Below are 517,138 nucleotides of genomic sequence, written 5' to 3'. Positions count from 1 at the left end.
GTGTCAGGCCCCGTGGTGCAGGACCAGGATGTCTGACGCACCTCCCACCACTATGCTCTGTGTCAGGCCCCGTGGTGCAGAACCAGGATGTCTGATACATATCCTACCACTATGTTCTGTGTCAGGCCCCATGGTGCAGAACCAGGATGTCTGATGCATCTCCTACCATTATGCTCTGTGTCAGGCCCCGTGGTGCAGAACCAGGATGTCTGATACATCTCCTACAACTATGCTCTGTGTCAGGCCTCGTGGTGCAGAACCAGGATGTCTGATACATCTCTTACCACTATGCTCTGTGTCAGGCCCCGTGGTGCAGAACCAGGATGTCTGATACATCTCCTACCATTATGCTCTGTGTCAGGCCCCGTGGTGCAGAACCAGGATGTCTGATACATCTCCTACCATTATGCTCTGTGTCAGGCCCCGTGGTGCAGAACCAGGATGTCTGATACATCTCCTACCATTATGCTCTGTGTCAGGCCCCGTGGTACAGAACCAGGATGTCTGATACATCTCCTACCATTATGCTCTGTGTCTAGGCCCCGTGGTGCAGAACCAGGATGTCTGATACATCTCCTACCATTATGCTCTGTGTCTAGGCCCCGTGGTGCAGAACCAGAATGTCTGATACATCTCCTACCATTATGCTCTGTGTCTAGGCCCCGTGGTGCAGAACCAGGATGTCTGATACATCTCCTACCATTATGCTCTGTGTCTAGGCCCCGTGGTGCAGAACCAGGATGTTTGATGCACCTTTATAGTCCCCACAAGGATAGTAAAAACAAAACAAACACACTGGGGCTAATGTGTTCCCGATCAACTTGTTGAGTTAGCTTTGTTAATCCGGCCCGCAGGATTCGGATAAGTTATTGTCATTGAATCTGCATAATTAGAAAACCACAAACGCTCCCCCTCCCTCTCCCCTAGCCTTGCAGTACACCAAGCATTAAAGACACACTCTGGAACTTTGGCGACTACTAAACTACATATACAAAAGTATGTGGACACCTCTTCAAATTAGTGGATTCGGCTATTTCAACCACACCTGTTGCTGACAGGTGTATAAAATCGAGCACACAGCCATGCAATCTCCATAGACAAACATTATCAGTAGAATGGCCTTACTGAAGAGCTCAATGACTTTGAACGTGGCACCGTCATAGGATGTCACCTTTCCAACAAGTCAGTTCGTCAAAAGTCTGCCCTGCTAGAACTACCCGTCAGCTATAAGTGCTGTTATTGTGAAGTGGTAACATCTAGGAGCAACAACGGCTCAGCTGCGAAGTGGTAGGCCACACAAGCTCACAGAACGGGACCGCCTAGTGCTGAAGCGCGTAGTTCGTTAAAAGCTGCTGTCCTCAGTTGCAACACTTACAACCGAGTTCCAAACTGCCTCCGTCAGCACATTAACTGTTTGTTGGGAGCTTCATGAAATGGGTTTATATGGCCGACCAGCCTCACAACAGCGTAAGATCACCATGCTCAATGCCAAACGTTGGCTGGAGTGGTGTAAAGCTCTGGAGCAGTGGAAATATGTTCTCTAGAGTGATGAATCACGCTTCACCATCTGGCAGTCCGACAGACGAATCTGGGTTTGGCGGTTGCCAGAAGAACGTTACCTGCCTCAGTGTAAAGTGCAAACTGTAAAGTTTGGTGGAGGAGGAATACTGGTCTGGGGCTGTTTTTCATGGTTCAGGCTAGGCCCCGTAGTTCCAGTGAAGGGAAATCTTAACGCTACAGCTTACTAGGTGATTCTGTGCTTTTGAGGAAGGCCCTTTCCTGTTTTAACATGGTAATCCCCCGTGCACAAAGCGAGGTCCATATAGGAATGGTTTGTCGAGATCGGTGTGGAAGAACTTGATTGGCCTGAACAGAGCCCTGACCTGAACCAAATCGAACACCTTTAGGGTGAATTGGAATGCCAACTGTGAGCCAGGCCTAATCACCCAACATCAGTCCCCGCAGAAATGTTTCAACATCTAGTGGAAAGCCTTCCCAGAAGAGTGGAGGACAAACTCCATTTTAATGCCCATGATTTTGGAATGTCTGACCGGCAGGTGTTCACATACTTTTGGTCATGTAGTGTAAAGTATTTGTTAAACCTCCCGCTTTGGGCCAAATGTGTCAATGTGTAGTTCATACATGTATAATCTATGAGCAGAATTACTGTCTTACTTCAATTAGCCACGAAATCCCTAGTTTGAAAGCATCTGTTTTTCTCAAAGTTGTGCTGTGCCATTTTCCCTACATTTTCCTCCATGTGGGCCAGCCCCCTAGCAATTTGATTTCAACCAATGAGCTTCAGCTCCCCGTCATTTGAGTGACAGCTAGCCAGATGCACCCACAGCAGAGCGAGAGAGAGTAATGATGTGTAGCACATATTGTGACGCAGTTTTTTAAGGGACCACTTCTGGTTTGTGCGCGCTACTTTCAGAACTACTGGCTAAAAAGTATTCAAATGACCGGAGAATCTCTTGAATAATCATGAGCTACACCCAGCACTGCAGGCAGAAAGGGCACTGCAAGGCAGACCTCGCTAAAACGCACTGTCTTTCTGTTCTGGAGGTCTTTTTCTCTATCTGTCTCTCTCTCTCTCTTTTTCTCTCCCTCTCTCGTGGTAAGATGCCCATCTTACACAACAGGTCTGGCGACTGCTGGGCTTTATCAGTGGAGCAGAGAGCCGCGTTAACTCTTAGTGCTCATTAGGGACATGTCATTCCCCTTGGGATCTGTGTGGCGCCCAATGAGAAGTGACAGCAAGGCTAGACAATGGAGCCGTCTTCACAGGCTCTTCACTGGCCCACACACACACACACACACACATTGTTTTAGGGACAGAGGGTCGTTCAGCTGCACTACACATAGTTCGTGTTTAATAGTGCTAGACAGGTTTAATGTCCACTCAGTCACTCTCATCATTCATACAAACATGCTCTAGTTTCTGATGTAGTTCTTCTTTGCGATTTGTTTAATGCAGCCTAATGCCAAACTCTTCTATTCTTAGCCATGCTCTCCAAATAACCTCATAGCCGTAACCTGAATAACGTGATGTTTTGCTGCTCTCTGCTGGCACAAGTTTAAATTGCACTCAGCTCCTTTCCTTCCTTGGATTTGCTTGCTTTCAGTAGGGATGTTATAGTGATTGTTTGGTACCAAAGTAAATACAATGTAACTTACATAAATGCTTTTATCTTGTAGGATTCACCAGATTATACCAATGTGCAGGATCTGAAATACCTAGACATGGACATATCTGAGGCTCTGCGTCTCTATCCTCCTGGTTTCAGGTAAGTCTTCTCTCCGTGCAGTATGATAGTATGAAACGTAGTGATGCTATTGACATTATGTATGTTTAGAATGATTCCCGATCCCGACATAGCTTATTCTAATATTTATCCTACTGGACATTGTGTTTTAGTTACACTGTTTATACACACCACATATTTGTATTTGTAAACTGGATTCTTGACATAGCTCTCTGTAATATAGCTGCTGCTGTACATATCATTCTTAGTTTAGCGTGTGTAAATCCCCCTGCTGTACATATCATTCTTAGTTTAGCGTGTGTAAATCCCCCTGCTGTACATATCATTCTTAGTTTAGCGTGTGTAAATCCCCCTGCTGTACATATCATTCTTAGTTTAGCGTGTGTAAATCCCCCTGGTGTACATATCATTCTTAGTTTAGCGTGTGTAAATCCCCCTGGTGTACATATCATTCTTAGTTTAGCGTGTATAAATCCCCCTGGTGTACATATCATTCTTAGTTTAGCGTGTGTAAATCCCCCTGCTGTACATATCATTCTTAGTTTAGCGTGTGTAAATCCCCCTGCTGTACATATCATTCTTAGTTTAGCGTGTGTAAATCCCCCTGCTGTACATATCATTCTTAGTTTAGCGTGTGTAAATCCCCCTGCTGTACATATCATTCTTAGTTTAGCGTGTGTAAATCCCCCTGCTATACATATCATTCTTAGTTTAGCGTGTGTAAATCCCCCTGCTGTACATATCATTCTTTGTTTAGCGTGTGTAAATCCCCCTGCTGTACATATCATTCTTAGTTTAGCGTGTATAAATCCCCCTGCTGTACATATCATTCTTAGTTTAGCTTGTGTAAATCCCCCTGGTGTACATATCATTCTTAGTTTAGCGTGTGTAAATCCCCCTGCTGTACATATCATTCTTAGTTTAGCGTGTGTAAATCCCCCTGGTGTACATATCATTCTTAGTTTAGCGTGTGTAAATCCCCCTGCTGTACATATCATTCTTAGTTTAGCGTGTGTAAATCCCCCTGCTGTACATATCATTCTTAGTTTAGCGTGTGTAAATCCCCCTGGTGTACATATCATTCTTAGTTTAGCGTGTGTAAATCCCCCTGCTGTACATATAATTCTTAGTTTAGCGTGTGTAAATCCCCCTGCTGTACATATCATTCTTAGTTTAGCGTGTGTAAATCCCCCTGCTGTACATATCATTCTTAGTTTAGAGTGTGTAAATCCCCCTGCTGTACATATCATTCTTAGTTTAGCGTGTGTAAATCCCCCTGCTGTACATATCATTCTTAGTTTAGAGTGTGTAAATCCCCCTGCTGTACATATCATTCTTAGTTTAGCGTGTGTAAATCCCCCTGCTGTACATATCATTCTTAGTTTAGCGTGTGTAAATCCCCCTGCTGTACATATCATTCTTAGTTTAGCGTGTGTAAATCCCCCTGCTGTACATATCATTCTTAGTTTAGCGTGTGTAAATCCCCCTGCTGTACATATCATTCTTAGTTTAGCGTGTGTAAATCCCCCTGCTGTACATATCATTCTTAGTTTAGCGTGTGTAAATCCCCCTGGTGTACATATCATTCTTAGTTTAGCATGTGTAAATCCCCCTGCTGTACATATCATTCTTAGTTTAGCGTGTGTAAATCCCCCTGCTGTACATATCATTCTTAGTTTAGCGTGTGTAAATCCCCCTGGTGTACATATCATTCTTAGTTTAGCTTGTGTAAATCCCCCTGGTGTACATATCATTCTTAGTTTAGCGTGTGTAAATCCCCCTGCTGTACATATCATTCTTAGTTTAGCGTGTGTAAATCCCCCTGGTGTACATATCATTCTTAGTTTAGCGTGTGTAAATCCCCCTGCTGTACATATCATTCTTAGTTTAGCGTGTGTAAATCCCCCTGCTGTACATATCATTCTTAGTTTAGCGTGTGTAAATCCCCCTGGTGTACATATCATTCTTAGTTTAGCGTGTGTAAATCCCCCTGCTGTACATATCATTCTTAGTTTAGCGTGTGTAAATCCCCCTGCTGTACATATCATTCTTAGTTTAGCGTGTGTAAATCCCCCTGCTGTACATATCATTCTTAGTTTAGCGTGTGTAAATCCCCCTGCTGTACATATCATTCTTAGTTTAGCGTGTGTAAATCCCCCTGCTGTACATATCATTCTTAGTTTAGCGTGTGTAAATCCCCCTGGTGTACATATCATTCTTAGTTTAGCGTGTGTAAATCCCCCTGCTGTACATATCATTCTTAGTTTAGCGTGTGTAAATCCCCCTGCTGTACATATCATTCTTAGTTTAGCATGTGTAAATCCCCCTGCTGTACATATCATTCTTAGTTTAGCGTGTGTAAATCCCCCTGCTGTACATATCATTCTTAGTTTAGCGTGTGTAAATCCCCCTGCTGTACATATCATTCTTAGTTTAGCGTGTGTAAATCCCCCTGCTGTACATATCATTCTTAGTTTAGCGTGTGTAAATCCCCCTGCTGTACATATCATTCTTAGTTTAGCGTGTGTAAATCCCCCTGCTGTACATATCATTCTTAGTTTAGCGTGTGTAAATCCCCCTGGTGTACATATAATTCTTAGTTCAGCGTGTGTAAATCCCCCTGCTGTACATATCATTCTTTGTTTAGCGTGTGTAAATCCCCCTGCTGTACATATCATTCTTAGTTTAGCTTGTGTAAATCCCCCTGGTGTACATATCATTCTTAGTTTAGCGTGTGTAAATCCCCCTGCTGTACATATCATTCTTAGTTTAGCTTGTGTAAATCCCCCTGGTGTACATATCATTCTTAGTTTAGCGTGTGTAAATCCCCCTGCTGTACATATCATTCTTAGTTTAGCGTGTGTAAATCCCCCTGGTGTACATATCATTCTTAGTTTAGCGTGTGTAAATCCCCCTGGTGTACATATCATTCTTAGTTTAGCGTGTGTAAATCCCCCTGCTGTACATATCATTCTTAGTTTAGCGTGTGTAAATTCCCCTGCTGTACATATCATTCTTAGTTTAGCGTGTGTAAATCCCCCTGCTGTACATATCATTCTTAGTTTAGCGTGTGTAAATCCCCCTGCTGTACATATCATTCTTAGTTTAGCGTGTGTAAATCCCCCTGGTGTACAATGTGCATGGATTGCATTTTGATACCAAATGGATTCGTCCCACCGTTCTTGATTTCTTTCTTTTTTTGGTATATTTATTTTCTTAAAATTGTAGCTGTTTGACATTTGCATTGTTAGGAGCTAGTAACATAACCTTTCCCTGCACCACTATAACACCTGCTAAACTATTGATGCGACCAATAAACTTATCTTATGTACTGTACATGGCCGTGTCCCCCATGTTTCCACAGTTCACCATTTCTTATTCGCATTGTTGAAACTGAGCAGCCATTTTGTTTCAGGTTTGCCCGGTGACGTAGACGAGGACTGCATGGTCAACGGACAGTTCCTACCGAAGGGAGCCACTCTGGAGATCCCTGCAGGCTATCTGCATTATGATCCAGAGAACTGGGCCGAACCAGAGAAGTTCATCACTGACAGGTAGGAGACAGTCAGTCTACTGTAGCTCAGTATTCTTGTTCCATTACTCTGGGTCTAGTATAAAGATACCATAGACAAGTCCCAGCACAGTTACATCGTTACACAGCACAGCTACACTCAGTCATTGCCTCACGTTATGTCCCACTGTGGGTGTTCTGTACAACGGGGAGTGCTTTTACATTGACACAAGTGATAATACAATGATACAATACAGAATGCACGTTCAAGTGTCTATCAGAGTGTACACTCTATCAGAGTGTACTCCAGACTGACCACTAAAGGCCTCTACTCTCTCCCATGCAGATTCACAGCGGAGGCCAAGGCCAGCAGACACCCTTTTGTGTACCTGCCGTTTGGGGCGGGGCCCCGCAGCTGTATGGGCATGAGGCTGGCCCAGCTGGAGATCAAGATGGCCCTGGTGCACGTCTTCAGGAAGTTCAACATCGTGGCCAGCACAGACACTAAGGTGGGTTCAACCTGCGATGGCCCTGGTGCACGTCTTCAGGAAGTTCAACATCGTGGCCAACACAGACACTAAGGTGGGTTCGACCTGCCATGTCCTTGGTGCACGTCTTCAGGAAGTTCAACATCGTGGCCAGCACAGACACTAAGGTGGGTTCAACCTGCGATGTCCCTGGTGCACGTCTTCAGGAAGTTCAACATCGTGGCCAGCACAGACACTAAGGTGGGTTCGACCTGCGATGGCCGTGGTGCACGTCTTCAGGAAGTTCAACATCGTGGCCAGCACAGACACTAAGGTGGGTTCGACCTGCGATGGCCCTGGTGCACGTCTTCAGGAAGTTCAACATCGTGGCCAGCACAGACACTAAGGTGGGTTCGACCTGCGATGGCCCTGGTGCACGTCTTCAGGAAGTTCAACATCGTGGCCAGCACAGACACTAAGGTGGGTTCAACCTGCGATGGCCCTGGTGCACGTCTTCAGGAAGTTCAACATCGTGGCCAGCACAGACACTAAGGTGGGTTCAACCTGCGATGTCCCTGGTGCACGTCTTCAGGAAGTTCAACATCGTGGCCAGCACAGACACTAAGGTGGGTTCGACCTGCGATGGCCCTGGTGCACGTCTTCAGGAAGTTCAACATCGTGGCCAGCACAGACACTAAGGTGGGTTCAACCTGCGATGGCCCTGGTGCACGTCTTCAGGAAGTTCAACATCGTGGCCAGCACAGACACTAAGGTGATTCAACCTGCGATGGCCCTGGTGCACGTCTTCAGGAAGTTCAACATCGTGGCCAGCACAGACACTAAGGTGGGTTCAACCTGCGATGGCCCTGGTGCACGTCTTCAGGAAGTTCAACATCGTGGCCAGCACAGACACTAAGGTGGGTTCAACCTGCGATGTCCCTGGTGCACGTCTTCAGGAAGTTCAACATCGTGGCCAGCACAGACACTAAGGTGGGTTCGACCTGCGATGGCCCTGGTGCACGTCTTCAGGAAGTTCAACATCGTGGCCAGCACAGACACTAAGGTGGGTTCAACCTGCGATGGCCCTGGTGCACGTCTTCAGGAAGTTCAACATCGTGGCCAGCACAGACACTAAGGTGATTCAACCTGCGATGTCCCTGGTGCACGTCTTCAGGAAGTTCAACATCGTGGCCAGCACAGACACTAAGGTGGGTTCAACCTGCGATGGCCCTGGTGCACGTCTTCAGGAAGTTCAACATCGTGGCCAACACAGACACTAAGGTGGGTTCAACCTGCGATGGCCCTGGTGCACGTCTTCAGGAAGTTCAACATCGTGGCCAGCACAGACACTAAGGTGGGTTCAACCTGCGATGGCCCTGGTGCACGTCTTCAGGAAGTTCAACATCGTGGCCAACACAGACACTAAGGTGGGTTCAACCTGCGATGGCCCTGGTGCACGTCTTCAGGAAGTTCAACATCGTGGCCAGCACAGACACTAAGGTGGGTTCGACCTGCGATGGCCCTGGTGCACGTCTTCAGGAAGTTCAACATCGTGGCCAGCACAGACACTAAGGTGGGTTCAACCTGCGATGGCCCTGGTGCACGTCTTCAGGAAGTTCAACATCGTGGCCAGCACAGACACTAAGGTGATTCAACCTGCGATGGCCCTGGTGCACGTCTTCAGGAAGTTCAACATCGTGGCCAGCACAGACACTAAGGTGGGTTCAACCTGCGATGGCCCTGGTGCACGTCTTCAGGAAGTTCAACATCGTGGCCAGCACAGACACTAAGGTGATTCAACCTGCGATGGCCCTGGTGCACGTCTTCAGGAAGTTCAACATCGTGGCCAGCACAGACACTAAGGTGGGTTCAACCTGCGATGTCCCTGGTGCACGTCTTCAGGAAGTTCAACATCGTGGCCAGCACAGACACTAAGGTGGGTTCAACCTGCGATGGCCCTGGTGCACGTCTTCAGGAAGTTCAACATCGTGGCCAGCACAGACACTAAGGTGGGTTCGACCTGCGATGGCCCTGGTGCACGTCTTCAGGAAGTTCAACATCGTGGCCAGCACAGACACTAAGGTGGGTTCAACCTGCGATGGCCCTTCTTTTGACACTTATCTCAACCTAAGTGTTTAAAGGTCACTTAGTTGATTTCGTTAAAATATTGAAATACAGAGTCTAAGATTCCAACAAACCGTACTTCACTTGACGCTTAAAGGTAATTTACGCTTGAGCAGACATCCGAGACGTTTAGCGCAGATGCCATCTTTGAGAATGTCAGGGAAATGGACTTTAAAAGTCAAGTGCAGTGCAGCGTTGATGCAGTTTGTTTGTTTGAGTCCCCGTTTGAGTCATATGGAGACGGCTCGGTCTATGCTGTGACCTTGCTCTCTCTAACCTCTGCCCTATATTGCTCTTTATGTTCCAGGTTCCTCTGGAGTTGAAGTCTCACACCACGCTCGGTCCTAAGAATGGCATCTATGTTAAAATCACTAAAAGAGAGACAGAGGGGGAACCAGTGACTCCCCCTGCACAAAAAGAATAGAAGCTCTGTTCTCCTTTATCGGCTCTTATGAAACTGATACATCATCCATCCAATGACTGCTTATGTGAAGTAGCGCTAACCTAGCCTGGTCCCAGATCTGTTTTTGCTGTTTTGCTAACTTCTATGGTCATTCTCACCGGTTTGGTGCTGTCCCTTTAGATACTAGGACCGGGCTAGCATTAACCTCTTCTTTAACTAGAAAATCTCAATGCACGTGCCTATCCCTGAGGGAAGTGGACCGAGGAGCAGCAGCATTACTATGATAAATGACCATTAGCACATGAAAAGTGAGGTTGGGCCAGGGGCGGCTAACCTTTTTAATCAGGCAGTGTGCTGGACAGAGGTCAACACCTCATCAAGGCCCACGAGGCCCCTGCCAATGGCACATCGATCGCCAAGGTGATTCTGGAGGACTAGTGAGAGAGAGAAAGAAGCAGGCTGGGGGAAATCACATTGCTCATGTCTCCGCCCTAACAATGGGAGTCGTTGTCCCGAAAGCGGGAAGGCAGGCGACAAGCATAAGTCCAAAAGAAGACCATAGAGACGGGCTTATTTTGGCGAGAGTGAAACCTCTCGCTTCGCCTCTTCCTCTCTGGTTGGGGGGAGAGGAAGACTATGGAAAAGGCTGTTCTGATTACAATAGAACAACAACACACTTTGACCTCTGTATAATTTCATATTGGAGTATTGATGTTAACATGCCCGTGAACTATTAAATCATCACTGTATGTCTAATAAATCACTGTGTGTGTTTTCTACCATTTTGCCATCGAAATGCTGTCTGATCGTTTGGGCGGTTTGATACTATTGTAAATTTATTTACATACTCAGCCCTGATTGGCGGATAGGATCGTCTACTCTAGAGTCTACCTTGCTTACCCCTTCAAAGTAGGAAACATAAGTATTGGTCGGAATAATCAGATAAGATTGTGGCGTCATGCTGTGGTCCAAAAACAGCCCCATTTTCACAATTTCCGTGTTATTTCGACCCCATAGCGTGGAAATATCATTACAAGAACTGGAAAATCACATTGTTGACCGCACTGCCCCGTTAAAGGGATAGTTCATCCAAATGACAAAATAACATTTTGGATTTCCTGTAAGCAGTCTATGGACAAGGTAAGACTGCGGTCCATGCTTTGGTTTTGTTTACCTGGCCAGTCTCCCTTGTCCAAAGACTGTATACAGGATAAAGTAATGAGTGTAATTTTGTAATTTGGAGGAACTAACACTTTAATTATTTGCAAAGTCTCCACCAACTGCTCTATGGCAAGCAAGCGAGTTTAATCTTCCTCACAATCATCCATCCAATCAATCATAATATTGTATTGTAACAGTTCAGGTATTGACTCAATGTTATGTCATGGTCCAAACACACCACGATAGTCGTGAAGAGGGCACGACAACACCTTTTCCACCTAAGGAGACTGAAGAGATTTATCGTGGGTCCCCAGATCCTCAAAAAGTTCTACTGCTGCACCATCGAGAGCATCTCGACCGGTTGCATCACCGCCTGGTATGGCAACTGCTCAGCATCCGACCGTAAGGCACTACACAGAGGGTACGGCCCAGTATATCACTGGGGTCAAGTTTCCTGTCATCAGAGGAAGGCCCAAAGAATTGTCAGACTCCAGTCACCCAAATCATAGACTTCTCTCTGCTACCGCACGGCAAGGGGTACTGGAACATCAAGTCTAGGTCCAAAAGACTCTTTAACAGCTTCTACCCCCAAGCTAGAAGACTGCTAAACAATTAATTAAATGGCTACACGGTCTATTTACAATGATCCTCCCCCTACCGGTTTCCATGATGTTAATAACTGCACCTACCGGTTTCCATGATGTTAATAACTGCACCTACCGGTTTCCATGTCAATATCTGCACCTACCGGTTTTCATGATGTTAATAACTGCACCTACCGGTTTTCATGATGTTAATAACTGCACCTACCGGTTTTCATGATGTTAATAACTGCACCTACCGGTTTCCATGTCAATATCTGCACCTACCGGTTTTTATGATGTTAATAACTGCACCTACCGGTTTCCATGATGTTGATATCTGCACCTACCGGTTTTCATGATAATATCTGCACCTACCGGTTTCCATGTTAATATCTGCACCTACCGGTTTCCATGTTAATAACTGCACCTACCGGTTTCCATGATGTTAATATCTTCACCTACCGGTTTCCATGATGTTAATATCTTCACCTACCCGTTTCCATGTTAATATCTGCACCTACCGGTTTTCATGTTAATATCTGCACCTACCGGTTTCCATGATGTTAATATCTGCACCTACCGGTTTCCATGTTAATATCTGCACCTACCGGTTTCCATGTTAATATCTGCACCTACCGGTTTCCATGTTAATATCTTCACCTACCGGTTTCCATGATGTTAATATCTGCACCTACCGGTTTCCATGATGTTAATATCTTCACCTACCGGTTTCCATGATGTTAATATCTTCACCTACCGGTTTCCATGTTAATATCTGCACCTACCGGTTTCCATGTTAATATCTGCACCTACCGGTTTCCATGTTAATATCTTCACCTACCGGTTTCCATGATGTTAATATCTGCACCTACCGGTTTCCATGTTAATATCTGCACCTACCGGTTTCCATGTTAATATCTGCACCTACCGGTTTCCATGTTAATATCTTCACCTACCGGTTTCCATGTTAATATCTTCACCCACCGGTTTCCATGTTAATATCTGCACCTACCGGTTTCCATGTTAATATCTGCACCTACCGGTTTCCATGTTAATATCTTCACCTACCGGTTTCCATGATGTTAATATCTTCACCTACCGGTTTCCATGTTAATATCTGCACCCACCGGTTTCCATGTTAATATCTGCACCTACCGGTTTCCATGTTAATATCTTCACCTACCGGTTTCCATGTTAATATCTTCACCCACCGGTTTCCATGTTAATATCTGCACCTACCGGTTTCCATGTTAATATCTGCACCCACCGGTTTCCATGCTAATATCTGCACCTACCGGTTTCCATGTTAATATCTTCACCTACCGGTTTCCATGTTAATATCTTCACCCACCGGTTTCCATGTTAATATCTGCACCTACCGGTTTCCATGTTAATATCTTCACCTACCGGTTTCCATGTTAATATCTGCACCTACCGGTTTCCATGTTAATATCTTCACCCACCGGTTTCCATGTTAATATCTTCACCTACCGGTTTCCATGATGTTAATATCTGCACCTACCGGTTTCCATGTTAATATCTGCACCTACCGGTTTCCATGTTAATATCTGCACCTACCGGTTTCCATGTTAATATCTGCACCTACCGGTTTCCATGATGTTAATATCTTCACCTACCGGTTTCCATGATGTTAATATCTTCACCTACCGGTTTCCATGATGTTAATATCTTCACCTACCGGTTTCCATGTTAATATCTGCACCTACCGGTTTCCATGTTAATATCTGCACCTACCGGTTTCCATGTTAATATCTGCACCTACCGGTTTCCATGATGTTAATATCTTCACCTACCGGTGTCCATGTTAATATCTGCATCTACCGGTTTCCATGTTAATATCTGCACCTACCGGTTTTCATGTTAATATCTACATCTACCGGTTTCCATGTTAATAACTGCACCTACCGGTTTCCATGTTAATATCTACACCTACCGGTTTCCATGTTAATATCTACACCTACCGGTTTCCATGTTAATAACTGCACCTACCGGTTTCCATGTTAATATCTGCACCTACCGGTTTCCATGTTAATATCTGCACCTACCGGTTTCCATGATGTTAATATCTGCACCTACCGGTTTCCATGTTAATATCTGCACCTACCGGTTTCCATGATGTTAATATCTTCACCTACCGGTTTCCATGTTAAGATCTGCACCTACCGGTTTCCATGTTAATATCTGCACCTACCGGTTTCCATGATGTTAATATCTTCACCTACCGGTTTCCATGTTAATATCTACACCAACCGGTTTCCATGTTAATAACTGCACCTACCGGTTTCCATGTTAATATCTTCATCTAACGGTTTCCATGTTAATATCTGCACCTACCGGTTTCCATGATGTTAATATCTTCACCTACCGGTTTCCATGTTAATATCTACACCTACCGGTTTCCATGTTAATAACTGCATCTACCTGTTTCCATGTTAATATCTTCACCCACCGGTTTCCATGTTAATATCTGCACCTACCGGTTTCCATGTTAATATCTGCACCTACCGGTTTCCATGTTAATATCTTCACCTACCGGTTTCCATGATGTTAATATCTTCACCTACCGGTTTCCATGTTAATATCTGCACCCACCGGTTTCCATGTTAATATCTGCACCTACCGGTTTCCATGTTAATATCTTCACCTACCGGTTTCCATGTTAATATCTTCACCCACCGGTTTCCATGTTAATATCTGCACCTACCGGTTTCCATGTTAATATCTGCACCCACCGGTTTCCATGTTAATATCTGCACCTACCGGTTTCCATGTTAATATCTTCACCTACCGGTTTCCATGTTAATATCTTCACCCAACGGTTTCCATGTTAATATCTGCACCTACCGGTTTCCATGTTAATATCTTCACCTACCGGTTTCCATGTTAATATCTGCACCTACCGGTTTCCATGTTAATATCTTCACCCACCGGTTTCCATGTTAATATCTTCACCTACCGGTTTCCATGATGTTAATATCTGCACCTACCGGTTTCCATGTTAATATCTGCACCCACCGGTTTCCATGTTAATATCTGCACCTACCGGTTTCCATGTTAATATCTGCACCTACCGGTTTCCATGTTAATATCTTCACCCACCGGTTTCCATGTTAATATCTGCACCTACCGGATCCATGTTAATATCTTCACCTACCGGTTTCCATGTTAATATCTGCACCTACCGGTTTCCATGTTAATATCTTCACCCACCGGTTTCCATGTTAATATCTTCACCTACCGGTTTCCATGATGTTAATATCTGCACCTACCGGTTTCCATGTTAATATCTGCACCTACCGGTTTCCATGTTAATATCTGCACCTACCGGTTTCCATGATGTTAATATCTTCACCTACCGGTTTCCATGATGTTAATATCTTCACCTACCGGTTTCCATGATGTTAATATCTTCACCTACCGGTTTCCATGATGTTAATATCTTCACCTACCGGTTTCCATGTTAATATCTGCACCTACCGGTTTCCATGTTAATATCTGCACCTACCGGTTTCCATGTAAATATCTGCACCTACCGGTTTCCATTATGTTAATATCTTCACCTACCGGTGTCCATGTTAATATCTGCATCTACCGGTTTCCATGTTAATATCTGCACCTACCGGTTTTCATGTTAATATCTACATCTACCGGTTTCCATGTTAATAACTGCACCTACCGGTTTCCATGTTAATATCTACACCTACCGGTTTCCATGTTAATATCTACACCTACCGGTTTCCATGTTAATAAATGCACCTACCGGTTTCCATGTTAATATCTGCACCTACCGGTTTCCATGTTAATATCTGCACCTACCGGTTTCCATGATGTTAATATCTTCACCTACCGGTTTCCATGTTAATATCTGCACCTACCGGTTTCCATGTTAATATCTGCACCTACCGGTTTCCATGATGTTAATATCTTCACCTACCGGTTTCCATGTTAATATCTACACCAACCGGTTTCCATGTTAATAACTGCACCTACCGGTTTCCATGTTAATATCTTCATCTAACGGTTTCCATGTTAATATCTGCACCTACCGGTTTCCATGATGTTAATATCTTCACCTACCGGTTTCCATGTTAATATCTACACCTACCGGTTTCCATGTTAATAACTGCATCTACCGGTTTCCATGTTAATATCTGCACCTACCGGTTTCCATGTTAATATCTGCACCTACCGGTTTTCATGTTAATATCTACATCTACCGGTTTCCATGTTAATAACTGCACCTACCGGTTTCCATGTTAATATCTACACCTACCGGTTTCCATGTTAATATCTACACCTACCGGTTTCCATGTTAATAAATGCACCTACCGGTTTCCATGTTAATATCTGCACCTACCGGTTTCCATGTTAATATCTGCACCTACCGGTTTCCATGTTAATATCTGCACCTACCGGTTTCCATGATGTTAATATCTTCACCTACCGGTTTCCATGTTAATATCTACACCTACCGGTTTCCATGTTAATAACTGCACCTACCGGTTTCCATGTTAATATCTACATCTACCGGTTTCCATGTTAATATCTGCACCTACCGGTTTCCATGATGTTAATATCTTCACCTACCGGTTTCCATGTTAATATCTACACCTACCGGTTTCCATGTTAATAACTGCACCTACCGGTTTCCATGATGTTAATAACTGCACCTACCGGTTTCCATGTTAATATCTACATCTACCGGTTTCCATGTTAATATCTGCACCTACCGGTTTCCATGATGTTAATAACTGCACCTACCGGTTTCCATGTTAATATCTACACCTACCGGTTTCCATGTTAATAACTGCATCTACCGGTTTCCATGTTAATATCTGCACCTACCGGTTTCCATGTTAATATCTGCACCTACCGGTTTTCATGTTAATATCTACATCTACCGGTTTCCATGTTAATAACTGCACCTACCGGTTTCCATGTTAATATCTGCACCTACCGGTTTCCATGTTAATATCTGCACCTACCGGTTTCCATGTTAATATCTGCACCTACCGGTTTCCATATTAATATCTGCACCTACCGGTTTCCATGTTAATATCTGCACCTACCGGTTTTCATGTTAATATCTGCACCTACCGGTTTCCATGTTAATTTCTTTACCTACCGGTTTCCATGAAGTTAATATCTGCACCTACCGGTTTCCATGTTAATATCTGCACCTACCGGTTTCCATGTTAATATCTGCACCTACCGGTTTTCATGTTAATATCTGCACCTACCGGTTTCCATGTTAATATCGGCACTTACCGGTTTTCATGTTAATATCTACATCTACCGGTTTCCATGTTAATAACTGCACCTACCGGTTTCCATGTTAATAACTGCACCTACCGGTTTCCATGTTAATATCTGCACCTACCGGTTTTCATGTTAATATCTACATCTACCGGTTTCCATGTTAATATCTGCACCTACCAGTTTCCATGATGTTAATATCTGCACCTACCAGTTTCCATGTTAATATCTACACCTACCGGTTTCCATGATGTTAATATCTGCACCTACCGGTTTCCATGATGTTAATATCTGCACCTACCGGTTTTCATGATGTTAATATCTGCACCTACCGGTTTTCATGATGTTAATATCTGCACCTACCGGTTTCCATGTTAATATCTGCACCCACCGGTTTCCATGTTAATATCTTCACCTACCGGTTTCCATGATGTTAATATCTGCACCTACCGGTTTCCATGTTAATATCTGCACCTACCGTTTTCCATGTTAATATCTGCACCCACCGGTTTCCATGTTAATATCTTCACCTACCGGTTTCCATGATGTTAATAACTGCACCTACCGGTTTCCATGTTAATATCTGCACCTACCGGTTTCCATGTTAATATCTGCACCCACCGGTTTCCATGATGTTAATATCTGCACCTACCGGTTTCCATGATGTTAATATCTTCACCTACCGGTTTCCATGTTAATATCTGCACCCACCGGTTTCCATGTTAATATCTGCACCCACCGGTTTCCATGTTAATATCTGCACCTACCGGTTTCCATGATGTTAATATCTGCACCTACCGGTTTCCATGTTAATATCTGCACCCACCGGTTTCCATGATGTTAATATCTGCACCTACCGGTTTCCATGATGTTAATATCTGCACCCACCGGTTTCCATGATGTTAATATCTGCACCTACCGGTTTCCATGATGTTAATATCTTCACCTACCGGTTTCCATGTTAATATCTGCACCCACCGGTTTCCATGTTAATATCTGCACCCACCGGTTTCCATGTTAATATCTGCACCTACCGGTTTCCATGATGTTAATATCTGCACCTACCGGTTTCCATGATGTTAATATCTTCACCTACCGGTTTCCATGTTAATATCTGCACCTACCGGTTTCCATGTTAATATCTACATCTACCGGTTTCCATGTTAATATCTGCACCTACCGGTTTCCATGATGTAATATCTTCACCTACCGGTTTCCATGTTAATATCTACACCTACCGGTTTCCATGTTAATAACTGCATCTACCGGTTTCCATGTTAATATCTGCACCTACCGGTTTCCATGTTAATATCTGCACCTACCGGTTTTCATGTTAATATCTACATCTACCGGTTTCCATGTTAATAACTGCACCTACCGGTTTCCATGTTAATATCTGCACCTACCGGTTTCCATGTTAATATCTGCACCTACCCGTTTCCATGTTAATATCTGCACCTACCGGTTTCCATGTTAATATCTGCACCAACCGGTTTCCGTGTTAATATCTGCACCTACCGGTTTCCATGTTAATATCTGCACCTACCGGTTTTCATGTTAATATCTGCACCTACCGGTTTCCATGTTAATTTCTTTACCTACCGGTTTCCATGATGTTAATATCTGCACCTACCGGTTTCCATGTTAATATCTGCACCTACCGGTTTCCATGTTAATATCTGCACCTACCGGTTTTCATGTTAATATCTGCACCTACCGGTTTCCATGTTAATATCGGCACCTACCGGTTTTCATGTTAATATCTACATCTACCGGTTTCCATGTTAATAACTGCACCTACCGGTTTCCATGTTAATAACTGCACCTACCGGTTTCCATGTTAATATCTGCACCTACCGGTTTTCATGTTAATATCTACATCTACCGGTTTCCATGTTAATATCTGCACCTACCAGTTTCCATGATGTTAATATCTGCACCTACCGGTTTCCATGTTAATATCTACACCTACCGGTTTCCATGATGTTAATATCTGCACCTACCGGTTTCCATGTTAATATCTGCACCTACCGGTTTCCATGATGTTAATATCTGCACCTACCGGTTTCCATGTTAACATCTGCACCTACCGGTTTCCATGATGTTAATATCTGCACCTACCGGTTTTCATGTTAATATCTGCACCTACCGGTTTCCATGATGTTAATATCTGCACCTACCGGTTTTCATGATAATATCTGCACCTACCGGTTTCCATGATGTTAATATCTGCACCTACCGGTTTCCATGTTAATATCTGCACCCACCGGTTTCCATGTTAATATCTTCACCTACCGGTTTCCATGATGTTAATATCTGCACCTACCGGTTTCCATGTTAATATCTGCACCTACCGTTTTCCATGTTAATATCTGCACCCACCGGTTTCCATGTTAATATCTTCACCTACCGGTTTCCATGATGTTAATAACTGCACCTACCGGTTTCCATGTTAATATCTGCACCTACCGGTTTCCATGTTAATATCTGCACCCACCGGTTTCCATGATGTTAATATCTGCACCTACCGGTTTCCATGATGTTAATATCTTCACCTACCGGTTTCCATGTTAATATCTGCACCCACCGGTTTCCATGTTAATATCTGCACCCACCGGTTTCCATGTTAATATCTGCACCTACCGGTTTCCATGATGTTAATATCTGCACCTACCGGTTTCCATGATGTTAATATCTGCACCTACCGGTTTCCATGTTAATATCTGCACCTACCGGTTTTCATGTTAATATCTTCACCTACCGGTTTCCATGTTAATATCTGCATCCACCGGTTTCCATGATGTTAATATCTGCACCTACCGGTTTCCATGATGTTAATATCTGGACCTACCGGTTTCCATGTTAATATCTGCACCTACCGGTTTTCATGTTAATATCTTCACCTACCGGTTTCCATGTTAATATCTGCATCCACCGGTTTCCATGATGTTAATATCTGCACCTACCGGTTTCCATGATGTTAATATCTGCACCTACCGGTTTCCATGTTAATATCTGCACCCACCGGTTTCCATGTTAATATCTGCACCCACCGGTTTCCATGTTAATATCTGCACCTACCGGTTTCCATGATGTTAATATCTGCACCTACCGGTTTCCATGATGTTAATATCTGCACCTACCGGTTTCCATGTTAATATCTGCACCTACCTGTTTTCATGTTAATATCTTCACCTACCGGTTTCCATGTTAATATCTGCATCCACCGGTTTCCATGATGTTAATATCTGCACCTACCGGTTTCCATGATGTTAATATCTGGACCTACCGGTTTCCATGTTAATATCTGCACCTACCGGTTTTCATGTTAATATCTTCACCTACCGGTTTCCATGTTAATATCTGCATCCACCGGTTTCCATGATGTTAATATCTGCACCTACCGGTTTCCATGATGTTAATATCTGCACCTACCGGTTTCCATGTTAATATCTGCACCCACCGGTTTCCATGTTAATATCTGCACCTACCGGTTTCCATGATGTTAATATCTGCACCTATCGGTTTTCATGTTAATATCTGCACCTACCGGTTTTCATGTTAATATCTTCACCTACCGGTTTCCATGTTAATATCTGCACCCACCGGTTTCCATGATATTAATATCTGCACCCACCGGTTTCCATGATGTTAATATCTGCACCTACCGGTTTCCATGATGTTAATATCTGCACCTACCGGTTTCCATGATGTTAATATCTGCACCTACCGGTTTCCATGATGTTAATATCTGCACCTACCGGTTTCCATGTTAATATCTGCACCTACCGGTTTCCATGATGTTAATATCTGCACCTACCGGTTTCCATGTTAATATCTGCACCTACCGGTTTCCATGATGTTAATATCTGCACCTATCGGTTTTCATGTTAATATCTGCACCTACCGGTTTTCATGTTAATATCTTCACCTACCGGTTTCCATGTTAATATCTGCACCCACCGGTTTCCATGATGTTAATATCTGCACCTACCGTTTTCCATGTTAATATCTGCACCCACCGGTTTCCATGTTAATATCTTCACCTACCGGTTTCCATGATGTTAATAACTGCACCTACCGGTTTCCATGTTAATATCTGCACCTACCGGTTTCCATGTTAATATCTGCACCCACCGGTTTCCATGATGTTAATATCTGCACCTACCGGTTTCCATGATGTTAATATCTTCACCTACCGGTTTCCATGTTAATATCTGCACCCACCGGTTTCCATGTTAATATCTGCACCCACCGGTTTCCATGTTAATATCTGCACCTACCGGTTTCCATGTTAAGATCTGCACCTACCGGTTTTCATGTTAATATCTGCACCTACCGGTTTCCATGATGTTAATATCTGCACCTACCGGTTTCCATGATGTTAATATCTGCACCTACCGGTTTCCATGTTAATATCTGCACCTACCGGTTTCCATGATGTTAATAACTGCACCTACCGGTTTCCATGTTAATATCTGCACCTACCGGTTTCCATGTTAATATCTGCACCCACCAGTTTCCATGATGTTAATATCTGCACCTACCGGTTTCCATGATGTTAATATCTTCACCTACCGGTTTCCATGTTAATATCTGCACCCACCGGTTTCCATGTTAATATCTGCACCCACCGGTTTCCATGTTAATATCTGCACCTACCGGTTTCCATGTTAATATCTGCACCTACCGGTTTTCATGTTAATATCTGCACCTACCGGTTTCCATGATGTTAATATCTGCACCTACCGGTTTCCATGATGTTAATATCTGCACCTACCGGTTTCCATGTTACAACAGTGGTAGGCTTGATTACCAACAACGATGAGACGGCCTACAGGGAGGAGGTGAGGGCCCTCGGAGTGTGGTGTCAGGAAAATAACCTCACACTCAACGTCAACAAAACTAAGGAGATGATTGTGGACTTCAGGAAACAGCAGAGGGAACACCCCCCTATCCACATCGATGGAACAGTAGTGGAGAGGGTAGCAAGTTTTAAGTTCCTCGGCATACACATCACAGACAAACTGAACTGGTCCACTCACACAGACAGCATCGTGAAGAAGGCGCAGCAGCGCCTCTTCAACCTCAGGAGGCTGAAGAAATTCGGCTTGTCACCAAAAGCACTCACAAACTTCTACAGATGCACAATCGAGAGCATCCTGGCGGGCTGTATCACCGCCTGGTATGGCAACTGCACCGCCCTCAACCGTAAGGCTCTCCAGAGGGTAGTGAGGTCTGCACAACGCATCACCGGGGGCAAACTACCTGCCCTCCAGGACACCTACACCACCCGATGTCACAGGAAGGCCATAAAGATCATCAAGGACATCAACCACCCGAGCCACTGCCTGTTCACCCCGCTATCATCCAGAAGGCGAGGTCAGTACAGGTGCATCAAAGCTGGGACCGAGAGACTGAAAAACAGCTTCTATCTCAAGGCCATCAGACTGTTAAACAGCCACCACTAACACTGACACTGACTCAACTCCAGCCACTTGAATAATGGGAATTGATGGGAAATGACGTAAATATATCACTAGCCACTTTAAACAATGCTACCTTATATAAATGTTACTTACCCTACATTATTCATCTCATATGCATACGTATATACTGTACTCTATATCATCGACGGTATCCTTATGTAATACATGTATCACTAGCCACTTTATACTATACTATGCCACTTTGTTTACATACTCATCTCATTTGTACATACTGTACTCGATACCATCTACTGTATCTTGCCTATGCTGCTCTGTACCATCACTCATTCATATCCTTATGTACATATTCTTTATCCCCTTACACTGTGTACAAGACAGTAGTTTTGGAATTGTTAGTTAGATTACTTGTTATTACTGCATTGTCGGAACTAGAAGCACAAGCATTTCGCTACACTCGCACTAACATCTGCTAACCATGTGTATGTGACAAATAAAATTTGATTTGATTTGATTTGATTTAATATCTGCACCTACGGGTTTTCATGTTAATATCTTCACCTACCGGTTTCCATGTTAATATCTGCATCCACCGGTTTCCATGATGTTAATATCTGCACCTACCGGTTTCCATGATGTTAATATCTGCACCTACCGGTTTCCATGTTAATATCTGCACCTACCGGTTTTCATGTTAATATCTTCACCTACCGGTTTCCATGTTAATATCTGCATCCACCGGTTTCCATGATGTTAATATCTGCACCTACCGGTTTCCATGATGTTAATATCTGCACCTACCGGTTTCCATGTTAATATCTGCACCCACCGGTTTCCATGTTAATATCTGCACCTACCGGTTTCCATGATGTTAATATCTGCACCTATCGGTTTTCATGTTAATATCTGCACCTACCGGTTTTCATGTTAATATCTTCACCTACCGGTTTCCATGTTAATATCTGCACCCACCGGTTTCCATGATGTTAATATCTGCACCCACCGGTTTCCATGATGTTAATATCTGCACCTACCGGTTTCCATGATGTTAATATCTGCACCTACCGGTTTCCATGATGTTAATATCTGCACCTACCGGTTTCCATGTTAATATCTGCACCTACCGGTTTCCATGATGTTAATATCTGCACCTATCGGTTTTCATGTTAATATCTGCACCTACCGGTTTTCATGTTAATATCTTCACCTACCGGTTTCCATGTTAATATCTGCACCCACAGCAGATATCTCTCATCCACAAGTTTCCCTCCATTCTTCACCTTCATCTGTTCCTTCTGCCTGGCCACAAACACACCAACCAACACATCCATGAGGCACTCCTATAAGTGGACAGTTTAAAACCTAAATGTTCCCTCTGCACTCCAACGTTACCGTCTTTACCACTAAACCAACACTAACATAGTGTAGTGTACATACCACTGGAAGACCCTCCAGATTGAGGGGTTCTGGATCCTGTTGATTTTGTGGATGGTGCTGGTGGACATGGTACGTTTGAACAGACTCTGCACCATTTGGTACTCTGTCATCAGGCCTAAGACTGGAACCAGCTGAAGGAAACAGATTAATCATTTGGATTGCGTGTGTGTGTGTGTGTGTGTGTAACCGTATCAGCATATTATGACTGGGAGTACCTTGTATGTGAAGTCAGGCAGGGCTCCCTTGTCCCAGTGTGGAGGGACAGACACAGTAGAAGAGCTGGTGCTCTCTGGAGATCCACTACCATGGAGACAGAAATACAGGAAGTTCAAAAAGGGAAGCTTTCTGTTTTGATTGATTCAGAGATATATCCAACAGGGCTTCCTCTACAAACCCTAACTACAACATTTCCACTTCAAATAAAATAACATTTTAGATAACAAACTAGTAAACTTACGTTGTGGAAATTACCACCAGGGACACTAGAAGTCAATCTTAAATGAATCATTCTTTATTAACAGCAAGCTGGAGAGGTCACGGTCAAACTTAGATGCATAAAGTACGGGTCTGAAGTGAGCTTCTATGGGGCAGTCCCGTTAGTTCTCTTATATACTGCTTACAGACAAGCTACATAGGCATGGTTCATAGGGTTGGTTCCTGCATGTGTCTAGCACCGTCTCCCATCTTAACTTATAGAACATATTCTGGGGGTTCTGCCAAAAGGTCTGAGGAGGGAGTCATGACCGTCTCCCCCAAATACCTCTACCCAGCACCTACAGGAACTCATGATTTTATGAGACAAGATGTACAGTTCAAGGCTCTCTCTTCAGACAACAGAGATTCCCACACACTTGTACAATCTTTAGTAGTATTACAGTCAGTAAATATCCTGATGATGTTTTGAAGGAAAACATGAAATACTAAATCGCGATGAACGATTTCGCTCTAAACGAAGAGCTATAATAACAGGTTTCCATGTTAATATCTGCACCTACCGGTTTCCATGATGTTAATATCTTCACCTACCGGTTTCCATGTTAATATCTACACCTACCGGTTTCCATGTTAATAACTGCATCTACCGGTTTCCATGTTAATATCTGCACCTACCGGTTTCCATGTTAATATCTGCACCTACCGGTTTTCATGTTAATATCTACATCTACCGGTTTCCATGTTAATAACTGCACCTACCGGTTTCCATGTTAATATCTGCACCTACCGGTTTCCATGTTAATATCTGCACCTACCGGTTTCCATCTTAATATCTGCACCTACCGGTTTCCATGTTAATATCTGCACCTACCGGTTTCCATGTTAATATCTGCACCTACCGGTTTTCATGTTAATATCTGCACCTACCGGTTTCCATGTTAATATCTTTACCTACCGGTTTCCATGAAGTTAATATCTGCACCTACCGGTTTCCATGTTAATATCTGCACCTACCGGTTTCCATGTTAATATCTGCACCTACCGGTTTTCATGTTAATATCTACATCTACCGGTTTCCATGTTAATAACTGCACCTACCGGTTTCCATGTTAATAACTGCACCTACCGGTTTCCATGTTAATATCTGCACCTACCGGTTTTCATGTTAATATCTACATCTACCGGTTTCCATGTTAATATCTGCACCTACCAGTTTCTGCACCTACCGGTTTCCATGATGTTAATATCTGCACCTACCGGTTTCCATGATGTTAATATCTGCACCTACCGGTTTCCATGTTAATATCTGCACCTACCGGTTTCCATGATGTTAATATCTGCACCTATCGGTTTTCATGTTACTATCTGCACCTACCGGTTTTCATGTTAATATCTTCACCTACCGGTTTCCATGTTAATATCTGCACCTACCGGTTTCCATGATGTTAATATCTGCACCTACCGTTTTCCATGTTAATATCTGCACCCACCGGTTTCCATGTTAATATCTTCACCTACCGGTTTCCATGATGTTAATAACTGCACCTACCGGTTTCCATGTTAATATCTGCACCTACCGGTTTCCATGTTAATATCTGCACCCACCGGTTTCCATGATGTTAATATCTGCACCTACCGGTTTCCATTATGTTAATATCTGCACCTACCGGTTTCCATGATGTTAATATCTGCACCTACCGGTTTCCATGATGTTAATATCTGCACCTACCGGTTTCCATGTTAATATCTGCACCTACCGGTTTCCATGATGTTAATATCTGCACCTATCGGTTTTCATGTTAATATCTGCACCTACCGGTTTTCATGTTAATATCTTCACCTACCGGTTTCCATGTTAATATCTGCACCCACCGGTTTCCATGATGTTAATATCTGCACCTACCGTTTTCCATGTTAATATCTGCACCCACCGGTTTCCATGTTAATATCTTCACCTACCGGTTTCCATGATGTTAATAACTGCACCTACCGGTTTCCATGTTAATATCTGCACCTACCGGTTTCCATGTTAATATCTGCACCCACCGGTTTCCATGATGTTAATATCTGCACCTACCGGTTTCCATGATGTTAATATCTTCACCTACCGGTTTCCATGTTAATATCTGCACCCACCGGTTTCCATGTTAATATCTGCACCCACCGGTTTCCATGTTAATATCTGCACCTACCGGTTTCCATGTTAAGATCTGCACCTACCGGTTTTCATGTTAATATCTGCACCTACCGGTTTCCATGATGTTAATATCTGCACCTACCGGTTTCCATGATGTTAATATCTGCACCTACCGGTTTCCATGTTAATATCTGCACCTACCGGTTTCCATGATGTTAATAACTGCACCCACCGGTTTCCATGTTAATATCTGCACCTACCGGTTTCCATGTTAATATCTGCACCCACCAGTTTCCATGATGTTAATATCTGCACCTACCGGTTTCCATGATGTTAATATCTTCACCTACCGGTTTCCATGTTAATATCTGCACCCACCGGTTTCCATGTTAATATCTGCACCCACCGGTTTCCATGTTAATATCTGCACCTACCGGTTTCCATGTTAATATCTGCACCTACCGGTTTTCATGTTAATATCTGCACCTACCGGTTTCCATGATGTTAATATCTGCACCTACCGGTTTCCATGATGTTAATATCTGCACCTACCGGTTTCCATGTTACAACAGTGGTAGGCTTGATTACCAACAACGATGAGACGGCCTACAGGGAGGAGGTGAGGGCCCTCGGAGTGTGGTGTCAGGAAAATAACCTCACACTCAACGTCAACAAAACTAAGGAGATGATTGTGGACTTCAGGAAACAGCAGAGGGAACACCCCCCTATCCACATCGATGGAACAGTAGTGGAGAGGGTAGCAAGTTTTAAGTTCCTCGGCATACACATCACAGACAAACTGAACTGGTCCACTCACACAGACAGCATCGTGAAGAAGGCGCAGCAGCGCCTCTTCAACCTCAGGAGGCTGAAGAAATTCGGCTTGTCACCAAAAGCACTCACAAACTTCTACAGATGCACAATCGAGAGCATCCTGGCGGGCTGTATCACCGCCTGGTATGGCAACTGCACCGCCCTCAACCGTAAGGCTCTCCAGAGGGTAGTGAGGTCTGCACAACGCATCACCGGGGGCAAACTACCTGCCCTCCAGGACACCTACACCACCCGATGTCACAGGAAGGCCATAAAGATCATCAAGGACATCAACCACCCGAGCCACTGCCTGTTCACCCCGCTATCATCCAGAAGGCGAGGTCAGTACAGGTGCATCAAAGCTGGGACCGAGAGACTGAAAAACAGCTTCTATCTCAAGGCCATCAGACTGTTAAACAGCCACCACTAACACTGACACTGACTCAACTCCAGCCACTTGAATAATGGGAATTGATGGGAAATGACGTAAATATATCACTAGCCACTTTAAACAATGCTACCTTATATAAATGTTACTTACCCTACATTATTCATCTCATATGCATACGTATATACTGTACTCTATATCATCGACGGTATCCTTATGTAATACATGTATCACTAGCCACTTTATACTATACTATGCCACTTTGTTTACATACTCATCTCATTTGTACATACTGTACTCGATACCATCTACTGTATCTTGCCTATGCTGCTCTGTACCATCACTCATTCATATCCTTATGTACATATTCTTTATCCCCTTACACTGTGTACAAGACAGTAGTTTTGGAATTGTTAGTTAGATTACTTGTTATTACTGCATTGTCGGAACTAGAAGCACAAGCATTTCGCTACACTCGCACTAACATCTGCTAACCATGTGTATGTGACAAATAAAATTTGATTTGATTTGATTTGATTTAATATCTGCACCTACGGGTTTTCATGTTAATATCTTCACCTACCGGTTTCCATGTTAATATCTTCACCTACCGGTTTCCATGTTAATATCTGCATCCACCGGTTTCCATGATGTTAATATCTGCACCTACCGGTTTCCATGATGTTAATATCTGCACCTACCGGTTTCCATGATGTTAATATCTGCACCTACCGGTTTTCATGTTAATATCTTCACCTACCGGTTTCCATGTTAATATCTGCATCCACCGGTTTCCATGATGTTAATATCTGCACCTACCGGTTTCCATGATGTTAATATCTGCACCTACCGGTTTCCATGTTAATATCTGCACCTACCGGTTTTCATGTTAATATCTTCACCTACCGGTTTCCATGTTAATATCTGCATCCACCGGTTTCCATGATGTTAATATCTGCACCTACCGGTTTCCATGATGTTAATATCTGCACCTACCGGTTTCCATGTTAATATCTGCACCCACCGGTTTCCATGTTAATATCTGCACCTACCGGTTTCCATGATGTTAATATCTGCACCTATCGGTTTTCATGTTAATATCTGCACCTACCGGTTTTCATGTTAATATCTTCACCTACCGGTTTCCATGTTAATATCTGCACCCACCGGTTTCCATGATGTTAATATCTGCACCTACCGGTTTCCATGATGTTAATATCTGCACCTACCGGTTTCCATGATGTTAATATCTGCACCTACCGGTTTCCATGATGTTAATATCTGCACCTACCGGTTTCCATGTTAATATCTGCACCTACCGGTTTCCATGATGTTAATATCTGCACCTATCGGTTTTCATGTTAATATCTGCACCTACCGGTTTTCATGTTAATATCTTCACCTACCGGTTTCCATGTTAATATCTGCACCCACCGGTTTCCATGATGTTAATATCTGCACCCACCGGTTTCCATGATGTTAATATCTGCACCTACCGGTTTCCATGATGTTAATATCTGCACCTACCGGTTTCCATGATGTTAATATCTGCACCTACCGGTTTCCATGATGTTAATATCTGCACCTACCGGTTTCCATGTTAATATCTGCACCTACCGGTTTCCATGATGTTAATATCTGCACCTACCGGTTTCCATGTTAATATCTGCACCTACCGGTTTCCATGTTAATATCTACATCTACCGGTTTTCATGTTAATATCTACATTACCGGTTTCCATGTTAATAACTGCACCTACCGGTTTCCATGTTAATATCTGCACCTACCGGTTTCCATGTTAATAACTGCACCTACCGGTTTCCATTTTAATATCTACATCTACCAGTTTCCATGTTAATATCTTTACCTACCGGTTTCCATGTTAATATCTACACCTACCGGTTTCCATGTTAATATCTACATCTACCGGTTTCCATGGCCTCTCCAGTTGAAAAGCTTGGATGTCGCTGTGTATGATATTTTAAGCTTGACTGTATACCTTTCTTACTCATGGGATGGTGTAACTTCTGTTGATTTGGAGTGTTGCTCTGCTATTTTATGTTGCATATGAGATGTGGTCAACAAACAAAAAAAATCTGGAAAAGAATGTGTAACCAGTATAATTTCAGAAAATCTTTTTATGATTGAAAGGGAAAACGACATGCCATGGAAGAGTACATGCAATGGTGAAATACATGTTGAAATGGGACACCTCATGAATAAAGTTTTATTCCAGTAGGTGCACACTGTATAACTTTGGAAAAATACATATCAAGTTAACAGTGTGCTTATAGTAATATAGTGTTTATAGTAATGCCATGTGAGTTTAAAAAAAATGCTTTTTTGTTTTACTGACAAGACATTTATATATTTTACACTTTGAAGAAATTACTCAACTACTTTAGCTAAAATGTTTTTAATTTAAAAAAAATGGTACACCACATATTGTACTTTCGTATTACAGGAATAAGGTTGATGTTTCATCTACCTGAGAGAAAAAACAAGTCATCATAATAAAAATCATACACATCTGGTTACATAGGGCCTTTACACATTCATTGGCACTAAATCCTATGACCTTGGTATAAGTCACCAAAACAGTAGTTTTGAACCCAGTAAAAGAGAAACCCCTAAACTGTTTTTATATTCTGAAGAATGATTTTCAAAAAATTCTCCCACAATAATGGATGCATTTGCAACGTGTCTAAAAACATACTTGATGACCACACAATTACTCGTTTTCATAAAAACATGATGCTACGCACTACCGTGGATTCTACGAGTACTCAATGATGAATTCTGGGTAAATCTGCTGTTTCTCAAACACAACAAAAATGGCTGGGTTGCTTTCGGAGTCGACACAGCTGTCGTAGAGCCCCTTGCTGGTGCCTTTCTGAGGGGGGCGAAGGTAGTCCCTGTTTCCCTTAGTGAACTCCCCGACCAGCACCAGAGCCACAAACATGATCTTCTTGCCAGAGGCCGAAGACTTGGAGTATCTATTAGAGTACGAGGCATCTCTGGCAAAATAGCTTCCTGGAAAATAATCGTAAACATGTTAGAGTAAAACGAAAAACATGCTTAAAAACGTTCTCAGAAGCAGTGGATATTAGTCATTGATATAGCTGTATAAACATTCACCTTTGCCGTAATGTGTTCCATGGATGCCACAGACCCTCCAGTCAAAGTTCTGTTCACAGATGGCATCTAAGATGGGCAGTTCTGTGCCGTGGAACAAGTGTCTCTCATCCACAAGTTTCCCTCCATTCTTCACCTTCATCTGTTCCTTCTGCCTGGCCACAAACACACCAACCAACACATCCATGAGGCACTCCTATAAGTGGACAGTTTAAAACCTAAATGTTCCCTCTGCACTCCAACGTTACCGTCTTTACCACTAAACCAACACTAACATAGTGTAGTGTACATACCACTGGAAGACCCTCCAGAGTGAGGGGTTCTGGATCCTGTTGATTTTGTGGATGGTGCTGGTGGACATGGTACGTTTGAACAGACTCTGCACCATTTGGTACTCTGTCATCAGGCCTAAGACTGGAACCAGCTGAAGGAAACAGATTAATCATTTGGATTGCGTGTGTGTGTGTGTGTGTGTGTGTGTAACCGTATCAGCATATTATGACTGGGAGTACCTTGTATGTGAAGTCAGGCAGGGCTCCCTTGTCCCAGTGTGGAGGGACAGACACAGTAGAAGAGCTGGTGCTCTCTGGAGATCCACTACCATGGAGACAGAAATACAGGAAGTTCAAAAAGGGAAGCTTTCTGTTTTGATTGATTCAGAGATATATCCAACAGGGCTTCCTCTACAAACCCTAACTACAACATTTCCACTTCAAATAAAATAACATTTTAGATAACAAACTAGTAAACTTACGTTGTGGAAATTACCACCAGGGACACCAGAAGTCAATCTTAAATGAATCATTCTTTATTAACAGCAAGCTGGAGAGGTCACGGTCAAACTTAGATGCATAAAGTACGGGTCTGAAGTGAGCTTCTATGGGGCAGTCCCGTTAGTTCTCTTATATACTGCTTACAGACAAGCTACATAGGCATGGTTCATAGGGTTGGTTCCTGCATGTGTCTAGCACCGTCTCCCATCTTAACTTATAGAACATATTCTGGGGGTTCTGCCAAAAGGTCTGAGGAGGGAGTCATGACCGTCTCCCCCAAATACCTCTACCCAGCACCTACAGGAACTCATGATTTTATGAGACAAGATGTACAGTTCAAGGCTCTCTCTTCAGACAACAGAGATTCCCACACACTTGTACAATCTTTAGTAGTATTACGGTCAGTAAATATCCTGATGATGTTTTGAAGGAAAACATGAAATACTAAATCGCGATGAACGATTTCGCTCTAAACGAAGAGCTATAATAACAGGCCAAGATGAGGAACATGAGTTATGGTGTGGGAGGACATTAACATTACATAGGCCTACAGTAGAGTGATGAAGGACAGTCATAATAGGCGTACTGTACCTCTTCAGCTTGGCCTCCACATCCTGTCCAGAGAGAAAGCAGGGTCTCCTACGAACCTCTCTTTTGGTTTTGAATCTAACATTCTGCTGATACATCTCTGAAATAGAGAATCTATCAAAATGCATCTAGTATGACAAAACAGTTTACGGGGTTGTTTACTGACGAACGTTTAACCAGGTAAGTTATTGAAAACAAATTATATTTTGTAATAATGGCAAATAGCTGCTGAAAGGCTACATAGTTGTCCCAAACTGTTTACAGTACCTTTGAAATAGAGAATGTACTGGTTATGGCCAGATCCAAATGGAATCTCGCTGTCCGAGTCAGCTTGATATACATTCTCCAGGGTCTTGGATGTGACAGAGGCCACTTTCTCCTTATCATCATACATCTACATAGAATACGAACAAAGCTCATATAAACCCACAATGAAAACATTCCCTAACACATTAAAACGGTACAACTTGCACTTATTCCTGTGTAGTAACACTGGTTACTATAGTAACAGCATTGCTCAACTCCATTGTCCATTAACTTAACAGAGAACTGAAACTTTACTTTATGCACAACCCAACCCCCAGAGACAGAGACAGACACACACACACACATCACCCCCGAAGGGCTGGAAGCAAATGGGTCAGCCACAGTGCAGTGCCAAAGGAGCAATTATAGGTGGTTAAGTGCCTTGCAAGGGCACAACGGCAGGTGATGGTTTCTAGGATAATACTAACAACCCTCCGGTTGCAGGCTCATTCCGCACCAGATTTTCCTGTCTGAGCTGGGATTCACACCCCGCTTCTTGAACCACTGGGCTACCTTCCGCCAGTTATAATGCAGTTACTAAAGTACCACGTAACATGTTAAAATAACAGTGTTGTTCTCTGAAGGACAGGACCTAGAAGTATTAATTGAACCGACCTCCTGGCCATACTCTATCCACTGTCCCAGCTCACCCGACCAGTACCACAGCCATTCTGTGGTAAGAATGAAGTGAGGAGGTTTGGTGACCGACGACACAGTGGACAGACGACGCACTGGAGACCTTCCACATGTCATGGTGAGGAAGTTCACTGGCTGGACACCTCCACTAGGGGCAACAGAGAGAGAATGCTGTACTCCAACAGTCAAATAAAAACAACATGTTGTCACATGCGAACACAACAGGTGTAGAATTTAACGGGAAACACTTACTTACGAGCCCTTTCCCAACAATGCAGAGATAAAAAGTTAGACAAAAAGGTCAAATGTAGGTAGGGGTAAAGTGACTAGTCGCAGCAGCGTATGTGAAGAGTTAAAAAGTGTGTGTAAGTGTCCGTTTGTGGTGTCAATATGCATGTGTATGTGTGTATGTTTTGTGTGTGTGAGCATATGTAGTGTGTGTGTTGGGAGTGGGTGTCAGCGTGTGGGTAGAGTCCACTGAGTGTGCATAGAGCCGGTGCAAGAGAATCAGTGCAAATAAAAAGGGGCTCAATGATAATAGTCCAGGTAGCCATTTGATTCATTATTCAGCAGTCTTACGGTTTGGGGGTAGAAGCTGTTCAGCAGTCTTACGGCTTGGGGGTAGAAGCTGTTCAGCAGTCTTACGGCTTGGGGGTAGAAGCTGTTCAGCAGTCTTACGGCTTGGGGGTAGAAGCTGTTCAGCAGTCTTACGGCTTGGGGGTAGAAGCTGTTCAGCAGTCTTACGGCTTGGGTGTAGAAGCTGTTCAGCAGTCTTACGGCTTGGGGGTAGAAGCTGTTCAGCAGTCTTACGGCTTGGGGGTAGAAGCTGTTAAGGAACCTTTTGGTCCCAGACTTGGCGCTCTGGTACCGCTTGCCGTACGGTAGCAGAGAGAACAGTCTATGACTAGGGTGGCTAGAGTCTGACGATTTTTAGGGCCTTCCTCTAACACCGCCTGGTATAAAGGTCCTGGATGTCATGGAGCTCGGCCCCAGTGATGTAGTGGACCATACGAACTACCCTCTATAACGCCTTATGGTCAGATGCCAGGCAGTTGCCATACCAGGCGGTGGGTGATGCAGCAAGTCAAGATTCTCTCAATGGTGCAGTTGTAGAACTTTAAGGATTTGAGGGGCCCATGCCGATCTCTTCAGCCTCCTAAGTGGGAAGAGGCATCGTCGTGCCCTATTCACGACTGTGTTGGTGTGTTTGGACCATGATAGGTCCTTAGTGATGTGGACACTGCGGAACTTGAAGCTCTCGACCCGCTCCACTACAGCCCTACCGTTGTGAACGGGGTTGTGCTCGACCCTCCATTTCCTGTAGTCCTTTTTCTTGCTGACGTTGAGGGAGAGGTAGTTGTCCTGGCAGTGTCTCTGACCTCCTCCCTATAGGCTGTCTCATCATTGTCAGTGATCATGCCTACCACCGTCGTGTCATCGGCAAACATAATGATGGTGTTGGAGGGAGGTGTTCAATCTCAGGGTCCTTAGCTTACTGATGAGCTTGGAGGGCACTATAGTGTTGAATGCTGAGCTATAGTCAATGAACAGCTTTCTCACGTAGGTGTTCCTTTTGTCCATGTGGTAAAGGGCGGTGTGGAGTGCAATAGAGATTGCGTCATCTGTGGTTCTGTTGGAGTGGGTCCAGTGTGTTTGGATTGATGGTGTTGATGTGAGCCATGCCTTTCGAAACATTTCATTGCTACAGATGAGTTCATTGCGACAGGTTATGTTGGTGTTCTTGGGCACAAGGACTATGGTGGGCTGCTTGAAACATGTATGTATTACAGACTAGGTCTGGGAGAGGATGAAAATATCATTGAAGACATATGCCAGCTGGTCAGTGTATGCTCCAACTACATGTCTTGGTAATCCGTCTGTGAGTGTTAACCTGTTTAAAGGTCTTGGCTACAGAGAACATGATCACACAGTTGTCCGGAACAGCTGGAGCTCTCATGCATGGTTCAATGTTGCTAGCCTCAAAGCAAGCATTTCGCTTGTCTGGTAGGCTTGCGTCACTGGGCAGCTTACGGCTGGGTTTCCCTTTCAATCCGTGATAGTTTACAAGCCCTACCACATCCGACGAGCGTCAGAACCGGTGTAGTAGGATTATATCTTAGTCTTGTATTGACACTGCTTGTTTGATGGTTCGTCTGAGGGTGTAGCGGAATTTCTTATAAGCGTCCGGATTAGTGTCCCACTCCAAGGCGGCGGCAGCTCTAGCCTTTAGCTCAGTAAGGAGGTTTCCTTTAATCCATGGCTTCTGGTTGGTATATGTAGGTATGGCACTGTGGGGATGACATCGTCGATGCACTTATTAATGAAGCTGGTGACTGACGTGGTAAACTCCTCAATGCCATCGGATGAATCCCAGAACATATTCCAAATCGGTGCTAGCGAAACAATCCGGTATCTTAGCATCCGCTTAATCGCACAACTTCCATATTGAGCACGTCACTAGTCGAGTGTAGTACATTAAATAGGATTTTGTTTGTATTTAAAAAATATGTTTAAAAAAATAACATCTGATATGACGACAACTGTACCTTGTATCTTTTCCTGGGATACAGTAGGCCTTTTCAATCTCCTCCACATTGGGCAGGTCTCTCCAAGTCACTCCATCTCTCTCTAAGATCTGCCATTTGTAAGGCAGGTGGTAGTGGATACGGACACACTTCTCTGACAGCACACACAGCCACAGAAACACATGTAAACACTTCAAACACAGTACTGTAAACTAAAATGTTGATAAAGTAGGTTTAGTTCATGTTACCTTTGAAGCTGCAGTGTCTGCGGATGAAGAAGAGGCAGATTTCATTCCTGTCGGTTTCACTGATGGAGCGGGACGAAGACTTACGAGAACGCTCTTTCCCAACTGGCTCTATGGCTGGGGCAGGGGAGGGTACTACAACTAGACACAGGACAAACACAGTTACTACATTATATTACAATGATATTTCCATTGATTCTACCTGGTCATTTCCTTACCAGATGGCTTTTCTTCGTGACTCTGACCGATGATGATGAATTTGTTATTGTAGATCTTGTCGAGGATGCTGATGTTCTCTTGGCTGAATCCTCTGCCATTTAGGATCTTCATGGTGGTGGCGTCAAATGTGTGGGCCCTCTTACATCCAGCACCAAACTTACAGTCTCCCTGGAGGAAGTGCAGGCAGAGGTGGAGGCTGGTGCAACTGGTTTTAAACTTGCAGGAGCCATGCTCACCAACACCCTTGTTGTAATGGGAGCAGATCTGGAAAGAGTTGAAAGGAGATGGTAAAACATCCAGATACTACTGTAGACTACATGCAAATCACATTTGGCAAGGCATTTGGCAAGGCATACTCGTTTTCCTCATACAAGTAGGCCTACATGAATGCATGCATATCTATTGAAGTTGAAAAACAGGACTAACTGAATGTGAAACTTGCAAAAGCCAGTCACCCAGTCAACCGATTGGTACATGTCTAGCCCTGAAATAAGTTTGATATGTGTAACAATATGGCAGGTATACCCTTAAAATGGCAAGTAATCCAAGATAGGAAACAATTAGGCGGCCAGTACGATGCAAAACACTTCATTTAAATATTTACAGAGAATACATAAGTAGAAGCAGATCAGCCTATAGTTTACACATGTATCTGCATTTTGTTTTTACCCCTTTTTTCTCCCCAATTTCATGGTATCCAATTGGTAGTAGTTAGTCTTGTCTCGTCGCTGCAACTCCCGTACGGACTCTGGAGAGGCGAAGGTCGAGAGCCATGCGTCCTCCGAAACACAACCCGCACTGCTTCTTGACACAATGCACATCCAACCCGGAAGCCAGCCGCACCAATGTGTAGGAGGAAACACCGTACACCTGGCGACCTGGTCAGCGTGCACTGCGCCCAGGATATCCCTGCCGGCCAAACCCTCCCGGCCAAACCCTCCCTAACCTGGACAACGCTGGGCCAATTGTACGCCGCCCCATGGGTCTCCCGGTCGCGGCCTGCTGCAGAGCCTGGACTCGAACCCAGAATCTCTGGTTAGCCTTAGACCACTGCGCCACATGAGAGGCCCTTGACTGAAGACCTTTTTAATGCCACTTGGAATGCAATATAATACAAATTCTGAGGTCTGTGCACACCACATAACTGCGAATATTCTCCTCCAGAAATTAGCCCATGTTGGCAAAAAGTAGCATTTTTAGGGCTAGCTCTTTCAGCAAAGGCTATAGCCTACATGGCTCATATTACTAGGGAGATGGCCTTTACCGATGTACAGTAGTAGTATAGCGGTCAGGCTATAAAATGGTTGAAACATGGAGTTGCCCATCTGCATTTGTTTAGGCTACCGCAATGGGCTAATCATTAGCTAGATCCCAATTTCTAAGTGTTCAGAATGTTGGCTTCAATACCAATACCAGCTATACTGATACTCAATAACATACCAATACCACTGAACAAATGCCTTAAAGTCAAATATTACAGCACCGTTACTGTATAAAACCTGTGGTCAGCTAGTCGCCTGTGCAGGATTTTGATCCAGCCCTGCTTTAAAAGGTCCTGTTGAGCAGTTGATTTGTAGAACACGGCGTGCTAGAGTGGGGCTGGAACAACAAGTCGACACCCAGTGGCTCTCCTGAAGGTAAATGCGCTATAACATTAGAACACTAGCCTACAACAAGCAAAAAATCATTCAGTGAATCAGGTATCAGATGGCTATACCTCGAAGCAAGGTACTTAAGCGGGAGGGCTCTAGACTGACTTTTTCCAGGGCCAAGTAAGACATAGAAGACGTTAGTTATTTCATCTAACATGTTCAGGGAATGCATGGTGGATATGTGCAACATGTTAAATAGGATCAAGAACAATCTGATATACTTTTTGAAATTAAATTGCCTGCATATTCTTTTGTGCATATTGGCCAATTATTCTACATAATTTACCACCTGAGGAAGTGGGACCTCAAAACACATTAGCTAGATCGCTAACTCTAAATATGATATTGCTGCTAGATAGCAATGCAAGTGATCTAACATTATGTCCTACAAAAACATTCCATTGGTACGCTACATGATGTAGGCCTATTCACTGCATATGGAGTGCTATGCTCCATTCCACTGGCGCATGATCTCAATTACATACGCCATTTGTAAAGTGGTGTTATTTACTCTATCGTCAGTTGTGAAACAATGTTTAGAGTCACATAAAGTTGAGGCTCCTCTATTTTAAAAGTACAGTAATTGTTTAAATAAAGGTCTTTCCCGCAATTACATTTCGAAATGTTGCTCAACTGTCAGTACGCTTCCGTTTATCTGCATCTCTCCCTTTATATCTTGTGCAAAGGGGGGAGCGGGAATGAGAGCCAGCAGCAAAACAGGAACAGGGCCATAGCTGCGGGAAGTATACTTTTCAGGAGACTGACAAGATTTGGCATGGGTCCCCAGATCCTCAAAAAGTTCTACAGCTGCACCATCGAGAGCATCCTGACCGGTTGCATCACCGCCTGGTATGGCAACTGCTCGGCATCTGACCATAAGGCAGTACAGAGGGTAGTGCGTACGGCCCAGTACATCACTGCTGCCAAGTTTCCTGCAATCCAGGACCTATATAAAAAGGCGGTGTCAGAGAAAAGCCCATAAAATTGTCAGAGACTCCAGTCACCAAAGTCATAGACTGTTCTCTCTGCTACCGCACAACAAGCGGTACCGAAGCACCAAGTATAGAACCAAAAGGCTCCTTAACAGCTTCTACCCCAAGCCATAAGACTGCTGAACAACTAATCAAATGGCCACCGGGCTATTACCCCCCCCCCCCCCCCCCTCTCATTTGTTTTGTACAGTGCTGCTACTCGCTGTTTATTATCTATGCATAGTCACTTCACCCCTATCTACATGTACAAGTTACCTTTAACCTGTACCCGCACACACTGACTCGGTACCTTCTGTATAGAGCCTCGTTATTGTGTTACTTTTTAATTTATTTTTTAACTTTAGTTTATTTGGTAAATATTTTCTTAACTCTTCTTGAACTACACTGATGGTTAAGGGCTTGTAAATAAGCATGTCACGGTAAGGTTGACACTTGTTGTATTCGGCGCATGTGACAAATAAAGTTTGAATTGAAGTAGGGGTGCTGCAGCCAACTCTTATAAATCGTAAAAAAATTATCTTATAAATCATAAAAAAATTATAAAACCCCGAGCAGGTGTCCACATAGTTTTTATCATTTACTGTAACTTCAGCAATTGCACTCGTCATATTACTCTGTAGGCTACTGACCGATGCAAAGCTTCCTCCTTGGTCAGTAGCCTACAGAGTGGTATGAGAAGAGGGCCATCCTCCTGCATCTCACATCTACCTGTTGTTATTGAACTCTGCCTGCTGGACCCATGGGTTGAGGCAAACTCTGTCATATCCAGGATGGAGTGTCATGCATTCCACCTCTCCTGCTACCTGGCTGCACCTGTCCATAACCTGTAATCCATTACATACAGTAGATGGCACACACTGGAGACCTCACCCAGAGAGCTGTGCATGTCAGTGAGTGGTTAGACAGCCAAATCCTTAGATTAGGCCAAACAGACAAATGCCTTACCAGTTCTGGTTAGACAGCTGAAGTTGTGTGTAGAGTACAACTTATTTGTATTTGCTAGGTAAGTGTAAGAATACTGTCTTTATATCACAAAGCTATGTTAACTAACATTAGCTGCTGTCAGCTTGGCTAAACACAAGGTCAGCGCAGGCTTTAGAACTGAATTAGCTGACCATCTTGAGATAGTCAGTCATTCAGGAGGGGAGAAGTCCTCAACTTCAAAACTTTGTTCAAGCTGGCTTGGCTTACCTTGCTGTACTCGCTACTAACCTTGTTTGTTGTGATTGAATGGCAAAGACAAACCTAAGAAACACCCACATGAAGCCACACCCCCAAGACAAATCTCTCAAGTTATTTTGTTGAGATCATCAAAAGTACCACGCATCATCCATTCATTTGTTCAGATGCATGAGACAACCACTTCAGCAAGGAGTCCTGCTGTAGTGTTGATCTCAATGCTGGGCATTTAAGCCCTGAACAATGCCTGACAGGCAAGTATTCTCCCAGCTAACTTGGCTAGTCTTGCGAGCTAGCTAGTTGGTCTTGTTGACTAGCTAGCTTGTTATCTATGCTGGTTGTTAGCTTGCATAACTGATGTGTATAAGGGACACTTCATGTTTTGTGGATAATATAAAACATGTACAGTGGCTGAGCTCCATTCCAGACAGGCTGATCAAATTCCATTTATTAAGTGGCTCATAAGTCAGGTTGTTGCCAGGCAAGGAGGGTGGTTCGGTCAGCCCAACCCATCACTTGGGGCACACTGCCTGCCTTCCAGAACATCTACAGCACCCGTGTTAAAGGAAAGCTAAGAATATCATCAAGGACCGCAACCACCCGAGCCAGGACCTGTTCACCTCGCTACCATCTACAAGACAGAGACAGTGCAGGTGCATCAAAGCTGGGACCGAGAGACCCTGAAAAAATGGCTTCCATCTTCAGGCCATCAGACTGTTAAATAGTCAACACTAGCCGGCCTCTGCCCACTATAGCCTTCCCTGAATTTAGTCACTGTTACTAGCCGGCTACCACCCAGAACTCTACCCTGCACCATAAAGACTTCTGCCCTATGTATATAGTCAAGGCTGCATTGAGACAATGACTTATCAGTGGCCCAAACCCTGCTCAGATAATCCCTACCATTGTGTCGCTGAGTGGTCGTAATGCTGCTGCAAATGTACATTGTCCTGCGCCAAATACAACAGTTGTAGAACTTACCGTGAAATGCTTACTTACAAGCCCTTAACCAACAATGCAGTTAAGAAAATATTTACTGAAATATTTTTACTCTAAGTAAAAAAAAATATAATAATAACAACAACAATTTAAAAAAAGTTATAATAAATAATAATGAGGCTATATACAGGGAGTACCGGTACAGGTCAATGTACAGGGGTACAGGTTAGTCAAGGTTATTTGAACATGTAGGTAGGGGTAAAGTGACTATGCATAGATAAAACTGAGTAGCAGCAGTATAAAAACAAAAAGGGGGAGGGTATCAATGTAATAGTCCAGGTGACCATTTGATTAATTGTTCAGCAGTCTTATGGCTTGGGGGTAGAAGCTGTTAAGGAGCCTTTTGGACCTAGAGTTGGCGCTCCGGTACTGCTTGCCGTGCAGTAGCAGATAGAACAGTCCAGGACTTGGGTGACTGGAGTCTTCGACAATTTTATGAGTCTTCCTCTGACACCGCCTAGTATACAATTTAGGTCCTGGATGGCAGGAAGCTTGGCCCCAGTGATGTACTGGGCCGTACGCACTGCCCTCTGTAGTGCCTTATGGTCAGATGCCGAGCAGTTGCCATACCAGGCAACCGGTGATGCAACCGGTCAGGATGCTCTCGATGTTGCAGCTGTAGAACTTTGAGGATCTGGGGAACCATGTTAAATCTTTTCAGTTTCCTGAGGGGGAAAATGCATTGTCGTGCCCTTTTCACAACTGCCTTGTTGTGTTTGGACCATGATAGTTTGTTGGTGATGTGGACACTAAGGAACTTGAAAGTCTCGACTCGCTCCACGACACCCCCATCGATGTTAATGGGGGTGTGCCATGTCCTCTTTTTCCTGTAGTCCACGATCATCTCCTTTGTCTTGCTCATGTTGAGGGAGAGGTTACTGTCCTGGCACCACACTGTCAGGTCTCTGACCTCCACCCTATAGGCTGTCTCATTGTTGTCGGTGATCAGGCCTACCACCGTTGTGTCGTCAGCAAACTAGATGTTGGAGTCGTGCTTGGCCACACAGTCGTGGGTGAACAGGGAGTACAGGAGGGGACTACGCACGCACCCCTGATTGGAGTGGGTCTAGGGTTCCTGGGATAATGGTGTTGATGTGAGCCTTGACCAGCCTTTCAAAGCACTTCATGGCTACCGGCATGAGTGCTAGGGGGCGGGACTCATTTAGGTTGGTTACCTTCACTTTCTTGGGCACATGGACTATGGTGGTCTGCTTGAAACGTGCAGGTATTACAAACTCGGTCAGGTAGAGGTTGAAAATGTCAGTGAAGACGCATGCCAGTTGGTCCGCGCATGCTCCGAGTACACGTCCTAGTAATCCGTCTGGCCCTGCGGCCTTGTGAATGTTGACCTGTTTAAAAAGTCTTGCTCACGTCGGCTACGGAGAACGTGATCACACAGTCGTCCGGAACAGCTGGTGCACTCATGCATGCGTCAGTGTTGCTTGCCTTGAAGCGAGCATAAAAAGGCATTTAGCTCTTCTGGTAGGCTCGCATCACTGGGCAGCTCGCGGCTGGGTTTCCCTTTGTAGTCCGTAATAGTTTGCCTGCCCTCCCAAATCCGATGAGCATCAGAGCCGACAAATAGACACACACCACCACCCCTCGTCTTACCGGATGAGGGTGATCAATCCTGCCGATGCACGGAAAATCCAGCCAACTGTATATTATCTGTGTTATTGTTCAGCCACGACTCAGTGAAAAATAAGATATTACCGTTTTTTAATGTCCCATTGGTAGGATAGTCTCGAACGGCGCTCATCCAGCTTATTCTCCAGTGATTCCACGTTTGGCAATAGCACAGATGGTAGAGGCGGGTTACCCACTCGCCAACAAATTCTCACAAGTCATCTGCGCCCCCTGTATCTCCATCTTTTCTTCATGCGAATGATGGGGATTTGGGCCAGGGAGAAACATTATATTTCTTCAAATCAGACTCTGCATCTCAAGTCAGACACTGAATCTCAGTGCTTGAGGCGTCTCTACAGACCCTGGTTCGATTCCAGGCTGTATCACAGGCTGTATCACAGAAAACGGGCTCCTCCCAATCGCACAATTGGCCCAGCATCTCCTGGGTTTGGCCGGTGTAGGCCATCATTGTAAATAAGAATTTGTTAACTGACTTGCCTAATTAAATAAAGGTAACGATTTTTTAAAATGTTTTATCTTAAAATCTAGGAAAACCAAAGTTCCAAAGGTTGGGCCTAATAGTGTATAAGGAGGTCATGCAATACAAGTATTGTAATGATTCCTACAGTTTGTTGAAGATTAAAATCATATTTTCTAGTCTGTGGTGTGTAATGAGAAGCAACCAGACGCTGTACTTGACACATTTATGAAAATGCTTATTACAGTTACTAATAAGCATGCACCCATTAAGAAAGGGAATGTTAAAACTGAGGAAAAAGGAATGGAAAATAAGTTTGGCTGCATCGCTCTGGATGGGAAGCTGTTAGATGACTAATGTGATGTCGTTGTTGAGTGGCCTCACTGCAAGTATATTGTATGTTTTAAATTTAAAAAATATATATATAAAAGAAAAAGTCTGGCTGTACAGCCAATTGACAAAGTACTGTAAATTGAGGAATCATGTGACTACACTGAACAAAAAGACGAAGAAACTTTACTATGAAATAAAGAACAATTATATCATGAATAATAGTAAAGCCTTCAAATAAAATTGTACGCAAAAATACTCCATTCATTGAATCAGATGTCTCACTCAACACAAAGCCCACTGATATTGCCAACTACTTAAAAAAAATAATAATAGGCAAGATTAGCAAATGTAGGCATGATATGCTAACAACATGTGACCGACCGGCTCGATTCTGTCTCATGAAGAAACATTTGAAATGGTGTTTATTTTTTTTTATACATTGGATCACACACTACAGTTGAGGAACAATGTGAAAATAATTCTGTCTTTGAAAGTTGAACTTCACTTCTGAGAAAATGGCCTTTGACTGAATGTTTTGTTACACCTACTGGAGAGCTCTTCTTTGTCAACACCTATTCAGCACGTTCACACTCTCTTAAGCTTTAGCCCCACCCATCTCTGTAAAGGGTTGATCCGAACATTCTGTTCTAACAACAGTAGTCAAGCACCCAAGCTAACTGGCTAACGTTGGCTAGCTAATTCCAGACACAAATGAGAGAATAGCGCACTGACAATTTCACTCGCCCTAGCAGAGCTAGTTAGGCTGTTGTGTTATCTAGAGCGTTTGTGACTGCAACTGTGCTGCTGGAAAAAATGTATGCCTTTTTGCCAACTTTTACTGACACCGGCCATATTCAACGGGTGTTGAGCGTACGTTCATTCGTTAGTTATTTTGAGCTCTGGCACACTCAGACCAGAGTACTCTGAAATTGGAATTTAGCAGTTATGTCTATCAACAGCTGTTGCAGTGACATCATGAGCATTCTATTGAAATGGATACTTGCATATTGGAGTCTTTTGTTAAGACATGTAGCTAGCTAGCTAAACAATTAACCATAATCTCAACTCATGACGTTACTACCCTGCATGAATCTGCAGGTAGCTAACCAACCAGATTCAATGTTAGCTAGCTAACATTAGGCTATAACTAAACAAAGCAAATGGCGCCAAGAACCAAATAATATTACTACATAGATCATACACGTAACGTTAGCTAGCAAGCCAGCCAGCTAATGTTAGCTAGCTAGCTAACAGTACACTAACTTTAAATGAAAACAACTTTATGACAAAATTAGAAATGTGTAATATCTGAAAATGTAGCTCATATACATCTTACGTATACATGGATGGACGCTTCTCCCTCTCTGTCACGGATGCCACTATTATTATGAACCTACTCATCCATGCATATCTGACCAAATTATGAAAGACAAGCATTGTAATTCAGAATTCCGTAAAGGGTGTGGAGAAAAAAATTGTCGTCTAACAATGACGAGCCACCTGAGTCTGACAACATGGATTGAAAATTACTGCGAATGATAGTGGAGAATATTGCCACTACTTTTTTGCCATCTCTTCCATCTAAGCCTACAGGAAAGTGTGTGCACTCAGGCCTGGCGGGAAGCAAAGCACACTTTACTGGCTCAAACAGCCGACCAATCAGCCTGTTCCCCACCCGTAGTAAACTATTGGAAATAAATTGTGTTTAACCAGATAATTAGTTTACTGTGAAATACAATGCTAACAGATTTTCAGAATGCTTATAGGGAAGGGCATTCAATATGTACAGCACTTACACAAATGACTGATGATTGGCTGACAAATTGATAATAAATTATTGTGGGAGTGGTTGTGTTAGACTTCAGTGCAGCTTTTGACATTATCGATCATAATCTGCTGCTGGAAAAACTTGTGTTAAGGCTTTACATCCCCTGCTATAATGACCTGTCACTGACTCTGGGCAAAGCCTGTGTGTCTATGTATGCTGATTAGAGGTCGACCGATTAAATCGGAATGGCCGATTAATTAGGGCCGATTTCAAGTTTTCATAACAATTGGAAATCTGTATTTTTGGGCGCCGATTTTTTTAAACACCTTTATTTAATCTTTATTTAACTTGGCAAGTCCGTTAAGAACACATTCTTATTTTCAGAGACGGCCTAGAAATGGTGGGTTAACTGCCTCGTGAAAATCTGTCGTTCTGCCCCTGAACCTTGTCAGCCCGGGGGATCCAATCTTGCAACATTACAGTTAACTAGTCCAACGCAATAATGACCTGCCTCTCTCGTTGCACTCCACAAGGAGACTGTCTGTTACGCAAATGCAATAAGCCAAGGTAAGTTGCTAGCTAGCATTAAACTTCTCATAAAAAACAATCAATCATAATAGTTAACTACACGTGTCCTTTGTTGCATATAATCTGACTGAGCATCTAACTCCGCTCTGACTGAGCGGTGGTAGGCAGAAGCAGGCGCGTAAACATTCATTCAAACAGAACTTTTGTGCGTTTTGCCAGCAGCTCTTCGTTGTGCGTCAAGCATTGTGCTGTTTATGACTTCAAGCCTATCAACTCCCGAGATGAGGCTGGTGTAACCGAAGTGAAATGGCTGGCTAGTTAGCCTGCGCTAATAGCATTTCAAACTTCACTCGCTCTGAGCCTTGGGGTGGTTGTTTCCCTTGCTCTGCATGGGTAACCCTGCTTCGATGTGGTGGCTGTTGTCGTAGTGTTGCTGGTTCGAGCCCAGGGAGGAGCGAGGAGAGGAACAGAAGCTATACTGTTACACTGGCAATACTAAAGAGACTATAAGAACATCCAATAGTCAACGGTTAATTAAATACAAAATGGTATAGAGGGAAATAGTCCTATAATTCCTATAATAACTACAACCTAAAATGTCTTACCTGGGAATATTGAAGACTGTTAAGGAACCACCAGCTTTCATATGTTCTCATGTTCTGAGCAAGGAACTGAAACGTTAACTTTCTTACATAGCACATATTGCACTTTTACTTTCTTCTCCAACACTTTGTTTTTGCATTATTTAAACCAAATTGAACATGTTTCATTATTTACTTGAGGATAAATAGATTTTATTGATGTATTAAGTTAAAATAAGTGTTCATTCAGTATTGTTGTAATTGCCATTATTACAAATCCATAAAAAATAAATAATAATAATTTTTAAAAAAAATCGGCTTTTTTGGTCCTCCAATAATCGTCGTTGAAAAATCATAATCTGTCGACCTCTAATGCTCATGACTCAACACTATACACATCAGCTACCAAAGCAAATTAAATCAATGCAACACTTAGAGCTGCAGTCAGTTTCAGAATGTGTGGCAAGAAATAAGTTCATCCTAAATATTTCAAAAACTAAATGCATTGTTTTTGGGACAAATCGTTCACTAAACCTCAACTAAATCTTGTACTGAATAATGTGGAAATTGAGCAAGTTGAGGAGACTAAACTGCTTTGAGTAACCCTAGTTTGTATACTGTCATGGTCAAAACATATTGATGCAAAAGTAGCCAAGATGCGGAGAAGTCCGTCCATAATAAAGCGCTGCTCTGCCTTCTTAACAGCGCTATCAACAAGGCAGGTCTTACAGACCATACTGTAGTTTTGTTGCACCTGGACTACTGTCTAGTTGTGTGGTCAGGTGCCACAAAGAGTGACTTAAATGTACACAGAGCTAACATTACGGTCTGTCCATGTTAAACTTTCCTGGCTCAAAGTAGAGGAGAGATTGACTTCATCACTACGTGTATTTTGAGAAGTATTGGCATGTTGAATGCACCGCGCTGTCTGTTTAAACTACTGGCACACAGTTCAGACACCAATGAATACCCCACAAGACATGCCACCGGGGACTGTGAACAGACCTGTGAGGTCAGAACAGAGTATGGGAGGCGCACAGTACTATTCCACATCAAGTAACTCATGCAAGCAGTAAATAATATTTTTTTTTAAATATGAAAATTAATCTTATGGAACAGCGGGGAATGTGAAGCGATAACGCACACACACACAGATTTTGTGTTGTAGATATGTGGTAGTAGAGTAGTGGCCTGAGGGCACACACTTAATGCTTTGTGAAATGTAATGTAATTAGTATATACACCACCGTTCAAAAGTTGAGTCACTTAGAAATGTCCTTGTTTTTGAAAGAAAAAAAATTGCCTTTCTCCATTAAAATAACATCAAATTGATCAGAAATACAGTGTAGACATTGTTAATGTTGTAAATGACTATTGTAGCTGGAAACGACAGATTTTTTAAATGGAATATGTACATAGGCGTACAGAGGCCCATTATCAGCAACCATCACTCCTGTATTCCAATGGCACGGTGTGTTAGCCTTTTAAAATTATAAACTTGGATTAGCTAACTGATCATTAGAAAACAGCACAGCTGCACAACTGTTGTTCTGATTAAAGAAGCAATAAAACTGTCTTTCTTTAGACTAGTTGAGTATCTGGAGCATCAGCATTTGTGGGTTCGATTACAGGCTCAAATTGGCCAGAAACAAATACATTTCTTATGAAACTCGTCAGTCTATTCTTGTTCTGAGAAATGAAGGCTATTCCATGCGAGAAATTGCTAAGAAACTGAAGATCTTGTAAAACGCTGTGTACTACTCCCTTCACAGAACAGGGCAAACTGGCTCTAACCAGAATAGAAAGAGGAGTGGGAGGCCCCCGTGCACAACTGAGCAAGGGGACAAGTACATTAGAGTGTCTAGTGTGAGAAACAGACGCCTCACAAGTCCTCAACTGGCAGCTTCATTAAATAGTACCCAGTCTTAACATCAACAACGAAGAGGCAACTCCGGCATGCTGGCCTTCTAGGCAGAGTTGCAAAGAAAAAGCCATATCTCAGACTGGCCAATAAAAAGAAAAGCTGGGCAAAAGAACACAGATACTGGACAGAGGGAGATTGGAAAAAAAGTGTTATGGACAGACGCAGATGAAATGAAAAGAGGATGGAGTGCTTGACGCCATCTGGCAAGCATGGTGGAGGCAATGTGATGGTCTGGGGGTGCTTTGGTGTTGGTAAAGTGGGATATTTGTACAGGGTAAAATGGATCTTTAAGAAGAAAGGCTATCACTCTATTTTGCAACGCCATGCCATACCCGGTAGATGGCACTTAATTGGAGCCAATTTCCTCCTACAACAGGACAATGACCCAAAGCACAGCTCCAAACTATGCAATACCTATTTAGGGAAGAAGCAGTCAGCTGGTATTGTGTCTATAATGGAGTGGCCAGTCACTGGATGTCAACCCTATTGAGCTGTTGTGGGAGCAGCTTGACTGTATGGTACGTAAGAAGTGCCCATCAAGCCAATCCAACTTGTGGGAGGTGCTTCAGGAAGCATGGGGTGAAATATCTTCAGATTACCTAAACAAATTGACAACTAGAATGCCAAAGGTCTGCAAGGCTGTAATTGCTGCAAATGGAGGATTCTTTGACAAAAGCAAAGTTTGAAGGACACAATTATTATTTCAATTAAAAATCATTATTTATAACCATGTCAACGTCTTGACTATGTTTCCTATTCATTTTGCAACTCATTTCATGTATGTTTTCATGGAAAACAAGGACATTTCTAAGTGACCCCAAACTCTTGCACGGTAATGTAACTGCCTTAATGTTGCTGGACCCCAGGAAGAGTAGCTGCTCTGCCTTGGTAGCAGGTGATGGGTATCCATAATCAATTAATACATATAAAACAGGCATTGAACACTGGTCACTTTAATAATGTTTACATGTACCATTTTACCCACTTCATATGTACAGCATATAACGTAATTCCATACTGTATACACACCATCATACAGTATGTAGACATTCTAAACAGTGTTTTGATAACTTTCAAGTCTAACAGTTCCATGTAGAATAAGCCATACTTCACATTATACTTTAAAAGTAGTTCTGCTGTGTGCAAATATAATACCTTCATGTATGGTGTTCCGTATTAGACAGGACTTCCCTGACATGTTTGAAGAACATACAGTACAATTCGATTCAATAATAACAAAAGACGACAGAAAGTAATAGATGTGTCTTGTTTAATTGTCGTGCAAGGTCTCTCCCAATACAGACATCAGTATCAACCTTTCTTTCAAAGGACTCCATTTAAAAAGCATCTATTCTGCCCATCTGTAGAAAAACAAGGAAGAGTTGACGAGTGACACGTATTGAAAAGGTGATATTACTAAACACTTGTGATGTACTGTCTTATTAGTAATCACCTTCTGTCCCTTCTGAGGTGTTTGCCAATGCCTGATGGGCATGGCAGAGTAGATCAGCTCCAGGCCACTCATCATAGATACTGGTCATGAAGGAGCCTGACTTCAGCTCCTATATCACACAGACAGTCACCATACAGTCATAGAAGCCAACAGTAAACACACGGTTGAACATAGCTGTGAATTAGGATCTCTGATTGGCTAATTCACAAGGGACACGTGCCAGCATGGCACTGACTGGTTGGCATTACTCACTCAGGCCCAGGAGCAATGTTCCCTCAAAGCTGCAAGCGCAGGCGAGCCGCTTCCCTCGACTGCTGTGCAGAAGTAGTATCAGCCCACTCAGAGAAGCACTAGAGTTTTACGTTTCGCTCTAGTGTGGGAATTGTGATCAAATCACTTTCAATGTTACATACCAAAACAAAAACGAACATAGTATGCAAAACTAACTTTGCAAGAGATTTTCTTGTAGGCAGAGTGCATTGGAGTAGGATTCTATTGCATTGACAGGCACAGACCGGTGCACCATAACCAGTAAGAGCTGCAGTCGGCCTATATGTAAATATCCATTGCCATATATGGATCTGTGCCATTCACTTTAAACTGGACTGTGTTTAGGCTACAGCATGAGCGGTAGTGAGCAGATGCGCTTGTTTTGAGACGAAAGCGAGAGCTGCATGTAGCCACGTGCACATTTTTTCATATTCTAAACTAGTAGGTGAGTTATTAGCCCAGTTATAGCTAATTTCTAGTCAATAATGGGGGAGTGATTGCTTCCTACAAGAGCACAAAATGTGTGCATTTCTAGAAATCTTTGAAAAACTAGCCAGGTAAAGAGCTTTTTTGTGTCTTAAAATGGGCAGTGTTGTATTTTGAAACTTTTTGAATGCTAAGTAGCCAACAGGCAGAACGTAGCATAATTTATCTGATTCTCTAATAAATGGTATGGCAATAATAATGATCTTTATTTTGAAAGTGGTTTCTTGCATCAAACATTTTCAGTCATGTCCTTCTCTGAAAGACAAGTGGATAAGCAGGTTAATGTCAAGCCTGCATGTGTTTTTCAAAGGTCTCTACATTGAACACCACACATTGGTTGCTACTGTAGATTGAATGATAGAACAGCTATTTCCATGTTAAAATGTTATGGGATGCATTTTCTCCATTGTTTCTGATGGTAGGCCACTCTGGAAGGTCTACATTATGATCAAATTGCCACAGTAGACTACTTGGCCACTGTTAAACCTGTAACTGAAAAAGAGGATACAACCTCAGTGTTCACAGTAAACGCGTACCGGAAGTTGCTCAGTGCGGATTTTTTTTTTGGGGGGGGGGGGGGACATTGCCCAATAGTAGTCCATAGTCACAGTGGAAGCGGACAACATACAAGACACACAGCACTGATTACATTATCAATGGTGTTTAGGTGAATTCCAGGACGGACCACAATGCTGCTGAACAACAAATCCACCAGGTTTTGTATGTGGCCTGTGAATTAAATATCGTCACTCAAACATATAGTGAGAAAATAAATCTAGTTTAGAAGTAATGTACAGTACCAGTCAAAAGTTTGGACACACCTATTCATTCCAGGGGTTTTCTTTATTTTTTGCATTGTAGAATAATAGTGAAGACATCAAAACAATGAAATAACAAATAAGGAATCATGTAGCAACCAAAAAAGGTGTTAAACATGAATATATTTTTTTACATTTGAGATTCTTCAAAGTAGCCACCCTTCACAGCTTCACATTATCTCAAACAGCATCATGAGGTAATCACCTGGAATGCATTTCAATTAACAGGTGTGCCTAGTTAAAAGTAAATATGTGGAATTTTTTTCCTTCTTAATGCATTTGAGCCAATCAATTGTGTTGTGAAAAAGTAGGGTTGGTTCGACAACATACGGTGATCGCTACATAAATAGTCATATTAAACATTCATGAAAATACAAGTGTCTCACATGTTTCGAAAGCCTAGAATCTTGCTAATCCAACTGCGTTGTCAGATTTAAAAAAGGATTTACTGCGAAAGAATACGATGTGATTATCTGAGGATAGAGCCCCATAAAAAACAACTATTTCAACCAGCACAGGCGTGACAAAATCACAAACTGCAATAAAATAAAATTGTTTACCTTTGACGATCTTCCTCTGTTTGCAATACCAATGTTCACTGTTACCCAATGAATGTTTTTTTGTTTGATAAAATCCATTTTTATAGCCTAACACGAAACATTTTGTGAACCGCTTGTGTCGTGAATTCCGTCTCATTCCATTTTCGACGACACATTCGAGGTAAATATACACACAAAACGTGACTTTTCCAGTCATGTTTGGTTTCATTGCAATCAACTAGTTTTGGGTCATTTCGCAGGACGTATTGCTCATATATTTTTTGAACGGAGAGGACATCGTTTTGGACTGGTAAAGTCTTCTCATGCTAATGCCGTTGTATGAAATTAATAATATACAATTTTATTTGTGAAATGAAATAGCCTATTTGAGGCTGTTGAGGGGAGGGCAGGCCCACAACAATGGCCAAAGTGAAATGGAGACAGTAGATACAGCTGGTCTGTTGTAATATAATAAAGACAGTAGATCTAGCCGGTCTGTCATAATATAATAGAGACAGTAGATCTAGCTGAAATGTCATAATATAAATGAGACAGTAGATCTAGCAGGTCTATAATAATATATTCAACCTTATGTTCCCTGTACTCATATACAGTGCCTTGCGAAAGTATTCGGCCCCCTTGAACTTTGCGACCTTTTGCCACATTTCAGGCTTCAAACATAAAGATATAAAACTATTTTTTTGTGAAGAATCAACAACAAGTGGGACACAATCATGAAGTGGAACGACATTTATTGGATATTTCAAACTTTTTTAACAAATCAAAAACTGAAAAATTTGGGCGTGCAAAATTATTCAGCCCCTTTACTTTCAGTGCAGCAAACTCTCTCCAGAAGTTCAGTGAGGATCTCTGAATGATCCAATGTTGACCTAAATGACTAATGATGATAAATACAATCCACCTGTGTGTAATCAAGTCTCCGTATAAATGCACCTGCACTGTGATAGTCTCAGAGGTCCGTTAAAAGCGCAGAGAGCATCATGAAGAACAAGGAACACACCAGGCAGGTCCGAGATACTGTTGTGAAGAAGTTTAAAGCCGGATTTGGATACAAAAACATTTCCCAAGCTTTAAACATCCCAAGGAGCACTGTGCAAGCGATAATATTTAAATGGAAGGAGTATCAGACCACTGCAAATCTACCAAGACCTGGCCGTCCCTCTAAACTTTCAGCTCATACAAGAAGAAGACTGATCAGAGATGCAGCCAAGAGGCCCATGATCACTCTGGATGAACTGCAGAGATCTACAGCTGAGGTGGGAGACTCTGTCCATAGGACAACAATCAGTCGTATATTGCACAAATCTGGCCTTTATGGAAGAGTGGCAAGAAGAAAGCCATTTCTTAAAGATATCCATAAAAAGTGTTGTTTAAAGTTTGCCACAAGCCACCTGGGAGACACACCAAACATGTGGAAGAAGGTGCTCTGGTCAGATGAAACCAAAATTGAACTTTTTGGCAACAATGCAAAACGTTATGTTTGGCGTAAAAGCAACACAGCTGAACACAGCATCCCCACTGTCAAACATGGTGGTGGCAGCATCATGGTTTGGGCCTGCTTTTCTTCAGCAGGGACAGGGAAGATGGTTAAAATTGATGGGAAGATGGATGGAGCCAAATACAGGACCATTCTGGAAGAAAACCTGATGGAGTCTGCAAAAGACCTGAGACTGGGACGGAGATTTGTCTTCCAACAAGACAATGATCCAAAACATAAAGCAAAATCTACAATGGAATGGTTCAAAAATAAACATATCCAGGTGTTAGAATGGCCAAGTCAAAGTCCAGACCTGAATCCAATCGAGAATCTGTGGAAAGAACTGAAAACTGCTGTTCACAAATGCTCTCCATCCAACCTCACTGAGCTCGAGCTGTTTTGCAAGGAGGAATGGGAAAAAATGTCAGTCTCTCGATGTGCAAAACTGATAGAGACATACCCCAAGCGACTTACAGCTGTAATCGCAGCAAAAGGTGGCGCTACAAAGTATTAACTTAAGGGGGCTGAATAATTTTGCACGCCCAATTTTTCAGTTTTTGATTTGTTAAAAAGTTTGAAATATCCAATAAATGTCGTTCCACTTCATGATTGTGTCCCACTTGTTGTTGATTCTTCACAAAAAAATACAGTTTTATATCTTTATGTTTGAAGCCTGAAATGTGGCAAAAGGTTGCAAAGTTCAAGGGGGCCGAATACTTTCGCAAGGCACTGTGTATATATATATATATATATATATATATATATATATATATATATATATATATATGTTTATTATACCTGTTGATACAGGGCTCATATGTGAAACTATTCTAACTGGACATTTTCTTTCACATTGACACTGAATCTGAAAGAGAGCCCCCAGTCCCAAGGTGTCCACCCCACACTGAAGCTGGTTCATCCAGCTCCTGCCACAAGTGGTGTTCATCTGCCCAAATGTATTTCTGCAGGCATGGATGTGCTATGGCACCTGGCATCAGCAGTATAATATTGTGTAGAGGACTGAGGGTCTTCCAAATATTGAAAGTGTTATTTTGTAAATGTATATTTTTTTGGGGGGGGGGTCAGAATACCATTTTGGTATTTTGTATATAGTTATTCCATTCAAAATGTATAACTTCACCAATTTGGACACTTGGGTACATTTGGGCTACTTGTGTGGGACACCTGGGTGACTTCATGATAAATGTCATGTAGCACACTCATTTTGGAAGTTATCATTCTGAAACTTTGCACAAGTACTGTTGCCCTCTATGTTTTTCACTGAAATTCCCATCATCCTATCTGAATGTTTGTTTTATCTTGTTCATTTTAAAGATGATACAACAATAAAAAATAATGTTTTTTTTCATTGTATTATCTAAACCAGATCTATTGTGTTATATTCTCCTACATTCAATTCACATTTACACAAACTTCAGAGTGTTTTCTTTCAAATGGTACCAAGAATATGCAGCTACAGGCAGTTAGAGTTGGGTGTTTCTTCAGGAGGAAATTGAAAAAAGTAGGGGGTAGCTCTAAGAGGTTATTAACCAGCATGGCTACCACAGCATTTTGTGCTTCGTGGGACTATCACTTGTTTTTCAACAGGACAATGACCCAACACACCTGCAGGCTGTGTATGGACTATTTGACCAAGAAGGAGAGTGATGGAGTTCTGCATCAGATGACATGGCCTCCACAATCACCCAATCTCAACCCAATTGAAATGGTTTGGAGGGAGTTGGACCGCAGAGTGAAGGAAAAGCAGCCAACAATTGCTTAGCATATGTGGGAACTCCTTCAAGACTGTTGAAAAAACATTCCAGGTGAGCTGGTTGAGAGAATGCCAAGAGTGTGGAAAGCTGTCATCAAGGCAAAGGGTGGCTACACTCATGCAGACTTGACAACAAAGTGTCCACATGGCAACCCTCTAGTACAGGGGTGTCAAACTCAAATACCCAGTGGGCCAAAATGTAAAACCTGAACAAAGTCACGGGCCAACATTGAACAAATTAACCTTTTAATATGGACCCAAACAAGTTTTGCTTTAACATTGAATATGGAACAAGCATCGCTTATTACCATACAATATATAATTTAATAGTGGAGACATGCAAAATCGAATTTCAAATGAAAAAAACACATCAATGGCATTCATTTATTAAATAAATAAAATGTAAATAAAAATTGTATGCCTCTTTTCTATTTGCAGCCTTCTGATTTAAATACCAAAATAAACTTTTCCACTGGCTAATAATTTTACAAATAAAATGATAATAAATCAATCAACCATTCAAGCCCATGCCTTGTAGCAAAAAAAAGTGCATAAAGAAAACGTTAATTATTGCACACTGGTCTAATCTGATGTGCCCAAGCCAGATACCTGGCATCTCTTCTTGGATGCTAGTTCATCAATGTCTGGGCTCAAGCTCTGAGCTAAAGAAATCCTCAGTATCGAGCGAAGACGTCAGTCAGACGTCTCCTGTGAGTTGTTTTGGTCATCTTCATCGAGGAGAAAAGTTGCTCGCATAGATAAGTGCTGCCGAACATGGAGAGCATCTGAGCAGCTTGGTTGCGGAGCTGAGGCATTGTGTCAGGGATGAACCGTGGAAACTGTGCGGCGCCCACAGCATCATACTTTGACTTCAGCGTGTCGTTGCACTGGAGTTCAATCAGCTCCATTTGGATGTTGGTTGGTGCATTTTCCACATCAACTGCAAAGGGATTACTAAGCAGTTCAAACTTGCATTTCTGGGCATCGAAGTCGGCAAATCGCCGGCTAAACTCAGCGGTGAGAACACTGAGTTTTTCAGCAAACTGTGCGCATGGGTTCACGGCGGTAGAGATCTGCGCTTTTATGGATTGGCAGCAGGGAAAATGGCAAGGGTTTCCTTGCAGCATCTGATTCTCCCACAGGCACAGTTTAGTTTTGAAGGCCCTCACTGCAGCGTACATGTCTGTGATGATGCGCCCCCGCCCCTGAAGCTGCAGGTTCAGCGCATCGAGATGGCTCGAGATGTCACAGAGAAAGGCCAGCTCACACAGGAACTTTTGCTCCCGGAGCTCTGCTGTATCCTTCCCTTTGGTTTCCAGGAATTGACATATTTCCTCACGCAGCTCGAAACATCTGTTCAGTACTTTTCCTCTGCTTAGCCATCTCACCTCTGTGTGATACGGCACGTCTGCGTATTCCGAACCACACTCCTCCAGAAAAGATTTAAACTGGCGGTGATTTAGACCTTTGGCTCTTATAAAGTTAACTACCTGTGTTACTGTGGTCATAACATGTTCCATCTTTAGGGCTTTGGCACACAGTGCTTCCTGATGTATGATGCAGTGGTAAACAGTTAGCTCACCTGCACAGTTCTCTTCCCGCATCTTCTCCCGAACCATGCCCACCAGTCCACTCTTTTTACCGCACATCGCTGGCGCACCATCTGTCGTTAATCCAACGAGTTTATCCCATGGCAGCTTTATTTCAGTTACACATTTGGAAACCTCCTCAAAGATTTCCTTTCCTGTGGTTGTGCCATGCATTGATTTGAATCCTAATAGCTCCTCCGTAACACACAGATTTGAGTCCACTCCACGGATGAAGACTGACAGCTGAGCAGTATCAGATGCGTCGCAGCTCTCATCCACAGCGAGGGAGAACGCAACAAAATCTTTTCCCTTTTCCATCAGCTGGTCATACAGATTGGTGGCAAGATCACATGTGCGATCAGCTACTGTGTTCCTGCTCAGGCTCACGTTTGAAAATGCTTGTTTTTTCTCTGGGCATACATACGAGGTCACAAACCTTCATCATGCACTTTTTCATGAACTCTCCCTCATTAAAGGGCCTGATTTTGCGATCTCTGCTGCCACTATATAACTAGCCTTTACAGCAGCCTCGCTTTGTGATGTGGCTTTTTTAAACATATTCTGTTGTGAAACCAAACTTATTTTCATCTCCTCTACTTTCTGGCTCCTTTGAGTCATGTCCAGGTCCTTGTATTTGTCATGGTGTTTTGTTTCATAGTGTCATCTAATGTTGTACTCCTTACTTACAGCCACGTTGACTCCACAAACAAGACAAACAGGTTTGTCTTTTACATATGTAAACAGATATTCTGCCTCCCACTTGTCCAGAAAGCTCCTGTTTTCAGCCTTTCTTTTCGCCATTTTTGGGAAGGGTTAGCTCGCTGACAGTTGTAGCGTCTATGTTGCTATGACTACTGTCACAGAGGAGAGAGCGTTTCTGGGTCCTGTCCTGATTGGCGCGCGAAAACAGCAGAGCATTATGGGATTCGTAGTATTAGTGGTGAATGCGCTGTATAATACCGGCGGGCCAGCTCTAGTAGTAATTTGGTATTGTCTCGCGGGCCAAATATAATTACCCCGCGGGCCAAATTTGGCCCACGGGCCAGAGTTTGACACCCATGCTCAAGTAAGTCGCGATGAACTCACAATTTTGACACTATAATTAATGTTTGACTCATATCGATGCCATATAGGCCATTTAAAACCAGAGAAGTTGATTCTAAAGGCCAGTTGACCTTTAATAAACAGTATGGCAGAAATTCCAGCTATTACAGAGTAAGGAGGTGACCTTACAGTATTACCTTATTGCTAACCTTCCCAGTAACCTATCCAATCTTTTTAGATCTACTAATTGGTAGAGGTCATTTTGGGAGCCACCCACCTCAGGCATCAGGTAGGGGTCATTCTGCAGCAGTAGTGGAAACAGCTCTGCCTCCCCCAGCTCATGGTGATCCACACTCCTTATAAGAGCTGTGTTGTGTGGGGAATCTAGACTGTGGGCATTTTTGCACTTGTTCCTTGAGTTTAAAGAGAAATGCGAACAATGTAAGTACATTGACAAAATATGAGCAAATTAAACCAAGACAACAGAAGAGTCACATTACTAACTTTCAAGCATTAGTCAGGTCAACAAATGCTGTTGGCTCCTCAGCAAAAATATGTTGTTGTTATATCTATTCACTAACTAGTCCAATCAAAGCTTATATCTGATACTCATTGCTTGAGATACCAAATAAATGAGTCACAGGGCCAGTTACAACAGGTGTGTTTGTGGTCAAAGTGTAACAATAACAGATTCTACACCCGAATTATCAACATACATTACTAAATTCGGTTTACCACTTAGGTAAAAATGTTTTTATATTGGATATTCAGTTCTCTCTGTCAATAGCATGTAAACAAATCGTGCCGTGACTATGAAAGTGATATATTCTGAATCAAGGGAAGATGGAGAAAATCCACACCTTTTTTGTTGTTGAAATGTATATTTTATTTTTCTGGATTTCAATCTTCAATAGCTCTTAAATAAAGCGTGCCGTGACTATGAAAATTATATATCCTGGATCATGGGAAGATGGAGAAAACTCCATCCTCCATCTCCCTTGATTCAGAATACATGATTTTCATAGTCACGGCACGCTTTGTTTTAAGAACTATTCAAGATTTTAATTCCATTTTGTTATTAAAAATAAAAGTAGTGGATTGTTCTCCATTCACCTGGTACAGAATATACAATTTGTATAGCCATAGTATGCCTGGTTCAATAGCTATTGATGAGAGAACCGAATATCCAATATAAAACTAATTTGACCTCAGTATTTACCTATGATATGAAACATCTGCAGTTCCACTATGAGATAAAAAAAAATATATGTTTATAGTCTCACAGAACATGACACCTACCCGAACCTGCAGTTACCGCATACAAAGTATCTGCACAAGTGTAAGTTCTCGCAATGAAGACAATCGCCAGGAGGGCTTTGACAGACTCGCAGTGAAGTCTTTGCAACAATAACACTGTTCTGGCTTATAGCGAGACGCGAGGCCTTTCCTTCGCCTTTACTGATGGCATATTTTCCTCTGTCACAAAGTATTCCAAGTAGGACGTCATCTGCAACAGTGAACTTTTGACCAACGATCCGGTCAAGCTGCTTGAAGTCCAAGCATCCTTGATTTCCACACAGAATTTGTGTTACATATCGAGACACGACAGACGACATCGTGTTTCGGTCGGGGAAATTATATTTTTTGATCCTCACCTCACCCAACTTGCAATTGGACGTCAGTCACGCTTCCGGAGAAACGAAACTCAAAGTCAAAGCCCTTTAAAACTGGTTCCACAGGATTTCACAGCCATAACGTCAAAACGTTCTATAATATTGTAAAAATTAATGAAAAAAAATATAATTATGTATTTTTGGTTAGGCACAAGGTTAGCAGTGAGGTTAAGGTTAGGTTTAACATTTAAAGTAGATATAGGCGGGGTTTATGACTGTGGAAGCTAGTGACCAGCTCCTAGTGACGACACTTTAAACCTCTGCTTTCAACATGGACAATTTGGTAGTTGTTGAAAATTCACACCACCAGGTCCTCTGTTTATATGACCAACATAGGATTTTGCATAACCTCTGCTTTTTATTCCACTGTGTTATGTAAAACATGAAATACATAAATTCATGTAATAATACCTAATGGTCACACGATGGCAGTACAGTATAGCAATGAACAATAGACCTCCGCAGGCAACTTTTGTTACCTGTCAAGTTGCTTCTACAAAGTATTGACTCAGGGGTGTGAATACTTATGTAAATGAGAAATTTCTAATAAATTACTAAACATTTGTAAAAACTTGTTTTCACTTTGTCAATATGGGGTATCGTGTGTAGGTGGTGGATAATAAAATATTGAATTCAGTCTGTAGCACAGCAAAATGTGGAGTAAGTCAAGGGGCATGAATACTTTCGGAATGAACTATAAAGCAGCAGCACTAAATCTACGTCAGATTTAAATATGGACTAGCCGCTAGAGAATAAGGAACTGAATTGCATTTACTATATGTAACACCTTAATTTGCGTGCATTGAATGGTGTGGTTTATTCTTATGGACTTTCAAACATATCAGCAGCTTAGGTCTTATACAGTTGAAGTCTGAAGTTTACATATACCTTAGCCAAATATATTTAAACTCAGTTTCACAATTCCTGAAATGTCATCCTAGTAAAAATTCCCTGTCTTAGGTCAGTTAGGATCACCACTTTATTTTAAGAATGTGAAATGTCAGAATAATAGTAGAGAGAATGATTTATTTCAGATTGTATTTCTTTCATCACATTCCCAGTGCGTCAGATGCTTACATACATTCAATTAGTATTTGGTAGCATTGCCTTTAAATTGTTTAACTTGGGTCAAACGTTTCAAGTAGCCTTCCACAAGCTTCCCACAATAAGTTGGGTGAATTTTGGCCCATTCCTCTTGACATAGCTGGTGTAACTGAGTCATGTTTGTAGGCCTTCTTGCTCACACACACACTTTTTCAGTTCTGCCCACAAATGTTGTATAGGATAGAGGTCAGGGCTTTGTGATGGCCACTCCAATACCTTGACTTTGTTGTCCTTAAGCCATTTTGCCACAACTTTGGAAGTATGCTTGGGGTCATTGTTCATTTGGAAGACACATTTGCGACCAAGCTTTAACTTCCTGACGGATGTCTTGAGATGTTGCTTCAATATATCCACATAGTTTTCCATCCTCATGATGCCATCTATTTTATGAAGTGCACCTGTCCCTCCTTCAGCAATGCACCCCCACAACATGAATCTGCCACCCCTGTGCTTCACAGTTGGGATGGAGTTCTTCGGGTTGCAAGCCTCCCCCTTTTTCCTCCAAACATAACAATGGTCATTATGGCCAAACAGATCTATTTTTGTTTCATCAGACCAGAGGACATTTCTCCAAAAAGTAAGATTTTTTTCCCCCATGTGCAGTTGCAAACCGCAGTCTGGCGTTATTGTGGCAGTTTTGGAGCAGTGACTTCTTCCTTGTTGAGCGGCCTTTTAGGTTATGTCAGTATATGACTCGTTTTACTGTGAAAATAGATAGTTTTGTACCGGTTTCCTCCAGCATCTTCCCAGGGTCCTTTGCGGTTGTTCTGGGATTGATTGGCACTTTTCACACCAAAGTATGTTCATCTCTAGGAGAGAGAACGCATCTCCTTCCTGAGCGGTATGACAGCTGTGTGGTCCCATGGTGTTTATACTTGCGTGCTATTGTTTGTACAGATGAACGTGGTACCTTCAGGTGTTTGGAAATTGCTCCTAAGGATGAACCAGACTTTTTCTGAGGTCTTGGCTGATTTCTTTTGATTTTCCCATGATGTCAAGCAAAGAGGCACTGAGTTTGAAGGTCGGCCTTGAAATACATCCACAGGTAAACCTCCAATTAACTCAAATTATGTCAATTAGCCTATCAGAAGCTTCTAAAGCCATGACATCATCTGGAATTTTCCAAGCTGTTACATACACTAAGTTGACTGTGCCTTTAAACTTCCGACCCACTGGAATTGTGATACTGTGAATTATAAGTGAAATAATCTGTCTGTAAATAATTGTTGGAAAATGTGTCATGCACACAGTAGATGTCCTAACCAACTTGACAAAACTATAGTTTTTTTGAACAAGAAATGTGTGGAGTGGTTGAAAAACGAGTTAATGACTCCAACCTAAGTGTATGTAAACTTCCGACTTCAACTGTACCCATTTTCCTCAGAGTAAGATATAATGTACATTAACTTGAAAATGAGTTGTAAATAGTGAAGTATTTCCTGTAACACAATGACCAGAGGTTTAGAGTGCTGCTGACAACATGCACAGTGCTAATTTTATCAGAAGAGGACAAAAGACCACTTCAGACTGAACAATTGCCTTTATTAGAAAGAAAAACCCTTGAGGAACAACCCTCAAATAGCTCTAAAAGTTAAGATATTTCATGCCAAATATACAGTTCTATACATAAAAGTGCATTGTCACAATGTATAAGCAGTATCTTTATTATTCAATAATTAATAACTTTTTCTAAAATGGCATCATCATTATTAATTCATTCATCTCGCTTCCTACTGCTCTTAACACAGGGTCTGAAATGAGAATGCAACAGTACAGAACATAGTTCAAGTTCCTCTAAAACATTTTCAAAGGCACTTTCACGTGTACATACTACAGATGTACAAGGACACAAGGTTAGTCAACAGGCAGGATACTACTGTGTATGATTGGCATAGAGAGAAAACACAGAATACAACAGGGTCATGTTCATTAGGAGACACTGTAGCAAAACGGAAAACTAAATGAGTGTTTCTTCTTGGTACTCCCTCCGTTTGTCAGTTCTCTTCCATTTGGTGTCGAATGAATACGATCCGGGTTTGGGTGGGACACCTGCAACTTAAGACATTTTTGAATTTCTACATCCTTCGTTCAAAAAATCCTATCCAATTCTAACAAAACTAAAATCGTAAACAAATAAACATTACAGAACTCAGAAAAAAGGGTTGTAAATCCAGAATTCAGATCATATTCACTTTTAATATACATAAATGTTTTGCAATAGACAAAAATAAACCTGTTGCAGTTTGTATTTCAAGGAAAACATTGCTTATTGGGAATTTGTTTTTGTTTGTCCTTGCTCTTTAACCAGATGCAAGCTTCCCCACACATGCACCTATCAGTCTTCTTTCTTCAGCTACACAGACAGACTTCTAGAGGGCACTGTCACAGAATTGGAAAACAGGGGGGCATTCAGTTCCAGTATGAGTAGGCCAGTTCCCTTGGTGGTCAGTTGTCACATACACCCACATCATGTGACATGGTCTTCAGTGAACATGCGAGTATGTATTCCCCAGGACCAAATCAATCATTCAAGAGGGGGTTTATCACATACATGTAATGACAAATTCCTGATGGAGAATCTAAACATCAGTCACATCTCCCCCACAGAGTAATGGACCAGCCCATCTCTCTATCCACAACACAAGGATTAGCCTACATGGTCAGAGGGGGCTATTGGGATAGAAAGCTCCTCACACACTGACATTGACAAGAAACACAAGAAGCAGTATGATGAACAAGGTAGTATTTTACAGTAACAGTCAGTTAGTCCATGGCTACTGGCAGCACTCCGTCGTTGGGAGAGTTGCCGTGAGTCTTTCCACAAGTTTCTGGAGTCTTGCACAAGGAGAGAAAGAGAGAGTAACATCCATGCTCTAAAACTATGATTCATTTGGACAGAGAAAGCCAGGCATTGTGTGTTGTTGTACAGTAAAGCAAGCTCTTGTGTGTTGTGTATAACATTGGTCATATGCATTGTGGGGCGTCTATAGTACAGCAAACCATTCTCAACCGGCCCCTTGATTCTAAAAACAGAAGGCCAACGAAGGTTCGACACAGGTCTTTAGGAGTATATAACAATTTTCACAGAATTTCCATAATGGGTAATATTTCACATAGTGGTTGTATCCTCGTCTCCCTCCAGACCTTGTTTAGAACGATGCTGCTGTGTTAAAATAAAGCCATGTGAAATCAACATGTACAACTTATATCTTGTACAAGTTTTCATAATTCATATATATATGAGTGTACCCTTATGATCACACACATATCTGGACTCTTCCACTCCCTGCTTCAGTCTCTGTTTCAATCTCAGCTATAAATATTAGTTAGCTACACCCATACTTCCAGCAGCTTTCGATTGGTGGTTTGAACACTATTGACAGCTTATATTTCTGAGTGGCAGTAAGGCCTTACGATCAGTACTCTAAACCTAAGTATTTTTCATCTAAGTGAGAAGCGAACTCCAGTCACAGCCGACACGGACTACATTTCCCATAGTTCCCCTGGCTGAGTAGTAAACAAAACGTGCACCACTTTGTTTCTTTAGCGTTCATTCTTTTGTAGTTCTCTAGTTTCTGTAACCTCGAAGGAAGCCTTTGTGATTTGTTACTGTGTATAGTAATGATGAAGAAAAAGTTGACTTATCTAGCGATGCAAGGCATTTCAGCAGATTCTACAGTATTTTCCACATGATCTTGACAAACTATTTGTCTGTTGAAAATATTCACACTGAAACATGCCCTTTTCTTTGTGGTAGTTCAGTCTGTTTAGCAGACCAGAGAATATCCCTATGTTGTCGTTGTCAATAAATGTGGTTAACTTCTAGACACTGCAAGAAAACAAATCCACCTCACAAAGAAAACAAATACAGCATCCTTGCTTACTTGAATGTCTCAGATCTCTTTAATCAATGTCCAGGCAATGGACTGTTCTTATACTGTCCTCACAATGTTATAATTATTATTAGAATCTATAGACATCGATAACATGTTGCTACTGTATCTAGACTCAGAGCCCTTCTCCCATTGGCCTCTGCTCCCGTCCCAGAGTTCAGCGTTCACATGGTGCACGACTTGTCCAGGGGGTCCTGGGGAGGGGGTGCGGCGGGGAGGTGGGTCGGGCCCGTCTTGGGCAGAACCAGGGGCTTTGGTCTCAGAGCGGGCGGCTTGAGCTGCACCCCCATGCGGGGCACCACCACCGGCTTGAAGGTGCTCATGGTGTCACTGGAGGAGCTGGTGCTGCGGCGCATCGGCGCCCCCCCGGCCTCGCCGGTCTGGGCCCTCAGCAGGATGTTGTGGAGGGGGCTGAGGGACTCGCTGGAACTAGCTGGGGTGGGGCCCCCGGTCGACTGCCTCTGCTCCAGAGTGTCCAGCACAACGTCGGGGGCGTGCTTGGCTGAACTCTGCCTCTCGAGCTCCCGCAGCTCGTTCAGCGCCGTGTTCATTGTCTCCTCTATGTCCTGAAGGGAGAGAGAGCAAGCGGTAGGTAAACAGAGAGGGAAAAGACAGAGAAGTTAATAAATATACAGTGACATCCTTATGGGACTCCCAATCACTGCCGGATGTGATACAGCCTGGAATCGAAACAGGGACTGTAGTGACGCCTCTTGCACTGAGATGCAGTGCCTCAGACCTCTGCGCATGCGAGCTCAGTCAGGACAAGAGTGCTGCTTGAGACTGAAATCCCTGGGCATGTGCCCGACTTCGAATACCAAAGACAAGATGCAGAGATGACAAGGCATTCATCAGGGCATCTCCCTACTAGACAGAGACAGACAACCCAATGGAGAGAGACATCATCCTCTTTTTGACCATCAGCTTCCTAATTAGAAGTCTCTTCACACTGCTGATGGCTTCTCATGATTTCCCACAATGCATACTGTTACCGCCAAGACGCATCGCATTGTTATCAGAGCTCTGATAAGGTAATTGTGGCCTGTAACGACACAAAGTATCACCATGCAGACACTGATGCCTGCTTTGAAATAATGACTTTCTATTTTCTGTTCTGACAAGCGGCACTCGGACAAGATTAACAGCTTGTGTGACGGTGTGGAACATTACAAAAATAGATACTCGATTCTCAAAAGCGATTTAACTCCACGTCAATATCCCAGAAGCTATATGAAGCAACAAAAACACATTTTTTTGTGTTATTCTTACTAGCGCTGCGGTTGCTGCTAGCAGCAATTCTTTAAAGCAAGTTTTACTTGCAATGATGGTGACATGTGGTTGTCTCGTCTCACCTACATTTGTTGACTTCACTTATTGTAAGTCACTCTGTATAGGAGCATCTTGATAACATGACAACTAGATTGTCAATGTGAATGTGTTTGGGAGTGATGTGACAGAGGTGTTCAGGAGCAGAATACAGAATTAGCACTGACTAGGTTTACAGGGCGGTGCAGGGCTGTGGTGCTGGAGTGAGCTGTGCTCGTCCCTCGTTGCTGATGCTGACCTGTGCGATGGTCTCCGGGTCCAGGGGCTTGCCGCCACCACCGTGCGGGTGTGGGTGGGGCTCCTGGAACACGGCTGTGTACTGGCCAGAACTCGTGGAGCGTCGGATGGGCGGGCTCTCCATCTTCTTCAGCGACTCGTGGCGGCTGATGTTGGTCAGGCTGCCGTGGCCGGTACGCCGCCGGCGCTCTGGGCTGTCCATGGGCAGCTGGCCGTGGTTGCGGCTCCGCAGCAGATCCCGGGGGCTGAAGGAGTGACCTAGCACCGGAGAACCCATCTCAGGGGTGTGAACCTGGCCCCCGTGGATCTGCTGGGAGTGCACTACGCAGTGGACGTCACTGGGGCGGACAGGGGGGCGGCGGGATGGGGGCTCCGTCCTCTTTCTGTGCCTGCCGTGGGAGGGGTGGTGCAAAGACACAGAGGTCAGGTTATTTTATTTAACCTTTATTTAAAACTAGGCAGGTCTATGGCGTTATACTTTATAAATGTTGCCTTGTCTTGCAGACGGGCCGTGGTAATGTAGCTACAGTCCCTCACTGACTCTTAGTCACTAAGTGGATCGAGACACCAGGCAGAGTTGTTGAAGCCTTCTGTCTGAATTTAGTGTTCAGATGTAAACCTATATGGCAGTCCCAAAGTGCTCCTAGTAGCTTGTTCAGAGCCCAGGTATAGTGAGGGCTGGCAGGGCTCACGCTGCAGCACTGAGAGGCCTGCAGGCTGGGTCATTATCAGCACCTCCAGCCACAGCAGGCCCCCTGCCTGGGAGAAGGTACAGCTGGCTCAGCATTAGAGCTGTCCTCCATCTGAACCTGGCTGTCTCAACACACCCTCCGGAACATAGATATAGACACACGCAAGCACACACACAAGTCATTTCTACCGGGGCTCTAAAAAGACACTGCTCTGATCCGCATATTTATAACACCCAGCCAGCCTAGCAGGAGACAGCAAAGTGTGCGTGTGAGTCATAACGTTATATCACACAACCTGATCAGCACTAAACACTGAAGGCTGGCTTGTTGGCAAGACAGCACAAAACAGATGTGGGACCAGGCTAGCTGCACATCACTTCCTGTCTCATATCATTGTTGTGACAAAACCTTTATCTCCATGAAATGTCATTCATGAGTCTAGCAGCTATTCATTCCTTAATCATCCCTCCCAGGCTTTTCAGAGTGTTTCAAGTCCCAGTCTAATTCCTGCCTAATGAACACTGTCTCAGCCACCGTCATTAAGAGCCTGAGGGAGAGGGACCTTCATCATTGAGCTAAATATGGGCCATGATGTGTTCTGGTACAGTATGGAGGACTGGCTGGGGGTTGGGAGAGGAGTGTGTTACTGCAGGGGGTAAACAAGTGCAGGGACTCATCATGACCAGTAGGGGGGAGTAAAATCACAACTTAATCTATGAACAGGCTTATAAGGAGGAAGATAACTGCTACAGTACAACCCATAGACAGTCATTGTGTACTTTTAAACCCTATTATACACTAGCTATTCATCCAAGATTCTACAGTAAATGATATGCATTCCTGTCTATCAACACAATACAGAGACAACGGTTCACTGATATGACGGCATTCCTTCCCATCTTATTGATGTCATACAAATGCAAACCAGATAATACAATAATGTCTGGCTGACTGACTACAATTCTATGCTGTAATTAATACAGTTGTATAACAGAAATTATGTACATCGCCTGACGACATACCAGGCACTTCAGGGCTTTTGACTAGCTAGTGAGTGCATCATTGTTGATCGCGAACAGTGGGAGTAGATGTCTAAATAAAGCCAAAGATATGAATGATTCAACAGTGCCGAGCCATGTCTGCATAGAACAGTGGAGAGAGGGGAGAGAGAGAGGGGAGCGAGAGAGAGAGAGGGGCGAGAGAGAGAGAGGGGCGAGAGAGAGAGAGAGAGAGGGGCGAGAGAGAGAGAGAGAGGGGCGAGAGAGAGAGAGAGGGGCGAGAGAGAGAGAGAGGGGCGAGAGAGAGAGAGAGGGGCGAGAGAGAGAGAGAGGGGAGAGAGAGAGAGAGGGGAGAGAGAGAGAGAGAGGGGAGAGAGAGAGAGAGAGAGGGGCGAGAGAGAGAGAGAGGGTAGAGAGAGGGGAGCGAGAGAGAGGGGAGCGAGAGAGAGGCGAGAGAGAGAGAGGGTAGAGAGAGGGGAGCGAGAGAGAGAGGGGAGAGAGAGGGGCGAGAGAGAGAGGGGCGGGAGAGAGAGAGAGGGAGAGAGGGGCGAGAGAGAGAGAGAGGGGCGAGAGAGAGAGAGAGGGGCGAGAGAGAGAGAGAGGGGCGAGAGAGAGAGAGGGGCGAGAGAGAGAGAGGGGCAGAGAGAGAGAGAGAGGGTAGAGAGAGGGGAGCGAGAGAGAGGCGAGAGAGAGAGAGGGTAGAGAGAGGGGAGCGAGAGAGAGAGGGGAGAGAGAGGGGCGAGAGAGAGAGGGGCGAGAGAGAGAGAGAGGGAGAGAGAGAGAGGGGCGAGAGAGAGAGAGAGGGGCGAGAAAGAGAGAGAGGGGCGAGAGAGAGAGAGAGGGGCGAGAGAGAGAGAGAGGGGCGAGAGAGAGGGGCGAGAGAGAGAGGAGCGAGAGAGAGAGAGAGAGAGAGAGAGGAGCGAGAGAGAGAGGCGAGAGAGAGGAGAGAGAGGAGCGAGAGAGAGAGGCGAGAGAGAGGAGAGAGAGGAGCGAGAGAGAGAGGCGAGAGAGAGGAGAGAGAGGAGCGAGAGAGAGAGAGGAGCGAGAGAGAGAGAGAGGAGCGAGAGAGAGGAGCGAGAGAGAGAGGAGCGAGAGAGAGAGAGAGAGGAGCGAGAGGAGCGAGAGAGAGAGGCGAGAGAGAGGAGAGAGGAGCGAGAGAGAGAGGCGAGAGAGAGGAGAGAGAGGAGCGAGAGAGAGAGGCGAGAGAGAGGAGAGAGAGGAGCGAGAGAGAGAGAGGAGCGAGAGAGAGAGAGAGGAGCGAGAGAGAGGAGCGAGAGAGAGAGAGAGAGAGGAGCGAGAGAGAGAGAGAGAGGAGCGAGAGAGAGAGAGAGAGAGGAGCGAGAGAGAGAGAGAGGGGAGCGAGAGAGAGAGAGAGGAGCGAGAGAGAGAGGAGAGAGAGAGAGAGGAGCAGGAGAGAGAGAGAGAGGAGCGAGAGAGAGAGAGAGAGGAGCGAGAGAGAGAGAGAGAGGAGCGAGAGAGAGAGAGAGAGGAGCGAGAGAGAGAGAGAGAGGAGCGAGAGAGAGAGAGAGGAGCGAGAGAGAGAGAGAGGAGCGAGAGAGAGAGAGAGAGGAGCGAGAGAGAGAGAGAGGAGCGAGAGAGAGAGAGAGGAGCGAGAGAGAGAGAGAGGAGCGAGAGAGAGAGAGAGAGGAGCGAGAGAGAGAGAGAGAGGAGCGAGAGAGAGAGAGAGAGGAGCGAGAGAGATAGAGAGGGGAACGAGAGAGAGAGAGAGGGGAACGAGAGAGAGAGAGAGGGGAACGAGAGAGAGAGAGAGGGGAACGAGAGAGAGAGAGAGGGGAACGAGAGAGAGAGAGAGGGGAACGAGAGAGAGAGAGAGGGGAGCGAGAGAGAGGGGAGCGAGAGAGAGGGGAGCGAGAGAGAGAGAGAGAGGGGAGCGAGAGAGAGAGAGAGAGGGGAGCGAGAGAGAGAGGGGAGCGAGAGAGAGAGAGAGGGGAGCGAGAGAGAGAGAGAGGGGAGCAAGAGAGAGAGAGGGGAGCGAGAGAGAGGGAGAGAGAGAGAGAGGGGAGCGAGAGAGAGGGAGAGAGAGAGAGGGGAGCGAGAGAGAGAGGGAGAGAGAGAGAGGGAGAGAAAGGGGAGCGAGAGGGGAGCGAGAGGGGAGCGAGAGAGAGAGAGAGAGAGAGAGAGGGGAGAGAGAGAGAGAGAGGGGAGAGAGAGAGAGAGAGGGGAGAAAGAGGGGATCGAGAGAGGAGAGAGAGAGAGAGGGGAGCGAGAGAGAGGGGAGAGAGAGGGGAGCGAGAGAGAGAGAGAGAGGGGAGCGAGAGAGAGAGAGAGGGGAGCGAGAGAGAGAGAGAGGGGAGCGAGCGAGAGAGAGAGAGAGGGGAGCGAGAGAGAGAGAGAGGGGAGCGAGCGAGAGAGAGAGAGAGGGGAGCGAGCGAGAGAGGGGAGCGAGAGAGAGAGAGGGGAGCCAGAGAGAGAGAGGGGAGCCAGAGAGAGAGAGGGGAGCCAGAGAGAGAGAGGGGAGCCAGAGAGAGAGAGGGGAGCCAGAGAGAGAGAGGGGAGCCAGAGAGAGAGAGGGGAGCCAGAGAGAGAGAGGGGAGCCAGAGAGAGAGGGGGGAGCCAGAGAGAGAGGGGGGAGCCAGAGAGAGAGGGGGAGCGAGAGAGAGAGAGGGAGCGAGAGAAAGAGGGGAGCGAGAGAGAGAGAGGGGAGCGAGAGAGAGAGAGAGGAGCGAGAGAGAGAGAGGGGAGCGAGAGAGAGAGAGGGGAGCGAGAGAGAGAGAGGGGAGCGAGAGAGAGAGAGGGGAGCGAGAGAGAGAGAGAGAGGGGAGCGAGAGAGAGAGGGGAGCGAGAGAGAGAGGGGAGCGAGAGAGAGAGAGAGAAGCGAGAGAGAGAGAGAGAGAGAGGGGGGCGAGAGAGAGAGAGAGAGAGGGGAGCGAGAGAGAGAGAGAGAGGGGAGCGAGAGAGAGGGGAGCGAGAGAGAGAGAGAGGGGAGCGAGAGAGAGAGAGGGGAGCGAGAGAGAGAGAGGGGAGCGAGAGAGAGAGAGGGGAGCGAGAGAGAGGGGAGCGAGAGAGAGAGAGGGGAGCGAGAGAGAGAGGGGAGCGAGCGAGAGAGAGGGGAGCGAGAGAGAGAGAGGGGAGCGAGCGAGAGAGAGAGGGGAGCGAGCGAGAGAGAGAGGGGAGCGAGCGAGAGAGAGAGGGGAGCGAGCGAGAGAGAGAGGGGAGCGAGCGAGAGAGAGAGAGGGGAGCGAGCGAGAGAGAGAGAGGGGAGCGAGCGAGAGAGAGAGAGGGGAGCGAGCGAGAGAGAGAGAGGGGAGCGAGCGAGAGAGAGAGAGGGGAGCGAGCGAGAGAGAGAGAGGGGAGCGAGCGAGAGAGAGAGAGGGGAGCGAGCGAGAGAGAGAGAGGGGAGCGAGCGAGAGAGAGAGAGGGGAGCGAGCGAGAGAGAGAGGGGAGCGAGCGAGAGAGAGGGGAGCGAGCGAGAGAGAGGGGAGCGAGCGAGAGAGAGAGGGGAGCGAGCGAGAGAGAGAGGGAAGCGAGCGAGAGAGAGGGGAGCGAGCGAGAGAGAGAGGGGAGCGAGCGAGAGAGAGGGGAGCGAGCGAGCGAGAGAGGGGAGCGAGCGAGCGAGAGAGGGGAGCGAGAGAGGGGAGCGAGAGAGGGGAGCGAGAGAGGGGAGCGAGAGAGGGGAGCGAGAGAGGGGAGCGAGAGAGGGGAGCGAGAGAGCGAGAGAGGGGAGCGAGAGAGCGAGAGAGGGGAGCGAGAGAGCGAGAGAGGGGAGCGAGAGAGCGAGAGAGGGGAGCGAGAGAGCGAGAGAGGGGAGCGAGCGAGAGAGAGAGGGGAACGAGAGAGAGAGGGGAGCGAGCGAGAGAGAGAGGGGAGCGAGCGAGAGAGAGAGAGGGGAGCGAGCGAGAGAGAGAGAGGGGAGCGAGCGAGAGAGAGAGGGGAGCGAGCGAGCGAGAGAGGGGAGCGAGCAAGCGAGAGAGAGAGGGGAGCGAGCGAGAGAGAGAGAGGGAGGGGAGCGAGCGAGAGAGAGGGGAGCGAGAGAGGGGAGCGAGCGAGAGAGAGGGGGAGCGAGCGAGAGAGAGGGGGAGCGAGCGAGAGAGAGAGAGGGGAGCGAGCGAGAGAGAGAGAGGAGCGAGCGAGAGAGAGAGAGGAGCGAGCGAGAGAGAGAGAGAGAGAGAGGAGCGAGCGAGAGAGAGAGAGAGGAGCGAGCGAGCGAGAGAGAGAGAGAGGAGCGAGCGAGCGAGCGAGAGAGAGAGGAGCGAGCGAGCGAGCGAGAGAGAGGAGCGAGCGAGCGAGAGGGGAGCGAGAGAGAGAGAGAGAGAGAGGGGAGCGAGAGAGAGAGAGAGTAGCGAGAGAGAGAGAGAGGGGAGCGGGAGAGAGAGAGAGAGGGGAGCGAGAGAGAGAGAGAGAGGGGAGCGAGCGAGAGAGAGAGAGAGGGGAGCGAGAGAGAGAGAGAGAGGGGAGCGAGAGAGAGAGAGAGAGAGAGGGGAGCGAAAGAGAGAGCGAGAGAGAGGGGAGCGAGAGAGAGAGAGAGAGAGAGGGGAGCAAGAGAGAGAGAGAGAGAGGAGCGAGAGAGAGAGAGAGAGAGAGAGAGAGAGGGGAGCGAGAGAGAGAGAGAGAGGAGCGAGAGAGAGAGAGAGAGAGGGGAGCGAGAGAGAGAGAGAGAGGGGAGCGAGAGAGAGAGAGAGAGGGGAGCGAGAGAGAGAGAGAGAGAGGGGAGCGAGAGAGAGAGAGGGGAGCGAGAGAGAGAGAGAGAGGGGAGCAAGAGAGAGAGAGGGGAGCGAGAGAGAGAGAGAGGGGAGCGAGAGAGAGAGAGAGAGAGGGGAGCGAGAGAGAGAGAGAGAGGGAGCGAGAGAGAGAGGAGAGCGAGAGAGAGAGGAGAGCGAGAGAGAGAGGAGAGCGAGAGAGAGAGAGAGGGGAGCGAGAGAGAGGGGAGCGAGAGAGAGAGAGAGAGAGAGAGAGGGGAGCGAGAGAGAGAGAGAGGGGAGCCAGAGAGAGAGAGAGGGGAGCCAGAGAGAGAGAGAGGGGAGCCAGAGAGAGAGAGAGGGGAGCGAGAGAGAGGGGAGCGAGAGAGAGGGGAGCGAGAGAGAGAGAGGGGAGCGAGAGAGAGAGAGGGGAGCGAGAGAGAGAGGGGAGCGAGAGAGAGAGGGGAGCGAGAGAGAGAGGGGAGAGAGAGAGTAGCGAGAGGAGCGAGAGAGAAGCGAGAGGAGCGAGAGGATAGAGAGAGTAGCGAGAGGATAGAGAGAGTAGCGAGAGGATAGAGAGAGGAGAGAGAGGAGCGAGAGGAGAGCGAGAGAAGAGAGGAGCGAGAGAAGAGAGAGAGAGAGAGGGGAGCGAGAGAGAGAGAGGGGAGCGAGAGCGAGAGAGGGGAGCGAGAGAGGGGAGCGAGAGAGGGGAGCGAGAGAGGGGAGCGAGAGAGGGGAGCGAGAGAGGGGAGCGAGAGAGGGGAGCGAGAGAGGGGAGCGAGAGGGGAGCGAGAGAGGGGAGCGAGAGGGGAGCGAGAGGGGAGCGAGAGGGGAGCGAGAGGGGAGCGAGAGGGGAGCGAGAGGGGAGCGAGAGGGGAGAGAGAGGGGAGAGAGAGTAGCGAGAGGAGAGAGTAGCAGCGAGAGGAGAGAGAGAGTAGCAGCGAGAGGAGAGAGAGAGAGAAGCGAGAGAGAGAGTAGCGAGAGAGAGTAGCGAGAGAGAGTAGCGAGAGAGAGTAGCGAGAGAGAGTAGCGAGAGGAGAGAGAGTAGCGAGAGGAGAGAGAGTAGCGAGAGGAGAGAGAGTAGCGAGAGGATAGAGAGAGTAGCGAGAGGATAGAGAGTAGCGAGAGGAGAGAGAGAGGAGCGAGAGGAGAGAGTAGCGAGAGAGGAGCGAGAGAAGAGAGAGAGAGAGAGAGAGAGAGAGAGAGAGAGAGAGAGAGAGAGAGAGAGAGAGAGAGAGAGAGAGAGAGAGAGAGAGAGAGAGAGAGAGAGAGAGGAGCGAGAGAGGAGCGAGAGAAGAGAGAGAGAGGAGCGAGAGAAGAGAGAGAGAGAAAGAGGAAATGGAGGGCTGCCAGGAGCGAGGGAGGGGATAACAACTTGGACACGGCAAGGGAATTGGGAGTGGAGCGGGGGTGTGGGGAGGGGAGAGACAGGAAATGACTATGGAACATGATTGGAGAAGGTGACTGAGGCTCTGAATCTGCAGAATGGAACACATAGCTAGGATACTACAAAACACAGTATGATTCATCAACATTCTCTCCAGCAGAGAGACAAGTGAGCAAGCCCTTTAATAAAACAGTATCTTAACTTGCATTTGGGCCGATGCCAGTGGTATATTCTCCAAGGTCGCCTACACCGCCACACAAACTAGAATGCAGCAATGAATGGAAGATAAAAATAGGAAATACTAGCGCTCTCCCAGAAGCCAACATAGTCCCTGCCAAAAGGATACACCAGGAGAGTGAGTGTGTCCAAGCCCTGGACTGGTCTGAGAATGACCAAGCACCACCATTAAAAAAAAAACTTCTAATGTATTTACAACATACTCCCTAAAGCCGACTCATTTGAAAACTGAAATGACCCACTGACTGGGACAACTCATTAACGAGAACTCTATTGGCCATTAAGCTGAGAGAGTAGGTGGGAGTGGGACAGGACAGGGAAACAGGGCCCGTAATTCAAACATTCTCTTAGAGGAGTAGGAGTGCTGATCTAGAATCAGGTCCCGCTGTCCACATAATATCTTTCTAAAAAAGGCAAGCTCTACTTTCCTAGACCGTTTGTGAATACGGGCCCAGGTTTCGAAGTGTGGAAGCATCTGGTCATTCTGACGCAATGACTTACTCCAATAACCCCTCAGTCGTAACCAGATGTAAAGCCAGGAATGCACAACCTCTTTTCCTTCATTGGAACTCAGATTCATTTTTTACATTTTATGTGCCACTTTTGCCTTTTAAACTCTAGTTGCCCAGTACAGTGGAGTCAGAAGAGGGTGTGGTGGTGCTGGTGGTAGTCCGAGCCAGAGCCCTGGCAGACAGACCGTCCCCATCAGTCAGGCAGTTATTGGCTTGGCCATATAACATTAGCTAAATGCTTGAGAGGATACCACAGTGAGACAGTGTGCTGGGGGGGGGTCACACAAGGGTTGCCATCCCCGGTAGGCTAGTGTGTGTGTGTGTGGCAGGTGGGCAAGCAGCATAAAACGTTTTAAAATATTTTGCAACAGAAAAGAGAAATGCACGTCCAAGTAGCCCCCCCCCATGTTTAATTCCGTCTTCTTCCGTTTAATAAATACACCCTCACTACATGAGGTAGAGGTCAGATGTGGTCGAACTCGCCTGCCAATGTAGGCGTCAGGGATCTTGGTGTCTGTAGGGGAGCCCATGTCTTTGCCTGAACACATGTCTTTGTCCTCAGCTCCATGACCGCTGCTGGCCTCACTGTCAGCCTTCTGACTTAGTGTGTCTGAGAAATTATCGTCCCTGTAACACACACACACACACACACACACACACACACACACACACACACAAACAAAAGACAACAACAAAAAAATATTTGTTTCCCTTTTTTTTTATGCAAAAAAAGCTTAGAAGTGGAAAGCTTTTGACCACAGTGCATTCAGTTAATAATAATAATAAAACCCATTTGGCAGACACTTTCATCCAAAGCGACTTAACCCTGGCGTTACAAGTGCCACGCTCTATCCAACTGAGCTACAAAGGAGCTCAGTCAATCATACCTAACTAGCCTCTCCTCCAGGTTCATGTTGACTCATAGGCCTGCATCTATTAGCATGCCATTAGTCATGGTGTGTCCAGGACTGCCAGGCAGCTTGACCAGTGCCAGCTGTCTGGTTTATCTCAGTGGGCTGCCTGTGTGACTGAGCAGAGCTGAGCGCTAGCTGCAGACACGGCAATTGGTGCCCGTTCCTGTCAGGTGGCAGCCATCAGACCTGCTTACTAGCCACAGAGTCTGGTGGAGGGGTGACTAATGGACTGGCTGATAAACCACGCACGCTGCAGTGCACGTATCACAAGAAGGATGACCGTGGCCCAGCCATCTGATACGCAAAGCTATATCTTACTGTATTTCAACCAAGTGCTCAGACAGTACACACCATGCTGTGAATTTGCTCAGTCGTGCCTTAGAGTTCCCCAGACCCCACAGCGCAGCTCTGAAAGAGGATACCCTGGCTGCTAAACAGATACAGAGAAAGGGCGAGATATCTCCCAGACATCACTTTATTCTGGGCCCTTTGATGGGGCCGTGTGTCTCGGAGCCCTCTAGTACATTATGCTAAGATACGGAACACATGGCAGTAAGTTCTCTGGGCCGTTCCATTAACTAAGAAAACAGCCATCAGAGGGACAGCTGGAAAAGGACCCGCAGCACTGAGGGAGGAGGGGCCTTCTGACCATCTTGCCCTCTTAATGAGGATTTAGATCCATCCCATTAGGCAGCAACTGTTGCTGGGGAGGAGGGATGGTTCCCGGGGCAGAGGGACGGTTCCCAGGGGAGGAGAGGTGCTCCAGGGGAGGAGAGGTGCTCCAGGGGAGGAGAGGTGCTCCGGGGGGGGAGAGGTGCTCCGGGGGGGGAGAGGTGCTCCAGGGGGGGAGAGGTGCTCCAGGGGGGGATGAGGATGACAGATGGGGTAGTTAAGGACCCCTAGAGGACACCCGGGAAAGACGGACGGAGGCCTGCAGCCCAGGGCCCTGCTTTACACAGCCCCAGAGCCTTGGCCAAGGCCCCTCAAAGTCAGTGTCAGGGAGGACTTGACCACCAAGACGGGGACAGTGCAGTGATTAATCCAGAGAGAGAACATTAAATATGGACGGGTGACGGCACTTTCACTATGAAAAAGGACCCAAAATGGGATTAAGGGAGGTTGGGTTTCCTCTGTTTTAAGAGTAAAAATACAATACAAAATGCAGTACAACGTGATTGATTTATTAACTGATTGGTCAGTTATGCAGGAGGGCGGTTATACTGCTGTACTGAGGAGTCCTCCTCAAGAATGTAGACACATTTACTGCATGCAAGAGTCGCTAATCGACAGTCTAACGTATTGGTAAGGGAATAGGAGTCTAGACTTCAAGGATGGTGACATATCGTAATGTTGTGCAACTACAAATCCTGCCCCACTAACAATTCCTGTGCAAAACTGCTTGTCTGGATTGTACCGTCTTTGGAAAAATAATAGATTTAATTCAACATATTGTCATGTCACCAGATTGATGGATAATACCAGTCCATTGATGTCTGAAATGGAATAAGAACATGAGCGTAACATACTGTATGTGATAGTAGCTCTAGAAGCTGTGCGTTTGGCTGCATACTCACATGTCCTGTACCACAATGTACTGGTGAGGCACCAGGCCATCGATGCCGTTGTGCCGGCCCTCCCACCAGTCGTCCGATGCCCGCTGGTACAGCAGCAGGGAGGCGCCCTTCTTGAAGGACAGCTCGCGGGCCGAGCGTCCCACGTAGTCAAATTTGGCGATCGCTTCGATGGGCTCACTTTCTGCAGGAGACGAGGAGGAGCAGCACACGATCAGGGGTGTCAAACTAACGGCTGATAAAGTACCAGGAAACTTTGTCATCACGGAGATTGTCGATCACTCTGGCAATACACTGTCACTTGTTAAATCCACTTCAAATCAGTGTTAATGAAGGGGAGGAGACAGGTTAAAGAATAATTTTTAAGCCTTGAGACATGGGTGACAAAATACTTCAGTGCCTTTGAATGGGATATGGTAGTATTTTTGTATTTATTTATTTAACCTTTATTTAACTAAGCAAGTCAGTTAAGAACTAATTCTTATTTACAATGACGGCCTACCCCGGCCAAACCCGGACGACGCTGGGCCAATTGTGCACTGCCCTATGGGATTCCCAATCACGGCCGGATGTGATACAGCCTGGATTCAAACCAGGGCCTGTAGTGACGCCTCTTGCACTGAGATGCAGTGCCTCAGACCTCTGCGCATGCGAGCTCAGTCAGGACAAGAGTGCTGCTTGAGACTGAAATCCCTGGGCATGTGCCCGACTTCGAATACCAAAGACAAGATGCAGAGATGACAAGACATTCATCAGGGCATCTCCCTACTAGACAAAGACAGACAGCGCAGCGTTTTGAGTGTGTCAAGAACTGCAATGCTGCTGGGTTTTTCACGCTCAACAGCTTTATGTGTGTATGTCAGGAAAGGTCCACCACCCGAAGCACATCCAGCCAATCTTGACACAACTGTGGGAAGCATTGGAGTCAACATGGGCCAGAATCCCTGTAGAATGCTTTTCACCCCTTTCAGAGTCCACGCTCTGACGAATTGAGGCTGTTCTGAGGGCAAAAGGGATATGTTTTGTACAGTGTATGTGTTTGTACAGTGTATGTCAGTATTATGTAGTCTGTATGTCACAGTTATGTATGTCTGAATTATGTCACAAATTGGTATGGTATTGTTGATCTATGATTGAAGGTAGCAGTCAGCCTATTTTAGTCAGTGTCAATTTTTATTTTTTATTTTATTTCACCTTTATTTAACCAGGTAGGCTAGTTGAGAACAAGTTCTCATTTGCAACTGCGACCTGGCCAAGATAAAGCATAGCAGTATGAGCAGACAACACAGAGTTACACATGGAGTAAACAATTAACAAGTCAATAACACAGTAGAAAACAAAGGGGGAGTCTATATACAATGTGTGCAAAAGGCATGAGGTAGGCGAATAATTACAATTTTGCAGATTAACACTGGAGTGATAAATGATCAGATGGTCATGTACAGGTAGAGATATTGGTGTGCAAAAGAGCAGAAAAGTAAATAAATAAAAACAGTATGGGGATGAGGTAGGTGAAAATGGGTGGGCTATTTACCAATAGACTATGTACAGCTGCAGCGATCGGTTAGCTGCTCAGATAGCTGATGTTTGAAGTTGGTGAGGGAGATAAAAGTCTCCAACTTCAGCGATTTTTGCAATTCGTTCCAGTCACAGGCAGCAGAGTACTGGAACGAAAGGCGGCCAAATGAGGTGTTGGCTTTAGGGATGATCAGTGAGATACACCTGCTGGAGCGCGTGACCAGTGAGCTGAGATAAGGCGGAGCTTTACCTGGCATGGACTTGTAGATGACCTGGAGCCAGTGGGTCTGGCGACGAATATGTAGCGAGGGCCAGCCGACTAGAGCATACAAGTCGCAGTGGTGGGTGGTATAAGGTGCTTTAGTGACAAAACGGATGGCACTGTGATAGACTGCATCCAGTTTGCTGAGTAGAGTGTTGGAAGCCATTTTGTAGATGACATCGCCGAAGTCGAGGATCGGTAGGATAGTCAGTAATAACAACCGAGCTAAACACAGAGGAGCCAGGACAACAGGCCCTAAAGGCCCTGAACAGGGATATTTATAGTGCAGGGACATCTACTCTACTCAGTACTGAGGTTAAACTACTACACACCAGAGAGTATGTATCCAAACTACAAGCTATCACACATATCTATGGAGATTTGGCATGGGATGTCCAAGATGTCAATTTTAAGGTCAACAATAGAAACACTGTCATCAAATAAAATGCAGAACGAGCTCTATTTGTGGCGGCATTCTCTGGTACATTCGGTGTAGATTCCATCCGAAATACACAGCTAAATGATTGAATACTTTAACGACTTTACCTCACAGATTGGTAAAATCAGCTGTGACATTGACTAGCGGTAAAATGTATCTATAATCTATAATCAATAGCCTAACTATTAAATGTGCCTGGCTTTATAAATCCTCCTTATATGGTGACTCGTTTCAGGAAACTAGGAGTATGTCAAGCATCACTACTACACAGAAGAGCCATTTGAACGTAAACTTTTTTTAAAATTTTAATCAAAATGCATTTTTTGGCAGAAATGCCTTCTGGAACATGTGAACTTTCATGTGCCTTAATAACAAACGTATGTGCCATCTGTAAATATGAATAAAATTGTTCAATTGCGAGCCTAGGTGTTTTAGCCACAGAAAAAGAGAGCAACCTTCCCGCTAGCCATGATTGGCTGAGATAATGAGTGGGCTGGACATGCCGAGAGATGAGTTTGGATTGGTCTGCCATGTAGCACGCTTCTGTCTATTTGAGCTAGTCAGTATATGTAGGTAATCCTGTCTAATGCAGTTAAAAAAATATATTGCGTAGTAGAACTACATAAGTGTTGCTCTCTACTTTCTGGTGGACCGAGTTTTGAAATCAGTGGAATTAGAATATACTAGCTAAAGAGATGGAGAAAACACCTGTCTCCATATTAAATCTTCAAAATAAGGGCAACCACGGCATACATGACAGAGGTCCATCCATGCTAGCTACATTTTCAGTTATTACACGTTTCTAATTTTCTCAGAAAGTCGTTTTAATTTCAAGTTAAAGTGTACTGTTAGCTAGCTAACGTTACGTGTATGATCTGTGTAGTAATATTATTCGTATTTCAGAACCATTTGCTTTGTTAGTTATAGCCTAATGTTAGCTAGGTAACATTAAACCAGGTTGGTTAGCTACCTGAAAATTCATGCAGGGTAGTAACGTCATGAGTTGGGATTATGGTTAATTGTTTAGCTAGCTAGCTACATGTCTTAACAAAAGACTCCAATATGCAAGTATCCATTTCAATAGAATGTTCACTGCGACAGCTGTTGATAGACCTAACTGGTAAATTCGCTCTGGCGTAGAATTACTGACGAATTTACAAACGCTCAACACCCGTTGAATACAGCCGGTGTCAGTAAGCTTTGGCAAAAAAATAAATAATAATTGTTGCCAGGAGCACAGTTGCAGTCACCAACGCTCTAGATAACATAGAAACAGCCCAACCAGCTCGGCTAGGGCAAGTAAAATGGTCAGAGTGAGATGTTCTCTCATTTGTGTCTGGAAGTAGCTAGCAAGCTAGCCAATTAGCTTGGGTGATTGACTACTGTTGTTAGAACCGAACACTCGGATCAACCCTTAAAGAGATGGGTGGGGCTAAAGCTTAAGAGGGTGTGAACGATGCCGAATGAGTGTAGACACAGAGCTCTTCACTAGATACCAAAACATTCAAAGGCCATTTTCTCAAAAGTGAGGATACAAGTTGATCAACTTTCAAAGCAGAATTACTTTCCCATTACTCCTCAACTGTAGTGTATGCCATACCATTTTCTACCTCAGTCTCTACTTTTATCCAATGTAAAAAAAAAAAAAACATTACAAATTTTGCTACATAAGACCGAATCAAGCCGGTCGGCTTGTGGACCAAAGTGCAGCGTGGTCATGATTCTTTATTAAATCCGAACGCCAAACAAAACAACAAAGAACAACATCACGTTCCGTAGGCTACGCAGAGCTAACTAAAAACAACATCCCACAACCTAAAGTGGCAAAACAGGCTGCCTAAGTATGATTCCCAATCAGAGACAACGATAGACAGCTGTCCCTGATTGAGAACCATACCCGGCCAAAACATAGAAATAAAGAACATAGAATACCCACCCAAATCACACCCTGACCAAAACAAATAGACATAAAAAGGCTCTCTAAGGTCAGGGCGTGACGCATCCTGCTTCTGTTGCCTAAATACACGTGTTTGTTTAATATTCCGAAAGCACCAAGCCTCACGCAACCACAACATGTAGGATAAACCATTAAAAAAATTAGGCTGTTTTTTAATCTTTGCTATGCTGTAATGAAGGCGTCACACTTGTTTTTCTTCGTTTGAACAACCTCTCTGGTATTACTTATAATTGATTTAGTGTTGTTTACACTGTTCCAAATTGTGAGGAACTACTATTACATTGTGAGGAACTACTATTACATTTATAATAATAATAAATTATTAATCTCCTTATTGTTATTATTACTATAATGACCATCATTATAATAATAAGTAACGTCATCATCATTAGTAGGCTTAGTATAAAGCAGCCTTGTGTAACCACCGTCGAGCTGTAGGCTTAAGAGCGCATCCTGTTTAATCTTACTTAGGCCTATGTTGTGATACTACTGTATCAATCATTCATTTATTCATTGATGCATTCATGTCATCACACAGAATACGAGTCACTCCTAATTTAAAAAACAAACGAGCATTTTAGTTGTAAAATAAAATAAAGCGGCCCTTGAATAATTAGCGTAATAAATCGTTCCATTTCAGCAATTGTATTCACCAATGCAATGCAGCAGTTTTTAGTGTTTGCTGTAAGAAAGGCGTTACAAAAAATACACACAAAAAAACCAACCTTACAACAGACTATCTGGTACGCTTATTTATTTTGGGTTGTTTACATTGTTCCAAACAGGCAGAAAAACAGCACCTGTTTGGGACACATAATATGCATGCAGAGCTTGCTCCTTACCACCCCTTCTTTATCTCCAGTATTTTCCACAATTAGTCAAATTTATTCCGCAGATTTTACTTCCCCTTTAACGCATGAGCAACCAGTTCCCATTTTGAGTTTGTGTCAAGTCCTCTGCATTCCATTTTGAGTTTGTGTCAAGTCCTCTGCATTCCATTTGGAGTTTGTGTCAAGTCCTCTGCATTCCATTTGGAGTTTGTGTCAAGTCCTCTGCATTCCATTTGGAGTTTGTGTCAAGTCCTCTGCATTCCATTTGGAGTTTGTGTCAAGTCCTCTGCATTCCATTTTGAGTTTGTGTCAAGTCCTCTGCATTCCATTTTGAGTTTGTGTCAAGTCCTCTGCATTCCATTTTGAGTTTGTGTCAAGTCCTCTGCATTCCATTTTGAGTTTGTGTCAAGTCCTCTGCATTCCATTTTGAGTTTGTATCAAGTCCTCTGCATTCCATTTTGAGTTTGTGTCAAGTCCTCTGCATTCCATTTTGAGTTTGTGTCAAGTCCTCTGCATTCCATTTTGAGTTTGTGTCAAGTCCTCTGCATTCCATTTTGAGTTTGTGTCAAGTCCTCTGCATTCCATTTTGAGTTTGTGTCAAGTCCTCTGCATTCCATTTTGCGGTCACATGTGTTATGGTGTTTGGAGTTTGTTATAACTCATTTATTGGTGTGTTTATGATATGATATAGGTCAGGCTTTCTTGGTCACATGCATGCGATGCAAACGTGTCACGTAAAGAGTTAAGGGAAGAGGGAATGTTTTTCCTGAACTAATTAGGGATTTCGGTAACAGAACTTTTCAGTCAGAAACAGCCAATTATGTTGCAGCTTCAGCATAACACAGACAGTGCAATAAACACTGTTGATGTTCTGTAGTGGTCGCTGTAGCAGGGAGGAGAGAGAGACAATGGGTGTTACTCAGTCACTCGCTGTCATTCTTCTTTTTTACACAGCCTGGCACAATCAAATGAATTGCAGTCGGGCTCCCTCTAGTCATTTGTGTGTCTTATTTAATCAATCAGTGCGCTTAAAGCATCAGACAAGTTCAGTGCATGTAGTTGATTAAAACACACAGGATTTGACTATGTATGGAAAAATACACATTAAAAGAATTTCGACTCATGGGTAACCACAATTATTATTATTTTATTTTTTTGTCGGGGACAGATCTAGATTCAAGTCATATTTACAGTTTTACTGCACGTTTTGAATTGTTCTTCGAATTCTGTATTTTATGGTCAATGCTGCTATAAAGAGACAAATGTGATACTTTGTCATTTGTTTATTGTGGCAAAAACCTAAGAAAAAGGTTGTGTTCTCTTAAGTGAACTTGGATTCCCTGTTGAGAATCATAGAACTGCAGGAAAATGTATTTTAAAATCTACAGGGGGAGGATCCCCGGACCCCCCGCCAGATTGTGCACCACCATTTTTATACAAAGTCAAGCTCCCATGAATAGACATACAGGTATGATTGAAGAACGAAGCAGGCGCTAAACACAGGCTTTGCTACACAGAAAACAAACAGTTCACTATTCCATTGTCAACACTTTAATTGAATCATTAGGCCAATATCAATATCTTTAATAATGTCATAAACAGTGCCCTCCACAATTATTGGGACAGCGAAGCATTTTTTATTATTTTGTCTCTCTGCTCCAAAAGTCTGGATTTGAAATGAAACCGTGAGGTTAAAGTGCAGACTTCCCATTTTAATTTAGGGTATTTTCATCCATATTCAGTGGACAGTTTAGAAATTACAGCACTTTTTACATAACCACCCCAAATATTACAGGACCAAAAGTATTGGTTTGATTTATGTATGATTTATGAATAGCAAAGGAGTTTTTTAGCCCATTACCTGCAATTCTATACTTATTGTCATGTCTATTCATGTCATATTTGAGTGATTCAAACATTACAATAATCTATGGGCTAAAAAAACCTAGCTAAAAATGTTGGCTGACATGGGCTAGTTGATCTGGACACTTCTTACAAGTTCTAAATATCTCTCGAAGGTATGCAATGACTAGCATGACAAGAGGAACTGATGATGTACTACCCAATTTCGAAATTGCACCTTGTGCATTCTACTATTACAACTTTCAAGAGTAAGTTGAAAGCCGGACTGAGTTTCTTAAGGCACCATGTGTACCCTGCCCACAGTTTGGGAACCATTAAACAGGTCAACACAAGCTGTTCGTCGAAAATCAAATAGTAAATAGCCTATGCCCCCCAACTCCAAGTCTGTCGAAAGGCATATAAAACACTAGTTAATTTTTTTAAATAAAAAAGCCACAAAACAATACTTTTGTGGATTTCAACTCATCTTTACCACTTACAAGGTACATGTAAATTCCCTCACAGAAAACAATGAAGAAGCATTATGGTCTCCCTCCTCCGTGAAAAGAAATTAGACCGCAGCCAACCACAACGCACAAACATAACACAGGTAGCCTACCGAGAGGCGGGACTGACCTCTCCTATCAATAAATCACTAGAAGATGCATACAAGTGCGGCAAAAAAGTATTTAGTCAGCCACCAATTGTGCAAGTTCTCCAACTTAAAAAGATGAGGCCTGTAATTTTCATCAAAGGTACACTTCAACTATGACAGACAAAATTAGGGGAAAAAAATCCAGAAAATCCCATTGTAGGATTTTTAATGAATTTATTTGCAAATGATGGTGGAAAATAAGTATTGGAATGTTTTCTTGGTGTTTTAGAAACTTTAAGAGTGTTTTCTATCCAAATCTATATGCATATCCTAGCTTCTGGGCCTGAGTGGCAGGCAGTTTACTTTGGGCAGGCTTTTCATCCGGACGTGAAAATACCGCCAGCTATACCAAAAAAGTTAATAAAGTGGAGAAACACTGGTATGGAAAACACTGCTCTCTTAGGAGACCCATGCCAAACTCCCGACTAATGACAACACAGCAATGAAACAAACGAAGCCAAAAATAGCTCATATTCTTTTATCCCCCCTCTAATTAAGTAATGCCCCCCAGAACATCCAACCACCAGAACCCATTAAACCAGACAGTGGGTCCCTGGACACTGACATTCACTTTTGCTGCTCCTCTGCACAGCTTCATCAATAGGAAGAATGTCACTGGAGAAGCACCATAGAGCTGAGATAGCAGGAACCTGAGCATGTGTGAAAAGACACCATGATATTCTTTTAACAGGAACAACTCAGTACCATTCCCTGGTGAGCATCCTGGGGAGGGAAGCAGTGGAGCGAGGACAGTGATTCCACATGTATCTCGGTTCTCTCCCCCTCTCCCTCCTGGGGAATGACAGGCGTGTTGTGGAGTCAATGAGATGTGACAAGCAGGAATTTAGTCTGTCTGATTTAATAAAGGTGACAGATCTGAGATCAATACAGGACGTCTCTCTCTCTCTCCATAGGTACATGTGTGTATGTGAGAGAGGGTGTGTGTTTCAAGTTTCACATTTTTATTGTCACAAGCACTAGTACAGTGAAATGCCCTTCTTGCTCTTTCCCAACAATGCAGTAATCAATATTATAGTCAATGGGAGTGGGTGAGAGGGTGTGCGAGAAAGAGAGAGCGAGAGGTGTGCGAGAGAGCGAGAGAGGTGTGGGGGGAGAGAAAGGGAGAGGTTGTGGGGAGAGAAAGAGAGGGTGTGGGAGGGAGGGAGAGAAGGAGAGAAAGAGATGGAGGGAGGGAGAGGGTAAGGGAGGGAGTGGGGAAGGGTGGGAGTGAGGGAGAGGGTGAGGGGGTGTGGGGGGGAAAGGGTAAGGGAGGGAGGACAGAGGGTAAGGGAGGGGAGGGTGTGAGAGAGAGAGAGGGAGAGAGTGTAGGAGGGAGAGAGGGAGGGAGGGAGGGAGAGAGTGTAGGAGGGAGAGAGGGAGGGAGGGAGAGAGAGGGTGTAGGAGGGAGGGAGGAAGAGAGAGGGTGTAGGAGGGAGGGAGGAAGAGAGAGGGTGTAGGAGGGAGGGAGGAAGAGAGAGGGTGGAGGGAGGGAGGAAGAGAGAGAGAGCGAGAGCTGTGTGCAAGTGAAAAACTTCGATAACAGGGAGGAGGCCTGCTGAAACATTGATAACAGGGAGGAGGAGGCCTGCTGAAACATTGATAACAGGGAGGAGGAGGCCTGTTGAAACATTGATAACATGGAGGATGAGGCCTGCTGAAACATTGATAACAGGGAGGAGGCCTGCTGAAACATTGATAAGAGTGAGTAGGCCTGCTGAAACATTGATAACAGGGAGGAGGCCTGCTGAAACATTGATAAGAGTGAGTAGGCCTGCTGAAACATTGATAAGAGTGAGTAGGCCTGCTGAAACATTGATAAGAGTGAGTAGGCCTGATGAAACATTGATAAGAGTGAGTAGGCCTGCTGAAACATTGATAAGCGTGAGTAGGCCTGCTGAAACATTGATAAGAGGGAGTAGAATTACTGAAACATTGATAAGAGTGAGTAGGACTGCTGAAACATTGATAAGAGGGAGTAGAATTACTGAAACATTGATAAGAGGGAGTAGGACTACTGAAACATAGCTACAGCTATAAAATGCTCCATATGTTAGTGACTTTGGTGTTGTTTATGGTAAATGTTATTAATCCATTGTGATGTAGATAATTGTGTTTCCGTCCCTTACAGTCAAAGCATAGCATGTCTAACTCAATGCACTGCTTTTTAAATGGAAAAATCTTTCCAAATTTGAGCAAATTCAAAAACGGTGATTAATCGCAATTAACTAATGCCATTAATTCAATTATTTGAATGGTTTGACAGCCCTACTCCAGATATGTTTACACACTGAGATGAACAACCGTACAGGGTAGGATGCCGTTACACCCCAGGTGGAGCAGCCCCATGGCTCGCTCTGCTCAGTGTTCATGTGCATGCATGCGAATAGGGACTGCAACCTTGGGAGTGAGATATGGCTACAATCAATAACGCAAGAGACAGAAAAACAGCAGCCAGGCAGGCCCCAATGAATCCACTCTCTCTCGTTACCTCGCTCTCCAGACAAACATAAATCTAAGGTCCTGTTTATTCATGGCTACAGTATGGCTACAGAACAGGACACACCATTCTGATCAGAGACAGATGTGTGGGTGTGTCTGTCTGTGTGTGTGTCTGTGTGTGTGTGTGTGTGTGTGTCTCTCTCTTAGAGGAAAAGTAATGACCTTTTCAGTGTATACTACACTGGGTAGAGAAAATGCACTACTCCAACCACAGCTGTCCCAACATTCAGCTACCAGGGTTTGACATGAAACAGCACGCGGAGATAAAAATCACTTTTGACCCTATAGTGTTATACCAGAAGAGGGTACACCAATGTATTGACAGGGAGGGAGAAATGGCCGTCTAAATAAAGATTATGCAGCGTTGTCGTGCATGTCATTGCCGTCCAGAAACGTGTTGCAGGAGCTGATGGGATGCGGTTCATTAAGAATGAGTTCTGTCTGTAGCATGTGAAAGAGTTACCAGACACGGGGAAATTACAATGTCTGGGACGTAGTAGGTAGTAGGTTGTAAACGATTTTCTTCTGCCTTACATGACCACACAGACAGAGGGTTGTTGCTGGTGTCAGGTCTGTAAATGTGGCCTCTTCAGGTATAGTCCATCAGAATAAATGGGCTCTGACACACGCCAGCGGGGGCTGAGCCTCCCAGCCAAAGGAATTTCCGGACAGCTACTTAGACCAACACGTGGAATGACTTTCCTTATTTTTCTTATTCAGTTTCTCTCTCCCTCTCTATCCTGAGTAAAGAGGACAGACACATTTGCATTGAAGAGGAGAAGGGATTGAGGGGGAAGCGGAGGAGGGATTGAGGGGGAGGGGAAGAATAATGGAAAAGAGGGAGAGGGAGGGAAGAGGAGGGCACTTGGCCTTATTTCAAGTATTGGTAGCTGCAGCCCAATATGGCGAACGAAGTATGGGCGAGTGGGTGTATGGAAAGTGAATCAGCTAACTGGGCACATTTGTTGCCACTGAAGAGTTTGTGCGGCTGATTGGGCTGCAGAACGGGTCGATAAGCCGGTGCGAATGACTAGTGCACCAGTGTTGTATCGACGTGCCTGCCAAACTGAGGTGCTTCCCACCGGGCAGCTGTATCATGGTGTCGCGACCGGGAGACCCATGAGGCGGCGCACAATTGGCCCAGCGTTGTCGGGTTAGGGGAGGGTTTGGCTGGCAGAGATGTCCCTGTCCCATCGCGCACTAGCAACTCCTGTGGTGGGCCAGGCGCAATGCATGCTGACAAGGTCGACAGGTGTACGGTGTTTCCTCCGACACATTGGTGCGGATGGCTTCCGGGTTAAGCGGTGGGACAAGAAGCAATGCGGCTTGGCAGGGTCGTGTTTCGGAGGACGCATGGCTCTAGACCTTCGCCTCTCCCAAGTCTGTACGGGAGTTACAGCGATGGGACAAGACTAACTACTACTTTGTACTAAAAAGTACAAAAATAAGTAAATTTTAAAACTGAAATCGTACAATTATTTGTGTAAAACAGTGAAATACGATTCAGACATCCTCTGGATTCAAAACAGATGTCCGTTGTATAATTAAAAAAATATATTTTTTTAACACAGCTCAACATAGAGCAGAGTACTTTAGACACACCCACTCCTTTCCTTTCCACACACCCACTCCTTTCCTTTCCACACACCCACTCCTTTCCTTTCCACACACCCACTCCTTTCCTTTCCACACACCCACTCCTTTCCTTTCCACACACCCACTCCTTTCCTTTCCACACACCCACTCCTTTCCACACACCCACTCCTTTCCTTTAGACACACTCACACTCTGGTCGCCATATTGGGCTGCAGCTACACCCTTCACCCTTATTGGCTAGTTACAGAGGTGAGCTTAATCCCTGAATCCCTGAATACAGCTAGGATCTAACATTGACGTCATACAGCAGAACTGTACATTTTCATACGGTAACACTAAAGAAACAAATCATTCACAGTGACTCTGTAAATCTGAGTAAGATCCTAAAGTATTTTCAACCACTAACCCGGGACAATAGGCCTGTGAACGGACTTGATAGGCCCACCGGGAATGACAATAACATAGGGGTCAGAAAGGGCTTCCGCTCAAACGGACAGGGAGACAATATTTGGACAAAAACCATGGTAGCCCGAGTTAGAAACCATATGAACCTAAGGTTTGCTTGTCCTTAATTAATAGCTTTGCAATAGATCGCTAAAAATGTGTGTTCTAGTTTTAGAATGGAAAACTGTGATGTAGCCTACGTGCCCTAGTCTGTACTATCCGGTGTCATTCATTAGGGCATTTAACGGAAAACGGTTTTTAAATGTTTTGCAGCAAAAAAAAAATAGTCCATTAGAAGCCGAATGAACACGACCCAGGTGTCTTCATTAGTTGGAATGGACATGTGGATGAATGTGTCTGACTGAAAGATGGTGTGCTAGTAAAGCTATGTAATGAGAACTATGGCCTACATTTCCATCCTGGAGCTCTTGTATAAATTCTGTCTACAGACTGATGATAAATGGCTATTATTGTGATTAGGCTACTAACGTGTGTTTATTATTACCATGGAAACGAAAAGGGTTTGGAAGTTCGGGTTGAAAGAGTTGCCGCCCACACTGTCTGCCCTCCCAAAAAACATTTTTGAAACATAATTGACCAGGTTTCGTGAGGTTTCTGTGACGTTTCCCTGAGAAACGACCGGTTTCTGGACTTCTACTCAGGCCACCTGAACCTTTAGTAGTCCGCTGAGGGAGTGAGTCAGTGTGTTTGATTTGGAACAGAGCAACTCCATCGCACCCCCACCCCCCCGTCTGAGACCAGGTCCAACAGACCAGGTGGAAGAGCAAGCAGACATCTGGGCGGGGGGGGGGCTGCTTGTGTCTCTGAGGCTGGTGTGAGTGAGGCCTATCATATGAACACATGGTGAAGTAATTTAAAAAGCAGGGACAATACAGATGGTATTATTATGCTAGTCTGGAAAGTCTGAAGTTGTATAGACCAACTCTCACATCGAAACAATCATTCATCCTCATCACTCCTCATTCCAGGTTGGAGTTCAAAAGGTAACCGATTGAGAACTCGCCAAAAAGTAGTTAAATATGCTGGGGATACTTGAGTGGCCAACCCATAGAATTAAGAGTTCTTTAGAATTCTATGGGCTGACCCCCAAAAAATTAAACCCGAAGGGGTCCAGAGGGGTGCAGAAGTGCCCACCAGGGGCCTGTGAGGGGGGTGTGCAGCAGGGGCCTGGGAGGGGGGGGGGGTGCAGCAGGGGCCTGGGAGGGGGGGTGCAGCAGGGGCCTGTGAGGAGGGGTGCTGCTGCCAGCGTGTGACCCAGGTCCCATGGGGAGATGGTGATGCAAAAATCATTTGAATATCAATAGACACCCACATCTCTGGTGTCCAGTTCCCTGCCCCTTTAAGGTCATTCCATTTAGCAGGCTGAAAGGCAGGATTATCCACACAGACCAGTGTGCTCTGGGTTTAAGAAAGTGTATGCTTTTCCCATGATGTTCACATCTGGTATGTCATTACATCATAGCCTTACGAGGGTGCTTGAAGGGTACTCACCGTCCTCGCTGGTATGTGTCTCTGTCCCTCCCTCGTTGTCCACCTCCTCAATGGCCCCATGTTCACTGTAGGGACTCTCACTGTGTGTGTGTGGGGGGTCAGAGGTCAGAGTTTATAGGTTAGGGTCAGGGTCCGGCTACCATGGATACAACCGTACCAGCTACTCAATTTCATTTCAGCCTATGGGCGTATCTTAATAGTGTGAAGTGGATTCCCCTCCTCGTCTCCTTTCCTTCTACGGGCACTGATGTGACATTGGACTGGATTGGTGAAAGCAAATACCTGGTAAGTGGAACACCTCATATAGATCTCGACCGTCTAATACTTTTAGTGTAGATGAAGGGGAGCAGGCAAGCAGTGGACTTCAGACGGCTTAGATGCATCTACAGCCACATTAAGAGGTAGCCACCGACTATTGATATGCACAAATCGAGGGCATCGGCAGTATTCCCATGACACAGCCTGGGTTTGAATGATCTGTTTTCAGCCATTGTCCCCAGGAACCCTGTGGCATGAACCTGGAACTAACACCCCTTACATCTTCCACAGATTACCCCCGGCTGGCACTTAGCGCCATTTCCCAGGGTAACACACCACCGCCACCCGCCTTCCATCACCCACTGGGGGAGGAAGCGAAGACAGAAAATCTCCACGGGTTTGATGTGCCTCGGTCAGGGACGGCGTCCTGACGGCTGTGACTGGTGATTAGCTCTGGCGGAGCTAACGCTAACACTCCGCCAAGGAACAGAGAGAGAGAGAGAGAGAGAGAGAGCGAGATAGGGACAGAGAAACAGAGAGAGAGACGTGCTCGTCAGAGGAAGCAAGTGATAGGCTGTCATCCTCACAGCTGTGGAACGTCTTGACTCTGGTCTGTTTTAATGGACTGTACTTCTATGTGCTGCACTTTAGGTTAGAGTTTCCTTACTGACCTCGTCAAGGCCGATATGTAAAGCTAAGGAGTTGTCAATACAGCACTAACAGATGTGGGACCGGGCTAGTGCTCTTCGGGGGTAGATGACGCTAACCTCTCGCTGCTCAGCTGTGGAGCTAGTTGGCTTGGGAACTTTACTCTGCTCTGTTTTAACATAGGGCTACGTGCTCCACTACTTAACATTATAATGATGACAGTTTCCTTGCCAAGTGACTTGTCTCCTTTCCTCTACCCCGATGAAGGGTCTTTACGGTGATCGTTTAGTCCGTCTCACCTCGTCGAGGCAGATACCGAAAGATTCAAGATCTCGAACACATATTTTCTCACCAAAGACACCTCATCATTTAGCCTAATTAGCTGCATTAACTCTCGCTAATAATGTATTGAGACAGCTGTGGCCCTTGGACGGGCTCCACACCGCGTGCGTACATACCTGCAGCATGGAGCATTATGTCCCTTATGAAGGGGTCATTTGGCTGCGAGCCGGAGTTAGACTACAATCGCAGGATGGGAATGAGAAAAACACCCACGGCTTTGTAAAGAGCTCCCCGGCCAACACCTCACCTTGCACATCTGTGAAGCTCGTCTAAATGACATCATCACAAGTTGCCCGTATCGGGTTTCACTAACGAATGACCCCTGACCCCCTAAACGGGTGACCCTGCTCACTCAATCATCTCACAGGGTCCCACAGGTCAGGGAACTTATGGAATATCAGGGAAATGTTGATTTCAGACAGGGAAAGTCAGGGAATTTAACACATTACATTGAAAACTTGTGGAATTCATAGTGTCGAACAGTGGGAACCCTGACCTCACCAGTAGTCTCCGCCGGCTATGCATGTAAACGGGCTCATCCAGGTCCATTCTAGTAGTTATATTTCGAAGCTCAGGTCTATGTTCTAGTAATTACATTTCTATGTTCAGCTCACCAGTAGTCTCCCCCGGCCATGCACTTCTCGTAGACGGGCCCGTCCAGCTCCTTGGCGTCGGGGAAGATGGTCTCGTGGTGGATGATGACCGTCTTGATGACCTCGTTGACGTGCGCCTGGCATGACACCTGGTCCTCGATGTTGGGCGTGGGCATGAGGGTGGGGCCGAAGCAGATTGCCAGGTTATAGGGGTCCATCATGTTCTCATCACTGTACTGGGACAGGCTGGGGGAGGGGGGGGGAATAGAAAGATACAGGGTTTACACAGATAACTTGGCGTAATCTTGTCAACAAGACAACTTTGCCCTTCACAAAACACAGCATTTTAATTTGTTTGTGTACAGACAGAAATGGGTTCAGCCGTGGTACAGCTGTATTTTCAGCCGAGGCACCAGACAGCCTGCGTATCCTCTCACTGTCTGGGTAGTGATCAATTCTCCAACCTTGAAATAACCTAAAGGAGTTCACGGCGTCATGACGCTCCTCTCTGTATCACCTAAACAGTGAATGAACAATGACAGCCTTTCAGGTAGAGTAAATTACTAAGGAATGAATACATCTCTCCAGTCACTCCTTATTAGTGGACACGTCTAACTTAACGCTAGCTTATCATTTTCTCTCCCGCTCTCTGCATACAGTTTCAAACCAGAGTGTACTCTACAATGATCTTAAAAGGTTCAAGTTTAGGGCTACTTGGTGATTGACTTACATGTCCCCCATACAGTAGTACAGTCAATGTGTGTTTTGTACTTACTAATGGTATATCAAATAATGAAGAGTTAGTGAACAAGCCTGGGTTATATTATTCTTTAGGGCACACAATGGAAAACAAACATTTGGAGTTTCCTATTGGACAAGTCCCTTGCAGTCAATTGTCATCCGTTTGATGCCTAGTGAATATGACCCTGCACTGGTTGGTGAGGACTTACTGGTTGAGAAAGGCGAAGAGGTAGCGCATCACGACGAGGACAGACCTGGGCACGGCGGTCAGGAGGATCTTACGGATGTACAGGGATCTTTCATACAGGTTCTCTATTCCTGAGAGAGCGATCGAGCGGGAGAGAGAGAGAGGGAGAGATGTATTAAATCAATCACTATTGCACATCATGTAAATACAGACCGGAGCCATTTAGGCTACAATGATTTAGATTCAGGTTGAACAGTTTTTAGCTTGACCTATATTTCTTATTAGTATGCATAAAGCTATTTAAAATACATGTATCCGAGGTGGTGTGTGTGTGTGTGTGTGTGTGTGTGTGTGTGTGTGTGTCACACACGCGAACGTATCAGCCATTAAGCTGATTAAAGTCTTCCTGTCACAGTGAATCGGGTGACATTCAGGGACAATCTCTGTCTGTGCGTCGTCCCTGATCTTCTCTAAAATGTGCCTGACATGCCACTTTGCAGGGCTGCATATTTAATGGCGGATATCCATCTGAATGTTCCCACTCACTCATTGATACCCAGTGTGCCTGCAGCTGTAAGCAGCATATTAAGGGCGAGACCATTAGAATAAGGCCCAACTCTCTATAGCAGGGGGGCCAGAACATAATTATAATAATTTGTGCACTGCGTATTTTAAAATAACAATATTTCATACCTTGATTACATTGAGACACGATCCCATGTCTCTCTTTTTTTTGTTGGGGGTGGGGGGGGGAGTAGTACTTGGGAACAGATTTTCTATAATATTCCTTGTCTTTTTTTTTACAATTTTATTTCAACCAAAAACTCAAATACAACCCCCCCTCTCAATGAAATCACTTGTGGGCTGGATATGGCACACCTGTTGCAGGCCCCTGCTCTATAGCCTGGTTGAACCAGATTGAATGCTACATTCACTCTGGTTTAATCAGGCTACAATCTCATGGGCCCTCACAAAGACTTACTAACCATAGATGAAGCTCTGAGCAGCTCCAAATACCAGTAAGGATACTCACGGTTCTTAAAACCGTTAGAAATATCATTGAGGACAATTCCACAGTTATAAATCACACTGGAATAAATGCTGCCGTTTCCAGTTCTGTTGCTGCCCTAAATATCACAAGAAAGTGACACTAACAGATGGGAAAGGGAGCGTGCGTGCACATGCATGCGTACCTACTTTAGTTTAAAAAAAGCACTGATTGTAAGTGCTTGGGCAAGAGTGTCTACTAAAGGACGAAAGTACAAATGTACCTCGCACTGTTTCTCTCTCTCTTTGTATCTCTCTCTGTTATCATCTCCCTCTTGATTCTCTCTTGCGAAGAACATTTTTTAAATAAACTGCCGTATTGATCAATTTTTTGTCACTGCTGCAATAATTATGACAAAGCATCTCACAAAACTTTAGTCTTGTGTCAGAACGATCATACAAAGCGTTGAGCGCTGCTCAATTACGCATTAACCCGCCCATCTCCTCTGTTCCAAAGCAGCCCATTTCATGTTTTTCCATTGGCCACGACGATGGCTTCCTGAAATAGCGCTGTCACCATGAAACGAGTTTGGGCCATCTGGGAGATGGGCTTTAGGGAATACTTGTGATGTTATTCATCTTACGTGAGTTCTCTTCTGCATGGTTCCTGAACACTTCAGAAGGATGCTATTTAAAGAACTGCCCCCCCCCCGCTCTTTCCTCACGATCACCCCACCTCACTCGCTGTGGAAGACAGTAGACAGACAAGGCAGAAACGTGCAACTATACAACCTCATGTACAGACACGTGTGTTTGTCCAATCTTGACACTGTGCTGGAGACAGGGTTTTATTCATATGGAGACTGCTGGCTGGGCATGAGGCCCACTCTCCAAGCGCTGGTATGTTAGGCCTTAGAGAATGTAAACAGGGAATCCCCATCCCTCACAAGTGTAAGCCAATGCCATATCTCGCTCACTCACACACACACACACACACACACACACACACACCACCAAAGGCATTACATCACACGTCGAGTACAGTACATGTGACTCACACTAGCCAGTTTATTGTTCTTGAACAACAGTGGCTACTCCACTAGTCCACCCTCAAAGCCCTCACATGACATCTTATAAGGTCAGAGCGAATCCCACAAAGGCCTGACTGAACTACGTCAGACCGTGTCACACCGCTGTTACGGTAAGAGAACAATATGGCCGTCTGTGTGAGAGTAGCAAAGTCACCACTGTTTGGTTTGATGTAAACACTACTGTACTTCTGCCTTTCTACATTTCATCACCCAACACCAGGCTGTACGGTGAGCTTCGTGTCCCAGCTCATCCCATGAATGCTCTAGTCAGCGGAGAAGACCGAAGGACACACAGTGGTACTATTCACACCCGGGCACAAAGACAGGGTAACACAGCAGCATGCTATTGACGACCGGGAGGTCCGTGGGGCGACGCACAATTGGCCTAGCGTCATCCGGGTTAGGGAGGGTTTGGACGGTAGGGATATCCTTCTCTCATCGCGCACCAGCGACTTCAGTGGCGGGCCGGGCGCAGTGCGCGCTAACCAGGGTTGCCAGGTGCACGGTGTTTCCTCCGGCGCATTGGTGCGGCTGGCTTCCGGGTTGGATGCGCGCTGTGTAAAGAAGCAGTGCGGCTTGGTTGGTTGTGTATCGGAGAACGCATTACTTTCAACCTTCGTCTCTCCCGAGCCCGTACGGGAGTTGTAGCAATGAGACAAGATAGTAGCTACTAAACAATTGGATTCCACGAAATTGGGGAGAAAAAGGGGTAAAATTGAAAAAAAAAAGAAAGAAGCTACTTACTGATACAGGAGAGGAGGTCGTTAAATCTTTCCTTGGGCAGGAGGGACTTTTCCAGGCCCCGGAAGTAGAGTTTGAGAACACCGGCCACTGAGTTGATGTCGTGGTTGTTCTCGTCATCTGTCAACGGGTCGTTACCTGGGAGACCGATAAGTGTATGTGAGGGATATGTATGCAGGCAATGATGTGATTTCCCCTCACTAGAAGGAAGTTAAACTTACACACTGGCAACGCCTCAGGACTACCTGGCCTGATGACTCCTTTGCTGTCCCCAGTCCACCTGGTCGTGCTGCTGCTCCAGTTTCAACTGTTCTGCCTGCGGCTAACATGCAACCTTGTCCCAGACCTGCTGTTCTCAGCTCTCTCCTCCTCCTTCGTCACTCGCTCTTTTTAATGCGCCTGCTGTCTCAACCTCTGAATGGTCAGCTATGAAAACCCAACTGACATTTACTCCTGAGGTACTGACCTGTTGCACCATCTACAAACACTGTGATTATTATTTGACCCTGCTGGTCATCTATGAATGTTTGAACATCTTGAAGAAAGATTTGGCTTTAATAATGGCCATGTACTCTTATAATCTCCACCCAGCACAGCCAGAAGAGGACTGGCCACCGTGCTTCTACACCTGCATTGCTTGCTGTTTGGGGGTTTTAGGCTGGGTTTCTGTATAAGCACTTTGTGACATCTGCTGATGTAAGAAGGGCTTTAGAAATACATTTGATAAGTTCCTACCAGTGTAAACAAATTATTTTAAAATAGTAAGTGAAGTGGCAACTAGACCAAGTCAAAGTCTGTAGCTCAAAAGTATTATATAATCAATTAAAGTCCACTCATATCCATTCATTTCAAAATGTGTGAAGTGTCAATTGACTGTAACATGTTAATAACATCCCACCTCTCTCGAATGAGTTCTTTATGTCATTGATTTCCATCTGAGACCCGGACACACGGAATATCCCTTGATGTTGAAGGCCTGAAGAGAACAAAGAACAGAGCGAGAAAGAGAGGAGATGGAGACACACACACACACACACACACTTAGTTCATGATGACAGGCAGCCATTACAAAAAAAAAACACCAGTGCAAAAAGCCAGTTTAAATCCCAACTAAAAGGCCACATCCCGTTCCTCCACCCTTCACTTTTCCAATTAAAGATAATTCAGGAGCGAGAGAGACCGCAATCAAGTCTCACTAAAGTGTCCTCCAGCCGGGATTTAATAAGGAGATAGGTCAGAGGTTAGCGCAGAGCTTAATTAGCCGATGTCTTCCCCGTCACAAGACGGCCGCCCCAGTATTGTAAGACGTCGCCGGTGTCCGCAAAACATGGAAAGAGGTCATTAGCGTCAAAAGATTAAGCTGACATGTTCTGTAGGAGTTTTATTAACGTTACTTACAGTAATAGCCTAACTAACCTATTTGACAGCGTGTGTGAAGGAAGTGTGTGTTGCATCGTTAAGAGATGTATAGAGAACTCAGGTGCCCAAAAGCATGTTTTAGCATGGGCAGCACCATTGAGGACTTTCAACCATTTTGAAGTAGTCAACTGGGTGGGACTTCCTATGGGTTAAGGAAGGATCACATAATTCCATCCAGGTCATCAGGAGGGATCACACATTTCAGTTTGTTTACCAACTCATTGAAGTAGTAGAATGAAATTGACTACTTCAAAATGGAGATGGCCTCAATGGCGCTTCCTGCGTGCTCACAGACACCAATAAAAGGGACAGATACAATGTTGCGATCGCTCTACATCTCTACGGTTGCATCCCATTGGCTGTATGGATGGTTGCAGTAAGCAAGATGGTATCTGCGTAGTCTTTCCCATGACGGACTAAAATTAAACGGATTCTAACACTGACACGGGAAGAATGGACACACGCAAACAATGAACACTGAAATTGGCGGAATGTTACATTTGACCAAACTTGGAAAGGTCAAGCATTGAACAGGTTAAACATTGAACAGGTTGAACACAATTCTCGCTTTTAAAAAGAGAAAAATCTGCACCAAATAGCCATTTGACTGTTACACTTGGTTGGCCTGCAAGAGTTGTGAAATTGAAAGAAAACCATAGCTGTTGCATTGCGAAATATTAGTAAGTCACGGGTGATCAACTCACCATACAGATTGATGAATCGAATACAGCTCTCGACCACGCGGGGGATAGCTTGTCCAGAGTCCTTCACAACAAGAGGAATGGCATGTCATTAGTGATAGATGGATCATCCTGACCTCCGACGCAACATATTATATAGACTTTACACACACATTTTTATCTACATGCATGTCCACCATTGGACTGATAATGATCGGTAACATTTTACTGAAGCCCCCCTTACGTATGCATTTATAAAGCCTTTATAACAACTATATAAGACATTATACCGTCTGTCATAGGCATGAGAGGGACTACAGTAGTGTTACTAATGATCATATTGAAAGTTTACAGAGACGGACTGGAGTTTTGCAGCTGTAGAACCATTCACTCCCCTCAACAACATCTCCATGAGTTTAATAGATCACTAACTACAGTGGTGACTCACTGACCACAACGACAAGCCTGTGCAAGTGTTCCTCTTACCCAATACAACTCTACGGGGCTCCAGAGGTGCAAAAGAAATGGCCCCTTTATCATGTTAATGTTTTACGTCAACACTCGAGCACACTTGGGAGTGATAAGTGATGGGAGGTTATGTAACGGTGCTACTAACACACTCCTATGGAGTGGAGAGTGAGAAAGGGGAAGAGGAGGAGCTGTCCCTTTACAGCAGGGGTCCCCAATTACATTCATCCGGGGACAGATTTTTCCCTGACCGGATGGAAGGGGGACTTGAACATTGTTATAAATCATTTGTACAGTGCAAACTGACCTCAAGATTCCCAAACAGATTGAGTATTTGACAAAAACATAATAATTTCAACCCTTGATTACATTGGGATGAGTCTTTATGCGTGGGAATAGTTGGGAACAGATTTTCTAAATTAAAATAACCTGATTTAATTAAGCTAATTTCCTGGTGATTTCACAAAAATATAAAACACAACATGTAAAGCGTTGGTCCCATGTTTCATGAGCTGAAATAAAAGATCACAGACATTTTCCATACGCACAAAAAGCTAATTCCTCAACAACAAAAACTGCACAAATATGTGAACATCCCTGTTAGTCAGAATTTCTCCTTTGCCAACATAATCCATATATAAGAGGTTCATTAAACAGAATTACCATTATACAGCTGCACCTTGTGCTGCGGACAATAAAAAGCCACTCTAAAATATGAAACTGCCCGGGTGGCTGGTCTCAGACGAGCACGCAGGTGAAGAACTCAGATGTGGAGGTCCTGGGCTGGCGTGGTTGTTAGGCCAGTTTGATGTACTGCCAAATTCTCTAAAACGACGTTGGAGGTGGCTGCCAATTGCACGCTCCCTCAAAACTTGAGACATCTGTGGCGTTGTGTGACAAAACTACACATTTTAGAGTGGACGTTTATTGTCTGCAGCACAAAGTGCACCTGTGTAATGATCATGCTGTTTAATCTGATATGCCACACCTGTCAGGTGGATGGATTATCATGGCAAAGGAGAAATGCTCACTAACAGGGATGTAAACACATTTGTGCACAACATTTGAGAGGAATAAACTAATTGTGCATTTGGAAAATATCTGGGATGTTTTATTTCAGCTCATGAAATAATGGGACCAACACTTCACATGTTGAGTTTACACACTTACACACAGGCACACACACACACACACACAGGCACACACACCTACACATTCAAGGGTTTTTCTTTATTTTTACTTTTTTCTACATTGTAGAATAATAGTGAAGACATCAAAACTATGAAATAACACATGGAATCATGTAGTAACCAAAAAAGTGTTAACCAAATCAAAATATATTTCATATTTGAGATTATTCAAAGTAGCCACCCTTTGATGACAGCCTTGCACACTCTCAGCATTGTCTCACAACCAGCTTAATGCGGAATACTTTTCCAACAGTCTTGAAGGAGTTCCCACATATGCTGAGCACTTGTTGGCTGCTTTTCCTTCACTCTGCAGTCCAACTCATCCCAAACCATCTCAATTGGGTTGAGGTCGGGTGAATGTGGAGGCCAGGTCATCTGATGCAGCACTCCACCACTCTCCTTATTGGTCAAATAACCCTTACACAGCCTGGAGGTATGTTGGGTCATTGTCCTGTTGAAAAACAAATGATAGTTCCACTAAGCACAAACCAGATGGGATGGCATATTGCTGCAGAAGGCCGTGGTAGCCATGCTGGTTAAGTGTGCCCTGAATTCTAAATAAATCACACAGTGTCACCAGCAAAACACCATCACACCTCCTCCATGCTTCACGGTGGGAACCACACATGCGGAGATCATCCGTTCAGCTACTCTGCGTCTCACAAAAACGCGACGGTTGGAACCAAAAATCTCACATTTGGACTCATCAGACCAAAGGACAGATTTCCATTGGTCTAAAGTTCATTGAAAGTGTCTTCTTCGTATTGGTGTCCTTTAGTAGTGTTTCTTTGCAGCAATTTGACCATGAAGGCCTGATTCACGCAGTTGATGTTGAGATGTGTCTGTTACTTGAACTCTGTGAAGCATTTATTTGGGCTGCAATCTGAGGCGCAGTTAACTCTAATGAACTCATCCTCTGCAGCAGAGGTAACTCTGGGTCTTCCTTTCCTGTGGCGGTCCTCATGAGAGCCAGTTTCATCATAGCGCTTGATGGTTTTTGCGACTGCACTTGAAGAAACTTTCAAAGGTCTTGCAATTTCCCGGATTGACTGACCATCATGTCTTAAAGTAATGATGGATTGTCGTTTCTCTTTGCTTAGTTGAGCTGTTATTTCCATAATATGGACTTGGTATTTTACCAAATAGGGCTATCTTCTGTATACCACCACTACCTTGTCACAACACATTGAGGAAAGAAATTCCACAAATTAACTTAAGACACACCTGTTAATTGAAATGCATGTGTTATTTCATAGTTTATGTCTTTACTATTATTCTACATTGTAGAAAATAGTAAAAATAAAGAAACACCCTGGAATGTGTAGGTGTGTCCAAACTTTTGACTGGTACTGTATTATTTGTGTTTGCTCAGAAAACTTAAGGGGCCAAACAAACGCACCGGGCACGGGCTGACCATTGGGGAACACTGCATTAAAGAAAACACATTCCTCCCTCCCTCAGAGAGTAGCTTACACTTTGCAGAAGTACCAGCTGCCATCTCTCTGCTAAGGCAGAGAACTCTTACAAGCTTCTAATAATGTTTTGGCTCTGTTTTCACCCCAGGGAATATACACACGGCCCCAAACACAGAAATCATGACAGGATTCCAGGAATCACCGGCTACCAACGCTCTGTAGCGGAGATGGACAGGGCCTGGGCCACTATAGTGCATGCTGATGTAATACAATCACATGTGACGTGAGCACTAAGCCAGATGGGTATTGGATTTCTCCCAACATATACTATCAATGTAGATGTTGGAAGGTTTAAAATAACTGTTGGGTATTCTAATAATTGTACAATGTAATCTGAGCCAAATTGTAAGAACGGGGTAGATGTGGAATTTATTGGGTACGGGCCAAGTTATACTTCAGTATCCAGCTCAACCATGGATATAAGGATTTAGGATATCAAATGAAATGACATCTATAGATGTGGGCAGTTCAGTCTTTCAGATCAAACCTCCAGGGAGTTAGTAGTGCACATCAACACACACAGGTCCAAGGTTTTCACAGACAGGAAGTGGCAGTGGTGTTAGGGGCAGGGCAGAAAAGGAGACAAACAGACAGGAGGGAAGTCAATATAGACAGACAGGCAGCAGTAGGGATCGGTCCCTTTAGACTCCAGGTTCTCCACCCTACCTGGTGTCTGGCGTGCGAGTTCCGTCGTCCACGGCTACAAGGAAGAATAAAAGGAAGCAGAGAGAGCAGGAGGAGAGAGAGGCGAAACCCAGATTAAATCACCACAGCAGCCACCTACAGTACCACAGCCGAGCCCAGCCCTCACTGAGTACAGAGCGGCTATCAAACGCGGGGGAAGGAACAGGGAGGACAGCAGGGCACTATGAGGTGGTGAATCCCTTATCACTCTGGCCACCGTCCCTGGCTGTCGCATATATCCTGCTGACTATGGCTGCTTTTATACCAGCCAGAGAGGGGGGGGGGGGGGGAGAGAGAGAGAGAGAGGGGGGGGGGGAAGAGAGAGAGAGAGGGGGGGGGGGGAAGAGAGAGAGAGAGGGGGGGGGGAAAGAGAGAGAGAGAGGGGGGGGGGGGGAAAGAGAGAGAGAGAGGGGGGGGGGAAAGAGAGAGAGAGAGAAAGGAGAGAGGAGAGAGGAGAGAGGAGAGAGAGAGAGAGAGAGAGAGAGAGAGAGATAGAGAGAGAGAGAGAGAGAGAGAGAGAGAGAGAAATACCAATGCCATAGCTGACAGCATGGACTCCGGAGGAAAGATGGAGACAAACATCTCCCCTCAATCCTCTCCTCCTTCACCCCCCCACTCTGTTATCGCGTGCCCTCTGCTCTGCCATTATTCCACCTCCCCTGGATTCACCCTGTCAGTACCAATGCTGTCTCTGTGCTTCCCCAGCGTTTGAGACTACACAGCTGCAGAGAAAACCCAGAAAAAAATAGAACCACAGAGTTGTAGTCGGCGCAATGATCAAACCCCAGGAAAAAGGCCAAGCGAGAGTGGTTGAGTTACGATCATCATTATGGTAACGGTCGGAGAGACGGTCGGTCGCGGTGCGAGGCCGGACTTGACCAGTACCTTGACAAAGGACTCCAGATTGCCATTAAACAACTTGACGTTAAAGACCGAGCGGGGCCTAGCCCTCCTATTCGTGCCACCGTGAGGTTTTGGCGGCACATTGGGAGGCCTAGAAGATGGAGATGCTGTTACAGAAGCTAGAGAAATCGTCCACCATGAACATACAGTGTAGATAGTTTGGTAAAACATTCTGACATTGAGAGTCCAGATGCTTAGACAAAGTAAACACGCATTTTCTAAACTATGGCAAAAAAGTGACTTGTTGTGTTGTCGCTTATGGGGTCAGTCAGGGACCGGTAAGCCTGTTCTGAGAGTTTCCGAGTGTTCGTTGTGAAATGATGCTGGGCCCCGATCGGATATCCCCACTAGTCTCATTGAGCGGTCACCAACTCCTATAGTTAGAGGGTTTGATATCCTTCCTTTTCCTTTCCACCAAACATCAAAAGGTCATGAAAATAACAGGCCTGCTGGGTGGAGTGTGAGGGGGCGCCGTGCGGTAGCATCCACCTCACGACATGTCCCGGTGGGTGAGGGTGTGTGTGGCACCCAGGGCGGGGGTGGTTGTCCCGTGAGTTAGTTCAGTAATCTCACGACAGTTACCAGCGGGGTTGTCCCTCTAGTCATCCCCCGTTGCTCCCCTACCCATACTGATATTAACTACTGTCATTCTCATAGTTTCCACTGGAATAGGCAAGAGAAAAATGCTCATGGAGCATAACTAACGAAATGACAGTTAACTAAAATGTACGCTTAATCCAGTCTGAAGTAATATAGAGAATTTATTATACAAGAGACAAAATTGACAAGTTCTACAGCACAATGGCAGAGTCATGTCTCAAGTGTAAAAGGAATGACTCAATCCATGCTCTCTGGGAATGCTGTGAAGTCCGGAAGTTGTGGGCGGACCTAGAAAGTTTGCTGTCAAAAGTATTACAATGTAAACTTTGTTTTAATCCGTCTGTCTGCATATTTCAAGACATGTCATATGGGGGTGTAGTGAGATACACAATGGGCTGGACAATTCTCTTCTCATCTCTCATCTTGAAATATTGTATACTAAAAAGTAGGAAGTCAATCAATCTGCCATCATTAAAACAATGGAAAAATCAAATGATTTATTATTGAAATAGCATGGGCAACCGAGAAAAACTAATTGGTACAATTTAAGGCCAGGTTACAAACAACAATACAGGCACTAGGGATGGGGGTGTGAGCATGTGGGTCTGGGCAGATGAGATGTAGTCATTGTTTATATGTCTAAGTTGTCATTCGTAATTATAAGTTTGTATGTGGAGTAAACCATTTTACTCCACATACAAAGTGTCAAAACAATCAATATATCAGACTGCTTAAAGTGGAGAGAAATGTTTCATTATTCATAGAATCACCCGTAACTTTAAATGTGATCCGTTTCACCTCACTACTTCACAGGCGAGACATTTTAATTATCAAAATGCATTTTTTGGGCAGAAATGGTACATGTGAACGTTCATGTGCCTTAATAACAAACTTGTATGCCATCTGTAAATACAAATAAAATGGTCAAATTACGAGCCTAGTTGCTTTAGCCATGGAAAAAGTCACAACCTTACCGCTAGCCATGATTGGCTGAGATAATGAGTGGGCTGGACATGCCGAGAGATAATTTCGGATTGGTCTTCCATGTAGCATACTTCTGTCTATAACATGAGCTTCTAAGTATGTGTACATACAACGCGGCATTAGAGTTGGGATTATGGCTCATTGTTTAGCTAGCTAGATGTCTAAACCAAAGACTCCACTGTGCAAGTAACCATTTCACTGTACTGTTTACACCTTCTGTATCCTGTGCATGTGACACATTTATATTTGATATAGTTTCTGTTTACCAGAGACGGTAATGCGAAGAACATGACCTGCACCAAAATCAGATTAGGATACAGGGCAAGGACTAGAGTGTATTTTTACTACTACTTTTTGCTTCAACTTCCACCACGTTTAGTCTTGAAAATCTTTGGTTATTTACTACACTACCGTACTCACTCTGTTTAGCAAATGGCCTCACATGTGAACCCTTAAAGAGATGGGTGGGGCTAAGGCTTTAAAGGGTGTGAACGATGCTGAATGGGTGTTGATAAAAGAAGAGCTCTCCAGTCGGTGTACCAAAACATTCAGGGGCCATTTTCAAAAAAAATGGGGTTACAAGTTTATCAACTTTCAAAGCAGAATTACTTCCCCATTGTTCCTTAACTGTAGTGATATACCATTTTCTAGCTCTGAGTCTCTACTTTTATCCAATGTAAAAACGCCATTTCAAATTTAGGACTGAATCCAGGTGGTGGGTCACAAATAATCCCTCCAAAGGGACTTTGATCTTGATACTAACACACAGTGCATTTGCATGCAAATGACAGTATTTATCCCTCTCTCTCCCCCTGTGAAAGAACATTGCTTTGCTATCTCAGAAAATTCAAAGGGGGGGGGATTCGGAATAATTTCCATGCCATGCTAGGCATATGGCAAATTAAATCCCAGGGGAGTCCAGAGCAGTAACATCTGCTCTCTCTGCTCTCTATCTCTCCAAGGTCAGGAGTTAGGGTACAGTAGGGATTTCTTCACTGTGCACATAGTGCTAAGGGAGAAACTTTTCAGATGCCTAACTTTTATTTTCTTTACAAACCAGTGTAAATGTGTCTAGACGTTATTGGAAATTTGACTCTAGGAGGATAATGATAAATAGTGTTCGGAATGGAAAGTACAATGACTTTTGGGGAAGGTTTTTAAAGAACTGAATGTGGACAACTCAGTCTTATAAAGGGTCTTAGTAAAACCTAAGAGGTCTGTATATGAGATAGTGGTAGTGTCTTACCTTGTGGTCATATAGTCCCCTCTGTGACCTGTGGAGATCGAGGGGAGAAAAGGGGAAGAGAGAGCGATTAGAGGGGGGATATGAGATGAGACTTGGGACACGTCCCCGAGACACTGCAGTGCTTTGTGCACACGCTCAGTAAAGCACGATGCAGCCCTGCCATCTGCCCATAACCTTTGGCCTCATTATTATACTCTTAGGTAAAGAGTATTGATTTTTAGGGCAATCTCAGTAGACATGGTACAAAAAGAGAGGGTAAAGACCCTCGTGACACATCACAGTAAAATTGAAGGATGTATTGTATAAGGAAATGGTAAAATACTGGTAAAAGAGCGGTTACTCTGTGGACATCTGAGGGGTGGAATTAAGATTTTTAATTTATCCGTTATTTTACCAGGTAGGTTGACTGAGAACACGTTCTCATTTGCAGAGATTACCTGGGGAATAGATACAGGGGAGAGGAGGGGGATGAATGAGCCAATTGTAAACTGGGGATTATTAGGTGACCGTGATGGTTTGAGGGCCAGATTGGGAATTTAGCCAGGACACCGGGGTTAACACCCCTACTCTTACGATAAGTGCCATGGGATCTTTAATGGCCTCAGAGAGTCAGGACACCCGTTTAACGTCCCATCTGAAAGACGGCACCCTACACAGGGCAGTGTCCCCAATCACTGCCCTGGGGCATTGGGATATTTTTTTAGACCAGAGGAAAGAGTGCCTCCTACTGGCCCTCCAACACCACTTCCAGCAGTATCTGGTCTCCCATCCAGGGACTGACCAGGACCAACCCCACTTAGCTTCAGAAGCAAGCCAGCAGTGGTATGCAGGGTGGTATGCTGCTGGCCAAAAGATTAGCGGGATTTGCCGATGCACTTGGGAGTCCAGTAAAAATAGGAAGAGGCTATATGTATGTATATTGAATGTTTACGTTTTCCACCAGGTCCTCCAACCAGGGGAGGGGGTGGTTAAAATTAATACAAATAAAAGATAAAGATGCATGACGACTCACACACAGTAACACACACACACACACACTCCCGCAACTGAAAGCTTTGTAGAAGGCAGGGTCCCTTGGCTCGTCATAGTGACGAGCCAAGGGATCCCAATTCTCCATCTCAACTCCCTGTACAGTCAACAGATTGACAAAGACCGACCGATTGAGACCACCCTGGGAGCAGCCTTTATTGCTGCGATCAGGAACAGGAGGAGCAGCTCAGTGTTGACAGAAGCTTAGTCAAAGGCCTTGAGGAGATATACCACCGTTGTAGAACACAGGGACCCCAGACATAACAGTAATATGCGCTAATGCTGCCGGGCCATTAAGCTAACCGCTAATCAATCTCTAAGAGGGATAATACAGCAGCAGTCCCTTTAGCTCTGACTTGGCTCGCTAATGGTGAGATTATTTCTCAGTCGTGAGACCCGATGGAGAAAGTAGCACAAGGGAAATGTTACCACATCCAGAGGAGATTGAAATGGACCATTTTAGAATCAACCAAGTATGTTTTTAACTAGCTGAGTTCTAAAGCACAGCATTTTGTTCAGAAAGTGCATGCAATCTTTCTCTTTCACTTAGCCAGGAGGTCCTTTACAAACCCCAGCCCACTGAAAACAGACAATAGCCAAGAATTTGAGTCAGTGTACTGTTTAATACATATGGAAACCTGCTTAGTTAACTGAGCCAAACCAAGCCCAGTCATTTTCCTCCTGTCTTGATGGACCGACCGAGGGGAGACAGACATGAAGTAGGCCATGACACTGGGGTCTCTGACCCCTTACCTTCTCCCAGAGTCCTCTTCAGCAGGTCGTGCTTGGCCTGCAGTTTGGAGATGAGATTGCTGCCCTCCAGAAACTCCCGGAATTTCTGTGGAGAATTCAGAGTAATTACTAGGGCTGATGAGCCAAGTGAGCGTTGCCTGCCCTTAAGACACCAATCTCTGATAAGGCAGCCAAGGGCAAAGGACACAACGACAATGGGAGGTTTTAAAAAAATAAAAAGAAAAAAAAGCTTTATCGCACCATGTCCATCTTTAGACAGCCAGGAGGACACAATAACAGAGAATAGCCTAGTCGCTCACTAAGGAAGAGATACTTTTGGAGAGCTTTGTGTCAGAGTTACATTGCCCAGAGAGGGAATACATAATATAAATCAGCATTTTACTAGAAAAACAAGTACAGTGAGCACATATTTATGTCACATGCTCTATTACTAAGATACATTACAACTACTATCACGACACCACGGATCACAACGATCCAACGTTGTCCACATGTATTCATATTTTCCAGCCAATCGATCAACAGGAGCAATTTCTATAGCGACTGTCAGTCTGAATTCAAAGTCAGCACAAAACTTACTGACAAAAATGTTTGCTACTGTGTTCAATGAATATGACCCTGACCAGTTCTCTCCAGTCATAACCCAGAGGTTACCATTAGCGGGCGCTCCACTCACCATGAAGTAGAACTGCTCCGTCTCCTGCTGGTTGGCCCTCCGCTTGGCGATGCTGGGCTTGCTGAGGTAGGTCTCCGACACGGTGGACTTGACCGACTCGGTGGAGCGGCTGTGGTGGAAACACTCAGACACGTCATAGTCCTCGATGGTCACCATATCCTGGATGGTGGTCAGGGTGGCCTCTGACGTCTTCTTGATCTGAACAGAACACAAGAGGGGACCACAACTTTGCCACAGGTGTAAACACACATTCAACTGTAGGTTGCTTTCCCTCGAGTAGCGACCACTGACCCAAGATCCAGGAGACCGAGGTTATGACCCCTAAACTACAGGCACTGGCTGGGAGGGTGCATGAGTGAGTTGCAGAAGTTATCTAGCGCTGGAGAGACTTAGTGTTACGACAACGCAGTTAATCAATATTTATCTATTTAACTGTGTTAAGCCTACCAACACGACCCAACAGTAGCCAAGTCTGAGCGCTATCAGAGTACAGCATGGTTGGTACCATATTGTAACCAGGGCTCCCGAGTGGCGCAGTGGTCTAAGACACTGCATCTCAGCGCTGGAGGCGTCACTACAGACCCTGTTTCGATTCCAGGGCTGAATCACAACCGGCTGTGATTGGGTGTCCCATAGGGCGGCGCACAATTGGCGGCCGTCAATGTAAAAAATTATTTGTTCTTAACTGACTTGCTTAGTTAAATAAAGGTTAAATAAATACAAATAAAAAAACAATTCAAATAACTTATAACTTATAATAACCACCCTCTTAATGTGAGAAATTCATGGCTTTCTGCCAGCCTCAGGCGCAGCATGACAAATACACCAGTCCTTGAGCATGACTCCAGACCAGGGCAATCAATTTACAGACAGATAGAATAGAGCTGGAAGGTAGGTAGGTAGAGAGGAATGGTGCTCAGTCCCAGGCTTTTCATTCTTATCTCCATAGCCGCCACTTCACTGTCAGCGATTGCTTTTCCAAGAGCTTATAAAACGCCAGGGCTTGGCCAAGCATATCCCATCACCTCCAACAGAGGGAGGACACCACAATTCAAGATTCCACTAGACACTGACGGTAACCGTGACTAAGTCAACAAGATACTCCCTTCCAGGGGGTGATATATGCATTGTGTTAAAGCTTTAATGAAATGCATGTTATTCGCAAACAAACTCTTCCCACCTTCAAAGAGGTCTCACTCAGAGACGTTTAGGCTCCTGAAAACACTCCCATTCCACTGATGCCCTGATGTGATACATTTGGGGGGGAGGACTGAAGGAGAGAGATGAAAGAGAGAGAGAGAGAGACTAAGAAGAGAGTTAAGAGGTAGACAGACGGGGGAAAGGATGGTGCTGCATGCCGAGGGCTCACATGATTTCAGAGAGCATGTGTTCACCTGATGACAGGGTTCAGAGAGCATATGAGAGAGAGAGATACCTGCCAAAACCTGAGATTGACTGTCGAATGTGTCAGCGTGAGTCATCGACACAGAAAAGATGCAGAGAGAGAAAGAAGAGCGAGAGGGGGAGAGAGATAAAGGAGAGCGAGAGGGGGAGAGAAAAAGAAGGAGTGAGAAAGAAGGAGAGCGAGAGAGAGAAATAAGGAGAGAGATAAGGGAGAGAGAATGTCAGAGAGAGCGAGGCCAACTCGCAAAGAACAGAAAAAGCCTAACCACCATCTGAAGCAGAAAACACCACTCTGCATACAACACAGAATTCTGACAGGGAGGTTAAGGCGTGTGACCATCAGTCAGAAGGCATGTACTTCTGATAGACAAGCTAGTAACTAGTCGAGATGTGAGTGCTTGAATGAGAAATCTCAATGAAAACCATGACTACATTGGCGTTACATGGTTTCACATGTAACTACGACACACAGAGACAGGAACAGATTATAGCTCGCCTTACTAATTGTCTGACCCATGACTCATTCAACCTTTGACCCACCTGAGAAAAAAAGGGTGGTATGAATGAACCCAAGGCTCTCTTTCTCTCAACTCCCCTTTCATCTGTGTGTTACGTTTAACGGATCACACAACTGATTCTGCGTACGCACGCACGCACACACACACACACACACACACAGAGCGGCTGTAGTTACTGTCATTCATCGCTATGTGGAGCAAAGAAACAAAAATGACACACCATGCCGAGAAAGCATGCCAAGTCCCACTGGCATTCGTCACTATGTTAAGCAAAAAACAGAAATGGCACAACATGCCAAGAAAGAGAGGCCATCTGGTGGGCAGGACACAGAGCAGTGGTTCCCTGTCTTGACCTGTGTGGGGCATCAGTTTCATCCAGGAAGACAAGGTCATGCAGCACCATGGCTTTTCACGACCCCCCACGCAGAGGGGTGCTGCCTGCACTGACTGCATACAGCCAGTGTGAAAGCACCAGCTGGGCTTAGGTGTACACAACAACTCCCCGTTCAGAAATACATTACACACCCAGTGTGATAGCCTGAGCCTTGTAGCCCAGCATGAAATACCCCAGTTAAACCACAAACATACAGTACTACAACACTATAGGTCTGGACAGGGAGAATGACAGTGTACGATAGGAAATTGAGGGTTGGCAGGCGATTAAGCTTCTCATAACTTCTCACAAACTTTTCAGGCTATCACTATTATAGTACTACCTTCAATTACTAAGGAAACTGGATCATCTGAACGTTTCAGATGAGTGGTGATACCGAGTGGAATGAGGAGGAGTGGTTATACCGAGTGGAATGAGGAGGAGTGGTTATACCGAGTGGAATGAGGAGGAGTGGTTATACCGAGTGGAATGAGGAGGAGTGGTTATACCGAGTGGAATGAGGAGGAGTGGTTATACCGAGTGGAATGAGGAGGAGTGGTTATACCGAGTGGAATGAGGAGGAGTGGTGATACCGAGTGGAATGAGGAGGAGTGGTTATACCGAGTGGAATGAGGAGGAGTGGTGATACCGAGTGGAATGAGGAGGAGTGGTGATACCGAGTGGAATGAGGAGGAGTGGTGATACCGAGTGGAATGAGGAGGAGTGGTGATACCGAGTGGAATGAGGAGGAGTGATGATGATACTGAGTGGAGTGATGATGATACTGAGTGGAATGATGATGATACTGAGTGGAGTGATGATGATACTGAGTGGAATGATGATGATACTGAGTGGAATGATGATGATACTGAGTGGAATGATGATGATACTGAGTGGAATGAGGAGGAGTGATGATGATACTGAGTGGAATGAGGAGGAGTGATGATGATACTGAGTGGAATGAGGAGGAGTGATGATGATACTGAGTGGAATGAGGAGGAGTGGTGATGATACTGAGTGGAATGAGGAGGAGTGATGATGATACTGAGTGGAATGAGGAGGAGTGGTGATGATACTGAGTGGAATGAGGAGGAGTGGTGATGATACTGAGTGGAATGAGGAGGAGTGGTGATGATACTGAGTGGAATGAGGAGGAGTGGTGATGATACTGAGTGGAATGAGGAGGAGTGGTGATGATACTGAGTGGAATGAGGAGGAGTGGTGATGATACTGAGTGGAATGAGGAGGAGTGATGATACTGAGTGGAATGAGGAGGAGTGATGATACTGAGTGGAATGAGGAGGAGTGGTGATACTGAGTGGAATGAGGAGGAGTGGTGTTACTGAGTGGAATGAGGAGGAGTGGTGATACTGAGTGGAATGAGGAGGAGTGGTGATACTGAGTGGAATGAGGAGGAGTGGTGATACTGAGTGGAATGAGGAGGAGTGGTGATACTGAGTGGAATGAGGAGGAGTGATGATGATACTGAGTGGAATGAGGAGTGATGATGATACTGAGTGGAATGAGGAGTGATGATGATACTGAGTGGAATGAGGAGTGATGATGATACTGAGTGGAATGAGGAGGAGTGGTGATACTGAGTGGAATGAGGAGTGATGATATTGAGTGGAATGAGGGTGTTTAAAATTCCCTTCCTTTCGCGTGACAGGATTGACCAACATTCTGCTTTGATGGGACCCAAAAGACCTGCGTCTTCCTTAGCACTCCTACTACGAGAGACGCTTTGTGAATACGGGTCCAGAGTTGCACTGTTTAGGACCAGCCCATGGGTTCCATCACCTCCGTGCCCTTGGCACGGGAGTACAGTACCTTTCCTAACAAACTCCTGGGTATGAGACGAGCCCCCTCTTTCCCCAGCCTCTCCTGGGTGGGCATGTGGAGGCCAATGGGCCCAGCTGTCACAGTATGGAGAGGACCCACGCATGCGAGAGAATCGCTCCCAGCTAAAAAGCTGTTGAAAGTCCCTGTATTATTCAGCAGACTACTAGTTACCAGTGTTGACTGCTAGGCTCAATTACAGCCCGGTCTTTTAGACAGAGGCGCTCACTGGGATATGCCCATTGGGGCCCAGCAGGATTAGAGCAGGAGGCCTGGATGTGATCCCTGTGACTGCTGGGGGGGGGGGGGGGGGGGGGGACTATGAGGCCATAGGGAGAAAGATACTTGTCCCTTATGGAATATAGACATATCTTATCACCTTGATTCTAGAACTACAGACCTTCTTGACATTTGGCATTTAGGGTCTTCAAGGTGTATTTGGCTTCTGAACTCCGGGGTTGAATATAATAATAATTAATAATAATGTATTTAGCAGACACTTATCCAAAGTGACATACAATCGAGAGCATACATTTTACGTATGGGTGCTCCTGAGAATCGAACCCACTACCCTGGCATTACCAGTATACTGGAGATGTGTCAGTTGTGAATTCACTTGCCATGCTCTACCAACTGAGCTACAAAAGGACCATGGGCAGGACCATGGGCAGCCTGACAAGTGACTTCACAACTAACACATCTCCAGTATAAAACTTGTCTGGTGAGGAGCAGGACTTCTATCCACCAGGGCCTGTGGTGAGGAGCAGGACTTCTATCCACCAGGGCCTGTGGTGAGGAGCAGGACTTCTATCCATCAGGGCCTGTGGTGAGGAGCAGGACTTCTATCCATCAGGGCCTGTGGTGAGGAGCAGGACTTCTATCCATCAGGGCCTGTGGTGAGGAGCAGGACTTCTATCCATCAGGGCCTGTGGTGAGGAGCAGGACTTCTATCCATCAGGGCCTGTGGTGAGGAGCAGGACTTCTATCCATCAGGGCCTGTGGTGAGGAGCAGGACTTCTATCCATCAGGGCCTGTGGTGAGGAGCAGGACTTCTATCCATCAGGGCCTGTGGTGAGGAGCAGGACTTCTATCCATCAGAGCCTGTGGTGAGGAGCAGGCTAATCTCCTGATCAGTGAGTCAGGGCTGCGGCTGGCCAACACTAAGCTAACACTGAACACACATCTCCTCGGCTTTGATGTGCCACCCTGAGGTTTATCTGTAGAAAAACAAACACTGGCTCCCTACAAAGGAGACCGTATTGGATTGCCAGGGTTAGTGCAAAACGCCTAGAGAATATGCATTAAGTTCGGTACACATCTAGCGAGAGAGAGAGAGAGAGGAGGAAAGAGACTCCGTCTGTATCTATCTAAAGCCGTGTTTCATCCAAATCTCCGAGGCAAAGGGAATTTAAATAACTGGATTAATAGCTTGCTCTGAGAAACACCCACATTGAATGGCGAAGGAATTGTAATAAACAAAACTCTGTCCTCTAAGAAGGGTAGAGGTTTAACCAACACAGCATAACATATTCCAGAATTTCTGCAAATATATCTGCATATATACACCCAGACCACAGTGGGCCGTCCCATACCAAATAGCTCCCAGAGTCTTCCATCTCTGACGATAATAAATCATCTTATCCATGTTTTCTTACACCCTCTCATGGTGTCAAGGGTCGAGGAAACAGCTGCATGTCAATTGATAGCAGAAAACAAAAAACTGCTTTTCACTTCCTGTCTGGAACAGATCTTGGTCAGTCAAATCCTTGCCTCCTCTGTCCTTGTTTCCTCAATTCCTTTCAAAGGGCATTGGAGGAGAGGATCCAAGGTCCCTCCCTCAGACCTCCTCCTCCAATGAGCTTGGAGATTAATTGAGAAAACAAGGACGGAAGAAGCAAGGAATTGACAGTTTGAAATAGCCAATGTGTGTACAGTTCTGCTTCAGTGTTTTGACAGCCCCTGGAAAGGCCTTTTCAATTACACACCATGCCAAGAAAGAGGCCATCTGGTGGAAGAGAGAAAGAGGCCATTTGAGCAGTGGTTCCCCGTCCTGACCTGTATGGGGCATCCGTTTCATCCAGGCAGACAAGGTCACGCAGCACAATGGCTTTTCACGACCCCCCACGCAGAGGGGTGCTGCCTGCACTGACTGCATACAGCCAGTGTGAAAGCACCAGCTGGGCTTAGGTGTACACAACAACTCCCCGTTCAGAAATACATTACACACAGCAGAGTGATAGCCTGAGCCTTGTAGCCCAGCATGAAATACCCCAGTTAAACCACAAACATACAGTACTACAACACTATAGGTCTGGACAGGCAGAATGACAGTGTACGATAGGAAATTGAGGGTTGGCAGGCGATTAAGCTTCTCATAACTTAGACAGTACTAGACCCTACAATAGAAACGTTTAAAAAGATACTGAGAACTTGCAGACATATCATGCATCATCTCTGACAAAAACACATATCTATCAACTTTATTTAGTTGTATAATCAAGCCAGTCTGAAATCTCTTGAAGCAGCAGAAACTGACTGACACATTCACAAGCATTCATTCCTAAGTCCTTATTTCTTTGTGATATCAAAGAGAGAAGGCTGTGCGCACTGATGTGAGACGAGTGGAGATAGCAGGTCAGACGGGAGACAACGTGAGACACAAGAAGCCAGACTGATGGACGTGATTGCACTCCCTAACACCGCAGCAGCAGACAGACATTTCCTTCCAGTTGTCTTTTTACTTAGCAAGCACTCAGGCATGCCAGCCAGCACTGGTCTGATTAAAATGTTACAGCCAGGGATGGATCGCCAATGTCAAAACCGAGAGGTGGGGCACAGAGTGTTCAAATAGAATATATAGTGTGTGTGTGTGTGTGTGAGATAGTGAGAGAGAGTGAGAGAGACAGTGATTTTTTTCCCACCATTGGGACAAGGGAAAAACATCTCTGTGTGGTACTGAAGGCTGCCTGCAGGGCATGAGAGGTTTTTGTTGTACGGTAATTATTCCAACTTCGATATCTAAATTATTTAAGCCATCAACTCTCCTTGGCTGACTTCTGACTTAAGGTAACTTTTCACACAGCATTTTACTTCCTTCCCAACATGTGACCACAATGGACCCAAACAGTTGTGTTCATTAAGCTCCAAGTAAAACATATTTTTTTAAAGGACTAAAACAGGGAGGACCACCTGACCTTCAGGACTAATTGGTCCAATAATCAACACTCATTTGCGTTTTCCATGGCATCACTTTTTCTGTTGCATGGCTGACTAAATAGGACCACGGTATGTCAGAGCTGGACTCTCGCTTACCTCCTCGTTCTCAATGTTGAGAGTGGCCAGGCGGGACTGGAGCTGCTGGAACCTCAGCATTAGCTCGCCATTCACCGGGGGCTGCATCGCAATCTGACACACCTGTGCAGGAAGAGGAAATGCATCATCACTGAACAGGAAGTCACTTCATCACCGCCGTCGGACAAATGGCTCACTTAATCTTTAACCTAAGAAATAAATCAGTTTAAACTACACCACAAACCACAATGGTTTCCAATGACCCAGATCTGAATCCAGACAGCCGCAGAACAATAGTTTGTGAACAAACATGATGTCAGGGACGCCAGAGCCAACGACTCCTCAGTAAAACGTATTGTACTCGGCTTAAGGCTGAGAAATGAGACATGCTTATCATTGGCTTCGGCCTATAAAAACCTGCTCTGCCGGCTTAGACACAGTAAAGTTATGCAATTAAGCCACCAAAACCAGGGCTCATTTAGTACGAGACATAATCAAATTCTAATTCAATTCCACACTGTGAAGCATTTAGGACTGAACATATTGATTCTAGTATAAACATGGAGGTGTCTTCAACCATTTTGACAAACAGCACTAGCCTTCACTACAATAACGGATGAACGAAAGAGCAGATGACAAATTAACTCGGTGTCTCACCTCATCGCCCATGTGGGGCTGGAACTCAAACTTCATGGGCGGGCAAAAAGCAGTGGGGTACAACTCCATGAAGCGCTGGCGGTCGCTGCGGGGGTCCAGGCTGTCCACGGCGTTCTCGATGATGTCCAGGCCCTCGTGGCGACTAGTCTCCAGGTTGTACTCCGCTGACAGGTAGGTCCTCAGGGCCCGGTTCAGGCTGGCGTGGTAGCCCAGATCACAGCACTGGTAGAGGGGAAGAGGAAACTATACTTGGATCAGGAAGTCCCGTTTACTGGATCTTCTGGTAAACTGATAGTAAGCCAGAATGTTCCAGGCACTAAAAGGTTATGCCCAAACACAGTTGAGAGTTTAGTCAAGGTGGTTGATGTTCTTTGGGTGGTGGATCATTATTGTTGGGAGTGGAAAAACCAGCAGCATTGCAGTTCTTGACACACTTAAACTGGTGCGCCTGGCAACTACCTACTACCATACCCCGTTCAAATGAACGTCAATGTTTTCTCTGGCCCATTCACCCTCTGAATGGCACACATAGACAATCCATGTCTCAATTGTCTCAAGACTTAAAAATCCTTCTTTAACCTGTCTCCTCCCCTTCATCTACACAGATTGAAGTGGATTTAACAGGTGACACCAATAAGGGATCATGGCTTTCACCTGAATTCAGCTGGTCAGTCTATGTCATGGTGTTCCAGTTTGTTTATGGAAAAACCAACAACTTTGTAACAGTTTCAACAAAGTCGACAATGTATGCTCTCTTAGTCTTTCCACACACTGTAGTCATTAACATTATTGGCCGTTAAGGGAATAGTCTGATACTTTCTCTGACAGCTGCCTTGGCCCTGAGTCATAGAACCTGAATACTGTTTCCAACATGAATAGTTCCTTCAGCATCTGACGCTGGATCTCATTAACTAGGACATCGGTTAGCCAGGGCCTGTGAGTTCACACGGACAGCATTGGAAGCTGGTGGAAGACACCCAGACTCAGAAGCACTGTGCCAGGCAAGCTAACCGCCCGGTTTGTCTAGCCTAAATAACACTGGATCAAGATAGGTCCAATTCATCAAATCCAACTTTTTTGAAACCCTGTCCTGTTACCTCCAAGACAGATCACAAGTGTGTGTGAACACCAGCACAAACACAATTAAAGCAGAAGGAAGGCAATTTTAGCACCCAGCATGGAGGCTTGGTCGAAAATATAAAGGTGAGGACGTGAGGATTCTAATATAAAACATCTAGTATTCATAAATGTGGAAGAATTCTAAACAAAGGGGACTAGCAATACTGGAAGTAAATGTTCAGTACGGAAAGTTCTCCATCAAATTGGAAAAGAAACACATTCCTAGTGAATTTCAGCTAACTAGTCTGCAAGCACATAACTGTTTTACAGTCATTCAATTAATTTAAACGTTGTTCAAATTATCTACAGCCATTTCATTACTTTTCCTGACCACTGGTCACGTTTTCAATGATAATCCTGTGGAATCAGCAACGGTGATGGTCCAATGAATTTGTTGATTTTTGAACGCTGCCACATGGAATTATTACATTGTTGTTACCTCTATGTTTTCAACCTAGCATGGAGGTCACATTTCTCACGGATCCCCTTCCTTACTGACTATCTGGAATTGATTTATTTATCTGTTATTTTAACAGGTAAGTTGACTGAGAACACGTTCTCAATTGCAGCAACGACTTGGGGAATAGTTACAGGGGAGAGGAGGGGGATGAATGAGCCAATTGTAAACTGGGGATTATTAGGTGACCGTGATGGTGTGAGAGCCAGATTGGGAATTTAGCCAGGACACCGGGGTTAACACCCCTACTCTTACGATAAGTGCCATGGGATCTTTAATGACCTCAGAGAGTCAGGACAGCCGTTTAACGTCCCATCCGAAAGACAGCACCCTACACAGGGCAGTGTCCCCAATCACTGCCCTGGGGCATTGGGATATTTTTTTAGACCAGAGGAAAGAGTGCCTCCTACTGGCCCTCCAACACCACTTCCAGCAGTATCTGGTCTCCCATCCAGGGACTGACCAGGACCAACCCTGCTTAGCTTCAGAAGCCCGCCAGCAGTGGTATGCAGGGTGGTATGCTGCTGGCTAATACACCATCACTAAAAGTACCCAGCGTTCTCCGGGGCTGTGCTGGCAACTCCAGAGACACGGTACAGTACATATTTTACTAAAGGGGAAAAATGATATCCCAGGTAGGCCAGTGTATAAATAACTAACTGGGTTCTGGAGAAGCAAACAAAGTAATCTGCTGGGTAGACAGAGTACAGAGCACATAGTAGTACTGAGTACAGAGTGGTGATATGAGGGATGGGACTGCTGAACTACAACATATATCGAAAAATGTGTTTCAGGAGTAGGGCTTTTTCCCACACCCCATTCAAGCTAAAGATGTGATGAAGTGTGTGTGTAGGTGCGTCTGTCTGTACTGTCCGTCATGCAGTACTGTGTATAACATGAGGACATGGATGGTAGAATAGTAGAATAGCTTGAGTCACAAGCGCTACTAGACCACTGGGCTTTTTATTTCTCTTCCTCCAGTCATTTCTATCCCACAGTTTGTTGTGTCTGTTCACCATCGTTCATATTTCAGCTCTCCTGCTAAACTCATCAGTTTCATTCTACAGACCCAGATATTAGGTCTGGAAAGGACCTAGAAAAATACTGCTGAATGGCAGGGTGTCTTCAACATTACGAGGATCGAAAAAGAGCGTAATACAATTTACCTTAGCAGTGAGACGCGTTTTTGTTTTTAAACACATACCGTATGATTGGGTGTGCAGACGACTTAATTTGAAGTCTGGGGAATGGGAGAGGCTTAGACTGAGAAGCGGCTCTCAGTTTGTGGCAGAGTGAATCTCTCTGCGGCTTGTGTTATGGAGTAATGTGTACATTCCCTCAGATCTTTAGGAATGTATGAGTGAACATCATTAAGCATGCTAAGAAGGCTATGTCTGAAATGGCACCCTATTCACTTTATAGTGCACTACTTTTGACCCGAGCCAATTGGGCTCGGGTCAAAAGTCGTGCACTAGGTAGGGCATAGGGTGCCATTTTGGATGCAACCAAGGGCTTATTAACGAGAGAAGAGGGAGTAGAGACGCTGTTTGGTAACACACTTTCTAATTTGGCCTTGACAACCAAACTTTCCCAGTTATACAGTGCAGATAAATGAGTGTCTGTTCTTTAGCTGGAAGGTTCTCCCAACTAAAAACAAGTCATGCGGTTTACTTACATCAATTAAGTCAGACAAGTCATGGATGTAGTACTTGAAGATGGAGGAATTTGTCGCCTCCAGCGTCAGCAGGTACTCGTTTCGCGCTTTGATTGACTTCAGCTTATTCTCAGAGTACTTGGCCTGGCGCTGATATGAGAGAGAGTGAGGGCGTGAGGGTGAGAGTGAGAGAAAGGGAGGAAGAGAGTGAGAGAAACAGAGAAATGAATGATAAAAAATGCCTTTAGTGACAGTGGCGCATGCTGTCATGTCTCCATGCACACTGTACGGCGGCTCTCACGTAACACATTTCAGGATGACTGGCAAACAGGAGCTGGCGCAGATAGACAACTGCGGAGCGGAGGGCAAATAACAGCTACTACGGCAACAAAAAAAGAACAAAAACACAATGGGCCTAAACTATGCATGCTTAAAATCGACCTTCACAACATCTAGGATTAGCCACTTCCCAGCCCAGCTGTGCTCATTCTGACTTACTCTTAAGTCTGCCTGACAGACGGACCGTTAGTCACCAGCCAATGACCAATGAACATTGACTCACATACGGACATGGTCTTAGATATTTTAACGCTTTGCAGGAGCCTGTGAATAAAATGCTGTTCCCGTGGCCATTAAACCATTGGTCACAGAGCTCAAACAGAAAACAGGCCTGCTCCTTCTGAGAAGAACACAAAGCAATCTGGCTGTTAAGTGACAGTGTGGTTTCCATCACACACATGGGAGAGAGAGACACACACACACACACACACACACACACACACACACACACACACACACACCAGCAGGGCTGCTTCTGATACAAAATGGAGGTCTGTTTCTGTTACAAATGATGAACACTTTCAGGCACACCTGGACGGCAACGTAAGTTCCTCAAAGTTGGGGCCATAGAAAGTGAAAATATACACTATTAATGTAGAGGAGAGCTTGACCATAGAAATATAATCTATGTGCGTGACTAATCACAGCTGGCCAACTGTGTTAAATGAGAAGACATTCCAACATTCCCTACAGCAACCATTATCATCATTAACAGTGTAAAGACCTTCACAATACACATCGTCTCACACCGTTGTGCCGTCCCAAACCATACTGTGCTGGCTCTGATTACGTTCACCTGGTCCTTTCAAGCACGGTTCCAGCAAATATGATGGATGTGTAACCAGGCCCGTGCAGAACAGCTTGGCTTGGCCCATTCGTGTCAAGCAGGCAATAAGTGTGCTGTACCTTCTCCTTCATCTTCTCGATCTTCTTGACGGAGCTGCGTCTCTGGTGCTTGTCCTCCAGACGGATACTGAAGACGGGCTCGGCCCGGCCGATCTGCTTCTCCTCCTGCTTCTCCGCCTCTTTCAGCTTGCTCTCGGCGCTGATGCTCTCCGTGTGGTACATGTGGTAGGTCTTCATCACCTGGGGGGGGGGGGTTGGAGGAAGAGGTCAGAGGTCAAGGGTCAGTCATTCAACCTCACAGTAAGAGGCTGCTTTGAACCAAACAAAGCTTTCATCTACTTCCCACCCACTCTTCACAGACCGATTCAGCTCTACTTCACAGTGGGACATTCTTATTTCACCACCACAAATTAAAGGCAGATTGTCTCGCTCTGTTTTTATATGAGGCTCTTATACAGTATGAACTCAACAATCACGATTCACTGCCATTCCCATTTACCATATTGCTCTGCATTTGAAATTCCATTGACAGAGAACTCCATCTACACTTAACAGCTTGCTGGAATCACTACCACCACCGTTTAATATGGGATGACAATTCCATCGGATGCGTATAGGTAATGCTACAGCTCTGTAATGGGGCACCCAGGGACAGACACACAATCATCCCTGGCTGCCATAGCCCAAGACGAAGTGCCATCAGTGGGGTGCCAGCAGGCAGGCAGGGCCCATGTCAGATCAGGTGGAGGTGGTGACGGACGTACAGACTAAACCACATTCACAACAATCCTGTTCCCTCCCCTTTGAAGTGGAGAGCTATGATCCCTCAAAGGTAATGTAAAATTCCTGAGGCCAGGAGTTTCAAAAGACACCAAATTGTAAATAAGTTTGGCATGAGGTGATACGCAGACCTGGGTTCAAACACTATTTGAAATCATTTCAAATACTGTTGCTGTGCTTGATTGAGCTTCCCTGTTGCAAGGGAATCAATAGAACAGTACCTAAAAGTGCAAGCACTGCCCATCTGGCACTCCAGGCAGGCTAAAGCAAACACTCAAAGTAATTAAAATATTTAGTCATGTAATCAGATCTGGTGATACACTACATTTTAAGTGGGTATGCTCCCCTTGTCAATGCATCTGAACCAGAATTGAGGAAGAGTGATGGAGGCATAGTGGGAAATGCATTACCACCACAGCAAAACACAGATTAAAGCGGCTTCCTCTGGTTTGACTCATTGTTATCCAAACAGGAGGGAGCTATTACCATGACTCACACAACTGTAGAATACATTAGGAAGTGGCTCATGAGTAGCCAGGTACAACTGCTGCTCAAGTAAACCATGATTTCTTCAAGGGCCGTGACAAGTTCATAAGAGACTATTTATGACACATCCTAATGGCTCTTTGAGTGTAGGGATTGGAATGGAAAGCTGACATAGGCAGTCACTGAATGAGACGAATCACCAAATCAAAACAAACTTTTTTTTGTCACATGCGCCGAATACATCAAGTCTAGACTTCACTGTGAAATGCTTTCCAGACCAACGGGAGTCACAACTGACAACCACACATGCACTCTACTAAAGTTTTTGTAAACACTGCTTTCATCCGGACACGAGCAGCTAGCTTGTTAAGCCACCCAAAAGCGATAAGATCTCTGACCTCTGAAAAAACGCACATCTCTCTCCTTCCGGACCTTCAGAGGTCATTGACAGTGTGGCCATAGGATGGTGGAGGTACTGACAGAAGGCTGCTGGGGAGAGGAAAATACCTTAGCCTGGCTTTCACTGTAACCCTGTTGGGTCTGAGAGAATCAGTCCCCTTCCCCTGCTGGGGCAGGCCAGCCCTAGCCTGAGTCCTAGATCTGTTTCTACGGTCTTGCCAACTTCTTTGCTGTCAGTAGTAGGGCTAGCCTGTGTCCTAGATTTGTTTGTGCTGTCTTGCCAACAAACAATAACAAGTTGGCGAGAGCACAAACTGAACTAGGACTTGCCATGGCTGTCGCTGCCAAGGCTGTCCTTAAACCCACTACTGACGCAAGACCAGCCACTGAAAATAAAGTCACCCTGAAGCTGACGGAAAAAAGTGATCCCACGGCTTAACCCAGTAAATTACAGTTACATCGTCCGTATACATTAGAAAATCGGTCTGCATAACCTCAATCGGAATCAAAATACAGACCTAAAACCTAAACATCTCCGCTCCACCCCCCAAAAACAAGATATTTTCATAACGGGTGGACAGACTTTGCAATGCTTGTCTTGTGCTGGTGGCCAGAGCCACGTAATAGGAACCAGTGGAACGAGCCTGGAGGGGCGACCAACCACAGGCCATACTACTGACTTACTGGTCTGGAGCCCTGGTCTGTTAAAGTTAACTCTCCTCTGCTTCTTTTAGAGGGACAGATTTAGAACAACTGGGACCAGACCTGTTATTTCACAGGCCCTGAGGCGGCAGGTAGCCTGGTGGTTAGAGCGTTGGACGTGTAACCGAAAGGTTGCAAGATCGAATCATAACATGATACAGGTAACTGCCAAAATAAAGGAAACAGTATCCGAATACCCATACTAGTGTACTACAACATACTTAAACTGCATTCCTATTACTCATCGTCCATACTATTTAGCGCCTACTGTTCAGTAAAACGTATCCTGTATGCCGCGGCCGCAACGCAGTAGCGGCTCCTGATTGGCTGAGTAAGTGGGGCCGAGTTCGGGTGTTCGAAATTAAACAGATATACATCGCATTAACCAGCCTGATAATGTCTCATTTCCAATTTGATACATTTGGGTAAACTCAATAGAATATAAATTGATATTTATAGCTACTCAGGCTGGTTATAGGCAGACTATCACATTCAACACATACCACAGATGACCATGTAGCCCATATAGAATATTTTAAAAAGACTGAAGACAGAAACAGATCATTTGGTTCCATTTCAACATGCTGTAACATATCAAATAGCCTGGTACACACACCAAAACTCTTCAAATGTATTGCACAGAAAAACATAGGACAGTTGGGTGCTTCGCAAACTCTCTGGACCTCTGGACAGCAACATAATAAATTAAAGCACTGATCATTGGGAATGAGATCAGAAAGACTGCGAGGGACTTGATCCAGAAATTAAATCATTTAAAAAGGTAGCTTAGCCTACAAAACTAAAATAATCCATATGTTCAAATCAAAAGGCCTGTTTAACATGACATCATTAACGCAGCCACATCCCGAGTCCCCGGTGCCGACACATTTAGAAATCAAAAGATGGTTTAGTATTTAGTTTAACTTCTTTGGGTATATGGGGCAGTATTTTCACATCCGGATGAAAAGCATGCCCAGAGTAAAGTGCCTGCTACTCAGGCCCAGATCCTAGGATATGCATATATTATTAGTCGATTTTGATAGAAAACACTCAAGTTTCTAAAACTGTTTGAATGATGTCCATGAGTTTAACAGAACTCATATGGCAGGCAAAAACCTAAGAATAAATCCAACCAGGAAGTGGGAAATCTGAGTTTGTAGGTTTTCAACTCTTTGCTTATCCAAGATAGTGGAAATGGGGTCATGTTGCACTTCCTAAGGCTTCCACTAGATGTCAACCGTCTTTAGAACCTTGTCTACTGTGAAGTGGGGCTGAATGAGAGGGGAATGAGTCAGGTTTCTGGCAGAGAGCCACGGGCTCATGACGCGCATTCATGTGAAAGTTACCTCGCGTTCCATTGACCCTAATCATGGTGGGATGTTAATGGCTTAATTAACTCAGGAACCACACCTGTGCAGAAGCACCTGCTTTCAATATACTTTGTATCCCTTATTTACTCAAGTGTTTGCTTTATTTTGGAAGTTACCTGCATCTTTGAGGGTTACACACCTAAATAGATTATCTAAATTGTCACCGAGCACTTACAACCTGCAGTGCAGAGTGATGCATTTAATTTGACGTTATTGATTTGACGCAAAATTATTACCTCAGAATCGCTCTCCAACAACAGTGTTTTTGACCGTGACTACCTTCTGCTTCAGAAGACTGAAAAGGCAGGAGAGAACACTTTACCATATGTCTTTATACAAGACAATATTGTTAAATAGGAAAAAATTATCTGTTTTTAGATTTATTTTAGATTGACATGGCTAACTACTTATTTACCTCAGCTAGCCAGACAGCTATCTAGCTAACGTTAGCTAAATAAACCAAAGTGTTATTGTAGCTTTCTGTTTGTATGTAGCTTGCACTTTAATGGCATTAATGAGATTTTATTTTATCTTCCCAACCAGGAGAATTACTATGAAGGCACCACTGATTTCGACATTGAAGCAACATTCGTAGGAGGGCAGACAAATTCACAATTCAGGGTAACATTAAGCAGTCAACTTCTATTATATCACAAAGTATTTGTGTACAACCATTTTTCAACAACCATTTTGCATTTATGATGTATCCCCATTAGCTGCTGCCAAGGCAGTAATATACATAATAAAAATGTTTAACATTAAAATACATTTTACAACAGATTTCACAATACATTAAGTGCGTACATACATACCCCAACCAGAAGCCATGGATTACAGGCAACATTCACACTGAGCTAAAGGGTAGAGTTGTCGCTTTCAATGTGCGGGACTCTAACCCGGAAGCTTACAAGAAATAATGCTATGCCCTGCGACAAATCATCAAGCAGGCAAAGCGTCAATACAGAGCTAAGATTGAATCATACTACACCGGCTCCGACGCTCGTCTTATGTGGCAGGGCTTGCAAACTATTACAGACTACAAAGGGAAGCACAGCTGCGAGCTGCCCAGTGACACGAGCCTACCAGACAAGCTATATCACTTCTATGCTTGCTTCGAGGCAAGCAACACTGAGGCATGCATGAGAGCATCAGCTGTTCCGAACGACTGTGTGAACACGTTCTCCGTAGCCGACGTGAGTAAAACATACACAAGGCTGCGGGGCCAGACAGACAACCAGGACGTGTGCTCCGGGCATGTGCTGACCAACTGGCAGGTGTCTTCACTGATGTTTTCAACATGTCCCCGATTGAGTCTGTAATACCAACATGTTTCAAGCAGACCACCATAATCCCTGTGCCCAAGAAAACAAAGGCAACCTGCCTAAATGACTACAGACCCGTAGCACTCACATCCATAGACATGAAGTGCTTTGAAAGGTAGGTAATGGCTCACATCAACACCATTATCCCAGAAACCCTAGACCCACTCCAATTTGCATACCGCCCAAACAGATCCACAGATGACGCAATCTCTATTGCACTCCAAACTGACCATTCCCACCTGGACAAAAGGAACACTTAATGTGAGAATGCTATTCATTGACTTAAGCTCAGCGTTCAACACCCTCAAAGCTCATCACTAAGCTAAGGATCCTGGGACTAAACACCCCCCTCTGCAACTAGATCCTGGACTTCCTGACGGGCCACCCCCAGGTGGTGAGGGTAGGAAGCAACACATCTGCCACGCTGATCCTCAACACTGGAGCTCCCCCCAGGGGTGCGTGCTCAGTCCCCTCCTGTACTCCCTGTTCACCCACAACTGCATGGTCAGGCATGACTCCAACACCATCATTAAGTTTGCAGACGACACAACAGTGGTAGGCCTGATCACCAACAACGACGAGACAGCCTGTAGAGGGAGGAGGTCAGAGACCTGGTCGGGTGGTGCCAGAATAACAACCTATCCCTCAACGTAACCAAGACTAAGGAGATTATTGTGGACTACAGGAAAAGGAGGACCGAGCACACTCATCGACGGGGCTGTAGTGGAGCAAGTTGAGAGCTTCAAGTTCCTTGGTGTCCACATCAACAACAAACTAGAATGGTCCAAACACACCAAGACAGTCGTGAATAGGGAACGACAAAGCCTATTTCCCCTTAGGAAACTAAAAATATTTGGCATGGATCCTGAGATCCTCGAAAGGTTCTACAGCTGCAACATTGAGAGCATCACTGCCTGGTTGCATCACTGCCTGGTACGACAATTGCTCGGCCTCTGACCGCAAGGCACTACAGAGGGTAATGCATAGTACATCACCGGGGCCAAGCTTCCTGCCATCCAGGACCTCTACACCAGGCGGTGTCAGAGGAAGGCCCTAAAAATGTTCAAAGACCCCAGCCACCCCAGTTATAGAATGTTCTCTCTACTACCGCATGGCAAGTGGTACCGGTGTCCCAAGTCAAGGACAAAAAGGCTTCTCAAAAGTTTTTACCCCCAAGCCACAAGACTCCTGAACAGGTAATCAAATGGCTCCCCGGACTATTTGCATTGTGTACCCCCCCCCCCCCCCAACCCAACCCAACCCCTCTTTTTAGGCTGCTGCTACTCTCTGTTTATCATATATGCATAGTCACTTTAACTATACATTCATGTACATACTACCTCAATTGGGCCGACCAACCAGTGCTCCCACACATTGGCTAACCGGGCTATCTGCATTGTGTCCCGCCACCCGCCAACCCCTCTTTCACGCTACTGCTACTCTCTGTTCATCATAAATGCATAATCACTTTAACCATATCTACATGTACATACTACTTCAAATCAGCCTGACTAACCAGTGTCTGTATGTAGCCTCGCTACTTTTATAGCCTTGCTACTGTATATAGCCTGTATTTTTACTGTTGTTTTAATTCTTTACTTACCTATTGTTCACCTAATTCCTTTTTTGCACTATTGGTTAGAGCCTGTAAGTAAGCATTTCACTGTAAGGTCTACACTATACTTATTTTCCACCATAATTTGCAAATAAATTCATTAAAAATCCTACAATGTGATTTTCTGGATTTTTTTTCTCATTTTGTCTGTCATAGTTGAAGTGTACCTATGATGAAAATTACAGGCCTCTCATCTTTTTAAGTGGGAGAACTTGCACAATTGGTGGCTGACTAAATACTTTTTTGTCCCACTGTATAATGTCAAAAGCCGCAGTGAAGTAAAAAAAAAACAACAAAAAAACAGCTCAATCTTTTTATTATTTTCCATCTAGCTAGTTGGGAGGACAACCTGTAGGCAATTCTGTTTTCACCCAACAGCAGCGTCCAGGCCTCCACTGAGTATTCACCATTCGCCTAGTGTACGGATGGGAGCTTCAGCTGTTGACTGAGGTAAACAAAGTACTGTATATACAATTATTGCAATTGATTGACTTAGTGTTGTTTGTCTATTGCTATTTTTGCATAACATACTTTGCATCAACGTTTGACTGGTACTGTACATTTTTTTATAAAGGCACACATAGCATACATATCAATACATATAAACTATCTAGGTCAAATAGGGGAGAGGTGTAATGTTTTTTTTACACCAGGATTGCTGTTTATTTGAAAAAAATGAGAAAGAACGGTTCTATGCAATAATGGATCTATATAATACTGTACGCTTTCTTGAATTTGTTCTGGATTTGGGTAATGTGAAAAGACCCCTGGTGGCGTGTCTGGTTGGATAAGTGTGTGCGTCAGAGCTGTGTGTAAATTGACTATGCAAACAATTTGGGATTTTAAACACATTCATGTTTCTTATAAAAAGTGAGGCAGTCAGTAGCTTCTCAACTCTTAGCCAAGCGAGACTGGCATGCATAATATTTATATCAGCCCTCTGATTACAATGAAGAGCAAAACGTACCACTCCGATGCTATGCCAGCTTCAGCTTAACTAGGTCTTTCCTTGCAGCACTGGACGACACGACTGGACAATAATCAAGAGAAAACTAAACTAGAGCCCGCAGAAATGGCTTTTTGGAGTGCAGTGTCAAAAAAGCAGAGCATCTCTTTATTACGGACAGACCTCTCCCCATCTTTACAACCATTAAATCTACATGTTTTGACCGTGACAGTTTACAATTTAAGGAATGATTTGTACCAAATACAATGCTCTTAGTTTTATATATGTTCAGGACCAGTTTATTACTAGCCACCCATTCCAAAACAGAACTCTTTGTTAAGGGTTTCAGTGACTTCATTAGCTGTGGTAGCTCATGCGTATATGGTTGAATCATCAGCATACATGGACACATATGCTTTGCTTAATGCCAGTGGCAGGCCATTGGTAAACATAGAAAAGAGGGCCTAGAGAGCTGCCCTGCAGTACACCCCACTTTACATGTTTGACAGAGAATCCTCCATTAAAGAAAACCCTTTGAATTATATTATATAGATAGCTCTGAATCCACAATATGGCAGAGGTTGAAAAGCCAAAACACACATTTTTTTCAACAGGTTATTGTCAATAATATCAAAGGCGTCACTGAAATCTAACAGTACAGCTCCCACAATCATCATTTTACCAATTTCTTTCAACCAATCATCAGTAATGTGTCAGTGCAGTACATGTTGAGTGCCCTTCTCTATAAGCATGCTGAAAGTCTTTTTTTAAATTGATTACAGAGAAATAGCATTGTATTTGGTCAAACCATTTTATCTAACAGTTTGCTAAGAGCTGGGAACAAGCTGATTGGTCTGCTGTTAGAACCAGTAAAGGCTGCTTTACCACTCTTGTGTAGCGGAATTGCTTTTGCTTCCCTCCAGGCCTGAGGACAAAGACTTTCCTCTAGGCTCAGATTAAACATATGACAGGTAGGAGTGCCTACAGAGTCAGCTACCATCCTCAGTAGCTTTCCATCTAAGTTGTCAATGCCAATACTTTTTCCACCTCTCCCACGCTAATTCAAACTTGCAATGCTTTTCTTTCATTATTCGTTTTTTTATGCATGAACACGATGGCTCACTGTTCGTTGGCATTTGCTGCATAAGTTTGCCAATGAAGTAATAATTTGGATGAAGGACGAGACCTATGAATCCTCGCTGCTCTTTCGCTCCTAGCTGGGGTCACGATTTGTTAAGGTGAATATAAAAATGTCAGACAACTATTTGCATTTGCACTCAAAATAACCCAAAGCTAGTTTTAGTTTTCCTATCACTGATATTTTTCTCTTTGTCTTCCTAGGGTTACCTCGGTGGAAGCCAACAATCTTCTCCAGTTGGAGTAGTTGGACGGTCGACCACTGAAAGCCCTGACGCTCCCTACACTTTGGTGAAGCCCATGGGACAAAGTATGTCAAAGCTAACCACTGGGTCACGGTAAGTAACCTCCGTTGCCAGGTAGGTACTATTAAGGTGTATGACTCCAGTGGTCATGACACCACCCCAAACTCCCCTCTCTCTTATCTTCTCCAGGGACCATCCCTTACCTCCTTCATAAACCCTGCTGATGTAAAAAAATAAAATACAGAGTTATGATTTCTTTCTTTTCTGTCTACATTTAACATTATTGCATGTCTAATCGAACATTTAATTTAAATAAATCTGTAGAAATGTATTTTTATATACCTGATCTACCTGGAACCTGACTGCCTATGTCGGTTATGCCTCGAGCCAGCAGTGCCGGTTCAACAAAATCTTCCTCCAAAAGGTTAGAAAGTCTAACACTGCAGATAGCATGGTCACCAGATTAATGGGAAAGTACATAAACTACATGTCACACAATATATGTGAGTAGGTTATCTTCTTGATGCACCCATCCCGTTAGCAGGATAATTTACGTCAACATCAGCTGGAAATTCAAATTAAATTACTAAAGATATTTTATTTTGATGAAATCACAAGTGCAATATAGCAAAACACAGCTTAGCTTGTTGTTAATCCACCTGGCGTGTCAGATTTCAATAAAGCTTTTCGGCGAAAGCTTTCCAAGCGTTTATGTAAGAACATCCCTCTCAGTAGACAAAATATTACAAACAGCTAGCCGCCAAGTAGATTGGTCACGAAAGTCAGAAAAGCAATAAATTAAATCGCTTACCTTTGATGATCTTCGGATGTTAGCACTCACGAGATTCCCAGTTACACAATAAATGTTCCTTTTGTTCCATAAAGATTATTTTTATATCCAAAATACCTCCATTTGTTTGGCGCGTTATGTTCAGAAATCCATAGGCGCGAGCGGTCACGTCGCAGACGAAAATTCCAAATAGTATCCGTAATGTCCACAGAAACATGTCAAACGTTTTTTATAATCAATCCTCAGGTTGTTTTTTCAATATATAATCGATAATATATCAACCGGGACTTTAGCTTGGTCAATAGGAGAGAGAGACACACAATGGCTGCTCCAAACTGTTGCGCAAGCAAAATTCTGGGGACACCCAGCTATACACTGACGCGATGTGATCTTTCTCGCTCATTCTTCAAAATAAAAGCCTGAAACTATGTCTAAAGACTGTTCACAATATGGGGAAGCCGTAGGAAAAGGAATCTGGTTGATATCTCTTTAAATGGAGGGAAGGCATTCAATGGAACATGGAGCTTTCAAAATAGAGGCCACTTCCTGGTTGAATTTTCCTCAGGTTTTTGCCTGCAATATCAGTTCTGTTATACTCACAGACAATATTTTGACAGTTTTGGAAACTTTAGAGTGTTTTCTATCCTAATCTCACAATTATATACATATTCAAGATTCTGGGCCTGAGAAATAGGCAGTTAAATTTGGGAATGTTTTTCATCCAAAAATCAAAATACTGCCCCCTACACGCAACAGGTTATACAAAAGGGAAGATGCCAAGACCATATAGACCACAAAAGCCATTCCCTTCTACCTGAGGAAGTATTAGAACGTCAGGGTCTTCAGGGCCACCTGGGGAACATGAATCTCAGCTGCCACTATTCCAGGCCTGATGGCAGCAATTAAAGCTACTGAATTAACTATTGATTAGTGGTTTAAGCACCCTGCTCTCCCCCAAGGTCAGAGACCTGAAGTGGAATTATCCACATAGGCTGGTCCCAGATCTGCTTGTAACAATGACCATAAGAGTTGGTATGCAGCTACTTTAAGGCCAGACCAGGTAGGCCCTGATCTGAGAGGCCTGCCTTAACGCCCGAATCATGATTTATCATTCAGGCTGAGAGTTGTTACCAACTGTGATCAGGAAAAACTTGATACACTATTTTTACAGTACAGTGATACAGCAAAACAGGAACCAGGAAATTAAATGACAACTTACAGTGTAGAGCTCGTTGAGGACCTTCATCAAGTCTTCCTGGAGCTGAAACGTTATCTCCTTACTCTGAAAAAGAGAAAACAAAGAACATGTTCAATGTGAGATATCTGTCGACTTTGCAGTACAGTAACATATTCATACATGGAACAAACAAGCAGTGTCAGGAGTACAGTAGGGCATAGAGCTGGAACGAGGATATCAAACAGAGACACAGTTGCCCATAGAGCCCGCTGTCTGCAGTGTGAGTGATCTCAAATGAATAAATTCAATCAGCCATCCCATGACACAAGATTCACTCAATGACATCAGACATTAGCCCACAATTGATAATTCTGAGATTTTCAATACAGGGAAATAACAGTTGTGACTCATGCATGGTTAAAGCAGGGGTCTCAAACTGACGGCCTGCAGACCAGATGTGGCCCGGTGAAAATAGAATATGGCCCCCGGGCAAAATTGGTTTCAAACCCCTGGGTTAAAGGTACTTTTACTACGCATGCCACCTATTTTTTCACTATGTAACATACAAGTCATGGGGTGGGTTTATGCGATATATAATAAGGTCTGACAAAGCATTTGGATATCCCTTTCAACGTATGTATTACCTGGGTGTTATCACACAGTCTTCCACTGCACTTAAAGTCTCCCACTAACCCACTTATCTGGACCCTAATCTTATTGTTGAGGCCTTTCCCAGCAACAGGGCCTCAGAGGGCAGTGACAATTTGGTCTATCCCACCACCACTATCCAAATTGAGGGAGAGAAGGGGCTTAGATCTGATCTGGAGTTAGTAGGGGTAGTCGTCTCGATCACAGAGCTTACAACGACTCTTATAGGCAACCTCTGTGCCCACCTTAACAGTCAGTCAAACTGGGTTAACAGAGAGGACAGATCTTTCAATGCACCAAACACCCAAACGCTGTGCCGCTTACCACAAGTAAATAAAGTTGGGTGGATTTTAACTTGATTCTCACTATACATATGAATCATACTGGGTGCCAGTAGTTATATTTCAAAGGCACACATTTGTACAATAACAGTGTGTGTCATTTGAGAGAAGCACATATCTGATAGGAGAGATCCTGTCCAGGGTTACTGTAGTTCAACATGGGGTTTCATACAGCCTTGTAATACACATCTGTGGTTTCCTGTGGTTGTGACCAATGAGGAAGTGTCTCTGCTGAGGTCACCAACCTCACTGATCCAGGTGGATCCGTACACATCCTAGTTGGCAACTGCAGATACAGTCAATGATACTCCAATAGAAATGACTGACCACTGAGGAATTCCCCAGGTCGAAGTAGTGAATCTCTAACCTGGCCGCCAGAACTGAATAATATGCATTATCCAACACCACTTTGATGCTTGTTGTCATGACATACATGTTTGGCGTGACAACGAACACAACATAACAGGGGAGTTGGCTGAAGCACCAAAAGACATGCAACAAAGCCATGATTAGGGTGAAAGGCGTGCTCTTAGTCAGATCATAATTTGATTGTTTGAAGGAGGAAGTTAGTACACAAATAAACACAGGTCCATCCCAAAAAGAGCTACACTCTAAATCCTGCTGACTGACTGACTGACTGACTGACTCCGGTAGAAAGGGTAGTGCCAGTCCAGACATGTGGGCGTAAAACAGAGAGGATTAGTTCTCGTCGTTTGTGCGTTTGTGTGTGTGTTTGTGCATGAGTAAGTAATCAGCCAGTCTCCTCGGGCTGACCTAGTCTAGTCAACACCTCTTGTCCTGGCCCTCACCTCCACCTACTCAGCCAGCTCTCTGTTTTACTTACCTATTCACACAGGCACCGGACAAATAGACTTAGCCCTGTATAAATAGAACTAAGTCACCGAAGCTTAAGCTAGGGTGCTCTCACGCACATTTAGAGAACGGAGGGCAGGATCTATAGGCTGGTTGGGGCACTGCGTTTTGGGCCAGGTAGGTTGCTGAGGCTGCTGAAGGGAGGGCGGCTCATAATAAATGGCTTGAACGCAGTGAATGGAATCAAACACATGGAAACGTGTTTGGTGTATTTGATACCTTTCCACTTATTCCGCTCCAGCCGTTCCCACGAGTCTGTCATCCCCAATTAAGGTGCCACCAACCTCCTGTGGTAGGTTATGGACTGGTGAGATCGTTCCTCTTGCCCAGGTTTGTGAAGCAGGCTGCAAATCTAAATAAATGTACAAGTCTATGTTGTTCATTCTGGGCCGAGAATAGAGCTTTAATGCAACATTTAAGCGTTATTCTCGGCCCAGAATGAACAACGTAGACTTGTCCATAACTGTATTCATGAACATTACCAACAGCTGAATTGGGCTGCAAAGTGAGATCTTTGCTGAAATTACTCGCACTTTCTCCCCAGGGAAGAGCCATTAGAAGCCTCCGTTCAGAGAAGAGGACCTCAGTCAACTTGTTAGATCTAACACTTGTTAGCCCTTCCTTATTGAGAGAACTGGGAAGCAGTCCAGTGGTCAATGAAAAGGCCTCTCAGGAGAGCTTGGGCACAGCTCCGACAGCTCATCCATTTCCTGGCTCTGCAGATGCCCCAATTATGTGACCTGGGCAGGGCCTCTGACAGGAAGCAGCCACCTCAGCCACTCCACTGGTCACTGAAGACACAGTAAATCAGAGAAGAACATCTGAAGTACAAACCATTCACTTTGGGAGTGAACGTTAATTATAATAAGGGTTAAAAGGAGAAAATGGGATGGCCCTCCCTTTAGCAAAATATATTTTACCTAAACCCTCCCTAAATGCTTGAAAATTATTTTGCAATTTCACTGAATTTGAAAAAGCATGACCCTCCCCCATTTTCCACCAGGAACCCATTATGTACATTTAAATCCATCCTTTAATGATTCATTATAACTGTAAAAAATTTGCCTTGGAGCCGTAATCACTCTTGGCCTGTACGTTTTGCAACGATGCCCACCAATGTTATGATTCAATTTAAAAGGGTAGGAATTCTCATCAGTTTTATATAAAAACTCGAAAAATTTAAAAGTGAGGTGTAACTTTGCATTGAGACTTTTGATGTTTATTCTAATGCAAATTCATATCTTACATGTGGTTATGTTTATTCTACCTACAAAGGCCATGCTCTCTCTTAATTGAAAGACCAATGCAGCAGTTTTCATCAAAATATCAAGGACGGTCTTGGTGTGGTCTGAGTGAGAGGCCTAACTGAGCAAGCCTAATGGGATTGATCAGTAACCTAAAAACTAGCTGCATTGGCAGAGAGGTTTGAAACTTGTTATTGATCGATTAACTTACACCGCCTGGTGATGTCACCATGCAGGCCAAAACTCCATCCCAACAAAAAAAGTGCATTATCAGCATTTTCACTATTTCAGTATTATTCCCACCTCAGTGTGGAAATACACACAACTGTTCAAAAGTTGTGTCACTTAGACATTTCCTTGTTTTACATGAAAATATACATGAAATGAGTTACAAAATAGTCACGGTGTTGACAAGGTTATAATGATTTTTTATTTAAATAATTGTATCCTTTGCTTTCGTCAAAGAATCCTCCATTTGCAGCAATTACAGCCTTGTAGACCTTTGGCATTCTAGTCATCAATTTGTTGAGGTAATCTGAAGAGATTTCACCCCATGCTTCCTGAAGCACCTCCCCAAATTGGATTGGTTTGATTGGCACTTTTTACGTACCATACAGTCAAGCTGCTCCCACCACAGCTCAATAGGGTTGAGATCCGGTGACTGTGCTGGCCACTCCATTATAGACAGAATACCACCCGACTGCTTCTTCCCTAAATAGTTCTTGCATAGTTTGGAGCTGTGCTTTGGGTCATTGTCCTGTTGTAGGAGGAAATTGGCTCCAATTAAGCGTCATCCACAGGGTTTTGGCATGACTTTGAAAAATGGAAGGGATAGCCTTCCTTCTTCAAGATCCCCTTTACCCTGTACAAATCTCCCACTTTACAACCACCAAAGCACCCCCAGACCATCACACTGCCTCCCCCATGCTTGTCAAATGGTGTCAAGCACTCCTCCAGCATCTTTTCATTTTTTTCTGCGTCTCACGAATGTTCTTCTTTGTGATCCAAAGACCTCAAACTAAGATTTGTCTGTCCATAACACTTTTGTCTAATCTTCCTCTGTCCAGTGTCTGTTCTTTTGCTCATCTTAATCTTTTATTTTTATTGGCTAGTTTGCGCTGTTTTGTCAAGGGAGTAGTGCACAGCGTTGTATGAGATCTTCAGTTTCTTGCCAATTTCTCACATTGAATGGACTTAATTTCTCAGAACAAGAATAGACTGACGAGTTTCAGAAGAAATTTATTTGTTTCTGGCCATTTTGAACCTGTAATCGAACCCACAAATGCTGATGCTCCAGATACTCAACTAGTCTAAAGAAGGCCAGTTGTATTGCTTCTTTAATCAGAACAACACTTTTCAGCTGTGGTAACATAATTCCAAAAGGGTTTTCTAATGATTAATCAGCCTTTTAAAATGATAAACTTGGATTAGCTAACAACGTGCCATTGGAACACTGGAGTGATGGTTGCTGATAATGGGTTTCTGTACACCTATGTAGAGATTCCATATAAAAATATATATATATTTTTTTAAATCAGGCATTTCCAGCTACAATAGTCATCTACTACATTAACAATGTCTACACTATATTTCTGACAAATTTCTTTGCATTTCTTTCAAAAACAAGGACATTTCTAAGTGACCCCAAACCTTTGAACGGTAGTGTATATAAAACACATGATCACGTTTTGACTGCACTAGGCCTTTTGAAAGGGGAATGCCAACTGGGGATTTTCCAATACGGATAATTGTCCCCCGCGATTAAATCGGGGAGGGGACTATTCATCCGTACGTTCATTCATACTTACATTTGTAAGTTAGCCACACGTGATATCTCAGAAAGCACTTTCCCCATTTTTACGAAACTTGGTTGAATGATGCGTCTTGCCATAGAGATCCGGCATTTACAAAATTACACTGATTGGACCAAGTTAGGCGCTGCATAATTTGTGGGGGAAATTATGTTTACTGTTGTTAAGTTTATTAGAGTACTAGCACAAATAGGCTTCCCCTTTAAGGGTACTGTTTGTGAGTGACGCTAACCACATCTGAGAGAGAAGGCTGGGAGAGACTGGAATCCACTAAACCACGTGGGGGGGGGGGGGGGGGCATGGAATTCACATTGCCTCCAACATCAATCAGGCCCCAGAGAGGGACCGTACTCCTAGGGTCCATGTCTGGTGGGTAGCGCACCAGGAGCAGTCATGCCCCATATGGCATAACTCTAGTGAGAGTCGACACAAATCATATTGGCTCCTACACAGTCAGCTCAAAAATGATTGCCACCCTTAAAGATGAGCAAAAAAGACAGCATAAAACAAATACAAATACTGAGCTATTATTGTATGCCCCCCCACCACCACCCAAACAAAAAGTTCTTATTTTATACTAGTACAATTGCTCAAAGAAAAGAGATTGTTTATCAAGTAATGATTATTTTTCTTAAAAAGAATGGGTCAAAATTATTGGCACCCCTGTTTTCAATACTCCGGCACCCTCCCCTTCAAAAGGATAATGGCACTGAGCATTTTTGTTAAATGTTTTATATTGATTGGAGAACACATTGGGAGAGATCTTAGACCACGCCTCCATGCAGTGTCTTTCCAGATCCTTGATTTTCTTTGTCTGTGCTTATAGACTGCCCTTCAATTCAAACCACAGGAGAGATGGCCATTGCAAAATGTTCAATTCTTGGTAAATTAACCATTTATTTGTGGAGATATTACCCTTGAGCAAGGCACTTAACCCTCATTTGCTCCAGGGGTGCCGTACTACAATTGCTGACCCTGTAAAACAACACATTTCACTGCACCTCTCTGGTGTATGTGACAATAAAACATGTTTTTTTTGTGTCTTGCTGAAAGATCCACGTTAGTATAAGATCCGCTTCTTATACTAAAAAGTCAAGTTTCAGCCTCCTGGCAGAAGCAACCAGGTTCTTGGCTAAAACTTGCTGGTAATAGGCAATTTTCTTAGTTTAAAAATACTAACTTCTGTTCTGCATACACTACATATACAATACAGCTCAGTATTTGTAATATTTATTGTATGCAGTCTTTTTTTCCTCATCTTTATCAAGGGTGCCAATAACTGTTGACCTGATTGTACTATACAGAAGCAGCCCAGGAAGGTAGTCTAGTGATGGACTCCACCAAGCCAGGCAGTAAACTGTCAAGCTTTAAAAACACATTGCACTCCGCTTGATCAAATGCCAAGACCAATTTAGTAGTACCTGGTGCTGTTTCATGTTTCCCCTCACCCTCCTTCCTACCTACCACTGTAGCGAATCAATTTACAATGTAGGAACTAGATGAACGAATCCCTTCCTTCCGCCATACAGCTAAGGCTTTCAAGCCCTGGGATCTCAGTTCCACCAGAATGTGACCTCCATCAATAAAATATGACTGAGTAAAAAACAAAGAACCAGTTGTATGAATGAGGAAGAGAATACATGTGATAAGACCTGCCCGACCAATCAATGGACTGCGTGACAAGACTTGTATTTAGAGGTTTCGGCATCGAACAAAAGACACAATTCGAGGTAAGCTGTGACTTTTAAAAATGACGCTAAAACATGAGAGCACCCGCAGCACAGAGAGCTCAGACCCATTTGTCCACAGTACTACTCATAAATAAAACAACTACTGCCGAAGGCATGAACACAAATCAACTGACTATTTTCAAAAGGTCCACCATGCTGAAGCCTGATAGGATATGTCATTTAAGGTCCTGTACGGATTCAACTCATAACTTTAAAAAAGTTAGAAAACATAAGAATTTGGAAATATAAAAAACACTGCTCTTTGATGTCAGGATGACAAAACAGCATCTGTCTCGTGTTAAAACAAGACGACCTGTACTGACTGTGTTGTAACTGGGGGGCCTCCCCTGGTGTTTGTCTATCATTACTGGAGCTCAGCGGAGATCAAAGACAATGGGATGTACTAATTAGAGGGCAGGGGTGTCTCTGCTCCCCTGTGACAGACTGCACCCCACGAGGGGGATGGCGTTTGATTTGGCCCCCGGCTGCCAAACGTCACTATACCAGCCAGAGGGGAGACACAAACACACACACACACACACTGAAGATTTACTGTAAGTGCAGGTCATTGCCTGTTGTGCACAAGGCCAACCAACAACTAATTGGTAGAGCAATAAGGAAAGTTGGTACATGAGGGGAAAAATGATCTGTGTGTAATGTCAATGCAAACCTCTTTATATGAGGGATGCTATGAACTAAACTTCATACATTAAAAAGTCTTGATTGAAATGCCTAAAAATGAATACATACAGTGGATGTATTCAGGTCTGGACTTTGACTTGGCCATTCTAACACCTGGATATGTTTATTTTTGAACCATTCCATTGTAGATTTTGCTTTATGTTTTGGATCATTGTCTTGTTGGAAGACAAATCTCTGTCCCAGTCTCAGGTCTTTTGCAGACTCCATCAGGTTTTCTTCCAGAATGGTCCTGTATTTGGCTCCATCCATCTTCCCATCAATTTTAACCATCTTCCCTGTCCCTGCTGAAGAAAAGCAGGCCCAAACCATGATGCTGCCACCACCATGTTTGACAGTGGGGATGGTGTGTTCAGCTGTGTTGCTTTTACGCCAAACATAACGTTTTGCATTGTTGCCAAAAAGTTCCATTTTGGTTTCATCTGACCAGAGCACCTTCTTCCACATGTTTGGTGTGTCTCCCAGGTGGCTTGTGGCAAACTTTAAACGACACTTTTTATGAATATCTTTAAGAAATGGCTTTCTTCTTGCCACTCTTCCATAAAGGCCAGATTTGTGCAATATACGACTGATTGTTGTCCTATGGACAGAGTCTCCCACCTCAGCTGTAGATCTCTGCAGTTCATCCAGAGTGATCATGGGCCTCTTGGCTGCATCTCTGATCAGTCTTCTCCTTGTATGAGCTGAAAGTTTAGAGGGACGGCCAGGTCTTGGTAGATTTGCAGTGGTCTGATACTCCTTCCATTTTAATATTATCGCTTGCACAGTGCTCCTTGGGATGTTTAAAGCTTGGAAAATCTTTTGTATCCAAATCCGGCTTTAAACTTCTTCACAACAGTATCTCGGACCTGCCTGGTGTGTTCCTTGTTCTTCGTGATGCTCTCTGCGCTTTTAACGGACCTCTGAGACTATCACAGTGCAGGTGCATTTATACGGAGACTTGATTACACACAGGTGGATTGTATTTATCATCATTAGTCATTTAGGTCAACATTGGATCATTCAGAGATCCTCACTGAACTTCTGGAGAGAGTTTGCTGCACTGAAAGTAATGGGGCTGAATAATTTTGCACGCCCAATTTTTCAGTTTTTGATTTGTTAAAAAAGTTTGAAATATCCAATAAATGTCGTTCCACTTCATGATTGTTGTTGATTCTTCACAAAAAAATACAGTTTTATATCTTTATGTTTGAAGCCTGAAATGTGGCAAAAGGTCGCAAAGTTCAAGGGGGCCGAATACTTTCGCAAGGCACTGTATCATTGGGAACACATTGATGAGTTTAGTAGTCTGTCATCTTAAACATCAGTAATGTGGATTGAGTCGGGGGAGGAGAAAGAAACATCTGACAAACCACTTCGCTCCAGCTTCACATCTGGCCCATTAGTAAACCAGGAGCCTCGAACTACGACCAAAGGGAAATTACTGCCTTAACTTCCTGTGTGTGTTGCAGTTGTTTGAGCAGAGGATTGGAGTGGGGTGGGGTGCAGAGCAGACCACTCCTCTGTACAAGCCAGATGAAACCACCAACATCAAGAGACAATAATGACTTTAAGATGAATAAAATAACTATTTTCTCTGTCTCCATCTAGCAGACGGATCTAAAGACCCCGCAGCGAAAGAGAGAAAAAAAGCCAAACACGTTGACGCTAAGCACCCCACTGAAACAGGCTCTGGTTTGTCATTTTCGGGACTGTGGTCAGTTCATGTGACTCCTAGTGCATAAGAGAGCTCAAAATCTGGTAGGGAGTGGTCCGAATGAAACAGGCGGCAGCAGCATTAACAGGGTTTCGGTCACGAGGCGACCGACTTCGGATGGGAGGGTTAGATAGGGCGTTCAGTCTTATGATCAAGGCTGTGTAGGAAGAGGGTTCTTCTCTCTCAGCATAGAGATTCACAGAACTAAACCACAACCCAATCATTGAACTGCTATCAAGATGTCATCAAACAACTTGTAATGTAATATGTTAAACCTACATCCAGCCAAACATCACATCTGAGTGCAGTCCAGTGCCTGGTTTACTTAAAAATGGGCAATCAGCAGCTGCTACATGCATTGTTGGACTTATAAATTAATGATATATATCCATTGATACGTGAAGAATATAACTTACAAATGCTTCATGAGCTTAGTTCAACTGTCACACTCCATGAGAACCCAAAATATAAACTTTTTTACTCCAACTTCTGTAAACAAAGCCAATGTAAACAAACACTATATAGCCTCAAAACATAGATCATCCATAATAGAAAAATTACAGTTTTATCAGTCAGTGCATCCATAGCTCTGCCCATGAATTTGAGAGGGGTTACATTTCTCCAGCCCCTCAGCTTTTTACCAAAACAGGAGCAGGGAGTGTGCTTTGTTATAATTTTAACTGCCGATCGCCGCTTTAAGGCTGTAGGATGATAGACGTATCATTAGCAGCAGGGCCCAGAGTTTTCTCCTGACTATGTGAATGTGCCAAGGATATATCCAATATAACGAGGTACCAGAGTTCTCCCTGTTCATTTCAAGACAAGAAACTACTTCCGTCAGATCAGTGGGATCTCACCTGGTCTGACCTCTTACCTCTACAGAAGAGCTTACCTTTTTGAGCAAGCGCGTCGAGTCCTCGCTGATCTGCATGAAGCGCATGATGACGTTGTTCAGGTAGATGTCACTGAGGGTGGCGTGGTCCTTGCTCTCCCTCCTCACCTGGTTCAGCAGCAGGTACCAGCAGTTGACCGGTGACAGCAGGTTCTGGTCCTTCCTTATAGGGGGACACAGCAATCAATCAACTGGGTTGTATTCCTTAGACACCAAAACATATGAAAAAAGACCGAAACGGGGATGGACTAAACTGCTCATTGGCATTTTTCGTTGCAAAACGTTTTGCTACAGAGTGCCCTAATGAATATGACCCTGACCTCCTTACAGAAACTGCTTCCCCTGACTGCTCAGGTTCATTCATACAAAAAAAACACACAAAAAAAAGAGACAGGTCAGTTAAGGTAGCTTATTCATTATACATTTCACTGGTGATCACACAGAGAGAGAAACAAGAGACAGGCACAAGAAGAGGCGGGGACATGTAGGGAAGTATTCATGCTCCCTGAGAGACAGAGAGAGCGAGTATGCCTGTGCGCACATGTGTATGTGCGCGTGCATTCGTGTGTCCTCGCCTGGATCTCTGCCGGCTGTCTTTGCAATCTGTGCTGAGAGATCAAGGTCTCAGCTACCTGACAGCTCTATCCTGTCAGCCTAACTGTCCTCATCTAGCGAGATGTTTTAAGACTTCCTAAAGTGGATCAAGTCCCATCATAAAAGTAATAGCTAGTGGGGATGTTTCTTCCACAGCCCTCCCCTGGTGATGAATGCCCTATATAATAGCATGCACTCTATATAATCAGCACCGAGTGCATACTGCACCTGAAGGAGAGTTTGTATCAACGACATTTCTGGGGCATAGCCGGAGGAGCGATGTTCTGAGTGGATCGGACTTCTCGCAACAGGGGAGAGCGCCCTCCACAAGTAAGCTTAGGAGACTCGAGACTTCCTTGTAAAATAATTTGTTAGAGAAGGTACTTTACATGTAGTAAAGTTTTGGAATAGTGCATTACAAGAAACAAGACAGGAAGAGAGAGAGAGAGGGGAGGAGAGGCGTTTCCCCGATAGTGCGCCTGCCTGTCCGCATACTGCGGGATATTGTCCAGGCCTGAGCGAGAGCGAGAGAGACAGACACAGAGTGAGCCACGGCTGTGCATAAGCAACGGCCTGCAGCAGGCTGACTCCGTTGAATCTAAAACATTCCTCCTGCTATGGAGCTAGCCAAGGGAAGGCAGGAGGCCAGAAGAGGGGCCAGGGCCTGAGGCTTTAGGGCCAGCAGGGAGGAACCATATGGAAACCCTCCTCTGGAACTCTGGAAGGGCTTCCCCCTGAACGTCAGTCAAAGACAGGCAAACACAACAGGTGAAACTTTGTACATTCACCCTGGCCCACGACTCATGCTGCAGCCCTTAACTACATATCTCTATGATGATAGCTGCTGGAAGAGCAGATGTTTTTCTCCTGACAGACAGTGGACAAAACATTCCAGACCACAGAGCTGAAACATTGTCTCTCCCTCTCTTGGAAAACAGGAAATGGTGCATGTGACAAAAGACAGGACTGGAAATGAAAAACATCCCGGCGAAACGCAAGGCCATTTTTCATAGACGATGTAAAATAAGGAATAATCCAATTTAGCTAAAAGTGGTGCGTGGGGGCAACATGTACAGACCTGCATTCAGAGGGAAGTTACCAAGAAGAAACAGTTACTGTGACTTCAGAAAGTATTCACACCCCTCGACTCCTTCCACATTTTGCTGTGTTACAATGTGGGGTTAAAACGGATTTAATTAGATTTTTTTTGTGGAGGATCACAAAGTACTCTAATGTCAAAACGTAAGAACCCCCCCCCCCAAAAAAAAAAATCTTGATTAGATAAGTATTCAAACCCCTGAGTCAATACATGTTAGAATCACTGTTGGCAGCGATTACAGCTGTGACTCTTTCTGGGTAAGTCTCTAACAGCTTTGCACACCTGGATTGTGCAACATTTATGACTCGTTTCAAGAAACTACTACTTCACAGAAACATTTGAATGTAATTTTATTTATATGTTTTTGAAGATAAATTCCTTCATAACAACCTTGTATGCCATCTGTAAATCATAATGAAATTGTTAAATAATGAGCATAGTTAGATTTGCCACGGTAACCTTCCCGCTAGCCATGATCGGCTGAGATAATGGAGAGGCGGGACATGCCGAGAGATGACTTCGGATTGGTCTTCCATGTAGCTTGCTTCTGTCTATAACACGAGCTGCTAAGTATGCGGGGATAATCCTGTCTACCACAGCTTTTTTTGAAAGCTCAGTGGGAAAATGTTGTGAAGGACTACTTTCTGGAGGATGATCGTGTTTGACTTTCTTGGACTCTGAAAATTAATCAAACAATGAGGAAATCCCTGATTTAGGTAAAAATATTTTAATTGAACGAGACAATATAGCGTCTTCTGATAACAATGTTGGGGAAGAAACAGTGTCGTTGTCACGGAAGAAGTTGACCGAGTTTTGAAATCAGTGGAATGCCTGGTGGAAGCAGAGAGATGATTGCCAAATGCGGAGAGCCCAAAACAGAGAACACAGAAAGAAGACTGATGTATAAAACACCTGTCTCTGGATTACATCTTTAAACTAAGGGCAACCAGGGCATCCGTGACAGAGGGATGTATACAGGTTAGAGTCTAGCTACATTTTCATATAGTATACATTTCTAATTTTGTCAGAAAGGTGTTTTTATTACAAGTTAAAGCATACTATTAGCTAGCTAGCTAACGTTAGATGCATGATCTATGTAGGAGTTCAAGAAAGAGGCCCAAGTTCCAGAGTTGGAATTCTGAGTTGGATGACCGTTCAAATCGATATTTTCCAGTCCAAGTGTTTTTTTCTTCTCCGGAGTTCGCAGTTGTTTTGAAAGTGGCATTAGAGTTGGGATTATGGTTCATTGTTTAGCTAGCTAGCTACATGTCTAAACAAAAGACTCCACTATGGAAGTAATCATTTCACTGTAACATTTACACCTTCTGTATCCTGTGCATGTGAGAAATAAAGGTTGATTTTATTTGATATAGTGTGTGTTTACAAGAGATGGTAATGTGAAGAACAACATGAGTAGCACCAAAGGACTATATTTAAACAAATTACTACTACTTTTTGCTACAACTTTCACCAATTTTAGGCTTGAAATCTTTGGTTGTTTACTACACTGTGAATCCTTAAAGAGATGGGTGAGCCGGAGGCTTAAGGTGTGAACGATGCTGAATAGGTTTAGACAAGTCCTCTCCAGTAGGTGTACCAAAACATTCACAGGCCATTTTTCAAAAGTTGGGTTACAAGTTTCTAAAATTTGAAAGCAGAATTACTTTCTCGTTGTTCCTCAACTGCAGTTTCTAATATACCATTTTGTAGCTCTGAGTCTCTACTTTGTTCAATGTAAAAAACACAAAATCAAATGTTGCTACATTGGACCGAATCCAGGTGGTGCGCATTATTATTTTAAAATTCTTCAAGTTCTGGCAAAATGGTTGTTGATCATTGCTAGACAAACATTTTCAGGTCTTGCCATTGATTTTCAAGCAGATTTAAGTAAAAAATTGTAGCTCGGACACTCAGGAACATTCACTGTTCTTTTGGATTGCAACCCCAGTGAAGATCTGGCCTTGTGTTTTAGACTATTGTCCTGCTGAAAGGTGAATTAATCTCCCAGTGTCTGGAAGAAAGAAGACAACCACATTTCCCTCTAGGACTTTGCCTGTGCTTAGCTCCATTCGTTTCTTTTTTTATCCTGAAAAACTCCCCAGTCATTAACAATTACAAGATACTCATAACATGATGCAACCACCACTATGCTTGAAAATATGGAGAGCGGTACTCAGTAATATGTTGTATTGGATTTGACCCAAACATAACACTTTGTATTCAGGAGAAAAAGTGAATTGCTTTACCATATCTTTTGCAGTATTAGTTTAGTACCGTGTTGCAAACAAGATGCATGTTTTTAAATATTTGTATTCTGTATAGGCTTCCTTCTTTTCACTCTGTCAATTAGGTTATTATTATGGAGTAACTACAATGTTGTTGCTCCAACCTGTTTTCTCCTGTCACAGCCATTAATTCTGTAACTGTTTAAAGTCACCATTGGCATCATGGTGAAATCCCTGAGCGGTTTCCTTCCACTCCGGCAACCGAGTAAGGAAGGATGCCTGTATCTTTGTAGTGACTGGGTGTATTGATACACCATCCAAAGTGTAATTATTTACTCCACTATGCTCAAAGGAATATTCCATGTCTGTTTTATTTTCACCCATCTACCAATAGGTGCCCTTCTTTGCAAGGCATTGGAAAACATCCCTGGTCTTTGTGGTTGAATCGGTGTTTGAAATTCCCTGCTCGACTGGACCTTACAGATAATTGTATGTGTAATTGTATGTGTGGTGTACAGAGATGAGGTAGTCATTCAAAAATCATGTTGAACACTATTATTACAGAGTGAGTCTATGCAACTTATGTGACTTGTTAAGCACATGTTTACTCCTTTATTTAGGCTTGCCATGACAAAGGGCTTAAATACGTATTTACTCAAGACATTTAAACTTTTCATTTGTATTAATTTGTAAAAAAATGTTTTAATAATAATAAATAAATACAAATCTATAAAGGACATGATGGGGTATTGTGTGTAGGCCAGTGAAAAACATCTAAATGTAATCCATTTTAAATTCAAGCTGTAACAACAAAATGTGTAAGGAGTCAAGGGGTTTGATACATTCTGAAGGGACTGTATGGCAATTGAAGAGTTGTGGCAGAGTTGCTGGACAGCGTCACACACACACTGTCAAGACTGGAGTTACCGTAAATCCTTTCTGCCTTATGCTTGAGTGGAGTGCCAATCTCTCATTTCTCCTCTGTTTCTGCGCATGTGTGCGTGGATATAGCCTAGAGTGTATGGGAGGGAGAGGCTTGTCAGCAAGTGGTGAGTCTGTGTGAGAAGAGGGTGTGTTTCCTTAAAACACCCCCAAATGAGGGAGACAGTGGTCAAAACTGATTACCCACCAGAGAAAAGGAAAACGTTCTTGGATAAGGTCCTGTGGGAGGGGGGGGGAGGGGGGGGGGGAATTACACGTGGCCAATGAGCTCAATGCAGTGTTACGTACAAATGTGGCTCATTTACCCACCCCTACACAGGACAAAGATTAAACATCAATGGCCTGATTACCTGCATGCCCACCAATGTTGTTTACATGTTGAAATGACCTTGTGGTCTGTCCTACATTGGGAAAACCAGCAGAAGGTTTAAGACTTAAATATTTATCACATTCCTCATGTGTGGTTCAATATTTTGATATTGAACGTTGATATTGTGAAATCAAATCAAATCAAATTGTATTTGTCACATACACATGGTTAGCAGATGTTAATGCGAGTGTAGCGAAATGCTTGTGCTTCTAGTTCCGACAATGCAGTAATAACCAACAAGTAATCTAACTAACAATTCCAAAACTACTGTCTTGTACACAGTGTAAGGGGATAAAGAATATGTACATAAGGATATATGAATGAGTGATGGTACAGAGCAGCATAGGCAAGATACAGTAGATGGTATCGAGTACAGTATATACATATGAGATGAGTATGTAAACAAAGTGGCATAGTTAAAGTGGCTAGTGATACATGTATTACATAAGGATACAGTCGATGATATAGAGTACAGTACATACGTATGCATATGAGATGAATAATGTAGGGTAAGTAACATTATATAAGGTAGCATTGTTTAAAGTGGCTAGTGATATATTTACATCATTTCCCATCAATTCCCATTATTAAAGTGAAGCGATATTATACATTTTTACCTCCCGTTACAGGAAGTGATGTCACTGAGCACTGCCCCTATATATAGGACCTTCCATCCCCACCTGGGATATGGATGCCTGATGAAGACCTAAGAGTCTAAACGTTGTTATAAATAAAATCACCTGGGAGCCTGAACAGCAGTGTGCAGCGTTTTCCTCTTTATTTTTTCAGTTCATATAAACACCAGCACCTGCAATTTATTATTATTATTTTTTTTAATCCCTGGACGTGCATATATATGTTCTCCAGCTTTTGTGTGCGTTTCTACTATTCTATCTCTGTGTGTGCGCATGTACGTGAGTATGTGATTGGCATGTCTCGAACTGTAATGAGCTTGGGCAAGGGACATCAGCTGTGACCGGAGGGTTATATAACTGGGCACTGTGCACTAGTGTGTGTCCAACCCACCGACCCTCTCTGGCTCGCCTCAGTGCACAGAGCGGCACAGTGGGGCCCAGGCGCTGTGAATGGAGTGACCCGATTCGCCAGACAATGCACGCCACGGCCCAGTTCCTCATGAATACAGACAGTGCACTAAATGGCTCCCTATATAGTGCACTCGTATAGGCCCCTGGTCAAACGTTTTGCACTATATAGGGATTGTAAATAGGGTGCAATTTGGGATGCATGCTTTCACCCCTTGCTATAACACATCCAATACAATGAAGAACAGACGGGAACTTACAATCACAGTCTCCGAAAAGTCAGCGCGAATGGAGGAAACAGGGTCATTATTCCAAATGCGGGACTTAGTGTAGATGGAAACACCACAGGGAGCCATTGAATGAACACTAGCCATTCCAATAAATCAATGGCCAAACAGTGGGGCTGTGTGCTGGCTAATGAGACAACCTGCTGGACCAAATGACAGGCCATGCGCGCGAGCTTGTGTGTGTGTGTGTGTGTGTGCAGAGAGGGCCATGGCAGCAGTGACCTCAGGGACTCTACTACCTAGCCTACATAACTGGCAGGAAACTCTCTCAATGTCATAACTTCCCCACAATGCAGGGATTAGGTCAGACAGACAGGTATAGACAGGAGGGTGAGAACTACGGTCCTCAGAGGAGAGGAGAAAGAAAGACAGAGAGAGTGTGCGTGTGTTTAGGAGTGAGCTTACAATTGCATACAGGTGTGTGTGTGTGTGTTCTCACATACATGCATGCATGACATTGCAGTGCATTCAGAAAGTATTCAGACCCCTTGACTCCTTCCACGTTGTTACGTTACATCCTTACTCTAAAACTGATTAAATTGTTTTTTCCTCGTCAATCTACACACAATGCACCATAATGATAAAGCAAAAAAAATAAAAATATCACATTTACATAATTATTCAGACCCATTAGTCAGGACTTTGTTGTAGCACTTTTGGCAGCGATTACATCCTTGAGTCTTCTTGGGTATGACGCTACAAGCTTAGCACACCTACAGTACCAGTCAAGACTTTGGACACCTACTAATGCAAAGGTTTTTCTTTATTTTTACTATTTTCTACATTGTAAATTAATGGTGAATACATCAAAACTATCAAATAACACATATGGAATCATGTAGAAACCACAAGTGTTAAAAAAAATCAACATTTTATATTTGAGATTATTCAAATAGCCACCCTTTGCCTAGATGACAGCTCTGCACACTCTTGGCATTCTCTCAACCAGCTCATGAGGTAGTCACCTGGAATGCATTTCAATTGACAGTTAGTTCATTTGTGGAATTTCTTTCCTTCTTAATTCTTCATGCATTTGAGCCAATCAGTTGTCATGACAAGGTACTGTAGTGGTGGTGTACAGAAGATAGACTTGGTCTTTTACCAAATAGGTCTATATTATTGCAAGAACAGTTCAAATAAGTAAAGAGAAATAACAGTCCATCATATCTTTAAGACATGAAGGTCAGTCAATGCAAAAATGTAAAAGAACTTTGAAAAAAACATCAAGCGCTATGATGAAACTGGCTCTCATGAGAACCGCCACAGGAAAGGAAGACCCAGAGTTACCTCTGCTGCAGAGGATACACTCATTAGATTTACCAGCCTCAGAAATAGGCAATTAACTGCACCTCAGTTTGCAGCCCAAATAAATGGTTCAGAGTTCAAGTAACAGACATCTCAACATCAACTGTGTGACTCAGACCTTCATGGTCAAATTGCTGCAAAGAAACCACTACTAAAGGACACCAATAATAAGAAGAGACTTGCTTGGGCCAAGAAACACGAGCGGTGGAAATCTGTCCTGCGGTCTGATGAGTCCAAATTTTGTTTCCAACAGCTGTGTCTTTGAGAGACGGAGAGTAAGTGAAAGTTGATCTCCGCATGTGTGGTTCCCACCGTAAAGCATGGAGGTGATGGTGTGAGGGTGCTTTGCTGGTGACAAGGTCACTGATTTATTTGGAATTTAAAAAATAGGTACACTTAACCAGCATGGCTACCCCTACATTCTGCAGCAATACGCCATCCCATCTAGTTTGCGCTTAGTTTTTCAACAGGACAATGGCCCAAAACACATATCCAGGCTGTGTAAGGGCTATTTGACCAAGAAGGAGAGTGATGGAGTGCTGCATCAGATGACCTGGCCTCCACAATCACCCAACCTCAACCCAATTTAGATGGTTTGGGATGAGTTGGACCGCAGAGTGAAGGAAAAGCAGCCAACAAGTGCTCAGCGTATGTGGGAACTTCAAGACTGTTGGAAAATCATTCCAGATGACTACCTCGAAGTTGGGTGAGTGAATGCAAAGAGTGTGCAAAGCGTTCAAAGCAAAGGGTGTCTACTTTGAAGAATCAAAAATATATTTGACACGTTTTGGTTAATACACGATTCCAGGTGTTATTTAATAGTTTGATGCCTTCACTATTATTCTACAATGTAGAAAATGTTGTTTTTTTTAAACTTGAATGAGAAGGTGTCCAAACTTTTGACTGGTATTGTATATTTGGGGAGTTTCTCCCATTCTTCTCTGCAGATCCTGTCAAGCTCAGTCAGGATGGATCGGGAGCGTCGCCGCACAGCTATTTTCAGGTCTCTCCAGAGATGTTCGATTGGGTTCAAGTCCGGGCTCTGGCTGGGCCACTCAAGGACATTCAGGCTTGTCCCGAAGCCACCTCTGCATTGTCTTGGCTGTGTGCTTAGGGTCGTTGTCCTGATGGAAGGTGAACCTTCGCCCCAGTCTGAGGTCCAGAGCGCTCAAGCAGGTTTTCATCAAGGATCTCTGTATATTTCTCCCTTAATCTTTCCCTCAATCCTGACTAGTCTCCCAGTCCCTGCCGCTGAAAAACATCCCCACAGCATGATGCTGCTACCACCATGCTTCACCGTAGGGATGGTGCCAGGTTTTCTCCAGACGTGACGCTTGGCATTCAGGCCAAAGAGTTCAATCTTGGTTTCATCAGACCAGAGAATCTGGTTTCTCATGGCCCGAGAGTCCTTTAGGTGCCTGTTGGCAAACTCCAAGAGGGCTGTCATATGCCATTTGCTGAGGAGTGGTTTCAGTCTGGCCACTCTACCATAAAGGCCTGATTGCTAGAGTGATGCAGAGAGGGTTGTCCTTCTGGAAGGTCCTCCCATCACCACAGCGGAACTCTGGAGCTCTGTCAGAGTGACCATTAGGTTCTTGGTAAACTCCCTGACCAAGGCCCTTCTCCCTCGACTGCTCAGTTTGGCCAGGCGGCCAGCTCTAGGAAGAGTCTTGGTGGTTACAAACTTCTCCCATTTAAGAATGATGGAGGCCACTGTGTTCTTTGGGACCTTCAATGCTGCAGACATGTTTTGGTACCCTTCCCCAGATCTGTGCCTCGACACAATCCTGTCTCGGAGCTCTACAGGAAAGTCCTTTGACCTAATGGCTTGGTTTTTTCTCTGACATGCACTGTCAACTGTGACCGTATCTAGACAGGTGTGTGCCTTTCCAAATCATGTCCAATCGAATTTAACACAGGTGGACTCCAATCAAATTGTAGAAACACCTCAAGGATAATCAATGGATACAAGACAGAAATACCTTATTTACTTATCAACAGAGGCCCTATCTGTCAGGGCCTCTACCATAAGATATTTCCCATTCATTTCCTCATCACTGGCTTAAATGGCAGTCTCTCTCTGGGTGGAATGCAAACGGTTATAATGTTAGTATTTTAATTAATTGACTGACAATTGAGGCTATACACTGAGTGTACAAAACATTAGGAAAACCTCTTTCCATGAAATTATACTGAGCAAAAATAAATGCAATATGCAAAAATGTCAATGATTTTACTGAGTTACAGTTCATATGAGGAAATCAGTCAATTTAAATAAATTCATTAGGCCCTAATCTATGGATTTCACATGACTGGTAGGGGCGCAGCCACGGGTGGTCCTGGCTCCCAAGTGGGTGGGCCTATGCCCTCCCAGGTAACGCTGTTGGGTTTTTCAAGCTCAACAGTTTACTATTTGCATAAAGGGGAAGCCTTGGAGTCAACTTGGAACCAACAGCCCTGTGGAACGATTTCGATACCTTGTAGAGTCCATGCCCCGATGAAATGAGGCTGTTCTGAGCTCAGAGTACAACTGTAGGCAATTGGTCTTCTGTGGCTCAGTTGGTAGAGCATGGCGCTTCCAAAGCTAGTATGGTGGGTTCAAGTCATGCTGGGGCCACCCATTTGAAAAATGAATGTATGGCATGAGTCGCTAAGTCGCTTTGGATAAAAATGTGGCATATATTATGAGTATTTGACAATTGCAAGAGGAATTTACAAAAATGGAATGATAGCTACTATTTGGGGGTATATTTATTGAATCATATCAACATGAATGAAAGTCCCTTAAACCGATTGGCTTTATTGTATGGGGGAAAAGAAATCTGGACTATTCAAGTCACTCCCTCTCAGGGGTGGCACCATAAATAATTCAATTATCGCTCTCCCTTCCATCCCTCTGGCACTAAAAAAACTGAACTGCATAATGTGTGTGTGTGTGTGTGTGTGTGTGTGTGTGTGTGTAATGTGTTCGTTTTGCAAACAGCCATGTCACTACCGCAGCAGTGGACGGACTGACTGACACTCCCTGGAACGGGGTTCTGGCCACTCCGCTGTGGGGCCTGTTGTAGCTCTCTCCCCACTGCATTCTGGGAAGAAGAAAAAAAAGAGAAAGCCAGTGGACAAAAGAGCTGCTGATCCAGCTGGAGGCTTGTGTGCTCAGGGTGTCTGTCTCCTGTGGAGGGGAGCGGCGAGGAGAGAGTATCACTGTCCACACAGAAAAACAGTCCGTTTGGTTCTCAAGAGACGAGAGAAAAAAAGAAAGAGGTGCTAGCAGATAAACCGTCCCATTGGTTTTATTTTTGTAATGATCAGGGTTGACTTTCTAGCAAATAGAACTCCCGCCCTAACAATACACCTCCTGCAATATTAAAAACTCTGTTCATTACATGTCTAGTGATCAGGGTTGATCAACGGTGCAGATAATCAGATCTAATAAACTGTGCCCGTTGACTGAATGAGCTTGATGAGGGAACTGAGAGGTGACAGCCATTTGACTAAACCAGACCCTATCCATCTAAGCATCAGTAATAAAGGGGCCAACAGATATTGCTGTCGGCCCCATCCGTGCTGCAGAATGGGATGTAGAAAATGGACAGGCTTGAAAATTACGCAATAGTCTGAATAATTTAGGCACAACGAATAATATGTGGGATGATGTTGACAGATTATCACCGAGAAGTGTGAGTCACAGAGCTTAATGTCAAGGGTTGGATGTCCAACATACAGCGATGTGATTACCATACACAATATATCCTGTGTATACCGACTGTAGAATCATTTACTAGACCTGGGTTCAGCGGGGCAGGGTTTGCAGTTGTATGCCTATCCCATTGGTTCCACTGTGTCAGGAAAGCTCAATCAAGCCCAGATAAAAGTATTCTTAAATGTTTTCAAATAGTACTTGACTGTATTTTCATACCAGTTCCTCCTCCTGCTGGTCCCTCAGTGCCAACCTTCATCCATCACAGCGAGTTTAGAGAAGCTGCAGAACGGGCCTATACCGCCTACCGCTGCTGTGCCCAAGCAAGATTGATTCTGGGCCAACTGAGGTGCTGTAGCAATAATTCCATAGGTATCACAAATAGTGTATTTTCACTTTCTCTCACTCCTGAAGGCGACCCGATAAATGTGTTTGAAGAGGCATTCCTGGTCCTGAATACTGAAATGTACCACAGCTCCTCTGACTATTTTCTCCTCAGAGGAAACCGAGGCTAGACATCAGGGTTAGCACAAAGCATCCTACCCTTAACACACTGACAGAAAGATTTGAATTCTCTAACTTCGTCACATTTTTTGCAATTTGGGCATCGACAAACCGAATACACATGACTTGGCTCCCTGTCAAATCTGACGAACACTGCATTCAAATCTGTGACTGAATTCTCACCTCAGTCAGTAGCACTTAGCAGCCCAACTGCACGCAGCGTGTCAGTATTCACTGCTCTCCAGTGCGGAAACGCCAGCTAATTAGCCAGTGATTTAATGCGCTAATTTTAATGCTAATTCAGCTTATTACACACACAGCCAGCCCAAGCTGGGCTGAGGCTCTGCACTACCACGAGGCCAGAAAGCTCAAAGTCCGAGTGAAAGTGCACTTTTACAATCCTCACAACATTAAAAAAATAAAGAAAACCTAGAGAATGTGGAGAACACAGAAGCGCCTCTGTATTCACCTTGTTTGTACGAATACAAAGAAATACGGGCCAAGTCTTAAAACTGTTATTCAAACGTCTCGCGTTTACAGAGCACCGAAATATGCTGCTCGCTTGGCACTGTGCAAATGTTGACCCTGCGAATGAACTGACCAGACACTATATCACGCGATGAAAACCACAGCTTACAAGCCACGCTGTCGGAATCTCCTCAGCCTCCCGGGTTCTGCATACCCAGCTGCTAGAGTCATTAACAGGCCCAGTAGACTCCGTAGAGGAATATTTCCAGACACAGAGTAGGGCAAACAGGCGTGTTATTTTTGGTCCCTACCGCAAGTTCAAACAATATGCCAATATCTCTGTCTTTTCCATAAGCAGTCTCCTAAAGCGTATTGAGACTGCGTGTCAACATTCCAATAAGGCTCATCCATGCCAGTCTGCTGTACCACACAGGGGTAAGGAAAGTAACGCTATGGGTGAGAGATGAAGTAGTTCTTCTCTTACAGCGTGATCATATTTCAATTGATTCGGAGCGAGATTCCCACATTGTGTCTTTCATCATTTCAGGTCTCATTTGTGGTTAGATCGAAATGACCGAGACCAACTCACTGTAGACATGGACCAAGCTGGTTAGGTTATTCGCCACAAGAATGATTGTAACACTAGGAGTCCTTTCACCGTTCCATGTATTCTGTACTGTGGATCTGGGAGCAGTCAGGAACCTGATGTCCATTTTTTTTCTTTCTTGAACCACTCATAAAATCTATATCCATTCTAGGGAGGTATCAGTTACTTCATTGGAGTTTCTCCAATTCCATAATTCACAGTACACTGTGCCGGAAATACCATCTGCACATTGACAGAGGGTGACTGTTGAATTGTGAGGCTAGATGGGGAAAGTGTTTTAAATATAGGGCGCCCACTGCTACCCAGATGAGCTACAGAAGAACAAAGGGACATTATGCAGAATCGGCTGAGAGGGGTAAAATAGTTTGGGATATTTATCGCTGGAGCCCCTGGTGTAACAGTCTGCCTTCACGGGATATTTCCTTCCAATAATTCATGTAAATGTATTCATAAAATCGGGGACACACATTTTAAAAGTATGAAAAAAATTGGTAAAGAAAGCCCGCAGTCCAAAACGATTTCAGCTGTCGAATGGAGGAGATGAAATGAGTAGAATGACATGACAATAAAACACCTGACTGATGGAGTTTGATAATGAGAAATAAATAGGAAATTGAGTCATTGAGCACTGCTGCTGTGCGTCTTCTCAGACCGACTGTAAATAGAAACCAGATTGATTCGCCTCATCAACATTGTAATAAAAAATGTGAATATATTTTTCCAGATTGATATGTCATCAATGTTATAATCAAATATGAAGTTGATTTTGGTTGCCTAATGCAACAGGTATTCATGAACACTGAACCAGAGAGGGGCATATTTCAGACCGAGGCAGTGTTCCATGCAGTGACTTAACTTCTTCAGGAAAAATGCATAGACCGACAGAAAAACGCTCCGACCTAGACCCAGGTACACAGACCCAAAGTCAGACACAGACAAGACCTAGACACACTTGTACTTACTTGTACTGCTGGTGGTCCTTGGTGCTCCGCGTCTTCGCCATGAAGCGTTCAGCCAGTTTCTCCAGGTTCCTGGAGTACTCCATCTCGATCTCCGACTTCTTCCTGAAGAAGTCCTGCAGGTCCTGGAGGAGCTGCACCCTCATCTCGGTCTGCTGGTCCAGGGATTTCTGCTGCTCCACCAGCTGGGCACGGATCTCTGAAGACACAGACGGACACAACTAGGTCAGATTGATATTTACAACTACACACAGAGCACACAAGTCAGGGGTATGCAACTCTCTTAGCAACTCACACAGCAGACAGGTCAGAAATATATGTCTCTGTAGTCAACACCAGCCCATAGACTAATGACATAGATAAAGGAGAGGGGTGATCACGAAGCACAAATAGGTGCATTGTGAGAGGTTGGCAGCGCTGGTCTCAGGTGGTTCATTAAAGCCACTATAGAATTCATTAGCCCCGTTACTAATCAATCACCCACTGAGATGGAGCACGGACACGCTTTCTTGGCATCCTGCTGGGAAACACCAGGTTCTTCACTAGTGCTACTTGTTGACTGCACACCACATTCACCAGCAGGGAAACAGGAGAGAGACGGGAGGCTTCTCTTAACCATATGGAGCTAAATGACCCTGCAGCATGAGATATCTCACCAGACAATGGGAATGTTTGTCATTAAAATGTACATCAGCCACTACTGTAGGCTACATCCCCCCTACCGTAATGTTGTGTGAGAGTGAACACAGTGTCCTGTGATGGCTATGTGACCCTGGCTATGTAGAATGGATTTGTCATGAGGTACCAGGGCTTGACATCGCCACTATGAAAGGAAACAGATGCATGAGGTGATTTAAAAAAAGCACACAAAATTCCAATAGAGGCCACAAAATGACGTCGCTCTAATGAAAAATCACGGGGCCTTGTGCCCGGTCACAAACGCCAATAGGAATTGCATGGTAAGTAGCTAACTAGAGGCCTTTGTAACTGCTGCTGCTTAGCCCTGCTGTCAAAACTTTCGAACATTACATAAAAACAGAGTTGTTATATAAGAAACGCATTTTCAAATTAATTTCTGACGCGAAATCACATCTTATCTCTAGCAACGCGGTGGCTTAAGCCTCAACAAATCTATCAGATTGTATAGCGTTGAGAATCCAGTGGAAATCGACTCAGGCCAAGACCATCATATGGGCTTCATCGGCTTTAATCCCACACAAGAAAAGCCTTCCAAAATGAACTGGCCCTATTACATGAAGTATAGAGCAAACACGCTGATTGCAGTTAAGGCCTGTCATACTCGTCAAGTGTGTGTATTCACACCGAGTATCCCTAATCATGACTGGAGTCTGGGGTGGATGTGTTTTGGAGACGAGCTCCTGTAAAAAGGAGAAACTCAATGACGAAAGTCAGACCAAAAATCACTGTCAAATGTCTCTGGAGGTTATAGTTTTAGTAGTCAGCCAGCATGAAACTACTATACTGACAAACTGTCTAATACCACAACACACACCTCACCTGGCCAGTTCAGACAACGGTCTTGAACATCAGTTCAACACAACTTGATGCTTGAGGACCACTCAGTCATTAACATCTGTAAAGTACAGGCTAGTAGACTGTAGGGCTGAAAATAGCAACGGGGAGGGTTTTTCAATATCATCAATACCGTCAAAACTATTTCTAAAGTTTGACATTTTAATATTTGTCGCTACTTTTTAAGTAAATACTTGCAGTCAACTTGTGTGATACTTTAGATAAAGAATATTCCATTCTTCATTTCACCTGTCTAAATGTTTCATTATGAACTGTACTGGTATTCCCCAGTCACATGGTGTTTGTTTACAAGCACACAATGAAGCGATACTGGAGCTTTGTGAATATTTCTGCCGAGGTGCAGTTTGAAGATACTAGAACATTCCACATTTACTTTTCCTCTCCAAACAAATGAGTAATGAATAGAAAAATCTGAATACCACATAGCAGAATAGTTATCTATTTACCTAGTCGCCTTGTTGTGCGGGAGAGGAGCATTCAAGTTAGGAGTGCCATAGCGAGGGAAACTTTCCATTCCTAAATTATTTATTTATTTATTAAGAATAACTTGGGGTAAAATGGTGATGAGACAGATTACATTTTAAGATGAGTAGTGGCAACCAAATGCACTCATTAGCATTTAGTTAGCATTCTCTATGAGATTTTGCATGTACTTGTTAGCAAGTTACAAAAACAAACAAAACGAAGTGGGTTTTGAAAATAGTGCCCCTTGTGTCCAGTGCCAGTATTACTGAATATCCCAGTATTGCACAAGGTCAGTATGAAGATATGACAAACCGGATACCACCCAAGCCTAGTCCGAATACAGACAAGGAGTTCTGATTTTTCATGTTTTTTTAAACAGCGAAAGAGATATTTTCCAAACGGCCCAAATGATTCCCCATAGAGTAGACTGCTCTAGTAGACCGCATCCATCAATAACTGGCCAAAATCAAGCGATTGAACCAAATCATATATCAATTAACTGCTGACTCAATTAAACTGTTCAGTCACAGAGCTCCTCATCGTGTTTCCCAAAATGCAAGCAAGTGGAATAAGCCGAGAACTTGGCTTCATTCATCAGCTTTAAATGCCTACACAATCTTGAGAAACGAATGATTTATGTGGGGTCTATTAGAAATCCCTGGTAAATTTTCTTTCCCAAGGCTTTGGGAGTGGCTCTTTCATCCTGGCACCTCGTGGGGGAATAAACAAATCAAATTGGGAAAGGTGGGACAGGAAAGGAGATATGGGGGGGGGGGGGGGGTCAGGGTAGCCTAGTGGTTAGAGCTTTGGACTAGTAACCGGAAGGTTGCAAGTTCAAACCCCCAAGCTGACAAGGTACAAATCTGACGTTCTGCCCCCGAACAGGCAGTTAATCCACTGTTCCTAGGCCGTCATTGAAAATAAGAATTTGTTCTTAACTGACTTGCCTGGTTAAATAAAGGTAAAATAAAAATTAAAACTTGGGGGGCCGGGGGTGCTGAGTCTCATTTGTTGAGGAAACAAACTGCAGTGATATGCATCCAGTGTCTGACTAGCCAGATAGAAACCAACAATCAGCCAGAAGTACATTTGGCTGCAGTGTAGCAAAGAGTCCCTTTACTCCAATGGGTAACCACGCCATGGCTACTTGTGTCTGAACTCGGTTTAATCCAAACAACATTTTAGATTGTAGGTCCAGTGCAGGTAAAATAGGCCTATAGAGGGCAGATTGAGATTGGAGCCAGTTTCCTTTTTCAATCATGATGGGCTACCAAGGCCTGATGTTCATTGTTTGGATGTCACAAGTTCAACCAGGTTCTCCAGCAAAGCATTTGCTCCATTGAGAGAGCGAGATACAGTGCCTTGCGAAAGTATTCGGCCCCCTTGAACTTTGCCACCTTTTGCCACATTTCATGCTTCAAACATAAAGATATAAAACTGTATTTTTTTGTGAAGAATCAACAACAAGTGGGACACAATCATGAAGTGGAACGACATTTATTGGATATTTCAAACTTTTTTAACAAATCAAAAACTGAAAAATTGGGCGTGCAAAATTATTCAGCCCCTTTACTTTCAGTGCAGCAAACTCTCTCCAGAAGTTCAGTGAGGATCTCTGAATGATCCAATGTTGACCTAAATGACTAATGATGATAAATACAATCCACCTGTGTGTAATCAAGTCTCCGTATAAATGCACCTGCACTGTGATAGTCTCAGAGGTCCATTAAAAGCGCAGAGAGCATCACGAAGAACAAGGAACACACCAGGCAGGTCCGAGATACTGTTGTGAAGAAGTGTAAAGCCGGATTTGGATACAAAAGATTTTCCAAGCTTTAAACATCCCAAGGAGCACTGTGCAAGCGATAATATTAAAATGGAAGGAGTATCAGACCACTGCAAATCTACCAAGACCTGGCCGTCCCTCTAAACTTTCAGCTCATACAAGGAGAAGACTGATCAGAGATGCAGCCAAGAGGCCCATGATCACTCTGGATGAACTGCAGAGATCTACAGCTGAGGTGGGAGACTCTGTCCATAGGACAACAATCAGTTCGTATATTTCACAAATCTGGCCTTTATGGAAGAGTGGCAAGAAGAAAGCCATTTCTTAAAGATATCCATAAAAAGTGTTGTTTAAAGTTTGCCACAAGCCACCTGGGAGACACACCAAACATGTGGAAGAAGGTGCTCTGGTCAGATGAAACCAAAATTGAACGTTTTGGCAACAATGCAAAACATTATGTTTGGCGTAAAAGCAACACAGCTGAACACACCATCCCCACTGTCAAACATGGTGGTGGCAGCATCATGGTTTGGGCCTGCTTTTCTTCAGCAGGGACAGGGAAGATGGTTAAAATTGATGGGAAGATGGATGGAGCCAAATACAGGACCATTCTGGAAGAAAACCTGATGGAGTCTGCAAAAGACCTGAGACTGGGACGGAGATTTGTCTTCCAACAAGACAATGATCCAAAACATAAAGCAAAATCTACAATGGAATGGTTCAAAAATAAACATATCCAGGTGTTAGAATGGCCAAGTCAAAGTCCAGACCTGAATCCAATCGAGAATCTGTGGAAAGAACTGAAAACTGCTGTTCACAAATGCTCTCCATCCAACCTCACTGAGCTCGAGCTGTTTTGCAAGGAGGAATGGGAAAACATTTCAGTCTCTCGATGTGCAAAACTGATAGAGACATACCCCAAGCGACTTACAGCTGTAATCGCAGCAAAAGGTGGCGCTACAAAGTATTAACTTAAGGGGGCTGAATAATTTTGCACGCCCAATTTTTCAGTTTTTGATTTGTTAAAAAAGTTTGAAATATCCAATAAATGTCGTTCCACTTCATGATTGTGTCCCACTTGTTGTTGATTCTTCACAAAAAAATACAGTTTTATATCTTTATGTTTGAAGCCTGAAATGTGGCAAAAGGTCGCAAAGTTCAAGGGGGCCGAATACTTTCGCAAGGCACTGTATTTCTATGGGGAGCTAAAGGAGTAAGGATGTTCCTAGAGAGGCTACCAGAGCTTCGGGAGTTCTTTTGATGAATGAGAAACCCAGAATTCCAAGTGTGAATAATTCCTCACTCCAAACAGTGAATGAGGATGTGGAATTAAAACAAAGCAGCCCTGACATTTACACAAAGGAGCAGAGCGGATCATTTAACAGAATTATATTCATGACTGAACATTAAATCATTCATATTGCAAGTCAAACATTGACCAGTGACACCATGCCACGATGGATGACATTGTAGAAAAATCACCGTTCAACATTTGGTGCATATTATTTACCCATGACAATTTAGGCACATGTAAAACAGGGATACAATTAGGACTCTCTCTACCTACACAACATTGTATTCAACTAAGATACAATCAGACAAATCATATTATAATTCTTTCCCTTGAGTGACTCGGGAGCTGAAATGCATTTCACGGAGAAGCCTAATCCACTAGTCAGTGAGGCAACTCAAGTGGATATCGCTGAGAATTCCACAGGTTCGCTCTGTCATCTCGGGACAGGTGAAAGCCTCACTTTGATCAAACAGCCTGGGCATCAAGTATTCTGCTGTAGGCAGTTTCAAATCAATTGTCTGAACTGAACACTCCCGATTCCCACAATATCCACAGACCCTCCAGATAAATATTACACAAACAATGAACATTACTCTATCCCACACTGGCACAGTGCTATACACAATGAACCTTGAATTTCCTTCATAGAATAATACACATTAACTCAGTGTGTAAAAAAAACACCTTGAACAAAAAACGCTCAGCTAATGACAGGTTCACAACATTGTATCCTTTGCACTCTCCGCGCATGCAAACGCTGCATTGAGTGGTCATCCTCTATAAATACAGTGGTACAATCCTGTCTCTGAGGTCATCTGTATGGTAAACACGTGCAGAGAGGCCCACTGTGGAGCTTGAGGGGGGTGACTGCGATCAAAGCACTGTGATCCACTTCAAACAGGCTGCAGGGAGATGAGTGCACCTGTGCACTGCTGTGAACTGACACTTGCAGGACCTGGAAATAAAGTCAACGGGGCAGCAGGAGGCTGGGACGGTCAACAGGTGGCTGGCTCTCTGTGGCTGTCTATGGATGGGCTTTGAGGGTTTCTGGAAGTTCATGGCTGGTTCCTGGAACCAGAAATGTCACAGTTCAGCCTGGTTTGGCCCCGTTGTTGGAAAGGGGCATACGTAGGCATGTATATAGACTTTGTAGGCCTTCGTGCCCACTGCATGTCCAGGGCTGACAGCACAAAACCAAACATCCAATAGAAATGAAGGGTATGTGTCCCAGAATACACACTGGGTGGACGTGTACAATCAGAGAGCGAGACGTTTGGTCTTTATGACGATCTGTTGGAACCAAAGGCTGTTTGTTCTGGACTGGATGTCATCCAACCAGCTCTTTTCAAGAGCGCACGACAACATATTTCCCATAACCCCATTCACGGTGGCAAATATGTCCAAAGTTGCAACTCTGAATTGCTTTTGATTGCAGGCCATTTGTTGTGAGAGAGAAAGTGCAGTGTCAGCAGGACTACAGAGAATGAAACACTGTTGACCTCCTGAGGAAAAACAAGCATCAGTGAAAACAACCCGCCCACTGTCCGAGAAGCAGGGCCAAGTTTTTCCTGCCTCTGCCACGTGAAAAGGCTCTTCATTGTTCCACCAATTCACTTTGCTATGAAACAAATTGAATAAACAGCACCCCAGGCCTGCTTGCTGCTCTTCTTCCTCTGTTATATTTTATCATTAGTTATATAATAATTAGTCCTCCAAGGGTCCCGCTGCTGACTTCTTCTCTGGTTCTTCCTACTTTATCACTGCCTCTGCCAAAAGCTATCTCGGGCATACTATACTGTACTGTGGACCTGACTCCCTCATGTCTAATATAGACAGAGGTGTGTGTGTGTGTGTGTGTGTGTGTGTGTGTGTGTGTGTGTGTGTGTGTGTGTGTGTGTGTGTGTGTACTGTAAAAAGTAACTGCTTAACTCATTAAAGAAATTGAGTAGTGGCTACTCAAACATCTCCAACTGTCAATAGAACTCAAAATCATAAAAGTGGTACTAACTCATTTTGTCAATATAATTTCTTATAACTTGCTGTTTTTGAGTACTGTTAACAAATATTAGGTTATTGAATAAATATGACTTATTTGTGTACTGCTAATCTAAAGTAGGTTTTATAATTATGATTTTATTACATTTTAAAGTCAATCTAACGTTTATTAAATAAGTTGTTCTTACGTGATTCTAAAGAAATGTCCTCTCACTGTCAACTGCGTTTATTTTCAGCAAACTTAACATGTGTAAATATTTGTATGAACATAACAAGATTCAACAACTGAGACATAAACTAAACAAGTTCCACAGACATGTGACTAACAGAAATTGAATAATGCATCCCTGAACAAAGGGGGGGGGGGGGTCCAAATCAAAAGTAACAGTCAGTATCTGGTGTGGCCACCAGCTGCATTAAGTATTGCAGTGCAACTCCTCCTCATGGACTACACCAGATTTGCCAGTTCTTGCTCTGAGATCCGGGCTCTTCTCTGGCCATGGCAGAACACTGACATTCCTGTCTTTCAGGAAATCACACACAGAGTGAGCAGTATGGCTGGTGGCATTGTCATGCTGGAGGGTCATGTCAGGATGAGCCTGCAGGAAGGGTACCACATGAGGGAAGAGGATGTCTTCCCTGTAACGCACAGAGTTGAGATTGCCTGCAATGACAACAAGCTCAGTACGATGATGCTGTGACATAGCGCCCCAGACCATGACAGACCCTCCACCTCGATCCCACTCCAGAGTACAGGCCTCGGTGTAAAGCACATTCCTTTGACGATAAACGTGAATCCGACTATCACCCCTGGTGAGACAAAACCACGACTCGTCAGTGAAGAGCACTTTTTGCCAGTCCTGTCTGGTCCAGCGATGGTGGGTTTGTGCCCATAGGCAACAATGTTACCGGTGATGTCTAGTGAGGACCTGCCTTACAACAAGCCTACAAGCCCTCAGTCCAGCCTCTCTCAGCCTATTGCGGACAGTCTGAGCACTGATGCAGGGATTGTGTAACTCGGGCAGTTGTTGTTGCCATCCTGTACCTGTCCCGCAGGTGTGATGTTCGGATGTACCGGTGTTGTTACACGTGGACTGCAACTGTGAGGACGATCAGCTGTCGGCCTGTCTCCCTGTAGAGCGGTCTTAGGCGGCTCACAATATGGACATTGCATTTTATTGCCCTGGCCAAATCTACAGTCCTCATGCCTCCTGCGTTCACGCAGATGAGCAGGGACCCTGGGCATCTTTCTTTTGGTGTTTCTCAGGGTCAGTAGAAAGTGTCCTAAACTTTCATAACTGTGACCTTAATTGCCTACCGTCTGTAAGCTGTTATGGTTTTAACAACCGTTACACAAGTGCATGTTTATTAATTGTTTATGTTTCATTGAACAAGCATGGGAAACAGTGTTTAAACCATTTACAATGAATATATGTGAAGTTATTTGGATTTTTACGAATTCTCTTTGAAAGACAGGGTCCTGAAAAAGGGATGTTTCTTTTTTGCTGAGTTTATTAGGTTTTACGTCTTTACATAAAACAATAAAGTAGTAGTCAAAGACATGATATTTGAGTAGAAAACCCTGATTTATCTGCTGATAGAATTATTAAGTTTTTGAAAGTTAAAAATACTTAAGTGTCATGTGGCTCTGTTTTTAGAGGATTGTGGGTAATTCAAAATGTTTGACTTGATACTTTTACGAAGTTGTATGCATGTTCGAAGAAAGAAACATTTCCTAAAATAGTATTAAGCCGTTTGTTGTGCTATGAGTTGTAATTCAAATGAGATCCAAAACATCGGGCAAATTGACGTTCAATGATGAGACAAACCACTCACCATTAAAAAGGTAATGTCAAATAAAATTGTATTTGTCACATGCGCTGAATACAACAGACCTTACAGTGAAATGTTTACTTACAAGCCCTTAACCAAAAATGCTTAAAGTTAAGGGGAAAAAGGTGTTAGCTGTTCAGGAGTCTTATTTCTTGGCGGTAGAAGTGTTTAGAAGCCTCTTGGACCTAGACTTGGCGCTCCGGTACCACTTGCCATGCGGTAATAGAGTGAACAGTCCACGACTAGGGTGGCTGTAGTCTTTGCCAATTTTTTGAGCCTTCCTCTGACCCTGCCTGGTATAGAGGTGCTGGATTGCAGGAAGCTTGGCCCCAGTGATGTACTGGGCCATACGCACTACCCTATGTAGTGCCGAGCAGTTGCCATACCAGGCAGTGATGCAACCAGTGATGCTCTCGGTGGTGCAGCTGCAGAACCTTTTTAGGATCTGAGGACCCATGCGAAATCTTCAGTCACCTGAGGGGGAATAGGCTTTGTCGTGCCCTCTTCACAACTGTCTTAGTGTGTTTGGACCATAGACCACTGCGCCACTCGGGAGGCCCTAAGGCACCGCATCGCAGTTGCTAGCTGTGCCACTAGAGATCCTGGTTCGATTCCAGGCTCTGTCGCAGCCGGCCGCGACCGGGACACCCATGGGGCAGCGCACAATTGGCCCAGCAACGGCCGGGTCCCATCGTGGGGACCCAATGTGATTTTCTAGATTTTTTCTCTCTCATTTTGTCTGTCATAGTTGAAGTGTACCTATGACGAAAATTACAGGCCTCTCATCTTTTTAAGTGGGAGAACTTGCACAATTGGTGGCTGACTAAATACTTTTTTGCCCCACTGTATTGGTGTTGGAGTCGTGCCAGGCCATGCAGTCATGAGTGAACATGGAGTACAAGAGGGGACTGAGCACGCACCCCTGAGGGGACCCTGTGTTGAGGATCAGCGTGGCGGATGGGTTGTTACCTACCCTCACCACCTGGGGGCAGCCCGTCAGGAAGTCCAGGATCCAGTTGCAGAGGGAGGTGCTTAGTCCCAGGGTCCTTAGCTTAGTGATGAGCTTTGAGGGTACTATGGTGTTGAACGCTGAGCTGTAGTCAAGGAATAGCATTCTCACGTAGGTGTTCCTTTTGTCCAGGTGGGAAAGGGCAGTGTGGTGTGCAATAGAGATTGCATCATCTGTGGATTTGTTGGGGCGGTATGCAAATTGAGTGGGTCTAGGGTTTCTGGGATAACAGTGTTCGTGTGAGCCATGACCAGACATCCAAAGCACTTCAGACGTGAGTGCTACAGACGTATTAGCTTCAGACGTGAGTGGTAGTCATTTAGGCAGGTTACCTTAGTGTTCTTGGGCACAATGAGAGATTCAAAAGCTTCCTTTGCGGGCACATTACTGAGGACCTAAAATGTTCCTACCACACCGGCACAGTGGTGAAGAAGCTGTGCAGCGACACAGGCGGCTGAAGAAATTCAGCCTGGCCGATAAGACCCTCAAACTTCTTCAGCTGCACCATTGAGAGCATTCTGTAGGCTGCATCACCCCCTGGTACGGCAACTGCACTACCCTCAACTGAATGGTGCAGTCAGCCCAGCAGCGTCACCAGGGGCACGCTGCCTGCCTTCCAGGACATTTACAGCACTCAGTATCAAAGGAAGGCCAAGTAGATCATCAAGGACCTCAGCCACCCGAGTCATGGTCTGTTCACTCTGCTACCATCTAGCAGACAGAGACAGTACAGCTGCACCAAAGTTGGGACCTTAAGACTGAAAAACAGTTTCCATCTCCATGCCATCAGACTGTTGAATAGCTATCGAGCCCACCACCTCTTGTAATAAGAGACAAAGACTCACTCACATAAAATACACACACACACACACACACACACACTGCTGTCCCATGTTCTGTATATAGGGACATTAAACGCTGAGTTGTTTCTTTTACATTGTGTATTCATTTACTGTATTCTTCATAGTTAATTGTAAAATACAGTATCTACTACTGTACATTGCATTTTCTTACACTATTTATACACTGGATTCTCAACATAGCTTACTGTAATATATCTACTGCTGTACATTCCATAGTATATATTTTGGTGTATATACACTCATAGATTGCATTTGTATTACTGATACAGTGTTATAGGGCTGTTAACCGGACATGATTTTATAGTTATCCGTGTACTTGACATTTTTGCTGCACTATTACGAGCTAGTAACACAAGCATTTTGCTGCACCCGCTATAACATCTGCTAAACTTTGTACGCAACCAATAAACTTTTCTTTGTTACGGGTTACTCGGTTCTAGGCAACGGGTTTCCCTCTATAAGCTCACAAGCAGCAGCTGAAACAGCTCAGCAGATGTGGGGTCTGGGAGTATGATTTGATCTGTTAGGACAACTGGTCCAAGCATTTAATGAAAGAGACCTTACAGACAAAATACTTTACTATTTACATACATTGTAAATTATGCAGGAGGGTACCTTGCCTCACCATCTAGTAGAGATCTGGGGTTAGGAGGGTACCTTGCCTCACCATCTAGTAGAGATCTGGGGTTAGGAGGGTACCTTGCCTCACCATCTAGTAGAAATCTGGGGTTAGGAGGGTACCTTGCCTCACCATCTAGTAGAGATCTGGGGTTAGGAGGGTACCTTGCCTCACCATCTAGTAGAGATCTGGGGTTAGGAGGGTACCTTGCCTCACCATCTAGTAGAGATCTGGGGTTAGGAGGGTGCCTTGCCTCACCATCTAGTAGATATCTGGGGTTAGGAGGGTGCCTTGCCTCACCATCTAGTAGAGATCTGGGGTTAGGAGGGCTGCCCAACATGGCGTTATGTGAAGGAGGACTGACTGGATAAACAGCAGATCACACGCTCTCAATACCCGCAGAGAGCTGGATCACACGCTCTCAATACCCGCAGAGAGCTGGATCACACGCTCTCAATACCCGCAGAGAGCTGGATCACACGCTCTCAATACCCGCAGAGCTGGATCACACGCTCTCAATACCCGCAGAGCTGAATCACACGCTCTCAATACCCGCAGAGAGCTAGATCACACGCTCTCAATATCCGCAGAGCTGGATCACACGCTCTCAATACCTGCCGAGAGCTGGATCACACGCTCTCAATACCTGCAGAGAGCTGGATCACACGCTCTCAATACCTGCAGAGAGCTGGATCACACGCTCTCAATACACGCAGAGAGCTGGATCACACGCTCTCAATACCTGCAGAGAGCTGGATCACACGCTCTCAATACCCGCAGAGAGCTGAATCACACGCTCTCAATACCCGCAGAGAGCTGGATCACACGCTCTCAATACCCGCAGAGAGCTGGATCACACGCTCTCAATACCCGCAGAGAGCTGGATCACATGCCAGTCTCGTTTCAGACTTTTAGCATTTTGAAATTCAATCTATTTCGATCAATTTAGCAGAAGCAATGTTACATGTATAAAAGTTAAGATATTGCATACTGATATTGAAAGTATGACTTAAGCAGGTTTTGGGGGTATCTGTACTTCACTATTTATATTTTGGACAACTATTATTTTTACTTCACTACATTCCTAAAGAAAATGATGTACTTTTTACTCCATACATTTTCCCTGACACCCAAAAGTACTCGCTACATTTTGAATGCTGGATAGGAAAATGATCCAACTCACAGACTTATCAAGAGAACATCCCTGGTCATCTCTACTGCCTCTGATCTGGCGGACTCATTAAACACAAATGATTAGTTGGTGCCGTCTGGTTTTCTTAATAAGGAATTTGAAATGAATCATACTTTTAGCAAATGCATTTACTTTGATACTTAAGTATATTTATAACCAAATACTTTTACTCAAGTAGTATATTACTGACTTTCACTTTTACTTGGAGTCATTTTCATGAAGGTATCTTTACCTTCACACAAGTATGACAACTGGGTACTTTTTCCACCACTGCTGTGAAGGCTACAGGTTGGCTACCGGTCTTTTTATGGGGCGCACTGTGCATCACATAAAAACAACTTTGAAAAGTTTGTTTTATCAAATGAATCATTTGAAACGTCATGGTATATCCTTGTATGTAACAATGTCACATGGATATTTTTAATTTAGGAAAAGTGTGTGTTAAAATATGCCAATATTTTCTTGGCGTTGGCAAAAATGAATGCTCACACAAGTATTCGGTTACTAAGGTCTGTTCGGATTTTCTAATAACCGTGCACATCCCTAGTAAATATCATTTCAGCTTCAAGTTCTGCCCTGCTGCTGAATATTATACTGCACCTCCTGCCCCCCCAGCCCTCTGCCCCACGCCCCCCCCAGCCCTTTGCCCCCCCCCCCCCCCCAGCCCTTTGCCCCATGCCCCCCCCCAGCCCTCTGCCCCCCCCAGCCCCAGCCCTCTGCCCCCCCCCCCCCCAGCCCTCACAGAATTCTGTGATGTTGGGCAAGTTCCCTCTCCTGTCCCTCATGTTAAAGTATTGTTATCAGGCAGGGAGTCTCTGGGTTGTTTTGTCGGGAGCAGCAAGAGCAGCTGTTTGTTTGTTTGTTACTACAGCCACATCAATACCTCTGAGGAGCAGATGTCTGTACTACTGTTAGCCTGTCACGGTCTCCTGGCTGGTGCTCACACACCCTCAAACACACACTAAGCCTAGGGCATGGCCACACACACACACCCTCAAACACACACTAGGCCTAGGGCATGACCACACACACTATGCCATGGCCACACACACACACACACACACACTAGGCCTAGGGCATGACCACACACACACACACACACACACTAGGCCTAGGGCATGGCCACACACACACTAGGCCTAGGGCATGACCACACACACACACACACACACGTGTAAACACACACTAGGCCTAGGGCATGGCCACACACACACACACACACACACACACACACGTGTAAACACACACTAGGCCTAGGTCATGGCCACACACACTAGGCCTAGGGCATGGCCACACACACTAGGCCTAGGGCATGGCCACACACACTAGGCCTAGGGCATGGCCACACACACACAAACACACACGTGTAAACACACACTAGGCCTAGGGCATGGCCACACACACTAGGCCTAGGGCATGGCCACACACACTAGGCCTAGGGCATGGCCACACACACACACACACACACACACACGTGTAAACACACACTAGGCCTAGGGCATGGACACACACCTACGTGTAAACACACACTAGGCCTAGGGCATGGACACACACCTACGTGTAAACACACACACACACACACACGTGTAAACACACACTAGGCCTAGGGCATGGCCACACACACACACACACACACACACACACACACGTGTAAATACACACTAGGCCTAGGGCATGACCACGCACGCACGCACGCGTGTAAACAAACACGGGAAATACTGCTCTAGTGGCCAGCTTTGTCTTTTGTTTTCTCTGTGGCTCAAGAGGAATGAGGGCTGCTGACCAAGAGAGCTCTTGTTTCTTCCTGTACCCTGATTTTTATTTATAGGCTGATTCAGAAAATATATCTCCGTCTGTCTCAGCCGATCGGCCATGCCCACTTACACATAATTAAAAGCTATACTTAAAACAGTAAACAGAGACTAAAGCATTGCCTTGCTATGTTGTTGTCTTTGGTCTATCTTTATGTAGTGTTGTCTCTTGTTGTGATGTGTGTTTAGTCCTGTATTTATATATATTTTTAAATAAGAATTTGTTCTTAACTGACTCGCCTAGTTAAATGAAGGTTAAATCAAATAAATAGGCCTCAAATTCTTGTAATGCTGAAGTAGCAGTTGAAGTAGCAGTTGAAGTAGCAGTTGAAGTAGCAGTTGAAGTAGCAGTTGAAGTAGCAGTTGAAGTAGCGTTGTTTCAGTGGTAGACGTAGAATGCACTGTGTTTAATGAGTTAAAAACATTATCAGATTTCTGCCTATTAATATCTGACTAATGTTGGTTAACCCAGAACTTAAGTCTGGCTTAATAAGTCAAATGCTCGATAGAGTTCTGGGTCCAAACGTGCTAAGAGAACCGATAGAACGAGGATCAGAACCGGAACGAAGACATCCACCCTCTCTATTTGCAAGTTACTGGCATGGCTATCTGGCAAGGCTATGGGCCAAATGCCCCCCCCCCCCCCCCTTCGAAATTCAAAAGGCGCCGACACTTGCGAAATTGTGACTCGTCCAAATGATGAAAAACCCAAGCACCAGGAACTAATACTGCTCGTTATCTCATGCATCCAGTTGTTTCATGACAAATCTAAGCTACCATTTATATTTACATAGTCATAGGATTCTCGAAGCTAAATCCTTCAAACAGGCCAGGCCAAAGCAGCTCATTGCATTACGATATGAACACATTTCACCCTCATTCAACAGGGTGATTATTCAAGTGTATAATCACCCAGGCAATAACTGAGATGTAATAATCCTCAAATCAGCATTAGGTCATCTCTGCCAAGCGGGCACAATAGCCGATGGTGACGGTTGCCAAGGCGACGCTTCAACAAGAATGAATACCGACAGAGCAGGCGGGGGGGGGGGGGGGGGGGGGGGGGGGACATCAATCACCACGGGCATCATTTTGGTGGCCTGCGAGGATCCTCATTCAGCTCCAACCCAAATAGAAGAGCGGGGTTCTAGGAGATTAATGTGAGCACACTTTAGAAGGAAATGATATTTACTCAGCTGCTATGTGATATCCAGCAGCAGTCCTGTTTGCTCTGGATGCCTTGGGTTCTGCACTTGGCCATTCTCTGTCTTTTCATCCTCCATGCCTTTCCCCTACATCCTCACCTCTCTGCTTCACCCCTTCAACCTCCCCCTCATCATTTATCTCCAGTCCCTGCCTAGCTGCCATGTCTGTCTGCCCTGAGGGGACAGGAGTGGAGAGAGGACTCCTTTGTTTTGGAAACTCAAAAACAGGTATTCAGGCTACGGTTGTGTGTGGAATAGGGCCTTCCCTTTTATACACTCCCATTTGGAAAATGACATCAACTCCACACTTCAGATCTACCGCCTATTTTCTCCCAGAGCTCTGAAAAATGACACTTGTGAGACTAGCATCTGTGTTGGCTTTGTACTTTTGTTTGGCAATAACAGTGATGGGAGAGCGATGGAGGGGGCCGAGGCTCGTATATCAGCCACCACACACAGGTCAGACCACCACCTCCCTGCTCCATCACACAGTGAGCTGACCCTGGAGTAATAAGCCTGTCCAGGCAGGCCCCAGTTCTTCAACTTTGGATGGTTTGTTTGAGAAAATCCTGAAGTCGAGAGATCCTACGGTGCTAAAGTCACAAAGAGTAATTACATGGGGTGTTCCCAAAAACAACTTCAAGTGTGGCCCATATGCAAATTCCATATGAATTTAGTTAACACTCGTTTTGAAAGTAAAGGCATGTCAATCTACAATGGAAATATGGACTGACCACATAAATAGGTGAATCACATTAAATGGGTTGTTGTCATGCCCAGGGGGATGAGCATTTGAGGGGAAGTGGCAGTATTACTTCTGAGCCCTCTGCCTGAGGGCACCCTGGGACAAAGCATGCAGCCTTGAGAGGAGAGGGGCCACACAATGAGGTGTCTAGTCCAAAGCCAATGCATATGCACACACTCACAGGCAAAAGAATAGGCCTAGAGTTCAGAGGACAGAGATACAAGACCATACACCTGTGTGTGAGGAGTCATTCCTAGCAATGCAAACCAGATTCAGGCCATTCTTCTGACACATCACAGGGTAAGTTTGACAGTCCTCCTCACCCCTGTTCCTCAATGCTCACACTGTCTCCCTCCACTGAACAGCCTGATCTCGGTCTGCTCCAGTCTGATAAGGCCTTGTCAGCAGCCCCTGACAGAGCCTCTGCGCCCAAGTCAATCCATTTGAAATGAATCACCTTTGGATATTAAACTAAAAACTTTCCATACAAGTTTGCCCATGGAAGAAGTGGTCAGAAAGTCACTTTTTGGACTTGAATGCCAAGACAAAAATGTGTCAATAATCACTGACTGAATTTCTTGATGTCTATAGTATTCTCTCTGGTATGCAATCTGGTTTACGCTCAGGTTATGATGTGTCATTGCAACTTTAAAGGTTCTCAATCATGTCACCATTGCCCTTGATTCTAAGCAATGTTTTACTGCGATTTTTATTGACTTGGCCAACGTTTTTGATACGGTAGACCATTCCATTCTTGTGGGCCGACTAAGTATTGGTGTCTCTGAGGGGTCTTTGGCCTGGTTTGCAAACTACCTCTCTCAAAGAGTGCAGTGAATAAAGTCAGAACATCTGCTGTCTCAGCCACTGCCTGTCACCAAGGGAGTACCCCAAGGCTCAATCCTAGGACCCACGCTCTTCTCAATTTACATAAACATAGCTTCCTACTGCCTGAGCTCTCATCCATGTATATGCAGATGATACAGTGTTATACTCAGCTGGCCCCTCCCTGGATTTTGTGTTAAATGCTCTACAACAAAGCTTTTTCCAAAAAGCTTTCTCTGCCCTTAACCTTGTTCAGAACACCTCTAAAACAAAGGTAACGTGATTTGGTAAGAATGCAACAAACACTCAAACTGGACAGTTTTATCTTAATCCCTTCATTCAAAGACTCAATCATTGACTAAGACTCATTGACAAAATCAAAAGACTCAATCATTGACACTCTTACTGACAGTCTCTTGTTGTGATGTGTGTTTTGTCCTATATTTATATGTTTGTTTTTTTATCCCAGCCCCCGTCCCCGCAGGAGGTCTTGCCTTTTGGTAGGCCATCATTGTAAGTAAGAATTTGTTCTTAACTGACTGGTCTAGTTAAATAAATGTTAAATTAAAATAAAAAGGTTCTCAAAGTTGACCCATTTTGCTTACCCACCATACCATGAGACATCCATGTCTTCATCACTGGAAAAGATAAAACGGTTGAGTTTCAAGCTTACAAACAGTGTTGTCAAACTATTTTATAATTTCTTAAAATACCAACAACAAAAAAACATAACAATTGTAATGTTTTAACCTTTAACGTCAACTATCTAAAAACATGTTTTAAAATGCATATGTTGTAGCTTAGACCCTACTTTACATTATCTGAGGTTTTGTGTTGTGTCAGCCATCGATTGAGACACAACATGCCCTTGAATACAGGCTGGGTGCTAAATGTACTAAAATGGGAATCAAATTGAAATGAGGGGGCCCTATAGCTCCAACCCTCTAATAAATCCAGACTGACCCCCAAAAATGAAGTACTGACTATCCAGTGATCTTTCTGGCAGAATGTCTGAGTAAGTGGAGTTCAGTTCAGCCATGACCCCACTTCCTTTGAAACCACTAGTTAATGGTCCAATGGTCCCTAGGAAACATATCACGGCCTAGCCCTTCAATAATCACTTAGAGATGGGTCTTCACCGGGGCTGGTGGAGTAGGGTAATATAATATTACTAAAAGGCAAACTGATGCGAGACCATGGAGGAGAGGGGAGAGACAGTGCTAAGTGCTTGCTAACATATATTGCATTAGCGGCTAGCTAAAGAGTTCTGGCACAGGACCAGAGAGAGTCTACAGGCCCATTGAGGTCCCTCTCTGCTATAGGTCACCTCTTTTTGCATACTCCATCACCATAAACAGACCGGCTGAATGTGTCCCTTCAGACTGTTCAGTGAGGCTACAGTTAGACCCTAAATACAATGTGTATGGCGTCCTTAATAATTTGACAGATTAGAGGGCAGTAGGGGGTAAGGATGCAAAGGAGGCTTAGGTTGATTCTCTCTCCCAACTTTCTTATAGAAACAATAACAGCGAGTTCGGCCATTTTCTTAATCCTGTTCTTATAACTGAGGAAATATCAAAAGATGACGAAAGAGGCTGTGCTCTTCAAAGCACTTTAATGTAGTAATTAAATGTATGTTTTCAAGGGAAAACGCTGTAAGCGGTCTACACAAATCAATGGCTTGATCTTCAAAATCATGACTTGTCTTCTAGACCAGTTGATTCTTAACCAGGGGGCCTAAGACCCCTGGGGGTGGGGGATTAGAGAGCTTTCAGGGGCCGTCTTTGAAAACGCTGGGATGAAACTAAGTTAAAAAATAACAGCAGCAAGCCCAAAATATCTTACATGTAATATTTGACAAGCATTAAAAACATTGGACGATTTCCTATTTGGAGTGTATTGAACACACATTTCACTATGGTGAAGATTTGATTAAAGCGTTTCAGTGGGCCTCAGAATGGAAAAGGTTGAGAACCCCTGCTCTCGACAAAAGTCTCAATACTGTCGGTCTCGATAGATTTTCTCCACATGACCCTAAGGGCTGTTGGGTCCAAAATTCCATTATCTCCCTTTATGAATCTCAATCCCATCAGATGACAGATATACTCCTATGCAGGCTTTGAATGAAGAGAGCATTCTCCCGCGGCAGAAACCCAACAGACACGGACACCTTTTGAAGTGCTTATAGCCTGACTACCCATCGCCATGGTAACGCAAGGTGGTGTGACTTCACCTCTAACATTATTACCCGATTCGGTGAGTAGCAGCACAAAGTCCTGTCAGGGTGGTAAATCGCTAAGTCCATGATGTAATACGGTAATACCCTCAGGCCGTGTGATTGACACCATGCCTGCTAGTGCTAAAAACATACTATAAGTCTTAGTTGGCTAGAATCATGTTAAATTACACACGCCTATTTATTGACTAAGGTAAGAGGCTTAGTCCACTTTTCAAAGTTGCATTAGAACTCTGTGGAGCATAAGGGTCCATACACGCATGACTAGAACTGTCGACTAGAACCAATTACTTCCTTTCTGGCATAGTTTTTCTTTACCACGAGCAGTGTGTACGGACCCTCAAGTAAAGCACATTTCACCATGTCAAACCCAACCGCAGACGACCACATTTCTTGTGCTCTTATTGTGGACAGCAGGCAGAGATTTCCCCAGATGATCCCCCCTCTAATCATCCTCTAGTCTCTCCGCCATGCAGCTGACTGGTGTATGACATCTCCTCGGGAAAGGGAACACACAATCGGACAGCATGTCTGCTGCCAGAGAGACCGACCCGAGAGACTACAGACCTCAAACTGCAGAGAGCTGAGGAGTGCATTGAGGTAAATGTCAGATGAGAGCATATATATGACTTGAAACTGGCAGAAAAAGCCACATGGGAAACATTACCCATTACTTAGTGATTTGTATGACTGAATCCTCTAAACAGCAAAAGGAAAACATATTTTTCCACTCATGTGTTCTTTCTCCATTCCTGACCGCCCTTCCGTCCTTCTCTCCGCCCCTCCCTCTTCCTCGATCGACCACAAAAGATGGCACCTCGCAGAATGTGTGGTTTAGCCCGCCTTTGATAGAGTTGAGCCGGTTGGAGGGAGGGTAACTAGAGAGGAACAGCACTTCCATTCAAGACCCAGCCTGTAGCTCCAGAGGTGCTGACATGCGGGGGGGGCTGGTTCAGAGTAATAACAGGGGAACCACCATGAAAGCCTAGACCAGGACACGGGATGGTTGGGAGACCAGATGAGAAGCTAAGCTCCAGTAGTGATCAGGGCCTCCTATTTCCCCATCTCTTGTATATGGACTAATACTTTTTGACCTGGAGCTATGAAGGAGGTATGTGAGAGAGAATAGTTGGAGAGACGTGGGGATCATGTATGTGTACACCTCTAGGGGTTGCATGCAATCTGGGTTTAACACACCATAATACCCTTTTCATTGTATAGGCATCAGATAAAGTGGATGGTATGGAAAGTAACAAAAAAGCATGTGCATGTTGATGACAAGGTCCATGAACAATTCTCTTCTCTGGACCGTACACAAAAGCCTTTCTCGCTTTCACTTATCCTGGCCAGAAATCAGGGGATTCTTTCCTATCCTCCTCTTGTTACAGTCTCCCACTTAAAAATCAAGGTCTTTGCACAGCATTACCCCCCACACCTCATCCCCAAACCCCATCTATACAATTAGAAACAAAGCTATCCTTTGAATGACAACAGAAAACAAAAAAAGAACAGACAGCGAAGAGGACTGTCCAATGTTTATCCAGGTTTTGTTTTTATCTTGAGTTTTTAAAACGGGAAAAGGGGCTTCTTTTGAGAAACAGCTCAGATTGGGGGATAAACGTATCTACAAGAAGCAGCTGGCTGGTGGACAGAGTCAAAGCACAGCTGGACATTCATCGCTCACATGCACTCTCACACGCACAGAAAGAAAAAAAAGACACTGCCACACACACAGTTCTCTCCTTCAAACGCACAATCAGGCACGCACACATGGACATACAGTGCCTTCAGAAAGTATTCCTACCCCTTGACTTATTCCACATTTTGTTGTGTTACAGCCTGAATTCAAAATGTATTACATTTAAAAAAGTCCTCCGATCTACACATAATACACCATGATGTCGAATTGAAAACGGGTTAGATTTTTTTGCAAATGTATAGAAAATTAAATACAGAAATCTCATTTACATAAGTATACACACCCCTTTGCTATGACACTCCAAATTGAGCTCAGGTGCATCCAATTTCCTGATCATCCTTCAGATGTCACTACAACTTGATTGGAGTCCACCTGTAAGCCAATTCAACTGTTTGGACATGATTTAGAAAGAAACACACCCGTCTATATAAAAGATCCCACATTAAGTCCAAGGAACTGTCCGTAGATGTCCGAGATAGAATTGTGATGAGGAAAATATCTGGAGAAGTGTATAAAACAATTTCCAGAATGTTGAAAGTCTCCAAGAGCACAGTGGTCTCTATTATTAGGAAATGGAAAACATACGGAACTACCCAGACTCCGCCTAGAGCTGTCTGACCAAACTGAGCAACCTTGGCCAAGAACCCAATGACCACTTGGACAGAACTACAGAGTTCCTTGGCTGCGATGGGAGAACCTGCCAGGACGACAACAGTATCTACAGCACTTCACCAATCTGGGCCTTATGGGAGAGTGGCCAGACGGAAGCCACTCCTGAGAAAAAAGGCACGACAGTACGCCTGGAGTTTGCAAAAAGGCATGTGAAAGACCGAGCATAAGACAAAAGATTCTGTGGTCTGATAAGAGAAAAATGTAACTCTTTGGTCTGAATGCAAAGCGCTATGTCTGGAGAAAACCAAGCACAGCTCATCACCCGTCTAACACCATACCGACCGTGAAACATGACATTTGAATAAATCCATTTAAAAATACACCATCACAATAAATCCATTATTTACTTTAGGCAGGTCTAAAGAAACATTATGATATGAATAAAATGTATTTCAGAAGAACAGAACATGAGTCGGCCTACTTTATGTTATCTAGCTATATATTCATTTAGCAGACAAGACATGCTTACAAGTCCTGTGCCATTATTTTATAGTAAGAAAAATATATTTGCACTTAGCTGAATAAGATAGAAAGGATATTTTTTACATTCCGGAGCGAGTGCTCATATGAAGTGGCTATGTTGAGCATAAAAGTGGTCATTTGAAACAGGTCCTATATGCTAGATTTAGAGTTATTTGGCAACTTTAGTTGTGAATGATACAAATCTTAGAATTACTTAGAAATCAAAACATATATGGGCTGAAAGATGCGACTAGGCAAGTGAGGATTTGAGAAAGTAAAAAAAAAGAAGCTTGCTCTCTGTTCTTGCCTCAGGCTGCACACACTGCTCTCTCATCAAGTGATCATATTTTCACCCATCAGACTATTCTCAATGTAATCTTGTCTTTACTAAGAACATTGGCAGGGGGAAAAATATATATATAATGTGGGGTAGGCTACTCTGGTTCATCAGGAAGTGTATAGGAGATGTTGTTAGGGTAGGCTAATCTGGTATTATAGCAGAGCATGTGCTTCATATAAGAAGCTGAGAAATATAGGAGGAGCTGGGATCCTCCTCTTTTGAGTGGCAACCAGCAAAACTCTGCTTTCACACAGGATTGCATATAGAAATTACTTGGCTTATAAAGAACACACTTATTTCACGTGTCAAATCACTGAGGAGCATGCAGCCTCTTGCTGCATGACAGGTGATAATCCACCCAAACTATGTATGCCATGGGCTCTCCAACCCTGTTATTGCAGCTACCCAGAGCTTAATTTGTGAAACCAAGTGAAATCTGTTCGGGAACATCGATAGTAAAATTATTTCTTACTTTCCAAAACTATAGTTTGTTAATTAACAAGAAATGTATGGAGTGGTTGAAAAACGAGTTTTAATGACTCCAACCTAAGTGTATGTCAACTTCCGACTTCAACTATACATGCATACAGTACCAGTCAAAAAAGTTGTGACTAGAGGTTGCTTGAATGCTTGAAGCACAGCGCTGTTCATGACTTCAAGCCTAACAACTCCTGAGATTGGGCTGGCAATACTAAAGTGCCTGTTAGAACATCCAATAGTCAAAGGTATATGAAATACAAATGGTATAGAGAGAAAGTCGACACGTCATAATTCCTATAATAACTATAACCTAAAACTTCTTAACTGGGAATATTGAATAACTGGGAAAATTGAACCACCAGCTTTCATATGTTCTGAGCAAGGATCTTATACATTAGCTTTTTTACATGGCAAATATTGCACTTGTACTTTATTCTCCAACACTGTGTTTTTGCATTATTTAAACCAAATTGAGCATGTTTTATTAATTATTTGAGACTAAATAGATTTTATTTAAGTATTATTTTAAGTTAAAATAAAGTGTTCATTGAGTATTGTTGTAATTGTCATTATTACAAATATATATAAAAAATAAAAATAGTCCGATTAGATCGGTATTGGCTTTTTGGTCCTCTTAACCAGCATGGCTACCACAGCATTCTGCAGCGATACGCTATCCCATCTGGTTTGCGCTTAGTGGGACTATCATTTGTTTTTCAACAGGACAATGGCCCAAAACACACCTCCAGGCTGTGTAAGGGCTATTTGACCAAGAAGGAGAGTGATGGAGTGCTGCATCAGATTACCTGGCCTCCACAATTATCCAACCTCAACCCAATTGAGATGGTTTGGGATGCTTTGGACCGCAGAGTGAAGGAAAAGCAGCCAACAATTGCTTAGCATATGTGGGAACTCCTTCAAGACTGTTGGAAAATCATTCCTCATGAAGCTGGTTGAGAAAATTCCAAGAGTGTGCAAAGCTGTCATCAAGGCAAAGGATAGCTACTTTGAAGAATCTAAAGTTGTTGAAATGTTCCGTATTCACTGACCATGTCTTAAAGTAAATGGACTGTTGTTTCTCTTTCCTCATTTGAGCTGTTCTTGCCATAATATGGACTTAAGTCTTTTACCAAATATGGTTACACTTTTTTGGTTACTACATGATTCCATATGGGTTATTTCATAGTTTGATGTCTTCACCATTATTCTACAATGTAGAAAACAGTAAAAAATAAAGAAAAACCCTGGAATGAGTAGGTGTCCAAACTTTTGACTAGTACTGTATACATTTATACTCCAACATTGCTCATCCTATTATTTCTTAATTCCATTATTTTATTTTGAGTTGTGTGTATTGTTAGTTATTACTCAACTATTGGAGCTCTCTCTACACCCGCAATAACATCTGCTAAATATGCGTATCGCCAAATTTGCAAAGCTGATACAGACATACCCAAGACAACTCAAAGCTTTACATCTCCACCAAAGTTGCTCTTACACTCTGGGGAGTAAATACTTATGTAACCAAGATATTTCTGTATGTTTCTGTATTTTGAATTCAGGTTGTAACAAAATGTGGAATAAGTCAAGGGGTATGAATACTTGGCTCTTGTCTAAGAATAATTTGACAAATCCCTGTGTCTGAACAGTGGCAGTACTGATTTCTTCTGAATGTATTTTCACATTAGCCACACTAGGTAACACACTGTGCCCATGTGTCCTAGCATGCTGAGAATGTCAAGGATATATTAAGCCAATGAGTCCCACCACATCACCGGTGAGTTTCAGACTTCTATCCCCTTTTAAAAGACATTGTGTGATTGAGCTATAGAATTCTGGTTTGTACCATTGGATTCATCTATTTTTATTGCATCCATTTGGTCTACAAACAGATATTGAAACCTTTGTGTGTCACAACGAGGAAATGAAGGTTGGGATTACAATTATGTCAACAAATCATGCTCCCTTTTGCCAAGCCCCTACACGCACTTCACTTCCTATCATTGAATGAGGCTCTGTTCTGTCAACACATTCAAAGGAGCACAGCCGTTTGAGACTGAAAAGACCTTTACAGGTTGACCATGCGATGCATGATTCCAGCAGGCTGCACCACCAACAACTATGGTTTGCATGCCCAGCTGAAGGATCCCATCATGCGGAATAGGTGGTGGGAGTTCATTGGTCCCCAGTGGTTGTGAGTATACCAGTAGCTAGACCATAGACTGTTGGTTATGCATCTAGTTAGTCATGTATATTTTGATCATTATCGTCGCTAGCATAGCTGACGTTCACTAGATACTGTAGCTACCAACTAGCTGGCTAGCTATCATTAGAATACCTCAATACAATGTGGATTTGGCTTGGAAAGACAACATTTCAAATGAAAGTAAATAATTAGTAGGAAAACCTTTTGTCCTGATTGTGATGTCGCCAGATTGACTTTGATGCAGTATAACTTTAGCCATCTAACTAAGATTGAGGGGACCACACTGCTTGCCATTTTTGACTAACTTTGCTAGTAACAGCTAATGCCATCTCTAAATAAATTTGACAACAACCTAATATGGCAAAGTTGTTTACTACTAATTATTTTGGTTGTGAAGTGCAATTTACCACTTGGCTGTCTATTATATCACCCTGTCACAGGCCCTACCAGTCAACACCAGCTCATAAGATTGCCTGCTACAGTTGCTCGAGATGCTGCACGTTCGGCTTCAAACTGGGCATACAGAAGGCCAGCAAGAGGGCCCTCATCATCATTATGCAGACATGCCCTTGCTGTGAGCATTCCTATGAATGGAACATATTGAAAAGTATCTGGCCAGCAACCTACACCTGTCAACGGCAACAGCTTTAACAGGCTCATAATTTGTACAAATACAGAAGGTAACCCCCACTTCATTGCTTCTTCGTTCCACGTCATTGCTCTGCCTGTGTGCACACCAGTATCTTTGATGAGGGGCCAGGAGCTGATCTACACTGCTATGCTCATCAAGGGTACTCTGGCAAAGACCTCCCCACCAGCCTCACCTCTTGCCTGCTCACCAACGGTCGTCGATGGGGAGAACAGAATTAGGTAGGTTTAGTCTGCCTTGTTCAACCTTCAACATAGTATATGTTTGTGTGTCAGATACCACCTATCCCAAACTGCTATTGGCAATAGAACCGTGACTGTGTGTATGTGTTCACAGATACATGAGACGCAGAGATGCCTGGCACTCAACACATCCACCATGAAGTGATTAATAATAATAATAATAATAATAATAATAATAATAATAATAAGGTACAGCATAAATGTCCAATAATAACAACAACACCCTTTTCATTCCATGTGTTGCTGATGAACTCTGCCTCAACTCCGCCTATTTCTACTGATGGACTGGAGATGCTATTTCCAGACGGCAGCCTCCGTGGTTTGATGGGGAGACCATAATTGGGTAGGTTTTTACCTGAAAAAATAAATCTTGGTCGACCGAGTCATCCTGTTCTTTAGACCAATGGACTGGTCGAAATGTTTAAACTTATTTTCCATATAGATAGATACACCCCATGTGTTTGAATAAAATCAACTACATATGCACTGAGCTTGTCTGATGCTTTAAGCCCACTGTTTGATTAAATTATTAAGACACACACACACACACACGACTCAAGAAAGAGCCCGATGGTCACACTTAAAAAAAGACAGCGAGTGCCTGTGTGACTGGCACACATCGTCTCGCTCTCCTCCCTACTGCAAAGAAAAGGCACCACAGCACAGCAAATGTTTATTGCACTGTCCGTGCTGACGCTGTAACAATTTCAGCCATTTAGTTTCTTGTTTCTGACTGGAAAAAATTATATATACACACTACCGTTCAAAAAGTTTGGGGTCACTTAGGAATGTCCTTGTTTTTGGAAGCAAAGCAACAAAAAAAATCCATTAAAATAACATCAAATTGATCAGAAATACAGTGTAGACATTGTTAATGTTGTAAATGACTAGTGTAGCTGGGAACGGCAGATTTTTTATGGGATATCTACATAGGCGTACAGAGGCCCATTATCAGCAACCATCAGGCCTGTGTTCCAATGGCACGTTGTGTTAGCTAATTCAAGTGTATCATTTGAAAAAGGCTAATTGATAATTAGAAAACCCTTTTACAATTATGTTAGCACAGCTGAATACTGTTGTTCTGATTAAAGAAGCAATAAAACTGTCTTTCTTTAAACTAGTTGAGTATCTGGAGCATCAGCATTTGTGGGTTCGATTACAAGCTCAAAATGGCCAGAAACAAAGACCTTTCTTCTGAAACTCATTAGTCTATTCTTGTTCTGAGAAATGAATGCTATTCCATGCGAGAAATTGCTAAGAAACTGAAGATCCCGTACAACGATGTGTACTACTCCTTTCACAGAACAGCGCACACTGGCTCTAACCAGAATAGAAAGAGTGGGAGGTCCCGGTGCACAACTGAGCAAGAGGACAAGTACATTAGTGTCTAGTTTGAGATACAGAGGCCTTAACATTAGCAATGTCTACACTGTATTTCTGATCAATTTGATGTTACTTTAAATGGACAAAAAAAAAAAGATTTTATTTAAAAAACAAAGACATTTTTAAGTGACCCAAAACATACATTTGTGAATTGTGGTGAATTGCGGTTTATGTATTGTTTAGGATAGTTTTTGAAAGCTCATTTTTTTCAAAGCTAATTTTGTTATTTTAATGCTGGATTGCATTTCAAAGCATGAATGTCTACTACGCTGTGTGATGTCATGAACAAATTAATGATTGATTGATTCAGTAGCCTATACATTGAAATATAGGCATAAGTAAGTTACGGTATTAAGACTAAACAGGACACGCTCTTAGGCCTTCAGCTCGATGGTGGTGAGCACTTGAGTATGAAAGAAATGACCCTGATAACCACATTGTTTAAAAAGTTTAATCACTGGAGTGCACTATAAATGTAATAACTCCATATCATAGGCTGTAACATAAAACTGTTTAGGGATGCTCACTGCTCATCTCAGAACAACAGCATGAGCATCTAGACAGACTTACTAACGGTCTGCAGTCTCTCTAACTAGACAGGCAGCAGATAAACACATTTACTATCCTGAGAGCCGAGGCAGAAAGAGATCCTCATGCTCTCAAAGTGCTCATCACCCTGCTCAGTTCATCTATCCCCAACCATCCCCAGGAAAAACACCAGCCACAGGCAAGTGGACAAAAACATCAACTTCAACAGCGTAGAGCATCTTCACTGCAGCCAGACAGCCCTCCGACGTTTGTACTGCGTGAAGACGGTTCTCTTGACAGTCTTAACAGCCAGTGAGCTCTTCTGAGGAAGAGCAGCTATCTTTTCCCGCCTCGTGCCTGGAGTTGTGACAGCTGAGATAATCCACTTGTAGATGGATGCTTTAGCCCCGTGTAAACATCTTGACTGCAAAGAACGTGAAGCATCAGCATCTCTATTCCGAGGCTTGGAGGAGTGTGTCGGCAGCCAGGACCTGTTTCACCACAGAAACACCTTAGGATGCCACCCTTATACAATGAGTCTCAGACCAATCTCATATCTGGTTTCCTCAGTTATTCCTTTGTGCTATGTGTAATAGCCTTGTTCATTATTGTGCTATATCCATGCAAGCCAATGTGTGCTTGCGCCAGACAAGTCAGAAAATCGAGAGACCAATGGTTCCATTCCTTCCTGGAATTCCCACAGGGAGAATTGACAAATTAACCCATAATCACGGTACTTCTGGGAACTCGTCACAAAGCACTCGACAGACCAGACCGGGTTTGACAAGCCAATGGGAGAAGTGAAAAATGTGTCCTTAGGTTGTTAAAGGCAAACCTAGATTTGAGCTAATGTCTTAAGTAGCTGAACCTGCCATTACCACAACCTTGTGAAAGTGACACATTTTCATTAAAAACAACCAATATATCGAAGGAGAGCCTTTCATTTAACGGCCTGCACATGCGCAGTTCAGCGCGACACAACGGTTTGACCCAATGACGTGTTTCTGCTCACGAGTATGCTAGCCAACATCCTTATTAACATTATTGGAGAAGCAGTTTCTTCACATCTTCATATTGTACTGCCATTAGTACAGTAGTACGTTCTTATTTCATGCTGCTAGCATGCATTGGCTTGCACGGATGTAGTGCAGAAATCGGTAAATAGCTATTGTCACCATCAAACGAACTCCCTTCTAAGCACAGCCAATGACCACAACTCCCTACAATAGAGGACAAAGTGGAGGCAGCAGAGCAAGGTATATCTGGACAGCTGGTCAGTCACAAGGAGAATGTGAGAATGGGTCTGAGCCAAGGCCCCGAGACACAGCGGGTCAGCAGAATGAAGACAGGCTCTGGCTGGGGCTTACGGGCCAGCGATCTGGGGTGGGATATCGCAATACATAGCAAGTAGGGTCGTGTACGGTTATTACACAAGTATTAGAATACTAACGTCCGTTGGGATATTTGAATATTCTGAGTATTCACTTTTGCAAGAGAAAAACAATTAGTCCCATTTTAACAAAATGCTTTTTCTACATTAAAATACCCATGTGACATTGTTACATACAAGATATACCATGACATTTCAAATTAAGTTAATAAAACAAACGTTTAAAAAGACCGATAGACAACCGGTAGCCTTCACGCTTGTTGTTTATGATGGCCAATCAAAGCGGCTGAGGCTCAATGTGTAGCAAGTGGAGTGAGTCCACCAATGCAATGCAATGCAACATGGAATATAATTATGAAATAAAAGTTTGCGAAATGAGGAGTAGGCTACAACATGCAACCAACAGGTAGGCTGTTATTTTATCTGAATGTGGTTGGGGAGAAAGCATAGCATGTAGCCTCAAATGAGCTATATCTGGCTAGATTAGGCTACTCCAGTCAAGACCGGCACTGTTACATGGAATGATAAATAACATTATGGCTGCTACAAGTTAGCTAGACTTGGCTGTAGTCGGGTTGCGTTGGCTTCTTGCTCTCTCACTCAGTCTGCACAATTCTATCTCATACAAACCGGTCCCTCCGCAGCTTCAGCAATAGAACGCCAGCCTCTCTCCCTCGCGCAGCAATGCTCAGGTTAAAAACGGACGTTTAAAAAAATAAAACACGTATTTACAATATCCGGATATCTGACAAACATTCATGCTACTATTCGAATAGTGAAATGATTTCAAACCCCCATCCTTAATAGCAACATGCTCTCACAGGAACCTAGAGAGAAGGATATATCCTACAAAGGATGACTCTCCACAATGGGGTTGAACTGTTACCTCACTGACTCGAGATCAGTTTGTGGATGGTGATAGTAAAAGGTCAATGAAAATATGCTATGAAACTGGAGAATGAGGCAACGTAGGATGACCGGATGCATCAGGCAATGCCCAATTCAATTGCATCACTTCCTTCTTGCCGAAAACCATTGTAGGCGCACAACACTTCCACAATTCCGCTTATTACCGTCAACACTTCAGACACTTGTGGAGCATGTGTTCATGACGTTTTGCCAAGAGCCCGTCTTCAAAGCGACAGCCTAATCCCAACTGAAAAGAGACATAATTATGCAGATAGGCACACACTTTAGAGTTTCTGACCAGAGATGCACATGTCTTTTTACATTACATGTCTTTTTAATGGCTGGTTTTCAGGCCCATCTGCTAATGTTGTTGGGATTCGTCAGCATTCTGACACTGCAGAGAGAGAGGGAGAGAGTGATGTACACACCCTCCCATCATTACGCATGCAGGCTGCAGCAGCCTCAGCGGCCCCCACCCAGACTGGTGCAACACAAGTCTATACTGACAATATACTAAGTACGAGAACTCCACCTCACCAAACTAAAACTGACACCTCAAAAATAAAAAACAAACAAAAGAGTGCAGCACTATTAAAATCAGGAGGACTTCACATTCCCAGGGCTCAAAAACATTGTGGCAACAATACCGGCGATGACATGCTATCGCTATTTGGGCACGAAGATATCCCCTGTTTGAAGAAAGCTGATGGTGATTGATTGCATTTGTGGTTTTACCCTGCGGCATCATGGATAAACATTTCCTCACACATCCCTCATACCCAAATCTATTGAGTGATGGCAGAATGACATTGGGCTTGGAGACGAGGCGGGGGTGTGGGAGGATCCCAGACAATGGAGGGGTTGGGCGGTTTAGGGAAGAGGTAGGTTAATTACATGTTTACACCTGACTGGGCGCTGAGGAGAGTGACAACGCTGTAGAGGGTCACTGCCTTTAGCAAAACCTCCACTGTAGTCACTCTTGCCATGGAGGTAAATCAATGCTTTGCTATGCTTGTTCAAATTAGGTAACAGGAATCTGGGCCCTAACTCCTGTTAAAAAAAAATAAATACAATTTAAAAAAATAATCTGTGTAGTTTACATTTTTGCTCCTGAAAGTCAAACTGTGACAAGTCTTTATAGGTTTGGTCCACATGATATTGCTTTCCCCTTCACTCAGGTTTCAAACATTTTAGGAGGGCCCCAACCCCACCTTGCAGCCTGCGGCTAGCTCAGTCTCACCCCCCCCCCTCAGTCTCCCAGCCTGTATTGATTTTTCAGCAGGCATCTGTAGTGAAAGCTAAGCCGTAGAGAATGAGAAAGTGTACAAATAAGAAATACCCTGTTCCCACAGGGCACCAGAGGCCATGGGAGGCTAATGAGATCACACCCCCCTCCCCCCAATCGCAGAGCATTAATCTGGGGCCAGATCTGAGGAGGACTCTTCAAAGCCCAAGTTCCCAGGTAATTACAGTGGAAAACAATATGGAGGTAGTGACAGAGGGTCACATCCTGTTGTCCCCTCCTGTGACTGGCCCTTAGGGGCCGTTCAGCACACCGGTCCTGCCCTCTTTTTCAAAGCAAATGTCCCAATTCAATGGGCTTTATTGGCATGAGAAATATAGGTTTACTTTGCTAAAGCAAGTGAAATAAACAAAAAATGAACAGTAAACATAACTCATAACACTCACTGTTGCCCTTTTCTTGTGGCAACAGGTCTTGCTGCTGTGATTGCACACCGTGGTATTTCAACCAATAGACATGAGAGTTCATCAAAATTGGATTTGTTTTCAAATTCTTTGTGATCTGAAGGAAATATGTCTCTAATATGGTCATACATTTGGCAGGAGGTTAGGAAGTGCAGCTCAGTTCCCACCTCATTGTTTGGGCAGTGTGTACACAGCCTGTCTTCTCGAGAGCCAGGCGGCTTTCTCAATAGCAAGGCTATGCTCACGGAGTCTGTACATAGTCAAAGCTTTCATTGATTTTGTGTCAGTCACAGTGGTCAGGTATTCTGCCACTGTGTACTCTCTGTTTAGGGCCAAAAAGCATTCTAGTTTGCTCAGTTTTTTTGTTAAATACTTGACACATTGGAAAGAATGAACTTTTTATTTTCTCATATTTGTTTGGGTCTAATTGTGTTGCTGTCCTGGGGCTCTGTGGGGTCTGTTTGTGAACAGAGCTCCAGGACGAGCTTGCTTAGGGGACTCTTCTCCAGGTTCATCTTGCTGCAGGTAATGGCTTTGTTATGAAGGTTTGGGAATCGCTTCTTGGATTTTGATAATTAGCGGGTATTTGCCTAATTCTGCTTTGCATGAATTATTTTGTGTTATACGTTGTATACAGAGGATATTTTTGCAGAATTCTGCATGCAGTCTCTCAATTTGACCCCACACCTCACAACCATAAAGTGCAATGGGTTCTACAACTAATTTAAGTATTTTTAGCCAGAACCTAAATTGTAAATTTAATTTTATGTTCCTTTTGATGGCGTAGAAGGCCCTTCTTGCCTTTTCGCTAAGATCTTCCACAAAGCTGTGAATTTTGCCTGTGGCGCTGATGTTTAGGCAGAGGTACATATAGTGCAGAAAATCTATGTGCTGCTGTAGGACCTCCTTGGTTGGGGACAGAAGCACCAGATTGTCAGCAAACAGACATTTGACTTCAGATTCTAGTAAGGTGAGGCTGGGTGCTGCAGACTGTTCTAGTGCCTTCGCCAATTCATTGATATATACGTTGAAGAGGGTGGGGCTTAAGCTGCATCCCAGTCTCACCCCACAGCCCAGTGGAAATAAGTGTGTTTTTTGACCATTTTAACCACACACACCTGTTGTTTGTATACATGGATTTTCTAATGTTATACGTTTCCCCCATCCCCACTTTCCATCAATTTGTATAGAAGACCCTCTTGACAAATTGAGTCAAAAGATTATTTGAAATCAATAAAGCATAAGACTGCCTTCTCTCTCTGGGTCTTCAATCCTGTGTCTCAATACTCAAACTGTTAAGTTTCTCGCCCTTTTTCCTTTGATTACTCAGTAGGCCTATAGGTGAAACCGAATGCTAGTTTTGGCTATTCACATTATTGCGTTGACATATCCAGGCATTTGAGTAGAATCAACAGTTGCCCCAAAGCGCTTAACAGTAAGCCAGATCATAAGTCATGCAGGATATGATAAAGAGAAGAAGCCATTTATGAATATTTGGGCCACAGCAGTAGAGAACCACAAGGCATCTGCCCACATTGTGTATGAGTGAAAGAGAGGAGGAAGGGAGGATATCAGATTTCAGAGCCAGCCCTTTGTTTCTCCCCACTATAGAGAGCAGGTCTGTCTAGGCCTTTCTCTGTGGGTCAGCTCTCTCCTATGCACTGCGGGTGTCTACATGTATGTGTCTGAAGCCTCAGACCTCTCCACTCCCCTCATGGCTACGCCACACGTCCAGGTGACCATACATCACCTCTCCTGTGACACGTCGTTAAACAGAACAAATCACAGCACCCCAGGGAAGACCGCAGCTTCCTCCACGCACACACACGCGGCCTGATTAAAAAGTAAGATATACAAGTCAGGCGTCTATCTCAGGACTCACACACGCAACTTCCCAGTATTTATTCAGTATGTCCATACAGCCAGGAAACAATTTTCACCAAAACATGGATACAAATGTCTTTGGTGTCGGTGAGAATAAAGTGTTATGCTTTCAGACATCCTCCACATCCTGATATATTGCATATATTTGATGTAAATCCCCAAGCCATCATTTTGATTACACAACTGATTGTGTTATTAGAATCATGCTTAAAATGTAGCATTATAATGAGCAATATTATAGCCTATGATTCAAAGACTTTGAAAACACAATAGCCCTTTTCCATTCTTCATGGGTGTCCACTTTGGCTAAAAGTGTATTTGCTCTACTTGGGTCAGTGACTCATGACTAAAAGAACTGAACAAAACAGTGTCAGGCAGACAGTCTATTTCTAGACCAACCTGAGCTCAATAGACTAACTTTGGATTGCTGCATGCGTACTGCTAGTGCCTCTCCAGACTCAACCATTATAAAAATGAGTTGCCTAGGCCTACAGAGACTTGCACTATGCTCCATTTCATTCTAACCCAAAAAACTAAAACAACGCCCCCCTCAAAAATGTGGATGACAAAAACAAAACAAAATCATAACCGCATTGCAGCCATATCTGTCAGGGCCGGAGGCTCCACACTACACCCACCGTGGGGAGGTGGGGGGGTGGGGGGGGGTCAGTGTGCTCTGGACAGAGGGGGGACAGCAGGGGGTCAGGAAGTGGACAAAGGAGATTAAATGGGGGGGGGGGGGGGGTTGTCATGTTTCTCTTTGCTAAGTCTGCTCATTTTTCAAGGCCCCTTCACTTGACCCGTCAGGCCTCTACGCTTTCAAGATGCACGACTGGTGAACAAGATGACTCTAGCACAGACTGTGTGGGTATGCGCGTGTGTGTATTCTCAAGTGTGTGCGTGAGAGAAATGAACTGTATTTCATTATCACATTGCACTGTATTTCCTGAAATGCTGTACCACTATACTGCTTTGGCAATATCTACACATTGTATTTCATGCCAATAAAGCAATCGATCTGAGCGAGAGAAAAATGTGTGGGTGCCTGTCTAACTCAGCATTTCCTGCAGCAGAGGTGGTGACTCAGTAGGGGTCTTTTACAGATATTTTTTGTTCTTGTCTGTATCCCCCAGCCTACCGGGTGATACAGTAGAAACCAAGCTTTCAGGTTGGGCATCCCTTAAGAGATATGGTGCATCCATTCTGGAAAAGTCTGAATAGTGCAGCCACTAACAAACATAACACATGTATGGAGAGCCAGAGGGGTCATTACATTGACATCTAAGCACATTTATACCCAATGACCTTAGCATTATGACCCTTATGGCATTATGTCTAACTTCTTCTGTAGTTCTCATAGGGACCTAATTTCAGACAGAGGACAAATCCTCTCCAAGAAACCCTAAAATAGACTGCAGGCAGAGCCAAGGACAGACAGAGGTTTTTCTTTAAACTCAGTGAAGACCAAAGGAGGACCGTGTCTTTCTAACCACTTCTCCATGTGTGGACCGCTGGCGGCAGGCACACAATGAGGAACATGGCGCACAGATCTCTATCTCCTGAATGGGCCTTTCTTTCTCAAAAAGAACATCCGTGTCTGGAACCGAACCCATATCTCCAGTTTCCTCCTCCAGGGAGGGTCCAGGGGAGTTCAGGCCTGCCCGCTGCTCACAAGACCAGCCTGGAGCTCTCGGATCAGACAGCCAAGCCCTCCTCCAGACAGGCCTCGGCCCTCTCCTCAGTCTCATGCTTCCTACAAAAGTCCCTTTATTGTGTGGGTGATAAGCCATGGAAGACCAAGGGAAACTACTCTTCCCTCTTCCCGGCACTACTTCTCCCAGATTGGGGACAGAGTTAATGAAAAAGGTGGCAGTGGCCACATAAGCCAGTGGAGACATTAAGGGTGTCCACAATGGTGAAACGGCATTGAATTTTTACATAAGGACAGAGGGTAGCTTATTTTGCCTCCCAGCTCTAATTCAAATCAGACTTAGAGGATACAATGGAGACAAGGTCTTTGGCTGACATTTTATTGAGCGTGGTGTTTTAAAAAGAGCAGCTTCCCCCTCTTGTCTCCCCCTCATTGTGGTCCTGGACATCTGTTTGAGGCTGCCTGGCCGAAGGGGTGGCCTTTGGCTATTTATTTGGCAGGTCAAGAGGTCAAGGTAGAAGAAAGGGGGATGTGGGTCAAAAGATCAGCAGATGAATCTTCTCTCCATCAGAACAAAGAGCAAATGCAACCAGTGTGTTGTCCATTGTCTTTCACTCCATCCAGGTGACAAAAACTATTCTAACCGCTGTGAAAATAAATCAAATGGAGCGTCTTGGTATAACCACACAGACACACACAGGAGAACTGGTGACAGTACCCCCCTATCCAGAAACACTAGTAAATGGCAGCAACAATTAACTAGCATCACTAGAATATTAAGATGGGTGATTGTTTCAACTACTTCAGACATGAAGAGGAGCATTTATATGCTAATCCCAAAGAACATTAGCACTACAACCACTAACTAAGTTCACCATGAGGTGGAAAAATCACATACTGTAAAACTAAAAATAAACTGTTTAACAACTAAACAAATCTATTGTTACCCAGCGGTCTTTGTCAATTCCAGGAAATATGACTGACCGCCTATTTTATGAAGGAGGGAGGCATGGCTTGTCAGCACAATAAAGACTGCTCCATTGCTGTCTCTGCCAAACATTGGATTGTTTCAAATTCCATTAAATTAGCTGTTGAACCACGTAGCGAGACGGTTTGAGCAATGGGAAGTAGGAATAGCAGAGATGGGCTGCGTCCAAGATAGCACCATATTCATTATGTAGTGCAGTGCTTTTGGCCTGGGCACTATATAGGGAATATGGTGCCACTGGGCTCGAGTGGCGCAGCGGTCTAAGGCACTGCATCTCAGTGCAAGAGACGTCACCACAGTCCCTGGTTCGAATCCAAGCTGTGTCACATCCGGCCGTAATTGGGAGTCCCATAGGGCGGCGCATAATTGGCCCAGCATCGTCCGGGTTTGGCCAGGATAGGCCGTCATTGTAAATAAGAATGTTCTTTAACTGACTTCCCTAGTTAAATAAAGGTTAAATAAAATAAATTAATAAAAACAAATTGGGATTCAGCCAGGGAGGCCATGCTGCTTGGGAACACCCAAAACCAGAGCTTAGCTTTGGGATATATCTATGCAGTGGAAGAGAGAACAGACCTAAAGCCACACAAAATGAGTCTCACATAATGCCACTGTACAGTAACAAATGACTGTAAGGACAAAGTTCAGCCAAACAGCGATGATATCCACGAGAAAATATTGAGAGAAATAATCATCATAAAAGATCGGCCACCAGGTTTGGTCAGACATTGAAGTGGAGAGAAGGACATTCGTTTCTCCAATTTGGGGCTGAGCCAACCCCATATGCCAACAAGAAGGCCTAATCATATCATCGCTGTGACACATCCACTTAAGAGAGTCTCTTCTCTGAACGCATCAATAATGGATGAGATGACTTCCTGACTCAATAGTTTACATGTCTTGGTAATGAAGTGGTTTCAGTACAGGGTCATCACGTTACCGTATGCACTTACAGTACCAGCAATGCATCTCGTGATCTTCTGCATCTAGGGGCAGTTTCCCAGACAAAGACTAATCCCGGACTAAGAGATATTCAATAGAGATTCTACATTGAAATAGCTTCTTAGCCCAGGACTAGGACAAATCAGTGTCCAGGAAGTAAGTCAAAGGCCTGAAAATGTTGTGGCTTCTTAAAAGGGAAGAAGTGGAGACTTGTGAGGGGATTTGTTGAGGACGTGTTAGCTTCTTCCCAGGGGGTTGTTACAGGACAAGCCATGTACCTGAGCCTAGCAGCAACAGCTTGTGGACAAATGGCTTTAAAAATAGAAAGGAGGAAGTGAAGTGGCAGATGTCACATTGTTTAAGAAAATCGTGGAAATAGGGGGGGGGCGGCACTGACTCAGCCTGCCTTCTAGGATGTTTACACTTGTCTTAAGAGATCCCTCCACTGCAAAATGCATCAACAGCTTACCCCCACAAACCAGAGGAGTTGGCTAAACATGCACACACATTAAAACGACTTGTCAACCGTGAAACTGAGAGGTGATGACCTGAACCCTGTCTGATTCCTAGTCTGAACACATATAGACACACACACACACACACTCTGAGTGTACAAAATAGGCCTAGGATTGAGCCTTGGGGTACTCCCTTGGTGACAGGCAGTGGCTGAGACAGCAGATGTTCTGACTTTATACACTGCACTCGAGGTAGTTAGCAAACTAGGCCAAAGACACCAATACTCTCTATTGTTGGCCCACAATAATGAAAAGGTCTACCGTATCAAAAGCTTTGGCCAAGTCTACAAAAGTAGCAGCACAACAATGCTTAGAATCAAGGGCAATGATGACATCATTGAGGACCTTTAAGGTTGCAACTTGACAACTGTGGGAAGCATTGGAGTCAACATGGGCCAGCATCCCTGTGGAATGCAGTTCTTGAGACAAACCGGTGCACCTGGCACCTACGAACATACTTTGTTCAACAGCACTTCTTTCCCCCGTCTTGCCCATTCACCCTCTGAATGGCACACGTACACAATCCTGTCTCCTCCCCTTCATCTACACTGATTGAAGTGGATTTAACAAGTGACCTCAAGAAGGGATCATAGCCTTCACCTGTTTCTTAATGTTCTGTATACTCAGTGTAGATGTATTGTCACATGCCCGCACCCCCCCCCCCCCATTTTGCAAATGTATTAATACAAAAATAGAAATACCTTATCTGCATAAGTATTCAGACCCTTTAATATGAGACTCGAAATTGGAGCTCAGGTGCATCCTGTTTCCATTGATCATCTTTGAGATGTTTCTACAACTTGATTAGATTCCGCCTGGGGTTCAATTGATTGGACATATTTTTATTTATTTTTTACTTTATTTAACTAGGCAAGTCAGTTAAGAATGTTTTTTTATTTTAATTTCAGTGACAGCCTAGGAACAGTGGGTTAACTGCCTGTTCAGGGGCAGAATGACAGATTTGTACCTTGTCAGCTCGGGGATTTGAACTTGCAACCTTCCGGTTACTAGTCCAACGCTCTAACAACTAGGCTACCCTGCCGTACCTGGAAAGGCACATACCTGTCTATATAAGTTCACAGTGCAGATCAGAGCAAAAACCAAGCCATGATGTCGAAGGAATTGTCCAAGGAGCTCTGAGACAGGATTGTGTCAAGACACAGATCTGAGGAAAGGTAACAAAACATTTCTGCATTATTTAAGGTCCCCAAGGACACAGTGGCCTCCATCATTCTTAAATGGAAGAAGTTTGGAACCACCAAGACTCTTCCTAGAGCTGGCCACCCAGCCAAAAATGTTTTTTTTTGCTTTGCCATTATGGGGGTATTGTGTGTAGATTGATGAGAGAAAAAAAAACAATTGAATCAATTTTAAAATAAGGCTGTAACGTAACAAAATGTGGAAAAAGTGAAGAGGTCCAAATATGTCAATTTGCTGATCATTCCCAAAGATTGATACCCAACTCAACCCTACGGAGTGGCAGGCAGCAGCCTCGCACAATGCACAGTCTAGGGGTCTGTCTGTCCATCCGTTGGTCCTCTCAGGAGGTTCAAAGGAATGGATTGGCTGCCAGGCAGGTTGGGTGAAATCCCAGCAGCCTCGATCCACAGTGTGGTCCAATTTCATTAACACCGCATATCTCATATCAGCACTGATGCAGTGCAGATCTACGCAGCTCTATCCTGATTCCCCATCCAGCTCATTACCGGCTCTTCAGTCAGGTCCTGTCCCACCCAGATATCCCACTCTGTGACTAACACCACAAGCAGACAGAGACTGGGGGGGGGGGTGGATGAGGGTAGTGTAGTGCATATATAATGTGGCTTGCATTTTGCAGGGTTAAGAGAACGGAATTCAATTAACCAGTATCAGTTACAGTTTGTTAATCGGTTCCCCCTGCAACAGTGCAACCTGAAGGCTCGTACACATTGCACTGAATGGAAGGCTCGTACACATTGCACTGAATGGATCTAGCGTTTGTATGCCGATCGTTCAACTCGCTGTGTTTTAGGGACCACCCGCTGTAGACATCTGACAGCAGGCATTTTTCACATGATTCTACATGTAAAGTAGGTGCGCACTCGGTTCGCAAATTATGTTCAGAGGTGCTAAGTACTCTCAGCCAGTAAACGCTATTGGTGTGTCTGAGCCCTTAGTGTCTGGCATGGGATGGGGCCTGACATGGGATGGGGCCTGGCATGGGATGGGGCCTGGCATGGGATGGGGCTGAACTGTTGTCCCAATGGCTTTTGTGGCCTGAGTGAAAAGCACAGCAGGGGTGGCCCTTGTGTTTGTGCTCAGTTGAGTTTATTAAATAGCAACAAGGGTGATTGCACACAGATGGTGCTGTCAATCACCTACCGCCCACACCAACACCCATCGCCATACCACCAGGGGTGAAGACAGAAAGGCGTATCCGCAAGGCGGCAAACCTCGGCACAAAGCGGAGGGGGTCGTGGAAAACAGATGGTAGGTGTGTGTGAATGGATGTGTGTGGTGCTGTTAAAGACAACGTTCTGTAGAAAGTGTCTGAATCCCATTAGCTTCTCTGAAGCCCAATCTTTATTAAACACCCCTGTGCCCTGGGGAATTAGTGAGCTTAACAGGAGCAGGGGCTGAGCTCTGTTAACAGATTCCCTGTTACTCTGTTAGAATCTCAGCTGACACAGAGGACTTGACTCTTTGGAGTCAAAAATATGTAGCGATTTGGATCCGATTTAAGATTCATGCATTGGCCTGCATGGAAAGTTAACGAGGCGACGTCTGTATAGTATGAATCAAGTCCAAGAGAATATATAACAACGGAGTTCATCAATCGTTTCACATTTTGAGAATAGAGGAACTTGCATTTTATGACTGTATTTCCGGCTCCAGAGTGGCGCAGCGGTCTAAGGCACTGCATCTCAGTGCAAGAGTCGCCACTACAGTCCCTGGTTTGAATCAATGCTGTATCACATCCGGCCGTGATTGGGAGTCCCATAGGGCGGCGCACAATTGGCCCAGCATCGTCCGGGTTTGGCGGGGGTAGGGCGTCATTGTAAAAAAATAATTTGTTCTTTAACTGACTTGCCTAGTTAAATAAAAGGTTAAATAAAATGATGTCGCCATTCACCCCTGCATAGCATGGGGGAACTGTGTTCATTAACACATCTCCAGTATAATTAGCTACGCCCAGGAGTCAGCAGCACGGAGCCATGCGACCCGAGAGTTAACGAGATGATGAGATGCCACCCCAAATAAGGCGGTGACGCTGACAGCCGGCTTCAGCTTAACTCACACTTCACACACACCTTTTATGGATGTTTACCAAGAGAGGATGAACGGTGACAACAAGGCACAGCCATTGTGAGACAGACTTCTTTCATAGCGTCAACAGAGCATGACCATGCACAAACCGTTTAATCTCGCACCATTGTCTGCCACCTCAACCCGAATGCAATCACACAGACCACAGAGTTTGAATGTGGCTCATAACCTGGCACATGATGACACCTTTTAGTCTGTTCCAGAATGAAGATGCTGAGAAAAAACAGCTGCCTGCCCATAAACTGCTCACTGGTGTCAGCCAGCATCCTCCTGGGAACAGTTTGACTATATTGCTAATCAAAGTCCTGGTATTACATGCTCCGAGGCACCGCCATAAAAATCGGCTGTGTGACCATAGGAAAGCCGACACGTGATGTGGATTGGGATCTCTTAGTGTCATCAACATCTCTGTAGAGGACATTGAGTCCATTGCATACTGTAGGAAACAGCTGTTAACTAGGAAGTCCATCCAGATTGGCCATTTGAAAAAAGTCCTGATAGTGTATTTTTTTGTTATTTGATATGGACAGTAAACAAAAGTAATGAAAAACAGGATATCCTTGACAAGAGTCAAGACTTTAGGAAACTAGTATGCCGAGCAGCGAGACAGACAGCAGAAAACGACCCACATGTTCAACATTCTGAGCAAACTTTCTAAGAGCTGCTCTTGTTCGTGAGTCTTCCCTCTATAGGACTATTTGGTAATGACCTGTAAAAGAGAAGGTCTCAATGTTTTAGCAATCCAAAATGGTGGTGTCAGCACAGCTGCACGATGAGCCACAGGTACAGCTGGGAATCATGTCAAAATAAAGAGCAGGCAGCTTTAGTGTACACGGCTCTCTGGAGTACCACCACACATTTGGATTCACATAGACTACCGTCTCTGTGCCTCACCCACCAGCCAATCACAGTACTGGCAGCGCAGGGCTTGTTTTGATTACTCATAGAACTAGAAGTCCACTTATGTTTAGTTATGAGCTATTAAATCATGTACACCATCTATTTTGTTCCAGTATACTCACACGACAGTTTTTGCTCAAGTAAACAAAATATGAATCTACTGTATGTAGTCAAGCTAAACAACATGAACATCCTTTACCCCAATACAAATCCATTCTATTAAAACATAACTAGAACAACATGGGCTATGATGTGTGCCCCCATCCATTGCCTTGCAAATATATGAACACTCCCAGCCATTCTTATCGGCAATGCAGAGGGGCGAGCATCGCATTTCAAAAGCTGTGGGGCAGACCACATAGGGCACCCTTCATGATGGTTTAGGACAGGACCACTGCCAGCAGCTCGTGGGGACTGGCCGACAGAGTCACGACCCGGGGCCACAGACGGCAATGCCGTCGCCAGACATGAAACCAACAAGAGGGTCCTCTGGGGTCAGGAGAAAACAGACAGGGGAAGGTTGTCGTCCTCGATTCAGAACGACATGTCCCATTTCACACAAACCCCTCACCTGGCTTAAAGAATGAGCTAACCAATGTATCATGATAAAACATGATGTATAAGCCTAAATCAGTGAATAGAACACACGGACGTCTTGTTGAAGTTTAAAACCTGGATGTTAATTTCCGAGTCGCAGACTTCCCAGTAATATAACCAATTAATCATTTCCTTTAACATATTATTTGGTGGGGAAGAATTTTTTTTTCAAACTGTTCCTGGAAGATGCTTAAGAAATGAATGTCAGTTGAATGACAGATTAGGCCTTGATTGAAAACACTGCCAGCCTGTCAAGAGAGACTGCCAAAGCCAGACAGCAAAGAACTCCAGAGGATTAAATAAGAGGATAAACTATTGACTTAATAATAATCACTCTTAGCTTTTCTCCATGAAGCTCTCAGAAGTTGTCAGTAGAGAGTGGGAAATGCTTTATATTTCTTTGGAAAGTAGAATCACTGGGGTTGATGTCAGGCATATCTGTCAGGTGGACAATGTTTGACTACTAGTCGGATAAAAGACCAATACTCATGTAAAAACTAAAAATAATAATACATGAGGCTGGAAAGTAGCACATCAAACAGACTCTCCTTTTCTTTGTGGTTGCTTGTTGTTCTGCTCCTTGAGGAATCAATGTCTGTACAAAAGTCGCCTCCAGCTTCAGAAATAGGCTTTGGCTGATGGTAATTTGCATGTAAAAGGACCCATGAGCACCAACATGTGAAGTTCATAGAAGCATGTCAAATTGGGTGTCCAATGAAAGAGAAGAGTCTATACAGTTTCAAACTTAAGACATACTGTATATACATATTTCAACAATTTTCCATCCTAAACATTAGGAATAAGCAAAGGATATGATATATTGTCAAACAGATTGAAAGGGGTCTACCAGAAAAAGTCTTAAAGGTATTAGAAATACATCAAAACACCATTTTGAAGTCAATACCCCTGCAAACTAATATCAACACATATTTAGTTTCAGAAAAAAAATATGTCTGCCTTCTGTAAGTTTCAGAAACATTGCCTTGTAACTCCGTTACCAAAAACCCACATATCTTAAAGATATTTTCTCATTTCTCTCCCTCACGAGGGAGAATAATGAAAGCTAACAGAAGTAACAAGGTAGGCCTATCAATTAGTTACGGTGTTTTTACTGATAACAATTCATAAACAAAATTAATAAGTGTTTAAAACGCAAAATCCGGTTACCTAATTGGTAACAGAATTCCTGAAAAATCAGTAATGGAATTGGTTGCAATGGGAAATCAAAGTAGTCACAAAACACAGTTGGGTCACCTACTACGGTCCTCCCTTCCACTGGCATACTGTTATGTTCAGCTCAATACTATTTTCTTTCTCTTTCTGTCTGGTGGTCAAAGCAAGATGTGAAAACAGTCTTGACTCTCCCCCTCTCCTCTCCAATTAACTTCTCTAGGGTAGGGGGCAGCATTTTGAATTTTAGATGAAAAGCGTGCCCAAATTAAACTGCCTTCTACTCAGGCCCAGAAGATAGGATATGCATATAATTGGTAGATTTGGATAGAAAACACTAAAATTTCCAAAATTGTTAAAATAGTGAGAGTATAACAGAACTGATTTGGTAGGTGAAAACCTGAGAAAAATCCTGAAACATGAGGGAGTAAGAGGAGTCTGAATGAGTGGACCCTGACACTTTTTCATGCGCGCGACCGAGAGAGTGCCTTTCTTGTTTACCTTTTATATTGACGACGTTATTGTCCGGATGAAATTTTATTGATTATTTGGGCTAAAACCAACCTGAGGATTGATTATGAACATCGTTTGAAATGTTTCTACGAACTTTACGGATACTATTTGGATTTTTTTGTCTGCCTTTTGTGACTGCGTTTGAGCCTGTGGACTACTGAAGAAAATGCGCAAACAAAACTGAGGTTTTTGGATGTAAAGAGACTATTGAACAAAAGGAACATTTATTGAATAAATGAATGTCTTCTGGGTGCAAACATATGAAGACCATCAAAGGTAAGTGATTAATTCTCTATTTCTGACTTGTGTAACTCTTCTACTTGGCTGGTTACTGTTGTAATGGTTTGTCTGCTGGGCTATGTTCTCAAATAATCATAAGGTATGCTTTCGCCGTAAAGCATTTTTGAAATCTGACAGTGGTTGGATTCACAAGAAGTTAATCTTTAAACCTATGTGAAATAGTTGTATCTTTTCTGAATTATTATGAGTATTTCTGTATTTGAATTTGGCACTCTGCAATCTCACTGGATGTTGGTCAGGTGGGCCACATATCCTAGAGAGGTTAATGTCACCTCTCCTAGCGCTTACTGACACCTACCCATGAGCCCCCTCTTTATATTTACTGTAAGCAACATCCTCACCCACTGAACATCCAAGAACGTTGAAAAGTAGTTGAAATTTGGTCAGTTGGCCCTGGCCTTGATTTAAACGTCCACAGATGTCATTCTTTGGTCCAGTCCGGACCAGGCTTGCTTTCAATGTTCACAGATGTCCGGACCGGCCTTAATTTTGCCCAAACATAGACATCCGTTATTGGACCAAATCTGAACCATCATCGACATCTATGTTTCACATGTTTGGACAGCACAGTACAGTAGAGCACAGTAGAGTACAGTAAAAAGTAGCGTTTTTCGGTACAGTAGAGTTCAGTACACTAATGTACTGTGCTATACTGTTCTGTACTCTACCTTGCTGTACTATGATGTCCAAATGTGTGATTGGTTCAGATTTGATCAAGACCGGACCAACCAAATGTGGTCTTGATTGGTGGCGGAGCTCATTAAAATATTAGCCAGTATGTAGAAAACCCAAATATTCAAAAAGGAGGATATTGCATATTTCAACCTTTGTGTACCTATTTAGGATACGTCACCATGAAGAGAACAACATTCATATCCAATATTATGCATGTATGTAGTACAGATCAGGGACCAACGATGAAAATGCTGTTACCGCAATTCTGTTACAGGGTGTAAATCCACTTCACCTACTGTAGTTCAATAACCTAAATAGATTTTTTTCAAACTCAAGGTGTCATGTCATAGCTGACACCCCATTCTTTCTGCAGACATGTTGAAATTTAATGTGGAACAGATATTTAACAGAGTTCTTGTAAAATGTGGTCACAAACTGAGGGAGATTTAACTGAAATTCTGTTACCAAACTCTGCATCTGTACAGTACTTCCAGTAAAATGTGTTTGTAAAATGTTCAATGTAAACCGGTAAAAACAGTCCTCGTGCATACAGTTGTAATGGTTTGACATACATTTTTAAGTGAAGAATCGATGATGTCGCCGCGCAATTCCGTTAATATTAGGGCAATCCCAAGCTAACTTACATATCTAAACTCTTAGAGACTCCCTATCAAAGCTGCTACAAAACTGGGATGCCATAAGGATTTCACAACCTACTGTTTACAGTGAATGGAGAATGTTGTTTTTAGTAAGTAGCCTATTTTACAAGTATAACTCATGTCCTTGAGTTCAGTAACACCAAATTTCTTCATTTTGAGCCAGTTGGAAAATAGCAGGACTGGGACGATACCAGTATAGTGATATTTTCTCTTTTTGGTCCTTCAAAAACCTGCTATATGTAAAATATTGTGTACTATAGCTTGGGAAATAAATAAATGTTACTCTGAATGACGACATAATTGTTTCCTAATGGAGTTAAATCCGCTTTGTGTGGTTTACTTGCCGTGATACTAACGAGTACTGGTATCGTCCCAGCCCTTGAATCTAGTAAATTCCTGTAAAAAAATTGACCCAATTTTTTTTTTTTTTACAAAATGATAGTGACAGCTTTAGCTGAGTATGAACATTTGAAACACCTTTCCTGGTAAGGGTCAGGATTATGGTGAGTAAAAGAGCCAAGGAATTTGTATACAAATCAAGATGCTGGAAGTAGAGACTGGTGGCAATCTACCTTAACATATTAAGATGGAATCTTTTTCTAAGTATAGCCACTCATTCAAACGTATATCACACAGACTGGTCTATAGCCAATGTGTAAGGGAGATATCACGTCCACTCCCTTGTTTCCAAATGTCGCTGAAATCATTAGTCCATGCTTCCTACCAGTACTGATGAAAAACTGGGTGGCTATATAGGATGAATGTAGAACACATCTAAGGTAAATAATCTTGAACAGACACTTCTCACACTGAGTAAACAGAAGTTAGAGATTTACAATGCAAAGCAGACAGCAAGGTATGCAAATAATAGGACAATGCCATCTTGGAACACTCCCCTTAACTGAATCATGGGGTGCACTCAATATTTTTCAAAACGTAATATGTGGCAAACTACTACAAACACAACTGTAAAACCAACAGCCAGATCAAGGCTGATTGGCCATAGAGTAACACGTTGTCTGTCTGTGTGCTCTACTCAGACCTCCGTTCCCCATGAGGAATGCTAGTTTTCTCAGTTGAATCAGCCGTGTATCATTACCCCTTTGCATTACAAACGGAAGGTCCCGCACCCAGTGTCCCTTATGACTGTGCATCACCCTTCTATTACAGGCTGAAGGGCCTTAGTCATCACAGGCGAAGGTGCTGCACACATTCCTCGCAAATGATAGCTTCTCACACGCATACACAATCTGGTAATTCCTCAAGTGACATGACCCCCCCACCATCACCAGCCCGCTCTCTGGATTGAAGGTTTGCTATGGAGATGTGAATAGGTGGCATTTCAGAGCTCCTAACAGCTCTGGAGAACAGCAGTTCCTTGGCTGGGGGCCAAGTCCTCATGGTTACCACAGAGCAGGTGCAACTGCCTCTTTCCTGTGCACTTTGGTCTGGAAAAAAAGCCTTCTGTCTGTTTGCAGGGGGCTTGGAGGAGACTGAAGAAGTTGGAAAATACACATAAACGTCAGCAAGCTAAGTATCAAGAGAAGCACCTGTATAAACACCAGGTTTTGTTGCTAGTGTTTGTTATTTTTAGATCCAGGCTAGGTTGAGGAGACAAGAACACTCCAAGCCAAAGTGGAGCTATTTAAATCAGTACCTTCGGTTGAGAAGGATTAGGACACGCCTGAAATAAGATTTGGGCTAGACTACTTTTACTGACCTGTGTTGCGGACAGTGACCGATGATGGAAGGCAAAACAAGTGAACCCAAAATAGGGGATAGAGCATTTGAGAACAGTGAGGATAAAAGGGAACACAGACTGACAAATGCTAATCTTTCAATCTACCTAAATAGGTTTCAATCTCTCGCTCAATATTCAGCCAGACTTGTATATAATATTGGATACTAAACCAGAATAGAACAGTTTGTTCAATTCTTTTTACGTGGCCCAAACATCTTTTTGATCTCTCATCAGTGACTGAAGCTTGACAAAAGCTTTAGTGAGTTAACTAAGCTATACAAGTAATTCCACCTGAAACAGTACAAGAGGGTTGACACTCACCATCTCAAATTGTTCTGAAATCTGTTTCTAACTGCATAAACTGATCAGCATTCCTGAAACATTATTTTGTTTAAATATAATTTAATCACTGAGAAATTAAGCTAATTTATTGAACCCAAATTGGCCAATGTATTTTATAAGTAGTGTTGGACTAGTAACCGAAAGGTTGCAAGATTGAATCCGCGAGCTGACAAGGTAAAAACAAATGTTGTTCTGCCCCTGAACAAGGCACTGTTCCTAGACCGTCATTGAAAATAAGATTCTTAACCAACTTGCCTAGTTAAATAAAGGTAAAATATGTATATATTTTTTTTTTTAAATATAATCTTCAGAAAATAGAAAATATTTGCAAATCTTTCATAACAATGAGTAAGACATGAGGAATCCATGAATCCCCCACACACACACACCACACCAATCCAACAACCAATATACAGTATCAGTTCTCTATGTCTAACAAGTAGTATGGAGCTGCTGCTTGGAGTATTGCTTCTTCATCTTTTTTTACATCTTTTTTGTTTGTTTTTTACCTTTATTTAACTAGGCAAGTCAGTTAAGAACAAATTATTTTCAATGACGGCCTAGGAACAGTGGGTTAACTGTTCAGGGGCAGAACAACAGAACAACAGCTTGGGGATTTGAACTTGCAACCTTCCAGTTACTAGTCCAACGCTTGAACCACTAGGCTACCCTGCTACCCTGTTTTCCCCTGTTCAGATAAAATGGCCATTGAAGTCACTTGCATTATTTACCATAAATTAGTGATTAAGAACAAAGTTTTACCCAATAGATGCCGCTGTTCCTGCTACTGCCACCACACCCTTATATCAATTTAGCTGGATTCTTGTGTTTATTAAATGGATCACAACATCTTCTTTGCAGCTTTGGGTAGAAAGCCAATAACTTTTGCACATGATGAAAATAAATGGTGTGGTCATCCTCACAATTCAAACCAGTCCTCTTGGAAAGCAATTCAGTTTGTCTTTTTTTGTAAGATTACATTTTTTAAACAACACAAAAACATATGCAAACAACAGCATACAGATGCACACAAACATCAATGACATAACACCTGCCCAGACACACCTGCTCACACCCATCTCCAGCGCTCGCATCACTCTTCCCCACATGGCCTCAAACTACACCATTTTAATTCTCTCAGTCACCCACCCACATTCAACATTAAGATAAAGCATTTGACCTTTCCATTAGGTTAAGGATGGAGGATTTGTTGATTTCCAGTTATGTATAGTTTTTTTTCCCAAGATGATTGACAAGAAAAATATCGTCCAATATCTCACTGCACCCTCATATGCCATGCCTTGAAATATACAGACAGACTGATTAAAAGTTCATTTACATTGTAATACTTCTGAATGACAACTTTCTAGCTCCACCCATAACTTTTGGACTTCATGGCATTGTTTGTCCTGCTCTTAGGCTTAATTTGTGTCCAGAAAACAGCGCCCCTGTGTTTGGTTTATTGCCTTCAAGGTCTGGATCTGGATTAGTTAGAACATTCCTGTTGAACAAGTGAACCATTAGGCAACAGCAATTCTAATGGTTTCAATGGTATGGTCTCTAATGGTCTTCGATGGTAAAAGTCCCAAACAAACACTGTATAGTGTTTTGTAATGGGTTGAATGGTAAATGTCACTGTTCACACTACATATAGAGGTGTCTTTTTAAACAATTTTTTTGAAAACCATTTGAGTGCTATGCAATGGTTTATAATTGTATTATTTTATTAGGGTTGTCACATTTTAGTCACTAGCTAATTTCTCATTCAAAAGTTTGGGACTTGTAGGAAAAGTCTTCATATGGGAACTGCACCATACCAATAGCCATCTCAGAGAGCTGCCATTTGTTGGACTATTCAAGGAGAGTTTGGTTGTGAAGGACAAACGAAATTGCTTTCATGGAGGACTGGCTTGACCACATAATTCATTTTCATAATAAGCCAAAGTTATTGGATTTCTACCCAAAGTTGCAAAGAAAATGTGATCCATTTAATGAACACAAGAGACAATTAAAATGGATTAAAGGGTGTGGTGGCAGTAGCAGGAACAGCGTCATGAACAGCGTCATGAACAGCAGCAGCCCCCCCACCCCCAAGATAGCGTGTTAATCAGTGGAGGCTGGTGGGAGGAGCTATAGGAGGATGGGCTCATTGTGATGGCTAGAATAGAAGAGCCAAACATGTGTTTTTCATGTTTGATACCATTCCATTTATTCCATTCCAACCATTTCAATGAGCCCGTCCTCCTATCGCTCCTCCCACCAGCCTCCACTGATATGAACATAAACCATGGCAACACACAAAATGTGTAGTATAGCAGGAAATTCATTTTTTTTTTAAAAAGAATTTCTCGCAGTCCCATTGCCAAAATGTGCAGAATAGCTGGAAATGTGCTTTAAAAATGCAAATTTATCTCAGCCTCATTGCAAAAATGTGTAGAAAAGCTATACAACTCTGTTCCATGGCAATGTGTAGAATTGGAGGAAACTGCGGTATGCCACTGACCCATACATCTTATGGTCTGAGTTTAGACATTGGACACACGGATTTGGTTTGTCATTGAATAGAAGTTTGCCTCATGGGGATAAAATAAAATGAACCTAAATTATGTTCATACAACATTATAAACAAACTTACCTTTAACTTGACTCTCGTAATCAGCAATGATTTCTTTATCCTTTTTGAACTTTGTATTAGACATTTTCAGGTCGATTCAGAGTAGTTCGGAAGTTAAACTATTAGTCAACACAAAAAAAGTTCCTTTTCAACAAAACGTTCAGTCCATTGCCCTACGCGAGTAGACTATTGCTGGAAAAGACTAGGCCAACACGAAATCCTGATATCAATCAATGAAATCACTGATAACCGCTGGCTATGCCGCGGCAGGCAGAGCGAAGATGTCGAGTCGGTGCAACAGCATAACCTTTGATAATCAGATCAACCGCGCAGTAAAGTATAACGTTACAATTTTCAACGCAGGTAGAGAGGGTGCGAGGTTTTACTGCACGCGGAGTACAAATATATAGTATGTAGACTTTAATCTTATACTTCCTTTGGTGCTCTAGTTTCCCCGGTCCCACACTTCACATTTGCCTCGTTGTTTTTCACAGACAAGACTGACTGCAGTTCAGCTGCCGGAGAGTCACTGTGGAAATGGGAGGGATCGAAGAGGCATAACGGAAACAAGACATGGATTGACATGCTTTTTGTCTAACCAGTAGGGCCGATTACAGGGGCGGACTTGGGCAAGAATTCGGGCCTGGCATTTTATCCACACCAGCCCACATCACTGCGATCCGCAAACAACCCTATACCAGCCCATGATTTGGTCGGACCCCCCCCCCCCCCCAAAAAAAAAAAAATTTGGTTGTGCATCAGCAGTTTTTCTCTTATGTCAGTCACTGACAGTCACTCAATTAGCCATGTCAGCTACAATGTTTAGATTGGTGGTTCGTCTAGCCAGCTATCTAAACTTGTCTTAATTATGGCCGAATACCAACCGGGCACGTGCCCAGGGGCCCTGACCTCCAGGGGGACCCTCGATGACTTTGTTAGTCTTTCCCACTCAGATATCATATTAACATGGCATAGCATAAGTCCTTACAAAATGTGTAGAATTGCACGAAATTAGCTTTAAAACTGGATTTAAAAAATGCTATCTTCACCCCATCGCAATATGGGTAGAATTGCAGGAAATAAGCTATAAAACTGCAATGTTTTCTCTCCGCCCCATGGCAAAATGTTTAGAATTGCAGGAAATGTTATTTAAAAAAAAATTCTCTCCACTGTCAAGAGGGAGGACAATAAAATGTTTTGCTACGAGAAGGGGTGCCCCTTGGTAAACATAGGAAGCAGGGGCGGACTTGACGATTTATAGGATCCAGGAGAAGGTGTCCCCCCCCCCCCCCCCCCCTTGACAGGGACATGGGTACGAAGCTTCCAAAGCTGTGTTTTTCACAGGAGGCACCTGTGGTGGCACAGTAATTGTGGAGGACAGGCTTGTGGTAATGGCTGGAGCAGAATGGGTGGAATGGTATCAAACACATGGTTTCCACCTATTTGATGCCATTCCATTATTGCCGTTCCTGACATTATTATGAGCCATCCTCCCCTCAGCAGCCTCCACTAGTGTCTTTCCCGCAATTGCATTTTTAAACGTTATGTGACCAGGACACATTTCTCTCTCAAGCGCATGGGGGAGAGGAGAGTGGCTCACTCATTACAGCAGCAGGCCCCAGCAAAACAGACACAGGGGCACAGCACACACTTTCATTACAGGACTCATGAGGATAATGCACTACTGTTTGACCGAGTCATGGCTTTAGCCACCTGAAAATAGAACGTTTAGAGTGAGAGGACAATGTAGAATGTGCTCTTTCTATGTTTACAGGCACCCTTTCCATGTTTTACCATCCATGATCTTGGCTCTCTAACTGATGACAGAGTCGGAACAGGTCTATGCCGATGCTGCGTTTTCACTTTGAATGTGAGTTTGCGTGACCTCTGCTCAGCCTATCATTAAACCGGGCCTGACAATCTTGGTAGGGGACCGGTCATTGCTCAATGACCAGCCAAAGGCTCATCATAGATTAGTATAACAGATAAATTGTGAGTACATTTTTTTTTTATATATTTTTTTTAAATATCACCTTAACAGGCCAATGGGCCACCGGCCTTGTCACCTACCATTTATTTATTTTTGTATATATATACAAATATTTTTGTGTGTCAGTTTTGTGTGTCCAGCCCATCTGGAATTTGCCAGAATTGCTAGATGGCCGATTATGTATTCTGATAATATGGGGGAAATCCCTGCTAGAAGTTCCCCAGGTATGTACAGGGTGTGATCCACATATACATACTCCCCAAGGCAGTGTTGATATTATAAACATGGCTGTTCATTGCATCAAAGTGGCACCAGTGACATTGAAATTATTATACAAATTAGGCCTCACCTGCTACCAGTGTAACAATACTTCCATTGGTGAAATAGCTTTGGCGGTTTCTACACTTCAAAATGGTTTTGTCAAATAAAATATATTCCATACAATATTACAAGTCACCCATCCATCCACTAATCTGTGGTGTGTGACATAAACCTCAAATTAGGTGCGTCTACTGTATGAGACTAGAACCAACAGATCAGTGAAAATATATGTATGAAATGATCTTATGTAAAAAGTGACCAACTTACATCAGTTGTTTTCTTTAACAGGATCAATGTCCCTGATAAGGACCCTATGAGAAAATAGAGCATATTTGGTGTTCAACATGCTTTTTGAAAAGAGACCTTTTAATATTTTCAACTATTCCCATTGTAACTGAGTAACAATTGTGTACATTATGGGGTTTTCTCGTTTGGGCAAAAGACCGTTTTCCGTCCTCTCTCCGCCGTGACCTGGAAAACTATAAGTGGTAGAGGAGTGCCAATTCGTTAGTAGACAAACGGAAGCGTCCTCCCCTCCTTGATTGCCAACTTTCATTGAGGATACTCATGTGTATCCTACCACAGAAGAGTTTTGAAATCTGCCACACCACTTTTGAATCACCTTTTGTTGTGTCAGAAGATAAAAACATGCACACGTTTAAAAACAATATGTTACTTTATTGCAATATGTCCGTTTACACAGTTCTTTTGTAATCCACCCCTGTAAACATAATTTGCCTAATGACGCGAGCGGAGAAGGACCGCCTCATTTCAAGCAAACCGATTTCCATCCATCACCAACTCTCCTCGATTAACTTGGACCCTTTTCAAAAGGAGGCGAGAGAGGACGGAGGAGAGGACGCAGGAGGTGAGAGAGGACGGAGGAGAGGACGCAAGAGGTGAGAGAAGACGGAGGAGAGAGGACGCAGCAGATGAGCAAATCTAATTGAGAAAAGGTCCATCTATACCTATATTGAACAAAAATATAAACGCAACATGTAAAGTGTTGGTCCCATGTTTCATGAGCTGAAATAAAAGATCCCCGAAATTTGCCATATGCATTAAAAGTGTATTTGTCTCAAATTTGGTGAGCATTTCTCCTTTGCCAAAGTAATCCAAACACCTGACAGAAGTAGCATATCAAGAAGCTGATTAACACAGGTGCACCTTGTGCTGGGGACAATAAAAGGGCACTCTAAACCAGCCGGACAGCTGATGAAACTGTGGGTTTGGACAACTGAAGAATTTCTGCACAAACTGTCAGAAACCATCTCAGGGAGGCTTATCTGCGTGCTAACCATCCTCAACACGGTCGTAAACGACTTCAGTGGGCAAGTGCTCACCATCAATGGCCACTGGAGAAGTGTGCTGGATGGATTCATCCCGGTTTTAACTGTTCCCGGGCAGTGGGAATTATATCCTGTGGGCGAGTGGTTTGCTTATGTCGACGTTGTGAACAGAATGCCCCATGGTGGTGGTGGGGTTATGGTATGGGTGGGCATAAGCTACAGACAATAAACACAATTGCATTTTATCTATGGCAATTTGAATGCACAGAGATACCGTGACGAGATCCTGAGGCCCATTGTCATGCTATTCATCTGCCGCCATCAACTCATGTTTGAGCATAATAATGCACGGCCCCATGTTGCAAGGATTTGTACACAATTCCAGGAAGCTGAAAATGTCCCAGTTATTCCATGGCCTGCATACTCACCCGACATGTCACCCATTGAGAATGTTTGGGATACTCTAGATTGACGTGTACGACAGCATGTTCCAGTTCCCGACATGTCACCCATTGAGAATGTTTGGGATACTCTAGATTGACGTGTACGACAGCATGTTCCAGTTCCCGACATGTCACCCATTGAGAATGTTTGGGATACTCTAGATTGACGTGTACGACAGCATGTTCCAGTTCCCATCAATATCCAGCAACTTCGCACAGCCATTGAAGGGGAGTGGGACAACATTCCATAAGCCACAATCAACAGCTCAATCAACTCAATGGGAAGGAGATGTGTCACACTGTATGAGGCAAATGGTGACCAACAGATGCATATCTATATTCCCAGTCACAGACTAGGGCCTAGTGAATTCATTTCAATTGACTGATTTCCTCAAATGAACTATAACTCAGTCAAATCTTTGAAATTGTTACATGTTGCGTTCATATTTGCTCAGTATATATATATATATATATATACTCCCCAAATATACAGTACCAGTCAACCTACTAGTTTACCTACTTTACAATTTTCTACATTGTAGAATAATAGTGAAGAAATCAAAACTATGATATAACACATTTGGAATCAAAAACCAAAAAACGTTACCAAAAAACGTTATATTTGAGATTCTTCAAAGTAGCCACCGTTTGCCTTGATGACAGCTTTGCACACTCTTGGCATTCTCTCAACCAGCTTCATGAGGACGACACCTGGACGACCAGCTTCACCTGGACGACATTTCAATGAACAGGTGTACCATGTTAAAAGTTCATTTGTGGAATTTCTTTCCGTCTTAATGCTTTTGAGCCAATCAGTTGTGTTGTGACAAGGTAGGGGCGGTATACAGAAGATAGCCCTATTTCCCACCCTCAGGAAACTAAAAAGATTTGGCATGGGTCCTGAGATCCTCAAAAGGCTCTACAGCTGCAACATCGAGAGCATCACTGCCTGGTACGGCAATTGCTCGGCCTCTGACCCCAAGGCACTACAGAAGGTAGTGTGAGCAGCCCAGTGCATCACTGGGGCTACGCTGTCTGCCATCCAGGACCTCTACACCAGGTGGTGTCAGAGGAAGGCCCTAAACATTTTCAAAGACCCCAGCCACCCCAGTCATAGACTGTTCTCTCAACTACCGCATGGCAAGCGGTACCGGAGTGCCAAGTCTAGGAAACAAATGCTTCTCAACAGTTTTTACCCCCAAGCCATGACTCCTGAAGAGGTAATCAAATGGCTACCCGGACTATTTGCATTGTGTGCCCCCCCAACCCCTTTTTACGCTGCTGCTACTCTCTGTTTATCATATATGCATAGTCACTTTAACTATACATTCATGTACATACTACCTCAATTGGGCCGACCAACCAGTGTTCCGCACATTGGCTAACCGGGCTATCTGCATTGTGTCCCACCACCCACCACCCGCTCTTTTACGCTACTGCTACTCTCTGTTCATCATATATGCATAGTCACTTTAACCATATCTACATGTACATACTACATCAACCAGACTGACTAACTGGTTCCTGTATGTAGCCTCACTACTTTTATAGCCTGTCTTTTTACTGTTTTATTTCTTTACTTACCTATTGTTCACCTAATACCTTTTTTGCACTATCGGTTAGAGCCTGTAAGTAAGCATTTCACCTGTTGTATTCGGCGCATTTGACAAATAAACTTTGATTTGGTAGAAAACCAAGCTCAAATAAGCAAAGGGAAACAACAGTCCATCATTACTTTAAGACATGAAGGTCAGTCAATCCGGAAAGTTTCAAGAACTTTGAAAGTTTCTTCAAGTGCAATCGCAAAACCATCAAGCGCTATGATGAAACTGCCTCTCATGAGGACCGCCTCAGGAAAGGAAGACCCAGAGTTACCTCTGCTGCAGAGGATAAGTTCATTAGAGCTACCGGCCTCAGAAATTGCAGCCCAAATAAATTCTTTAAGTAACAGACACATCGCAACATCAACTGTTCAGAGGAGACTGGATGAATTAGGCTTTCATGGTTGAATTGCTGCAAAGAAACCACTACTAAAAAAGACCAATAAGAAGAGACTTTCAATGGTGGAAATCTGTCCTTTGGTCTGATAAGTCCAAATTTGCGATTTTTGGTTCCAACCGCCATGTCTTTGTGAGACGCAGAGTAGGTAAACGGATGATCTCCGCATGTGTGGTTCCCACCGTGAAGCATGGAGGAGGTGTGATGGTGTGGGGGTGCTTTGCTGGTGACAATGTCTGTGATTTATTTAGAATTCAAGGCACACTTAACCAGCATGGCTACCACAGCATTCTGCATCGATACACCATCCCACCTGGTTTGCGCTTAGTGGGACTATCATTTGTTTTCAACAGGACAATGACCCAACACACCTCCAGGCTGTGTAAGGGCTATTTGAACAAGGAGCGTGATGGTGCTGCATCAGATGACCTGACCTCCACAATCACCTGACCTCAACCCAATTGAAATGGTTTGGGATGAGTTGGACCGCAGAGTGAAGGAAAAGCAGCCAACAAGTGCTCAGCATATGTATGAACTCCTTCGACACTGTTGGAAAAGCATTCCAGGTGAAGCTGGTTGAGAGAATGCCAAGAGTGTGCAAAGCTGTCATCAAGGCAAAGGGTGGCTACTTTGAATAATCTTAAATATAAAATATATATTTTGATTTGTTTAACACTTTGTTTATTACATGATTCCATAGTGTTGATGTCTTCACTATTCTTCTATGTAAACTTTTCACTGGTACTATATATATATATATATATTCAGCATACAATGTGTACTGAAATTAATGTGGTTATTTTGCTCCATCTGCTGGTGATCATGTTATGGTACAGATACATTTTCTCTCGTCTCATGAAATGAATAAAACATTTACAACTTAACAAATATTACACGTTTTAATAGCAAAACAAACAGTTTACAACATTTCACAGAAAACAAGATGCAACAGGAACAGTGTTAATCATTTTTCAAGCTCTAATACATTAACCTCTCTTTCGTGTCGTCTGAGCTTCCCAAAGATTGGAAAGCAGCTGCAGTCATCCCCCTCTTCAAAGGGGGGACACTCTTGACCCAAACTGCTAGAGACCTATATCTATCCTACCCTGCCTTTCTAAGGTCTTCGAAAGCCAAGTCAACAAACAGATTACCGACCATTTCGAATCGCACCATACCTTCTCCGCTATGCAATCTGGTTTCAGAGCTGGTCATGGGTACACCTCAGCCACGCTCAAGGTCCTAAACGATATCTTAACCGCCATCAATAAGAAACAATACTGTGCAGCCGTATTTATTGACCTGGCCAAGGCTTTCAATTCTGTCAATCACCACATCCTCATCGGCAGACACGATAGCCTTGGTTTCTCAAATGATTGCCTCGCCTGGTTCACCAACTACTTCTCTGATAGAGTTCAGTGTGTCAAATCGGAGGGCCTGTTGTCCGGGCCTCTGGCAGTCTCTATGGGGGTGCCACAGTGTTCAATTCTTGGGCCGACTCTTTTCTCTGTATACATCAATGATGTCGCTCTTGCTGCTGGTGAGTCTCTGATCCACCTCTACGCAGATGACACCATTCTGTATACTTCTGGCCCTTCTTTGGACACTGTGTTAACAACCCTCCAGACGAGCTTCAATGCCATACAACTCTCCTTCCGTGGCCTCCAACTGCTCTTAAATACAAGTAAAACTAAATGCATGCTCTTCAACCGATTGCTGCCTGCACCTGCCCGCCCGTCCAACATCACTACTCTGGACAGTTCTGACTTAGAATATGTGGACAACTACAAATACCTAGGTGTCTGGTTAGACTGTAAACTCTCCTTCTAGACCCACATTAAGCATCTCCAATCCAAAATTAAAACTAGAATTGGCTTCCTATTTCGCAACAAAGCATCCTTCACTCATGCTGCCAAACATACCCTTGTAAAATTGACCATCCTACCAATCTTCGACTTCGGCGATGTAATTTACAAAATAGCCTCCAATACCCTACTCAATAAATTGGATGCAGTCTATCACAGTGCCATCTGTTTTGTTACCAAAGCCCCATATACTACACTACCCACCACTGCAACCTGTACGCTCTCGTTGGCTGGCCCTCGCCTCATACTCGTCGCCAAACCCACTGGCTCCAGGTCATCTACAAGACCCTGCTAGGTAAAGTCCCCGCTTATCTCAGCTCGCTGGTCACCATAGCAGCACCCACCTGTAGCACGCGCTCCAGCAGGTATATCTCTCTGGTCACCCCCAAAACCAATTACTCCTTTGGCCGCCTCTCCTTCCAGTTCTCTGCTGCCAATGACTGGAACGAACTACAAAAATCTCTGATACTGGAAACATTTATCTCCCTCACGAGCTTTAAGCACCAGCTGTCAGAGCAGCTCACAGATTACTGCACCTGTACATAGCCCACCTATAATTTAGCCCAAACAACTACCTCTTTCCCTATGTATTTTATTTATTTATTTTGCTCCTTTCCACCCCATTATTTCTACTCTACTCTCTACTTTGCACATTCTTCCACTGCAAATCTACCATTCCAGTGTTTTACTTGCTATATTGTATTTACTTCGCCAACATGGCCTTTTTTTTGCCTTTTACCTCCCTTATCTCACCTCATTTGCTCACGTTGTATATAGACTTATTTTTCTACTGTATTATTGACTGTATGTTTGTTTTACGCCATGTGTAACTCTGTGTTGTTGTATGTGTCGAACTGCTTTGCTTTATCTTGGCCAGGTCGCAATTGTAAATGAGTACTTGTTCTCAACTTGCTTACCTGGTTAAAAAAAATTGAAATAAATAAAATAAAATAAAAAACAGCATGAAAACATGAGGTTATGGTTTACCACAGGATATGGTTTACTGCAATCGCACTGGAGATAGACCTACTCCTGTCACAATAACAAGCCCTACATAGTTCAAGGACAGGTCAATGATAAACGTAAAGGAAAAGGAGATATCCACCCGACAAATTTCTAGATGGAAAAAATATCAGAGGATGCTGGTGGGAGGAGCTATAGGAGCAAGGGCTTATTGTAATGGAATAAATGGAACGTCAAACGTGGTTTCTATACGTTTACTGTGTTAGATACAGTTCCATTCATTTCATTCCATTCCAGCCATTACAATGAGCCTGTCCTCCTATAGCGCCACCCTCCTCGGGTAAAAATACAATAACTGGGCCTTACTGAAAGGTTGAATACAATGTTGCTTTGGAGTGTGCATTCAGCAAGTAGTTCAAGAGCAACTGAAATCCCTAATATTTTAAGTTACAACATAAATACATGTAAATCTTGAACTATGTCAAATAAATTATGGAGAACAACAAGATTTACAGCCACCTCATTCTAATATAATTCACCCATAGCCTGAAATCAATGTTTTGTTTGAACATTATCTTGTGAGAGACAGTTGTCAGCTACTAGTGGAAAACTTACAAAATGGAGCCATAAGCCCACAAAATCCACAAAAATGTGGCTTTTCTCCCTTAAACACACTGCCAATGAGATCCACAGAGTACCTCGTAATTATGTGCCATTTTGTGTTTTACTCTGAGCTTTAAATAGACTTAGCTGTTTTTGAAGAAGGTCTCCTCTAAGACCTCCGTGAACCTGTCCTTCATCTGCTGGCGGAAACTGCTATACCACTCCAGCAGTTTCCTCCTCCTCTCAGTCCTTTCCTCCTGGCTCATCATCTTCTCCTTTTCCAGGAGGCCTGGAAGCTCCTTCCAGTCTTTGAGAAAGATGAAGGGGGCTCCTGCAGTTTTGAGGAGACGCAGTGGGGAGCTGCGTGCAGCAGAGCACCCACCTGGGGTCACCATGTCTTCCACCACAGGTACGGAGCCATAGGCACAGGCCTCGTAGATGCGGTAGCACTCCGTGTTGATTCCCACGGGGCAGAGGGTGAGCTCGCTTTGGGCCAGGGCTGTCTGGTACCGTCTCAGACTCTCCACTGTCTCCTGAGGAAGCCACCTGATGCAGAAGAGGAGGAATATTAATGTCTAGTGAGCAGGGAGTTCGTTTAATGTATTACGTATTTAAACAGTGCTTCTGTTGTGAATATATATACATAGTACTTGTAAATTCCCCTTTGCGCTTCATGAATTTTTAAATGCAAAGATCAAAAAAGGGTTGAACTTCTATTTGAGCGTGCTCACTCAATTGATATTTCACTGGTAAACAAAGCATACCAACAAAAGTAATTCCACTGAAGTGAGCTACTAGAGGTCCAAACCTCATTGAGAAAGACAGCATGCAAAAATTGGACTTAAACCCATTATTGTGAATTGATACAGTGCTTGACAGTGACAGCATAGCATAGTGAAATACTTCTCTCTGCCAGTAGTGATGCACTCTTTGTCCAGTCCGGTTCGTTTCAAGATCCCCATGAGCGTTTCCCTCGAGGAGTTCTTGTAGACAGTTCCCAGGAAGTTACAGAGGAAGGGCCTTGTGGAGCTCACCATATGGGAGTTTGGCATGACCACAGGAAACTGCCTGTATCTGAACAGAGCGGGCATACAAGTCCACTTTTAAAATATGCTCCTCTCTGGTGCAATGCTTTGCCTAAAATGTTAAAATGTACTATTATGTAGCCTACAATGGAAACACGAGTGAAAGAAGGGAAAAGTGGCCTCCCGGGTGGCGCATTGGTCTAGGGCACTGCAGCGCTAGCTGTGCCACCAGAGACTCTGGGTTCGCGCCCAGGCTCTGTCGCAGCCGGCCGCGACCGGGAGGTCCGTGGGGCGATGCACAATTGGCCTAGCGTCGTCCGGGTTAGGGTGGACTTGGCAGGTAGGGATATCCTGTCTCATTGCGCACCAGCAACTCCTGTGGCGGGCCGGGCGCAGAGCATGCCAAGGTCGCCAGGTGCACGGTGTTTCCTCCGACACATTGGTGCGGCTGGCTTCCGGGTTGGATGCGCGCTGTGTTAAGAAGCAGTGCGGCTTGGTTGGGTTGTGTTTCGGAGGACGCATGGCTTTCGACCTTCGTCTCTCCCGAGCCCGACTGGGAGTTGTAGCGATGATAGTAATTACTAACAACTGGATACCACGAAAGTGGGGAGAAAAAGAGGGTAAAAAAATATTTTAAAAGGGAAAAGTACATGGTGAGGGAAGAAAGACAAACAAGAAATGCAGAATTCTGAAACATGAGAAACAAACTCAGAGAAACCTTCAAACTAAATCAGGGCCTGTATTAACAAACCATTTCAGAGTAGGAGTGCTGATCTAAGATCAGGTTCTCTTTCCATATAATTATGAACTCAAAGATAAAACTGCTCCTAGATCAGCACTCCTTCTCTGACACTTTATGAATAAGGGTTCAGATAACCTACGTGGCTACTCCGAGGGGCCACTGGAAGACATCCTTGTCGTTAACCCAGGGGCTGTCATAGACCAGGAAGAGCAGGTCCACAAAGCCCCCGTGTCTCCTCAGGTAGGGGCTGATCCAGTCATTGGTGCAGCGCTCGCTGCCCAGCAGAACCACAGCCACACGATTCACAGCGTGGAACTGCATCAAGGTCTGGACATGCTGCAGCCACCGGGTGGCGTAGGAGATCTTCTGCTGCTCCCGGCCATTCAGCACCAGAACCACACTGTCTGTGTCCAGAGGAACATGGCCTTGGATCACCGCTGGACCTGTGTAGAAACTATAGATAGACAGACAGAGAGAGAGATGGTGGGGTGGAGGGCTGTCAGAATAGCTGACATCAGCTAGATCATATGCATCTTATATTGTGATTGGAGTCTCATTTGTGATGCCTTACCTGAAATCTATCTTTCCCACTTGTATCTCCCCCTCTCTCCACTGTGCTTGTATGTCGGTGGGGTTGAGGGGACCTTCTAAAATATGTTCCCAAAGGTAAAGTCCTGATAGAAGAGAGAAGTTACTTCAGAGGGACAATATCCCTAAGAATGTTTTTTACTCCATAATGTAACCTAACATTGTAAGAGGAAGCATCAAACAACAAAAAGATACCAAGCAATATTGTACAACTTATCACAGAAGATCCGTAAAAAGGCATTACCTATGGCCGCTTTCCCCCAGATTTGAACTTTGTATCTCTTGGGCCTGTTCTTGTCAATGCGCTCCTGGTATTGTCTGAAAGCCTCCCTCTGTTTGTGCAGAGCAGAAAGTGCATTAGCCTGCTCATCCTCCCAAGGGTTCCACACATCATCCCCAATGTAAGGAGCCACAACACCACCACCTGTAATCACCAAAACAACAGTACAATAACACTTATTGGAGCTAGCTAGTTAGTGGTTTTCAAATAGCCAATTTACATGACCAGTCCATAACCATGTGAGGGTATTCACGTGTTGACTGTATATTCTCATATACAACATTGGACATGACCCGCAAACTATGGACAGTGAGTTTATTTTGTCAGATATGTAGCTAGCTAGGTAATTTACCTGAGGTTGCGACTGTAATTTTCTTCACCACTCTGTGGACACGGGTGATCACCTTCGTATTAAAAAATACATTGTATGCAGCATACAAGGAAAACACCACATACACGAAAACTATCAGGATGAATATTTTTCTGTGATGTTTTTTCATGTTTTCCTTCTCACGTTACCATTCTGCACTCGAGTATCAGTTAAAGTGACCAATCTCTGTACAGCTTGTTGTCTCGGAAACACTGAGAAAGCAATCAAAAGCGACTGTTTACAGTTCAAGGACCCAGCTCAAAGGCTGGCATAAGATTTGCCGGAGAAAAATGATTCCCCTTTTGGAATTAATCTACGTGAAGCATGTTCTTCTTATCGTCAAACAGAACCGATTTTTATTTTGATAAATAAAACGACTCGTGTGGCATAATTGACATTAAATACAAAACAAATTGCTTACAAAGATGTTATAAGAATTGAGACTGCGCGCTGAAACATAATCCCGGATGTTACCCAGGGCGTACCTAAGGCGGATCGAGCTGCCAGTTAAGGCAAAGACAGAAACTGCTCTCCTTTATAAATCCACTATCACGCTCGTAGGCGATGTCATGGCGACGTTGGCTTGCGAAACTCATGCACAGAAACACGTAATCGGGTCTAACGGTCGACACACGCCAAACTGCGCATGTGCATGCCATCAAATCAAAGGCAATCCAATATAAAATAGTGTTTGACGAAAATGAAAAGGTGCAGTTGGAATGTCATCAAACACATGGATACCATGTGTTTGATAACATTCCACATATTCAGCTCCAGCCATTAACCCGAGCCCACCCTCCCCAATTAAGGTGCCACCAACCTCCTGTGGTTTCCATCCCAATTTTTTTATGTGAGTAAAGTCACACCATCCCCAGCAAAAAATCAAAACAGCTGTGATGGAAACAGGTATTTTCGGAACAATTTTATAAATACAGACAGATAATTTGTTCATTCGACATGGTGGGGTCTTCTTGTGTTGGTCAAATTAATAATGCGAGAAATGGTGGTGGAACGCCTTTATGCGCAAATATTGATATAATAACCATCATATCAAAGTAAATTTGGATTCACCCGATGGTATGGTGTGTGTTCCTCCCGCTATGACTTGGGAAACCATGCAGTTTATTAGGCTACAGATTAAATACATGATAATGAATTTCACAGGGAGGTGAAAGTGCACAGGGGGTCTTGTGCTCCTTTCCAATAAATATTGAGGGTTTTATATTGGTGACATGATGATTGATGCTTGACTGCCTTTTGACAAATAAAAATATGCATAATAATCTCATCATGTAGACCAGGGGTGTCAAACACATACCACGGAGGGCCTAGTGCGTGCAGGTTTACTGTTTTCCCTTTCAATTAAACCCTAGGTGTGGGGAGTTCCTTACTAATTAGTGACCTTGATTAATCAATCAAGTACAAGGGAGCAGTGAAAACCCGCAGATGGACTTTTGAAGTGAAGAGTTTAGATTTTTGTAGCAAAGCACCGTTAAAAGGTGTCATCTCTGACGTTACGTTGGATGTGGAGGCCTCGTGGTTACGAGGAGCATACCAGGAGTAGTTGGAGCACACCGAATGAACCGTGTAGTGGATGGGGGAAAAGAAGAAAGCCTGTCAGTATTATTTCTGTTTGACGAAGAGTATCTCCCTTCACATGTCAAAGTGGGGATATGTTAAGATATGCGACGAAAGCTTTTGTGTTCAAGCCGTTTTGCCGAAATTGCTAAAGGTATGGACATGTATCAAGTGTGTGCCGAAGGAATGTTGTTGAAGAATCTGAGGGTGTACAATGTTGTAATTGTGATGGCAACCATGTTCTCAATTCCCCGGAGTGCCCGGGTTGGGATAAAAGAGTATGAAGTGGCAAGGGTCAGGGCTATACAGCAGGTCTCCTACACGGAGGGTCAGGGCTATACAGCAGGTCTCCTACACGGAGTGTCAGGGCTATACAGCAGGTCTCCTACACGGAGGGTCAGGGCTATACAGCAGGTCTCCTACACGGAGGGTCAGGGCTATACAGCAGGTCTCCTACACGGAGGGTCAGGGCTATACAGCAGGTCTCCTACACAGAGGGTCAGGGCTATACAGCAGGTCTCCTACACGGAGGGTCAGGGCTTTACAGCAGGTCTCCTACACGGAGGGTCAGGGCTATACAGCAGGTCTACTACACGGAGGGTCAGGGCTATACAGCAGGTCTACTACACGGAGGGTCAGGGTATACAGCAGGTCTACTACACGGAGGGTCAGGGCTATACAGCAGGTCTACTACACGGAGGGTCAGGGCTATACAGCGGGTCTCCTACACGGAGGCACGGGAAATAATTGAAGGAGGTTAGGGAGCTGAAGATGGCGGTGGATGTTCCACAGACTGTGAAGATTGAGGGCTGTTAAACAGTTGAGGGAAACTGATATGCTGATTGTGAAGAAGGTGGATATTATGTTTATTGTGAATGTGATTAATTGTACTGCACAAAAGAGAACAAAAAGAAAGAAAGAAACTGGACATAATAGAATCAACCAAATAATTGTGTTTACTATTTGGGTTGATATACAGCCAAAACAGTAGGTGGCGGCATGCACCGATAGTATTTGTTTGCGGCCCGCCATAATATCCAAGAAGTCCCTGTACAGTAGGTGGCGGCAATACACCAATAGGTGTAGTCTGCCATAAACTTAAAAGAAGAAGAAGAAACCTGCAGACGGCTGCAAGAGGCACAGGTCACAAAAGAAGGCGGTGAGGACAGCCGAGTTCGGGCCTCATCCCGAGGATGAAAAGGATGATTCTGGCCCAGTGGGGGAGAGAATGGATCCTTGCATTTTGGCTGATCCATATGTGGTGTCAGGTTGGGGGACTGTTTAGTTGGTGAGAGTAACTCAGAGTGGATTAGTGATGATTTGTGTTTCTTCAGTCCAGAGGGAGCAGGTGCTCCGGATCACGCGATTAGAGACAGGAAATGTGACTTGCTTTGCTCTCTGGAGTAGGGTGTCGTGGAGAGGAGTGAAAAAGGGGGATTAAGTGTTGAGGAGGATTAGTTGAAATTGAAGATTCCCAGTACCTGTCATTCTTGCTGTTTGGTGCGATGCAGATCCGGTGTCGAGTCTGGGGAAAAAGAGAAGACTTTGTCTGTCCTGTTAAGTTTTGATGAAGTCTTGACACGGTCAAGTTAGGAAGTGTAAGTCATTTAAGGCAAATCATTTAAGAACACATTTATTTACAATGACAGTCTAGGAACAGTGGGTTCAGGGGCAGAACAACAGATTTTTACCTTGTCAGCTCAGGGATTTGATCTAGCAACCTTTTGGTTACTGGCCCAATGCTCTAACCACGAGGCTACCTGTTATCCTTGAGAGCTTTTGTTCTGAAAATACTACAGTGTTTCAGGTGTCAAGTTTATGGGCATGTTACAGCAGTGTGTAGGAGGGAGATTCCTAGATGTGAGAAGTTTGCAGGAGGGCATGAGTCGAAGGAATGTGTAGTATCGGTGGAGAAAGTTGTGTGTGTGTGTGTTAGCTATGGGATTGCCCATGGGGATGGAGATTGGAGGTGTCTTGAGAGAGAGAGAGGCAGGTTTAGGTTGCTAGGGTTAGAGTAGTACGGAAAGTGGTGTATGCCAAAGCAGTGAAGTGGGGGGTAGAGGAAGATGGGTACAGGGTGAGGGATACTGAGAGGATTCCTGTGGATTGGCAGAGACCAAGAGAGAGTGATTAGAAGAATATGTGCTTCAGTAAGGTGGGATTTTCAGCATTTATAGCCATGGTTGTCAATTGTACTGCAGAAATGGATCATAGGTCACAGAAAATAGAAGTTGTGGTGGCAGCGGCAGAGAAGTACTTGGGATTGCGAGGATTTATTGCAGAGCAGTTGTAGGGGGTGTTGATTAGTAGTGTTCTGTCCTCTCAGACCATCGGTCTGGAGTATAATTAGATCGGGTTAAATAGTGGACTAGTGTTTTATTTTTATTTTTTGGAGAGGGTAAATTGTTGGCGGGGAAATTTTCCTTTTCCACAATTTTGTATATTACTGTATCAATAATTTAATGTACGTAGGCTGTGAATGGCCTCACACACCAGTACAGTAGGTGGCGGTGTACGCACCCAAAAGTTGGATGCGATCCGCCAACCAAATCCTAAAGAAGAAACCCATAGACACTCGGCCAAAGATTTTTATAACTAAACCAAGATAAACCACAGCATGTCATTTCAAATGCGAACAAATGAGTCATAGAGCCAAGCACGAGCTAGCGAGGTCATATTGGTGCATTCTAGCTACATTTGCATATTTCCGTTAGGGATCGCCTACTCTGAAGTGTGCGTGTGCAATAACTCAATTTGCCTTTGCACACCTTCTAAACAACTCTGTTCGTAACAGATTGTAGTTTTGGGAACAGAAAGCTGAATTGAGGTCAATTGTTTCATTGATAAGAAAATTAGTAGAATGTCAGCCACAATCCTGCCACTTCAAATCAAATGTATTTTGTCAAAAGCGCCAAATATAACAGACCTTACTGTGAAATGCTTACTTACCTTAACCAACAATGCAGTTTTAAGAAAAATAAGTGTTAAGAAAATACTGACTAAATTATCTAAAGTAAAAAAATTTTTTTTAAAGAGTAACAATAAAATATCAATAACTAGGCTATATACAGGGGGCACTGGTACCGAGTCAATGTGCAGGGGTACAGGTTAGTCAGGGTAATTGAGGTAATTTGTACATGTAGTTTGATGGCTTGGAGGTAGAACGTGTTAGAACCCTTTTGGACCTAAACTTGACGGTCCGGTACCGCTTGTCGGGCGGTAGCTAAGAGAACAGGCTATAACTAGGGTGACTGGAGTCTTTGGCAATTTTTAGGGCCTTCCTCTGACACCGATTGGTATAGAGGTTCTGGGTTGCAGGAAGCTTGGCCCAAGCGATGTACTGTCCCGTACACATTACCCTCTGTAGCGCCTTGCTGTCAGAGGCAGAGCAGTTGCCATTTCAGGCGGTGATGCATTCAGTCAGGATGCTCTCGAAGGTACAGCTGTATAACTTTTTGAGGATCTGAGGACCCACGCCAAATCTTTTCAGATTCCTGAGGGGGAAGAGGTGTTGTCATGCCCTATTCATGACTGTGTTGGTATGTTTGGACCATAGTAGGTCCTTAGTCATGTGGACACCAACAAACTTTAAGCTCTTGACCGTCTCCACTACACCCCCGTTGCCATGAACGGGGGTGTGCTTGGCCCTTTTCCTTTAGTCCCCAATCAGCTCTTTTGTCTTGCTTGCATTGAGGGAGAGATTGTTGTCCTGGCACCACACTGTCACGTCTCTGACCTCCTCCCTATAGGCTGTCTCATCGTTGTTGGTGATCAGGCCTACCACCGTTGTGTTGTCAGCAAACTTAATGATGGTGTTGGAGTCGCGCTTGGCCACGCAGTCATGGGTGAACAGGGAGTACAGGGGGGGATTAAGCATGCACCCCTGAGGGGCCCCCGTGTTGAGGATCAGCGTGGCATATGTGTTGTTCCCTACTTTTACAACCTGGGTGTGGCCCGTCAGGAAGTCCAGGATCCAGTTGCAGAGGGAGATGTTTAGTCCCAGGGTCCTTAGTTTATTGATGTGCTTTGAGGGCACTATGGTGTTGAACGCTGAGCTCTAGTCAATGAACAACATTCTCACATAGGTGTTCCTTTTATCCAGGTAAGAAATGGCAGTGTGGAGTGCAATAGAGATTGTGTCATCTGTGGATCTGTTGGGGCGGTATGCGAATTGGAGTGGCTCTAGTGTTTCTGGAGTGATGGTGTTGATGTGACCCATGACCAGCCTTTCAAAGTACTTCATGGCTACAGATGTGTGTGCACGGGTCGGAAGTCATTTAGGCAGGTTACCTTGGTGTTCTTGGGCACAAGGACTATGGTGGTCTGCTTGAAACATGTAGGTATTACAGACTTGGTCAGGGACAGTTTGAAATTGTCAGTGAAGACACTTGCCAGTTGGACAGTGCATGCTCTGAGTACACGTCCGTCTGGCCATACGGCCTTGTGAATGTTGATCTGTTTAAATGTCTTACTCACATCGGCTACTGAGAGCAGGATCATGCAGTCGTCCGGAACAGCTGGTGCTCTCATGCATGCTTCAGTGTTGCTTGCCTCGAAGTGCGCATATAGAAGTCATTTAGCTCGTCTGGTAGACTTGTGTCACTGGGCAACTCGCGACTGGGCTTCCCTTTGTAGTCCGTAATAGTTTGCAAGCCCTGCCACATCTGACGAGTGTCAGAGCCAGTATAGTAGAATTTAATCTTAGTCCTGTATTGAAGCTTTGCCTGTTTGATGGTTCGTCGGAGGGCATAACATAGCGGGATTTCTTATAAGCGTCTAAGTTAGAGTCCCACTCCTTGAAAGCGGCAGCTCTACCCTTGCTCAGTGTGGGTGTTGCCTGTAATCCAAGGCTTCTGGTTGGGGTATGTACGTATGGTTACTGTGGGGACGATGTCGATGCACTTATTGATGAAGCCGGTGACTGATGTTATATACTCCTCAATACTATCGGATGAAACCTGGAACATATTCCAGTCTGTGCTAGCAAAATAGTCCTGTAGCTTAGCACCTGCATCATCTGACCACTTCATTATTGAGCGACTCACTGGTACTTCCTGTTTTAGTTTTATACATGTGGTGAAAGATCTATCTATGACTCGGCCCTAAGTTTGACATTTGATGTACACACTGTATCTGCAAGCTCTTGTCTAGAGCTCAATTGCCAAGACGAGTAGAAACATTTACTACTTAACGCAGTTGTGACAAAACTATGAGTGGAGTTGAAAATGCAATGGAAACACATTGATCTTGAGATTTGTATTCGATACATGAAAACTTAAGCGCTTTTTCTGGTGGTGGGGCAGCCAGTGGAAAATACGGAGCTTAGGGGTTGGCAATGTTCTCTAATTGCGCCGTGATTGGCTGTCACTCACAGGGACAGTATGTCACCGCAAAATCTACGGGGAGAGCTCGAAAATTCAAGCCCCTTGGGTACTGCCACAGAATTACATTAAAAGTGCCCATCCATGAGCACGTGATGTGGCGGAGTTGAGCAGATGTCTACAAACCAAGCTCTTCAAAGTTATTCCATTATTACATAAACAACAACGTTGAAACAATATTCTAACATCGGCTGATAAATTGTCAAGCACTTACCTTTCCAAAGAGCCATGGACCTCCGACCGAGAGGCAAGAAGGATGACCAAAACGTTGTTGATTCCCAAGATAACGATAATGCTACAGCTAGCAAGATTAGCATTAGCCCTCATACCTCAGACAACAGTTCCAGACTGTTGCTCTCAGCAGGCTCGCAATGCTTGCTACTCTCCTCCAGGAAATTCAGGATGGTAAAAGGTCTTTCTCTAAAAATTGACAAGAAATCGTCTGAACTCCATTCTTTCTTTGACGGCCAGAAAACCTCCACAAATTATCTCCTTTTGACAACGACTGAAGCTGAGTTGCGCATTAGCACAGTTGAAGATACCATCGCTCGACATGACAAGGTCTTGATACAACTGCACAAGGACAATGCCTTCCTCAATAACAAGGTAGACCAGATGGAGAACCTGAACAGACGTAGCAATATCCGTGTGGTGGGATTGAAAGAGGACAGTGAGGGTCGTGACCCGGTCCGTTTCTTCACTCAATGGATCCCGGATGTCCTAGGCATAATCAACTTCACCAAGCCGTTGGAAATCGAACGCGCCCACAGAACAACAGCACCGAAACCCCACCCAGATGTGCCCCTCCGTTTCCAGGACAGAGAGAAGATACTGCAACTCGTAAGACCCAAAGGGGACATCACCATCGATGGCAAGAGGGTCAGCCTTTTCCCGGATATGAGCGCGGATCTCGCCAGACGTCGCAAGCAGTTCAGACCTGCCGCCAAAGCACTGAAGGAGAAGAACATCACCGGCTACCTCATCCACCCTGCGCAGATGAAAGTTCAGTACAAAGGCCGAAGCCATCTCGTCAACACACCGGAAAAGTGTTCACTTTTCTCAAAGAACTGAACCGCGTCTGAACCAGGATGGTCTCTCTGGGGGATAAGATGCAGTTTGATGTTTTCTCTTATCCGTTCTGACCTGGGACTGAACTGCTGATAACTTCTTGGAATTTGGATCTGTTTAACCCGCTATCCGGTTGCTAAAATTGATTTGTACATTTTCAACTAACCATTTTTTCCCCCGGGTGAGTTCTATTACATTTACAAGAGAGTATATTTTGGTTTAGTCAATATCCACTGGGTGAAGCAAATTAGTGGTCTTAGGCCCACTGATTTCCCCCCCATTTATGTTTCTCTTCTCCTGAAAAGAGACTCAAGCAGCCCTTACTGTGGGCAGTAAATATTCAGCCATAAATGTCTATTTACAACGTTTGTTTTCAACTTAAGAGAGCTCGCAGGTTTAAGTTTACGCCAAGGTTTAGCTAGTAAGAGCAAGATGGAAAGCGAGTAACAATGTATTTCTACAAGTGTATTCATGTTTGTTTGTTGGGATTGTGGTTTTAGTCTGACAATCGGGGTGGGTGGGGTTTCTGTTTTTTTTCTTCTTTTGTTTCCTTCCTAAAAAGACACATAGGTCACTTCAGTGTTCAAACTACAGTTGAAACATTTCCTGACTATTTACATATGAGAGATTTCCATTCGGTTATATATTTGAAACCCAACCTATACTTAATCCACTAAAATATGTCACATTCAACGTAAAATGTCTTAACAGCCCGATTAAGAGGAAAAGAGTTTATACATACCGTAAGATATTAAAGGCTGACATTGTGTTTTTACAAGAAACACATCTTACAGCCAGTGAACACAAGACATTGAAGAGTGAATGGGTAGGACAAGTTTTTGAGTCCTCTTTTAACTCCAAAGCAAGAGGAACTGCAATTTTGATAAGTAGACACATCCCCTTCTGCGTCAACAACACCATCTCTGATCACTCTGGCAGGTTTGTTTTGGTGCAGGGGCATATGTTTTCAGAGTCTTGGACCCTATTGAATATTTATGCTCCTAACTTCGATGACCATATGTTTATTCAGAATGTCTTCCTTCAGGTCGCTCAAGCACCACCAGGCTGGCTACTGGTTGGAGGAGATTTTAGTTTTTGTTTAGATACAGTTCTTGATAGGTCCTCTGATAAACCCTCCCTTCTTACCAAAGCCGGCAAGCTCACCATGTCATTCATGAAAGATCTTAATTTGCTAGACATCTGGAGACAGTTGCACCCACAGGATAGGGCCTACTCTTTTTATTCAAACCCACACAACACACACACACGCATAGATAACTTTTTACTATCGACCCAACTGTTTCATAGAGTGGTAGAGTATCTCCCCAGATTGCTTAGTGACCATTCTCCTCTGGTATTATCAATCTCCATTCCTACCAAGGAAAATGGAGCAGAAAGATGGAGACTGAATTCTACACTCCTGAAGCAACCTGAATTTTGTGCATTCATCAAAGTGCAGATCAATATTTTTACTTTGACAAACAAACCCTCTGCTCCTGACACTTTCATTCTTTGGGACACATTGAAAGTCTATCTGAGGGGACAGATCATTTCCTATACTAAAGGGTTGAACAGAAAACACGGTGCGGAACTGAATGTCCTTGAATCTGAAATCTCTGAGCTAGAGAAAACCTACCAAAGAGGCCCGACTAAAGATCTATACAGGCTTTTGGTAAATAAAAAACTGAAATATAATACTCTGAACACTTATCAAGCTGAGAGGGCCATCACTAAATCAAAACAGCATTACTACGAGCTTGGAGAGAAAGCACACAAAGTATTGGAATTGCAACTGAAAGTAAGAGGACAATTAATGCTATAGAAACTCTTACTAATGATATCTTTCGACTCTACTGAAATTAATGATACTTTTAAGAAATACTACGAAGACCTCTACACTTCCCAATCAAGCGATGATCTATGAGAGATTGATTCCTTTCTCTCCTCTCTCAACCTCCCATGCCTGTCAGAGGAAGACACAGAGCGCCTGAGTGAACAGTTCTCAGTTCCTGAATTGTTGGAGGCCATTAAATCCTTACCTTCTAAAAAACTTTCCTTGGGAAGATGGCTTCCCTCCAGAGGTCTATAACGAATTTAGGGAGCTGTTGGTCCCCTACCTATGGAGGTACTTAAAAAAGTATTTCCAGAGTCTTTCTCTCAAGCAGTGATTACTATAATCCACAAGAAAGGGAAAAACCCGCTAAAGTGCACCTCCTATAGACCAATCTCTCTCAACACAGATTGTAAACTGGTCACCAAGATGCTATCTAAGAGACTGGAGTCATGTCTTCCCCTGTTGGTCAACCCAGATCAGACTGGCTTCATAATTAATAGATTGTCCTCCAATAATCTCAGAAGGTTCTTTGATATAATGCACCTCGCTAACAAAAAACAAATACCTAGTGTCGCAGTCTCCCTCGACGCTGAAAAGGCCTTTGATAGGGTTGAATGGCCATACCTCTTTCGCGTCTTGGAAAAGTTTGGTTTAGGTACCGTGTTTGTAAATTTGATAAAATCACTCTACAAATCTCCTAAAGATAGGATTGCTACCAGTGGGATTACTTCCTCCTCTTTCCCTCTATAGGGGGAACAGACAAGGTTGCCCAATTAGCCCCAACCTCTTTGCCCTCGTCATTTTGGCTGAGGCTATTAGAACATGCCCTGACATACATGGCTTTGAGGTGGGCCCCATTACCCATAAATTATCACTCTTTGCGGACGACCTTATCTTATTTCTAACAAACACAGAACATTCCCTCTCTCACTTGCAGATCATACTACAGTGTTATAGTTCTTTCTCTGGATTTAAGGTCAATTTTGATAAAAGCAAAATCTTACCGTTGTCTGTCTTTGACCACCATACCATCAAGCACAAGTCTGCACAGTCTATGTTTCTGGCTCAGAGGTTTGAAAATGGTCCCTCTCCCTCATGGTTGAACATTGAAAAGTTTGAGGTAAATGATGACACTGGGGCAGAATTGTTTTACAAATGGGACAGAAAATCTATAAAAACCATCACAGACAACCCTTTAATCATACATTCTGTCCTGGCATGGCGCAAACGGCATGAGCTGTTCGGACGAGGGGGATTCCTTTCCCCTAAAACCCAGAATAGTAACTTTAGACCATGGTCTGATAAGGGGATCACTCTTCTGGAACATTGTTATGAGGAGGGAGTTCTTATGTCTTTTAATCAGCTGAAACAGAAATACCATTGCCTAACAGGGACTTCTTTAGCTACGAACAACTAAGAAACTTTAATAGGGTACTCTGAAGGGACAATGGAACCTACCTAAGATGTCACCTATTGAACAACTCTGCCACGCAGACCAACCACTGTTCAAGACCATTTCCCGTGTTTACGATGCTCTTATGTCAGGACTAACACTGCCCGACTTAGATGGGAAAAAGATCTGGGTATTGATCTTGATGAGGGTCTATGGAGTGACCTATGCAGGGATGGTGTTACATCCACATTGAACTCCAGAAACAGACTGAACCAGTTTAATTTCCTCCATCAGCTTTATATCAGCCCATCTAGACTGCACAAATTCAACCCTGATATCTACTCCCTATGTTTTAGATGTGGCTCAGATGAAGGAACATTCCTCCATTCCACTTGGCAGTGTTCAAAACTACACGGTTTCTGGCAGGGGGTATGCAATACCATATCCTCAATTCACGGGGTTGCATTCCCTTTAGACCCAGAGGTCTGGCTACTGGGCAACTTTACTAACTCCAATCTTAGGCAAAGTCATACTATAAAGCTAACATAAATATTGCTAGTGATTGCCAAGAAATGTATTGCCTTGAAATGGAAATCGGATTCCCCCCTGCCAGTTGCAATGTGGCTAACGGAAGTTAATAGTTGTATCCCACTGGAGAAAATAACTTACTAATTGAGGAAGAAATTGAGACATTTTACAGAATTTGGCAACCTTTTGACTATATGGAGAATCTCCCCTCATATCACATTGATTGAATCTCTATATAATCCTCACAATGTTTCACACGTAATGTATAATATGTAGCTTACCATATGATCCAATATCTTATTTTTTATTTTACTCTTTATTATGACTTATTTATTGTATGTTTGTATATGTAATTATTTTATTTTTTTGTTACGCTCGTCTGTTGCTGTCACATTGTTGTCTAATATCTTTTCACTTTTGTATTGAATGTTCTTAATTGGAAAATGCAAAAAAACATTTTTTTTATTTTTAAAGTGCCCATCCATGAAGGCTTAAGGTTATTGGCCACAGATAAAATGACGTCAAATCACATTATATCTACCATAGTTTTGACTGGACTAATCATGTCAATATCATACCTTCAAAATCTTAGCTAGCAAGCTAGACAAAGCAATCACTACCCTGCTATTCAGTGGAGTGGGTGTGTGGTCCAAGTCTGGGTTTAAGGATCTCTTTTTCCAAGCTTAAAGTTAAAAACATTCACATGCAACACCATGGGCCAGAAAATATTGAATACATTGGCCATGCTGTCAATCCAGCATGACTTCTGCTGCATTCAAAACAACTGGAAACTCTGAACTGGGAAATCTCAGACTTCAGTGAGTTCAAGACAACTGGGAACAAGCTCCGACTGGGAAAATACGTTTTGAACGGTCATCCAACTTGGAATTCCAAGTCAGGATCTCAGGCCTCTTTCTAGAGCTCCAACCTGAAGATCACTGACATCATGACTCAACCTTGTTTTTTTTTCTGAGTTCCCAGTTGTCTTGAAAGCACCATAAATCCAGAAAATACCAGACTTTGATGACAAAATTTGCCCACAAGAAGGACCACCATGCCACCTTCCTGTTCAAGTGAGAACAACAGGAGGAGTCCAAAAGTGTCTTGTATGCTGCTGCATAAATTATGTAATATGCCAGGGATATTTGTATACTCTAGCTAAGAAAGTAACACTAAGTGTATGTTTTGTAGTAGGCCTTTAAGTAGCCCATGTGCCTCACCCTAATAATTTGGTTCCTTTCCCCCTCATAACTTAGCCTACTGTTCTGACTTGGTGGTGCACATGTAGCCTATAGCCTGTTTTAGAGAAATGCAATCATTGAATATTGTAAGAGCTTTCATTGTCTGCTTATATGCCCCCTTTATTTATCCTACGGTTCTGACTTGGTGTAAGGGGAGAATACTGTAAGAACGGCTCATGTTCTGAATTCTTTCACTGTACATTTCAAAAGTGCTGAACAAATAGTTATATTGACTATGTTTGTCCTAGATCCATCATTAATGTCTTAATTGAAATTATGGATTGCCTCATCCACTCGTCGTCCCCTTTATGCCATAGTTGCTAGATCTCAATTGTCAGTAGAAACCACATTTGTTTAAGCAAGTCAGCCATATCATCTGTTTTTTTAAGGCAGTAAATGAGGCTGAATTAACTGTTTCGCTGCCAGACAAGGCTCCACTGATACCACTACTACACCTGGCTAAGGATTCACTCCATTGTGCTAAAAAGAAGGCTCTGCTGCTAGGACAGCTTTATGTAGGCCCTAACAGTTTGTGAGCACCGTTTGTCACCATTATAGTGCAATTCATGTATTGCTTAGTATTTTGTTTGTGCAGTGGTTTTGCTGGTATGCATTTAAAAACATACAGTATATATATATATATATTTTTTACCTGAATTAGGGTCAGACTAGTTACCATAATTTTTTTTTTTTTTTTGTCTCTTTTTGGTCCATTTAATTCAAAAAGAAATTGTTATGGTTAAAAATGTTCATGTTTTACTGTGTTGTGACATTAATAAAAACAAGAATCAACAGAAGTTCATTTGTAGTTCTAAACATATTTAGGGTGTTTTTACTCACTTATTGTCTCTCCCTCGACGTTATTCCTCTCTCCTATAGCGTCCATCACAATTACATGCACATGGCCAATTATGCAAATTAGCTTACAACGTCATTTAGCGACTTTTAACGACTTTTAGGACAGCCAATAGCTACTTTTCTTACTGAGGAGTTGGCAACACTGTGTGAAGGGAGATTCACTGCTGAAATTCAGCTCAAAGAAATTGTTATGTGTGAAGGGAGATTCACTGCTGAAATTCAGCTCAAAGACAGCGCCCGCTATTCCAGTTTGTGTCAGTGGTAAAGTCACAAAATTGCATTTAGCTAGCTAGTTGCTGATGTTGGGCTTACTTTACTTGAGCATTGTAGAGAGTCATTTTTTACCTGCCTCAATGTCAGTGACATGATCTATCTATGACTCATTTTTGGTTTGGGATTTGGTTGATTTAAGTCTCAACCAGATTGTTTTAGTACTTTACTCCTTGGCTTTAGTTTGTTATGGTTGTCTGGTCAACTTCATGTTTTGTGATCAAGAATGGCACCCTTGATCAGACAGACAAGGTCATTGCATCAATGCTACGTATAATACATTTATTTGTATTTATTTATTTAACCTTTATTTAACTTGGGAAGTCAGTTAAGAACAAATTTATATTTACAATGGCAGCCTACCAAAAGGCCTCCTGCGGAGACGGGGGCTAGGATTAAAAATATAGGAAAAAACACACATCACGACAAGGGAGACAAAACAACACTACATAAAGAGAGACCTAAGACAACAACACAGCATGGCAGCAACACATGACAACATGGTAGATTCTGCAGTCAAACCTTTTTCATAATGTAATCCAAAATTTTTACTGGATATGTGTGCAACAAAATTTAAACATTCACCTTTTGCTACTATTTCTGTAAATACTACGCATACAATTTCCACTGAAAAGGTTACAAACACATTTACTTGAAGAACAGTGCAGAATATGCAAACAGTCATTCTTGTTCTTCAAGTAAACGTTTTTGTAAAATTTTCTGTGGAAATTGTTATAAATCCAATTTATGCATCAAATTGTATAGTCATTGTGCATAGTTTCACTTTGCAATCATTGGTGTTTGTTTGGTGTACATTTTAAAGTGAAACATCTGAGTCTTTTACTGTGGAATTGCCCATAAAGAACCTGTCTAATAACTTGAACCATTTTCTTAAATTGTGAACATAATGTTGTTGCTATTTTACATTTTATATGTCTCATATGCAGCCCCTGGTGGAATTCGCATGGCCCACACCAGTGGAAGCTGGTGGGAGAAGCTATTGTAATGGCTGGAATGGAATAAATGGAACTGAGTCAAAGATGTGGTTTCCAAATCTTTGATGTTTTATACTGTTCCATTAAATATATTCCAGCCATTACAATGAACCTGTCCTCCTATAGCTCCTCCCACCAGCCTCCACTGGCCCACACCAACCTCAAGGTCCCAGTCTTCTCAGATTACAGTCATCTTGAGTTACCGGACCCCAAGAAGTCCTCCCAGGAGAGCAGTGAGTCCAGGAAAATGTCAGGGAACTCATAACACACTACTACTGCTCCTGCCACAGCTCCCACTATGATGCCTCGGGGAGGATTAGGAATGGACCTGCGCGCCTCAAGCTGGAGGTGTCCTATAACGAGTTCCCGGGCGACGACACAGTTGTTGTGGGATATAAGTTGGAGCTCCATTCCCTCCCTCTCTAGTACACTATGTATACAGACGTATGTGGACACCTCTTCAAATTAGTGGATTTGGCTATTTCAGCCACCCCCCTTGCTGACAGGTGTATAAAATCTAGCACACAGCCATGCAATCTCCATAGACAAACGTTGACAGAAGAATGGCCTTACTGAAGAGCTCAGTGACTTTCAACATGGCACCGTCATAGGATGCCTGCTTTCCAACACGTCAGTAAAATTTCTGCCCTGCTAGAGCTGCCCCGGTCAACTGTAAGTTGGCTCAGATGCGAAGTGGTAGGCCGCACAGGCTCGCAGAACGGGACCGCCGAGTGCTGAAGCGTGTAAAAATGGTCTGTCCTCAGTTGCAACACTCACTACCCAGTTCCAAACTGCCTCTGGAAGCAACGTCAGCACAAGAACTGTTCGTCGGGAGCTTCATGAAATGGGTTTCCATGGCCGTGCAGCCACACACAAGCCTAAGATGACCATGTGCAATGCCAGCTCCATATTAATGCCCATGATTTTGGAATGAGATGTTCGGTGAGCAGGTGTCCACATACCTTGTCATGTAGTGTATGTTTTTAAAGATGGGTCTGGCTGAGAACTCTTAGGTGAAAAAGAAAGGTTACTCTACTTTTTTGTTTGCCAAAAGCAAAAAAGTGATTTGAAAATGTATAAGTCCATTACAGTTGACATACTTTCTATATAGTTTGTTTAAGAATGGCCAGGAGTGTTTCTTTCCCCCAAAATAATAATGTATGTGTATATACTTTACACTGAACAACAATATAAATGCAACATGTAAAGTGCTGGTCCCATGTTTCATGGCTGAAATAAAATATCCCAGAAAATTGTCACATGCTTTAAAACCTTATTTCTCAAATGTTGTGCAAAATTGGTTTACATCCCTGTTAGTGAGCACAATAAAAGGCCACTCTAAGAAGTGTCTCAAGTTGAGGTAGCGTGCAATTGCCATACTGACTGCAGGAATGTCCTCCAATACGTCCAACTGGCATCACAACCGCAGACCACGTGTATGGCGTCATGTGGGCGAGCAGTTTACTGATGTCAACATTGTAAACAGAGTGCCCCATAGTGGCGGTGGGGTTATCGTATTGCCAGGCGTAAGCTACGGACAGCGAACACAATTGCATTTTATCAGTGGCAATTTGAATGCACCGTGACGAGATCCTAAGGACAATTGTGAGGCGCATTTCTTTTTTGGTATCTGTGAGCAACAGATGCATATCTGTATTCCCAGTCATGTGTCCTGTGTGACTCAGTTGGTAGAGCATGGTGCTTGCAACGCCAGGGTTGTGGGTTTGTTTCCCACGGGGGACCAGTACGAAAATGTATGCACTCACTAAGTCGTTCTGGAGAAGTGTCATTTAACATTTTTTTAAATCCATAGATTAGGGCCTAATTAATTTATTTCAATTGACCGATTTCCTCATATGAACTGTTGCGTTTTATATTTTTGTTCAGTATATTATTTTTACTCAAACCTCCCCCATGTCAGATTGAATAGCCTCGCGGGCCGGATCCATATGTTGCCCACCCCTGCTCTATAATCATTGATAATATTACAATCATCAACACATTTCAGATGGGTGTGAATCCCGGTGTATCAGCATGTGAATGTCAGTTTGTCAACATTTCACTCATTTAAATGATCTTGATCTTTGGCACCGAATGCATAAAAAGACTCCGGTCTGAGTATGATTGACCAAACCCTCAAGAAGTGTTAGGCGGTCTAACTTAGGCCCCTATATTCTCGCTGGTTAAACTTGCAGAGCACACCAGTCTATGAGAAACAACATACTTGATAAGTGCCAGCTTTCACAGATGTATGTAATTGACATCCAGGAGTACAGAATTGAAAGGATTAAAAGGTTGTATTTCTTTTCACACAATTTTTAGCTCAGGTAGTCAATACATAGTCACACAAACCCTTGAAATAATTAGCCACAACTCATTTCATGCACTTTCAATCAGTGGCTCCTTCCCTTCTCACAGACCATGGAGGTTTTCATCCTTGAGTGTACAGCCCCACTTTTAATAAATAATGTATTGTCCTTTGACATTGTGCAAAATGTCATACCAGCATCATTTCCATTTTCCTTTGAAAACCCTAAAGAGATGTGCTCTCTGATAGAGGCCTTGTCAGTCTACATAGTGCACCTCTGCCTGGAGCTCTTTGGTCACATAGCCCAGGAGGGCAGCGGTCACCTGCTGCTGTAGGGTAGCATTGCCCATGACCAGGGCAGTCAGCTGGGCCATGTCAGTCCACTGGACCTCGCCCATGATGGCCATGATGTCATCGTAGAGCTTCTGCTGCTGCACCGGGGTCAGTTCCATGATGATCTGAGGCAGCGGCTTGAACTGTCCACTGGTCATCCAGCATCCCAGTAGGCCACCGACCGCACCCCCTGACAGAGATAATGAGGAAGAGGCAATGATGATGAGGTAAGGATGTATGTCTGAAATCAATCATCAATTTCCTTGGAAACATTGTTAACACTGTTTAAAATGTGTTACAGACTATGAGCCATTTTTATGCATTTTTCTGTGTATGGACCTCTTATGTGTGATCTCAACCCTGCACACAACATTATCAATTCAAATGTTTATTGGTCATATACACATGGTTAGCAGAAGTTGCTAAGTGTAGCTAAATGCGAGTGTAGCTAAATGCTTGTGCTTCTAGTTCTAGTTAGTGCAGTAAAATCTAACAAGTATACAAACAATTTCCCAACAACTACCTAATACACAAATCTAAAGGGTTGAATGAGAATATATACATATAAAAACAGCTGAAGTCGGAAGTTTACATACTTTTGTTGCAGTCATTAAAACTCATTTTTCAACCACTCCACAAATTTCTTGTTAACAAACTATAGTTTTGGTAAGTCGGTTAGGACATCTACTTTGTGCATGAAGTAATTTTTCCAACAATTGTTTACAGACAGATTATTTCACTGCCGTCGGTAGCAACAAGAGGGGGCTACAACAGACTTCTTCCGTCGTGACATCCCTCTAAGGCCCTTCTGCTAGCTTGCTAGCCCCGGCCGCTAGCTGTCTGAATCGCCGTGTCTCCAGCCCGCCTAGCTACTCACTGGACCCCTATGATCACTCGGCTACGCATGCCTCTCCCTAATGTCAATATGCCTTGTCCATTGCTGTTTTGGTTAGTGATTATTTCCTTATTTCACTGTAGAGCCTTTAGCCCTGCTCAATACGCCTTAGCTAACCCTTTAGTTACACCTCCAGTTACACCTCCAACACATGCGGTGACCTCACCTGGTTTAAATTATGTTTCTAGAGACAATATCTCTCATCGTCACTCAATGCATAGGTTTACCTCCACTGTATTCACATCATACCATACCTTTGTCTGTACATTATGCCTTGAATCTATTCTACCGTGCCCAGAAACCTGCTCCTTTTACTCTCTGTTCCGAACGTACAAGACGACCAGTTGTTATAGCCTTTAGACGTACCCTTATCCTATTCCTCCTCTGTTCCTCTGGTGATGTAGAGGTTAATCCCTGCAGTGCCTAGCTCCACTCCCATTCCCCATTTGCTCTCATTTGTTGACTTCTGTAACCGTAAAAGCCTTGGTTTCATGTTTGTTAAAATTAGAAGCCTCCTCCCTAAGTTTGTTTTATTCACTGGTTGAGCACACTCTGCCAACCAGGATGTCATAGCCGTGTCTGAATCCTGGCTTAGGAAGACCACCAAAAACCCTGAAATTTCCATCCCTAATTATAACATTTCCCGACAAGTTAGAACTGCCAAAGGGGGCGGAGTTGCAATCTACTGCAGAGATAGCCTGCAGAGTTATGTCATACTATCCAGGTCTGGGCCCAAACAATTTAAAGCTTCTACTTTTAAAAATCCACCTTTCCAGAAACAAGTCTATCACCGTTGCCACTTGCTATAGACCACATTCTGCCCCCAGCTGTGCCCTGGACACCATATGTGAACTGATGGCCCTGCATCTATATTCAGAGCTCGTACTGTTAGGTGACCTAAACTGGGACATGCTTAACACCCCGGCCATCCTACAATCTAAGCTAGATGCCCTCAATCTCACACAAATTATCAATGAACCTACCAGGTACAACCCCAAATCTGTAAACACGGTAACCCTCATAGATGTCATCCTAAACAACCTGCTCTCCAAATACACCTCTGCTGTCTTCAACAGGGATCTTAGCGATCACTGCCTCATTGCCTGCATCCGTAATGGGTCTGCGGTCAAACGACCACCCCTCATCACTGTCAAACGCTCGCTAAATCACTTCAGCGAGCAGGCCTTTTCTAATCGACTTGGCCCGGTTATCCTGGTAGGATATTGACCTCATTCCATCAGTAGAGGATGCCTGGTTAATCTTAAAGTGCTTTCCTCGAGCATCACATCATTCAGTACAATTATAAGGAATGGGAACCTAGATAACTTCCAGGACCTAAGTTTAAAAAAAACATGGCTTGGATAAACAAGATTTTTACAGATTCCTACAAGTTCGACACTATTTCTTAAGGGAGAGAAAAGTGACTGACCCTCGAGCACCTCCAAAATTAATCCAAGTATTCACTAACGCATACAACTTGGGGAGTAACAAAAAAACTATTTCAAATCTCTACTTGGGTATTCAATCCTCAAAGAAACATTCTAGAAACTATATTAAAAAGAAATGGGAAGAGGAACTTAACATTGAAATAACTGATGAAACGTGGTTGAACATATTAGAGACTCAACAAAGCTCCACCAACTCAAGGTCATGGAGAGAATTCTGTTGGAAGACTGTTATACGTTTCTTCATAACACCTAAACTGAAATCCAAAAAGACTGGCTCACTACACCCTTGTTGGAGAGAATGCAGTCTATTGAGGGTGGACCACTCTCATTTCTTTTGGACTTGTCCCACAATCGGACTTGCCCCACAACTTACTGGGGTGAAATAAGATCTAACATTGGAAAAATAATGGGATTTGACATAGAACAAACATTAATTTATTTGTACATGGGTGAAATACCTGATAACTTACACAATAGAGAAAAGTACCTCTTGAAGGTCCTACTGGCAGCCAGTAAACAGGCTATCACTAGGAAATGGCTACAAAAAGACCCTCCCACAGTGACATAATGGATAGACATTGTAGAAGAAATAGACCACATGGAGCGTATGACCTTTGCTTTAAGACCTCAACAGGAGAGAGGTCAAGAATACTGGGAAAAATGGGTTTCATACTTGGAAAAGGTCAAATTCAAAGATGTCAACGTAACTAATATGATGAGGAAGGTATGAAGTGCACTGTAACTGCCAGATCTTTTTTTTTTGTTATTTTATTTGAATTTATTTGTAATTTCTTTGTGTTCCTACAATAAAACTAAGTATATATTTTTTAAGTGCTTTCCTCACCATTTTAAATAAGCATGCCCCATTCAAAAAATTCAGAACCAGGAACAGATATAGCCCTTGGTTCACTCCAGACCTGACTGCCCTTGACCAGCACAAAAACATCCTGTGGTGTACTGCATTAGCATCGAATAACCCCCGCGATATGCAACTTTTCAGGGAAGTTAGGAACCAATATACACAGTCAGTTAGGAAAGCAAAGGCTAGTTTTTTCAAACAGAAATTTGCATCCTGTAGCACAAACTTCAAAAAGTTCTGGGACACTAAAGTCCATGGAGAATAAGAGCACCTCCTCGCAGCTGCCCATTGCACTAAGGCTAGGAAACACTGTCACCACTGATAAATCCACGATAATTGAGAATTTCAACACGCATTTTTCTACGGCTGGCCATGCTTTCCACCTGGCTATCCCTACCCCCGGTCAACAGCCCTGAATATGTGGACAACTACAAATACCTAGGTGTCTGGATAGACTGTAAACTCTCCTTCCAGACTCACATTAAGCATCTCCAATCCAAAATTAAATCTACAATTGGCTTCCTATTTCGCAAAAATATCATCCTTCACTCATGCTGCCAAATACACCCTCGTAAAACTGACTATCCTGCCGATCCTTGACTTCGGCGATGTCATTTACAAAATAGCCTCCAATACCCTGCTCAATAAATTGGATGCAGTCTATCACAGTGCCATCCGTTTTGTCACCAAAGCCCCATATACTACCCACCACTGCGATCTGAATGCTCTCGTTGGCTGGACCTCGCTTCATATTTGTCGCCAAACCCACTGGCTCCAGGTCATCTATAAGTCTCTGCTAGGTAAAGTCCCGCCTTAGCTCGCTGGTCACCATAGCAGCACCCATCCGTAAGCCCACTCCAGCAGGTATATTTCATTGGTCACCCTCAAAGCCAATTACCCCTTTGGCCACCTTTCCTTCCAGTTCTCTGCTGCCAATGACTGGAACAAACTGCAAAAATCACTAAAGCTGGAACCTGTACCTGGATGTCAGAACAGCTCATTTTGCTCCTTAGCACCCCAGTATCTCTACTTGCACACTCATCTTCTGCACATCTATCACTCCAGTGTTTAATTGCTATATTGTAATTATTATTTCGCCACTATGGCCTATTTATTGCCTTACCTCCCTTATCTTACCTCTTTGCACACACTCTATATAGACTTTTTCTATTGTATTATTGACTGTATGTTTGTTTATTCCATGTGTAACTCTGTGTTGTTTGTGTCACACCGCTTTGCTTTATCTTGGCCAGGTCACAGTTGTAAATGAGAACTTGTTCTCAACTAGCCTACCTGGTTAATTAAATAACGGTGAAATAAATAAAAAATGTAAAATCTGTGGATGTATTTCAATGCATACCTTCAAACTCAGTGCCTCTTTGCTTGACATCATGGGAAAATCTAAAGAAATCAGCCAAGATCTCAGAAAACAAATTGTAGACCTCCACAAGTCCGGTTCATCCTTGTGAGTAATTTCCAAACGCCTGAAGGTACCACGTTCATCTGTACAAACAATAGTACGCAAGTTTAAACACCATGGGACCACACAGCCATCATGCCACTCAGGAAGGAGACGCATTCTGTCTCCTAGAGATGAACGTACTTTGGTGTGAAAAGTGCAAATCAATCCCAGAACAACAGCAAAGGACATTGAGAAGATGCTGGAGGAAACAGGTACAAAAGTATCTATATCCACAGTAAAACGAGTCCTATATCGACATAGCCTGAAAGGCCACTCAGCAAGGAAGAAGCCACTGCTCCAAAACCACCATAAAAAAAGCCAGACTACGGTTTGCAACTACACATGGGGCCAAAGATCGTACTTTTTGGTGAAATGTCCTTTGGTCTGATGAAACAAAAATAGAACTGTTTGGCCATAATGACCATCGTTGTGTTTGGAGGAAAAAGGGGAGGCTTGCAAGCCGAAGAACACCATCCCAACCGTGAAGCACGGGGGTGGCAGCATCATGTTGTGGGGGGTGCTTTTCTGCAGGAGGGACTTGTACACTTCACAAAATAGATGGCATCATGAGGCTGGAAAATTATGTGGATATATTGAAGCAATATCTCAAGACATCAGCCAGGAAGTTAAAGCTTGGTCACAAATGGGTCTTCCAAATGAACAATGACCCCAAGCATACTTCCAAAGTTGTGGAAAAATGGCTTAAGGACAACAAAGTCAAGGTATTGGAGTGGCCATCACAAAGCCCTGACCTCAATCCTATAGAAATTTTGCAGGCAGAACTGAAAAAGTATGTGTGAGCAAGGAGGCCTACAAACCTGACTCAGTTACACCAGCTCTGTCAGGAGGAATGGGCCAAAATTCACCCAACTTATTGTGGGAGTTAAGGTGTATGTAAAGGTGTATGTAAACTTCCGACTTCAACAGTATGTGGATGAGCAATGGACGAGCGGCATAGGCAAGGTGCAATAGAGGGTACAAAATATAGTATATAAATATGATTAGTAATGTGAGATATGTAAACATTATTAAAGTGGCATAGTTTAAAGTGACTAGTGATCCATTATTAAAGTGGCCAGTGATTGGGTCTCATTGTAGGCAGCAGCCTCTCTGAGTTAGTGATTGCTGTTTAGCAGTCTGATGGCCTTGAGATAGAAGCTGTTTTTCAGTATCTCGGTCCCAGCTTTGATGTACCTGTACTGACCTCGTCTTCTGGATGGTAGCGGGGTGAACAGGCAGTGGCTCAGGTGGTTGTTGTCATAGATAATTTTTGTTGGCCTTCCTGTGACATCAGGTGCTGTAGGTGTCATGGAGGCCTGGTAGTTTACGCCCGGTGATGTGTTGTGCAGACCGCACCACCCTCTGGAGAGCCTTGCGGTTGAGGGAAGTGCAGTTGCCGTACCAGGCTGTGATACAGCCCGACAGGGTGCTCTCGATTTGTGCATCTGTAAAGGTTTGTCAGGGATTTTGGTGACAAGCGAAATTTCTTCAGCCTCCTGAGGTTGACGAGGCGCTGTTGCGCCTTCTTCACCACACTGTGTGGGTGTACCATTTTCAGTTTGCCTGTGATGTGTATGCGGAGGAACTTAACTTTCCACCTTCTCCACTGCTGTCCCTTCGATGTGGATAGGGAGGTGCTCCCTCTGCTGTTTCCTGATGTCCACGATTATCTCCTTTGTTTTGTTGATGAGTGAGAGGTTGTTTTCCTGACACCACACTCCAAGTGCCCTCACCTCCTCCCTGTAGGCTGTCTCGTCGTTGTTTGTAATCAAGCCCCCTACTCTTGTGTTGTCTGCAAACTTGATGATTAAGTTGGAGGCATGCATGGCCGTGCAGTCGTGGGTGAAAAGGGAGTACAGGAGGGGGCTGAGCACGCACCCTTGTGGGGCCCCAGTGTTGAGGGTCAGCGAAGTGGAGATGTTGTTTCCTACCTTCACCAGCTGGGGGCGGCCCGTCAGAAAGTCCAGGACCCCATTGCACAGGGCAGGGTTGAGACCCAGGGCCTCCAGCTTGATGATGAGCTTGGAGGGTACTATGGTGTTGAATGCTGAGCTGTAGTCAATGAACAGCATTCTTACAGGGGTATTCCTCTTGTCCAGATGGGATAGGGCAGTGTGATGGTGATTGCATCATCTGTGGACCTGTTGGGGCAGTATGCAAACTGAAGTAGGTCTAGGGTGGCCAATAAGGTGGAGGTGATATGATTCCTTGACTAGTCTCTCAAAGCACTTCATGATGACAGAAGTGAGTGCTGAGTCATTTAGTTCAGTTATCTTTGCCTTCTTGGGTACAAGAACAATGGTGGCCATCTTGAAGCATGTGGGGAGAGAAGATAGGGAGCGATTGAATATATCCGTAAACACACCAGCCAGCTGGTCTGCGTATGCTCTGAGGACACGGCTAGGGATGCCGTCTGGGCCAGCAGCCTTGTGAGGGTTAACACGTTTAAATGTTTTACTCACGTCGGCCACAGAGAAGGAGAGGGGGGGTGGCACAGTCCTTGTTAGCGGGCAGAGACGGTGGCACTGTATTATCCTCAAAGCGGGCAAAGAAGGTGCTTGGTTTGTCTGGAAGCATGACGTTGGTGTCCGTGACGTGGCTGGTTTTCTTTTTGTAGTCCGTGATTTCCTGTAGACCCTGCCACATACGTCTTGTGTTTGAGCCATTGAATTGCGACTCCACTTTGTACCTGTACCGGCATTTCACTTGTTTAATTGCCTTGTGGAGAGAATAACTACACTGTTTATATTCAGCCATATTCCCAGACCTTTTTCCATGGTTAAATGTGGTGGTTCGCACTACTATATGAGAGGACAAGTTGTGTAAGTATTCTCATTTAGATGGAAGACAAACAACTTGTGATTAATATAAAACTCACTCACCCACAGCGATGCCAAGGGGGCCTCCAACCAGTCCTCCTGCAAAGGCGAGTCCTCCTGCTGCCACCGCCCCTTTGGAAGATCCCTTCACTGTGGTCTTTATCTGTTGGTTTGCAGATAACTCGCAACACAGCCGCACAACATCGTTAATTCGTTGCGACATTCTGGGGAACAAAGGTTAAGGGTTTAGACCCACGTTTACAATAATTCAACAATGACACTGACAGCGACATAGAGTGAATGGGCTGAGGGGAAAAACATAATAGGCTATTGCTGTTTAAAGCCACAATCTGCCAGTTCAACAGTCTAACCCACCAACTTTTGGGGTAAATTGAGGGATGGGGCTGGGGAAATGTAAACGCTCTAAAATTCATAGAAAGCACTATGGATGCAAGGATTGACAGTCTGAGATTGTCATGATAGTTTAAAACATATAAGTTATAAATTGTCTACAAACACTCAAATGACAACAAACATTGACTAATACAGCCATAGATCTTGGGCTATGACAAGACAGCTGTACTAAGGTCATAAAACATTTGAATTTGCATTTTATAAGAATCAAATGGGTATATGATTACCTTAAACACCCTATGCATGACCTTTGAACAGCTGGAAATATGTGGCTAAAATAAATAGATATGTATTGTCATCAATGTCATGTTATTTCAGTATATAGTCTATAATCGAAATGTAAGTATTGTTCTTGTTTTGGTGAAGACATTTTTTATTTATTAACCGACAATACATTTAATGCTTATTCTATTTGCTAGAATGCATTTGCTACAATTCAAGGTAAAATGTATCACTTCGGGACGTTAAAGATGATCACGTGACGATGATAAGTCAATTTACTCTCGGACATTGCATGTGTTTTACATTGTTTCGCTAAACAAAGTTGCAGCGATAAGATACAAATATTGTAATATAAACTAATAGTCAACATACCTTGATGATGAACTAAATTCCTTGTATATTGTCTGCTTTCTATATTTATATGAAGGTTCAATGCCAGTCAAAACTAGAGGTTTTTTCAAGCGTCATTCTTGATTTCCCGAGCATTGAGGGAGTTCCATTAGAATGAACCGGGGAAAACCGTCCTATGGCCCGTCACATCACCAGGCAAAAGCAGTGAGGGAGGAGGACCTTTTTTCATCGAGCATCTTCTGGCGATAATGTCAACAAAACATGATGAATCGTTCAGAAACACAAAGCATGTATTTTTTTATATAAAATATATTTGACAATTTGTTTACAAATAGTTTTCCTTGGGAAGTGTGGGTAAAGTGATATATGCGTTTTTATAAAGATCTAACACTTTTGCATGTGAAAACACTGAATCCTAACTCATTAATCCACGTGCTTAATATACTTCACTTTTGTTTTCAGAGGACTTCACCGTGTGATTTGACCGTTTCACCCGGCTCACCACCAGGAGGCAGCCCAGTTTCAACACTAATGCGATCAGCACTAACCCGGCGTACCCGGGGCATTAATCGAATTCCTTCCTTGTCACAGGAAATGAACCAACTGGTTCATTTCCTGGAAAGCCACAACGTCAGAGAGCGATGAGCCAATAAGAAGAGGTCTGAAAATTACCTTATCGTGTTGGATTGATAGTATTTAATATGATGTGTTTTTTTCAATAATAGGCTATTCAAACATTCCCATTTTGGGAGTCAAACTACATAAAATTAGCATTCATCTCTAATGAATTAGATTGATAAACATTGCTGGTAGAAGTTGTCTTTGAAACACAGATCTAGGATCAGCCTACTTGTCCCAAATTACAAAGACATGGCCACACTATCTTTGATAGGACTGGGAGTGGAGACGATGCAAAAATGTACCTCAGAATGATCAGGTGTTGTCACTAGTTACCACAGCCACAAAGTAAAATTGTCTATATATTAGAAATTCATGAATATATATATATATATATATATATATTTGTCTTAATTTAAGGTTGGGTATAAGGTTAGCATTGTGGTTAAGGTTAGGTTTAAAATATAATTTTAAGAAGAGAAATTGTAGAAATAGTCGGGGTTTAGCCATAATTTTTTACTTTGTGGCTGTGGTAACTAGTGACGACCCAGATCAGGTCAACTTCGTTCGACTTCGCTGAGCCGCTACAGAGCGCAGTGGACCACGTGGTCCACAGGCAGCGTGTTTACACATGTGACTTCTTTGACACATCTCCCGTGTTCAGAGTTCTGAGCCTGTGTGCCGCCCTCTTGCTAAGATTGTGCCATTTGAATTTACTGTATATAATTCTGCAAAAGAGACAGACTATTAATCTTCCCAACTACACTGCTGTCCTCTATCATGAGAGCATCCGGTCAATTAATTATACCATGTGCATCTTGAAGCAACATTATAAATAGATTATTAGATTTTGCATTATGCCAAAGAATGTAAAAGACCATCATCACAGTAATTTTACAACCTCAGTCATCATACTAATTGGATTGATGGGATAATATTATTGAGTGAGAATTGTTTCTTTATTCTGTAAATATGTCTCATCTCTGTAACTAGTGAATTTACAACTGTAACTAGAGATATAATTTGCAATATAAGGTAAACACTCAATGTTTAAAATGAAGTTATTAAAGCATTTGATGGGGAATAAAGATAAATATGTTTGATTTAATACCCTTGCAAGAGAGGGAAATCCTGTTTATATGTAGCCTATTGGATACAGTCTTACATAATGTGATCCTTTCCATGCATTGTTGTGAAAGTGAGCATTTTACCCAGAGTACACCGGGAAACAGACAGGGGAACATGGCGCAGGGTCGATGAGGAGGACGCTGAACATCGAGGATTATATTACGTGGATATTTTTGAGATCATGCTGAAATCCTAAAATGAGAGTGTGAAATGGTCTCACTTCCGAAGTCTTGGATATCTATCACTGCCCCTTTGATGAATAAGAGGAAAACGCGTCTCAGGAATACCTGCAATTGTATTCATAAACATTTCTTTAGGACTTACAACCCCTGAGCATTGTTTTGGATTCACAAACGTCACATTTCATTTGATTATTACATGGGAAGATGGCTGAGAGAAATAAAAGGCACATAGAGGTCCTACAAGGAGTTGACAGACTTCGAGTGGAGCATAAGAAGGTAAAATAAACGAGCTAGATGGATTGTGTGTGCTCTGTCTGACAATGCACGCGGTCGATTTATAATTATCAAATTGTTTTACATGTTCATTAATGAGACCGCCTAGCGTGCATTCTCTTTCAGAATGTTGCAAGCTAGCTATTTAATTGCATATTCATTTATGCGCTTGTGGCATCTTCGACGGATAATTAATCGTGGTAACTTTCTAGCTAGTTCAACCTTTTTCTAGAAGCTTCCTTGAGCCAGCGGTCACATGTTGCTTCTTGTTTATTTCAGCTTGGATCCTGGCCAAACCATGTTTAACTACAACCATAGAATATGCAAAGTCAAGTTTGTCAATTGCTCTGATGTTGAATTATATTTTTCAGCAAGCATAATGCATAAATAAACAAATGTACTTGCCCAATGCGTAAAGGATAGTTTAATGAACTTACCATACACTTACGCACACAAGCATTACCTTGTGTGGCCTAACGTTAGCTAATTTACTACTGGCCTTTCAACACTGACCTAGATTCAACATCCATAGCTAGCTAGAGCTAGTATAATCGTATCTAAATGTTCAGAGAATATCAATACACAGTGTTGGTCATTGATTGGATGTTTATTAGCATGCATTGATGGCAATGCAGGACAAAAGTAAAGCTAGTCAGTTGGCAAAGTAATGTTCGTGTTGTGTTTCAGTAGAATTTGACTCATGAAGGAGGGTGCAACTTTACTGTAGGCCTACTTTCAAATAGGAACAGGCCTAATGTGTTGACCAGGCATGCTTAGCTAAATTTCTGTCGTATTGAGTAAAGAATTGTATCTGCCGCATCCATGGTACACGTCATATTTCATACCCCTATCAAAAGTGTAATATTATAGGCTACTTCCTAGTATGACATCCACTGTAAAGTGTACAGATGCCTCTTCCTGTCCCCAAGTAGGTGCTTCTGTGTAAGTATGTCCTGTGAGTTCCAGAAAAGCCTTTGTCAATTAATCTTTGACAGCTGTTAAATCAAAACACCCTAAACTTCCTGAGAATTTGCTTCCCCAACATTGAGTAGGTGTAAAGAACTGTAAAATGGAGGGGGTTATTCAGAGGTTTTTTTAAAAATAAAAATGCTAAGTTTGACCTATAGAATTGTCACTCTGTCAACAACAGGTGGTGAAAGGCTGCGAAGTTCAGATCCAGCACTGGTGAGTCTTGTGTAGCAATTCCGCGTACTGACTGGCGTAGGAGTCAAACAGAATCTCATAAATTATGATGCTACTGTGCTCCTAGATTACTAGTTACACCAAGTCCCTCACCACGTCCTTGATAGTACATAGATAGGCTAAACATTAGTTCTGGGATAGCCGGTAGACCAGGAAGGGCATGTGGATCATTGTGTGTGTGTGCCGTTACTTTACTAAAATTATAATCTTTGGACTTTCAGGGAGAAGGTAAACGGTGACTATGAAGCCCTTGAGGATCAACTCAAAACTCTTCCAGAAGAGGTGTCCTATGACATCATGGTACGTTCTCTCTTATTAAATGCACCGGGGAGAGTTTCCATAGCAGGGGCTTATTTAAAGTTTATTATATGAGGTGTGTCAGAGTGAATTCCCAGGCCATGCATCCTTATTATAAATTGTCTTGTCTTGATCTGGAAAGAAACACGCATCAATTAATACAGCTCTTATGATGGGTGTGTGTATATATGTTGTGTGCAGGGAAGGCCTTATCTTTGTCTACCAGTTTATGTTCTCCTTTTCTTTCAGCTATTTAATTTCACTTTCAGTTTGTGAAAAATATGCAGAACCATGTTTCAATTGCCGTAATATAAAACTGATTTTAGTCGAGGTGAAACTTGAACTTGAACTTGAAACTTAAATAATGCAGTATTTATTTTAAAAACCTTTTTCCTCCCCTCTCTGCTGTAACAGGTGCCGTTTGGCCCTTTGGCATTCATGCCTGGGAAGCTGGTCCATACCAATGAGATCACTGTGCTACTGGGAGACAACTGGTTTGCCAAGTGCTCTGCCAAGCAGGCCCAGAAGCTCTTGGAGCACAGGAAGAAACGTGAGTTTATTTTGGAAGCCATGTAGAATTTTCTCAGATACCATGATTCCTTGGAAAACTTTGATAGTTAACTCGTCAATTGTGTATGTATGGTAGTGGTTATGCTTATTGTGAAAGATTGAGGTCATATTATGAATGTCTTAACACTCCAAGCATTTGCCCAGCAGAGGGGGCTGTTGTTATAGACTTGCTGTCAGAAACAAAGAGGTGATCACTCAGTGTTGTCAAGGAAAGTTGAATGGCTACTCATTTTGTGAATACTTGGATTATTCTAATATTTGTTGTAGTCTTTCTGGTGGGCAATTAACTATTGAAAATGTAGAATTGTGACCAGAATGTGACACATTGATAAAGCCATTGTTTGGTTACTCAAGGCTATTTGACCATGTTCTGCTATCATTTTGTCACAACAGTCCAGCCTTAAAAATCCTCCTGCCCATTCCACTGCTGGCCGTTCTTTCTTTCTCTTACCCATGTAAGGGAGAGCAGTTTCCCCCTGCTTTCTTTGGTATTCACCCTACGCCCCGAAAAGCTATTTAATATTGTGTCAAATCGTCCTAAATAACAATGTGTGATAGTGATGGGAGCTTTATTAGACTGATGTTTACCGAAGCGTGAATGTGCCATAACCCTGCCTACCCCTCCCTGACCCTGCCCAGGCTGATTTTACACAGCTAAGTGCCATAATGCAAACATGGCTGGCTGAGATCTGTCAAACAGCCCCGCTGAGTTGTCAGGCTGTCCGTGTTTGACCTTTCCCCAACGCTTCGGAGACGTACGGCTTGAGGGCTCGGCGTCGCCATGACGACGGGGCCCTTTGCTGCCATTAGCAAACGGGGGTTTAATTGTTGTGAAGATTTAATGATCCGAAGTAGCACCGAGGGCATGAGATATTATGAACTGTTTGTGTCATCATTTTCCCTTTTTTGTCAGTGTGTTCAGGATTTAACCCCTTACTGGTCTGAATACTGTGGTTTTTGTTTCTCTTTTCTACTGACTACGACCAATCTGGTTCACAAGCTTCATGTCTTGACCCTTTACACACACATTTGTCCAATTCCACACTAATCACACAATTTTTGTTTTTCAAATTAAATCCAATTTTTGTTTTACAAATGATATAAAATCAAATTTGTCCTTTTTCTTTTTTTTTTTTTAGATGTAAGGAGTGCGCTGGATGACTTGCACAAGACGAAGAAGAACTTTGAAGCCAGGGTTGGGTTCACAGAGGATCTTGAAAAACTCTCAGGCGTAAGTACCATCTAAAGCATATTCACATGTTCTAAATCAACATTGCAGAGCTCTCCCTGTCCTCTGCCGTGCCCTGATTGTGTTATTGCTGATTATATCTGGAAATGTGCATGTACACCCTGGCCCATCTACTGTTGCTAGCCCCAATTCTGATTTGTGCTCCGATATCTGCTTCACTGACTTCTGCTCTTGTAAAAAGCCTGGGTTTTCTGCACGTTAACACTAGAAGCTTATTTCCTAAAAGTGTGTGTTCACAGCTCCAGACCAGACTTGTTGGTCATTACTTAGACATGGTTAAGAAACAGTGTTTTGAACACTGATGTTAACCTTTCTGGTTATGAACTTTTTTGTCAAGACAGATCTTCCAAAGGTGGTGGAGTGGCAGTCTTTACCAAGGAACACCTTCAGTGTTTGGTTGTCACCACCAATTCTGTCCCCAAACAATTTGATTTTCTGGTTTTACGCATTAAACTTTCAAATAACTCTTTGTTGACTGTTTCTGGGTGTTATCGGCCACCATCAGCACCGGCCTCTACCCTAAATACCCAAGCTCTCACCTGGCCCCTTACACTAAGTCTGAATTTGTCCTGCTAGGTGACCTAAACTGGGACATTCTTAAACCTGACCAAGTCTTAAAGCAATGGGACTCTCTAAATATTTCCCAGATTTTTACCAATCCCAGAAGGTATGACTCCAAACACCCAGAAAAGGCTACTCTCCTTGATGGTATCCTTACAAATAATCCTGATACGTATCAGTCTGGTGTTTCCTGTAATGACCCTAGTGATCACTGTTTTACAGCCTGTGTTCGCAATGGCTGCTCAGTGAAACGGGCCTGTCCTGATTTGTCATAGACGCTTGCTAAAAAACTTTAATGAGCAAGCCTTACTTGATGACTTGGCCTCTGTAAATTGGTATAGAATCAGCTTGATCACCTCTGTCGAAGACTCTTGGACCGTTCTTTGATATTTTCAGTGGTATTGTTAACAGATACATGAAAACAAAATGAGAATTAGAAACAGGTTCAGCCCCTGGTTCGACCTTGATCTGGCAGAGTTACTCCACCTCAATAATTCCATTTGGCAAATCGCTCGGCACACGCATACTCAGGCTGACTGGCTCTCGTTCAGGCAAATTAGAAATAAGTGCACTGAGGCTATCCAGAAGGCCAAAGTTAGTTACTTTAAGGAGCAGTTCTCTCTCTGTGGGTCTAACCCCAAGAAGTTCTGGAATAAGGTTAAAGACCTGGAGAATAAATCCTCCTCCTCACAGCTGCCCATTTTTTATTTATTTATTTCACCTTTATTTAACCAGGTAAGCTAGTTGAGAATAAGTTCTCATTTGCAAGTGCGACCTGGCCAAGAGAAAGCATAGCAGTTCGACACACAACAACACAGTTACACATGGAATGATCAAAACATACAGTCAATAATACAGTAGGAAAAAAGAAAACAAAGTATATATACAGTGAGTGCAAATAAGGTCAAATAAGGGAGTTAAGGCAATAAATAGGCCATGGTGGTGAAGTAATTACAATATGGCAATTGAACACTGGAATGGTAGATGTGCAAAATATGGATGTGCAAGTAGAGATACTGTGGTACCAAAGGAGCAAAATAAATACAGTATGGGAATGAGGTAGACAGATGGGCTGTATACAGATGGGCTATGCACAGGTGCAGTGATCTGTGAGCTGCCCTGACAGCTGGTTCTTAAAGCTAGTTAGGGAGATGGGAATCTCCAGCTTCAGTAATTTTTGCAGTTCGTTCCAGTCAGTGGCAGCAGAGAACTGGAAGGAAAGGCGACCAAAGGAGGAATTGGCTTTGGGGGTGACCAGTGAGATATACCTGCTGGAGCGTGTGCTACGAGTGGGTGCTGCTATGGTGACCAGCGAGCTGAGATAGAGCATGTCCCTTAATGTTCATGATGTGGTTGTTACTGATAAGGAGCACATGGCTGAGCTCTTTAATCACCACTTCATTAAGTCAGGATTCCTATTTGACTCAGTCATGCCTCCTTGCCCATCCAATAAATAAATAAATAAATATGTTTCCTTCTTCAGAAGTTACAGCTAGGCGGGCTAATGACAGTTACCTAATTAATTTGCTATCATACAGTAGGCGAACACTACTGTTCAAAAGTTTGGGGTCACTTAGCCTGTCTAGACCAAGCGTTCCGCTAGCGGAACCCCACCTTAACATTCCGCTGAAAAGGCAGCGCGCGAAATTCTAAAATATTTTTTTATAAATATGTAACTTTCACACATGAACAAGTCCAATACAGCAAATGAAAGATAAACATCTTGTTAATCTACCCATGGTGTCTGATTTCAAAACTGATTTACAGCGAAAGCACCACATATGATTATGTTAGGTCAAGTCACAAAAACACACAGCCATTTTCCAGCTAAAGAGAGGAGTCACAAAAAGCAGAAATATATAGATAAAATTAATCACTAACCTTTGATCTTCATCAGATGACACTCATAGGGCATAATGTTACACAATACATGTATGTTTTGTTCAAGAATGTGCATATTTATATCCAAAAATCTCAGTTTACATATTGGCGCATTACGTGCAGTAATATTTTGATTCCAAAACATCCGGTGATTTTCCCAGAAATACTCATAAACATAAACATTGATAAAAGATGCAAGTGTTATTCACAGAATTACAGAGAGACTGATCCTCTATGCAACCACTGTGCCAGATTTCCAAAAGACTTTACGGAAAATCATAATCTGAGAACGGAGCTCAGTACCTGCTTATAAACAATTAGACAATTCCGCCATCTTGGAGTCAACATTAGTTAAAAAAAAACACTAAATATTCACTTACCTTTAATCTTCATCAGAAGGCACTCCCAGGAATCCCAGTTCAACAATAAATGACGGATTTGTTCCATAAAGCCTATCATTTAGCCACCTGTTGTTAGCGTGTTCAGCCCAGTAATCCATCTTCATGGAGGCGCGACCAATTCCTCCATGACAAAAACTCAAAAAGTTCCGTTACAGGTCGTAGAAACAAGTCAGAACATGTCTGCACTCAATCTTGAGGATATTTTTAACATATATCATCAATAAGGTTCCAACCGGAGAATTTCATTGTCTGAATAAAAGCCCTGGAACGAGAGGATACTCTCTCGGGAGCGCGCTTCATGAGACTGAGGCGCTCTGACAGAACGCTCACTAAAAGGGGTCTCATGAGCCACTCCTTTATAGTATAATCTTAAAACTAGGATCTAAAGATGGTGACATTTAGTGGAAGCCCTGGGAAGTGCATGTACATCCATAACTATCAGGGATTTAAATAGGCTCTGTTTTGAAATTCGACTTCTCACTTCCTGTTTGGATTTCTTCTTCTCTTCTCTTTCTTCGCTTGCCAAATGAGTTCTGTTATACTCCAACATCATCCAAACAGTTTTAGAAACTTGAGTGTTTTCTATCCAATACTAATAATAATATGCATATATTAACATCTGGGACAGAGTAGGAGGCAGTTCAGTTTGGACACGCAATTCATCAAAAAGTGACATGCTGCCCCCTAACAGGTTAAAAATGTCCTTGTTTTTTGAAAGAAAACCAAACAATATATTTGTCCATTTAAAATAACATCAAATTGATCAGAAATACAGTGTAGACATTGTTAATGTTGTAAATGACTATTGTAGCTGGAAATGGCAGATTAAAAAAATAATAATAATCAAATATCTACATAGACGTACAGAGGCCCATTATCTTGGCCAGGTTGCAATTGTAAATGAGAACTTGTTCTCAACTTGCCTACCTGGTTAAATAAAGGTGAAATAAAATTACCCATCACCCATCACTCCTGTGTGCCAATGGCACTTTGTTAGCCTTTTAAAATGATAAACTTGGATTAGCTAATTGATCATTAGAAAACCCTTTTGTAATTATGTTAGCACAGCTGGAAACTGTTGTTCTGATTAAAGAAGCAATACAACTGGCCTTCTTTAGACTAGTTGAGCATCAGCATTTGTGGGTTCGATTACACGCTCAAAATGGCCAGAAACAAAGAACTTTCTTCTGAAACTCGTCAGTCTATTCTTGTTCTGAGAAATGAAGGCTGTTCCATGCGAGAAATTGTCAAGAAACTGAAGATCTTGTAAAACGCTGTGTACTACTCCCTTCACAGAACAGGGCAAACGGGCTCTAACCAGAATAGAAAGAGGAGTGGGAGGCTCCGGTGAACAACTGAGCAAGAGGACAAGTACATTAGAGTTTCTAGTTTGAGAAACTGGCAGCTTTATTAAATAATACCCGCAAAACACCAGTATCAACATCAACAGTGAAGAGGTGACTCTGGGATGCTGGCCTTATAGGCAGAGTTCCTCTGTGCAGTGTCTGTGTTGTTTTGACCATCTTAATCTTTTTTTATTGGCCAGTCTAAGATATGGCTTTTTCTTTGCAACTCTGCCTAGAAGGCCAGCATCCCGGAGTTGCCTCTTCACTGTTGAAAAAAAGGCTATTTTGTAAATGACATCGCCGAAGTCAAGGATCGGCAGGATAGTCCGTTTTACGAGGGTATGTTTGGCAGCATAAGTGAAGGAGGCTTTGTTGTGAAATAGGAAGACGATTCTAGATAGAAAATTTGATTGGAGATGGTTAATATGAGTGGAAGGAGAGTTTACAGTCTAGCCAGATACTTAGGTATTTATAGTGATCCACATTCTAAGTCCGAACTGTCCAGAGTAGTGATGCTAGGTGGACTGGCGGGTGTGGGCAGCGATCGGTTGCAGAGTATGCATTTATTTTTACTTGCATTTAAGAACAGTTGGAGGTTGTATGGCATTGAAGCTCGTTTGGAGGGTTGTTAACAGTGTCCAAAGAAGGGCCAGATGTATACAGAATGGTGTCGTAAGTGTAAAGGTGGATCAAAGAATCACCCGCAGCAAGAGCGAAATCATTTATATATATATATATATATATCACACACACACATATACATACAGAGAAAAGAGTCGTCCCGAGAATTGAACCCTGTGGCACCCCCATAGAGACCGCCAGATGTCCGGACAACAGGCCCTCCGGTTTGACACACTGAACTCTGTCTGAGAAGTAGTTGGTGAACCAGGCGAGGCAGTCATTTGAGAAACCAAGGCTGTTGAGTCTGCCGATAAGAATGAGGTGTTTGAGTCGAAGCTGCACAGTACTGTTTTTCATCTATGGTGGTTATGATATCGTTTAGGACCTTGAGCGTGGCTGAGGTGCACCTGTGACCAGCTCGGAAACCAGACTGCATAGCGGAGAAGGTACGGTGGGATTCGAGATGGTCGGTGATCTGTTTGTTCACTTGGCTTTCGAAGACTTTAGAAAGGCAGGGCAGGATGGATATAGGTCTGTAGCAGTTTGGGTCTAGAGTGTCTCCGCCTTTGAAGAGGGGGATGACCGTGGCCGCTTTCCAATCTTTATGAATCTCAGACGATATGAAAGAGATCGGGGTTGCGACAATGGAGGCGGATAATTTTAGGCAGAGAGGGTCCAGATTGTCTAGCCCAGCTGATTTGTAGGGATCCAGATTTTGCAGCTCTTTCAGAACATCAGCTGCCTGGATTTGGGTGAAGGAGAAGCGGGGGGGGGCTTGGGCCGGTTGCTGCGGGTGGTGCAGAGCTGTTGACTGGGGTTGGGGTAGCCAGCGGGAAAGCGTAGCCAGCTGTAGAGAAATACTTATTGAAATTCTCAATTATCGTGGAATTATCGGTGGTGACAGTGTTTCCTAGCCTCAGTGCAGTGGGCAGCTAGGAGGAGGTACTCTTATTCTCCATGGACTATACAGTGTCCCAAAACATTTTGGAATTAGTGCTGCAGGATGCAAATTTCTGTTTGAAAAAGCTAGCCTTTGCTTTCCTAACTGACTGTGTATATTGGTTCCTGACTTCCCTGAAAAGTTGCATATCGTTTGCACTATTCGAAGCTAGTGCAGTGTGCCACAGGATGTTTTTGTGCTGGTCAAGGCCAGTCAGGTCTGGAGTAAACATTTTTTTAAAAGGGCATGCTTATTTAAGATCGTGAGGAAGGCACTATTGAAGAATAACCAGGCATCCTCTACTGACGGGATGAGGTCAATATCCTTCCAGGATACCTGGGGTCAGGTCAATTAGAAAGGCCTGCTCGCAGAAGTGTTTTAGGGAGCGTTTGACAGTGATGAGGGGTGGTCGTTTGACCCATAACGGATGCAGTGACCCAAAACTTTTGAACAGTAGTGTATATTAATAATTATTTATTTAATATAAGTAGCCATGCAATCATAATTGACTGTTGTGCATTTAAAGCACCCACAAATTACCGGTGGCTGAAAAGGCAATCATCGCGGGATGAACGAGTGACGAATTTCCGGTCAAGGGTGGTATACTCGTCATACATCATCAGAAGTGTCCACTTAATTTGAGGGCTGAGTGGATAGGGTGTGTCTTCTAAGTGTTTGGACCGCAGCCACTGAGTCCGAGGTGCTAAAGGGGATCCTTAAACATCAACTCCAAAAAACATCTGGGTCAGATGTTTAGATCCTTTTTTCTTTAAGGTTGCTGCCCTTATCATCGCCAAGCCTATCTGAAATTTTTAACCTGTCTCTGCTCTCTGGGGAGGTTCCCATTGCTTGCTTTTTTTTATACCTTTATTTAACTGGGCAAGTCAGTTAAGAACACATTCTTATTTTCAATGACTGCCTAGGAACTGTGGGTTAACTACCTTGTTCAGGGGCAGAGCGACAGATTTTCACCTTGTCAGCTCAGGGGTTCCAATCTTGCAACCGCACAGTTAACTAGTCCAACGCTCTAACCATTGCACTCCACGAGTAGTCTGCCTGTTATGCGAATGAAGTAGAAGCCAAGGTAAATTGCTAGCCAGCATTAAACTTATCTTACAAAAAACAATCAATCATAATCACTAGTTATAACTACTGATCCAGTTTAGCAGGCAATATTAACCAGGTGAAATTGTGTCATTTATCTTGCGTTCATTGCATGCAGAGTCAGGGTATATGCAACAGTTTGGGCTGCCTGGCTCATTGCGAACTAATTTGCCAGAATATTATGACATACATTGAAGGTTGTGCAATGTAACAAGGATATTTAGACTTAGGGATGCCACCCGTTAGATAAAATACAGAATGGTTCTGTATTTCACTATTTCATCTGGAAACTATCATTTAGTTTCTGGATTCGATCATATTAATGACCAAAGGCTCGTATTTCTGTGTGTTATTATGTTATAATTAAGTCTGATTTGATAGAGCAGTCTGACTGAGCAGCAGCAGGCCCGTAATCATTCATTCAAACAGCACTTTTGTGCGTTTTGCCAGCAGCTCTTTGCAAGCACAGCACTGTTTATGACTTCAAGCCTATCAGCCTAATGGCTGGTGTAACCAATGTGAAATGGCTAGCTAGTTAGCTGGGTGTGCGCTAATACTGTTTCAAACGTCACTCGCTTTTAGATTTGGAGTAGTTATTCCCCTTGCGCTGCAAGGGCCGTGGCTTTTGTGGAGCGATGGGTAATGATGCTTCGAGTGTGGCTGTTGTCGATGTGTTCCTGGTTCGAGCCCAGGTAGGGGCAAGGAGGGGGACGGAAGCTATACTGTTACACTGGCAATACTAAAGTGCCTATAAGAACATCCAATAGTCAAAGGTATATGAAATATAAATGGTATAGAGAGAAATAGTCCTATAAATACTATATTAACTACAACCTAAAACCTCTTACCTTGGAATATTGAAGTCTCATGTTAAAAGGAACCACCAACTTTCATATGTTCTCATGTTCTGAGCAAGGAACTTAAATGTTAGCTTTTTTACATGGCACACATTTTTACATGGCACATATTACTTTCTTCTCCCAACACTTTGTTTTTGCATTATTTAAACCAAATTGAACATTAATCGGTATCGGCTTTTTTTGGTCCTCCAATAATTTGGTATCGGTATCGGCGTTGAAAAATCATAATCGGTCGACCTCTAGTTGCTACCATGCTGTGTTGTTGTCTTAGGTCTCTCTTTATGTAGTGTTGTGATGTCTCTCTTGTCGTGATGTGTGTGTTGTCCTATATTTTTATTTTTAATCCCAGCCCCCGGCCTTTTGCCTTCTGGTTGGTCGTAATTGTCAATAGGAATTTGTTCTAAACTGACTTGCCCAGTTAAATAAAGGTTAAATATAAAAAAAGTGTAATTACAGTGAAAACAAAGAGCTTTGAGGATCCTCTTCAGCCAGCTTGTCTGATAGACAACTCCTCTGTGCAGATAAAGCTATTTGTATGAGCAGATATTGTTAACATGCTGGCTTCTACCCTTCTGTTTCCTCAGGCTAAAGGGGACTATGTGGACATCAGAGAAGAGGTTGGAAGTATTGAAGAATTTGTATGCAAAGGAAAGCAGCGTGTGGCCCTTAAGCCCCACACTAAGCCCAAAATGGAGGCTGTTGTGAAGATGGAGGAGGAGAAGGAGGGCGGTGGAGATGGAGGGAGTAGGAGAGGAGTGCTGTCTGAGGAGGAGCTGTGGGCCAGACTGGATGAGCTGGAAGCAAAGGAGAAGCTTGAGGAGGAGCATGACCGGTAGAGTTGCTCACGCACACAAAACGCATGAACTTTCACATTGAGAAGTGATTCAGGGCACTCTTCCCACATTCACACCTGTGTTTCATTGCAAAAGTGAAGATTAGATTTCTCATGATGCCTTGTTTTGATTTGTTTTCAGACACTTTGGAAGTGCAGACACCAACGGCAATGACGACACAACATCCTCCTCTGAGGAAGAGAAGGAGGGAGATGGTGGCGGCCATCATCGCGTCAACGGACATGACGAGAGGAGTGAAGGCAAGATGACTGTGCCTCACAACAGTGGCCAAGTTAACGGTACAACCAGGGACAGGGAGGAGGAGGAAGACAAGGGAGAGGAGGAGGAAGGCAACGGTTTGCCTACCATCTATTTCTCTCATACAGTGGAACCCAAGAAGGTCAGTGTTTTATAAATCGTATTAAACTCAATGCAGTCAACAGTCAACAATGTCGTCAATTATGTTATTTGAGTCATGTAAATCAATGTACTACATTTTTCTCGCTGTCGCTTCGTCTCCAGGTGAGGATAAACACAGGGAAGAACACAATGTTAAAGTTCAGTGAGCTGAAAGAACAGAAGCAGCAAGCCAAGAGGAAAAAGAAGATCGGCACCAGCAATGGTCACTCTCACCATGGGCTCCACAACATCACCACACCCACAGACATCTACAGGTAAACCCACACTACACATCATTTATCTAGTTCTTGGTTGGCATACCTATTAGCAACATTTTGGGTCCAATGTATTGGCATATATTAAATGTTATTTACTCTGAATGTTTCCAGGTACTTTGTTCTGATTCGGTATGGTGTCTGTCTATTAACAAGTTCTGCGATCTGATTGGGTATAATGGCTGACTAGGCCTATGTTTGTGGACTTTTGTCAGGTTGTTTGTGGATGTGAAGAATGGCGAGCCCATCCCCAGGAAGTCCATCCTAAAGTCCCGGAGCAGAGAGAACAGCGGATGTAGCGACACCAGCGAGAGCAGCGCTGCCGACTTCGAAGAGCACAGGACGTTCGGACGCACCCTGAGCCACGACGAGAACACGTGCAGCGACACCAGCGACGGCATCACAGAGGAGGACAGCCCCACCGGGAACCCTCTACACCCCACCAGACGCTTCGAGGTAAAACTCAGCTGGGTCATGTTCATTAGACAGTAAACGGAAGACAACTGACAGAGGGACTACCTGAACATCTTGTGCAATAAAAAACATGAATTTTCCATTGCAGGCCCTAATGAATACGACCGTGGTCCTCTGCTGATTTGTTTTTCGAATCATGATCTTTGAATGTTGAATAGGGATACACCTTGAACAAGTTGTTTGTCTGTGCACTGTCCAGCTCTACAGCCTCTCATTAACCACCTCCTGTTAATGTTTTGTTGATCATCCAGGCCTTTTCATGCACAGTGGTGGAGAAGGAGCCCATTCCCTTGTCGATCCCCCACCTAACCATCGTCCCTCCAGCTCTGCCCACAATCCCAGAGCGGAAGCTGGAGGAGGTGGCTCCCGACGCCCCCCGTGAGGCCCCTAAGCGGGTGTCCAAGTTCAAAGCTGCCCGGCTGCAGCAGAAGTGACCCTGCAAAGCCAGTCTCCAGGATTCACACGACTGGCCCCTTTTTAACATAGATGTTCTACACCAGCACTTTGTTGAGCTGGACAGACTGTGAACCCTCCCTAATATCTGCCATGTCTCTTCTTCTTTTTGTCATCACTCTTCAAGCCTTTATTCTTCTCTTTCACAATGCTTTTCCTGTTAGTACACAGGGTATCTATTACAGTAGGACTCTTCTATAAGAGGCTCTGTAAGAGTAGCATAGCATTGTTTAGAACGCTTGCGCTTAACCATTTACCTGCCTTGTAAGGAACATCAAGCTTTTGTTGCTAAGTAAGCACTTCATTGCAATATGTATTTAAGTCAAGAGGTTGTTTATTTAGAGCCCTCATCCTCCAACATTATGGCACTACACTAGTCCACACTGCCTAGGTGCTCATTTTATGGTGGTTGCTCTCGTGTCAGTGTCTTGACAAGGCCAGTGGTTTACCACTCTATTTGTTTGATCCATAATTTTGCCCGCTATGCTAAAAACGTTATGCTCTGTGTCATTTATTTTTTTCCTTTTTGATTTTCTACGATTATTCTACACAGGGTCATATGCTGACTGCCCTTTATTGTCCCCAATCCCCTTGTACCTGCCTAATGCCCACCTCTGTGACCAGCTTTATGTCAGAATAAACATTGTTGTAACTGGAAGGAAAATAAAAGATTTTGAGGAAAAAGTCACGTGTTACTCCCCTTTGGGTAGATTTTTCTCAAACCTTTTCTCCTTTTTTCACTTAAGGACGAGCCAGACCAACACAAACGTTGACTGTGCGCAGTAGATCACCTGCTGAGTGTCAAAGAGGGTGGTGATTCTACATGTAGAATTGTGGGGAAATTAACAAGATGACGGCTGATGTTCTTTGGCCAGAGGTGATAGGATGGCTGCCCACTGCTGATGTTCTTTGGTCAGAGGTGATAGGATGGCTGCCCACTGCTGATGTTTGTGTTGGTCTTTATTGTCCATAACAGGTATGCCACATATACAGTACATGACCAAAAGTATGTGGACACCGGCTCGTCAAACATCTCATTCCAAAATCATGGGCATTAATATGGAGTTGGTACCCCCTTTGCTGCTATAACAGCCTCCAGTCTTCTGGGATTTTTCTGCAGTAACTTGCTGGGCAATGATGTTGGGCTGTTAGGCCTGGCTTGTAGTTGGTGATCCAATTCATCCTATAGATGTCCGATGGGGCTGAGGTCAGGGCTCTGTGCAGGCCAATCAAGTTCTTCCACACCGATCTCGACAAACCATTTCTGTGTGGACCTTGCTTTGTGCACAGGGGCATTGTCATGCTGAAACAGTAAAGGGCCTTCCCCAAACTGTTGCCACAAAGTTGGAAGCACAGAATCATACCGTTAAGATTTCCATTCACTGGAAATAAGGGGTCTAGCCCGAACCATGAAAAACCAGACCATTATTCCTCCTCCACCAAACTTTACAGTTGGCACTATGCATTTGAGCAGGTAGCGTTCTCCTTGCATTCACCAAACCTAGATTAGTACGTTCGACTGCTAGATGGTGAAGTGTGATTCATCACGACAGTGTTTCCACTGCTCCAGTGTCCAATGGCGGCAAGCTTTGCACCACTCCAGCCGATGCTTGGCATTGCGCATGGGGATGGAAACCCTAGACTTTTCCACTTCACAAACAGCATTTACAGTTGACTGGGGCAGCTCTAGCAGGGCAGAAATGTTACTTGTTAGAAAGGTGGCATCCTATGACGGTGCCACGTTGAAAGTCACTGAGCTCTTCAGTAAGGCCAATGTTTGACTATGGAGTTTGCGTGGCTGTGTGCTAGATCTTTACACACTTGTCGGAAACGGGTGTGGCTGAAATAGCCAAATCCACTCATTTGAAGGCTGATACACTAAATATACAAAAGTATGTGGATCTTGAAAATGTAAAAACACAAGGACCAACGGTAGATCATCTCTCCTATGTACATTTCTTTTATGGCCATTTGTAAAAGAGACAAAATTGTGCAGTCTGGTATGCTTAATATAAGGAATGTGAAATAATTTATACTTTTGATACTTAAGTATATTTTAGCAATGACATTTAGTTTTGATACTTGGGTATATTTAAATCCAAATACTTGTTTTACTTTAACTAAAGTAGTATTTTACTGGGTGACTTTTACTTGAGTCATTTTCTAATAAGGTACTGTATTTGTACTTTTAGTATGACAATTGGGTACTTTTTCCACCACTGAACAAGTCAGCGACATTGGGGAGTTTTCGAGCATGAACTGCTCGTTTCAGGTCCTGTCATAACATCTCAATCGGGCTTAAGTCTGGACTTTGACTAGGCCATTCCAAAACTTGTTGCTTTTCAGCCATTCTGATGTCTTGATTGTGTGTTTTGGATCATTGTCTTGCTGCATGACCCAGTTGTGATTCGACTTCAGCTCACGAATGGATGGCCTGAAATTTTCCATTAGAATTATCTGATACAGAGCAGAATTCATGGTTCCTTCAATGATGACAAGTCGTTTAAGTCCTGAGGCAGCAAAGCATCCCCCAACCATCACACTACCACCACCATACTTCACTGTTGTTTTGAGGTTCTTACTGTGGAATGGAGTGTTTGGTTTTCGCAGACATAACGGGGCCCATGTTGTCCAAAAAGTTAGTTTTGACTCAACTGTCCATAGAACATTCTTCCAGGAATCTTGACGATCATCCAGGTGCTTTTTGGCAAACTCTAGTCGACTATTTGGACGACATGGGTCCGGTTATGTCTGTCGCAAACACTGCATTCCACAGTAAGAACGTCATACCGGCGGTCAAGAATGTTGGTGGTAGTGTGATGGTGAAATTACTTTTTCACACAGGGGCAATTGGTGTTGCATAATTTTTTTAAATTCAATAAATATCAACATTTCATGTTATTTGTTCACTCCGGTTTCCTTTATCTAATATTAGGTTTTGGTTGAAGATCTGATAACATTCAGTATACATTTTTTTTCTGCAGAAATAGATAAAATCAGAAGGTATATACTTTTCACGGCAGTGTATCACTTGCTGCTTGCTAAGTGGTGAGAGTGCAGGGTTTGATAAGCAGCTTTTAAACTGAACTGGTCCTGAGGTGATCCTCTCACCACCATGATTAGGGCTGCAATATGAAAACCCAATCCAGGTAGCATGAGACAAATTAGTTAGACACAGATCATTGAACTTAAAAAGCTCATCTTTGAAGGTAGATGTTGGACCATGTACTTAACAGTTCAAATAGATCTAAGGAACATGTTCATCTGAAACACAACAGTGAGATCTACATTGCAGGGTTTAAACAGGATTTAAGAGTTAGGTTATTTAGGATCTCCTTGCAGAGACTAGCAGGTATTGTTGACCAGACAGTTGCTCAGAAAAGAGGCTAATGCTCCCAGCTACAAATGGGGCATTAAACTGTTCCTTGCTGTACACCTGGACCTGTTTCATGGGCCCAGATAAAGCCTACTCCTGTATTTCAAACCATGTTCCATAGAGAATCACTGCTTGGTCTATGAAACATCCCCTGAAGTGTTACATTATTCTGTGTCTATATAATGTAAGTACATGTTCTTGCATCTATTTAATATTTCAGAAATCTGGGGTCATATAGTTAATTTGAATGAAAGTCAGGCCTCTGTAAATGGTGTCAAAGTGCACCAGGGGCTAACATCAACACAGTACTTTGAGGCTATACATTTCATCTAAGTAGAATGCACGAGGATGTGTGCACAATAGGGGCTTTTTTTGTGTGTGGTTATTGTATAGATAAATTCCATCTCTCTCTTAGAAAATAATCCACTGGGAAGGTCATTGGGATGGCAGGAGTGTGATGGATGTTAGAAGCACCCAATTAAGCTTTCTGAAAAGAAGTGTATGAGCGCTCTAAGCACTAACTGTAAAAACAGCTGAATCACAAGTCAGAGGTATTCTGCATTATTCATTATGTTTTACAAAGGGTCAGAGTGGCTATAATCCTCATTATAAATATTTTGAGAAGACGATCGGAGGTCACAGGGCTACTTTTTCGATGTTGACACAGTCCATGGGTTTAAGGAGCAAGGCTCAATCAAACATTTTACACACACACACACACACACAGAGATAGAGAGAGAGGATAGAGAGAGAGAGATCTGGAAAGATTAAGATGATAAGGAGGTGGGCCATGGCAAAGTCATACCAAACCCCATCCTGTGTCTGTCACAAACAAGTGGATGCCGAAAATTAACTCTGCCAGGCTTACTAAATGTGACGTTTTTTACAGAGCAAAAAATTACTGAATGTCATGTGCATCCTGATGACTAATTTAAGTGAAACGGGTAGTTGATAATCTTGGAGTGTAAATAACCTATGCATAATTTACGCAGTGCTTGTCAACTACCAGATGGGGGAGTCCACGCCATCTCGAAGTGGTCATATCCCCTCCTTCTCACGGACATTAAACTATAAGCTCATATGCTTCCATACTTCATTTCGAAAGCATGCATGTTTAATAGTTGAAGGATGTTGACGGAGGTCTGATTTTATTATTACCCTTTAGCGCAGGATCACGGAAAAGTCAGATACACAGGCCATCACTTGTCACTGACTGAACTCAAGCTGTCACTTCGAGTCCAATACGCGGTGGAGTCTTTTACATGCGCTGATCTAAATGCTCAGGTAAGGATTTTTTTTAAACAATATTCAGTCAAACGTATTTATCATCTCCAGCAACTCTAACTTTCAACTTATTCGAATGCCGTTTTCTCAGAATTACATGGTTTCTCAGAATAGATTTGTGTGCGTGAATGCATGAGCGCCTTGTGGTGAGGTTGGCTGCCCCTGGTAATGCCAAAGTCAGTAGGCTATTAAGTGAAGGGAACTTGGGAAATATAGTCAAAAAGTAAGTATAGGTGGGGTAGTCATATAGTGTAGGATAGTGAATGTATTTCAATGCTTGAATTGACTCCAAATTCATTCATAAGTCATGTCGAATGGACAAAACAGGATTGTGTATGATGGTGGAATAGCAGGTCTTGTGTACTGTGCCTTCAGAAATGATTCACACCCCTGTTTCTTGCACATTTTTTTGAGTTACAGCCTGAATTTAAAATGTATTAAATTTAGATTTTGTGTCACTGATCTACACACAACACCCCATAATATCAATTTTGATTTTGATTGTAGATTTGTTTTTTATTAATAAAAAATTAAAAGATTAAATGTTTTGAGTGATTAAGTATTCAACCCCTTTCTTATGGCAAGACTCAGGAGTAAAAATGTGCTTAACAAATTAGATAAGTTGCATGAACTCATTCTGTGTTCAATAATAGTGTATAACATGGTTTTTGAATTACTACCCCATCTCTGTACCCCACACATACAATTATCTGTAAGCTCCCTTAATTGAGCAGTGAATTTCAAGCACAGATTCAACCACAAAGACCAGGGAGGTTCTCCAATGCCTTGCAAAGAAGGGAAACGATCATGCATGGTGAAGTTATTAATTAGGCTTTGGATGGTTTATCAATACACCCAGTTACTGCAAAGATACAGGTGTCCTTCCTAACTCAAGTGCCGTAGAGGAAGGAAACTGCTCAATGATTTCCCCACGAGACTAATGGGGATTTTAAAACGGTTACAGAGTTTAATGGTTGTGATATGAGAAAACTGAGAATGGATCAACAACATTGTAGCTACTCCGCAATTATAACCTAAATGACAAAGTGAAAAGAAGGAAGCCTGTACAGAATACAAATATTCCAAAACATGCAACCTGTTTTCAACAAGTCACTTAAGTAATACTGCAAAAAAAAGGGCAAAAAATAATAACTTTTTGTCCTGAATACAAAGCGTTATGCTTGGGGAAAATCCAACACATCACTGGGTACCACTTTTCATATTTTCAAGCATGGTGGTGGCTGCATCATGTTATGGGTATGCTAGTCATCAGCAAGGACGAGGGAGTTTTTTAGGATAAAAATAAATGGAATACAGCTAAGCACAGGTAAAATCTTCTTTCCAACAGACACTGAGAGACAAATTCACCCTTCAGCAAGACAATAACCTGAAACACAAGGCCAAATATACACAGGAGTTGCTTACCAAGATGACATTGAATGTTCCTAAGTGGCCTAGTTACAGTTTTGACCGAAATCGTCTGGAAAATCTATGGCAAGACTTGAAAATGCCTTTTAGCAATGATCAACAACCAACTTGACAGAACTCAAGTAATTTTTAAAAGAATACTGGGTAAATATTGTACAATCGAGGTGTGCAAAGTTCTTAGAGACTTACGCCTAAAGACTCAAAGCTGTAATTGCTTCCTTAGGTGATTTTAACATGTATTGACTCATGGGGGTGAATACTTATCTAATTAATATATATCAGTGTTGTATTTTTCATACATTTAAAAAAAAAAAAAAGGTTAGAAGGTTCTTCCACTTTGACATTACAGAGTATATTGTGTGGATAGTTGAAAAGAAATGACAATGAAATCAATTTTAATACTACTTTGTCAAGATGTGTGAACAATGTTCCCTCTAAACTCCTCCCCCGGGACTGTTGCACAGAAGAAATACTAGCCTGCGCAGAGAAGCACGAGAATGAACTTCACTAAACTTTCTAGTTTCCCTCTACTGTTGGAATTGCCAATATTAGCCACTTTCAATTAAACATACCTAAACAAAGTGAACTATGCAAGACTTAGTATACAAAACTTACTATGCAAGAGATTTTCTTGTAGGCAAATTGCATCGGAGTACGATTCTATTGCATTGACAGGCATGACAGGCAGGCAGACAGACAGGCAGGCAGCCTGTACTCTACAGACCGGTGCAGCATAACCAATCAGAGCTGCAAAAATACCATTGCCATATATGGATCTGTGCCGTTCACTTTGAACTAGACTGTATATACAGCATGAGTGGTCGTGAGTAGATGTGCTTGTTTTGAGATCAAAGAGAGTACTGCATGTAGCCAGCCACCTGTGCACATTTGTTCATATCCTTTTCTAGTTAGTGAGTTATTAACTCAGTTATAGTCTGCAATGGGGGTGTGGTTGCTTCCCACAAGAGCATGTACATTTCTAGACATCTTTGAAAACCAAGTCAGGTAAATAAACTTTTTTTTCTGTCTTAAAGGGGCAGTGTTGTATTTTGAGATGGTCTTGATTAAGCGAAGTAGCCAATAGGCAGAGGGTAGCACAATATGTCTGATTCTCTGTAGTAATGGTATGGGAATAATAATTATCTTTATTTTGTAGTAGTTTCTTGCATCAAACAACACATTTTCAGTCACCTTGTCTGAAGGACAAGTGGATCAACAGGTTAATGTCAAGCCCTGCATATTTTTTCCAAAAGTCTCACGGAATGTAGGCCTACATTGAACACCACACTTTAGCTGCTACTTTAGGCTGAATGACAAAACAGCTATTTTCATGTTAAAATATTTTGGGATGCATTTTCTGCATTGTTTTTGATGGTAGGCACTCTGACAGGCCTACATCATTATCAAATAGCCACAGCAGCCTACTTGACCACTGTTATAACTAACTTTGAAGTTGCACAGAATTTTCACAAGGTTCAAGTTTGCGCTCAGCAGACCTGACATTTGCTCAGTGCCGACATTTATTTTTTAGGGAACATTGGCTGGGAATACTTTTTAAAGGACTGTATGTCAAAATATACTGTGTGTGGCTGATCGTTGATTCCAAATTAGACTCCGGGTTAATTCTTCTTTTCTTTCTCTCTTTTCAATGAAAAGGACAATGTGTTGTGGTGTAATGACAGTCCACTGTGATCTTCTCATCATAGATAATCTGTTGCAGTCAACACTCGTTTTAATGCAACACATATCAAGTCATCCACCGTGGTAATTGGGTTGAGGTCTGTTGGACGTACAGATGTTTTATTATTGTCAGACTTCTCCTTATGTATAATAATGTGTGTCATGGTGGTCAATGGTGATGCACAGAGGTTGTGAGTGGGTGCAGTGAATGCTTTGATAATAGAGAATCTCTAGTCTAATATCTATCACTGTCACCTAGATAGAGAGGTGTTGTTGAAATACCCCTTAGCCCTTACCTACACTCCCCCCTCTCATCTGCAAATGCTTGCCTTTGAAGCCATGATGCCCCATCTGTCATATGTGAGCTAAGAGTCCATAATGCTCTGTTCCTCTCCAATGCAGAGTTCTCCTCTCACAGGCTCCAAGGGGACAGGAGGAGGAGCAGGTGGGTTGCAGCCAGTACGATCAATCAGCATTAAATATTCAGCCTTGGAATTTACACATAATTTAACCGCAACCCTCTTTATTAGAAAAGCAAAAATGGAAGCTAGTTGATAAATGTGTTTGTTGTTGATGAGAGAATAAGCAAGCTGTGAAATGCAAGGCATGTCTTGATTTGAAAATGTCTCAGAATATTACCTGTTTATTATGATGAAATTGTAGCCTGGGTACCAGAGTTTGGCATGGCAATTCCATGAGAAGTTGGCAAGAAAGCAGAACAGACTGACACCATGGCTAATGGAGTTGTGCTTATGTTAGAATAGCCTTTCTATCATAATGCAAAATACAACACAGACGTTTTTTATTTTTTTATTTTGCAAAATATGAGTAAACATGAGTAAAGCAAGAAGGAAAGTCAGGTGCTAGTATCTTATCCTCTTTACTATATTACAAGTGATGTTAGAGTGCAGTACATGGCAAAGATATGCCCAGCAACTTTCTCCCTTGATGGAATCACTTGTTTAAACACCAAGCACATGATTTGAATATCTGTAATCCAAGCTCAGATGAACAGGCCAAATGAATTTGTTGGCACTCTCTTGCCACCACGTCAGATTTTCTCACAAAAGGTCAAAGCTGTTTGCCGTTCGGCTTAAAACACTTTGATAAAAGTGTGAAGCCAAAGTTTTTTGAGGTGTTCGTCTGGATGCTCTGGTCCTCGGCAGTACACTGGTCAATCTGGTATCCAGTCAGAGAAGGATAAACAAGTTCAAAAACCTTCTCAACCCTCCAAACTGTTACTTTTATCTTAGTGAAGTTTCATTTTAATACCTGGCTTATGATTAACAACACTCTTTCAGCATATTGCCTGAAGAAATTGCCAAAGCTCCATGGCCTTAAGTCTGTGAACTATGAGGCAATGGAATGAAAAGCACAGCTCCCTCATACAAGAACACTAAACAGTGAATAATTAATAACCTTGCTCCCAATTCCAGGAAAACAATAGTGTTGTATAGGAAAAGGTGCACTCATTTAACAGAAAAAAATGATCCTGCCAGCTTGAACAAATTGTGGAATGTACAAGATTCCTTTGTTGTTGCGTTTGTTCTTCTCCTTTTCTCTTTACGAGCAGCCATAGCTTTACATTTCAGAAATGAAAGTGTTGATGTGTGTGTGTGCGTGCGTGCGTGTGCGTGTGCATACGTGTGTGCGTGCCTGCGTGCACGTGTGTGTGTGTGCACTTCTTAGATGAATTAGAAATCCATTGAATAACCCACTTTTACCTGATGGCTGCAAGGAGGGACGTTGAGTGGAGAAGTGGTGCAAATATGCAGAAAGCTATTTGGACAGGCGTCCTCTTGGCTGTCAGCTTCGATTAAGAGGCGAGGTGTCATCTCTGTAACACAGCTGAGTGCAGATGGCAGTGAGGAAAAGATGGCTCACTGATTTAAACAATGATTAATGAACAGAGATGGAAAACAAATTGCATTGGACTATTGGAAGCAGGGAATTGTTTTTATGGAAATGTTAATTGTGTCTGCCAGGCCGTTACTGGGCGAGGGGGAGGAGTGGCTGGGTGAGGGCAACAACAGATCCACGGGGATCTGATATGAAGTCTACTACCCTCCCTGCACTGATTATCAGTGTTCCTCACTCAGTATGCACTGTCAATACCACAAAACTGGCTACAATACTTCCAACTAGATATTGTGAAAACCAAACAAGGTATTATATGATGAATCCCATGAAGAATAAGTTAGGGTCAATAATAATGGCAGTATAAATGACATCACTGTGACAAAACATCATCTTGACGTTGTTAATATAAGCTTTCCTTATGTACTGCTTATGAATGGTTTATTTATGGGTTATGAATGTGTTATGAAGTCTTTATATAGCTAGGTATTCAACTGATGTGCTACTGAGTACTGTCTTTACAGTACTGCTCCACTCAGCATTAGCTCTAATAATAAGTGGTTATAAAGGATGACAGAAAGCGCTCTGTTCTATTTGTAATTATTGCAGGCGGTGCAGCTGCAGTACTTAGGGAGATGATGATAATTATTTTGCCAATTTTTTGTGTGGGTGATTATTTAAGAGCATCATCCACTCATCAGAGTAATCAGGGTAGAGTGATTAGTGAAAATCCAACAGCTGCCTCATTAAACTATTGGCTTTATTGGCGACACATAGTGACAGATCTAGCTGCCTCATAGGACCGGGAGAGAAAAACTTCACCTTATGAACTCAAAGGTGACAGGTAGTTTAGACTGGAGATTATGTGTGACCAAAGATGCACACAAAAAAATCCTCTGCATAAAATGAGCCTCACTATTTTTCAATGTACAAAGGTTGACCGAAGACTAAGGGTCATTGTCACGGTGAACTGAAGGCATAGAAAAGTTTATGAAATCTGGAAATGTGCTGGTTACATCTACTCTACTTAACCACAGTGCAATGTGTTTATACTCCACAGTGAATGTGGAGCTTCATAGCTAAATGTGCCGACCACAATCCCTAAAACAACACCAAATGATGTCCTTGGGAAATCAGTGATCGCAGATATTTACCTGCCCGTGTGTTCAGATTTTATTGTGATCTTTCTAATGCAGAAATGATCACAATAAAGTGAAATGGAAACTTGTAGTATTGCGTACATGTAGTAATGTAATGCAGCAGGAGGGTACATGTAGTAATGTTTGCTACAATAAAGGCTAATTCTCTGAGCCCAGATGTTCCCTGAGCACAAGCAGCACAACACAAGAGATCCTACTGGGTTGATGAGCTCAATCAGTGAAATGATGAAAAGATGATTTGGTCCCTGTAATTACAGTATGTAAACTACTTAGCCAGGATTGCAAAGGAAGTCATTTTTCTAATTAAGACTGCTACCCATTGTCTAATGGTTGATGTTTTTTTCTTCTAGGAAAGAGAGAGAGAGCAAGACCGAGAGAGACCATATGAGTCCTTATGATGGGTCTGTGTGCTGTACTGTTTGGAAAGAAAGAGCATCATCGAACAAACAGAGCAAGATGGCTGCCAAATGAAGGTTCTATTGAATTACCAGCACACTTAATGTGCCGTGGATTAGCTCCTTTGTTTGTCAGTTTTCTGTCGATGCCATAGCCTTAATGAGATAAGTGGCATTACCGTAGGCCTGCTGTGATTTTGTGATGACTCGGTTAATTACTTTTGCTCTAGTGCTTCTGAGTGTCGCTGCGTAAACTGGAAATGAAGAGTTTCATTCCAAAACGCTACATATCCATTTTTCAGAAATGTCGGTGAATTAGCTTTTATTGTTTAAAGAAATTAGGAAAGAGATTGGTGTTTTTTTTCACTATCTAAGCATGGCATGTGGTTCAATGACAGTGTATTTGTTTAAAATATATCACTTGATGGTTTCATTTCAGAAAAACAAATAATCATGTTTATTTTTGCAAAATGCTATGTATCTGCCCCACTCTCAGAGAAATACACCACATTACCCAAAGTATGTGGACTCGTCGAACAACTCATTCTGAAACCATGGAGTCCACCCCTTTGCTGCTATAACAGCCTCCACTCTTCTGGGAAGGCTTTTCACGAGACGTCGGAACATTGCTGCGGGGACTTGCTTCCATTCCGCCATAAGAGCATTAGTGAGGTCGGGCACTGATGTTGGGCAATTAGGCCTGGCTCGCAGTCGGCATTCCAATTCAATCCAAAGGTGTTCAATGAGGCTGAGGTCAGGGCTCTGTACAGGCCAGTCAAGTTCTTCCACACAGATCTCAACAAACCATTGTCATGTTGAAACAGGAAAGGGCCTTCCCCAAACTGTTGCCTCAAAGTTGGAAGCACAGAATCATCTAGAATGTCATTGTATGCTGTAGCGTTAAGATTTCCCCCCACTACAAAGAAGGGAACTAGCCCGAACCATGAAAAACAGCCCCAGACCATTATTCCTCCTCCACCAAACTTTACAATTGCCACAATGCATTCGGGCAGGTAGCGTTCTCCTGGCATCCGTCAAACCCAGACTTGTCTGTCGGACTACCAGATAGTGAAGTGTGATTCCTCACTCCAGAGAACTCATTTCCTCTGCTCCAGAGTCCAATGGCGGCGAGCTTTACACTACTACAGGCGACACTTGGCATTGCGCATGGTGATCTTAGGCTTGTGTGCGGCTGCTTGGCCATGGAAACCCATTTCATGAAGCTCCCAATTAACAATTATTGTGCTGACGTTGCTTCCAGAGGAAGTTTGGAACTCGGTAGTGAGTGTTACAACCAAGGACAGACAATTTTTACGCACTCTGCGCTTCAGCACTCAGCGGTCCTGTTCTGTGAACCTGTGTGGCATACCACTTCATGGCTGAGCCATTGTTGCTCCTAGACGTTTCCACTTCACAATACTAGCACTTACATTTGGCAGCTCTAGCAGGGCAGAAATTTGACAAACTGACTTGTTGGAATGGTGGCATCTTATGACGGTGCCATGTTGAAAGTCACTGTGCTCTTCAGTTGCCATTATACTGCCAGTGTTTGTCTATGGAGATTGCATGGCTGTGTGCTCGATTTTATACACCTGTCAGCAACATGTGTGGCTGAAAATTATTCCACAGATTTTAATATATTGTGTTTATATAGTTTGGGGAATCCTCCTAGGTTTTACACCTACAAAAGTTGCATAATAACAAATGTCTTTATAAGTAACTGTGCAAATGATACATTTATCAATATTTAATGTTTGGAAAAAAATGTTCAATACATTAATATGAGATCTGTACGTAAAACATTTACATTTGACATGTTAGTCATTGATCAGATGCTTTTATCCAGAGCGACTTACAGTTAGTGCATTCATCTTTAGATAGCTAGGTGAGACAACCACATATCACAGTCACATATATAGGATAAGAACATACATAGCGTTTTGCAAAAAAACTATTTTCATACACATCTAAAATCTATTCATTAAAAATCAGAGAAAAATTATATTTTACACACACATAAGCAATCATTTCTGATGAAAAGGCACAAATGTGAAAAAAATTGGTGGATATAGTATTTAGGAAATATAGTCTTCAAATATACATTTCCTTCTTGGGGAAAGGGGATATGCATTCAACTGAAATGTGTCTTCCACATTTAACCCAACCCCTCTGAATCAGAGAGGTGGGGGCTGCCATAATCAACATCCACGTCTTCAGTGAACAGTGGGTTAACTGCCTTACTCAGGGGCAGAACAACAGATTTTTACATTGTCAGCTCGGGGATTCAATCCAGCAACCTTTTGGTTACTGGCCCAACGCTCTAACCACTAGGCTACCTGCCGCCCGGGTCTTATGGTGCTCTGTAGTATGTATCACAACAGATGACAAATCACTGCCAAGTAAGACATAATTATAGTAAATCAGAACGTTTAAAGTATAAGATAAGGTACTGACTCAGGGCCGTGCACGGATCTTTCAGGGAGCAGGAACTCAGAAGGAAAAAAGGGCACCCAGCGTCATGTTGGTGAACATGAAGGATTTGGCCGTGTTCTGGAGCTATGCTATTCTGAGCTGTGTTAGAGATGGTTGGAGAGGGCTGTTCCCCTGCAGAGTCTAACCATCTGAAGAGTCTAACCATCTGAAGAGGACGACCCCATGCAGATACACACTGATCCACTGCTCAGGTGAAAGACATCCCCTCCCTGTCTGTCTCAGTGTTAACACTTCCTGTAATTTGAGCCAGAGCTTTGTTTCTGTCCAGAATGAACAGTTGGTCTGTGCAAACAAGGGCAACTGTTTACATGTTAGTGATTTGATATCACTGTGTGTTTGTCACTGTGTGTGTGTGTTTCCTGATGGAGCTGTTTACACATGCCTTATGTGTGCATACATTGAGTAAAAGCCATGTTAAACAGGCCTTTGTGAACGTACTGTATGTGTACCTCAAATTACACAGTGTGAAGACAGATCACCATGATCCTTGTCTCATTGTCTTGCATTGTTGTGAATGAAGGCATTTCCCTTTGCCTCCTTTGTTTGACATATCGTTTACTAGAATAGGCTGTCTAATTTGGATATTTCCCAAAAGACTGGTGAAGATACTGCATGCACAACAAGCGTATACCCAGTCTTCTCTATTACTCACGTGCTCTTTCTGTGCGCTGTAGTGGTGCAGTAATGAATGGGACTGGTTAGGCCATTTTGTCTCAGTCAGGGTTTTTGGGGGCCTACAGTGAAGCTTCTATAGGGTTTCATTAATGCCCCTGTCAGAAGAGCTGTGAGTATCTTCTGTCTCGGGCTAGGCCATGGTGGTCAGCTGTAGGCCTATCCTCTGCTTTAGTAAAGGGTCTTTATCCACAGTTTGACAATCCACAGGCTGGGTGGGGTGGATAGGCAAAAACTGAAAAATTGGGCGTGCAAAATTATTCAGCCCCCTTAAGTTAATACTTTGTAGCGCCACCTTTTGCTGCGATTACAGCTGTAAGTCGCTTGGGGTATGTCTCTATCAGTTTTGCACATCGAGAGACTGACATTTTTTCCCATTCCTCCTTGCAAAACAGCTCGAGCTCAGTGAGGTTGGATGGAGAGCATTTGTGAACAGCAGTTTTCAGTTCTTTCCACAGATTCTCGATTGGATTCAGGTCTGGACTTTGACTTGGCCATTCTAACACCTGGATATGTTTATTTTTGAACCATTCCATTCCATTGTAGATTTTGCTTTATGTTTTGGATCATTGTCTTTTTGGAAGACAAATCTCCATCCCAGTCTCAGGTCTTTTGCAGACTCCATCAGGTTTTCTTCCAGAATGGTCCTGTATTTGGCTCCATCCATCTTCCCATCAATTTTAACCATCTTCCCTGTCCCTGCTGAAGAAAAGCAGGCCCAAACCATGATGCTGCCACCACCATGTTTGACAGTGTGGATGGTGTGTTCAGGGTGATGTGCTGTGTTGCTTTTACGCCAAACATAACGTCTTGCATTGTTGCCAAAAAGTTCAATTTTGGTTTCATCTGACCAGAGCACCTTCTTTCACATGTTTGGTGTGTCTCCCAGGTGGCTTGTGGCAAACTTTAAGCGACACTTTTTATGGATATCTTTAAGAAATGTCTTTCTTCTTGCCACTCTTCCATAAAGGCCAGATTTGTGCAATATACGACTGATTGTTGTCCTATGGACAGAGTCTCCCACCTCAGCTGTAGATCTCTGCAGTTCATCCAGAGTGATCATGGGCCTCTTGGCTGCATCTCTGATCAGTCTTCTCCTTGTATGAGCTGAAAGTTTAGAGGGACGGCCAGGTCTTGGTAGATTTGCAGTGGTCTGATACTCCTTCCATTTCAATATTATCGCTTGCACAGTGCTCCTTGGGATGTTTAAAGCTTGGGAAATCTTTTTGTATCCAAATCCGGCTTTAAACTTCTTCACAACAGTATCTCGGACCTGCCTGGTGTGTTCCTTGTTCTTCATGATGCTCTCTGCGCTTTTGACGGACCTCTGAGACTATCACAGTGCAGGTGCATTTATACGGAGACTTGATTACACACAGGTGGATTGTATTTATCATCATTAGTCATTTAGGTCAACATTGGATCATTCAGAGATCCTCACTGAACTTCTGGAGAGAGTTTGCTGCACTGAAAGTAAAGGGGCTGAATAATTTTGCACGCCCAATTTTTCAGTTTTTGATTTGTTAAAAAAGTTTGAAATATCCAATAAATGTCGTTCCACTTCATGATTGTGTCCCACTTGTTGTTGATTCTTCACAAAAAAATACAGTTTTATATCTTTATGTTTGAAGCCTGAAATGTGGCAAAAGGTCGCAAAGTTCAAGGGGGCCGAATACTTTCGCAAGGCACTGTACGTGGTTGCAAAGGGCATCAGTGTCTTAACAGTGCGATTTGCCAAGGCAGGATACTCTGAGCACAGCCCAATCCAGAAATCTGGCAGTGGCTTCTGATTAAATTCAATTTTCACAGAACTGCTTGTTGCAATTTCGATGAGGCTCTCTTGTTCAGATATCGGTAAGTGGACTGGAGGCAGGGCAGGAAAGGGATAACAAATCCAGTTGTTTGTGTCATCCGGTTCGGGAAAGTACCTGCGTAATTGCTCCCCTGTCACGGTGCGTGAATGAGGACCCAAAAGCGAATTAACGTAAACAGAGCTTCTTTAATAACAAAACAAAACGTAGGCTCAGATGGACCGGCAGGTTCCGACAGGACAGGACAAGGTTGCAGCAAACATGACGATAGTCTGGTTCAGGCATGAACAACACAAACAAGAATCCGACAAAGACAGGAGCAGAAACAGAGAGAGATATAGGGACCTAATCAGAGGGAAAAAGGGAACAGGTGGGAAAAGGGGTGAATGAGGTAGTCAGAGAAGACAAGGAACAGCTGGGGGAAAGAGGGACAGAAACGGTAACCTAGTACGACCAGCAGAGGGAGACAGGGTGAAAGGAAAGGACAGAAAGACACAACATGACAATACATGACATCCCCAAACTCACTCAGGTGCTTCACTATATCACATTTGACAATTTTCCGTAAGATTGAGTTAATTGCACACAAAAAAAATCATACAATGATGGAAAGACCTGTGTGTTATCCTTTGTTAATGCAGACAGAGAAGAGCTCCAACTTCTTAATCAATTTTGTTCCGCACATTGAATATAGTTGCGGAGAGTCCCTAGATCCTAGATTCAGATCATTCAGGCAAGAAAAAATTGCATAGTGCAGAAAATACACGTGAGTTCAGGGGCCTTGCTTTAACAAAGTTAACCATTTTCACTGTAGTGACCAAAATGTATTTCAAGCTGTCAGGCATTCCTTTGGCAGCAAGAACCTCTCAGTGGATGCTGCAGTGTACCCAAGTGGCGTCGGGAGCAACTGCTTGCACGCGCGTTACCACTCCACTATGTCTCCCTGTCATGGTTTTTGCGCCATCAGTACAGATACCAACATGAGTAGCAGCTATGTTTGGCTACATACGGTAGCCATATTATTAATGTTAATAACTACTTCACTAGGTTACCTGTATTTGACATTGTGTTGTTATTTCGCTGAACACTAGATGGTTTAATTTGATTTTTGGCAGTAAAACGAGGCTACTCAGGCAGGAAAAAAAAACACACCCAAATGTATGGCCCCGTTGGAAAATATAAATGGACTGTTTGAAAATGTGAAAAACATTTTTTTAAATATATTTTTTAATGTGAATCACATTTTTATTAGGGGTACCCACGATGGCATTGCGCGTACCCTGTGCGTACCCTGTACCCCAGTTTAGGAATACCTGCTCTAGAAGTGTCATTGGTCTATATTAGCAGTTAGTCAATGAGCATACCTAACAATGGATATAAAAAAAATGCATAACATTAGCATATATACTGAACAAAAATATCAATGAGACATGCAACAATTTAAAAGATTTGACTGAGTTACAGTTAGGACCTAATCTATGGATTTCACATGACTGGGAATACAGATATGCATCTGTTGGTCACAGATACCTTAAAAAAAGAAAGAAGAGGCGTGGATCAGAAAACCAGTCAGTATCTGGTGTGACCACCATTTGCATCATGCAGCGCGTCACATCTCCTTCGCATAGAGCTGATCAGGCTGCTGATTGTTGGCTGTGGAATGCTGTGCCACTCCTCTTCAATGGCTGTGTGAAATTGCTGGATATTGACAGGAACTGGAACACGCCATCCCAAACACGCTCAATGGGTGACATGTCTGGTGAGTATGCAGGCCATGGAAGAACTGGGACATTTTCAGCTTCCAGGAATTGTGTACAGATCTTTGTGACATGGGCCCGTACATAATCATGCCTAAACATGAGGTGATGGCAGTGGATTAGTGGCACGACAATGGGCCTCAGGATCTCGTCACAGTATCTCTGAGCATTCAAATTGCCATAGATAAAATGTAATTGTGTTCGTTGACCGTAGCTTATGCCTGCCCATACCATAACCCCACTGCCACCATGGGGCATTCTGTTCACAACGTTGACTTCAGCAAACCGCTCGCCCACACAACGCCATACTGCTGTTGTGAGGCCGGTGGGACGTAGAGTACTGTCAAATTCTCTAAAACGACATTGGAGGTGGCTTATGGTAGATCAATTAACATTCAATTCTCTGACAACAGCTCTGGTGGACATTCCTGCAGTCAGCATGCCAATTGCACGCAACCTCAAAACTTCAGACATCTGTGGCATTATCTTGTGTGACAAAACTGCACATTTTAGAGTGGCCTTTTATTGTCCACAGCACAAGGTGTACCTGTGTAATGATCATGTTGTTTAATCAGCTTCTTGATATGCCACACCTGTCAGGTGAATGGTTTATGTTGGCAAAGGAGAAATGCTCTCTAACAGGGATTTTAAAAAATGTGTGCACAAAATTTGAGAGAAATATGCTTTTTTTGTGCGTATGAAACCTTTCTGGGATCTTATATTTCAGCTCATGAAAAATGGGACCAAAACTTGACTTGTTGCGTTTATATTTTTGTTCAGTGTATATGCACAGCCACATCTTGAGAGCCCAATCACATCACACAATGCTTAATACCAATCACCCTCTCTCTCAATCTCCCCCTGAAAGAGTGTAATTCACTCTGACAGATAGCACCTGACAGGTCTGCCTATTCACTTCGCCAGCAACCCTGTCTCCCTCCACCACCACATTATTCAGCCTGTCATATTAACTAGTACCTGATCATGGTTCTAAGTCTTGTGATTACACACCTAGATGATCAGGACAGCGCTTCTTCAAACATGAGGTGGATGTCTTTCAATGTTTCTCTCACACCTGTCAAATGTGCTTAGCTTCAGGAAGATTAGATTGTATTTTAAGGCCTGTATCAAGGATCAGGTCCTCCCTGTCCATATAATATTTTTCATCATTATATAAAAGGCAAAACTGATACTATACTTTGTATTGTAGATTACTGATATATAGATTAGACATGGGACCAAAGTACTGTTTGCACTTTAGCTAGTAGGCTAGCTCATTATCTGTGTGTAACAATATAATGTAAATCAGGGATTGTCAGCTAGATTCAGCCACAGGCTGATTTTAGGTTGTAGCGGATGGTCAGTGGGCCGGAACATAATTATAATATTTTATACACTGAACTTTGACCACAACTAAACCCAATAAGGGATTATATTTGAATATAACAATAATTTCGTACCTTGATTACATTGATCACATATGTCTATTTTTTTATTCTTGGGAATGCTTAGGAACAGATTCCCGAGATATAATAATTTTTTTGCTGAATTTCTGTTGATCACCAGCAGAGGGCGACCATTTTGAATCCATTTTCACATTCACTCTGTTGGTAAAGCTGACAAATTGGATCATACCTCTAAAAGTAGCAGAGATCCCACTCTGGAACTTTGATACATTATTTTCAAGAATATATACTATATAAAAAAATGCCAAATCAAAAATAGTATATTTTCTATATTCATGTTTATATTTTAAAATGTTTTTGAAATCATAATACTACTCATATTACAGAGAAAGCAGTAAAGCTTCATATGACACCATTGTTTTCTTTGTAGAACCAACAGTGCATTCGGAAAGTATTCAGACTTTTTCCACATTTTGTTACGTTACTGCCTTATTCTAAAAAGGATAAAATATTTTTTCCCCCTCATCAATCTACACACAATACCCCATAATGACAAAGCAAAAACTATTTTTTAGACATTTTTGCCAATGTATTACAAATATAAAAATGAAAATCACATTTACATAAGTATTCAGACCCTTCACTCAGTACTTTGTTGAGACACCTTTGGCAGCAATTACAGCCTCGAGTCTTCTTGGGTTTGCCAGTAGCATATCACCCTGCATACCACTGCTGGCTTTCTTCTGAAGCTAAGCAGGGTTGGCCCTGGTCAGTTCCTGGATGGGAGACTAGGTGCTGCTGGAAGTGGTGTTAGAGGGCCAGTAGGAGGCACTCTTCCCTCTGATCTAAAAAAATATCCCAATTCCCCAGGGCAGTGATTGGGGACACTTCCCTGTGTAGGATGCCGTCTTTCGGATGGGACGTTAAACGGGTGTCCTGACTCTCTGAGGTAATTAAAGATCCCATGGCACTTATCGTAAGAGTAGGGGTGTTAAACCTGTGGTCCTGGCTAAATTCCCAATCTGGCCCTCAAACTGTCACCTAATAATCCCCAGTTTACAATTGGCTCCTTCATCCCCCTCCTCCCTGTAACTATTCCCCAGGTCGTTGCTGCAAATGAGAATGTGTTCTCAATCAACTTACCTGGTAAAATAATGGATAAATAAATAATGACACTATAAGCTTGGCAAGTCTCTCCCATTCTCATCTGCAGATCCTGTCAAGTTGGATGGGGAGCGTTGCTGCACAGCTATTTTCAGGTCTCTCCAGAGATGTTCAATCTGGTTCAAGTCCAGGCTCTGGCTGCGTCACTCAAGGACATTCAGAGACTTGTCCCGAAGCCACTTCTGTGTTGTCTTGGATGTGTGCATAGGGTCATTGAACAATTTGGAAGGTGAGGGCTCTGGAGCAGGTTTTCATCAAGGATCTCTTTGCTCCGTTCATCTTTCCCTCAATCCTGACTAGCCTCCCAGTCCCTGCCGCTGAAAAACATCCCCACAGCATGATGCTACCACCACCATGCTTCACCGTAGGGATGGTGCCAGGTTTCCTCCAGACATGACGCTTGGCATTCAGGCCAAAGAGTTCATTCTTGGTTTCATCAGACCAGAGAAACTTTATCTCATGGTCCAAGAGTCCTTTAGGTGCCTTTTGGCAAGCTCCAAGCGGGTTGTCATGTGCCTTTTACGGAGGATTGGCTTCCGTCTTGCAACTCTACCATAAAAGTCAGATTGGTGGAGTGCTGCAGAGATGGTTGTCCTTCTGGAAGGTTCTCCCCTCTCCACAGAGGAACTCTGGAGCTCTGTCAGAGTGACCATCGGTTTCTCGGTTACCTCCCTGACCAAGGCCCTTCTCCCCCGATTGCTTAGTTTAGCCTGGTGGCCAGCTCTAGGAAGAGTCTTAGTGGTTCCAAACATCTTCCTTTTAAGAATGATGGAGGCCACTGTGTTGTTGGGGACCTTCAGTGATGCAGAAATGTTTTGGTACCCTTCCCCAGATCTGTGCCTCGACATAATCCTGTCTCAGAGCTCTATGGACAATTCCTTCGACCTCATGGCTTGTTTTTCTCTCTGACATGCACTGTCAACTGTGGGACCTTATATATACAGGTGTGTGCCTTTCCAAATCATGTCCAATCAATTGAATTTACCACAGGTGGACTCCAATAAAGTTGTAGAAAGATCTCAAGGATGATCAATGGAAACAGGATGCACCTGAGCTCAATTTCGAGTCTCATTGCAAAGGGCCTGAATACTAATGTAAATAAGGTATTTCTGTTTTATTTTTATTTTTAATACATTTGCAAACATTTTTTAAAAACTGTTTCACTTTGTGGGTTATTATGAGTAGGTTGATGAGCAAAACATTTATTTGATCCATTTTAGAATAAGGCTGTAACGTAACAAAATGTGGAAAAGGTCAAAGGGTCTGAATACTTTCTGGATGCACTGTACATTTGAAACACTATTGAGTCTTAAAGGAAGCCTGGGTAATGCCAAAATCTCATATGCCATTTATTTCTCAATGATTATTTTAGATACAAATCTCAAATATACTGTATGCCACGTGACTGTGGCCAAGACTCATGTATGGCCTTGTGTCAATTGAGAACGGTTTACTAAATCAGTGGTTCTCAATTCTCTCCTTAGGGATCCCCAGCTGTTCAGAGCTAGCACAACTGATTCAACTTGTCAATTAGCACAACAATAACTCCTAAGGAATTTTAACAGTAAAATATGGCTTACCAGAATAACCCTGTATTGTTCTTCAAAAGGATTGAAAAATAACTTTTGAGATTGAACAAAAGTTCTTTAGATAACCATACTCCATAAAGGTTCTATAAATAACCAATAAAAAGGGTTCTATACAGCACCTAAAACAGTTGTATAGCATAGCAGAACAAAGTTTTGCAGCTACACTACCGGTCAAAAGTTTTAGAACACCTTATCATTCAAGGGTTTTTCTTTATTTTGTACTATTTTCTACATTATAGAATAATAGTGAAGACATCAAAACTATGAAATAACACATAGGAAATCATGTAGTAACCAAAAAAGTGTTAAACAAATCAAAATATATTTCATATTTGAGATTCTTCAAATAGCCACCCTTTGCCTTGATGACAGCTTTGCACACTCTTGGCATTCTATCAACCAGCTTCACCTGGAATGCTTTTCCAACAGTCTTGAAGGAGTTCATACATATGCTGAGCAGTTGTTGGCTGCTTTTTCTTCACTCCACGGTCAGACTCATCCCAAAACATCTAAATTTGGTTGAGGTCTGGGGATTGTGGAGGCCAGGTCATCTGATGCAGCACTCTCCTTCTTGATCAAATAGCCCTTACACAGCCTGGAGGTGTTTTGGGTCATTGTCCTGTTGAAAAACAAGTGATAGTCCCACTAAGGCCAGACCAGATGGGATGGCGTATCGCTGCAGAATGCTGTGGTAGCCATGCTGGTTAAGTGTGCCTTGAATTCTAAATAAATCACAGACAGTGTCACCAGCAAAGTATCCCCATACCATAACACCTCCTCCATGCTTTACGGTGGGAAATACGCATGTGGAGATCATCCGTTCACCCACACCGCATCTCACAGAGACACAGCTGTTGGAACCAAAAATCTCCAATTTGGACTGCAGACCAACATTGCTCATGTTTCTTGGCCCAAGCAAGTCTTTTCTTATTATTTGTGTCTTTCAGTAGTGGTTTCTTTGCAGCAATTTGACCATGAAGGCCTGATTCACGCAGTGTCCTCTAAACAGTTGATGTTGAGATGTGTCTGTTACTTGAACTCTGTGAAGCATTTATTTGGGCTGCAATTTCTGAGGCTGGTAACTCAAATGAACTTATCCTCTGCAGCAGAGGTAACTCTGGGTTTTTCATTCCTGTGGCGGTCCTCGTGAGAGCCAGTATCAGAAAAGGGTTCTTAATAGCACCAGACAGGTTCTATTCAGAACCTTTTGAGCATCAAATCAAATCAAATTTTTATTGGTCGAAATGCTTGTGCTTCTAATTCCGACAGTGTAGCAATATCTAACAAGTAATATCTAAGAAATACCTAATACACACAAATCTAAGTAAAGGAATGGAATAAGAATATATACATAAATATGTTGGTAAATGAATGCACTTAAAATGTATGCACTCACTACTGTAAGTCTCTCTGGATAAGAGCTTCTGCTAAATGACTCAAATGTCAAATGTAATGGTTCTTTATAAAACTTTAAGAAAAAGTTTTTTTATAAACAATACAAAACATACACATACAAACAACAGCATACAAACACAAACATGAACAACATCATCCTGCCCAGCCCCAGACCCACCTGCTCATACCCCCATCTCCAGCATCACTCTCTGCCACATGGCCTCAAACTGCACCATTTTGTTTCTCTCCATAGCCCACACACTTTCAACATTTGGATAATAAAGCATTTGACCTTTCCATTGTGTTAACGACGGAGGATTGGTTGATTTCCAGTTTTTAATTTTTTTCAAGATGATTGACAAGAAAAGTATTGTCCAACCCATCGGGTATCTCACTGCACCCTCATATGCCATGTCTTGAAATATGCTGATAGGCGGGTTAAAAGTACATTTACATTGTAATACGTCTGACAGCCAACATTCTAACTCCGCCCATAACGTTTGGACTTTACAGCATTCCCAGAAGGTATGGATTATTGAGTCATTGTTCATTTTACACTTAAGACATGACTCAGCCATTTTGCTGTAGGTTTTATATTTTAAAAAATCTATACATTAGTTCATAGTGGATTATACGTACATTCTATGCCTTTAGATTTTCATGTGGACCAACGTATCTGTGAATTCTAAAAAGCTATCCAAGGATTGTTCCATAGCGTTGGTATGTAGGAAGTGATAGTGATTTTTCCATGTTGTTCTAATGTTCTTAATTATGAAGTTGTTAATGTTCTTTGCTCCATCCTTTGAAAACAGACATGTGAAAAGATTGCACCTCTTCATTATGTAGCATGCACCTCTACATTATGAACCCATTGTTCCTCTTTACTGCATTTAACTATACATCGCAAGTAAAAGCCTTGGGTGGCGAGTTAATACAATTTCAAGTCTGGAAGGTTAAAACCACCCTCAGACTTAGGAAGATGTAAAACGCTCCTTTTTATTCTATGAGTTTTATTAGCAATATAAAGTTTGTTATGACCGAGTATGCTTTTTTAAAGCATATGTTCGGTGGGGTAATTGGTATTACTGAGAATAACTATAAAAACTTTGGGAGCCATGCCATTCTGAAAAGGTTTATTCTACCTTTAAGATTTATGGGAAGATTGTTCCATTTAATTAGAACTGCTTTCATATTGTTAAGGAACGGGATAAAGTTATCTTTATATATTTGTTTGTCACTTATTAAGCATCCTATGTATTTAAAAAAAAATTGTGGTCCACTTAAAGGATTGCTGTATAATTATTATTTACATTTTTCTTTTGCCATTATTTCCTTTTTTCCCACATTAATTTTAGATTCTGATATTTTATTGTATTCAGAAAATATTTGTTTTCAAGGGGGGCATTGAGCTTTCAATATTGGTCAGGCATATCAGGAGATCATCTGCAAATACGTTTAGTTTATATTCATGTTTACCAATACTAATACCTGTCTAATTCTTTCTGCAAGCAGTTAAATTGACAGTGCAAACAGGAGGGGGGAAGAGGACATCCCTGTCTTGTGCCTCTTTCTAAATCAATTTCATCAGATAATGTATTATTTGTGTATATCTTTGCTTTAGGACATTTATATAATATTTGTATTACATGTATTATTTCAGCTGGAAAGTTGAAAACTTCCAAAGTTGTGAATAGAAAATACCATTTAAGGTGGTCGAAAGTCTGATCAACCTATATCTTGTTTTTTTGCGTATTGTATTAAACTAAAACATGTTCTTGTATTTGTTTGTAAGTGTCTATTTTTAATAAACCCTGTTTGATTGATATGTATCAAGAGTGATAAGACTTTTGCTATTCTATTGCTTATGAGCTTTGTCATTATTTTATTGTCACAATGTATTAAACTTATGAGTCTGTAATCAGCAGGGGACTCCAGATTGACCTGATTTTAATATAACTGAAATAACTGTTTGATACATGGAACTAGGAAGCACTGAATTGAGTGAGGTGTTTTGTCATTTGTGTAAATAGGGAGCTACTTTGTCCTAAAATGTTAAATATTATTCTATGGGAAAGCCGTTCATTCCTGGTGCTTCTCTCCGTACGAATGTTTTAACAGTGTCTAAAATGTATTTTTGAGTCATCTCTGTTTTTATTGAATATTTTGTCTGCTGATAATGGATTCAAGGTTGTTGAGTCTAAGAAGGCTGTAGGATCAGTCCATCTGTTGTTTAATTCAGATTTATATCGATTGTAATTATATATATTATTAAATTATATAATACCAAAAAGGTATCTGCTATGGTTACAAGCCAAAGAACTCTTATATATAACTTTTTGTTTTTAGTATTTATGTAACCTATGCCATCCTAGCACGTTTTGAACTTGCCTCTTTGTTTGTTAGTACATAGGGATGGAGAGGAAATGGGTCGGTGGAGAAGAGGAGAAGAGGTTATGTTTCATTGTTTTTTGGCTTTTGGTTGTACAACAATTTGAAATATTTGTGAAATATCTGGTAGGATTTGTAGGACGTGATTTGATACGTTGTTTGGTGCTGTGTTGTTTATGCTTGCTAAGTATTGTAGCTACCTATGGTCAGTCTAAAATGAGACCAAGAGAAAGATTTCCATCTCACATCATAGTATTGGTATACTGCAAATGGAGAGAAAGACTTTGTTGTTAGGCGTAATCAGCTTTTTAGCACTCTACAACAATAAGGTGAGACCACAAATATACTAAAGTCAGGAATAAGAAACACAGTATTTTTATCTATTTCAGGTGCGTCATCTCCTAGCCGAAATGATCAAAGCATGTTAACAACATACATACGTAATTTGTCAGATATGTTTAAAGGCCCGATGCAGCCATTTTTGTATCAATATTACAACTTTTCATGGTAACAATGAAGTACCTTACTGTAATAGTTTTCCAAAAAAACTAAAATAGTTTTTAGATTTTTTTTTTCTCAAGCAATAATTTTTCTAGGACTGTCTGGGAGTGGTCTGACTGGGGAGGGGAAAACTGAAAACTAGCTGTTATTGACAGAGTTTTTGAACTCTGTTATTGGTCTATTATCCAATTTATCGACTGGTGATGTCAACAGGCAAGCCAAAACTCCCGCCCATGCAAACCTTCTGATTACAAGGAACTGTGTAGATTGTACTTTCAACCAGCAAGTATGAGGAAATAACACTGACCAACTTTTTTCACACTTTCAGAGTGTTAGTTTTCAGATGTTTTACAATATGAAACAAAACACAGAAAACATTTGTTTTCTAATGCACTGGGCCTTTAACTGGAACATTTCCACCAAATCATCACTAGAATACTTTATAATTTTCACTTTGAGTTTTCTGTAAATGTAGTATGTAATATGAGGGCTCTATTGCACTTATTGCTCACGTTCATGCCTTATGTGTCTTTTCTATTATTTTCTCTTTTTAGGTGGAAGTTTCTATTATGTGCCTAGGTGTGTCCAACTCCCCTCTCTGAGGAAAAGGTAGCAAAGGTCGCTATACCATCAACCACAAGCAGAAGCTTCTGAAGGACTCTGGGACATCCAATCTCTGACCTCCATACTGTAACAGTCCACACATCCCTGAGTAGATAAAGCCGCCACGCCATTGGACGAGGACAGTCACACTAAAGGAGCCAGATGGCACTGCTAGCCAATCAGCTGATGGATTCAGCCAGGGTTGTGAGTGGCATAAATGGAAGGGTGGACATCTTCCCACAGTTCCTGAGGGTACAGAACCAGGGTCACATGACCCAGGTCAATAGCACCCAGGAAGACACGCGCAAGAACAGGAAGTACCCGTGCCAACTGTGTGGCAAGCGCTTCCGCTTTAACAGCATCCTGTCGCTGCACATGCGCACGCACACAGGCGAGAAGCCCTTTAAATGCCCTTACTGTGACCATCGGGCAGCACAGAAGGGCAACCTCAAGATCCACCTGCGCACTCACAAGCAGGGCAACCTTGGGAAAGGTCGTGGCCGGATCAGAGAAGAGAACAGACTGCTCCATGAGCTGGAGGAGAGGGCCATCCTGAGGGACAGGCACATCAGGGATGGTCTAGGTGGTCTGCCCCAGCCACCACGACCCCACATAGCCCAGCCCCAGCAAGCCTCTACCACCACCCAGCTCCCCTTGACCTTCACAGGTTCTGGCCCTGTAGAGACTCTATCACTGCGATCCACTTCCCCCAAGATGACCATCACAGGCCAGGAGCATCACACCCAGGCCCAGCCTTCTGCAGGCTTCCGTTGCTCCTTCTGCAAGGGCAAGTTCAGGAAGCAGCAGGAGCTAGAGCGCCACATCCGGATCCTCCACAAGCCCTACAAGTGCACCCTGTGTGAGTTCGCCACCTCCCATGAGGAGGAGCTCATTAGCCATGTGGAGACGACCCACATCGCCTCCGAGTCGGCCCAGACTCAGAGGCCCGCGCTGGGCAGCGGTGGGGGCGTGAAGCACCCTAGTGGGGAGTTCCCCTGCGAGGTGTGCGGTCAGACCTTCAGTCAGGCCTGGTTCCTCAAGGGACACATGCGTAAGCACAAGGACTCGTTCGAGCACTGCTGCCAGATCTGCAGCCGGCGATTCAAAGAACCCTGGTTCCTCAAGAACCACATGAAGGTCCACCTCAACAAGCTGGCTGCTAAGAACAAGCAGCTCCCTGCTGACCAGGGGGTATCTGTCAGCATGACTAGTGTAGCCCAGGATGCCCACTACATCCACCTCTACTCCCAGTACATCTCAAGCCTCAACAGCAGGTTCCTCTCCGCTGAGAGAGCGGGCCATTCAGAGTTCCAGCAGATCTTCGCCACAACTGGCATTGGGATGAAGGTGAAAGAGATGCTGGGTAGGATGCTGGCACCAGGACATGATTCAATGACTGAGGGGGAGAATAATCGCTCTTTGTTGGGCTTGAATAATCTGGTGCCTCCTCTGACTGCCAGCAGCAGGGAGTATCAACTACAGGCTTCTGCCAACAAGGGAGACAACCTCAATAGCTACCCAGGCTGGCAGGTCATGGCACCAGGACCGGCTGTAGATGAGGGAGACCTATACACAGCTAAAGAACAGCAGCGGGCCTTCCTGGCTAAACGGAGGGTGTCATTAGATGAGCGACAAGCGTCTGTGAGCGACCCAGAGAACCCGGCTATTAGTAGGCCTAGCAGCCCAGGACTGAGCCATGTCTTGCAGGGGAGCCTCATAGGACCATGCTTCTCTCAGACTGGCAGTACCCAGGATGACAGCAGCCTCCCCTCCTCCCCAGTCTCAGGTACAAAACCGTCTTTCCTTACTTAGTGGTTGCAGATGGTTTAAGACATTGTTGTTTCAGTTTTTCTAAATGGTTTGATATAGGTCTATTTATGCATTCTGTATTCTATGGTCAATATTTTACAGTAACTGACATATCCTCAGTTCCAGGGTCAAGGTCAAATAGATGACCAGCATATGGTGACTTCAATGGGCACACTTATATGGAGAGGATGTTTGAGAACTTCCATAAATCGGCCATATGTTCCAAATGTATACCATTTGCTATCCCTCCCATCATGCATAGACTAGAATGGAACACAACTGCACTGTTCCATTAGGAGATAAAACTATGCCTTTGGCTAAACTTCACTAATCTATTCAGGTGAACTTGTCTTGAAGCACAGGGTCAGTACAGCAGCATATCCATACAAAAAAAATATAATCAGTAATAATAAGGACTTTCTTTGCTTATTAACTTTAATGTTGTCATGTCGAATGCTAGAGATAATTAGCCTCTGCTATTTTATATCAGTCCAATTCCAACCCCTTGCCTTTCCTACGGGGCACAATATGTTAATGCATGCCATCTGGTGTTTTTAATGATTTGATATATACCACCTGGTGATTTTTATGATTTGATATACCACATGGTATTTTTATTGATAGTCTTCTGTTCCACCTGGTGATTTTGATGATTTGACTCCCTGGGTGCATGCTTTTCTTGTCATGGCATCCTGTTAACACATTGTCTGCATTCTAGCTGCAGCTCTAGTATTTTCACATAAAAATATACACTTCCTCATCTCCTCCTTAGCTTAGAATTCTGGATCTTTTACAGACCTGGGTTCAAATGCTATTTGAAATTCTTTCAAATACTTTAGCTGTTTTCGATTGAGCTCGCGTGTTGCAATGGAACCAATAGAAACGTCCCCAAGGTGCAAACTACCACCAGGCACCTGAGCACTCTAGGTAGACTAAAGCAAACACGCAAACTATTGGAAATGTTTCAAATATTCTTTGAACCCAGGTTTGATCTTCTAGCAGGGTTGGTGAGAGTCAGTGTCTCTGACACGGTTTTGGGGGATTTGATCCACTGTTTCCCCAAATGAAGGCCGCGAAACAGAGATAAATGGATCAGGTCTAATCTTGTTAAATGTTTTGTTGACATATTGTCTACTTATACTTGTATGCACATGTAAATACCAGCATTTTAAGGGTAATCCTGCCACAGCCCTTTACAAAACAGCTACAATCTATGGTATTTTCAGCTTCTCCTGCTTCCCCAGTCCCCAGCCAATACTACAGTCCTATGTTTGTAAAAGCTAGCTGAGAATGAATCGGAGGAAGTCTGGGCTGCCACGTTCGGTATCAGAGTGTAATTTGAGTCGATATTAAGCATGGAAACTAATTCATTTTAAAGGTCAGGCGTCAGTGCTTCTTTAAATGATGGATCCCGGCTCGCCTCTCCTCATCTTGTTCCCCTAGTTCCTGTGTAATGGAGGACTCACTCAGGGGCTTAAGGACTGCATTGTTTTGCTCTGACAATATATCCCCGAGACCTCTGCAGCTGCTCCCCATGCTCACAATGACAGACTAATTAACACAATCACACACTGCTGGCCCCGGCTCAACACGCAGGTCTGCTGCGGGACAGATAGGTAAATCCTACACATATGGAGAACATACAGGCACTAAGTGCAAGTCTTGATGAGGGGCTTTAGGAATGGGATAAGTTTGCTGCGCCTGCTAACTGATCGAGTGTGTCTCGATGGGCTGGAGTATTACAGTGGCTGGAGGAGTTCTAATTCAGGAGACGTTGAGGAATTATCATTGTTGCCAGATGTTTCAGCTTGAGACACATTGATTAGGCCTGAATAAGTGGCCGTTTTATTCCTAACCAAAATGTCTGTAGTCATGAAGTTATACTGATGTTTCCAATATGGATAGCGGATACAGTTGTCAGAGTTAACGACTGCTTTACTAGAAACAGTAGATGCAGATAAAGTTGTCCAAATACAGTAGTGATACAAGTGTCAACATGTTAGATTATGGTCTGTTTACTCATATGGATACTAGCTAGTGTTGAGAATGGTGTTCTTAAAATCTAATCAAGACAGATGAAATACTCTAATTCTAATCTTAGATTGTGAATAATGACTCGTTTAAAAAAAGATAAACTAATGGGAGTGCTTTAGAGGCCCCTGACCTACATCAGAGTGTCTGGATTTGAATTGGGAACATAAACATGCCTGAAATCCTCTGACAGTTATTCATTAGTCCTATTCAAACTCTTAACCCCAAGGTCAATGTGCATGTAATGATTTCGTCCTCACTTAGTCTTTGTTCCTTTCCCCGGGCTTCACGCTACTTCTACTGTATACATGTTAACACGTTACGAGTGGTTACAGAGAGACAAGGAAGGATCATGTTTAGGGGGATAGAAATCAGTGCAACTGTATTTAATCGTTCTAACTTCTAGTTCCATCTGATGATGCTTAAAGGGATAGTTCAGAAAAAACATCTACATTTGTAATTTCGCTGAACAATCCCTTTAAATGTGTACCATAGCTGTTTTTTTTAAATGCACAAACTGGGCCTATACAAGTAGATTTGAAGACTACTGATTTCTGATTTGTAAACCGGATTACCTTTTGGCTTGACTTCCCATTCTCACTTCTGTCCCTTAATCCTCTTTTTAATTATTATTGCAGATAAGAGGTATGAGGCTCAAATGAAGCTCAAAATGCTTGTTTTCCTAGACGCTGATAAAAAGATTTACCGTGGGAGTTGTGAACACCTGCCTTGAAATATTGTTCCACGTCTCCTGAATGCCATTTGGCTTAATTGACTTGGAAACGTCCCAAATGCGTCATTGACAATGTGGTCTAATTAATATTAATAATATATGCTATTATAAACATCAAAGAACATCTGGTGCACTTATTTTCTCCCCAGCAGTCTTGTGTCTCTTCCTCTCAGATGGTTTCATCTTAAAGCAAACCACCAAGGTTTATTCATTTAGGTGTTTTAGTTTATACTGCATGTATACTTTTACAATAGAACAATAATGCGGGTGCGCACACGTGTGTGTGTGTGTGTGTGTGTGTGTGTGTGTGTGTGTGTGTGTGTGTGTGTGTGTGTGTGTGTGTGTGTGTGTGTGTGTGTGTGTGTGTGTGTGTGTGCATGTGTGTCCGTATACATGGGGGGTGAATACATTGAATAAAGAATGCATTTCCATATGAAATGAATCACTTTCCCCACCAGCTGGATGCTTTGCCACAGCACATTATTTGAGTTCTTATTTTGCATTTCTAATCGCAGGCTGTATAACTCATATGCACCACTTCATTGTATGATCCTCTGTGTTAGGTGAGAGAGGCAGGGCCCTGTAATGATACAGTAATTGGAGTTTGGTTGATCAATCGAAGCGCTAAAATTACTCTCGCACATAATGTGGGCCTCAGCAGTGTAAGTAAATCTAAAACTGATTAAGTTAGCATGAACAACACAATTACAAAGATGGCACCCGTCCAAAGACAAGAGAAAAGGGGAGAGTCGGGTGTTGAGTCTTTGTTTGGTTTTGCTGCTCTGGGGGGTATTAGCGAGCAAATGTGTTTATGAAAGAGACAGTGGCCAAAGATAAGGTCACATATGTTTGTGTTCTGCGTTTTAGGCCTGCTGGTAATTTCATGGTAATGATTTTTATGTATTTTTATCCACAACAAGCCAGTTTGGTGAAAATACACTACTGGTGTGAAAATGTGCATATTTTCATCAGGCAAATGTTTTAATATTTGCATGAAAATCTGTCACCAATTGGATAGAAACCTAGCTAGTGTGCCTGTCTGTCTGAAAGACTGCCGTTAAGCAATAGGAGTTGTTTTTGTTACTGGACCCACTGGGAAAAAACTGGTTGAATCAACGTTATTTCCACTTTATTTCAACCAAGATTTTCAATGTGAGGACATTGAATCAACTTGGAAAACTGATTGGATTTGCAAAAAGCCATCAAGGTAAGGGAATTTTCAACTAAATCGAATAACGTGGTAACATTTTTTGTTATTCACATTAGTTGACAACTCAATCTACTCAAAAACTATACGTTGAACTGACGTCTGTGCCCAGTGGGGAGACAATGGGTGTGGTGTTTCTGAGGAGGCTCCTTGCCTGCTCACTGTCCTGGCTGGACACACACACACACACACACACACACACACACACACACACACACACACACACACACACACACACACACACACACACACACACACACATAGTGTGTAGTTGACTGTGTGTAGTTCAAGATCATTTATATGTGACTAGCAGTGCTTTCTACCTCATTATTAGTGTGGGGCTTTATGATCTGCTCCATTCAATTCATTTATATTCCTCTCTCCTCTAGCTATATTATGTCATTTAAAATTATAATATTTAAAGAAAGGCTCTTTAAAAATTAAATAATTTATCATTAAATGATGGATGGTGTTAGTATTAAAGTTGGAGACGGCATAACAAACAACTCTAGATCATTAGAGATTGACCTCAGGGAGAAATTCCTCAGGGTCAGGTCTGATCTGGGGTTGTTATAAAATGTATATTTCAGCCAAGGGGAAGGAATCATTGTTGTAAGTCAGATATTAGTCCATTAAAGAAGAACAATAAGGCATCAATATGCATAGAATTAAATGAACAGCGCTGGGCTTTATCTCGCCATCCCAGACGCCACATCCCTAAAAGACACAGTATAATATATGACCTGACCTTCAAATGCCAGGAGAGTGTTAGACAATAAACTGCCAATATTTGTGGCTTAATGGCGGCGGATGACTTTTACAGTAATTGGAATGGCACCGAAACAGCTGGGCTGCTTAAAGACAGAGGAATTGAAGCCGTGTGTCTCAAATGGCATACTACGCTCTATATACAGCACGACTTTTGACCAGAGCCCTGGCCAAAAGTAGTGCACTATATAGGGGATGTGGTGCCATTTGGGACACACCAAGGATCTCTCAGACAAGCACTAACTCAAAATTGTGGAAGTTTATGTAACCCTATAGGATAGGCTGTTATTACACAGCTCAACCTAACATGACACATGGTGGGAAATGTTCATGTATACAGAGTCCATATTAGGACAGGTACACAAATGACTTTAACACAAGCTTCATGGACATGTGACTTTGTCCTAATATGAACATTGTACAGGTGAGACGTCAATCCAAGTTGATGGGTAAAAGCCAATAATAGAATTTTCCTCACTCTGCAAAAATGAACTCAACCAAACAATGTTCACAGAAAGAAACAAAAATGAACTCAACTGAAATGATCTCTCATTGCAGAGAAATAATGTTATTTTTGACTTGGAATCCCAGTTGGTTGCTTTCGATAGAATGGGGCCCTCTGTCTGCAACATGTGCACCTCTTTCATTTAGAAGATAGCTACTACAGTATGTCATTATAAAGAATCTGATTTGCTGCTAACATCTTTGAGTATATTCAATGCGTATGGTGCTCTGCACTCCATACTGTGCGATGATGCATCGCTTGGGCTGAAAGCTGATTACAAGCCTGATTTACTGCAGAGCACAACTTAAATCATTCAACTCAGTATTGTGTGGCGCTGCACACATGGTTCATGTTCAGAAATGTCGACTATATTTACACACACATTACCCAAGTTCAAAGAGATGATCCAATCGCTCAGGTTCTTTAGGTTGTTTTTCACTCTGCCAATGATTTAGTTGTACAAGTCAGACAATTGTCTCTAAATAGCACATACTGACAACTATCCAGAGAAACATGAATGTGAAAGATTGGTAATCGAGACCGTCTGATTCAGGCTGTGCCGTTGTTCTGTTTTGTAGCTCTAACAGGTGAGGAGAAGCCCTACAGCTGTCCCCCCAGTGACTACACCAGCCCACAGTCAGTTTCTCTCAGTTACCGTCTGGAAGGCTACCACCTCCACCACCACCCCCAGTGGAACCACGACACCAGGGACAACATAGACCCCTCGTCCCCACAGAGCCCCAGCCCCAAGGACCAGAGTCCTACTTCTGGCCTCTACAGTGTCCTGGAGGATCCTGATGAGAACAGGAGAAACCCAGCAACTCTGCACATGGACAGGCTAGCACCCAATCTGCCTAACCCTTCAAACCTACACAAGGCCTATGGAGGACCTCCAGCTATGGAGGACAGCAGTGTGAAGCCACAGGGTCTTCATCAATCCATACAGACCTTCATCAATGACCTGACATCTAGTGTTCTGAGAGGGGACAGAAAGAGGAGGGCAGGGGGAGGTATGGTCAGCACTCGGGGGGGAGGACAGGGGAGCTCTGAGGGGGAGGACCGTGTTGGAGTCAAGGGGAGTGACCGGGACAGTGAGGGGGAGACAGGTACTGGTGGCTCTGCAGTCACACCCAGGACCAGGAAGTCCCAGTATGAGCCTCTGGATCTGTCTCTCAGGCCAGACTGGGTGCTTTCGCCTCAGGCTGGCTCAGCCCACATGGACAGATCTCAAGGGGGATTGACTGGGTTATTCCAGCAGCACAGCAGTGTGTGTAATGGCCCCCTCTCCTCCAATAGCAACAGGCTCCAGGCACACAATGGGCAACACACGGCTGAACAGTCAGAGATTGGATCTGGCACTGGTGACCTGGAGATGCCCACAAGGCAGGACGACCAACACAACTATGACTTCTCAGCTCACAATGAGGATTGTGCACTCGAGAGCCATGTGTTTAACAAAGTTGAGGAAGAAGAGGAATTCAACAAGCTAAGGATAATGAAGAGTAGCAGCAGCGAAGCACGGCTGAGTGAGAAGATGACAGAGATGATGGTTGGCCGTCCCCATGGGTCCAGTGAGGCCCCTCAGTGTCCCCAGGAGAAGCAGGGCCAGTGGGGCAGGTCGGTCATCCAGCCTCTCCTCTCTCCTCTGGAGCTGCTGAAGCCAGTGCCGACTCCTCACCACCACCACCTCCACAGAAACCTCCTGTCAGTCCTCCAGTCTTCCAGTGACCAGAACCACATGCTCCTCAACGGCCATGCAGCCAGCTTGAATGGTGGCGGTGGAGGGCCCATGGAGAGAGCAGAGACTTCAGGTGAGTGCCTCTCTCTCTACCCCATGAATGATGTCATCTGTACCTCTTCCTCCTAATCTTACTCTTTCCCCGTAGTAACTTCATATTACATGAGCGTTCAATGCCATCTAGTGGTCAAGTAGTGATCCCGCCTCCTTATAACATCATATGCCTTTCCTATACGATCCTTTCCTATATGTTTGGATCTTTAGAACACTGTTTCATTAGGTAGATAGGCTTACCTCAGCAGACAATGTGTCAGAGGAAACGGTTGCACTGTAGTTAGTTTAAACACTTTTGATTGTGATTCTCAGAAGGACTAAAACAAGGGTATTGGAGTCATAGGTGTGTGGCACTGATTACATCCCCACTTAGAGGAAGATACAATTTCACCATCTGATCAGTAACAAATCACCCAGGCAACGGGACCCATTTGATGGAGTGGCTTAAATCTTGTGTGATACGCCTGCAGAGAGCAAGATTTAATCACCTGGCTCTCTAGAGAGATCTTTCAGACAGCTGGGATCCTTTGATATTAGATGCATGTAATATGCGTGCAACTCGAAACTCTGTCATTCTGATCCATCTGATGCAGAAACACAATATGAAACACAATATGCTCTTATAAAAGACATGAAAGTGCCTGTCAACTCTGTTTTGGGCACAACATCTGTTCTGTTCTTGTGTGACGCACTGCTTTCAAAAGTGTACAGTATCCCAGCTAACAATTCTAGGGTAGAGAGAATGTTTTTGTAATGTTACCCGTAATGTTCCTCTAATGTTTGAACTTCCAGTATTCTGTTAGTCAGGAGAACATTCTATCTATGTTAGCATGTTTTGGTGTCATAGTTAGGAGAACATTCCCTTAATTAAGTGATAATGCCCGAGAAGCCGGTGTTTGGAGGATATATTGGCACGGGTGTTGTTAGGCCTGATACGAAGTTGAGGGCTGGCAAACCATGCCGATAAATCCTCAAAACATGGGCTTCGAGGGCATTATCACTTTACACAACGGGTTACCAACATATTCAAATAATGATTGACATATTTTCATTAAAAATATTATTTTGATGAATTTATTCATACTATTTCATCCTTCCACAAGATATAGTCCCGAAACAAATCTAGGGTTGCTAACCAAGCCAAGCCGGCTGGTTGTTTGTTCTATCGGTTCGGTTGCCAGAGACGCCACCCAGTCATTCAGTCTTTTTGTTCTGTATCTATGGACGCGACCCAGTCGTTCGTTCTAAATGTTCCATTTATAGTGGAGATCAAGTTTATAACTTCCCTGCCTGGGCTGATGAGACAGTGGATGGAACAGATGGAACAAAGTAAATAGGCATTTTAACATCATAGACTTAGCCGGTGGTAACTTGTGGAATAGACACCGGCTGGAATGCACTTTTAACCAATCAGCATTCAGAATTAGACCCACCCGTTGTAGAATGTCAAACAGAACATACCCAGATTGTGGTTACCATGTTCTCAGAATATACAATACAAATGCTCTAGATACGTTTCATGGGATGTTGCAAAAACATGCGTGTCCAGTTTTTGGAGGGTTAGGAGAATATCCCAGTAACGACCCACCAAACATACACAGTACATGGTTGCCATGTTCTCGGAACACAAGATATTGTTATAGACACGTTTCATGGGAACGTTGCAAGAACATTTCTGTGTATCAGTTGTCATGACGTCGCCTGATGGAACCAAAGAAACGTTCTCCCCACCCAAAAAATTGTATCACTGCACATCACGCCTTGCTACCGTTGCTGGGGCCAATCGAGGCCCTGCTTGGTGAACCACTGATCCATTCGTAGCTCTTTGTCTGAAGCAAGGTTAGAGATACTGACAAAGACATTGTTTTCAACTGACACACTTTGACATACATGATAAAATTGTGCATGTTCATTTCTAAAGTAATTATTATTCAACAGTCTTCACCTCGAATTAAAACTCACAACCTCTTGGTTCACGGTACGCCAGTCTTCCTGTTATGCCACCATGTCCATGTCATCAATGGGTTTATCTGACTAGTCTCATAATTTATTTCATTGACTTATTTCAGAAATTTAAGAGCTTTCAGTATAGTTGTCTAATGTTGGTGGTGCATATTAACCTGTTTTAATGATACTTCTGAATCACTATGATCAATAAAAGTTTTTCTTTAGTGTACTTTTAACAGAGCTGAGATTTACTTCAAAGTGCATTCATCCTATTGCTTACACCCTTACACCTATCAAGTTGTTTCGGATCTACCCAATTGCCTAGGAGGGAGGGGTAGAGTTTCTTCTGGACAGTACAGGGCCTAACTATACTGGCCCAATAAGCACACCTGGAGATATCTCATATTGGGACAGTGGTTAGGGCATTTGTCATTGGTGCTGGTGGCCTGTGTTCGAGACTGGCTATGGGAATCACTCTACTCTCATATTCTTAGCAAAATATGTTGATGTCACTATTTAGCAACAGTTACAACACACCTCTCTGATCTAAATTAGTTTGTCATTGAAAAATGGGAATGTGTAGGATTTCCCCTTGAGCACGAATTATGACCACATTTTTTATACCTCATGAATTAATAGTATGTATTAATTCTATATAGTTGAGCATCTCAAAGAGAACTCTAGGATCTTTAAAAAAATATACACCACATGTACAATTTTGCTAAGAATATGAGAGAGAGTAGGTTGATTCCCATACCGAGTCTCGAACACAGGCCACCAGCACCAATGACACATGAACACATGTGTCAGGAGCTAGGTGTCCATCTAATTGGCAACAGATTTTCATACGAATATTCTAAAATCTGCATAAAACAATATCGGTATTTTCTAACTAGAGATGTGTTTCCATCAACCTGTCTTACTGTTGGATAAACGGCTGTGCGTGATGACGTAGAGCACATACAAATCCCTTTTGCGGTAAAATTCCAATGTACAGAATAAAAAATACAAGTTAAATGGGTTTCCATTGCACGTTCAATTCTATTTGATTTTGTCACAAAAACTGTTGCATTACATTGCAAATGTGCCCACTCTGGTCTTGGCACATGAGCTCTTACCAACAGCTCGCAGATACAGTGCGGGTAGGCTACCTACATGATGAGATTATTATGGATATTATTGTTATTACATTATTTGTATTGATCAAACGGCAGCCAAGCATTGATCATCATGTCACCAGAATAAGACTCTTGATATTTATTGATAAGAAGCATCAAACTCAACACCGTGCACTTTCACCACCCTGTGAAGTTCATCACAATTTATTTCATATGTAGACAAATAAACGGCATGCTTTTCCGAGTCGTAGTGGGAGGACCACAACATATCATCGTGTGACTCCAAGTTTACTTTCGATATGATGGTTATTATATCAATATTTGCGCATAAAGGCATTTCCACCGCCATTTCTTGAACAATTAATTATACTGACACAAAAAGATCCCACCATGTCGAAACTGCGCTTAACCCATCTGTAGTAACGCTTCTCGTTGGTGGAAGGGAGAAGGGGACCAAAAGTGCAGCGTGGTAAGTGTTCGTCATATTTTAATTGAAAAGCTGAACACTACACAAAATAATAACGAAGAGAAAACGAAACAGTTCTGCCAGGTGAACAGACACTAAACATAAATTAAACACCCACAATCAAAATGGGGAAAACAGGCTACCTAAGTATGATTCTCAATCAGAGACAACGAACGACACCTGCCTCTGATTGAGGACCATACTAGGCCAAACACATAGAAATATAAAAACCTAGAAAAAAGAACATAGACTACCCACCCCAACTCACGCCCTGACCAACCTAACATAAAGACATAAACAATGAACTAACGGTGAAAATCCTCGCTCAAGCCATGCGCTCGGTAGAATTTCATGCACCCATATACTGCGCATATGTTTGACAGGGAGAGATGTATGGAGCCACAATGTACACATCGTTAGGATCGTAAGAAAAGCAATGGCAATGCGTGAAACATAAACGTGAAATTTCATTTGTGAACATACAAACACCATGCTACGATTACAGACAAACATTTTAGTCTTGAACAAATCTTGTGGTGCAATTCTGAAGTACAATAATACCTTTCAGAGTTTTGGCAGTTAAAAAAGTACACCAAACGGCCTGTGAGGAGTGCTATGCAAACAAGCATAACACAGTATAAAAAACGGAAGTCAGGGAAACCTGAAAGAGGTATCCTGCATGTTTTCAAGTTAAAATTCTCTATTACTCCTCAGCTGAGTTTACTTAACATTTAGATAGCTAATGTAATGGATTTGTTTGCCAGCACAAGTCTAGATAGCACTAGCTGTATTATGTCTACAACAGTGCAGTTTCAGTCCGCTAGGTGTATCTGTACAGCATGGATATATCTCTGGCTGACGTGGACATCCCCATGCATACACCTTATCAAAATATGACTAATTCAATATTGCACCATCCTATTCTCTGGGCTCTGTCTGCAATCATAACCAGTAGTATCTACCAGGAATAATGAAACAGAATAATAACAGATGTTGGGTGAATCTATGAATTATGCATGACCACTGGAATCTTTGCCACTCAAAATATTTTTGTGTAGAATATTTTTATATTTATTTCATCATTCAAAATCTTGCCAAAGCATATTCTGTAGGAGGGGTTAATAGGATTTTAAAAAATAATAATAATTTGACATGATTTATATGAATCGGGTCATGAACATATGGACATTGAAATGAACAAGAGAGAGGTTAAACAGAGGCTAAGTCTGGCGTAAACGTATTCCCACACTTCACAATAACTCTGTTGCAGTGGTCTTCGTCTCCGTATAGGCTCTTCCCACCACCGCACTACAGCACAATGCGTCTTCGTAAAAGCACCCCTCAGCCTCAAAGGATGCCCTTCTGGAGGCCTGCAGCCATAGAGTCATTATACCCTAATGTAGGCCTATTTACCTACTAGCCAAGTAAAGTGCAGAGCATGCATGATGCGTGCAACTCATTATTCCAACATATTTGAACATTTAATTAATCTTTTATTCAGTTCAGTCAGTCAGTGTGTCATCAGTTCAGTCATTTGTCTGAGTTGCAATAGGAACTAAATCAAAGAGAATAGATCAGTCTTATCCATTTGTTTGTTGAAATCCATGTGTGTATTTGAAATGATCTAAATTCTCTAAAGTTCTTTAGCCTAACAAGTCAATGTTTAATTTAGGCATATCCAAATACAACATAGGCCATCAACTTGGAGGCATTGCCATTCAGGCTATTATTTTGGGTACTGGTGTCTTGCAGAATCATTTTAGAACTCTATTTGTGTTTTATAACTGTTTTTATTACAGGGCTCCGCTTAACTAGAGACCTTAGCTCACAGGCCTCTAATTATAGCTTCCTAATAGATTTTTAACAAAATACTTGAAAAAACACATGCAGTGGCTGACAGGGACAACAGATCTGGCAATAAGAATAGGCCATATGGATAGTTTTGACCATTTGGGGCCCCTTGGCTATTTCACTCAGGACAGGTTATAGCTAAGACTTAATCAATATTTTGTTTTGTCTCATTTATGGTTATAGCCTCTGTGATGGGGTTGTGCAATGCAAATGGATATAACAAGCCTACACACAGAGTGGAATGCACAATACAACAGTCAAAATGCCTAATATAAGGCCTACAGTCCGTGCTCCCAAATACTAGAAAAAGTGTGATTCATTAGGTTACATGATCACCACAGTAGCCACGCACGGCTATAAAAATAAATGATGCAATTATTTGGCTATTAAATAACACACAGCAGCATGGCATATTTAGATAACGGGAATAGACCTAGCCTAAAACATAAATACTTTCTATTTTGCAGCTCAGTCGGTTATTCTAGACATGGCACATCTGTGCCTTTTTCATTCTCAGACAAATCATTTGCTGAAGGCCTAAGCCTATACTACGCCATCTACTGGTATTTTTTATTTATTTTTTATTTCACCTTAAATTAACCAGGTAGGCCAGTTGAGAACAAGTTCTCATTTACAACTGCGACCTGGCCGAGATAAAGCAAAGCAGTGCGACACAAACAACAGAGAATTACACATGGGATAAAACAAACCTACAGTCAATAACACAATAGAAAAATCTAGAAAACAGTGTGTGCAAATGTAGTAAGATTAGGGAGGTAAAGCAATAAATAGGCCATAGTGGTGAAATAATTACAGTTTAGCAGTTAAACACTGGAGTGATAGATGTGCAGAATATGAATGTGCAAGTAGAGATACTAGGGTGCAAAGGAGCAAAAAAAACAAACAATATGGGGATGAGGTTGGGTGGGCTATTTATGGATGGGCTGCTTACAGTTGCAATGATCAGTAAGCTGCTCTGACAGCAGATGCTTAAAGTTAGTGAGGGAGATAGAAGACTCCAGCTTCAGTGATTTTTGCAATTCGTTCCAGTCATTGGCAGCAGAGAACTGGAAGGAAAGGCGGCCAAAGGGGGAGTTGGCTTGGGGATGACCAGTGAAATATACTGTACCTGCTGGAGCATATTCTACGGGTTGCTGCTATGGTGACCAGTGAGCTGAGATAAGGCAGGGCTTTACCTAGCAAAGCCTTATTGATGACCTGGAGCCAGTGGGTTTGGCGTCCAATATGAAGCGAGGGCCAGCCAACGAGAGCATACAGGTTGCAGTGGTGGGTAGTATATGGGGCTTTGGTGACAAAATGGATGGCACTGTGATAGACTACATCCAATTTGCTGAGTAGACTGTTGGAGGCTATTTTGTAAATGAAATCGCCAAAGTCAAGGATTGGTAGGATAGTCAGTTTTACGAGGGTATGTTTGGCAGCATGGGTGAAGGAGGCTTTAGGAGTTTACATCCACCATAGCCAAATACATTTAAACTCAGTTTTTCACAATTCCTGACATTTAATCCAAGTAAAAATTCCCTATCTTAGGTCAGTTAGGATCACCACATTATTTTAAGAATGTGAAATGTCAGAATAATAGTAGAGAGAATGATTTATTTCAGATTTGATTTCTTTCATTACATTCCCAGTGGGTCAGAAGTTTACATACACTCAATTAGTATTTGGTAGCGTTGCCTTTAAATTGTTTAACTTGGGTCAAACGGTTCGGGTAGCCTTCCACAAGCTTCCCATTCTTCCTGACAGAGCTGGTGTAACTGAGTCAGGTTTGTAGGCCTCCTTGCTCGCACATGCTTTTTCAGTTCTGCCAACAAATTTTCTATGGGATTGAGGTCAGGGCTTTGCTTTGTGATGGCCACTCCAATACCTTGACTTTGATGTCCTTAAGCCATTTTGCCACAACTTTGAAGTATGCTGCCACCCCTGTGCTTCATGGTTGGGATGATGTTCTTCGACTTGCAAGCCTCCCCCTTTTTCCTCTAAACATAACGATGGTCATTTTGGCCAAACAGTTCTATTTTTGTTTCATCAGACCAGAGGACATTTCTCCAAAAAGTACGCTCTTTGTCCCCATGTGCAGTTGCAAACCGTAGTCTGGCTTATTTTATGGCAGTTTTGGAGCAGTGGCTTCTTTCTTGCTGCGCGGCCTTTCAGGTTATGTCGATATAGGACTTGTTTTACTGTGGATATAGATACTTTTGTACCTGTTTCCTCCAGCATCTTCACAAGGTCCTTTGCTGTTGTTCTGGGATTGATTTGCACTTTTCGCACCAAAGTACGTTCATCTCTAGGAGACAGAATGTGTCTCCTTCCTAAGCGGTATGACGGCTGCATGGTCCCATGGTGTTTATACTTGCGTACTATTGTTTGTACAGTTGAATGTGGTACCTTCAGGCGTTTAGAAATTGGTCCCAAGGATGAACCAGACTTGTGGGGGTCTACAATTTTTGGCTGATTTCTTTTGATTTTCCCATGATGTCAAGCAAAAGAGGCACAGAGTCTGTAGGTAGACCTTGAAATACATCCACAGGTACACCTTCAATTGACTCAAATGATGTCTATTAGCCTATCAGAAGCTTCAAAAGCCATTAAATCCTTTTCTAGAATTTTACTAACAAAATGTCCCAAGTTGATCAAATTATTTGTTTTAAAAATAGCTATATTTTGGAGATTATTTAATTTTCAAATAAACTAAAGTGAGAGGTTGTAATCTGAATAAAGGGAAAAAGGCCATTCTTGAACATGGGGTGAGACATTCTTACTAATCTGCTAGAGAACCAGTTCTGATTTAAGTATAACTTTTGTATGACGAAGCCTTTAGTGAGAGGTCTAATGCTTTAATATTTAATCATTTCTGCCCTCCAAATTCATTTTATAAATAGGCTGGGATATGACTAAAGAGTTAATCAGGGGGACTTTTCCACAAATAGACCATGGTAGCAAAATCGTATCTATTTTTGCTAACTTTCTATAAAAAAATGTATTGTGGTGGCCTCCCGAGTGGTGCAGCGGTCTAAGGCACTGCATCACAGTGTTGTGGCGTCAACTACAGCCTAGGGTTCGATCCAAGGCTGTGTCATTACTGTCTGTGACCGGGAGTCCCATTGGGCGGCGCACAATTGGCCCAGCGTTGTCTGGGTTAGGGGAGGGTTAGGCTGGAGGGGCTTTACTTGGCTCATCGCGCTCTAGCAACTCCTTGTGGTGGGCCGGGAGACTGCAGGCTGACTTCAGTCGTCAGTTGACCGGTGTTTCCTCCGACACATTGGTGCAGCTGGCTTCCGGGTAGAGAGAGTGGGTGTTTAGAAGTCTGGGGAGTTGCAACGATGAGCACAAGATCGTAATCACGAAATTGGGGAGAAAAAGGGGGTAAAAAAAAAGGATTGTTGTGAGATCATTTCTTTCTTTCGGGATAGGTATACCGAGTATGTCCACATCACCGCCAGACCCTTTTTTTGGGTAAACTACGCGTTAATGTTAAAGTTGTATATTTTAGTGGTCCAATACCAATCCTCTCCTCCAGAGAGGTTACAAAAAGTATCTAGATACTCCATATTGCCCTTGATTTATAACCCCTTGATATTATTGTTGGACCTGATTTTAATAGCTAACATTTCAATGGCCATAATAAATAGACAACCTTGTTTTACTCGTCTTGACAGTTGAATACTTTCTGAGAAGTAGCCATTATTGACTATTTTACACCTAGGATTACTATACATAACTTTAATCCATTTTAGAAGAGATTCTCCAAAATTGAAATATTCCAGGCGTTTATATATAAATTCCAGTCGTACTTTATTGAAATTATTATTTATTTCAAAAACAACCTTCTATGGCGGGATACAAACATACAACCTTTGGTACCAGAGGCTGATGCTTACGAAACCTACGGAACCTACTTGAAGGTAACAGCGCTCACTGTTGCCCCTAGTGGCTGGTTTCCACATTATCTCCCGACGTCCTCAGACATGGATAGACATCGAATACTGACTTGTATCACAGGCGACCTGGCTGCTCTAACTACAAACAACAAGCAGGTGGTCAGTCAGACATTGTTCTCATCACGCCAAATGCTTCTGCCTGCCCTGTTTGCAGTATTAACTAGGTGGCATTGTCGAGTAAGTGCCTCCTATCCCTATGTCCCCATACTGTGGTCTAGGTCTATTCACTCTGTGACATATTGCAGGGCACCGTGGACATGGAGTGATTTGCGATGTGTGTGCGATGACAGTTCAGGTCGGACACAGTGTGCCAACAGTGGTAATTGGCCAGATGGTGACCCCTGGATGAATCTGTCTGCATGCTCATTAGATTCATATAGAGTCCTCCCTCATGGCTAATGCCCTGTCACTACATCTCCCAACCATGGCCACTAGATGGCGATATAATCATATAGCTGTGGTTGCATGTTGACTTGGCTCAAGGCATCATGCCATGTTAGGAAATATTTACTCGTTAGTTCACTGTTCGTTGCTATTTAATGTGTCATTAGATAATGCAGTATATACGGAATGTTATTGACAAAGGAGTTTCATCCTATATGAGAGAATAGATGAGAGGACAGCGACTCTAGCATAACACATCCTCCACATATGGGAGACATCAGATTGGGCCTCCCAACACGTGAGGCTTGGTGAATATGAGTAGATTGATACAGAGCAGATTATCTAAGAATGAAAGAAAGAAAAAGAAAGAAAGAAAAGATCTGATTTGAAAGGGGACAGAGTCATTACCTCATTGTCTGCTGGGTATGAACCCTCTACTGAAAGGATGACAGAGAGACAGAGAAACACAGAGTGAGCGAGAGAGCGAGAGAGGGAGCATAGATGGAGATAGATGGCGAGACAGAGAGGTGAAAGAAGAAGGCTAGTGTGGCTGTCTCTGTGAGCAGATGTCGTTTGAGGGCAGAGAGAGGGCAGGCAGAGCGGGCTGCCTTTGTGACTGGGTCTCCCCATAGAGATAATGAAGGGTGGAGCGCTGGGAATGATGTGCAGTCATCACTCACTGTCTGTGTGCCATCAGAGCTCTGCGCTGTGTCATCCGTCACCATTCAGCTTCTCTGGCCCCCACAGCCCCACCACTGTCATCATGGTCATTATCTCTGCCTGCAACACACACACACGCTCACACATAGACTTTTCCCTCTCCCTCCCCTTCTCCCATCCTTTCTTGTTTCCTGGTAAATGCGTGTGTGAGCTGGTCTGGTCTCAGGCTAGTGTGTAGCCTATGAATGGATGATCATGTGCTGGGGAGATGGATGGCTCTGGGCTCAGTCCTGTCTCCTCTAATTGTAAAATATTAGTTACATTAGACTGTGGCCTGTGATTAATGGAACTTATTTGGAGGTTGCCCTGTCCTGGACCTCCCCTCTCCTCCAGTGGGAGGGAAATACCAGGAAGAAAGAATGTACGAGACAGGAAGAGGAGAGAGAAAGAGGGGAGAGATAGGGAAAGCACTATACGTGTACGGATAAGACTGGCTTTATATCGTATTTTTTGCTGATGTTGCTTAATGTGGAAAAAAATGACTTGTAATGGTTCTAAGAAAAAAGTAAATTTGGTAGTAATTTGATTTCCTTGAAACATATGGTTTACCAAATGTACTGCCCTGACCTGTTCCAAACACATTTAATTCTGCATTAAACTATGTATTACATCCCTAAACTGCCAAGTCAGTCTTGCAAAGTCCGTTTTTTTTCTTTTTTTCTTCTTACAACACAATGGCAAAGCTTCTAAATGAGTAAAGTAATTATATCTTAGCTCCTAGTGTCAATTAGACAGGTCAGTGATATTCAGTCAGGCAGGTCAGTGATATTCAGTCAGGCAGGTCAGTGATATTCAGTCAGGCAGGTCAGTGATATGCAGACAGACAGGTCAATGATATTCAGACAGACATGTCAGTGATATTCAGACAGACAGGTCAGTGATATTCAGATAGACAGGTCAGTGATATGCAGACAGACAGGTCAGTGATATGCAGACAGACAGGTCAGTGATATTTAGTTAGACGTGTCAGTGATATTCAGACAGACAGGTCAGTGATATTTAGATATACAGGTCAGTGAAATTCAGATAGACAGGCCAGTGATATGCAGACAGACAGGTCAGTGATATTTAGATAGACCTGTCAGTGATATTCAGACAGGCAGGTCAGTGATATGCAGATTAGTACGTAACATCTAGTGCATTTCTGCAAGATTTTAGTTCTGGGTTTCCAAGATTATATTCAGACATGTTGTATATCAGACAGACAGGTCAGTGATATTCAGACATATGTTGCTTATCAGACAGACAGGTTAGTGATATTCAGGGGGTATTCAGATGTGTCACTCAGTCTCATTTCCTGTACTGCTGACTAAATGTGTGTCCTTTATAACCAGCAGGTTATTATACACCAACAGATGGAGCATTAACTTTTATTGCCCAACACCTTCTGTGGGCTTTTTACATTTTTCCCCCAAAATGACTTTTTATGTAGATGTGAAAGAGAGCTTTCAGTTTCATAGCCAACAGGAGAAGGGAGAGGAGGAGAGAGATTAAAAGGTTGTGGCAGCTTGTGTTTTGGGAAGTGATGTCATATGACATCATCCCATAACGGTTTACTGTAATCATGAATGATAGAAGAAGTCCCAGAGTTTTTAGAAGGAAAGGAAGCATGGCGCTGTAGTGGTGAAGTAACAGAGCCTGAAATAGACATTGTGTTGGTGTCAAAGTAAAAACAGAGTATAACCCAGTGGAAATGAGATTCAATGCTTTGGTCTTCAAATTGGGTGTAAAGTGCTTGTTTAAATAAGACAGTACTGGAAGCAAGTGATAGAGGACATTGGTGTGTTATGGTCATTTGTGTCTAGGCTAGACTATCCGAGAGAGAGAGAGAGAGAGGAGAGAGAGGGGAACAGACAGGAAGCTTTAGCAGGCCTTAGTGAAGCCAGCTGCAGACGTCTGTCATTCATCAGCCCAGCACTCATCACCACCATGAGCCCAGGAAGTGTGTGTGTGTGTGTGTGTGTGTGTGTGTGTGTGTGTGTGTGTGTGTGTGTGTGTGTGTGTGTGTGTGTGTGTGTGTGTGTGTGTGTGTGTGTGTGTGTGTGTGTGTGTGTGTGTGTTTCTGTTGCCAATGAAAGTAGTATGTACAGATGTCTTAATTTGATCACCCTGTTGTTGCAGGAAATGCAAACTTGTAGTGTTTAAAGTGGTAGAGGTTTAAAAAGGCTTCTAAAGTTTGTCATTTGACTTGATTTGCCTAAAATGAATCAAACCCTACACAAATGGCCATTAATTATAATCCACACAATATTTAACATTTCCTGTTGCTGCAGGATTGTTTTCCTGCTGTGAGAAACTGGTCCAATGAAGAAGCCACACCTGTGGTATGTAGTACTAGTCAGAGGTGGAATTACTGTGTATGTGGAACACATGGGGATGGAGTTCCCAAAGTGAAAACAGAATCATTTTCTCCCTTATTCCACTGCTGGTGTTATTATGATTTAGTCTACAACATTTTATGACTACCAGTAAAGAGTTGGCACAACAGAGTTGGCAGCAGTAAACACAATGAAGGAGGGAGGGCTGGGAGGTTGATTTGTCTAAAGCAATGCTTTCCTTTCTGCCAGGTGGGAAGCCTTTCCAGTGCAGGTACTGCCCTTACAGCGCCACCCAGAAGGGTAACCTGAAAACCCATGTCCTGTGTGTCCACCGCAGGCCCTTCGACAGCAGCCTGTACCCAGACAGACGCCTCCGACGGACCCATACCAACGCCCATGTGACCCCCCAGGAAGGCTCCGCTGGTTCCTCCTACCTGCCCCAAAGCATCATGGGCTTGGGAGACGCCCCTAGGCCTACACCCACTGTGAGAGATATCACCGTGACATCACTGTGTGGGACTTGACGTTGTTATGGCAACTACATATAGACATTTATAAAATCACTGATACGTCGTTTGGTTTCACGTGTGAAGGGTGAGAGACGGAGGATAGGGTTGTTGTTGGAGATGGAGTTGGAAGAGATTCAAAACAAGAAGTTGATGTACATTCCAGTGTGGACTTCAAAATGTATTTATCTGTAAGAAACAAACGGCCCATATTAAAGTGTTTTGTGGTATGTGCAGCGCGGAGAGATTGAGTGCTTTTTACTTCATTTATACCCAGTGTCATAATGATTTATATTTACCCACATTAATCTATCAGCTCAACACTGACTGATTGTCAGATCGTGAGCAGGCACCAAACTAACTCCCCCAAGCTGAGCTCTTTCACGCAGTAGAAATGCCTGTGTTTTTGTTAATATCTCCTGATATGAGTTCTTCAGAACAGTTATCAGTCAGAATCCTACACCAGATGTTCAGGGGGTAATCATGGCAGATGTAATGGAGTAGAATGCTTCCATTTGTTCTCTATTCCACTCGGGGGGGGGGGGGGGGGGGGGGTGTAAAGCCTCGCACACGTATCCTTATCTCCCATTAACTCCAATGCTTTATGCCTTCTTCTGTGGAACAATGCAACAATGCTCAATTAAGGGGAACCAAGGAAATGGAAAACTGTGTAGATTCATTGATGTCATGGATGCACTGAAATGCATTACAAATCAAATATGATAAACCATCCATATATGTATACACTGAGTATACAAAACATTAAGAACACCTGCTCTTTCCATGACACAGCCTGCCGACCAGGTGAATCTAGGTGAAAGCAGTATGATCCCTCATCGATGTCATTTTTCAAATCCACTTCAATCAGTGTAGATGAAGGACGGCAGACATGTCACAGATGGATTTTTAAGCCTTGAGACAATTGAGACATGGATTGTGTATGTGTGCCTAAATGGGCAAGAAAATATTTAAGAGCCTTTGAACGGGGTATGGTAGTAGGTGCCAGGCGCACCGGTTTGTGTCAAGAACTGCAACACTGCTGGGGTTTTCACGCTCCACCACCCAAAGCTTATGCAGCCAACTTGACACAACTGTGGGATGCATCGGAGTCAACATAGGCCAGCATCCTTGTGGAACACTTTCAACACCTTGTAGAGTCCATGCCCGATGAATTGAGGCTGTTCTGAGGGCAAAAAGGTTCATGTTGTGTACACTCAGTGGATAAGCCTACTTACTATATATTGGCCCATTTTAATTAAGTAAGCCCCCACAGACAAATACACAAACACACACACACACACACACACACACAGTAGTGGCTATCTACAGTAATGTTAGTGTGATTCAGGCAGGCGGCAGCTCCACCGGTGTGCCGACATTCAGACTGTAGAACAAGAGCTCACCTTGGGCAGCTGTGTGTCTGCAGCTGGCCGCAGTAACCACGGCGATGTGTTTGATTGACAGGTGGTCTGACAACTCCATTCAGCCAGCCACCTGTTAGCTGTCAATCAGGGCGGCCATCCCGGGGCTATTGACGGAGCTGTCAGCCTGGGCGAGACATGTCTGTCAAAGCTCTCCTCTCCTGCTCTCCCTCGCTGCCTGGCAGCCCACACTCTCCCCCTCCCTCACATTCACTTCTTTCTTTCTTTCTTTCTTTCTTTCTGGCTGGCTGTCTTTCTTTCTTTCTTTCTTTCTTTCTGTCTCTCTTTTCCTTCCATTTCCCTTCTGAGACATGGGTGCCGTTTAATCCCCACAATTCCTTGGGTTTCAACTGTCTGTCTGTCTGTCTGTCTGTCTGTCTGTCTGTCTGTCTGTCTGTCTGTCTGTCTGTCTGTCTGTCTGTCTGTGAAATTATCTATGCTGTTATTGAAGGGGATCACAACAACTTTGCAGGGGACTCTTGCATATGTTAAGTCCCTGTGAGGTTTTCTTGTGTACAGTATGAGGCAATTATTTGCGTCTATGTATTTAATGTTTGTGATGTCTGTTGTCATTGGTGATTCCTCGAATTCTCTCAAATTCACTCCTCCTTCTCTTCCTCTCTTTCTGTCTTGTCCCCCTCCTTCTCCCCCCCCCTCCTCTTCCCTCTCTCTGCTCACTCATCCCTCCATCTCTGTACCTGACAGGTGACAAGGCCCAGCTGACTGGGTAATCAGAGGCCTGTCATATCTGTTAATACCTTGCCCAGGCCATGCCAAAACTGGCTATGCTGTACCCTACCCTATCCTACCTGCCTGGGGTGGGGTGATGTGTGACAGAGGACACAGAGTTTAGAGGGACTATTAAAACCTGTGTCTTTGAACAAACTCTGTGAACAAACTTACATACACACACACACACCTGACTCAGTATACATCACCCCAAACCTTGTCATGTCAAACTCTTAATTACGTACAATTTCCCTTAAAGCATACCCCATTAATCAGCTTTTTTAATTACTCCTAATCGTGATTAATGTTTCAGTTGTCATCTTGCACCAAAGCCAATGTCATACTGAGAGGGGTTCACTACTCAGTTCAACAGAAGCAGAGGAGACCACGAACATGGGTTGTAATTTTGTTTCCCACCTGTATGTATGATGCTTACCTTATTAATACATTTTGCGTAACATCCAGAAATAGCCTTGTCTCCATCAGACCCTGGAGGAAATGTCATTTCTCACTCCCAAACAATTAACCTTTGACTACATCTGATAGGGAAAATAGTCATAACATGTTCAGCACTGATGTGCGCACGTCACAACAAAGTAGAGATGTGAAGGAGCCTCGAAGACATTCAAAGTTTGCCAAGTTAAAGTTGATGCAACTTAATGGGATACCGCTGACATAACTGTGTTTTTAAGTGTAATACAATATAACAGTAATGTCACCTACTCATCCCACCTTTCACTCACTTACTGTAGTATTCACATTCTGAGAATCTCTTTCAAAATGTGCCTCCACAGAACTTCACTAAGGTTCAAGTTGAAGTTTGCCAAGTTAAAATATGGGTTGGCGCTGTCATAATTGTGTTTTCAAGTGTAATACACTCAACCTTTCATTCACATTATGATCTCTTTCCAGTTGGCCAGCCCATACAGTACTGTAACTCTTAGTTCTAAGAGACAGGTCATGTTGAGCTAATCAGCCTGTAGGAAGTAAAGGAAACAGTGTGACAGGAGAGGTAATGAGAACTAATGGAACACTAATCACAGGATGCATCCCAAATGGAGTCCTATCCATAATCAGTGCACTACTTTTGACCCGAGCCCTATGGGAATAGGGTGCCATTTGGGACACAGCCACTGTGTTCCTCGCGCTGAACACCGCCCATGAAAAATGAATGCTAATTAGCTCGCACAGTTGTGAAAACACTTTTTAAGACCGTTGGCATCATAGTGCCACAGTTTTAACAGATTTCCCCCCTGACAGTTTACAACCTCAGACGTCTCAACTCTTGGATTGAATTCCAAATCATTCTAGATGAAAAAACACACCCTCAGTGTACTTGCAGTGACATCTGCTGAATCCTGAAATAGTTGTCAGGTAGGATAGAGTGTGTGATGAAACCAAGCCCACTGTAGAATATACTCACATTCTCCGTGTCAGATCTCAAGACTAGGGACATCTTGTAAGGTAAACATGGTCTATACATTAGAACAATTCAGGGACATAGTGGTTCGCCATATCAACATGACTCTCCATCTTTTACACGTTTGACTGACAGACATGCCGGCCAGGCAGGGTGGGTGGGGCTGAGTACAGAATGCTTTTGACATACCACACGTTTGACAAGACCGTGTGAGACTTAAAGTACAGAATCCAGTCAAGGCCTGTCTGTCAAAAAACAAGACACGCTCCCTCCCACATAACTGAGACGTGCGAGTTTAGTCACAGTTACAAAGAAACTAATGCCCGTTAACAGCAACTAGGCACACATTTTGTCCCCACAGCCGCCCATGTCCCGAGGCTGGGATTGAGTGCCAAAGAACACAAGCTCAAGATAAATAAAACATTTTACAAATAAAACACAAGGATTATGCCAGTGTGAGAAATGGAGGCTGGATAATTCTCTGTGTGTACGTTCCTCCCCTGTTACAGTAGCTGCAGGCCTGCAGACTGGAGCCCCCGAGTCCTGCACCTAAACCTCCAGGGGGATTTAGAGACAGGCTGGAAAGAGGGAAGACGCTTTGATGTGAGAGAGAAGAGAGGGGGTGGAGGTAGGAGAAAGAGAGAGAGAGAGAGAGAGACAGAGAGAGAGGAAGAGAGAGAGAGGGGGTAGAGGTAGGAGAAAGAGAGAGGAAGAGAGAGGGGGGGTGGAGGTAGGAGAAAGAGAGAGAGAGAGTGAGAGAGAGAGAGTGAGAGAGAGAGGAAGAGAGAGAGAGAGGTAGAGAGAGAGAGAGAGAGAGAGAGAGAGAGAGAGAGAGAGAGGAAGAGACAGAGAGAGAGAGGGCCCTGAGAAACTTTGCTTGCTGGGATTCCAAAACCCACGTACATAATGGGGAGATGAACCTAATCTACATAAATAAATGCACATTGTCATACACAGGAATGACCAGTGGTGTAGTGGGGGGTAAATGCACATTGTCATACACAGGAATGACCAGTGGTGTAGTGGAGGGTAAATGCACGTAAAAACTGTTTCCGCACCTCATTTATTCTGTGCGAGTGTTTACCCACCTTTTGCAGAAAATGCATTAAACGTATAGGCTGACGACAGACATTGAATTGGTTAGGTTCATTTTGTACATGGAGTATCAGTCAAATGCTCAGCCAATCGTGTCTGTTTACCCCTGAAGTTAATTTGGGTTTGAGGCCTCCTCTCTGCTACATGCAGATAAGACCTGTCTTGTGTTATAAACGTCTGCAGCGCTGCAAACTCCATTATAAATAAGCACTTCACGGGGGATGTGATACAGCTCTGAGTTATGACCTCTAATTGAAATCTATTTTACCAGACGATACACTGCTAACTGACAGTACAGATGCTCGGATATTCACTAACCACGTCTTACACTAGTAATGTGGCTCGACCCTCAAACCCTTTTTATTGTGCATCTTTATATATTGAGGGACAGACCGGTGAGCATTTTTTTGATGAAATCATGTCAGACCCAACCTTCAGAAGTGGAACGTTTCCTCTAGTGGATGGTTCTGTCTTGATTTGAAGAGACAGCCACGTCCTTGACAAATATACACCTGTCATTGGGTCGTCACATTGCATTGTCAGTGTCACACAAGCGAGGATATGAAAGTGTATGTGGTTGTTTGTGTGTCTCTTCGGGATACATTTCTGTAAACGTCAATGTTTTACTTTGCCACGCCAAGCAACACATTGAGAAATAGATGCTACCCCTTAGCTGGGAGAACTTGTTCTTTTGAGATGGATACAATTATTACTTTAAATTAAATGAACTAAAATGTATGACACAGTGTCCTAAGAACATCCTAAAAACGTCCTTGGGAAAACGCTGAGACCTAGACAAAAACCACGGCACAACGTCCTGACTACTTCAGATGATCACTTCAGGGTGTTCTGGGGACGTCCTAGAGACTCATTTGTGTTTGCATGGCGTCTGTGTGTCAGGCCAGGGTAGAGTGGGTGAGGACTGGTCAAGTCCTGTCTGGTTCTGAAGAATTGGTCTCTCTCTCTCTCTCTCTCTCTCTCTCTCTCTCTCTCTCTCTCTCTCTCTCTCTCTCTCTCCAATGGCAGTGTTGGGGGAGGGGCAGTTATGGGGACTGAGAGAGGAGGTGGGTGATGAGCTGCTGCAATAATGAGCAGATTTGAATGATTTACTGTCAATCAGTAGGCTCTGCTGGGGGAGACTAAGGGGGATGATAGCTGACTCACACACCTCACAAATGCCTTACTGATGATGTGTGTGCTTCAGATCATCAATCACTGGGCTTAGTGTGAAAGTACGTCATACACACACACACACACACACACACACACACACACACACACACACACACACACACACACACACACACACACACACACACACATGTATGCAAGCATGCCCGCACACACACACACACACACATATGCGTCCATGTAAGCATACACGCACCATACCACATGTTTCCTTTGCTGTAATGCCTCCTCTCTTGAGACAAGGGACAAATCAATCATGACTACATAAGTTCAAGGGGGTAAGAGATTGTCTGGTCGGTTTCTCCCTTATTCTATTGATCCCATTTTACTGGCATCCTCACCAAGCTGTCTCAAAAACCCTGGGACAGGGATAGATTGAAAGTGGATGATTGAAAGATCGGAGAAGGGTGACATTCACTGTTATCTCCCCCCCTCACTGTGAATGACATTGAAAGTGCCAAGAGTTTTGGGGTTTCATAAAGGCTGTTCAAATGCTAACAAAGCAGATTGAATATAACCTGGCACACGGATGTGTTTCAGTCTCTGGCACTACAGAGATACACATAGTCTTTGTTTTCCTGTCTCTCTGCATAGCTTCACTAGATGTCATATGTCTGACTCTGAAGGTGTTAGTGCCATGGGTTGATGGGAAAAACGTTGAAGTGAACCCTTCTCGACAGCCCGCCCATAAGTGTTGAGGGAGACGTAGAGCGGTCACACAAAATTGTACTTCTTTTTTTTTTTTTTGAGATGTGGGTATTGTATGCTCTGTTTTCTCAATCCATGTATAAGGTATATTCCCTTATATAATAGTAGAAACTCTTCGAGAGTGAAAGAATGGAACTATTCAAACAAAGGACCGGAAAGAAAGAAAATGATCAGGGGTGAGAAGACAAACATGTTGAATACATTTTTTAGATTGATGATCTTGACATTGTTATTGTTGCCTCCTAAAGATAATATAGTGCAATGTTGAGTAATGATGATTCAGAGCAAAACAGATTCACAGACCACTTAGTACTTCCTGTAATGAGCATGATTACTGTCTGTTTTGGATTATTAACATTGTACTTTTTCTTAGAGGTCAGGCTTATCATTAGTTAAACTCTAATGAAAATATAATTTCATGTATTTTTCTATCAGGTCATGGATATCATTAAATCTCAGATAAACAACTTTAATTACAGATTGATACGCCATTAATCCTGAGTGCTTTTGATGTCATTAAAATGATAACATTTCATATTTAATATATTATAGCTCCTTTTTTGTCTCTTCCGACGTCCTTGTGCTTATCTTTTTCAACTTTTTGATGTGATTTATTCTTCTTGTCTATATATAAGTAAACTGTGTAAGTATGAGGGTTTGTTCCTTTGACATTGCACCAACTCTAAATCATATTTTCTCTCCATAGAGGCTCATAGATGTCAAGCCAGGGGATCTACATGAATATAGATTTCGAAACATGCTCTCTGCTTTCGACTGAGTTGATCATCATCATCAACCCCATTATCATGTCTCTGGTCTCATCCCATTATCATGTCTCTGGTCTCATCCCATTATCATGTCTCTGGTCTCATCCCATTATCATGTCTCTGGTCTCATCCCATTATCATGTCTCTGGTCTCATCCCATTATCATGTCTCTGGTCTCATCCCATTATCATGTCTTTGGTCTCATCCCATTATCATGTCTCTGGTCTCATCCCATTATCATGTCTCTGGTCTCATCCCATTATCATATCTCTGGTCTCATCCCATTATCATGTCTCTGGTCTCATCCCATTATCATGTCTCTGGTCTCATCCCATTATCATGTCTCTGGTCTCATCCCATTATCATGTCTCTGGTCTCATCCCATTATCATGTCTCTGGTCTCATCCCATTATCATGTCTTTGGTCTCATCCCATTATCATGTCTCTGGTCTCATCCCATTATCATGTCTCTGGTCTCATCCCATTATCATGTCTCTGGTCTCATCCCATTATCATGTCTCTGGTCTCATCCCATTATCATGTCCCTGGTCTCATTCCATTATCATGTCTCTGGTCTCATCCCATTATCATGTCTCTGGTCTCATCCCATTATCATGTCTCTGGTCTCATCCCATTATCATGTCTTTGGTCTCATCCCATTATCATGTCTCTGGTCTCATCCCATTATCATGTCTCTGGTCTCATCCCATTATCATGTCTTTGGTCTCATCCCATTATCATGTCCCTGGTCTCATCCCATTATCATGTCTCTGGTCTCATCCCATTATCATGTCTCTGGTCTCATCCCATTATCATGTCTTTGGTCTCATCCCATTATCATGTCTCTGGTCTCATCCCATTATCATGTCTCTGGTCTCATCCCATTATCATGTCTCTGGTCTCATCCCATTATCATGTCTCTGGTCTCATCCCATTATCATGTCCCTGGTCTCATCCCATTATCATGTCTCTGGTCTCATCCCATTATCATGTCTCTGGTCTCATCCCATTATCATGTCTCTGGTCTCATCCCATTGTCATGTCTCTGGTCTCATCCCATTATCATGTCTCTGGTCTCATCCCATTATCATGTCTCTGGTCTCATCCCATTATCATGTCTCTGGTCTCATCCCATTATCATGTCTCTGGTCTCATCCCATTATCATATCTCTGGTCTCATCCCATGATCATGTCTCTGGTCTCATCCCATTATCATGTCTCTGGTCTCATCCCATTATCATGTCTCTGGTCTCATCCCATTATCATGTCTCTGGTCTCATCCCATTATCATATCTCTGGTCTCATCCCATTATCATGTCTCTGGTCTCATCCCATTATCATGTCTCTGGTCTCATTCCATTATCATGTCTCTGGTCTCATCCCATTATCATGTCTCTGGTCTCATCCCATTATCATGTCTTTGGTCTCATCCCATTATCATGTCTCTGGTCTCATCCCATTATCATGTCTCTGGTCTCATCCCATTATCATGTCTCTGGTCTCATCCCATTATCATGTCTCTGGTCTCATCCCATTATCATGTCTCTGGTCTCATCCCATTATCATGTCTCTGGTCTCATCCCATTGTCATGTCTCTGGTCTCATCCCATTATCATGTCTCTGGTCTCATCCCATTATCATGTCTTTGGTCTCATCTTTCTCGTCTTTTTCATTATGAAACATCTGCTTAATCATACGTTGGTTCATACGTTATGTATTGTTTATTGTGTTTTCATTGTCTCCTTGGAGTCCTCCAGCCCCAGTCGCACTCCTATAGACTGGGTCAGTCTCAAGTCAGTTGTGGTGTAGATACTGTGGTTCAGCTTGAACAGGCTGGGGGTGGGGTCTCTCGCTCTCCATGTGTGTGTTAATTAGATTACTGTTTTGCTGTAGTATATGTGAGTTTTAAAAAGGCTTCTTATAGGTTGCAATTTCCACTTACAAATATCAGCCCTGATTTGCCCTAACAAAAGCATTTGGTGTACGTATGTGTGTCTATGTGTGCGTGTGCGGGTGTTTTTGCGTGCGTGTGTACATAACATTGTTATCTCTAGATGTGTGTCTCACTGCACAGATCAATCAATTGCTTTTCAATGAGAATTCAATAATGCGTCATTTTTCAGAACATGAGGTCAATCCCTACATGGCATTGCGATGTGTAACACAGGCTGCTAATGATGTTGTGTACAGTACCTGGACACTCAGACGGGCTTCAGCAGAGAGACACTGACTGTATTGTGCAGAGCCACCATGCTGATGGACGGACAGAGGGGAAGTCTCTGGTTCACAGCCCTTGACATTATTGGGTCATTTCCATCTGAGGTAACGTGTGGTCCCGTCAAGGCCCCCTGACACTTCTATACCTTGACAAGCTGTAGCGCCTCACTGATGACACGGTGCGTATTCGAAGGGCCTTGCCTCGCTAGGAGTGTATGTGTGTGACAGGAAAACGTGGTGCTTCCAGCTGTTAAACGTGTGCAGACAATGTAGGAGTGGAGGGAGGGAGGGGAGGGGGATAAGTCACATGTTTTCTTCAAACGTTAGCCCTAGAAGTCAACACCCTGTGCAGATGACATCTTTGTATACCTATAAGCATTACTAAAACAACTTGCTATCTAGAACATAAAAGGGATCTCCTATGGGGACAGCTGAATAACCGTTCTGCAACCCTTTTTTCTAAGAGTGCATGTTACATTTGTTCAAGAGTTACAAGATCTCTCTCTGTCTCTATATGTGCATGTGTGTGCCTATCTGTGTGTGCATGTGTGTGCGTGTGCATGTGCATTTGTGTGTCTGTGTCTGAATGTGTGTATACAGCATGGTTTGTTCGCTACGTCCCTGAGTGGTCGACCCCCTCTGGAGACTGGAATACATCCTTAGTGAGAACAAACCTTTAATTGTTCGCCCGGATGTCATGTAAGGGAAATTGTGCGTTCTATAGCATCATCACTCTCCTGTCAGTCCCCCAGATGACCCCTGGATCAAAGTTCCAGCTTAATGGACCTATTGTTGTACCAAGTCTTAATCTCAAACCTTCAGCCTGAGTCCCAAATGGGATTGTGCTGTTTTGCCAACTCACATGACAGAAATGGAATTGGAAAGAGAGCACAAACAGATATAAGCTATCAGACAATAACTGTCAAAGTCTTCAAATAATATTTTTGCAGGAATCTACAACTACAGTATATACACAACTCCAACACCATCATTAAGTTTGTCGATGACACAACAGTGGTAGACCTGATCACTGACAACGATGAGACAGCCTGTAGGGAGGAGGTCAGAGACCTGGCCATGTGGTGCCAGGACAACAACCTCTCCCTCAATGTGATCAAGAGAAAGGAGATGATTGTGGGCTACAGGAAAAGGAGGACAGAGCACGCCCCCATTCTCATCGACGGGGCTGCAGTCAATCATCGTATTCTTATCGGCAGACTCAACAGCCTTGGTTTCTCTAATGACTGCCTCGCCTGGTTCACTAACTAATTTTCAGAGAGAGTTCAGTGTGTCAAATCGGAGGGCCTGTTGTCCGGACCTATGGCAGTCTCTATGGGGGTGCCACAGGGTTCAATTCTCGGGCCGACTCTTTTCTCTGTATGTATCAATGATGTCGCTCTTGCAGCGGTGAGTCTTTGATCCACCTCTATGGAGACGACACCATTCTGTATACATCTGGCCCTTATTTTGACACTGTGTTAACAAACCTCCAAACGAGCTTCAATGCCATACAATGCCATACAATGCCATACAATGCCATACAATGCCATACAACTCTTTAGTAAAACTAAATGCATGCTCTTCGACCGATTGCTGCCCGCACCTGCCTGCCCGCCTAGCGTCACTACTCTGAACTGTTCTGACTTAGAATATGTGGACAACTTGTCACGTTCTGACCTTTATTTCCGTTGTTTTGTATTTATTTAGTATGGTCAGGGCGTGAGTTGGGTGGGCAGTCTATGTTTGTTTTTCTATGTTTTGGGGCATTTCTATGTTTTCGGCCTAGTATGGTTCTCAATCAGAGGCAGGTGTCATTAGTTGTCTCTGATTGAGAATCATACTTAGGTAGCCTGGGTTGCACTGTTTGTTTGTGGGTGATTGTCTATGTTAGTGGCTTGTGTCAGCACAGGTCTCATTTTGTAGCTTCACGGTCGTATTTGGTTTATTGTTTTCGTTACTCTTTTGCATAGTGTTCAGTCTTTCTTTATTAAAGATTCACCATGGACACTTACCACGCCGCGTATTGGTCCTCAGATCCATCTCGCCTCTCCTCTTCAGACGAAGAGGAGGACGACCGTGACAGAATCACCCACCAACCAAGGACCAAGCGGCGTGGTAGAAAACAGCGACGACAGCAGCAGCAGCAGCAACAACAACAGCGGCCGGTATCACAGGACTCCTGGACATGGGAGGAGATACTGAACGGAGAGGGACCCTGGGCACAGGCTGGGGAATATCGCCGCCCCAAAGCAGAGCTGGAGGCAGCGAAAGCTGAGCGGCGGCGATATGAGGAGGCAGCACGGCAGTGCGACAGGTACGAGAGACAGCCCCAAAAATTTTTTGGGGGGGGGCACACGAGGGGTGGAGCTAAGGCAGGTAGCAGACCTGCGCTCACCCCTCGTGCTTATTATAAGCAGCGCGATACTGGGCAGGCACCGTGTTATGCGGTTAAGCGCACGGTGTCGCCAGTACGTGTCCATAGCCCGGTGCGCTATAGGACAGCCCCCCGAGAGTGTCATGCGAGTGCGGGCATCGAGCCAGGGCGTATGGTGCCTGCTCAGCGGGTCTGGTCGCCGGTACGCAGTTTTGGTCCAGGGTATCCTGCGCCGGCTCTGCGTGCTGTGTCTCCGGGGCGCTGGGAGGGTGCAGTGCGTCCTCTGCCTGCGCTCCGCTCGTGCCGGGCGAATGTGGGAATGGAGCCGAAGGGAGAGGTGCGTGTAGTAAGCACTAGATCTCCCGTGCTTACCCACAGCCCGGTTCAACCTGTGCCTGCACTCTGGACGGTCCGGGCTAGAGTGGTTATCCAGCCTGGGGAGGTGGTGCCAAGGTTGCGCACCAGAGCTCCAGTGCTCCCCCACAGCCCGGTCCTTCAGGTGCCTCCTCCTAACCCCAAGCCTCCTGAAGGGCTCCCCAGCCTGGTGGTACCTGTGGCAGCCCCACGCACCAGGCTGTCTCTCTGTCTCCTCCCTGCAGGTGGTCCTGTCTGTCCGGCGCCGCTGCCGGAGTCTCCCGCCTGTCCGGCGCCTCTGCCGGAGCCTCCCGCCTGTCCGGCGCCTCTGCCGGAGCCTCCCGCCTGTCCGGCGCCTCTGCCGGAGCCTCCCGCCTGTCCGGCGCCTCTGCCGGAGCCTCCCGCCTGTCCGGCGCCTCTGCCGGAGCCTCCCGCCTGTCCGGCGCCTCTGCCGGAGCCTCCCGCCTGTCCGGCGCCGCTGCCGGAGCCTCCCGCCTGTCCGGCGCCGCTGCCGGAGCCTCCCGCCTGTCCGGCGCCGCTGCCGGAGCCTCCCGCCTGTCCGGCGCCTCTGCCGGAGCCTCCCGCCTGTCCGGCGCCTCTGCCGGAGCCTCCCGCCTGTCCGGCGCCTCTGCCGGAGCCTCCCGCCTGTCCGGCGCCTCTGCCGGAGCCTCCCGCCTGTCCGGCGCCGCTGCCGGAGCCTCCCGCCTGTCCGGCGCCGCTGCCGGAGCCTCCCGCCTGTCCGGCGCCGCTGCCGGAGCCTCCCGCCTGTCCGGCGCCGCTGCCGGAGCCTCCCGCCTGTCCGGCGCCGCTGCCGGAGCCTCCCGCCTGTCCGGCGCCGCTGCCGGAGCCTCCCGCCTGTCCGGCGCTGCTGCCGGAGCCCCTCTGCCCAGAGCAGCTGTCTCTCTGTCCCGAGCAGCTGTCTCTCTGTCCCGAGCAGCTGTCTCTCTGTCCCGAGCAGCTGTCTCTCTGTCCCGAGCAGCTGTCCCTCTGTCCCGAGCAGCTGTCCCTCTGTCCCGAGCAGCTGTCCCTCTGTCCCGAGCTGCCCCTCTGTCCAGTGGGGTCATTGAGAGGGGTGGTCATGCTGAGAAAGCCACGGAGGCGGACAATAAGGCGGACTAAGACAATGATGAGGTGGGGTCCGCGTCCCGCGCCAGAGCCGCCACCGCGGACAGACGCCCACCCAGACCCTCCCCTATAGGTCAAGGTTTTGCGGCCGGAGTCCGCACCTTTGGGGGGGGGGTACTGTCACGTTCTGACCTTTATTTCCGTTGTTTTGTATTTATTTAGTATGGTCAGGGCGTGAGTTGGGTGGGCAGTCTATGTTTGTTTTTCTATGTTTTGGGGCATTTCTATGTTTTCGGCCTAGTATGGTTCTCAATCAGAGGCAGGTGTCATTAGTTGTCTCTGATTGAGAATCATACTTAGGTAGCCTGGGTTGCACTGTTTGTTTGTGGGTGATTGTCTATGTTAGTGGCTTGTGTCAGCACAGGTCTCATTTTGTAGCTTCACGGTCGTATTTGGTTTATTGTTTTCGTTACTCTTTTGCATAGTGTTCAGTCTTTCTTTATTAAAGATTCACCATGGACACTTACCACGCCGCGTATTGGTCCTCAGATCCATCTCGCCTCTCCTCTTCAGACGAAGAGGAGGACGACCGTGACAGAATCACCCACCAACCAAGGACCAAGCGGCGTGGTAGAAAACAGCGACGACAGCAGCAGCAGCAGCAACAACAACAGCGGCCGGTATCACAGGACTCCTGGACATGGGAGGAGATACTGAACGGAGAGGGACCCTGGGCACAGGCTGGGGAATATCGCCGCCCCAAAGCAGAGCTGGAGGCAGCGAAAGCTGAGCGGCGGCGATATGAGGAGGCAGCACGGCAGTGCGACAGGTACGAGAGACAGCCCCAAAAAATTTTTTGGGGGGGGCACACGAGGGGTGGAGCTAAGGCGTAGCAGACCTGCGCTCACCCCTCGTGCTTATTATAAGCAGCGCGATACTGGGCAGGCACCGTGTTATGCGGTTAAGCGCACGGTGTCGCCAGTACGTGTCCATAGCCCGGTGCGCTATAGGACAGCCCCCCGAGAGTGTCATGCGAGTGCGGGCATCGAGCCAGGGCGTATGGTGCCTGCTCAGCGGGTCTGGTCGCCGGTACGCAGTTTTGGTCCAGGGTATCCTGCGCCGGCTCTGCGTGCTGTGTCTCCGGGGCGCTGGGAGGGTGCAGTGCGTCCTCTGCCTGCGCTCCGCTCGTGCCGGGCGAATGTGGGAATGGAGCCGAAGGGAGAGGTGCGTGTAGTAAGCACTAGATCTCCCGTGCTTACCCACAGCCCGGTTCAACCTGTGCCTGCACTCTGGACGGTCCGGGCTAGAGTGGTTATCCAGCCTGGGGAGGTGGTGCCAAGGTTGCGCACCAGAGCTCCAGTGCTCCCCCACAGCCCGGTCCTTCAGGTGCCTCCTCCTAACCCCAAGCCTCCTGAAGGGCTCCCCAGCCTGGTGGTACCTGTGGCAGCCCCACGCACCAGGCTGTCTCTCTGTCTCCTCCCTGCAGGTGGTCCTGTCTGTCCGGCGCCGCAAAGATTCACCATGGACACTTACCACGCCGCGTATTGGTCCTCAGATCCATCTCGCCTCTCCTCTTCAGACGAAGAGGAGGACGACCGTGACACAACTACAAATACCTAGATGTCACGACTTCTACTGAAGGTAACTCCTCTCCCTGTTCGGGCGGCGCTCGGCGTCGCCGGTTTACTAGCCGCCACCGATCCCTTTTTCCTTTTCTGGTTGTTTTGTCTGTGTTCCTTTTCACACCTGGTTTCAATTGCTTTTATTTCTGTGTGTATATAGGGCACCTGTTGCCTGCCTTAATTCGTGCAGGATTAAGCTTGTGTGTATTTGCGTTCGATTATCCATGCTGTTTATTGTTTTCGCTATTACTTACGTGTATGTAGTGTCGGAACTGTGGTTGTTCTTCCGTGTATTGACACGAGTTTCTGTTCCTTCGAGAACATAGTTTTGGATTTTCATCTGTGCCAATTTTGTATTGGTGGACTATGTGTGCGTATGTATGTGTATATATATATATATATATATATATATATATATATATATATATATATATATATATATATATATATATATATATATATATATACATACACCTCTCACCGAGACGCACCTTATCACACTAGGTGTCTGGCTAGACTGTAAACTCTCCTTCCAGACTCGTATTAAGCATCTCCAATCCAAAATTAAATCTAGAATCAGTTTCCTATTTCTCAAAACAAAGCCTCCTTCACTCATGTTGCCAAACATACCCTCGTAAAACTGACTATCCTGCCGATCCTTGACTTCTTGGATACAGTCTATCCCAGTGCCGTCCGTTTTGTACCCAAAGGCCTATATACTACCCACCATTGTGACCTGTATGCTCTCGTTGGCTGGTCCTTGCTACATATTCGTTGCCAAACCCACTGGCTCCAGGTCATCTATAAGTCTTTGCTAGGTAAAGTCCCGCCTTATCTCAGCTCACTGGTCACCATAGCAACACCCACACATAGCACGCGCTCCAGCAGGTATATTTCACTCGTCATCCCCAAAGCCAACACCTCTCTTGGCCCCCTTTCCTTCCAGTTCTCTGCTGCCAATGACTGGAACAAATTGCAAAAATCACTGAAGTTGGAGACTTATATCTCCCTCACTAACTTCAAGCATCGGCTGTCAGAGCAGCTTACCGATCGCTGCAGCTGTACACAGCCCATCTGTAAATAGCCCATCCAACCAACTACCTACCTCATCCCCATATTTGTTTTTTGTTTTTTTCTGCTCTTTTGCACACCAGTATTTCTACTTGCACATCCTCATCTGCACATCTATCACTTCAGTGTTAATTGCTAAATTGTAATTACTTTGCCACTATGGCCTATTTATTGCCTTACCGCCTTACTTCATTTGCACACACTGTATACAGATTTTCTATTGTGTTATTGACTGTATATTTGTTTATCCCATGTGTAACTCTGTGTTGTTGCTTTTGTCGCACTGCTTTGCTTTATCTTGGCCAGGTCGCAGTTGTAAATGAGAACTTGGTCTCAACTGGCTTACCTGGTTAAATAAAGGGGAAATAAAAACATTGGTCACTTAAACTCAGTGGCGTGTATTCATGGTTGCCAAGGGAAGCCAGGCTTCCCCCCAAAAAATGTGCCTATACATTTGTTTAAAAACATATCAAATAATTTATCTTTCATCTCTCATTGTTTCATAATTTTCCTTAATTTCCAAAAGGCTGAATGTATCTCACCGGATGGCGAGTGAAACAGCGCCTCTATATGTGTAGGCCATTTATCTGATGCGGTCTGGTCCAAAAGAGTATGACATTGTTGCCTCCCGCAGCATTGAATGCAATGGAAGCCAGTGAGCATTTGGCCTCCCTTGATAAAAAAGTATAAAATAGCCAATCATCATTGAGATAAACTGTGTGAGCTCAACTGTGAATTGTCCTGGCACACCAAAACAAAGTGCCAAGGGAAGCCAGTTTGGATTTGGCGTAACTCCTATCAAATCGCATCGAGAGGTTTTTGACGGAAACAACTTGAATTGCTGCATCTCGTTGTGTTGTCTTCCAGTGGCTAGCTAGCTTGCTAAAATTGGCCTTTTCCGATGGATGGAGATAGGGATTTGGACTTGTGGTTTTACTTAATTTGCTGTACTGACCAATAATTATAATGGTGATTCTGATCCAACCACTAATTCATACATTGTGCCCTTAGCTGAGAGGACAGAAGTTCAATATTTGTATTTTTTTTACCTTTATTTAACTAGGCAAGTCAGTTAAGAACCTGAGAGGAGGAAGCTCAATATAAAGGCTAATGTTAACTAGCTAATGTTGCCCATGAAAGAAAGTTAGGCTAGCGAGCAGGCATTTTAGCCAGGTAGCCCAAGACAACAAAAAATGTAAGTGTGTACTGCATGACAGAGTAATAGACCGTTTCGTCAACATGAAAGAGAGGAGGTTGGCATTGGCGTTTCTCTACAAGTAGGGTGAGTCAACATGTTTTTCTACTTGCACGAACGTGCTCGCACGCACACACACATGTACACAGATATCAGAAACATGGACAGTTACATCATATTTAGCTTACGTTGATTGGACTAAATTGCTTTTGGTATCTTTCAGTTGTCACTGTATTTGACTAAGAATAGGTGATTTGAAAATGTTGAAGTTGAAATGGAATGGAATAGTGGCGGCAGCTCCTGTTTTCTTTGCATCTTGCGGTAACTCTCTGTGGTTCTAAATCAATAGTTGTTTAGTGGTCAGAAAATGTTGTAAACATGAACTTGCTTGACCATGCTGTAGGTCATGGTGGCAAGGCATATGAACTAACAGGTTATAGAGCAAACAACGCAATTATCACAACAAATAGGTTATAATATGGCTTCCCCAGTGATTTACTCACTCACCGCTACTGTTTGGGGGTCTGAGGAGAGGAACCGTTGGTCCTCTGCTCCAATGTGTTTTTTGAAAAAAAGGCACGGAAATGAGGAAAGATGTGATGGCAGACGTCACTATGAGGGACTGAGCAGAGGTGTACAATCCACGCCATTTGTCAGTTTTGAGCCATAAGAAACTTAGAAACTTCCTTAGACCTTAAGTTAAGACACACATGCCGTAAATGATCCTACAAGTATGTTTAAGGATTTAGTCATACATGACCTTTAGGAGTACGGTGTCACACCATTAGCTCCGTGGTGCAGTAGAGCTGACACGCTAAAGATGAAGTTGAAGCAGATGTCTGTGGAAGGGGTCTTGACCACGCTCGGTAATTCTGGAACATGTCCCAGGCACTGTTGGTGGCCACGTCACCCCCCTCAGAACCAGTGAAGATCCCCAGGTTCTTACAGTGGTGCATCAGCATAACCCATAGAGAGGACAGAAAGATACAGAAGATTGAATTTGATGTAGTATGGAGTCAAAGGGCTGAATTACAATATAAAATGATTGTAGCTCTAATTTTTATGCAAGTAACATCAATTGATGATTTACGCAAAAGCCTCAGTTGTGTCTAGGCGTTTAACAGTGTGTGTGTGTGTGGGGGAACTAACTGAGTTGATGATTGTGTATGGGGACTGGACATCACTCAGTGCAGAGTAGAGGGACAAGCTCCGACGAACAGTGCAGTCCATCCCTGCCTTGAAAACACTGGTCTGGGGAGCACCAAACATCTGAGGAGACCAGAGCGAGAGAGGGATGTCACAAAACACTGCACTAAATTTCACACAAAAAAACAGTGCGCAAACAAAACACAAGCATGTAATACAGGGTGTAGACTCATATACACAACACAGATATCCTACACTACACACACACTTGCATATACAGACCCATTACACACTCTCAACAAACATACACAAAGAGCGAGACTAGGTGTGTGTTTACCGTGATCCAGGGTGGAGGAATATCCTCTGGTTGTCATCATCAGGCATGGTGTTGGCACAGCGGCTGTTTGTTGAGATCACACTGGGACGCATCACTGTCATCAAAACCTCTTTCCACTGGTCCGGTAACTACGCCAACACAACAGGTTCATAGACATTGGAGTTTGATACCCCAGGTCAGGACTGCGCTGAGGAAGGTGGAGGGATACATACAGTATATAAGGAGTTGTGTAAGGCACAAGATGAGTTGGGGAACATTCATTACCCCAAAAGCCTTAGAAGAAAGTTGCGTCAAGGTCAACGGAGACTCACAGGTAAAAGGTGACTCCTCTGCCTTGTAAGTGTAGTGGTACAGGGCTATGAAGTAGAAACCTGACTCCACCTTGTCAGACATATATTCTTTACACACACACTGACCCGTCTCCCGAGAACAACTGCAGAGAGAGAGTAAAAATAGGAAATGTCATAGAGTTAAATTGGAGTTGAAATCTTTTAACATCTTAGTGTCACTTTTAATACTGATGCTGTATCAAAAGAGGCAATATGGATTATCATTTAGCCAAATAAGTGATAACATACTACATGTTGGTCTGAGCCGAGCTGTACCAATCCACACCTCTAGTCAGTCAGTATGGCTCAGTACTGAACAGCCTGCTGTCATTTCATGCCCAACCCTCGTTGTGGAGAGTTATCCTCCTGTAGGTTCACTACATCCCTTCTCTAACCTACTTCTACACAGTCAGTATAGAACCATCCTCTGTATAGAACCATCTTTCTAACCAAATAGACAGCAATTGGTTAACTTCAATAACTCTACTTGACAAATGTCTTAATAACAATGCCTCCATACAGTGTCAAAGCAATTAGAGTATCTCTCAGTACCACTAATGATTCAGTTATGGGGGTGATTGATAGAAGTCATGGTTACCTGCAGGAAGTCCCCAGAGTGAGGTGCATAGAGGAGAGCCAGGGTACTTGGAATAGAGTGGACTCCTGTATCTCATATCTCTGTCATATCTCATATCTCATATCTCCCACCACATAGTGAAGGTGCGCCTGTATGGAGAGAGGGATCGAGAGAGAGAGAGAGAGAGAGAGAGAGAGAGAGAGAGAGAGAGAGAGAGAGAAGGTTAGAGGTCATTCTATTTTATTGTAACTGCACAAACAACGGCCAGAGTAAAAGTAATCAAATCTGTATTTCATAGTATGCAATTAGCGGTTAACAATATTGGTTATTTAGTTTTGATCACATCTTTACTAATGCTGCAGAAATGTGCTTGAAAGCAGTATCCAGATCTATCGGCTGTAGTGATCACAATATAGTAGCCATATCTAGGAAAACCAAAGTTCCAAAGGTTGGGCCTAATGTATTGTATAAAAGGTCATACAATAAGTTTTTTAGTGATTCCCATGTTGCCGATGTAAAGAATATTTGTTGGTCCATGGTGTGTAATTAGGAGCAAACAGACTTAGCGGTTGACACATACATAAAATAGCTTATCTCAGTTACTAATTAGCATGCAACCGTTAAGAAAATTACTGTAAAAACTGTTAAATCCCTGTGGATTGATGAGGAATTGAAAAATTGTATGGTTGAGAGGGATGAGGAAAAAGGAATGGCAAATAAGTCTGGCTGGACAACCGATTGGCAAACGTACTGCAAATTGAGAAATCATGTGACTAAACTGAATAAAAAGAAGAAGAAACTACACTATGAAACAAAGATAAATTAAGAATGATTGTAAAAAGCTATGCAGCACCTTCAATGAAAAAAGGGAAAAATGGAAAAACTCAACTCCATCATTCATTGAAACAGATGGCTCATTCATTACAAAACCGACTGATATTGCCAACTACTTTAATAATTTTTTCATTGGCAAGATTAGAAAACTTAGGCATGACATGTCAGCAACAAACGCTGACACATTTCACATTCAAGTATATCTAACCAAATTATGAAAGACAAGAATTGTTATTTTGAATTCCGTAAATTGAGTGTGGAAGAGGTGAAAAAATGATTGTTGTCGATCAACAATGACAAGCCACCAGGGTCTGACAACTCGGATGGAAAATTACTGAGGATAATAGCAGATGATATTGCCACTCCTATTTGCCATATATTCAATTTATGCCTACTAGAAAGTGTGTGCCCTCAGGCCTGGGGGAAAGCAAAAGTCATTACGCTACCTAAGAATAGCGAAGCCCCCTTTACTGGCTCAAATAGCCGACCAATCAGCCTGTTACCAACTCTTCGTAAAGTTTTGGAAAAAATTGTGTTCACAACAGACTTTCAGCACACTTATAGGGAAGGACATTCAACAAGCAAATTACTGATGATTGGCGGAGAGAAATTGATGATAAAAAGACTGTGGGGGCTGTTTTGTTAGACTTGACATTATTGATCATACTCTGCTGCCGGAAAAAACGTATGTGTTATGGCTTTACACCCCCTGCTATATTATGGATAAAGACCTACCTGTCTAACAAAACACAGAGGGTGTTCTTTAATGAAAGCCTCTCTAACATAATTCAGGTAGAGTCAGGAATTCCCCAGGGCAGCTGTCTAGGCCCCTTACTTTTTTTCAATCTTTACTAATGACATGCCACTGGCTTTGAGAAAAGCGTGTCTATGTATGTGAATGACTCAACACTATACACGTCAGCTACTACAGCAACTGAAATGACTGCAACACTTAAAGAGCTGCAGTTAGTTTCAGAATGGGTGGCAAAGAATAACTTAGTCCTAGATATTTCAAAAACTAAAAGCATTGTATTTGGGACAAATCATTCACTAGACCCTAAACCTCAACTAAATCTTGTAATAAATAATGTGGAAACTGTCATGGTCAAAACATATTGATACAACAGTAGCTAAGACTGTCCATAATAAAGCGCTGCTCTACCTTCTTAACAGCACTATCAACAAGGCAGGTCCTACAGGTTCTAATTTGGTCGCACCTGGACTACTGTTCAGTTGTGTGATCAGGTGCCACAAAGAAGGACATAGGAAAAGGGCAGCATAGCTGGCCCTTGGACATACACAGAGAGAAACCATTAATAATATGCATGTCAATCTCTCCTGGCTCAAAATAGAGGAGAGATTGACTTCATCACTATTTGTATTTGTGAGAGGTACGGGGTACACGTTGAGAGGTACATGTTGAAAGCACCGAGCTGTCTGTGTAAATAACTAGCCCACAGCTCAGACACCTATGCGTACCACACAAGACAAGCCACCAGAGATCTCTTCACAGTCCCCAGGTCCAGAACGGACTGTGGGAGGTGCACAGTACTACATAGAGCCATGACTACATGGAACTCTATTCCACATCAGGTAACTGATTCAAGCAGTAGAATCAGATTTAAAAAACAGATACAAATATACTTCATGAAACAGCTGACTGTGAAGCAACACAAACATAGGCACAGACACATGCATACACACACATGATAACATACTCACTATACACTCCCGTACACATTAATTTTGTGTTGTAGATATGTGGTAGTGGAGTATGGGCCTGAGGGCACACACTTAGTGTGTTGTGAATTCTGTAATGAATGAATGTATTGTAATGTTTTTAAAATTGTGTAACTTCCTTAAAGTCCAGCATATTAAATACAAATAAATACAAATACAAATTTAGTTTGATCTCTCTTGGCTCCTCCTCCCCCCATCTCATCTTCCCCAGTGAGCCTTCCCTGTCTGTTCTCAATCTACCTCTCCCTCCTCCACCACTCCCTCCCCGTCATGCTGGTCTTGCAAATCCTCCTACCCCACTAACCCCTCGTTAACTTAGCTACCAAGCTACAATGCTCTTGGTTAAACCAAAGATACTGGTAACTTTTATGTGTGGTTAAGCGTTAGCTAGCTACTAAACTGGCTAGCTAGTTAGCTCCTAGCTAGCCACTAGCTGAGACCAAATAACATCTATTTCAATTTCAATATTAATATCATAATTGATTAGTTGGTTCGTTATGTTCTCTACTGAAAAACTATAAAGATTACCTTTTTATCGTCGGCCATCGTACCTACTTCACTACCATCACTTTGCCTTTCACCGTAAACATCCACAGCCACAAAGTCAAAATTGTCAGTATCGTAAAAATGAATGAAAACAAAAATGTGCTTTTTGTCTTATTTTAAGGTTAGGGTTATGCATAAGGTTAGCAGTGTGCTTAAGGTTAAATCCGATTTTAAGAAGATAAATTGTAGAAATAGGAAGGATTTTCCTTACTGAAAGAACTGGCTTCTGTCAAACAGTTGTGGCAAACCTTTGGCCAATTTTTGCAAATTTGCTCATAGCTCATATTTTCACATGCAAATGGGTTTTGTGGCAAACTGTTGCAGTAAATTTGTGGCAACTTGTGAACTTCTGGCAAACAATTCTGGCAAACTTGTGGTAAACATTCTCTTTGCTGCAAATTCAGTATGAATATGCTAATTAGATCAGGTTTTTGGTTACTCTGTGATAAACAACACTGAAATGTATCTACATAAATCAAATCACAAAAAAGAAACATACTTCCCAGAGAAGAAAGTAAACATACCAAATTTAGTAAATATACTAAACAACATATATTCAATGTCTTTAACAGATTGAAATTACCAGCATGGTAATGAAGAAAATAGCCAAAGGCTGGATATTTCCCAAATAAATGGTTTCATATTTTTTATGTAGCTTCGACATTTACATGAGAGAAATGTGAACACTACAGAGATGTTGACCTTAGGATGTTTAAAGGGGAAACGTATCACACCCTGATCTGTTTCACTTGTCTTTGTGATTATCTCCACCCCACTCCAGGTGTCGACCATCGTTTTGTTTCGTCAAACCTACCAGCAGTTTCCCCTCTGTTCCTATCTCTTGATTATTCCTGTTTTCCCCGCTTTTGACCTTTTCTGCCCGCCCCGACCCTGAGTCTGCCTGACTTCCTGTACCTTTGCCCCACTACTCTGGATTATCGACCCCTGCCTGCCTTGACCTGTCGTTTGCCTGCCCCTGTTGCTGTAATAAACATTGTTACTTCGACACAGTTTGCATTTGGGTCTTACCTGAAACGTGATACAACTACAGAATGTATTACAGAGCCAAGTGATAACTAAGCAATAGATTGACCAATATAAGTTTAAAAAATAATTAACAATATTTTCATCATTAAAACAACAAAAACGAAATCAAACCTAGTTCAGAACTATTTGAGTGAACTGTGGAAGTCCTTCGTCCAAAGCGTGATAAATGAATCAGAAAACAAAACAACATTTGTGATACTGAAAACAATTTATATTTTGGCATCTTAAAATCTAAGTTTAGTTATGCCTAATATGGCAATTCATGTTATTTTTCCAAAATTAATTATTATTACTGAAAGAAATGCTGCGTTAAAAATACGCTATTTCGGATCATTTCGACAACCCAGCACTGGGTCAATATTGGACAAACACAGCATTGGGTTAATTCAACCCAGCGCCTTGGGTTGAGCACTTGACCCAACTGCTGGGTAAATTAGACTATATTGCTGGGTTAAAACAACCCAGTGTGACATAAACCCAGAACATTTTGATGAGGGATTGAGTCAGCAGTTAGGTGATTCTTTACGTAGTCCTGGGGTTATTTTCAATGTCATGCTAATTTCTATTTTGCTTGCATATTTTTTGTCATCGCTACCTTCCCAGCCCCTCCATTTCCTACACACAAGATCAAGATGCAATGTTGAATTTCAAATAATTAATTTCTATTGCCTGCTTTTCAGAACATACATCACATCAGAGAATGTACAAGAATATATGCCATTTTTAAGTAGCCCATTGAAACAAAGATAAACATATTATTTCAAGATAAGATTTTATAAGATAGGGTTGATTATTAGAATTTGTTTATATTTTTTCATGAACCAAAGAGTCCGAACATCAGACTAAAGCCTCAGTTGAAATTGATGTGCACACTCATATTGCAATTTGAGAAAAACAAAGCTTGCATGTGTGTGACACTGTCTTTCTTAAGTGGTAATAACACAGATCTGTCTATCAGACAGTGCCAGAGCTAATCAATAGATATTCACATTCAGTGACAGACTTTGGCTATCTTACTGTAGCTGACAGCACACACACACTCACAATGCTGTTTTGTCATACAATAATGTTGTACATTTGGATCGAGTTAAAACCTTGTTACACAGAACAAGTATAAAAGTATAACATATTATATTTGAAGGTCACTCTCCTAATAACATGGACTAATGACTCATTACTTAATAGCTGCATTTCATTCATAAAGCACTTTTTACAATCCCCAAAATGTAACATTTGAATTTAAAATGTATTGTTGTGATAGAATGAAAATGTACCAGAAAGCGCTTCAGTAGTTGAACAAAAGGCAAACGAACCGCATACCTGTACTGTAGGCAAAAAGCAGGCACAAATGTATTAAAAACAAACCTAAAGTCAATCTGAGAAAGTCAAACAGACCTACTGTATAAATGGTGCCCTAAGAGCATATTAGCATCAAAATGAGATGCTGGCTCATCCATCCATGGATATATTAATTCACTGGAACACACCAGCCGGAGGTCTGTGCTTCCTCCAGTCACTTTTCACACTACATACAAGAGCAGATACTTATCCATTAATGTTCAGTGGAAAAAATACATGCTTGCAACAGTCTTACTGTGGGGCATTCTGTTCCTGGCAGCTGATACACCATGGTCTGTAGAAATTCCCATGCTGGGGCACAGTGGGAAAGTTGATATAAAACACATAATAGGACTTGAAGCAAACATCCAGTGCCCCAAGCAGTGTACCTTGCTCTAATGCCTGTCCACTAATGGCTGTAAACACCTGTGAGCAGTCCCCAAGAGCCAACACAAATGGGTAGGGTCTGGTCACCTCTGCCTGGTGCAGGTACTCAACCATGTTGGTCCCAACCTGTTAGAGAAATCATTTGATTTTAGAATATGAGGACTTGTGCAAAGCATGGAGGCACACTGACAATACCATCACACAAAATGGATTTTGTATTTTTATGCGAGAAATGGCGGTGGAAAATCCTTTATGCACAAATATTGATATAGTAACCATCATATCAATGTAAACTTGAGGTCACGCAATGATATGTTGTGTGGTCCTCCCACTATGACTCGGGAAAGCATGCAATTTATTTGGCTACAACTTAAATAAATTCTGATGAACTTCAGAGGATAGTGAATCTGCAAGGTGATGAGCTTGACTCTCCTTTCCAATAAAAATTGAGGGTCTTATTCTCCAATCAAATAAAATAAAATCGTATTTGTCATGTGCGCCAGGACCTTACAGTGAAATGCTTATTTACAAGACCCAACCAACAATGCAGTTAAAACAAATTAAAAAGAAAATAATAAAAAAGAAAAGTAACAAATAATTAAAGAGCAGCAGTAAAATAGTAGCGGGGCTACAGTGCCTTGCGAAAGTATTCGGCCCCCTTGAACTTTGCGACCTCTTGCCACATTTCAGGCTTCAAACATAAAGATATAAAACTGTCTTTTTTTTGTGAAGAATCAACAACAAGTGGGACACAATCATGAAGTGGAACGACATTTATTGGATATTTCAAACTTTTTTAACAAATCAAAAACTGAAAAATTGGGCGTGCAAAATTATTCAGACCCTTTACTTTCAGTGCAGCAAACTCTCTCCAGAAGTTCAGTGAGGATCTCTGAATGATCCAATGTTGACCTAAATGACTAATGATGATAAATACAATCCACCTGTGTGTAATCAAGTCTCCGTATAAATGCACCTGCACTGTGATAGTCTCAGAGGTACGTTAAAAGCGCAGAGAGCATCATGAAGAACAAAATCTACCAAGACCTGGCCGTCCCTCTAAACTTTCAGCTCATACAAGGAGAAGACTGATCAGAGATGCAGCCAAGATGCCCATGATCACTCTGGATGAACTGCAGAGATCTACAGCTGAGGTGGGAGACTCTGTCCATAGGACAACAATCCTAACAAAGTATATTGCACAAATCTGGCCTTTATGGAAGAGTGGCAAGAAGAAAGCCATTTCTTAAAGATATCCATAAAAAGTGTTGTTTAAAGTTTGCCACAAGCCACCTGGGAGACACACCAAACATGTGGAAGAAGGTGCTATGGTCAGATGAAACCAAAATTGAACTTTTTGGCAACAATGCAAAACGTTATGTTTGGCGTAAAAGCAACACAGCTCATCACCCTGAACACACCATCCCCGCTGTCAAACATGGAGGTGGCAGCATCATGGTTTGGGCCTGCTTTTCTTCAGCAGGGACAGGGAAGATGGTTAAAATTGATGGGAAGATGGATGGAGCCAAATACAGGACCATTCTGGAAGAAAACCTGATGGAATCTGCAAAAGACCTGAGACTGGGACGGAGATTTGTCTTCCAACAAGACAATGATCCAAAACATAAAGCAAAATCTCCAATGGAATGGTTCAAAAATAAACATATCCAGGTGTTAGAATGGCCAAGTCAAAGTCCAGACCTGAATCCAATCGAGAATCTGTGGAAAGAACTGAAAACTGCTGTTCACAAATGCTCTCCATCCAACCTCACTGAGCTCAAGCTGTTTTGCAAGGAGGAATGGGAAAAAATGTCAGTCTCTCGATGTGCAAAACTGATAGAGACATACCCCAAGCGACTTACAGCTGTAATCGCAGCAAAAGGTGGCGCTACAAAGTATTAACTTAAGAGGGCTGAATAATTTTGCACGCCCAATTTTTCAGTTTTTGATTTGTTAAAAAAGTTTGAAATATCCAATAAATGTCGTTCCACTTCATGATTGTGTCCCACTTGTTGTTGATTCTTCACAAAAAAATACAGTTTTATATCTTTATGTTTGAAGCCTGAAATGTGGCAAAAGGTCGCAAAGTTCAAGTGGGCCGAATACTTTCGCAAGGCACTGTATATACAGGGGGTACCAGTACAGAGTCAATGTGCGGGGGCACCGGTTAGTTGAGATAATTGAGTTAGTATGTACATGTAGGTAGTTATTAAAGTGACTATGCATAGATAATAACAGAGAGTAGCATCAGTGTAAAATATGGGGGGCAATACAAATAGTCTCTTGGACCTAGACTTGATGCTCCGGTACCGCTTGCCATGCGGTAGCAAAGAGAACAGTCCATGACTAGGTTGGCTGGAGTCTTTTACAATTTTTAGGTTCTTCCTCTGACACCACCTGGTATAGAGGTCCTGGATGGTAGGAAGCTTGGCCTCAGTGATGTACTGGGCAGTATGCACTACCCTCTGTAGTGCCTTGTGGTCGGAGGCTGAGCAGTTGCCATACCAGGCAGTGATGCAACCAGTCATGATGCAGCTGTAGAACCTTTTGAGAATCTGAGGACCCATGCCAAATATTTTTTTCTCCTGAGGGGGAATAGGTTTTGTCATGCCCTCTTCACGACTGTCTTGGTGTGCTTGGACCATGTTAGTTTGTTGGTGATGTGGACACCAAGAAACTTGAAGCTCTCAACCTGCTCCACTGCAGCCCCGTCGATAAGAATGGGGCCGTGCTTGGTCCTCCTTTTCGTGTAGTCCACAATCATCTTCTTTGTCTTGATCATGTTGAGGGAGAGGTTTTGTCCTGGCACCACATGGCCGGGTCTCTGACCTCCTCCCTATAGGCTGTCTCGTCGTTGTCGGTGATCAGGCCTACCACTGTTGTGTCGTCGGTTAACTTAATGATGGTGTTGGAGTTGTGCCTGTCCGTGCAGTCATGAGTGAACAGGGAGTACAGGAGGGGACTGAGCATGCACCCCTGAGGGGCACCCGTATTGAGGATCAGCGTGGCGGATGTGTTGTTACCTACTTTTACCACCTGGTGGTGGCCTGTCAGGAAGTTCAGGATCCAGTTGCAGAGGGAGGTGTTTAGTCCCAGGGTCCTTAGCTTAGTGATGAGCTTTAAGGGCACTATGGTGTTGAATGCTGAGCTGTAGTCAATGAACACTATTCTCACATAGGTGTGCCTTTTGTCCAGGTGGGAAAGGGCAGTGTGGAGTGCAATAGAGATAGCATCATCTGTGGATCTGTTGGGGCGGTATGTAAACTGGAGTGCGTTTAGGGTTTCTAGGATAATGGTGTTGATGTGAGCAATGACCAGCCTTTCAAAGCACTTCATGGCTACAGACCTGAGTGCTACTGGTCGGGATTGATTTTTGTGTTACGTGTGTGCGTTAGTTAGAGGTGTTCATGGTCTGGACCTGGCACCCTGTGTTTTGGGTGGTCCATATTACTGTCCGCGCCCTGTTTTGTGGGCTTGTTTTTTTGTGCCGCATTAAAGTGCACCTTTTCCCTGTGGAACTCTCTGCGCCTGATTCCTTCCTCACCCACCTAGTCCTGCGTGACAGAATCCGCACCTCTCATGGAATCAGTAGGAGCAGCCGCACCTCCTCTCCCATCGATGGAGGAAAGTGTCCTCCATCATACCAGTATTCTCCACCGTATTGGATCGGCGATGGATCTGATGATGGAGAGGATGGATCGATGGGAGAGGAGTGGCCTTCCCACCTCATCTCCAGCACCCCCTCCACCAGCACCTCCTACCCCTGCTACCGCATCCGGCTCCGGGGCTCTTCGGCTGGCGCTCCCAAGGGAGTATCATGGCCTTCCCACCTCATCTCCAGCACCCCCTCCAACAGCACCTCCTACCCCTGCTACCGCATCCGACTCCGGGGCTCTTCGGCTGCCGCTCCCAAGGGAGTATCGTGTGACGGCGGCTGGGTGTCAGGGGTTCCTCCTACAGCTTGAACTATACCTGGCGACCATTTGTCCTACTCTCTCAGGAGAGGAGAGCGTGAGCGTCCTCGTCTCCTGTCTGACGTGACGAGCCCTAGAGTGGGCAAACGCAGTGTGGAATGACCCAGACTCGGTGAGGGATCACTACCCCGAGTTCACCCGCCGATTCCGAGCTGTATTCGATCACCCACCAGAGGGTCATGCGGCGGGTGAACGGCTGTTCCACCTGCGACAGGAGATGAGGAGCGCGCAGGACTTTGCCCTGGAGTTCAGGACCTTGGCCGCAAGGAGCGACACTGGCCGCTCCGGACAGGGGGGGCGATTCTGGCCGCTCCGGACAGGGGGGCGACTCTGGCAGCTCCTGGAGACAGGCACAGGACTCACCAGGCTGGGGAGACCTACTGGAGGCCTGGTCCGTGGAGGAGGCACAGGATAGACCGGGCTGTGGGGGAGCACTGGAGATCTGGTGCATAGCCTTGACACCACTCTTCTATGCTGAGTGCCCACTCTAGCCCGGCACGTGCGGGGAGCTGGAACAGGCCTCACTGGGATCTCCTGGCGAGCTGAGGAAACCGTGCCTAGAGCCGGCGCGGGATATCCTGGCCCGAGGAGACGTACTGGAGGTCTGGAGAGCAGGGCTGGCACCATCCGTCCTGGCTGGATCCTCACCCTAGCCCGGCAGATGCGGCAAGCTGGAATGTAGCGCACCGGGCTAAGAACGCGTACTGGAGATCTGTAGCGCCAAGCTGGCACAAGACGTGCAGGGCTGGGGAGGCGCACGTGAGGCTTGGAGCGTGGGCTGGCACAGTCTTCACCAGATGACTAGCACACACCTCAGGACGAGTATGGAGAGCTGACTCAGGTGACATCAAATCGAGGACACGCTCCGTCGGGCGGATGTCGTGCCTCATGCACCAACACAGCAACTCTCTCATTACTCTCTCCTCCAATCTCCCCATCAACTCCTTCACTGTCTCTGCTTTGCTTCCTTCGCTCACCTCCAATTTCACCCTGACTGGCTCTGGTTCCATCCTCGGCTCCGCCGACCTTCCCGTGTACCCCCCCAAAAAGTTATTGGGGCTGCTTCTCCTGGCCACACTGCTTGGTCCTTTGGTGGTGGGTAGTTCTGTAACGATCCTCCTCCGGTGAATGACTGGACCAAAGTGCAGCGTGAGACGTGTTCATGATGTTTTATTAAAACCAGAACACTAGAACAAAAAATAACAAAGAGGAAAACGAACAGTTCTGTAAGGAAACGAACTATACAGAAAACAACTACCCACAAAACCCATGTGGGGAAGAGCTACCTAAGTATGGTTCCCAATCAGAGACAACGATAGACAGCTGTCCCTGATTGAGAACCATACCCGGCCAAAAACAAATACAAAAACATAGAAAAAAAGAACATAGAATGCCCACTCTAGTCACACCCTGGCCTAACCAAAATAGAGAATAAAAGCCTCTCTATGGCCAGGGCGTGACATTGGAACTCATGTGTTCACCAGAAACAGCTTCTGGTAAACTGTTTGCCACTAGTGGCAATAAATATTCCTGCCACAGATTCAAATACAATCCTGAGAAAAATGTATGCCAGAAAAAATCTCTGGCAAACTGTTTGACACTAGTGGCAATAAATATTATTGTTGCCAAATGTTTGCGGCAGATTCACCACTAGTGGCAAATATTTGCAAACTTATGGCAACATTTTATGGCACACTATTTAGTTAACAGCACATTTACCACAAACGTGCAGGATGTTTGCATCAACAAATTCATTTTTATAAGGGTCAGCCATACTAAGTATGACTTTGTGGCTGTGTTTTCACCTGTAATAAAATTATAGTAAAAGATTGCAGTTGCGAGAACAAGATTTTTTGATGTGAGAGTTGTGTGGGGATGTAATGTATTTGTGAGACTGCAGTACCTTCTGAGTCTTTACATGCAGTAAGTATCTCTGCAAAACAAACTAAAATCTCTGCTCTCAAATTCATATTTTGCTTGCAGCAATGATGTTCTGCTCGTTCAAAGTCACACTTGCCACTAAAATTTCATTTCCGTGCTCCATCTGCCTGTGCTCTTGTGGGACCCATGCTCTGCTCCCTCGACCACATTCTGCTCTCTCTTGAGTGGTCTGTGTGTTTGCTGCATGTTTGCTGCACTCATCCTTGGCATTCTTGACACAGTGTTTGCTTGCTCAATGATGTTTCATCTTGCTCGACAGCACCATCTCGTGCAATGGTCTTTAGAGGCTGATTTGACAGCATACAGAGATACTTCAACTATCAGAGCATTATGGGTACTGTAGTACATCACTCTACAACTGCATTAGCATGTACTCCACTTTCCTCTCAGCCTCTTCAGGTTATTTCCCTCAGCGCATCAGTGTAGGAAATAGTAGTCTCAGAGTGAGTGACAACTCTGACTGAATTACCCTTCACCACCCAAGAGATGCAAGTTTGGGTCAGTTACCATTAACATGCACATCCAGGGAGCTGTGGAATGGGGGTTGGAGAAAGAGTGTAGTTGTACCCTGTTAATGTTGCTGCTGATTGGGTAGGCGCTTTGCCATAGAGACAGAAACATACATAACTCTGCATACAGTACAAAACAGTAGGTACCCACCACACCATACTGTATGCTATAGTCATGATCTTATCAAATTTGAGTAATCTCATCAAATTAAACCTAATCTAATTTGAGTCATCTATCATTACAAATAAAGTTGTACCAATGAAAGACGGACTATTTCCTGTCACATAATGTACTATACATTATGAAAGATATTGGAAAACGAATTAGGCAATAGGCATACAGGAAGATGACTTCTTCTTTTCAGAATTATGAGACATTGTTAAAAGGCAACAAAGCTTCAGTGAGTGAAAACGTTGCCACATTGCATTCTCCCAAAAAGACAATTCTTTGGCCGACCTTATTGATTTCACAACGAAAGGCGGAGATCGATGAAAAGAAACAGGCTGAGACAAAGAATGGCATTTAAGGAGGGGGAGAAAGAGCTGACATTTTCTCCATCACTGTCATAACCCTCCGTCATAAAGCCGCCGCAAATATTAAAACATTGTTCATCTGCGCTGGAGTATTGGCAGCAGAAATGGTTTTCTCCTCCGTGTGATACTGCGTCTGAACTCCCAGAGCGCTCCCTAGGGAAGGCAGATTGGTGCCTGTGACATATCAGCGCCAGCATTTACACACACCTGCCACTCATCCTACTCATCCCTAATATTCACTGTGGAGTCTGGAGAGTCTGTAGAAGGCAGATAGAAGGAGCACAGGATGTCTGTTGGACTGACTTCAAGATGCTTGGGTGTGGCATTGCTTATACTGTATTGTACTTGAGTAATTAGGTATGCTCAGTACATCCGTGATCAATCTGCAGTGTGTGTGTGTGTGTGTGTGTGTGTGTGTGTGTGTGCATTTGTGTTAACACCAATTTTTAACACATGCATATGCCTGCGCGTGCTTGTGCAATGCACATATGTGTGTGCATGATCCTCTCTGCCTGCAATCTGTTTTTAACTCTGTGTGACACAAGGGTATTGCAGGCTCTAAGGGCCCAATCCCGAGTTAGAAATGTATGCCTTTCCTACACACTTCTTAGTATTTGGTATTCAGACTTAAAGCCAATGTTGCTTGATCCAGTACGCCATTGCGGAGCCCCCGGAGGCTTGCGGAGGCCAAATCGAGCTGACGATGCCGTGAGCCTCCCAAATTTTGTAAGCATGTGGAGGGCTCTGTATAGCTCCACATTGACATGACTGCTTGATGGTAGGAGAGGGCGGGAGGTCCTGTATAAATACAAACTCACTCCCTTGACAACAGCTCTGCAACCTGCTTTCTGTACATAAAACAAATCAATTTAGTATTATGATATGTTAAGTATGGTATGTATTAATTTGTGGATTTCTATCACCCATTTCAAACAATATGTTACAAATTACAATTCATATTATGTGCTACAAATTTGCAAAATGTACAATATGTTACAAATTTCCCAAACATATGATATATTACAAATTCTAGCTAGGTGGCTAATGTTAGCTAGCTGGCTAATGTTAGCTAGGCTAGGAGTTTTGGTTAGGGTTAAGTTTAGGAATTAAGTTAAATGGTTAAGTTTAGGGTTAGAGGAAGGGTTAGCTAAAAGGGTTAAGGTTAGGGTTAGGGTGAGGGTTAGCTAAAAGGGTTAAGGTTAGGGGGAGGATTAGCTAAAATGGTTAAGGTTAGGGGAAGGGTTAGCTAACATGATAAGTAGTTGCAAAGTAGCTAAAACGTAGTAAGTGGTTAAAAAGTTACTAATTAGCTAAAATGCTAAAGTTGTCCGTGATGAGGTTCAAACTCCCAACCTTTGGGTTGCTAGACGATCACGTTACACGCCAACCCATCCATTCAACTCAAGTTTTTGCCTTAAGTAACCATCCATCTTTTGTAACTATACCAAACATAACATATCACACTAATTTGAGTTTCCTGGATTTACATGTACTATGATAACGACCCTGGCTTTATAAGCTTGGATATCGAATCTGCAGCTTGAATATGCTTTTGCGGCACAGTCGATAGGGCGCTGGACTTCGGGCTAGAAGGTCGAGGGTTCGAGACCTGCTCCCTGCTGTTTCATTATACTATGTTACGTCTCGTCTATAAGACCAGACTGGAAATGCAGGTTGGAAAACGGTACGGTCTTATTTACTCCTATGTCAAGTACCAGGAAATGGACTCCAACATCTCAGAAGAGACGTCTTGTCTTTTCCTTTAGCCAGTTGCTTGTAATTAGCTGGATAGCTATAAAGATTAGCCCTGAATCACTACAAGTGGTGTGGAGCAGACCAATTTATTGGATGTGTGTGGCAGCTCCCCGAAGCGCAAGAAGTATGAACGCTCTGACATCTGCGGAGGCCGCATCGCAGTAAATGCAGTAAGGCCACTGCAGACGCCAGTTTAACGGTAAAGCATTAAAAGTTAAAGGCTATACAATTTAAATTCTGAATAATTGCAAAGCATTTCATAAACTCTCCTGTGTGAAAGGGTAAGGGTTAGGGTCAATAGATTTTATCAACGTTGTCAATTACAGTGCACGAATGGGGTTATTTCTATCGAGAAAAAAATGAAGTAATGCTTTATCCACTTTGGGACTGGTAGGTTCGCTAGACCGTATTCATGCTTTCCTCTTACGTAAAGGTGTTGGAATTAAGTCAAGGTAAGAATATGCATAGAGACAAAAGAGCATAAAAAGGGAATTAAGTCTTATTTGCATACTTAACTCTGGTCAGGAAATCCACCCTAAGATAATTACACAGAGGATGTGTGCCTTAAGTTGTGCCGTGGCGGAGGTCTTTGTGGGCTATACTCAGCCTTGTCTCAGGATGGTAAGTTGGTGGTTGAAGATATCCCTCTAGTGGTGTGGGGGCTGTGCTTTGGCAAAGTGGGTGGGGTTATATCCTTCCTGTTTGGCCCTGTCCGGGGGTGTCCTCGGAGTGGGCCACAGTGTCTCCTGACCCCTCCTGTCTCAGCCTCCAGTATTTATGCTGCAGTAGTTTATGTGTCGGGGGGCTAGGGTCAGTTTGTTATATCTGGAGTACTTCTCCTGTCCTATTCGGTGTCCTGTGTGAATCTAAGTGTGCGTTCTCTAATTCTCTCCTTCTCTCTTTCTCTCTCTCGGAGGACCTGAGCCCTAGGACCATGCCCCAGGACTACCTGACATGATGACTCCTTGCTGTCCCCAGTCCACCTGGCTGTGCTGCTGCTCCAGTTTCAACTGTTCTGCCTTATTATTATTCGACCATGCTGATCATTTATGAACATTTGAACATCTTGGCCATGTTCTGTTATAATCTCCACCCGGCACAGCCAGAAGAGGACTGGCCATCCCACATATGCTCTCTCTAATTCTCTCTTTCTTTCTCTCTCTCGGAGGACCTGAGCCCTAGGACCATGCCCCAGGAATACCTGACATGATGACTCCTTGCTGTCCCCAGTCCACCTGACTGTGCTGCTGCTCCAGTTTCAACTATTCTGCCTTATTATTATTCGACCATGCTGGTCATTTATGAACATTTGAACATCTTGACCATGTTTTGTTATAATCTCCACCCGGCACAGCCAGAAGAGGACTGGCCACCCCACATAGCCTGGTTCCTCTCTAGGTTTCTTCCTAGGTTTTGGCCTTTCTAGGGAGTTTTTCCTAGCCACCGTGCTTCTTCACCTGCATTGCTTGCTGTTTGGGGTTTTAGGCTGGGTTTCTGTACAGCACTTTGAGATATCAGCTGATGTACGAAGGGCTATATAAAATAAATTTGAATTTGATTGATGTGCCCTGGAGTAGTCCCACTCATTGATCACTCATACTATGTGTTCTTCACAGGCCCTCCATGGTCATCTATGGCCATGGGCGTGTTTAATGGGTCCTAGTCAACATCTCCATGATGGTCCTCAACACTGAGAGAGAGGCAGGGAGTGAAGAAGAGTGATGATGAGAGGAGAAGATAAAAGAAGAGAGGAGGTTTATGACTGTTAATCTTGGTAGCACTCCTTTTATCTATCTGCTCTCTGTATCTTTTTCTCTCTGTGTAAATTATACCCCCTCTCCTTCTCTCCCTCCTCCCCCCCCCCTCTCTCTCTCCCCCCCCCCCCTCTCTCCTCCCTCCCTCCCTCCCTCCCTCCCTCCCTCCCTCCCTCCCTCCCTCCCTCCCTCCCTCCCTCCCTCCCTCCCTCTCAGGGATGTTTGATATCTCAGGGCGGATGCAGGAGACCACACAGCAGGTGAACCCTCTCTAATACTCCCCTGTACCATCTGCTGTTGGTCACGTGACCTCACCGCCAACCCCGCTCTGCCTTCCATGACGCCTCATCAAAGTCTGGAACATCCATCAATCAAAACCAGGAGAGAGCAGTCAAAAGACGAAAAACAGATTACAAAGGTCTCGATAGAGAGCGAAGAACACGTTCAATTAGCATGCTGTTAACCACGGGAAATGATTTCTGTCAAAACTGTCCTTATTGCAATTAGGCTATGTTAATTATGTATTTCATTAAGTAAAGTGGATTAGGGGTTGTGTTGATGAAATCATGCAGGGGTCTGCTGGAGGCTCAGGTATAGAGGACAGAGAGGATGGCAGGCATGCAGGGCTGGACTGATGTCTCTGACACTGGTCAGCCACACTGTTCTACACCCTATCATGCTCTACAAATACTGGGGTTTTACCCCATCCAGAGGTCTATTTCATTGCACTCATTCATAATTACAATTGTTTGCTGTTTGTCTGTCTACCTTTTACTACAAAGTGATGCTAGTGCAACTGTACTTACCTATATTGGAGTAAAATGAGTCGAGGAGGATATACATCCTGTAGTGGGATGTAAACGTCATCCCAATCCAGCCAGTCCAGTTTATTCTCAGGTGAAAACCATAGCACAAAATGCAGAGCACATTTCCCATCTCTATCTCCCACACACACTCTCTCTCCATCCCTCTCTCTCGCTCTCTCTGATGTTTTATTTGATATCCCACAATAAAGCCTCCCTTTGAACTGCCATCAATTGTGTATGGATTTTCCCTCCGAGGAGGAGAAGCAGAGAGCTGTCTGAAAGGCCTCCAGTCCCCCAGGCTGCCTGCCCGGCTTCATATTGATGCAGAACACTATTGCCATCCTCATTGCTGGATCAATCAGTCACGTCACTGTTGTTTTATGGCAAGGGCCACTTCACAGAGGAGCAGCCTGACAACATGACCACTGAGGATACTGAGGGTTGCTGAAAACGCTACAGGAGGATAGGGATGGGGGAGGAAGGGAGAAGGGAGGGGGATTCAGATTCCAAACTTGTCAGTCACACAATTTTCCTCTCTCTTTCTCTCTCTCGCTCTCAATTCAATTCAAAGGGCTTTATTGGCATGGGAAACATATGTTAACATTGCCAAAGCAAGTGAAATAGATAATAAACAAAAGTGAAATAAACAATATAAAATGAACAGTAAACATTACACTCACAAAAGTTCCAAAAGAATAAAGACATTTGAAATGTCATATTATGTAGAAATAGTTAAAGTACAAAAGGGAAAATAAGTAAACATAAATATTGGTTGTATTTACGATGGTTTTTGTTCTTCCCTGGTTGCCCTTTTCTTGTGGCAACAGGTCACACATTTTGCTGCTGTGATGGCACACTGGTATTTCACCAAATATATATGGGAGTTGATCAAAATTGTGTTTGTTTTCTAATTCTTTGTGGGTCTGTGTAATCTGAGGGAAATACCGTATGTTTCTCTAATATGGTCATACATTTGTCAGGAGGAAGTGCAGCTCAGTTTCCACCTCCTTTTGTGGGCAGTGTGCACATAGCCTGCCTTCTCTTGAGAACCAGGTCTGCCTATGGCGGCCTTTCTCAATAGCAAGGCTATGCTCACTAAGTCTATACATAGTCAAAGCTTTCCTTAAGCTTGAGTCAGTCACAGTGGTCAGGTATTCTGCCATAGTGTACTCTCTGTTTAGGGCCAAATAGCATTCTGGTTTGCTCAGTTTTTTTGTTAATTCTCTCCAATGTGTCAAGTAATTATCATTCATTTTCTCTTGATTTGTGTTGCTGTCCTTGGGCTGTCCTGGACCTTTTTTGGAACGCCATTATTTTTGTCTTAATAAGATTTACTGTCAGGTCCCAGGTCTGGCAGAATCTGTGCAGAAGATCTAGGTGCTGCTGAAGGCTTTCCTTGGTTGGGGACAGAAGCACCAGATCATCAGCAAACAGTAGACATTTGACTTCAGATTCTAGTAAGGTGAGGCCAGGTGCTGCAGACTGTTCTAGTGCCATCTCCAATTCGTTGATATATATGTTGAAGAAGGTGGGGCTTAAGCTGCATTCCTGTCTCTTCCCCACAGCCCTGTGGAAAGAAATGTGTGTTTTTTTGCCAATTTTAACCACACACTTGTTGTTTGCGTACATAGATTTTATAATGTCGTATGTTTTTCCTTCAACACCACTTTCCATCAATTTGTATAGCAGACCCTCATGCCAGATTAAGTCAAAGCTTTTTTGAAATCAACAAAGCATGAGAAGACTTTGCCTTTGTTTTGGTTTGTTTGTTTGTCAATTAGTGTGTGCAGGGGGAATACGTGGTCTGTCGTGCAGTAATTTGGTAAAAAGCCAATTTGACATTTGCTCAGTACATTGTTTTCACTGAGGAAATGTATGAGTCTGCTGTCAATGATAATACTGAGGATTTTCCCAAGGTTACTGTTGACGCATATCCCACAGTAGTTATTGGGTTCAAATCTGTATCCACTTTTGTGGATTGGGGTAATCAGTCCTTTTGGTTCAAAATCTCTCTCTCTCTCTCTCTCTCTCTCTCTCTCTCTCTCTCTCTCTCTCTCTCTCTCTCTCTCTCTTTCTCTCTCTCTCTCTCTCTCTCTCTCTCTCTCTCTCTCTCTCTCTCTCTCTCTCTCTCTCTCTCTCTCTCTCTCTCTCTCTCTCTCTCTCTCTCTTCTTATATTGGTCACCCTGACCTGGTTTAGCTTAGGATACAGTCTGATATGCTTAAACATTAAGCAGTAACACATCAGACACCACAGGATGTCCCTGCCTTACCATGTGATGTTCACTACTTACCTACATACCTACCCCCTCTTCTGTCACATCGCCTGGGGGGCTGTAGGCACAGCTGGGGCCTCAAGGGCATGAGGAGTGTTTCCTTTCACTGGCTGTCAATCCATCAGAGAGGCAGCTCACTCACTGTGTGTGTGTGTGTGTGTGTGTGTGTGTGTGTGTGTGTGTGTGTGTGTGTGTGTGTGTGTGTGTGTGTGTGTGTGTGTGTGTGTGTGTGTGTGTGTGTGTGTGTGTGTGTGTGTGTGTGTGTGTGTGTGTGTGCGCCCATTCTCAGCCTGGGAGAGGTGGAGCAGGGATAGCACAGTAGAGGGAAGCAGAGCAGACACCAAAGCCCCTCACTACAGTCATCACTCATTGTTCCTCACTAATGAACTCTGTGTGACCTTCCCCTTCTCTCCCCTGGAACGAAAGGTACACTATTTGGCACCTCAATGTTTCACCTTTAAAGTGACAGATTTTTTTCCCCTCTACAATGCCTTTTTTATGAGCTTGAACCCTGTTTAGTGATTGGGATTGAAACTACTACCTGAAAAGATGAACAAAAATATATTTTCTGAATTTGGTCCCTTTGTCCAGCTATGTGTCGTCCTTTTTCCCAGTCCCTGTAATTCCTCTCCCTGACAGAAGGCAACGGTTGCCTGGAGGAGGGTCAGGACACCAGTTGGCATGAATAGACACATTTTTGTCTCAGCTCCAACTTTCTCTGCACTGTGTGCCTGCCTCCCTCCACTCACTGTATCTTCTCACTTTTTCCCTCCCTGCAGCCCTCTAAGTCACAGCAGCCATTCTCTACATTTGCTGGCAACTCTCTGTCTGTGACTCACAGATAAATAGAAGACATTGTGCCAAAGCCCAGACTTGTATAAAGCTGTTCTTTAGAGTGACGTTTAAAACAACAGATCTATAGTATATGTCCATAGATCTATTATTGTATTGATTTGTGAACTCAGAATGACTGGATGTAGTGACCCGGGAAAGAAGCTTGATGCATTTCTATCTTCTTGCGGTCACTTCAGAATATATTGCATTTCCCCATCATTGGGCTTGGTGAATCAAATTGGCTTATTCTGGTAATAGCTTGAGGATAGGGTGCACATGTGTGTGTGTGTGAGAGAGAGAGAGAGAGAGAGAGAGAGAGAGAGAGAGAGAGAGAGGGAGGGATATCAGAGACATAAAACAAACTTGACCTGAGGGGACAGAGTTCAATGAAAGCAGAGTCTGGACACATATGACTTTGAATCTGATTTGTATTGGTGAAAGTGACTCATGGCCAGCTGAAGTGTTATTAGGGATACTCAGAAGGAGAAAAACAAAGACATTAAAGCAGAGAAAGGAGGAGGGAGAGAGTGAACAAATTGATCCTAAACAAGTGAAAAGCTCATTTAACACAAACATTAAAATATATGTCTTTAATTTGCCAATTTAAACGCTACGACCTACTGAAAGTAGCTATGATTATTAGCGGTATTTGTTTATCTAGAATGGGAGTAGGTACAAATACATAAAAAATCAATTATATGGTATGCAATTGAAAGGCAATGAAATGAGAGGCCTCCCTTCAATGACTCACTCTTATCTCTCAAAGAAAGAAGTCAAGTAGGTCTAGTAGATGTCTAGGTAATACACAATGACTGTGGAGGTATAAAATTGAGTTAACGTGACAAATAAACAAGTACTGTATACATACAGTAGTCCCTTCACACTCTGACGGTAGGTAGGAATTGTATCCATGTAAATTCCATGGGTTTCTGGACGTGATGTTTTTTCTAGCCATCTCTGTCACCAAGACAGGCCCAAGCCCTGGCACTGATCATGACTGAGTGGCTCTGCACCACAGTAATGACAGTCAGAAGGGATGGCTGGATGCGGAGACACATGTCTGTTCTGGGCTCTTCAAACGTCCACTCTAAACTCCCGCTACGTGTGAATAAAGAGGACAGGAAGTGGCAGTTTGGCAGCGCCAACCAGGAGTGTCACAGTCAATTGCGTCCCCTGCCAACTCCAGACACGTCGCATGGCCGAGGAGGTCACAGCGCTAGCTCCGCTTGATTGCCGCTTTTTTCGGGACACTCTGTCTTCTAGACGAGTCGGCGATGCCACCTACACGACACCACGCAGTCGGGAGGAGACAGACTGACATACGGAAGACGCAGAGGCAGAACGACAGCCCGTTTTTGAAGCTCTGATAAAACATGAGAATGTCTTGTCCGGTTACCCTGACGCACGGCGTCAAAATGTCTGCCTTGTCAAACCACTGTGTCTGTGGTGAAGAGCAGACGATGTCCTGAGCTTGCCTCCTCTCCTTCTCTGTCCAGAAGCTGAAGGATGTTTAAGACTTCTCAGATGGAAAGGGGGAATTCTCAGTTTTGGAATAACTTGGTTTATGCAAATATTGGCCTCTGTATGCTCTCACTCTCTGTGGTATACAATAATGTCAACATACAGTAAATGTAAACTTAACAGAATGTGTAATGTCTCCCTTGTTTATGCATGCCCATCCTTGACCCACATATATCTGGCAAGCATCTGTGCAATAGGCTACATATGTGTAAGTGTACATAGTAGGACTAAAAAACCCAAACTACTGTAAACACATACCAACAACATCCCATTGCTTATCAGCAACCCAAACTGGTCCCACATAAAATGCTTCATAATACAGAGGCTCAAGAACAAGGATTCCAAATTCACTGTTCCAAATGTCAGTTGTCTCAAACAGAATATTCTTGCATGTAATAATCCCTTGCCAAATAGAAGGCTAGATAAATTGATTCACTGGCGTTCACACTAATATAAGTTGATAAGAGCCTGTCTAAACCATAATGACAGTTGAGATTCATTTTGTCAGCCTTGTAATCGTGCCTTATTGATGTGGTTGCTTTGAAATGGCACATTGGAAAGAGCAGTCACAGCTACAGGCAACAGCTTCATATGATGGCCATGTCACCGGACATTGAATTCTATTCTGTAATGTGCTCCTGCTGCGATAACAGTTTTATACGCACACATGCACACACACATGCACACACACACACACACACGCACGCACACGCACACACACACACACGCACACGCACACTCACACTCACACGCACACACACACACACACACACACACACACACACACACACACACACACACACACACACACACACAGGTGCAGTTGCATTAATCTGATTTATGGAAGGGTAATGCAATTACAACAATGCCTTAGCTAGAGGAATCTTTTTGATCCACAAAAACATGACAACAAATCAAATTAATTTATCTGCTAAAAGGGGCATCAGATAGGTATCTATCAGAGGGGTGGCAGAGTGTGGATGTGGTGCCATGCGTGCAGCGTGATGCCAGCCAGGCGAGGTGTAAGAGTTGGTCTGAGACGCACCCTCCTCACAGTGTCCTGTGTCCTCATCACAGGTACAGGGAGGTCGGTAGGACCGGCTGTACTAAATCACACGCACGCACACACACGCACGCGCGCACACGCACACACACGCACACACACGCACACACACGCACACACACGCACACACACACACACACACACACACACACACACACACACACACTGTCATAGCCAACATGGCAGGAAAACAATAATCTGTCAAAGTCTACACTTCCCATCAAATCAAAAATCATTGATTTGAAAAGGAAATGACTGGTATAAGAAATATGGTGGAAATTCTTTCTTGTAACTCCTTTAAAAATTGTGGCAAGGAGTGTACATGTGCACACTTCAGAAGGGACAGATTATTGGGATGAATGGAGGGAGGTAAGGATGCAGAGCAATGTGAAGAGTCAGTGTCAGTGTACTTCAGTGGATTGGTTCCCATACTATTGGTTCCTGTCAATCACATCATATCAACTTATCTGAAAGGACACAATAATATATGATATTGTCATGACATCACTTCATTACTTCAGTGCTCATAGCGTCAACAAAGCTTAACACGAGTGACTAATATCCCTTAAATGCATTCTAGGCTTTTGCGCAAATATATATCCAGTTGAAAATAAACAATGCCAGCCATTATCTAGATGTATTGTTCATGTATCTTCGACAGCAGGGCGAGTTGCCTCTCTAAAAAAGACAGCACGGTGAGCTGAGGCAGATTTTCCGTTCAGTCAGCATTTCTGTACCGCTGGAGAGATTGCTTAAGGTACCACTTAATGTGCTGGGAGACAGGATCTAATGGATTGATACACAGGTTTTGACATGCTATTTGAGCATGGAGCTCGCTATAATTGGTCATGTCATTGTGCATTAAACTAACGATATATAGAGTAGTGCCCTGAGATGAGTGTCTTTAGCAAATCTGTCAGATATCAGCGCAAAACGCTTCTGACAGCTATCTCAGGATGGAAGCGTCTTGCCGGGCCTCACTGCAACTCAGCAGCATGAATCCTTTTCCCCGCCACTCACAGAAAATGTGGGAAATCTGATTATTTTCTCCTCTTTGTCGCTTCTCAGCCTACTTTTTTTTATGACCCCCTTGGCTTTTTCTTAAATAATGCTAAATCTTGAGTTTTTAAAAGCCTTTCCCGGATTATGAGACAGGCAAATTACCTTGACCCTGGCTGTCTTCATAGGATGTGTTGAACCAAAGTTTATCAATTGACTAGTGGTGTAAAGTACTTAGGTAAAATACTTTAAAGTACTTTTGGGGTATCTGTGCAAGGGGTGTGAACATTTAAAAGTTAAAACGTTTAAAATAAATTGGGATCCTTAACGTTAAGAACAATCCCTAATGGAAAAACAATCACAGTGCAGCTGGCTCGCCTGCTCTTTCTACTTGCTAATGATGTGAGTATGTGTCCACTCTTCAGTCTGTTCCTTGCCTATTCATTGATGACAGGTCCTGCATTACTGAAGTTGCAAGACATTGAAAGCCAAGAAGTTGCGGAATACAGCATTTGATTGCCGATAGATAGGTCTAGTGTATAGTTCTGACTGTCTGCCCGGTGGCCAACCGGCCTATACTGTGCCCCTCCCCTCCTCTCTCCGTCCCTCGCTAGCCCGCTATGAAAGATGCGAGTGTTTGTGTTCTCGGAAGTTAAGGCAACTAATCAGTCTCTTCCATTCCATGCTGAATCCCAGGAGTCAATGACTAGCGGAAGATGGGTTTTCTTTCTACCACATGTCTTGGTAAGTCAAAAGTACTTTTTTAGGAGAAAGTGGTCTGCATGCAGGCAGCAGGCAGTTTAAGATGATTTGATTGACAGTTCTGGTCACCTAGTGATGAAGTCCCGCTTCAGAAGCGGCATTTCTTTACATACAAGTAAAATGGCCATTCAGTGGAGCTTCAGAAACTATCCCCAGAGAAGGTTTTGTGTCGGTATTTAAAGAGCTGTAGTGTACCCTTAATAAAGGCTCTGCATGGTCAATCTGTTGCCTGCAGTGGCTGTACAGCATTTCCTGCGATATGGCCTCTGCAGAAGTCATGGCATTCATACTTCTTTGCATAGCAGAGCAGAGCTGTTGTGAAATAAGTTGTCAAGGAAGTGAGTTTTTATTTATACAGGACCTCCCGCCCCTACCTACCGTCAACCAATCATGTCAATGATGAGCTATACGGAGCCCTCCGCATTGTTCCAAAATTTGGGAGGCCCACGACGATGCGGTGCGGAGCTTGATTTGGCCTCCGCAAGCCTCCGGAGGCTTCGCAATTGCACCACACCCTCTGTACGGAGCCTCCGGACCACATATACGGATTAAGCATAAATTGGCTTTTACAGACAAACACACATGCAATAGCCTGAGGTGCTTTCAAGGCTATGACTGCGGTAGATATAACTTCATTGCCTGGCCCTAGCAGTCATACATAGGCCTACATAATAGGAGCATTCATCTGTATTGTAAATTGATGTATAATTTTCTGGTTTTTGGGGGGGATCGTTTTAACGGAAAATCCCCCCCCCCCCACCCCACAATATTTTTGACAACTTCTACTTTTACTTTACTACGTTCCTTAAGAAAATATGCACAATTTATTCCCATACGTTTTCCCTGACACCCAAAAGGAGTTACATTTTGAATGCTCAGGCAGGACAGCCTTATTGTCAGACCCACACGCCTATCAATATAACGAGTTGTCATCCCTACTGCCGCTGATCTGGCGGACTCACTAAAAGCAAATACTGCGTCAGTAAATTAGAAAAGCAAGAAAATTGTGCGTCTTGTTTGCTTAAAGGGATACTTCTTCAGAGCCAGATGAACTTGTAGATACCATTTGTATGTCTCTGTGTCCAGTATGAAGGACATTCATACTAACTAGTGTTAGAGAAATACTAAGAAGTCTATAGGTATCTTCTAAAATGCTAATTTATGTCTAACATTTACTTTTACTTTTTACTTTTACTCAAGTATGACTTTTTCCACCACCGTACTTAAGTATTTTTAAAAACAGATACTTTTAGACTTTTTACTCAAGTAGTGTTTTAATGGGTGACTTTCACTTTTAATGGGTGACTTTCACTTTTACTCAACTCAGGTGTGTTTTTCTGTTGCCATTAGAGAAACAAGATTTCGGTCAGACCGATTCAGGGTTCGGTTAATGACTTCATCCCCCATGAGACACTGTAGACGCGGAACCCTATTTCACTTCCTTTAATACATTTTGACATTTTTGCCGAGGGTTTTTAGTTGTGCAATTTTACATCTAACTATTGTGTTTGGCAGTGGTGGAAAAAATACAAAATGATCATACTTGATTAAAAGTAAAGACAACTTAATAGAAAATTACTCAAGTAAAAGAGAAAGTCACCCAGTAAAACACTACTTGAGTAAAAGTCTAAAAATATTTGGTTTTAAATATACTTAAGTATCAAAAGTAAACGTATATGCTAAAATATACATAAGTATCAAAAGTAAAAGTATGAATAATTTAAAGTTCTTTATATTAGCACACCAGACAGCACAATTCTCTTGTTTTTTTTATTTACGGACAGCCAGGGTCACAGTCCAACAGTCAGATATCATTTAGAAACAAAGCATGTGTGTTTAGTGTGTCCGCCAGATCAGAGGCAGTAGGGATGACCAGGAATGTTCTCTTGATAAGTGTCCGAATTTGACAATTTTCTGTCCTGCTTAGCATTCAAAATGTAACGAATACTTTTCGGTGTCATAATTTTCTTTAAGAATGTAATAAAGTAGAAGTAAAATTTGTACAGATACTCGAAAAAACGACTTAAGTAGTACTTTAAAGTATTCAACTTAAGTACTTTACACCACTGGTGTTTGGTGCAGTATTTCTCAAGTAAATGTTTTTACGACGTGTTGTCTTATGTGAACAAAGTCGGAGCTGCTGGGCAGGTCTGTCTCACTGTCTATGCTACTGGATAGAGAGCAATCAAAGCAGCTGTTTATCCAAAGTCTTTTAGATGCGAATGACTTCATGACCAAAATTGTGCTATTTACATTTTGTAGTAAATTTTGACACTAGAATAACTGTTTCTGACTCATATAGCCTGTTTTCAAACTGATTCATTGCAGCCTCTAAGGTATCTTTACTTTTACTCAAGTATGACAATTGAATACTTTTTCCACCACTGACATTGACAAGATGGTTGAGTGACCACTTTACCAATGGGAATCAACATGATCTCATCTGAAAACGTCATCCTGGCAAGTTTTTACATAAAGGTGAACATTTTTTCTCAATGCATTGCAGTCAATGGGAATAGATGAGGGTCACAGGGTTGATTTATATCTCAATACATTGCAGTCAATGGGAAAATATGAGTCTCACAGCCAGGGTTGACGTTTTTCTTTTTAATCTCATGTCTGTCTCCCACTATCTACTTCCTCTTTCTCTCTCCCTCCCCCTTCTTTCACCCCTCCACCCTCTTCCCCTCTCTCACCCTCTCTCTCTCCCCCTTCTCTCTCTCTCTCTCCTCCTCCTCCATTCTCTCTCCCTCTCTTTCCCCCCGCCCACCTCCTCTCATCTCTCTCCCTTTCCCTCCTCTCCCACAGATAGGCCAACATAAAAACAGGCAGACTGATAAGCAGAAAGACAGACAAGGCAGACACAGACAGACAAACAAACACAGACAGGCAGAGAGGCAGGCAGTTAGTCAGACAGACAGGCAGGCATGCAGACAGACACAGACAGTTTCAAGTCAATCTAAAAAATAAAAAAACAATATCTTCTCAGAATTAATTCAAGAATTCATAAGAAAGCTCTTAGTTTCTAGAACTGGAAGACCATTGTGTCCAATTGAGGTGTGAGAAACTATGAATAACCAGACAGTGACGATGACTTTCGGAAGATATATTTATTGATAATAATGTGGGTTAGAGATGTCTTCTTGATTGATGCTGGTCACCTTTAAAAGATGAGAAACGTGTTGAGAGTTTGCGATGGGCCCAGAATCTTTTTGTTGTGCGTTTCTCGATAGTATAGGCTCTTTCTGGTCATACATTTAGTGATCAAAAGTTACAAGTACAATGTGATATTATTTTCTAATTAAAACCTGAAGGTAAATTGTCAGAAATATTTACCTTGTATTTCTTTGGTTATTGAAGAGGGTTCTGTTCATTTCCTTTTAAGAGAATTGACAGACAAATGGAGCGCATTTGGAGCGCAATCAGGGGAGCGCAATCAGGGGAGCGCAATCAGGGAGCGCAATCAGGGAGTGCAATCAGGGAGCGCAATCAGGGGAGAAAGGCCTTGGTCAGGGAGGTGACCAAGAACCCGATGATCACTCTGACAGAGCTCCAGAGTTCCTCTGTGGAGATGAGAGAACCTTCCAGAAGGACGACCATCTCTGCAGCACTCCACCAATAAGGCCTTTATGGTAGAGTGGCCAGATGGAAGCCACTTCTCAGTGAAAGGCACATGACAGCCCGCTTGGAGTTTGCCAAAAGGAACCCAAACGACTCAGACCATAAGAAACTAGATTCTCTGGTCTGATGAAACCAAGATTGAAATCTTTGGCCATAATGCCAAGTGTCACATCTATAGGAAACCTGGCACCATCCCTACGCTGAAGCATGGTAGTGACAGCATCATGCTGTGGGGATGTTTTTCAGCGACAGGGACTGGCAGACTAGTCAGGATTGAGAGAAAGATGAACGGAGCAAAGTACAGAGAGATCCTTGATGAAAACTTGCTCCAGAGCACTCATGACCTCAGACTGGGGGTGAAGGTTCACCTTCCAACAGGACAACGATCCTAAGAACACAGCCAAGACAACGCAGGAGTGGCCTCGGGACAAGTTTCTGAATGTCCTTGAGTGGCCCAGCCAGAGCCCGGACTTGAACCCGATCGAACATCTCTGGAGAGACCTGAAAATAGCTGTGCAGCAACGCTCCCCATCCAACTTGACAGAGCTTGAGAGGATCTGCAGAGAAGAATGGGAGAAACTCCTCAAAATACAGGTGTGCCATGCTTATAGTGTCATATCTAAGGAGACTCGAGGCTGTAATCGATGCTAAAGGTGCTTCAACAGAGTACTGAGTAAAGGATCTGAATATTTCCGTTTTTTTTATATATACATTTGCAAAAAAAATGTTTTTAACACTGTTATTCGTTATAGAATAAGGGTGTAACGTAACAAAATGTGGAAAAAGTCAAGGGGTCTGAATACTATCCGAATGCACTGTAAATACGTTGTTTATTATCAGAACATGTATGTATACTATTTAATGTGCTTTGAATGCTAATTGACCAGATATGTGTAAGGGTTTCCCATTGGTCAGTTGCATCATGGGTATTGCTATAAGAAGCCTGTCATCTCATTGTTTGTGGGACAGGACAGGGAACATGTCGGCATGCTGCTCATTCTTGTTTCATTAAAAAGCCTCACTCTTGGCAAGAAAAAACAATTCTGCATGGTTGCCTCCTCACAGTAAAATCCAACCGCTGGGTCACAGGAGGTCAAAAATGCTTTTGGGTCAATTGACTTTAAATTCCATATGCTAGGTCATGATGGTCCCTGGTTGTACAAATATGTACAATTTGAGAATATTAAATATTTTTAACCCTTTGAAACCGCTCCAATGACCCCCAATTGAGTCACTTCCTGTAATCAAACAGAGACAGGCAGACACAGACAAACAGGCCAGCAGACAGACTGACAGGCAGACTGACAGACAGTTAGGCAGACAGACAGACAGACAGACAGACAGACAGACAGACAGGCAGGCAGGCAGGCAGGCAGGCAGGCAGGCAGGCAGGCAGGCAGGCAGGCAGACAAAGACAGTTTCAAGTCAATCTAAAAATATTTGACCAATATCCGCTTCAGAATTTATAACAAGGCTCTTAGTTTCTACAACTGGTCAAAAAGATCAAAAATGCTTTTGGGTTGACTGACTTACACATTTTTTAAATTTGGGGAAAGCTGAAATTCAATGTATGACCCCTTGGGGACACTCTTCAACAATGTCATGAGTTGCAAGTCTTCAAGTCGCAGTACTTGAGGCGTCACTACAGACCCGGGTTCGATCCAGCCGCAACTGGGAGACCCATGAGGCGGCACACGTCCGGGTTAGGGGAGAGTTTGGCCGGCCGGGATGGGATTGTCCCATCGCGCTCTAGCGACCCGTGTGGCGGGCCGGGCACATGCACGCTGACACGGTCGCCAATATTCCTCCAACATATTGGTGTGGCTGGCTTCCGGGTTAAATGAGCACTGTATCAAGAAGCAGTGCGGCTTGGCAGGGTTGTGTTTCGGAAGGAAGAGGGGAAAGAGAGAGAAAGAGAGAGAGAGAGGGAGTGTGAGCGAGAGAAAGTAGGGTGTCATGTCTTTGATGCCTTTCTTCATGCATCCATATTGTGATGCTGTTCTTCCCCCAATGAATGCAATGTATTCACTTAGGCATCAGCCCTGTGACACTCAGCTGTTCTTAATGACTGCAAATTATTGACATAAGATACATTTGGCTGATGCTTTGCTTTTCCCATTGACTGCTATGTATTGACATAAACATCAACCCTGTGACACATTTTTTTCCATTGACTGCAATGTATTGAAAAAAACACCCACCCTGTGACTCATCTTTTCCCGTTGACTGCAATGTATTGAGAAAAACATTAGCTACTGTGATATTTGACCTTTTTTGTAAAAACATGCCAGGATGATGTTTTCAGGCTGGTAATTGGCTGTGGAATGCATGTCCTCAAAGATCGAAGGCATGTGAGAGGAGGCGAGATCAGGACTATTCTAGCCAATGAGAGGGCAGATATGTGTGTGAAAAACATGATTTGTTCTTAACTGTCTTGCCCAGTTAAATAAAGGTTAAATAAAAAGTTCAGTGCATTTGAAACAAATTAAATCAAATGTTATTTGTCACATGCGCTGAATCTACACCTTACAGTGAAATGCTTACTTACAAGCTCTTAACCAACAATGCAGTTTTAAGAAGACAAAAGTGCTAAAAAATATTTAAAAAATAGGAAAAATAACAAATAATTAAGGAGCAACAATAAAATAACAGTAGTGAGGCTATATACAGGGGTTACCGGTACAGAGTCAATGTGCGGGGGCACCGGTTAGTCAAGGTAATTGAGCTAATATGTACAGTACATGTAGGTAGAGGTGAAGTGATTATGCATGGTAAATAAACAGAGAGTAGCAGCAGTGTACAAATGGGTGGGGACAATGCAAATAGTCCGGGTAGCCATTTGATTAGCTGTTGAGGAGTCCGGTACTGCTTGTCGTGCGGTAGCAGAGAAAACAATCTACGACTAGGTTGGCTGGAGTCTTTGACAATTTTTTGGGCCTTGCTCTGACATTGCCTGGTATAGAGTTCCTGGATGGCAGGAACAACCTAACCATTACAAACTTCTATTCAATCAAATAAGCCCCACGTAGCAATTATTTGGGGAGCATATTCAACACTATCATTGACCTCCATACAAAAAATCCTCACTTTGTGGTCTTAGTTTTGTGGACAGATTTTGGGTGGATTAAACCCTCTTCTTCTCTGGTTGAACCCTCCTTTTCAGTGGACAGATGTCAAGGGTCAAAGGTTAAGCCATCTCGGCACTACTCGTGACCTCCTCTGTGCTGTCATAAAGCATCGTGTCACCTCGACTGGAGTGGCCACAGTGTGAAGAGACACACTCCTAAGAAGCACACAAGGGTTCCAAGAAACGCAAAGGTCAGAGTGGACTATGTGACATGGTCGATAATCGAACGTTATCTGTAATCGGATTGGACCCATGAGCATCTGTTGTGTCGTCCTTGTAAGTCCATTGTTGTCGTCACTGAGCTAATCAACAACCAAGTTAGTTTCCTGAAAGTTGTTTAATACTTTAGTATTGTATAGAGTGTATACAATTTTCATCTTTAGGCCTACTTGGCCAAGATGATGATGATTCATTCAATTCATCAAAGGCCCACAATGTCATTGATTTCAGGAATGATTTAGACAGTTTTATCTCTATGAATTTAGACATGAATATATACAGAAGAGAATTTCACACTATCACTAACATTTTGAGACAGGTGCAGGGTATTCTTGGCTTTATCAACATCAACCCCTGAAACAATGGCAGCCATTTTGCTTTCCTAAAGACTGAGCTGTCTTCCCTGTCTGTCAGCCTCTCTGTTCAGATTGTTGTGTTGGCTCTGATGCTCATCACACTGTCAGCCTGGGCTCTCCCTTCATTAGTTTGGGCCCTCTGTCCGCCACACTCACACAAATCACATTGACATCCCAACTCGTCAGATACACACAGAGCAATTTAACTGATATTCATTAGAGAGATGACAAGAGCTGATGGGCCTCTCTGGAGGAGGAGAGGGGATGAGGGGACTCATTTCTCCCTCGCTGTCTCTCCGTCTCTCTGCCCGCCTGCCCAACGCTGAGTGACTTTGTTTTGAGATCAGTGAGGCGCAGCACTGCCCATCCCTTCACCCAGCTCGGGGTTCCTCGAGACAAAGAAAATACATCTCATCTCATCTGAATTACTACAATAAAAACCATCTATAAGCATTCCACTCAATCCCGACACACGGAAATGTTGCTTTTCAAGGGTCTTTTTAAATTTAGTCTTAGGGCTAAGGCAGTTCCTTATCCTCACCAACTGTCTGTTTTAATGCTCATTCAAGCAGAAGTCAAACCATTTAGGGCTTTCCCTCAAGCTCCTCATTAACCCCCATAATGTAAACGGTCTTATCTTCGCCCTAAACCATCTTAGCCATCTTTCCCAAGATGTCCATACAATTCGCTCACCCATCAGATCATAAGGGATAAACATAGGACAAAAAAAACTCTGATTTAGGTCTATACCTTTGGCATAATATAAAGGTCTATGTTCACGCTGTAGTAGTATATTCCGCACCACAATGTTGTCAGTTGAATTATAGTCAACTACTGAACTATATGATAATCAATGACTTATATGTTACGCCCCATCTTTCAATGTTCAGCCTTTGTTAGCTAAAGGCTTTATTCGGCTAATCTGAAGTGACTGATCACAAGGTTCTTGTGCAACGTTAGTGCAACATATCCCAAACGTCTGAGACGGAGCTGGAAGCAGTTTGAGGCGGTAATGAGTTTGTGTGAGAAGACGGGGTCAGGGCACAGTGTGTGTGTTAATTAATGTGTTCCCGGGTGAGAGGAACTGAAGCGAGATGATGAGATTTAAGAGAGTAAATGGTGTGCTGCTTGAGCCGACTGTCCTTGGTGAGAGAACAGGGGTTAGAGTCTGGGCAACTGCATCAGTCACCATAGTAACCAAGTCAACCTCAACCTAAGATTGTTTCGTTTAGACCAATAAATGAAGATTTTATGGCTTGTCAATGTAACATTGTATCTGCATTAAAATATATTAATTACAAAGGACAATAAAAAAACTCATTCTTTTCGTAACTAAGAGATCTTGTGCAAGTACATTCACTTTCTCAAGGACGCAGTGTGATCGAGCAGTTAGCCTGTTGCAATGTCACAGTAATTCATGCCCTTGAGACAGAATAGGAGTGTTTCAAAAGTCTGTTTAAAGGTTCACGTTCCAGCGGTTTAGGTATACAACTCTACAGTTGGAGTCTGGGTGTGAGCATCATATGCACGTCTGCCAAGGGATATCAACATTAAACCGGCGATATGCCAGCTCCTTTGCCTCTGTCCCTGGCTGCCTCATGATGATGGCATTGAAGCCCCGGTGGTAATCAGCCCACTCTGCCTGCTGTTGCACTCTCCTCCAGTGGCTTGTTTCAGGAACATCTGGTGGTTGACATGCAGCACCACCTGGCAGACGTCTCGGTGCAACACACTGTCTCTTAGCCACACACACACACACACACACTACAGTTGGTGTTTGGTAGGACTGTGTCTGTGCAGACATTACAGAGCCTAGACAGGGCTGAAGGCTCTGCAGTAACTAAGTGTGTTTTGTGGATGCCAAATCTGTTTTGTCGTGCCGGGGTGTGTTTGGGACCTGGTAACAATACAATAAGAGGTGTAATAAGCATTTGTGATATTTTAAGAAATACAAAACAGTTGTGTGCAGCACTTCAAGTCAATTTAATAATAGAAGCAACAGAGCATGAACAAAGTTCAATTTTATATATTTTCTTATCAAATAACATTTATAAAACTATTGTGCAAAACAATGTCATTTCTGTCTTCTTCAAAGGCTCTGCACCAGTGGATAGTCATAGTCCTCTTAAATTAGGAAATATAACAAGTATGCATAACTTAAACAGAAAGTGGTTAGCCTATATACTGTATGTACATTTGTACATAGATGTGGTTTGAGGGCCCCTGACGTGATGAGAAGCAATACTGCAGAGTCGACAAAACCTGCGACACAAACTGTATAAAAAATGTGATGTTACTGACTAGTACAATGTCATTTATTTGTTTGGCTAATTCTCCCGAAGAGCACTCCCAGGTTCATGGCTGATCTCAGAGTAGAAATGCTTCATCAGCAAACCCCGCTTAAGGTGACAAAAGCCAACTAAAGACTGGAGTATCAAACTAGTTTTGAACTGTTGACTTGTTAATACATACATACATGTAGTTCAAAGAGTCAACAAATTCCAATAAACTTCACAAAAATGTAAAAATAACTACATTACAATATAATAAATCTCAAATTACTATATTTTACAAATGGAGAGTTCACCCAAAATACAAAATTACTTAAATGTGTCCTTATCTTCAGAGATGAAAACAAATCTAAAGTCTGTATCGTGGTCGCTCCTGGCCAATAGACAACTTGTGGTAAAAGGTAAGGAAAAATATGTAACTTAGTAATTGGGCGAACTATCCCTTTAAAAGCTGAATATTCATGATCTATATCTTCAACATGTGAAATTAACATATTTTGAAATGGAGAAAAATACAGACAAGCATAGGCCATGAATGTAAACACGTTGTGCTGACACTTAACAGTAGTTACTTTTGTCACACCTTCAACTGTTTTCTTTTAAGTTTATTTTTAAGTTCTCTCTTTTTTTAACAGCTTATATTCCAGTATGTCCAATGCTGGGAGCACTCAAGTGTTTCTATAATGAAATGTCAATTCTACTTCTAGTGTTTCCCCATCCCAGAGACATACAGGAGATGGTCCTCTGGGGACTTCCCATGGCTCTTGCTGAGGTGGAGCTTGATGGCATGCTTACTGGCAAACTTACGGATACACAGCTGGCACCGGTACACAGTCCCACTGCCCTCCTCTTGTGACTGAGAAGAGGGTGCAGAAGAGAAGAGGAAAGGGTCCAGGAGGGGCAGTTCATCAGACCCACCTTTCGAGGAGTCCCTCATCAGGGTCTGTTTGGGGGAGAGCTTGGCCAGGTCCTTCAATCTGAAGCCCAGGTGGGCCTCCAGGTGGCAAATGTAGGCAGCGGGGGTCCGGATCTGTGAAGCGCACTCGCTGCAGAAGAACACCGGCTGGCCTGAGTCCAGGTTCTTGAGGAACTTGGTCCTGCCGGTTCTCCTCAGCTGGTACTTGACGTTGGCCAGCCAGTGACTGATGGTGGTCATGGAGAGGCCCGTGAAGCGGGACACGTGCATCCTCTCCTGGGGGCTCAGGTCGGACATGATGTACTTGCCCTCGGATGTCGGCCTGAGGCTGGAAGAGAACTGGGCCTGTAGGAGAAGCAGGTGCAGGGGGTTCCAGTTGGACTGACGGCCCTTCCTCTTATTGGCCATGGACCCCTCAGCCTCCTCTTGGGTGGTGGAGCCCACTACATCTGTGACCCGCTCTGTGATCCGCGTCCTGGAGGGGGGCTTGGAGACGTGGTGTGCTGATTGCGTCAGGTTCCTCAGCATGTCGGATATGTCCGACAGAGCGTTTTCATGTAACGGGCTGCTGGATGTGAAGGGAGAGACCACTGTCATCTTAGCAGGGGTCACCATTGAGGAAGGGGAGACGGAGGAGGCTGTGGATGAGGGAGTCAGAGGGTCAGAGCCAATAGAGCCCCCTCGATCACGCTTCCCTTTTGTCAGGTCCATGGGCTGGTCATCATTGGACTGACTTATGCCCCGACAAGCCACAGGCTCTGGGTGTCTCTTGGTGTGCGTGGGGGAGGAGGCCACGGCAGCCCTCTCAGCCATACTCTGGCTCAGCCTGGACAGCAGACTGAGAGGGTCCTGGCTGGGCAGGGTGGGCTTGGCTGCCTTCCCCAGGTGGACATTCATCACAGATTGAAGAGCACTTAAAGGGTTAACGAAGGGCTGCTCCAGAGGGGCGTGGCCTGTTATGAAGGCTGTGCTGCAGCTCAGAGCAGAGGCAGGCAACGGAACCGTTTTTCTCCTGCTCGCTCTCGCAGAGGGCGAGGCTCTGTCGCTATGGCTACTGTCACTGTTAGCCGGAGTCACCGCCCTCCACTCTCGAAGCAGGGACTCTGCTCCAGTGGACTCTGCGTCGTCACTTCCACAGGGGGGTCGGTGCACCTCTCTCTTGGGGGACACCTCTCTCTTGGGGGACACCTCTCTCTTGGGGGACACCTCTCTCTTGGGGGACACCTCTCTCTTGGGGGACACCTCTCTCTTGGGGGACACCTCTCTCTTGGGGGACACCTCTCTCTTTACCCTCCGCTCCACTTTGGCCACTTTCTCAGTCACCTTCTTAACCAGCTCCTCCATGGCCTGGAAGTTGTTGAGGTTGGGGAGGGGGTAGCTCTGACTAGCCGGTGGGGAGATCAAGGGCTGGCTCTTGCTGAGGGAAGAGAGCACCCCCTCTCCTCCAGTGAATAGGTACTTGAGAGGGGAGCTCTTCTCAGCACTATCCTGGGGCAGCTTCAGGGAGTTGGGGAACTGATATGCAGCGTGGATACTGGGGTATCCCCCGCAGCTGGGGTTGCCACTCTGGGCTTTATTGATGGCCGAAGTCACCGTGTTCTCCAGGGACTTGAGAATGTCGAAGCCGCCCTTGGGGCTCTCCTTCAGGTCCTCCTCGGTCAGATAGTTATACTTGGTGGAGTTGTGAAACTTCTCCTCAACCTCCTCGTCCGAAACCTTGTCATGGCTGACCATGTCCTTGGTACACTCGTCCTCCATCTCCTCTTTCTTAATGTCTTTGAGAGGAGGGGAGATGGCCAGGGCTGAAACGGCAGAGGGTGGAGGGGGGGAGAATGTAGGAGCCAATGGGATTGACTGAACCCCCTCCTGTGTGGGGGGTGTGGCCTGTACAGTGCTGGGGGAGGCAGCCTCTGGGACGGGCCTGCCTCCTCTCTTGCTGGGGGGGTTGCCATTGGTGACCCGGAGGAAGTGACCCGTCACCATCATGTGGGCGGTCAGCTCCTGCAGGGTATTGTGGGAACTTCCGCACTCCATGCACTTGAGGATCTGGGACTTGCGCGATTCGAACTGCCACGCATAGCTTGCGCCGTTCTGGTGGCCGAAGCGGTTGCTGGGGATGATATAGGGGTTGGAGACCTTGTGGGAGGGGTCGTTGGGGTCACCACTCAAGGAGGCTTTGGGTTTGGGGGTCACCTCTCTTGAACTTGGGGAGCCAGGGAGGTCCAGGCTACCAGAGAGTGGGCCTCTCTTCCTTGAGATCATTTTGGCTGCCACAGGGGCCAGTGGCTCCTTCAGAGGCACTTTCTGGTAGTGTTTGGTCTTGATCATGTGGACGCTCAGGTCCTGCAGGGACTCGAAGGAGTGGCCACAGTACATGCACTTCAGCACCTTCGCAGCATCCTCCTTGCCTTCCATCTCCAGCAGGGAGCGCTTGCGAGGCTTGGACCAGTGCCCCTTGGCCCCGTTGGCTCCCCTCTCATGGTTGTCATCGCGGTAATGGCCCGTGTCGTTCATGTGCACGGTGAGCTCCACCAGGGTGTCGTAGGCGGCACTGCAGCCCTTGCAGCGGAACTTGCTGGCCCCGGTGAAGATGTTGCCGTACAGTCTGGGGTTCTGTCTATGGAGTTGCACTGTGCTGAAGAGACTGGGCTCTGAGGGATGAGGGTGGTGGCGGCTCTGAGAGGCCTGCTGCTGCAGGGACTTAGCCACTGCGGACTGGTGCCAGTCATAACTACTGCTGCTGCTACTGCTGCTGCTAGAGCTGCTAGTCCGCGGTGGCTTCTCCACATGTGTCAGTGTCTGAGTTGGCGTTGGGGTGGGGTTAAAGTTCAGGGGCGACCAATAAGTGTTGGTCAGGAAGCTGGAGTAGATGGTCTTCATCTGTTCCAGGGTGTCCAGCGCCAAGGGAGTGTCCAGTGCCAAGGGAGTGTCCAGCGCCAAGGGAGTGTCCAGCGCCAAGGGAGTGTCCAGCGCCAAGGGAGTGTCCAGCCTCACCCCTGCTCCGTTCAGAAGCTCTTTGACAGGCCTCTCCTCGGCGTCGACAGAGGTGGTCTCAAAGTCTGACAAGGGGTCGCTGGCATCGCTCACGTGTGATTCAATGTCCATCTCCTGAGCAGAGAGCTCGGCCCCAACAATGGAGTCCCGGTCACCCAGTACCTCTTTGGTGAGGTCCTTTTCTGAGCCCTCTCCGTCCTCTTGAAAGTCCACGCCCTCTTCTTCCACCTCTTCCATCGCATGCTCCTTCATCTCCTCCAACTCCTCTGGAGAGTAGGCTAGAGGGGAAACAGAAGAGAGGGTGTGTTATATGAAGGCCACTGAACACACTGACTAATTCTATTAATTTCATAATATCTGATCACTTTTTTTCTTTTATTGAACTACCCTCTCCCCTGGTTGGAGGACTTGGTGGAAAGCATGAAAATTGTTACATTGAAATAATATAGATATTCACTGAGTATACAAAACATTAAGAACCCTGATGTTTCCATGACATTGACTGACCAGGTGAAAGCTATGACCCCTTATTGATGTCACTTGTTAAATCCACTTCAATCAGTATAGATGAAGGGGAGGAGACAGAATAAACAAGGATTTTTCAGCCTCGAGACAATTGAGACATGGATTGTGTGTATGCCATTGAGGGTGAATGGGCAAGACAAAATATTGAAGTGCCTTTGAACGGGGTATGGTAGTAGGTGCCAAGGCGCACTGCTTTGAACGGGGTATGGTAGTAGGTGCCAAGGCGCACTGCTTTGAACGGGGTATGGTAGTAGGTGCCAGGCGCACTGCTTTGAACGGGGTATGGTAGTAGGTGCCAGGCGCACTGCTTTGAACGGGGTATGGTAGTAGGTGCCAGGCGCACTGCTTTGAACGGGGTATGGTAGTAGGAGCCAGGCGCACTGCTTTGTGTCAAGAACTGCAATGCTGCTGGGTTTTTCCCACTCAACAGTTTCCCGTGTGTATCAAGCACAGGAGTTTGGTGGCCCCTTAATTGGGGAGAACGGGCTTGTGGTAATGGCTGGAGCGGAATAGTATCAAACACATGGTTTCTATGAATTTGATTTCATTCCATGAGCTCCGTTGCAGCCGTTATTATGAGCCGTCTTCCCTTCAGCAACCTTCACTGGTATCAAGCATGGCCCACCACCCAAAGGACATCCAACCAACTTGACACAACTGTGGGAAGCATTGGAGTGAACATGGGCCAGCATCCCTGTGGAACGCTTTTGACACCTTTTAGAGTCCATTTGACAAACTCATGCTGTTCGGAGGGCAAAGGGGGTGCAACTCAATATTAGGAAGGTTTGAACACACTCAGTGTACAAAACATTAAGAGCACCATCCTAATATAGCGTTGCACCCCCTTTTGCCCTCGGCACAGCCTCAATTTGTTGGGGCATGGACTAAAAGGTGTTGAAAGTGTTCCACACGGAGGCTGGCCCATGTTGACCTTACTGTTTCCCACAGTTTGGCTAGATCTCCTTTGGGTGGTGGACCATTCTTGATACACACGGGAAACTGTTGAGTGACAAAACCCAGCAGCGTTGCAGTTCTTGACACAAACCGGTGCGCCTGGCACCTACTACCATACCCTGTTCAAAGCAGTGCGCCTGGCACCTACTACCATACCCTGTTCAAAGCAGTGCGCCTGGCACCTACTACCATACCCTGTTCAAAGCAGTGCGCCTGGCACCTACTACCATACCCTGTTCAAAGCAGTGCGCCTGGCACCTACTACCATACCCTGTTCAAAGCAGTGCGCCTGGCACCTACTACCATACCCTGTTCAAAGCAGTGCGCCTGGCACCTACTACCATACCCTGTTCAAAGCAGTGCGCCTGGCACCTACTACCATACCCTGTTCAAAGCAGTGCGCCTGGCACCTACCACCATACCCTGTTCAAAGCAGTGCGCCTGGCACCTACTACCATACCCTGTTCAAAGGCACTTAAATCTTTTGTTTTGCCCATTCACCCTCTGAACAGCACACACACAATCCATGTCTCAATTGTCTCAAGGCTTAAAAATCCTTCTTTAACCTGTCTCCTCCCCTTCATCTACATGTGACATAAATAACGGTTCATAGCTTTCAACTCGATTCACCTAGTCAGTCATGGAAAAGAGCAGGTGTTCCTAAAGGTATGTACACTCAGTGTATATGGTTTCTTCCTATTTGTACTGGACTCCAAGTGAATCGTCAAAATCAACCAGTCACTTGTCTTAATTCCAACCCTCAGATGTCCACAGACTGACCCATCTTTCCCACACAGGGTGTTAGTTGAACTATTGGAGAGGAAGTTTCTCTACTACGGGCGCCTGAGGACTCGCAGGGATAAATGAGCCATCTGTGCGGGAGGCGAGTGAAAGCCGAGTTGAGAAATGACAGTCATCCCATTTCACCTCATCAACCGTTAAGGTGTTATTTTCCTCCCAGACAAGCCTGTGTTTATATACTACCCCAGCCACACATATAACTAGCTGATTCTCCTCTACTCTCTCCTTTACTTTGTTTATGGTGGGGTAAAACAAAAAACAATATCTTGGCAAAAACACAATGTGCCATTTTATTTATCTCAGGGCGCAACAGCTTGAAATGAAAGCTAAATCGGAAATTAATGAAGCTCAATCGTGCTGTGGCATTCTCCTCTGGGGTAATAAATGAGTTGGATCAACCTCCATCTGTCAGTTAATATGTCTGACGCCTCTTCAACTGCCTCTCGTCTGTCTGTCCGTCTCCACAAACACACACACACACACACACAACAGACAGGGACACACACAGACAGGGACACACACAGACAGGGACACACACACACAGACAGACAGGGACACACACACACACAGACAGGGACACACACACACACAGACAGGGACACACAGACAGACAGGGACACACAGACAGACAGGGACACAGACAGGATTTCCACTCATTGCTAATAAAGGGAAATATGATTTATGATAAGACTTTTTAAAATGTTAGATCGACACCTTTCAAAGTCAACTAAATGGAAGTGAGGCACATGAGATTATCAATGGTGATGAGTATCACAGACAGACTAGAAGTGCCTTTTGGAGCAGGCTAACAGGTGCTTGGTGTTAGGCAAAACACACATACACAGGACATCAGAGACATTTCCTCAGAGAGAAACAGACATAAGAGTGCGAGGTTGAGTAAGAGACGATGGCAACACATAAGCAACCTGTCACTTTGCATGTGTGCGCCCTCGGCTCACCTTAGACAGGTGTGTACGTTTTCTGGGTGCCTGGCCCTGACCGATCACAGGGGACAACGACCCTCCCTCAGCACCCCCCCCCCCTCCCGTCTTCAGAGAGTGACGGTCCCCTGTAGTGACAGACCCTCCCCCACTCGGGTCCCCACACACTGTCACAGCTAAGTGGGACAAATGTCTTGGCGAAGGACACATCACCAGCCTCCTCCCTTTGCCCCTTCCCTTTCTGCCCACTTCATTATAGACCCCCCCCCCCCCAAAAAAAAAACAACAACCTATGAGCAAAGATGTTCTGAACGTCCTGTATACTTATGACAGGCGAGCATTCTGGCCACACCACACACACCCCACACACACACACCACTTCAAATCACTAATCCCTTTACACACAAACACATCCAGTCTAAAAAAAAATGTCATCGCTGGAATAACCCCCATATCCTGCTAACAGCTAATCTCAGGGCGGCTGGGCGGTGGTCTGATGTTGGCCCTTGGGGCGGTGGGTGTCAGCAGGCAGGCAGGCAGGCAGCCCCACTGAAAGGGCCAGTCTAATAGGGACCTGGCAGGTGCGGTCTAGTCTCCCAACCTGCCCGTAGATTTAGTTTGTCACTGGGTATCCATTACCTGCCAGTCTCCGCTGATCTTCTGCGACAGCCCTGATCAAAAGATGTCACTGGGCCCCGTGCGCTTGGCAGGGCCTGGCACACCGCTCGTAAAGAGGGCCAAGCTGGGTGTAAATAAAATGACATGATCACTTCCCTGGCCTCATGTCCTGGACACAATTATGATAATGTGAAGGAGGGGGGGTTCTGAGGAGGTAAATCGCTCACCGCTCGGCGGACAAACCAGCAGGGGAGAGGTCTTAGGTTTTTTTCTCTCCTCCGATCTCCGGATGGTGTTCGTGTGAGTGTCTAATTTGAAGGATGAAATACAGTCAGGATGAGGTGGCTACGTTAATGTGTTTGTATCCAGAGCAGCTGGTCACAGATGTCAGGTTCAATCACTGAGGTTATGACTCTGGCATTAGCAAGCAGGTTGAAAGAGAAGTCCTTAGTTCGCTCTTATAGTCTTGATCAATGACCCATCGTGAACATGCTTCACATATTCCTTTGAACCTTTGTTCTAGCTGTATATGACTCCTTTTGGTGAGAGTGTCATTTTGGCAAGCCTTTCCTAACACAAAAATGTTCAAAAATATGAAGAACATAATTCCAATCTCCTAGTCTAGTCTAAAGTCTAGACAGCAAGGCTAAGATGTGGGCTGAAAGGGCATCGCAATAAAAACGGGCGACCAGCAGTCAACGCTCCCAGGCAATTTAAAATGCAAAACAGTCATTACATCTGAGCACTATCTGTTAATTTGATCCCCAATGACTGATCATCCATCACCGTGGGTGACAACCACCATCCAATTATTCTCCCAAGCTTGACTGACAACAGAGGTGATTTATCACTCTAATGAAATGTGATGGGTGTGTTGGGTTCATTCTGAGAAAAATGAGGGATTATTTAGAATACACCTGGATGGAGAATTAACAGATCGCTACACTCTCGAGGATTATCAAAGGGTTATTTGTGGAGGTGTAAGGATCGACATGAAACCATCTAAAGAACCCTTTGTGGTTCTAGCTAGCACCTTTTTCTTCTAAGAGTGTTCCGACGATCAGGAACAGGGAAGAAACATGGGATAAACAGGCACTGTGACTATACACCAAAAGTGAGACGCAAAACCAGGCCCTCTCTTCTGATGGTAGATGGTACACCCTAGTACATCATCAGTAATCATTTAGTCAAAGGCAGGAGTCACACCCTGTCCTGGAAAGGCTGGTGAGTGATGGAAGCAAGACACAAGAAAAGGTGAAGGCTTCAACTGAAAAAAAAATATGAAAGAAAACAAAAAACATGCATCCTGAAGTAATCAGCTTTTAAGAACAGTAAGGGTGGATCTGTTCGCCCTCAGCTCCCTGCACTGCCCAGTGATCACCTCACTCAGCCTCCACACAGATGGGGAAACAGCCAGTAGAGCTGGGAGCCAAATCACACACAACACTGGGGTAAACAGGATGTGTAATCAAGACACTACTACCAGAGTCTGCACTTCAACCACTGAATGACATAGCAGCTTACAGCTAGCTACAGGAGCTGACCACAGAACAGCTGAAAAGAGGGAGAGGAAGGAGAAGTCAAAAGGAGTAAAAGAAGGAGAGTGTTATATTTGTCGGTGGTCCAACCACCAACTAGCCTAAAGCGACAGACTTAGGCTATCATAGCTGGCACCGAAGCAAATGTGGCTAATGGCTATTCATAGGAAAGGGATGCCATCATTAAGCTCTCTCGTTCTGCTACTGTAGCACGTAACAATAACAGTTCCACAGATAGGAGGCCAGGGGTTGGCCAGCTAAAACAGCCAGCTAGAGTTAAAAACGGAGGAGGAATAAGGGAGAAGAGAGTGGATTCATTCATTGAACATGATGAGCCTGCCTCTCCCACACATTGCATTTGGTGAGAATTGGCTAACAATAGGTAGTTATAGCAGGGCGGCTATTTAAACAAATCCAAACCGTGGATACATCTCTCCTATCCCAATAGACTGCTTTTAGGGTAACTAGAAAAATAGGAGGAAAAATGTTAAGATATGCTTCAAAGTGGCAACATCCTTAGAGGATCACGAGGTGGTAGTGAACAACACTCTACAGTATGATCATAGATCACAGTAAGGGTACTGAGAGTGGAGAGAGTTAAGCAGGGCCTCACTACCCAGCTGTGGTGTTTCTTATTCCGGACATTTGTTCTTTAACTGGACCCTCTTGCCCTTAAAGCAACACAGTGTCTCGGCAGGGGGGCCTTACTTACAGGAAGGAGCCTTAAATAACACTTAGAACCTCCAGGAAGTAAGTCACCACAGCCTAAAAATCACACAACCGCAAACCACCGACTTCCACTAGTTCCAGTTTCCCAGCAGTCGACTGACTCCAGGCTTTAAAATAGATTTGAATAATTCCATACCAAAACAGTCTTGTTTGGTTCTATCAAAATGTCCGAAGATCAGTGGGGAAAGTAAAATGAAATGTCTTCATTCCTTAACATATGTCATGCTAGGCTAACCACTCATTGGTCTTGTGGTGGTATTCCCCTCGTGTCCTCTGTTGCTAGGAAGGAGGGAGTAGCATGAGGTGAAATTATACTCTGTCAGAAATAAATGTGACTTGTTTCAGGAAACTAGGCATATGTCGCACGTCACTACTTCACAGGAGATGCATTTGAACATAAATATATATTTTGTTTTAAATCAAAATGTGTTTTGTTTTGGCAGAAACGCCATCTGGAACACATGACCTTTCATGTGCCTTAATAACAAATGTGTATTCCAATCTGTAAATACAAATAAAATTGTTAAAATTACGAGCCTAGTTGGTTTAGCCACGGGAAAAGTCAGGAACCTTCCCACTAGCCATGATTGGCTGAGATAATGGATGGACTGGACATGCTGGGAGATGAGTTTGGATTGGTCTGCCATGTAGCATGCTTCTGTCTATAAGGTGAGCTGCTCAGTATGTGTTGATAGCCCTTTCTACAGTGCCATTTTTGAAAGATATAACATTAGCCATCGTGAACTACAAACGTTTTGCTACAATTCTCAACAGCATTGATGCCCTGAATTTAGCAGGTACTATCGACAGATCAGTTGGAAAAGATGGAGTAATTTCTGCACACACCACTGTCAGTGTGAACTGGAGTGACTTGACAACACTGGCCAAACAAGATGTCGCTACAAACAAAAACTGAGTTTAAATGGTTCCAGTCTGCTGTGAGGCGTTCATCCATTTATACAGGTAAGAGTCTAGCTACATTTTCAGATATTATAAGTCAGAAAGTTATTTTCATTGCAAGTTACGGCATACTATTAGCTAGCTAGTGAACGTTAGCTTGCTAGCTAGCTAACGTTACATGTATGATCTGTGTAGTAATGTTATTAGAATCAGAAAACCATTTGCATTGCTAGTTGTAGCCTAATTGTAGCTAGCTAACATTAAAACCTAGTTTATTAGCTTTAGCTACCTGCAGATTCATACTACAGCTATGACAATGTTTGTATTGGTAGTAATATGAGTTGGAATTATGCCGGTTCATTGTTGAGCTAGCTAGCTACATGTCTAAACAAAAGACTTTGCCAGTTGATTACATCAAGTTAGCCAGGTGTGTCTGGGGGTGATTACAGCCATCTATAGTATTTCATAAACATGAGTACATGCCTAAACATAAGTGACCCATCCACATAGATTTTATTTTATTTACTTTATTTTATTATACCAGAGACAGTAATGTGAACAACATTGACAATACACCAAAATCAGATTAGGATATAGGGCAAGGGCTAGATAGTGTATTTTTACCTGGAGTTTATCTTATTGTAAGCTACTACTTTTACCACTTTTATAGTCTTCAAATCTTTGATTGTTTACTAAACTACTCACTATGTTTAGTACATGGCCTCACATGTGAATCCTTAAAGAGATGGGTGGGGCTAATGCTTAAGAGGGTATTAACAATGCAGAAACATTCAAGGGCCATTTTCTCAAAAGTGGGGTTACAAGTTTATCAACTTTCAAAGGAGTTGTTCCTCAACTGCTGTGTATGATGTAAAATTTTCTAGCTCTCTACTTTCATCCAATGTAAAAAATAAAAATAAAAACACAATTAAACATTTTGCTACATAAGACCGAATCGAGGTGGTCGGTAACAGATCGGCTACAGGTAGAGTTTCTCTCAACTGTCAGTGGAGGTAAGACAACATAGTCCAACACTCAAAATGGTAGAAAAGTGTTGTAAGTCATAACCTTAAGAGAAAGATTTACTAATATGTGGCTGTGTTTGATCGCTCAAAAAGAGATGCTCACGGCAGTCTATTACTGTACATCACTGTTCCTCCTATTCTGTTCCTATTTTCTACCCCCTAATGAATGATTGAATGCACTGTGTCCGCTGATTGTAGTGCAGGATGTGTGCTCAAGGAGATGGGAAAAACAGAGATTCCTCTTGCTCCAGGTGAGGCTCAATGTTGTACCATGTTGAGAGAGCGAGCGAGAGAGACTGGGAAAGCAGATAGATCAAACTGTACTGTACTCCCAGAATGCTGCATTGTTGTGTTATGACTGGACCTACAACAGGCAGCTGTATACAGACCTTCAGGACCTGAGCTACACTGTGTACAAAACATTAAGAACACCTGCTCTTTCCATGACAGACTGACTAGATGAACACTATGATTCCTTGAGGTCGCTTATTGAGGTCTTGTTAAATCCACTTCAAATCAGTGTAAATGAAGGATATTTTGCCCTCTATTCAGCCTCAATTAATTGGTGTATGGACTCTACAAGGTGTTGAAATACATCCACAGGGCTGCTGGCCCATGTTGACTCCAATGCTTCCCAATGCTTTAACTTGTATAAAGTTGACTGGATTTACGTTGGGTGCCATTCTTGACACATGGAAATTGTTGAGCGTGAAAAACCCAGCAGCGTTGCAGTTCGACACAAACTGCCGTGCCTGGCACCTACTAACATACCCCATTCAAAGGGCACTTGAATCTTTTGTCTAGCCCATTCACCCTCTAAATGGCACACATACACAATCTGTCTCAAAGCTTTAAAATCCTTCTTTAACCCGTCTCCACCCCTTCATGTACACTGATTGAAGTGGATTTAACAAGTGACATCAATAAGGGATCATAGCGTTCACCTGGATTCACCTGGTCAGTTTGTCATGGAAAGTACAGGTGTTATTAATGATTTGTATAGTCAGTGTATGTGTGCCATTCAGATGGTGAATGGGCTAGACAAAAGATATAACTGCCTTTGAACAGGGTATGGTAGTAGGTGCCAGGTGCACTGGTGTGTATCAAGAACTGCAACGCTGCTGGATTTTTCATGCTCAACAGTTTCCTGTGTACAGTGCCTTGCGAAAGTATTCGGCCCCCTTGAACAGTGGGGATGGTGTGTTCAGCTGTGTTGCTTTTACGCCAAACATAACATTTTGCATTGTTGCCAAAAAGTTCAATTTTGGTTTCATCTGACCAGAGCACCTTCTTCCACATGTTTGGTGTGTCTCCCAGGTGGCTTGTGGCAAACTTTAAACAACACTTTTTATGGATATCTTTAAGAAATGTCTTTCTTCTTGCCACTCTTCCATAAAGGCCAGATTTGTGCAATATACGACTGATTGTTGTCCTATGGACAGAGTCTCCCACCTCAGCTGTAGATCTCTGCAGTTCATCCAGAGTGATCATGGGCCTCTTGGCTGCATCTCTGATCAGTCTTCTCCTTGTATGAGATGAAAGTTTAGAGGGACGGCCAGGTCTTGGTAGATTTGCAGTGGTCTGATACTCCTTCCATTTCAATATTATCGCTTGCACAGTGCTCCTTGGGATGTTTAAAGCTTGGGAAATATTTTTGTATCCAAATCCGGCTTTAAACTTCTTCACAACAGTATCTCGGACCTGCCTGGTGTGTTCCTTGTTCTTCATGATGCTCTCTGCGCTTTTAACGGACCTCTGAGACTATCACAGTGCAGGTGCATTTATACGGAGACTTGATTACACACAGGTGGATTGTATTTATCATCATTAGTCATTTACGTCAACATTGGATCATTCAGAGATCCTCACTGAACTTCTGGAGAGAGTTTGCTGCACTGAAAGTAAAGGGGCTGAATAATTTTGCACGCCCAATTTTTCAGTTTTTGATTTGTTAAAAAAGTTTGAAATATCCAATAAATGTCGTTCCACTTCATGATTGTGTCCCACTTGTTGTTGATTCTTCACAAAAAAATACAGTTTTATATCTTTATGTTTGAAGCCTGAAATGTGGCAAAAGGTCGCAAAGTTCAAGGGGGCCGAATACTTTCGCAAGGCACTGTATATCAAGAATGGTCCACCACCCAAAGGACATCCAGCCAAGTTGACACAACTGTGGGAAGCATTGGAGTCAACATGGGCCAGCATCCCTGTGGAATGCTTTCGACACCTTGTAGAGTCCATGCCCCGATGAATTGAGGGGTACAACTCAATATTATTAAGGTGTTCTTAGAGCTGTGGCAGTCATGAAATTTTGACAACCGGTTATTGTCATGCAAAATACTGGCGGTCTCACGGTGATTAACAGACAGGTTTAGCATCTCCATACAAGCCTTTGTAACATCTACATTTAACAAAGTTGACCTACTGTATGTTATTTGGCTATGCACACCCTGTTCTCTCATCAAGTCATCATACTTTCTCAAGTTAATCTTGTCTTTACTAATATGTCAAATTAGTTTTGATTTAGAATGGCCTATTATAAACATAATATATGTTGGGTACTCCTCTAGGCAGGTAGCCTAGAGGCTAGAGCGTTGGGCCAGGAACCGAAAGGTTGCTGGATCGAATCCTCGAGCTGACAAATCTGTCGTTCTGACCCCTGAACAAGGCAGTTAACCCACTGTTCCCCGGTAGGCCGTCATTGTAAATAAGATTTTGTTCTTAACTGACTTGCCTAGTTAAATAAAAGGTTATATGTGCAGGTACAGAGAATGGAGGCCACTTTCCGGGTGGTTCGTTTCACTCATGTCAGGTAGCCTACTCTGGTTATTTGCTGCCTGTTCCTGCAGTTACACCCAGCACTTAATTTGGGAAACCAAGTGAAATCTGTAGTAACATTTTTTCATAACTAAACTGTTAACAGCCCAGCTCTCTGCACGCCAGAGAAAGAAATATTATATAATGGCACAATCATTATTTAAATGTATTTATTTATTTATTTATTATATTTATTAATTATATATATATTAAGCTCTTATATGCATATGGTGTTTTGAATTAATCACCACCTTAGAAAGGCTGTCCATTTCATTGTGTTTCATTGTGTTTGTATTTGCATTGATGTCAGAGTGGTTGGAGGCCTATTTATTGCCTACCTCTACTCTTCTACATTTGTACACACTGTACATAGATTCTTTCCTATGTGTTATTGACTGTACTTTTGTTTATGTGTAACTGTGTTGTTGTTCTTGTCGCACTGCTTTGCTTTATCTTGGCCAGGTCGCAGTTGTAAATGAGAACTTGTTCTCAACTGTCCTACCCGGTTAAAGAAAGGTGAAATAAAATAAAATAAATAGAGGGACAATAGAGCGCCGAGAACCAGGCCAATAGTGAGTTGGATAATCCTAACTACGTCATTGGCTTCATCAATAAGTGCATTGATGACGTCGTCCCCACAGTAACAGTACGTACATACCCCAACCAGAAGCCATGGATTACAGGCCGCATCCGAACTGAGCAAAAGCTGCGCTTTCAAGGAGCGGGACTCTAACCCGGAAGCTTATAAGAAATCCCGCTATGCCCTCCGACGACCCATCAAACAGGCAAAGCGTCAATACAGGACTAAGATCGAGTCGTACTATACCAGCTCTGACGCTCATCGGATGTGCATGGATTGCAAACATTACAGACTAAAAAGAGAAGCACAGCCGGGAGCTGCCCAGTGACACAAGCCGACCAGACGAGCTAAAATACTTCTTTGCTCGCATCGAGGCAAATAACACTGAAACAATGCATGAGAACACCAGCTATTCCCGGAAGACTGTGTGATCAGGAATTCTGCAGCCGATGTGATTAAGACCTTTAAACAGGCCAACATTCACAAGGCCGCAGGGCCATGCGGATTACAAGGACGTGCACAGACCACCATAGTCCCTGTGCCCAAGAACACTAAGGTAACCTGCCTAAATGACTACCAACCTGTAGCACTCAAGTCTGTAGCCATGAAGTGCTTTGAAAGGCTGGTCAGGGCTCAAAACACCATCATCCCAGATACCCTGGACCCACTCCAAGTTGCATACTGCCCCCACAGATCCACAGACGATGCAATCTACATTGCACTCCAGTGACCTTTACCACCTGGACAAAAGGAACACCTATGTGAAAATGCTATTCATTGACTACAGCTCAGCATTCAACATCATAGTGCCCTCAAAGCTCATAAATAAGCTAAGGACCCTGGGACTAAACACCTCCCTCTGCAACTGGATCCTGGACTTCCTGATGGGTCACCCCCAGGTTGTAAGGGTAGGCAACAACATGCCACACTGATCCTCAACACAGGGGCTCCTCAGGGGTGAGTGCTTAGTCCCCTCCTGTACTCCCTGTTCACTCATGACTGCACGGCCAGACACGACTCAAAAACCATCATTAAATTGGCCAATGACAACAATGGTAGGCCTGATTACCGACAACGATGAGACAGCCTATAGGGAGGAAGTCAGAAACCTGGCCATGTGGTGCCAGGACAACAACCTCTCCCTCAACATGATCAAGACAAAGGAGATGATTGTGGACTACAGGAAAAAGAGGACAGGGCACGACCCCATTCTCATCGACGGGACTGCAGTGGAGCAGGTTGAGAGTTAAGTTCCTTAGTGTCCACATCACCAACAGGTCCAAGCACACCAAGACAGTTGTGAAGAGGGCACGACAAAACCTATTCCCCCTCAGGAGACTGAAAAGATTTGGCATGGGTCCTCAGATCCTCAAAAGGTTCTACAGCTGCACCATCGAGAGCATCCTTACTGGTTGCATCACTGCCTGGTATGGCAACTGCTCTGCCTCTGACCGCAAGACACTACAGAGTGTAGTGCGATCGGCCCAGTACGTCCTGTCATCCAGGACCTCTATACCAGGCGGTGTCAGAGGAAGGCCTAAAAATTCTCAAAGACTCTAGCCACCATAGTCATAGACTGTTCTCTCTGCTACCGCACGGCAAGCAGTACCGGAGCGCCAAGTCTAGGTCCAAGAGGCTTCTAAACAGCTTCTACCCCCAAGCCATAAGACTCCTGAACATCTAGTCAGATGGCTACCCAGCCAGACCCCCCCCCCCCCCCCATTACTACTCTCTGTTGTCAGCTACGCAGTCACTTTAATACTTTAATAACGCTACCTACATGTATATACTACCTCAACTAACCGGTGCGCCCGCACATTGACTCTGTATTGGTGACCCCCTGTATATAGTCTCGCTATTGTTATTTTACTGCTGCTCTTTAATTACTTGTTACTTTTATCTCTTATTCTTATCTGTATTTTTTTTAAACTGCATTGTTGGTTAGAGGCTCGTAAGTAGGCATTTCACTGTAAGGTCTACACCTATTGTATTCATGCGACTAATAAAATTGTATTTGATTTTCACTAACATGTCCAGAGTGCATAAGAGGAGATTACCGTGACTCAGCGGTCACATAGAGTTTTACTGTGGTCATGTCTCATGACTGCCGGTGTGGCGGTAATATAGTCACAGCAATAACCCTAGTTGTTCTTAATGTTTTGTACACAGTGTATATTGGTTAATCTGACATTCAACCAGCTACAGTACAAAGACAAAGATCTCTCACACACAAACAAATCTGAGGAGAAAGAGATAGAGACCCTCTCAGATGTTATGTTCTCACCACATCAAAGGGACAACCATTCAAGGCCCACTCCACTCCCAACAAACAGCTGCTGCGATGATCGCCTAGCAACGAGGAGGTGATGGACGGGGACCTAAGATGGATGGGCACCATAAATCACAACACCAGTGTCTGTGTGTGTGGGGCGGGAGAAAGAAACAAAACAACCTTTTTTCTAATTGTGGAAGAGAGACGAAGCTGCGGAGCTGACCTTGCCTTGACCCCTCACTGTACTCTTATTCATGATTGTGGAGTAACTGCCCGGAGCACAGAGGAGCAGAAGCCTGCTGACCTCCACAGGGCACAGTAAAATGGGAGGGTTTTGGTCAGACATCTAGTCCATTGTATTTCTAATTTACGCTACACTAATCAAACTGAATATCCATTAAAACCAACCATCACGTTTTTTTACGCCTAGGAAGCAAGGCACAATTTTCCCATTAAATGATTTGCAAGCACATTGTTAGCTTATAAAAGACAGCGACCGAGTTTTTTCAGAGGGCCGAACCCTCCAGGCAAAGCAATCTGGGTAGTGTAGTTGAGGGATAAATGTCATATCATCACTATAGCTGGGCCATATGATTCGGCCCAACTGCTGTGGCCCGGGTGTCTAGTAACACTCCGCCAGAGAGCACGGTCATTCATCACACAGTGAGTGTCTGTCTAAGGCTTTCCACTCTGCTCGTCCTGCTCTCCAGTTACAGCCCTACACGGCCAGCCTAAATAATATTCTCCATGATAAATGGCACTATAAGCCTGGTATCCATCATTAATCTGCTTTTTACTCTTGGGGAGTGCTGGTTAGGACCACAGGATAGCAGAGCAGCTTGGGTTCATTTGGAGGCCAGCCTAGCATGAGTGATACCCATCATCCCGCTCATCAGTCGCGCACACCATCTCCCTCTCTCACACACAAACTCCATTGCACACACGCAAACACGCACCGTAACACAAGGTGTAAATTACACACATTCGGATACACACATATACATATTCACACACACTCAAACACATATATTCAATAACCAAACATCCGGAGACTCATGGAAGAATATTCTGTCACTCATCAAAACATCACATAATTTAATCCTCTGCCATCTAAAAACCCTTCCCGTTGTCATCGTCCTCCCCACCACCTTCTCTCCAGCATTTTGTACAGTACCATACTCTTGTGAGAGTCTTAAAACCATTATTTTTCTATTTGTTTCTTTGTTACTTTCTTTCTCCTCATTTTCTAACTATACTCACTCTGCCTCTCTTTCTCAATTCCTTCCCCCCCTCTCTCTTTGTTTCTCTCAGTCCCTCTCGGTCTACTTCTCTCCTCTTTCATTCTCTTGCTCGCTCTCTCTTTCTCCCTCCCTCCCTGTGTGTCTGCTAAAGCCAGTATGATAAATGACACACGTCAGTGTGTCAGGAACGAAGGGTGGGTCAGTGATAAATGACTCTGTTGAAAAGGAAATCGGCTCTTTGGCATGGCCGGGCTATTCTCCTCCTGGATTTGGTTTCAGGACCCCTGAAGACCAGAGCGGGCTCAGTTTCCTGAAAAGACCACACATCCCACTAGGCTCTGACGCGTTGCCCTCTGGGAGGGGAGCTGAGGGTTTGCGTAAGCAAGACTGCCCCAATTGTTGCCATATCGCAGCTGCATCTATCACAACAACGAATGGCGGGACTATTTTTATAAAGTATCTACGTAGGCCTACTCCACTCACATACATGAGGGCCCTGAAACCTGATCTGAGGAGGGTAAGAGCTGTGAAGATGCCAGTAGCACAATATTTTTTTCCATGGCAAAAATGAAAAAAAAATGAAGCAGATCAAGCTGATCCTTTAAAAACGTGCTGCATGTGAAATAGTGTGCTATAGCTTGGAAAATAAATAAATGTGATTCTGAATGACAATCTAATGTTTGTTTCCAACATTAGGGCTGTTTTCCTAAAGGAGTTAAGTCCGCTTCGTGTTTTGTTTTCTTGCCACGTTACTAACGAGTATCGTGATACTGGTATCGTCCCGGCCCCGGAAGAGGATGGCCTACTCTTTTTGTGATTCGTTCACTCCCTTTTGGAGCCCGGCCCAAGGTCTGACATCTGCCAAGTGGGGTTAAAAAAAAAAAAACGCACAAAAAAAAGAGGAGCCCGTTCCACCTCTCCCTCCCAGTTTAAGGTGGCATTGTTATCATTACACTGGGTGGTGTCTGTCAATACCTGTGGGAAGCACTCAGTCAACCACCCCTCCTCAACGGCATGGCAGGCAGGTGCAGCGACCTCATTAGGTATGCACTTATCAGACATAGATCACAGGCATGACTCAACCCCACCGGAATCCAACCACAGTAACTTTCATTAGCCATGGTTGGCGTGGCCTACAAAACTACAACAAAAAAAACCTCCTTGAGACTCACACCTGCACGGTCTAGTCCTACCTGTTAGTGGAACAATTACGAGCCCATATGCCCCCTCATTCCTGTAATAACAAATACAGAACACACACACACTCAGTCACCCACAGATATAAAACAAAAACAATTTCTGTTGGTCTCTGCAATTCATGTCAATAAGCATATTTGTAAGTAATCATATGTTGTTTCCATTTCAATTAGTATTTTTGTTCTATGTGCGCACATAGAACAAAAATACTAATTGAAAATGTAATGATAATATACAGTACCTGAGCACATTTCTGTCTCAGTATAAGAGATGCTGCAGTGACGACAACAGCTGTGAGTAACAATGAGGAGGGGGGGGGGGGGGTGAGGAGTGGAGGTAGTAGATGGAGGGGAGAGGTAGAGGGATGAAAGAGTTCAGAGGAACGATGGCCTATGACTGACACTCCTCACTGGGGCCTCTATGGTTGCAATTCCTTTCATCACCCCTGCCATCCAAACCACCCACCCACCCATCCACACACACACACACACACACACACGATGGCTGCCACAGCTGACCTGGCAGCTATAGGCCTGACCCTGCAGAAACAGGAGACCACTAGCCGTAGAGCCCAGTCTAAACCAGAACTCCCAGCGCCGCTGGAACTGCTCACAAAGATTACTGGAGCACAGGGAGGCCGGATTAGAGCAGGGGGCTTGATTTCACTAACCTGGCCTGAGTAGGAGACTCGATACCTGCCTGAATTTTTATTTATTTATTTTTAAATAAAAACAAAACTCACTCTCATAGAAACACATCACACCAAAACATGCACGCACGCAAGTACCCACGCAGGTACACACATACCAAATAGAGCCACTAACTGTGAGGATGCTAACTTAGGGGCCATCTTGTTAGGTCCCAGTCACTACACTGAGTACACTCACTAGAATGCTTTAATGTAAAACATCATAGCCCCTGGGCCTACAGCCTAAGCTAATCATAAGCTATGTGAATGCATCCGGAGTTTCTTCCCCAGCTGTTTGCGTTTCTCCTGTCAGGCTGCCCTTGGTTGTTAAAAGCACTCAAACCTGACCCACACAGGTACGCCCGGCCATTTGTCACCTGCAGCGGAAAATTGAGTTACAGCACGACCAAAGGCTAGCGCTGCGCCGGGAGCGGAGGCACTGTGTAATATCAACTTGATTACATCAAAGTGGTGGCAAACCTGGTTGGTTGAGGCCGGGCACACAGACTTGTCATCTCCAATCATTAAGCCTGTCAAGACTCCATCAGCCTTTCCAGCTAATTAGGTGAAGTCTAATGAAGCAAGCAAAACTTCGCCTTTTTCTAGGAAAATGCTGAGGGGGGAGGGGAAGAACAGCGGGTGAGAGATGGAGAGATATAGAGAATATGAGAGAGAGAGAGAGGAGATTTTTCATGCAAGTCTCAAGGTTGCTGTGGGCTTGCTTTCCCCCTAAGTCCCTAATCAAGGCCCATCATCTGTCATCCTTTTCTTTGCTCTCTCCATCACCATGCTCTGTGCTGCAATCAATTCATCATCACCCTTTGTGTGCCACTGAACAGTTGACAACTTTATAACTTGCAGCTGGAGGGACCCACTGACAAAAAAAGGAGGTAAAAATAAAGAATTAATGAACAAAGAATGACATTAAAAGTTCCCCAACATTTCCACAACAAACACAGAATGGGTCTATATTACAACATCCCATGATCCTGCCTCAACAGAGACAAAACAAATGGACAGAAAAGACAACAAAAAAACAGTAGAAAAAAATATTTCTCGTTCTGAAATCAGGAAGCTTTCAGACATTCTTTATGCTCTCCCTCTGAGCGAGTGTGTACATTAGGCAGGGGCATTTTGATTAAATAAAAGCCTGGGCCAGCGTATGGCTAAACAGAATGGGAGCACTCACTCAGCCTGTCTCTGATTGACCATTAAAGCCATTGATGAATGGGCCTGTCAGAGAAGAGACAATTAAATCAAACATGAAACAAAGCCTTCCCGACTGCCTGGTCTAATAGAGAAAACCATTCCTCCCCTCCATTACATTGTGCACTTCTCATTTTACAACCCCCCTAGTGTGCATGTGTGTTTGTAGGCTCTGTGTGTGTGTCAGACTGTGAAACCACTTTACCCCTCTGCTTTTTGTGAGTCACTTGACCATTGCAGGGGAGGGGGGTACACGATGCTTTCAAAGTGCTTTTAATGTGACGTCATGGGGCTGCATAACATGGGGGAATGATTTCCTGATGTAGATCGGGAAGAAACAGATCAAAGCGGATGACAGCTAATCAATCAACTGTCAAATCAGACATGGCAACTGTCGATTACACCTTCTTTCAGTCCACAATCTCTTCGTCTGGACCCAATTGTTTGTTTTATACAAATACAAAAGCATAAGTTATTCGTCCACCTCCCAATTCCAAAGTTAGCCGCTTGGATCAAATGTTCAAAGCCCCTAGAGACTCAGAGTATTGGCACCGCCTTGGGCATTTCGCTGTTACAGACGGAACACTTTTCACACATTTTAATTCTTCCACCAAGGTAAGTTAACGTTTACCGGGAAAGTAAACTATCCATGGGAACAATGGGAATAGGAAAGTTGACGGCAGCCATCGGATGTGGGTGATACTGTGACAAATAGTATGGCTACTTTGTAACGAGGGGAAACAAATGGTAACATTCGAGGGATAGGCCTACAGTTACAGTACTAGTATGCTACTCCTGGGATAGTGGGTTCGTATTACAAAGTGTTATTACAAATCAAGTTAGCCTATACATCGAGTAGATGCACTAGTATTCCTATGGGGGAAAAAATACTGGAAACGGAACTCCAAAGGTTTGAGATTGAGAACAACAAATCTTTGAGCTGCTATCGCTTCAAATAAAACCACTCCTGTCGTAGTGGGCTACGTACCTGCCGCGCGCTTGGGCGCTTCTTGTTTCCGCCGCGGCATGTTTGGTTTCCCAAAGAAGAGTTCTCTTTGGCCTCGTAGAATCCGAGCTGCTCCACTACACCGCGATTACGCCTTCATACACGACACAGTGACTATTCTCCGTAAGAAAACTAAGAGCATTGTTGTCAAATAGCACAGAAAAGTCCGCGGGAAAAACACAGCAAGTCGGGGGGGAAAAGGCGAATGTCTGTCGTCCCCCGCGCGCAATGACTGTAGTGGTCAACAGCGTTAAACGCGGCCACCTCGGATCCTCTCTTGTCTCATAGATGATCGCGTCACTCAAAACATGAGAATGGGCAAACCCACTGCTCCGTTAACTCTTTACACCTCGAGAGGGGAGGGACATTATGACACGAGGCAGTCCTATTCTCTTTACTGTCAACAATGTGTGGGCTACATCTATTGACTGAAAACAACAAATGACTAGTAATTAGAATGTAAAAGTCTAAACGAGATCACTGGGGGCCCAACTCTGACGTCACCCCATTGAAGTTGACATTTAAAAAGGTAAGGGTTAAGGTTGGGGTAAGGCTTAGGGCAGGGACATCCCAAGGTTCCCGGATAGCACTAATTATACTGAAAAATATAAACGCAACATGCAAAGCGTTGGTCCCATGCTGAGCTGAAATAAAAGATCCCAAAAATGTCAAATACACACAATAAGCTTATTTCATTCCAATTTTGTGCACAAATATGTTTACATCCCTGTCAGTGAGAATTTCTCCTTTGCCAAGATAATCCATCCACTGGGATATCAAGAAGCTGATTAAACAGATCATTACATAGATGCACCTTGTGCTTGGGACATTAAAAGACCACACTAAAATGTGCAGTTTTGTCACACAACACAATACCACAGATGTATCAAGTTTTGAGGGAGTGTGCAATTGGCATGCTATCTGCACAAATGTCCACCAAAGCTGTTACCAGAGAATTGAATGTTCATTTCTCTACCATAAGCCACTTCCAACGTCGTTTTAGAGAATTTGGCAGTATGTCCAACCGGCCTCACAACCGCAGAGCAGCTGTAACCACGCCAGCACAGGATCTCCACATCCGGCTTCTTCACTTGAGGGATCGTCTTAAGACCAGTCACCCGGACAGCGGATGAAACGGAGGAGTATTTCTGTAATAAAGCCCTTTTGTGGGGGAAAACTAATTCTGATAGGTTGGACCTGCGCCCCTGCCCAGTCATGTGAAATCCATAGATTAGGGCCTAATTATTTATTTCAATTGACTGACTGTAACTCAGTAAAATCCTTGAAATTGTTGCATGTTGCATTTATATTTTTGTCCAGTAAAGAATAGTTTACGTTTTGATAGGGAAATATATTTTGTCCAGTCTAGGGCTATGTGATTAAAGGGTATAATGTTCTATAGCAGTGGTTCTCAAACTTTTTATAGTCCCGTACCCCTTCAAACATTCAACCTCCAGCTGCGTACCCCTCTAGCACCAGGGTCAGCGCACTCTCAAATGTTGTTTTTTGCCATCGTTGTAAGCCTGCCTCATACACACTATACGATGCCTGTATTTCGTTTTCATGCTAGTGAAGGCCGAGAATCCCCTCTCACATAGGTACGTGGTTGCAAAGGGCATCAGCGTCTTAACAGCATGATTTGCCAAGGCAGGATACTCTGAGCGCAGCCCAATCAAGAAATCTAGCAGTGGCTTCTGATTTAAATTCAATTTTCACAGAACCGCTTGATGCAATTTCGATGAGGCTCTCTTATTCAGATATCGGTAAGTGGACTGGAGGCAGGGCATGAAAGAGATTACGAATCTAGTTGTTTGTGTCATCCGTTTTGGGAAAGTACCTGCGTAATTGCGCACCCAACTCACTCAGGTGCTTCACTATATCACATTTGACAATTGTCCGTAAGCTTGAGTTCATTTGCACACAAAAAATCATACAATGATGGAAAGACCTGTGTGTTGTCCTTGTTAATGCAGACAAAGAAGAGCTCCAACTTCTTAATCATAGCCTCAATTTTGTCCCGCACATTGAATATAGTTGCGGAGAGTCCCTGTAATCCTAGATACAGAAAATTCATGTGAGAAAAAAACATCACCCAGATAGGCCAATCGTGTGAGAAACTCCGCATCATGCAAGCGGTCAGACAAGTGAAAAATATGGTCAGTAAAGAAACCTTTAAGCTCGTCTCTCAATTCAAAGAATTGTGTCAATACTTTGCCCCTTGATAACCAGTGCACTTCTGTTGTGTATGTTGTAAAAGCGTTACATGTTTACTCTCCATATACTTGCATAGTGCAGAAAATACACGAGAATTCAGGGTCCTTGCATTAATATCCATTTTCACTGTAGTGTCCAAAAGGTCTTTCAAGCTGTCAGGCATTCCCTTGGCAGCAAGAGCCTCTCGTTGGATGCTGCAGTGTTGGCGGCAGGAGCAACTGTTTGCATGCACGTTACCACTCCACTATGTCTCCCTGTTATGGCTTTTGGGCCATCAGTACAAATACCAACACATCTTGACCACCAAAGTCCATTTGATATCACAAAGCTGTCCAGTACTTTAAAAATATCCTCTCCTTTTGTCATGGTTTCCAGTGGTTTGCAGAAGAGGATGTCTTCCTTAATTGACCCCCATAAACGTAACAGACATATACCAGGAGCTGTGCCAGGCCCGCCATGTCTGTTGACTCATCCAGCTGTGACGTATCAATTTCTCTGGCTTGTATGCGAAGCAGTAATAGTTTAAAAACATCTCCTGCCATGTCACTGATGCGTCGTGAAACAGTGTTGTTTGATGAAGTCATTGTCTGTATAGTTTTTTTGGCCTTTGCTCCAGCATTGTCCCAGCCATATCCGCGGCAGCAGGAAGAATTAAGTCCTCCACAATAATATGTGACTTGCCTGTCCCAGTCACTAGCTCAGTAGCTCACCATATAAGACGATTCTAGCCCCTTCTTATTAATGGTATCTGTTGCTTTTATACATGTCTTACTACTCGAAAGTCGTCTTAATTCTCGCTCAAAAAACTTGCATGGCTTATTTTTCAAATTGGCATGTTTCGTTTCTAATTGTCTACACAAGAGTGAAGGTTGCATCAAATTGTGAGATAGTACTTGTGCACATATAACACTGTGGCTGAAGAAAGGCACTACTCCCAATATAAGTGAACCCCAAATCAATGTAGTTCTCATCATATTTTCGCCTCGTCGATGGTCCAACTTCCCTGTCAGTTGTTCGGTGCTTTCCCGGGTAAGGGGCAGTAGCTCTTCTGCTGCATCAGATTCACAACTGTCAGTGTCCATGCTAGCTGGGCTAACAATAAAATGTGGAATTACTGATGCTAGCATTGGATGTGCTCGTGGAAGCAGAACAACTTGTGTCGTCGACAGGTGCTGTACTACCAGTATGTGGTATGGTATGTGTCTCTATGGATGTGGGTCTTACTAAATGAACTGTTTGAAAATGTCAAGAATTTATTTTTTGGAATTTAAAAAAAAACATTTTATTTTTTAAAATGTGAATCACATTTTTATTTGGCGTACCCCCATTTGGGAATACCTGTTCTATGATATTCTATTTTAACTTTAATAAAACAACTACAATTAAACCACATTTTCAGTTCAAATTAGCTTGATATACAAAAGGTCATATAGGTGGAGATGTAAAAGGTGGAAATATTGCCTGCTCCTCTTTTTATAATAATACTGATATTAACTATCATAGTGCATTTGAAAACTTAATTCACAATGGCTTGTCAACAATTTCCAAAATGAGATTCCAACTTGTAAAATGTTTTGTACATTATTTTGTACATGGTAGCCTATTGTAATGTGAAGTAATTCAAGTGTGATTAGACTAGAGGGTAGGTATCGTAGACCTATTTCCATTACGTGGATATGTCCCTCCCACTTTCCTTGAAAGCATTGATCAGAAAGTATACTGCTGCTTTTACTATTCAACTATCAGTTATAGAACATCATCAAAACGTAGTCTTTAGTGTTGGAACCAGGGTAATGATTACATGACCATGTTCATTTCCCCCATCCCTTTGGCTTGGGACAATCCTTCAAGGGGGGTAAGGTCCTTGGGATCCCCTTGTGCTTTTGACCGGTACTGACCCCTGTCAGCAAAAGCTGCACACACACACACACACACACACACACACACACACACACACACACACACACACACACACACACACACACACACACACACACACACACACACACACACACACACAAATTAAAGCATAAATCCTCCTGATCTGGCCATGCCCCCTTCTAACAGCACAGGGACTGCAGTCTCAGCCTAGTCACTTTAACAACATGAAATTACAACCAAAATGGGATGTCAGGGGTTAGAAGTGTCTCTAGCTGCAGTATGTGAATATATTTCCTCCCATGGATTTACCCTCATCATGACCTCCCGAGGAACAACAAGTAACCGACAGTGACTGGCTGATTGGCATTTTTACTGCCAAATTAAACCATCTCAGGGACTGTCAGAGGTGGGGAAAGCATCCTCTCCAAAATTAGTGAGCCATCATGGTGACAGAAAGTTACAGGAACATGGTGTCATCTTGACTGCATATCGATTAACCCATAAATACTGCAGCATCTGGGTGCTTTTCCTCCACTGTAAAAGGGAGTTATCTGTGCCATATGTCTTGGTGGGGGAGACTGTAGAACGCCTGGACATAAAATACCCCTAGCCTATACGTAACCTTGTAGATAACTTACCTTGTAATTAAATGGGAAAACAATAAATATGATTTACATATTGTAGTACAGACCCTGCAAACAAAAATGAGTTGTTAGGAAGTCCCTGGAACGTTAGGAAATGGTTGCCTAAAGTGGTCAGGACGTTGTGTCATGGTCCCCTGGAGGTTTTGTGTAGTCCCCGAGGACGTTCTTGGCACATTGTGTCATGGTCCCCTGGAGGTTTTGTCTAGTTCCTAGTTTGTCCTGGGGATGTCCCCGAGGACGTTTTGAGGATGTTCTTGGGACATTGTGTCATGGTTCCCTGGAGGTTTTGCCTAGTTCCCGGTTTGTCCCAAGGACGTCCCCGAGGAAGTTTTTAGATCATCCCCATGACATTTTTAGGACGTTGTGTCATGGTCCCCAGTAGGTTTTTGTCTAGTTCCCAGGTTGTCCTGGGGACGTCACCCGATGGTCACAAAGAAACATTTTCCCCAGGGAACACGCACCCTAGTTTCATACACATCAACCCTTGTAATTGTTGCCAAGCCCATCAAGGCCCTGATGGGTGGACCACAAATCAATTCTCAGCGCTTTGTCTTTTGACAATGCTAGGGACCCACAAAAACAGTGTTCTCAACTTACATACAGTATTTGAAACACTGGCATACAGTACATGATTACAGTCCTCACCTGAGATTTGAACCCATAACCTCTCGGTTCAGAGCATTCTGATCTTCCTGCTACGCCACCGTGTCTGTAGCAATGACTCATTTCACCTGTAGTAGGCCTATTCCTACACTTTGCACTTCAAAGTAAATCTCAGCTTTGTTAAAAACACACTCAAGAAAAACTATAATATTTATCTTAGGGATTCATGAGTAACATTAAAACATAATAATATGCCCCACCCACATTAGACAACTATACTGAAAACCCTAACTCAAATTGTTGAAATACTTTAAGTAAATTAAATCAATATGAGAATAGTCACATTAACGGATAAATAAAATACTAGTGCAGATGGCACGATTTCACTATGTGCAGAGATGTATTATAGGTAATGAATGTGTAAGGGATTCTCCAAACTTTGGAGCAGAAATATTAGCATACCCTAAATCCAGAGGTTGTGGGTTCATATTGAAAAGTCAGTACTAAGTGATCATGTCAATTGTAATCATACTGTCATTGATTACACTATTTTAGCTGAACAGTGTACTAAAACTACCCATACCATTTCATTACTTTACTTATAATGTTATGGGACACCTGGAACCATCACATGACCAAAACCTCCAGGGGACCATGACACAACGTCCTAAGGACGTTCAGGGGACCATGACCAACGTCCCAAGAACTTGCTAAAAACTTCCTTGGGATGTCCCTGGGACAAATTAGACAAAACTTCCAGGGGACCATGACACAACATCCCAAGAACGTCCAAAAAACGTCCTTGGGACAAACCAGGGACTAGAAAAAGGTCTCACAGAGAACGTTCCCTTGGGACCATCACACAAAGTCCCAAGGACTAGTAAAATGAAAGTCCTGAGAATGTCCTAAAAAGGTCCTGACATGGTCCTCAGTGACGTCCTGGTAATTCACAGGGAACTAGACAAAGGACCCCCAGAGAACGTTCCCTCAGGACCATAACACAACGCCCTAAGGACTAGTAAAAGGAAAGTCCTGACATGGTCCTCAGTGATGTCCTGGGAACTTACAGGGAACTAGACAAATGTCCCTAGAACGTTTTCAGAAAGTCAGTGAGTCACATAGCTGAAACCCTTAAGGTACCTAATGGGATTGTTGCCGAATGTCCTTAGGATGTGTCCTAATGTCCTTATACTGTAAATGTCCTTGAATCATGGGGATAAACATAAAGGCCTAGATGAATTATGAAACGAAGCATGTAGTATGTTCTTGATAGAGTTGTCAAATAAAAAGCATGGAAATCATAATTTTCTTGTTTCTTTGATAAGACGAACATCACTTCATTTTCACTCGTTTCACGTGGTGTCAACCACTATCATTTAAATCAGGTCAAGTTCTTCTGTTTTGGAGATTATATATATATATTTTTTTATTTTTGTACAAGGCTCATGTGCTCCTCTTTGTGCGTCAGGTAGCCATGAGGATTACCATAAAAGAGTCTGTCAGAGCCGCATTGATTTGTACACATACATTCAACCAATCAATCTAAAAGTTGAGATTAAAAAGCACGCCCTGATTCTTTCTTCTATTGAAATTTTCTGAAAAAAATGGGGAGAGGCCTTTCAATTTCACAGCCTCCAGAACACTCAAGTATTCATTGCGCTCCACTTTTCTCTTTCAACCTCTCTGCAGGAGGCAGGACTATGCATGCCGCTCTGTTTCAAGATGCGATTCCGCCTTCAGAGGAGTGCTGAACCTGCATGTGATGAATACAATTTGATTTGATCCCTCAATACCATCAGATGTTACTTATTGGCAAGCACCCAGTTGTGGGCCCATCCAGAGATAACAGAGTGTGCTGCACCCTGACTGTGCTTCTTCTCCCATTTAAAGAAGTCACATCAGTCCCAATTGGATATAACTAAAAAAGTAGAATTGAACTAAAGTAGTAGAAGGAAAAGAGATGTAATATTTGTTTTTGTGAACAATTACCTGGTTATTTTCAGCAAAAAAATAACCAACACTTTACATGTTGCGTTTATATTTTTGTTCAGTATAAGTAACAGTACTACTTAGTTACTTTCAGAATTATGCCTCTATCGGGTGTGTTTCCATGATCTGATCTTGGCTTGTTTCCTCATTTAGTGCTCGAGGCTGTTTGGAGAAATGTCGTCAGCGGCCTCCATGAAAATGTATAGAGGTCGCACCTCTATACATTGATCTTTGCCACTGATCGCTTCTGTGATAGCAAAGCCCATAGAGGGCTTTCCCGTCTAGTGGCAAGTGTGCCCTCTATACATCTCTATGGGTCTGTGTACCTGCTGCCTACAACCAGAAATGGCAGCTCGAGAGAAAGATTTTGAATGAAAAGAATCTGTGCCCAAGAACGCCAAGGTAACCTGTCTAAATGACTATCGCCCCATAGCACTCACATTTGTATTTATTTATTTAACTCGGCAAGTCAGTTAAGAACACATTCTTATTTACAATGATGGCCTACCCCGGCCAAACCCTAACCCGGATGATACTGGGCCAATTGTGTGCCGCCCAATCACGGCCAGTTGTGATACAGCCTGGAATCTAACCAGGGCCTGTAGTGATGCATTTAGCACTGAGATGCAGTGCGTTAGACCGCTGCACCACTCTGGAGCCCCTATTGCAATGCTGTTAATTGACTACAGCTCAGCGTTCAACAACATTGTGCCATCAAGCTCATCACTAAGCTCAGGACCCTGGGACTGAACACCTCCCTCTGCAACTGGATCCTGGACTTCCTGGCTGGCTGCCCCCAGGTGGTGAGGGTAGACAACAATCTGCCACGCTGATCATGGACTGCAGGAAAGGGAGGGCCACGCACGCCCAATCCACATTGAAAGTGCTGTAGTGGAGCGGGTTGAGAGTTTCAAGTTCCTCGGTGTCTACATCACTAAGGAATGATTATGGTTTACACACACCAACACAGTCGTGAAGAAGGACCCTCAGATCTTCAACAATTTCTACAGCTGCACCATTGAGAGCAACTTGACTGGCTGCATCACCGCTTGGTAGGGCAACTGCTTGGCATCTGACCGTAAAGGCACTACAGAGGGTAGTGCGTATGTCCCAGTACATCACTGGGGCCGAGCTCCCTGTCATACAGGATCTGCTACTTTCTTCGATTGAAATCTTCTGAAAGAAATTTATCCAGAACATTCAGTGTCAGAGGAAGACTTCATCCACCCAAGTCATAGACTGTCCTCTCTGCTATCGCATGGCAAGAAGTACCAATCAATGGTGGAAAAAGTACCCAATTGTCATAGTAAAAGTGAAAGTCACAAAGCCAGTAAGATACTACTTGAGTAAAAGTCTCAAAGTATTTGGTTTTAAATATACTTAAGTATCAAAATTAAAAGTAGAAATGATGTCAAATTCCTTATATTAAGAAACCAGACGCACACATTTTATTTATTTATTTATTTACAGATAGCCAGGGGCACGCTCCAAAACTCAGACATAATTTACAAATGAAGCATGGGTGCTTAGTGAGTCCGCCAGATCAGAAGCAGTAGGGATGACCAGGGATGTTCTCTTGATAAGTGTGTGAATTGGACCTTTTTCCAGTCCTGCTAAGCATTCAAAATGTAATTAGTACTTTTGGGTGTCATAACAATGTATGGAGTAAAAAGTACATTATTTTTTTTAAAGAATGTAGTGAAGTAAAAGTAAAAAAATATATACATTGTAAATGAAAGTACAGATACCCTAAAAAACGTACTACTTAAGTAGTACTTTAAAATATTTTTACTTAAGTACTTTTCACCACTTCTACCGATGCACCAAGTTTGGAACCAACAGGACCCTGAACAGCTTCTACCCCCAAGCAATAGGAATGCTAAATAGTTAGTTAAATAGTTAACCAATAGCTACCAGGACTATGTGTATTGACCCTTTTTGCACTAACTATTTTGACTCATCGCATACGCTGGGGGGAGGTAGCTGACTAGTGGTGGTTATTTAAATGTACATTGGGTGGAGGCAGAGTAAATCTCCATTGAGGTGAAGGTTAAACATTTTAAATGTCCATAGGGGGAGCAGCAAGGTGGTCTGGGGGTAGAAGCTATTGGCCATTTTTTCCCATGATGCTCCTACAGTATACTACCCACATCTGAGTGATGGAAGTGGGCAGGACAGTCTGTGGCTCAGATGGCTGGGGTCCCTGATGATCTTGTTGGCCCTCCTGCATCACTTAGTGATGTAGGTGTCCTGGAGGGCAGGCAGTGGGCACCCAATGGTGTGTTAAGCTGAGCGTACCACCTTCTGTAGCACCTTGCGGTGAACGGTGGTGGAGTTGCTGTACCAGGCTGTGATGCAGCACTCGATGGTGCTCCTGTAAACACTGTAAGGGCCCTCGGGGACAGGCCAAATTTCTTCAACATTCTGAGGATGAAGAATCGATGTCGTGCCTTCTTCACCAGGGTGTCCGTTGGGTTTGACCATTTCAGCTCCCCGGAGATGTGTACACTGAGGAACTTAACGTTTTTGACTGTCTCCACAAAGGCTTCCTCCTGAAGTCCACAATCAGCTCCTTTGTTTTGCTGATGTTGAAGGAGAGATTGTTTACCTTGCACCACGCCGTCAGAGTGCCTACCTCTTCCCTGTAGGCCGTTTCGTTGTTGTTGGTAATCAGGCCTACTACTGTCGTGTCGTCAGCGAACTTGATGATGGAGTTGGAACTGTGTGAGGCCAAGCAGTCGTGGATATACAGGGAGTACAGGAGGGGACTGAGGATGCACCCTTGTGGGGCCCCCATGTTGAGGATCAGTGTGGATGTAATGTTGCCTACCTTCACCACCTGGGGGCGGCCCATCAGGAAGTCCAGGACCCAGTTGCATAGGGAGGAGTTCAGTCCCAGTGCCATGAACTTTGTGGTGAGCTTAAAGGGCACTGTGGTATTGAAGGACAGATTATCCTCACATATGCATTCATTTTGTCCAGGTGGGTGAGGGCAGTGTGCAGTGCAATTGGCGAATTGGAGAGGGTCAAGTGTGTCGGGGACGGAGGAGGTGATGTGATCTTTGACTAGCTACGGGTCGGTAGCTATGGGTCAGTAGTGATTCAGTTCAGTTACTTTCCCTTTCTTGGGCACGGGAGGATAGTGGACACCTTGAAGCAGGTGGGGATAACGGCCTAAGCTAGAGAGAGATTGAAAATGTCCGAAAAACGTGCACATGCTCTGAGGGTGTGGCTAAGTATGCCGTCTGGGCCCGGCAGCATTGTGAGAATTAACGAGTTTGATTGACTCCTCCGTGGAGACCGTCAGCACGTAGCCCTCGTTTTCCTCAGGGGCTCTCCTCTGCAGCTCAGAGTTGTGATGCTCGAAGCGGGAGAAAAGGGTATTTAGCTTGTTCGACAGGGCAGCGCTGGTGTCCGTGACATCACTGGCTTTCTTTCCGTCATCTGTGATCGTTAGAAGCCCCTGCCACATATTCCTCGTGTCCGACGGGCAGAATTTCTCCTCCACTTTGTCCCTATACTTGTGTTTCGCCATCTTGATCAATCTGTGTAGGTCGTATTTGTACTGTTTAACCATACAATTGTCCCTGGTCACTTTCCCGTGTTTATGAGCAGCATCTCTTTCCTTCAGTTTCCAGACAAGGCTGCCATCAATCCACTGTTTCTGATTCGGGTATGTTGTGAAAGACACCATTGGGATAATCCTCTATGCATCCTCTATGCATTATTTGTATAAATCTAGTGACTGAGTCGGCGTATTCATTGATGTTATCTCCAGAGACCGTATTTGTCGGCACCATCTGACCACCCTGTTACCTAGTCACTTTATCTCTGCCAATATGTATATATCTACCTCAGTTACCTCGTACCCTTGCACATCTACTCAGTGCTGGTACCCTGTGTATATAGCCAAGTTATCATTACTCATTGTGTATTTATTCATTGTGTTATTATTTTTCTATTATTTAAAAAATGTTCTCTCTGCATTGTTGGGGAGGGCCCATAACTAAGCTTTTCACTGTTGGTCTACACCTGTTGTTTAACAAAGCATGTGACAAATAAAATTTGATTTGATTGGCTTACAGTATATATGGCTAATTAAGCAGCCCATATGATAGTGTAGCACTTGTAGACTAGCACAGGAAAGCAGTGCCACAGATGAAAGGAGAAACTTGTGATCAAACCTGAGTTAGTAAGCAGCCTATCTTTGGTAGGGTGTGAGTGGCCTGCCTTGCTCCCTCCGACAGTCAAACAAATGGTAAGACTTAGAGATTTTGTTTCATGAAAGTAATACAAAGTAATATAACGCAGAACTTTCCACACGAAGCGGTAAAGTAACACATTTTGTTAAATGTAAAAAGTAATATAATTGTTTTTCAAGAAACTAATCCCAACACTGGATACAGTACATGTGTCTGTTTGTCCAGGCATGTACAATACATGTGTATCATTGTGTGGGCGTGTACTCTGTAATGCATCGTCCTGTAGAGAAGAGTGATTGCTTTATTCCGGCCTCTGAGGGCTACAGGGGCCAGGGCTGCGTCTTTGGGCAGCTGTATGGATGACTTGAGGAGGTCTCCATCATTCATAAAGCCCAGTCCTACATGTATAATTGATCTAGCAAAGAAGCAGGATGGCAACAGCACTTCATCAGTCCTACCACTCCACAAATCACATGGAGGTATCCCCCAGGAGATATGTGACATCGTGGTCAACGCAATGCCCCTCTCAAACACCAGAGGCGGGTCTAGTCATATGGTAGGGCCTAGTGTTCCCAAACTGTACTGGACTGGTATCACTGTTCAACATTGCTTATTAGATTGGGGATGAAAAACAACAAAATGGCAAGAACATAATTCCTTTACATGCGTTTTGTAGCTATACAGTCGTTGTGCAATGCATGATTTGAAGTAGGTACCCTTTTCAGGTGTAGCTGAATAATCAGGTCATTGCAATGACAAGTTCAGTATTTTGTGTTTGCTTGCCAGCCTAGTGTTGTTGTGTGGGAGATTAATTAATGCCCAAAACCAACCAGTCAGTAATGTCCCGTAGCTTTAGCAGTCTCTGAAGTTAAACAGATTTCCTAATACATACATAATTAAAGCTACCTTTACTCATTTTGTTTCAGATATGCATTTCTTACGATGAATAATCTGATTTCCATAAATCAGCGCTATGTGACGTGGGGTATTTTTTGTAACTGGTAGCGGGAACATGAGATGACTGTCTCACTCTCATTTTTGAGTTTTCACAGTCACACCTACCTTTTAGGCATTGCCATTGAATTCTCATCATTGCTCATTGTAAACCTTCAGAGGAACATTTTCAGCACCAGATTAATTAGTTTTACGCTGAAAATAGAAAAGCTTGGGAAGTGGTGGAAAACTGATGAGGATTCAGAATTTGTTAACCTATCCAAACTTATCCTATCCCGTCCTATCCTCTTCCCGTACTTGATTATCCTTCTTCTCTTGTATTTAGCATCAACTGTTTTTATGCAGTCTCTACAGTGTTCATCAAGTTGTTCTTCCCTTGTCACCTTTCTTCCCTTTACTGTTCTTAATGTGCTTGCGTAGTTCAGAAACTTCTGCTCGTCTTCGTAAAGAACATTACCATTCACACACTGTGCTGAGTGCGACAGTGAAAAGGTCTTAACATTTCTCCCGTGCAGAAAATAGTTCCTCCATACACAACAACAGCTAACACTCTGCCAATGCCCAGGCATATTATTAGATGCATTTGCGATAGGAGAGTAGATTTTAGAATTAGGCTGTAGTGCAGTGCTACTAGCCTTTAGACTGGGTACCAGGATGTTTCTGCTCCACAAGGAGTTGGCAAGAGAACAGAAACAGACCGCTGCCCAGGCCATCATGCTACTACTGTAATGTTAAACCTCCTTAACATGAGTCTTATCAAGTTATGATTATCCTACATGGTGTATGTGGCAGAATAGATGATACCCCCGTTCTAATTATCATGTTTCTGATTGTAGAGGTGGAACTCAAGACGATTGATCAAGTCTTTTCTCTCCCTCGTCGCCCAAAGGGCCCTTTAAATATTCAGGTAGATTATGAATTGTTACACCCCTATCTATTTATATCTCTTATGTTGACAGAATTCCATTTATATGGAGAGTCAAGGTGAAGGATTTAATTTAAGGGGTGCTATTGCTCAGATCATTTGGGAGAAGACTGATTAAAGGACTAGGATCCCACTGGGCACAGACGTCAGTTTGTTTAGTTTTGATTTACATTTGGTTGAGTTGTCAACTAACATGAATTCAACTTGAAATCAACAAAAAAGGCCACCACAAAATTCCCCTACGTTGATTACTTTTTGCAAATCAGATCAGTTTTCCACAATGATTCAACATCCTCCCATTTAATTATTTTGTTGAAATTACATGGAAACAACATTGATTAAACCAGTTTTTGCTGGTTTAATCAATGTTGTTTTGGTCACATTTTCCATGAGCTGAAATGAAAGATCCCAGAAATTTTCCAAACACACAAAAAGCTTATGTCTCAAATTTCATGCACAGATTTGTTTACATCCCTGTTATTGAGCATTTCTCCTTTGCCAAAATAATCCACCTGACAGGTGTGGCATATCAAGAAGCTGATTAAACAGCATGATCATTACACAGGTGCACCTTGTGCTGAGGACAATAAAAGGCTACTCTAAAATGACCGGTTATGTCACACAACACAATGCCACAGATGCCTCAAGTTTTGAGGGAGTGTGAAATTGGGATGCTGACTGCAGGAATGTCCACCAGAGCTGTTGCCAGATAATTTAATGTTTATTTCTCTACAATAAGCCGCCTCCTCGTTTTAGAGAATTTGGCAGTACATCCAACCGGCCTTACAACCGCAGACCACGTGTAACCACGCCAACCTAGGACCTTCACATCTGGCTTCTTCACCTGTGGGCTCGTCTGAGGAAGGGAGGGATGGTGCTGAGGAGTATTTCTGTCCGTAATAAAGCCCTTTTGTGGGGGAAAACTCATTATGATTGACTGGGCTTGGCTTCCCAGTGGGTGAACCTAGCTCCCAAGTGGGTGGGCCTATGCCCTTCCAGTCCCACCCATTGCTGCCCTCCTGCCCAGGTCCACCCGCCCACGTGAAATCCATAGATTATTGCCTAATGAATTTATTTCAATTGACTGATTTCCTTCTATGAACTGTAACTCAGTAAAACCTTTGAAATTGTTGCATTGTGTGTTGTTTTAATAAGAACATACTGTATAAAACAGGCATCACTTGATGTCAGTCTACAGTGTCAGTCAATGCTGTCAGTTTGGATATTGTTAGCCGTTGGGTTTCTCTCTTCTCCTTCCTGTCTGAGACAGGTGGGGAACATAAAAGAGAAGATGTTCATGATGGACAGTCAGATTTGAAAATAAAAGAATCAGAGTCTTTGGCAAGAGAGAGAGGGAGTGGAGTCAGGACGTCTGTGATGTGAAGAGACAGACGGACAGGAACATTCTTTTTCCACATGTCGAAATGTCGGGTTGAGGGGAATCTGAGCTGAGCAGACAGACAGCATCATCACTCCTCCAGAGAGAGGGGGATGGATCCAGAAGACAGGAAAGCAGATGAGGAGAGAGGGGGACAGAGGGGTAGGAAGATATTACAGTAGCAGAGGGGTATGGAGGATATTACAGTAGCAGAGGGGTACAGAGGATGTTACAGTAGCAGATGTGTAGGGAGGACATTAGATTAGAGGAGGGGTAGGAAGTACGTTACAGTAGCAGAGGGGTAGGAGGTACGTTACAGTAGCAGAGGGGTAGGAAGTACATTACAGTAGCAGAGGGATAGGAAGGAGGTTACAGTAGCAGAGGGGTATGAAGTACGTTACAGTAGCAGAGGGGTAGGAAGTACGTTACAGTAGCAGAGGGGTAGGAAGTACATTACAATGGCAGAGGGATAGGAAGTACGTTACAGTAGCAGAGGGGTAGGAGGTACGTTACAGTAGCAGAGGGGTAGGAAGTACATTACAGTAGCAGAGTGATAGGAAGGAGGTTACAGTAGCAGAGGGGTATGAAGTACGTTACAGTAGCAGAAGGGTAGGAAGGATGTTACAGTAGCAGAGGGATAGGAAGTATGTTACAGTAGCACAGGGGTAGGAAGTAGGTTACAGTAGCAGAGGGGTAGGAAGTACATAACAGTGGCAGAGGGATAGGAAGTACGTTACAGTAGCAGAGGGGTAGGAGGTACGTTACAGTAGCAGAGGGGTAGGAAGTACATTACAGTAGCAGAGGGGTTGGAAGGACATTACAGTAGCAGAGGGATAGGAAGTACGTTACAGTAGCAGCGGGGTAGGACGTACGTTACAGTAGCAGAGGGGTAGGAAGTACATTACAGCAGAGGGGTAGGAAGTACATTACATTAGCAGGGGGTATGAAGTACGTTACAGTAGCAGAGGGGTAGGAAGTGCGTTACAGTAGCAGAGGGGTTGGAAGGACATTACAGTAGCAGAGGGATAGGAAGTACGTTACAGTAGCAGCGGGGTAGGACGTACGTTACAGTAGCAGAGGGGTAGTAAGTACATTACAGCAGAGGGGTAGGAAGTACATTACATTAGCAGGGGGTATGAAGTACGTTACAGTAGCAGAGGGGTAGGAAGTGCGTTACAGTAGCAGAGGGGTATGAAGTACGTTACAGTAGCAGAGGGGTAGGAAGGACATTACAATAGAAGAGGGGTATGAAGTATGTTACAGTAGCAGAGGGGTAGGAAGGACGTTACAGTAGCAGAGGGGTAGGAAGTACATTTCAGTAGCAGAGGGGTATGAAGTACGTTACAGTAGCAAAGGGGTGGGAAGTGTGTTACAGTAGCAGAGGGGTATGAAGTACGTTACAGAAGCAGAGTGGGTAGGAAGGACATTACAGTAGAAGAGGGGTATGAAGTACGTTACAGTAGCAGAGGGGTAGGAAGGACGTTACAGTAGCAGAGGGGTAGGAAGTACATTTCAGTAGCAGAGGGGTAGGAAGGACATTACAGTAGCAGAGTGGTAGGAAGTACATTACAGTAGAAGAGGGTTAGAAAGTACGTTATAGTAGCAGAAGGGTAGGAAGTACGTTACAGTAGCAGAGGGTTAGGAAGGATGTTACAGTAGCAGAGGGATAGGAAGTACGTTACAGTAGCAGAGGGGTCGGAAATACGTTAGAGTAGCAGTGGGGTATGAAGTACATTACAGAGCAGATGGGTACGGAGGATAGTACAGTAGCAGAGGGGTAGGAAGTACGTTACAGTAGCAGAGTGGTAGGAAGTACATTACAGTAGCAGAGGGGTAGGAAGTACGTTACAGTAGCAGAGGGGTAGGAAGGATGTTACAGTAGCAGAGGGATAGGAAGTACGTTACAGTAGCAGAAGGGTCGGAAATACGTTACAGTAGCAGTGGGGTAGGAAGTACGTTACAGTAGCAGATGGGTACAGAGGATATTGCAGTAGCAGAGGGGTAGGAAGTACATTACAGTAGCAGAGTGGTAGGAAGTACATTACAGTAGCAGAGGGGTAGGAAATACGTTACAGTAGCAGAGGGGTCGGAAGTACGTTACAGTAGCAGAGGGGTAGGAAGTACGTTACAGTAGCAGAGGGGTAGGAGGTACGTTACAGTAGCAGAGGGGTAGGAAGTACGTTACAGTAGCAGAGGGGTAGGAAGGATGTTACAGTAGCAGAGGGATAGGAAGTACGTTACAGTAGCAGAGGGGTCGGAAATACGTTACAGTAGAAGAGGGGTGGGAAGTGCGTTACAGTAGCAGAGGGGTATGAAGTACGTTACAGAAGCAGAGTGGGTAGGAAGGACATGACAGTAGAAGAGGGGTATGAAGTAGGTTACAGTAGCAGAGGGGTAGGAAGGAAGTTACAGTAGCAGAGGGGTAGGAAGTACGTTACAGTAGCAGAGGGGTAGGAAGTACATTACAGTAGCAGAGGGGTGGGAAGGACATTACTGTAGAAGAGGGGTAGGAAGTACGTTACAGTAGCAGAGGGATAGGAAGTACGTTACAGTAGCAGAGGGGTCGGAAATACGTTACAGTAGCAGAGGGGTAGGAAGTACGTTACAGTAGAAGAGGGGTAGGAAGTACTTTACAGTAGCAGAGGGGTATGAAGGATGTTACAGCAGCAGAGGGGTAGGAAGAACATTACAGTAGTAGAGGGGTAGGAAGTACGTTACAGTAGCAGAGGGGTAGGAAGGATGTTACAGTAGCAGAGGGATAGGAAGTACGTTACAGTAGCAGAGGGGTGGGAAGTGCGTTACAGTAGCAGAGGGGTATGAAGTACATTACAGAAGCAGAGTGGTAGGAAGGATGTTACAGTAGCAGAGGGATAGGAAGTACGTTACAGTAGCAGAGGGGTCGGAAATACGTTACAGTAGCAGTGGGGTAGGAAGTACGTTACAGTAGCAGATGGGTATGGAGGATATTACAGTAGCAGAGGGGCAGGAAGTACGTTACAGTAGCAGAGTGTTAGGAAGTACGTTACAGTAGCAGAGGGGTAGGAAGTACGTTATAGTAGCAGAGGGGTAGGAGGTACGTTACAGTAGCAGAGGGGAAGGAAGGACATTACAGTAGCAGAGGGGTAGGAGGTACATTACAGTAGCAGAGGGGTAGGAAGTACATTACAATAGCAGAGGGGTGGGAAGGACATTACTGTAGAAGAGGGGTAGGAAGTACGTTACAGTAGAAGAGGGGTAGGAAGTACATTTCAGTAGCAGAGGGGGAGGAAGGACATTACAGTAGCAGAGGGATAGGAAGTACATTACAGTAGAAGAGGGTTAGAAAGTACGTTATAGTAGCACAGGGGTAGGAAGTACGCTACAGTAGCAGAGGGGTAGGAAGGATGTTACAGTAGCAGAGGGATAGGAAGTACGTTACAGTAGCAGAGGGGTCGGAAATACGTTACAGTAGCAGTGGGGAAGGAAGTACGTTACAGTGGCAGAGGGGTAGGAAGTACATTACAGTAGCAGAGGGGTGGGAAGGACATTACTGTAGAAGAGGGGTAGGAAGTACGTTACAGTAGCAGAGGGGTGGGAAGTGTGTTACAGTAGCAGAGGGGTATGAAGTACGTTACAGAAGCAGAGTCGGTAGGAAGGACATTACAGTAGCAGAGGGATAGGAAGTACATTACAGTAGAAGAGGGTTAGAAAGTACGTTATAGTAGCAGAGGGGTAGGAAGTACGTTACAGTAGCAGAGGGGTAGGAAGGATGTTACAGTAGCAGAGGGATAGGAAGTACGTTACAGTAGCAGAAGGGTCGGAAATACGTTACAGTAGAAGTGGGGTAGGAAGTACGTTACAGTAGCAGATGGGTACGTTGGATATTACAGTAGCAGAGGGGTAGGAAGTACGTTACAATAGCAGAGTGGTAGGAAGTACGTTACAGTAGCAGAGGGGTAGGAAGTACGTTACAGTAGCAGAGGGGTAGGAGGTACGTTACAGTAGCAGAGGGGAAGGAAGGACATTACAGTAGCAGAGGGGTAGGAAGTACGTTACAGTAGCAGAGGGGTAGGAAGTACATTACAGTAGCAGAGGGGTGGGAAGGACATTACTGTAGAAGAGGGGTAGGAAGTACATTACAGTAGCAGAGGGGTAGGAAGTACATTACAGTAGCAGAGGGGTGGGAAGGACATTACTGTAGAAGAGGGGTAGGAAGTATGTTACAGTAGAAGAGGGGTAGGAAGTACGTTACAGTAGCAGAGGGGTAGGAAGGATGTTACAGTAGCAGAGGGATAGGAAGTACGTTACAGTAGCAGAAGGGTCGGAAATACGTTACAGTAGAAGTGGGGTAGGAAGTACGTTACAGTAGCAGATGGGTACGTTGGATATTACAGTAGCAGAGGGGTAGGAAGTACGTTACAATAGCAGAGTGGTAGGAAGTACGTTACAGTAGCAGAGGGGTAGGAAGTACGTTACAGTAGCAGAGGGGTAGGAGGTACGTTACAGTAGCAGAGGGGAAGGAAGGACATTACAGTAGCAGAGGGGTAGGAAGTACGTTACAGTAGCAGAGGGGTAGGAAGTACATTACAGTAGCAGAGGGGTGGGAAGGACATTACTGTAGAAGAGGGGTAGGAAGTACATTACAGTAGCAGAGGGGAAGGAAGTACATTACAGTAGCAGAGGGGTGGGAAGGACATTACTGTAGAAGAGGGGTAGGAAGTATGTTACAGTAGAAGAGGGGTAGGAAGTACGTTACAGTAGCAGAGGGGTATGAAGGATGTTACAGCAGCAGAGGGGTAGGAAGGACATTACAGTAGCAGAGGGGTAGGAAGTACGTTACAGTAGCAGAGGGGTAGGAAGGATGTTACAGTAGCAGAGGGATAGGAAGTACGTTACAGTAGCAGAGGGGTCGGAAATACGTTACAGTAGCAGTGGGGTAGGAAGGACATTACAGAGCAGATGGGTACGGAGGATATTACAGTAGCAGAGGGGTAGGAAGTACGTTACAGTAGCAGAGTGGTAGGAAGTACATTACAGTAGCAGAGGGGTCGGAAGTACGTTACAGTATCAGAGGGGTTGGAAGTACATTACAGTAGCAGAGGGGAAGGAAGTACTTTACAGTGGCAGAGGGGTAGGAGGTACGTTACAGTAGCAGAGTGGTAGGAAGTACGTTAAAGTAGCAGAGGGGTATGAAGTATGTTACAGTAGCAGGGGGTATGAAGTATGTTACAGTATCAGAGGGGTATGAAGTAAGTTACAGTAGCAGAGGGGTAGGAAAGACATTACACTAGAAGAGGGGTATGAAGTACGTTATAGTAATAGAGGGGTATGAAGTACATTACAGTAGCATACGGGTCAGAAGTACATTAAAGTAGCAGAGGGGTAGGAAGGATGTTACAGTAGCAGAGGGATAGGAAGTACGTTACAGTAGAAGAGGGTTAGAAAGTACGTTATAGTAGCAGAGGGGTAGGAAGTACGTTACAGTAGCAGAGGGGTAGGAAGGATGTTACAGTAGCAGAGGGATAGGAAGTACGTTACAGTAGCAGAAGGGTCGGAAATACATTACAGTAGCAGAGGGGTAGGAAGTACGTTACAGTAGCAGAGGGGTAGGAGGTACGTTACAGTAGCAGAGGGGAAGGAAGGACATTACAGTAGCAGAGGGGTAGGAAGTACATTACAGTAGCATACGGGTCAGAAGTACATTAAAGTAGCAGAGGGGTAGGAAGGATGTTACAGTAGCAGAGGGATAGGAAGTACGTTACAGTAGAAGAGGGTTAGAAAGTACGTTATAGTAGCAGAGGGGTAGGAAGTACGTTACAGTAGCAGAGGGGTAGGAAGGATGTTACAGTAGCAGAGGGATAGGAAGTACGTTACAGTAGCAGAAGGGTCGGAAATACATTACAGTAGCAGAGGGGTAGGAAGTACGTTACAGTAGCAGAGGGGTAGGAGGTACGTTACAGTAGCAGAGGGGAAGGAAGGACATTACAGTAGCAGAGGGGTAGGAAGTACGTTACAGTAGCAGAGGGGTAGGAAGTACATTACAGTAGCAGAGGGGTGGGAAGGACATTACTGTAGAAGAGGGGTAGGAAGTACATTACAGTAGCAGAGGGGTAGGAAGTACATTACAGTAGCAGAGGGGTGGGAAGGACATTACTGTAGAAGAGGGGTAGGAAGTATGTTACAGTAGAAGAGGGGTAGGAAGTACGTTACAGTAGCAGAGGGGTATGAAGGATGTTACAGCAGCAGAGGGGTAGGAAGGACATTACAGTAGCAGAGGGGTAGGAAGTACGTTACAGTAGCAGAGGGGTAGGAAGGATGTTACAGTAGCAGAGGGATAGGAAGTACGTTACAGTAGCAGAGTGGTAGGAAGTACATTACAGTAGCAGAGGGGTCGGAAGTACGTTACAGTATCAGAGGGGTTGGAAGTACATTACAGTAGCAGAGGGGAAGGAAGGACATTACAGTAGCAGAGGGGTAGGAAGTACGTTACAGTAGCAGAGGGGTAGGAAGGATGTTACAGTAGCAGAGGGATAGGAAGTACGTTACAGTAGCAGAGGGGTCGGAAATACGTTACAGTAGCAGTGGGGTAGGAAGGACATTACAGAGCAGATGGGTACGGAGGATATTACAGTAGCAGAGGGGTAGGAAGTACGTTACAGTAGCAGAGTGGTAGGAAGTACATTACAGTAGCAGAGGGGTCGGAAGTACGTTACAGTATCAGAGGGGTTGGAAGTACATTACAGTAGCAGAGGGGAAGGAAGTACTTTACAGTGGCAGAGGGGTAGGAGGTACGTTACAGTAGCAGAGTGGTAGGAAGTACGTTAAAGTAGCAGAGGGGTATGAAGTATGTTACAGTAGCAGGGGGTATGAAGTATGTTACAGTATCAGAGGGGTATGAAGTAAGTTACAGTAGCAGAGGGGTAGGAAAGACATTACACTAGAAGAGGGGTATGAAGTACGTTACAGTAATAGAGGGGTATGAAGTACATTACAGTAGCATACGGGTCAGAAGTACATTAAAGTAGCAGAGGGGTAGGAAGGATGTTACAGTAGCAGAGGGATAGGAAGTACGTTACAGTAGAAGAGGGTTAGAAAGTACGTTATAGTAGCAGAGGGGTAGGAAGTACGTTACAGTAGCAGAGGGGTAGGAAGGATGTTACAGTAGCAGAGGGATAGGAAGTACGTTACAGTAGCAGAAGGGTCGGAAATACATTACAGTAGCAGAGGGGTAGGAAGTACGTTACAGTAGCAGAGGGGTAGGAGGTACGTTACAGTAGCAGAGGGGAAGGAAGGACATTACAGTAGAAGAGGGGTAGGAAGTACGTTACAGTAGCAGAGGGGTAGGAAGTACATTACAGTAGCAGAGGGGTGGGAAGGACATTACTGTAGAAGAGGGGTAGGAAGTACATTACAGTAGCAGAGGGGTAGGAAGTACATTACAGTAGCAGAGGGGTGGGAAGGACATTACTGTAGAAGAGGGGTAGGAAGTATGTTACAGTAGAAGAGGGGTAGGAAGTACGTTACAGTAGCAGAGGGGTATGAAGGATGTTACAGCAGCAGAGGGGTAGGAAGGACATTACAGTAGCAGAGGGGTAGGAAGTACGTTACAGTAGCAGAGGGGTAGGAAGGATGTTACAGTAGCAGAGGGATAGGAAGTACGTTACAGTAGCAGAGGGGTCGGAAATACGTTACAGTAGCAGTGGGGTAGGAAGGACATTACAGAGCAGATGGGTACGGAGGATATTACAGTAGCAGAGGGGTAGGAAGTACGTTACAGTAGCAGAGTGGTAGGAAGTACATTACAGTAGCAGAGGGGTCGGAAGTACGTTACAGTATCAGAGGGGTTGGAAGTACATTACAGTAGCAGAGGGGAAGGAAGGACATTACAGTAGCAGAGGGGTAGGAAGTACTTTACAGTGGCAGAGGGGTAGGAGGTACGTTACAGTAGCAGAGTGGTAGGAAGTACGTTAAAGTAGCAGAGGGGTATGAAGTATGTTACAGTAGCAGGGGGTATGAAGTATGTTACAGTATCAGAGGGGTATGAAGTAAGTTACAGTAGCAGAGGGGTAGGAAAGACATTACACTAGAAGAGGGGTATGAAGTACGTTACAGTAATAGAGGGGTATGAAGTACATTACAGTAGCATATGGGTCAGAAGTACATTAAAGTAGCAGAGGGGTAGGAAGGATGTTACAGTAGCAGAGGGATAGGAAGTACGTTACAGTAGAAGAGGGTTAGAAAGTACGTTATAGTAGCAGAGGGGTAGGAAGTACGTTACAGTAGCAGAGGGGTAGGAAGGATGTTACAGTAGCAGAGGGATAGGAAGTACGTTACAGTAGCAGAAGGGTCGGAAATACGTTACAGTAGAAGTGGGGTAGGAAGTACGTTACAGTAGCAGATGGGTACGTTGGATATTACAGTAGCAGAGGGGTAGGAAGTACGTTACAATAGCAGAGTGGTAGGAAGTACGTTACAGTAGCAGAGGGGTAGGAAGTACGTTACAGTAGCAGAGGGGTAGGAGGTACGTTACAGTAGCAGAGGGGAAGGAAGGACATTACAGTAGCAGAGGGGTAGGAAGTACGTTACAGTAGCAGAGGGGTAGGAAGTACATTACAGTAGCAGAGGGGTGGGAAGGACATTACTGTAGAAGAGGGGTAGGAAGTACATTACAGTAGCAGAGGGGTAGGAAGTACATTACAGTAGCAGAGGGGTGGGAAGGACATTACTGTAGAAGAGGGGTAGGAAGTACGTTACAGTAGCAGAGGGGTATGAAGGATGTTACAGCAGCAGAGGGGTAGGAAGGACATTACAGTAGCAGAGGGGTAGGAAGTACGTTACAGTAGCAGAGGGGTAGGAAGGATGTTACAGTAGCAGAGGGATAGGAAGTACGTTACAGTAGCAGAGGGGTCGGAAATACGTTACAGTAGCAGTGGGGTAGGAAGGACATTACAGAGCAGATGGGTACGGAGGATATTACAGTAGCAGAGGGGTAGGAAGTACGTTACAGTAGCAGAGTGGTAGGAAGTACATTACAGTAGCAGAGGGGTCGGAAGTACGTTACAGTATCAGAGGGGTTGGAAGTACATTACAGTAGCAGAGGGGAAGGAAGGACATTACAGTAGCAGAGGGGTAGGAAGTACTTTACAGTGGCAGAGGGGTAGGAAGTACATTACAGTAGCAGAGGGGTGGGAAGGACATTACTGTAGAAGAGGGGTAGGAAGTACGTTACAGTAGCAGAGGGGTGGGAAGTGTGTTACAGTAGCAGAGGGGTATGAAGTACGTTACAGAAGCAGAGTCGGTAGGAAGGACATTACAGTAGCAGAGGGATAGGAAGTACATTACAGTAGAAGAGGGTTAGAAAGTACGTTATAGTAGCAGAGGGGTAGGAAGTACGTTACAGTAGCAGAGGGGTAGGAAGGATGTTACAGTAGCAGAGGGATAGGAAGTACGTTACAGTAGCAGAAGGGTCGGAAATACGTTACAGTAGAAGTGGGGTAGGAAGTACGTTACAGTAGCAGATGGGTACGTTGGATATTACAGTAGCAGAGGGGTAGGAAGTACGTTACAATAGCAGAGTGGTAGGAAGTACGTTACAGTAGCAGAGGGGTAGGAAGTTCGTTACAGTAGCAGAGGGGTAGGAGGTACGTTACAGTAGCAGAGGGGAAGGAAGGACATTACAGTAGCGAGGGGTAGGAAGTACGTTACAGTAGCAGAGGGGTAGGAAGTACATTACAGTAGCAGAGGGGTGGGAAGGACATTACTGTAGAAGAGGGGTAGGAAGTACATTACAGTAGCAGAGGGGTAGGAAGTACATTACAGTAGCAGAGGGGTGGGAAGGACATTACTGTAGAAGAGGGGTAGGAAGTATGTTACAGTAGAAGAGGGGTAGGAAGTACGTTACAGTAGCAGAGGGGTAGGAAGGATGTTACAGTAGCAGAGGGATAGGAAGTACGTTACAGTAGCAGAAGGGTCGGAAATACGTTACAGTAGAAGTGGGGTAGGAAGTACGTTACAGTAGCAGATGGGTACGTTGGATATTACAGTAGCAGAGGGGTAGGAAGTACGTTACAATAGCAGAGTGGTAGGAAGTACGTTACAGTAGCAGAGGGGTAGGAAGTACGTTACAGTAGCAGAGGGGTAGGAGGTACGTTACAGTAGCAGAGGGGAAGGAAGGACATTACAGTAGCAGAGGGGTAGGAAGTACGTTACAGTAGCAGAGGGGTAGGAAGTACATTACAGTAGCAGAGGGGTGGGAAGGACATTACTGTAGAAGAGGGGTAGGAAGTACATTACAGTAGCAGAGGGGTAGGAAGTACATTACAGTAGCAGAGGGGTGGGAAGGACATTACTGTAGAAGAGGGGTAGGAAGTATGTTACAGTAGAAGAGGGGTAGGAAGTACGTTACAGTAGCAGAGGGGTATGAAGGATGTTACAGCAGCAGAGGGGTAGGAAGGACATTACAGTAGCAGAGGGGTAGGAAGTACGTTACAGTAGCAGAGGGGTAGGAAGGATGTTACAGTAGCAGAGGGATAGGAAGTACGTTACAGTAGCAGAGGGGTCGGAAATACGTTACAGTAGCAGTGGGGTAGGAAGGACATTACAGAGCAGATGGGTACGGAGGATATTACAGTAGCAGAGGGGTAGGAAGTACGTTACAGTAGCAGAGTGGTAGGAAGTACATTACAGTAGCAGAGGGGTCGGAAGTACGTTACAGTATCAGAGGGGTTGGAAGTACATTACAGTAGCAGAGGGGAAGGAAGTACGTTACAGTAGCAGAGGGGTAGGAAGGATGTTACAGTAGCAGAGGGATAGGAAGTACGTTACAGTAGCAGAAGGGTCGGAAATACGTTACAGTAGAAGTGGGGTAGGAAGTACGTTACAGTAGCAGATGGGTACGTTGGATATTACAGTAGCAGAGGGGTAGGAAGTACGTTACAATAGCAGAGTGGTAGGAAGTACGTTACAGTAGCAGAGTGGTAGGAAGTACGTTAAAGTAGCAGAGGGGTATGAAGTATGTTACAGTAGCAGGGGGTATGAAGTATGTTACAGTATCAGAGGGGTATGAAGTAAGTTACAGTAGCAGAGGGGTAGGAAAGACATTACACTAGAAGAGGGGTATGAAGTACGTTACAGTAATAGAGGAGTATGAAGTACATTACAGTAGCATACGGGTCAGAAGTACATTAAAGTAGCAGAGGGGTAGGAAGGATGTTACAGTAGCAGAGGGATAGGAAGTACGTTACAGTAGAAGAGGGTTAGAAAGTACGTTATAGTAGCAGAGGGGTAGGAAGTACGTTACAGTAGCAGAGGGGTAGGAAGGATGTTACAGTAGCAGAGGGATAGGAAGTACGTTACAGTAGCAGAAGGGTCGGAAATACGTTACAGTAGAAGTGGGGTAGGAAGTACGTTACAGTAGCAGATGGGTACGTTGGATATTACAGTAGCAGAGGGGTAGGAAGTACGTTACAATAGCAGAGTGGTAGGAAGTACGTTACAGTAGCAGAGGGGTAGGAAGTACGTTACAGTAGCAGAGGGGAAGGAAGGACATTACAGTAGCAGAGGGGTAGGAAGTACGTTACAGTAGCAGAGGGGTAGGAAGTACGTTACAGTAGCAGAGGGGTGGGAAGGACATTACTGTAGAAGAGGGGTAGGAAGTACATTACAGTAGCAGAGGGGTTGAAGTACATTACAGTAGCAGAGGGGTGGGAAGGACATTACTGTAGAAGAGGGGTAGGAAGTATGTTACAGTAGAAGAGGGGTAGGAAGTACGTTACAGTAGCAGAGGGGTATGAAGGATGTTACAGCAGCAGAGGGGTAGGAAGGACATTACAGTAGCAGAGGGGTAGGAAGTACGTTACAGTAGCAGAGGGGTAGGAAGGATGTTACAGTAGCAGAGGGATAGGAAGTACGTTACAGTAGCAGAGGGGTCGGAAATACGTTACAGTAGCAGTGGGGTAGGAAGGACATTACAGAGCAGATGGGTACGGAGGATATTACAGTAGCAGAGGGGTAGGAAGTACGTTACAGTAGCAGAGTGGTAGGAAGTACATTACAGTAGCAGAGGGGTCGGAAGTACGTTACAGTATCAGAGGGGTTGGAAGTACATTACAGTAGCAGAGGGGAAGGAAGGACATTACAGTAGCAGAGGGGTAGGAAGTACTTTACAGTGGCAGAGGGGTAGGAGGTACGTTACAGTAGCAGAGTGGTAGGAAGTACGTTAAAGTAGCAGAGGAGTATGAAGTATGTTACAGTAGCAGGGGGTATGAAGTATGTTACAGTATCAGAGGGGTATGAAGTAAGTTACAGTAGCAGAGGGGTAGGAAAGACATTACACTAGAAGAGGGGTATGAAGTACGTTACAGTAATAGAGGGGTATGAAGTACATTACAGTAGCATACGGGTCAGAAGTACATTAAAGTAGCAGAGGGGTAGGAAGGATGTTACAGTAGCAGAGGGATAGGAAGTACGTTACAGTAGAAGAGGGTTAGAAAGTACGTTATAGTAGCAGAGGGGTAGGAAGTACGTTACAGTAGCAGAGGGGTAGGAAGGATGTTACAGTAGCAGAGGGATAGGAAGTACGTTACAGTAGCAGAAGGGTCGGAAATACGTTACAGTAGAAGTGGGGTAGGAAGTACGTTACAGTAGCAGATGGGTACGTTGGATATTACAGTAGCAGAGGGGTAGGAAGTACGTTACAATAGCAGAGTGGTAGGAAGTACGTTACAGTAGCAGAGGGGTAGGAAGTACGTTACAGTAGCAGAGGGGTAGGAGGTACGTTACAGTAGCAGAGGGGAAGGAAGGACATTACAGTAGCAGAGGGGTAGGAAGTACGTTACAGTAGCAGAGGGGTAGGAAGTACATTACAGTAGCAGAGGGGTGGGAAGGACATTACTGTAGAAGAGGGGTAGGAAGTACATTACAGTAGCAGAGGGGTAGGAAGTACATTACAGTAGCAGAGGGGTGGGAAGGACATTACTGTAGAAGAGGGGTAGGAAGTACGTTACAGTAGAAGAGGGGTAGGAAGTACGTTACAGTAGCAGAGGGGTATGAAGGATGTTACAGCAGCAGAGGGGTAGGAAGTACATTACAGTAGCAGAGGGGTAGGAAGTACGTTACAGTAGCAGAGGGGTAGGAAGGATGTTACAGTAGCAGAGGGATAGGAAGTACGTTACAGTAGCAGAGGGGTCGGAAATACGTTACAGTAGCAGTGGGGTAGGAAGGACATTACAGAGCAGATGGGTACGGAGGATATTACAGTAGCAGAGGGGTAGGAAGTACGTTACAGTAGCAGAGTGGTAGGAAGTACATTACAGTAGCAGAGGGGTCGGAAGTACGTTACAGTATCAGAGGGGTTGGAAGTACATTACAGTAGCAGAGTGGTAGGAAGTACGTTAAAGTAGCAGAGGGGTATGAAGTATGTTACAGTAGCAGGGGGTATGAAGTATGTTACAGTATCAGAGGGGTATGAAGTAAGTTACAGTAGCAGAGGGGTAGGAAAGACATTACATTAAAAGAGGGGTATGAAGTACGTTACAGTAATAGAGGGGTATGAAGTACATTACAGTAGCATATGGGTCAGAAGTACATTAAAGTAGCAGAGGGGTAGGAAGGATGTTACAGTAGCAGAGGGATAGGAAGTACGTTACAGTAGCAGAAGGGTCGGAAATACTTTACAGTAGAAGTGGGGTAGGAAGTACGTTACAGTAGCAGATGGGTACGTAGGATATTACAGTAGCAGAGGGGTAGGAAGTACGTTACAATAGCAGAGTGGTAGGAAGTACGTTACAGTAGCAGAGGGGTAGGAAGTACGTTACAGTAGCAGAGGGGTAGGAGGTACGTTACAGTAGCAGAGGGGAAGGAAGGACATTACAGTAGCAGAGGGGTAGGAAATACGTTACAGTAGCAGAGGGGTAGGAAGTACATTACAGTAGCAGAGGGGTGGGAAGGACATTACTGTAGAAGAGGGGTAGGAAGTACTTTACAGTAGCAGAGGGGTAGGAAGTACATTACAGTAGCAGAGGGGTGGGAAGGACATTACTGTAGTAGAGGGGTAGGAAGTACGTTACAGTAGAAGAGGGGTAGGAAGTACGTTACAGTAGCAGAGGGGTATGAAGGATGTTACAGCAGCAGAGGGGTAGGAAGGACATTACAGTAGCAGAGGGGTAGGAAGTACGTTACAGTAGCAGAGGGGTAGGAAGGATGCTACAGTAGCAGAGGGATATAAAGTACGTTACATTAGCAGAGGGGTAGGAGGTATGTTACAGTAGCAGAGGGGTCGGAAGTACGTTACAGTAGCAGAGGGGTTGGAAGTACATTACAGTAGCAGAGGGGAAGGAAGGACATTACAGTAGCAGAGGGGTAGGAAGTACTTTACAGTGGCAGAGGGGTAGGAGGTACGTTACAGTAGCAGAGTGGTAGGAAGTACGTTAAAGTAGCAGAGGGGTATGAAGTATGTTACAGTAGCAGGGGGTATGAAGTACGTTACAGATTCAGAGGGGTATGAAGTAAGTTACAGTAGCAGAGGGGTAGGAAGGACATTACACTAGAAGAGGGGTATGAAGTACGTTACAGTAATAGAGGTGTATGAAGTACATTACAGTAGCATACGGGTCAGAAGTACATTACAGTAGCAGAGTGTTAGGAAGTACATTACAGTAGCAGAGGGGTAGGAATGACATTACAGTAGAGGAGGGGTAGGAAGTACTTTACAGTAGCAGAGGGGTATGAAGTAGGTTACAATAGCAGAGGGGTAGAAAGTACATTACGGTATCAGAGGGGTATGAAGTAGGTTACAGTAGCAGAGGGGTAGGAAGTACGTTACAGTAGCAGAGGGGTAGGAAGTATGTTAAAGTAGAAGAGGGGTATGAAGTATGTGACAGTAGCAGAGGGGTATGAAGTAGGTTACAGTAGCAGAGGGGTAGGAAGTACATTACAGTAGCAGAGAGGTAGAAAGTACGTTACAGTAGCAGAGGGGTAGGAAGGATGTTACAGTAGCAGAGGGATAGGAAGTACGTTACAGTAGCAGAGGGGTCGGAAATACGTTACAGTAGCAGAGTGGTAGGAAGTACATTACAGTAGAAGAGGGGTAGGAAGTACGTTACAGTAGCAGAGGGGTAGGAGGTATGTTACAGTAGCAGAGGGGTCGGAAGTACGTTACAGTAGCAGAGGGGTTGGAAGTACTTTACAGTGGCAGAGGGGTAGGAGGTACGTTACAGTAGCAGAGGGGTAGGAAGTACGTTAAAGTAGCAGAGGGGTATGAAGTATGTTACAGTAGCAGGGGGTATGAAGTACGTTACAGTATCAGAGGGGTATTAAGTACGTTACAGTAGCAGAGGGGTAGGAAGGACATTACACTAGAAGAGGGGTATGAAGTACGTTACAGTAGCAGAGGGGTATGAAGTACATTACAGTAGCATAAGGGTCAGAAGTACATTACAGTAGCAGAGGGGTAGGAAATACATTACAGTAGTAGAGGGGTAGGAATGACATTACAGTAGAGGAGGGGTAGGAAGTACGTTACAGTAGCTGAGGGGTATGAAGTAGGTTACAATAGCAGAGGGGTAGGAAGTACATTACAGTATCAGAGGGGTATGAAGTCGGGTACAGTAGCAGAGGGGTAGGAAGTACATTACAGTAGCAGAGGGATAGGAAGTACGTTACAGTAGCAGAGGGGTAGGAATGACATTACAGTAGCAGAGGGGTAGGAAGTACGTTACAGTGGCAGAGGGGTAGGAGGTACGTTACAGTAGCAGAGGGGTAGGAAGTACGTTAAAGTAGCAGAGGGGTATGAAGTATGTTACAGTAGCAGGGGGTAAAGTACGTTACAGTATCAGAGGGGTATTAAGTACGTTACAGTAGCAGAGGGGTAGGAAGGACATTACACTAGAAGAGGGGTATGAAGTACGTTACAGTAGCAGAGGGGTATGAAGTACATTACAGTAGCATAAGGGTCAGAAGTACATTACAGTAGCAGAGGGGTAGGAAGTACATTACAGTAGCAGAGGGGTAGGAATGACATTACAGTAGAGGAGGGGTAGGAAGTACGTTACAGTAGCTGAGGGGTATGAAGTAGGTTACAATAGCAGAGGGGGAGGAAGTACATTACAGTATCAGAGGGGTATGAAGTAGGTTACAGTAGCAGAGGGGTAGGATGTACTTTACAGTAGCAGAGGGATAGGAAGTACGTTAAAGTAGAAGAGGGGTATGAAGTATGTGACAGTAGCAGAGGGGTATGAAGTAGGTTACAGTAGCAGAGGGGTAGGAAGTACATACAATAGCAGAGGGGTATGAAGTAGGTTACAGTAGCAGAGGGGTAGGAAGTACGTTACAGTGGCAGAGGGGTAGGAGGTACGTTACAGTAGCAGAGGGGTAGGAAGTACGTTAAAGTAGCAGAGGGGTATGAAGTATGTTACAGTAGCAGGGGGTAAAGTACGTTACAGTATCAGAGGTGTATTAAGTACGTTACAGTAGCAGAGGGGTAGGAAGGACATTACACTAGAAGAGGGGTATGAAGTACGTTACAGTAGCAGAGGGGTATGAAGTACATTACAGTAGCATAAGGGTCAGAAGTACATTACAGTAGCAGAGGGGTAGGAATGACATTACAGTGGAGGAGGGGTAGGAAGTACGTTACAGTAGCTGAGGGGTATGAAGTAGGTTACAATAGCAGAGGGGTAGGAAGTACATTACAGTATCAGAGGGGTATGAAGTAGGTTACAGTAGCAGAGGGGTAGGAAGTACATTACAGTAGCAGAGGGATAGGAAGTACGTTACAGTAGCAGAGGGGTATGAAGTATGTTACAGTAATAGAGTGGTATGAAGTACATTACAATAGCAGAGGGGTAGGAAGTGTATTACAGTAGCAGAGGGGTAGGAATGACATTACAGTAGCAGAGGGGTAGGAAGTACGTTACAGTGGCAGAGGGGTAGGAGGTACGTTACAGTAGCAGAGGGGTAGGAAGTACGTTAAAGTAGCAGAGGGGTATGAAGTATGTTACAGTAGCAGGGGGTAAAGTACGTTACAGTATCAGAGGGGTATTAAGTACGTTACAGTAGCAGAGGGGTAGGAAGGACATTACACTAGAAGAGGGGTATGAAGTACGTTACAGTAGCAGAGGGGTATGAAGTACATTACAGTAGCATAAGGGTCAGAAGTACATTACAGTAGCAGAAGGGTAGGAAGTACATTACAGTAGCAGAGGGGTAGGAATGACATTACAGTAGAGGAGGGGTAGGAAGTACGTTACAGTAGCTGAGGGGTATGAAGTAGGTTACAATAGCAGAGGGGTAGGAAGTACATTACAGTATCAGAGGGGTATGAAGTAGGTTACAGTAGCAGAGGGGTAGGATGTACTTTACAGTAGCAGAGGGATAGGAAGTACGTTAAAGTAGAAGAGGGGTATGAAGTATGTGACAGTAGCAGAGGGGTATGAAGTAGGTTACAGTAGCAGAGGGGTAGGAAGTACATACAATAGCAGAGGGGTATGAAGTAGGTTACAGTAGCAGAGGGGTAGGAAGTACGTTACAGTGGCAGAGGGGTAGGAGGTACGTTACAGTAGCAGAGGGGTAGGAAGTACGTTAAAGTAGCAGAGGGGTATGAAGTATGTTACAGTAGCAGGGGGTAAAGTACGTTACAGTATCAGAGGTGTATTAAGTACGTTACAGTAGCAGAGGGGTAGGAGGGACATTACACTAGAAGAGGGGTATGAAGTACGTTACAGTAGCAGAGGGGTATGAAGTACATTACAGTAGCATAAGGGTCAGAAGTACATTACAGTAGCAGAGGGGTAGGAATGACATTACAGTGGAGGAGGGGTAGGAAGTACGTTACAGTAGCTGAGGGGTATGAAGTAGGTTACAATAGCAGAGGGGTAGGAAGTACATTACAGTATCAGAGGGGTATGAAGTAGGTTACAGTAGCAGAGGGGTAGGAAGTACATTACAGTAGCAGAGGGATAGGAAGTACGTTACAGTAGCAGAGGGGTATGAAGTATGTTACAGTAATAGAGTGGTATGAAGTACATTACAATAGCAGAGGGGTAGGAAGTGTATTACAGTAGCAGAGGGGTAGGAATGACATTACAGTAGCAGAGGGGTAGGAAGTACGTTACAGTGGCAGAGGGGTAGGAGGTACGTTACAGTAGCAGAGGGGTAGGAAGTACGTTAAAGTAGCAGAGGGGTATGAAGTATGTTACAGTAGCAGGGGGTAAAGTACGTTACAGTATCAGAGGGGTATTAAGTACGTTACAGTAGCAGAGGGGTAGGAAGGACATTACACTAGAAGAGGGGTATGAAGTACGTTACAGTAGCAGAGGGGTATGAAGTACATTACAGTAGCATAAGGGTCAGAAGTACATTACAGTAGCAGAAGGGTAGGAAGTACATTACAGTAGCAGAGGGGTAGGAATGACATTACAGTAGAGGAGGGGTAGGAAGTACGTTACAGTAGCTGAGGGGTATGAAGTAGGTTACAATAGCAGAGGGGTAGGAAGTACATTACAGTATCAGAGGGGTATGAAGTAGGTTACAGTAGCAGAGGGGTAGGATGTACTTTACAGTAGCAGAGGGATAGGAAGTACGTTAAAGTAGAAGAGGGGTATGAAGTATGTGACAGTAGCAGAGGGGTATGAAGTAGGTTACAGTAGCAGAGGGGTAGGAAGTACATACAATAGCAGAGGGGTATGAAGTAGGTTACAGTAGCAGAGGGGTAGGAAGTACGTTACAGTGGCAGAGGGGTAGGAGGTACGTTACAGTAGCAGAGGGGTAGGAAGTACGTTAAAGTAGCAGAGGGGTATGAAGTATGTTACAGTAGCAGGGGGTAAAGTACGTTACAGTATCAGAGGTGTATTAAGTACGTTACAGTAGCAGAGGGGTAGGAGGGACATTACACTAGAAGAGGGGTATGAAGTACGTTACAGTAGCAGAGGGGTATGAAGTACATTACAGTAGCATAAGGGTCAGAAGTACATTACAGTAGCAGAGGGGTAGGAATGACATTACAGTGGAGGAGGGGTAGGAAGTACGTTACAGTAGCTGAGGGGTATGAAGTAGGTTACAATAGCAGAGGGGTAGGAAGTACATTACAGTATCAGAGGGGTATGAAGTAGGTTACAGTAGCAGAGGGGTAGGAAGTACATTACAGTAGCAGAGGGATAGGAAGTACGTTACAGTAGCAGAGGGGTATGAAGTATGTTACAGTAATAGAGTGGTATGAAGTACATTACAGTAGCAGAGGGGTAGGAAGTGTATTACAGTAGCAGAGGGGTAGGAATGACATTACAGTAGCAGAGGGGTAGGAAGTACGTTACAGTGGCAGAGGGGTAGGAGGTACGTTACAGTAGCAGAGGGGTAGGAAGTACGTTAAAGTAGCAGAGGGGTATGAAGTATGTTACAGTAGCAGGGGGTAAAGTACGTTACAGTATCAGAGGGGTATTAAGTACGTTACAGTAGCAGAGGGGTAGGAAGGACATTACACTAGAAGAGGGGTATGAAGTACGTTACAGTAGCAGAGGGGTATGAAGTACATTACAGTAGCATAAGGGTCAGAAGTACATTACAGTAGCAGAAGGGTAGGAAGTACATTACAGTAGCAGAGGGGTAGGAATGACATTACAGTAGAGGAGGGGTAGGAAGTACGTTACAGTAGCTGAGGGGTATGAAGGAGGTTACAATAGCAGAGGGGTAGGAAGTACATTACAGTATCAGAGGGGTATGAAGTAGGTTACAGTAGCACAGGGGTAGGATGTACTTTACAGTAGCAGAGGGATAGGAAGTACGTTAAAGTAGAAGAGGGGTATGAAGTATGTGACAGTAGCAGAGGGGTATGAAGTAGGTTACAGTAGCAGAGGGGTAGGAAGTACATACAATAGCAGAGGGGTATGAAGTAGGTTACAGTAGCAGAGGGGTAGGAAGTACGTTACAGTGGCAGAGGGGTAGGAGGTACGTTACAGTAGCAGAGGGGTAGGAAGTACGTTAAAGTAGCAGAGGGGTATGAAGTATGTTACAGTAGCAGGGGGTAAAGTACGTTACAGTATCAGAGGGGTATTAAGTACGTTACAGTAGCAGAGGGGTAGGAAGGACATTACATTAGAAGAGGGGTATGAAGTACGTTACAGTAGCAGAGGGGTATGAAGTACATTACAGTAGCATAAGGGTCAGAAGTACATTACAGTAGCAGAGGGGTAGGAATGACATTACAGTAGAGGAGGGGTAGGAAGTACGTTACAGTAGCTGAGGGGTATGAAGTAGGTTACAATAGCAGAGGGGTAGGAAGTACATTACAGTATCAGAGGGGTATGAAGTAGGTTACAGTAGCAGAGGGGTAGGAAGTACATTACAGTAGCAGAGGGATAGGAAGTATGTTACAGTAGCAGAGGGGTATGAAGTATGTTACAGTAATAGAGTGGTATGAAGTACATTACAGTAGCAGAGGGGTACGAAGTGTATTACAGTAGCAGAGGGGTAGGAATGACATTACAGTAGCAGAGGGGTAGGAAGTACGTTACAGTGGCAGAGGGGTAGGAGGTACGTTACAGTAGCAGAGGGGTAGGAAGTACGTTAAAGTAGCAGAGGGGTATGAAGTATGTTACAGTAGCAGGGGGTAAAGTACGTTACAGTATCAGAGGGGTATTAAGTACGTTACAGTAGCAGAGGGGTAGGAAGGACATTACACTAGAAGAGGGGTATGAAGTACGTTACAGTAGCAGAGGGGTATGAAGTACATTACAGTAGCATAAGGGTCAGAAGTACATTACAGTAGCAGAGGGGTAGGAAGTACATTACAGTAGCAGAGGGGTAGGAATGACATTACAGTAGAGGAGGGGTAGGAAGTACGTTACAGTAGCTGAGGGGTATGAAGTATGTTACAGTAGCAGGGGGTAAAGTACGTTACAGTATCAGAGGGGTATTAAGTACGTTACAGTAGCAGAGGGGTAGGAAGGACATTACACTAGAAGAGGGGTATGAAGTACGTTACAGTAGAAGAGGGGTATGAAGTATGTGACAGTAGCAGAGGGGTATGAAGTAGGTTACAGTAGCAGAGGGGTAGGAAGTACATACAATAGCATAAGGGTCAGAAGTACATTACAGTAGCAGAGGGGTAGGAAGTACATTACAGTAGCAGAGGGGTAGGAATGACATTACAGTAGAGGAGGGGTAGGAAGTACCTTAAAGTAGCAGAGGGGTATGAAGTATGTTACAGTAGCAGGGGGTAAAGTACGTTACAGTATCAGAGGGGTATTAAGTACGTTACAGTAGCAGAGGGGTAGGAAGGACATTACACTAGAAGAGGGGTATGAAGTACGTTACAGTAGCAGAGGGGTATGAAGTACATTACAGTAGCATAAGGGTCAGAAGTACATTACAGTAGCAGAGGGGTAGGAATGACATTACAGTAGAGGAGGGGTAGGAAGTACGTTACAGTAGCTGAGGGGTATGAAGTAGGTTACAATAGCAGAGGGGTAGGAAGTACATTACAGTATCAGAGGGGTATGAAGTAGGTTACAGTAGCAGAGGGGTAGGAAGTACATTACAGTAGCAGAGGGATAGGAAGTATGTTACAGTAGCAGAGGGGTATGAAGTATGTTACAGTAATAGAGTGGTATGAAGTACATTACAGTAGCAGAGGGGTAGGAAGTGTATTACAGTAGCAGAGGGGTAGGAATGACATTACAGTAGCAGAGGGGTAGGAAGTACGTTACAGTGGCAGAGGGGTAGGAGGTACGTTACAGTAGCAGAGGGGTAGGAAGTACGTTAAAGTAGCAGAGGGGTATGAAGTATGTTACAGTAGCAGGGGGTAAAGTACGTTACAGTATCAGAGGGGTATTAAGTACGTTACAGTAGCAGAGGGGTAGGAAGGACATTACACTAGAAGAGGGGTATGAAGTACGTTACAGTAGCAGAGGGGTATGAAGTACATTACAGTAGCATAAGGGTCAGAAGTACATTACATTAGCAGAGGGGTAGGAAGTACATTACAGTAGCAGAGGGGTAGGAATGACATTACAGTAGAGGAGGGGTAGGAAGTACGTTACAGTAGCTGAGGGGTATGAAGTATGTTACAGTAGCAGGGGGTAAAGTACGTTACAGTATCAGAGGGGTATTAAGTACGTTACAGTAGCAGAGGGGTAGGAAGGACATTACACTAGAAGAGGGGTATGAAGTACGTTACAGTAGAAGAGGGGTATGAAGTATGTGACAGTAGCAGAGGGGTATGAAGTAGGTTACAGTAGCAGAGGGGTAGGAAGTACATACAATAGCATAAGGGTCAGAAGTACATTACAGTAGCAGAGGGGTAGGAAGTACATTACAGTAGCAGAGGGGTAGGAATGACATTACAGTAGAGGAGGGGTAGGAAGTACCTTAAAGTAGCAGAGGGGTATGAAGTATGTTACAGTAGCAGGGGGTAAAGTACGTTACAGTATCAGAGGGGTATTAAGTACGTTACAGTAGCAGAGGGGTAGGAAGGACATTACACTAGAAGAGGGGTATGAAGTACGTTACAGTAGCAGAGGGGTATGAAGTACATTACAGTAGCATAAGGGTCAGAAGTACATTACAGTAGCAGAGGGGTAGGAATGACATTACAGTAGAGGAGGGGTAGGAAGTACGTTACAGTAGCTGAGGGGTATGAAGTAGGTTACAATAGCAGAGGGGTAGGAAGTACATTACAGTATCAGAGGGGTATGAAGTAGGTTACAGTAGCAGAGGGGTAGGAAGTACGCTACAGTGGCAGAGGGGTAGGAGGTACGTTACAGTAGCAGAGGGGTAGGAAGTACGGTAAAGTAGCAGAGGGGTATGAAGTATGTTACAGTAGCAGGGGGTAAAGTACGTTACAGTATCAGAGGGGTATTAAGTACGTTACAGTAGCAGAGGGGTAGGAAGGACATTACACTAGAAGAGGGGTATGAAGTACGTTACAGTAGCAGAGGGGTATGAAGTACATTACAGTAGCATAAGGGTCAGAAGTACATTACAGTAGCAGAGGGGTAGGAATGACATTACAGTAGAGGAGGGGTAGGAAGTACGTTACAGTAGCTGAGGGGTATGAAGTAGGTTACAATAGCAGAGGGGTAGGAAGTACATTACAGTATCAGAGGGGTATGAAGTAGGTTACAGTAGCAGGGGGTAAAGTACGTTACAGTATCAGAGGGGTATTAAGTACGTTACAGTAGCAGAGGGGTAGGAAGGACATTACACTAGAAGAGGGGTATGAAGTACGTTACAGTAACAGAGGGGTATGAAGTACATTACAGTAGCATAAGGGTCAGAAGTACATTACAGTAGCAGAGGGGTAGGAAGTACATTACAGTAGCAGAGGGGTAGGAATTACATTACAGTAGTGGAGGGGTAGGAAGTACGTTACAGTAGCTGAGGGGTATGAAGTATGTTACAGTAGCAGGGGGTAAAGTACGTTACAGTATCAGAGGGGTATTAAGTATGTTACAGTAGCAGAGGGGTAGGAAGGACATTACACTAGAAGAGGGGTATGAAGTACGTTACAGTAGAAGAGGGGTATGAAGTATGTGACAGTAGCAGAGGGGTATGAAGTAGGTTACAGTAGCAGAGGGGTAGGAAGTACATTACAGTATCAGAGGGGTATGAAGTAGGTTACAGTAGCAGAGGGGTAGGAAGTACATTGCAGTAGCAGAGGGATAGGAAGTACGTTAAAGTAGAAGAGGGGTATGAAGTATGTGACAGTAGCAGAGGGGTATGAAGTAGGTTACAGTAGCAGAGGGGTAGGAAGTACATACAATAGCAGAGGGGTATGAAGTAGGTTACAGTAGCAGAAGGGTAGGAAGTACATTACAGTAGCAGAGGGATAGGAAGTACGTTAAAGTAGAAGAGGGGTATGAAGTATGTGACAGTAGCAGAGGGGTATGAAGTAGGTTACAGTAGCAGAGGGGTAGGAAGTACATACAATAGCAGAGGGGTATGAAGTAGGTTACAGTAGCAGAAGGGTAGGAAGTACATTACAGTAGCAGAGGAATAGGAAGTACGTTACAGTAGCAGAGGGGTATGAAGTAGGTTACAGTAGCAGAGGGGTAGGAAATGTATTACAGTAGAAGAAGGGTAGGAATGACATCACAGTAGCAGAGGGGTAGGAAGTACGTTAAAGTAGCAGAGGGGTAGTACGTTAAAGTAGAAGAGGGGTATGACGTATGTTACAGTAGCAGAGGGGTATGAAGTAGGTTACAGTAGCAGAGGGGTAGGAAGTACATACAGTAGCAGAGGGGTATGAAGTAGGTTACAGTAGCAGAGGGGTAGGAAGTACATTACAGTAGCAGAGGGGTAGGAATGACATTACAGTAGAGGAGGGGTAGGAAGTACGTTACAGTAGCTGAGGGGTATGAAGTAGGTTACAATAGCAGAGGGGTAGGAAGTACATTACAGTATCAGAGGGGTATGAAGTAGGTTACAGTAGCAGAGGGTAGGAAGTACATTACAGTAGCAGAGGGATAGGAAGTACGTTAAAGTAGAAGAGGGGTATGAAGTATGTGACAGTAGCAGAGGGGTATGAAGTAGGTTACAGTAGCAGAGGGGTAGGAAGTACATACAATAGCAGAGGGGTATGAAGTAGGTTACAGTAGCAGAAGGGTAGGAAGTACATTACAGTAGCAGAGGGATAGGAAGTACGTTACAGTAGCAGAGGGGTATGAAGTAGGTTACAGTAGCAGAGGGGTAGGAAATGTATTACAGTAGAAGAAGGGTAGGAATGACATCACAGTAGCAGAGGGGTAGGAAGTACGTTAAAGTAGCAGAGGGGTAGTACGTTAAAGTAGAAGAGGGGTATGACGTATGTTACAGTAGCAGAGGGGTATGAAGTAGGTTACAGTAGCAGAGGGGTAGGAAGTACATACAGTAGCAGAGGGGTATGAAGTAGGTTACAGTAGCAGAGGGGTAGGAAGTACATTACAGTAGCAGAGGCATAGGAAGTACGTTACAGTAGCAGAGGGGTATGAAGTAGGTTACAGTAGCAGAGAGGTAGGAAGTACATTACAGTAGCAGAGGGGTAGGAAGTATGTTACAGTAGCAGAGGGGTAGGAAGTAGGTTACAGTAGCAGAGGGGTAGGAAGTACATTACAGTAGCAGAGGGGTAGGAAGTATGTTACAGTAGCAGAGGGGTAGGAAGTACGTTACAGTAGCAGAGGGGTATGAAGTACATCCAGTAGCAGAGGGGTATGAAGTAGGTTACAGTAATAGAGGGGTATGAAGTACATTACAGTAGCAGATGGGTAGGTTGTGTATTACAGTAGCAGAGGGGTAGGAATGACATTACAGTATTAGAGGGGTAGGAAGTACGTTAAAGTAGCAGAGGGGTATGAAGTATGTTACAGTAGCAGAGGGGTATGAGGTAGGTTACAGTAGCAGAGGGGTAGGAAGTACATACAGTAGCAGAGGGGTATGAAGTAGGTTACAGTAGCAGAGGGGTAGGAAGTACATTACAGTAGCAGAGGGATAGGAAGTACGTTACAGTAGCAGAGGGGTATGAAGTAGGTTACAGTAGCAGAGGGGTAGGAAGTACATTACAGTAGCAGAGGGGTAGGAAGTATGTTACAGTAGCAGATGGGTGGAAAGTACGTTACAGTAGCAGAGGGGTATGAAGTAGGTTACAGTAGCGGAGGGGTAGGAAGTACATTACAGTAGCAGAGGGGTATGAAGTACATTACAGTAGCAGAGGGGTAGGAAGTACGTTACAGTAGCAGAGGGGTATGAAGTAGGTTACAGTAGAAGAGGGGTAGGAGGTACATTACAGTTTGCAGAGGAGTAGTAAGTATGTTACAGTAGCAGAGGGCTAGGAAGGACACTTCAGTAGCAGAGGGGTAGGAAGTATGTTACAGTAGCAGAGGGGTAGAAAGTACATTACAGTAGCAGAGGGGTATGAAGTCGGTTACAGTACCAGAGGGGTAGGAAGTACATTACAGTAGCAGAGGGGTATGAACTACATTACAGTAGCAGAGGGGTAGGAAGTACGTTACAGTAGCAGAGGGGTAGGAAGTACGTTACAGTAGCAGAGGTGTATGAAGTACGTTACAGTAGCAGAGGGGTAGGAAGTACGTGACAGTAGCAGAGGGGTATGAAGTACATACAGTAGCAGAGGGGTATGAAGTAGGTTACAGTAATAGAGGGGTATGAAGTGCATTACAGTAGCAGAGGGGTAGGTTGTGTATTACAGTAGCAGAGGGGTAGGAATTACATTACAGTAGCAGAGGGGTTGGAAGTACGTTAAAGTAGCAGAGGGGTATGAAGTACGTTACAGTAGCAGAGGGGTATGAAGTAGGTTACAGCAGCAGAGGGGTAGGAAGTACATACAGTAGCAGAGGGGTATGAAGTAGGTTACAGTAACAGAGGGGTAGGAAGTACATTACAGTAGCAGAGGGATAGGAAGTACGTTACAGTAGCAGAAGGGTATGAAGTAGGTTACAGTAGCAGAGGGGTAGGAAGTACATTACAGTAGCAGAGGGGTAGGAAGTATGTTACAGTAGCAGAGGGGTAGGAAGTACGTTACAGTAGCAGAGGGGTATGAAGTAGGTTACAGTAGCAGAGGGGTAGGAAGTACATTACAGTAGCAGAGGGGTATGAAGTACATTACAGTAGCAGAGGGGTAGGAAGTATGTTACAGTAGCAGAGGGGTATGAAGTAGGTTACAGTAGCAGAGGGGTAGGAGGTACATTACAGTTGCAGAGGGGTAGGAAGTACGTTACAGTAGCAGAGGGATAGGAAGTACGTTACAGTGGCCATTTCTATCTATGTCTTCCGTCATTTATTAGATAATTTAAAAATCCACACCCTCCGAAACGTGAAATTATTTCATTCCCCTTTGTATTTCTTATAATATTCACCAATTACCCTTTGATCCTCCCGGGCTTAGTAAGACGTGAAGATAGGAGAGATAGTTTAAGAGATGGATTTGTCGTCGCAATATCTCATCAGCCAGCAGTCTAACGGCAAAGCTGCCTATTAATACAATAGTGCATATCATGGAGGCCAATCATGCATATCATGCACCCAACGCTGTGTCAAGCAGTCTCAGCCAGCATCCAACCTCAACTCTCATGCCAATTCCATTTGTTGGGATTTTAACGTTTGCCCCTTGACTTTTCCATGTTTCGTAAACCACTCTGGATGTGGGCCATATCACAAATCCCCTGTCATTATCAGTGAGTGAACAGAATTCAGATTTCATCTTACCATGCTTATGACAGGCAGTCACTCCGTATGCCAAGTGGCCCCATTGGACTTCAGTGCCACACAGGTTGGAAACACAGGCTGAGGCCCCCTTCATCTAGTCAGACAGAAACAGAGAAGGACTTGGGCCTCATACTGACTCTGAATCTAACTCATACTGACCCTGAATCTAACTCATACTGACTATGAATCTACTGAAACTCGCACTGACTCTAAAACAGAGAACAAGGCAGTACATTAATTAAATGCAAAAAAACACATACAATACTAGTTTATGTTACATTGCTAAAGGCTAAAGTAATAGTGAAATTAAACTTGATACTCGCACAATGTTATTCGCTGGGTTTTCTTGCAGTGTACATAGAGGACTGCATTCTTTTAGTCCCTGTGATTCAATTGTATTGGTTTCTTTGTTCAAATCATGAGATTAATGACACTGTCACCTACTTTTGAGGCGTCCTTAACTAAGATCCAGTGGTGTAATGTCTACTCCATCTTGGTTCCATTTTCCCCTTCAGAGACATTCCAATCAGCATCAGCTCATTTTGAATCGCTCCTCTCCTCGTGTACCTGTGCCAATATTGGAGGAGCATGCAGGATTTCTGCCAAACAGATGGAAAAGCATCACAGCATTACACACAGCAGGCATACTTTCCTCTTTCTGAATGACACCAGTCATTTGATACATTGCAATTTAATGTGCTGTTTCAAAACCGATGCCACCAGAACATCTAGTTAACTAAGTAAGTTAGTTAATGATTTTTTACCTTTTTGGTCTGTTACAGCATATTAGATGACTGACATTCATATTGCATTCATATACACTACTGGTCAAAAGTTTTAGAACGCCTACTCAATCAAGGGTTTTTCTTTATGTGTATTATTTTCTACATTGTAGAATAATAGTGAAGACATTAAAACGATGAAATAACACATAATGAATCATGTAGTAGCCAAAAAAGTGTTCAACAAATCAACATATATTTTATATTTGAAATTCTTTAAAGTAGCCAGCCTTTGCCTTGATGACAGCTTTGCACACTCTTTCCCACAGTAAAGCATGGAGGAGGAGGTGCAACAGAATCGGCAGAATGACAACACCCCTGATCACCCGCACACGCAGTTCCCTTTTATAGCAGCCACATACAGCTTCACCACTTTGCTTGTTGTATAACTCCTTTTTACATCTAAGCGCTCTCCTCCTCTAATCATTTCCCTTCGCTCGTGGACTTCAGTGCTCAACACAACAGTTGTCTGTGACCCCCAAGCTAAACCGTCATGCCATAACCACTAACCGCTAACGTTACACAGCATATTAACTCTATAGTCAACAAACTAGAACTAACGCGTTAGTAAACCCACAATCCAATCCATGTGTACAATCACCGGGCCCTGGTGGCAATAAATTAATGAAACCAAAATCTTATTTAGTTGCAGTGTTGGATAGCCCTAGCCAGCTAGCTAACATAAATAGCATTCTCTCTGTTTGAGTCAGGTTGTTGAGTAGGCTAAATTAGCTGCATTAGCTAAGTAAGTGCATCTCCTTAATTTCTAAATAAATACATTTGCTCAAACCTGTTCATCTATTTTCTTTGAGTTATTCTTTGAGTCATCTACTGACCGCACTTTAAGCACTGCAATGCTAGCTACCTGTAGCTTATGCTTTCAGTAGTACATTGATTCTCTCATCCTTTGATTGGGTGGAAAACATGTCAGATTATACTGCAAGAGCTCTGATTGATTGGAGGACAACCTCCGGAATTCATCATAATTACTGTGTAAGTCTATGGAAGGGGGTGAGAACCATGAGCCTCCTGGATTTGTATTGAAGTCAGTGTATCCAGAGGAGGTTGGAAAATAGCTGTCCTCCGATTACACCATGGTGCTACCATAGAGGGTGCTGTTGAGGCTACTGTAGACCTTCAATGCAAAACAGTGTGTTTTAATCAATTATTTGGTGACGTGAATATAATTGCTATAGTTTTATCTAAAAAGGATAACTTAAAAAAAATGTTGAACTATTATTTTTATGAAATTCACTGAGTAGGATGGTCCTCCCCTTCCTCCTCTGACCCTCCACTGCTAGATATATTTCCACCTCGTCAGACGTCTTCCAAAATGAAGTAATATCTCATTGAGGTGTTTTGACTCTGACTCTGACCTCACCTCAGCCCCCTTAAATCACCATTTCAATTATTCACACAATAACGACCCAGGAGCATGCCATTAGGATCCTTTAGTGCTGAGAAATGGGCTTGGGTGAGTTGAGGGATGACTCTTATCTTTCCCTGTCGGCTGAGACATTAGTCATGGTGAATGTTCCGTCTGATCTGTGTTCAGGGGCTTCCATTGACGCTTTACATAGCAGATCAATCATGGATCACAGTGTGATGGGTTGGCTGGAGAGAGACATGACCCTCTAGGGGTGGTGGTGTGCATTGTCACTCTGTGACACTCTGAGGTCCTGACAGTACATTCAGATAGAGACACTTGATCTGACTTGATCTCCCTGTCGTGCATGCATATGGTGTACACTGTACACTGTAACGCTTTCTTCTTCTTTTGACAGTATTATATAATAAAACTAACAGTAAAGTACTGTATTCATTATTTACAGTAAATTCCCATAAATGGTGTCTCTCAAGAACAACAATACCGTGCAATCACTTACACAGCTTGCACCAATCCCACGCAATTATGGTCAAATACAAACCCATCTCCACTCAATGAATTGAATTAATTAATTAATCTATTAAATCATGAATTAATTAATTCATTTGGTAATGCACTGCACTGCACGGTACTGTTGGCTGTTGCCTGTTGCCTGTAAATTACTGTAAAAAGCATGTATAAAATATTACAGTAACAGTTTTGGATACCTTAAAGTGCAGTAACATACTGTACCTTTTTTTGCGGCTGCCTGTAATTTACCAAAAAACAACAGGAAAAGTTTTACAGAGTAGTTGACAGACACAGACACAGACACACACACACACACACACACACACACACACACACACACACACACACACACACACACACACACACACACACATATATATATATATACACGCGCACCACATACACAATGCATGTACACGTGCATGCATGCATGCTCGCAGGCACCCGCACAAACACACATAATGATCCTCTACATTTACATCTCAGTCTCAAAGGCAACGCACACTGGGTGATTTTAGGCGTAAACAGTAAATGATACTGTAAATTCCCCCCAAAACTTTGGTTTAACAGTACATTACTGTAACAGCACATAATTGTGGGATTGTCAACTGGCTACTTTTTGTGAGTGATAGAATTGAGAGACATTAAGGTCTGAAGTGAACCAACCAAACAAGGTGTCTACAACATTACAAAATGTATTACACTGAATTACATTGTAATGGAAAACTGTGATTTATACAGTACATTTTTACATTTATCAACAGTAAAATACTGTGAAGCATTATACTACAGCATACTGTAAATGATGGTGCATTGTGGGAAAATGTTGTTGGTAGGGAAAGAAGTGCTGTATTTTGAATGGTACTGTAATTCCACCCCACAGTATACAGTACTGTACTGTATTTGTGGAGCGCCAAAGACCTTTTGACCACTAGTGGTTGCAGGGCAGTGTTGTATTTGCTCATTAACATATTGTGAAAAGTGCCTTGTAAGAGCCTAAATTTGTGCTAGCCATTAGTGAGAGTACTGTACCAATGTCACTGATATGTAGTAGTAGTGCCCCCACAATGTAAATGTGTATAGGGGACAGATTGGTATGGCAGCAAGTCTCAAACCTTTAAGGGTCTGTTTTGCCCTTTAGTCACTGCGGTTTGGAAGCCTTTTTAAGGCCTCTAGAAGTGCAAGTGATATGAAAGACCAACATTTGGTATTTTATATCACTTGCACTTCTAGTTTCCTTGACAAAGGCTTCCAAACTGGCTTTAATTTATATGCTGTAATATGTAAATAAATTACCTAGAAGCCATTAGCTGGCACTGCTTGCACCAATCTCATGCAATTATGGTAACATACTGTAAAATGCAAACCCATCTCCTCTCAATAAATTGAATCCATCCATTCATTAAGTCATTACAATTACCATAATAAGATTACAGTAATGCACTGTACTGTTGTTTTATGGTAACTTACAGGCAGTCAGATGCCTGTAAGTTACTGTAAAAAAATAACAGCAGAAAGGATTACATTAGCAGTAATAGATACAGTACAGTAACATACTGTACCTTTTTTTAAGGTTACGTACAGGAAACTGTCTGCCTGTAAGTTACCGTAAAAACCACAGGAAAGGTTTTACAATGTAGTACTGTGCTTACACGCATGCATGCACATAGGCACACACACAAACACACACACACATGAAAAAAATCCTCTATTTTTACATCTCAATCTCATTTCTTGTCTCAGGCAAAAACAAAACCACTGATTGGGTAGCACACATTACTGGATCAGAAAAAAAAAAACGTTTTTAGTTCAGGCAAAAAAGGAACAATGGCATCAAGTGTTTCCTCTGTCATTTATTTTTTCTCACTCCAAAAGCCAAACTCATTTTATGTCAAGCAAGGTTAAAAGACCTTGGGATTAAAGCCATAAACCGACTGCTGTCAGAGCAGAAGCCTTGCTATCAATTTAGTGCCAAACTGACGTTGTTCCATATCATTTCATATTATATCATGTCACGGCACGGTGACAGCTACACATCAACCCAGTCACAGTTGGTTTGCCCCGAAGAACTCCTAGTTATCTAGTGCAATCGAAGCTGACTTCAGTTTGCTCTGATCTCAAATGGGAAATCTATCTGAACTACTCTGCGGGGAGCCCTGGCCAGGCTATTTGGGTAACGAATGCACTCCCTCGGTCCCTCCAGGTCGATCAGGTAATGAGAAGAGATATTTAGGGGGATGGAGGGACTAAAGCTGTAATGGGGCTGCCATGTCTTCACTGGCTCCATTGTAACTACTGGAGACAGCCTTAATGGAATAGTCACTTAAACAGGGCCTGAAAATAACTTACCGTGTGGAACCTAGCCCTGTAATATTTATATTTTTCCATATAACTGTCTTGGAATGTGACTGAAAGCTTACTGAAAGGAAACCTATACAAGCCTCCATGAGCCATGGTTTTTGTCTTTCCTCGGAAATGTAGTCATATTTGAATTGTGTACCGTGTATGTGTTGACATACCATTTCCCCAGGAGCACTATCCGTGCATTTAGACTGTTGACTCAACCAGGCGGCTCCAGAAATACCGCTCATTCAAAGATCTTCCTATTCCCCAACCTCAGTTTCTCCACCACTGCAGGTACTTTACTATGGTCCAGAATTGAAAATGTATAAAAACATGGATTTGAAACAGCCACTGTCAGACCAGAGAAGCAAGGAGTAAAGCCATTCAGTATTCAACAAACCATTATTCGCCTCATGTACAGCCACTTTCACTTGACCCGAAATACGTAGTTCAAATGTATTTCTACTTCGGTCCTGCTAGCTAGTTGGATAACTTCATACATCAGAGGTTAAACAACAAAAAATGGTGCTAATATGGGAATATTCAACAACAAAACGAGTGAGAACACATGGGAATTCAGTTCCACATCCTAGTACAATATCCAATCTCTTCAGCGGAAAGATGGTGATAGAAAGCTATGGGAAAAGGAGGAGTAGAAATGAGTGTTAGTGGGTGTAACCTACATGCATTTGATGGCACTTGGAGACATCACTTAGCACACAACGAGGATGAGGAACATGACAACAACGTCTCTATGTGACGAGTGTATTTGTGAAGGCTGTTCTCACACAGCTGAATGGCACTTTGAATCATCCTCACCATACGCAAACAGATTTCACTTCACATTTTCCGGCCTTATGTCACTTTAGAGCAACAGAGCTCTGTGTATAAAAATGGCCTCCTTTTGTCAGTCAGTACAATGGGATACAACATCAAGATGGCCTCCCGTGCTTTTATTTTGTGTAGTCAGTGAGTTGCAATGGTTGATAACCGCAAACTTCAGTCTTTAGCCGAGAAGCAGCAATCACAATAGAGTGACACATAGTTAGAACCAGGATGGCTTCATCGCTGGCACCCAGCCACTATAACAGGAAGATGACTCTCTCTCTATCGCAGCGAACATAACTGGTTTTGACAACTCACTCGTCTATGGCCATTCCACAGCACTATGCTTTCATTTGGCTTCTCATTAGGGTAATGTGATTTTACACAGTGAAAGTGGAGGCGCTCACATGCTGGGGCAGTGGGGATCTGTGAACTCTGGGTCGGCCTGACAGGCTGAGTCAGCCTGACATGCTCCGACAACAGCAGTGTCCGCCAGCCTGAGAGGCCTGATTGGCGGCTTAACCGACTACAAGTGAATGGTGAGTACTGGCATCATTCTGCAAATCACTGTAAACAACAATAGAATAGAACCAATCCCCCATCCATGTATGCCTCCCATGTCCTACGTATAATGTTGCCAAGTATAAAGTTGAATAGCTCTAAACAAGCATTGCATGGTATGAGTGGCCTAGATTGGTCCCAGGTCTGTTTGTACTGTCTTGCCAAAATGAATGACACTAGAAGTTGTTGGCAAGACACCACAAACAGATCTGGACTTTAAAAGTATCCCATTTTCTGTGTGGTCTGATACACTGACACAGACCATCAGCAGTTCAATCCTCTGCATCGCCATTGTTTCGTACTGCCTGGTTAATAAATGGCTTGTGTCAGGGACAGTCAGTCTATTCTTTGCTCATTTGAGTTTGTCTTGGGTTAGAGGGAGAGCTTTGCATTCGCAGTGACTCTGCGAGGTTGACTGTATCGATTTTTCTCCTTGGTGCTCTTTGTCAAAATATCAAACTCCAGACCTTACAGACCTTGTCACCTCCTAGACACCCACACACAGCTCTCCATATAGTGGTGGACTCCACCACTCTTGGTTTTTGAGAGGGGGAGGGATGGAAGAGTGGCTGTGTATGAGGAATATGATTGGAGAATACTGTCTAAAGCCTCAGCACCCCTCCCTCTCCTACTCCTCTCTCTCTCTTCTCTGACAAAGAGAGAATATTACGCCATGACTGGCTCCCATTGAATCCATGTTATGATTCATCTGACAGTTTCAAACTGCCAAGCAGCTAAATTGCACCAGGTCTGCCAAAAATGCATCCCAGGACTACCCAGGAGATGTGAACATTTTTATGTAATCTTGGTACAGTGGAAAACTTTAATCTCACATTGAGACAGAATATGCTATGTTCATTCCCATCATGATGGATGATGGCTTTGGGTTATACTTAACCTACTTAGTAATGTCATGTACCCGAGGATGTCTTTACTTTTGAAAAATAGTGAGAAAACATCAACTCTATCAGAGCCTGACGTCAACAAATTCCTCCTACCCAAATAAAGTGTTTTTTTATGTTGATTCTGGAATTTTCCCCCTCATCAGACTTATTTGCAGTATATCATGCGGCGACTCTTGTGGAGTGAAAAAATGATGTAGGCCAGAGGAGAAGATATATTGTTTGGAAATACTGAGGAAAGTCTGTTTGACATTATACCGCTTAGGGTTGAAGATGGAACTGGAATAGCGATTGTCCATTTTTCAAATGGCATCATGGCAACTTCTCATCTACTAACTTTATGAAAGCCTTATTAAGGAACAGTAAAATACCCCGTAAATAAGGTGACAAATAAAAGCCAGGGAATGCAGAAAATCACACATAAATAAGGGGAAGACAATGGGGGAGAAAAGCAAGAGAAAGAAAAGGATGAGGTTCAGGGACAGAAAGAGAAGGGGGTAGGAGGGCTGAGCAATGACTGGCTACTTTAGCAATTAAAATGTGGGGCAAAGACACAGCAGCTTGGTTTGACCGAGAGACTGCACCATTCATCATAGCAGCTGCCATAAAGCAGCACTAGATGGAATCTTTGATTTGAGCTTCACAGGAACATAAATCAAAATCCAAACCATGGCCTGTCAGGGGCATCGCCAGAATTACCCATTTGAGGGAGAGGGATGAGGGAGGGAGAGAGAGGGTTGGAGAGAGATATAGGGGGTGAGGTTGGAGAGTAAGTACATTCTCTCATTGTTTCACACTCTCTTATCCTCCCTCCTGCACACACACACACACCTTCGGTGTCCCTCTATACTTCCTATTTAAAGTTCAGATGCAACTGGGCTGTGGGGGTGCGCTCACACACACACACACACACACACACACACACACACACACACACACACACACACACACACACACACACACACACACACACACACACACACACACGACACAACCAAATCCTGGGATCATTGATCAAGAGGCTGGGTTCTGTCACTGGCCAGTGGTGTTCCTGACCTGCCTCGCCCTGCCACGTCTCCACCCCCCCCCCCCCCCCCCAACCCACCCACCACTCCCTCACACCATTGCCTGCATGCAAGGCAGAGTACAAGGAAGTGAGGTCACACCGTGTGTACAGCCATCCATCTAAATAGCATGACAACGACAGCTAATAAATCATTCATTCATTGTTTAATCTATTGTCTGGCCGGGCTGAAGTCGGGGGCCTGATATGAAGACAGATTTACCGCATGCAGGTGGGGGACAGCGAGGAAGAGGTTTTAATGTTTCTACCCTGCCCGGGTTTCATTATTAATTAGTTATGTCTTCATTATACCTGGGTGCAATTAAAGTTGTTCATGATTTAAATAACATGGGAAGTCCTCGAATCAAGTCAGTGCCATGCCTCTCGCAAAGTAATTTAAGACAATTGGTCGTAGGTTCTCAGAGAAGGCTCCAGTGTTTGAATCACAGAAACACACAAAGCAGACTAATCTGTGGGCTTGTAGTTTTAGTCTGACCACCACAGAGCAGTTTTTAAATTCACAACTGGTTCAACTAATTTAATTTATGCGTCTGGAATGGAAATACCCCATGTCATGCACCAGAGGTCATGTTGCAGCAAAGGTTTGGTTTTTAAAACGCAGTGAACATTAACAAAACCATGAATATTCAGCTTCTGAGCTTCATCCCTCAACGAACGTTACATTAGCTACCAGGCCTGATTTCCATTAATTACAGCAGGTCTAGCTCTAAAGGTAAAGTGTAATGGGAAAAGGTAACAACCCTGACATAACCCTATTACAGGGAAAGTATTCTCCCCCAGTGTCAAATCAATGAAAAGCCAGTGACCTGAAATATCTAAGGACAGGTTAATGGGGGCACAGTGGGATGTGCATATCATTAACACAGCCAGCCAGGGTGAGGTCAGGAAAGGGAAATACTGACGTGCATGGAACAACAACCACAGCCTTGAACAGAGGCCAAAATGAACCACAACATGAAAAAGGAAAATAAATCACCTGAACATCTCATGTAATGTTCAGCCTTGAGAAGAGGCCAAAATTATGCACATTTTGACAAAGGAAAATAAAACAACTAATTTTACCACCTTTGTGTTTTTTACATTTAGGCTACAGTACATGCAGTAGAAAACCACTAGGTTGGTACACAACATTATCTATAGTCTAGAGATCAGAAAACTCTTAGGTCAATAGAATGAGTCTGAGCACCAACAAGACAGATTATACTGTAGGGCAACCCCACCCGTTGTTTGTGTGGTAAGGCAGTGTGTGGCACTCCTGTCTGTGCCTGCGTGCAGAGCTGGCATTAGTCAGTGGGTGTAGGGCCTTGACAGCGAGATGGGGTGAGGGAGATGAATGGGAGGCAGGTTCACTTTATTACTGTCACTCTGCTCTCTCTCTCTCTCTCTCTCTCTCTCCCAGTCTGCTTCCACATCTCCAATACCACCCCAGGATTAATCAGCTGCTACAACTGCCCCCCTTCCCCTCTCTTTCCTGTTGTCAATCTGTTTTTCTCTCTCTATCTCTTCCTCTCATCCTAACATTGGTGTAGTGGAGGGCATGCGCAAGTACACACCTTATACCCACTTATTTTTCAGTGGGCATAGCATATACTCACTTCTTAATCTTCACTGATGCATATCAAAGTAGTGTAGTGGATGTATATGCAATTAATAAGGTTGATGGAACAGATGTTTAGCTTAAAATGTTGATAAACTATTTCTTAACATTTTAGCCGCAGCATTTTAGCCGCAGCAGGCCTACCCGTGAATGTACCAAAATGCAATTAGCAGGAAAATCCAGCGCTGGGTCACTATAGAACATACCCAGCATTGGGTTATTTTGTCCCAGTGCTGTTGGGTTAAGTGAATGAGCCTTTGGGTTGCATGATCTACCCAAAAATGTGGTTATTTTGACCTAGCAGTGGGTGGCTTTTTACTATTTTGCTGGGTTATTTTTTCTACCTCCTCTCTATTACAGAATCTGTTAATTTTCTAAAGGTAAAAATATTTATACCAATAACAAATCAAATCAAATCAAATCAAATTGTATTTGTCACATACACATGGTTAGCAGATGTTAATGCGAGTGTAGCGAAATGCTTGTGCTTCTAGTTCCGACAATGCAGTAATAACCAACAAGTAATCTAACTAACAATTCCAAAACTACTGTCTTATACACAGTGTAAGGGGGTAAAGAATATGTACATAAGGATATATGAATGAGTGATGGTACAGAGCAGCATAGGCAGGATACAGTAGATGGTATCGAGTACAGTATATACATGAGGTGAGTATGTAAACAAAGTGGCATAGTTAAAGTGGCTAGTGATACATGTATTACATAAGGATGCAGTCGACGATATAGAGTACAGTATATACGTATGCATATGAGATGAATAATGTAGGGTAAGTAACATTATATAAGGTAGCATTGTTTAAAGTGGCTAGTGATATATTTACATAATTTCCCATCAATTCCCATTATTAAAGTGGCTGGAGTTGAGTCAGTGTCAGTGTCAGTGTGTTGGCAGCAGCCACTCAATGTTAGTGGTGGCTGTTTAACAGTCTGATGGCCTTGAGATAGAAGCTGTTTTTCAGTCTCTCGGTCCCAGCTTTGATGCACCTGTACTGACCTCGCCTTCTGGATGATAGCGGGGTTAACAGGCAGTGGCTCGGGTGGTTGATGTCCTTGATGATCTTTATGGCCTTCCTGTAACATCGGGTGGTGTAGGTGTCCTGGAGGGCAGGTAGTTTGCCCCCGGTGATGCGTTGTGCAGACCTCACTACCCTCTGGAGAGCCTTACGGTTGTGGGCGGAGCAGTTGCCGTACCAGGCGGTGATACAGCCCGCCAGGATGCTCTCGATTGTGCATCTGTAGAAGTTTGTGAGTGCTTTTGGTGACAAACCAAATTTCTTCAGCCTCCTGAAGTTGAAGAGGCGCTGCTGCGCCTTCTTCACGATGCTGTCTGTGTGAGTGGACCAATTCAGTTTGTCTGTGATGTGTATGCCGAGGAACTTAAAACTTGCTACCCTCTCCACTACTGTTCTATCGATGTGGATAGTGGATAGTGGATAGTGGATAGGGAAGTCCACAATCATCTCCTTAGTTTTGTTGACGTTGAGTGTGAGGTTATTTTCCTGACACCACACTCCGAGGGCCCTCACCTCCTCCCTGTAGGCCTTCTCGTTGTTGTTGGTAATCAAGCCTACCACTGTTGTGTCGTCCGCAAACTTGATGATTGAGTTGGAGGCGTGCGTGGCCACGCAGTCGTGGGTGAACAGGGAGTACAGGAGAGGGCTCAGAACGCACCCTTGTGGGGCCCCAGTGTTGATGATCAGCGGGGAGAAGATGTTGTTGCCTACCCTCACCACCTGGGGGCGGCCCGTCAGGAAGTCCAGTACCCAGTTGCACAGGGCGGGGTCGAGACCCAGGGTCTCGAGCTTGATGACGAGCTTGGAGGGTACTATGGTGTTGAATGCCGAGCTATAGTCGATGAACAGCATTCTCACATAGGTATTCCTCTTGTCCAGATGGGTTAGGGCAGTGTGCAGTGTGGTTGAGATTGCATCGTCTGTGGACCTATTTGGGCGGTAAGCAAATTGGAGTGGGTCTAGGGTGTCGGGTAGGGTGGAGGTGAAATGGTCCTTGACTAGTCTCTCAAAGCACTTCATGATGACGGAAGTGAGTGCTACGGGGCGGTAGTCGTTTAGCTCAGTTACCTTAGCTTTCTTGGGAACAGGAACAATGGTGGCCCTCTTGAAGCATGTGGGAACAGCAGACTGGTATAGGGATTGATTGAATATGTCCGTAAACACACCGGCCAGCTGGTCTGCGCATGCTCTGAGGGCGCGGCTGGGGATGCCGTCTGGGCCTGCAGCCTTGCGAGGGTTAACACGTTTAAATGTCTTACTCACCTCGGCTGCAGTGAAGGAGAGTCCGCATGTTTTCGTTGCAGGCCGTGTCAGTGGTACTATATTGTCCTCAAAGCGGGCAAAAAAGTTATTTAGTCTGCCTGGGAGCAGGACATCCTGGTCCGTGACTGGGCTGGATTTCTTCTTGTAGTCCGTGATTGACTGTAGACCCTGCCACATGCCTCTTGTGTCTGAGCCGTTGAATTGAGATTCTACTTTGTCTCTGTACTGACGCTTAGCTTGTTTGATAGCCTTGCGGAGGGAATAGCTGCACTGTTTGTATTCGGTCATGTTACCAGTCACCTTGCCCTGATTAAAAGCAGTGGTTCACGCTTTCAGTTTCACGCGAATGCTGCCATCAATCCACGGTTTCTGGTTAGGGAATGTTTTAATCGTTGCTATGGGAATGACATCTTCAACGCACGTTCTAATGAACTCGCACACCGAATCAGCGTATTCGTCAATATTGTTATCTGACGCAATACGAAACATGTCCAGGTCCACGTGATGGAAGCAGTCTTGGAGTGTGGAGTCAGCTTGGTCGGACCAGCGTTGGACAGACCTCAGCGTGGGAGCCTCTTGTTTTAGTTTCTGTCTGTAGGCAGGGATCAACAAAATGGAGTCGTGGTCAGCTTTTCCGAAAGGAGGGCGGGGCAGGGCCTTATATGCGTCGCGGAAGTTAGAGTAACAATGATCCAAGGTTTTTCCACCCCTGGTTGCGCAATTGATATGCTGATAAAATTTAGGGAGTCTTGTTTTCAGATTAGCCTTGTTAAAATCCCCAGCAACAATGAATGCAGCCTCCGGATAAATGGATTCCAGTTTGCAAAGAGTCAAATAAAGTTCGTTCAGAGCCATCGATGTGTCTGCTTGGGGGGGATATATACGGCTGTGATTATAATCGAAGAGAATTCTCTTGGTAGATAATGCGGTCTACATTTGATTGTGAGGAATTCTAAATCAGGTGAACAGAAGGATTTGAGTTCCTGTATGTTTCTGTCATCACACCATGTCTCGTTAGTCATAAGGCATACGCCCCCGCCCCTCTTCTTACCAGAAAGATGTTTGTTTCTGTCGGCGCGATGCGTGGAGAAACCCGCTGGCTGCACCGCCCCCGATAGCGTCTCTCCAGTGAGCCATGTTTCCGTGAAGCAAAGAACGTTACAGTCTCTGATGTCCCTCTGGAATGCTACCCTTGCTCGGATTTCATCAACCTTGTTGTCAAGAGACTGGACATTGGCGAGAAGGATGCTAGGGAGTGGTGCACGATATGCCCGTCTCCGGAGTCTGACCAGAAGACCGCCTCGTTTCCCTCTTTTTCGGAGTCGTTTTTTTGGGTCGCTGCATGGGATCCATTCCGTTGTCCTGGGTGAAAGGCAGAACACAGGATCCGCGTCGCGAAAAACATATTCTTGGCCGTACTGATGGTGAGTTGACGCTGATCTTATATTCAGTAGTTCTTCTCGACTGTATGTAAAGAAACCTAAGATGACCTGGGGTACTAATGTAAGAAATAACACGTAAAAAAACAAAACACTGCATAGTTTCCTAGGAACGCGAAGCGAGGCGGCCATCTCTGTCGGCGCCGGAAGTACTATGTACAATCAATGTTACAATGTTACTACACACTATATGAAATTCTTAATTAAAATGACATATCATAACAAATTGTAGATAAAATACAAAATGTTTATTTTCAGATATTAATTACAGCTACAAAATAAAGTCATGCAAAATATAAACCACAAATAAAAAACACACAAATAAACAAACATTTTAAAATCACAGCAGCCCTACCAATTCAAGCTGAGGAACAGGGCTGAAGAAAACTCCCCAACCACTACCAGGTATACATTTTCAATATGAATTCATATAAAACAACAACAACAACGAAACAAAATGTTTTCTGCTCCAAAGCCTGACCATTCACGATGGTGAATGGCAGGGAGTAGAGGTAATTGTCCCAGAGAGTCAGAACGTTGGTGTCTATTGTTCTTTTGGTCATTGCTGTGTGCAGGATGTTAATCTCCATTGAGTTAAGTCCAGCCACTTTGGGCGTGGTTTACAGCAGGGGTGGGAAGAGTACTGAAATTGCCAACTCAAGTAGCAGTCATGTTACTTCATTTACATTTTTATTCAAGTAGAGGTAAAATTACTGACTTTGAAAAATACAAAAGAAAGTACAAGTACTTGGAAAAGCTATTCAATTGCAGTAAAGATAGTATTTATAACGAGTTATTTCCCATTTCTGGTTTACAGTATTTTCAATAGGTAAGCAGCTTGGTTTGAAGAAATCAACTGTGGGAACAATTATTAGGAAATGGAAGACATACAAGACCACTGATAATCTCCCTCGATCTGGGGCTTCACGCAAGATCTCCCACCGTGGGGTCAAAATGATCACAAGAACGGTGAGCAAAAATCCCAGAACCACACGGGGGGACCTAGTGAATGACCTGCAGAGAGCTGGGACCAAAGTAACAAAGCCTACCATCAGTAACACACTACGCCGCCAGGAACTCAAATCCTGCAGTGCCAGACGTGTCCCCCTGCTTAAGCCAGTACATGTCCAGGCCCGTCTGAAGTTTGCTAGAGAGCATTTGGATGATCCAGAAGAAGAGTTGGAGAATGTCATATGGTCAGATGAAACCAAAATTGAACTTTTCTGTAAAAACTCAACTTGTCGTGTTTGGAGGACAAAGAATGCTGAGTTGAGTTGCATCCAAAGAACATCATACCTACTGTGAAGCACGGGGGTGGAAACATCATGCTTTTCTGTTTTTCTGCAAAGGGACCAGGACGACTGATCCGTGTAAAGAAAGTGAAAACCTCCTTCCATCAGCAAGGGCATTGAAGATGAAATGATGTCACGTGGCTGGGTCTTTCAGCATGACAATGACACACCGCCCAGGCAACGAAGGAGTGGCTTCGTAAGAAGCATTTCAAGGTCCTGGAGTGGCCTAGCCAGTCTCCAGATCTCAACCCCATAGAAAATCTTTGGAGGGAGTTGAAAGTCCGTGTTGCCCAGCAACAGCCCCAAAACATCACTGCTCTAGAGGAGATCTGCATGGAGGAATGGGCCAAAATACCCGCAAAAGTGTGTGAAAACCTTGTGAAGACTTACAGAAAAGGTTTGACCTCTGTCATTGCCAACAAAGGGTATATAACAAAGTATTGAGATAAACTTTTCCACCATAATGTGCAAATAAATTCATTAAAAATCCTACAATGTGATTTTCTGATTTTTTTTTCTCATTTTGTCTGTCATAGTTGAAGTGTACCTATGATGAAAATTACAGGCCTCTCTCATATTTTTAAGTGGGAGAACTTGCACAATTGGTGGCTGACTAAATACATTTTTGCCCCACTGTACATATGAGATGAGTAATGTAGGTATATGTAAACATTATATAAAGTGGCATTGTTTAAAGTGACTAGTGATACATTTATTACATCCAATTTTTTATTATTAAAGTGTCTAGAGATTTGAGTCAGTATGTTGGCAGCAGACACTCAATGTTAGTGATGGCTGTTTAACAGTCTGATGGCCTTGAGATCGAAGCTGTTTTTCAGTCTCTCGGTCCCAGCTTTGATGCACTTTTACCTGTAAAGTATACTTACGCTACATTATGACTTTCGGTCCTCATCAATGCTTGGGCGAGCAGTCTTCTTTGCAACTTGTTACACTGGTGGCGGGAGAAACACTCCCAGGACCATGTCGTCTTTAGTATCTGGGGGACAAAGACATAACAAGGTTTTAGGAGACAGTCAAAATGGATAAACGTAGATGAACATTTGAAAAACAACATTCATTTAAATATGTTGCTACCTGCATACCAGTGGTGGTGGGATTAGCACTGTCAGGGCTGTGCAGCCTCCAGTCTCTTGGCAATGGGGGACAAAGACATAACGTAAACACAATTTAAGTGGAGAGCCAAAATGGATAGTCTAAACTTGGATGAACAATTGAGACACCTGCCTCATCCAGACTGAGACTAGCTAGCCAACTAACTCAGAAACAATTAGGCTACAAAAAACATACAGTAACTGAACCACCATAAAAGCATGAGGTAATAGCTTGCCAACTAGCTACATAAATGTTAAATTAACTCAGACACAGGGAACAGCTACCTGATATGAAACAATGCACCACACAGTAAAATTAAAGTTAGGCTTACAGAAGACCAGCTTTCTACAGGCACTGACATAGCTAGCCAAACTTCAACAAACACCTAAAATGTTTGCTACCACACACAGCACAGGAAAATAGCTTGCTAGTTAGCTAGCCAGCAAATTGGCAAATGTTAGCTAAGTAGCTAGCTAATGGTCGAGCTAGCATGTATGGGGTTATTTGCTAGTTAGCTTACTAGCTAAGATATCTAAAATTGTCAATGAGATAATATGTAATTATGATAGGTAGTTCATTTATTCCTAAATTAATAATTAGTAATGTTAGCTAGCTAGCCTTTTAATCATAATTTTTGGTCAGCCACAAACAACGCCCATTTGTCCATCTAAAAGTAGTTCCACTCAGTGCCAGCTGCACTGTCGGGTAGACTTGCTACACAGCTGCAACAATCCTCATTCATGAGTTTGCGGATTACTTTGATCTTTTGGATTTGGCTGAGAATTAACCCACCCACTGGGTTATATCTCAACAGTATGAGTCATAATGCCAATAAAACCTAGCGTTCAAACAAGAACTAATGTTAGCTACATTTAATCATTAATAAATAAATTGTCAACATTTCTTTAAATTAACAATTCTGTGAACTGTCTAAAGTCACCTTGTCCGAGAGAGATTTACATGGTTATCAAAAATTCATGCCAGGGTAAGCCTACACGAAACACAGCCCTTATTTGATGTGTTTCTAAAATACCCCTTGGGAAAAATTAATAGTCAAAAAATGTTTGGAAACATTTCCGTTTCACCAGTAGGTTTTATGGGTATTATTACACCTCCACCGTGGAGCTCTATAACCCAACATCAATAACACAGCATTCTACAACGGGTTGGTCAAAACAAGCATTGTTATTGGTAGAGATGGGTTTTAAGCCATACTAAAAAACCTGTTTAGCACAGGTAAGCCTATGATGCAAAAATGGGAATCTTGTTTTCTGTTTCCAACAGTCTTGAAGGGCTGCCATTTAAGGGTGGCTATTTCAAGAATCTCAAATATAAAATATATTTTGATTTGTTTAACACTTTTTTGGTTACTACATGATTTCATGTGTGTTGTTTCATAGTTTTGATGTCTTCACTATTATTCAACAATGTAGAAAATAGTAAAAAAATAAAGAAAAACCCTTGAATGATAAGGTGTTCTAAAACTTTTGACCGGTAGTGTATACAATAAAATGTAAATAGAAAAACAAGTAAAATGACATGAAATGCAGCCAGTTTGCTGTCTTTCCAGCTTCAGTTTGAAGTTATTGTGTTAGCTGTCTAGTTGTCTAGCTCCTCTGAACAGTGTCCTGGCGAGAGAGCACATTTTCTATGCCAGGTGAAATCGTGCATTATTAGCTCATTGTTATGGATATATCCAAAACATCTTAAACAAACACACATGCGGCTACTTTGCTGTTATTCTGGCTGCACTGTTTGACCTGACTGTTTTAGCCGTAGTTGGCTAGCTAGCAAGCACGTTTCTTTGGTGGGATTTTGGCTATAGGCTACCTTGAAGCAAGGTAAGACATGCCTCAGAATATGAAGTAAATGTCCAGTGTTCAAACAATTAGGCTAAAGAACAGGCAAAATACAGTATAGCGATGCTAATGATAGGCCTAACCTTCTTCTGGGAGATGGAAAGGCATTCCCAAAAATCTTCTCAATTCAATGTTAACTAGCTACAAAGTACCCTATGCCTACCTGGCAGAATGATATCATCATTATTTGCATACATCCTGTGGCGATTTCTTTAGCAAACTCTTATCTCATGTGCTACCGAAACACACTAATCAAACAACAGTGCTAGGTGCCTGCACACTTGAACTAAATGGCAACTACACAAAAAAATCTAAATTTCTCAAATCTCAAAAGTGGTCTCCTGATGTGGTTTAAACATTTATATGGACATAGAACATACAATTTTGTTGATTTTCATTTTTTTTAAAAAGGAATAATACATTTAAAAAAACGATCTGAAACCTGTGAATTTCTGACTCAGTTGACACTCATTTATCTGTTTTAATAGTAGGCCTACTATTAGTCTACTTGCGCAGTACAACTTGGGTTGGCCTGACTTTGAATGCCCAATATGGGATTTATCATTTTAGGTCATTCAAAGTGTATGTCACTGTTTCTCGTGGAATTTCTTACACAGGGTGACATTCACCGCTGACTCGCCCCTCTTTCCTGTCTTTAGGGTAGGTGGGTGAGCAACAACAGGTAAAAAAATAACAAAACTGCAGTAATGCAGAATGCTTTTAAACACAACACCAACAGACCTGAACATTTTGGTAACCCCATGCATTCTTAAAGCCTTTATAACAGCTATATAAGACATTATAACACCACGTTTTCAAGGCAGGTCTAAAGTAATCCCCTCATTTTGTACAAATTCAGGTGCTAGTTAGAGTGGACCAGACTCTAGAGTCTTGTCTAACAGCATAACAGCTTCTCTCCCCCGGCAGTGAAAGCATCGGCTCGCTCTCCCCCTATAGCTATCAGCTACCCCGAAGCTCCCTTCTCCCATGGGTCCCTGTCAGACAGTTGTGCTTTTGTTATATGTTATATATAGAGTTAGCTAGCTCTCTGGGGTACCTGATTGAGCCTAGCTAGCGGGACGTGGCTAACGCTACCTTGATACCAGAGGATACCAGGCGGGCTCCCAAGACCCTGAGGCAGGCTGAGCCCGGCTCCCATAGGCTGGAGGCGCTGCCTCTCCCTGGATCCTCGCGCCTAATGGGTCGGCTGGGACTTGGGGAAGGGGGCGGGGGATGGACAGAGACAGATTGCTGCTGACAAACAGCCACTGACAGCCAGTGAATACAGGGCAGCCTAGCAGAAAGGTCAGAGCAGGGAGGGATGAAGGACCGCTTGACTTTCAAAGTTTCACCCTTTATGGAGGGAGAAATGCTTGCACAGGAAAGAGACTGGTTATTCTTGTGGTTTAGTGAACACATGCAAATATCTTGTTAGGAATTGCATTTTTCATCAACCTTCTACTCCTCAGTTAAATTGGTGAATTTAGAAATGTAAGCATCAACAATAAAATAAAATAAAACGTTTATCATGTAAAATTAAAGCATCATAGTGTGTAAATGTGTTTATGTTGTCACAAAATATGTAAGATAATTCATTCAAGAACATGACACATTTTTATGGATTGCGTTTCGATCATCAAAACTTTACAAATGACAATAATGGCATTGATGGAATGGTACAGACAATCTAAATGTCTCATTACATTCTATACCTTTACAAAGAGAAACCAGCTTAGTAAACGTCTCCTCCCCCTTGGGGGCCCGTTACACAGTGTAGGTGATGTGTTATTGACTTCAGTGAAGAGTGGATAAGAGGAGAGCAGCAGTCTGGAGCAGCGCTGATCAAGTCAGATGTCACCAGCTAACACCAAAGCCACACTAATGGGTCCCAAGAGACAGTGTCTTTGGCCTCTCACTACGAGGATGATCTCCCACTAGCATACTGCTGCTCCATGTGGAAGCTAGGGGGAGATACACATGCACACACACACACAAACAGACACAACCACTGTGCCATCTTACATAAAACGCAAAGCTGCATCTTCACTCACTCTGCCATCCCAACACTTGGCATTGTCTGTCTCATGCCTATTTCCTTAGGCTATTCCTATACATTTCTGATCAGTGATGGTGGCTTATCTCTATGTTGGACTTGATTTTTAGCATCATCTTTAAGCAATAACTGCTGGTTTCAGACCTTTTCTTAGTCATTGTAAAAAGTCACTCTCTTGTTTGATATACTTATTTCATGGGGGACTTACATCTTCAAGCAACTGTCTTGATTTCAGATGTCTTCTTAGTAGACTCTCTTCTTTGCATGTGATGACTTAGCGTGATCCTCATCGTCTCAGTCCAGCTCGGAGGTCGGCTCATCACCCTGGTTGTGAAACCAGAAGGGACACCTCCCAGCAGGTCTCCCGTCCTACCCACCGCTCCCAGAAGGCCATGCTCCAGCCATGTGTCCATCCCGTCTGGAGCTCCGCTCGCTGTCCTTCCTCCGCTCCGCTCGCTGACGAGCCGCGTGACCTTTTCCCCACGTCAGGTGTCGGGATCCATTAAGTCAGGGCAGCGGATGCTGTGTCACAATAGGAGCCCCCTCAGCCTCTACTGACTCGGTGAACCAGTGTTCATTTTGGAAGCTATTTCAGATATTTTTGGAGTTAGATTTAGTCTTACAATATATTTGAGTCTTAGTCACATTTTAGTCGTCTCAAACTTAGTTATTATCAGTCTATGAATACTCTGGACAATTTTAGTTTAGTGTTTAGTGTTTAACCATGTTTTACCATTAAACAATTCATATTACCTCTTACTTGTATCATGTGCACATTCAGATAGCCTTGTCCAACTAGGCCTACTATCTCCTTGTTTAAATCTTAGCTGGCAACATTGTAACCAATGCCAGCCATACTTAAGCATAGGCTATAGGATATAAAGCTACAGGTTAAACAATTTAGCTCTGATTTTCTCCCTATCATAACCGTTGGAGGGAATTTTCTTCTACTTACATTTTCATCAACAAACAATAAAAGTAATTGGTAATAGTTAGAACTTTTTCAGGGTATCTCGTCTTGTGATCGTCATTAGTTTTCGTCAGGATAAATAGGTTGTTGATGAGTATTTTTCGTCATAGTTATTGTTGACAAAATTAACACTGCGGTGAACGTTCCCCAGCGTATGTTGTTAGTTCCCAACGAGTGTCCACTTTGGAGTGAAACAGGATCCGACGCAAGGTGACAGCTGTGACACAGCGGTGACAATGACTTGGAGGTCGCGGCGGAGGTCGCAGCGAAGAGGGCGAGGAGGGCAGGGAAGGCATGGTGGTATGGGCGCAGTTGGAGGTGTCCCAGGAAGACGGGCCACACACTGGTCATTACCCAGGCGGTGGTGGACAGCTGCCAAGAAGAATGCCGAGACGATGGCCGTGTGGTGACACCGTCAGACTGCAGGGAGGACAGTGTGGAGGTAGGGCCAGTCAACTCAGGTTAGACACATTAATCCACACATCTTCACCGGACTGAGAGGAGAGGGGGAGAGGGAGGAGAGAGAGTGGGGAGGGAGAGGAGAAAGGGGGGGATAGAGAGATACATGGGGGGAAGCGGGAGAAGGTGAGAGAGAGAGAGAATAGAGGTGGGGAGAGAGAGTGAGAGAAAGAGAGAGAGGGGGGGAGCGAGAGAGAGGTAGAAGAGGAGGCTTGCCCATATAACCATATCCCATCACAGTGTCACAGACTCCCAGCACATACTGCAGTAGAGCTGTGCCAATGAGACCAGACACTGAGCCCAGACACCTCCATGCTGCTGGGGGGGATGCATTATAATGATGATCTGAAAAAGACCAGGCTAATCGGCATTTACTGCAGTAAGGGAGTAAGAGAGCCTTCTGGGTATACTGCAGTGGGAATATGTGAACGATATAATAAAACCACAGTGTGAAACTGACATGATTGAAATGAACCTCCCTGCTGTGGATCACAAAGATATTTGTATGCGCACGTTTGTGTGCGTGTATGTGTGTGTGCGTGGGTGCGTGCGTGCGCATGCGTCTGTGTATGTCCATTCATGTGTGTGTACGTGTGTGTGCACGTCCATGTGTGTGAACGCGCCTCTGTGTGGGTGTCCATTCATGTGTGAGTGTGTGTGTGTGTGTCTGTGTTTGTGTGAGTGTGTGCGTGTGAGAGTGTGGGCGTGTGTGTGTAACGCCTGGGCAGAGAGTGTAGCCTATGTCCGTCCACTGTGTCATAACCCCTTTCCTTCTCTCTCATTACTTCTCTCATGTTGGGTTGAGCATACAGCAAACAGCAACACACTGCGCTCACACATGGTTGCCTCATTTTGTTAGGGCTGAATGGGACACCATAGCAGGCTTCCAGTGGTCTACCCTGGGGCTACTCGTCCCCCACTGTCACTTCACTGTATGTACCAGCAGTGCATGGGTCAGTCCACCCCACCCACTGACTCCCTTTGCCCACCGCCCTGACGTTACAGTAGAAACACAGTAGAGCTTTTTCATACATGAACTACCTTCTGTGGCAGTCCTTTCAGAGCGTACTACACTACAGTGTAGTGTGTGGTTGGATAACAGCCATCTTGATGGCATGATGGCTTTAAAGATGACAAGGCTTCTTTTCAGTGTGCCATCATTTCTTTGTGGGCGTACACAGTATTATTTGTTTAGGGTTATGGCTTGACTAATACTTTTGTTAATGATTTATATCAATTTCAATTACCAACAAGCCAATGGTAATAGCATGTCATGCAGGGAAGGTCAGAGGGGGTATTTGTGATTGTGAACCAGCCCATCTACAGTATGACATCTACACACAGGCAAACAGTCAAACGATGACTACCAGCCCGGCAAACAACCACCACACCCTCAATCCATTTTTATTGGATTTGAGCTGCCGTGTTCTTTTTTTCCTGGCTTCCCCCTAGCACCACACACACAGGGCACTCCAAACAAAAAATCCATACTATCGACCGGCCAATGTCACCACAATTACTCTTCCCAAACAGCCATTGAGGACAAATTACATCTGCACTGCCTTTTCACCCGGTCACTCCGGCTTAGCAGAGCTCTCCCCCTCCACTCCTCTCTCCTATCTCCCTTGTCCCCAAGAGCAGACGAAGGATATCGAGGATCTGGAAAGATTCTGTATGGAGGAATGGTCTAAGATCCCTTCTGACGTGTTCTTCAATCTCATAAAACATTTTGGGAAAATGATCAGTGTCATTATCCTCACAAGGGGAGGGTGCTAAAGTATTGAAAACAATCATTTTGACTCCTATCTTTTTGAGTTTTTTTTACTTGTTCAGCAAAATATCTTTCTCGGAGTAATTGTATTAGTATAAAATAATATCATTTCCAAATTGCTTTGAGCATACAGTATATTTCATACAGTCCGTTTTTTGCTCATCTTTATCAAGGTAACAATAATTATGGACCTGACTGTACATGTAAACCTACTCACTCACTTTCCACCAAATGAGAATGAAGCAGAAGGTGGAGGATTGGTCCACGGCTAGGCCTATGCTGGTAAGAGGTATAGGCTAATGAAGCTCAGAGGTGTGAGCGGAACCACTTCCCATGTTGACACAAACACAGCAGCACAACTAACACCAGAAGCCCTCTGGTACTCTGCATTGATTTTGCTGTCTGGATGCAGAGGCCCAATCATTTATTCACTATTGGCAGCCGGGCCTGCAGGAACCTGCTTTAATGCTCTTAGCTATAAAGTTTCTACTTAGTAATCTTGAGAGAAAGTTGTCCCCCTGCAGTAGCAGACAAGGTGATTGAATTTCTCGCTGTAACTGTGACCCAAGAGGACATTTTAAATGACTTCTAGTGCAGGTGGCATGTACCAGTAAATGTCTGAGTCTGAGTTTCAGACTGTCTGGGTCCCAATCTGATCCAGGATCATCAGTCACCGCCTACACTCTGCCCAGAACCCCTGTCTAAACCAATGAGAGACAGTGTTATACAATTTCTACCCAATAATCCCTTCACACACTGGCACATTTTCAGCTCTCAGTTGATCAATATGATAAACGTTTCACGTTGACTTCTCTCTCAGGCTCCGAAGCAGCCATCTATCTACTGCCTATCCATAATACTCCTAAAGAAACCTAAAGTTAGCTCTCCAAATGTGCACAGCCAAAGCTAGTTTTGATCCATCATAAATAAACTCACCCTAAACACAGCACAGATTGATTCACCCATCTCCAGCTAGCTCTCTTTCTTGTTTTGACTATTCAGAGTGCTGATCTAGGACCAGATCCCCCTTGTCAATATCATCATATTCATTTCTGATGTGAAAGGAACAACTCATCCTAGATCAGCTCTCCTACTCTGAGACCCTTTATGAATACGGACCCAGATAATAAACCCATCAGAATTAGACTATAAAGTCCCCCCACATCAGCAGTGTGAGGCTGTGCCATGTGGTCATCAGTCACAGCGTTCGGTTTTACAGCATCATTATTCCCCCACTGACACTAATGAGCCACAGTTACAGTCAGAACCTACTGCAGGCCAATTACGCCCCATAAAATAATCACTGGGTTTTATGTTGTGTGTTACAGTACTTGGAGGCTTGGACCCAGGTGGGAAGTGAGATATTGTCTATTGTGAGATACCGGTTTGGAGATGTTGATTTAATGATTTAGGATACTATACTGTACCACAGGAGCATAGATCTGCAATAGTTTTAGTGTGCCAATACATACCATCTGCCTGTGTCAGATTTCTACTCTACTCGCTGTGAGGGATTTGGTACTGGAGGGGAAGGGTGGAAAGGAGGGAGCACTAGGAGGAAAAAGAGTGATGGGGGATATAGAAGGGGCTAAAAAAACTCTGCATCCTTAGAGCAGACAGCTATGTCAGCACATTCCATTAAGACTTTGAGAAACCCAGGGAGGGAGGTACAGGGGCGATTTAGATCCTTTGATGTAGTGTGTGTGTGTGTGTGTGTGTGTGTGTGTGTGTGTGCATTCGTTCGTGCATCTGTGCTTGCTTGTGTTCATGCTTGTGCGCATGTGTGCGTGTGATTGTTTGTGTGTGTGTGAGTGTGTGTGTCATTCACTGTGTCATTCACACTAATCACCTTAATTATTGCCTCTAATTACCTGTAAACAGCTAATGAATTCTTCAGGAATCTCATCATGTTGTGTGCACCCACATCATCATTCGTTTTGCATCCCTGCCATTAATTTGCTAATTTGCTCATAAACAAATACAATTAGCATAAAATGTTTGATTACAGGCTCGGGGGGGGGGGGGGGGGGTGTAGAAAACCTTTTTCCTTTTCTCTCAATTTTGAAAAATGTAGCAATAACACATTAGGTGTGTGTGTGTGTATATATATATATATATATATATATAGATATACATACACACACACACACACACACACACACACACACACACACACACATATATATATATATATATATATATGCTTGTGTGTGTGTGTGTATATTCATGCAATTGTGTAAAAGCTACATCCAAGATGGTGCTGTTAAGCAGGACAATAGACTTGGTCTAGGGTGGATTCATGATGAATGTGTACGTTCCACCACAACAAAAGCATAATTACCCTATTCCATAATGAATATATTCATCATTAAAATCAGTGCCCTGCAGCAAAGTCTTTTTTTGTTGTTGCATATTCTGTCATCTCTCTTCTCCCCTCTCCCCTGTACCTCACATACATCTTTCTAGTTAGAGCTGAGCAGACAATAGGCCTCCACAGCACCGAACATACATCACTGTGCTTTAACACAGACACTAGCTACCAGGCTGGTGTTCAATCAGTCCTGCCACAGCAGTGTTTATACAGTACCTTTGTTTACTATACCATACTGCCTGGTCTGCTCTGAAACATATGTGTCTCTATGTGAATGTATCTTCAGGTGAGGGACTACTTGTCTGTACTATTTCACAGAGCCCTTTAGGGTGGAAAGTATGTTAGAACCCTTTTCGGGTTCCAGGTTGAGCTTTTATCACCCAACGAAGGTCCCACAAAGAACCATTTTGGCGTTAAGATTGAAAACAATCAAATCGGATTTTAAACCTAACCCTGACCTTAACTGGTAGTACTTTATAATAACTCTGCGTAATAAAGTATTCATGATGTATTAGTAAATAGTTTATCATTTATGAATCATTACTCTACAAGATGTTAACTATAGGTCCTTTTAAACCATGTACTAATCATTAGTTAAGTCTTTTAGCATGGCCTTATCTAAAGTGTGGGCTACTTATTCTTTAGAAATACTTCTCTAAAATGTTTTGAGTGACCAGTGTAATTTCTCACGAAAAAAAGATGGACATGTCATTGGTAGACATTCCAGCAGTACCTGATACTCCTTACGGTCTCAAATAGCCTAGGACATATCAATGGTAAAAGAATAAGCACACAACATAGCATGTTAAAGGAAATATATCAAACATTTCTTTCACAAAAACTGCGAAACAACTGTCGCAAGCACTTGAGAAAGAGTTGTAAATGTGAATGTTTTGCTAATGTTGTCAATGTTGCGAACGCAAAATAATCATTAAACAGGGAGATGTAGCCTACACACAGCTGGCCGGACCCGCCAGTTTTTCTCTTGTGGATTTTTAGTCCTTCATTAGTGATATGATTGAGGTAGAAATGTTACATGTATGATTTGCAGGTAGAAATTGTACAGACAATATATAGCCTTCAAATGCTCCCAGTGCTTCAGTCTTTTAACCACAGACTATTTTCACACATGGCTTTGTTTGGTTGCACCTTTACTGGGGCTTTAAAGGTACTAACTCTTTAAACATTGTTGGATAGTTCAGAGAAATAATGTTTTCAGATATTTGTTTTCTTTCCTGAGCTGTCTATGGACTGCTCTTATGCCGCATTCACATACTAGTCGGAACTAGAAATCTTGGAAATGTCCAACTTGCTAACTGGTTGAACACGGCACATGTATAACTACCATCAGCTAGGAAGTCTGAAATGTCAGAGTCCCGACTAGCATCTATCTCTTGTGGACAGATTTGATTTCAGTAAACCAAATAATCTGTCACAACGGGATGGAATGCATAGGAAAACCATCAGCAATAGTGCCAGTGTTTGGCTTTTCGTCATTGATTATTTGGATTTACCAGGATTGGGTGAAGGTGGTGCTTAGTTAGCAAATGCTAGTTGGTACTCAGAAATGTACGACTTGCTAACTGGTTGTAGTTATACACATGCTACGTTCAACCAGTTAACTGTTTGTAGTTATACACATGCTAAGTTCAACCAGTTAACTGGTTGTAGTTATACACATGCTACGTTCAACCAGTTAACTGGTTGTAGTTATACACATGCTAAGTTCAACCAGATAAGTTTGTAGTTATACACATGCTAAGTTCAACCAGTTAACTGTTTGTAGTTATACACATGCTAAGTTCAACCAGTTAACTGGTTGTAGTTATACACATGCTACGTTCAACCAGTTAACTGGTTGTAGTTATACACATGCTACATTCAACCAGTTAACTGTTTGTAGTTATACACATGCTACATTCAACCAGTTAACTGTTTGTAGTTATACACATGCTACATTCAACCAGTTAACTGTTTGTAGTTATACACATGCTACGTTCAACCAGTTGACTGGTTGTAGTTATACACATGCTACATTCAACCAGTTAACTGTTTGTAGTTATACACATGCTAAATTCAACCAGTTAACTGGTTGTAGTTATACACATGCTACGTTCAACCAGTTAACAGCACATGAACATGGTATGAACTTCACAACCAGGAACTCACAATTTATAAAACATATGGACCCAGAACTACATTTTGCAGCTGACCAAATTATACAAGATTTTTGTTCTGGGTTAACCGAGATTAGACTGGTCTAAGGAGTGACTGGAATCCACACTTTGGTTTTGGTAGAAAAGTAACGCTTATCTTTGCATTTTCAGACTAAAAACGTTATTTTAATCAGCATAGAGTGGGTCTTAAATTACAGATTACACTATTACAACAGTGTGACTGTTTTGGAATAAAAGGCTCAATATATTTTTAACATCCTCTGTATTGTGTGCTTATTGTTTAACCATTGATATGTTCTAGGGGCCATTTTGAGATATATATTTTTGTGAGAAATTACACAGGTGACAAAACATTTAGAAAGTATTTCTAGGGTATAAATAGTCCACACGTTAGATGAGGCCACGCAAAAATACTTAACTAATGATTAGTAAATGGTTTATTAGGTACTATAATAAACATCTTATGAATGATCTTATTAATCATTATTAAATACTTAGAAGGTTGTTTATCAATGTATGAATAAATAGGTTACTGACGTTTACAAATGTGGGAGTAATGATTAATAAATAATGAATAAACTATTTACTAATCCATTATAAATTATTAATTAGGTGGAGTTATTATAAAGTGCTATACCCTAACCTTAACCACACTGCTAACCTTATGCCTAACCCTAACCTTAACCACACTGCTAACCTTATGCCTAACCCTAACCTTAACCACACTGCTAACCTTATGCCTAACCCTAACCTTAACCACACTGCTAACCTTATCCCTAACCCTAACCTTAACCACACTGCTAACCTTATGCCTAACCCTAACCTTAACCACACTGCTAACCTTATCAAATCAAAATCAAATCAAATTTATTTTATATAGCCCTTCGTACATCAGCTGATATCTCAAAGTGCTGTACAGAAACCCAGCCTAAAACCCCAAACAGCAAGCAATGCAGGTGAAGAAGCACGGTGGCTAGGAAAAACTCCCTAGAAAGGCCAAAACCTAGGAAGAAACCTAGAGAGGAACCAGGCTATGTGGGGTGGCCAGTCCTCTTCTGGCTGTGCCGGGTGGAGATTAAAACAAAACATGGTCAAGATGTTCAAATGTTCATAAATGACCAGCATGGTCGAATAATAATAAGGCAGAATAGTTGAAACTGGAGCAGCAGCACAGTCAGGTGGACTGGGGACAGCAAGGAGTCATCATGTCAGGTATTCCTGGGGCATGGTCCTAGGGCTCAGGTCCTCCGAGAGAGAGAAAGAAAGAGAGAATTAGAGAGAGCATATGTGGGATGGCCAGTCCTCTTCTGGCTGTGCCGGGTGGAGATTATAACAGAACATGGCCAAGATGTTCAAATGTTCATAAATGATCAGCATGGTCGAATAATAATAAGGCAGAACAGTTGAAACTGGAGCAGCAGCACAGCCAGGTGGACTGGGGACAGCAAGGAGTCATCATGTCAGGTAGTCCTGGGGCATGGTCCTAGGGCTCAGGTCCTCCGAGAGAGAGAAAGAGAGAAGGAGAGAATTAGAGAACGCACACTTAGATTCACACAGGACACCGAATAGGACAGGAGAAGTACTCCAGATATAACAAACTGACCCTAGCCCCCCGACACATAAACTACTGCAGCATAAATACTGGAGGCTGAGACAGGAGGGGTCAGGAGACACTGTGGCCCACTCCGAGGACACCCCCGGACAGGGCCAAACAGGAAGGATATAACCCCACCCACTTTGCCAAAGCACAGCCCCCACACCACTAGAGGGATATCTTCAACCACCAACTTACCATCCTGAGACAAGGCTGAGTATAGCCCACAAAGACCTCCGCCATGGCACAACTTAAGGGGGGGGGGGGGGGGGGGGGGCGCCAACCCAGACAGGATGACCACATCAGTGACTCAACCCACTCAGGTGACGCACCTCCTCCAGGGACGGCATGAGAGAGCACCAGTAAAGCCAGTGACTCAGCCCCTGTAATAGGGTTAGAGGCAGAGAATCCCAGTGGAAAGAGGGGAACCGGCCAGGCAGAGACAGCAAGGGTGGTTCGTTGCTCCAGAGCCTTTCCGTTCACCCTCCCACTCCTGGGCCAGACTACACTCAATCATATGACCCACTGAAGAGATGAGTCTTCAGTAGAGACTTAAAGGTTGAGACCGAGTTTGCATCTCTGACATGGGTAGGCAGACCGTTCCATAAAAATGGAGCTCTATAGGAGAAAGCCCTGCCTCCAGCTGTTTGCTTAAAAATTCTAGGGACAATTAGGAGGCCTGCGTCTTGTGACCGTAGCGTACGTGTAGGTATGTACGGCAGGACCAAATCAGAGAGATAGATAGGAGCAAGCCCATGTAATGCTTTGTAGGTTAGCAGTAAAACCTTGAAATCAGCCCTTGCTTTGACAGGAAGCCAGTGTAGAGAGGCTAGCACTGGAGTAATATGATCAAATTTTTTGGTTCTAGTCAGGATTCTAGCAGCCGTATTTAGCACTAACTGAAGTTTATTTAGTGCTTTATCCGGGTAGCCGGAAAGTAGAGCATTGCAGTAGTCTAACCTGGAAGTGACAAAAGCATGGATTAATTTTTCTGCATCATTTTTGGACAGAAAGTTCCTGATTTTTGCAATGTTACGTAGATGGAAAAAAGCTGTCCTTGAAATGGTCTTGATATGTTCTTCAAAAGAGAGATCAGGGTCCAGAGTAACGCCGAGGTCCTTCACAGTTTTATTTGAGACGACTGTACAACCATTAAGATTAATTGTCAGATTCAACAGAAGATCTCTTTGTTTCTTGGGACCTAGAACAAGCATCTCTGTTTTGTCCGAGTTTAAAAGTAGAAAGTTTGCAGCCATCCACTTCCTTATGTCTGAAACACATTCTTCTAGCAAGGGCAATTTTGGGGCTTCACCATGTTTAATTGAAATGTACAGCTGTGTGTCATCTGCATAGCAGTGAAAGTTAACATTATGTTTTCGAATAACATCCCCAAGAGGTAAAATATATAGTGAAAACAATAGTGGTCCTAAAACGGAACCTTGAGGAACACCGAAATTTACAGTTGATTTGTCAGAGGACAGACCATTCACAGAGACAAACTGATATCTTTCCGACAGATAAGATCTAAACCAGGCCAGAACTTGTCCGTGTAGACCAATTTGGGTTTCCAATCTCTCCAAAAGAATGTGGTGATCGATGGTATCAAAAGCAGCACTAAGGTCTAGGAGCACGAGGACAGATGCAGAGCCTCGGTCCGATGCCATTAAAATGTCATTTACCACCTTCACAAGTGCCGTCTCAGTGCTATGATGGGGTCTAAAACCAGACTGAAGCATTTCGTATACATTGTCTTCAGGAAGGCAGTGAGTTGTTGCGCAACAGCCTTTTCTAAAAATTTTGAGAGGAATGGAAGATTCGATATAGGCCGATAGTTTTTTATATTTTCTGGGTCAAGGTTTGGCTTTTTCAAGAGAGGCTTTATTACTGCCACTTTTAGTGAGTTTGGTACACATCCGGTGGATAGAGAGCCGTTTATTATGTTCAACATAGTAGGGCCAAGCACAGGAAGCAGCTCTTTCAGTAGTTTAGTTGGAATAGGGTCCAGTATGCAGCTTGAAGGTTTAGAGGCCATGATTATTTTCATCATTGTGTCAAGAGATATAGTACTAAAACACTTGAGTGTCTCTCTTGATCCTAGGTCCTGGCAGAGTTGTGCAGACTCAGGACAACTGAGCTTTGAAGGAATACGCAGATTTAAGGAAGAGTCCGTAATTTGCTTTCTAATAATCATAATCTTTTCCTCAAAGAAGTTCATGAATTTATCACTGCTAAAGTGAAAGTCATCCTCTCTTGGGGAATGCTGCTTTTTAGTTAGCTTTGCGACAGTATCAAAAAGGAATTTCGGATTGTTCTTATTTTCCTCAATTAAGTTAGAAAAATAGGATGATCGAGCAGCAGTAAGGGCTCTTCGGTACTGCACAGTACTGTCTTTCCAAGCTAGTCGGAAGACTTCCAGTTTGGTGTGGCGCCATTTCCGTTCCAATTTTCTGGAAGCTTGCTTCAGAGCTCGGGTATTTTCTGTGTACCAGGGAGCTAGTTTCTTATGAGAAATGTTTTTAGTTTTTAGGGGTGCAACTGCATCTAGGGTATTGCGCAAGGTTAAGTTGAGTTCCTCAGTTAGGTGGTTAACTGATTTTTGTCCTCTGGCGTCCTTGGGTAGGCAGAAGGAGTCTGGAAGGACATCAAGGAATCTTTGTGTTGTCTGTGAATTTATAGCACGACTTTTGATGATCCTTGGTTGGGGTCTGAGCAGATTATTTGTTGCAATTGCAAACGTAATAAAATGGTGGTCCGATAGTCCAGGATTATGAGGAAAAACATTAAGATCCACAACATTTATTCCATGGGACAAAACTAGGTCCAGCGTATGACTGTGACAGTGAGTGGGTCCAGAGACATGTTGGACAAAACCCACTGAGTCGATGATGGCTTATGCCTAACCCTAACCTTAACCATACTGCTAACCTTATGCACAACCCTAACCTTAACCACACTGCTAACCTTATGCCTAAAACAAACCTTAAATTAAGCAAAAAAAGCTAAACAAAATCATGAATTTGTACAATATACAGTATAGCCAAATCTGACTTTGCAGCTGAGCCCATCTAGTGGAAATCGCTTAGCTCTGCCTACAGGACAAGATTCATCCAAATAAACGTCAACCTGCTTCTACTACAGAGAGACCCAAATAATTTTTTTATGATTCTCGGTAGGGGAGAGTGGGGTAAGTTGAGCCATTTTGTACGTTCAGCATCATTCCCTCAAGGGAAATATAGTATTCTTTCTAACAAAGTTATCTACATATATTTCTGGATTTTGTTTACCCTAGTAATAATCTGAATTCATGTAAACATTACAGTTTTGAAAATATTGCTTGTCCAAAAAAGAAGCCAACACAGCTACAAGGATGCACTTTCATGCTATGTTTAGGTCATCATATTGAAGCTCATAGACCCAAACTATAGATCAATCGTAAAAGTATCTACTTTGGTTTAGATACAAGCATCATGAAACATCTAACAAAATATGTTTTTTTTGGGCCTAACTTACCACTTTTTCCATGCGGTTTCTTCCTTCGCAGACTCCATGACATGATGACCTATTGCTAAATATTTTGTCAAAATATTATTTTTTTGTGTATGGTTTCCTAGAAACAAGGGGCGGCTCAACTAACCCTTTGGCTCAACTTACCGTTTGTGCTCAATTTACCCCACTTTCCCCTAGATCCTTTTTTCTAAGAGTACACATTTTAGGTTTGATTGAACTGAGTCACTTTCATGAAAATTGTGTTTACAAACCTCCAGCCTCAGCCTCTCACTCCTTGTGTTTTTTTGTATCACATAGACACACTGCGAGGGCAGGTAATTACCACATGACAAACACAATGGATTGACAGAAGGCAATGACCTATCTCTGTAGATCTTTGTGTCCTGTATTGATTTGATAGGAGATTAGTATCTCTCTGTGTCCCTCCCTCCAACAGGTCATACTGCAGTCTGTGACCCTGCCAGCAATACAAATGGCAGCACACATCTTCTGTGGAACTCAAAATGTCACCTGTCAAACTGGACATGGTGTGTGGGCAGGGGGTGGTTTAGGGATAACTAGACACACATATGACCTTAACGGTACAGGGCTATGTTTGAAACAATAGCTGTAACACATACCATTTTGACAGTGAGATCCATTTGATCTCGTGTTGAAAGAAGACCTGTGTAGCCTATATTTTCAGGAGGAGAGGGTGAAGCGAATCCACAAAGATCAATTGAAGATAATATAATTCATATTTCAAGCTATTTTGGTATAACGCTAATGGGGTGCCATTTGTAAAGTTAAACAATCATTTTTAGCATAAATGCAGAGGTGGCCCCCTGTAGACAGCTGAGGTGGGCAGACAGACAGACAGCCAGACTGGGAGATCCCTGTCACATATGTCTGTAGGTCTGTCTCTAACACTGACGGCTGCTGACCCTCCCTCCACTGCTCTGGTCATGCCATCCCTGTCTGCAGCCGGCTGTCTCTGACAGGCGACAAGACGCCTGGGACATGGCAGGGCCAACCCACAGACACAGGTAGACACCATGGTTTACTGTTGTCTGCAAGACAGAGAGAGAGGGTGGGGAGTGAGGGGCAGAGAGAGAGAGAGCTGAGTGTCTCAGCATTGCCAAAAGGAACATACTCAGTGAGAGTTCAGTGAGATGAGGAAGCAGAGACATTGATTAAACATTTACAATGAATCATTTTGAGCAATTTAAAATATTCATGAAACACAATAATACAGTTTGTCATATACATATTGTTGGGACTTCAGCTACGGGTGTGTTATTGTGGTTATTTCACTGTGTAACTCCCTCCTGATGTTGAGACAAAAGAGGCTGCAGGCAGGCTGGGCAGGGCTGCCTCTGCAGTAGTCTGGAGAGAGAATGCTACTGAGACATATGGGCCATGTCATTTATCTAAGTCATCTCTTGAAGGAATGAGACGGTCGCTCTGAGTGAACTGGCATGGATCCCTGTAGGGTCAGAGCCTTTGTTTAGCCCTGCACCTGGTGTAGCACTAGTTTGTTATGCGAGAGAGGAAACAATGTGCAGAGGAGTCTCAGAAGGAAAAGGAAACAGGAGAGAGAGAGGTCAGGAAGCTTAAGAGAGATTAAGTAGAGGGGGTTTTCTCCCTCTCCTTTTAGGAACACACAGAACATAACTCTCTCCAGCACAAATTAGGATTGTGCTGTTTCCTCCCATTTCATTAGTTATGAATTAATTATACTCTATAATGCATGTGTGCCCACACACATGCGCATGCACAAACACACACACACTCAAAACTTCCCATTTAGTTTTTGTTCAAAAAATACGACTTTACTCCACAAGCTAGACACTAGAAACTATATGGAACAAAACATATAAACGCAACATGTAAAGTGTTGGTCCCATGTTTCATGAGTTGAAATAAAACACCCCCAAAATGTTTCATACTCACAAAAAAACGTATTTCTTTCAAATGTTCTGTACAAATTTGTTTGCATCCTTGTTAGTGAGCATTTCTCCTTGGCCCAGATAATCCATCCATGTGACAGGTGTGGCATATCAAGAAGCTGATTCATTAAACAGCATGATCATTATACAGGTGCACGTGATGGGGACAATAAAAGGCCACTCTAAAATGTGTAGTTTGTAGTCACACAACGCAATTCCACAGATGTCTCAAGTTTTGAGGGAGGGTGCAATTAGCATGCTGACTGCAGGATATCCACCAGAGCTGTTGCAAGATAATTTAATGTTTATTTCTCTACTATAATCTGCCTCCAAAGTCGTTTTAAGAATTTGGCAGTACGTCCAACCGGCCTCAAAAACGCACACCACGCGGCGGGATCATCTGAGGCCAGCCAACCAGACAGCTGATGAAACTGAGGAGTATTTAAGTCTGTAATAATACCATTTTCTGGGGGAAAACTCATTCTGATTGGCTGGGCCTGGCTCCCAAGTGGCTGCGACCCTGCCCAGTCATGTGAAATCCATAGATTATGCCTAATGAATTGATTTCAATTGACTGATTTCCATGTAGTGTATGAACTTTAACTCAGTAAAATAGTCAAAATTGTTACTTTTTGCCTTTTATATTTTTGTTCAATATACACGAAGGCAGGGTAAAGTGACTAGGCATCAGGATAGATAATAATTAGAGTAAAAATAAAGAACAGAGTAGCAGCAGTGTGTAGTGTATGTGAATATGTTTGGCTTTTGTGTGAGATTGTCAATGTAGTGTGTGTGAGTGTGTGTATAGTTTGTATATATAGTCTAGTGAGTGTACGTAGGGTCAGTGCAAGATAGAGTCAGTGAAGATAGTTTGGGTACCATTAATTGACTATTTAGCATCTGGCTATTTAGCAGTCTTATGGCTTGGGGGTAGAAGCTGTCTCGAAGCCTTTTGCTAGACAGTATCAGAGCGAACAGTCTATGGCTTGGGTGGCTGGAGTCTTTGGCAATTTTTCGGGCCTTCCTCTGACACAGAGGTCTTGGATGGCAGGGAGCTCGACCCCAGTTATGTACTGGTCTGTCCGCATCACCTTGAGTAGCGCTTTGCGGTCAAAAGCGGTGCATTTGCCATACCAAGCGGTGATACAGCCAATCAAGATGCTGTCGATTGTGCAGCTGTAGAACTTTTTGTGGATCTGAGTGCCCATGCCAAATCTTTTCAGCCTCCTTAGGGGGAAGAGGCGCTGCAGTGCCCTCCTCACGACTGTGCCGGTGTGTGTGGACCATGTTAAGTCCTTAGTAAAGGAACTCGAACAGTTCTACAACAGCCCCTTCGATGTGGACGGGGGCGTTCTTTCCCCTCTTTCTCATATAGTTCATGATCAGCTCATTGGTCTTACTGACGTTGAGGTAGAGGTTGTTGTCCTGGCACCACACTGGTAAGTCTCTGACCTCCTACTTGTAGGCTGAGTCATCGCCGTCGGTGATCAGGCCTACCACCGTGTCGTCAGCAAACTTGATGATGGTGTAAAAGTCGTACATGGCCACGCAGTCGTGGGTGAACAGGGAGTACAGGAGGGGACTAAACACACATTTTTGAGGGGCCCTAGTGCTGAGGGTTAGCGTGGCAGAGGTGTTGTCGCCTGACCTCAATCACCTGGGGCCGGCCCGTCAGGAAGTCCAGGGTTAAGTCTCAGGGTCCCTAGCTTGCTGACGATCTTGGAGGGGACTATAGTGTTGAACGCTATGAACAGAATTCTCACATAGTTATCTCCCCTCTTGTCCAGGTGGGAGAGGGCAGTGTAAAGATTGAGATTGTGCCATCTGCAGATCTTTTGGGGAATGCGAATTGTGTGTGTGTGTGTCCAGGGTGTCTGGGATGATGGTGTTGTGTGTCATGACCAGACTTGCACTACATAATTATAGATGTGAGTGCTACATAGCGTCATTTAGACAGGTTACCTTGTTGACAAAATGTTTAAGTGATCATCAATCAAGAGCAATCGGATTAAGTAATAGTAAAATGTGTTTTAACGGAAGAGAAAATAATATCATCAAAAGTTATTTGAGCATTGTATTGTGAAAGTCTATTACTTTTTATGAATGTGTATTGCAATGTATTTCTCGACGAAACACTTTTTTGTGAAAGTTTGGTGAAAAAGTGACTGTATGATTTTGTGTGTTGTACTTAGTGTCAATTTAAAATGTGCTTAGCGTTTTTAAAATGGTCTGTTTTGAGTTTTGTACTAAGAGTTGTGTACCATGTACACAAAATGTACCACATACTTGTGAAAATGTACCACATACTTGTGAAAATTTACCACATACTTGTGAAAATTGCACCAAAGCGATAAAAAAAACAGTAAAAGCGCATTTGCTCGGTCAGCATAGTTTTTCTGCAGTAATTCATCACGGGGGCTTTGAGCTATTGATGGCCCCAGCATCCGTTAGCAGGAACCTGTCAATGATTCACTCACTAAGCCCATCTGTCAGGCCCAACCGCCTGTCCTCTCCTCCTCTCCTACCTCCTCATCCTCCATGACCGATGGCTGTGCTGCGTAACCACAAAATGGTACGTTACGTGAGACAACAGAATGTTTCACTTTCGACACCAATGTGTTCTTACTGAACTGGACAACAGGATGTCTCACATTCGACATCGACAGACAGACATGGAGCTTATCGACAACACCACTCTGATAATGAATCAATGAATCCGAAGTAATCAAGAAGCGGCGGAAAAAGATCAAATGCAAAACTCTTCTGAGAAATGAGGGGGATATCCAACGGTGGTTTACTACAGAGGTGAACGCTAACTCTGGATATCCACAGCTAGCCTGAGGAGATACTGTATAATGAATACAAGCTGCTTCTAGAATCAATCAGGCTTGTGTCATTAGACAATCCCAATAACATCGTTGGTACATGTTAGAGCTCAGCCACGCTGGTAAAGTTGGTAATCAGCCACGCTGGTAAAGTTCAGAGTGAAGAAAATTGAGGACATCTAGGGAAGCACAAAGCCGTTGTGTGACACTCAGATGTGGATTAGACTGCCACCTGTAGACGTATTGCCGGATATACACACAGAGATACAGTATGACATGACTGTAAAAATCCCGTATACACAGTAGATCTGCAGCTCAGATCTACAGTCTGTGGATTACCTTCATCGGTCCTCTTCCATACAAAGCAAACACCCTAAATTCTTATGAAAACTTCTTGATTCTTCTCCTGTGAGAACAAAGGGATGTCAGTCAAGTGCAGCTGGGCCAGTGTACAGCACTGTGTCTCCAGATGTGTTGACATCAGAGTGGCTTTCACTCACCCTCCCAGCATGTCCACCAACCCTTGTGTCTTGTCTGTGAGCCCCTCATATCAAACCTGACTGCTTGTGTTTTGTCTGACTGTCACTGTGTTGTCGTGTAGGCCTTGTCGCTGTGTCGCTCTGTCAGAAGACATGTCCCGCATTTGCAGCCAGCGTTAGCAGGCAGGAGGATGAGTGCATTTGTCAGTAGAGCTGACACACATCCCACGTTTTTGCACGACTGACACAGGGGGCCTTCGTAATGTCACATCCCTGGATCCATAGCCCGGGGATATATGTAAACATTTGCACACACAAACATGCAAGCACACACACACACACACACACACACACACACACACACACACACACACACACACACACACACACACACACACACACACACACACACACACACACACACACACACACACAGTGTGATGACACAGGAGTGAGTAGGGGGCACACAGTCTGTGGGAGTGTCTATTGACTGACTGGCTGGGGCTCTGGCTAGGTCACCCCTCATTCCCACAATCTCCAGCTGTCACATCAAGCAGCAGCCCTCCTCTCCCCTCCTCCACTTCCTCACTACCCACTTCCCCTCTCACACGTTTCTCTTTTCTCCCTGTCAATTTTTTTACTGAAGTCTCATCATCTTGATAGTCTTGCTGCAGCACATCACCTGAGCGACCAAGATATTGCTCCTTTCTGATGGATCAGTTAAACTGTTTTAAGAGATATCCTGGCTTGCATCTAGAGGCCTACAGTCGGGAACGCCACGGATTTATGTTGACGTAAACCTTTGGAATGAAACCATTTACTTATACCATTTACATATACTTTTGTCTAGACATGTCTTTCTGTACATACATAACTTCAACATTTGGGGAGACATTCTGTTACTTTTACAGGCTCGCTCCTGATCCGGCTGTCTAGTTTATGGACTAGCACTGCCGTGTAGTGGTCAATTGGAGAACTGCATGTGTTGAAGAACAAATTATGAGGAAATGTCATTCTAAGAAGTTACCACTAGATGGGGGTATAGTAAGAGGCATATTCAAGACTGAGCTCAAGACAGAGATGCTGCTTGGTAAAGAAATAGAGGTTACAATGTGTTACAGTAGCAAGGCTTATGTTGTAGCTACATAAGTCTTGGGGATGTTTGAACTTGAAGGCGCTATTTCCGTCTGAATTCTGCTTTTATAATTTGTCTGGCTCCAAGGCTTATGGGTCTATGCGTGCTTCAAAGCAAGGCCATTCATTACGTGTGACATCACTGACATGGCTAAGCACTTGTTCCCTGTCTAGACGGCAGATGAAAGGCCTCCTCTAAAGCTCATGCATCCCTAAACAACCTGTTGTTTTAAGCAGGTTGGTACACTTATCAAGAGCAGCACAAAAGTAACAGAATTAGAGTTACTCCTGAGGATGCAGTCAAATTGCTGTGGTCTGAGGGGCTTTGGTCCATTTTAGTAATTATATTTCTATGAAAGCAGCACTACTTCCTTCCCCTACGATGAGCCCCACTGCCACCGCCTTTAACTCAAGTCCTGCAGGGCAATTGAGGATTAAAGAGGTCAGTCCGCCGGGAGTTACTTACTGTTTAAGTGCATCTCAGAGGATTCCAAAGGGTCAACAAGGTTTGGGTACAGGACATGAATGATTAATTATGGAGCAGGAATGAACTCATCATGATAATTTTTTTTAAATATCTAGGCAAGCCACTTAAGAACAAATTCTTATTTACAATGACGGCCTAGGAACAGTGGGTTAACTGCCTTGTTCAGGGGCAGAACGACAGATTTTACTTTGTCAGCTCGGGGATTCGATCGAGCAACCTTTCGGTAACTGGCACAACGCTCTAACCACTAGGCTACCTGCCACCCTATTACCATAATCATCATCATATTTTAATATACTGTAGCTTGTTGCTAGCTGCTAGAGTCACATGTTGGACATTGGATTCCTTTTCAAACCCTCGGGGTGATGGCACATTAAGTCCCACAACATTGAAGGTGACGTTGTGTGGTGGTTGTGTTTTCTGGGTTCTTACCTTATCCATGTTGTGTTGGATTCTAAGCTTCCTTTTATAGCAATGCTAGCATCTTTTTCAGCTGAATTTCCAACCCGGGTCAACAGCCCGTGTTCATGGTTGAACAGTTTGAGAGACAATAAGCAGGGGATTGAGGTAGTCAGTCAAGATATTGGGACATACTGGTCCTGGTTCTCAACCCAAACACTTTCCAGTCTAGACAAGTGTGTTTTAATAGCATATAATATTTAGACAGCGTTATGAATCAGTAAATAAGAGGTGGAGCATAAAGAGTCGGTATTGAGGTACTTAACTTGCTGAGGAATACAGGCATGCATTTACCCAGCATAGCTTTTGATAAAGAAAATGGGATGGTGAAAAAAAAATATTTGATCAAAACAGAACTTCAAAGATAGTTTTTGGCTTATATTATCACTAACATAAATTCACAAATCTTTTTTGATTTCTTTAAGGAAACAATTTCATGACTAAAATATTATCAAAGATATTTATTAGAATTAAATCAAAACCAACAAATCTTTTTTTTCCCACAGAATTTATATTACGATAATGATCAACAAATACTTTTGCCTTATTTTACATATGTTTTTGTGAGGCTTTCTGTTCAAAATGAATGCAATTTTGGTGTTACCAAAGGGTCAAAAGGTGCTGTCCATATGGAGTATATACAGGGCATTGCCAAGAAAAAGGTTATACTTTTCCAGATTGGTTGTAAAATATATAATATCAAGTTAAAGCGTCACATCTTTCCCACAATCCACCAGTAGAATACTTTTCAAAGGGGTTACAAATCAGAAATGTACATTTCTTAAATATTTCTTCTCCTTTGGTTTTTCCCCCCAACACCATCATTGGATTAATCGATATAAACATTTCACAACTTCCAATTTTTGAGATGCCGCCTTTGAACATCCTCTCCCCAATATCCTTGAACTCAGTATCCAAGTGTGAATTCCAATCTTCTGTATTCTGACTCCAGTCTCATCCGCTCTTCTCACAGTTGGGCTGCGCCCTGCACTCTCTGTCCTTCACTTTGTCCTTCTGTCCCTCTGTGCTCTTGGCGGCAGCAGAGTCCACAGCACCGTCCACTCTGAGTTCACTGGCAACAGCTCGCAGGGCTTTGAGCCTGTCCAGCCGTGGGCTCTGGGATCTCTGACCTTTCAGGCTCTCTTGACCCCCATGAACCCTAACCTCCGACCCCTGACCTTCATCACTGAGAGAGCTGAGCGAGCGCACGGCCAGCCTGCCACGCTGCGCCTTATTGGACAGGGGACGCAGTGAGGTCATGTAGCCGGGGTTGTCCCCCGTGGAGTGGTCTGTGTCCCTGATGACCTCACACAGGTAGCGGGCCAGGTCCTGACTGGAGAAGGACAGGGACTTGTGGGAACGCCGCATTGCAATGGGGGAGGTGAGGGTGGCTGACCCGGACGGAGGGTGGGCCAGGCGCAGGGCGATTGCTGTGCTGCCGTTTTTGGGTCCGTTTGGTCCTTTTGGTTTGGTCCCATTCTTCGTGTCTGGGGGCTTGGTCGTCTGAGGGTAGGATGAGGGTATGATGCATTGTGGGTAGCTGTACCAAAGTGACTGGGCTGGACTGGGCCGCAGAGACCTCTGTAACTCCACCATGTTGAAGGCATTCTGGAGAGTGAGATAGGGAAAGAGACAGAGAGGGAGAGACAAAGACAGAGAGAGAGAGGGAAAGAGACAGAGAGGGAGAGACAAAGACAGAGAGAGAGAGGGAAAGAGAGATGAAGAAGATTAGAGAGAGTTGATTAGAGATGAGCTGCTTATAAAAACGAAGAGATTAATAGAAAAAGAAAACACTCAACAGCAGGACCTGAATTTATAATCATATTTGACTATGAAAAATGCCAGTCTGCTGTGCTTTTGACTGGAGAGGATTTTTTTATTCTACCTAAGAAAAAAACATGAGGCCTAAGTGGCAATGTTGGCAGCAACAGCCCCATTGATTGGCCTTGTAATTAATTGTCTAATTGCAGTGGGGGAAAACGTGCTATTAAAGCAAATACAGGCATTATTAAGGAGTATTGGTTTCTGACATTATTTTCCAAATGATTCTGCTCGGATGGTTCTTTTGGTGTTCAATTCCAAGCCTCTACCAACACCAGTCCACCAGGTTTGGTAGAGCTGCCAGACGAACACTCACTATGTGAACTGTGACTCTGTGAATCTTCCCACGCCTTGCTTGGTTTATATACCGTTTGTTTATCTATGGTTTGTATGGTTTTTCCTGTGTCTGTGAGTTGTGATCCTAATTGCCCTAAGGGAATCGATCAAGTTGTATTCCACTGTATTCTGTATTGTAGTGGTCTTATGACTCATAGGTTATGGAGAGATAATGGTAGTTGTGTTGAAGGACATACTGGGATTCAGAGTCTGTATCTGTACCTGGTCCTGCTCCCCACCACCCTCCTCGTCATAGTTGAGCACGTTCTCTCGGATGTCCTCCCATTCTCCGTGGTGTGCGGATACGTGGTAGATGCCCTCCTTCAGGCCCTTGTGTCTCCTCCAGCAGGAGTAGAGGGACAGGCCCAGCATCAGCACTGGGCGGGGACAGAGAACACGTTGGGAGGTGGGCAGCGGACCGGGGGAGAGGGGTAGAAGGTTTCACCCAATGTTCTATCAGTTAGAAATGTACATAAAAAATTGCAGTGTCCTAGACAGAGTGTGCAATGATATTACATGAAATGGATAGTGAGGCTTGGATTGGAGGGGAGAGAACCAGATAGCCACATTTTGTGCACCAAATTGGCTGCGTTGACACATGCAGCGCTATTAGTCAATCTGATTAGTCAAAATACCAATTAGTGGGAAGAGATTTGGGCTGCCTGTGTAAACAGATCCGTTGTAGTCCACTTATAGGCCTCGAGCAAGGTGGAGAGAGATACATAGATAGATGGACAGACTGGGGGCAGTGGGATTCAATATCACACCAACATGTATGTTATATGTGCTGCATGTGCCAGGCAGCAGCACAACCCACTAGACCAGCCCCAGGCTCTAGAAAATATTTCTGACACCAAAATGGCCACCATACATACACCCATACAGTCAATTGGATACCCAATAGCACTAAACCGGTCTTGTTTTGTAAAAAAAAAACAGTAAACACGTATGATCCTTGTGGATAGGCAGAGTAAATTACCACCACATTGTTCTATGCAATAATCCAGTTAGTCTGTCCTTATCAAGACTAATGAGGACCCGGAGCTAGAAGACAAAAAGCAACAGAGACTGAGACACCACGTTCTCCTGTATTTTCTATCCTATATCAAAGACGACACCCCTTACACTTCTCTTCAAAAAACCAACACTCTCTGCATGTCCAAGCCAAAGCCACTGTGGCCAGAGCTCCCAGGAATATCGAGGGAGTGTTGTAGGAATGTTGTAATAGCATTGTGTGAACGCTGCTAGAGCACTGACATCAATCACATCTATGTGTTGAATTATACAGTATGCTGCGCTGACCTTTAAAATCCATTCATCTCTACCAATATTTCTTCTACTGCCTGCCATCTCCCTCTCGCCTCCTTTCTCCTTTCTTTATCTGTCTCATTCTCTCCATCTTTCGCTCATTCTTGTTAGTCTCTTTGTGTTTCTGTCCTTCATTCTCCGTGTCTCTTTCGACTCTGCACGGCTTTTATCTCTCACTCTAAAGGTGATGCATCAGAACTTGTACGTTTTCTATCGCCTTTTGGTTGGAAGCATCGGCTCATCCATTTAATAATTGAGGGGTGCATTGCAGCAGTTACATTGGACTTAAGTAATGGTTTACTGAACACATGTGACACTCATCAAGGTCACTCAACTGAAAAGGTTTTCAAAATCAGCAAAAATACATTTCATATGATTGTGGTTTGAAAATGACTCACTGTCTGTGGCTGGAATTTGACTTAGAATTATTTGTCTCTACTCAAGGCACCCACCCAAAAGTCGTTAAATATTTATATTCTATATGATTATATTTCTATCATCATGGTCCATCATGAGGCACCAGAACGTTATCTGACTCTTCCTAACTTTGATTTAGCCTGGTTCCAGATCGGTTTGTGCTCTCTTGCCAACTTCTATGGTAATTGTAGCATGACAATGGCCACAGGACCATAGGAGTTGGAAAGAGAGCACAAACAGATCTGTAACCAGCTAACATCGACTGCAACAAGTGGAAAAGGTAGACCTCCAGCTATGCCTACTCAGTGTGTGCTGGAGGTAGGTTTATTGTCAGGTTCTATTGATCAGCTAACCTTGCTGCATGCCCTCCACTGTGCCGTACAGACCCAGAGAAACACGATGGAATCCAGATGAGCTGGGATCCCAGCAGTACTCAGAACTCCCCCCTCAGCCACAATATTACCACCTCCACAGTGCTTACCATTTTCTTTTTTATCCACACACACCTCCAATCACCTGAACCTCACATCAAACACACCTCTACGGGCCAATCAGTCAACACGCCCAGCAGTGGTGTTTTATCACACACACAGAGTCAGACGGACACACACGCACGCACGCACTCACACACACACACACACACACACACACACGCACACAGAAGGACGAACACACACACACCACAGGCGGCCAGTGGCACCTTAATTGGGGAGGACGGCTCATAGTAATGGCTGTAACGGAATACATGGAATAGTACACGTGTTTGATACCATTCACTCTATTCCCGACATTATTATGACCCCTCCTCCCCTCAGCACCATCCTGTGACACACACACACGCTTGCAGATTCACAGATACAGACAAGGAAAAACACACATGACAGACAAGTGTCCACACAAACACACGCGTGCGCATGCAGACACACACAGACACACAGCTGACAGTGGCAGTGCTGGTGTTGTTATATCTCTAAACATTCAGACACACACAGACACACAGCTGACAGTGGCAGTGCTGGTGTTGTTATATCTCTAAACATTCAGACACACACAGACACACAGCTGACAGTGGCAGTGCTGGTGTTGTTATATTTCTAAACATTCAGACACACACAGACACACAGCTGACAGTGGCAGTGCTGGTGTTGTTATATCTCTAAACATTCAGACACACACAGACACACAGCTGACAGTGGCAGTGCTGGTGTTGTTATATTTCTAAACATTCAGACACACACAGACACACAGCTGACAGTGGCAGTGCTGGTGTTGTTATATCTCTAAACATTCAGACACACACAGACACACAGCTGACAGTGGCAGTGCTGGTGTTGTTATATCTGTAAACATTCAGACACACAGCTGACAGTGGCAGTGCTGGTGTTGTTATATCTCTAAACATTCAGACACACAGCTGACAGTGGCAGTGCTGGTGTTGTTATATCTCTAAACATTCAGACACACACAGACACACAGCTGACAGTGGCAGTGCTGGTGTTGTTATATCTCTAAACATTCAGACACACACAGACACACAGCTGACAGTGCTGGTGTTGTTATATCTGTAAACATTCAGACACACACAGACACACAGCTGACAGTGGCAGTGCTGGTGTTGTTATATCTCTAAACATTCAGACACACAGCTGACAGTGGCAGTGCTGGTGTTGTTATATCTCTAAACATTCAGACACACACAGACACACAGCTGACAGTGGCAGTGCTGGTGTTGTTATATCTCTAAACATTCAGACACACACAGACACACAGCTGACAGTGCTGGTGTTGTTATATCTGTAAACATTCAGACACACACAGACACACAGCTGACAGTGGCAGTGCTGGTGTTGTTATATCTCTAAACATTCAGACACACAGCTGACAGTGGCAGTGCTGGTGTTGTTATATCTCTAAACATTCAGACACACACAGACACACAGCTGACAGTGCTGGTGTTGTTATATCTGTAAACATTCAGACACACACAGACACACAGCTGACAGTGGCAGTGCTGGTGTTGTTATATCTCTAAACATGCAGACACACACAGACACACAGCTCCTATCCATCCTCCATGATGCTGCTTTGAGGTTTGCCAACAACATGGGGTTCTTGGGATGTTAGGTTAAATGTTTAAGAAGGATTTTTAAGCCTTGAGACATGGATTTGGTATGTGTGCCATTCAAATCTGAGGGGCTGAGTCACTGGCTTACTAGGGCTCTTTCATACCGTCCCTAGGAGGGGTGCGTCACTTGAGTGGGTTGAGTCACTGATGTGATCTTCCTGTCTGGGTTGGCGCCCCCCCTTGGGTTGTGCCGTGGCGGAGAACTTTGTGGGCTATACTCGGCCTTGTCTCAGGATGGTAAGTTGGTGGTTGAAGATATCCCTCTAGTGGTGTGGGGGCTGTGCTTTGGCAAAGTGGGTGGGGTTATATTCTTCCTGTTTGGCCCTGTTACAAGCTCTTCCTGTCTCCTGATCCCTCCTGTCTCAGCCTCCAGTATTTAGACTGCAGTAGTTTATGTGTCGGGGGGCTAGGGTCAGTTTGTTATATCTGGAGTACTTATCCGGTGTCCTGTGTGAATTTAAGTATGCTCTCTCTAATTCTCTCTTTCTCTCTTTCTTTCTCTCTCTCGGAGGACCTGAGCACTAGGACCATGCCTCAGGACTACCTGACATGATGACTCCTTGCTGTCCCCAGCCCACCTGGCTGTGCTGCTGCTCCAGTTTCAACTGTTCTGCCTGTGATTATTATTATTTGACCATGCTGGTCATTTATGAACATTTGAACATCTTGGCCATGTTCTGTTACAATCTCCACCCGGCACAGCCAGAAGAGGACTGGCCACCCCACATAGCCCGGTTCCTCTCTAGGTTTCTTCCTAGGTTTTGGCCTTTCTAGGGAGTTTTTCCAAGCCACCGTGCTTCTACACCTGCATTGCTTGTTGTTTGGGGTTTTAGGCTGGGTTTCTGTACAGCACTTTGAGATATCAGCTGATGTACGAAGGGCTATATAAATACATTTGATTTGATTTGTTTTGAAATTTGTCACATGTGCCAAATACAACAGTGAAATGCTTACTTACAAGCCCTTAACCAACAATGCAGTTTTAAGAAAATACCCCCAAAAGAAGTAAGAGATAGAACGACAAATAATTAAAGAGCAGCAGTAAAAAACAATAGTGGGGGGGTACCGGTACAGAGTCAATGTGTCATTGTGTATTAGTTTGTTGGTGATGTGGACGCCAAGAAACTCTCAACCTGCTCCACTGCAGCCCCGTCGATGAGAATGGGGGCGTGCTCGGTCCTCTTTTTCCTGTAGTCCACAATCATCTCCTTTGTCTTGCTCACATTGAGGGAGAGGTTGTTGTCCTGGCACCACATGGTCAGGTGTCTGACCTGCTCCCTATAGGCTGTATCATCGTTGTTGGTGATCAGGCCTACCACTGTTGTGTCATCAGCAAACTTAATGATGGTGTTGGAGTTGTGCCTGGCTGTGCAGTCATGAGTGAACAGGGAGCACAGGAGGGGACTGAGCACGCACCCCTGAGGGGCCCCCGTGTTGGGGATCAGTGTGGCGGGTGTGTTGTTACCTACCCTTACCACCTGGGGGCAGCCCATCAGCAAGTCCAGGATCTAGTTGCAGAGGGAGGTGTTTAGTTCCAGGGTCCTTAGTTTATTGATGAGCTTTGAGGGCACTATGGTGTTGAACGCTGAGTTGTAGTCAATGAACAGCATTCTCACATAAGTGTTCCTTTTGTCCAGGTGGGAAAGGGCAGTGTGGAGTGCAATAGAGATTGCATCATCTGTGGCTCTGTTGGTGCCGTATGCAAATTGGAGTGAGTCTAGATTTTCTGGGATAATGGTGTTGATGTGAGCCATGACAAGCCTTTCAAAGCATTTCATGGCTACAGACGTGAGAATTTCAAAATATTTAATGGCTACAGACAAAAGATTTAACTGCCTTTGAACGGGGTATGGTAGTAGCTGCCAGGTGCACTGGTTTGTGTCAAGAACTGCAATGCTGCTGGGTTTTTCACGTTCAATAGTTTCCTGTGTGTATCAAGAATGGTCCACCACCAAAAGGACATCCAGCCAACTTGACACAACTGTGGGTAGCATTGTAGTCAACATGGACCAGCATCCCTGTGGAACACTTTCGACACCTTGTAGAGTCCATGCCCTGCCAAATTAAGGCTGTTCTGAGGGCAAAAGGGGGTACAACTCAATATTAGGAAGGCGTTTTTTATATGCAAAAGTGTATGATGACATTGTTGATGCATGTCTGAAAGTAAAGGTTATTACACAACATATAACATGGAGGGAAAATATAAAAGGAGAAACAAAGGACAAGACAAAGACAGATGAGAGAAGGGAAATGCTGTGAGGTTTTATTAAGAAAAGTATGTTCAAAAATACAGTCACTTCAACAACTATTTACCTCCATTCTATATGGAAAGGAAATGTCCTCTTCATTGAATATCAAATCCAACGACACACAGTAAAAATGTCAATGTAATGGACAATAAAGCTTTTCAGTGCTGAATTTGAAACCCATTCAACAGGCCTAATGAAGCATACTTAGATGGCAAATTTTGCCTGTCTCTGGTTCTGTCAGTGGCACATGTTGAACTTGGCAATCAGCCAGTCTGTGAGGGTTTATGTAAATCTGAATTATGGATGATCACTTAAACTTTTATTGGAGTTTGAGGCAGAGGAGAAAAGACGGAGAGTTCCAGTTGAATTAAGCAGCAGGCCATCAGCCCGACTCAGTGTGTTGTGGGGGATGTGTGTTGTCTGTGACTTTTTGTCCAGGCGTTTGTTTGTCACTTGCGCGCACACACACACAGACAACCCTGTCATCTCCAACAAGCCTTGTCTGATGCTGACTCGCTCCCTCAGTTAGGACTTAAAGTAGGAGAACAACTTAAAACCTGAACAGTTATCAAAGGACCTCTAACCTCAGTATCCGGTTACAGACAGCCCAGTCTAAGAACTGTAGCCTGAGTCATGCTCGAGACAGAAGGTGTTGCTCGCTACTGAACTGTATTTCCCATCACAGAGATGTTTCAAGAAAAGTTCATGTGACCTCCCATTTCCATTTTGATATATTCAGGAATTCGCCTAATTCAAAAGGTCAAAAGTTTGAGTGCAGGTGATAAATTCCAGGAACTAGAGTAACTACTAGGTACATTAGATGACTGCAACATGCAGTTTCATTTACATATTCAACACATGAATGTCCGTGAGTGATGCCAAGGCCTCCGTTTGTTATCTTTGTAATTATCATATCAAATATTGAAGTATAGCATTTGATCTGTACCTCATGTGGCTGTTGCAATACACCAGCCACATGCCCCGGGGAGGTATTGTGCTGTTGAATCAGTTATATAGGTAGCAGTATATAGGTAGCAGAGACTGTGTGTTGAATTGTCAGACCAATTTATAACCCTGTTTTTGACAGAGAGACTCATAAACAGTATACAAGTAGCTCTATGGAGAGATGGCCTGCTGCACTGGACACACCAACACACCTTACTATGTGTCAGCAGCAAACATGGACACATTTAGGTTAGATGAAAACGGTAGGAGAAAGTAAATGACAAAGAAATACAGAGGGAGATCAAATCAGACATAAACAGACATAACAGGACTGGAATGACAAACAGACGAGATAAAAAAAGGAAAGGAAAGGAGGATGACAAATAATAGTCTGATTTCACATCACGGACATCAAGAAAGACAAACTACAGGCGGCCATGACTGAGGGGTCCGCAAACTTTTTGAACTGTAACTCAGCGAAAGCTTTGGGTGTTTCATTGTGGCTCATAGAGTTATCAAAATCTATGTTTCTAGCCAGGACCCATGCATCCCCACTGACTGAGGCCACTCACAGCTCCTGAGATCCATACCAAGAACACTTGGGGCTCAATTCCATCAAATCCACATTGCAGTATTTACGCAGTAGCTCTTTCCCCATGGCCAAATAAAATCACAGATGGTTTTGGGTACTGCAAGAACCTATTACCAGGTAGACACCAGAGGAGGCTGGAGATAAGAGCTATAGGAGGATGGGCTCATTGTAATGGCTGGAATGGAATAAATGGAATGGAGTCAAACATGTGGTTTCCATATGATGGATGTGTTTGATACTGTTCCATTTACTCCACTCCAGCCATTACAATGAGCCTGTCCTCCTATAGCTCTCTCACCAGCCTCCCCTGGTAGACACACCTCACAAATTGAAGCTTCCAGTTTTCAGAACTAAAAATCTGCGTATCCAGCTAGGTTGGGTAGGTTACTTTCTAAATATAATCATTGTAGTTACTAGTTACCTGTCCAAAATTGTAATCAGTAACATCACTTTTGAATTACCCATAAATGAATGTTGCATTTTACTTTATGGGTTGGTTATGTAGGCTTCTTCTAACCCATTGCTTTCTACTACATATAATAATATGATTAGGCTCTATCTTTACATTAAAAACCAGTCTGTCAGATTTCCAGTCATTACAATTAATTTAATACCTCTTGATCTTCAAGAAAAATAAATGGAAATATGGGAATATAGATTAGCCAAATTGTTTTACCTGAGAATAACCACAAAACGAAGGACTTATTACTGATTATGATTTTGTTGTCATGGAGGACTGATTGGGCTAATTGCTTTGAGTTGAAAAATAAATGTTGCTCTCGTGGAATGGCATGCTTTGAGCATTAACGAAAAGTACTGTTTGCATCTAAAAAAAAATGTCTGTTATATGCTACATTTGTTATTGGCCTATTGTTTACTTTTTTGTTGGTAACACTTTAAAATGTTGATCATTTTCAGGTGTTTAAGTCTATGGTGCATGAGGTTAGGCGGATACATATTTTTTAATCAGCATGAATTAGATTGAGCAATAAAAACACCACTAGTGGCCTTAAATCAAACTCCCTTTTGACAGTATGGAGTACAATACAATCGAGTTTAGAAGGGAGGAACTGCCTCAAACGTTTATTACATAGGCTGGATCCGCACTATATAGCTGTTGTGAGAGCGCATTTTTCTCTAGCTGTCCACTGGTTGCAAAAATAATGATTGATAGGCAGCTTAAACGTCTTCAATTCAACCATTATTGGGTTAAAATCTCTGGCATAGCACACAACCCCGCAGCTCACTCAAGACGAGGGGGGGGGGGGCACAAGCTTTGGGGCCCCCCAACCCCTCAAAAATAAAAACATGGTTGGAAGTCGGCCCCCAAGTTAGCATATCAACACGTCATTAGCCATGAAATGCCGTTGTCCGGAGCAAATGATCGCAATTTCAAACTCTCCCTAAAAAAACCCACAGGGATGCTGCCCCATGTTGACTCCAATGCTTGCCACAGTTGTGTCATGTTGGCTGGATGTCCTTTGGGTAGTGGGTCATTCTTGATACACACAGGAAACTGTTGGGCGTGAAAAACCCAGCAGTGTTGCAGTTCTTGACACACTCAAACCAGTGCACCTGGCACCTACTACCATACCCTATTCAAGGGCACTTCAATATTTTGTATTCATTCACCCTCTGAATGGCACACATACACAATCCATGTCTCAATTGTCTCAAGATTAAAAATCCTTCTTGAAACTGTCTCCTCCCCTTCATCTACACTGATTTAAGTGAATTTACCAGTTACCATCAATAAGGGATCATGTCATGGAAATGTTGTTTCTAATGGCTTGTACACTCAGGGAAGATTTGTGAACACCCACCCACAACCAAAACCAGATCAAACCAAATCAGAGAGTAAAGGTGAAAGATGGCATTTTCACCACAGGTAGTAGACAACGTAGTCAATATAGTTACCTAGGAAGGCCAGGACACAGATACTGATGGCAAACGCAGAGCTGAGGCTCAGAGTGTTGTTGTCGTTGTTGTGGTAGAGCGTCAGAGAGACCTCACAGTGGCGCCCACGGTAGCCTTCGGAGCAGTGACACGAGTACTTGGCAGGCGAGTGGGCCACACAGGTGCCGTGGCGACAGGGCCTGCTGACGCACAGCGTGTAGACACACACTTTGCTCGAGTCATTCTCCTTCGTCATGTGACCAGGGGGGCACCTGTGTGGGGAAGCAAATAAGGAAGAGGTTGTGGAGAGTGTGATTCATTCACCTGATCTGTAGGGAAATAACTTGTAGTTATAAGGGATAGGAATAGCCGTCCTGGCACTGTGAAACTCTCAGCCAGGTCACCCGTGATACAAGTCAGTATTCGACGTTCAACTATGTCTGAGGACGTCAGGAGATGATGTGGCAACTGGCTACTAAGTACCCCGAGTGGACATCCCATGGTGATGAAAGGCCTCAGAGATGTTTCACATGCTCTGATCCCAGCTAGGGATGACAGGAAACACTGGAGTCCAGGGGAGTTTAAAGACGCTGCAGCCTAGACACTCCCTGTCACCACGGTTAGCTTTATTTACTCATTGTTGGCACACGGCAAGGATTCTCAAAAGAGATGAGTCATTGCGGGGGGGGTGTTCGCTAAGTGCGTTGTTAGACCATGTGTCGATACTGATAGGATCTAAAGAAAAGCAGCCCTGTTCTTGAATAAGCATTCTCCATCCAAATCCTACCTTAACATTAGAATTATTCCACAAAACTGATGACGATATATTACCACCTACGGCTGTAAATAGGCTATTGAGGCAGCTTATTACTCGTACCCAATAATTATGTACGAAATCATAGATTGGGCACATCATTGCGCACTTGTTGTCACACATCATGAAACACATTGAGGCAAAAAAAATCTGACATTTTTTGTCCTTCACTTGTTTGTAACAATTGCAAATACATTGGAAACATTTTATTTTTTGTTAGCTTCGTTCTGAGTTTATAGGCAACCACAGACAGGCAGATTATCAGTCAGACATCTTGATTCTCTGTTAGCCAAGATTCTCAGTGAATAAAGTGATGTTAACGATGCGCTTTGGCTATATGGTCTTGAACGAAGGCTTTGGGAAACACCTTGGCTACCAAAGATACATCGTTAGAAGGTTATGACGATGATCTTAATGCTGCGAAAGCTTTGGAAATTGTATTTGTCATATAATTCTGAATCAACAGGTGTAGACTAACAGTGAATTGCTTACTTAAGGGCCCTTCCCAACAATGCAGAGATTAAATACACAGAGTAATGATAACTTGGCTATATAGTATATTGACACCCTTACATGGACACCCTTTCAAATTAGTGGATTTGGCTATTTCAGCCGCACCCCATGCTGACAGGTGTATAAAATCGAGCACACAGCCACGCAATCTCCATTCATCAACATTGGCAGTAGAATGTCCTTACTGAAGAGCTCAGTGACTTTCAACGTGGCACCGTCATCGGATGCCAACTTTCCAACAAGTCAGTTTGTCAAATTTCTTCTCTGCTAGAGCTACCCCTGTCTACTGTTATTTTGAAGAGGAAACATCTAGGATCAACAATGGCTCAGCCACGAAGTGGTAGGCCACACAAGCACACAGAACGTGACCGCCTAGGGCTGAAGTGTGTAGTGCATAAAAATAGTCTGTCTTCAATTACAACACTCACTACGAGTTCCAAACTGCCTCTGGAAGCAACGTCAGCTATTCATTGGGAGCTTCATGAAATTAGTTTCCATGGCCGAGCAGCCGTACACAAGCCTGAGATCACCATGCGCAATGTCAAGCGTCGGCTGGAGTGGTGTAAAGCTTGCTGCATTGTACTTAGGAGCAGTGGAAATACGTTATCTGGAGTGATGACTCATGCTTCACCATCTGGCAGTCCAACGGACAAATCTGGGTTTGGCGAATGCCAGGAGAGCGCTACCTGCCCGAATGCATAGTGCCAACTGTAAAGTTTGGTGGAGGAGGAATAATGGTCTGGGGGTGTTTTTCATGGTTTAGGCTAGGCCCTTTAGTTCTGGTGAAGGGAAATCTTAACACTACAGCATACAATGACATTCTAGACAATGCTGTGCTTCCAACTTTGTGGCAACAGTTTGGGGAAGGCCCCTTTGCTGTTTCAGCATGACAATGCTCCCGTGCACAAAGCAAGGTCCATACAAAAATTGTTTGTCGAGATCGGCAAAGAAGAACTTGACTGGCCTGCACAGAGCCCTGACCTCAACCCCATCAAACACCTTTGGGATGAATTAGAATGCCGACTGCGAGCCAGGCCTAATCGCCCAACATCAGTGCCTGACCTCAGTAATGCTCGTGACTGAATGAAGTCTTTGCAGCAATGTTCCAACATCTAGTGGAAAACCTTTCCAGAAGAGTGAAGGCTGTTATAGCAGCAAAAGGGGGACCAAGGCCATATTAATGCCCATGATTTTGGATTGAGAGGTTCATCGAAGAGGTGTCCACATACTTTTAGTCATGTAGTGTATGTACATATAGGTAGGGAGAAAGTGACTAGGCAACAGGATAGATAATTAACAGCAACAGAAGCGTATGTGATAAGTCAAATTAGTTAGTGCGAAATGGGTCAATGCAGATAGTTAATAGCTACCCGGACCAACTATTTAGCAGTATTATGCCTTGAGGTAGAAGCTGTTCAGGGTCATGTCGGTTCCAGACTCTGTGCATCGGTACCTCTTGCCATGCTGTAGCAGAGAGAACAGTCAGACTTGGGCGGCTTTGACAATTTCTAGGGACTTCCTCTGACACTGCCTGGTATAGAAGTCCTGGATGGCAGGGAGCTCGACCCCAGTGATGTACTGGGCTGTACACATTATGGTCGGATGCCAAGCAGTTGCCATACAAAGCGGTGGTGCAGCCAGTCAAGATGCTCTCAATGGTGCAGCCTCATGGGGAGTAATGTGCGTTGTTGTGCCCTCTTCATGACTGTGTTGGTGTGTTTGGACCATGATAATTCCTTACTGATGTGGACACAGAGGAACTTGAAGCTTGACCTGCTCCACTACAGCCCCGTCAATGTGGATGGGGCTGTGCTCAGCCCTCCATTTCCTGTAATCCATGATCAGCTCCTTTGTCTTGCCGACGTTGTGGGAGAGGTTGTTGTCCTGGCACCACACTTCCAGTTCTCTGACCTCTTCCTTGTAGGCTGTCTCATAGTCATCGGTCATCAGGCCTACCACCGTTTGGTCGTCAGCAAACTTAATAATGGTGTTGGAGTGGTACATGGCCACGCATTCATGGGTGAAAAGGGAGTACAGGAGGGGACTAAGCACGCACCCCTGATATTCCCCCATGTTGAGCGTCAGCGTGGTGGATGTGCTGTTACCTATCCTCACCACCGGGGGTGGCCCCTCAGGAAGTTCTGAAACAATCCAGAGAGAGGGTCCTCTGTTTCATCCCAGGGTCCTTAGTTTAGTGTTGAGCTTGGAGGGGACTATGGTTTTGAACGGTGAGCTCTAATAAATGAACAGCATTCTCACGTAGGTCTTCCTTTTGTCCACATGGGGAAGGGCACCGTGGCATGTAATAGAGTTTTGCGTCACCTGTGGATCTCTTGGGGCAGTATGCGAATTGGAGTGTGTCCAGGGTATCTTGGATGATGCTGTTGATATGAGCCATGACCACTGATCAGCATTTCAAAGCATTTCATGGCTACAGACGTGAGTGCTATGGGACGATAGTCATTTAGACAGGTGCAGGGACTATAGGGGTCTGCTTGAAACATGTAGGTATTACAGACTGGGTCAGGGAGCGGTTGAAAATGTCAGTGAAGACACTTGCGAGCTGGTCAGCGCCTGCTCTGAGTAGGCATCCCAGTAATCTGTCTGGCCCTGCGGCATTGTGAATGTTATGTTAACCTGTGTCTTATTCACATCGGCTACAGAGAGCTTGATCAAACAGTTGTCCAGAACAACTGGTGCTCTCATGCATGGTTCAGTGTTGCTAGCCTCAAAGCAAGCATAGGAGCTATTTAGCTCTTCTGGTAGGCCAGCGTCACTGGACAAGTCACGGTTGGGTTTCCTGTTATAATCCATGATAATTTGCAAGCCCTGCCACATTTGACGAGCATCAGAGCCGGTGTAGTAGGATTCGATCTTCCTTATTAATGAAGCCGGTGACTGATGTGGTAAACTCTTCAATGCCATCGGATGAATCCTATGAATCCCGGAACATATTCCAGTCTGGTCATCGGACCACTTCCATGTTGAGCGCGTCACTGGTATTTCCTGTTTTAAGTCTTTACTTGTAAGCAGGAATCAGGAGGATAGAGCAATGGTCAGATTTGCCAAATGGATGGTGAGGGAGAGTTTTATATGCGTCTCTGTGTGTGGAGTAAAGGTGATCTAGAGTTTCTTTTGCCTCTAGTGGCACAGGTGATATGCTGGTAGAAATTAGGTCAAGCGGATTTCAGTCTTGTCAGTTGTCCTGCAAATCGACCGTCTCTTTCTTATTTGAGTGTCAGGGATTTCAGCCTGGTTCAGGATAATCAATATGTCTTTCTCCTCCAACTCATTGAAGTAGAAGTCCTTGTCCAAATCGAGGTTATTGACAGCTGATGTCCAGAAGCTTTTTTCAGTCATAGGAAACGATGGTGGAAACATTATGTTTCAAAACAGATAAGATCAGAGCAAAAAAAGACACAAAATAGCAGAATTGGTCAGGGGCCCAAAAAACAGCCGCTATTCCCTTCAGCTCCATTACAACGCCATTATAGCTTATAGCCTAGGGCCCAGAGTTTTTCCTGACAAGATTTCCTGCAATCATTTATGTACCTGCACTCATGTTTCCTCCAGAGGTCCACACATATGAAGGGGGGATAGCACTGGTGTTTCCTGCAGGCGTCTGAGGGGCAACCTGGGGAGACCCCCTGGGATGTGACCACCTGGAGGCCCTTGGACCCCACGGAGGGCTGCTTTGCCATGGGCATGGGCCTCCCGTTCAGCCTCAGGTCTCGCAGACACCCTGATGGAAAAACACAGAGAGGGAAAGAGAGATGAGACACAGCAACATAGTGACATTCAGAGACATACACACTAGGCCTGAGGCAAAACCTTTAAAGTAAGTTTCATGAAGCGATGGAAACACACACACACACACACACACACACACACACACACACACACACACACACACACACACACACACACACACACACACACACAGAGAGATAGCCCAGGGCTTAGCTGTCAGTGCAGCCCTTTGTTTCAGAGGATATTTACTTTGTTTGGTTGTCTCGCCATCCTCTGGGAAGGATGTGTAACACATCATTTATACAGACACCTCCCTGCTCCTGAATCATTTATACAGAAACCTCTCTGCTCCTGAATCATTTATACTGACACCTCCCTGCTCCTGAATCATTTATACAGACACCTCCCTGCACCTGAATCATTTATACTGACACCTCCCTGCTCCTGAATCATTCATACAGACACCTCCCTGCACCTGAATCATTTATACAGACACATCCCTGCTCCTGAATCATTTATACTGACACATCCCTGCTCCTGAATCATTTATACAGACACCTCCCTGCTCCTGAATCATTTATACAGACACCTCCCTGATCCTGAATCATTAATACAGACACCTCCCTGCTCCTGAATCATTTATACTGACACATCCCTGCTCCTGAATCATTTATACAGACACCTCCCTGCTCCTGAATAATTTATACAGACACCTCCCTGCTCCTGAATCATATATACAGACTCATCCCTGCTCCTGAATCAAGTCCTTCACACTTCATCTGCCTCCCAAATCCATAACCAACCTCCTCAGAGTCTAGATCTAAAACCATTTGAGATAGGAAGACGGTGGTAGCTAAGGAATCATTCACCTCAGTGATTTAGAAGTGTGAAACACAATGGTGCATCAGTCTTGTGTTGCCAATCACATACAGGTAATACATGATTTTATACCACTTTCGTCCAATCATTTATCTTCCCTCGTGATCCTCTGGCAGTAACAACTAGTGGGAAGTTAGGCGGATAATATTAGTGGTCAGTACCAGGGGGCAGTACCAGATGGCAGTACCAGCACCATACCTAGGAAGCTGTGGTTGTTTCCTGAAGGGAAAGAGTTTCCCAGCATCACCACTGTTTGATCGATGACTATCTCCTGACTCTGCCCAGGAGCGGCTGTGACCTCTTGCCTCCCGCCGCCACCATCCAATCGAAGGGTGAACTCTTTGCCATGTCGATCCAGCTCCACCTCATGCCATTCTCCGTTGTCAAGGCGTTGGAAGGGCAGGGTGAGGTTGTAGAGTCTGTCACCCAGGTTGTAAAAGACAGCCAGTAGCCCCTGAAACACCTGAAATATACAGTGCATATCAATCAATTGAAATGAATCAAAACTGCTGTAAAAATCACAGATCGCACCATTAAAATGTCAAACATTCAATTAAGACCATTGTATATAATATTTAAACTTTACAAAACTGACACGGACATTACTTAAAACCTCTTTGGGCTGAGATCCCGCTAATGGGATCGATATGACAACAGCCAGTGAAAGTGCAGGGCGCCAAATTCAAAACAACAGAAATCCCATAATTAAAAATCCTCAAACATACAAGTATTTTACACCATTTTATAGATACACTTCTTGTTAATCCCACCACAGTGTCCGATTTCAAAAAGGCTTTACGATGAAAGCAAACCAAATGATTATATTAGGTCAGAGCCAAGTCACAGAAAAACACAGCCATTTTTCCAGCCAAAGAGAGGAGTCACAAAAAGCAGAAATAGAGATACATGAATCACTTACCTTTGATGATCTTCATCAGATGACACTCAAAGGACTTCATGTTACGCAATACATGTATGTTTTGTTCGATAAAGTTCATATTTATATAAAAAAATCTCAGTATACATTGGCACGTTCAGTAGTTCCAAAACATCCAGGGATTTTGCAGAGAGCCTCATCAATTTACAGAAATACTCATAATAAACATTGATAAAAGATACAACTATTATGCACGGAATTATAGATACACTTCTCCTTAATGCAACTGCTGTGTCAGATTTCAAAAAAGCTTTACCGAAAAAGCACACCATGCTATAATCTGAGTACAGCGCTCAGAGGCCAAAACAACCCAAACAGATATCCGCCATGTTGTGTAGTCAACAGAAGTCAGAAATAGCATTATAAATATTCACTTACCTTTGATGATCTTCAACAGAATGCACTCCCAGGAATCCCAGTTCCACAATAAATGTTTGTTTTGTTTGATAATGTCCATCATTTATGTCCAAATACCTCCTTTATGTTCGCGCGTTTAGCCCAGTAATCCAAATCCATGACGCGCAATCACTAGGTGCAGACGAAAAGTAAAAAAGTTCCGTTACAGTCCATAGAAACATGTCAAACGATGTATAGAATCAATCTTTAGGATGATTTTAACATAAATCTTCAATAATGTTCCAACCAGAGAATTCCTTTGTCTTCAGAAATGCAATGGCGTGGCCAGCTTGTGGCTCTCTGGCAGACCTCTGACTCATTCCCCTCTCATTCGCCCCCACTTCACAGTAGAAGCATCAAACAAGGTTCTAAAGACTGTTGACATCTAGTGGAAGCCTTAGGAAGTGCAATTTGACCCCATAGACACTGTGTATTCGATAGGGAATGAGTTGAAAAACTACAAACCTCAGATTTCCCACTTACTGGTTGGATTTTTCTCAGGTTTTTGCCTGCCCTATGAGTTCTGTAATATTCACAGACATCATTCAAACAGTTTTACAAACTTCAGAGTGTTTTCTATCCAAATCTACTAATACTATGCATATACTGGGCCTGAGTAGCAGACAGTTTACTCTGGGCACCTACTCAATACTGCCCCCAGCAATAACAATCTAGAAGGAGAATTTCACAGACAACAATTATCCACAGCAGCTAAGGCTGAACAAACATTCTGAGCTGGAGATGGGGCTGAGAGGGGCTGCTGCCTGCTATAACTGCAGCTTGTGTGTCCATCCCTTAATTGGAAACCGTGGGGCTGAGATAATTAAATACTGTGTTTTAATGTATGCAGCATGACAGCTCAGATTGTTTGAACTATTGCTCCCTCAGCATGGTCATAAGAGCATAATGCCAACATTCTATATTCTATTCCCCCTGCCACACTACGGACCGTTTAACCCCCCATCTATCAAGCCCCCCCCCCCCCCCCCCCCCTGACGGCAGATATATAGGCTCCCAACAATGCATCTAATTGCTTGCAGTCCACACAGCCTAGGCAACCATATGACAATGAGCCCAATTAATCCCAACGTTATACAAACTCCGACCATAAAACCTCCAGCAATACATTTTCAGCATCGCTTAGAAGTACAAACACTTCACTACAAAGTAAAAACTGTCATTGTTTTCACAAGTAAACCTTTTGCTATTTTAATTTAAAAAAAACTTCATATAAGCATTGATTTCCACCTTTTCGCTAACACTCAACAGAATAATGGGTTGGAAAACACTTTCACGGGTCTCATTATGTGAACATAAAGATAACATGTTTTTGTCATTGAATATGGCTCCTTGACTCACCTATTACTGCTCATTGGACGCTATGATCACTAGGCTACACAGCTGATGCCCCCTGGACTGTTTCAATAACAAGGTATTTCATTTTGTTTATCTGTTGGCCCCAGCTTCGAACTCAGGTCCTGTATGTACCTAACTGACCCGCTCAGCCCATTCATCCCCATTTACCCGTTGTTGTCTCAGCTCTCCATACCAACACGTGATTGCTTTATGCCTCTCTCTAATGTCAATATGCTTTGCCTACTGCTGTCTTGGAAAGTTCTTATTGTTTTATTTCACTGTAGAGCCTTCAGTCCCGCTCAAAATACCTTAGGTAGCTGTTTTGTCCCACCCCACACACATGCAGAGACCTCACCTGGCTTAACTGGTGCCTCCAGAGACGAAACCTCTCTCATCGTCACTCAACACCTAGGTTCACCTCCACTGTACTCACATCCTACCATACCCTTGTCTGTACATTATGCCCTGAATCTATTCTACCACGCCCAGAAATCTGCTCCTTTTACTCTCTGTTCCCAACGCACTAGACAACCAATTCTTATAGCCTTTAGCCGTACCCTTATCCTACTCCTCCTTTGTTCCTCTGGTGATGTAGAGGTTAACCCAGGCCCTGTAGCCCCCAGTACCACACCTATTCCCCAGGCACTATCATTTGTTGACTTCTATAACCGTAAAAGGCTCGGTGTCATGCATGTTAATATCAGAAGCCTCCTCCCTAAGTTTGTTTCATTCATTGCTTTAGCACACTCTGCCAACCCTGATGTCCTAGCCGTGTCTGAACCCTGGCTTAGGAAGGCCACCATAAATTCTGAAATTTCCATCCCCACCTAGAACATTTTATGCCAAGATAGAACTGCCAAGGGGCGGAGTTGCAATCTACTGCAGAAATAGTGTGCAGAGTTCTGTCATGCTATCCAGGTCTGTGCCCAAACAGTTTGAGCTTCTACTTTTAAAAATTCACCTTTCCAGAAATAAGTCTCTCTCTGTTGCTGCTTTTTATAGACCCCCCTCAGCCCCAGCTGTGCCCTGGACACCATATGTGAATTGATTGCCCCCCATTTATCTTCAGAGTTCGTACTGTTAGGTGACCTAAACTGGGATATGCTTATAATGGCCATCCTACAATCTAAGCTAGATGCTTAGGTACAAGGTACAACCAGATACAACCCTAAATCCGAAAACACGGGCATCTTCATAGATTTCATCCTGACCAACCTGCCCTCTAAATACACCTCTGCTGTCTACAACCAGGATCTCAGTGATCACTGTCTCATTGCCTGCATCCATAATGGGTCCGTGGTCAAATGACCACCCATCATCCCTGTCAAACGCTCCCTAAAACACTTCAGCGAGCAGGCCTTTCTAATCGACCTGGCCCGGGTATCCTGGAAGGATATTGACCTCATCCCGTCAGTAGAGGATGCCTGGTTAGTCTTTAAAAGTGCTTTCCTCGCCATCTTAATTAAATAAGCATGCCCAATTAAAAAAATGTAGAACTAAGAACAGATTAAGAATAGACCTTAAGTTTGGAGTGAACTGACTGCACTTGACCAGCACAAAAACATCCTGTGGCGTACTGCATTCGCATCGAATAGCCCCCGCGATATGCAACTTTTCAGGGAAGTTATGAACCAATTATGAACCACACAGTCAGTTAGGAAAGCAAAGTCTAGCCTTTTCAAACAGAAATTTGCATCCTGTAGCACAAATTCCAAAAAGTTATGGGACACTGTAAAGTCCACGGAGAATAAGAGTACCTCCTCCCAGCTGCCCACTGCACTGAGGCTAAGAAACACTGTTACCACCGATAAATCGCGAATTTCAATAATCATTTTTCTATGGCTGACCATGCTTTCCACCTGGCTACCCCTACCCCGGCCAACAGCACTGCAACCCCCCCCCCCCCCCACGCAATTGTTGCAACCGCTATTACTAGCCTGTTCAACCTCTCTTGTCTGAGATCCCTAAAGATTGGAAAGCTGCCATGGTCATCCCATCTTCGATGTGGGAGACACTCAATACCAAACTGTTACAGACCTATATCTTGGTTTCTCAAATGACTGCCTCGCCTGGTTCACTAACTACTTCTCAGAGTTCAGTGTGTCAATGTTGTCCGGACCTCTGGCGGTCTCTATGGGGGTGCCACAGGGTTCAATTCTCGGGCCGACTCTTTTCTCTGAATACATCAATGTCACTCTTGCTGCTGGTTATTCTCTGATCCACCTCTACGCAGACGACACCATTCTGTATACTTCTGGCCCTTCTTTGGACACTGAATTAACAAAACTCCAGACAAGCTTCAATGGCATACAACACTCCTTCTGTGGCCTCCAACTGCTCTTAAATGCTAGTAAATGCATGCTCTTTAACCAATCGCCCGCACCCGCCCGCCTGACCAGCATCACAACTCTGGATGGTTCTGACTTAGAATATGTGGACAACTCCAAATACCTAGGTGTCTGGTTAGACTGTAAACTCTCCTTCCAGACTCACATTAATCATCTCCAATCCAAAATTAAATCTAGAATCGGCTTCCTATTTTGCAACAAAGCCTCCTTCACTCATGCTGCCAAACATACCCTCGTAAAACTGACTATCCTACCAAACCTTGACTTCGGCGATGTCATTTATAAAATAGCCTCCAACACTCTACTCAGCAAATTGGATGTAGTCCATCACAGTGCCATCCATTTTGTCACCAAAGCCCCATATACTACGCACCACTGCGTAGTATATGCTCTCGTTGGCTGGCCCTCGCTTCATATTCGTTGCCAAACCCACTGGCTCCAGGTCATCTATAAGTCTTTGCTAGGTAAAGCCTCGCCTTATCTCAGCTCACTGGTCACCATAGCAACACCCACCCGTAGCACACGCTCCAGCAGGTATATTTCACTGGTCACCCCCAAAGCCAATTCCCTTTGACCACCTCTCCTTCTTGTTCTCTGCTGCCAATGACTGGAACGAATTGCAAATATCACTGAAGCTGGAGACATATCTCCCTCACTAACTTCAAGCTGTCAGAGCAGCTTACCGATCACTGCGCCTGAACACAGCCCATCTGTAAATAGCCCACTGTCATGACGTTGTCCTCTTTGGGTACAGCAAGCCCCATCCCCCTCTCCCTGCCTCCTACAACTAGGCTACTGTGGTCAGAGAGGTTGTAAATTCCTGGAAGAGATTGTCTCCTCATGGCCACAGTATAGAGACAGAGTGAAGTTTCATAGAGAACAAAGGAATTTCTTCCACCTCACAGAACTTGAGGTCCGAACAACATTTATGTTCCGGAGAAGGTATAAAAGATCGGTGAAGAATCCAGCTACGAACTGGTCCGTTTGTTACAACTTGGTAAAACTCATGGGAGATGGTGCGGCCACATTATCATAACGCTGTTTATATAATAGCCTCAGATGTGAGGTTTACATCTAATTGTTGTATAAAATGAATGAGTGAGGATGATACTGTTTGTAAAATTGTGTAATGTGATTTTGGACTGTTTAATGAAGGAACCTCCAATTCCCTTTTGAGTTTAACTAAATCAGAGGACCATCCCTGAGCCCAGTTAGGGTCAGGCATCCTGGGACAGGCCCTTTTCTGCAACTCCTGAATCAAACCCCAACTTTGAGAAATTCTCAACAGACCATGTTTTTCTCCATTACGAGAGGACAAAGGTTGCAGACCATTGTTGAATCTTTTAACCATACCACGTGGTTAAACTCTTAGACTATCGATACCGACAGAATAAGAACAAGTCTTTGATATTAATTACTAGTCTGCAGCTTGGAATTCGGTATCATTGAACGCGAAGAACGACAACTGCCGAAACATCCATTCTACAACAACATGAATGAATGTCACTCTGAACTACCCACGACAGAGAGAGAGAGAGAGGACGGAAACTCTCCAACAGAAACTAACTTTTCAGCAGAGATCCCAACGACACACTGAGCGTAAATATATATATTGATTGCAGTTGTTCCCGAATGAGTGAGCGTTCATGTGCAAAGGATTAGCATTTCAATTGTTATAATTATCAACTGTGCGTTGTCTTCTCAGTCGAGCCCCACTTCCCTTTTGTACAACAAGCCGCCATGCCGGTTTAGACCACTAGGGCACATTCCCCTATCATTTCTTGTAGCCATTTTTACATTGTTTGTTTGTTTATGCATTTCTGTGAATTACTTAGTTAGTAAATAAATTATTTAAGAAAATTGATGTATGGATGACTCATAGTGAAGACTAGGTTCGTGCAGATAACCAACAATTTACGACGTTTGGAATGAGACTAAGTAAATAATTCATTAATTCGAAGACTAATTGATCAGATATAAAATATCTGAAAAGTTATATTAGGAAATTATAACTTTGTAATCGGAATATTTTCCTTGGTGCCCCAACTTCCTAGTTAATTACAGTTACATGATTAATCAGTTTAATTGCGTAATACTAATTACAGAGAATCTTTGATAAAAACTAGAAGTCTTAATTTAATGATAGTAAAGACACGACACCACCCAACTACTTCATCCCCATACTGCTATTTCTTTTTGCTCTTTTGCACCCCAGTATTTCTACTTGCACACCATCATCTGCACATCTATCACTCCAGTGTTAATGCTAAATTGTAATTATTTCGCCACTACGGCCTATTTATTGCCTTACCTCCCTAATCTTACGACACTTGCACACACTATATATAGATTTGTCTATTGTGTTATTGACTGTACGTTTATCCCATGTGTAACTCTGTGTTTTTGTCGCACTGCTTTGCTTTATCTTGGCCAGGTCGCAGTTGCAAATGAGAACTTGTTCTGAACTGGCCTACCTGGTGAAATAAAGGTGAAAGAAAAAACAAGAGGTGAAAAAGGTTTCCGAGGCCTAACTCTCACACTTTTATGCAGCAGCCCCCAGTAACCTTGTGAATGTCTTGTTATTCATTCACCATGCGCTCCCTCCTCCCTCTCCATCCCTTCTTACCCATCAGAGCAAACAAGAGAGGCTGAGGTTCTGAGAGACTTGTTGTCTGGATCCACACTCAAGTGTCTCTTGGGGGGGTCTGAGACAGCTTCAGACAGAGTAGCTTGCTTTCGGACAAAAAAACAAGCGTTTTATACAGCTCGCTGACTCAATTCTGAAAGATTGTTCACAGAGGTACCTTATATAACCTACTTACATTTGCTGCTGAGATCATACAGAGCCCCAATCCTTTCCTCAGATTCTTTGTACTGGTATGTATGGGGCTGGTGGGGAGAAAAGGCTAGAGGGGGGTTGCTACTTCACTGACTCAGACACTCAGAAGGGGGCTATAGCAGTGAGACTGCATGCTGGTGCTCTCTCTGACACTTGCTCTGTCAACCTGGTTTGTCACGAGGAAGCTACAGTAGGATGAAAGTGGAAACAGCTGACCTATGTGGGTAGGTGTTCTTGAGTGACAGATGCTAGCCGAGCAGTCTTCTACCTGGTGCTGTGGACACACTGTCACTCAAAGAGGCCAAAGGCTCCTTTAACCCTAACATCATATTTCCACAGAAATGGTATTCACACTCAGAAATGGTATTCACACTCAGAAATGGTGTTCTATTTTCCTGGTTAAGCCAGACAGAGAAGAGCCTTGTGAAGTAGAAAACACTATAGGTAAGCTAGGTTGATTGTATATGCCACTTCATATTTTCCAGTTCAAATTGGGTACACAAGTCTAGCAATACGCTGAAAAAGTCCCCTATAAGAGCTTGAAGAAGAAAAGACAGAATTGGACCTTTCCACTTAAGAAAGCTCTTACATCCAACTAATAACAGCTACCCACTTCCCTAGACCCTAATACGGAAGGATGTGCTTAAAACTAGACAGACAATAAAATAATCCTGAATGCTGTGCTGCGATGTTCCATAGGCGCATCTCAAAACAACCCAAAGGCAATACAAGTACCCTCCGAACACACATACAGAACTCAGTCACTCAGAGGCCCACTCAGTACCCAATTCCTGTCTTCCAAGCCCGCCATTACTCACTCCATCATTGTCGAAAATGTCGAGCCATCATGACAGTCATTCAGGCAACGTAATAACAACGTTGAGGAGCAGGCTACAGCAGGAGCCAATTAAAGTGCCTCTCTGCAGGCAGAGTGTCGATGACTCACCTCCAGACGCAAGTATTCATTCTGCTCCTGGGAGAAGAGGCTGAGGAGGACACCGCTGGGGACGTGGGTTCGCACCTGGAGCTGCACGCTGGTGTGACGGGCCGGGAGAGACCAGCCCACCTGGTACTGGACATGGCTCCTCCTCCCATCGAAGGAGAACTCTGGGACTTCTGTCAGTCGAAGAGAGAAAAACATAGAGCTGCCATGAGGGCTTCAACTACAGTACATTATTCATGATGTATTATTTATACTGTACCGTCTACTGTGTGGACTCAGTAGCCAATTAAAGACAATTCACATATATGACAGAAGCCAAACACAGTTATATTGTGTGAGCCATGCATTTAAAGCCTTAAGACACATTTCCATTCCACAAGAGCAATAAAAAAAAAGTTAAAACCTATAACCTATAAAACCTATAATTCAAAGCCAGTGCATTTTGATCTTATTAGGGGAAAAAATGACCTCCCATATTAGGATTCTACTATGTAATACAGTCCACTCTACACTCTTTGATACCCACAGACAACACTTGTCCTAACCCGACTGTATATTCTCTAAGAACGTACCGTCTTCACAGTGGATCCCTGTGTAACCGGGCCCACACTGGCAGCGGAAGGAGTCCCACTGCCCGTTACAGCGCCCCCTGGCGCCACAGGCTGGTACACCCATGTTTACACAGTTCCCATCAGTCAGAGAGCAGCCTGGGGCACTGCTGGAGGACTCTGAGGGATAACCAAGGTCATAGAGCTGGAGCAGAGAGGGAAGAGAGGCAGGGGGATGAAGGAATGAGGGAGCGAGAGAAGGAGGGTGAGTGGGAGAGAGAAAGATGTGGGGGGGAGAGAGAAGAGAGAGGAAGAAATAGAAAGAAAGTTAAAAAATGAGGGCGAGAGATAAATGAATAAGGGAGAGAGAGAGAGAGAGATGGCATGAGGTTTTCAGTATAACCTCAATAATGCACAATACAACCCTTTCTGAAGCATAAAGTAAAGATGAGAGAAGGTCATAGGCATAAAGGAGAAAAATAACGAAGGAGAATACATCCCGCCAGTACATATAACCTGTCTGACATTAAGGTACTAAGAGAACCTGACTTTTTTTTTATGTATGTTGTTTTTTAAAACTGAGTTGTTGGTTAGGGCCTCGTAAGTAAGCATTTCACTGCAACACCTGTTGTATTCGGCGCATGTGATTAATACAAGTTGATTTGAAGGGGAATATGATGAGTGAAAGACATCAGCATTTAGAAGATACTCCCAGCTTAGCCTTGAGCTCAAATTTACATTCCTCTTGAGCTCATGTCTTCATGAAACCTAGTGAGTCAACTAGACAGGTCAAGGAGTGAGAAAATGTAAGAAATAAAATGCAATGTCCAGAGCCGAGATTGAGTTAGAGGTAAACTTGTTGTTGTTGGGGTGTTAGGGGAGAGCGCTAGACTTTTGTGTCTTACCATACTATCCACAACCAGGTTGCGCAGACATCCAGTGAAGTGCTTGTGCTGCAGCTGGGGATACTCATAGGACATGTTTTCGTTGACACCACCCAGCTGCAACACCTGACTCCCATTCAGGTACCTGTGGAAAAGAGGAGACACGTCATTGTCAATGCCTGTCCATTCAAACCATTCATCTGTCTGTCCATTTGTTTGTTTCGTCCAACCATCCTTCCAGAATCACACCACTCACTCATGTCAACTCATCTGTATAGTACCTTATCTTAATTGTAACCAACACTGGATGACACAGTGGCTGCTACAAGAATTGGAGTATGCATGGTAGATGGATAGCTGTTCGTAGATCTTTTAATGCCTTTCAGAGGAACTATTTTGGCCATCGGCAATGCCTTGACTGGCTGGCAGGTGTGATTGGTGTGATGTCAGAGGGGTGGGATTCTGAGCAGGACAGTACCTGTCCCTATTGGGCGTGACTCCTCTGACTTCACAAGAAGAGCGGTCCTCGGTCATGGCCCAGCTGTCCACGCCCTCTGTCTCCATGACAATGGCACTGGAGCAGCGATCCAGGGTGAAACGCACTTCCTGAAAACCCAAGAGAAGAAGAGGAAGGTAACAATCTCTGCACACACACAAACATACACACACAGGTAAGAACATGGAAGAATATGTGTTTTCAGGATGCGAATACAGCCATTTAATGGTTCGCTTACTTTACTGTTGCTCCTAACATCTAGACGGTGCCAGCGTCTGTCGGACACAACCACATTTCCCGGCAACTGCAGGACCAGGGTTCCAGACCCATGGTTGATTTTCAGGCTAGGTGTTCCACCAATCAGCTCTGAGGAGAAGAAAGGTCATCAGTACCAGCATCACCATGACATTCCACCTACAGACTTAACGGGTCAAAGTTCAACTGTGGTGTAGGATGCACTTCTGATGCTCTTGGAGGGATGTTGTTCAGTGTCAAAAAGTCAATGCATACATATATACTTTTCATGAAACTGTATATTTACTGTACATATGTAACGAACAGTTCATCCCAAAGGTACGGACCATTATCTACTTTTCATTAACAAGTGAAGTGAACCCATTAACAAGGTTACACTGTTTGAGTGTTTTGTCTCTGTCTGGGCTGTATGACTAAGCAACCTAATTAATCCGAATAACGCAGGATATATCCCACACATTCCATTTGTTATTCAAATCATGCACCTCGGTTGGACTGGAAGGTAGATGCAGTATACTTGCCTTTGTGTAACAGAGTTGGTTTGGTAAACCACGCTAGAGGGCTGATTAACTTTGCCTGAGACCTAAAGACTTGAGTTAGCTCCCAGTTAATGCCTAGGCTTTAGCTCAGAGGGCTTACGTGATCTCTATGACCTGGGTTCAAATCCTAAGTGGGTAACACATTACCCTACCTATGGCCATGTAGTCCTCTGGGTCTCTGGGAAGCAGGGTGGCCAGGGGCCCACTGTAGAGCAGCAGCCCATCCTCAGCCCCTGTGATGAACTCCAGGGAGAGATGGCTATCAAAGCACGGCCTTATGGGAGGAAACCAGGCATAGCCGTTGCCAAGGAAACTTCGCCTTGTCTGCTGGCACTCAGGACCCTCGTACTGGGGTGGGCACTGGCATCTGTGGTGGCATTGAAAGAAAGCACCCCAAAGAACATTAACAGTGATTTTTCCATGTTGAAACATTATGACGGGGCTGGCTATATTGTCATATCTGTGTGTGTGTGTGTGTGTAAAGTGCTGTGCAACGTATCTTTATAAATGACAGGCAGGGCTTTCATCTACATACATTAGCTACTTGTGCATTAGGCATGAAACACATCAAGTACATATTAAATACTGCATTGAAAGCATTACATAGAAACACAAGTCCCTCAATCGTTCTATTCATTTTATTATCCTTATAACATTGTTTAGCCTGTGAGCCGAAACATAGGTTTAGGGGCTGTAGAACTCCTCTAACTTACAACTGCTCAGCAGCACATCAGATCCCTTTGTTCGAGCATGATTAAGAACACGATTCCTACTTTTCTAGGCCCCCTACAGTATCACTGATTCTAAATCTCTCCTTGTTTCAGTCCCATTACTCTGCTGTGCAGATTCCATGGCATGGTGTAGTGTACGGACTCTCTCAGAAAAAAGGGTACGGTTAGGGAACAGTATTTTTCCCTGGGGTACACAAAGATCTAAATATGCATAATGTACCTTCAGAGGTACACATTAGATCTCACATGATACTGTTCGGTACCTTTTAGGGGACATCTAGTATAATGGTACATTTTTGTACCCAGTCATTGGAGGGGTGGCTAGTGTGGGCGTGGCTTTCAGTTATTATTTGGCACCTTGCAGGGTACCACTATAATGACAATAGTTTGCACCCCTTTAAGTACAGTGTATGTGTGTGCAAGAATGTGTGTGTATGTGTGTGTGTGTGTGTGTGTGTGTGTGTGTGTGTGTGTGTGTGTGTGTGTGTGTGTGTGTGTGTGTGTGTGTGTGTGTGTGTGTGTGTGTGTGTGTGTGTGCATGTGTGTTATGTAGGCAGAAGCACTCTGACTGATTTCTTTGTGATTACCTCTCCTTTCCCTTCCTTTGCCTTGATTACAGCTTAAAGTGCTTCTATGGACCATTGCTAACTGAATGAAGAACAAAATTAAGCAGAATGAATTGATCGTCTTCATGGCATGCCTCCACTTCTTCATGGAATGCCTCCACTTCTTCACGACATGTCTCCACTTCTTCATGTTATGTCTCCACTTCTTCATGTTATGTCTCCACTTCTTCATGGCATGCCTCCACTTCTTCATGGCATGCCTCCACTTCTTCATGTTATGTCTCCACTTCTTCATGGCATGCCTCCACTTCTTCATGGCATGCCTCCACTTCTTCATGGAATGCCTCCACTTCTTCACGACATGTCTCCACTTCTTCATGGAATGCCTCCACTTCTTCACGACATGTCTCCACTTCTTCATGACATGTCTCCACTTCTTCAAGACATGTCTCCACTTCTTCATGACATGTCTCCACTTCTTCATGTTATGTCTCCACTTTTTCATGGCATTCCTCCACTTCTTCATGGAATGCCTCCACTTCTTCACGACATGTCTCCACTTCTTCATGACATGTCTCCACTTCTTCATGTTATGTCTCCACTTCTTCATGGAATGCCTCCACTTCTTCATGACATGTCTCCACTTCTTCATGTTATGTCTCCACTTCTTCATGGCATGTCTCCACTTCTTCATGACATGTCTCCACTTCTTCATGGCATGTCTCCACTTCTTCATGGCATGTCTCCAATTCTTCACGACATGTCTCCACTTCTTCATGGAATGCCTCCACTTCTTCACGACATGTCTCCACTTCTTCATGGAATGTCTCCACTTCTTCATGGAATGTCTCCACTTCTTCATGGAATGTCTCCACTTCTTCATGGAATGTCTCCACTTCTTCATGACATGTCTCCACTTCTTCATGGAATGCCTCCACTTCTTCACGACATGTCTCCACTTCTTCATGGAATGTCTCCACTTCTTCATGGAATGCCTCCACTTCTTAATGACATGTCTCCACTTCTTCATGGAATGTCTCCACTTCTTCATGACATGTCTCCACTTCTTCATGACATGTATTCAGTTCTTCATGACATGTCTCCACTTCTTCATGACATGGCTCCACTTCTTCATGACATGTCTCCACTTCTTCATGGAATGTATCCACTTCTTCATGACATGTCTCCACTTCTTCATGGAATGTCTCCACTTCTTCATGAATGTCTCCACTTCTTCATGGAATGTCTCCACTTCTTCATGGAATGTCTCCACTTCTTCATGGAATGTCTCCACTTCTTCATGACATGTCTCCACTTCTTCATGGAATGCCTCCACTTCTTCACGACATGTCTCCACTTCTTCATGGAATGTCTCCACTTCTTCATGGAATGCCTCCACTTCTTAATGACATGTCTCCACTTCTTCATGGAATGTCTCCACTTCTTCATGACATGTCTCCACTTCTTCATGGCATGTATTCCGTTCTTCATGACATGTCTCCACTTCTTCAAGACATGTCTCCAGTTCTTCATGACATGTCTCCACTTCTTCACGACATGTCTCCACTTCTTCATGACATGTCTCCACTTCTTCATGACATGTTTCCACTTCTTCATGGAATGTCTCCACTTCTTCATGGAATGTCTCCACTTCTTCATGGAATGTCTCCACTTCTTCATGGAATGTCTCCACTTCTTCATGGAATGTCTCCACTTCTTCATGGAATGTCTCCACTTCTTCATGGAATGCCTCCACTACTTCATGGAATGCCTCCACTTCTTCATGGAATGTCTCCACTTCTTCATGGAATGTCCCCACTTCTTCATGACATGTCTCCACTTCTTCATGACATGTCTCAGATTCTTCATGGAATGTCTCCACTTCTTCATGGAATGTCCCCACTTCTTCATGACATGTCTCCACTTCTTCATGACATGTCTCAGATTCTTCATGTTATGTCTCCACTTCTTCATGGAATGCCTCCACTTCTTCATAGAATGTCTCCACTTCTTCATGGAATGTCTCCACTTCTTCATGACATGTCTCCACTTCTTACTGGAATGTCTACACTTCTTCATGGAATGCCTCCACTTCTTCATGGAATGTCTCCACTTCTTCAAGACATGTCTCCACTTCTTCATGACATGTCTCCACTTCTTCATGACATGTCTCCACTTCTTCATAACATGTCTCCACTTCTTCATGACATGTCTCCACTTCTTCATGGAATGCCTCCACTTCTTCATGACATGTCTCCACTTCTTCATGGAATGTCTCCACTTCTTCATGACATGTCTCCACTTCTTCATGGAATGTCTCCACTTCTTCATGACATGTCTCCACTTCTTCTTGGAATGCCTCCACTTCTTCACGACATATCTCCACTTCTTCATGGAATGTCTCCACTTCTTCATGGAATGCCTCCACTTCTTCATGACATGTCTCCACTTCTTCATGGAATGTCTCCACTTCTTCATGCAATGTCTCCACTTCTTCATGGAATGTCTCCACTTCTTCATGGAATGTCTCCACTTCTTCATGGAATGTCTCCACTTCTTCATGGAATGTCTCCACTTCTTCATGGAATGTCTCCACTTCTTCATGGAATGTCTCCACTTCTTCATGACATGTCTCCACTTCTTCATGGAATGCCTCCACTTCTTCACGACATGTCTCCACTTCTTCATGGAATGTCTCCACTTCTTCATGGAATGCCTCCACTTCTTCATGACATGTCTCCACTTCTTCATGGAATGTCTCCACTACTTCATGACATGTCTCCACTTCTTCATGACATGTATCCAGTTCTTCATGACATGTCTCCACTTCTTCAAGACATGTCTCCAGTTCTTCATGACATGTCTCCACTTCTTCATGACATGTCTCAGATTCTTCATGACATGTCTCCACTTCTTCATGGAATGCCTCCACTTCTTCATGGAATGCCTCCACTTCTTCATGGAATGTCTCCACTTCTTCATGGAATGTCTCCACTTCTTCATGGAATGCCTCCACTTCTTCATGGAATGTCTCCACTTCTTCATGTTATGTCTCCATTTCTTCATGGAATGCCTCCACTTCTTCATAGAATGTCTCCACTTCTTCATGGAATGTCTCCACTTCTTCATGACATGTCTCCACTTCTTCATGGAATGTTTCCACTTCTTCATGGAATGCCTCCACTTCTTCATGGAATGTCTCCACTTCTTCATGGAATGCCTCCACTTCTTCATGACATGTCTCCACTTCTTCATGACATGTCTCCACTTCTTCATGACATGTCTCCACTTCTTCATGACATGTCTCCACTTCTTCATGGAATGCCTCCACTTCTTCATGACATGTCTCCACTTCTTCATGGAATGTCTCCACTTCTTCATGACATGTCTCCACTTCTTCATAGAATGTCTCCACTTCTTCATGGAATGCCTCCACTTCTTCATGACATGTCTCCACTTCTTCATGACATGTCTCCACTTCTTCATGGAATGTCTCCACTTCTTCATGGAATGCCTCCACTTCTTCATGGAATGTCTCCACTTCTTCATGACATGTCTCCACTTCTTCATGACATGTCTTCAAGACATGTCTCCACTTCTTCACGACATGTCTCCACTTCTTCATGACATGTCTCCACTTCTTCATGGAATGTCTCCACTTCTTCATGACATGTCTCCACTTCTTCATGGAATGTCTCCACTTCTTCATGACATGTCTCCACTTCTTCATGACATGTCTCCACTTCTACATGACATGTCTCCACTTCTTCATGACATATCTCCACTTCTTCATGACATGTCTCAACTTCTTCATGACATGTCTCAGATTCTTCATGACATGTCTCAGATTCTTCATGACATGTCTTCATGAAATGTCTCCACTTCTTCATGACATGTCTTCAAGACATGTCTCCACTTCTTCATGACATGTCTCCACTTCTTCATGACATGTCTCCACTTCTTCATGACATGTCTCCACTTCTTCATGACATGTCTCCACTTCTTCACAACATGTCTCCACTTCTTCATGGAATGTCTCCACATCTTCATGGAATGTCTCCACTTCTTCATGGCATGCCTCCACTAGTGCATCTGCATGTCTACGAGCCATAAATCTTAATCAAAGAAATGACTTGATATTCAATACATGCAGTGAGAAAAACAACACTTTCGATCCAAACAGGGGAGAAGCAGAATATTCTCACATCCCTGGTGAAAAGTGATATGAGGCGAACTGGGCTTGGTAGAGAATGTCACAGCCATCTATTTCCATGCGGCGTCTCTGAGCATATGGCTCTGCTGTGCACTGTTAGGGTCTGTTTTCTCTTTTCTCTCCGTCTCCAACTCTGTTTATTCTGCAGAGGGCCAACACATGTCAGGAATACTGATCCATTTGGAGAGAGACAGGGGGATGGTTCTAGGAAAGACTGTGTGTACACACAGACAGATACGGAAGAAAGAGTGCATGCACGTTTGTGCTTAAGCATACACACACACATGGACAAAAGAACACACTACAGACACGCACACACACACACAAGCACATACCTTCCCAGGCATTTTCCATGTGACTGCAGAGAGCAATGCCAATCCAATCCAGACTCCAGAGCATGTTTCTTCCTCTGTTTCTCCCTTTTGACTGACACTATCTGATAAGGCAATGTCTCAGACTGGCTATTAAGCTCTCTCTACATGGGATGGTGCCGAAATTGGATTTTTTACGCACATACTGAATACACCTTGGGTTATATAGCAGCATCAATATTCTGACAAGGACTAGGACTTTCTCTCACAAGACTGCAGACTGCAGCTGATGTGGCAGATAAAAAACAGAGAACGCATGGCTGTGCACCAAATGGCACCCTAGGGCCCATAGGGCTCTGGTCAGAACTAGTGCACTATATAAGGAAAAGGATGCCATTTGGGACACAGCCCATGAGTGTAACCCTCATGTTCTAAGGTTTTAATGCCGACGTGTTATTCGGTATGCACGTCTGTCTGGCAAACTTCACTTTACATGTTCATGTAAATGGTATTAAGTGGGATTGTGAAAAGTTGTCAGTACTTACAAGAGAGGGGTGGGTAGTTATTGTTGTAATCTCACTGGCCTACATTTCTTAAATCCTACCATTAATCCTTATCATCAAATTAGCTCCATCCTGTTTCCTCTGTGATGCGCCCACATGGGGCAATTGTACTGGGTTTTATGGATTTCTGACTGCTGTATATGCTTAGCGTTCAAGGCTCTAGCATTTAATTAGGAGGTAATTCATCATTGAACTGCACATTTTTTTAACCCTTAATTTATTGTCATTCTAGTCTGAAATACATTTTTTCCCAGGTAGCTCTAGTGTCATTTCTGATTCGGATCTCATTTTCTCCACATCACCATCTGTGTGTAGATTTCCTCTTGACTATTTCTATCACCTTGTCTCAGTCATCTCTTAGTTGTGTCCTATGAAAGTATATTTTATCTTGCGTAATAAATTAAATACAATAAAGAACTCATGTTCAGTAGAGTTAAATTGGAAGAAAATGTTCAGAATAGCCCTACATCTTGTTTTCAGCTATGATGTACCTTAATAAACACAACCCAGTTCACATGGTCCTCAGGTGAGGTGTGTTGCTGTAGTCGTTGCTCTCTGCTCACCTGTACCCGCTGAGGGTGTCCATGCAGGTGCCTCCATTGAAGCAGGGGTTTGTGGCGTAGGAGGAACAGGCCTGGTGGACACGGTCCCTGGCGGTGCAGCCACACACGGCTGAGGAAGTCACTGTCACAGACACCAGGGCCATGTTGCCAGCATCCACCAGGGTGGGCGTGTCACTGACGCTGAGGTATGTGGAGCAACCCCCACCCGCCCTGCAGTCTGTGTACACACACTCATCCACCTGTACCTGGGACACATTCACCCGCAGCAGAGACTGCAGCTAAGGAAAGAGAGTGAAAGAGAGAGGGAGAGAACAAAGGAAGGAAGGAGTGTGATGAGGCAAGTTGATACTCCTTGCACATAGACATATTTACATTCAAATAACCAAGGGCGTAAAATGGCCGATTTCTTTTCAATAAATGACTGAGGTCTGAGAAAGACAGACAGAGAAAAGAGGGAAGGAGATGAAATGAGTGAGGGATGGAGGGAGGGAAGAAGCGGATGCTAGGATACAGACTGGAGTATGTTCTGGGATTCATTCGATGGCATTGAGAAGTTTATTTACCTAGGCAAGTCAGTTAAGAACAAATTCTTATTTACAATAATGGCCTACTCCGGCCAAACCCGGACAACGCTGGGCCAATTATACATAATTATAATTATCAGCCGGTGACTGCTTTGATAAAGGTTAAATAAATAAAAAATATATTAAAAAATGTACAGTGATCGTACGTACATATCCCAAACAGAAGCAACATCCACACTGAGCTAAAGGCTTGAGCTGACGCTTTCAAGGAGTTTCAAGGAGTGGGACACTAATCTGGACGCTTATAAGAAATCTCACTACGCCCTCCGACGAACCATCAAGCAGCCAAAGCGTCAATACAGGACTAAAATCAAATCCTACTACACCGGCTCTGATGCTCATCGGATGTGGCAGGGCTTGCAAACTCAAAAATTCACAAAACTCACAAATTACAACGTGAAACCCAGGTGCGAGCTGCCCAGCGACGCAAGTCTACAAGAAGAGTTAAATGCCTTCTATGCTCACTTCGAGGCTAACAACACTGAACCATTTGTGAGAGCACCAGCTGTTCTGGACAACTGTGTGATCATGCTCTTTATAGCCCCTGCAAGACCTTTAAACAGGTTAACATTCACAATGCCGCACGCCCAGAAGCATTACCAGAACACGTACTCAGAACGCTGACCAGCTGTCTAGTGTCTTCACTGACATTTTCAACCTCTCCTTGACCCATTCTGTAATACCTACATGTTTCAAGTAGACCACCATAGTCCCTGTGCCCAAGAACGCCAAGCTAACCTGTCTAAATGACCATTGCCCCGTAGCACTCATGTCTGTAGCCATTAAATTATTTGAAAGGCTTGTCATGGCTCACATCAACACCATCATCCCAGACACCCTAGGCCCACTCCAATTCGTACACCACCCCAACAGAAACACAGAAGACGCAATCTCTGCTGCAGTCCACACTGCCCTTTCCCACCTGGACAAAAGGAACACCAAAGTGAGAATGCTGTTCATTGAGTACAGCTCAGAATTCAACACCATAGTGCCCTTTCAAGCTCATCACTAAGCTTAGGATCGCCACGCTGACCCTCAACACCCTTCAGTGGTGCGTGCTTAGTCCCCTCCTGTATTCCTTGTTCACCCACGACTGTGTGGCCGCTCATGACTCCAACACCATCATAAAGTATGCCGACAACACAGCGGTGATAGGCCTGATTACCAACGACGAGACAGCCTATAGGGAGGAGGTCAGCGACCTGGCACTGTGATTCCAGGACAACAACCTCTCGCTCATCGTCAGCAAGGCAAAGGAGCTGATCGTGGACTACAGGAAACAGAAGGCCGAGCACAGCCTCATTCACATCGACAGGGCTGTAGTGGAGCAGGTCAAGAGCTTCAAGTTCCTCTGTGTCCACATCAGTAAGGAATTATCATGGTCTAAACACGCCAACACAGTCGTGAAGAGGGCACGACAACGCCTCTTCCCCCTCAGGAGGCGTTATAGATGTGCACCATTGAGAGCATTTTGACTGGCTGCATCCCCGCTTGGTATGACAACTGCTTGGCAGCCAACCCCCTTTTTATTTACACTTTTATTTTACACCGGCTCAATGCACACTCACTGGACTCTACCCACACATACTACACTGACACTCCAACACACACACACACACACATATATATATATATATATACAGTGCCTTGCGAAAGTATTCGGCCCCTTTGAACTTTGCGACCTTTTGCCACATTTCAGGCTTCAAACATAAAGATATAAAACTGCATTTTTTTGTGAAGAATCAACAACAAGTGGGACACAATCATGAAGTGGAACGACATTTATTGGATATTTCAAACTTTTTTAACAAATCAAAAACTGAAAAATTGGGCGTGCAAAATTATTCAGCCCCTTTACTTTCAGTGCAGCAAACTCTCTCCAGAAGTTCAGTGAGGATCTCTGAATGATCCAATGTTGACCTAAATGGCTAATGATGATAAATACAATCCACCTGTGTGTAATCAAGTCTCCGTATAAATGCACCTGCACTGTGATAGTCTCAGAGGTCCATTAAAAGCGCAGAGAGCATCATGAAGAACAAGGAACACACCAGGCAGGTCCGAGATACTGTTGTGAAGAAGTTTAAAGCCGGATTTGGATACAAAAAGATTTCCCAAGCTTTAAACATCCCAAGGAGCACTGTGCAAGCGATAATATTGAAATGGAAGGAGTATCAGACCACTGCAAATCTACCAAGACCTGGTCGTCCCTCTAAACTTTCAGCTCATACAAGGAGAAGACTGATCAGAGATGCAGCCAAGAGGCCCATGATCACTCTGGATGAACTGCAGAGATCTACAGCTGAGGTGGGAGACTCTGTCCATAGGACAACAATCAGTCGTATATTGCACATCTGGCCTTTATGGAAGAGTGGCAAGAAGAAAGCCATTTCTTAAAGATATCCATAAAAAGTGTCGTTTAAAGTTTGCCACAAGCCACCTGGGAGACACACCAAACATGTGGAAGAAGGTGCTCTGGTCAGATGAAACCAAAATTGAACTTTTTGGCAACAATGCAAAACGTTATGTTTGGCGTAAAAGCAACACAGCTCATCACCCTGAACACACCATCCCCACTGTCAAACATGGTGGTGGCAGCATCATGGTTTGGGCCTGCTTTTCTTCAGCAGGGACAGGGAAGATGGTTAAAATTGATGGGAAGATGGATGGAGCCAAATACAGGACCATTCTGGAAGAAAACCTGATGGAGTCTGCAAAAGACCTGAGACTGGGACGGAGATTTGTCTTCCAACAAGACAATGATCCAAAACATAAAGCAAAATCTACAATGGAATGGTTCAAAAATAAACATATCCAGGTGTTAGAATGGCCAAGTCAAAGTCCAGACCTGAATCCAATCGAGAATCTGTGGAAAGAACTGAAAACTGCTGTTCACAAATGCTCTCCATCCAACCTCACTGAGCTCGAGCTGTTTTGCAAGGAGGAATGGGAAAAAATTTCAGTCTCTCGATGTGCAAAACTGATAGAGACATACCCCAAGCGACTTACAGCTGTAATCGCAGCAAAAGGTGGCGCTACAAAGTATTAACTTAAGGGGGCTGAATAATTTTGCAAGCCCAATTTTTCAGTTTTTGATTTGTTAAAAAAGTTTGAAATATCCAATAAATGTCGTTCCACTTCATGATTGTGTCCCACTTGTTGTTGATTCTTCACAAAAAGGGGTGACAAAGTAGTTGACAAAGTCATCGGCAGAGAGGGAGGAGGAGGTGGGTGATTAAAGAGGGAGGAGAAGGTGGGTTAGAAGCAGAAGTTTAAGATTTAGAGTGATTGAAAGTGGCTTTAGCAGCATATACAGAAGAAGAGAAGGTAGAGAGGAGAGAGTAAAAGGATGATGGGTCATCCAGACGTTTAGATTTCCTCCATTTTCGCTTAGCTGCCTGCAGCCCTGTTCTGTATGTTCGCAATGAGTCACTCATCCACGTAGCAGGAGGGGAGGGCCAAGCTGGCTGGGAGGAAAGGGGACAGTGTGAGTCATAGGATGCAGAAAGGGAGGAGAGTAGGGTCGAAGAGGCAGAATCAGGAGACAGGAGGGAGACAGATTTAGTATAAGGGAGAGATGATCGGATAGAAGAGGAGAGAGTAGTGAGAGAGAGAGAGAGAGAGAGAGAAGATTGCGACGACGCATGACCATCTGGGTAGGGGCTGAGTGGCTAGGGTTGGAGGAGAGGTCGACAGAAAAGGAAACAAGGTAGTGATCAGAGACCTGGATGGGGGGGGGTTGCAGTGACTGCATTGTTGGGAAAGGGTTCGTAAGTAAGCATTTCACGGTAAATCTACACCTGTTGTATTCGGCGCACGTGACAAATAACATTTAATTTGCTTTGATTTAAAAGATAGAGGGAAGTAGTTGGGGAGAGATAGAGAGAGAATGAGGAAGAAGGTATGAACACACAAGGGGGAGAGTTGGTGTGAACAACATGAATGAAAAGGATATGAATGCACACTGCACCTCTTGGCTGATAAAGGAATTATCTCAAGAAAGCCAAGCTCTGCTATGCACCTAGAGATGTATGAGCTAAGATCCCTATCTTCAAGAAGGGAAAACTTTGAGGCGTACCTTCTTCTTATGCACCGCAAGGAATCCATGTAGTTTCTCTGGGCGAAGGTAGCTGTCGCTGTGCACAGAGAAGCGCACGTCCAGCGTCTTCAGTCCTACGTCTGTCAGGCTGAATACGTTGATGGCGCCTAATCTGACGGCCAGGTGTTCAGACAGGAAGCCCCTGAACATATCCTGTCGACTCGTCTTGTCCACCTGGGACTCAATAAAATCCCGGGCAGTGATGCCTGCAGAAGGGAGAAATAAAAAACAAACACACAAAACACACACACACACACACACACACAGAGAAAGAGAGAGACACACATACACACGTTCACTGAACGTTCACTACTCACTGACAGGCAGAGTGGATCAAAGTGTTCTCAGTCTTGGTTCTATTATCAAATGTCATCTCCAAAACTCCTCTAGATGGACATACGCTGGCTACACGTCAGTTCACTTACCCATGAGGTGAAACTATTTTACTTCCTGTTATTTCATTATTTCCAGCGAGACCTGACTCTTTGGTTCTGGTATAAACCATTTGACGGCCTCACTATTAAATAGATTTAGAGGTCAAAGCATTAGCTATGCGTCTCCTCTAATAATATCGGAGAGGGTGGAAAAAGTCATCTTTAATCTATACAAAGTGAAAACGATTCCCTAGTATGCCTAATAGCCTTATAGTCTATTCATACAATGGATTTTCAAATGTCAAGGACTAACCTGGCAGTGTGAAATTGACCTTAACAATTGGGATATGCCCAGAGAGAGCCACAAGACCAAGACATTAAACTGCATTTGTTTTTGTGAAAAAGGCACCACATGTTTGACACACACTGCTACTTGAAGTGATAGGGACTATTGGTTGTATAGATGTGTGGTAAAGTACATGCCTTACAGCTTGTACGGGAGACCGCGAGACCCACATTCAACGTCAAATGCTTTGATCTTCAGGAAAAGCTTAAAAAGCAACCTGGATCCATTGGGTTTGCTAGCTCACAGTGGAGCCTCAGGAGGATCAATTCCAGATCCTGAGACTTTATAACTCATTTCTTCTTCTTTCTCCTGTTTAAGTTCACTGAGCAGACACTGATTCCACCTTAATTCATTTGACAACCTCATCCACTCTAATGTCTGAGTGTATTCAGTCATAATAACTTGGCAGTTATTGTCTTTCTCAAAGCAAACACATTTCTTGAAAGCTACACTCTATATCTCTCCAACAAAGGAACGAAAGAAAAGGAGAACAAAAAACAGATGCTTGGTGTGGGTGGAAAGACAAGTGACAGAGAGCGAGAGAAAGGAAAACAAATGGACAAAGTAACTCATGTTGACAGGTTCAGACTCCAGAGCTGGTATCAACATAAACTTTGTTAGATAATCTTCTCCTATAGAGCAATCCTGCTGTGGAGTAACAGCAGCAGCAGTAGCATCAATGTAGTTGCTGAACTGTGAGTGGGTCATGACTTGACTAGGGCCTGAAGCTTTAATTTATCCCGTGACCTGACGGGAGAAACTTTTGGCCCAAACTTTCTCCTGTCAAGTCACGTACTGTAGTCATAAAAAAAAACAAGACTCTGTCTGAAAACCTCACTAGCTGCCAAATTATTACTTCTTCTGTTCTTGTTTCCTGAATTCCTCACCAAGCTCATTGGATGACGAGGTCCAGAGAGAGACCTTGAGTCCTATCCTCCAATGCGCTTTGAGAGGAATTGAGGAAACAATAAGGATAGAGGAAACAAGGATTTGACAGCATGTATTCTTTTCAGACACAGCCTTTATAATGAGGGCCTGTGTTTTTGCTAATCAAGTCACATGACCTGGATTTGAATCATTATTTTAAGCCTTTTCCCAGAAATTAGAATTAGACCAAAAATGAATGAAATGGTCTGAGGAAGGTGCTATGACGCAAATGAAAAGGGGACAGTTTGATGAAAAAGCTTTAAATAAAGGTTCAACCGTGACATGATTAACCAAAACACAAGGCCCTATCATAGACTGTAGATTAGATTAGAACGACACTGTCACGCTGCTGTAGCCTACCTGTGAGACGCAGGGAGGCTGACAAATGGATTGCCTGGTCCTCCAGCTCCCGCACGTGAACTGTGACCCCCGAGACCACGTCCGGCCACACCCCATCCGACACGCCCACTCTGAGATAGTAGCTGCCCGCTAGGGTATTCTGTCTGATGGCCAGGTGACCTGTACTCTTGTCTAAGGTGAAATACCTGTTGGTAGGGCAGGAACGTTGTGGTAAACTTGAATGACTGGGTAGTATTCATTACGGCATGCAATGGAAAATATAAAAAAATAGATATAAATAAGGAAATAAGTGTCTATTATTGGAAAAGGCCAAGTAGTTCCTCCTTGTTCAAGTCCATATGAATGAAACAGGAATGTGTAAAATATGCAATTGGGATTTTTATTTTACCCCCTGACTGTGATGGATGCTAAATTGTAAACAATCACGGAGAAAACATTCTTGATCTTTTTTCCCCCACAATTCCACCAGTTGACAGGATACAAATGCATCCTCCGATTGTTCTGAATATGATGGCCATGTTCAGCATAGTAGCAATCACTGTTGATTATATTTCTTCATCATTTCAACACATAGGGAACGTTCTTTAGGGGTTGAGGGCATCGGATCAGATGTTCATGTTGAATAAGCACTCGCTGACCAAGTATGAAATGGTGTTGATTTTATATGATATCCTCCAATCCCTTCCATCTCTATTTGTATATATGATAACTGTTTAACTGATTAACTGTCCTGTACATAGAGATCTCCTGTAACATGTTGTCAACGGTGTCTTCTTACTTATAGACAAACATAACACCTACTTCATTCCTCTTGCATCTAAGGTGTAGGTCTTGTTGTCCCAATCATCAGGATCAGGGGCATAGACCTTGCCCAGTGAAGTAGTCTGCATCTTTCCTGTACAACGCACACAAAGACATTGATTTTTGTCTGAAAACAAACCCAACGTGATAGAGGCCCCAGGTCGCTTATCTTTAGCCCTTTTCTTATTTGCTGTTCTGTGATTCTGCTGTTTCTGTTCTTCCTATTCTGTTCGTGAGTGTGAAGTCCCACTGTCTGGGTTGAATAGACTCCCAGTACTTGAGCTGCGAGGAGCACTGAGGGCTTAAGGAAGTCAGGGCTATCTCAGTATGGATTATGTTATTATCGAGTCCCAGCGCCAGGGTACTGCAGCTGGGTAAACAATGGGAGCCTGTATGAATGTATGTGTCATGTTGCTGCAGTGTTTCATACAATTACTGAAAACTAAACTGAAACAGCCAGGTCCATGATTAGAATGTTAATTGGCCTAACAATCCCCCCTGAGGAACACCACAGATCTCGTAATGTTCAGGTCAACATTAGGGCCAGATACAATTAGTAGAGTGGAGAGCGTGTGGGGGGTAGAATGTTGTTAAACCAGAAAGAAGGATTTGCAATCAAGAATCATGAAATGCTGAAAATAAATTGTAATATTAGCCGCAGGTGTTTCAATTACGCATTCAGACAACAGAATAGATACGCAGAAAGAACCTTTCCTACCTTAGTCAACTCTTAGTCCGCATCCTCCCTGCTGTGCTAACTTGGGTAAAATCCTGGACCCATATTCACAAAGCATCTCTAAGTTGGAGTGCTAACATATGATAGATTTTACCTTTTAAATCATAATGAATAAAAGGGGGAATAAAAATCTCCTACTCTCAGACACTCCTACTCTCAGACTCCTACTCTCAGACTCCTACTCTCAGACACTCCTACTCTCAGACACTCCTACTCTCAGACACTCCTACTCTCAGACTCCTACTCTCAGACACTCCTACTCTCAGACACTCCTACTCTCAGACACTCCTACTCTCAGACACTCCTACTCTCAGACACTCCTACTCTCAAACTCCTACTCTCAGACACTCCTACTCTCAGACACTCCTACTCTCAGACACTCCTACTCTCAGACACTCCTACTCTCAGACACTCCTACTCTCAGACTCCTACTCTCAGACTCCTACTCTCAGACACTCCTACTCTCAGACACTCCTACTCTCAAACTCCTACTCTCAGACACTCCTACTCCCAGACTCCTACTCTCAGACACTCCTACTCTCAGACACTCCTACTCTCAGACACTCCTACTCTCAGACACTCCTACTCTCAGACTCCTACTCTCAGACTCCTACTCTCAGACACTCCTACTCTCAGACACTCCTACTCTCAGACACTCCTACTCTCAGACTCCTACTCTCAGACACTCCTACTCTCAGACACTCCTACTCTCAGACTCCTACTCTCAGACACTCCTACTCTCAGACACTCCTACTCTCAGACTCCTACTCTCAGACACTCCTACTCCCAGACATTCCTACTCTCAGACACTCTTACTCTCAGACTCTTACTCTCAGACACTCCTACTCTCAGACACTCCTACTCTCAGACACTCCTACTCTCAGACACTCCTACTCTCAGATATTCCTTCTCTCAGACACTCCTACTCTCAGACACTCCTTCTCTTAGACACTCCTTCTCTCAGACACTCCCAGACACTCCTACTCTCAGACACTCCTACTCTCAGACACTCCTTCTCCCAGACACTCCTAGACACTCCTACTCTCAGACAATCCTAGACACTCCTACTCCCAGACACTCCTCTCAAACATTCTTACTCTCAGACTCTCCTACTCTTAGGCACTTCATGAATACCAAAAGTTGACTGAAAGTTGTCTGACACTTGTCTTAAAGTGAGGAACTCACCCCTCCGGCTGTGGACGTAAATCTCCTTCTCTCCCTCCTGGTGGGCATTGTCGTTTTGGTCGCCCACAGTGACGGTGAGTGTGTTGGTGACCGTCATTGGCGGACGACCACTGTCCGTCATGACCACGGGCAGGAAGAACTCCCTCTGCCGCTCGCGGTCGAAGCGGTGCAGTGCCGTGAGCGTTGCCGTGCCATCGCCATGGTCTTGCAGGTGAAAGTCAGGGGCGTAGAGGCGAGGGAGAGAGAGGGAGAAGGGAGGCCCGTTCTCAAGGGAGTCCCTGTCGATAACGTGGAGCAGGGTGGAGGTCTGGTTGAGCCACACCACCTGTGGAGCAGGGCTGTTCTCCCAGAGGACAGGGTTATAGGTCACCTCCAGCTCTGGCCCATTGTCATTTACATCCAGCAAGCTCAGCTGGACCGTGGTGCTACCCGTCAAGGCTGGACTACCCCGGTCTGTCGCTAGGACAACCAGCTGGTACTCTGCCACGATTTCTCTGTCCAACGGGCAGGTCACGGTCATGATGCCGTTTCCGTCCACTGTGAAATGTCCGTACGGGTCTGACTCTGGGGAGATGCTATAGATTATTTCCCCATTCAGGTCAGAGTCTGAGTCGCTGGCCGTCACCTGGGTGATACTGGTTCCCACTGCAACATCCTCTGGCAGAGGGGCGAGGGGGTAGGAGGTGGGGGCGAACACTGGGACGTGGTCATTCTCGTCCAACACCTGGATGATACAGTGGATGAGGCTGGAGAAGTCGGAGTCCTCCACACGAATGGTGAGGTTGAATTGTTGCTCGCCGGGCCTCTCGTAATCCAGCCTCTTTCTCAGCCTCAGAGTTCCAGACTGCTCTGATTTGTGGCTCACCATGTAGAACCTCTCCCCCTGGTCCCCTGCCACCACACTGAAGCCCAGCAGGCCGTGAGGCCCCGAGTCTGGGTCCACAGCATCCAGCTTCAGCACGGTTGAGTCTGGAGGGCTGCTCTCAGACACACGAGCACTGCACCACTTGTCTTTGAACCGGGGGGTATGGTCATTCAGGTCCGTGATGATGATAGTGGCGGTAGCCGTGCCCATCATACCCTCTCCATCCTTGGCTTCAACCACCAGCTGGTGCCGCTCTGCCACCTCCCTGTCCAACCCACCGGTTGCAACTGAGATGGTGCCTGTACTGGCGTCAACGGTGAAGAAGTTGGCGGCTCCTGCGTCATGCACGTTCTCGATGATACGGTAGGAGAGGATGGCGTTCTGACCCACCGCCGTGTCATCAAGGTCCGTCGCCGTCATCTCCATGACGAAGGTACCTGGGGGCGAGTTCTCGGCCACGTTGCCGTGACAGCCGTCGGGCACGCAGACGAAGGAAGGCGCATTGTCATTGATGTCCCACACGTTGATGATGACATCAGTGAAGCCGGTGAGCCCCTCCCCTTCCTCGTCTGTGGCCAGGACCACAAAGCGCCACACTGCCCGCTCCTCGCGGTCCAGTGTCTTCTGGGCGTACATTTTCCCTGTGATCTCGTCGATCACAAACTTAGACTCCGATCCCTGACCATGAAGAGAGTAGCGCACGGCGACTTGGTCTGCATCCTTGTCTGGGTCTATGGCTGTAACCTGGAAAGACACACAAAACTCATCAACATCGGTGTGTGTGTGTGTGCCTCTCTTTATAAGCATAAAGCCCATCAATCTAACTTCTCAGCCATTAGTTATGAAGTAGAAAGTAGACTAGTTATGTACATGCATGACATACAGAAGCATGGATTTGATATTTATGCTTGATAAAGATTATTCTGGGTACCTGACTGTTTGTGCATTCAAAATGAACCCCTGGCTTGTCAAACAACAAAACTATGTCTTGACTCAAGCAGAAACAGACAGGCACTCAGGCTAGAGACAGAAATATCTTGTAGAGTGATATTCATTGTAGTTACCAGCTACGTCTAGCACATGTACAGTATGACATACAGAAGCATACATTTTACATGATTGTGTGAGCCTCAGTACCTGACTGCACAAGCTGAACCAGACTGGCACCCAGGTTAGAGAAAGAACTCTGAGACACACACCTGAAGCACAAAGACCGGCGAGCCATCTAGCTCCTCGGTCACTGAGCCGTAGTACTCATTCATAGAGAAGACTGGAGCCTCGTCGTTCTTGTTGACCACATTGACCACCACAGCGGCGTAGTCCTCCCACTTCCCATCCGATGCCAGCACCAGCAGCTTGTACCTCTTCTGCAGCTCGTAGTCCAGAGGCTGGGCGATGAAGATGGTTCCCACTTCAGGCTCCATGTCAAACACCCCTCCGGTGTTGCCCGATGTGATCTGGTAACGCAGCTTGGCGTTGGCACCTGTGGTGGGACCAGGGAGGGAAGAAATTGACATTCTGGAAGGTGGAGTTCTGGATGCTGTTCTTAGAGTTAGGGCAAGTCTGAAATTGCACCCTATTCCCTGCATAGTGCTCTAAAGTGTACTATATAGAAAATAGGGTGCCATTTTGGACAAAAGTACGTGAGTAGCTTTGGCAAGAGCCTATCTCTTGTTTCTGTAGCGTGGGGCAGCTTGACGTACTGTACAAGTACACCCCCTGGACAGGATGCTGGTCTAATGCAGGTCCTTTTTGGACATACCTCATTGTTAGCTAGCATTATGTGCCAGACTGTTCCTGCATTCAACAAGTTGATGTTATTGTTACCTTGTTAACAAGACAATGACATGTTGGGTAGAGCAGAAACAGACTCTGCTGTATGTAAACAGGTGGTAGGACTCCATTCCTGTGTAAGGTACACCTGCCAAATTGAACTCCTGCCTATGTCACCTTGAGGGTTTGAGAAATGGACCAATGAGGAAGTAGATATCTGAACTTCTCTGCTGTGTCTCCATGGACACCATCCAGTGGGTTTACGTTACCCAGATAAATTAATCC

At 43.8% G+C, this 517,138-nt stretch overlaps 9 protein-coding genes across 13 annotated transcripts in view; 3 read left to right on the top strand and 6 right to left on the bottom strand.

Annotated features, from left to right (window-relative positions):
* The window catches only part of LOC110532319 (thromboxane-A synthase), a 108,775-nt gene extending 98,244 nt beyond the window's left edge, over positions 1–10,531 (top strand). The window contains 5 exon segments of the mRNA XM_036977694.2: positions 3,199–3,287; positions 6,682–6,691; positions 6,693–6,820; positions 7,124–7,286; positions 9,676–10,531. Of these exon segments, the coding sequence (XP_036833589.1) occupies positions 3,199–3,287; positions 6,682–6,691; positions 6,693–6,820; positions 7,124–7,286; positions 9,676–9,792 (507 nt within the window). The 3' untranslated portion in view covers positions 9,793–10,531.
* A 19,319-nt stretch (positions 10,532–29,850) lies between these two features.
* Positions 29,851–59,343, bottom strand: parp12a (poly (ADP-ribose) polymerase family, member 12a). Its single transcript, XM_021601474.3, has 12 exons — positions 58,708–59,343; positions 57,686–57,821; positions 35,877–36,141; positions 35,662–35,799; positions 35,435–35,567; positions 32,868–33,036; positions 32,214–32,340; positions 31,950–32,046; positions 31,098–31,182; positions 30,879–31,009; positions 30,589–30,740; positions 29,851–30,483 (listed from the first exon to the last, which is right to left on the bottom strand). The coding sequence occupies exons 1-12, from the start codon at positions 59,022–59,024 to the stop codon at positions 30,227–30,229; spliced, it is 2,007 nt and encodes a 668-aa protein (XP_021457149.1). The 5' UTR covers positions 59,025–59,343; the 3' UTR covers positions 29,851–30,226.
* A 2,367-nt stretch (positions 59,344–61,710) lies between these two features.
* Positions 61,711–206,798, bottom strand: srgap1a (SLIT-ROBO Rho GTPase activating protein 1a). Of its 2 annotated transcripts, none has more exons than XM_036977679.2 (22): positions 206,256–206,798; positions 155,345–155,540; positions 141,239–141,401; positions 131,347–131,409; positions 120,396–120,575; positions 119,172–119,300; positions 115,921–116,142; positions 115,285–115,386; positions 107,839–108,036; positions 107,163–107,247; positions 105,381–105,408; positions 101,630–101,663; positions 97,855–97,915; positions 96,630–96,707; positions 95,735–95,869; positions 92,935–93,043; positions 92,006–92,230; positions 90,144–90,223; positions 76,593–76,773; positions 74,588–74,731; positions 65,643–66,030; positions 61,711–64,644 (listed from the first exon to the last, which is right to left on the bottom strand). In XM_036977679.2, the coding sequence occupies exons 1-22, from the start codon at positions 206,317–206,319 to the stop codon at positions 64,243–64,245; spliced, it is 3,267 nt and encodes a 1,088-aa protein (XP_036833574.2). In that variant the 5' UTR covers positions 206,320–206,798; the 3' UTR covers positions 61,711–64,242. The 2 variants fall into 2 exon arrangements, with proteins under 2 accessions (XP_036833574.2, XP_036833570.2); XM_036977675.2 differs by lacking the exon at positions 101,630–101,663 and adding an exon at positions 102,533–102,641 and having other exon boundaries at positions 206,256–206,780.
* A 6,362-nt stretch (positions 206,799–213,160) lies between these two features.
* On the bottom strand, positions 213,161–219,350 carry rxylt1 (ribitol xylosyltransferase 1). 2 transcript variants are annotated; one of them, XM_021601454.3, is made up of 6 exons: positions 218,691–219,350; positions 218,303–218,482; positions 218,042–218,144; positions 217,610–217,924; positions 216,607–216,777; positions 213,161–216,249 (listed from the first exon to the last, which is right to left on the bottom strand). In XM_021601454.3, exons 1-6 carry the CDS (start codon positions 218,836–218,838, stop codon positions 215,847–215,849), a joined length of 1,320 nt encoding a protein of 439 aa, XP_021457129.3. In that variant the 5' UTR covers positions 218,839–219,350; the 3' UTR covers positions 213,161–215,846. The 2 variants fall into 2 exon arrangements, with proteins under 2 accessions (XP_021457129.3, XP_090087281.1); XM_090231155.1 differs by having other exon boundaries at positions 218,303–218,390; positions 218,691–219,285.
* A 13,786-nt stretch (positions 219,351–233,136) lies between these two features.
* On the bottom strand, positions 233,137–245,162 carry zgc:112052 (protein C19orf12 homolog). 2 transcript variants are annotated; one of them, XM_021601443.3, is made up of 4 exons: positions 244,987–245,124; positions 244,620–244,664; positions 244,042–244,202; positions 233,137–236,685 (listed from the first exon to the last, which is right to left on the bottom strand). In XM_021601443.3, the coding sequence occupies exons 3-4, from the start codon at positions 244,199–244,201 to the stop codon at positions 236,420–236,422; spliced, it is 426 nt and encodes a 141-aa protein (XP_021457118.1). In that variant the 5' UTR covers position 244,202; positions 244,620–244,664; positions 244,987–245,124; the 3' UTR covers positions 233,137–236,419. The 2 variants fall into 2 exon arrangements, with proteins under 2 accessions (XP_021457118.1, XP_021457111.1); XM_021601436.3 differs by lacking the exon at positions 244,620–244,664 and having other exon boundaries at positions 244,987–245,162.
* A 265-nt stretch (positions 245,163–245,427) lies between these two features.
* Positions 245,428–261,317, top strand: uri1 (URI1 prefoldin like chaperone). Of its 2 annotated transcripts, none has more exons than XM_090231130.1 (11): positions 245,428–246,083; positions 246,140–247,169; positions 248,317–248,351; positions 248,591–248,669; positions 249,081–249,216; positions 250,376–250,467; positions 258,784–259,031; positions 259,174–259,432; positions 259,555–259,706; positions 259,922–260,162; positions 260,432–261,317. In XM_090231130.1, exons 2-11 carry the CDS (start codon positions 247,098–247,100, stop codon positions 260,612–260,614), a joined length of 1,497 nt encoding a protein of 498 aa, XP_090087256.1. In that variant the 5' UTR covers positions 245,428–246,083; positions 246,140–247,097; the 3' UTR covers positions 260,615–261,317. The 2 variants fall into 2 exon arrangements, with proteins under 2 accessions (XP_090087256.1, XP_090087259.1); XM_090231133.1 differs by lacking the exon at positions 245,428–246,083 and adding an exon at positions 247,446–247,494 and having other exon boundaries at positions 246,788–247,169.
* Positions 261,318–265,010: 3,693 nt separating this feature from the next.
* LOC110532313 (uncharacterized) lies at positions 265,011–309,945 on the top strand. The gene is made up of 4 exons (XM_090231125.1): positions 265,011–265,293; positions 287,544–289,378; positions 295,224–296,456; positions 309,453–309,945. Exons 2-4 carry the CDS (start codon positions 287,755–287,757, stop codon positions 309,725–309,727), a joined length of 3,132 nt encoding a protein of 1,043 aa, XP_090087251.1. The 5' UTR covers positions 265,011–265,293; positions 287,544–287,754; the 3' UTR covers positions 309,728–309,945.
* A 53,287-nt stretch (positions 309,946–363,232) lies between these two features.
* Positions 363,233–386,824, bottom strand: tshz3a (teashirt zinc finger homeobox 3a). The gene is made up of 2 exons (XM_021601422.3): positions 386,490–386,824; positions 363,233–367,747 (listed from the first exon to the last, which is right to left on the bottom strand). Exons 1-2 carry the CDS (start codon positions 386,527–386,529, stop codon positions 364,263–364,265), a joined length of 3,525 nt encoding a protein of 1,174 aa, XP_021457097.3. The 5' UTR covers positions 386,530–386,824; the 3' UTR covers positions 363,233–364,262.
* Positions 386,825–469,116: 82,292 nt separating this feature from the next.
* LOC110532307 (neural-cadherin-like) overlaps positions 469,117–517,138 on the bottom strand; it is a 118,959-nt gene continuing 70,937 nt past the window's right edge. The window contains exons 17-33 of the mRNA XM_090231101.1: positions 516,280–516,563; positions 514,216–515,824; positions 512,295–512,388; positions 511,494–511,678; positions 509,466–509,692; positions 504,804–505,081; positions 498,009–498,223; positions 497,301–497,428; positions 497,045–497,172; positions 496,588–496,711; positions 495,707–495,887; positions 495,138–495,307; positions 486,514–486,778; positions 485,239–485,428; positions 480,381–480,631; positions 471,050–471,204; positions 469,117–470,278 (exon numbers count right to left, since the gene is read on the bottom strand). Of these exons, the coding sequence (XP_090087227.1) occupies positions 469,625–470,278; positions 471,050–471,204; positions 480,381–480,631; positions 485,239–485,428; positions 486,514–486,778; positions 495,138–495,307; positions 495,707–495,887; positions 496,588–496,711; positions 497,045–497,172; positions 497,301–497,428; positions 498,009–498,223; positions 504,804–505,081; positions 509,466–509,692; positions 511,494–511,678; positions 512,295–512,388; positions 514,216–515,824; positions 516,280–516,563 (5,138 nt within the window). The 3' untranslated portion in view covers positions 469,117–469,624. The remainder of the gene's footprint in view (positions 470,279–471,049; positions 471,205–480,380; positions 480,632–485,238; positions 485,429–486,513; positions 486,779–495,137; positions 495,308–495,706; positions 495,888–496,587; positions 496,712–497,044; positions 497,173–497,300; positions 497,429–498,008; positions 498,224–504,803; positions 505,082–509,465; positions 509,693–511,493; positions 511,679–512,294; positions 512,389–514,215; positions 515,825–516,279; positions 516,564–517,138) is intronic.

Source organism: Oncorhynchus mykiss, chromosome 1 (genome assembly GCF_057628025.1).
Source record: "Oncorhynchus mykiss isolate SJ-2025 chromosome 1, ASM5762802v1, whole genome shotgun sequence".
NCBI lineage: Eukaryota > Metazoa > Chordata > Actinopteri > Salmoniformes > Salmonidae > Oncorhynchus > Oncorhynchus mykiss.
This window is presented reverse-complemented; position numbering and strand designations above follow the sequence as displayed.

Excerpts from the sequence above, each read along its gene's own strand:
- parp12a (XM_021601474.3), bottom strand. The coding sequence starts at position 59,024 with ATGTCGTCTGTCGTGTCTCGATATGTAACACAAATTCTGTGTGGAAAT. Across the intron at positions 36,142-57,685 it reads ACCCCTACCTGATGCCTGAG|ATCTGCTCCCATTACAACAA; the intron begins GTGGGTGGCTCC and ends AACTCTTTCCAG. Across the intron at positions 35,800-35,876 it reads TCACGAAGAAAAGCCATCTG|TTGTAGTACCCTCCCCTGCC; the intron begins GTAAGGAAATGA and ends TCCTGTGTCTAG.
- srgap1a (XM_036977675.2), bottom strand. The coding sequence starts at position 206,319 with ATGTCTAATACAAAGTTCAAAAAGGATAAAGAAATCATTGCTGATTAC. Across the intron at positions 116,143-119,171 it reads ACTTGTCTGACTTAATTGAT|TGCTGTGATCTGGGCTACCA; the intron begins GTAAGTAAACCG and ends CCCCTCTACCAG. Across the intron at positions 93,044-95,734 it reads CGACCTCCTCTCCTGTATCA|GAATAGAGAACCTGTATGAA; the intron begins GTAAGTAGCTTC and ends TCGCTCTCTCAG.
- rxylt1 (XM_021601454.3), bottom strand. The coding sequence starts at position 218,838 with ATGAAAAAACATCACAGAAAAATATTCATCCTGATAGTTTTCGTGTAT. Across the intron at positions 218,483-218,690 it reads AATTACAGTCGCAACCTCAG|GTGGTGGTGTTGTGGCTCCT; the intron begins GTAAATTACCTA and ends TGGTGATTACAG. Across the intron at positions 216,778-217,609 it reads TGGCCCCTCGGAGTAGCCAC|ATACAGGCAGTTTCCTGTGG; the intron begins GTAGGTTATCTG and ends CGCTCTGTTCAG.
- zgc:112052 (XM_021601436.3), bottom strand. The coding sequence starts at position 244,201 with ATGTCGCAACGAATTAACGATGTTGTGCGGCTGTGTTGCGAGTTATCT. Across the intron at positions 236,686-244,041 it reads CCCCCTTGGCATCGCTGTGG|GGGGTGCGGTCGGTGGCCTA; the intron begins GTGAGTGAGTTT and ends TATCTCTGTCAG.
- uri1 (XM_090231130.1), top strand. The coding sequence starts at position 247,098 with ATGGCTGAGAGAAATAAAAGGCACATAGAGGTCCTACAAGGAGTTGAC. Across the intron at positions 248,670-249,080 it reads AGGTGTCCTATGACATCATG|GTGCCGTTTGGCCCTTTGGC; the intron begins GTACGTTCTCTC and ends CTGCTGTAACAG. Across the intron at positions 259,032-259,173 it reads CTTGAGGAGGAGCATGACCG|ACACTTTGGAAGTGCAGACA; the intron begins GTAGAGTTGCTC and ends ATTTGTTTTCAG.
- LOC110532313 (XM_090231125.1), top strand. The coding sequence starts at position 287,755 with ATGGCACTGCTAGCCAATCAGCTGATGGATTCAGCCAGGGTTGTGAGT. Across the intron at positions 289,379-295,223 it reads CCCCTCCTCCCCAGTCTCAG|CTCTAACAGGTGAGGAGAAG; the intron begins GTACAAAACCGT and ends TCTGTTTTGTAG. Across the intron at positions 296,457-309,452 it reads GGAGAGAGCAGAGACTTCAG|GTGGGAAGCCTTTCCAGTGC; the intron begins GTGAGTGCCTCT and ends CCTTTCTGCCAG.
- tshz3a (XM_021601422.3), bottom strand. The coding sequence starts at position 386,529 with ATGCCGCGGCGGAAACAAGAAGCGCCCAAGCGCGCGGCAG. Across the intron at positions 367,748-386,489 it reads AGCGCCCAAGCGCGCGGCAG|CCTACTCTCCAGAGGAGTTG; the intron begins GTACGTAGCCCA and ends TTTCCCCTCTAG.